A 510,712-nucleotide genomic window follows, 5' to 3' on the forward strand; every position below is an offset into this window, starting at 1 on the left:
TGGTTTTGAAGAATTTCTAAAGTAAAAAGATCTTGAAATAAGATTTTCATGCTTCATATAAGAAACTTTACTACCTTGGCAAGTGTTAAAGAAATTTAAATTAATTAAGCAATAATTTGACTACTTGAAATATGCAAATTCGAATTTAATATATATACATTTTTTTTTTGTGTCTGGTTTTATGGAATTTCTAGAGTTAAAAAGATCTTCACTCACTTGGCAAGATTGCAAATCACGATTGATTTTAAGCTGAAAGTGAATGAAATTAAAATAAATTAAGCAATAATCTGAAGTAAAAACGAATTTAATATATACAAAGTATTTCTTAATTTCATAAATGCCTAAATAAAAAAAAAAATATTTAAAATTATATCATGCTTAGTTTTAAGACTTCGAAATGGGCAACAATTTAAATGTTAATTTTATAAGAACTACAATTTTAATGTTAACATTAAAAGAGAAAAAAACTTGAACTGAGTTGAAAAAAATTGATTCAAGCATGCGCCTATTACCTATAGTCACAAAACCTTTTCATTTAATAATTTTTAATTCTATTTAACTTTTGTGCTTAGGAATTTTGGTATTAAAAAAATAATTTCTCGAAATAACAAGTTCATGTTTAGTTTAAAAATCATTGACCTGGCTAAAACATAAATCGTGTTTTATTTTATACTTTCACTTTAATGTTACAAAGATAGGAGACAAAATCTTAATATATGTAAGAATCTGCAAACTTAAAAAGAAAATAAAACTCTTCATCTTCTTAAATCAGTGTTTGAGTCTTGTGCTTAAGAAAAAAGATCTTGTTATATGAAAAATGTATCTAGACTGAACATTAAAGCAATCTTGTGTACAAAAGTCTTAAGGTTTTCTTCGAGTGTGGGCAGCATTGCAGTGTCGAGCCTTTTACACACGAGCCGCACACATATATTAAATACCATCCTTGGAGAGTCATCAGCATTCCTCGAGCGGTTTTTATTTCCGTTTTCATTAGTTGCTTTTTACACAAGTGCCGCCCACACACACAAGACACAAACACACAAACACGCACACACGCATAATAGCATTAATGTCTCGTTTACGTCGTGCCAGAACATACACACTAATACATATATATGCTTTGTATATGTGTGTGTTGGCTTTCTACTAGTTTGTCAATGGCAGCCATTTCTATGTTTGTGCACGTATTTTGCTGTTGACATTCCCCGAGCTGTGGCCAGCCCGAAATGAGTATGAAAAATGCTTGTGATAATTTGTTGACCTCAACAGGCGATATTTACAAAAAAAAAATAAGAAAAAGAGAAGAAATATGTGTATACCTAGCACATTAAAGACGATTTAAAATTGTTTGTTTCAATTTGTTGTTTTTCGGCTTGTGCAACGTTGCGTATGTTTGATAACTGGCATATAAGACGGCGGCATAAGTGCGGCACAGACACGAACTGGATTTTTGGGCGCTAATCAAATCACGTACTTAGCCAAGTAAAGTACAGGCACACGCACACACACACACGCACACACAGACATACAGGACACAAAGTGTGCCACACGAAGAATACGCGTCTTAAGACGTCACAACGGAGCCCCTGGCAGACAACGTAACAGGCACAGCAAGGCGCATTAATAGCTTAGACAACTCACACGCCAATGCCACAATTACAGTGAAACAGCACTATGATGAGCTAATGCTTTTTAATTACATAAATGCACTAAATTTAATTTATTCAAATGCTATATCAATAGATTATATGCGACTTCAACCGTAGATATCGCGCCTTACTTTGGGTATGATTCCTGCTTTTCCCAAAATTTGTACACTCAAGTTAGGATATACATTTTGTTGTAAAGACTTGGCTACCTTTTCATATTTTTATAATTTTATGTGCTTTCTCTAAAGCCCAACCATTTCCTTTTTCCCCCATATATTTCGATTCTTCTAATGGTTATATGTTATATAATCCTTGCAATATGCCATAATATATTTAAATTCTCGTTTTGATTGGAAGAGGAAAACCGTGAACCATAATCTCTATTGTCATTTTTCTTAATGGCTTTTACTCCATTTTTCATATACTTTTTTATATGCACTTAAATACCCTTTATAAAAAAAGATAACTAAATAAGCCAAACTAATGCCTCGGATTACATTTAAATGTTTTTCGAATGCTGTTTGACAAATTGTTATATTTTGTCTATTCTATTATTCCTTTCTTGATGGGAATGTTCAATAGACCCAGTCATTCAGGTGGGCTTTTAATTCCAGACTATAAAATTTACAGGTTTCTAATAAGTATATAGGCGAAAGAAACAATGTAAGACATATTTAACATTGTGCTTACAGTTCATTTCAGCGATATTTGACTGTACAGACAAACACACACACGAATTCTCTGTCACACACACACATGTATTCTGGCTCACCAAAAACTTGGCTTGGCACAAAGGCAAATTACGAGCGCATTTAAACTGGGGCGCAAGTGCTACTTAAATAACTCATTTAGGTCGCCTGATCCCCGGCGGAGTCGATGTGTGTGTGTGTGTGTGTGTGCGCGTACATAAAATCAACAATAAACTTTGTCATCTCAATTTGCTTATTACCAGCAGGCAGGCAGGCTGAGGCCAAAGCAGAGGCAGAGTCTGAGGCAGCAGGCAAAACTTTCTTATTAATGGTGGCGATTTCAATGCGCTTCCCCCACACCCCTTAAACCAGCAGCTCCTTGCCCTACACATACTCACATATGCATGCACGTGTGTGTGTGGCATTGCAGATAATACTGCGACAAACTCACATAGTTATTCGCAGAATTTTGATGTCAGGCAACTTGCTTAGCCTCACACTCGCACACGTCCACCTCCCCATGGCAGTCGCATCCGAGTAGACCGCAAAATGGCAGCGCGAGGTGAGGTCCTGCGGCGTCGTCGACGTCGTCGTTGTCGTTTTTGCCATGTCGCTGGCATGTCTTATGTCTTGCGGTTAGCTGCAAGTCGCAAATTGTGAAATCCATAATTAGTGTCTGTCAGGACGCCCACCAGCCGAGCCACCACAAGCCACCACACATCCTGGAAGCAGGAGTCGAGCTGCACTTGAGCTGAGCTGCTGGCAAGCAGTTGCTCTAATTGCAAGTAAATATTTTATGCGCAAGCCGCTTTTAATTGCCAGCTTAAATAAATACAAAATCATTATAACATTTTCAAATACTTGCCATATATAGTATACATATATGACGCGGGCCAGCTCGGGCATGGGGCATGCCCCACATTTCTAGTGGTTGGCTGCAAGTTTTAATGATGCAGCTATGTCTGCCACTTACGCATGCAGCATATATATATATATATATATATATATATATATATAAAAAAGGCTGCACTGTTTGGGGGTGGGAGGTTAAAAAATGAAAAATCACGCAAATTATCGAAACATGCGGAAGCACACTTCAACTCGCTGCGACTTTGCCGCATAAATCTTGGCAAAGTCGAACAAAATAAAATAAAAAGCAAGCCCAACAAGAACTGCCTGAAAAAGTACAAAAATCTTGAGGTATACGGGCCACCAACCGCACCGCACCGCACGTCCCTCGACCCATCACAAAATCCATCTATAAAGACCAACTTTTCAACGCCGCAAATTGCAAAACTTGCACGTTATCGCCGCATGAAGTGCGAACATGGCAGCAATCGATTGGAAATTGCGGCCGACAGATGGCGCAGTGGGCGCTGAATTGTTCGAAATTCTCCGCAAAAAGCTTAAAGCAGCTCCAAAACCATTAGAAAAAAATGTAAATTCAATTAAAATCAACTAAAACAATCATCAGTTTTAAATGCCCCCTGTGAGGGTTGAACTCACGGCCTTTGGTTTACGAGACCAACGCTCTACCACTGAGCTAAAGGGGCACTTAACATTGTTCTGTTAAACGTGCACCATACGCGTAACCCTCTAGCAGCTGTGATCGCGGCTGATAACAGCAGTTATAATTGACATCAATGCAGAACATAGGCTGCCAACTCCTAAATTAATATATTATATTAAACAAATATTAATGAAAAATCAAGCATTTGCGATCTTTTGGCTGCGTTGCTGGTGCCAAATGAGGCATAACATATATAATTTGAAAGTCAATTGAGAGTATTATCCTTTGCTACAGACCTGTCCTGCAGTTTTTTTATTTTCGCTTTTCAGCTTTGCTGCGACCAAAAATTATGGCGGCCAAGGCAAAAGTTTTTTCGCCAACTGTCAAATGCAATTTAGTTGATAGGATCAAAATCTTTGCGCACACTAAAGGGGACTCAATGGCGCCCTGGCGTCCTAGGCAGCAGACCCACCCCCACCCACTGCGACAGGACTGACATTGTCTCCGGCTTTGCGCTGGGCTTGTTGCCACTCTATATGCAAAGGCAAAGTGACTGGCTGGCTGTGAGAATTTTACGATTTAAATACGATTTACGGCGCTAATTCGTAGTGCCATCGGCATAGAGCGTGCCATGAAGCCAGTCTCCTCCTTCTCCGCCAAGCGCCACCAACAGCCAATTGAATGGCTGGTTTGGTGTGGAGTCCTGCTGGCGTCCTTGTCGCCTCTGCTCGTCGCTTTCGGGCGCTCTTAAACCATAGCAATAGCATTCAGGCTCATTTGATGCTCTGCACATTTATCATAATGGCGCCTGGGACGCTATAGGCGATAGGCATACGAATGGAACCGGCGCTGGGGGGACGGGAATGCAGATGGCGCCTCGCAGCGAATGCAATTTGGTGGTAAAACGTTTGTAATCTGATTTGAATGGAATTTTATAATGACATCATAGTTCAATTATGAGCACTGTACAAATGCAGGTGTAACGGACCATGTTGATATTGCGATTATAGAAAAAATGAATTAGATCTTATAATATACAAAAAAAAATAAATTAAAAATAAAAAAACTAATGCACACATTTATAAATATATTCATTTCCCAACAATATATTTTAGTTAATAACCTCATAAGTTATAATATTTTACTAAAGGAATATATAAAATGAATTCGACGTCTATATGAAAATGTGTTCAAAATCCATCGACTGAAAACCAAAAGTTGGAATCAATCAGGACAAACAGTTTAACATATAGAGATAAGAAAATGTACATATAGATAAAAATAATTTCTAATTATGTACTCACCTGTAAAATTCGTACATCATCAGTAGCCGGGAGACGAACTTTTGTATGAGAACATACCTAAAGGAACAGAAAAGCGGAGATAATGTTTATTGGCTTGAAAGTGCAGCTTACTTGCTAAACCTTACTTGAATAAGTAAGAATCGCGTAGTAGAGCAACATTTATCAATCCTTTTTTATGTTTAGCTCAGCTCAACATACACATATATCTATAGACATACATGCATACATACATACGTACACATATGCATACACACACACATGCATGTTCACACTAGGATATACACATACATACAGACATGCATACGTTCATCCTTATAAACATATATACATACATGTTGCAGGTAATGCCTGGCCTTTACTGTGGTAAGTTTTATCCTGTTTCCGCCCGTAGAAACTTTAAATCTACCCGTATTATCTTGAACGGGGGAGAGTTTGAAGCCGAAAACAAAATTTAATTTGCCTTTGACACGTATTTTTTTGATCTACGAGTGATGGATTTTGCGAAAAACGTATTAAATACATTTTGACAAATATATTTGAAAGTGAGCTAAAAACAGGTCGTTAAAAATTTTTCGCCAAATTTCCATAGTTGCTTATGGATGTTTCGAACTCGCTGAAGCCTATCGGATGCTAACTAAATAACTTTCATATAACTGTTTTTAGCCAATTTTTCACAGTTCCGGTTGGAATTTAAAAATCGCTCAAACACGTATTTATTTCCCACCAAGAAGCAACTTCCACAAGCTGTGAAACACCCCTCAAATCTATTTGAACAAGAATATCTAAAAATGAGTTTGAGGTCTATTGAGGTAAGCAAAAAAGTCTCATACAAATATTTTTCTCGATTATAGTAAAAATTTAAGCGTACTGCTTTTATGGTTTGGGTTGTGCGTTGATCACTAATCACTCAGTCAGGAAAAACAGTTTAATATAATGATATTTTAGGCTTGCCGTTGTAGTTAACAAAACAAAAAAAATATTATTATTAACCACCTCTTGTTTCCCATTTATTTACTTCCTTTATTTAATCTATTAATGATTTTTATTTGCTTAAGATAATTATAAAATGACTAATAAACAAAAAGATCCCTGCTGAATTTAAACCGGCGGGTGTACAACATTTATTGCAACTAGTATGAGTATTTATTGTTATGCTTTTATTTGATTGGAGAATGACTGTCTAAAATTGCAAAATGGTATATTATTATGTTGCTCATACTGTTCTTATTATGTCTTTAAGGTCTATTATATTCATTTCTATTTTCAGCTGGGCGAATGCATTTCTTTTTCAAGTAAAATGTAAATTCTAAAGATATTCTTTTTGCATTCAGCTTGGCTGCCATTGTCGAAGACCTGGCTTGTGTCCTGCCTGCCTTGGTGAGTTTTTCATCCGCCGTCTATAATCTTTTTGATTTCTCAACTATTTCTAATGCGATTGCTGCTGCTGCCGTGCGTTTGGCCCGCCAAACAATTGGGTTGGTTTTTCGTTGAGCTGGCTGCTTGAGCTCGTTGTCATCATCTTATGCCACCTAGCCCGCTGCTTGTCTGCGCCCCACAAGTGCACTCATCGGTTGGGTGTGCCACACTTCAACCACACTCCACGACTCGATGCCTCGGTGGCTGATGCAACTGCCACTCCCACTGCCAATGCCACAGCCTGCTGCTTATATAATGGTAGGCAAATTCCGTTATCAGCTAACGACGGCTGCTTTTAATGTGAGCGGACGAGACCTCCTCTGCAGCAGCAGCAGTAGCTGCATACTTGCAGCCTGCTTTGCATTGTGTCTGCCTTCTGGTTGTACGAGTGTGTGTGTGTCTCTGTGTGTGTGTGTGTGTGTGCTGCTGCTGCCTGATTATTTGACTCTAATGGCTTGATAAATGCGATTTCGAAATTGAGTTGGCGCATTGCATTTAATTGAATAAGCACGATGCCATCTATTCGCATGTATCAGCATCCATTGCATTATATATATCGTGTCGTACCGTATCGCATATATCGTATAGAACGCATAAATCGTGGCATAGCTGAATAATTGGCAACTAATTGTGTAGCAGTTAATATAAACCGACTCGTCCGGATCTGGGCGAGGTACGCAGAGGATCTATTGCTTACACATTAGAATATTGAATACGGTTCAGCTGTTTTCAGTTAATTTGTTATTGCATCCAAGGATTACAGTTAGAGCAAGAGAAAGAAATTTGGAGAGTTTAAGCGAGCATATTAGATTGAAAAGCTTGTATAATATTTCATAGAATGCCAAAATAACAGCCCAGCGCGAGTAACTTGGTAAACTCTTGGCATATGAAATTATAACTATATAAGTAACATATACATATTGTCATATATATATTAAGAATAAATAATATATTTTTAAATAACATATGCGAGCATAGAAGAGAAAAGTTTTCAGATTACCAACACAAGTTGTTATTATAACACTTATATCCAAAGCGAGAGAATCTGTGGCTCGTACTTGAGTTTATGAGAATCGGAGAGAAGGGCAATATCTAAATATACGTGTTTGTTTTTTAAATTGCATTGCAGGGCGAGTAACTTCGTATGCGTTGGGCACCACATACATCTCTTGCGTTGAAAATAAGTTTAAGTTTTCTTCAATATATTTTTTTTTATTTTATTATTTAATAATCTCTATATTTATATATATGTATATATTTAGAATCTGTAGGTCTTACTTGAATTTATGATAATCGGATCGCGCCGATTTATAAAATGTAAATTAAAGTAGTAAAGTGAGTGTCCAGTTATAATTATATCTAGCTATACATATATATATTTATAGCTGTGAGTTATAAATTGGGATTGATCCAAACCGATTCGAGCCCAATTTGACAACGAATGTCGAAAACATTTGTTAAAAAATTCTAAAGCTTACTCACATTCTTATTCAAATTGGGTTGTATCTGCCCATACATTTGAGTATTTAAGTTATCCATTTGGCAAATATATTTTTGTTTTAAGATATAATTCTTCAAATTTGCTATTGATCTAAATGGATGTCTCGAACCACAGTGCTTCAATTTTCGAAAGGCCATTGCAGTTTTCTTTGGGTATAGAGTAACTTATTGTCGAGTCTAGTCTAGTCTATCAAGAAATTAAAAGTAAATATATTCATACACATATTGCGTGAGCCGGGGCCAAAACGCAGGTCACATTTTGGGATATAAGCGCCAAGAGCTGACCCCAAAAAACCAGCAACTTGATTTATAGGCGCGACTTTACGGCAATGTTTTGTATGCTTTGTTCTTGTTGTTTTTGGTTGTTTTGTTGTTTTTGTTGTTGTGGCTGACAGCAAACTAAGTGCGAATCATTTAGGAACGGAACAGGCAGCACCCACTGCCTGGACCCTGAGCCAGGCGAAAGTTTTAATAATAATTTGCAAATAAATTACAGGCAAGTTGGCGGCAGACGCCGCTGCTCGCCGTTAGAGGGTCCATTAGAAGGCATTGAGCAATTGTTGTTGCTGCTGCCGCTTGTACATTAAGAACTCATTGGCATAAATTGCAATTTAATGTCTGCTTGCCTGTTGTTGTTATACCCTGTAGCCTTTGCAAAAGCCTGAAATGGGTTGTTCAGAAGGCGGAAGCAGGGCAGTTCAGCTGATGTATGTGGTATAAATATACCAGATCAGCTTTACTAGTCGAGTCAATCAAGCTATTTCCGTTTGCCAGTCCGTCTAATTTAAAAATACTTCAACTGATTTTGGTTGTGTTTTTACAACTCAATTTTCAAATTTTATCAAATAAAAATTCCAAGAATTCTTGAAACATGTTTATTTTAAAAACATTTATTTTGTGTAGAGTAGAGAAGATTGTAGAGCTTGCTCTGGACTATTTTTAAAATTAAATAATATTTTGAAGCTGCTAATGAAATAGTTCCATTTTTCGGCTTTGTGAATTATATCAAATGTTAACAAATATGATTGAATAATTTATTCAATAAGTTTTCAAACATAGCTTATAAGCAAAAAGTGTAAATGTAGCTTTCATTAACGTATAGATCATTAAACTCGAATCTTAATTTTAAATATTAAACATTTTTAAAATGTTTATTGGAGAAAAAAAGCTGTGATCGTCATTTGCGGACGGAATTGTATCAAGTCTTGGCTACAACATAAACACATTTTCTTCTTTTGGACGTTTTTTTGGGAATGAATTGTCAAAATGTCTGGAGCTGAGATCACTTCCATTGCATTCTAATGTACATTTAAGTCTATTAGGCAAATCAATAGCTTCTAGGGTAAGTACTAGTCAGTCATACGCGACTAGCGCACATTTGTTTGTTGTTGTTGCTGCGGACCTCTTAAATACGCCGGCTGCCAAATAGTTGAAGCATATTTATTGCTGCCCGGCACTTTACCCATGATAGCTGTTGTTGTTATTGTTGTTGTTGCTGCTGCCGCGTTTCATACGGCGGGCAATGCAGCATTGCGCATACGCCCCATTGGCTGCTGTGGCGCGTGGCAGGCGTTGCATACTTTTCAACGCGGGCATTTCAATTTTATAGCTTCTCGCACTTGTGTGTTTATGGATTCGCACCTCAATTTGCCTGTTGTCTGATTTTCCAGTTGCCCCAGCCCCCAGCTGCTGCTGCTTTTCGAATTAATGTGCTTATATTTCAGCATAAATGTTCGCTTAACGCTTTTGTCTCTGTCTCTGATTGTTGTGCGAGCAGTTGTGAAGGGGGACTGAAATGAGGTTTGGGTCTGTTGTTGCAGCCAGTTAATTGCACCGAAAGTTGCCTGGGCCATGAATATAGCGGCGAGGCCAAGCATAAAAGCGAGCTGAAATTTGTTAAAGCCATTTTGGGGTGGCAAGTGCATAAAAATATCTACGCTGCGGGCTGGCAACCAAGCTGCAAGTGCATCGCGTCCTTGGCTGCCCGTAATGAGGCAGCAGTTCGCGTTGTCCTGCTCGCTCGCTAGCTCTCTTTTTGCTGCCGCCATAATTGTGTATGTAATTGTAAACGCTGAATTAAACAAGCGTCATTAAAATGTAATTAATTGTAATTTACGTTCACGTACCGCTAGCCGTGCACGTTCAGCAAAGGTGTTGGCCGCCTCGTCCATCCGGCAGCATCTTTATCCCCAGCTTTCAAGATGAGCCCGGCTCTTTCCTTCTCTAAATATTTTTTTTTGTTTGTTTGCTTCCTTCTCTCTTTCCGCTGCGTTTCCTTAACGACTTTGGCCTTTCAGCTGAACCATAAAAATATAGCCAGAAAAAATGTAACACATTGAAAACATGCAGGTCTTTTTGGTTAATTAATTAAATTGCAATTAATATGAAAAGTTAATTTACAAGTGCACTTCGAAATTTGATTTATATTTCCACACATACTGACAGCATTTTCCCACTTAACTGCGTGTGAAGTGTCAAGTTTTTATTATTAACAAAATATAAAAAACAACTTGCATAAGCCACTGCTCGACTGGCAGTTACCCTGTAACTAGTTCTAAACCTACCAAATGAACTAATGCTTTAATAAACATTTTAAATATATACATATGTAACTACTTACATTTTTCAATGTTGGGAAACCCTTTACAATATTGATAATAAAATTAAGTGAATGATTCATAAGCCTAGTTCGCCAAATTATTAAATATTGTTATCCCCAAAATATAATCGCTTATTCGGATCACGGTTCAATCAATTAAGTAACTGGTTTGTAAGCCATATTCTCCTCATTTTCATACCCTGAAGCTATTAAGTGGGTATAATGTTTTTCAGCATTGGAAAACTCAAAAAAATTCGCTGATTTAGTGCACGGCTCTAAAAATTTAGTGAAGTGGCTCGCGAACCTGATTCTCCATAGTTTTCAGTATTGGAAAATATGGTGTGATTCTGTTCACGTTTCAAACAATTACGCAAGTGGTTCGTGAATCTGGATCTCCACATTTTTATACCCTGGAAATGGGTAAAAAGAGTATAAAGTTTTTTCAGGGGTGAGAGGTGATTGGTTTGTGAATCTGGTTCCCCACATTCATAAACTTAGGTCTTGGTCAAAATCTATGTAAAATTAAATTTTATTTTTCCTTCACATAAAAAGCATAAGAAGCCAATGTCAGGTAGTAATTGAAGCAGAACAAATCCTTTATTTTAAGCTCGATATTTTCTGTCTGAGGGTTAGTTGATTGCACGGTTCTTTGAAGAAAGATTTTACCATCTCTCGGTTGGTTTCATGGCTTAAATGATAAAGTTGAAATATATATATAAAAATATTAGGCAATGTTCAAAATCCATTTCAGTATGGAAAATAGGCGTTTAAATTTAATTTAATTTTAATCCAACGTATATATGTCAATCATATTGCACAGCCCTATAGTCTGTATAAAGATTTTTTAAAGGACGAGGTATGCGTTTGGTACAAAAAATAAAGAAGGGAATACATTTTATTTTTGTATTTTTCTTTTAAATTATTTTAATTAAATTTTAAATTACTAATTCAGAAGAACATATTTTTTTAATGCAGAAAACGATAAACTATAAACCATTACTATAAACGATATGTTTAATGTTTAGTCACTTCAAACAAATAATTTGTTTTCAAATCAACAGATTTTGCCTTAAGCTACACATAAGCTAACCTAAGTACGAAATAATTTAATTTTTTCTTTGGTGTACGTACAATGAACTATATTTTTATGTCAAGGCGCTTGGCGCAGATTTATCTATATAGATCTATATTTTCAGAGCCTAATTGCTATGGAATGATAAATGAACTAGAACTAGTTGTAACCGCCGATCTCTGACTGATGTATCTGGTAAAATTTATGTATTTACTTAAAAGGCTCTAAGATGTTCTTGCTTAGTAACATAATGTATGCAAAATTTGATGACACCCGCTTGGCCACATTTAATGAGCACAGGGTACTTATAATATTTATGGCAGCCAACGCTGCGTATGCGCAATCAATTGAGCGTCAAAATAGTTTGGCAAACTCAATTACAATCTTGGGGCGGGAACTGGCAACTGGCAAGTTACTCTGGTAATGAGACTTGAAAATTGATGTGAAAGCATTTGCATAAAAAGCGCGCTGGCAACAAACAAAATAATTAAAACGGGGCAACAACAACTGCCACTGCAAAAGCGGCAACAACAATAACAACAACTGTTGCAACAGTTTCAAGAAAAATGGCGCGTTTACATGCAAATTATGCGAACTGTGGCAATAAAATAAGCGCGCGTTGCGGAGACGAAATGGAGTCGCGCGGCTGCATAAATATATGCGATATAAATATGTGGCAGCCAGTAGCTGCATGCCACTGACAACATTTGCATATTCTAATTATAAGTGCAACAACGGCGGCGCATTTGTCATTTGCCATAACGGACAAGCGCCTCGAATGGAGAGGCGCCAAGGCAGCCAGAGTCCTTCGCGTGGGCAACTGCTTAGCCATAGTTCAATGCGCAGAGCAATGTCCCTTTGCCTTTGCAAGGACCTTCGATGCAACAATGCCACACGCACACACACTCACACTAGCAAAACTTGTCTGTGAACCATTTTTTGTATACACTTGCAGAGGGTATTCTCATTTTCAGACGAAATGTGTAACTCATAGAAGAAAACATCAACGAGCCCAGATCAATTATGTAAATTTCTGAACAGTCGAGACGATATTGCCATTTCTGTCTGTCTATTTTGATGCGAACTCTCAGTCTTAAACCTATCGTCATGAAACTTTGCATATGTTTTTCTTTGGTGGAAACAGCTTGATCGGACCACTATACGTGCTAGCTGCAATGGAAATAATCTCTCGAAAGTCCTTATATGATAAACTTTTTCCCATGAAATCTTCATCAAGCTTAACATTTACAAATGCTGTATATCAATATTGAACTACTTACTATGCCAGTATCAGGAAGAATTCTTCCAGTTGTATAGGAAGATACTATATAGGTAATATAGGCAAAACTGGTCGAATATAAACCGTGATTTCTTCTAAGCATTTTTTAGCCACATTTCTTCGAGGGTATTCAAATATCGGCGTGCTGGCAATAGCCATTCTTTCTTGTTCTATTTAATTTTCTTATGCGCATGCAGCTGATGCTGCTTGGCTCCTTGCTGGTTCACTTGAAGGATAACGCGTGCAATGACATGGAGCGCTTCAGCAGCAGCTGCAGTTGCAGCGGGAGCAGCCCCAACAACAGCTAAAGTTTCCGCAATTCCCTTGCGTGCGTGCCACACACTCTTTTGTATTAGTTTCATTTGGCGCAGCTACTTTGGCTATTTATTTAGATTTCATTTTATTTGCCAGCGGGCGCTGCTTTAATTGACTGTGGCCAAAGGATATGCACATCCTGCTGCTGCTGCTGTTGCTGCTGCTGTTGCTGCTGCTGCTGCTGCAGTCGTTAATCAGCGCCAAGCGCCTCGGCTTTAAGTCGGCAGAGGACCCTGCAAAGAGGTGCAATCAGGCATGTACTTATTTTGATAATCGCATCAGGCATTTGATAGCCTGGCATCAAACAAATATTGCGCAAGGACAATTGAGTAAGTGCACAAAGGATTTAAAATGCTCGCATTGTGCATAGGATATTTTTTCCTTTTGGGCAGAGCCAATGAAGCGCGTTGCCGTGTAGCAATGCAAATAGACCAGGCAGCAGGAGACAGAAATAAGCAGAAAGAAGAGCACGTTGTGCAATGATAAGGCCAATGCTAGGACGAGCTGAATAAAATTACAGAAACAGTTAATATCTTTGGGTAGTCGAAGTTAGAATACTCTTGCACATTATTAATATAATTATTATTGGTTTTATTAATAATTTTATAATTATTCTATAAATTAATTCTTCCTCCGTCAAGATTCTCTTTTATCTATATTAAGCCCGTTCAAAACAATATTCTTAAAATTTTTTAAATTAATTTTGAGTTTTTAATTCAATAGTATGTAAGATAAATACAACATTTCTCTTTTCGACCGATTGTTCCTATAGGATCTATATACTATATTTCTCTAATAAGGTTTTGGTTATATACTACGATTTCTCTTTAAAACTTTTGATCTATAGAATTTATCGACCTATAGAATTTATACGATGTATGTATAATATATCTATTATAGAAAAAATTTATTTTCATGCATTAAGTAATTTGTGAATAACTCCGGTTAGGTTATTTTTCATAAAGTAAATTTTTTATGGTTTTTTCTTAAGAGAGCTGTTTTAAACGGTAATTTGAGATTGTTAAGAAACAAAAACATAAATTTTTTCTGATTAAAACTCAACTCTTTAGCGATTATTAAGTGGGCTTTGTAAATATTACTTCATCACAATATTCATTAAGCTATCTTATTATAAGAATAGGATATATTAGAGGATGGGCCTCATTTCTACCTCCTTCTAAGTATTATGCGCTTCCCAATAAATTTATAATATCCTTAGCAAGGGTATATAAAAAAATCGTTCAATAAGCTTTTGTCACTTGCATTGGCAGGACTTTTGGGCCAACTCTCGTCTCGCTCGGTAGTCGGGGCAGTCATCCATATTTGCCATTCCGTTTTGGGCATTTGTCGAGCTACACAATTTGCTGCTCAATTGTCTTGGCAACGTCTACAGGCGCCCGCCCCATTATTCTGTTTCGCTCCTCAGCTGGCGCTGGCCCACTCGTTGTGTGCCATAATTCAATTGATTCTTTGCAACATTATGTATATTCAAAATGCTCATCATGTTTATCGCTGGCAATAACCATCCATTCCAAGAGTCATCCACCTGCAACAGACACACACGCACACACTCACTTTTTACATATATATGTATATCTTTGCTGTAAGCCTTTTTCGATGGCTTGCACTTGAGCCTGGGGACAAATGAGCTCTACATTATTACGTTTTATGTCGAGTGCTCCTCATTGACGTCATCAGAGCTCCACACTTGCCAAGCTCGTTGCACCCACGCTCCAGTGCTTCAAACTCTTATGATTTCGTTTACGACACATACTGCATATTCGTAATCCTTGACTGGCGCACGTTGTCCTTTCACGGAGCACGGCATACGCTCAACTTGTTTTTGTGTATCCCAATTAAATTAGCTTTATTTTAATCTTTGTATTTTTATCTGAATTTATTTTTAAGAATGGATTAAGTTTTCAGATACAGCATTTGAATATTTATGAAACATTTTAAGTTAAAAACATGGAATTTTATGGACTTAATACCCAATGCATTCTTTGGTAGATGAGTTGTCTATGTGACTCAGTAAGTTGGGTTGATAGTTTGTAATTTTTATAATTATAATATTTAACTTTTTTCTTTACCTTCCGATCGGCCTACAACTCATTTTCAAAGATCTTTGTTCAAATTCATTTGAAGGGTACTTCACACTTATCAAAAAGTGTATTCCTCCTTGGTGGAAATGGGGTCACAGATTTGCTGGCCGATGTTTCGTGCTCAAAATCATTTCCAAGGATCTATATGAAAAATAATTTGAAACGTGTTTCACGCTTTTCGCAGAATTCAAGCTTCCTCGGTATTTTAGGTTTTGTCCGATTTGCATCAAACTTAATTTCAAAGCTCTACATAAAAACTTAATGAATACATGTATCAGAGATTTAGAAAATTCCACCCGCGACTGTGGAAACAAATGAACTTAATTTTTTGGTTTATTATCGGTTTCAAACTCATTTTCAAAGATCTTTATCAGAACTTATTTGACACGCCTTCGCAAAGTTCACCGTGATTGCATGAATAAGATTCTTAGCAGGGCTGAAACGCCTGATTTAAACATTTGGTTCTTTATTCGATGCACTTTAAATATATTTATAAATAGAAATGGGTAGATTTCCATTTTCCAAGGGAGTGTAATTAATGGAAAGGTAATATCTAAAATGATTAGCACAGATCGTTCCACGGGCAAGGCCGGGAAATACCCGCTAGTATAATATAAAAAAGATTATGTCAACGATAATGATAATGATAATGATAATGATAATGATAATGATAATGATAATGATAATGATAATGATAATGATAATGATAATGATAATGATAATGATAATGATAATGATAATGATAATGATAATGATAATGATAATGATAATGATAATGATAATGATAATGATAATGATAATGATAATGATAATGATAATGATAATGATAATGATAATGATAATGATAATGATAATGATAATGATAATGATAATGATAATGATAATGATTTAACCTTTTTTAATCATATTAAGATATAACCTTTGTCAATCATATTAAGATATAATCTATTTTCAAGGAATAAGGAATCTTTTGGTATATTTATAATTGTGATTTATTGCATATATGTATGTATTGAATAGGTGCCGAATAAGTTTCAAATAAAATTATTATACATATTATGAACATTATTATACATCAATATGAATATTAAAAATAATAACAATATTTGGAATTCATTTCTTTTTAACTCTCCAGCCAATGGCGATGTTACAGATAATTGAGAAACATCTTTAAGGGATGCATTTAATTTGACTAAAGGATTTCATGGAGTTTTTCCAATTTCCCATTGCTGCATTTAGACCCAAAGTAGGCAGGGCAATTTACATATTCTCGACTTTTGTGTTGTGCAAATAAACAAAATAAAATTTAATTTGCCTGATGACCTTTTTGTCATCGTTTTAATTAATAAATGCCAGAAACAGCAGCAACAACAACAATAATACAAAAAATAACTTTTCAAAGAGTTTTGATAGCGACAACTGCCTGAAAACACAAATAGCAAAAACAAAGTATTGCAACAAATTAATCAACTTTTGTTGTTCCCAGCGCCGGAAAAGACAAAACAGAACGGGACAGGAAAGGATACTATCGGACAGGACATACGCATTGGATACGCTGCCCGGAATTCATAATTTGCATAAAGTCAAATGCAGCGACAACGTTAAAGCTAACGCACGTCTTTTTGCCTTTCACTTCAATATAAATTGTGGCTTAAATCAACAATAAGCGCGCGTGTGTGTGGTTGTGTGTGTGAGTCCTGCGACCTTTTACTTATTGACTGCTCTTAAGGCAAGTTTCTATGTTTATGTTGAGCTATACAAACATCATAATGAATGCGGCGCATTCAAAAAATTATTATATGCTTTATTTATTATTCATTGAGCACCTTATACATATGTGTGTCAAGGAAAAGACGACATTGTGAACAAGGTTACTTTTGTGCGCAGTTATATTATTTCTTTTAATATTTTGAACATCTTTCAAATGGCATAGAACTGGAACAGAATAAAATTGAGGACTGTTTTCTTTTCTTGTTTCTGGTGAAGGAAAATCCAATGAGATTTCATTCTAATATCTAAAATCAAATGCTAATTCATTTTGGCTTAAGATATATATCATATATAACATAGGACATCTTCGACTTATTTTAAATTATTTTTAGTTTATGTATTTTTCTTGTTCAGGGCGTTGAGATTTGATATAGCTCTATGCAATATTCATGATCTCATGTATGCATCAATTTGATGTTATTTCTGTTAAATGTATTTTAAGTATAGGTTACTGTGTCTCAGTCACTCTTTAACTTTCTGTACCTTTCACTCTCGCGTTTCAAATTCTTTCCTTCAGTCACTCTTATTCTCTCCCTTTTTGTCCATACTTTTCTTTCAACCTCTTACTACCACTTATTATCCTTAAGCTTAGTTAAATCTTACCATCACTTGTTTTCTCTGATTCACCCTCTCTCTCTCCCTCCCTCTCTTTCTGTCTCTTTCTCACACCCGCTCACTCTACTTTATCGCCACTCTCTCTCTCTTTTACCACATGTTTTTCCCTTTCTCTCTTTTTCTTTTTAACACTCTTTTTAACACACTTTTACACTCCTTGCTTTAAGTCTCGTTCTCTTCTTCTCTATATCTCTTTTCTGTATAATTTTTTTTCTCTCTTTCAATATCAATTCCTATATTATTGAATCTCTTACCATTTTTCTGCCCCTCTTCTGCTTGCGTTCACCTCTTTTCTGTCACTTATATTTCACTGACTTATACTCGTTCTTTATCATCGCCTTTCTTTACGATTCTCATACTCCCCTTATACTCTTATACTTTCAGTTATGTTCAGTTAGATATCACGCTATCTAAAAAAATAAATTTTTTCTGCGTGTAAGGTGTAAAAGAACTGACTAGAAACCTAAACATTGCATTCGTACTAATAATATGTTTATACTTGAGCAAGATTTAAAAAAACTCATCGCAAAGTTTTTGTTGTACTGCGGTATTTATAAACCAATTACTTGTAGGGAGGTATAAGAAAGTGGTGTTACTACTGAAGAGGAAACTTTAAATACAAGTATAAATTTCTGTATTTATATTTAAACTTTCGGTCATAAATAGTATATATAGTATAGGTATAAAAGTTGAAGTATTTATGGGTCTATTATAATTATGTAGAAAGAGGTTTAATGTGATTTAACAACTGGTTGCAGTTACTCTTAAGAGCTACATTAATTTTAGTCGTTATTTATAATTTAGTCAAATCGAAGCGTAGCGGTATGAAGGGGCCTGCTGAGAGTGGGTGGAGACTGTTTAATAAAGCGGGCCGCCACGGAAATAGCGCTTTAAGTGGGCAGTTTTAGGGGCCTCCAAGTTGGGGATGCGTCGAGCGCAGAGTCCGTTAAAATAGCTGGCAATTGGCACGTGACTGGGCTACCAAAATAATCCAGAGCTGAGTCCAGGCTGGTAGCCGCTTTGCGTGTGATTTAAAAATAATTAAACACGTACAACGAATAACTGTAATTTTCAGTCACGCAAGGGAGAGGTGGACGGGGGTTGGGATACCTTGCAACGAGAAAATTTAAAATTAACATTTTTATTTATTTGAAAAATAACACTCGATGCCGGCTCATTGGGCATTGGGCAGCTGTTGCGTGAGCATCGACCATGTCCTGGGCAATGTCCTGGCTGTCGTGGTGCTGTCTGTGGATGCTGCCATTGACGATTGGCTCGGGCAGCGGCTCAAACATTTTGATGATTACCATGGGCGGCACGAAATCGCACAAAATACCCTTCTGGGCATTGGGACGAGCGCTTATCAAGCGGTGAGTGTGTCCTTTTTACAGCCGGATGGAATTTTAGGTGGTGTGGCGGGGCTTGCTCTGTTTTGAAGTGCAGTGTAGAGTGTAGTGCTATTGCTAATCCCTGCAGTGGCCATCGGATTACGTTTGTAAATGGCTTTCAACCGGATTTCCATGTGGATGGGCTGGTTGAAGTGACACCGTGCCGACTCGTTCAATATATACGAAACTATACGGATTGGGATTTGGTGGGCGCACGCTATGCTGGGCACGCCCCTCTCTCAATGGGCGATGCGATGCAATATCCAATTGAGGTAACTGCCGAGCGCCACATCAAAGTGGAGTTAACAAACATATACACACTCACGCAGCCACTCACGCACACACACTCAGATGCACACACGCACAGCCATCAGAAGGATAAGCTTGCGGCTGACGTTTATTACTCAATGCCCGGACAGGCGTGCAACAGTTTGCTCAGCGATCCTGCCACACAGCGTCTACTGCGGCATGCAGCAGCAGGACACACCCAATACCAGTTGGCGATTGTGGATGGGGCATTTCCGGAATGCGCGCTGGGCATTGTGCATCGCTTAAATGTAACGGCATTCATCTACATCAATACGGTGGCCTTCTACACCGGAAGCATCTCGTTGGCCGGCAATCCGGATGCGTATGCTGTCACGCCTCATGTCTTTGCCTCATGGACGCTGCCCATGCACTACTTGCAGCGTGTGGCAAATTGTTTAACTCATGTTATTGCCGATTTGCTGCACTGGGTGAGTATCTGTCCGTCCGTCTGTAAAGACAGCCTATTGGTTTTCCACTCCTCTGCCATCACACACACACCCTCTTTTTCTCTCAACTGTGCCCCTGTGGCATGCAAGCGTCTAGCAAATGCATTAATCCTTGCCTTGATTTAAGACCAATTTTCTGTTTGTCTGATGCGTTCGTACACAGAAAAAATTGTTACTTTTTTTTAATTTATATTTGTTTAAATTTTGTAAATATTTGAAATTTTGTTTTATTTTATTTCCAGTTTAATTAGTTTAAAAAAAAATATTAATGCCTATGAAACTTTAGTAAGTTTGAAATTGGTGCTTACTTTACTGAATTTTTTGTACTAGAGTATCTACTCTGCCTAGGGCTCTATAATTTTGTCAACAAATGTGTAACGAGTGGCATTTCCAAATGCTTGGATTATATATTTTCTTGAACAAAGTTCGTTCATCTTTCTCAACGATAACGAGTCTCTCAGTTAAAAAGGTAATGCATATACGTCGATACACTATGATTGATTGGTGGAAAATAAGTTCCAGTATAAGCTGTTTGTATTTCAAAATATATGATCAAAATCTTACTATTACTATCTATCTTAGTAACTATCTACTGATTACTGTCATAAGGCGCATTAACAGCAATCGGAATAAGTTTTTGTTTACCAATATGCCTATTCTATTTTTGGTAAAACCGATTCAAATCGAATTACTATGTTGTATGTCTCCCATATGAACAATCCTTCGTACAGCAATCTTTCATATAAAACCTTTTTTAACCCACATGTCTAAAAATGTATTTAAACTACGAAGTGCTGAAAATAGCTTTTCCTTTAAATGGAAATTTTATGCAATTACCGCATTACAATTTACGTGGTTAAACGCTCGCTTCATTTTAAATAAGATATTTAGTTTCTGAATAGCTTCGAGCTTAGATAGATTAGAAGAAAAACGACCGCAGGGCAAACAAGCAGCAGCAGAGTCGTCCCCTCCAGGTTCGATTCCAGTTGTCACTCTGTTACGAATCCAATATGATAACAAAATTTGTAACACCGTAATTTTTAAATTATCACCCAATAAATTATTACGTGACTGGTTTGCTAAGAATTAAAATTGCCCTAATTTTATATATTTTTACTCAAAACCCAATGGGAAGTGTATTTTTATTATTATGTGTTAAATTGTTGACCAATTTTGAATTGCTTATGTAAAAACAACAAAAATTACTTAGGAGTCTAAAGGAAAATTGTTTACAGTGTAGCTGACACGTCAAGTGCCAACGAGCATTGCCGAGGCTCACCTGACCATGATTGGCTCCTGATTTATCATGCATCAGCCTGATTAAATGATGCTTAGTGGCCAGTGCCTGTCGGACAGTGTGTGTGTGTGTGTGTGCAAGTGCGAGTGTGTAGGCCTGTCTAAGCCGTTTCCGTTTTTCAGGTCTGCATGCAGCGTGTGCATCGCCTGCTACGCCAGCATCTGGGCCTGGATGTGCCACATCCCTATGTGTTGGCTAGGGAGGTGTCCTTCATTTTACAAAATGGACACCCCAGTGTGCGCTATCCGAGCGCCCGTTTGCCCAATGTGGCCGAGGTGGCCTGCTTGCACTGCCGTTCCGCTGTCAATCTCGGCCAGCTGGATGCCGAGCTGGCTGAGTTTATGGCCGCGGCGCCGGACGGCGTCATTTACCTATCGATGGGCTCCTCGGTGCGCTCGGCACGGCTGCCGGCGGCGCTGTGCCAACTGTTTGTCGCGGTCTTTACGCGTCTGCCGCATCATCACGTACTTTGGACGTGGGCGGGCAATGCCACCGAGCAGCTGCCCAACCTGCCGGCCAATGTTCGCGTACGCGATTGGTTGCCTCAGCAGGATATACTTGGCCATCGGCGGCTCAAGCTATTCATTACACATGGCGGCCTCCTCAGCCAACACGAGGCTGTTTTTCATGGTGTGCCGCTCCTGATGCTGCCCGTGTTCTGCGACCACGATGCCAACGCCGCCCAGGCCCAGCACGATGGCTATGCCAGGCGACTGGAGCTGGCCCAGCTTGATGAGGAGGCGCTCTATTGCGCCATCTACGATGTCCTGCATAATGATTGCTATCGGCGTGCTGTCAGGTATTCAAGTTCCCATTTTAATCGAAGCACATTTCCTTGTTCATTCGCCTCTCTTTCAGACGTCGACGCGCTCTACTGCGGGACCAGCTGGCTTCGCCCTTGCGGCAGGCTGTCTACTGGACGGAGTATGTCATCAGGCACAAGGGCGCAAAGCATTTGCAGCATCCAGCCAGGCAAATGAGGTACTTAAAAATTACAAAAATGAACTTTGCCAAAATTGAAGATTGCCGCAATTTTAGCAACGAATCAGCCTCCATATTCATTTTGAAATTTAAGAATTTTCCAAATCTTCTACCCCTCCACACTTATAGCAAATTTTTTTTCCGCGTTCCATTAAAAAATTACAAATATACAGCATTAAAAGAAATTATATTTATATGCCAAAAGTTGGGCCAAAATGACAAAAGCTTTCACATATGAGGTTCTTAAATCCTTAGTACACAGTTTGTCTAGAATTTGAATTTTTCTAAAACTACACTGTTTTTATACCATTGTAGAGGGTATTTTAATTTTGCCATGAAATGTGTAACGCACTGAAGGAGACATCAAGAGTCGATTTTTTGTTTTAATTTAAGTTATAATAATAATTATAGTAAAAACAAGTAAGAGGTTCTAGTCGGTTCTGAACCCTCTTCTTCCGACAGGCGATAGGTATGAAATGAAAGATACTTGATATATATATACTATTCTAGAAGCTACATGTCAAGTTTGACGACTCTAGCTTTTATTATTTACTAAAATTGCTCAAAAAAAAGGATTTCGATATCGATTTTTATCGATTACTTGGATCGAGGCAGGTTATCGAATATCGGAAACAAACTCGATCTGCCGGGCACTAGGAGGACTTACAACTTAATTTTCTCTAGCTTTTATAGGTTCTGAGATCCTTACATACATACGGACGGACAGACGGACATGGCTAGATCAACTTGGCAGTTGATGCTGATCAAGAATACATATACTTTATTGGGTCGGAGATCCTTCCATCTGTCTGTTACATCTATTTGCACAAATACATAATACCCTTTTTACCCTTTTTCAATGGGTTCAGGGTATAAAAATAAAATTCTTAAACTAATATTGTTATCAATTCTCGGTGTTAAATAATGTTGAAAAATTAAAAATACTAAAAAACATTCTGAGGGACTTACTTTTATTGTTCCAAAAATTTTATAACCTAAAGTTTTTCTAAATTCAATTCTGTTTGCAATTATCTAAGTTTAATTATTTTTCCAAAACGAAACAGATTTTCATACTTGATGGCATTTGAGTTATGGTTTCTGTTCTAGATTTTATTTCTTAAATTGAGGCTTCATTAAATATATCAACGCTTATCGTAACTGTTATGTTTATGAATTAAGTATGACTTCCTTCTTATCAATTAGGCATTTAAAAGTTTGTAGAAGTTCTGTATTGAATTAAAGAAGTGTTGAAAGGAGTCTAATATTATTAATGTATTTATTTCAGTTTCGTTAGCTACCATTCGCTGGATGTTCTTGCGCTGTTGTTGATCCTGCTTGTGCTGGTGCTGCTAACGTTGCGTATGCTTGGCAAGTATCTAGCCAGACTCGTTGCGCGGCAAAACTGAAAAACAGCTTAAAAATTTAATGACATCGGATTTGGGCAGCGTAATTCCGTTTCGATGTAGATGTCCTGCAGACGGCATTGAAGTCATTGTCCGCGAGTGTGGCCAGAGGGCAACAAAAGTTGCTAGCTGCAGCCGAATTGGAGTTCGAGTTGGAGTTGGAGTTGTCGCTGCAGCTGGAGCTAAAGTTGTGGCTGTCATCATTGCAGTTGTCATGTGCTTTTTATGACTTGTCAAAAATTGCAAAATTGTCATTGTGCAATGAAATATAAATGTCAAGAGATTTTCCAAATTGTGTTTTGCTGTTTCCGCCGTTGTGTTTGAGTCTCATGCAGCGGAAGCGGAAACGATAATGCAGCAGCACACACACACCCATACACACATGCAGCTTGCAACAGAAGCAAGTTATCGCTGACAGAGAGTCTTGCGGGCAGACAGCCTCGCGGCGAGGCTCCGCAAACGGAAACCGAAGTGACTGCCGAATGACTGGTACATCACATGCCTCTAAACTTAGAGAAGACAAACACTCAATTCAAAGTATAAACATTAAAATCCAGCCAGGCTCAAAATTTTGACTGATCATCTTATTCCTTATCTTAAGCAACGTAACCATACTAAATCCACTAAAGTTTAACAAATTTTAACCTATAAATAAAAATGTATTTTCAGGAACTTTCAGGAACAGCACTACTCAATCCAAGAATTTGAATACCCTTTGACCTTATTTCAAGTTTGCAAATTCTTATAAATATTATTTTACTTAATTCAAATTTTTAATTATTTTTTCTATTTGAACATCAATATTAAATTAAAATTAAATTTAAAATTAAGAAAAATGATAAATGCGTAAACTTATAACTTAAGAAAGCAATCTTATTTAAACTATAAATCCTATCAGAGAATGCATTGACTCGTACTTATTTTAGGTATTCAAAATATTGTTCCCTTTACAAGCAAATTTTTTTATTTAAAATCGAGTAGGATTCATACTTAATTTTAGCATATGCAATAACTAAGTTAACAGTACTTTGATCCAGATCAGATTTGGCATGGCGATTTTCTCTGAGTGTACGGGCGGGTGCCGGCTTTAAGCTTTGGCATTGCTGTTGTTATTGTTTGAAACGCAACAATCAATTGCATGCCGGAGAGGGCTGATTGATTTGAAAAGCTTTTGCGTGTAGCTTGAGAAAAAGCTACAACCGAGAGCTTTCAAACCGGTTAGTGGCTCGAAAGCTCGCGGCGCATGAGGTAAGCAGCGCGATCGGCGTGAACGCCGCGCACAGAAATGAGCGTGAAGACTTTGTGAACGGTTCACAGCGGACGAAACATAGAAGCAAAGTGCGCAAGAAAAAGAAAGAGTGTGATAGAGAGAGAGAGAGAGAGCGAGTGAGCAAGAGAGAACGAGCAAAAGAATGTGTGTGCGTCTGTGTGCGAAAGAGAGCAACAAGTTTGCAAGTGGAAATTTTAACAATAAAATGCTGTGAAACACAATAAACTCGCCTCAAGGCAAAATCAACGCATAAAAATAAAACAATAATTATAAAATATGCAGCTAGCAAAAATAAATACAAAACAACTACAACAGAACATAAAATACCCACAAACAAAATAACTATCTAAATGCACATTTCGAGCACAACTCTTGGGAACAACAAAAAATATAAAAAAAACGAATTAAAATTTGAAAATAAAAAAAATTAAAACACACAAGTGAAAGATAGACAGAGAGAGCGTGTGCAGCGGCGAGTGGCAGAGTGAGACAGTGTTAGACTTTCGCAGCAAACGTTGAATTTTACACGCACACATCGCAGATACAAAATCCGAGATACCTTTTAAAAGATACAATAAACAAGCAAACTATTTCTCACAGTTCTGATTAGCGCTGAAAAATTTTGATGCAAAAAATGGAGTATGAGAAAATGCTGTACATGACAAGCGCTGGCGAGGTGAGTGTAACTAGCAACCGTAATATATAAATAGATATAGATACAAAAGTATCTACAGTTGTTTGTGTGTAAAGTCTAGCTGTTAGTGGGTGCTATTTGAGTATAGTAAGCGCTTGTTAGCTTTGACAGCTGATAACCTATTCACTTGCGCTTATCAACACTGAAATGAGCAAAGTGTGTGCGAGTGCGTGTGTGTGTATGTGGGTTTGTATTTGCATCTTTTCGTGTGCTGTTTTGTGTATATATGCTCAAATAATTTGCGCAATTGCCCTGAAGCATATGGCGGCTGATAATGTTTTTGGCAGCCATATGCGATGCTTATTAACGTTGGGGCGCCACAAACAGCCATCATATGACTTTTAATTAGCAAAATTACCAACACACAGATACACACATGTGTGTGTGTGTGTGTGTGTGTGTGTGTGCTGGCGTGTGTATATACTAAGTAGGTGTGCTGTAGCTCTGACAACAGGCACAAATGAGTGTCACTAGGTGAGAGTCTGCACTGCGTCGCATTGTCTGCCATATGCTAGTGGCTGTTGTTGCTGCTACACTTGCCAGTTACATTTTCCATTTGTCTTATGGCATTTCGTTTTAATTACAACAACAGCAACAGCCGCAGCTATGTGAAGGCATCAAACGCTGGCAGCAACTTTCAAAAGATGCTTTCATTTTGCAAGAAGTGATTCTAAATGATTGTCAACTATGGCAAGGCAACAATAACAGCAACAGCAACAACTACAACAACAACAACAACAACAACAACAGCAACACCAACTAGCTGCAACAATGTCAAGCTGGCATTTCACTCGGAAAGTGCATTCCAATGCTGCTGCAGCAGCAGCAGCATCATCATTTGACAGACAGACGCACATCAGGCCGCGGCAGATAGTTTTGTTGGACCTACTTAAGCTCTATATAAGCTTTATACGCAAGACTTTGACGTCTGCCACAACAACAACAACATCAGCGAAAAGGAAAAAAAACTTGTATTTACCATTTTTGATTGATTTGATGGAAATGTGTCTGCTGCGATTTTGTACGTCGTCGTTGTCGTGGCTTGTTGGCCTTCTCGCGTTTTCCAACCGCTGGACAACGTTGTTTTAGAAATGTGCATTTCGAGTGGTCGACCACAGTCGACACTCTCCGAATGCCTCATTATATTTATGGACATAATAAAATAAATACTGCGGCGCAACAATTAAAAATGCAAGCGCATTTGCCGCTTTCGCAGCGAGCGAAAAGCAAAAGAAGTCGAAATAAAAAGCAGAAATAGAAATGCAAGAAAAGCTAAAGAAAAACTGACATGACATAAATATTTCAAGCAGCCAACTTTTCCATCAGAATCCATCAATTGGCCAACAGTCGCTGCGACTCGGACTCGGAGTCGAACGCCGACTAGAGACTCGACTTTGTTGGCCCTTTAGCCATTTGGCCACGGTTTTCTAATAATAGTTGAAAATCAATCAAACTCATTACACAATGTAATCAGCTTTGGCTTGGCTCTGGCATTTTGGGGTGTGGCTGCGCGCACCACTTGCAATGGCTAACCACAATGCGAATTGTTGTTATTACTTATGTGCGATACACTCAGAGAAAATCAAGCATTTTGCATTTACGCTAAGTACAAACATGGAAAAAACTAAGTCAATATCAACATTTTATAGACTATGAACTTTATTTATTATTTTATTCACTTTCTCTATCCCGAAATAACTAAATTATTTTTCAAAAATTTTTAAGATCTCAAAATTTCGAAATATAAGAGAGAAATTAACGAAAGAAATTAATATATTTGTAAACTTATTAACAATTTTTTAAAGCTAACAATTTTTAAGGAAAATTGTGCCTCTCGAGCCGCATTATTTAAAGGGTTAGCATTTAAAAAAAATGTTCACCTTCCGTTTGAAAACTTTTATACTTATTTCAAGTAATAAAATTCTTGGAAAAAGTATTATTCTTAGTTCTAAATTTATTTTCTCTTAATTTTGAAAACTTATATAACTTATAATTTTAAAACCAAGAATATCTTGTATTTTAATCCAGAATATTTAGAACTTTCGAATAATGCAAATTCTTAGGTTAAAATATTTTTTATATCTGAAAATATGAACTTAAATTCTAGAATGTTAAAACACTTTTGGAATTATGCAAATTCTAAGGTTAATATTTGTTTTATCTGATAATTTGCAATCAAGAGAAACTTATACTTAATTCTACAATATTTAAGTCTTTTCTGGATCATGCAAATTCATAGGATAATATTTTTCTTAATCTGAAAATGTTAAATAAAGAACATACTTAATTATAGAATATTAAAGATTTAATTGATGTCTATGTATAGAAGCCCAATAAAAAACACCCATTCTAAGAATATTTGTACGTCTGTTGAGAAGTTTTTATGATTGTTTTAAGCGCTGGCATTAAGAACGTTTTGTGATTATTTAAGGCATTCGATTTCTTGTAATAGGTATTTTGTCTTAATAGTTAAATAACATTTGCAACAATTTTTAAATCAAAAATAGCCATGAGTTATGTTGAGAATACTCTAGAGTGAAATGTTCCCGTAAATTTTAAGAACCGAAAGTTATGCAATTTACTCTTACTAGCATAAAGAACAACGAATTTTTCTGAGTGTATTGATAATTGTTGCCTTTTGATGTGCGTTGCAAGCATTCGCAATTCGCGTAAATGTCGCCCGACTCTTATGCAAATTGAAATGAGTTACCTGAGTTAACTGAATTGGCTGAGCTGGCGCAATGTCTTTTCCACAGAATAATTGTCAATGCGTGCATTGCATAATGAGCAGCACCAGAAGACATCAGCCATCAGCCATTAGCCATCATTGGGCCAAGAGTCTGATAGAGTTCAGTGCCTAGACATTGGGCTGGGCATTTCAGATATGAGTGTCCCACGCTGTGGGTGTATTGGTGTCTGGTTGTGTGTATGTGTTTGTGTGTGTGTGCCTGTGGTTACATTGCGCTCTGCTGTGTGCTGCCTGAGATGGCTATGAGCACTATCTGGGGTTGTCTAAATAGCTTTGGGAATATTTAATGCCTGCCAAATGGGGAGTTCTAGAGCTTGGAATTTAAATTATACTACATTTTGCACTGTATTCGTGCTCCAACAGAGTTAATTATACTAATAAGCATGAGGTTTGGTTTAGTTCGAAAGCTCCCTTTGTGCTAGCTTTATAAAAATATTATTTATAAATAGCTGCAGTTAAATACTCATAAGATATGTTGATCTTTGGTATTTTCACATATTTGATTGCCATATTTATGCCCTGAAATTTTCATAAAAATCGGACAATAAACTCCAAAGTTATACAACGTCGAATCTGCTGAATTTAGAGTGCGTGGGTGTGTTCTTTATCTGATTGATGGTCAACGTAAAGCCCATGCCTTAAGAGATAGAGTCTGCCAGAGTTGGAAGGATGATTACCTAGGTTCTTGGATCATGCCCAGGCAGATAAGCAAACTTGGTTACGTGGAGCTTCCGACAGATCATTTGGAGCACAAGGCTGAACGAACGAAATGCCTTAGTAGCATTTTCTCTATATTTTAATGAGAATTTCTAGTTTGTAAAAAATGTTAAGTATTCAAAAATCTGGAATAGATTTCGTAATTTGGAAGTAGTAACAGCATGCGGAATGAGGATCGTATAGATAGATCAAGCAGACACCGGCCGTATGACCGAAATTCAAAATTAAGTAAAACTTGTGTCTGCCTCATAATTTTGGGCATTACATTGATTACAGTATTGGGAATATTTTGTGTATTCGCACCGAGGGAATGGTTACAAAAGCTCCGATTTTGAAGGACGGATTCTTCCGATTAATACAATTATGAAACGCGTATGTAGATATGAATATACGTGTATTGATTATTTTTGTGCAGTGTAAATAAATCATCGTATGTATGTATTATACTTCAAATATTTGTATACGAGTATTTTCTATTCAATATTTTCTTTTGGTTTTTCTTATTAGCAAGGAAGAATTGATTAATAGAAAACTTCGAGAATTGGCTAAATAATAGTAAACAGAAGGCGCAGGAAATCAGAACTTTTGGAAAAATTCCGCATCAACATAATCTACCAGAAATTTCAGAAATGTGCGGGGCTATCTATACTTTAAAATGCCGTAAAGTCATGTCAACATTATTGTCATATATAGCGTGCTCAGTTATATTACGATATTCGGCTTTATAATATATTTTATTTATGTGTTATATTATTGTTATTTTTATGCAAATTAGCTTTGCTTTGGTTTTTTTATTCTGGGTAATGCATGAATGTTGTGGTATGTTAGATGCGTATTATTTAGCTTTTAAGATGCCCCTCCTAATGCTCTGAATATGTTGTTCGGATCGAACAGTAAAAACCAAAGTTATTTAGGAACGCATTTCTTGGGCTGTCTTGTGTATGTGTCTCCCCTATTCAGAGCAAAACTGGAAGAACAGCCTTGGGCCTTAGTATTGACACACTTTATGGTGCCATGTTTATATCCTGAATATTTCAATTAAATCGGACAATAAACACCGCAGTTATTTGAGAACGATTTGCTTGCGTATGTGTCTATCAAGGAATAATGTTTTGTGTAGTAGTAGTGACAGTATCTCCGCAAAATTTCTGAAATTTCAGCTATATTCAACTTAAGCATAACGAGACTAAGTGTAAAATTTCTTAGCTATTTATTTTTATATAATTTATTATATTATTAAACAAAATTCAGAGAGTTCTGTTTTCATGTATATTAATGTTCAAGAACGGAACCAATCATTTAAAATAAATAAATAAAAAAAAGTGTCTATGCTAATTACTAGACAACTCTGGTAACTGATAGCTCTAGTTACAGAGTGAACACTAAAAGGTTGCAACCTTTTCAATAGCCCGGAACAGTTGACATATTTGCAACTGCTACAGTTCTACATTTGCATTTAGGCATTTGCATAACACAGAGCCAAGAGAAGCTCAATTGGAGACACGATAGCATAATGGAAAATTTAATCTCTGATCATTTGACTATAAGACTCTAAGTTAGCTTGGAAATGTTAGTGCCGTGTCACAAGTATTTCACCTTGCAATCTATTTGTTGTTGCATGAAATGTCGACAATTAAATGCAATGCAAACGACAAGTCCAAAGACTCAGAACTCAAAACTGCGCCGTCACGAACTGTGATCTATTCAAAAACAAAACAAAATAAAAAAAAAAAAATAAATGAAAAAAGAAGAAAAAAATAATTAACGAGCGTTGTAAAAATAAACAGAAATAAGTCTTGTCGCTGTGACAGCTTAGCCCACGCATACAAGTGCCTGCGAAAACGGCGAGTATCTGCGAGTACGTGTATCTGGCTGTGTATCTATGTGGATTTGTGCACTTATGCTCGTGCCTCTCAACTCTTGACTTGTTGACAACGCTCTAACGCGGCCCGTAACGTAGTAACTCGGGGCTCTTTCTGTCTTTCTGCTGCAGTCATAATGCGATTAGAACAGATTAACCGACAATTGTCGCCGGTCCGTCAGTCAGTTAGTCTATCGAGCTGAACACCTGAGTCTGTTGCTGCATTTGCATAGTTTGTTTTATTTAGTTCAAAAGAGATACAAACACGAATGCATGGGCATATAAAAATATAAATTAATTTAAATAACACTTGGCCATAATTCAACATCAACATCAACTTGGTCATGGCAGCTAAGTAGCACTCAAGGCTGCTGCAATTGCAACCGGCTACCCTTCACTTTGTGGGGGCTATTGGTGGCTAGATGGTGGCAACCTTTTGTCACACATACACATTCACGCAAACACACACATTCGCGCCAAGGCTGTCAGTTGGTTTCTTTGTTCCAGGCCTGGGCGCGCCCCATGTAAAACCGCGCTTAATTTATTTATATAGATCGTGCGCTTGCCTTAGGCGTTGTCCATTTTATTTGTTATTAAGTTGAGAAGGCATAAATATATTTTTTTTTAAATAAATAAGAACGCCTTATTTCGGCGTGTCGAAGCTTGAATACTCTTTTGGAAATGTGGCTTACTTTCGTGAGGAAAATTGTGAAAGTAAAAAAGGTTTGAGAAAAGGTTTCCATGTGAGAACTGACTTTTCCATCGATTCTTTCTACAAAGCTTTAAGATGTATAAGTACGTTCTTGATATTTTATGCTTATATGCAAACTGCATGAAAAGGCTCTTAATTACCAAGCTTGGACAAGATTTCTTCGAAAATTAAAAGGTTTTTTCTAACAAGAACTTGATTATGATACATGATATAGGGTTCCTATCCGAGCTATTCTATCGACTGTTCTGCTGATATTTATTGGGAATATATAATATGTTATATATATATCTATTATATATATTTCAGCAAGGCGTTACATATTTAATGACAAAATTAGTATACCTTCTATAAGGGTATAATCATAAAAAAAAAACTGACTATAAAAGCTAGCGGCCTGTCTGAGTTTTCAGTTCTCGCTTTTGGCGGGTTCTTTGGGCCGCAAGTTTTTATCTGATCGTTGCTTTATTAAAGCTTTTGTCGCTGCTTACAGCAAACGTTCGGCAAACGTAAACTTGATTTGATTATTGGGCTAACACACACACAAAAACACACACAAACAAACACACACACACATGCCACATTCTTCTTCTCGGAATTGTTCTAATGAATTTTGATATTTTATTGTTTTTGCTTTACGGCCAAAAAGTCGAGACAAATTGCTTAAACTTGTTTCTACCGCCTGAGCCCAGCATATTTTCAATTTATTATTGCTCAATATTATGATTGTTGCTAATTTCCAAAGGCATTTATATATATTTTCGTAGCTCTTAAAGTAACATAAAATGTAATCAACAATTTTTGCTACTGGTTGCCGTGTAGTATGTGAATTATTTTGCTTCGTACCAACTCGAGATATGCTCTGAATTTGTGGCCTACGCTGCATCTCCATTATTTACATTTTCATGTATTGTTTTTCTTTTGTAAAAAATTTACACACACAGTGTGTGTGTGTGTGTTTGTGTGTGCTGACATGACTCAGTTATGATTTCATTTTTGTTTTGTTAGATTTTGTTTTTTTTTTGTTTTGCTTTAAGATTTTAATCAGCTAACTGAAGCATTCAACTGAAAGCACATTTTTTAAGGTAAATATTTCGGCTTCTGCTCATCAGTGTCAGCATCATAAAAATATGATTGTGATATAACAGAAAGAGTTGATTTGGTTAGCAAATGCTTTTATCAATCGACTTATTTTATGTAATTGCAGAAAAAAAATAGTTTTTTTTTGCTTGACTAGCAGCAAACCCCTGCGGTAGAGTACCGAAGCAAATCATATAGATACATTAAAAGCTGGTGAGGCAGATTTTTGTTTTATTAAATCTTAATTTTTAATTTAGTTTTCAAGATTATTCTAGATTAAAAATATATACAATTTTAAAGTTTGCATAGTTAATTATCAGTTATGCTATATTTTAAAAGATCAGCTTCCCTTACTAAATAAACTCTCTTATTACTTTGGTTCCGAACGAAAAAAAAATGGAGCCTTTTTTAATTTTAAGTACATATTTATGAATATTCTTAAATTAAATATGATTTTTACTTCAATTCCAAATTGATACAAAATATTAAAAAAATATATACAAAGTATGTAATAATAAATAAAATAAGAAAAAAAAAGAAATTGGTTTATGTGCAAAATACATATAAGAATTTTAGCATTTGTAAATATTATTTTAACACTTCTTAGATTTGATTAATTTTTTTTTAGGCATAATATTTTCTTCAAGTGTATGCAAAAAATGTAAAAGCTTTTTCGGTATTTCTTAGCTTATTCAAAGACCGTTTTTATTTTATGGAGCATGTTTAAATTATTTCAAAAATATTTGTTTACATGTAAGCTCTAAGAGTTTACTCATTAAATAAAATAAAAGTCTCAGCTAGAGATATATATGTTGGGAAATATTAGGCATTTAAATTTATTTTACAAAATTGTCTACGTTTAAAACCACAAATTAAATATAAGTGGTAAAACTAGTAAATGACCTTAAATACGTATAATCCTGTTATATAACATTTTAGTCGTTAAAGTAAACTTTATACCTAAAGCAGTTAATTTTTTATTTAGAATTCAATTCCTTATATAAAGCGAATTAATAAGTATTTTCTGATCTCTACCAAGCGAAAGAAAGCAACTTATCGGCATGGCGGATGCTAAAGAAGATGATCTGATGTCCGATCTTTGTTCGGCGGAGATCATGTTCGCAAAAGCAGCTCACATCTAATTAAAGAGCTGTTTTCAGCCCCATATTATAGATAAATATACTTATACTTATTACTCAATGGACTATATCAACAATATTGAATTACATTAAGCAGCATTAGTAAAACAAGGGAAGCCCCCTTAAAAGGCTAGTTATCTATTAAATATGCACACGCTTGGCTTTTCAATTTAACAAAATTCTGTATCTATCTTTATCTATCGCATCGAAGGTAATTACACTTCACGAATTTTGTATACAACGGTTTATTTTTGTACTTTTGTTCTTCTGTTATTTTGGTACTTTTGTAAATGGCTATAAAAATAGACCTGTCATTTAAATGGATCTATTAAAAATTGTGGTTTTTCTAAAAATACAACTGGGTGTTTACGAAAAAAAATACCTGACTGCCATTTTGTCAGTTCAATTCCCATACCCAGATCAATTGCCGTTGCGGTTAAAATGGTTGTGAATTTGTATACCTTTTTTTTTATTTGATACTCGCTCACAAACTGAACAAGAGTATATTGGTTTTTTTTTTTGTAATGCCTTGCAATCGGCGTTTTTGAAGCTGGACATTTGAACTTGGAATTTTGTAATATTAAGTGCTTAAAATAGTTGACCACAGCTACTAAGGAGTGGTTAAACTGCAGATATAGCCAAACATAACACGTAAATCTTTATCTTCGATATTTTTGGGGCTGAAGTTGTTAAATTTTAACAAAAACCATAGAAAAGCTCCTCTTAAAATAGCTAATATCGGGGCGTGGCATATCACAAAATTGATATAAGTTGGTAAAGCTTGCTGTTACTTTTGAGCTGTTCTGAAACTGTGAACGTATATTAGGCAGTCGGTTACACCCAACTGCAATATTCTCACTAGCTGTTGTTGTTTTTTTTTTTTTCTCATTTGGCCCATTGTTGTGCCAGCTTTGACACCCAAGCCGTTGGCTGTATACAATTTGTTGGCGCTTTATTTTTGTTTCCTCTATTTAAAAACAGGAACAGCGAACAGAACAAGAACAAGCATATCATATTATTTTTCAAATTACCAATTTGTGACGTTAATTGTGGGTGATATGCCATATAATACAAGCACACACATACACACACATATGCATCCATATGTATGTGTGTGTGTGTGGCTTTATTTAAATCTGAACTGATAGCTTTATTGAAAGCCGTCTCATGTCAGAGCTGCCAATGAATTATGGTTCCAGTTGTTGTTGCCTGTCCGGCTGTCCAATTGGTTAAATGCGGCACAAAAAAGCCTTTTGTTCGCACCACACATTGTAATAAAATTACGTATTTGTAGGCTATTGGAAACTCCGTCAGAACTTGAGCTTGTTAGAGCCGCATTGTTGTTGTTTTACTGAAAGATTTAATTAAAAAATATACGAAGTTTGTTAGCGCAATGCGATGCCAGCAGGAAATGTGAAACGGAATAACCCAAATGATCTAATTGCCAAAAGATACAAGATACCTACGCTCTGAGGATGTGGGCATTGTCTCGACCGGTAATGGATAATGAACATAACTTGAATAAATCGACATATTTATTGCAACAAAATTCAGAAATTATTTCTTTTTCTTTTCATTGTTCACAGTGGGAGAAGGGTTGTCCGCCTGTGGCGTAAGCAGACTCCAGAATTTGCTTATCGAATTGTGTGTAAATCTCTATATATAAAACTGTTTGTCCTGACTGACTGACTGACTGACTGACTGACTGACTAACTGACTGACTGACTGATTGGTGATCAGCGCACAGCCCAAACCGTAAGAGCTAACGAAAAACGTTTGTATGTAACTTTTTTGTTTACCATCCGATCGGCCTTAAACTTATTTTCAAAGATCTTTGTTCAAATTCATTTGAGGGGTGTTTCGCACTTTTCGGAAAACCCATTCCTCCTTGGGGGAAATGGAGGTAAAAAATTTGGTGGGTGACGTTTCGCACTCAAATTCATTTCCAGAGATCTATTAGAAAAATCATTGGAGACGTGTTTCACACTTTTCGCAGAATTCGAACTTCTTCGGGAGGAATGCGATTCAAAGATTTTTTGGGCGAAGTTTTAAGTTGTGTCCGATTTGCTTCAAACTTATTTTCAAAGCTCTCAATAAGAACTTAATGAATATGTATTTCGACGATTTGGAAAATTCCACCCGCAACAGTGGTAAATTGGCGGAAAACGGTTGTATGAAAGTTTTTTGTTCACCATCCGATCGGCCCCAAACCCATTTTCGAAGATCTATATTCAAATTCATTTGAGAGGTGTTTCACACTTTTTGAAAAATCCATCCCTCCTTGGTGCAAATGGGGGTCGAAGATTTGATGGATGACGTTTTGTGTTTAAATTTATTTCCAAAGATCTATATGAAAATTCATTTGAGACGGGATTCACTTTTTTCGCAGAATTCAAACTTCTTCGGGGGGAATGCGACTCAAGTGATATTTCATATAGGTCCTTGGAAATGAATTTGATCGCGAATCCCGCCAAAACCTTTGACTGCCATTTTCACCAAGGAATATTGTATTTTGCAAAAAGGCAGAAAAACCACTCAAATAAATTTGAAAATAAGTTTTGCGGATGGAAAGCAAAAAAGTTGAATGGAAACGTTTCCTGCCATTTTCCCTAGACGTTCGGGTGGAATTTCCCGAAACCTCGTCTTAGCGTGCACCTTCGTCACATAAGGTAGCTACACTGCAAATTTTAGCTTCCTAGCTCTTACGGTTTGGGCTGTGCGTTGATCACCAATCAGTCTGTCAGTCAGTCAGTCAGTCAGTCAGTTAGTCAGTCAGGACAAACAGTTTTGTATATGAAAATATATTTCCATTAATTTTGGTATAGATTTATGTGTATATATATAATATCTAGCTCTATGTGTAGGTGCATGGAAATAAGTGATGTGGATATATCTCCGACGAAATTTTTTAAAGATCAAGCTAACAATATATCTAACGTTCACGCGACACACAAAATAATTTGAACATATGTATATAGCTCACAATTTAAAAGCTATTGCCCTTAGTTTATAGCTTTTGAGTCAACAAACCAACAATATTAGTCTGTCACAAGCGAAGCCTCTGTTCTACTACTGTGCTATTGAATTTCCTCTTAAACAAATTATGATTTTCGAACAATATATTTTTCGAAACTTAAACTTCCAAAATTTTGCGCGGAACAGGGTATTACGCTGTCGGATTATAATATTTTTATTTTTGTGTTTTTTGTACAATATTAAAATACAGTTTTCTGAAATAACTAATAAGGAATTTCTCAATTTATTTTTGAATAATTTATGACAATAAGTACAAAGAAAGAATTTGTTTTAATTCAATTAATTTATTTCGTTTGCAGTCTTCGTATTGTTTATACACTTGTTTAATAACCAATTAAGGACCTTTGATATATACGTATGTGTTTTTTTTTTATAATTTATGACATCAGTTAAGAAGAAAGAATTGCTTTGGGCCATAAAAATGTTGCAAGCAGGCTAAGCGAGGGGTTGACTGTTTATGGACTATAAATAGCAGCAATTGGTTGACATACGCTCCTCGGTTACCTCGCCGGTCCCAAATGCACTTTGTTTAGCACTCTTAACAGATTTAATGGGTTTTTTATTGAGTCACTCACTGCTTACTGCTCTCTGCTCACTGCTGGCAGCAGCAGTAGTAGCAGCTGCGCCTCGAGCCTGTTGAATCACTTGGCCAGTTTGCGTGCTCTCTAGTCTCTAGTCTATTCTGTGGCGGCCATCAAAAGCCGGGTAAAGCACCCTTTTTGGCCTAGGAGAGCAACAAAAAAGCACAAATCTTTCTAATAGCAGCAACTACGCAATGTTGAAACTAAGTTTTAGCGCTGGCAATTAACAGTCAGACGAGAAAAGCTAACACAGAAAGTCACTCATACGCTCTGTGCGCCAACAATTAAAACATAAAAATTGTATTAACATCGTGACTGGCTGAAAAGAAATAAATATATAGAAGCTATGTCGATATTGTATTGGCCATTGAAATTGCACGGCAATAACTAGTCACGTCTCCAACCCCCAACCCGCCGCCAAACAAACCCAACATCAGCCCTCGGCGTCGAACTCTTTGGCTCTGAGCTGAAACTGCAAATCGGAAAATCCAGAATGAGCTGTTAAATTAATAATAAGCACACAACACACACATACCCATGCGTCCGCTCTTCTCCCCACCTGGTACACCCTGTGCCACCCGCCTGGAGCACGGGCCACTGCTGTGAGCTTAATGAAAAACCAGTTTACCAGCATTCAGCATTCACTCAGAGGCAAAAATCGTAGATGATAAAAAAAGAAAAAGAAAAAAAAAACTAAATTAAAAGCCGCAGTAAACGCAGCTGCACAGAAAGCGAACAATTTATATTTATTGCAGTACCAGCAATTAAGACAGCTAGGAATCGTGTGTATATACAATGAAGACATAGAGTATATGGAGCATATGTAACTAGCTAGAATTAGCGCGTCTACAGTGCAAAGCCAGAAGATGCCCTGTGAAATGACTAGTCCAAAGTCTTCATATGAAGAACACACTGTATCTACATTGTTTTGTGATTCATAGGCAATACAATAATAAACTAATTTGTCTGATTATTAAATTAGTCGCAATTTGTTCCAAATTTTCCCTTAGTAAACACCCTGTATTTTAATTTTTTGTGAGTTTTTGATTTGTGAATACCCTGTTCTGAAATCTTTCGTTCGTAGGCCAACGGTGATCGACACCCTGTACTGGTTTAGAGTGCGATTGACCCCGATTCGATTGAATGTCTCACAGACAGCATAAAAGCCTTGACTTGAATACACCCTGTAAAGTAATCAAACACTTGTAAAATCATTGCTAAAGGCGCCTGTTCAAGAGCTCTTTGTTTTACTACAAAACACCCTTTACTTAAGTCTAATATGCCTTATCTGAAGTGTGATCGACACCCTGTACTGGTTTAGAGTGCGATTGACCCCGATTCGATTGAATGTCTCACAGACAGCATTAAAGCTTTGACTTGAATACACCCTGTGAAGTAATCAAACACTTGTAAAATCATTGCTAAAGGCGCCTGTTGAAGAGCTCTTTGTTTTACTACTAAGCACCCTTTATTTAAGTCTAATATGCCTTATCTGAAGTGTTTTATGTTGAGAGAACCCGTTCCAAGGTCTTACGTCACCCTGTACTGGGCTACAAAGTGCCTTGCGCAAGGAGGTTACCTAGTGAACACACTGTGAACGGACAAGCCTAAGCTGACACTCTGTAACAGTGAGAAACTTTTCTTATTCTAGAATATAATTTAACTGATAGAGGACATTTATCTTATAGGCCAGATGTTAAAGATTGATATTTGTCTGCCTGTCTTATGAAAATTAATAAAAATGAAAAAATTGATAAAGGGAATATACATGCTTCGATCTTAAAATCTATAAAAGTAATTCACCTTGCGAGGGGGCATATCTCAAAACACTTTTGATTTGGATCTCGCGTCATTGTTTGCGGCTCATATAATAAAAAAAAAGCACACGGCTCTCATTGTTGTTATTAGTTTAAGATCAAATGCCTGTACACCACCCCCCCTCCCACAAGCAGTCAGCTACCCCGCTTGAAGCTGAGAGCTGTGCCTCATTTGGGTTTTTTTTTGCATTTAGTTTTGTTGTGACGTCACAGTATAAGCTGGAGTCACAGTCCATGGGTCGCTTCGGCTCGACTTGGCTTTGACTTGATAAATGTGAAAATCGATGCGATTTCGAGCTTAGTACAAATCTTGCTGTTGTCGGAAGAGCGCTGTGAAACGCTTTGGAAACTTAAGGTTATCATTAAGAAAACAAATCGAAAATAAAAAACATAAAAACTAAACAAAAAAAAATTTGCAACATTTAGGGCAGTTAGGTGCCAGCCAGTTTACAAATTAGAAAGGCAGGCAAAAAGAGTTGAAAAAAAAATTTAAATAAACTTTAAACTTGGCTTGAAACGTGCTAATTAAACAGTGGCTCAATTTGAGCAATTTAATTTTTGATTAAAGCCTTTAGACGCTGAGGCCCAATTAGCAGTTCGTTGGAATGTGGCGCCATAACTAATAAAAGCGATTGTTTGCCTTGCAGATGCCGCACAGCTGTAGCAGCCAGTTCAAGCTTGCCGCAGAACAGTACCAGGGCCAGGGCCAGACGGACACATATGCGGCCTACGCCTATGCGGATAACTTTGATTTATCGCTGCTGCCGGAAGACGCCGGCATACCCACCACAGTTTATCAGTACAACGCGCCGCAGATCAAGATCGAGGCCGCCTGGGAGTGTGCCAGCGACATACAGGAGCAGCCGACGGTGTCTGCTGCATATGCCAGCTCTGGCCAACAGCTGATCCCGCCGCCCCCGCCCGCATATCCGCACAGCGCCTACCCCTCGCCGCAGTCCAGTCCGCAGCAGTCGGAATTTGCCTCGTTTGCCTACGGCAAGTACAACGGCAGCTACGACTGCCTGAGCAGTCCGTGTCCCTCGCTGGATGCCAGCAGCATTAAGCAGGAGCTACACATATTGCCGCCCTCGCCGCCCGAATCAAACTGTGAGACGCCCTCGCCGCGCTCCGCCTGCAGCGACAGCAGCAGCATCAAAGCGGAGCCGCTGGATGCCGACGTGGAGAGCTTCATAGATTTGAATACGCTTCTCCAGCAGCAACAGCAACAGCAGCAGCAGCTGTTGGACATTAAGCCGAATCATCAGGTGCTGCGCGAGTGTCTGGAGGACACAACATTCCAGCGCAAGCACAATCTGAAGCCCTTGGCGCTGGAGTCCTTTATTGGAGGGTTAGCTGAGGTGCGCGGTGACTTTGAGCCGGTCATATCGCTGGCGCTGGAGCATGCCAAGCGTGAGGCGGACGCCATATGCGCGGAGCTGCAAATATCGCAGGGTAAGCACAGATACACGCACACACGCACACACACGCACACACACACGGACACACACACACTCACACACACAGTGAACTGTGACTAATTGTGATTTCTTGTCCGACAGATCCCAATGCCTGGACAGCCGCCCAGGTGCACGCCTGGCTACGTTCCACCTTGGCACAGTTCAAGCTGCCGCCGGCTGCCAATTTGGAGCTGCAGTTCAGCGAAGACGGCGCCGCGCTGGTATTACTCAGCGAGGAGGAATTTACGCGTCGTCTGCCCGAGGTAAGCCCCCCCATCCACTTCACCCAACCCTGCTCAGTTCGATCAATATGACTTACCCAACCCAAATGTACAATGTGTGTATTACAAAATCGAAACGGGGTAGCTAATAAGCATAATACAAGAGCAGCGGACAATGCAAATGGCAAAAGCAAAAGCCAGCAAGAAAAATACAAAAAATACCAATCAATGCGATTGAATTGAATTAAATTTCGCGTACGAACTAAATCAGCTCTAACCTGAGGAATGAGAGAGAGGCAAAACACAACAACAAAAGCAAAACAAAAATATAAAAAGCAAAACAAAAAACAAGTTTCGTAACTTGCCGTTGACGTCATGGCCCAGGCCCGATACCAAATCGGAAAGCAAACCTGTTGCCAACAATTAGGCAAAAAAATAATATAAAAATAAATAAATAAAAAACAAAACTGTCGGCAACCAAAAACTACTCCAAATGCTCTCCTCCAGAGCCAAGTCAAGTCCCAGTCAACACTTTGCCAAAAATATAAAAATGATTACATTTGCCACAGCCACAGTGGGTGAAATGTTGTTGTTGTTGTTGCTGCTGCTGAGTGCAGCAAAATGAAAACAAAAGACTGAAGCAACGAACGCGACTGAAACCGAACCGAACCGAAACCGAAATCCGAGAGCAGCCCCGCACACGAAATTAGTAACCGTGGTCATGGCTGTAAAGGTGAAAGAATGTGTGAAGGTTGTTTGGTGAAACTGCATGGCACTTGGTTGATTACGAACCGCAGTCTCGGTCGCCACAGCGTAGCAGTCAAGGCACAGTGGGACAAATTGATCCATTTTTGTAAAAAGTGTAAATTAAGTGGGATTTTTTATAGACAAGTTAAGAAATTGGTCATATTTATAAAAAATCATAGCACAAGTAACAAAAAGTGATAAGTATAGTTAATCGGTCAGTTTTTTTTTATAAATCCATTTATTAATGTGCATAGTACGAGTCAAGATGTTTTCATTATGATATGTGTAGGAGACAAGAAAGATAGAAGTCAGAGCAAAAATAAAAGCCAAAGATTTTTCCCGCAGTGAAGGTTTGAAAGGGTGATTTTTTTTAACAAATGTATGTATCAGGCAGAAAAATTACATTTCCGACTCCATAATATACATGTATTAATGATCAGCATGAATCGATCTAACCATGACTTATCCGTTTCTATTTTTGTCTGTCCGTCTTACTTTCCGTATGAGCGCGTCGATCCAGAAAACTAAAAGGTAATTAAAATTGACAATAAATGGTCCCATATACCAACATTGTTTTGAGCGATATATCGTACCATTTTGAGATCGATTTTGACACTTGGAATTTTTTAACAATAACTCATGAATTCTTTAAATTTTACACAAAATTGACATCTGTTATTGGCCCCTTTAAACTAAACTCACTTGTAAAGCTTTTTTTACCTTATTTAGGAAAGAGCGGTATTTAACAATATGGAATGATATATCAGATAATATTAAATAACCAATCAGGAATGTAAAGAGGTGTTTATATGTGTTTGCATTTCCAAGACAGTTATCGCAGTATTTACGCCACTGTGCTCAGCCCCAGCTTTAGCTACAGACACAGCTCAGATGACAGTGGGGACGACGACGGCGGCACTTGAATTGAGCCAACGACCAGCAACGACATTGCAAGGTGAAAGTAAGTCGCAGTGGTTGTTGTTTTTGCTGTTCAGCCACTTGCTGTGTTGTTGTTGCTTTTGTAGTTGTTGCTGGTGTAGTTGCTGCAACTGCAGACAACGCGCTGGGAACGCATAATTTATGCGAGCAGTTAGCAGTTAGAATTTGAATTGATATGCCGTCTAGATTGCTCAGTTTGGGGAGAAGGAGACAGAGACAAAGACAGAGAGAAAGAGAGAGAGAGTGATTGAGATTTATGTGAGATTTACATTGGGCTCAATTGATATTTATCTACGTGTGGTTCGCTTTCTTTTAGAGCGGCAGCACATTGCACGCACAGTTGGAGATATGGAAGATGGCATATGCCGATCAGCTGGGCAATCAAATGGACACCGCGCCGCTCTGGTCCACAGCAACAACAGCAGCGGGCTATCAGGCTCCAAATGTGGAGCACGAGGAGAGCGAAGGTTTGTAGTGTGATAGATCCTTAGTTCGATATATATTCTATAGTTTCTCTAAACACTTACAGATGATGAGGACATGGCGCTGACTGCGGCGCCAGCTGTGCTGACAGCCACGCCCACGACAACGACCACGTCCGCCAAGCGCACGGGCGGCGCACGCAACGGTGGCAGCTCCCACATTCATCTGTGGCAGTTCCTCAAGGAGCTGCTGGCCGCGCCGCAAGTGAACGGCACAGCCATACGCTGGATAGATCGCAGCAAGGGCATCTTCAAGATCGAGGATTCGGTGCGCGTGGCCAAGTTGTGGGGCAGGCGCAAGAATCGACCGGCCATGAACTATGACAAGCTCTCGCGCTCGATACGGCAATACTATAAGAAGGGCATAATGAAGAAGACGGAGCGTTCGCAGCGTCTGGTCTATCAGTTCTGTCAGCCGTATCATCAGTGAGTCTCGGCACCAGTTCCGTTGGAATAGTTCTAAGTCTATTTATTTTTTTGGTAGTCGTAAGAAGCCCAAAACGCCACCCACCAACCACCCAACCAAGTTTTGCCCTGTCACTATGCTCGGCTAGCCCCAGCGACTAGCGAGTCTTAGTGCTTGTACATATATCTAAATACTCACATTCCATACATATATATATATATATATATATATATATATCTTTTTATATATATATTAACACATATCTATATAGCACAGATTAGGCACGAAGGTAAGTTCGTGCATTAGTTCGACTTTAGTTCAAAGACTCGACTTGAGTTCGACTTTAGTTGTTTAGGCTCAAGCCAATGGCAGCAGGCGAAGGTAAGTTCGCCCTGTCGGCGGCTTTAAGTTTTACTTAATCAATCAATCAATCAAGTTTTTATATATTGCATGTGGGCGTGGCAGCTAACTGCATATGTTTGACTTACCGGCGACATCGTTACTCAAATGTTGACTGCACCAGCGTTTGCACCTGTTCCGTTGCCCGCAGCCCGAGTCCAATTTGTTGCAATTGTTGTTGCTGGCATGTGGCACAGTCGACACACATAAGTCCAGTGGCAACAGCACTTGGCACTCAATTGGGGCGGCGGTTTGCGGCATGTGGCAGCAAACGCTGCCAGCGGCAACAGCTGAAGGTGTTGCGGTAATTTTAGGAACCATATATCTATGATATATCAAAAGTAAGTTCTATGAACAACAAAACAAGCAAAACAATTTGTAACGAATATGAATGTGAATATGAATAACTTTTGTATGTTTAGCTTTTAAGCACAATTTATGTGCTCTATTTAATTGTTAAATTCTTGAAAATTTTTTCTCTTCTCTTTAGACGAAAAGTTAAAAAATTTTCGACCACATTTTATTTGTTTTTCGGCACTTTTTCGCAATTTTAATTAATTTTTATTTATTTTCGTTTAACTGGTGTTGGTTTAATTAGTGCGCAAGTGTGTGTGTGTGTGCCTGTCAGCTAGTTAATTGTATTATTTATTTTTGGTTAATTTTTAAACAAAAGTCAATTGTTGTGCGTCTAATTATTTATTTTTTTTGATTGTGCAATTTGCATTCGCAATTTGCGTAACTTGCAGCTTGGCTTATTTGTTTTTGTAATTTTTATCACATTTAAATCAAACACACAGATACATATATGTAGTATGTAAATGCAAATTTGCATAGTTATAGATACGTAGATATAGGCACAATTACTATGATATTGTTTGAGCGCTTTTGCGTTTTATTATGCACACGATTTACGTTTAATTTTTTATACAATTATTATATTAATTTTTATTATTGTTTGCATGTTTATGGTATGCAAAACTATTTATTTATTTATTTAACTAACATATTGTCATGCTCAAATAACTATTATCGAAATAAAAGTCACAGCAAAAAAAACCCGACTAAATCGAATTACTGAGCACTGAAGTTCGGGTATAGAGTTTCTGACCTTTTTTTGGTCTAGAATGGATAATCTATATTTTTATAATTTACATTTGGATTTTAATAAAAAACGAGAAAGAAGTGCTATCTTCGGCACACCGAAGATTTAATACCCTTGCAGACCCAACCTTTTCAAAATGCTTATCTAAGCAAAATGCCCGTATCTAAGAAGCACAGGGAAAATAGTTAATGCCGAGTATGGTTAAGATATCATGAAAAACAAAACAGGTTTCCGTACAACAACTTAATTTTCGACCGATCGTTCCTATGGCAGCTATATGATATAGTAGCCCGATGTGAATAAGATTTTGCAAAAGTGGAGGGAGCATAGTAAAACTAATAAATGCCGAGTTTGGTCAAGATATCTTGAAAAACAAAAAAAATTCCATACAACAGCATAATTTTCGACCGATCGTTCCTATGGCAGCTATATGATATAGTTGTCCGATCTTAATAGGATTTTGCATATATATGGGGAGCGTAGTAAAACTAATAAATACCGAGTTTGGTCAAGATATCTTGAAACACATAAAAATTTTCCATACAAAAACTTAATTTTCGACCGATCTTTCCTATGGCAGCTATATGATATAGTTGTCCGATCTTAATAGGATTTTGCATATATATGGGGAGCGTAGTAAAACTAATAAATACCGAGTTTGGTCAAGATATCTTGAAAAACATAAAAATTTTCCATACAAAAACTTAATTTTCGACCGATCGTTCCTATGGCAGCTATATGATATAGTTGTCCGATCTTAATAGGATTTTGCATATATATGGGGAGCGTAGTAAAACTAATAAATACCAAGCTTAGTCAAGATTACTTTATAAACAAAAATGTTTTTCATACAAGAACCTACTTTTCGACCGATCGTTCCTATGGCAGCTATATGATATAGTGGTCCGATCCAGCTGGTTCTGACATATGAACTGCGTGCAACAAAAAGAGGGACTTCTGCAAAGTTTCATAAAGATAGCTTTAAAACTGAGAGACTAGTTCGCATAGAAACAGACAGACGGACAGACGGACAGACGGACATGGCTATATCAACTCGGCTGTTGATACTGATCAAGAATATATATACTTTATGGGGTCGGAGATGTCTCGTTCTATGCGTTACACATTTCACGACAAAATTATAATACCCTCTGCAAGGGTATAAAAAGAGTCAAATCTCTCAGCTCATGTTCTGTCTCTCGGACCTGTGTATCTGGATCTGAGTATCTGCGTTTTAGAGGCTTGTTCTATAAGCCCACTCCCTGTACAGGGTATGATAAGAATTTGCACTGTTAATGAATACAAAAACCTATAAAGCGCTTGTAAAGCGCGGTTTAAATTGAAATGCCTTTTGAAATTGAACATTTTACCATATACTTAAATTCGAGGGTTTTTCAAACGGTTTTTAAAAAGGGTTGTCTAATCAGATTTTACAAACACATCTTTAAGACTTTTGTCTGCTAGAAAAATAACATTGATTGAGTTTTGACCGGTTTTATTGAGTTCTTATTCAGTAGACTGTGAATAAACATTGGGATTGGCAGGGTTGCCACTACACAAATAGAAAAAGTGGATACCTAATATTTTCGTGTTCTTTTTAGGAGTTCTTGGATGAACTGACTGTGAATAAGCCCATGAACAACGGTAAAAGCTGCATAGGCATTTACAGTTCTGACCCCAAGCAAATTGCGTTTCCAAACAGAGTTGTCACGTTGCGGTAATAAAACTTATCTTTAGAGTTGCTTAACTATTGAAATGTAATGAGTTTTTTTTCTTAATATTCTAAAATCAATTTGCAGCTAATTGCTTCAGTTACTGTGAATAGACATTTTAAAAGCTTTGACAGGGCTGCCACCAGACACAAAACAAAGATTTAAGACGGTCCTAAGTAAAATTTTCTGAGTTTTTCTGAGTTTTTTTATGAAAAATACTAGCTTGCGGGCTTTTTTCCAAATTAAATTTAACATAATGTTAGTTACAGACACTAGCCTTAATTACGTGAACTTAGCATTCAAACATTTAAATTTGGTTCTTAGCAAGAAATTTTGTTTGCTTCATCAACTTAAATAATAACTGATAAGAAAGTTCTAAATAATGCCACCTAACTACAACAAAAAACTGTTAGCCTTTGGTTCTGATGTGCAGACATTCTGTCAACTTTTCTGGCCACCCTCGTGCCAGTTCACGTGCTGTAAAAAGCTTTTTAGATTGCCTTGTCAGTCAGTGCGGGGCATTGCACTCGTGTGTGACCGTTTGCAGAGACGATTTTCATGCAGGGAGCACATTTTCAATCAACTATTTTCAATGCTATTTGCGCTAAGAACGTTTCGATACACAAGCATGGTATGGGGGCGGCGAGAGATAGTGGGCGTGGCAGGTCATTTTCTGTGAGCTGCCTTCCTGCCTGGATTCACTGAATGGCAAAAGGAAGCTGAATAAATAAATGCGGTCGCATATATATATGTGCGTAGCCTGCAAATGCATAAGGATTGAACCGAGTTTGATTCGACTTGCGCAAAATGGTATGCTGCTCATTACAGCGGACATGGCTCAACATGATGAGGCTTAAGTTTTGGTAAATATTTTGGCTAAGATTATTTTAATGCGCTCCACTGAGTTTATCGTCTTTGTTGTCCTCATGCGAATGCGGCTGCGGATGCGGATGCGGATGCCCGGGACTGTGTCTGTATCTGTATCTGTGCCCGTTGTCGTTGCCCGTGGGCTGCTTCATTTAAATACTAAATCGCATTAAATGCCATCAAGTGGAAAATTCCCAAAAGCAATAAATTTATTGCTTGCTGCACAAGCGTTCACGATCACGCCCAGTTCTCGTCCTGCTGCCCAGGACCAGGAACCCCTAACCACATCCACGTGCTGCCCGTCGTCTGCTCTCTCACTTTTTTTTGGGAGGGGCTAGACCTATATAGGGCTTATACAGTATTTGCATTATAGCTTACAGACGGGCTGGCTAGCTGGCTGGCTGGCTGACAGGACGCTCCTGTTTATCCTTGGACTAGCAGGCTTTGTCTTTGTGCTTGTTCCTTGTCTTTGTCATACGCTCGTTTGGTTTTTATATCTTTCCCTTTGCTTTTTATTTTTGGGGCTTGGGGCGTAAACTACAAAGACAAATATTTAATTGAATTAGTGCAGCTAGCGTTAAGCAGACAATGCAAGGCCAAGCCCACCTTACAGTCTGGCCGAATTTGAATATTATATTTTGAGACTCATCAACAGGTTCGTTAAGATGCGACTTTAGCGGAACACCCGCACCCCCAAACCCAATTCTCGTGTTAATTTGTCAAGGCAAGCCCCAAATCCCTTTACAGTGGGCATTACAATTGTATGAGTCAATTTGTTGCATATTGTAGTTGACTTGGTTATTAAGTATATATATTCTTGAATAATATCTTAGCTTTATTGTTATATATATAAAGCTATATTGATTAAAACTTTTTAAAGGATCACATTTTTGTGGCAGTTAGTACAAATGTCGAACTGTTCGAATCAAGGAACTATATTGTACATGACCAAGCTCTGCAATAGCAAACTGCAACTCATCTAACGTATAATCAAAATCTCAGCTGATCTGTGTGTCAAGACTCTTAATTGGTTTTAACCTGAACCAGTTTTAATACGAAATTTTACTTATATTCTTATGCTATGTACAGAACTATCGGCTTGAACCGTGAATCGAAAATGTTTTTTGGGTGTCCAGCCCCCATCGGTCAAAAGTTGACGCTACGAATGATAAAAATCGTATCCCATCCAGGTTCTTTAACTGCAAACGCGTAGGTTATGAGTGAAATCCTGTTAATATTGATGTATTGTAGCATATGGCTTATGATGAGTAAAAATCGCTGACAAAAATTCGTTGAATGTTTAAGACATCGTTACCCAAGCTCAGATATCAACTGCTTTCCGCTTATATATACAAATACACTTACATAAAGTAGTCCGATGTTTATGAGGATATATAGCTCTAGTGAATGTATTGATTGAAGTCAGGGTATTTAATCTTCGGCATGCTGCAGCTTATGGTTTTTCTTCTTGATGCTGTCAAATTCTGATAATTACGCTTGGCTTGTCCACGCAGTCGTCTTTTTTTTAGTTGCCTTTGTTGCTAAGCCTTGGTTACCCGTCTGCACGACCCTTTTTCCCCATCCACACCCACCCCTTGCTTGCCTTTTGCCAGCCAATTTGTTGGACTTAAAAATAGCCTCGCATTTTGCGCGCATTGATGGTCTTTTTACCTTTTGTCGCTTTGTTGTTGTTGGTGCAGCCTTTTAATTAGCATAATTGGTGATACGAAGCATCCAGCCACCCCCTCCCCACCACACCCTTCACGCATATAGCAGATGAATGTGCTCTTATGTGCTCCGGCCACTTGGTTGTGCCGCTTTAATATTCGCTTGCTAATTAAATGTGGCGCCTAATCAATTAAGATTTTCCAACATTTTGGGCAGCCAAGTTGGCTTACATTTTACATTAGACTAATTCGGGCTACAAATGTCTGGCCAACTACGCGGCATACCAAAATGTGGTAAGTGAAAATTCAATTTAAATTGATGTCGACCGGCCGACAAGCTACGCCCAGCTGCAGGTAAGACCCGGGCAAGTATATGCCATTTAACTTAAGTACCCTGGCCACAGACGCTCTCTCTTACACACACACAACAAGCGGAGCCGGCCGCCGTTTTGTGGCCACGTAAAATAGGTAACAAGTGACCGAACATTTGGGTCTACTTGGACCCCACACGTCCAGCAGCTCGGCCCATGACTGCGAAATCAGCGCACCAGCCGCTAAAGCAGCAACAATTTTAAAAATTCATAAAATTGTTGTTGGATGCCAGGTGGCAGCTAAAGGACTCGACTCAGGATGTGTTGGCTACGCCTGGCTACTTCATTTTTCAACTGTGTTTCAAATTTTTTTTCTTTTGCCTCCTCACTTGATCTACTCAACTGTCTGTCTGACTCTCTGTCAGTCTGTCTGTCTGGCAGGTCTGTCCAGCTGCCTGTTCGCTGGTAATGAAATTACAATTTTTGCTGGCCAAGTCATGAAAAATAAATGAGGCTTAAGCGCATTGCACAGCCAGCGCCTGCAATCTCAACCCCACAGAATATATACACACAAACACACACGCTAACACACACCAATACACACATGCCGTTCAACAAGTTCACCAGCCCATCCGCTGAAAATATACGCACAATCCAAAATATCATCCAAGAAAAGAGCAACTCAACCGTAAGGATAGCGCCCTAAACCGAAACTCAAAACTGAAACTTAAGCCCAAAAGTGAATCCTTTTTGATACTCTTGCATAAGGTATAAAGAACTCGTCATATCATCTGTTCGTCATATAAATATAAATATAAATATAAATATAAATATAAATATAAATATAAATATATATATAAATATAAATATAAATATAAATATAAATATAAATATAAATATAAATATAAATATAAATATAAATATAAATATAAATATAAATATAAATATAAATATAAATATAAATATAAATATAAATATAAATATAAATATAAATATAAATATAATATAAATATAAATATATAAAATATAAATATAAATATAAATATAAATATAAATATAAATATAAATATAAATATAAATATAAATATAAATATAAATATAAATATAAATATAAATATAAATATAAATATAAATATAAATATAAATATAAATATAAATATAAATATAAATATAAATATAAATATAAATATAAATATAAATATAAATATAAATATAAATATAAATATAAATATAAATATAAATATAAATATAAATATAAATATAAATATAAATATAAATATAAATATAAATATAAATATAAATATAAATATAAATATAAATAAAATAAAATAAAATAAAATAAAATAAAATAAATATAAAATAAAATAAAATAAAATATAAATATAAATATAAATATAAATATAAATATAAATATAAATATAAATATAAATATAAATATAAATATAAATATAAATATAAATATAAATATAAATATAAATATAAATATAAATATAAATATAAATATAAATATAAATATAAATATAAATATAAATATAAATATAAATATAAATATAAATATAAATATAAATATAAATATAAATATAAATATAAATATAAATATAAATATAAATATAATATAATATAATATAAATATAAATATAAATATAATATAATATAATATAATATAATATAATATAATATAATATAAATATAAATATAAATATAAATATAAATATAAATATAAATATAAATATAAATATAAATATAAATATAAATATAAATATAAATATAAATATAAATATAAATATAAATATAAATATAAATATAAATATAAATATAAATATAAATAATATAAATATAAATATAAATATAAATATAAATATAAATATAAATATAAATATAAATATAAATATAAATATAAATATAAATATAAATATAAATATAAATATAAATATAAATATAAATATAAATATAAATAAAATAAAATAAAATAAAATAAAATAAAATAAAATAAATATAAATATAAATATAAATATAATATAAATATAAATATAAATATAAATATAAATATAAATATAAATATAAATATAAATATAAATATAAATATAAATATAAATATAAATATAAATATAAATATAAATATAAATATAAATATAAATATAAATATAAATATAAATATAAATATAAATATAAATATAAATATAAATATAAATATAAATATAAATATAAATATAAATATAAATATAAATATAAATATAAATATAAATATAAATATAAATATAAATATAAATATAAATATAAATATAAATATAAATATAAATATAAATATAAATATAAATATAAATATAAATATAAATATAAATAATAAATATAAATATAAATATAAATATAAATATAAATATAAATATAAATATAAATATAATATAAATATAAATATAAATATAAATATAAATATAAATATAAATATAAATATAAATATAAATATAAATATAAATATAAATATAAATATAAATATAATAATTAAAAATATAATTATTAATATTATATTATATTATAAATATAATATAAAATAAATTAAATTAAAAAAATTAAATATAAATATAATATAAAAAATATAAATATAAATATAAATATAAATATAAAATAAAAAAATTAAAAAAATATAAAAATAAAAATAAAATAAATATAAATATAAAATAAAATAAATATAAAAATATAAATATAAAATAAAAAAATAAAAATATAAAAATAAAATAAATATATTAAAAAAATATAAAAAAATATAAATATAAATATAATATAAATAAAAATAAAAAAATAAAAATAATTAATTTATAAAATTATAAAATAAAATAAAATAAAATAAATATAAATATAAATATAAATATTAAAATATAAAATAAAATAAATATAAAATAAATTAATATATATAATTTATAAAATTATAAAATTATAAATATAAATTATAAATAAAATAAAATATAAATTAAAATAAATATAAATATAAATAAAAATAAATATAAAATAATATAATATAAAATAATTAAATAAAATTAAATATAAATATAAAATAATAAAATTAAAATAAATATAAAATAAAATAAATAAAAATAAATTAAAATAAATATAAAAAAATATAAAAAAATATAAATATAAATATAAAAATATAAAATATATAAAATATATAAAATAAAATAAATAAAATTAAATATAAATATAAATATAAATATAAATATAAATATAAATATAAAATATAAAAATTTAAAATATTAAATAATTTATAAATTATATAAATATAAATATAAATATAAATATAAATATAAATATAAATATAAATATAAATAAAATATAAATATAAATATAAATATAAATATAAATATAAATATAAATATAAATATAAATATAAATATAAATATAAATATAAATATAAATATAAATATAAATATAAATATAAATATAAATATAAATATAAATATAAATATAAATATAAATATAAATATAAATATAAATATAAATATAAATATAAATATAAATATAAATATAAATATAAATATAAATATAAATATAAATATAAATATAAATATAAATATAAATATAAATATAAATATAAATATAAATATAAATATAAATATAAATATAAATATAAATATAAATATAAATATAAATATAAATATAAATATAAATATAAATATAAATATAAATATAAATATAAATATAAATATAAATATAAATATAAATATAAATATAAATATAAATATATATATAAATATAAATATAAATATAAATATAAATATAAATATAAATATAAATATAAATATAAATATAAATATAAATATAAATATAAATATAAATATAAATATAAATATAAATATAAATATAAATATAAATATAAATATAAATATAAATATAAATATAAATATAAATATAAATATAAATATAAATATAAATATAAATATATATATAAATATAAATATAAATATATATATAAATATAAATATAAATATAAATATAAATATATATATAAATATAAATATAAATATAAATATAAATATAAATATATATATAAATATAAATATAAATATAAATATAAATATAAATATAAATATAAATATAAATATAAATATAAATATAAATATAAATATAAATATAATGTAAATGTTAATGTTATTATAAAAACTTTTTTGTTAACAAGATCACTACTAAGTACCTAATATGGCAGTTTAAATAAATATAAATGTTAATGTTATTATAAAAACTTTTTTGTTAACAAGAGCACTACTAAGTACCTAATATGGCAGTTTAAACTAATTATATAATATAAAAAGAAGATTCAAGTATTATGTGTCGAAGGGTATTAATTCTTCGTTATATCAGAGTTTCATCCCGTTTTCTTTACTTTTTATCGCTTTTCAATTAACTTAAAATATATAAGAGCTTTGGGACCGCCGCAAAGGGAGCAACGCCCTTTTTTGGAACAATTTGCCTTCAGCTCAGTTTTTATTCCTCGACCATTTTTCCAGTCAGTTGTATCTGTTATTTATTTTTGTTTTTGTTGCCTACTTTTGAGCGCAGGCAGCATTTAGTTAAGTGCATTTGATTTTGGGGCCAAAAGGCGCCCTCGACACAGGTTAACAGCGCGTAATGCGCATCAACTCGATTGCAATTTATTGGATAAAGTATCTAAGCCCCAAACGAGCATATACGAGATATATATGCTATATACGATTGTGTGCACATGTATATTGTGTGTACATATGTGGAAAATGCCAGAGACAATAACCGCATTATGCGGTTTAATCCAAGGGGAGTTTAAAGCACACAAACACACACGCAAATACACATGCACAAGCACACACCCACAAACACGTAGAGTTCAATTGGTCATTGGCCTGAAATTTGATTAGGATTTGGCACGAAAAATTCGCATCGATTTAATGGTCATAGCTCGTGGGTGGAGATGAGGCGTGGATTGAGGGGCAGTGGGCGTGGTCTATGCCGCATTGTTGGGCGTTTTTAATTAGTTGTGTCGCAATGTTTGGCAGCGCATTTAATTTAATCACGTGCCGTAAGCGTCAAATATTTGAGCAGCATTGAAAATTGCGTATACGCCATGTGGCCCGAAGTCCGCCTCAAAGCTGCCAAGCCAAACGGAATTCACTCCACTGGGAACTGTAAACAGGGGGCAGGGGCCAGCTCGGTGTCGCAGGCGTCGGCTGGCAAATGTGTTGACGCATTTTACAATACACAATGGGCCCAGCACACACAGACACATACACACACATCACATCAACTCTGAGCTGTAATTATGAATTTCATAATCATTTTGTTAATATGCGCAGCACGCGACGCGTTGCTGGGCGTTTGGAATAAATTGCAGTAGTAGGAGGCGGGTGCTTGGACGGAGGGCGTGGCGGCTTTTCAAGGGCTGATGCGGAAGTGGGAGCAGTCGGTGCTGAGGCTGCGCCGCCGTATCCCTACGTCTCAGGCTCATTTCGTGTGCGCTTATCCTGCGGGGAATTAAAAATAATTTGGGTCGTTTTGCTCTGCGTTTGTAGCTGGCAGGTGTTAGCGCCTGTCTTCATCTACCCCGCCCCACAGTCTCTCGGTGTGTGCGTGTGTGTAATGATTACGGCTTAATTTTTGTAATTATATTAACATGATTAAATTAGTTTTGATTTTGCATCCTTTGCCCAACAACGCGTCTTGGGAATGGAATGGGGCAGCTCAAACAGAAGCTGGAACACCCTACTGTTTCTGTGGCCGATAAGGCAGCCTTTCCTTATTGGTATTTAATTTGTCGTATTGTTGCGGACATCTTTTAATTAATGTAGTTCAGAAATGCTTGATAAAAACAAACTACGTAAGCTTAGCAAATCCAGCCTACTTCCTGGCTTAAGTTTAGCTTTATGAACATGGTTTTCCACATTCCTGAATCTTCACTTAAGATTCTTCTGGTTCTTCTTCTGAAAATATTGAGCAGTACATATTTTCAAGTGGCAATTTTTGTGATAAAAGGTTTGTTCGGTTTTCAGTGGGCTGTTTTTGGCATAACTGGAAAAAAGTCATGCTTTCTATTGCTTTTAAATATAATTGCGTTTTATCTGCGGAGGCATACCCAAGTGAATTTAAGGCAGACTGTTTATTTTAACTAAAAATTGAGTTAAACGAGAATTTATCCGTTCAAAAAGTGGAACAATTACAATTTAACCAATCAAAAAACATCACCCACAATAGCAAAGCGGTTTAGAATTATACTTGTTTAATCTTTCAATTACACTTTCGTTTGATTATGAGCTTCAAAATTGAACTGAACCAGTTGAAAAGCAGAACTGCAATATTTCCCAAAAATATTATATTATATATCTCTCCCCTTCTCGCTTCCTCCTTTCCCTCACTGCGTTTCATTGTTAATCAAAAAACAAAGATTCCCCAAAGCTACTAATTAGTTAAATCAAAGTTCAGTTTCTCTTATGAAAACCATTTTCTTAAAGTCAGCTCATAATCATAAAAAATATCATTTATTATTTTAGCTTAAACACCATCTGCGTGTATGTGTGTGCGTGGCAGAAACTGTGCTTTGGCATTAATTAAAAAAAGCATAATGTACACATTTGAAACTCATAAGGTGCGCGCAATTTGCAAAATTATTTTTTATTATTATTTTTATTGACTTGTTCGCAGCCAATGCGAGATTTGCCAAACGCTTTGTGCGCCATTAATTTGGCAGCAACAAAGGCAAGCGCAACGCAACAACAATAACAAAAATAACAACAACTTGCAACTGGTTGCAAGCTGGAAACTAGTTGCATTAATAATAAATCTGAAATCATGCAATTAAATTGGCGCATCCTGCGGGCAAGCACAAACAATAATAAAAGAGCTGCGGTGGCTGAAAAGGGTTGTGCCACAATTGGTTGGGGAGATGCAGGGGCAGAAATTATTAAAAAAAAAAGATGGCAGCTATTTTGATGCAAGTGGAAAGTGGCAAGTGTATTAATTTGCAGAAAACGTAAAGATGCGTGTGAGCGCAGCTGCAGTATAAATTAGTAAAGGTGCTTATGTGCCCAACTGTGAGATACCCTTTGCCTTGTTTAATAATTCTTGTCTGCTTATACCACACAAAAGATCATTCGTAGCAAATTTGGTAACTTTCGCTCTTATGATGTCGGACATATTCTGAGTAAACTTTGGCATATCATCGATATTTGTCGTTTTTCATTCACAATTGTAAAATTCTTGATTTATGTATGGTATACAAGAACTTATAGTCAACAAGTTGAATCCTAAGCTTTAAAACATGAGAGGTATGCTCAGTAAACCTAGGTAAAAAATCGATTAATATCGATAAATATGGAAAATAGGGCGATTTGAATATGATTCGCTTAAAATAACTCTGAAATGGACTTTTTATGCAGTCATACAGATGAACAGTCAAACATACACATCGGCTCTTCATGCTGTCGGGTGAACAGGGTAAGTTATCGGTTGGCAAAATTAATTTAATCTGTGCGTACTTCAATAAATTCCAAACTGGTGACCGCGGTATAATGTTAAAACCATGGCTTGAAATTGATTCTTATAGATTGTCAACAAAAAAGAAACAATATAAGCTGTTGTTAAATATGCTTTCACACAGCAATATACCCTTTTCGGGTGCCCATTTTTAATGGGTATAAAAAATGAGCGATGCTACAGAGGAAAAAGGAGGTTGAAGTAAAAGTTGTAGCAAAGACACATAGCGGTCTTGGAAGCAAAACATAGATGTGTAGTTGTGCAGGTGGATGTGGCGGCTGCACGCCAAAGGGGTGGGTGGAGGGTGCATGGCGAGTTCAGGGATTGTTGTCCTCGAGCTGGCAAACCAATTGTCGCAGTTATTTTTATAATGCGCTGCGTGCGTCTGGGAGCTGCAACTGCTTACGAGATATTTTTCAAATTACATGAAAATACGCAAAAATCGCTGCGCAAGCGACGGCGGGGCGTGTAAAAGGGAGGAAGGGACGTGCAAGCTGGCGAGTTGAGAGTTGCACAAACTTTGCCCAAAGGACGACGACTCGCTGGCTTGAATGGAATCGAGCAGGACTTTGCGTAGTTTTAAGCATTGTCAATGCTTTGTGCTGCTGCTGTAGTTACTGCTACTGCTGCTGCCGCTGCTGCTGCTATTACTGCTGTTACTGCTGCAGTTGCTGCTACTGGCTGCAGTTCCTTATAGCATAAGCAACTCATAAATAACGCGACTGAGGCCAATGCAACTGAGCTCGAAGCCAAAGGGGAGCCAAGCCACGTACTTACACTTTTCTACTTACTATCAGTGCGTGTGTGTGAGCGAGTGTGCATGCGCGCGGGTGTGTTTGTGGCACTTCAGCTCTAATATAAAGTTTGAGCTCGGAAATGTGCTGTGAGCACTTTTTGGTATTACGCAAAGTTTCACGCGCGCGTAAGCCCTGCAGCGGGCAGGGGGTGCAAAGGGGCGTGGCTGATTTCTTAAATGAAATAAGAGAGAGAAAAAAAACTAAAAATAAAGGAAGTAAAAATTAAATTGCTCGCAATTTGCACAGTTCAATGCGCTTTAGCGGGCGAACAACGAGAGAGAGCGGGAGAGGCGGGTAGAGGAAAAACTGCAAGCATTTTCGCACAGATTTTCATAACTTAGATTTTCAGATTTTCAGATGTTCGCGCGCTGTGAACAATGGCACAAAACTTGCCCAGACATATGTGTGTGTGTGGGTGTGTATGTAGGTGGGCGTGTCAGTGGGTACCTGTGTGCAGAGTTGTAAACTAATGCAATGACAAACGCAATCACAATAAGAAATTTTCCAGTTAGTTAAGTTTGTCTTGTTGGGGGGCGTTTTTCTTGCTGTTGTTTCAGTTGTTCCAGTTCCTGATGTTGTTGTTGTTGTTGCTTTTGGAATTTCGTTTCGCAATTTATTTGACAGCAGCTCCACACCTGTCTACCCCCGCCCACCTGCAGCTACATGTGTGATGCTCGTTTGGAAAAATATGCAAAAATAAAGCGAAAGTTTAAGCAAAAAGAAAAACCTGCCAAAAAGCTGTTGAAATATTTTAAATATATTTAAAAATTATGATAGGCAGCTACCGAACCCGACTCGGTAATAAATTGCGCCAGTTAATAAAAAAGTTCAATAAAAATCGAGCAAAATAAAAAAAGGGTACCGATTTCTGGCTGCCAAGGGAACGTTCGATTCTCTTGATTCACGAACCCTCATCATAGTTCATTAAATGCGTAAACGCATAAAAAATAAGCCTTCCCTTACCCCAGACATGTGGACATAGTATATGGGTTGGCATTGCCTGGACAAGGTAGTGGGTGCTCACTTGTAGATTGTTTGCCCTCCGATAAGGGGCGGCCAGTTTTTGGCAACTGGCAGCACATAAAAGCATTTATTTTGTCTTTTACTTTGTACTTTTCTTTGCTTAATGCATAAGAGCCAAACATAAATAAATTTTGTTTTATGCGCCAATAATGATGAAGTTATTATGATGACTTTATTAGAAGCAGCAGCCGACCCCATCAGCAACTCAAGACCAAAAGCCCCAAAAAACTGAAATAATAAATTAGGCAGCCTGCATCTTGTGCCGAAGTTCAAATATCCTTGCAGACATAAAGTTAAGAAGCCTTTAACCGACCGCTACATAATAAATTACTTTGATATTTTGTAGTGGAAATTACACATGTTTTCTGTGAAGATATTCAATTTTCGACAGTTCGCTGTGTTAAAAAGATTAGCCATATTATAAGAAATATATTATTGAATATGAAAAAATTATAAAGCACGTAATTGCTGAGTCTGAATGAGATATAATTAAAATATATCATAAAAAACAATCAGATAATAATAACTAATATGTTTATAGCTTAACTGAGCGACTAGCTTGCATAGAACCAGGCGGACAACCTGCCCTAATCGACTTATCTATTCCAATGCTTCGCCTTATGGTTCGATTCGGGCATTGAAAACTCTTCAATCAGATTTGGTTTCAAGCTGTGTTTACTTATTGAAATTACCAAAGCACATATAAAATTACAACATTTTCAGCAGCTCATTGTCGAAAGCTTTAAAGTCTTTCAATTATATTTTCAAATAGTAAAAAGTCTTTAAAACCAAATTTTTTTTTGAGGAGAGAAAAACTTAGTTTTAGACGTCATCATGAATATACTTGGTTACTTTATAAGTTCACAAATGTCGCACTGAATGTGTTACACATTTCACGATAAGATTATGATGCCGTTTGTAAGGGCATATAAAAAAACTGAGAAGAAAACACATCATAAAAATGCGGCTTCCCTGGCAGAGCATTAAAAAAGTTTAGCAAACATATTTATACTCACCTATATAGGCATATATATGTATGTATTATGTGCTTGTATATTAACCGCAGCCACTCTGCTTTCTGCACTCCCCTCTCTTACACTTTCTCTACTTTTCTCTGTCTGTCTGTCTCTATCTCTCTGCGCTCACCCACTCGGGTGCAGGACGCACTTAAGCGACGTCTGAAACTTTTTTATTAAACTGCGCTAATAGAACTGAGTGCGGAGAGGTCCTGAAGTTGGGTCAATTTCCAAAATGGCCGCCTGGTTGCGCTTAATAAAATTTATGATTTCAACGCTCGGCTTTGACAGTTAAAATTAAAATGGGGCGTTGCGGGGGCGCATCGAGCCCAAATGCCCGGCAGGTGACCAGCGAAAAGAAAAGTGGAAAGTCCAAAGTTAAATACAAAACTTCACAGCGCAAATTGATAACGTTGTGCCTGCGCCTGGGCTTGGGGGCCGGATTAGGACTCGAACTGTTTTATCCATGGCTCCCGCAACTGTCGCATAATGCAAAAAATGTCATCGCACAGGGCGCACAATATGAAAGATTATGTTATGCCGGGCGGGGCATCAGGGCATAGCGCAAACAGCGCGGAACCAGCTCCCGATGCTCCTCTGCTTGGAACGGATGCGCTGCCATCAAATCATTTTGCAAGCGGAAAAAGCGCTTGACAGGCGTGCCAGCCCAAGATGGAGCATGTGATGTGGCTCGGCAAGTGGTTTGGTGGTGCCACCAAGCGGGCGGGTGCGGGGCGTCCCGGTTGTCCGCCATTGGCAGCATTTATGGCGCTATGTAAAAAATTGCAAAATGCAAAGCAAAAACCAAATAATGCACAACAAACGAAAGCAACCAAAGACAGTGCACAAACAACAAATATAAAAACGGTAGAAAAAAACTAAAGAGAAAAAAAATGGCCATAGCAATGTCGAATATACAATACTCTTTACGGACATTCAATATTTAAGTCTTAGACAAAATAAATAAATGAAATGAAATGAAGCGTACTGAAAAAGTGTTTGGAATGAGTTCAAAAATCAGAACTACACAAAAACACAGTTTTTCATTCCTGCTCCGAGCTTAGGGATGGATTTTTCAAAATCGGTGAATGAAATACTATTAATACATTTCATTTAATGAGATTGTATTATTATTCGAATAAAATGAATAGCTTTAAAAAGATGTCAAACAGTCGATTGGCCAAAAAATTAGGAGAAATTACTTCTTGGAACACAAAAGGAAACTAAAGGTAAGAATTCAGAATCCTTACAATCAGTCAGATAGCCAATCAGTCAGCCATTCAGTCAGTCAATCATGCAGTCATTCAGTCAGTCAATCAAACATTTAGTCAGTCAATCAGGCAGGCTGTCAGTTAGCCAGTCAGCCAGTCAGTCAGTCAGTGAGGACTCGGAATGCATTAGATATTTTATAGCTCAATGCTTATACTCTTCGTTAGGGTATGGAAACATAATCAGGGTGGATAGTTGGATAAGTTGCAAGTGGATGGTAGTTATGGAAGTTGACCAGCGCATCCGCCGGTTCAGCCGCCACGTTTCGTTGCCCTTAGTTATTTTCATCATTTTTTTTGTTTTTTTTTTTTATTATTTTTCGTCTTTGCACGCTCTTCTGTTTGACTTTCATAAAGTTTTAACGACTTTTGCCTCTGCTGTCATAGCTCAAAATGTCTTACATGTGCAGCAGCCGCAGCAAAATATAAAATAAAAAAAATAAACAAATAAAAAAATAAAATATTAAATAAGAGGAAGAGAATGAAAGAGCAAAAACTTGCACAACTTTCTACTTATACCCGTAAGTAATTTTGCAGCAGTCTTCTACGGGCATTTACTTGGATCACCTTTCGTCAGCTGCGACGTACTTGAGTTCGCTTCATTTCAGCAACATTTTCTTGACCCCCCACCGCCACAAATATCCTTCGCTCCCCACATGCTGCTCAATTGGGCGTCCATGATAACTTGCAGTCTCATCGGAGGTCCAACGCTAAACGCTCTTTAAATGCTTTGCCTACAATCTGGACATGTTGACCAAGTTCCACGGCTGCTGGTCAAAAAATTAAGAATTACACGGATGCAAACTATGACTATGTTTGTGTTAACAGCTCGTCATTATAGGGTATACGAGTGCCGACTCTTATGTTATGTTGCTTTGCAGCCGAAGAGATAAGCAAGTAATGCGTGACATTACTCTGGGCAGATTTGCCATATTCTGGGACTGGGATCTTGTAATTTTGGAGATTCAATTCGGCCAAAAACATTAATTTATGGCCTTAAAAAATGTTTGTGCGTTGATTTGTTACAGTATTATCAGAAGGCTCAGCTAATTATAACTTCAAACCTTTCAGTAATTTACTCGCCTCGACATTCGTTCGTAGATAAAACTCGTTGCGAATTATAGAATACCAAATTATAATTACAGCAAAGCGTATAAAATATATATCAATATACTTTTGAAATGTATTAGTGTGAATTGGTAAAAAAAAATTAGATGATATATATCATATATGTATATGATATATATTCTTCCGATTCGAACCAGGGCCTAGTTTTATGATTGATTGATTGAGGAAATTGATTAGCTAAAAATATGAACGGGTTTTTTTTGCTTACTTCTCACATTATTTGCAAATTTCAATGCAGGAATTGGTTATTAATTAATTGCTTTTATATTTTTCTTCCAAACTATTATTATCTTCAGTATTTCAAGAGTCAGCACTGGTCTAAATATACTTGGCTAATTTTCCAGTTACAACAATCGTAATTCAATATCCAATTCGACCTCAGCACATATTAACTGAACAATTCTTAAGTAGCAGTTTGTATCAGGACAATAGCTTGAATTGGATAAGTTTATCCCAAATAAAGTTGTGCTGCCTCGCATTATCAACAACTGCAATTACATCGAGTCCCTTGCTCTGGCAAAGACTTAAGTTCAAACGGCTGTTGCTAAATGCAGCTTATAGTCTAAAGTATGGGATAAATTGAAACCAAATATGTGACAATTTCAGCAGGATTTCAAATTAAATTTGACATAATTTATAACGCTTAACCAACATGAACACCCACACACACGTGAACACACACACAGGCAGACACACTCACACAGACAGACACACACACACGTGTCGGTTAAGCTGTATAAATATGCCAACAGTAAGAGCTACGGATATGCCAGTGCGGTCACACATTCATCATCTATTTATATAACCGTATGACAAACCCCCCCACAAAGCCTCTTCCAGAACCCCAACGTGCGTCCTTGTTGCATATTGGTTGACCCAACGCATGCTGCGACTCTGTGTGTGCGTGTGTGAATGCACGTCTGTGTGTGTCTCTGGTTTTGGTTGATTTCCGGCTGGAGCCCCTGGTAGCCTACTAACCTCAATATGTGAGAAGGGTTCATGCTTGAAGGAGGTTGGGGTGGCAGGATGCGTCGGTCGTCCTGTCGGCCAAGTATTTTGCAATTAGTCAATGCTCGTGGCACAGTTTTGCCGCCTGGTTGCCCTTGGCCACAAATTAAATCATATAAATGGACAATTATTTAATGTCGTAGGGCTGGGTAAGCGGGGCGCGGCGCTGCATGCAAAAGCAACAATAAATCAATTGGCGGGAAAATGGGGAAATGGAAAATGAGCTGCGTTACGGATCGACTTGAAAATTGTGTAAATAAATGTAAATTAAAATGCATAATTTATGTGAAAACGCCATTTATTTATAAAGCGACACATTAAAACGCAAAGATAATGCGGCGAATGCGGAGTCTGTGTTCGGGTGTGTGTGTCTGGGTGGGCGTCTGCTGGGCGTGGCAGCAAGTCAATTGCTCATTTGGTTTTGGCAACACGCAGCTGCTGGCCGCAAACAACAATGCGAGTGGTCCCAACTGACCAATGAATGCTTAATGTCTGTGTGCCACTGTGCTCCGTGGGCATTAGTCGCTGCTAATTGTGTGTGCCACTGTGTGTGTGTGTGAGTGTGTGCGTGGTAGTGCGTGTGTGGCAGCTGCTTATCAGCGCTGTGCGCGTCCAGGACTTAACTGAAAGTTCGCTTATCGGCCACATTTGAGCCCTTGGCGCGGTCAGCATTCGTAATTATATAATATGCCATGTCGCACACACACACACACACGCACACTCGCACACGCAGTGGCTTTTGAGCAGTTGGTAATTCAATCAGAATGCCAAAGTTACGAAAAAAAGCTGCAAAATTGTGGAAATGCATAAATAAATAAATTCTTTTTTTTTTAAAGCGTCAGGTGAAACAATTGCAAAGGTAAATCAAGGAAGGGGTGGGTGGAAGGAAGGCTCAGCGGTCAGGGGGCAAGCTGCTGTGGCAGCCAAGTGAGTGTAACTTGAGCTTAGCAGCTCATGAATATTGTGCTCATGCAAAGGGGTAACGAGCTGTCAGAGATTAAGTTGCAAGCGTTACTTTTTATTATATTTACCAGGGTGGCGGGTTGCTGTTGGAATGAGGGGGGCAGCGGGCGGCAGTTGCTTGTCGCTAGCTGCCCAGATAAGGGCGCAAAATATAACATTTTGCATATGCTTACAGCTGGCGAGGGGGAGGGGGGAAGGAATTGTGAAGGGGTAGCCTAGGGAGCCAAGGCAAAATCGTTTTGACCATCTCGCAAACAAACAAACAAAAAGCAAAAAAAAAACAAAAAATTGAGAGAAAAAGTGGAAAACGGGAGTGGAAATAGGGGCAGGGGCAAAACAAACGAAACAGTCGAAAGGCAGATGAGAGAAGTGCAGCAAGCCGAAACGAACACTTTCAGCGGGGTTGCGTGGAACTGTAGGAGAGCGACGAGAAGGGGGCTGGGAGCTAGGCAAGGGGCTTAGGGGTGGTGGTGGCAGGTCAGTGTGCAGCCCCCGAGGACACAGTTGCAAGCGAATTTATGCGCTTTGTTAAACAGCAACAGCAGCCAAAAGAAAATAAAAATATGGCAACAGCAGAAGAAAACGAGCAACAAAGCTCAGGTCAAAGTTGAACGATTATTAAATACCCTGTAAGCAGCTTCGAGGTGCCATAATAGCATGCATATGCGGCTATACACGGCTATATACAATACACGTCACACACATACATGTACATACACACACGTTGCAAGGCGCATACTTCACCCAACAACTGCATATTATTATTATTCTTAAATAACTTCTATACTTAAAGTCCGATCATTATGAAATTTCTAGAGTTTACAGTCGCAGTTCATGTCTGTGCTAATAGTAAAAAATGATATTAATCCCTTGAAAATTTTATTTCTTTTCGATTTGGAAAGATTGAATGAAAGTTTCGAGAGTGCAATATTTTTGAGCCTAGGTACCCAATCTAAAGCAGTTTTAACTTTAGATAAATGCTAATAGCACGAGCCCAAAAATGTATATTTATCGATTTTAAAGAAACTGGCGTTGCCCTTAAGACATTTAATCATATTGGTCAAATAATGGTGTACAAAAATGCATCTTAGGAACAAATCTTAGAGAAAAGCAATACAAATTGGTAGGGTGGGGGAGGGGGAGAGATTTAAGAAAAAAGCAAAATACACTTGATATAGATACATGCTACACGAGAGCTTACATTTACCATCTAAACCGTATAATCTCCTAAATATGTACCTAAAGCCACAGCTGCAAATCGATATTTATCGACATCGGGAAAGTTGGAGAAATAACGATGGTAAAATAGCTAATTAGTATCGTATAACTCAGATAGAGTCTGATCTAAATGAATAAATTTGCATAAGCTCGTTATGTTTTCGTATAGCCTTTCAATGTGTACAGGGTATGAACAGCAAAAGCAATCCGCGTGCGCTGGCCCGCAGCAGCAGAAGCTGAAGAAGGCAGTCGATGGGGGCGTGCCTGGGCGTTCATAAATAAGGCAAGCGGGCCCAACTCCCCCCATCAACCACTCGCCATGCAATACAAATGAAAATCGTGTTTACGTTGGGTGTAAAGTGGCATGTGTAGTGGTGCAGCGGTGCAGTGGTGCTGCAGTGGCAACCGGCAACCGACGACCGGCAACGGGCAACATTTACGTTCTTGCTGCTGGTGATTTACAACAAAACAAATATGCTGGCCAAGCCGGAGACGGAGTCGGAGCCGAAGCAGGGCAAGAGCAGCAGCTCACCTTGCCAGGCACGCGACTCAACCCCGTGAGAAGCTCTTCTGCAACTGGCGCATGGCACTTCACTGTGGACTGACTGATTTACAAGGCAGCTAGCTGAGATTGGATGGCGCTGTGTAAATAAAATAGGAGACGGCGCTGCGTGCAAATGCAATTTTCGTATTTGGCATTTTTGAAAAATAATTAAACTTAAAGGATCTGCAGCAGGGGCAGCCTAAGAGTGCCCGTTGTCGACAAAGTTGCCATTGGCTGCTGCATTGGCTGCAGTTAATTGCAAAGTTTGCTCTTAGCGGCAGGTGTCAAGGCTGCAACAGCAGTAACATGCAACAACAGCAGCAACATCTGCTGCGGGGCCGATTCGGTTAGCCCAAAGCGGAAGAGCTGGCTAGCGTGTTGCATATTTTCGATAAGATTTGGTTTTTTTTTTGTTTCTATACCCTGTAAATATTGAAGGGTTAAGGTGGGGTATACCATAGAAATAAAAGAAGCAACTGCTTCACATAAAGTAACTCGAAAGACTACTTAAATCTGTTTAAACTGATGCTTGTGATAGGCGTATAGGGTATGTTGTGGTCGAGCACGTTCGGCTTCAGGATTTTTTACTTGTTTGTTTGTTTTTTAAATAACTGCGCTGTGAGTTGGGGCTGTGCACATTTATCAACGGAAATCATAAATAAAATTCTGTGCATATTTCATGAGATGCCATTGCCATTTTTTCCATGGGGTATATTGCCTGTGTAGTTTGTATGAGACAGAAAGCTAATCAAATAGACTGAGCATCTAAGCTATCAAGGTACGCAGTTGGCATGAAAACGTCGCGAACCCGGAATATCAAGAAAGCACTTGTTGAGAAATCAACTGAACCTAAGTTTTAACGACAGTGTATCTTAAAGTTCAGCTCTTTCTCTCACTCAATTGTAGAATATAAATGCTGACTTGATAATTTGCAATCAAAGAGATAGGTAAAAGGCAAGGTCAATTCAAATGCTTTGGGAGTATTACTTAGTCTGTCATACCCCTTCACCTGAAAATTCGTGAGACTGTTGCAGTCAGGAGGGAAACAAAAAAAAAACCGCACACACATGTCTCGAATGTATATTTTTTTAATCTTTTTAATTTACAATCACGCTCATTGCGAATTTTAATTGTTGCATAAACGACATCGGGAAGGACAACGGGAAAAGGAAAACAATGCAGTTGCACAGAAGAGCTCCATATGCTCTCTTTGATTATCGGCTGGAATCTGAACGAGGCTGAATTAAGGGACAGCTGCGGAATCAGATTCGGAAATACGGCACATTTACGGTGCCCATAAATTTTTGGGGAACAGCCCAACGTTGCCAGAACCAAAACATTTTATTTTAATTAAATTTATTTTAAATTTATTGTCCAATTAAAGGTTATTTGTTTTAACTTAAAGCACTATTCCACCCAGGAGCGTAAATTTTAAGAAAAGAGTAAAACGCGTTTTAATTTAGTTATATTAATACGTTTAAGGCCGGCTGCACATACTAACTTGAACCCTTTTGACTATGAGATCTAGAGTTAATTTTTGTACTTTTTAATCATTTTCCAAGGCTTTGGACAATTTTTTTACAATCGGTTGTCAAAAGACAGATAGAAAGTAGTATAAGATAGAAGTAAAAGACACATGTTGATTACTAGTAATAAGGAATTAAAGATAGTCTGATTGGTGATGTTGAGCAGAGCGGACATGGAGAAATCCGCGGACTCAAGAACTCATTGAAAGAAAGAATAAAGTTATAGTATGTAATTATATCAAATATAAATTATAATAATAAATAATTAAAGTCATGGAATGTATGAAAAACCATCCTAACAGATAAATATTATATATTTTTTGACAATATCAAATTGCATCCCACGCAAATGCTTCGCAAAACGAACAGCGCGTGTACAGAAAATTGTCTTATGAAGATAGAAGCATGAAATAGAGACGAAGAAGACACAAAAGGAGAACGACACAACGGCTCGGCCGAAAGAGCAAGGCATTACGAAAAGAGGGAAAAAAAGAAAACGAAAAAAACGAGACTGAGACTGACTTTTGGCAAGAAATGTAATAAAATGATTGTTAAATTAAGTAAATTACGTGTAAGTGAGTTGGATGTTATTGCGAGGCAAAATATCATTCCAATCACAGGAAATAAACCAGCAAAAGTCGAGGAACTCGCAAGAGTTTTGGGGTCTGATGAAATAGACTTAGACGATTATGATCTTGCCGACTACAGTCAGAGCACGAATATGCAAAAACAGATGGATGACCTTAAAAGTGTGGTTAAGAATTTGACACAAGCGATGTAAGCTATGAGTGTGCAGTTAAATGGGCAATCCCAAGGATTGGATCAGTCTTTGGCAGGAGCACAACTTTCGACGGCTGAGCAGCACGAGCCCACAAAACGAAAGCGCATCATGAGGGGCGATGGATAGTGCTCTAAACATTAAGGATGTTATTGAAATGTTACCAAAATTTGATTCAATAGAGCGACATATAACATCAGAACAGTTTATCGACAAAATAGAGCAATTACAACGAGTGTATAATTGGAGTGGCGGCACTATTTTATTTTCTGTGCAGCATAAAATGAGACCCGTAGCGAAAGATTGGTTAGATGCACAGACAGTGTATCATACGTGGCACCAGTTTAAAGCCGCATTGATGAACGATTTTCCTAGTGTGGTTAATATGCCAGGTGTGCACAGGCAAATGATGCAACGGAGCCGCAAGTACTACAAGTCAACGATCGAGTACATTTATGCAATGCTGGCATTAGGACGTCGAGCCAATATGAATGAGCAATCGATTAATTCGTATATGATCAACGGGCTTAATCAGCAGGAGTCGACAAAAGTGTTATTGGCGATGAATCTAGCTACATGCTCTTAGCTGAGCTTCAAATCATTGGAAAATATGAAGACGGGACACGGCACGTATCAGCAACGCACTGATGCGTTCGACAAAGCAAAGGTGGAAGATATTAGTGGCAACGAGGCCAAAACGAAAGGACCAAAGTCTTTCAGTTGCCATCAGTTTGAAAAAATTGCGACTAAGTGCTTGGCTCCTCAACGTAAACAACAATGTCATGACGATAAGGACTGCAAATCGAAAAATTCAATTGAGACAAACAAAGAAGAATATCCACCGATCACCGAAAACTGTGTACATAGGAGGGCGCAAATATACAGCGTTTTCGGATACAGGAAGTGATAATACTCTGATTAAAGAATCATCTATTCCCAAGGGAGCTGTTAGACAACAGTCAAACGGCTGCAAGGATTTGGCGGGTCAATAGTCGAATCGATGGAGTGCATTTTAACTGAGTTTAAAAGCGGCGAGTATCAGGCGTACATCAGAATTCAAATTGTGCCGGACAAGGTGTTGCCGTACGAGGTTTTGATTGGCAGAGATATTTTGTGCTAAGACAAGCGGATGCAGATGAGTCTCGGGTCGCAGTGTTGGAAGAAAAGGAATTTTATATTAGCGCTGACGTTAATATCACCCAACTCAATCAGGTGAGCGATCTGTGGAATTCGTATTCAGATTGTTTTGCGAAGATCTTTCAAAAATTGGCAGATGCGACACATCAGATATGAAAACCAACGTGTCAACCCAAAAGCCTGGATGATCTTTAGAAGCATGATATCATCCAAAGGAGTATGTCACCCCATGCAGCATCAGCATTGTTAGTACGATTGTGCGTCGATTATAGAGCGCTGAATGCAGTCCCTATAAAGAAACACTACCCAATGCCCATTGTAGAAGAGCAATTATCGAAACTGGCTGGTAATAATTACTTTATCACATTGGATATGACTTCAGTTTATTACTAGATTCCTATGGGCAAGGAAAGCAAGAAATGTACTGCTTTTATGACACTAGCGGATTGTTCGAATTCAATTTTATGCCCTTTGGCTTAATTAATGCGCCAATGCGCCTTATTATGGATGTCATTAGAAAATTTAAACATCAGCGCAAAATTATACGCTATGTGGATGAAGTTACATCGTTACTGGCAAGGGTATTCAATCAGGCAAAGAGAAAACACAATGTATCGGCGAGTTCCAAAGACCACGAAATGATACAGAGTTGCGTAGAATTCCTCTTCACAGGCTTTTTCCGGACTTTTGTAAAAAAGTACAGTATAATAGCATAACCTTTAAGCAAGTTACTGAAGAAAATTGAACCATTTGTATGGCTTCTGGAGAAGGAGGATTCTTTTAATAGGTTAAAGAAAGCAATAACTTCGTGTCCAGTCCTCACGTTGTTTGATCATAAAACGCTCATGAAGTGTACACGGATGCTAGCAGAACAGGAATGGCAGGATTATTGTTTAAACAGAAGAAGAAGGCGTAAAACCAGGTTTTTACTTAAGCCGCCTATGTAGTGACGCAGAGAGGCGTAAAGCCATGCACTAGAGGTTTTAGCTATTACTATTACGTTAAAAAGATGTTGCATATATCTTAGGGTCCCAATTTTTGATTGTAACGGACTCCAGCGCAGTAGCAACATTAAAGGACCCAACAGCTCTGCAGCCCCCAATAGCACGTTGGTGGCTCACGCTACAAGAATTTGATGTTATTTGTAAACACCGACAAGGAGAGCATATGCCACATGTTGATGGCTTGAGCAGGCAATCAGTAATCACAGCAGAAAAGAAACCAAAAAACAAAAGTACACAGTGTGCTCACCCTGCGCTTATGGACAAGCCGAGCACATGAATAAAACACTACTCAGCGTGTTAAAAAGCTGCACGGAATGCGATAAAAACTGGGGTCAAGATCACGGAAACATTCAATGGAGTATGAATACACATGTAAATTCGACTGCAAAATTTACCCCCAACGACTTAGTATTTGACTCTAATTTGAGAGACGTATCATACAATCGCATAATTAAAGCTTATTCAGCGAGCAGAGAACATACCAAGCCACGCAAGTTTCAAATAGATGATTTGCTAGTCATTGATTTTGTTAAAATGGCCACAGGAGATAGCCATAAATTAGATACAGCATTTAAATGACCTTATATTGTAACCAAGGTCCCCGGCAACGACCATTACATAGTTGACGATCTGCCCGACCATACTGTCTCACAACGACGCAACGTGATGTCTAGGAATCACATGAAGCCATGGTGTGTCTTAACTCCAAATTTGGTTGTTAGTGAGGAGGTGTATAACTACGAAAGCGACACGCCAGGAGAGGCCGAATGTCAAAAGACAGCTGGAGAGTAGTATAAGATAGAAGTATTTGACACATGCCCCTAGTAATAATGAATTATCGATAGTGTGATTGGTGATGTTGAGCAGAGCGAACATGGAGAAAACCGCAGACTCAAGATCTCATTTAAAGAAAGAATAAAGTTAAAGTATATATATCAAATAAAAATGATAATAATAAATAATCAATCATGGAATGTATGAAAATGTACAATGGGTGCGAGGTGTAAATATGTGGCTTGAATCTTCTGGATTGTATAAGATGAAAATATGTTTAATAGTGGTAAGTTAAAAGTTCAATAAATAAATGGGATTCATGGATACAATAGCAAATTGAGTAAAACATGTGAATTTGAATGGATTTTAGTGAGGCGGGACAGCCAGCTGTCATTAGAAACCAGAAGTTGGTTTCTTTCAATTGTCAGCAGTCAATCTGTTGCCTAGTTGCATGCGGAATTTAATATGCAGATTGATATGGGAATGAAATACGTGAGCTAAGCGTGTGGCAATCGGACTCGACGGGGGATGGGCACTCATATAAGGCCAGCTGATTTTGTGTGTGTGTGTGTGTGTGTATGGGTGTGCTTTATTTTATTGTGCGTAAAATCAAAGCAGCTAATTGTTTGCGTCATCCTTTCAAAGCTTATAACCAGGCGGCAGTAATATTCTGGCAAAATTCAGGACTGACAGGGCGGCCCATTACTCATGCGCGGTCAGGCGGGCGCCAGGAGGCGCCGCCAGACGACAGCTGGATACCCCCAACGGCTGGCCAAATGCACGTCGTGGGTGCGCTTCACGCTTGGCATGTTCCACAAACATGCCACATGCAACCCAGCCGCCCCTTTCGTTTTCTTGGCCCAAAATTTATGTTTCCTGCTATAAGTGGCACCGCGTGGCGACGCATCGCCTCATCCGGACTGGATGTGGTCAATGTGCTTGATAAATTGCTTATTGTTATGACACTCCATTGATATATCACAGCTTCGACTGCAGATGCAGCCACAGCGCTCAGCGTATTGGTGCTTGGCGCTGGCTTAATAAGTCGCCTCATTATTTTCATTTCCATTTTCTTTTTTCTTTATTTCGCCCGGCGGGCTTCTACGTGCGGGCACTTCACAAAAAACGGAAACGCCGCCCAAATGCGGCCTCGTTAATTGTTTTGATTAATGAACGAGCGACCTGACCTCACGTGCCTGCCGTGGCCGGAGTGGAGCGGGCGGCGGGAAACGGGCAGCGGTGCTTGTCGCTTGGCGTTGCACGCTCTGACATCGTTTCAATTTGCAGTTGCATGCACTTGCACTGTGCAATACACTCTGCCCTCAACCCCTTCAGCCCTGGCAGCTCGCTGGGGTTGCTGTTTATTCGATTTTGTCGTGTGCCGCATTTTCTTAATTTGCAGTTTTTGGCCATGCCACACCCCTGTCGCCTTGCATCTAGACGCCCAAGAACTTGTTGTACCTTGTTCATTAAGTGGAAAAAGAGTATATTGGTGTGCTGAATTTTGTCTTGATATATATTTTGATATATATTTATATGATTTAAATATTTATATAAAAAATATTATTAAATACATTTATGTACATATCAGACAAATTGTTATTAAAAATCTAATTTGCTGGCCACGCCCACAAATTGACTGGTAAACTCTGAAGCAGTTTTAAAGGATTAGCACTCAGACTGTTTAACAACCATAGCTTTGTTCTTACAGTCTTAGAGCCAAAAGGCCAATAATAGTAATAATAAAGGGACTTGCTTCCAACGGCTGCCATAACACTGGGAATAGGGTATCCTGCAGTCAACAGAAACGTTTTCTTTTTTTATTTACTTTTTGCATTTTCTTTATTTATTTTTTAATTAATTTAATGCGCCAGTTTTGCGCTGCTGTTGGTCGGACAAAGCGGGAAGCAGGGGAGCGCCTCGCCTCTGCTAGCGTGCATCGCTACGGCACACGCACACACACCCACTGTGTAATTAGAAAATTGTTGCACTTTGTTTATAATTTTTTTTCGGTGCACATTTTGATGGCGAAGTCGACAATTTTTGATAGCCGCTAAATTGAGCCATTTGCAGGCTGAAGTTCGAGTGGACTCCAACTTGGAGTTGGTCGGAATGCAGGCAAATTAAAGCCAAGTGCGCTTAACGGCAGTAAATCCTGTGCGGTGGCAATAGTCTAAAGTAACCCAAGTCCGGCAGCGAGGCAGAGGGATCTTAATGCCACTTCAGCTGGCAGCTGCCTGACAGCGTTCAGATACGGACAAGCCAGGCCACGACAACAACAGCAACAACAACAACAACAACGGCAAGGACAACGACCAGGACGACAACAACGTTGTTGCATGCATGTCCTGCAAGGAAAAACCAAACCCAAGAAGTGCTTGACAGGCATTCAGAGGCGGGCCGGCAGTCAGGCCGGTTGGCTGAATGACCTGCGGGCAGGCAGTGGGCGAGTGTGGAGAGAGGCAGCTCTGCTAAGTAAGCGCTGCTGGATGTGCACTAATTGTGGCCAACATGTTAAAATGAAATGGATTTTCATTCAACAATTGGCTTACAGTCTCACACACACACCCAAGCACATTCGCTGAGCTGTAAACAAAAGCCCAGCCAGAACTGTGCAGTTGGTACACTCAGAAAAAAAATAGTCCAAAATTGACCTGATTTTTAAAAATTCACAGTTGTAACTAGGTTTCAGGTAAGTTGCCTTATTTAAAAAATCTAAAAAATATTTAAAATTTTTCTGAAATTAGAAAAATGTGTCAGGAAAGTAAAAATCTTTGGTAAAAAGAAGAGAATTTTCTTTCTTTTTTTTTTTTTCAAAAGCAGATACTATTGCCTAAAGTATATAATTTTCCAAAATTGATCTATTTTTTAAATCTGAGAAAAATATTTTAATAAGAAAAATTGTCAAGAGGAAAATTTCAATTGCTGGGGTTATTTAATATACTCATAATTTTTAAACGGATTTTTTTTGTTTTAATTAGCTCCTGTTCTCCAATTTTTAGCGCTTTTATGAAAACAAGAACTTCGTAACTTTTTTCTCCAATATATATTTTAACTCTCCTCCTAAAACTGAATATCTTTGTCATTTTATTGTGATTTTCTAAAATTTGGGGAGCACTCATTTTTTTGTTTAGTGTGGGAATCGTGAATCAGCAAAGGGCAACTGAACTTATGATGGATTATGGTAACGTTATCGTGTTGTTCCTGCTGCTAACCGAGCATTGTTAGTAGACACGAGCAGAGCTGAGCCGTAGCAGCATTCCAGTGTTGGCCATAATGCGAGCACTGTGCATAATAATGCGATTGCCAGCTGACAAAGCCCACAGCATGGAGCCAGCACCTACAGCCGGAGACCATGACCAGATGGTAGCCCCATTGCCAGTTACACAAAGCAGCCGAAGCAATCAAAACACATGCATTAACTCATTGGAAAAGGGGCACTCAAAAACTGACGGTGCTCGAGCGCAGGCTCCGCACCAGGCACTGCCAGCAGCCGGAAGGCAAACATATGCTAAGGTGAACGTGAACGCAGGACTCTTGTGTTTTCAATACCCCGTACCCATTGGAAGTGGCTAACAGAGGGGGTTATAAAGTTGCATGCAACATAAATTATAAATTCTAGATCAGTCGATCTAGCCATGTCCGTTTGTTCGTATCAATGCGTTTCTAGAACTTCATATCATGTCCAAATTATCTGAAAATTTGCTTATTTTATAAGAATCGATAAATATACATTTTCAGCTGAAGTAAGTTGAGCATATCTTTGAAGTTTGAAGAGCCTGAGTTTGCAAGCTCAGAAGATAAGTTCGAGTTAATTTAATTAATTCTTGCTAGCCACATCATATATATATATATATATATATATATATATACATATATATATTTTTTTTTCATACTTCCTTTCAATTTCCCATATTGAGGACACAACAACATTTTGAAAGGAATAATCTTGGGTTTTGGTATGTGCACTCATGTAAATTTTAGCTTTAAGCCCCGAAAGCTGCAAAACAATCGGAATATAAACATAAGAGTTAGATTAGCATAAGAATTCCATAAAGTAGGGTGAATGGAAAAGACGAAGCACAGCCACTAGCTAAGATGCGGCTTAAGTGCATGTTCCAGCAACTCTCAGCTGTATAGAGGGTATACCTCAGTCCTATATACGTCACTAGTTGACACTCACTTGTGTGTGTGGGGGGGTGCACAAGTTGTGGCTATGCTGTGGCTGGCACTTGGCGGCAATGATAACAAGCAACAAGTGCAGTGAGTAACCGGCGGGCAGAACAAGCACAGCAACGATAGCGAGCTAGGTAGCCAAAATGGGGGCGGGTCGTGTGTAATTGGCGGTGCGGGAACGAGGTGTATCAAGTCAAGTGCTGGCCACAAGAAGCGGGCAGCAAAACGTTGTGGGATATGTTGACATGGAGAAACATGAGAGAAATCAAACTGTAAAAGAGAATTATGTAGATTACGTTATTGTACAAGAGAAACTCTTGTAGCACACATACCCATCCTCATTCACATACACTCTCGTAAAACACTGGAGAGTTTAGCGAAAAATGCGCAACAATGTGCATTGAAATCGAACAATTGGCAAACGAAGCACAGAGTGGGCGATTTATGGTGTGTGGCATGTGGCATGTGGCATGTAGCAGTCGAAAATGACAACTTCGTTGACACTGCCTTGAGTGCTCGGGGTCAGCAGACAGACTGATTTAAAAAATCAAACAGGAAAACATATCTTATAAAAAAAACACACATGGATGACATGTCCGAGGCAGTCCGGAGCTGTTTCAATTGCGGACATGCCACAACTCGCAAGGATGCTTACATGTAAAATCACTGAAAAATGCTGTAGCAACAGAGCCGAGTCAGTTGGCTTCGGGGGTGGGGCGGGAGGCGGAAGCGAGTGTGAGGTGCGCAAACCTAACCATCGAATGAATGAACAGGGAAAACACAATTTAGCAAAAACAACAACACACAAACAAATGAAAAATAAAAGTAATACAATGAAAAAATAGATGTGCCCGACTTATGGATACCCCGTATCCGGCTATGCGTTGCCATATCAAGCAGTATCATTTTTTTCAACAGATAAATACACCTAAAAGGGCTCTGCGCTATTCTATTTCTCTGTTATGAATATTCATCGAAAATCTTCTTATCGATATTTATTGATTGCCTTTATATTGATCTATATTGATACATATCTCACAATTAGGATATTTAGATTGTGTTGAGGTTGAGGTGTAGATTGTTTCTAAATCGATATATATCGTGTGTCTTAAAATCGATATTTATCGATCGCTATGTAGTCGATTTATATCGATTGTATTGATAGATATATTAAGCTCTATGTTTATCGAGTGTCTTTAAATATATATTGAATTTCTTTATATATATTTTGCCTTAATCTCAATATGTATTCATTGTCTTAATTCTATATTTTTCGTTTGTCTCAGCACCGATATTTATCAGTTATCTTAACATCAATATATAACGCTAATATGAGAGCTATGCAAAAAATTAAGTTTAATTTATTTTTGCCTTTGCTATATGAATATGTACCTTAAATTGAAGTCTCATCAAGTGGATGTATGTACATTTTAAAAGGTAGGACAGGCCCTACTGCCTTTACCATATTTTCGCCCGAAATTCGTATACCCTTTTTTTGCATATAATCAATGCGAACTGGGTAAAACATACAAACCAATGCGGAGAATAGAAAACGATGGCAGCACTTTTTATTGAGCTGACATTAAGAAAAAATAACAAAGTCAACAGCAGAAGCAACAACAACAATATGAATAGTTTGCAGGATAATAGCAACAACATTGGCGGCGGCAGCGAGCAAGGATCCAACGACAACAAAAGAAAACCGACAAATCCATGCAAATCGGATTTTGTGATTTGGCTGCTGTTTCGTTTCAGTGTTGTTGCTGCAGCAATATTTTTTTTCTGTGCATTTCCATTTAGTTTCAGCTGCCCAGATCCTTGCCGCATGCAACGTTGCCGCCCCCGCCCGACCCCGAGGCATATCCCTCTGCTGCTATTTGCTTTGGCATTCAGCTTTGGCAACAATTGCAGCCGAGCGCTGGTCTCTCCAAGGCACCGCTCGTTAGCGCCGCTGGCTCCTGGCTGGAATCCTGCTGCTGCTGCTCCCACTCCCGCTCCCGGTTCTCCCATCGACTGCTGCCTGTTCATTCTCAGGGGTCGCATTAGCTGCACATCAATACGTATATATGTATGCGGCTATGTGTGCACGTTGGCCCAGGCGCCTGTTGTTAGGCGTATTTATAAATGTTATTACGTATACGTAACGTTGCTCCAATTTTAAAAGCAAACAATAGGTAAAATGAAACCACATGCCACTTGCCTAAGCCAAGACAACGGCAACAAAATCAACGTTATAAATAATTGGCAACGTCATTTAAAGGGCATCTCATGCAACTTACAGTGGGCAAAAAGCAAGTTAAGCAAGTTAAGTAATAAAAATACCCTTCCGGCTGCCACAGCAAAGATTTCTGATTCCGTATTTGCTTATGCGGCGGCTGTTCTTGTTCTTTCTTGCCTATTGCTTAAGACGAAATCGGTCAGATTGGATCATATATGCCCTTTATCACATAGCTGTCATATAAATAATCGGTCACAAATTACTATTATTTTTGCATAAAAATCTCTTTTGTTTTTCAATAGATCTTCCCCAAACATTCAATTTTTTCGGTTCACTATGCTTCTTATATATAAGCAAACTCTTGTCAATAAGGTACTTCTAGAATATATAGCTCGTAAGGAAGAATCAGCTGAAAACTGAGTTTTAAGTAAGTTTACCGAATACGAGTTACGCAATTATTATTCAATCTGAGAAGATTGCAGTGAGGGTATCTATGAAGTGGTGTTTTTGTAATCTGTGTATACGAAACACATACATGCCAAATTTGGTGACTGCAGCCCTGAGCATCTCAGAGATCTGCTGGGAAAGGTATTTTAAAAGGATTTTAAAGAATTTTGATGCTTTTGATGCTGATCAAGACGATATATATCTGATATATATATATCTTATGGAAACAGAGATATCTTCTACCGCTTGTTACATACGCTTGCACAGTCTCAGGCAACCCCATTTTTATGCCAATTTATAATGGGTACAGGTTATAAAATGTACATTAGAATGAGAACAATGGAAAATCAGAAGCTCTCGACTGAAAATATACCTTTTTTTTTTGAGAAATATGATTTGAAGTATATAAGCATAGCAGGATTAAATAAGAGATATAAATGGTCTGTTTGAGCAAGACGTAGTATTTGCCAAATTAAATTAAATGATAATGCGGAGGGGTGTCTGTGGGCGTGGCAGCATTAACACTTGCGCACACGAGCTGTTATACAAACATACTTTGATAGAAGCATGCATTAAACTTGCCACAAGCACTGGGAAACCCCGCCTGGACACCGTTGGGAGCAGAGTATACAAACAGCATTAATGCAAGTTGCCTTTTGATGTCCACTCTGCATTTGTCTGCAGTGGACACGCTTTGAGTTTTGGTTAATCAGCTTAATTACTCGGTTTGATTAACGTTCTGGAATTTAGCTAAAATGCAGACAAAAGCACATCGAAATTCACTAATGAAATATTTGAACATATGAAGTCCATGGGAACGAGAATTCAATCAAGTTGAACAACAATTTTTGAGCTGCATGATGTGGACCATGCACACACAGCTGGACGTTTATCAGTTTGTCGGCAGTTGCTGTCAAAAGCTGTTGGCAACAGCTGTCAGTTGGCCCGCTTAAAGCGGGTGTTGGCCAGTCTAGTGAGCAGTTGCCGCTGGCAGTATACTTGAGCCTGGCACATCCTTAAAAGACGTGGCATGCATTATGAATTAAAGGGGCTGCTAAGCAACGGCAAACGCCAAACGACAAAGGACACAGGACAAAAGAAATGCGACATACGAGTAAAAATGGTCGCTGCGCTGGCAGCCCATTAAGCCTACATTTTGCCTACATTGTTTTTTGCCCCCCGTCCCTCTGGCTGTTGCCGCAGCTCGAGTAGCACTTGTTACGCGCATTGGTTGTTAGTCAGCAAAGGGCGGGGGTGTGGCAGGCGGAAATGGCTGGCAGTCAAGACTGCCAGGCACCCCCCAATGAGCGGCTTTCGCTTGCTGCTGTTGCTCGCTTGTAAAATGGATTAAGCCAGCTGGCATATTATAAAGAAGACCCACCCACCATGTGCAAGCAGCAGTGAAAAACTCTCGAGCTCTTATATACTCCAAGAATAAGTCTTTCGTTAGCACAATTTAAAGCGATGCAAATCTCAACTTAACATTCTCGCAAACAACGCCTGTTTATTTTCCATTATGAACAATGTCGTAGAATTTCCATCTATCCTTAAGCTCAGTTTCTAAGAGCAACAGATATCCCCGGAGCGCCAGAGATTAAATACGCTGCTACATATATTTATAACACTAGCTCAATTTTTAATAATTCCTCTCCGATACGAGTTTACTTCCATATTATTGAGCATTGTGAAGCTCGTAATTGACGAACATCTTTTAAGCTCTATTAGGAATTTTATTTCACCTGCAAGCTGCAACAAATGCAGTGCAGGACTGGCTTCTGCAGGTCGAAACTTGGACAGCTAACTGGAACGTCGCCATAAACTGTGACAAGTCCGCTTGCGTCACATTCACGCTGCGCCCAAACACCAGGAGGAATACCAGCTCATTTTTCTACTTGGGCATCTACTTGGACCGAAGGCTCATATGGGGGTCCCACATTACAGCAACAATAACCAAATGCATAGGAAGGCTCCAAAAACTCGACTGGCCCTTGAAACCGCAAAGAAAGCTCCGCATTTCATTGTATATATCATACTAGCGGGTATAACCCGGCCTTGCCCGTGGCACGTATGTTATAAATCAATGTTCTCAAAAAAATTTGAAATGATTTTGAAACTGATGGGACAGTAAACAAAAAACTTTCATACAAACGTTTTCCGCCAATTTACCACTGTTGCGAGCTGAATTTACCAAATCGATGAAACACGTATTCATAACATTCTTATGTAGAGCTTAATAAGTTTGAAGCATATCGGACACAATTTAAAACTTCGCACAAAAAATATTTGAGTCGCATTCCACCCGAAAAGTTTGGATTCTGCGAAAAGTGTGAAACCCGTCTCAAATGATTTTTCTTATAGATCTCTGGAATTGAATTTGAGCGCGAAACGTCACCCTCCAAATCTTTGACCTCCATTTCCACCAAGGAGGAACGTATTTTTCGAAAAGTGTGAAACACCCCTTAAATGAATTTGAACAAAGATCTTTGAAAATAAGTTTGGGGCCGATCGGATGGTAAACAAAAAACTTTCATACAACCGTTTTCCGCCAATTTACTACTGTTGCGGGTGGAATTTCCCAAATCGCTGAAATACGTATTTATTAAGTTCTTATGTAGAGCTTTGAAAATAAGTTTGAAGCAAATCGGACACAACTTAAAACTACGCCAAAAAATCTTTAAATCGCATTCCCCCCGAAGAAGTTTGAATTCTGCGAAAAGTGAGAAACACGTCTCAAATGATTTTTCATATGGATCACTGGAAATGAATTTGAGCGCGAAACGTCACCAAATCTTTGACCTCCATTTCCACCAAGGAGGAACGGATTTTCCTAAAAGTGTGAAACACCCCTAAAATGAAGTTGAACAAATATCTTTGATAATAAGTTTGAGGCCGATCCGATGGTAAACAAAAAAGTTAAATACAAACGTTTTTCGCGATTTTTCCACACTTGCGGGTGGAATTTCCCGAAACCCCGTCTTAACGTGACCCTACATCACATTAGGTAACTATAGTGAAAATTTCAGCTTCCTAGCTCTTACGGTTTGGGCTGTGCCTTCATCACCAATCAGTCAGTCAGTCAGTCAGGACAAACAGTTTTATATATAGAGATAAGTTACATAAGAGTAACTATACAGCATTCCCTTAGTTATTCGCTTGCTAGAGATTAGAAGGCACTGATATATTCCAGCGCAAATTAAAAAAAAAAAAAAAGTCCAATTTTTGATCAATATAACTTACTTCGACTCATGTGCTTGGGAAACATAGATTGACCTCAAAATTATTCAAAAAAAATTCTAAGACTTATGGAATGTATGAAATCGAGATTTTTTGACTGTAGCTCGAACATAGAACAGATTTGCGAAGGCTTTAGCTTTTTAAGGGCGTGGGACCTCTTTCAGTACAAAAAACCAATTCTAAATCTTATTTATTATCAATAATTGGGGTTACATCACAATTCTTCTCAGTCTACAATTTTTGATTGCAATCTCTTCTATAAATTTTCACTTTTCAGAAGCGGTTGATATCCAAGATCGTACTCATTTATCAGAATTATGTTCGTTTAAATTTGTTCAAAATATTAACATTTGAATTTCTCAACCAAATTACGTCGACGTTGAAATTGTTATTGGGTAAATCTACCTCTTCCATTTCGCGTCAAGTGCGTCAACAGGCTTTCAAAAATTCCTTCCTTAAAATATTAAGCAAATTTACATAATAATTTTTTGCGACATTTTCGAATTTTCTTTTCCTATCCAATTAGATTTCATAAAGTTTAATGAGTCCAAAACTTTTTAACTATTCAATTTGCCGATTTGGTCTCAATTGGGATTTTTTGGGAAGTTTTACTTTTAAAATCTCGGGTAAATAAGGACATATATCGAATAATATATTCATATAGACCAGCACTAACTATTGTCAATTATAACATTAAATCCTGTATATTAACCAAAATTTTGAAAATATCATATGGTTATTACAAACAAATAAGAGGTTCTAGTCGGGAGCTCTCGACTAGGGTATACCCTGAACCCTCTTCTTCCAACAGGCGATAGCTAAAAAAGGAAAGATTCTTGATATATATATATACTATTCTTGAAGCTACATGTCAAGTTTGGTGACTCTAGCTCATATTATTTGCAGAAATTGCTTAATAAACAGGATTTCGATATCGATTTTTATCGATTACTTGGAAACGGGGCACGTTATCGAATATCGAAAACAAACTCGATTTCAAGTATCTAGCTCTTATAGGTTCTGAGATCCTTGCGTTCATACATACATACGGACGGACAGACGGACGGACGGACAGACGGAAATTGAAATTTTAGCTGTAGGTCCTCCTAGTCCCCGCGCAGATCGAGTTTGTTTCCGATTTTCGATAACTTGCCCCGTTTCCAAGTAATCGATAAAAATCGATATCGAGATCCTGTTTTTTTAGCAATTTCGGCAAATGATATGAGCTAGAGTCACAAAACTTGGCATGTAGCTTCTACACGCAACTCCTCGATAATTGCAACACCCGATTTATTAACATTGTAGAAACAGCTGTTCAGAATAGTAAAAATTGTAAAAAAATACAGACCACAATTTCTCAATGTTTCAAAAAATAAATAAAGTAAAATGAAATCCTTGCTTTGAACACAGAACTATTCGATTTACTTTAACTTTAATGGTTAGCAAAGGCATCTCTTTTTGGAAATAGGTCTCCTGGCCAACAATTAATTTTCCTCGGTTTTTGCAACCACCTCAGTTTTCGCAATTGGCCAAATTTAAATAGGTTGCGTTGAGCAAGGTCGTACTGTATATATATCAAGTATTTTTCATTTTATACCTATCGCCTGTCGGAAGAAGAGGGTTCAGGGTATCTCCTAGTCGGAAGCTCCCGGCTAGAACCTCTTGTTATTGTTTAATATTGATAGCAAAAAATAAAAAAATAACGTATTTAAAGTAAAATGATTTTGAGAAGGATTCTAAAAAACAGTGGGTCGGATTAAGACGGTAAGGCATCGCCTTTTTTCATCTCTAGTTTGAAGTTTAGATTATCTCCATATAGCAAAACTGTTTGTCCTGACTGACTGCTTGACTGACTGCTGGTGACCAATGCACAGTCCAAACTGTGAGCGCTAGTAAGCTGAAATGTTCACTGTGGTTACCTTATGATATCTTCATATCTTCGTGCACGTTAAGACGGGGTTTCGGGAAATTCCACCCGCATGTGTGGAAAATATTCGAAAAACTTTTGCAATAATCTTTTTTGTTTATCATCGGCCCCAAACGAATTTCCAAAGATCTTTGTTCAAATTTATTTGAGGGGTGTTTCACACTTTTCACAAAATGCATTCCTCCTTGGTGGAAATGGAGGTCAAAGATTTGGTGGGTGGTATTTCGCGCTCAAATTCATTTCCAAGGATCTATATGAAAAATCATTTGACACGTGTTTTACACTTTTCGCAGAATCCAAGCTTCTTCGGTAGAAATGCCATTTTTTTGGGGCAATTTTAAGTTTTGTCCAATTTGCTTCATACTCATTTTCAAAGTTCCATATAAGAACTTAATAAATACTTGTTTTAGCGATATGGGCAATTTCACTCGCAACAGTGGTAAATTGGCGGAAAACGATTGTATGAAAGGTTTTTGTTTACCGTCCGAGAGTTTTTAAACTCATTATCAATGATCTTTGAGAGAATCTATTTTATACGTGCCACGGGCAGGGTTGGTCAATACCCACTGGAACTATATTAGAAAACGAGCAGGAGACACGAGTATACATTCTTTGGTTTCTTTCCTTTGTTTTTTTTTTCAAATATATTCTTTGGGTTTGGCAAGCTCAAAGCTCTTGCTTCGTCGCTTTCTATTTTTTGTGGTCGTGCGCCTAAAAGCATGCAACTATTTTGCGCTCTCGATAAACGCATTACGAGCGTCTTAGGCTGAACACTTAACAAGCTGGCAGCTGGCGGGGATTCTGACTCAAAAGCCGCTTAAAGTTTAAGTTAATTTATGCTGAAATTGCGCGAACCACAGAAATATGAGCACAAATACATGAGTCGAGTGAAGGCACTCGAGTAGCACAAATGTTGTGCCCATTCAGAATGGATGCAAAGGTAGGGAGGGAGTATGGTGCTGTGAAGGGAAGTGGGGGAGGTGTGGGGACTTATCGTCGCGTTCCTAATTACTGGCAGGCGTGGTCTTTGTCTTGGCCTAGAGCTGCAGCTGCGGCTTGGGTGCATATGTGACCCACTTCCGGCCCACAAAGGGTCTTAAATTGCAAGGAAGACGACGACAACCTCGACTGGCGTGTCACATAAATAGGCTTCAGCCGACGAGGTGTGAATGTGGCTGATATGGCAGGTTGCTTGGCGGGCTGCGGGGGGTGGCTTAGGGAGCTTGGCTGAGGGTTGTCATGACATTTGTTGCTGGGCTGCGTCTGGTTTCATTATGCAGCTCCAATGTTGGCCTTATTTCGCCTCTCTTTTAAATCTTGGCTTATTTTTAGCATAATAAATTTTATATGCAAATATTTATGTAGTGGTCGGACACACGCAGACTGTGCGGATGCGGGTGTGTGTTTGTTGTGCAATGCAGCCAGTGATATTTTAGACTGTGCAAAACACAAACACATACACGCACACAAAGCAGTCGAGTGGCGTTCGTGTTGCCATAATGCATTAGAAGCGGCAAAAGGACTCTATGCCGCACACACACATGCACTAGCTGTGTGTGTGTGTGTATTTGTGTGTTTGGCAGCGCGTGGGGACAACAAGTAGCTCATAACGCAAAAACAGCCCAGCTGCAGCCAACAACAAGCCCAACGCCAGCTGCCTGGCTCAAAAAACAATGCCCGGAAATGAGGTGTACACACGCACGCACACACACATATACACGTACATATACACACATACTGTGTATGTGACATGACGTTGGCATGTTTTTGCATTCCATTCTCGCATTCGCTTTCAGTTCACGCTGCGGCACGTAGGCTTTTGGGTTCAGGTGCAACTTGTTGTACGTTTCGGGTTGCCTACTTTTTGGAGCAGCTGCTATTTTAGGCCATTTGCACCTTGCAGCAGGGCAACCTGCCACCCGTCAGGCTTTGGACTCAAATTAGCCCGGCAATAATATTATGCCAACAGAATTTGTTAAGGCCATTTGTAGGTTTTGTGCCGTGTGTTTTATTTTGATATTTGCAACTTGTTCGACCAACTTTTCAATTTTAACTGCCAGAGTTTTAGTTTGTGTGTGCCAGATGTGTGTGTGTGCGTGTATTATGCAAATATTACACCTGCCTGGCATCTAGCCTGTCCATTGTCAACAGCTGACATCCCAAATACACCCCAACCGCCCTTACCTATACATTTATGTGGTCATATTTAAATAACCGTTATATTCGCCTGTCAAATTTTCCATTTAAAGTTATGTCTGTCCCTCTATAGCCTTGCCCATCAGTTGACACGCTCGCCCGCACCCCGATCCCTCAGTGCAGCGGACAAGATTTCTGCATGCAAACTTTTCTATTTGCCCATTTCCATAACGCCTGGGTCTGCCCTGGCTCAGCTTGGCTTCCACTCCGCCTGTTGCGGAGCATGGCACAAAAAAGTTGAGCCATCTACTAAAGATTTTGTGTAAATAAAGGAAGGTAAGTTTTCATCTCGCACTGCCTGATTCTCAGACTTGGCGCCCCTCAACACGAATGCTATAGAAATTGTAGTAAAGAAACAGAGGTAGATTCTGTCGAGCTCTCTACAGCTTTGCCTCAGCTGCAGAAAAAAAAACCATAATACTTTTTGTATGAGACGCAATCTCTTTGTATCTCCGTATCTCTTTGCTGGATATTATAATTAAATAACACCATATGTGCGCTTACTTAGATTGATAGTAAGATTAAGCGAATATATAAAATATAACAACTTCAATTAAATCATATTTATAATGATAATAATAATTATAATAATAATAATAATAATAATAATAATAATAATAATAAAAATATTAATAATAATAATAATAATAATAATAATAATAAAAATAATAATAATAATAATAATAATAATAATAATAAGAATAATAATAATAGTAATAAGAATAATAATAATAATAATAATAATAATTATAATAAGAATAATAATAATAGTAATAAGAATAATAATAATAGTAATAATAATGATAATAATAATACTTACTAATGGCAGTAAATTGAGTAAGCTATAAAATGAAAGAATATTGATCTGCAATACTTTTGTGGAGCTTCATAATAAATTTGGTGACTCCAGCTCTTAAAACCTCAGATTTGTTAAAAAACAGAATTTTGATATCGATTATTATCGATTGCTTGGAAGCACGATCAAAGTCCTTAGCTCCTTTATACTTACGTACGGTTATACGGATGGACGGACAGATGGACAGACAGACGGACATGGCTAGATCGACACGGCTATTGATGCTAATCAAGAATATATATACTTTATGGGATCGACGATGCTTCCTTCTGCCTGTTACATAAATGTGACCAAAACCATTATACCCTGTTTACCCCTTCACAACCCATTGTCATACGTAGTATGCGCTTTCTTCAGATAAAATAGGGCTGCCATCTACATTTATATGTTCATATAGACTTTATTTATATGTAGTTGTTGTTTGAAAAATGTTTACAAAATAATCAAATATACATATTACATATACATATGAGTACGTATCTAGTCACATTGAATGCAGAAAATGTTTCGTTTTTTTGTTGTTGTTGTGGGTTATATTTACTCATCGCACAATGGATCTGAGAATCTGTTAATCGAAAAGAAAAATTGTACACAATTTTTTTGTCGTTTTTTTCTTGGTTTTTTCATTAACTTAATACAATTATATAACTAAATGTATATATATATATATATATTAAATTACACATACAAACACACGTATACATATACATACTAGAAGATCATTATATCAATATTGGACTCTAAGCAATTGGAGGGGGTTGGAATGGGGGCGGGATAGGGCTAAGTGGGGCGTGGACAATTTCACTTAAACAAAATCGCATACGTATATATTTTATTTAATGGCGAAAAGTGTCTTTGTTTGAATATTTTAATGTCATTTTTCATTGCTGCATATCTTTTGTATATAGTATACCATATGCATATGTATGTGTGACGCACTATTTTAATATAATTATAAATACGTTTGCCTTGCTGTTTCTGCATTTGGCCATGAGTTTGAATTAAACATACAATTTTTTAATACCGTTTTAAGATTTTGTTTTTCTTTTTCTGATTTCCATTTTTTGTTTTCATTTTTTTTATTTTTTTTATCTGCAGCCGTTCGTTTGGGCAAATGACTGTTATTAATTAAAAGCTGTTTTGAGTAAATTGTTTATTTATTTTTATTTGTAAATCGACTTGCGTGTTTACATATAATCTTATGTTTTTTTATCAATATTTTTTTAAGCAACAGCTGCTTTAAATTAACCATGACTTGTATTCTTATGATGTACTTACTGCATTTGACTAGATGAAATATTTTGCCTAGCTTTGAAAATTTTCTAAAAATTATAATACAGGGTGCTGCGAACAAACAGTGCCTTTTGCAACATTTTGTGTGTGCGATTTATATATGTATATATATATATATATATATATAGTTCTTATTTAATGGGAATTATCTTCGTGCAGCTTATATACAAAAGAAAACAATGTTGGAAAATTGGAAGAAAAACAACCTGGGCCGCACCCTGTTTACGGTGTTCAAGTCGAATGCGTTACGGAATAAATTTGCTAATATATATTTATTTGTATAATTAATATTTGTATATGTATCCATAAGATGCAGGTAGCACTTGCCGCTACTCAATTGGATTGCTACTTGGCCTTTTAAGCTGCTCTTGTCCGATATCAATTCTAATTATTTACACTTATGCAATACAAAGCAGTAATTTATAGACTATGTGTGTTTGTGAATTTGTGTTGGGTATGTGTGTGTGTATGTGTTTGTGTGTACGTGTATTTATGTAATTTACATGTAGAAATCAAAGCTTATTAATTTATCTGCTGTTATTTATGCTACTTAGTTCTACAGACATCAAAATAGCAAAAAGCTAGAAAAAACTGCGACTTGCTTTATCATATTGGAATTGAAATACAAACTTATTGGTATTTCATCTAAATATGTGCAAATAAATACACACTCATTTCACTTTTTATACTTTATTTGGATGCATTTTGTTTGAGTACGAATAATTGGCTAAGCACTGGCATGTTAATTTAATTAACACATACAATAACTAAATGCTAGATACAAGATACTTGATACTAGATACAAGATACGCAGACACTCAAGCAATGCTATTATTTTAAATACAACTATGTGTGTGTGTCTGTGTGAGTGTGTATCTTTTTGTTGTACTGTATCTTTATATCATAATTCATTTAGCTTCCTATCGCTTCCTCTTTCCCTCACTTGCTTCTTTAGTGCAGTTTTTTGCCTACACCTAAGAGTATGCAATAAAATCTATGTACACTGGAGTTTTGAGTGCTGAAATGTTGAGATATTTTTTTTATGTATCCATTTTAATGTGTGTGTATGTGTTTGTGAGTGTGAGTGTATGCATATGTTGTATGCACAGTTGCTTACGCTATTACATTGATTGTATCGTAGTATATGTATATATACTTATATGGTTCCATTTCTTGCTCTTTAGTTTTTAAATTGTTTTTCGTTTAATGTTTGAAATGTTCTGAGAATTTTTAAAATTGAGAGTTGAGTTTAGTTTGAGAAAATGTTGCATGTCTTAAGCTAGTTACAACTAGAGCTGTTTTTTTGTTTCTTCCTTTCTTTTTTCTTCAATCTGGCCCACTGCCCGTTCGGCTGCCATTCAGTAAGTAATCCAAAACAAACCAAAAACTCGTTCAATTTGTAATGCTATTGGCGGTGAAATTCGTTACTTAAATCCAATTAGAGCTATTGCGATGGGTCTAAGCCATGATTAGTTTAAGCATTAGCGTAACGCCGCTCAGTGTTACCAGACTCAGTTTCTGTCGATTGACCGCACCGCTGCCATAGAAGGTAACACTCAGATCCCGCATCTCGTTATCTGCAATGAAAAATGTTCGTAAATAACATAAATCGATTTGCTTTTAATTGCTGCCTCCATTTATAGTTTAAGTGTATTCCAAAAATATATTTCAATAAATCCATGGACAAAGCAAATTCAATCATTAGTTCGTATATGCAGTTATCTCTATCAAATTGTACGCATGGGTGTGTGAGTGAGTGTGGGCGTGTATATATTTTCAATATTGCAGCTATAAAAGAAATGCCATGACTCATGCAGGTTGCAACTTTTCAAATGTTGCCAATGGGCTCTTAAAAATAATAAAAACAGACACAAACACACATACACACACACACACAAACACATGTGCAACGAATTATTCGTGTTATCCTTTTAGAGCGCTTTTTGTTATTATTTTTTATAAATTTTTTTTAACGGAGAAGCCTTGCAAATTGAACAGAAAAAGAATTAAATGGTTGCCACAAAATGCTTGGTAAACGGCATTTACAAACACATATAAACACACACATATATACATATATTTGCTATTTTTTTGAGACTTTTATATATTTATTTACTTTTTAGAAGCTGTGGGCTTATCACAAATATTGCGTTTTTTATAAAGAGAATGCATATTAAACAAAAAACATGCAGATATAAACATGCAAATCAAAAAACAGAGAGAAAGAGGGAGCGCTTAGTAGAGCAAAAGTTAAGCATTGAGAGAGAGAGAGAGAGAGTTAGAGAGAGAAATAGTTAAGTAGAGATAGGCAAGCGAAAACTAACCTGACTGACCGTGATTTAAGAATGTGGACAAATCGACAAGCACATCTGCAATTGACATGTGTGTGGGATCAGTCATATTTGATAAGTAGAACGATAGTTGCGATGGTTGCGATAGCAGTAGTAGTTGTGCGTATTTAAGAAACCAAAAGTAACAAAAAATAAACGGCGAAAGCGAGCGGGCTTTAAAATCAAATCCATGGCCGCAAATAAATCATTATCGATTTTGACTGCATTGCCCAATCTGGATAAAAAAAAGAAGTTTACTTTGCCCGCTCAGGCGCGATTGCATGGAAGCAGCCAAGGACTGTGGGACGGCGGGGCAGCGGAAGAGCTGACTGTATGGACAGCTGGAAATGTTGGCGGGGGCGTGTGCAGCTCATTTTGTTTGAGCCGCCAATTAAAATGGCAAACGTGCGACATCTGTCAATAATGACAAATGAACATTTCGCCATTAAAGCCAGGCCCAGAATCATCCCAGATTCCTCCGCCGGCTAGGCTTCAGCTTCGATGGCAATTGCAATTGCTGGCGCATTGGCTGCTCAGCCGCGCAGAAGTGAAAGAAACCAAGCGATAAAGTCAAGCGCAGGCAGCGCACGGCAGGAGGCTGGCCAGGTTAAATGAATGCGCTCAATAGCCAAGGCAACGCTGAGCTTTGCCCAGTCCGGCTGCTGGTTTATAATGAAACTCCAATCCGGTTCAGCTCCAGTTGGCAGTCAATGCACAGTGGGCAATTAACAAGATATGGCAGGCAAACTGAACTGGGTGAAATAACACCGTTTTGGCTTAAGTCATGACTGCAAATCCCCCCCTCCTCACGAAAAAAAAAAAGAAAAATTTATATTGGTTCGGTTTACGGTTACCTTGTTTTCGATACGGTTTGGTTCATTTGGAATCATATAACGGTTTGGAACTGGTTCTTTAATTTTAAATCAATTTCTTGTTTGAAAATATATGTGTCGGTTCGTGATTCAATTTGCCTCATTTTGTGAAAGGTTCGCTTAGTAGTTAGTTTAGTTTCGAACCGTTCAGCAGATAGCTATATTACAGCCTACTAGGGCTAAGGGCCTAAAGAACCGAAAGGCTCAAAGGCTCGGAGTGTACGAACCGGTTCAATTGTAGTGGGAGCATACGCAAGTGTAGCGCCTTTGAGTTATTCAAATCGGTTCGGATCGAAACTAGATTGCAGCCTGAGCAAACTGAGCAGCCTCTTAGCCTCTGAAGGAAAACATTTCAATTTGTCCCATAGTACATCTACGTATGTTTAAGTGTGTCTGTGTGTGTGCTTATTGAAAAACTGTTACACGACAGCTGTCAAAGAGAGCTATCTCTGGGATGGGCGCTCAAAACTTATTCATATTTGATGAGCCTGTATGGTCGTCGGGCCCGACTGGTTCGACATTATCTAAAACATACAAATCTCATGCAGCAGCTACAACGAATTGAATGTGGCTGTCAGAAGCGTCCCTGGCATCGAGCAGCAGAGTGAAGCCGAGCGGCAGGAGTCTGGCCTTAGCACCGGCAGCTAGTGACATCCTTGACGTGTTCTCATTTGCTGCGGCGCACATGTTCAAGTCGTTTGCTGACACTTTTAATAGACACCCAACAACGGACAGTGTGCCGGACAGCGGATGTTGCAAGCTGTCTGTAAGTCTGCGTGCCTGTGTGTGTTGCATGTTGCACATGTGCTAGCTAACAGGACAGCTAATCTATTGAGGCATCTGTGCTGCCAGCGCCTCAAAACATGACACGTTCAATTTAGGAATGCTGTTGCACATTGCTATAAATTCAACTGTGCCACGCCCTGAATTCATTGCTGCCCCCTCCCATTTAGTGGCAGCCACATAAAGCGGCTTGGAAAAATGGGCAACACATCGAATTACCATATAAACTCGCATACCCTACACATAAACTATGGGCAAATTGTCAATTGCGGCGCCAGCGAAATGCTAACAATTTTTGTAATGAAAACAGACACACGTGAGTGAGTGTGTGTGCGCGTGTGTGTGCGCGTGACTGTGCTAGTGGAGCTAATGTGGCCGCTGTTGCTAGTTCTGTCACTGCCATCGACTGTCATTGCGTCTTTTATTGCCTGCGGTTTGGTGGCACAAAACCATAACGTCACTTGTGATTTCGTGTTGTGCGTTGCACGTTGCAGGTTTCGCGTTTCGCTAAACAAGCGACACTGGACGCCCCACGCTGCAACGTTGCATTCACCGCATTTCAGCACCTGCCGCAGCATCGGTTCGCTATGGTTCGCTTGGGTTGTGAAATGGGTTTTTGTGCTCGAACTGCTCCACCCGGCGCCGGACGAATGCACTATTCATGTAATAGCATTGCGGTCCGGCGACAAATACACACACTAGCACACACCCACACTTACAGTTGTGAGCTGATAGGTGCATCAGCAAAATCCGATTTTAAAGCGCTAAACAATTTTTTTTCACGTTTTGTTTCTGTTTTTTCGAGAGGTTTTTTTGTTGAGAGTGAAGGGAGGGGGGGGGGGCTGGTCGTGTAGGTAAGTGAGGGGCGCGGCTACGCATTTGCATTTGCCGCAGCAACAACAACAAAAACAACAGCAACAAGGAGTTTACTACACGAACTGTGAGGAAGAATTGCCAAAAGCTGGGCATACATCAGTCAGAGGGTATCCGGCTACACTTGAAGAAAATATTGGGTTGTTTTTAACTTCAATTAGGATTAGAAATAAAATTTAATGACCTATCAACACACCGCGGAAATCGTTCGTTAATGTACTTAAGTGAACGGTAAGATGGCCTTTTTGGGAATTCCACCCATAGGTGTCGCCTCTCCATGCTGTGGTTCAAAGCTTAGGTGGGCAAACTCATTTCCAAGCAATTTAATAAAAATGCATTTGATAAGCGTTGCACACTTTTCGCTAAATTCACTCCGCGTGAGTGAAATTTAGACTCTAAACTTATTTCTAAATATTTTCATGAAATTGATTTTATAATTTTCGCGAAATCCGCACCTTCAAGTTTCCCACGATCAACATCAAATGAACTATGTAAGTTATATTAAATTATATTAAATTTGTAATATCTAATAATTTAAGCACAATAAAAACTGCGCCCGAGCATTGCTGGGCAATAAATATAAGGGCAGATATTTCGATTCAAAAAATATTTTTATATTTCTCCTAAACTTAGCTAGGTTCAGCTGATTTTCTTAAAATTCTCGCAGTGAAAAACGCAGCTAGATTTGCCTACATTGTGGCCACTCGCAAGCTCATTCGTACTCGAATTTAGCTCGAATAGTTTCTGCAATTGTTGTGGTGCGGCGATTGCACGGATTTTGCGCGTGTTTGGGGGGCGCTGCTAAATGCGGATTTCCAGTGCATTGTGGCAGGCAGCTAGTTGGCAATTGTTGTTGTAATTTTTTACTTGTGGCAGAAGCAGAATTTTAGTTGACTTGGGGTCATGTTGGAGCGGGGATGTGAGCTAACGGCCATCTAAAGCCGGACTTAAAGCTTGTCCCAGCTGTGTATGTGCGCGCGTGTTTGTGCATGTGTTTGTCTGGGTGTGTGCGTGTGTATTTGTGTGTGTGTTACTTATTATAATGCAGTTTCATATCTTTTGTATATTCGCGCACCACTTGCGGCAAACTTCAGCAACAGCATCGTGTCGCCCCTCGACCCTGCCTTGCCACACACCCAACCCTCCCGCTCGCGCAGCATTCTGGAAGCAGCACTTTACATAAACATAACATTCACGTTCAGCATTCGCATTACACAACTTGCAACAGCGCGTGTATATACATAATATATTTTATATATGTACATTTTTATATAGTTTTTTTTTTGTTGCTCTGGCCTGTGCTTATTACGCTGTGTGTGTGTATTGGTGTGTGTGCGCCTTGGCAAACTTTGCAACTTACATGCAAGCTGAAAAAAAAAACGTTGTTGCTGCAGTTGTTTGGGGCCTTTGCTAAAGCATTCCCAGCGGCAACACAAAAGCTGCCAACACACACACATACAGGCAAAAGCAATATGATAGAGCGAGGCGGTAGGGGAGGGGAGTTTGACAGTGGAGTAACAGAGATAGCAAGACATTGGACAAGTAAATTGAAAGTTTGAGCTGCGCTGAGCAGACGACAGTCGCGTCCTCATCCTAGTATAAGGGTCCACTTTGTCATCCTTTGAATGCGTCGCCCTGTTGCTGTTGTTGTTGCTGTTGTTGCTGCTGTTGTTGTTATTGTTGTTGCTGTAGCTGGTATTGCTATTGCCATTGCTTTAGCTATTGCTGACTGGTCCTCAGTTGGCAGTTTCAGCAAGTTTTACGCAACTTTCAACGAGTCTTTCATTTTTGGATATTTCTTCTGGTATTCGCTAGCTGCTTGGCACCACCCCCACCCGCCCATCGCCTGTCTACACACTGACACACACAGTCACACACAACACTCGTTGCCTTACTTTATGTTGTAATTTTATTTAACTTCGCTTTTTTCTTTTGCCTCCTCTTTATTTTTTTATTTTTTTGCTTTATGTCGAGTATTTTTTCGCGTGCACAAAATGCATTATTTTTTATGTCTCCATGTGCTGTTAGGAGTGTTGACCCCACTCCAATACACAGCCCAGCCTGACCCCACGACACTCACAAACACACGCACAGAGGAAAAGCTAAGCCTGGCTAAGCGTGAGTATCTAACGTTAACTATGTGTCTGTGTGTGTGTGTAAATAGTTGCATACCTCAGTCGACTCAATTGCTGTCTCTTTTATGCGCTACGCAGCGAAATGATGACAGCTACAACAACAACAATAAGAACAACAGTTATAGCCATGAAAATAGTCCAGCTCGGCAAGTACATTAAAAAAGTGTGATAAAAATTAAATGCCCTTAAAGGGCGTGCTGAATGCTGCCAACGTGTCTGCGAAAAATCGAATTGAATATGCTCTATGGGCTCCCATAATAGTCATAGTCATATATATGCTTGCGTTCTCAATTGTTCTCGAAGGCCATCAATTGACACATTTCAAAATATTGTATACTTAAATTGTGGAATTTTACTGAGGGATATCGAGATATTTTTTGGTAATTCAGTTAGCAAACTATGCTGATCTAAGACATTGAAAATAAACTGATGAAAACAAAACTCACACAGAATTCTTTTTTAAATAAAAGTAAAATAATAATATTATATGGATTAAATTTACACAAATGGTATTTGTTTTTAATATAACATAAATTTGTTTCTATTCGTGCTTAAATTCGTTTGTTTCGAGCAGCCCTGCTCGATGGACTTTAAATGAATTTTTTTTTTTTGCCAAGAGCTTAAAGTCATGAAATATATGTATATAAGAAGAAATAAAATATAAGTGATTTTTTTAGATTGGAGCTTAAAGTGTTTGCAATTTAATTTCGTGTTAGATGGATATACGCATTAGGTCTTGTATTGTATCAAGACAAAACTTCGTATACAAAAAGGGAATAAAATGAGATTATATAAAAATATAATATCTATTAAACTAAGGATAGTAAAAGCAAACTTTCACAGGAGCGAAATATTTCTGTTCAGCGATAGCTTTATATAGCGTGCATTTTAAAAATATGTGAAACCCATATCTTATACATATCGCGAAGCTTCATTCGACTGAATACAACTCGTTAGCATTTGAAAAATTCAAACAGGCCACATTTATCAGGAGTTATCGAGTTTTGTCCACGCACACGATTTGCCACGCCCACAGCGCGCGTAGCCAGATAATCTGAACACTAACTGACGCGCGATTACGAGAGTGCAATATATATAAGTCTTAAGATTCCATAGGACAGAGGACAAAATCACTCTTCTTCAATTTGGGAGCAAGTATGAAAATGTGTAAATTATTCCCCTCTCGTTTGACTTGTTGCTGTCAATTGACTTGGCCAAATTGTTGACCTGTCGCACCGCAATTCTATTTTGGTTTGCAAAAATGTAATTCGCAATTGCTTCACTCCCAACGAGTATTCACACACACACACACACACACACAAAGAAACACGTTCACACTCCAGCATAGACAGTATGTAAATATGTTTGTGACTCCACTCGAGCGCATATATGAGCGTTGGTTGCTGTTGTTTTTTGTTATTGTGTTGTATCTGCAACGGCACTCAGTTGGCGTTTTCTTTTAGTGGCATGGCCAGCCGAAGTGCCACGAGTTGGGGCAGCAGCACCAGGAGCAGTAAAAACGGCAAGAGCAATTGCTGCTGCTGTTGCCCTTAGCTGCTGTTGTCCAAGCTGGTCGACTTGCAGAGCACGTCGTCCAGGTAAATGAACTGCTAATATCTGTTTGTGTGTGCGTGTGAGTGTGTGTGAGTGTGTGTTGTGCGCGCGTGCACGTCCTTGCTACAGTTGGCTCGAGTGTGCTTGTTGTGCTTAGCTGTTGTTGTTGCTGTTGTTGTTGTCGGCAATGGTTGCCATTGTTGTTGACATTGTGGTCATAACCGCTCTGCCAGTGGTTGTTGTTGCGGTTGTTGCTGTAGTTATGACACTCTGGGCTCATTAGTTGGCGCTTGCCACGATTGCCAGGTGGCAGCCGTTGCTGCTGCTGTTGCCGCTGCTGCTGCTGCTGCTGTTGCCGCTGCTGCATTGCATGTCCTGCCGCTAATTGCGTAGATTGTTTACGTTTCGAAAATATAATGAAGTCATTTCCATTAGCACAATGCACGCCAATGACTTGCCACAAAACGCTGCGTTGCAATGCAGCAGTTGCAAGAACTCACTGCGCCTCACAATAGAGCGTAATGAAGTCGTTTGCAGTTGGTTGTCTGTGTATGTGTGCACCTGTCAAAAGCAAAAGACGTTTTGCACAAGTGACATCGATACTGCAGCTGTGTGTGTGTGTGTTTGTGTGTGTCGGGTTGAGTGTGTGGCATGCACGTTTTACTTGATTTAATTTCACAGTATCGCTTTGTCCTCCCTCTATGGCAGTCTCTGACTCGCTTCTCGCCGCGCTCCTCTTACTCACGCTCTCTCTCTCTCTCTCTCTCTCTCTTTCTCGCTGTGTGTGTGCGTGTTTATTGCGCATTTCTCTTGGCCTGTCTGCATATTTATTCGTTTGTTTGCCAGTCGACGTCATTGAATGCCGGGCGCTGCGTTCGCATTTGCATGCATTTCGCAGTCAAAAGATGTAGCTGGTAGATTGGGGGGTAGCTGCCGCTTCTGCCGCTGCTGCTGCTGCTGCCAGTGGCTCCGGCGCACGGGTAAATATGCGTCATTTGCATGGGGTAAAACGGTTAGCCAAGCGCGCGCGCTACATTTTATGCGACTTGCCGCCGCGCTGCCTGGCTGCCTGGCTGCTTCATGCTCTGCCAATGCGGCATTCATTCAGTATGCAATGCAACAATAGTTTTGCATATAAATGGTTTTCGTTTGCGCATTTAAATGCGATCCACCTGCATGCCACCTGCCACCTGAGTCGCTGCCTGTCTGCCCAACGCAAAACCCAATCGACGTCGCACATCTTTGTTTATTTATAACCGCAACGACAACTCTTAAGAAATGTGTGTGCGCGCATCCAATTAGTGCTTTGCATGTCTACGCGCGTGTGTGATTGTGCGTGTATGTACTTATTTGATTTTTCACGCTCATTATGCAAAGTCAAACTAGCAACGTGGCGGTCTTTGCAATTAGTCGATCAATTGTGGCAAAAGACTACAGTGCGTATGCTTAATATAGGTGCGAAAAATTATATTCATGAGTGTGCGCCAGAATTAATGCAACAATTAATTGCTCATGTCTTACAAAAAAATTTTTAATATATATTTTAATGCGTTCAATTTCAACAAATTACAGCGTTTTTGCCGTTGTTGAATAGCGGGCTGGGCTGTGGGGGGATGTTGCGCTGCGTGTAAAGCGATTTTCATGACGCGGCACTATGATTTTTCTGGATTATCATTGGAAGTAGCACTTAATACCAAATTATTATGCATGCAGTCAGTAAAAAACAAAAAATATCACAACAGAAGCTTGAAAATAATAATACAAAAAGAGAAGCATAAGTGCCAGGCGCATGCATAAGCATGCCTCTATGTGCGTGTGTGTGTGAGCAGCTTATTACACACACACACAGAGCAGCAGGCATGCGCCAGGCTTAAAATTTGATACGCTATTTAAACATATTTATGGCATATTTATATGCTTTATGTACTATAATATATATATAATTATATAATCCAAGAGCGGGGAGCACTTACCATTTGACGATGTGGAAAAGTAGAAGCTGTTGGTCAAGTCGCTCCATCCATAGCGATTGCTGTGAATAGACAACAATTTAACACGAATTAATGTTGTTGCTGCTGCAGCTGCCACAATTAATTGTGTGTCATATATATGCAACTATGCAACATGTGTGCTGCACGCTAACGAATCGCACTGAAAAACTTTGGCACATAGCGAACTTTGCCTTTTAATGCCATCTGGGTTTGTTTTGTAAGTTTAAGGTGAACTATTGGTTCATTAAATATATATATTTGTGGTCAGCATCTATCTACCCATAACTTTCTGCCCATCTGTCTCTTTGCAACTTTCCATAGGTCCCTCCCTCTGTTGAAAGCAGCACATAAATCGGAAAAACTTTTTTATTTTTAAAGGTATCTTGACTAAACTTGGTTTTCACGAGTTGTAACATCCTGTTCACATATGCGCAAAATCCTATTCAAATCGTTCTCCAATATCATGAATCGGTAAAAACAAAGCTTATGTATGGAAATGTTTTCTGAAATGTGTTTGGTCATTCAATTACAAGTTTCTGACTTTAATAATTTAAGAAGTTTATAGGAACAATCATGCAATCAATCATACATGTTTTTTAAATTAAATTATAAAGGTTTTGTTTTTGAATATTTGGTGAATTTTTTCTCAGATTTTTCAACCAAGCTTAGCTATAGTAAACGAATAAACCTCAAATCTGCAATATAATTGAAAGCGTATGTTATAATGGGAATCCCAGAGATATATTTTCATGTCTCATTGCGACCCAGCATTCGCTTTAGAGATTGCTTACTTAAGTTGTGCTACTTACCGGGACTGCACTGTGGCCTCATACTGCTGATCGGGATCCAGTCCGCGTACCATGTAGCTCATGCCCTGCGCATAGTGGTGTGACAGTGGAACGGCGGGCAGCACCACATCGCGCCAATCGTTGTGGCCCCAGCGCATCAGATTGCCATAGCCGCCATAGTTGGCCAAGTTGCTGCCAATGCGATGATTGTGGCTGGCAGCGCCATAAGACGAGGAGGAGGAGGATGAGGACGATGACGACGAGGATTGCGAGTCAATGGCATTGTCAACGACCTCATGTCCTTGTGGCAGCTTGCGGAAGGACAACTTGTACTCCTCGATGGGTGAATGCGAGTCGACCGCCCACGAGATGTTGTATCTACACATATTGCATCAGCAGCAGCAAAGAGAGAGAGAGAGAGAGAAAAAGGCGTGGGAGAGATAGTTAGTTGCTGGTTGCGTGCAACAGTTGACGCCAGATTTATTTTTAAGGCGAACTCAATCAATATGTAATTGTTAAATTTGATATGAAGCCATGTTGCTGCAGTCAGGCGGGCAGCACGCAACATCAACATCAACATCAACAGCAGCAGCAGCAGCAACAACAACAACAATTGCTGCGACAACAGAAACATAATCAATGCTGACAATGGCTGGGGTTAAGATACCGCACATAAAGTTGTTCTTGTTGTTGCTGTAGTCCCTGTTGCTGCTGTTGTTGCTCCACTCTCTACTTTTGTTATTGGCCCTTTGTTTGTCCTTCGCTCATAGCACAATGCGTTTCGTTCGTTCAACCGAAAAGCTAACAGCATGCCACGCCCACTGCCAGACACTGGCCACACACAGCCAAATGCAGTTTTGGCCATTGGCCTTAGCTTTAAGTTAACTACCATTTGTCTTCAGCTTTAAGCGAACGGCTCATTAACAAACGCATTTATATATACAACAACAGCAACAACAACAACAATTGCCGTCAGACTTCGGCTGTATTTATGGCGGTAATCGAGAGGCGAAACTATTCAGGCAGCGTTCAAGTAAACAACTAATTACAAGCAAGCGCTTCGTCCTTGTTGTCCTTGTTCCATAACCAATACTACATTCCCCTTCGCATTCCCATTCCCTTGCGCATCCACATTACTAAGGCGCTAGTTCATTGCTTTGCGATAAACTCGGCACACAATTTGAATGCTAATCAGTTGAGCGCGCGAAGGAATCGGACTTTGGGAACAGGGACGAGGAAGGGGACGAGTTAAAGGCCATAAACAAGCGAACTTATCCAAATGCCAAAGCGGCTGCCATTTGTGCTTGTAACTTTGCTTGTGTTTGGCATTTATTTTGGCTTCAATGTACGTAATTTTATTTTTATATATTTACTTTTTTTTCTGCGGGTTGTGTGTGTGTTTTCTTATTCTTTTTTGCATGCTTATTGAGCCACATGAACTAATAACCTGAAGTCCTGCGCACAATAAAAACATAAAACCCCAATCAGAGCAACTTTTCGCATATAGCATCAAAGTAAGGCAGGCAATAAAAATGATTATGAACAATTGAAGAGGCAGCGACTGGCGCCAGGCGCCGACTGTGCTCGCCCCCTCACTGCCGTCTCTGACTCCACGGGCCAACAATTTGCCGGCCTTAATTGCCGGCAGCAGTTTCCGGCGCAGGCACCAAAATGAAATCAGCGTCGTGTTGACAAACCAAATCCCATTCAGTATCTCTCCTCAAAAAAAAAAAAAAAACAACCATTGCTATTCTCTCTGAGGGTCCCATTGCCAATGCCAATGTGGGCATTTGTCTAGTAAAACTTTGTCATGCGGGGCGTATGCGCAACGCAATGCGGCTAGCCCATATAAGAATAACAGTTGGCGCTCGTTAAAAACAATAAGTAGCATTTGCAAAGGTAATTAAATATAAGGTGCCATGTTTAATATTTATTCCGAACCTGAAAGTTAAAATTAAAAATATTAATAAATTAAATAAATGTTCGCAATTTGAATTTTGGGTTTTCATTTCTTTTTCATATTTATATTCTATTTAACTAAGAATAAACTATAATAATATTTATTATAAGAAATTTCACTCGAAGAACTAGTAAGCAAATTAAAATAAGACAAATGCTTTTCTTTTATGAAATTTGTGTAAGGGATATACTAAAATTGTAGATGGTTAAAATTTATTCAAATTTCTGGAACATTGGATATTTGCTTTCAAGAAACCTCTTTATTTCTTCCAAAAACTTCAAAATATCTGCGTACAAGAAAACAAACGCCTGCCTTTCTTAAAATGAACTTTATGTTTTTAACTTAAATTTTATGGCTTATATAACATCCAACATTTTATTAAAAATAATATATGAACATGACAAAATATATGAAAATGCTGCGAATTGAAGTTTCAGTTGCATAAAAATGGCTTTTCTCATTTCTGAAATCTTGCATATTTCTTAGCTAACAATTTGCGAGCAGTCACTGTAGTTTCATAAATTGGCTTTGGTATTTCATATTATGTGCGAGTTATTTGATGTGCTCGACCTTTTTTTCTTAGCATTTTCAATTTTGCACATTTCGAATGGCAATATCTGTATGTATAAATATATATATATATATATATATATATATGTATATATTTTTTTTCTAGTTTATTGAACTTAATTCAAGTTGAATTATTGGAAGGTGGCAATGCCAATAGCTGGCAGCTTGGTGGGACTAAAGCTATCTGAATTGTTGTCTATGTCTTTGTCAATTGCTGTGTGTGACATTTGTGTATGTGTGTGTGTGACAGTGAGATGTGAGCTTGTTTGTCGCTTGGCTGCTTGTCCTCATAGCCATGTGTGTGAGTGTGCGTCTGTCTGGCTGTGTATGCTTCTGATGACAACTAATCCAATTAAAAGTTTTATTTGTTACGTATACGACCAGTTGTCCGACTGTAGCCACAGTTCGTGTGTCATTCAACGAAATGAATCTAATAAAGCCGCTGTCCCTGTATTCTGAACTGCCTGAAAAATTGACATTTGGTATTTTTATGCAACACAATTTTTTCAATGTGCGGCTCGCTGGCGTATACTTAATGACCTGTGACGTATACGCCGCGAAAATCTGAGCACTATGCTGCGCTAATTAGGCGCTCAACTTACTGTGTGGGCGATTGAACTCAATTGAACTGAAGTTAACTCAACTCAAATGAAGTCAAGCCCTCCGCAAATTGTCTAGTGCGCGTGTGTGTCTGTGTGGCACGTAGCCACGTGGACGGGCACGTGTCTGCAACGACCGGCTGTCTGTCTGGCAATTGAACGGCAGGCGGAACATTTGAGGCGGGGTGTGAAGCCTTACCTGTCCTTGTATTGACTGATTGCCGGTGAATTAAAAACGGCAACATTCGGTTTTCCGCTCAGCTGCAGAGTTTTGCGTGACTTGCCCAGCTGATTCTCAGCCACGCAAGAGTAGTTGCCAAAGTCCTGCGGATGCACTTTGCGTATAATCAGCGTGTGACGTGAGCCGCGATTCTCCATGATGTGCCGCTCGGTGGTGTCCAATTGCATGGTGTCTTTAAACCAAATTACCTGTAAATAATTGAAAACTTGGTCAATCGCAGCGGGCAAGCATAAAAACGAAAACGAACACTAACAAGAAGCAATCGTACAACCAACTCTCAACATGGAAAAGAGAACTCAATGACTTTCAGAGTGTCTGAGTAGCTGTAAATTGGCGTCTCACTGGCTCTGTGTATATATATATATATACGCGTGTGTGTGTGTGTGTATATATATATATAATGTAGGATGAGCTGTCAGCTGCGAGGTGCGAAAAATTTCAAGTGATTTGCACCAAATTCTCTCACATATATCGCGTTGCAGCCATTTGCACGGACTTAACTTCAGCTCAAATAGTTGAACATTGAAATTTATGCACTTCAATCCGGGTTATCCAAGTTTTTCAGTCGATACTGGAAGGCAAATATACCTCATTTATAAATGCTTTCAACGGATTTTAAAAATTCGCATAAGCTTCAGCAATTGATTATGTTTAAGCGCTTAAAGATTTGTCAAATACAATTTTATGGACTTCTAAATTCAATTTCTTTTATTTTCATAATTATATCTTAATATTTCTAACTCTTTTTCAATTATTATTATGGTCAAATGGTTCTGTGCAATTGTGTCCGACCTCATAGAGGATATATATTCTTGATTGGGACGACAAGCCTAGATGATCCCGACTGTCTGCCTGTATACATACTTCACATTTTTAACATCTCCACCAATTCCATTAAATTGGCAAATAAACTAATTTTAAGAGGCTTTCGCTTCTTTTCTTAAATATTTAAATATATATTAAATACTAAACATTTGAATATACGCCAACCTAATCGATAGAACAAGAAGCTCACTTGTTTTAATTATAGAAACAATCACATTAACAGTTCCGTAGCATTCTATTTCAATAATTCAATCAATTTTATCCAGCATATAAACAAATATTTCTGATAAATAAAAAATATTTAAAATTAATTTTAATAGAATTTCAAGCAAAACATTTTTCGCCTGTACCCTAAAATAAATATATGTTCGGAGTTGTGCTTCTGTTTGCAAGCTTCTTAATTTTTGTGAATATTGTGACAACTGAAGAATATTTATTTCAAGAGCCTGTTTCGTATGTCAAGTGCGCTCATATCCTGTGCAAACACAGAGCCACAGCCCAGACTAACTAGTATTGTGGCGCTTGCCTGACAGGCTCCAGATAGAGCAGGCGAGTTGGGCAAAGCCAGGGCAGGGGGATTCTTGTGCGTGTTTTGGCAACGAATCGTGCTTTAGACCCTGTTAAATTTGCCGACTCTGCTGGTTGTCGGTTCCCGCTTGCCGGTTGCTGTTTGTTCACATGTGCGTTGTACCGGCGGCTTTGACAGGCGTCATGGAGGCAACCGACGGGTAGATACCGCGCCTGGGCACAACGCACGAATTAACACAGAAATCGGGTAGCAGCAGGTGCTCCACGCATGACTCACATACAAAAAAGAAGGCCCCCAAAAAAATTAAACAAAACATCAAGAACCATTCGCAAGAATATACATTGCAAAAAGAGAATAAACAGATATCTTTATATATAAAACAAATGAAAGTTAAGCAAATATAGAAAGCCCGAATCTTCTACAGTGGGTAAGATAAGTAATGTCAGTAAACAAAAATGCATATGCAATATTTCAAGAGACAACTAAATTTGAAAACTTAAGGCAGCTATAGATATATAAAGATAGCTATAAATATTCGTTTAATTAAGTTATGAGCCCTAAAGAATAAAAAATAAAGAATAAAATAAAATTAAATAACCTAATTACTAAGTAACGTTATTTAGGAAAGTTCATCTGTGTATTTTCCATAAAAAGAATTAAATAAAATAAAAATACAAAAAATACTTAAGGCTGCAACCAGCTGGAACCGAACTGGTTCGAATCGGTAATTCCCATTTTTTCAATATTGACTGAACCCAAAACCAAAAAACAAATTGTCTTTTGCAAAAAAATTGTTAATCTATTTTAGTGGTTGTCCTGAACCGTCAACTCAACCAGCGATAGCTCGTGTAGCCCTTTCAGCCATGATAATTATTTTAATTATGTATAATTATATTTTGGGCATTTATTAAATATAAGCATATCACAAATAGCCATAAATGGATATCATTTGGGCTTACGTCTGACTTATTTTTGAATATAAATATATATATATAGAGTTTTTGTAATCTGCCTGGGATTATATATTTGCTGTCCAACCATCTAGCAAACACATTTGCTGCTTGTCTCTTTGACCATTCGGGTTTGGCGCTGTTTTGGCGCATATTCCATTAAAATGGCTGTCAACGTTGCACATGTGTTGTCATATATATCAGGCACACACTCGCACACACACGTACACACACACTGATACTGCGCTGTACGTGTGTAGTTACAGTTATGCCGTCATGCCATAAATGTTTGTTATTATTTGTGCAAAATGTTGATGTTTGCGTTTTCCATGCCTTTTGTTTGGCCTCGCTGTAGCTGTAGCTGTTGTTGATTTTACGCTTTTCCCTTTATTTAAGCCACGCTCATCAGCCATGGCCAACATCATCAGCATCATGTTCCGCATCTGGCTACGGGCCCTGTCGCTCAGCCGTGCGTAACGAGCCGTAAGTGTTGACATGGCACAAAATTGCCAAAAACAAAAACAGAAAAAAAAAAACATAAAAAATTATTGTGTTTCATATTTTTGTGTGTGCGTGAGTTTGTTTGGCCACGTTTGGTTTCGCTAAGCGCATTAATTACTTTGCTTTATTAAATAGTGGTCATTGATTGTAATTCTATGTTATAGTAATCGTAGACAGGCGATTGATTGGCCCAATGCCGAGCATTTCATCATTATCCAACACCAACGCAAAATGTTGCGTCAATCAATCTTTAGCACTTGCGCTTCATTTGCAAACTGCTTTCGTTGCAACAACAACAACCACAGCAACAACAACTTTGTGGCAGCCCAACAAATTCGAGGCAAGCAGCAGCACACAAAAAAAATTAGCATTGATGAGCAGCAAAGCGAGAAATGCCAATCAACACTAATCAGCCGCCCCAAAAGAGGAGACGAAGAAAATTTGCGTGCTTCCTTGTGAAGCAGCTGGGACTTTGCCTTTGACTGGCTGACACTCAATGCTGCAAATACCCACTTGGGTGGCAAAGCGGAAATTGTTAACGGAAAAGTGTTGTTAGGTGTGCGTGTGCCTGTGTGTGTGTCTGTGTGTATGTGCGTGTGCGAGGCGCAGCTGCGTGTCGAGTGCTGCCCTCCAGCCCGCATTCAGTGCGACTCTCAGCTTGTCCGTCAAACATAAAGCAAATAATTACGCATACGCGGCGTAGGCCGCCAGCACGCACACACATGAGTGTGTATTGCGCATTGTATGTGTGGGCGTGTGTAGCTAGTAATGCTACTAATGGCAAGCGATTGACTTAAGTTGCCGCCAGTTGCCTGTTGTCACCACTCCAACTACTACTACATACTCCACTTCTCCGATTGATCTAAAAAAGTCCTATGGAAATTGTGTAATAAATAATTTGTCGTAATTAATAACACGTCAGAAATTTATAATTGTACTCAAATCACACGACATGTCTGTCAATTTCCGCATTATCCAAACAATAATTACGCGCCCTTCAGCTCTTCAGCTCTGGCCAAGTGTAGAGACTCTAATTAAAAATCAAATGAGCGCAGCGAGTGAAGCATTCGCTTCATTTAACTTCAAGAGCGACTCTTCAGAGGCACATTCAACATTAATTCAGTGCGTCAACATCATTACCAATCGCATGGATAATAAAACATAAATAATATTATATTTATGAACGTAATTTTCAGAATAGTAAATAAAATATAATATGAATCATTAAATACGCCGATGAAGCTGAATAACATTAAATAATTATGCCATCAGCTGGAAAGGTAATTAAAAGTTTAATTATTCAAGGTAATATTGAAAGGTATTCATTTTGCAGGATATTCGTAAGGAAAACTAAGTTCTTAAATTATACTTTACTAAAAATATGATTAAATATTCAATAGATATATATCTTATTATAAAACCATTTGCTAAGATCGATTGATTGATTTATTGATTGATAATTGATGAAATAAATGTGTGTCTGTGTGTGACTCATTGTTATATGGAAAAACTGTTGGATTCATTTTCTGACTTACGAACTGACTGACTGGTTGACTCACTCACTCAACAACCGATTGAGTGGCTGACGGATTGACTGTTTGCTGAACTGAATAACTATCGACTGACTGATAGACTGAAATATTTACTTTCAGATAGACTGACATAGATTGACGATCAATGCACCAGCGGACCGACCAACTGACTGAGTGACTGACGGATTGACTATTTGAATAACTGACTTGTTGACCGTTTATTATACTAAATGACTGATCAATAGACTTATTAATTTTCCGACTGACTGATTGATCGACTGTTCATTGCATTAGTTTATTTCTCTCACTGACTGACTAATTGACTGATCAACTAACTATTTGAATGATTGCCTGATTACTCTACTCATTTTCAATTCTCGTTCAAGCCACTAAAGCCTCAGAAATAGTGCTCCGCTCCTAAAAAAAAAATGTCCACTTTGAGTAAATCAAATTTGAAATTGATTTCAAACTGAACGAAATTTAATGCTTAGTTGAGCCTAATAAAATCAGAGTAATTAAGTACCAGACATCAACTCTGTAAATACGTCCAATTTTGGATGACAATATACGAGTGAGCATACGCCAGGGGCGTCTGTTTGTAAATAGGCCAACTTGTAGTCAATTACAGCGTCAGTTGATGCTACACACAACATAAAAACTCATTAGGACTGTCGTTGGCAAGCGGCGGCTCACTAGAAAAGTGTGTGTATGTGTTTGTGTATGTGCAAATGTGAAGAAAATTACCAATTTGGAAATTAATTTGCAAAATAATTAAAAGCAATGACAACGAACATGGCCGGAACCCAGCGATGACAGCGCATTAAGCTGCATGGCCTCTAGCTGGGTTCTGTGTGCGTGTATGGGCTGATGATGGAGGATGAGGGGAGGGAGCGAGGAGGATCTCCTGTACAGGCAACACCCATTAATGTTGTTAGCTGTTGATAGCTCTGTCAAATGCTGCTGCATGTTTAATGCGCCTGACATCGACATCAATGACATCGATGACGCTGACAACAGCAACAACAACAATGTCTCTCTCGCTGACGTTGATAATGATGTTGTCTCATTGCTGTCGCTCATGTTAATGACAATTGCTCTAATGACAATGTTGCAGCCCGTTGCCCGTTGCCTGTTGCCCGTCTGCAGCCGGCTGGCTGTCATTGTTGGCGAACCACAGGGGGTGGTGAATGTTGGCGGTTTAGTGCCTGTTTATGGTATTCATTATGCAACAAATCAACAATATCTATCAATGGATTATGAATATGCCAGACCATGTGCCGCAGTTCCTAATTAATATGCAAATATGCACACATGTAAATCCGTGTGAATGCCACACACACCAGACAGGTGTGCGAGTGTGTGTGCGTGTGAGTGTGTATCTGCAGGCCCTTTTAATGCATGCTTAATAATTAATAGCCCTCAGAGAGCTGGCGGATTTTCTACAACTTGCGTCATTTGGCTTATTATTGCGGGCAGCCATTGTCAAAGCATAATTAAAAATGCGTCATGCCGCAACATTGTGGGACGTACATGCCACGCCAACCTGCAGCACACTCAACGTGCAGCATATTATCAATCAATATCAATGGACTTCCGCAGATAACTCAACAATTCAGCAATTCATCAATTTATAAAGCCTGCCAATTGTCACATTTCCTAATAATTGCTCAATGTAACTGCACTCTTTGTAATTAATTTGTGATTTAATCAACCAAAGTATTTCATAATCCAATTTGAGTCCTTTATTAACCACAATTGTAATAACAAAAGTACTTCGCAGTGCTTGAGATGCATAATACTTCTTTTGATAATTAAGCCAAAATTCCTACATATTATTGAGAAAATGTCACCTTTGACATGTAAATTAATTTCATATTTGTTGCTTCGCAATCAGCATGAGTAATAATAAATTAAGAAAACCGATAAGAAAAATGAGAGGTACTTCGTTGGCAAACAGCATGCTATTTATCTTACATTTGTATTGAGCATAAACAAAGAATTTGATGTGCCTAGACATGCCTTTAATTTACTGTATATGCATGTATTTCCATGCATATGTAATCTACATAAGTGTACATACATTAAAAACCTTACGTTTCTGCTTGCTGTGCAGAAGGTATATATGTATACTAGCGGGTATAACCCAGCCTTGCCCGTGGCACGTGTGTTATAAAATCATTGTTTTCAAAAAGCTTTGAAAATTATTTTGAAACTGATCGGACGGGAATCAAACAACTTCACCAAAAAAATCTTTGAAATGCATTTTCCAGCGAAGGAGTTTGGAACACGTCTCAAATGATTTTTCTTATAGATCTTTGGTAATAAATTTGAATTTAAAACGTCATCCACCAAATCTTCGACCCCAATTTGCACCACGGAGGGATGGATTTTTCAAAAGTGTGAAACACCCCTCAAATGAATTTGAACAAAAATCTTTGAAAATAAGTTTGGGGCCGATCGGATGGTAAACAAAAAACTTTCATACAACCGTTTTCCGCCAATTTACCACTGTTGCGGGTGGAATTTCCCAACTCGCTAAAATACGTATTTATTAAGTTCTTATGTAGAGCTTTAAAAATAAGTTTGAAGCAAATCGGACACAACTTAAAACTTCGCCCAAAAAATCTTTGAGTCGCATTCACACACCCGAAAAAGTTTGGATTCTGCAAAAAGTGCGAAACACGTCTCAGATGATTTTCCTTATAGATCTTTGGAAACGAATTTGAGCGCGAAACGTCACCCACCAAATCTTTGACCTCCGTTTCCACCAAGGAGGAATGGATTTTCCTAAAAGTGTGAAACACCCCTTAAATGAATTTAAACAAAGATCTTTGAAAATAAGCTTGAGGACGATCGGATGGTAAACAAAAAAATTACATACAAACGTTTTTCGCGATTTTTCCACACTTGCGGATGGAATTTCCCGAAACGCCGTCATAACGTGCACCTACATCACATAAGGTAACTACAGTGAAAATTTCAGATTCCTAGCTCTTACGGTTTGGGCTGTGCGTTGATCACCAATCAGTCAGTCAGTCAGGACAAACAGTCTTATATATAGAGGTATACGTATATCGTGCATACAACATACTTATCCAATATATTTTATTTGTATATTGTATAATTGCATTGTATATCCAATTGCTATTAAATATTGACGATAATATACGTATGTTAAGGCCTGCAAACATATACGAGATGTTACCTCTCCTACGTCTCAGCGAGATTACAATACCTTCATAGTTTCATACAACTTCTAGGTTTTCTTTCAAACGCTTTTTTAGCAGCTTTTCTGATAGGTTAGTTCGATATAAATAAGATGTTGCTCATTCCTTTAAAGCATAGGGATGCTCGTAGTTGCTGAGCTACGTTCAGATATTACTAAAAACGAGAAGGAAGGGCTAACTTCGGCACACCGAAGATTTAATATCCTTGCAGACCCAACCTTTTTATGATGTTCATATCTAAGAAGCACAGCGAAAAAAGTTAATGCCGAGTATGGTTAAGATGTATTGAAAAACTAAAAAGTTTTCCATACAACAACTTAATTTTCGACTGATCGTTTCTATGGCAGCTATATGATATAGTGGTCCGATCTTAATAGTAAAACAAATAAATGCCGAGTTTGGTCAAAATATCATGAAAAGCAGTCAAATTTTCCATACAACTTAGTTTTCGACCGATCGTTTCTATGGCAGCTATATGATATAGTGATCCGATCTTAGTAGGATTTCGCATAAATATGAGGAGCATAGTAAAACAAATAAATGCCGAGTTCGGTCAAGATATCGTGAAAAATAAACAAATTTTCGATACAACAACTTAATTTTCGACCGATCGTTCCTATTGCCGCTATATGATATAGTGGTCCGATCTTAATAGGACTTTGCATATATATGAGGAGCATAGTAAAACTAACAAATGCCGAGTTAAATCAAGATACCTTTATAAGCAAAAATGTTTTTCATACAAGAACCTACTTTTCGACAGATCGTTCCTATGGCAGCTATATGATATAGTGGTCCGATCCAGCTTGTTTTGACATATGAACTGCGTGCAGCAGAAAGAGTGACTTCAGCAAAGTTTCATAAAGATAGCTTTAAAACTGAGAGACGAGTTCGCATAGAAACAGACAGACGGACAGCCGGACAGACGGACATGGCTATATCGACTCGGGTGTTGATACTGATCATGAATATATATACTTTATGGGGTCGGAGATTTCTCCTTCTATGCGTTACACATATCACGACAAAATTATAATACCCTCTGCAAGGGTATAAAAACTGTTTTAAATTAGAGCTCAATTTTTTACTGATAGTTTCCATGAAAACTAATGGACTACTTTGATTAGAAACATTTATTTTAATACCGATCAAGCCCATGTACATTATATGGGTGCGGGAACTTCAACGCGTTGCACATCTTTTACGAAAAAAAAGTTAACCTCAGCTGGCGTCTAATTGGGTTTAACGCACATTTTTATATATACCATTTTTTCAGCTCCTTAAACTGCTTAAGACACACACATTTACCCTTAAGAACAGCTTTTGATGATGTTCAAGAATATTTATATGCACACACATATGTATGCTTGAATAATTCGCATATGACTTCTCCGGCTGATGTATATACGATACCCCTTATACAAGGGCTTTGTATTGCTGCAGGGCAGTGTTGCAACACAGTTTATCAACAGCGTGGGGCCGAAACTTTCGTTGGTTGGCTACTGGAAATATACAAATTTGTAAGGCAGATACACGCTGTGAGCTGTTGTAAGTTGCAAGGCTCGTTAGCGTGCTGCCTGCCGTGTGTCATGAACAGGCAGCGGGAACGAAGCGTTAAATTGTATGCATTTAACTAGAGTCATAAAACAGCAAATGACGAGTGGGCAATGCAAGGGGGTGCTGCTATCGAGGGGCTGCTGGTAAAAATTGCATGCGGAAATGCCATTCTCAAAGACTACAAATGCCATGCCCATCTGCGAGCAATCGCTCCGCCCACCCCCTTTGGCATACAGAATGTGAAGCAGGCGTAAGGCGTGCAACTTGTCGTATAATGAAATGTGTCCAGCAGCACAAACAAAGAGCTGCAGAACTCAACTGCAACGAGTTGTGGCGAATAGAGAACGAAGCAAAAATATACAGACAAAAAAGTAAATAAGTAGTTGGCGCTTTTCCTGGGAAAGTACAGAGTCAACTCTTCTGCGGCCACAAAACGAGCGCATAAAAAATGTGAAAAATTAAATAGCATAAAAACGTAATGTAACGCCCCAAAAATTCCTAGAAACAGCGGGGGGTCTTAGGTGAATAGTAAGGGGAGCCGGGAAGAGGTTGCCGAGTCACTCAGTGTCCGAGCAAACTGAAGCGAACCGACGCTGTATAATTTTAAGCATTGACATTTGCGGTCTCCAGTCATTATTTGGCCCTCTCTCGTTCTCACACACACGCACACATCCACACACACAGAAACACACTCACACACTCCCTCTTTCTCTCTCGCTCACTCCCTGTCTGTTACAGCTTTTTGTAAGCATTTTTTTTTTGCCCTGCTCTGCTCTGGTCTGGCTTCTGCCTCTTTTTTGGCTGTTCGCCGCTTCACACTTCCGCTTTGGCAACTTCCGCAATTTTACTTTGAATTATAGCGAAGCGTATTAATTTAAATGTCGGCAAAGGCACAAAGCACAAAAATAAATACTTCTATATAAGAAAAATTGCACAGCAGCAAAAAAATGTTTTATACAAATATGAGTGTGTATGTGTGTTTAAAAATATCCATATTCTGTCTCTTTATAATACCCTTTAAAGGGGTATTATAATTCACTTTGGCAATATGTGCCAGTCAATAAAATACGTATTAAATATGTAATGAGGATAAGTTATATTTTAAAAAAACTATTTTAAGTATATATAATGCGATTTATATACATTAAATTATTATTTCAAAATAACAACAGCTTACGAAATTAAGAGACCAAGACCACATAAATTTTTGGTTTTTGATATCTCACAATTGGATAACTGTATTATGTGACTGATATAGGTAAAGGCTGTTAGAAAATCCTGCATATGCATCCATTTTGTAAATCAAATACTTAAATAATACAAACAGCTTCAATTGGATAATGTATGAGCTTAACAAGTTAAATTAAACCAGGCCGAGCGCTTTCAAGAGTTCTAAAAAATTCTAATTAAAATCTCTTTTACAAATATATTCAGCTAAAGGGTATTTAAAAATCGACATGACAAAGTGCCAAAGAGCTTTTTTATTAGTAATTTTTTGATTAACGCTCTTTGTTGGCTTTTGCAGCTGCTTTGTGTGAGGTATTCGTTCCAAGTTTGATTAAAATTATGCTTTGTCCGGCACTTCAATTTGCCTTTTGCAGACTTTTAATTAATGTCCCGTCAGCTGATTCGAATTGTTTAGATATGCTTTGAATACCAACTGCGCTTGATTTGCTGCCAAATTGAGATGCAATTGTTGCCAGAGATGATTAGAGCAGTTAAGCCCCAAAAAGAATGCTGCATATGAATTTATGTTCTAATTTTCGGTATTGCTTCGATTGTTCTTGAGCTGGCAACAGTGCCTGCAAATGTGGTATGTGTATGCGCATGTGTGTGTGTGATCTTGTGTGTGTGTATATATATTAATGGATTTTGTGGTAGATTCTGCTGTTTTATGTCCAAGTGAGCGCCAGCGCGTAAATGAAAATTTATGCGGCAAATTTAATTAAAACATACCTCAGGCTGTGTTTCGCCATGCACGATGCAGACCAGCATCGCCTCGTGCCCCTCGCCGGAGAACACAACGGGACGCTCCACGGAGATTTCGGGCGGATCTGTAAGGGGTATATAAATACATATTTTTTTTTGTTTTGTCTCTGAGAATATTAAGGAAATTAGTAAGCAACGTGGTAAGCAAATGTAAAAGAAAAGAAAAAAATGTCAAAATTAAGCAAAGGCAAAAATCAATAGCACATCTCCGGAGGAGGTCTGCGAGGTTCTGCTGCCCTATATAATTAGCTGTTTGCAGCGCTGGAAAATTGTACGGAATAACCTTTGCCACAGACTTTCATCGAAATTGCATATAAATTTTTAAATAAATGTCGGTCCGACACGGCACTTCACATAATTGCAAGCCGAAGTAGTTGCTGGCTGGTCTTCACCGTACGGTGTGTGTAAATGGCAAATGCCAAAGGCGCATGTCTAAGTAGTTTTCAGCGAGGCCAATAACCATTGAAATCAGTTTTCAAAATAAATTGAAGTGTCTAGCAATTGGTGTTGCGGCAACTGGCATCAAATTAATTTGTTTTGCTTTCAGGCGCACACGGACCATTTACACACACTCGCACACAAAGAACGAGAGAGAAAAAGAGAAGGAGGCACAGAAAGACATTGGCAGGATGTGACTGTTACTTACATAAGACGTGCAGCACGACCTGGCTGGATGCGGGCTGGCCGACGCCATTGTTGGCGGTGCATATGTAGACGCCGCCCTTATGACGATCCACATTCTCGATTGACAGGACGTGCGAGTGTAGTTTCTCCTCGCCTATAAATATCAAAAAGGAAACATCAGAGCAGGAGTCAATAAAATGCGGCCATCGAAGAAATGACAGAGGCAATTACAAGGAAGGACCAACCAACCAACCAGCCAGACTGGGCATTGTATTTAATAATAAAAGAAGAGGCGCGACGGCAGGTCCTCGGGGCGCTGGCAATGCGTTCCAAATAATTTCTTTGACTTTTTTATGGAAATTGTTTAAGTTTTTATATTCATTTACTTTTGCACAGTTTCTTTTACTATTTTTTTTGGTATCCTTGATGCTCTTAATTTTCGCCGCCCGTTGAATAGCTGACCAGTTGGCTGGCTGTTTGGGATCCTCTCCATTTGTTGGTTTGTTCGTTCGCTTGGCCTACTTATGCAAAATCTTACCGTTGGGCAAAATATTATTTTTGCGGCTCCAAGTCACATTTGGCGTTGGATTACCAGAGGCCGAGCACTCAATGCGCACTGATGAACCTTTTTTGACTTGCAAATGTCCGCCGGTGCTAATGTGATGAATCCTCGGTGGCACTGCAAAAAGGACACAGTCAAAAAATAAATACACGAAAAAAACACGACAAAACAAAACAGAGACGGGCAGAAAGTGTATGGAAAAACACATTAGAAATGGCCAGTAGTCGAAGTAGTATCTGCTTTCGGCTAAAATGACTGCCCAGCGTCCAGTCGTACATAGAGCTGAAATATATGCAAAGCCCAGCTGCCCTGGCCAAGGATCAAGGACCAAGGACGCCAAGCAATTTGAATAAATATGCGCACAAATGCAAATTGAATGAGTGCAAAATGGCGGTTACGCATGTGGAACGAGCCCCATTCCCAGAATGTGAATGTCAATGAGACTGAGGCTGAGGTTGAGACTGCGACTGGGGCAGCTGCCAATTGTTGGCTGGCCCATTTTATTTAATTTGAGCCCCGAATTTATTTATATTTGTGGCCAAAATTATTTTACAGCTGTTTAGAAAAATTGCGACCATGTCTGCTTTGTGCCGTCGCATTCAAGGACATGCGCAAGGACCTCGCCCGCGGGCCTGTCTTTAAGGCATTCTTATATTTTGGCTGCAAGCAGCTACTTGTGTTGGGGCCCAGAGCTTAGCTATGGATTTTATTTGATTCTCAGTTCTATAAATTTCATTTGATGCCCTGTAATTATGCGCATGAGAAAATAGGGTGGCATCAAGTTGTGCAAAGGTGTATAACAGGCAAATGGCCTTCGGGTGTTTTATATATTATTGTTTATATTTTAGCTCACCATTTTGCTTTTTGTCTGCCTTACTTTTAAAACTTGGTAGAGCAATAGATAAGCCTTAACTACATAAGTTTTAAAAATAAGCATAAAACTAATTCAAGCAGATATTTTCTTTATAATGAAGATGTGCTCCAATCATTCAGGATAACAAAGTCAACTAAAAAGATGCCGTTAGCGAGTACGGGGTATTAGCTAGTCGTTCATTCAACATCCGTGATTTAATTTAATTTTTTTTGCTAATTCGGCTTTATATTGAAATGCGTTACATATAAATTAAGATCGAGAAAAAACCAAATATGTGAGCAAATGCATTTGATTGATGCAATTGCTGGCAACGAATTTAGAATATAATAGATATATATATATGCGATTGCTTTCGCCAAAATAAATAGAAATAAGCCGAGACAACAGGATGGCAACTCAATGAGAATGATGAATATTTGCATTTGAAAGAAAATTACAATGGATTACTAAGGCCGCAGAAAGAGTTGCAGATATATACACAGATATATACAAATATATATACATATGTATAGCGATATGATATGCTGGCAAATCTGCATGCGACTATAATAAATCATGGCACTGTGGCGCATAGCCAAAACTAAACCTCAAAAAATAAAATAAAAGAGTAAAACAAGACCAGATGAAGGCAAATAAAAATGAAAAGGACATGCCGCCCAGGGACTGGAGCAGCAGCTCACAATAAAGTCGTTGTCTGTTTGCTCTGCACAGGACCAAAGGACTATCTGTGTCCAACAGTGTCTCTATCTCTAGCTCTATTGCTATCTTTAGCTGTATCTGTATCTGTATCTATATGTGCGCCAGCCAGGGGCATTCTTTCTGTTCATATACATAGATAGATATATTTTCAATAATTTCACGCTTTGGTGAGACTTTATGCCCAACAGCCGTCAGCGGGCTGAAGTCGCATATTGAATTCAATAAATAATATGAGCACTCGTTTCAATACCCCGGATACCATGGTCATAACTGTAAGGCAGTTGACGACTTACAGAACAGTTCATTTCGACTTGTCTATGTGTGTGCGTGCGTGTGTGCTTGAGTGTGTGTGGCATGTAATACGTGGATTGCGAAATGTAATGTCATGCAGATGACGACTAATGCGATGCCAATCGCTGCCTGACAGTGGGCGGCTGTGGGTGGAGGGCAAGTGGCTGGCACTGGCTCTGCGACTGGGACTGGGATTGGGATTGGGAATGGAACTGGAACTGGGACTAGGGCTGGTAGTCAACAATTTTAATAAGTGAGCTCTTTCATGGCAAACGACGCCGCAGTAGCCACAATATCCGCTGCAGCAGCGGCAGCTTTTGAGGCAACTTGCGGACATTTACAAGCTCACAATTACATGCTTACATACTTACAAACTGTACACACACATACTAACACATACACACAATATACACACAGAGAAAATGGCCGTTCTCAGAAATTCATTAGAGAATTTTTAAACACATATATATCTTAAGAAACCAAGCTCTTAAGACAAGTTATACTTAAGTTGAGACATTTTTACTTAAATTAAATCAAATTGTTTGGATTCGGCAGACGTTTTCATTGCTCTTGATTTCCAAATTTAAAGTCAAACCATTGTATAAAGTCAAATATTATACTAGATAAAGCAGAAGCTTCTTTAGATATCGATAAATATTTACTTAGATAGATAGATAGATAGTTATATAGACAGATATATATTATATAGAATTGAGTGTAATTTGGAATTTTAGAGTGCAAAAAGTGTTTCTATTAAGAATTTGGCTCTGTATAGAGGCAAATTTAATAGAAAAACAAACAAAAAATCTCGGCTAAGGGACCAAATATGTAAATAAGATTAAACGCGCATTTTATTAAATCAAGTTCTATATTTGGGCCCAGCATTTAGGAACTTCAGGAAAGTTCTTCAAAATTTTCAAAAAACAATTTTTATAAGCTTCATCAACATCTACAGCTACATCCACACCCTAGCCTGGTACCTGAATGGCTGACTTAGGCAGTTCAACTCCCGAGACAAAGGCCATTCAGTGCTCAGCTTATATAATGATTATATAGTCCAGGTTTTCGTAAATTGTAAGGTTCTGAATTGAGTAGAAAGCTCTCGTTTTTTCCCGAGTGTTCATATTGATTTTAAGCCTTGTTTCGCTAGTTGCAACTTTAGCGTTTAGTTTTGTGGCTTTAAAAGTTGCACAGTTCGATTAGACTGAGGCAGGCAGCAACTTTTTATGCCCCTCGATAGAGAAGCGAAGCGGGCACGGGGCGTGGCTTGAGCTTCTCTCTGCTAAGTAATTTAAATCCATAGTTGGTTGGCAAAGTTGAGTGCTAAAACTTAAACGGTATCCCAAGTGCTTGCGAATGGTATTTTGCCAGGCCGTTTAATTGTTGGTTCGCTTTGGGCAAGCATCCTGGTCGGTTTGTGTGGCTATGCCGGGCAATATCCTTGCATATCCTTGCATATATCCCTTTGGCATATCCTTGCAATTTACTTGCCATTGTGTTGGTAATTTGTCTCAAGTATCCAAAGAAAGTTGGGCAAACACTTGCGCCGTCCGTCTCTCCCTCCTCTCTCTTTCTCTCCCTTTCTCGACTCTCTTCTTTATTGCATATTGTTTCGCATGCATAAAATTGTGCGCCCCTTTCTCTCTTTCTCTCTCTCTCTCTGCGTCATTGTCTCTATTGTTATTGCATTGCACAATTATTATTATTAATTCTGTTGCTGCTGTTGTTTGGGCTGCTGCACATAATTAAATGCTGCCTGGTTGTCTATAGTGCCACGCCTCTCTACACACGTCCGCCTGTGAGTGTGTGTGTGTGTGCATTTTCGTACAATTGTTTTTGCCATATTGGCCATATAATTTACAATCGTGTGGCTTTATTTGCCATCCAGCTTGATAATAATTATGCTTTCCAATCGAATGGCCCAGAAATTGATGAGTCCGCCGATCGTGGTTCTAATTAGGCGAATGTTGGAGACTTTAAGCGGCTTACTGAGATAGCTGGCAGTACGCCCACATATGACCCCGCCCCTTAACATGTGGCATTAAATCGCACGTTGGCCCGCTGCAGCCGTAAATTAAGGTAACAGTCGTAACAATGACGCCATTAACTCATTACGTCATTACATGCGTTCATCAATGTTCACAACGAAAATGACAAAATGACCAAATGACCATAAGAGCTGACCGCACGACGGCCACATAACTTAATGTTTTGTGGTCAGACATTGGCCGCGAGTGGACGGCAGGCGGTTGGCAGCAGCAAGTCGCTGCGTCCGGGGGGGCTAATGGGCATTGGGCTGACACATGTCAATGGTCAAAATTGGTTTTTATTAAACGCAGGCCGTCATTTGAATAATGTCAACAGCAAACGCGCATTAAATCCATAAAAGTCAGAGAGCTTAAAGCCACAAATTGCAGTTGATTTTGCAGCAAACATCCTGGCCCAGTGGGATTCAATTTATAAATGCAATTAGCCTATAAAATACCAGAAAGAGATTTGGATTCGACCTAGAGTTTTTTATTAGCTAAGGGGGGTCAACTAACCATTCAAATTGGTTAAAATGGAGTTTGATAAAGTTTTGCCAATACAATAGGCAACATGGGGTATCTTCCATTCCATAAAGTATATATGCCTGATCAAGCAATATGACTGTATATCCTTATGTATGAACTCTCAGAGAGTGAATATAGAACCTCGATTGACAAATGCAAAGCAAAAAGTGATAAATATAGATGTTCAACTTTGTTTCAATCTATCGAACACATGCGAGATTATCCTTATTCTAAATAAAGTAATAGGTATTTTTTATTTCCACCCCACAGTTTTTAAACAGAGTTTAAAATTATTTATTTAAACAATTTTTTACTATAAAAATCTAAGTTATTTTTTTATATTTTGTTATTATCGATATCCCAAGTCTTTAAATTATAAAATCTAAAAAAATATGAAATAAATTACGAAATCTAGGCACAACATGTTTTGGGTACTGTCCTAATTTTTGGCATAAGCATATGTTTGCTGCCATCTTTATGGCCTGAACACTTTTAAACAATTTTATTCTTTAGTAAACATTCACATTTCATTTGGATCTAGTTAGTGAGAATGCAGAACAATTGCAACAGGTTTGTTGCTCTTCAACTTTTTAATCTTCAAATTTCTTATATTTCCTAACAATTGCTTAGTTTGGAATGCTTGGATCAACTTTAACAAGCCTTATCACCTTAGCATAAAAATAGTGCGACATGCCACACATGCTTGCAACCAAGCATGTGGCACAGTGTAAATAAATGTCTAGCAGCTGCCAAAGAATACTCCAGTTATTCCGATTATGGGCATCTTTTTTCTGTTTGTTTATTTTATTTTTTTTTGTTTTTTTGGCTGCATTAAAAGATTTGTCAACTGGCAAAGTTTGGAGCCGTTGGCTTCGGGCAGCGCTGTTTATTGTGGTCCGCTTCACTTGGCCAGCTTTGGGGCCCATCGTTCGGCTAATGTCTTTGTAAGTGCGCCGCAGTTCAGGCCGCTGCCCGGCAGTCAGGACAAGTGCAAAAGTTTGCCAGGCGCACATTATTTTTTCATCTTTAGTGTGGAGGCCAAACTGAAAGTAATTTACGCTCGTAAAAGCTGGCGAGCCAAAATGCCAGAGCGGGCCAAACTTTATGAAATTTATATTCGCGCACATATTGAGTTTGTGGTGTGAGGAGGAGGAGGGGGAGTTTGGTATTCTGGGGTGTCTGCTGCTGAGCCTATAAAAACTTCGACAGCGCATTATTTTGCTTGTTTCTCCTTTGACAACAATGCGGGAATTGGTACCAAAAACACAAGAGCCCAACAAGAGTAGGGGGTTGCCTTTTTTTTTGGGCTGTGCGGGTGTGGTGGTGACCCGGCGGGGCAACAATTTACGTGCGCTGCTAAAGTTCAATAAACGAAATATTTCTGGCCATGATCATTATTTGGCAAACGGAGCGCATAATAAACACATAAAATAAACAAAACTTTTCAATAATCGACTTTTTTTGTTGGCGTTCTCGACGGTCCCCCCTCCCATTGCCAGCCAGGCCAGTCATTGAGCAGCCATAGCCAGTCATTGTTTAATGTTTGTTTGTGGCAATGCCAGGCAGCACCATCAGCAGCAGCAGCGGCAGGATCAGCTCTCAGCCAGGACCAAGTTTCAATGACAAATGAAAAAAGTTGTGTGTGTCGATTTTTTTGCTGCTGCTCAAATAAATACGCATTTTTTATAGGCCAGCCAAGTGGAATGTAATGTTTTTAAAATATTTGCACACACGCTTCAGGACATCTTTAAGGACAGCAACTGCAGTCAACTATTTGCCAAGCAGAACGCATAGGCACCAGGCGCTCAGCTTCCAGTTGAGCCGAGGCGAGGCTACACTTTAGAGATTTTGGGAATTCTATCGCAATCTGCATGCGCCGCACACACACACGCGGAGACTCACCAAGTCAGGAAAAGTGTTAACAGTGCCTGAAGCAGGGCCAGTGAGGGGGCGTGGCGTATGCAAATAAAAAGGCAACATTGTAATTGTGGGGGGAAATATATGCAAATTATTCATCATTGCTGATTAGAAGACGCACCACCACAAAGCAAGAACAGCAGGGCAGGCCAGGAACAAGGATAAGGGCAGGACCGGGAAGTAGACAAAGGCAGCAAGATGCGAGCTGAGCAAAGGGCAGACCAAAGAGCAGACCTGAACAAAGTAGAGCTGAGCAGAACAGAGAGAAACGCAAGCTTGTTAGGCACAAAATGCGTTGTCGGGACAGGAAGTAGTTAAAAGCCTGGACCAGAGAGAGAAAAAGAGAGAGGGGGAAGTGGTGTGTAGCGGGGGAAATTCCGTGAAATTTGCATCGACAGCCAGTAAAGGGAATCTGAACTCTGTAAGATCTGATGCTTGCTGCAGCGGTGCGGGTGGGCAAATGGCAGATTAGTTTTGATTTTTCCGCTGGCCCTAAAAGAATCCCTATTGAATCTGTAGCCATAAAGCCGCCAAATTGCAGCTCAGCTGCTTAGCATATTTGAGTGGGCCAGTCGGAAGGATCTAAGGATATGTTAATTTGAGCTACACTAACACATGCACACCCACACCGAGCCGAGGTGTCCAAATGATGTAGCCTAGTGCACAATGGACCCTAGTGATTTGTGAGAGCGAGCCGCATTAATTTGGCTATAAAAAACGAAAGCAGAAGAACTATCGCAAAACTCAACCTCGCACATAATTTGCATAACAATGAAAACGAGAAAGAAGGACTATCTTCGGCACGGCGAAGATTTAATACCCTTGCAGACCCAAATTGCTTTGCCCGTATCTAAGAAGCACTGGGAAAATAGTTAATGCCGAGTATGGTTAAGATGTCTAGAAAAACAAACAGTTTTTCATACAATAACCCCATTTTCCACCGATCGTTCCTATCGTTCCTATGGAAGAAGATTTTGCATAAATGTAGGGAGCACAGTAAAACTTATAAATACCGAGTTTGGTCAAGATATCTCGCAAAACCAAAAAGTCTTCCATACAACAACTTAATTTTGGTCAGATCCACCCGGTTCCGACACTGCGTGCAAAAGAAAGAGGGACTTCGGCAAAGTTTCATGACGATAACTTTATAACTGAGAGACAAGTTCGCCTAGAAACAGAGAGACGGACAGACGGACATGGCAATATCGACTCGGCTGTTGATACTGATCAAGAATATATTTACTTTATGGGCTCGGAGATGCCATCTTGTATTCGTTACACATTTCGGGACAAAATTATAATATCCTCTGCAAGGGTATAAAAAGAAAGAACAGCTTATCCTTTCACAAAAGCTTTCCGTACAAAAACTCATTTTTCCACCGGTTTTTCATAGTGAGCTATATGATTTATTATTGGGGGTACTGATAAGATGTTCCTGGCACTTTGAAAAACTCGTAAAGGCCAAGTTTTTTCAAGTTATCTTGAAAAACAATAAAATATTTTGCTTAAAAGAACCTAGTTGTCGAATAATCATTTCTTATAGTATCCCTTCTTAGCAACTCTATAGACCTTTATGATACACTAGGCCGTTGATAATAAGATATTGATTATATGTCAGGAGCAAGGTAGAGCTCTCAATACCAAGTATGGTCAACAAATGTTGATAAACAACAAAGGGGTTTTCTTATATGAACTTAATTATCGACCATGTCGATCATCCTCTTTATGATATAGTATCCCGTTCGGAAACACTCTTATGAGCTATTTTATACAATATGTCAAGTGCAAGATAGAACACGTAAACGGCAAGTTTGGTCGCGATCCCTTGCAGAACACAAACGATTTTCATACATTACATGAAGCTTGGACCGCCCGCCAACTATATCATAAAGTAATCCGATTTGACTGGTTCTAACTTATGCCTGTAAAAGAAATGTAGACAAAATAGACTGTCATGACAGAAGTCTTCAAACTGAGAGCCGGACAGCCAGACATGGCTATATCGACTGAGCTATTGATACTGATACTGATCAAGACTAAACTCTGTTATGCGATTCACACATTATGAAAAAGTTTGAATACTGCCGGAATTACAAGCATAATTAAGAAGAATATACATATATTTGGCTTAGAAATAAGAGCACAACTTCAAAATTGCAGTTGATTGATTTTTGGGCCACTCACCCAGTATTTCCACGGTGTGTGTTATTTCGCGTGGTTCCATCGTGGCAATTTGGCATATATAATCGCCAGCATCCTGGGGCACAGCGTCACGTATCTGTAGATTGAATCCGCTAACTAAACGGACGCGTGGATCGGGCGTCACCTTTACAGAGCCGGCGGTTAAAATGGCAATGCCTCGTTTCCAGGCAACCACGTATGGTTCTGCAATGAATACAAGTTGAATAAAAATATAAAAAAACCCGTTTGAATGTGAGTTATAATCGCGTCTTGTCTGCTGCAAGTTAATTGGTAAATGCGACAGGGCAATCACTTAAATTAAGTTCAATCACGCACACACACAGACACACTCGCAATATAAATTGAAAAGTCAGAATTCAAATGACTCAATTACAAGGCAGTTCAAAAGATCTAAAAGGCTAGAAATTCAATTTGGCATGGACTCGCGCACAACATCAGACCACACACACACAGACGGGTTGCGTGTGAGGGGGAGGGGTGTCAGGGGCTGTTGTATGGCGACACATACACTCAGTAACACCCACTTGATATCCGCTAATGTGCGGCATTTGCAATCATATGCCAGGCACTCGATATGCCGAACGGAAAGGGAAAAGGGCATGAAAAGCGGCTTTCAACAGGCTGGCAAGCAAGCAGGAAGGGACAGGATGCAAGCACAGACAGACAGACATACTCCATGGCGCATTCATCGAACTCATTAATTGTGATTCTTTTTATACCCTACACCCATTGAATATGGCAAAAAGGATACACTGCTATTGTTCACAAAATTGTAATAAAGAAAATATGTAGTTCGACCATCTTTATATATCGTCGATCGCAAAGACCATACGAATATACTAATATTCTCACATATAAAATTTGTATATTTTCGGTAAGATTCGGCTTATCATATTTTATTTGATTTTCTCATATTATATTCGATAACAACAAAATATCGTTGCGAAGTCCCAACCCCTTTGACATTTTATAAAAACCATAAATTTGACATTTAGTTCATTTGTCTTAATAAAACAAATGAGGAATATTATACACTTTTGATACTTTAATACATTTCAAAAGAAATCATTCTTACTTATTATATTTTATTATATTATACACAAATAATTATCGGTATATATTGGTATATACATATATAAACACATTCGGATGGGTTCTTTAAGCCCCAAACTGGCATATCGATCGCAAAATAAAAAACCGAGCACTTATTAAAGAATATATTTTTCACAGTGAGAAGATAGCTTAAAAAAGAAGCGCATCTGCCTTAAGAACCGACCTGAGTAGTGTGAATATGTATCTATATAAGAAAGTCGGTGCTGCTTACAGGGTATCAAGAAGTCGACCACGTTTGACCGTTTAAATTTCTGCCTGTTCAATTTATGTGTTGGATGTTGTGCGTTGTCTGTTCGCGCCGAGTCGAGCATCACGTCCCGCTGCAAAACGGTGTGTGAGGCAGTCATAGGAGGCGCCTGCCGTTCGCCCACATACTGAAATTGAAATTGAAGTTGTCCGGATTTGCTACTAATGATGTATGATTTCCGCGAATGGCGCTCATTAAAAATTAAAACAATTTCGATACGCTCGGGTATCGAGTGTTTCAGCCAAGTATTTCGAGTATTCTTTTGGGACAAAAAGCGTGTTGAAAATTAAAGCTTCAGCGCTCATTATTGACAGCCTATTCCAGGGCACAGACTATGAGAGTTAGAAAGAGAGAGAGAGAGAATGCGAGAAATATGAAGCAGAAAATGATTTCAAAGCACACACATACATGTGTCCCTATCCGTGTGTGTATATCTGTGTGTGTGCATAGACTCGGTGAAACTTGGTGGTAATAAAATGCTTATGAAGTCATTTACATGCGCATTCAAAAAGCGTATTTATTTGCAATGAGTTCAACAACATCAACAAGCCAGTGGCAGAGAGGGAGGGGTGTCGGGCAGCCAGGCAGTCAGACGGCGCAGCAGGCAAGCATATAGTGTGTTGTTCAACACTCATACACACACACAATCTGATTCACACTCACATTCGCACATGCAAATAAATAAACTAGCGCCACCTGCTGTCGTTGGCGTGCACTACGAACATGGAGCTGCCACTCCAAACGAAGACGAAGCCCAACCAGCTGCCTTTAGAGCGGAAAACATAATTCGTGGTCTGGCTGAGGGGCAGGAGGTGTGTGTGTGTGTGTTGATGTGTGAGTTTGGTTTCTTTTGGTCTTCCAGTTACTTAAAGGCAGCCAGACAATGGCATCCAGCACTTTGGCCTTTGTAATGCAGTCGGTCGATTCAGCTGCAGCGGTCTAAAAAAATACCCTAAAAAATACTACGAAATTTTTTTATATAATTTTTTTACATAATAAAACGAGTTTCTAATTTAAGTCCGACAGGAATGAGTGAAAATTTTAAAATTCATTTATATTTACTATTCTCAAGATTATTTTATATAAGTCGAAAATTTCTCCTAACTTTTTTCAAGCTTTATAAATATTTTTTTACCATGTTATCTAAAAGGGAATATATGAAAAGTTTGTCCTGAAATTATTTCCATTTTAAATTGAAGATATTTGAAAATCAGAAAACAAAACATATTTGTTCTATTTTTAACTATTTTTTTATAGAATAGTTTTGAGTTAATTCTTTTTATTATAAATTGTTTCTCTAACAATATAGAGAGACTCCACAATATCTCTTATCTATACTGAGCAGCTTTGGCAACAGTTAAACAGTGATAAATTTAGCACAAGCAATAATAGTAACCAAATACCAGGCTTCCAATGAAAACTGAATATAAACTTAAATTTCTCACCTTTGATAACCCGAAATGCTCAACTGGGGTGTGGCATTTTTATAGAAAGAATTTTTGTTATAATAGTTAAGCATATGAAACCACAGGTCGGTTGCTCTTGGCTATGAGATTTGATAGTCAGAGCAGGAAATTAATAAGACTTAGAGATGAGCAGCATGTTGAAGGAGTATGGGGTAAGAGGTGTTTGGGAGGAGCCACGATTTAGTATAGATATGCTGTGTGCTCTTGCAGTGGCGCTTAAAGTGTGGCCTGGCACTTGAACAATGCATGCAACACAAATAATTTAAGAGATCATATAAATTGTAAAAGTATGTGCGAGTGTGTGTGTGAGGGTATGTGCGAGTGTGTGATTGTTCTGGCTGTAACTAAATAAATTGTTAACTAAAATAACAACAATCCAACTAAAACAAGCAAAACACAAAACGCCTCAATTTCCGGTTTAAGTGTTCTAAACTAAATAGAAACAGACACACACACACTTGCGGAGTGACTGCTCTGCTGACTGAGGCTATCTGTTAAGGCGGAAACAGAGTAAAAGCATTTCGGCTTTTGTATGTTAGCCTCACATAAACAGGGCCTTGCGTTTTGCCTCCTACTGGAACTGGACAAATTGTTGGCCATGGCCAGCCGCATGTTCTGTGTGCTGTTTGTATGTGTGTGCTTGTGCCTTATTTAGGGCCAGAGCGAAATTTTAGTTTTCTACACTTCAGACTGAGACAGACAGACAGACAGAGGCGCACACAGAGGCTATTCAAATATGGTCGACATTCGCCTTTGTTGTCGAGCTCTGTTTGTTTGCACTAGCCACACGGTGCGTATGCGCAATTTGCCGTTAAGCCAAGGCATGTGCCACTTGCAACAAGGAGCCGGCCGAGCAAAACACAGTGAGAGAAAGAGAGAAAGAGAGAGACCAACCGTTGTTTGCCAGAGCGCAATTTATTGCATGTCGGAAAGGCCAATATTATAAGATGATGACCCCCGAAGATAAACGATGTTGCGGCTAAGCCGACCCAAGAACACACACACACACACACATACACATATATATATACCCATACACAAGTGGACAGAGGGCGTGCCAGGCAGTTGCCTCAATATGGCATTATTCTGCAACTTCTTGCACAACTCTAGTGTGTGTTGCCAGTGTGTGTGTGTGTTTGTGTTAAGTGTTGTGCGCGTACGTAAAAAGCGAAATTAGAACTGTAAATGGCATTAATATTGAAACTTTGTTGCTCTCCCAGCCCAGCTCAACCCAGCCCCTACCCCCACTACCTATATAAAGCTGCTGTCCTGCTGTTTGCACAACTTCAACTTTTGCGGCACGATTCCATTTCCGTTGCTCTGTAATAGTTTCGAGCGCTGCGGCACCGAATCCGACCGCGACTCCGGCCTCGCCTCTAGCTACAGTTCTAGCTCCACCTCCGGCTCTGGCGCTCCATCAAAGCGTAATGAGCGTTTTCTCTGTGGCCGCCGTAACTGAGGTTTTTGTGCCTTTTTGCATTTTATTGCATTCGAGCTTGCCAGTTGCCACTTTTTGCTGCCACTGCTGCTGTTGCAGTTGTTTTGCCATTGTTGCGGCTAAAACCATCAACAGGAAAAAGTCTTATGCGTGCTGACAAGTTAAGCACCGGCCTTTGGTTACACAACAGCTTCAAAAACAATTAATTATTTGAATCCACTCGGCAAAATAACAAATGAAAATTAAACCAAAACCAATCCGTAATGCATTCGCAGATTTAACATAGATATATACGTTTGTTTTGCTGGCCATCCATTAATAATAGCAAATTATTTGAAAGCTGCTGAACAAAGTTTTTTAGCTCTTGACATTTCCCAAAGGGTTAAGAATTCCTGTTCTTTTATGTTTTGATAACAACACACTTTGATATACAAAACACACACAAGCACTCACACATAGAAGTAACTGAAAATTGTTTAAGAATGCTCTAGTCAAAGTTGATTAAGTGGCAGATACCCTGCACCTAGATTTTGAATTCTTCTATGTATGGGGCTTGAAGAAAGAAATATATTCCAGAATATGCGTTTATTAAAAATAAAAATTATATATTTATAAATTAAATAATTAAAAAACTAAAAATTTATTTAGCGGTGAATCTTGACTTGAAATTTGCCTACATCGAAATAAAATATATATTTTTAAAAATTAAATAAATATTGTTTTAAACAGACAATCGGGCTTCAAGAAAATAATGATGTTCCCAAATATAGTTACTAAAATTTATAATATTAATTTAAGGTTATAACATTTTAAACTTAAGATAACCTGAAAGCTGTTAGTATTGGATAATAAAACGTTATGTATTTATATTTATTTATCTATCATATCTTTCACAATTAAATAAATATATTCAAACAAATTTGAAGAGACAAATACTAAGTGCAGCAACCCTTCTTAAACCTTTCCAAAAAAAAGGGTATTCATAAAATAGCCACACACACAAAGCATCAACCACGCACTTGACAAGCCTTTCAACAGCAGCACTTGCCGTTTATATTTGATATATTTGATGAGAGCGCAAATATACAAATATGCCTAAGGAATTGAGTGTATGTTTCTGTGTGTGTGTGTGCGAAGGACAAGTTGATTATAAGCCTTTGAGTAAATGTATGAGTACTTTTTAAATTCATTAGAAGAAATAATTATTAAAGAAACAACAACAAGAAATTTGCTTAAACAAATGTGTGCCGCAGAGCAAAACTTTATCATCTTTCTGCTTGTTAACACAGTCAGAAACTCTTGAAAACAAAATTTGGTGGAGTAATTAGGGAATTTGGTTAAACAACTTCAATAACTGTTTTTGTATTCTTATGAAATTATTTGAGATAAAGAGTTAAGGTTTAGGCATTAACCAGCCTTGCCTGGATAAACTTTCATTGAATTTAAATTCAGATTTACTTTACTTTCAAATGTCCTTTAAGGGTATGGAATCTTAGATATGAAAGCAGTAATGTTCCATATCCCTACGTATTTAGATTTTTTATTCCTCGTCGTACTCTGCATTTTCAAAACAAAGGATAAATATTCCGAGAAATTAAGCTTCACAGATCATTAATCAATTAAATAAAACTAAAAACTTAATGCTTAGTCTAAATAATATTTTTCATTGTAAAGTATTTAAAAGCTGAGCTTCAAATGAAAAGCATAAAAAATGGAAGCTATTCAGATTTTGGTACAGTATTCGAATTTTACAAAAAAGAAGCTAGTATCAAAAACTAAATATTTGATTTAAGCTTTACCAAATATATAAGTACAATATAAATAATAATCATACCAAAAAAATTTATGTTTATAATTGATATGAGATAAATCAAAGCCTTATATAGGCTTATTATGAATTATTATCTCAATATATACTATTTATTATTTCTTTTATTAAACTTTCTTGAGTACAGGGTATGACTTGCGCGGCTACATGCAGCAGCTAGAATGCAAGGACATTGCGTGTGTTTGTGTTAGCGGAATTACTTTTATGTTGCATGGCCCCAGGCGCAAGTGCCGACTGGCATATCAACAAAGGCAGCAAAGCATAGGTTCTAATAAAGCGCGGGGAAGGGGGGAGGTTTAAAGGAGAAGAGGTAAGGGCATAAGACAGGCTATGCTAGCGTGCAACTCGAATAGCCTTGCACATATGCAAGAAAAAAGTAAGGAACGAAATGCAAATAACAAGATAACATGATAATGATGAAATGCTTCAATGTTTATTTAGACAGGCTCTTGCACAGGTACTTGAGAGCTTTGGTTGTGCGTGCGTGTGTGTTGAGTGTGTGCATGCGTGGGTGTGCGTGAGTTAAGATGTGCTTATATTTCTTATTTGCCAAGACATAAGATTACTTTTGTAAAAGTGCGAAGCACCGCATAAGTATTTAAAGGAATTTTCATATAATATGCAAATGAGCAGTCGCACAAAAGAAAGAGAGGGCAAGAGTGAGAAAGAGAGAGAGAGCAAGACAACACAAGACAAACTCATCATTTTCATTTGGTTTTCGAATTTTATGGGCTTTCGTCATAAAATAAAATGAAAATGTGAATAATTTTGTATTTAGCTCATCATCGCGGCGAATACAAATACGAGGGTGGGTGGGGGTGGGGACTGAAGCAAGATGAGGAACAGCAGCAGCAGGATTGAGTGCGTTTTTAAAAAGTCTATCAATTACATTTTTAACTTTATGGCTAACACATAAAAAGAAGCTCAAGAAAAATGAAAGAACGGCAGCAGCTGCCAGTCTTAACATATTTATTTTTTAAATATCCATAAAGTGCGCCTTATGAACACGGCCTTATGAAGACGTCACGGTTTTGATTTTAATTATTGCACTTAGCAGCTGGAGCTGAGCTCAGGCTTGAGAAATGTTTCTAATTAAACTGTCGTATGAGGCACTTTATTACTTAGCATAGAATGGCATTAGACAGCACTGTGGAAACCTGGTTACGTAGCCTCTATATACTTCTCTTTTATTTTTCTTCTGCTGCTTTCGCATATTGAGCTTTTGCTCTTGCTGTGCTCGCTTTTTATCATTACCCAAATGCCTGTGGCTCTAATACCCTGCTCTGCAAGAATCTTCAATGTATTGTCCACGTTGATGTTGTTGTTGCCATTGTCCTGCTTCCGCTTCTTTTACTTTTTTCATTTCTACTACTTCTTCATTTTCTTTCGTTGGGGCAATGAAGTGCATGAGATATGCCAAAGAAAATGCCATGTTCTTTGTTCTGTATGCTGGTTCTAATAAACGGTTGATATGACCACAACCACTTGCACAAACACATACATATATAAACGTACACTCAGAAAAAATCATAGCATAAAATGAATGTAATTTTTAAGATATTTAAATTTTTTAATTTTTTTTTTCAGTTAAATACATTTCGTTATTTATACTTATTTGTCAACGCTGAGCATTTGTCGTTGCACATTCGGAATTAATCTTTGCTTGGATAAGGAAAAAACTACTTATTACAAGACTAACATACTTATAATACGAGTTAAAAAATTTGAAATAGAAGCTAATTTTTTGTTTTTAGTATTAATTGAGGTTTTGGAATCTTGGCGATTTATCAAATGCGTTTTATATTTCTTATCTGTTTGTATTATGAAGTATTCTATCATTGTCGTTAGTTTTTAGATTAAGAAATTTGAATTATCACAGGCACAAATTAATCTGAATTTTGGCAAAATAAGAAAAAAACCTTTTACAAGAACCATTATAATTAAATTAAGACTCAAATTTATATCGAATACATTAATAATTGTATCTTGGAGTTTCGGTAGAAAACCAAAATTTGTTCATTAAGAATTTGCCTCTGTCTCGACAATAACATTCACCTTGACTGTGCTTGGTTTGTGTTCCAAATGCTTGACTATTTTCGCTGAGTGTATTTTTAGACCAGGACAGTCGCCCACATAAGTCTGCACATACGTATAATGTATGCCAAGTGTTTGGATTCAAGTTTTTATGTAGCATTTTGTATACAAACTTGGCCAAGATGTCCAGACGACGACGACGACAACAGCGCCTAGCCGCAACCTGACGGGTTTGCTATATAGTTATTTGTGTTTATGTATGTGAATAAATGTCCTTACGCTAAATCCTTGTTATGTACAAATAATCTCAACACACGACCGCATTTAAATTGAAAAACGTACATGGCACATGCCAGCAGTGCAAGCTACATTTGGGTGGATCCCAAAACCGAAACCGTAACCGATAACAAAAACGTGTTCAGGCCGCATCTTGGACAGCTGCTCGTCAAGTCCTCATCCTTTTTATTTCAGCATGGAAAGCCTGGATTAATGCATAGTTGCTGTCAGCCGAAGCATCACATGGTGTAGGGTTAATTATGCACATATGTCCTAAGTATGCAGACCGCAGCAATTGAATGACAACTGAGTTAAGAATACCCACAGAGAGACCCACACTCAAACTCATTCACACTCACACACATACACTTATTTAGGCTACTCACCCGTATTGGCCACCTCACAGGGCAGCACTATAATATCTCCGGCTATGAATTTGAATGTCTCCGAACGTGATATGAACATGGGCTCATGCTTGGCCATCAGACTCTGGGCGCTGGCTGTAAAAGCGAAAGGAATTCAAATGTAATATACGCAATACGAAATATGAAATGCCTGAAAATATAAACTAAATTACAGCAAATATTATTAGCCCAACGAGCAAACGTCACGCACTATTGGGCTTATGGCCAACAGCATCTATCATCTAGATTGTGTGTCCGTGTGCGTGTGTGTGTGTGGCTAATTGGTTTAGGGCATTTTGGAGAATATTTGTCAAATGTCGCAAAGTTCATAAAGTGCACTTTATTATGCATAGCTAATGAAAGTTGTCAAATTGGTTTCGGACAAGCCTTATGCACATATATCCTGGCAAAGCTTTAGAAATAATTTAGTGCATTTGCTGTTGATTTGCCAATCAATTTTAAATGTCAATATGCAAGTGCATGTGCGTGTGGATGTGTGCGTGTGTGAAATTACTTGAGCTACCAAAGTGTTAAAATGCACTTGAATATTAAAACTTTCGCAATGTCAGTTTCACGAGGGATTTACATTAATTCAATTGCTGAGTTTTATGGGATTAAATGCACATATTACTATATGAAGCTTGGTAAGTTTATTTTACGGCTAATAAAATATGTCGACTCTTAGATGTCTATGCACTGTTTACAAAGTAAATAGGGGTATATTGTCTTGCGTAATTTAAGAGCTAATGACTTGTGTATCTTTAAGTCAAATAAAAGTTAAAAACACGGCTGAATGTCACACGAGATATTTCTGAGGTTTGGTTCAAGGCTTAAACAAATGCCTCTCCTCAAGATTTGGTCTGTGAAGAGAACCTCTCACATTTTTGAGCCAGGAATTGGGTTCGTGCCTTGCGTCATCAAAAACTTTTCAATTTGCAATAGAGACTCTTTAATTTCTGATACATTAATTTATTTATAGTTACATATTTGTATTATTTTATTAATCTAGTGAATTATTATTTAATTAAATAGTGAATGGGAAAACCGCGTAAATTGATATCTTGCACAGTTGTGGCGCCAGAGTCACAATGTTTAGGAAATACTTCTGCCCAACTATACAGATCAAGGCAAAAATTCTATTAAGGCACAACTAGGAGGACCTCTACCAATAATTAAAATTGATAAATACAGTCTGGAAGTCATTGATATGTTACTACAGTCAGCAGCTCTATATTGAATACAACTTATTTCTACGTCAGATTTGAGGCCATAAACAGGTTACGGCGCAATTGACCTCAACGTCTTGTTATCATATCGTAATTAGGCCACAATTACAATATAAAACAGCTGGAGCTGGCGCGCAATTATGTGGCGCTTGGAACATTTGTTGCGTCAAATGCCAAACGGAAACGAATATATCCGGTTACAGGATCCATACTGTAATCGATTACTTTAAGTGTGACAGTGCAAAAATGTATTAAAAAAGAATGAAAGAAAAAAAGCGAGCGGACTGGTCGCACTTCCGCACGCAAGCAAACAAACATAAACGAAAAAACCATCAACCATCAGGCATCAGGCATCAGGTTCTCTCGAGAAGCAGACAGCAACAAGGACAACGAAAGTGCGTATAAATAAAATGCCAGGCTTTGCTTGCTGGCCAAAAGCAGCAGCAGCAGCGGCAGCAACAACAATAGCGATGGCAAACAATTTAATACGTTTAAGCGAATGTGTCAACAGGCCAAGCTGACTTGAGCCTTGGGCCACAAACCCCACGACCAAGGACGACGAATGGCCAAGCACTTTTGACACCATGACAAGACGTGGCACGTGGGTTGGGCTGGCCTGGAAGTGGAGCTGGAATTGATTCGATTACGCTGCGGGCACAATAATGAAGTGTCAAATGTTGTATTTATCTGCTGCGAAAACATTCGTGAATACTGTGAATAGTGAGTGAGTGAGTCCGTGAATGCGTGTGGCGACCAAAAAAAATCAAAAAAGAAAAAAAAAATAGGTAAGCAAAAGTCTCCAAGGCTCAACGGTATCAGAGGCCCCTGACATGACTTGGCACCACTTGGGCCCTCGATGCCATGTTTCCGGCATTTTATTTGATTTCGCCAAGCAGTGCTGCCCCGTCTGGCCCACTTGCCACTTGCCTATTTGTGTGTGTGTGTGTGTTTTGTTTTCGTTGGTTGCCTCCTGCCCTGCAGTAAATATAATTTCTTTTGTATCTGTGCTGCGCCTCTGTTCGGCTGTCAGTTGTTGTCCTGGCGCCTCCTGCTGCCTGGTGCCTGCTGCCTGCTGCCTGCTGCTGTGCCCCCAGACAATGTTTTCGCAAGGATAAAGGCGTTGGCAGCACGTGCCTGTGCCTCTGACTGTGCCTGCCTCTCAATCGAATCCTTGATGCGGATAATAACGAAATAATGTCAGTTGAAGAAACTTATTTCTTATGGCATTTTCCTTTTGAAGTTCGTATTAGAAGGGTTTCCGGCCATACCCCGCAGCTCCTTTGCGACACTCGACTGCTAATAACCCAAATGACTTTCTGTCACTTGGGCACTGATATACGCCAAAAATGCAGAAGCAACAGACAAACGTGTCCTCCTACAACAGACACTCGCTAATTGGACCGCCGCACAAGGACTTCAGCTACGGTTCTTTTATTCCTTCTCTATAATAAGACTAAGAGGAAGAAAAAAAGGTTGTTGAGCATATTTCGCCAACATCTGGCATCAGGTTTTTTTTATATAACTGTCCGAATAATCGAATGCCTGCTGATGATTTGCTAAGTCTTGAGTACCTAGTAAATACCATTTCCAAATATTGAACGCCACTAACTCTGTGAGAACTGAACCAACTTTAATGTTAATTATCATTTTATATATGATCATTTTTTTTAATTCTGATATTAAGACTTATGCATTTTTTCAATATTTTAATTTTTGTATAATTTTTTGGAAGAAATAGATCTCATATTTTTCAATCTATTGACAATTTCTAGTAAGAAAATCCCATTTTTTAATGGAATATTTTTCTAAAAAGCAAGCCGAAACTCACAGAAATTTGGACATGTTTAGTTCTCAAGTAAATGCACCAACTTATATTTACTCTTTCTGGGGAATATACCGCATACCACTCCTATTGTCCCCAGTAAGTTTTTGATCCAGAATTTGAAGCAATTTTCAAAATAGATGACAGTTTGTCCATGATTTTTTCTATGATTTAATTAGGCAAATGTATTTACAATTTTTTTCTCCAAAATATTAAGATTAACATTAGGATAAATTAAGATAAATATTAAGTTAAATGCAAATTTCATGAAATTGAAACTGTTTTTACGTGAAGAGTTCCAAATTCCAAGTAATGGCGCCTAACTAGGCCGAGGTTTAAGGCCATTTTGGTCATGGTTGAACCCTGAACCCATGAAAAATGGGTGAAAAGGGTATAATGTATTTGCGCAAATATATCTAACAGGCAGAAGGAAACATTTTCGACCCCATAAAGAATATATATTCTTGATCAGCATCAATAGCCGAGTTGATGTCCGTCTGTCTGTCCGTATGTATGAACGCAAGGATCTCGAAACCGTGATTTTTGGGCAAATCTCGTAAGTTACAGGAGCTAGAGTCACCAAACTTGATATGTAGCTTTTAGAATAGTATATATATATATATCAAGTTTCTTTCATTTTATAGCTATCGCCACCTCTTCAGTACCACCACATAGCAAGTAAAGAAAACTAATTTGCCCACCAATTTTAATGCAATTGACTTTTTGAGAATATGCATATATTTAATAGCACATTAAGATCTATTGTTGAAAATTTCATCGAGATCGGTAAGAAACACAGAAGTTATTAAAGAAACCGTTAGGTTATATTATATATTGGCAGCCCACATGTCAGCGGCAGCTAGCGCAAAGCGCAACAATTTCTGTATACATGGACCCACTCACATTCTATCAACAGCAATACAATATGTTGCTATTTTAATCCGAATTTTGCTCATTAAGACTCAATTGAGTAGAGGCGGTTGCAAGTAGTGCGATGTGTTACGAGTTCGAGTCCAATCGAGGGAACTTTTTTATTTTAATTTTTTTAGTACTGTCAAAGCAAACGAGCTTGTAGCACGAGCTGCATTTGGTGTTGATAGGAGAGGTTTCTGGGGATCCCTTAGTCGGGAACTCCTGACTTGCTCTTACTTGCTATTTTAGTTTTAATTTGTAATCATCTGATAACATAAATCATCAAACATCTTTCTGAACTTTTATTCGGGATATCCCTGCTTCTATTTATTGGTAATTTAATGTTCCGAGATGGAGGAGCAGTGTTGTGTAATTTGAAGTATATGGAAATAAGTATCACAAATTAAGTTTATTTTATAATTTTGAATTGTTTTGGAGCTTGTAGCCAAACTCTTTGACCAGGTGGCTGTTTTGCTGTGTGGAGCAACTATTCAATTTTAATTTTCAATTCGAGTGCCCGCCTGGGCTCTGGGAGTGGACAAGGTTTTTTGTTTTTTGCGGTTTGATATTCAAAGTTTTTCCATTAAAGTTATTTGCAGAGAATAAGAAAAGTTTGGCTTACACACACACACACATTTGCAAATATTCAATTTGAGTAGAAAATTATCAAGCAAGTTTTTTTTTACATGCAGCTCGGCAGTTATTTGGTTTGCCCTGCCCGCTGACCTTCATGAAATTGAAATGGCAAAAGTGGGCGGCGGCGGTGGTGGTAGCAGCACCTTTTCACCCGGAACGTGCGCCAAAGAGTGAAAGGTGGAGAAATTGAAACATTTTTAAGCACGCAAAGTACATAAAATATGAAAATGGTTGCAATTGCAGTTGCAGCTGCAAGTTCGACACAGTGGTGGCACCTGCCACCTGCTGTGTGTGCCCCATAAAACGAGAAAGCGAACGCGAACGGAGCACAAATACACTGAAGCACCGCTGGGCGAGAATTTGCCTTGTGGCGCACTGGGAATGGGGCAGTTTATTTTTATTTTTAGTGGAGCTGCAGCGCTGGGAGGCAGCACAAAAATTTCATTAAACACCGCACAGACTGAAGAAAAGAAAAAATAGTCGGAAAACGAAGGAGCTGCAGAGCTAACTAAAAGCATGGCAAACTTTAATCCACGCACATTTGCAAAAGACGCGCTGGTGGCAACCAAAGTAACGGCCCGAAAAAGTATGCTACAAAAAAAGAACTGAAAGCAAAAAGAAAATAGAGGAAAACTAAAGAAAATAGAGAAAATTGAGAGAGCGGGAGCGAGAAAAAACGCCATGGAAGTTTATCTCATGCCACTTGCAAAACCAACACGTAATTTCCTTTGAGTGGCCACTTATCTCTCGCACTCGGTCTCGCCCGCTGTTGCTGTCCCGCTCTTCAGCTACTTCTTGACTAGTTGGCTTGGGCATTGGCCATGCCCTAGACGGCTGCATAAATCTCCCATAATTCGAGCAAGCAAACAAAAAACGAATAGCAAAACTGCATCAAGTATTAAAGCAGGCGCTGGAAGCGTGCTGAACGACAGGAAAATGAGCCACCAAATGCAGCGGAATCAAGGATTACCTATAGAGCACACGCACACACACACACATACACAAAGCTGTGCATGCTTTCAAACTGCTTTTCCGGCTAGCGAAATTGAGTGAAAGCCAAAGTTGGTTGTTGCAGCTTTACGTGTAGCAGCAGCAGCGGCAGCGACGGCGACGGCGACCGCCGTAACCGACAATGCCACGCCCACGCCCATTTCCGCCACATGCTAAAACAATCTTAAAAGTTAGCGGGAAAACAATGTGATTGCAAGTGAAATATTCATGAGGTGTAGTGCTTCAGACTTGCGACTCGCAACCTGCAACCTGCAGCTTGCAACTTGCATTTTGCAACTTGGCGAGCCGTAGACAACGCCATTCCAACTGCAACAACAACAACTGAAACAATATGGAGCCGCTCTAAAGTGTTTGTGTGCTTACCCTTCGCAAATGCCAGCTGAGGTGCAGGGCGACCAGAGGCACGGTTGATGCCGAGCTGGCGTTTTGGTAACCAGCGAATCGCTAATTTCACTGCTCGACCGGCAATAACAACGACTACAACAACGACAACAAATTGATAGTAAGCTGACTTGTAGTCCTGGCCCTTAACACACGCCTCACATGTGGCCCATAAAATCTAGAGTTATGTCGAAAATTGTTGGCCAGCAGCTGTCGGAAATTTTTTTCGGCTGCGGCTTTGAACAGCGCGTTTTCTGCTTGTACTTGGAAAATGTGAAAATCTGTAAAACTGTAAATCTGAAAATCAATAAAAGTTTTTGGTTTGCGCTTTTGCCTTTTGCTTAAATTGCTCAAATAGAGTACACATGCATCTATATATAAAACACTATATACTGATTGACTGATTGATTGATGAATTGACTGACTCAGTGACTGACTGAGTGACTCATTAACTGACTTTGTGACTGACTGACTCAGTATCTTACTAAGGGCCTGGCTGACTAAGTAAATGCCTGATTGATTGAGTAAATGACTGAGTGATGACTGAACCGAACCAACTGCTTCTGTGGAAATTAGTGGAAGATGATTTAATGCCAAGTTTTTGTATCGCATGCGATCGACTTCAAGCTTATTTTCAAAGTTCTTAAAGAAAATGCATTGAACATGCACTTTTTGAGTATTTAATCCCTTACTGAAAAATTGAGCTTCAAATTTATTGTAAATTAAGCTATAAAAAAGAAATGACAAATATTCTGCCCGGGCCAGGCCCCTCCTTGCATGTATAAATATATTTTTCTGTTCTTTTCTTCTTTTAGAGCCCTGACTTGCGTTTAACATGTTACGCATACGCACTGATGAGCAGGCCAAACAAGCGACACACACACACACATGCGAAACGAGAAAATGGCCAGGCAATACACAAACACACATACACGCACACACCATTGCAATGTGTCACCTTTATGGCGACAGGAAAATGAAATCACGTTGTCCCTCACGTGACAAATGTAATGATAGATGTGCGAGTGTGTGTACGGATGTGTGTGTGTGTCCTGTAAGTCAGCCTGTGCCTGAACAACAAGCACGTCCCAGCATGCCGTAGACTCCAAGCGTCGACAGCACGTAGCGAGATGCGCATTAAATTGTGAAAAATGGAATTCGGTGCAAATCAAAAGCGTATTACAGGCAGCCCCAAATAAGTGAGACGCAAAGTTTTCTTTGTTTGTCTAGAGACGTGCTAAACAAATCAATGCCAATGCCAGTGCGGAGTGCGCTGCATATGGCCGGGCCAGTGGCCCTTAACTGTCGCCATCTGATTGAGTTTTGGACAGTTACCCAAGACTACGCCCACTGCCGCCCAGTCCAATGGCAGACCCAACGGCCAGAGCACATGAATATCTCAGAGCATATTTATTGACTTGTCGTCGCCATCGCCGTCGCCGTCGCCTTGGCTTTGCCCTTTGACCCGGCTCATATGCTGTCAGGACATATTTGCCCCGAACCTCCAGCTCCTCACACGGCCCACATTATACATTGCCTGGCCACGCCATTTGACTGCCTGCTCGTGCATTAGCCAAAGGTTATGTCGGCTGACTTTAGGCGCGATACTTATGAACGGGGACGCGACTTCCTGCTGCCTGCTGCCTGCCGCCTGCTGCCCGCACTGACTCACGCCTACAACATTTTTCACACTCAATTGCCTGGCAACCTTTTGCACAGGATCACGCGTCATGGCGTCCACCACCTAGCCAACACCCAACCACCCAACCGCCAGCTACTTAGCGTATGTGTTGCATACAACACGACGCGGCAAACGCTCGAGTGCGCCCTTTTTTTGTGTTCCACAAAGCTATATGCGTGTTGTGTATGTGTGCGTGTGTGCGCTGGCGCCTGAAGTGCTTTTAGGCAGCGATTTTAGTTTCCTCTTTTTCAGCCTTTTGTGCAGCGTCTTGTATATAAATTGTATTTTTTTGTTGTACATTTTTATTTTTTTTTTTTTGTATTTTGATTGTTGTTGCTGCTTTTTTGGTGACATTTTTATTCACTTGGGTGTGTCTGCGTGTGTGTGAGTGTGCCTGCATATCAGATTAGCGCATATATCATACATAATGGTTACCAAATGACGGCAATGATTTCAATTTTGCGATACATAAAAACAAACAAACAAGCCGCCTGGCACAAAGGGGGAAAAAAAAGAAAGGCCGTCAACAAAACTGTAGAAAAATTGGGGCGCAATACGGCTTCAAATCTGTATTGCACCAGATTTTGCCTTTTCCATGGTTTGTTCAAAACGTGAAAGCGAATATTTTGGTTAAGCTTAACAGCATTTAATAAACATTGAAACATAAAACTTGAATGAAGCAAATAAGTCTAGGAACAGAGTATAACACGGTCGCTTGCAACGTTCTTGTCAGATTTATATTTGTTCCACTTTTGCTTTGAACAATTGAGCCATAAAAGTGAACAAAAAATTTGTTGGGCTGCGTCAGTTAGCTGTGTTGCATTGGTAGAGTCATATTTTCAGCTAGGTGCGACGGTGCGTATGAGTAATGTGCGCACGTTTTATATTTGCGTCGACAAGTCCTGCAAGACAGCCGCTAAAAGCAGAAACAGCGAGAAGGAGAGTGGAAGATGCAGGGATAGAGAGAGGGAGAGAGAGAGAGAGAGTGGGAGTTCGGGAGAAGCAACAACAAAACGCTGTCCAGTGATTGACGATAATTGAGTGTCGCCAGCATGCGGCATCAATCATGATGTCAGAATGGACAGCAGCATGTAAATTGCATGCGATAAAAAGCGAAATTGAATTCGCCTAACAAAATGATAAAAACCTCTCGCTGATAATTTATGCAAAAGCAGTCAGAGATCTGCCCACCAAAAAAAAAAATATACATAAAATATATGTATAAGTAAAATATTTCTCTGCACAACTCTGTCTCCGTCTGTGTGGAGATTAAATATTTGCGTGTCAAACGAAATTTCGTTTTTTAGCAGCTAGCGTAAAATGTTATTTACACAATTTGTGCCGGCTCTGAGTACGGAAACGGAAAATCAGGTTAAAAAATTCAACAACAAACTAATTTGCGAGGCCAAGGAAATTTCCATTGCACTTACACCATTTCTCTCTCTCTATCTCTCTCTCTCTCTCTCTCAATCTTACCCTCCCTCTTCCACTTTTTAAGTGCTCGACTGGGGAATTGCAAAATAAATGTTGTAGAAAAAATCTAGAAAAATTGTTGGCAACCGCTGCATAAATGCTGCAACTCGGACTCCAGACACACACAATTTTCCGGCGCACTTCCCATTGCAAACGGGAAAAATGCGTGTATGCAAATTTCCAAGCAACGGTCGTGAGGTAAAAGGCAGAAATACAAAAAAAAATAGCTTGCACTTTTTAGCAGCGCGTCGATGGGCTGGCCGCGCAAAGGGCCTGGGTGCAGCCGGGCAGGAAAACCCGTCGGTTGTGGCCCAGTTTTCAAGCGAAATGTCTGCAGTGTCCAAAACATGTTTGGCTGAGGGCAAAGGCCATGCCTTACGAATGACAGATACACATGCCCAAGCATGGAAGGGCGGATGAGACGAAAAAGGGAGGAGGCGTAGAGGGTAGATAAAGGCAATGCCAGTGGCAAGTGCGTTTTGTGGCATGTTAATTAGGCGGCTTTGTGTGCAGTTGAATGCCGCTGGCGGGCGGGCGAGCATAGGCTAACCTACATATGATGTTGCCACACATATTGAACCGCCCGACCACGAGGCATATTTCACTGCCTCCTCCCACCACACATACATCGCCCACCGCTAACAGTGTGCAGTGGCATTGTTGTAACTAGGCGTGCATCAAGTGTGAAAAACGCACAAAAGGCAAATAAATCCGTTTATCGAAACCGAAATTGCGTACAAAATGTGTGTTACGTGTTGCATGGGGCCAACACAACTATTGCATGCTAAACAACACTTATTTTGCTGCCACACGCACACAAACACGCACTCACACACACGCACACGGCCATGCATTATTGTGTAGCTGGCAAGTGCTGGTTTTGCTGTCTTGTGTTGTCGTTTATTGATTACAATTTGCATTGAAAGCATTTCTAGAAACTGCAAAATTAATAAGCAATAAGTGTGTTTGCAAGAGCTCCACTAAAACAGAAATTAATTAAAGAGGCACCCAATTTGTCAATAATAAGCTGTCCTAGTATTTATATGCCAAATACACTTAAAATCATGGCAAATCCAAATAATGCGTCGCCTTAAGTTATGGTATAGAAATCTATCTTCTTATACAACAAAATATTGTTAAAATTTTCATTTATTCAAATGATTTTCATACATTTAAATAAAACTGATTTTATTCTCAGAGCCAAATCATATGCATATGTTTTGCCGGATGATATTTTTTACTCTTATTAGAAGGTATGAATTTTCTCAGTATACATTTATTTTTCCCCAATTTTTTTATGCTTTTTATCTAGAATATAAGCTAATTAATTAATTAACTAATCTCGAATTTCAAGTGACTTAACTTGAAAAGTACATCTCAAGAAATTTGAATATCTTAAAATATCGTTAGATCGGGGCATTCTACCGCACTTTTCCTTGATAGTTTCCCAAAAGGAGTCCCATTCAATTGATTCACAGATAGATTGATGCAAATGATAGCAAGTGATAGTAAAATATCGAGCTATACCTGCTTTAATCTCCAATCTAACCTCTAATTAAATTAAGGGAACCCAAGAAGAAATCTTTACAAAGCTCAAAAGCATATTTAAATTAATTAACGGAAAATATTGAATAAAAAAATATACATTTTTTCAATGTTAAAGGAACCAAGTCATCGCTCGTATAGCAGAGTTTTTATTTTTCAACGCTCTCCCCCGGCACTTTTTTGGTTTTTGCTCCGAACATACCCAACATGCCATAGACACAAACCAACCCACTTGACCATTGCCTACAGCCGTGCTGTGCTTGAGGGCTTGAAAAATGAACCAGCTGAAAACTTAAATTTCTGTTATCAATCAATCATTACACACACATTTCTCGTGAGCACCCCGAAGCTGAATGTAAAACGTTTACATTTGAGCAAATATTTAAACTTTGCTAAAAAATCTAATTATTTTTCAGATAGGTTTAACGAGAGGTTAAACACCAAAAAGAAATATTCATATCGATATGCAAGCCCTCCATTTGAACGCCGCTCGCACAGGACACGCATTCTGCGCTGCGTTGCAGTTGCATTTTTTATTGTTCATGCTGGGACGAAGTATTAAATGCTTCAACAAATGATCAAGTCTCGAGAAGAAAATGAAAATGCATGAAAAATGTGTCAGTAGCGCGAGAGGTAGCGTATGTGGAAAAGAAAGAAAAACATGCTGAAAAACACATCACATTCTGAACTGTAGAAGTGTAATGCCAAGTCTGGTATTCAAGTGGCCACATAACTAAGGCTCCAGCCGACATTAAGCTGAAATTAACCTTGCAATGCGACACGGCAAAAGGTAGCGAAAATAAAAAGCACAAAAAACAAAAATTTTCCAGACATTAGAAAAGCGAGAGAGAGAGACAGAGAGGGAGATCGTGATGGAAAGGTGAGACCGAGCCAAGAGTGTGGGCTACTAGATATTTGTTGCGTGGTGCTTGGGATGTGGGTGATGAGATGAGATGCAGAGCGAGATAAGCAAACAAACAGCCTTGGTGTTAAATTTTAAGTGTTACAAGGACAACACAAACACATACTAGCATACACACACACACACACACACAGTCATGTGGAAATGGTAATGTCTGCGACTGAGGCAGCAGCGGAAGCCGCAACACCCCGCGGCTGTCGCATGTTTCACTCTCCCACTATCTCTGTCTGCATTTGTGCGGGTGGTTTTGTGCATATGTGTGCGTGTGTGTGTCGGTGTCTGAGTGTGTGTGCGTGTGTGTCGGTATGCGTTGTAATTGTTTACTATTAAGTTAACGGCAGCCGCAGCAGCGGCAACAATCGACGGCGCTTAACTCAGCCGCAGCTCGCTGAAAATGCTGCCAAAGACCTTTCAATGCTTGCCTTTGACACTAATACCCTTATCCCACACATACGCACACACACACCCACATACAATGCCATCTCATTAAAGTTGTCATGGTTATACGCTCTCAGGTAGTTGAATTTGTGTGAGTTTATTGGTAATTTTAATTGATACTATTTACCGTAGACGCCAAAAGTATTCGCCCAAGCGCAGGCTGTAGATTTCTTTATTTTGATAGACAGTCGTAGGTTGTTATTAAGTAAGTGCGTTGTTTTTGGCTGCATAATTAAATGCAAGCTCGAAAGCTAGCTTAATGGCGTGCCTACCTCTCAACCAAAAAATACGCATACCGCGCGTGTGCCGTACATTAACATTCCGTCAAATGGCAACACACGCCACATCACAACAACAATAACAATAGCTGCAACAGTCGTTATTTACATATTTAATTTGGCACCAAGCACCTTGCCCCGGGCTCACATTCTAGCAGCAGGAGCAGCAAAAAAAAGGGTCAACATTCTGTGATGGCCGCCTTGGCACTGATTTCTTTCTATTAAAATTTAAGCTTACGACATGCCTATGCGTGTGCGCCCCTCACTTAAGAGCTAAAACTGATAAAAATGTCAACACACAATTGATTCCCGCACTCCCGCCAGGGATCAGGATTCTGCTGGCTCTTAGCATACGCAAAGGCAATACTCAGCAACTTGGCATCACGTTTGTTGTTTGATTTTATTGAGCCACGTTTTTTGTTTCAGCTGAAGGTTTAGCTACTTTTTTTAATGCCCTGTTGAATGAGCATCGTAAGGGTATTTAAGGGTATGTAACGGTTGACAAAAGGCGGCGCTGTTTCTAATATTTATAAAGGCGTTCGAACATTATTGCCTGACGATTCCAACTAGGCTAACTTCCTAGTCTCCCCGAACTGGAAGACTATAAGGGTTGGGTTTGAGTATTTTACAGTGCTTTCGAATCGCCTAAAGATTTTACTGCTAGGTATACGAAATTTGGTACTATGTATTTTAAATATTTTTTGAAAGATTTCTAAAATAAATCCCCACAGTTTTATTGGACCTAAATTGTTTTTTTTTTGCTCATAATATACACCTTCCAATTTGAGAGATTATAGCCTCCAATTATACGAAATTGAGTATGATATTTGAAAAAAAAATTGTTTTTAAAAAAATTCTATTGCTTTAAGATTAATAAAAATAATATAAAAATAACTAATAATTGAGGATGCAATAAATATTTCAATAAATAAAACTCAGAGACTATGGGGGCTATAAGGGCATACTTCTATTATTTTCAATTGATATAGAATGAGCTTTCTTTAAAATTATGTTTATGGTATCTTACAGTCGAGCTAGTCGAAGTTGGTATAAAGTCAGATTTGTTATGCCGATGCTGCTGCCCTTTTTGGTATGTATGTCCTGTTGGGCGCTGTGCTTTAGATGACCCAGGCAATTGTTTACAGCTCTTGGGCCTGATAGGACTTTGGCTACATGCTTTGCATGAAATCACGTCGTCATCAGGCAGACATTACGAGTATGTCCCTGGGATTAAAGCATCGAATTGGCACTTCGAATTTATCGCTACAAAGCTGCTCAAGAGTGTGATTTTTATTGATGTTTCAGATGCTTTGTTTTCGGCACTTTTGGCTCTAGACTCGACTTTGTGAACGAATAGAATTCTTTTTTAGCTACTTACAAAATACTTTTTATCAACTGTTTAACTGTTAACTTTGTCAGCGCCAAACTGTGAAACTTTGTTTTTGCTGGCCCGGAAATGTATGCAAATACCGTTAGGAAAAGCAGCAGCGGCAGCAGCATCAGCATCTGCACTTTTCATTATCTTCTAGCCTGACTGCTTAAAACTTTATTTGCATAAGCCTAGAAAATAATATCAAATATTTTGCATTTAATTATCACATTTATGCAGACAGCCAAGTGAAATGTATTCTAAACTGGCCACGCCCACAATGGGCACACAAGCGGACGGTGGCAGCAACAACAAATGGCTGCGAGCATTGCCAGGGCATTTAAGTTTATCTGTGTTGCAGCTGCAAGCAGGTGGCGCTACGTGCTACCTGAGTTTGTTGCAAGCTGCAAGTTGCAAGTAGGCGTGGGCGTGGCCGCCAAGCTTAATTGCAACGTAATACGTGCGTTAGTTTGTATATTTTTAGCGTCAATTAAGTTTCAGCTCTCGCAGATACTGAAGTTGTTCCAGATGTTGCTACTGTTGTTGTTGTTGCTACTCATGTTGTTGTTGTTGTTATTGTTGCTTTGAATCTCTGTTATGGCTGCAGTTGTTGGCGACTGTCGCTGTCGCAAGTTTTTAAAGCAGATTCTCATTACGCGATTGTAAAAGTTTTAATGCTGTTCTTTTGTAAGTTGGCCTTGCCGCCAACACACGCGCCCCCGCCCATGATAAGCCCCCACACCTCCCCCTCCCCTGACCACGCGCTGCGCCTGACAGCTCATTGTTTTTCTGTTGCTTTTGCCTGTTGCCGGTCGATGTTGTTGCTGTTGTTGTTGCCTGATTTATGTGATAATTTCAGCTGGAGTCTCCGACCTATATGCGTTCTGGCTGCCGGATGCGTGCCAGGATATGAGCCACTTTTACAACCATACTTCGTAGTGGTTGTTGTTGTTGTTGCTCCTGTTGTTGTTGCTGTTTATTTTGCGTGCGTCTTTTAGAGCTGAAACTTATTTTTATGTTTGCGCTACATGGCAGGAAGTAATCATCTTGATGGCTGTTCAAAATTTATAGCGTATTTTGTCTCGTGTCCTCTGCCAAACGCCCAAGCGCCCTAGCGCCCAGGAAAAAGCAGCCCGCCCACTTTGCCTGTATTTTTTGTAATGAACTACACGATTTTAACATTTAAGCAGACGGCGCCTAGCAAAAAGCTAAACAACAACAGCAGCAAAAACAATTGCTAAGCAAATTCACAGCCGCCAGGCGGCGACAAAACCAAATCGCATGTGGGCGTTGCCATTTGTCGAAGGCGTGACTTTCAGCTAAATCTCAGTCATGTGTGTTTTTGAGTCTGTATGAGTGTGTGCCACAGACAGCTTAACACGGCCTTAATGCTGTTTAACTCAACTGTCGCTAACGCTTTTAACCTGAGGTTAAATTTTCAATTTGCTTTTACACTGCGCCCCCACGCCGGCTCAGACACAAGCCCCATAACCAAAACCTAACCATCTCATACCGAGCTGTAGGTCCGGACTATATGAAACCAAACCAACCAGACGACAAAAACGCTTTTATCCATACACATGTCTCTACGGCTGTTGAAAATCGTGGGCGCTGGCAATGTTGTTGGCCGGGGGCGGTTCTAGATTGCATACATATGTACATGTATTATCTGTGCATGCCTCTGTTTTTGCCAAGCGCCCAAAGCTTTCTGTGTGCCACAGCAAATTATTCGCAAAGTTGCGGCTATACTCTAGCCGTCGAGCTTCATAACTTAGGCAAAAAGTTTGCCATGAAAAGTTTGAGCTTCGAGCAATTAGCGCTTCGAATAAATGCAGCTTATATACATGCTATTTACCTACATGCTGGATTTTATTGTTCTATTTTAAATAAATTCGAAGGTGAACTCAATTGTTTATACACCGAATTCAAAATTTTAAGTTCGTAAAATTTGTCTTAGCCCAACAGAAACTCAAGTGAGCCTCGTTTTAAACTTGCACTGATCTGCTGCTCAAAGTAAATCGAAATACTAATTGTTTAAATAGAAAAATTTAATAAAATCTAAGAATATAATTTACTAAGAAACATTTTTTAAAAAGAATTAAATTTTAGTTTCCCTTGTAAGACATAACAAAATAATTTTTTAGTGAAATGCAATTGTATTTAAAATAATGTAAATAAAAAAAAAAATGTAAATTCAACTATTTCAACACTTTACACATTTCTTATCACATTAAAACCAATTTTAGGGTGTTGCTCATATTAATATTTATTCCATACCCAAAGATCTCGAACCCAACTTCAGCTGCAAAGTATTTTCTATTTCGACTTTGGGGAATGTTGTAAAATTCCCACATCCTAATGGATATGCCTGCTTGGTTACTCGCCCTGCTGGTGTATTGCTTTAAGAGTCAAGACAAAAATACTTGTGTGAAGGCACGTAGTCGTGCACTTGACTTTGGCCGGCAAAAATTGAAAATTAAATTAATTCTATAGGATTTTATTAGGTTTCGCCTAAGCGACGACAATAGCCCAACGACTACAAGGGCACACTCGGGCGTTTCAAGCACATGGTTTGCCCTCAAAATTCAACAAAATTGCAGTCAGTGAAGCTTTCAACAAGAACTCGCTCAATATGGCATAATGTGTATGTGTGTGTGTGTGTGCTTTGCTAATAATTTAATTTTCTGACTAAAAGTTGGGTGCAAAGTGTGGCATAATTCAAGCATTTAATTTGCGGCTGGAATATTCGGACGCTGGCAATTAATATAATCTTGCCGAGAACATACGCTGAATAGAATGAGTTAAAATTTAAATTATAAATACAACCAAAACTGGACGCTTCAACAATTTAAAACAGCAGCAAACAAACAAAAAAAACAAACAAAATATGTGGTTTGCCGTTTGGGTGGCATTTTTTGTTGCGCTTTATTTTTTGTTGCATACTTTTGAGCGCACATGCAAATACTTCCGCTTCCGCTTGAAGGCGTCACGAGCGAATTAGGCGGGTCGCTTTTGTGTGTAAGTGCTTGTGTGTGTAGTTAGAGGGGCACAGCAAAAAGTTGACTGCATTTTGCATAAATGGTTTACAATTACATACGCTAATCCTATTAAAGAATGTGCTGCCTAATAAATTAAAATAATTATATTAAATAATTTAATAAATTAATTAATATTATTGCTTACATAGAACCTATACTTTTTATGCAAAATAATTTTAAAGCTGATCAGCATTGTAAAGCTCTTATGCTGTTAAGCAGCTCACAAGCCTCAGAATACATGCCAACATATTAATATTATATATATTTATTTTTTATTTTTGTCACTTTTTCGCAGACAGGTTCAAATGGCTTCTGGCTGCTGGCTACTGTTTTGGCACTGCGCAACACTGGCTCTAGAGCCACGTTAAATGCTGTAAATGACACGAAGTCACGTGTTAGAATTTGCGACTTGGGCGCTTGTTAGCGTTTGCCTGTTAGCTAATGCCTAAAACGTATTCGGTGTATGCTGTAAAATGTCATTTAAGTCGTTCGCCAAGATTTCATCAAAAGCATATCAGCCCACCCCTCGGCCTGCCACTGACCATCACGCGACGCCCATGCCTGTGCAACAGTGGCCAATACAAAAGTCACTAAATCTCAAAAAGGAAAACCAATTACGGCCATTACCACATATGGCAATTACAAGGAAACTTACCGCCCCGCACCACCCAAACGCGTCTCTGTGCACGCGCCGTAACAGCAATGTCTCATTAGTTGTCCACAAAACGAATGACGAGGACGCACGACGAATGACGCAGGACGTTGGACACAGGACGCGACGGCACTCAGCCTGCCGCAGAAGCCATGCCCTGGGCACAAACTGGGCAAATCGTATGCTCTATATATGGATATGGATATGGTTGGCTGGCAATGGTAATGACGCTTAGTATTATGGCCAAGATGATGGCCAACAACAGTTGCTGCTGCTACGTCTGCTGATTTAATGGATGGCAGGTAGCTTGCAGCTGCTGCTAATGGAGAGAGCTGCCACCCGCAGCCCAGCAAGCCCGTTGTAATGCTCAATCAATTTGTGGCATGTGCTATTTTTCCATGTAGTTCCAATATTTTCATTTGCCTCAACGGAATCGTTTTTAAAGCAAATATTATATGTCATATGCATCTATCTATATATTTTTATAGAGCTCTCTTCATTTAATGCGTAGCGAAAATCATTTCGCTTCAATTTGTAGCGAACCCCAAGAATAATTTGTAAAAAATATGCATAAATTACAATAGCAGCTGGCACATTTTTTAATACCCTGCAGCCATTAAACTAGTTAAAATGGCCGCGGATAATGTAAGGCTTATGTGCTTATAAAGGAAGCGGGTATTTGCTTAAAGCGAAAAAACAATTAAGCCGACTTTTACAACATCTAGATATAGATACGGATTTATAAATAAAATTTCATTTTATTTGCTATTTAGAAGAACTCGAAAACTCTAAAAACTCTTCAGACAAAAAGGAAGGAAGTCTTACTGCTGAGGAAGAAAGGGCAGCAACAAAAAAAAATATAAATTTTAAGTAAAAGGTAAAGGTAAAAGTATTTATAATATTTCAAATATATTATCCAAAAAAAATTTGCATGATTGTCATAAAAGAAGCTTTCAATAATTTAATGGTGAATTAATATGATTCACATAAATAATTAATAAAATTGTGCTCCAACTAAAAAAATAAATAAGTTAAAAATAAAAACGGCTATTTATAAAAACAAAAACTTATTTAAATATTTAAAAATACACAAATAAAAACCAATAATAAAAAATTAAAATATTTATGAAAAATTTATATATAACAAAAACAAGTAAAATTATTATTTAAAACAGGAAAATACTTAAATAAAAAGTACACACAAATAAAATAATAAATTTAAACAATTATTTACGCAAATAAAAACAAATTTAAATAAAATAATTAAAAAACACAGCTACCTCTAATCTTCTTTATTTCTACATACAGGGTATCTAGCCGTCCATTATTCTATGCAAACAAACAGTTTCTTTTGTTTATTTGTAAGTGCATGCAGCATGTGGTTTCTGTTTTATTTTCGTTTTGTTTTTTTCGTTGGTATTATTTTTGTTTTATTTTTTTGGAAAATTCATTTAGCGAATTGTTTGCTTGCAGCCGTAAATTTGCGCTAGTAAAAAATTTAGTTGCGCAAGGACATAGAACGGGCGTCATGTGTGCGTGTTTACAGGAGTAACATGAAAAATCAACATGCCACATATAAATTTCATGATATTTCATAGTTTATGCGCGCGCCGAGATGATCTTTGTTTTTCACATGTATATAAATATTTTTATATATATGAAAATTCCATATATATATTTGCGGCACTTGTATTTCAGCACATGCAAAAAGCCATTAACAATAACACGGCACAACGTTTTGGGGTAAGGGACCAGGACATTGTCTCATTAGCATATTGCGTGGCGGGCGCCTATTTGGGAATATCGATAAAGTTCGTTAAAAAGATTGAAATGTGCGATTTGAAGCGATTTACCCAATGTGGCAACAAGGCAAGTAGCTGGTGGGTTGTGGGGAGTTAGGGGCTGCTGTCGCATGAGAATTGAAAACAAGGGTTGTTGCCAGCTCCTCGGCTGCTGCTGCTGTACGTGTAACGGTGAAGAGGTGGAGAGGGGGGCATATGCGCGCTGTTTTGACACTTGTCACCATTAAGCTAAGCAACGCCAAGGAGCTAGGGGTGTGTGTGCTGGGTGGGTGGGAGTGTGTTGGTGTTGGGTGTGGGCAATTTTTAGCTGGCTTTAAACTCCTGCCAAGCGGTTTCACTTCGTTGGCTGTCGCTGGCTTTTATGCTTTTTAAGTCTATTTAAGATTTTGACAGCGAGCGACAACGAACAACGAGCAAACGGGATTTATATACCCTTACATTGGACAATAAAAATGTGTTAGATTATGTGCAACGCACAGAGACAATTCTCATGAAATATATACATTTATATTATCTAGGTCTGTATCAAGAGCAGCGTCGTCTATCTGCCTTCTTGTTTCCAGAAATATTTGTCTCTCAGCTTGAAAACAGCTTGAACAGTTGGCTGCAACATGTCTCATGGAGTCTCGTGTATAAGTCTCATGGAAACTATTATTAAAGATTTTAATTTCAACATATGATTATATTTTGCTTATCAGAATATCTAAACAAACCTATGCAGTTATACGCTTCAATGTGTTCCTAGCCTATGAGCAATAATCTTTCCAAATTGTACAGCTACATCATATATCACTTTAACAATTTGTCTTAAAATAAGTTATTGTGTAACCGAAATTTTTTATTATCTGGATATGTTTTTAAAATTATTTAAGAAAATACAGCATTATACATAGACACTATCTTTTCAATATATATCACACATCTCCATAAATATATAGAATCTGTCAAAAGATGGGCTTAAATATGAAACTCTTTTTTAGTTATGATTTATTTTCATTCTAATATTGTAATATTGTTAGTTGTTCGAGCTGAAGTTCTATTCAGGATATTATATGATATTATTAAAATTATTTTATTTACATTATTTACATTTAAATTTTATTTACATATTAAATAATTGCATTCATACATCCTTAACATTTTATAGGAAAGTCTCGCTTAGTTTAAAAGCATATCGCAAGTCAGTTATATGTGCATATGCTAGGGTATTTAATCTTCGGTGGCCGAATGACTATTTTTTATATATATCTATTTTTTGGTGTATTGGGTGCACATGTCCTGGCACGCCCTCCGTTCAGCTGCTCACGAGCTGCTCGTTCGTTTCTTTCGCCATTTGGGTAGCAGAACGAGGATTACGTTTTTATCCTTGTGTCCTGGAAACACTTTCACAGCCAATTTTATTATACGCGCGAGTTTCGTTGCCTTTTGTGTTCTTGTTGTTGTTGTTATTGTCGTAGTTATTGTTGTTGTTGCTGCTGTGCATTTTTATGCCGCATATAAATAAATCTGTTAGTTGTGCATGTTTACGACTTTTTAAGCCAGGTCTGCAGAGGCATGCCACGAGGGTCGGGGACGGCGGCGGGCTGTCAACTTGTGCATAAGCGTCAATTTTATGCACACTTCGCTGTGTAAATGGCGTAAAAATGTTGTTGCAAAGCGTTGCAAAAAATAGTTGGTGAATAAAAGCCGAGCGATATTCTCAAGTCTTCGATTTATGCTAATCTTGACGAAAAATACCCTGCAATCGAACTAGAATGGGAGCGCAGAGACTGCTCTCAATTGGTGTCAGCAATTCAAAGTTAAGCACCGGTCAACTAAAAGAGCAGCAGCTGGCGACGGATGGCAGAAGGGGGGAGCGAGTGTAGATGCCTGAAGAAGAATGCGTATTTTATGCTCTGCACTTGAGTGCGTAATTTTATGGGGCGCTTTTCGCTTTTATTGGGCAGTGCTCGACAATAAACTGTTTATGTTTATTATTTGCTGATGACCTACGTGCAAAGGGCGCTGCCAAAAAAGCACAAAAAAATCATCAACAAGAGCCTAAATAGTGGCCAAGCAGCAAAATGAATCACTTACGGCCATTTGGCAACAGCAACAAGAACAGCATCTGCAACAACGCCAACAACAACAACAGCTCGGAAAACTCTGGCAGTGCGTTAGGAGTAGTAAAACCGGAAAGCGCCCGTGGGTCGACTGCGTAAATTACAAATTAGCAATCACACTAAAACTGTGGGGTATATAGAGCAAAAGAGAGGGGGAAGCGGCATGTTAGGGGAAAGGGCTGCTATAAATTGAGCCGAAAGCGAAAACTTTTCATATTCAAAGCGTCAACTCATTAAACGAGCGTCTGAAACTACGCAGGAGCCAACTCGAATCAAATGAAGCACGAAAAACAAATCAAAATGGCAGCGCACAGATGCACAGAAACAACCTCACACACGCACACACAGCAAGAGGTGTAATCGCTGTCGGAAACGGATGCGTGTGCGTTGAGCAATTCGAAAACGGAAATCAAAAATTGACCTTAAGCCCGAACGCTGAGCGAGCAGCAGCACGGGACGAGGAATAAGTGTGCTGGTGTCGGTGCAGGGGTTTTGGAGGATAAATAAGGGAAGGGTGGGGGAGGCGGGGCGTCTGGCTGCCATTAAATCGACACCTAGTGCGATAGCAAAAGCGAAATGATGTATAAAAGTAGCAGAATAATAAAAATTTATTGAGAAATAAAAAACAATTTAATTTATTAGTATTTAGTGTGGAAAAGGAAATAATCGATGTTATAAATTTTTGATGCCGGGACCATAGCCAATAGTCTGGGCTGCTTTATATGCCAAGTGGCTGTTGTTTGGCATCGTGTGTGGGTGTGTGTGTGTGTGAGGATGTGTGGGCGCACAGTTAAAAGGCACATCGAAAACAAATGAATTGGAATACGTTGGCAGCTGAAATAAAGCGGATATGCTGCCGGATATATGTATATATATATACATGTGTGTGTGTGTGTGTGTTTGTGTGTGACTATGTACGTGTGCGTGTGTGGCGAATACGTGTCTATTTGTGTGAGTTAGTGTTTTAGAAATTCGACTCGGATGCGGAGTTCAAACGCTTATCAAGTGTGTAGATCTTACTTATGAGTTTAACGGCCAGGGCCAGGCCAAAAAGCCGGAAAAGGCAAAAGCAAAACCAAAATGCCAAAAGCTGTGCCAAGGAAAAGCCAAATTTGTTATAGGTCCGGATAATTTAATTTATTGTTTTCTCTGTTAAATGATGCTCAAGAGTATAATTCAGGCAGCACAGTACGCGACTAATGTGCGCACAAATTGCGCACAAGCTCGAGAGCCGACTAAGCTCAGCCTGCCATATCGATCCGTTGCTCTGACCTTTGATGCGTGCAAGGATGTTTTTTGGAGGGACGGACAATCAGGCCAGCAGCTGCCTAGCTGACTGGCTGGCTCGTTGACAGCAAGTGGTTGCATAAAGTGCTCAAGCGGCTTTAAACACACACACGCACACACTCACATAATATGCAAATGCTGTTTTGAAAACTCTTCGTGAGCGCGCACTGGACGCAAAACAATGCACATTTTAATTTTAGCCTAGTTTGTTGCCTCAGTACACGGCACAGCCAACAACCAACAAACCGGCAACACAAACAGGCAGCAGCAGCAGCAACAGCACTGCAGGATATGTGCCAATAAAAAGTTTGGCAAACAAAGTTGGCGTCACAAAACTGTAACTGCAGCACACTGCTGCATCACAGGCCCAAAAAAAAAAAATTAGTGGCCTACTCTCTGGCAGTGCACTATGGAAAATATTAAAACTTTTTGCGGCACACATTTATAACTGAACGATCAGTCGAAGGGTTTTTGATTTTGGTGTATAATTTAGAGATCCCAATATGGGAAGGACTACCAGCAGAGTGCAATGCAGTTAGAGTGAACTTTAAGTTTACTCTTTTTGCTGATTTTTCCTGCTTTACAAAATATCTAACAATTCGCAAGCAGTTTAAGCTTCAAACGAGTGGCAAGTTGTTTTCCATCGCAAAAGATGCTGACGATAGTACTGAGCGTGTTTTGAGATACAGCTATTATATATATATAATATATAATATATAATATATAATATATAATATATAATATATAATATATAATATATAATATATAATATATAATATATAATATATAATATATAATATATAATATATAATATATAATATATAATATATAATATATAATATATAATATATAATATATAATATATAATATATAATATATAATATATAATATATAATATATAATATATAATATATAATATATAATATATAATATATAATATATAATATATAATATATAATATATAATATATAATATATAATATATAATATATAATATATAATATATAATATATAATATATAATATATAATATATAATATATAATATATAATATATAATATATAATATATAATATATAATATATAATATATAATATATAATATATAATATATAATATATAATATATAATATATAATATATAATATATAATATATAATATATAATATATAATATATAATATATTATATATAATATATAATATATAATATATAATATATAATATATAATATATAATATATAATATATAATATATAATATATAATATATAATATATAATATATAATATATAATATATAATATATAATATATAATATATAATATATAATATATAATATATAATATATAATATATAATATATAATATATAATATATAATATATAATATATAATATATAATATATAATATATAATATATAATATATAATATATAATATATAATATATAATATATAATATATAATATATAATATATAATATATAATATATAATATATAATGTATAATATTATAAATTATTATACTTATATTATATTATATTTTTGTTAAAGATGGACAAATTTTTGTAATTTAGAAAAGATTTTATTTAATGGCAATTTTCTAAGATTTAAGGAACTTTTTTTTTTGTGTATGGAGGGTAAATTATAAATAAGTGCGTATTAAATTGACTGCACTTAACTTATAAATATCATAGAAAAATAGAAGAAACTTTGAAAGAAGATTTTAAAAAATATTGTCCATGAGCCATAGTTACCAATTTATTGCACTGTTGGGACATTTCCGAAACAATTATAAATTCTGAATTATTTATTAGCAATTATTTGATTTCTAGTTCATGAGCATTTGAAATCCGATAGAAATGTACCATAATAAAAAGCTAAGCTTCACAGCTGTTATCTTAACAGCTGCTGTTTATGTTAATATTGCTCGCATGTAACTTTACAGCTTGAAGTATTTCTAATGCATTCAGAAACGTTGAATCGTAAAAGACCTTTAATTTAAACTTATCCATAAAAAACGACGCAAATTTCCCATGGTGCAACAGCCATGCCACCGTGCCACACACACACTTTTTGCTTCCACACGCTGCACGTTAAGCTGCTAAAGTAAACCCGATTTCGACTTGCCGACTTAATTAAACTGCATTTGCGTAGAAAACTAGCTCTAAGTCCTTTCGAAAAATTCAACCGCTGAATTGGCCAAAAATGTGTTCAGCTGTCACAGACAGTTGGTTGGCTGTGCAGGGGGTGTAAAGAGGTTGAGGGGTTGCCACATAAACGCTATATAAATAATGCAATTTATGTGCACCGCATAAAGAAATGTGCTGTGGCAGACACTAAGGCACTTGTATTATGCGTGTCCCTTTTTGTTACCCTCCCAGCTGCTTTTCACAGGACGCGCCAAGGACTCGCGTCACACACACAGACACACACGATGCACTTGAGTTTGGCAGCGATATGGCAACGCTAACTGCACTTTCCTCTCTTGCATAAATCGCGAGCAAAAAAAATCTATGCCCCAAAAAGTGGCAAAGAAAAAACTTAAAGACAAAATTGTTGCCAAGCGACAAGTTTGAGCCACATTCTCGGAGCAATCCGCCAGACAGTTCTTCTTGGCTACATCATTGGCGTTGCGACACATGCGCTGCTTATCCCCATTGATATTCGCCGCATTTCAATCAACATAAAAACTGGCGTCTGGTCAAAAAGCCAAAAAACCGTGGGCAGGTCGCACAGTTAAGCACCTGATTAAAGCTTAGGCTAGGCCCATATTTAAATAAAAATATGTTTGGCCATAATTTCTGGTATTTTCTTTATGGCAAAGCCCGGGCACTGGATACTTAAGTTCTGTCATGAAGTGTGTAACACAGTAAAACGCGTCTGTCGCCCTATGCAAGCTGTAAATATTCTGAATTTATGGCTGTAGCAGTGTTAATAGAGCGTATAGAAACTTGGAATAGCCTAGAAAATTTGGAAATCAATGGTCTACATTGAATTGGCATGTTATAACATACGAACTATGGGTACTAATCGGAGTAGTTTCATTAGGCACTTTATTGGTTTCATAATTTTCAACCAAAATTTGCAATGGCTTTTTACTATATAAATTTTATCAGCATCACAAATGTATTTATATATTTTTCATTTATTTATTAATGGGCGACAAAACGAGTGACCGAAGCATAAGAGTATACAAATTAAAAGCTAAACGCCTAATCAGACCCAAATATATAAAATATAAAAAACCTTTTAGTTCTTGGAGGTATCATAAGTATTATCAAATAAAAAGGGCTTTCTTCGAAGTTTAAGATATTTAAGATCTGAAATTCTGTATAAGTTAGCCAAGCTCCATAAATATATACAAATTTTAAATAATCCAATATAATTTCTTTAAATCTTTACGAAAATCAGATAAACTTTTATATTCTCTAATATTAAAATAGATCAAGCAAGAAACAAGATTGCTTTTTTGGTGCTGAAAAATGAACTGCCTACAAACGGATTACTTTCGAGCCAAGAACAGAATTATGTGAAGTGAAAAGGTTCCCGTTTAATAGTTCTGCAAAAGTTCCAATTCAACAACATGGGATCAGAATATTAACACACAATATAAAATTTTACGCAAAGCCGCTAGGGTGTCTTAGCTTCAGCATGCGGGTGTTTCGTGCTGGCTTTCATTTCATTTTTGTAATTTTTTTTGGGTTCTTGCGCCTTTGATGATGTTAAAGACGAGAATCGTTGGCTGGCTGGTTGGGCTTGGCCAGTCGTTGGATTTTATGCCGACATGCCCGCGCATTTTAATTAAGAAATTAAATTAAATACAAACTGATGCGTAACAGATTCCTCGTTACTAATTAAAATTCAATTTCTTGCCATTAAAATGAGCAGCGACAACAGCAGCACCAGCAGCAGCAACAACAGCGTCAATTACAAGCGAAAACCCTTCGCACCGGAGACCAACAACAGAGCGGCAGCAGCAGCAGCAAATGGGGCATGGCCACGCCCACCACCCAACACAGCGCTGCTTGCCACACACAGAGCGCCGGCAAATTAAGCACGCAAAATTAATACGCAATAAAAAAGCAATAATAAAAGCCAAAGTCGAGCCAGAGTCCCCCTCACGAGATAACTGAAAACAATTTGTAGCCTTGGCTCAGGCTCTTAACTTTTATGTGTATTTCGTTGTTTTGCTATTTTAAATTGAAAGCAGCAGCAGCTTGATAAAAAAAAAAGAATGAAATAACAAAAAACTGAAAATGAAACAAATAATTTTCCTAATGGCCGGCTAATTGTTAATGGGTCCAGGCGAAAAACAAGCTCGACTAGTTGCTGTTGCTTTACTAATTAAAATTTTGATATTGCTGCAGACGTTTGATTGATTCACTTGAAATTAAACTGAAAAAGCTGCTGTTGCCGCGACTGCTGCTGGGCGTACGGGCTGCGGTTAAGTGGGGCGTGGCAACAATAGCCAGCTGGCCAAAGGCAAATCCGCCGCCAGCCTGTAAGCCAAACAAAAGCTAAAAAATACTTGACGCAACTATCCCGAGCGTGTTGCTGCGGGCTATACCCCCGTCCCACCTCTTACTACGCACTCACTCACCCCGCTTGCCACACAATGGGGCTACATTGTTTGCCATTTACCAGACTAAACGCCGTAACAATGCAAAGCAACAGCCCGACGAAGGGTGGGCTGGACTAGAGGGCAGGCGGCGCTGCAAAAGGGGTAGCAAATTACTTAAGAAAACTGTTGTTGGCTTATTGGATTTGGAGCAGGGTACAAGAGAAAGGGCCGATAGATGGTGAGAGAGGGAGAGAGCGAGCGCAAAACGTTTCAGATCTTTCAGCGCACAATTACCAGCGGCTCTTTTATAATTTCTTTAGCAACCGGCCTGCGGCGCCCCAACCATCAGAAATGTCTTTAAAAACTGAAGACCGCTTCAACTTTGCGCTCAAATATTTGCTCAGCTCAGAATCCCAATTTCTTTCCATTGGCGGTTTTAATACCCTAGAACTATTGTCAAATTTGCATTCTTTGTGTATCGACTGCCTAGTCTAAGGTATAGGGATATATAATATAGGATATTTATTGTTGATCAGCCGCGTCGATACAAATCGTCGGAAGAATGCAGGTTAGTCTGCCACAAAAAACATTTAACAAACTTTTTTAAGATATTTTAAACAGACTCTGCAATTACGAGCTTTTATAAAATCTTATCGAAGCGGTTTAAAATCTCGTATAACGTCTGGTATACAACACTCAGGACGCTAGGATCCTAGAACACTTTAACAACTTTTGCAGAAGTGGCTGGGACGCGAAACAGGAAGAAACATTTTAGCCTCTCTTTAGCCCAGGTCCAGCTGAATGCAAAACTAGAATGATAGCGTATCTAACAGATATCCTTTAGCAAAGACCCTAGCGTATTCCAGATCCTCGTCCCGAGATGAAACTCAGTGCTCTTTTCTTACCCTCTTGGGGAAAGTGAATTAGTCCACTGTGGCATCAGAGACGACCAATTATGTTCGAAGTTAATGAAAAACAAATAAGAGGCTCCAGTCGGGAGCTCCCGACTAGAGGATACCCTGAACCCTTTTCTTCCAACACCAAATGCAGCTAGCGCTACGCGTTTCGATATTGATTTTTATCGATTACTTGGAAACGTGACAAGTTATCGAATTTTGGAAACAAACTCGATCTGCGCGGGCACTAGGAGAACCTACATTCAAATTTCAAGTCTCTAGCTTTTACGTACGGACAGACGGACGGACGGACTGGCAGACGGACTTGGCTAGATCGACTTGGCTATTGATGCTGATCAAGAATATATATACTTTATGGGGTCAAAGATGATTCCTTCTGCCTGTTAGATTCATTTGCACAAATACATTATACCCTCTTTACCTCTTTACCTCTTTACCCATTTTCAATGGGTTAAGGGTATAAACAGTCGTGGTCAGGATTCTCAGCAACTGATTTATAACTCTTATTAAAATAATCGAGCTGAAAACTACTATTATTCAAAGAAATCTATACTTAGGCATATCAATAAGCAACACAATTCCTTTTAAAGGGTATATAAGGGTATTTCATGCGCGACACACCCCACATTAATATACTCTCCTATTTAATACCTTGTAGAGGTTTAGTCATAATATGTTTAATGTACAGAAAGAGAACCCATAAAGTGTATATATGCTAGATCAGCATTAACAGCCGCGTTCATATAGCCATGTCCGTCTGACTGTTTCTATCGAAACTATTCTGTCTGCTGCAGGCAGTCGGAACCACTATATCATGCAGCTGCCATAGGATCGCTCGGTCGAAGAGTAGGTTTTAGTATGACAAAATATTCTGTTTTCCAAGAAATTTTCATCAAACACAGTACATACGAGCCTACGCCGTAAGGCATATGTCTACAAGGGTATTCAATTTTCGGCGTGCCGCAAATATCCTTACTTTCTTATTTTTGTTATTTTTATGGCCATGTCAAGTTCCGAGTAGTATTTGTTTTTAGCTACTTGGGTCCATTGGCCAAAATAAAAATAAAAAAAGTAAACGGTCGCATTCACCCCTGAGGCCCGTTTTGGAGTATTGTTACACAATTTTGTTGAAATTTATTTACAGAGTTTATGCCACACAGAATCAACATTGAAGTTGCCAACAATGGCAAACGGCAAGTGGCAAGTGGCATGTGGCAACAATGGCAACAAGCAGCAGCAGCGGCGGCAGCGGCAACAACAAAATCGAGAGCCAAAGCCAAGACCAATATCGGGCCAAAACACTGCGCCAAGTTATGCTTCTAAATTTCTATTCCCCGTGCATGGAAAGTTGCCTCGTGCCGCATGCCGCATGCCGCATGCTGTGCATGCTAAACAGCAGCTGCTCGAGGTCGCTGCTGGGTCAGAGTGGGCGCTAGGAGGGCGTGGCATAAAGCACAAACAAGATAATAAGTTCATAAGTATTATTTGCTACATAATCTTGCTGCCCCTGTCGCTGCCCCAAGCTCACCCGCTTGCCACTAAACCTAGTCAATTTTAAAATCCGCTGCAAAACTTGAAATCGTGTCAAAGTTTTTGCGCCGTTTTATTGGCACAGGATATTGGTAAAAGGACTTGCCAAGTTAATTGCACAGATTTTTGGCCCAAATAGGAATTGAGCCCAAAGCAAACACAAATAAGAATTGAGTTCCAAAGCTGGCTGGCTTATGGCAGAAAGCCACTCGTCCTTAACGCTGATTACATCTTCATAATTCATGCCGCAAACACATTATGTGCCGCTTCAACATAAGGTCAGAGTTCAGAGGCAGCCACCTATTTATTATGACGTCCAAACCAATTTGCTCTGAGGGCAGCTGCTCTCGCTTGGCTAATTAATCACGGTGCGTTAAGTAAACAGCAGCTGCCTGTTTAGTGCAACTGCTGCTAATAGCATTTCCGACTTGCACTGCAAGCGACTTGGCCTTCATTTAAGCCAACCCCAACCCTGCCCACGCCCTCGCCCACACCCACTATCCATACAACTGGGCTCACAAAACTTTGACTAAGTGCGATTTATGAGTGCAATGCGCAACGCGGTGGCAACTTGGCGAAATTTGTTTACAACTTGGGCGTTAATTGACATAACCAGAGACACAGCAGCAGCAGCAGCAGCAACATTTACTGCAGCATCTAGTGCAATAAAGCCCAGCCCCGCCAAGCACAACAGGGTCAAAGCCAAACCAAAGCTGGTTACACAATTGGCTACACAAAATGCTGGCAACATTTTTTGAGCTCAACCAAAAGTTAAAAGTTTTCAAATGTAATTCAACACCTTTCGCCCTCAGGGCTGTCGTTACGCTACTTTTTAAATACTTTTATAAGCCACGAAGCTCAATGAACTCCAAATAACTGCCAACAGCTTCCCAATTAGAGTGGAACGCGTGTTCAGGGTCTGTGAAGGTCACGACCCAATACGACGTTTTCGTGTTCAGCTATGCCAGCAAGGAACCAAATAGCCGATACCCTGCACCCAAAGCAAGCTGTCAGTATGGACATTCAAGTTTCGTTCTACACACACTCAAAAACTCACATGTCCACACGCCGAAGGCTGAAGAGGCTGGCCTTCGTCTTCCATTTGCCACACATTAAATATGGTAAATGCATTCTAGACTATCTTCGGCGTGTATAGTCCAATCTGAATGTTGTAGTATGGCATACAAAACTGTGTATATACCAAAGTGTAAAAGTGTAATATACTAATTGGAATAAAAAAGAAAAATTGGATAAAGGAACCTATCGAGCAAATTTTATACTCCCTCTGCGTTTTGGCTATTGGAGAACTGAAGGAGAATATATCAAGGAACTTTCCAACCTTTTTTTCGAGATTTTTGCACTCACAAACACGAACAGACAGGTGAACTTGGCTAGATGAACTCGGCACTGTGTCTTAATCAAGAACATACTACATGTTGCCGAAATGCGTTATTCTTCCAATTCTGTACAGTTTAAAGCTTCTGCTCATGGTAAATAATAAGGTTCTGAACTTCAACTTTTGTTGCCTTTGATTTATCAAATTTCTGTCCCCACGTGTGTTTTTATATTCTGTCGGTTCGTGTTCTCTCCGGTACCGAATTCCATCACTAGTCAAACTTGCATCGCTGCTCCCCACACAGCTGCCCGCAACTGGCCGCAGCACTTAATGAGAAGTTGCACAGGTCTGTTGCAGTTTTCACTCGCAATTAGTTGGCACGGCAGCAAAATTAACTGCAGCTGCACAAAATCCACACACGCGCAGCAAAAAAGTACGAAAAATGGCAATAAAAAAGGGAAGGGAGAGAAAAAAGTAAATCCTCAAAGCGTAGTAAATCAATGTCGCCTTAATCCTCACATAAGGTACTTTATCAATCAATGCAGAAAGGATTTCGTGTGAGTTTTCTTTTATGTCAACGCCCGGCTGGACGAGAACAGAGAGTCGGGGGTTGGTCTGCGATGACAAAGCACACACTCAAACAAACACACACATACGAACACAATACAAAAAGAACGCGGCGTAAAGTAATAAGCGGTAAAACAAAGTAAGACTAAATAATACAGTAAATCACAAGCTAATACCACACTTACACACACACACAGTCGCACACACACTCACTTGGCAGGCATTGAAGCAATCAAATTAAATCCCAATCGCACACTTAGACAGACATAGACGGCAACTTGGGTAATGGCAAAACGGCGATAAAGCGTTATGGTTCATTAGGCCCATCGAGTGCGACACGGAGCCGTTCCCGGAGCTGGTTGCACAAGAGCAACAACAACAATAACAACAGCACAAACAGGAACAGGAACAACAACAATCCCGTTGACAGTGACAATAGCTTTGAGCCGAGTTTACAATCGATGCGTATATATCATGCCTCATAAGTCCTGCCACACAGCTATCACCTACGCAGCTGGGTAGATTTTGGCTTAGGGGTTGCAACAGCGACAGCACTTAATGTCAATATCATTAAGTGTGCGCCCATATGGTGGGTTGACCCATCCCAAGCACCACCACTCGAGCCGGCTGCAATTGTCACCCAATTGCATGCTGTGACAGTTGGCAAATATTTGCTGCAAGAAATTGTTAAGCTAAACACGGGTTAAGAGGGTGTCGCGTGTTTTAGTTCACGACAGGCAACACATAAATAAATACCTTACGATAAATCTTGCAGTGACAAGACCTTGATCCTGCAACAGAGCACTCAACCAAGGCCAAACGCTAGGTTTCTTGAGTTTAAGCAGGTTTTTATTCGAATCATGATTTGTTGCATGTATTTACAAGTTTAGGTATAAAAGCCGAGCCCTTAAAAAAAAATTCACAGTTTCCAACCCGCAACTCCAAATTATTTTTCTATAAGAACCGAACCTAGAACCAAACCAGTTGCCCAAAAAAAAACAGCCCAATCCAAAGCATGTTGTTTCGTTATTTTAATTTATTTCTTACTGGATTCTCAATTTTTTTTATTTCAAAAATTGTTTGGTTCCTTACTTGCGGAAGACATTTATGTCCTTATATTTCCCAAAGCATATATCTATTTATAAATTTGTATTCATACATTAATATATCTATTAACCTAATTTATGTTTAGGTTCACCTTAAGATTCTTTTGTTCTTCGGGTGACTAATCAGATTCATGGCTTGGTCCGTAATCAAATTAAATTTGTAGTTCCGCGTCGGAACCAGTTGGGTTCGCATCAACCCTCTGACTGCTCCTTATTTGCCCGAAGATGTCTCATTAAACATGCAACGCGCCACGCTCTTCACTTCATTTGATATTGGAAAATGGACACCTGCGCGTCGTCTTAATGCAATGGAAATTTTTAGCAAAACTTTTATGAACGAGTTAAAGACAAGTTAAGAAAAACGCCAGGCAGACGCCCGGAAAAAAACTAATAATGAGCTTTCAATGTTAATAAGCCGAGGGTAAAACTTTAGCAGCGCTGACAACGCACCGAAAGGCGACAGCTGCAGTTGATCTAAAGCGGAGGAGAAGGTGGAGAAGCAGCAGCAGTCGAGGTGGGGTATACTCGGTTGGACGCCGACAAAAATAAGTAATTTCATTTTCGACGCTTTTGCCCACTCAAGAAGTAATTTAAAAACTTTGTTAGGCATTTTTAAAGTCATTTATGGTGACAAAAACGCACAAAAAAACAACAGCAGAAAAAATGAGACAGCAGAAAAAAAGTCGAAAATTTAGACGCCTCCGTTGATGAGCTACTGATGAGGCCGTCAGCCGAGGAGCGGGCGATTAGCGCGGGAGATTTCCGAACAGCACCCAAAAACTTTTCACTCGTCTTTTGTTTATCGCAACTTTTCCAACAAAGTGAGGCAGCCAAAAAGCCGAAATTCATAATTCAAAGACTGAACGACTAGTAGATACGTTGTTAATGGCACTGAGTTACCTGCAAAATACTGTTATTACAGAATAAGTTTGTTTTAAAAGCGCAGATAACTATTCCAGCCGCTGTTACAAGTTTTTTATACCCGCTTGGCTATTTAAAAGCTACAGGGTATCGAAAAAATACAGCATTTTAAGTTTTAGTCAAAAACATGACATTAGCATTAAGTTCTACATATATATTTAGTCTAGTGAAAGTTTGATAAGAGAAACTCAATAAGATGGTTGACGGTTCGAATCTCCGCCCAGCCATAGGTCTTAATATTAAGTAATGTATGTCAATTAGCCTGATAATTAACAAAAGTAACATACATATTTTGTCAGGAACTCGATAAGCAAGTTGATGGTTTGAATCCCCGCTTAGCCGTATTATTAAATACTAAAGTAAATAATCCTGATTATTAACAAAGTTTTAACTTATATTAAAAACATGACATCAAGTTCTTTATGAATTTTTGGTCTACTTAAAGTTTGGTTAAAAAAAAAGTAATAAGCAGGTTGATGATTCGAGTCCCCGCCTAGCCATACGTCTTAATATTATGTAATATGTTTATAATATGACAATAACCCTGATAATTAAGAAAATTAAAAATGTGAACCATAAAGTATTTTGTCACAAATTTTGTGAGGTGAAAGAAACCCAATAACCTTTGTGTACATAAGTACGATTATTTACACTATACAAGTCAGGATTTATTTACAAATCTTCGCATTTCGGGGAAACCCTACAAACAAATCTATCCATAAATATCAAAAGAATACCCAAATTATTGCTTGCTTTTTTATAGAGTTTCACGGAAATTGTACCGTGGAAAAAAAGAGCTTCTGAATATGAAATGAAGCAGCTGGACTGCCAGTGGAGGCCACACCCATCTCAGCGCACGTCGCCCAGTGTCTATGTGCGTGTCCATGTCCTTGGTCCATTGCCACTTTTGCGCCGAGGATAATAATAATAAAGTCGCCGCGCCTTAACAGCAGCAGCTGTGTGCGAGCACTTCTTTAGCTGGCGGCTTCTAGCTGCTGGGCCCCGCCCTCCTCGTTTACGCCCATTGTGCGACAGCTGGCGTTGAACTTAAATTAGCCTGTACACACAATCCGCTTTTCAGCCCAAAAGTTCTTATCAGCGAATTTATCTTTCATACGGCAATGCGAAACTTCCGAGTGGCGAGCTGCGAACGGCGACCGGCGAGTGGCAGGCAACGTGTGGCAAGTGTTAGCGGGCACGCAATACTTTGGCATTGGCAATTTATTGCAGCCACAAACAGGCGGCCGACTGGCTGAGTGGTTGAGCCAAGTGGTTTTGCTGCTGTCGCCGAAAATAAACATTTTATCATAAAGAGATTAAACGCCGATAAGCAGCGACTCCCCTTAGCAGCCAGTTTGTGCTTTGATTTACGTTTTGCTGCTGTTGCTGCTGCTGCTGCTGTTGCATGCCCCACAGTTGCCACATGCGTTAAAATTAATTTGCAGCATTTGTGTGTTCTACCTGCCAGGGGCACAAAGCGAGCTACCCGATCAAGGTGCTCCTATCCGGCCGTCTTGCAGTCTCCCTGGCTGCTTTCAGCTGCAAACTTCGGGGTTGTCCGCAAAATGGCCACATCCCAAGGGCCTCACTTTCGACCTCAGGTTGCAAAACAGAAGGTAATCTTTTTGCCTGCCCGATGGGGCAGCTTCCTAGCCAGCCAGCCAGCCAGCCCGCTAGCTAGCTATCCGGCAGCCGGGCAACTCTCAGTGTCAGTTAAATCCCGACGTTGCTTTACGACAAGCCATCTTCCGCACAGCTCATCTCCCGCCACTACCAGCTCATCTCGGCTCGCCCCACCTCGACAAATGTCTGAAAATAAAGCTGCAAAAATATTTTAACATCCTTTGGCACCATGCCGGCGTACGCCCCTTTCGCGCCCACACCCACACACCGCCCAATCCCTGCACCACAGATGCAGTGGGTCCCATTGGTAAGTGGGTCCGGCAGCCGCAGCTCGACCTGCACTAAACAAAGTCTTTTGTGTGAGAAATTTTCATATTTTATGTACGAGTTGAGAGCTGCCTGAAAAAAACAGGGAAAAGGGAAAACTACAACCGAATCTAGAATAAAACATGCAGTCGACTAGGAAATATCCTGTATCTGTTCTACACAATATGCATTTGGAATCCTTATCCTGACCTGGAAGATTTCTTTTCTGTTAAAAGTGAGACGCGTCTTAAGAAATTTGATTTGCAACTAAAGAAAAATTGGGGTCTCTGCCAGCGAGAAGTCGCTGGTTCAAGTCAAAAATATATATACTTAATAAGATCGGACTGGGTTTCTCCGCCTCCTTCATACGATTGCACACACGTATTACACCCTGTTTATTCATATTCAATGGGTATAGAGCATACAAAATTTTCCACAAAACTGTTGCAGTCGTTTCTTGTTTCTCGTTATTGTTGTTGTTGCTGTTGTTGTTGCATTTCAATTTCGGCTGGCTAGTCGACGCACACTGAAGAGCTGACAAATCCAATGCTAATACGCTGCAAATGAAAATTACGATGCCTTTGGCCCGGCATTAAGAGTCGTTTCAGTTACTTAGTTAGGGCCGCATTGAAGCCAAAAGCTACGGCTCGTAATGAAATGGCAGCTTTTGAAGCGGCCAAACAAAATGAAAGTGCCTCGACGCACAAAAATTCTAATGAAGTGCCTGCAGTCTATCTGTCTATCTGCCTGTTTGTCTGTCAGTCCGCCAGACGACCAAATGGGTCTGAGAGTCACTTTATTTTATTAGCAGCTTGTTTATGTAGCTTCTGTACACAAAAATAAATATGGTTTTGGTTCTTTTGCAACTGCTGATGACTTCAAATGCAATTAGCCCAGTTAACAGTCAGAGCGTTGCCTTAGCCCAGAGCATGTTAATCGGGCTAACACAATTTTCCCATTTGTGGCCTTAAATTATGCAATCAACAGCGCATTGAACTAAACCAAACTCATTTTACTGAATGATAAAAGTCAAACAAAAAAAACCGCTCCGCTTTAGTAATTAAATAGAAACACACTAGAGAAAATAAGGAAAACAAACGATTAGCTAGATTCAATATGATCAAGAGCTAGGATTGATGAAGCGAAGAGCTTTAATGCTTTTTGAAGAAGGTGTCAAAAGTACTGGAAGAAATTGCAATCTCTTTATTGAATAGAAAGAAACTTCTGAATCTGTAATAAATATCCTTTATCGTATAAGAGGTGTCTACTTCAATGCGTTGCACGTTTAATGACAACATTTGGGTACTCTCTGCATAGTCTGGGATAATATGTTATGAGTTTCCAAGTTCAACATATGGCCCACAAAATCTCTATCCTAATACAAAATCAAAGAAATGACCGCAGTTGTAGGCTACTGACCACAAGCAAATCCCGTTTGACCACCGAATCACAGATCCCATTAACAGAAATCCCCCAACGTTTTGGCGATGTGTTAAATGTAAGCACTGAAAAGTCGATACATTTGATAGAGATTTTAATCGATAAATTTCCGCTTTGAATGCCCATTAAATGTTCTATGAGAACATTGGAAAAACAAAAACATTGAAAAAACATTGGAACAAAAGGAATTGAAGTGTCCATCAATCTAATCAACGAACATGATAGACGTGGCTTGTCATTAAAGCCGAAAGGATTTTTCAGTGACATGGAGGCAGAAGTGGCACGCGGGACGAGCAACTTGAGTGGGCACATCAAAGCTGTGGTCAGTGCCAAGTACCAAAAAGGACTACTTAGCAAGGGTCTCTGGCGTTGCCAGGCAGCCGCAAAGCAGCTTTCACCAAGCTGCAAATAACGCATGAGTTTTCTTCTCTGCACTTAATTTTGTTGTCCTGTTCCGAGACCTTCTCCCAAATGCAAAGAGGTAGAGGTAGTAACAGAGACCAAAAGAGAGAGAGACGGAGCGAGAGAGGGCTAAGCCAAGAGACATGAGCTAGAGCATTGTCTGGTGCCAAGTGCGGCAATAAACTTGAATTGCTGGCAGAATTCAGGAACCAGGCATCAAAACGGATGAGAGAAGCGACTAATGTCAAGTCCTTATATTCATGGCAATAAAAATTTTACTCCTTACAGCGTGTCAAATTGCAGAAGCCCATCCACCCCCGCCACACTCCTTTAGTAGATTTGTGTGTGGCTTTATTTTATGCTCATCTTTTAATTGTCAATAAAATAATCATTTGCAAACATTTTGCCACATGCAACCGCAGCACGTGCCAAAAAAACACACACACACTCATACAAGACTATAGTATGTAAAGCGGCAAATTTTTATCAATAAGCGGCGACAGAGGCTGTGGGCGTGGCAGCGAGCATGAGTTGCGTTGGCAATCTAGAAGTTGCCGCTGGGTGGCTGAAGAGCTGAGGCTGGAGGGCCGCTCTTCAAGTTATTGACGAGATAAAGTTGAAGATTTTTGTGTGCAGTTTTCTGAAGTGGCAGACGGCAGCCCATAATGATTGAAGTCCTAGAAATCTGCCAGCGGGAGTAGTAGGTGGCGGTAGGAGGGAGCAGTTAGTAGTAGCAGTTCGTGGCAGGAGAGCCCGGAGATGATGACGTTGAGTTGTTGACGCTGAGCTTGGCACTGGCAAGGATGTTGAGAGAGTTTTGTTGGCAACGTAGCAGGCAAACCGCAGGATACCAGGAGCTTAAGATTTTCCTATAGCCATTGTTGTTATGCGCCCGCGTGTGTGCCTGTGTGTGTGTTGCCAGGTCTAGTTTATTTGCTCAAATGCTGCTCGTTTACTCATGACACCAACAACCGGCAGCAGCAGCAGCAGCAAAAAAAAGGTAAGTGTCGGGAGTGCGCAACTAGGAGATACCTTGAACCCACTACCGAGCAGCCTTTACATATATTCCAGCTGACTTCTAAATACACACACAAAAACACACATACACTCTCGCTACTTGATTAAAGTCCGATCTTTCTCAAATGTTCAGGGCAAATGACTAGGACACTAAGATCGACGCGATTACACAAACGGGCATAGTTAGTACGACTCGGCTGGGTGACAGGATGAATGCTGATCAAGAATTTGTTAGTGTCAGGCCGGAGACGCTTCCTTCCGCCTGATACATATATATCCACAAAAACGTGATACCCTTCTTAACGATTTTCAATGAGTTCAGGGTATAAAAAGCAAGAGAAAAGCAATAAAAAGCCATGCGAAGCGGAAAAAAGAAAACATTGTGGCCAAACAACAATGCCAACAGCGTAACGCACACTTCACACACATGCCCACGCATACACACGCAATCATACACTCGCACACACACACGCACATACAACTCATCGATTTTCACTTGAACACGAGACGCCGCCGAGCAATTCTCTGGAGTCGTACAAACAAATGCGCGTAAATTTTGCTTAGCGCAAGTGCAAATACTTGACACAGCCGCACCTACAACAAGTGCCTGCAATGCTGCACACAGTGAGCGACTTAATTATACCCTGTAGGCATTTACCCTATAGGTAAAGAGTTAGAAAGTCGTATAAGCGCGTAGTATAATATAAGAAGTATTAAATTGAATGGCTATCGGTTGTTATGCATGAATACACATGACAATAACGATTAGCATTGGGATAAACAGGTAAATACATGCTATATACGAATCAGAAGTTAGATTAAACCAAAAGATACCCTGTTAAGACTGCTAAAACAACTTAAAGACATATAAGTTCGCACATACTCAAAGTACTTCGAGAAACTGGCTGTTTAGTGCAAGTTCCTTTTATGTAAATACACTCATATCTCAGAAGCAACCTTACAGATACCCTGTAAGTCCTTGTTAAATATCGTCTAGAAAAACAAGTTTCGTGGGCTTGCAGTGCCTAAAATTACAGAATTGTTTTTTTTTAAGTAAAAAAATCATACAAATTTAACCTTTTAATCAGATTCAGAAAATCAGTTTCTAATCAATATATACCGTAAATTATTTAAAATTTAAGCTTATTGATGCATTATTATTCTGTAAACACACTTAACGTATATACATAAATACTTCATAGATTCACACTCAATAATTCTATGAATGCGATAAAAATGCTTCGAAAGTCTTAAGGGGCTCACACCCCATTAACTATATATACACTGCAAATACCCTGTATATGAAAGAGTGTGCCAACTCTTGAACTCCCCCATGCGTTCGGAAGGCTTTTTGCATTTACATTTGTTGGCATTTTAGTCACATGTCAATATCCTTGAGGTTTTTTTGAGGGCGTAACTTTAACGGTTGACTTGGCTTATCTCAGTCCTTGCTCAAACACGCCTTCCTCAAAAGTTTTCGGTTTATCATTTTTATTTTAAATGTATTTTGTTTTTTATTTTTGTTGTGTTCTTTTTTTGTTGATTTATTTGCATGTGCTGGCAAAGCAGTTAATAAATTTCAGTTCCATTGAACTCTTATCTGGGACAGCTAGCTAAAGTTTACGAAAATCGAAAGTTTTGTCAAAGTTTTACCAGGTAGCTCGCAGGTAAACCTATGTCAACTTGATTAGTTGGGGTTTAGACAGCCTCAGAAGCTCAGGGAATGCACAGATAAACCAGCGCGTGCGATTTGTGACACAAATATTTAAATGAAATACACTCGGTTCGCTCTATCAGCTGGTATTCATAAAGCGATTTGCACTTCATCAGCAGACCAAATGATGAGCTTCATGTTGGATGGCGCCTGGTGTTGGGGTGGAGTCTAAGACTACTGGGAGTTGCAGCCGCAAATGCAAATATTCGGAGAAACTGCAAAAATTTGGAAAAGTTGTCTTTGAAAGTGCTGAAAATTGAATACCCTAGCATATATGCAACATATGTATATTTGTACTTGGAAGTATTGTTTTACTACACGCCGACTGTTCCTATAGTTTTGATTGAGCATGTGACGCTATAAAATTTCTAAGTGCCAAGCTTGGCAGAAAAACCTTAAAAAACCGAAGAGCTTATCATATAAGAACCATATTTCTTTGGCATTGTGAAGCTCCTTAATCCTAAGTTTGGCTTAGATATCTCGAAATTATTTAGGAACAGACCGTTTCAGCTATATGATGAAATGCTTAAAAGCAAATAATATTTTGTAGTTAAAAGGTGAAGCTCATATTTACTGATTTTTGTTAAAAACAAATATCCTGAAAGACAAAAATGTATTTCCTGACTGACGTTTAGAGCTACATGAAACATTAGTCGGATATATTAAAGCCTTGTGAAGCTCGGAATTGCTAAATTTGGTTCAGATACCTTAAAGAACAAAAAAAAATATAATAAATAATGTAGCGAGCGACCTTGCTTAAATTTTAAATATATGTGGGAAGTATATAATATAAGTGGGAAGTTTATATATAAATATTGCTGGGTTAGTTTATATATATGTAATACAAAAATATTTCTCAACCTATAACTTTACTTTTTACTGACTGTTGCAATTGAAAGTCTTTTATATAAGATTTTATATCTGGCGAACATGCTGCATCAAGAAGACAGAGCTTTACATAGTTCTTCGAATTTGTTTTAAGACTGGGAGACTAACATAAGAAGCTTTTGATAAAGACCACCATTATATATAATATTGGACCCATGCGTAACAGAGAGGTGCAAAAAATGTAAGTATGCGATGCAAGGGTATTCACAAAATAAAAATAATTAAACCCCACTAAAAACCAAACCAAATTCAACTCAACTCAACTAACTACAAGCCGAAATAATTGTTACCGACACTGAAACAACTTCTGTTGCAACTGTTGCTGTTGTTGCTGTTGCTGCTGGTGCTGGTGCTGCTGCTGCTGCTGGCTGATAGCACAGACAAACGTCCCGCAGCAATTGAAACAACTGCACGAGAAGCGGCAAGTCGGATTTGGTTAGAAACGGATGCAGTTCGAATGGCGGATAGCTGCTAGCTGTTGGGTGGGTGGTGGAATTGCTGATGAGTGCAGCTGGGTGCTGCTGGGTCCTGCTGGGTGGCGCTGGATGGTTGGCTGTGCAAACTTGGCAACACAAAGTAAAGTTATTTGCGGTTCATTATTCACTTTTGGATTTTATTTCCTTGCGGTGCTGCTGCCACGACTGAGAGAGACAGCGCGCACAGCCATCACACGATCGAAGCCAACTGATGGACAGCAGATTGAGGAACCGTTTTCGGGCCATGTCGAAGCACGTCGACTTCAGTTAACTTGGCCAAAGCAGAACTGCATGCAAAATGACTTGGCAGCAGCGAAATCGAAGGAACCACGGGCATTTAGAGGGGAGTGGGGGTCTGCATAGCGACATTTAAATAGAAAATTTTGCTGGAGAGTAAAAGCGTAGTCAGTCGTGGAAAATTTTTGCTCTTTGCTTATTCATCTTGCAAGTTGGGGAAAAATAAATTAATAATGCGTTCTTTGCCACTGACAGCAGCTGCAACCGCAAGGGATAGAGAAAGAGAGCGAGGGAGCGAGAGAGAGAGAGAGGGAGAGAGAAAGATAGAGACAGAGAGGATAGCAAAAACGGACTCGAATATTCCATGCGCAGCTTGACACCCCTTGTTCTAAAATTTAATTGCATCTTTTTCAGCAATTCTAGCACAAAATGAAAATGCATGCAAAACGCTCGCAGAGGGTCTTAAAAACGACCGCTCCTCGCACCCGTCCATTCAATTCGCACCGTCTTCCATGTCAGCCCTACTGCTCGCCCAGGCTGGCAGCAGTTTAAGCTTTCAGTTAAGTTCAGTCAAGATATGAATACTAATAGCCACTGGAATGTTTGAGTAGCCAAAAGGACATTGCACTGTCTGTGCAGCCGGGCAACAGCTCCCAAGACGATCCTTCGTTTGGTGCTCTGGGTTTCGTTCTCAGTCCTCGTCCTTTGGCTCGTTTTAAGGGCAGCTGCAATGTCATTACTCTTATTTGATACCGTGGACATTCGCATAAATGTCAGATTGAGTTTTGTGCGGTGCCAAAGTTGAGTCCTTGAAATGCATTTGAATGCAAAACTCAACGACCAGCCAGATCCCCCGCCAACCTTACTTCAACCACTCCATCGCCACCGCAACACGAAACAAAAACGTTGCAAAGAAAAGCAATTAGCGAAATTAATTGCTTAAGTTTCGCTTTTGAAATATTTATCTGCCCAAGTGAGATTAATTCAACAAGGATATTGCCAAGGATATTCAGTGCCCAGCACAATTTGTAGAACTGCCAATTGAATGGCTTAGCGGTTGCCCATCTCAAGCTCAACTTTATGCCGATTGACTTGAGAACTGGGATACCTCAGATGGAAGTGAGAAGATGCTTTTTTCGAGGAAACTAAAAACACGCACGCCACACTCAACATCAAAAATAAAGGCATGTAATATCATAGTGCATGGCAAGTAATAACAATTATTATTAAATGTTAATTTAAGATTTTTAAAAATATTTATTAGGATTATAAAGATTTGTTATAATTTACAACATGTTTAAGCTTCGAAAGTGTGACCAGGTGTTATAGATCTTGTGCTTGCATATAATTAGATGTGTTGGCACCAATCTTGATATGTAGGCACTCCTATGGTAAATATATATATATATATCAAATATTTCACTATTTGGCTACCCGCATGCTAAAATCGAATCGCAAAGTGCTATTTTCATTGGAAAAGCCTTGCACTTGGGCATACACACTCTTTTGTATGCCATGGGCACTAAAAAATGTCAAAAAGATCTGACTATAGGCACCGAAGGTAGACACAAATGCAAGCCACGACACGCACTCAGCTTTAAGCTGTGAGCTGGCATTTCGAGTAAGTTGACACATGCTCGCTGATCATATATGTTGTTTTTGAATGCTGGATAGCTTAAGGTAGCGGTCTTCGACTTACCGCTTTCCCAGTGCTGTGTTAGCAGCAGCACGACGATGATAACAATGGGCAGTGTGCGGCGCAGGATCTCGGTTAGATGTGTCCTGCTGCGGATTTGTCTTCGCTTGTCCTTGCATTGGCTAATTGTTGCCATTGGCCGGTGTGCCGCCATTTTACAGCTGGCTTGAGTAAACTTAGTTGTTGTTGTCGTCGCGGTTGTTGTTGTGGTTGTTGTTGTTGCAGTTGTTCTAACTGCTGTTCTTGTGGTTGTGCTCTTGCGGCTGTTGCACTCAATTGGATTTGAAGGAGTTTCGTGTGTAAGCTTTCGTATTCAGGTGCATTGAATTAATTATATCATTGTTGTTCTTGTTGTTGTTGTGTTTGTTACAGACGCCTGCAGATTGTTGCAAAAGTTGCAGCAGCACCAGCAGCAGCAACACTTACTGAATTTTAATTATTCAAAATAGGTTTTTAGCACAGGGCGACACCAAACAGTCGACACTCGGGGCAGGACTCGTTCGCAGGACAACTCCTTGTTGCAATCGCAGCCTCGGCCTTGGTCTCCGTTTTGGTTTCGGTCTCTATTTTAATTGCTTGTTCTGCTGCAATGCATTTTCCTGGGGCGTTTCAAATTTATAGCTGCAAAATAGAAGCAAAAACAATATATGCGTTAGTTTTTCCACATAACCACAATGTCCACTGCCGTGTGCCTTGAGTATGTGTGTGAGTGTGTGTATTTGTGAGTTGTGTAATGCTGCTAAACCGTTGTGCCCAAATACATAATTCCTATGCAAATAAGCGTAGAGCAAACCCTAAAATTTATGTGCGCGCTGCGTTTTGCATATCTGCAGCGGCGTTTGGCGAGGGGCTCTGCAGCTTATACTATTTTCTATATTTTTTTGTTTTTTATTTTGTTGCTTTTTTGTATTACGAATAAAACTCAAGTAAAGCGTAAAAAAATCGAAACGATGCCGGGCCAAAAAAACACAACACACGCTGCCAAATTAACAGAAAATGTTTGGGAACACAAATTTTTTGGTGTGTCACCAAAGCATAGACCCAGCCTGTCTCTCTCTACCCACTCTCCCCCCTCTCACTCACTCTCTCTCTCTCTCTCTCTCTCTCTCTTACGCTCTAACTATCTCTCTCTGTTTGTGCAGTCAACGGCAAGCCAACTGAAATAATCCTGAAAAATATTGTTGGCTTTGATTTGGCGCGGCTTTTCGCTCGGATTTGCTCTGCATTTTCTTGTTTTTTTTTTCATTCTCTATTTTTTTTTTTCTGCCTGCCTCTACATTTAATATGACATGGCAGTTCTGCATGCATGACACACACAAAAAAATAAACTAACTGCGCATCATTTGCTAGCCAGCAGGCGCCCGGCCACACCCACTTTTCATATGCTAGCCCCTCGTCCATCCATAAACAATTCTATTAAAATTAATGTTGCATATTTTTAAAGGTCTACGCATGGCAAAGAAACTTAAATGCTTTACAAATTGATTCGAATTTGTTAGATGTTGCACAAGAAGCGGCACAGGCACGACTGGCAGATACCCTGCATGGTATATCGTCACATTAATCTCGAAATTGTTGAAGCTGTCTTTGGAAGTAAAGCTTAAGGCGACAACAAAAAAAAAGGAACTAAAACTCAAAGAAAAGACAAACGAAGCAACAAATTGGGACGCAAGTAAACAAAAAAAAAAAAAACAATGATAAAGACAAGTTAGGGACGAAAAAAATGAGAGGCAGAAAAAACAGCAAAAGAAAAAAAACAAGAAAATACCCAGCAAATATGATTGATTTTATGTGTTTGAGCTCTGCAGCAGGAATCGAGTGTGTGCTGAGCAGCTGAGCAGTCCATGCCAATGACAAGGACCGGCCCAAAGGATATGGACGGAAATATGCAAGAATACACACGGATATTACTTATGTACACATATTCACATAAGCCCATGCAGAGTATTTTTATGTGCAAGGAAAATGAGCGAAGAGCAAAGAGCCTTACAATATGGGAGGCAACCCAAAGGGAAAATCGGAAACCAAACCACAACAACAAGAGAAACCGCACACACGCACGCACACACACAACGCACATGCGTATGAGAAAATTTGTGTATTTGCCATAAAATAATTTATCAATTGGAAAATTTTTTAGACAGCATTCGGTGCTTAGGAGGAGCCACAAAGAAAATGCTGCACGAGGCGAAGAAAAATGCCCAAGCACTTTATATAAGCGCATGTGCGTGTGAGTGTGTGTGTTTATTTGAGGGTAAAATTATGACAGGAGGAAATAAAAAAGCATAAATTTATTACTGGGCAAACGATGACTACTAAAACTTGGCCACAGGCCCGCTGGGAGTACGGCGCGAGCTGCAAGCGAGCATCATAAATAATCGAAGGGGCGACAATATTGAACGCCAGGACAATGAACAAGAACGCTAGGATCCGGCAGCGTTGAGTGCAGCGACGTTTTTTTCCAAACAGCATAAATAAACATAAATACAATTCGATTGCCACAGAGACAAAGAGCGAGAGAGAGAAACAAAGAGAACGAGAGACAGATCTGAGATAGAGAAAAACAGCGGGAGCGGGTTACGGCACACGCAATACCCCAGCGACACGAGACGGCAGTGAAAATAATTGTACCAGTACATACAACAATTTGCCATAACAAGGATATCAAATTTGCGCACAGGCAGCAGGCGGCAGCCAGCGCTGGCAAAATAAAAAGGATAACGAGGCACAATAAAAGAAATGAAATCGTAACCCAAACTGTTACTAATTGGACAAAGCAGCCAAACAAAACCATAAAAATAAATGGAGAAGCACAAAAAAATGGAAACCAAGAGAGCCGACAACACCAACAAATAGGGTGTGTGTGTGTGTGTGTGTGACCCAGGGCATTCGTGGCCCGCTAGTCAAATTTTGCCACAATCCCCACAAACCCACACAAAAAGGCAGTTCAAAATGCATAGTCGCAGTTGCTTAACTAGTATATACCCTGTAATTAAATAAGCACCCACAACTGAAGTAAAGAAACCCGAATTGAAACTTATTTAACCAGACTTCGGCTTATGAGAACAATCTTTAGCATTCTAGCTCTTAAAACAGCTTTCGGATTGTAAACAGATTTATAGACCGATATAAAAGAATAAGTATTTTAAATATGATAAATATTTATATATAATAAAATTTGACTCAAATCTCAAGTAATTCACACAATTTTAGGATAATATAATTGATCAATATTCTTCAATATCAGGTTTACAGGGCTACATATCCCAAATGTGACTTTATTTGAATTAGTATTTGGCATACAGGAACTCACACACCAATCTTCCTTTCTCTACCTCCTAAGATCTCAGAGATCATCGAATTTAAATAGATGGGATATCCTAAACACTGGCCATTAATAATGTGTGCTAAAATAATTGCAGCATTGCTTCAGTTGAGAAATGTATGCTTCAAATTAACTACTATCCGTTCCATTGTATATAACACATATTTTCACAACATGATAATACACTTTCTCAACATTTCTATGCATATAGGGTATAGCGACCAACGAAAAAAAAAATGGAACGCCAAAAAATTGGCTTAGTTAAGTCTAATTTTGCAGGGAGACAAAGTGCTTAAAAAATAATTACGCGCTGGCAATCAAGAAGGCGTCGTTATCGTTGTCGCTACAGGAAACCGGATACGGATGTGCATGTGCGCGATGTCAGCATCCGGCAGACATGAAAATGGGCGTGGAAGGTGGGCGCTGGGCGTTGAGACATGGATATGGCTGCAACTGTTGCCCAACTGACCGCAGTGTGGGGCCAAATTGAATTTGGTTGCTGGAGGACAAACGCCTTGCCACAAATTCGCCAACTTACAAGTAATTAGGCAGCAGCACCCGCAACACCCACACTCTATAGCTAAGGACACAAAGGACATGCACGCGTTGTCAGTCGCTTGGCGTCGTTTGCCTTTTGGTTGATTGTCAGTGCGACTGTTGGCTAATTGCAGCAGCAGCAGCAGCAATAGCAGAAGCAGGAGTTGATGCAGCATCAACTGCGGACCACGGTCCGTTTTGGAGACGGTTTCTCGTTTCTGTCTCGTTTTCTTTTACGTGTTTGAGTTGCACTTCAGCCCTGGTAATTACCAATTCCAGGCGCCAATTTGGCTCTTGCTGCTGGCCAGCCAAAAATTTAATTAGTTTGACAAGCAAATGTCAACTGTGTGTGCGCGTGTGTGTATGTGAGTGTGTGTGTGTGTATGGTGTTTGTATAGCACACACACACAAGAAGAAAAAAACATCAATGGAAAAAAGAAAATTCGGGCTGGCCGCAGGCGTCAGGCAATTATGAGCAATCGCAGCTAACCCTTTGACCCTTTGTAATCTCTTTAACGACGCCAACAGCCAAATGAAGAAGAAGCAGCAACAGGAGCACATGCAGTCAGCCGGCCAGCCATTTAGTCAGTCCGTCAGCGAGTGAGTCGGGCAATTTTAATTTACTTTACAAGTGTTCGTCAATTAATTTAATTTAAGCCCTTTCCGAGCGGGCTTACTTTGACACTTTGACAACAGCGAACTTAACAGAACTTATTAAATCCCAGCAGAGGGCATTCAATATTTCTGTTAAAAGCAGCAGAGCAAAGAAGACGACATCACAGCGACCACAAAGTGAATATATTTGTGATCAGTATGTACAGAGAGGTTGATGTAGCCAAGATTGTCTGTTGCTCGACAAACTTTCTCTGAGCTGGACAGATTGGACCACTATATCATGTCGGAGCTAGACGTCTGTACCTACCATAGAGCCGATCGGTTAAATATTAAGTTATTGCCTGAAACACTTTTTATACCCTTGTAGAGAGAATTCTAATTTTGTCATGACATGTGTAAAGCATAGAAGGTGACATCTCCGATCCCATAAACTAAACATATTCTAGATCAGCATCAACAGCCGTTTTTCTGTTTCTATGCGAACTAGTGTCTCAGTTTGCATACATATTCCGGATCCGGCTTGATTGGACCATTATATCATATAGCTCCCATAGAAATGATCGGTTGAAAAGTAGGTTCTTATATTGGAGCTATATGATATACTGGTTTTATATATATATATATACCTGCCTTTTTTTAAAATTTTCTAAAGAATAAACAAAATGATTGTGCATAAATTAAATTTGATAACTTCCCATCCACAACTGTGCAGTGCTAGCTGTACTCTTCAACAAGAAAATCTGGTTTAATGTTCCGCAGTAAATTGGTCGTCCGATTTGAGACCAACTTGACTTAATATCAACTCAAAGGTAACCGCTCCGACTTATTTTAATAATTAAAAGCTGCAATTTTGGGCTTATCAAGTGTTACAAATTAAAAGCTCTGCATATTGCACAGATCTCAAGCTGGTCCAATAAAAGTCTATATCTGGGTTTGAGTTGAATTATTCACCGTTTTTCTAGTTGCAGGCAAGTAGGCAACTGGCTGAGTGGATAAACGCTATGCACACATACGCACACACGTACACACACACATATAGAGCAGCCAGCTATAGTCAATTTGAAGGACACTCAATGGGGCAGCTGCCTCAGTCGTAGCAGCTGCAGCCGAAAGAGCTCTTCACAGTTTATAGCCTCAAGTGGCAGCTGGCAAGTGCAAGTGGAAAATTTCAGAGCAAGCAGTTTGTTTTCTATGCAAGCACGCGCGCACACACACACACACACACACACGCACGCATACATACTCACCGCTTCCACTGAGTACAATTGATTAAATCGACACTGACACTCATCGATTTACACCCACACACAGAGCTAACTTAATTGGCCTGCATCTTAGTTAATCAAAAATTGATTTAATCCAAGTGCTTGTCCTTGAATATGCACAATTAATTTTTGCAATAGACACATGGACAAAGGACGAATACGCTTTTGGGCATTTTTAATTTGATTAAATTGAAACAGCAGCTGCAGCAGCAGCAGCAGCAGCGACAGCAACAGCAGTGACAGCGGCGATAGCTAATTAAACTCGACAACTAACGGGAAGCCATTCAATGGACATGCCAAGCACTAATTAAGATTTTGTCAATTACTTATGGCAAGTGCCACGCCCTCGTTAAGAAGGCAGCGCCAAAAAGGACACTCGCTGACGCAGCGCAAAGTGCACGCCTTCAACGCTCACCTCACATTCGGCCGCCTGCCACCGCACACTAAGCGAAATAACTAGGAAGTTTCTACTCAACTCAGGTCAAAAGGTTCTCAATCTTAAAATAGCCAAAGTAAAATTTTGCTTTAAAGCTTATTGGTGGGCATTTCAGATACGACTGTAAATGATGTGCTATTATTTTATTATTTGCTAATAAATTCAAGCACCCGAATTTTCCCTATTTTTTTCATCAAATGTATCTTTTTTTGTTTGTCAGAATCTTTCATCTTCTGAACTTCACCAAGCGAAAAAAAATGCTAAGAACAGGACTTTTATTTAAAGATTTTATTCTACAATCACGATATTCGAAAGTGCAAGCCAAAAAGATTCTACTAAATCAAAAACAGTCTGTTCTTCAATTGAGAAAACTAAACGTTCTTTTTAAATTCATGTTAAAAGTATTATACCTAAGCCTTGGATGTCGATAAAGTACTTAATTTAAGACATTTTGCGCTTCCATTGATAAAGTAAATCAGTTCAAGCAAATTCTTTCACAAAGTATTATGTACTTAGCCCAAGCTTCGTTCATCCGATTTTTAAACAGTTTTAAAAAAGCGATCAACTTCGAAGATTCTCAATCTAAGAACAAATTGGTAGCATCAGCTATTACTTTTTAATCTCTTAACTCCTAAGCCTTGTGATCCGATAAAGTACTTAATTTAGAATTATTTGTACTTTCATTGAGAAACCCGAATTTTGCTTTCGGGTATGCAAATTTTCAAAGGAAATAAGTTGTATTCAAAGAAAACTTTTTGGTTCATTATGGAATATTCTTTTTTAGAATATTTGAAAACTGAGTGATCTTAAAATTGTAGTCCAAAAAAGTTTGCGTAATTTTAGTTCTTTTAAACATAGTTTTCTCTGTAAGTTTTCATGTTTTTTCCAAATTTAGAATTAAGCCAATAAAAATGTGGGCAGAAGAGGGATTTTTGGTCAACTAAAAGAGAGTCTTAGCAGAGCTTTCATTGTTTTTAACGACTTATTTCTCCGAGTGTATTCTGTTCAACTTTGTGTGTGTATGAGTGTCCGAGTATCTGTGTGTGCAATCATTAAAATTAATTTATTGGTTTCATTAACTTGGCTGGCAAGTCTTTAGCAGCTACGAGCACATTAGCCATTGAGGCTGTTGTTGTTGTCGTTGTTGCTGCTGCTGCTGTTGCCCTTGCCCTGAAGTAAGCTGCAATTTTTTTTATATGTCGATGCCAAATGACACCACGACGACATTTCTCAGCATTCTATGCGGCCAGCCGTTGGCCAAAATCCGTTGAAAGCATAAGCCAGGAAAAACACAACCGGGCAAAGGGAAAGCCAAAGCCAAAGCCAAAGCCATTGCGCTTGGCTGCCCAACAATGAAAACGTAATGTTGTCCCTGGTGGTGCTGGGCGCGGATGTGCGGGCAGGAGGAGAGGGATGACAACAAAGGAGTTGCTCTTAATGGGAATGGACTAGAAATAATCATCATTAGGCACGACCCCAGCAAAACTCTTCAGACCTCGAGTCCGTGGCTTAAGCAACAAGTTCTCAGAAATGCTCTCCTTCAGCACCTCAACTTATTTTTCTCTCTCTCTCTCTCTCTCTCTCTCTCTCTCTCTCTCTTTCCCTCCCACACCTTGTGCGTGCAATTATGTACAGTTAATTTTTACTTGGCTTTAAATTTCCAGCTACCGGCAAACTTTTTCTGTTCGGCCTGCCTCTCCCCCGCCTGTCAGAGAGTCGCCAAAGTTGTTGAGTTAAAACAAACTCTCAACGCTCAGAACTTATTTAATAAACTCAGAAAGGTGCACGTCAAATGGATGAAAACAAAAAAAATGCGAAAATTAAATAAAATACATATATGTAAAATTTTAGGTCTAAATTCAATCATTTTTGCAAAATGTTTACAGGCAAAAAAAAAAATTAATAAAACTTATCATTGAGACTGAAACAAAGTTTTCTTGAATAAAACGAAAACTTTTCTTTTATTTGCTTTTTTGGGTCTCTTAAAATATAAAATGTTGACAGAAAACTGGTAACAACATTTTGTTGAATTAAATAAATGCTATAATTTTTGCTTAAAACCTTTTGTGCTCCATAAGAAATATCCAACATTTCAAATATTTCTCATTGTCAATAAAACAATGAGCTTGATATATACTGTAAATTAATATACAATTTTAAATATTAAATTTATTATCCCTGTGGTAAATTGCCCCAAATTTAAATAAGATTTTTATACATAGGTTCTAGAATATTTGAATTTTTTAAGAATAGTAAACAGCACTTATTAAATTAAATAAAAAAATGCAATATTTGGCATTCAACTATTATTTAAACAACATTTTAGAATATACTGCTTAAAAATATTGAAGGCAGACTATTTTCGCTATATAAATTACTAGCGGGAATAACCCGGCCTACACCACATACGGAAACTACATTGAAAATTTCAGCTTACTCTTACGGTATGTGACTGTGCATTGATCACCAATCAGTCATTACAAATATTTTGATATATAGAGTTAAATATCTAAGACTTTGCAGTGAATATTTTATATGTCTGTGTACATACATAGATAAAACTGCTTTCGTCTTGAAAAACAGTTGCTGATAAGCTATCAGCTTCAGTTTTTTGCATTGAGTTTATGCATTTGTCATATATAACTGTCTATATTTAAGTAGTCAAACAGAAGCCCTGCAATATTCACACACCCACACCAATACAACCCAAAACACACAGACACATATACCATGTACCACCCGTTTGATGCATTGCTTTGCACTTTGCCGCATCGTTGCTGACGTTGACTGCGACGCGACTGAAGTGCATTTGGCAAATAAGAAAAATTGCATAAATTTCATTAAATTCGAAATGTCAAGCAACTGTCGTGCACCCACACGACCTGCGGCAGCAACCTATGCACTATATGCATATCTCTCTCTGTGTGTGTGTGTGGCTGTACATCAGCCATGACGTCGTCTGGCGCGGCTGGGCTGTAAACATTGGCGTGGCGCGAGCAATATTAAAAATTGTGCACCAAAATCCCCAAAGTAATTTATTAAGATGCCTCATGACTGTTTTACGCGCCGTTGACTTCACGCCATTAAAAGCCACGGCACAACCAAGCGACACACACACACACACACACAGAGTAAAACATGAAAAAGCTGCATAAATTTTCACCACACAACAACAACAACAACAGCGATGCGATACTTTTGCTGGCTGCCTCATTGGAGCTGCGGCTTGTTTAGCAGCAGCAACAGCTAATGCAACAGCAACTGCTGCCGTCTTGAGAGTAGCAGCAGCAACAAAAGCGGCAGCAGCAGCAGAACTAATGCAACTGCCGCTGCTTGAGGCATCTATCGTTAGATTCTTGACATTTATATGGGATTTCTGGCTTGGCCTTACCCATTTGGCTTTGATTGCAGCAACCAAGTTTTTGCGGCTAGCGCATTGTCATAAATTACTTGCCACTGCTGCGGCTTCTACTCTCTGTGTGTGTGTAAATACATATATATATCTGAAAATCGTAAATCAACTTGGCACACATTTAGCTAGCTGTGACTTTGCCTGCCTTTGGCTACACTCGCCACGCAACACACACTGCGTATGTGTGATATTTCATAGCACGTGTCATGAATTCTAATTACCTTTTTTCTACCTTGGCACGTATTGTTGGTGTTGTTGTTGCCGACATTTTTGCATTTTATGTGAAAACTTCTCATAAATTACAAAGTATACAAAAAATGTTAAATTATATTTGCAAAGATTTTAACACACATTAAATTCAGCCAAAGCCATAAAACGTAAATAATAAATAATATTATTCCGTAATATGAAATAAAGCCATCAAAAATTAGTGTTTATTGTTAATATTAAATCAGAATATTCAAACTATAAAATACAATATCCTTTGAATTCACAAATTATTCTTTATACAATTGTATACCCTTTGCTCAAAACAAGTGGCCAGTCTGAACTTGAGATGTAGAAGAGCTACAATCATGAAGTTTTGGCAAGCACCTTTCGTACTGAAAACAAATTTTATTAATTCCATCCGTATAAGAGTGAAATAAATTACAACACATTGTCGATCTATGTGTTCCGGGTAATTTGAGCTTGAACAAGCGTCATTAAATATGAATTTGGACACTCTGCACTTGACTACAGAGTATTTTGTCGTCAAGCACCCTTTGCGAGCGCATTCCTATGTACTTTATTTTATATTTGTGCATGCAATTCATTTATGCATTTCCATGTAAATGTAATAATCAACGTTAGCAGTTTAGCGTATCAATTACGACGCCATTCAGCCACACATTGAAAAAGCCTGTAAATAAATTATTATTCCACATATTTGAGTGTAGCTCCTCATGGAGCAGAAAATGAAAGCCAAAATTAAATGCGATATATCAATTTCAACAATTTTGTTGCTGTTGTCAGAAATTGCATACATTTGCGCCAACATCAAATTTAGCGCATATATAGAAAAAATGCTATGTAAAAAGGAAAAACTGGTGTATCAAAAATTGATATGAATGGAAGTGCGGTAAGCAAAGTTGAGAATTGAATTATTTAAAACTGCAGCCGTACAATTCCGGAACCAACGGACGATGACATGAAAAATTCATTAAATGCGTCCAGTCGCAAAAAAACATAAAACAGGTGTGTGGTCTATAATATATATAATATGATGTTTGTATTTGACTGACTGTGTGTGTGTGCACTAAAGGACGCATTTTCCATGTCAAGCGTAAAATTATATTTCCACAAATTTTAGTTAATATTTGCCGATTTATTTTCCAACTTAATTAGGGCGAAAGCATTTTGAGGAACACACACGCCTGATTTGTATATTACTTCATTGAGGGGGGAGGGCTGGTCAAATATTTGCGTGCTGCCGTTACAATTGTTTGGTTTAGTTAATAAATTAGTAAAATTGCTTGTTGGCCAACACACGGTGATGGGCGTCATGGCGTCTCGATGTTGGCAAATGACAGCCGCGACAACAGCTATGATAATAAAATTTTTGAATGCATTTTTGTGCAGATTTTTGCTGCTAACGACAGCTGCAACAACAATCAGCAATAACAACAACAACAATTACAAAAACTACGACAAAAACAACTAAAAACAAAGCCAACAAAATTATGTTGTCGACCCATTAAAATTAGCAAAGCGTCTGTTAAATATGCCGCCAAATAGTTCGCGAGTGTGCGTGTGTAGCATATATATATATGTGTGCGTATGACTATGGTTTTATTATAAATATTTTCCAACAGGCACAACATGCAGGCAATATGCATATATATGTATGTCTATACACATACACTGGGCGAAAAAGTAGTGTAGCAAGAACTTAAAGAATATATAAATATATTATTATTATTATTATTATTATTATTATTATTATTATTATTATTATTATTATTATTATTATTATTATTATTATTATTATTATTATTATTATTATTTTTATTATTATTATTATTATTATTATTATTATTATTAATATTATTATTATTATTATTATTATTATTATTATTTTTATTATTATTATCATTATTATTATTATTATTATTATTATTATTATTATTATTATTATTATTATTATTATTATTATTATTATTATTATTATTATTATTATTATTATTATTATTATTATTATTATTATTTTTATTATTATTATTATTATTATTATTATTATTATAAATAAAATAATAATTAGAAAATTGGTCATGTCTTTAAAATGCTTACTTTGAATCCCACTGTTCTCGTTAATCGTTTTCTTGTCATGTTTTTCTAATTAGAAATTTACGTATAAATTATCTTGTTTTAGAATCATGTATTCAATTTTATTGTTAGTCACACACATTTTACTTTAAATTTAGAATTGAAGGAACAACGGAGGTTTTTCTTAGTGTATGGCATGCTCTCAATATACTAAACTGGCATCATATGTATAGGGGTGCCTGCCCACGCACGCAAGCAAGAGGAATTTTTGCGCTCGGACGCGTTTGTTTGGGCCCATTTCTGGTTTGTCGCTCGTTGACGTTGCAATAAATTTCCACGTATATTTATTATTTTGCGGCACGTCACTGATAATTAAAAATAAATCAATTTTTAATGGCGCTTTTGAAAGCGTTGCCTACAGAGAAGTGCCTCATGCGTGGGTTACTTTTTGCGGCCTTTTTTGGGTTTGTGTCGGGCTTAAAGCAATTAGCGCACAAATTAGTTGGCGTCAAAATGTTGCGTGTTGTTTTCGGTGGACCGAAATTCAATAAGACGACCGACGGCCCACGAAATTCAATAACCGAACGGCTGTGCGGCTGGCATGCAAAACACGTCAACACAATTGGCAAGTGCCAGACGCGCCTTTACGGCTAAGCAAATCAGTTTATGATTCATAAACAATACTTCATCAAGCTGCCATAGGACACACACGCGCGCACACACACACGAACACGCACACGCATACGCATACACGCGCACACATGTTTGCCAAAGGGCCAACCGTTAAGATCAGCACAAATGCAACACACAAACAATTTTGTGCCTAGGCAAAAATAAAAAGAGAAAAAACAAATATAAAAAAACTGGCTCACTTGGTTATACCCTGTTTTTAAAGAAACCCTTATCATTATCATTATCAAGAAATATATAATCATAATCTTTGCAATATAGATATATACAACTTTTTGGCCTGACTAGTTGTCTGACTAATTGACTGATTGATTGATTGAATGAATGATTCACTCTGCATTCCTCACGCAATGGTGTGGAATCAGTGAATAGCGGTTGGTTGAAACATTTGTGCTTTTCATCTAAATAGTGAAGACTCTCCCAAAGCACACTATTATAAAGCGGACACCTCTTTTGGGCGGACATTTTCTATCAAATCAATACGAATCAAACCATACCCAATTCACCTCTACAGGGCGGACGGTCCACTTGAGCGAACAACGACAGTCGCTGTCCGCCCAAGAGAGTTCGTACTGTGTTTAATGAATGTGTTTCCGTACGTCTTGGCAAATCTGCTGCACTTGGCGATATGTATGAAATTAAGGATATATTCGGGCCTTATGTAAATAGAAGAAAATTGGGTTTTCAAATATATAAGCAGTTTCTACAACAAATAACATTTTACAATGAATAAATATAATTTCTGAGCATGTACCAAATTTACCACTCCCAGAAGTTCTAGTTGCTGTACTTGGATAGGTTATTATAAGGAACGCAGCTTTTCGTTTATTAATTTCATCAAGAATATTGACACCTTATACATTTATACTATAGAAATAGTTTTCTCCATGAAACCAAGACCCCACCATTGTAAATCTTATAAAGGGTATACAAATGCTCATGCGTCACGTTGTTGCAATCATTAGGCAAAGAAAGTGAGGCAAACAGACAGGCAGAGTAAAAATCTTGATGTGTGTGCGGGCGTGTGTGTGTTTGGAATCATCAAACATACTTCTCGTCGCTCGTACATCTGCCACAGATTGAGCGCGTGTGGAATTGCCAGACAAGGACTATGGGGGATAAATATATCTATATAGATAGAAGGCAAAGCTACGAAATTGATGCGGCTAGCAAATCGTCAGCAATTGTCCCGGCCAATTGTTAGACTTGGGCGGGCGACTTTATGACGAACGCGTGTTATGACCAGTTCTTTTCATTTCTCTTCTTTTTATTTTGGCATTCAGAATTGAAGGTCGGTGCTGCGGAGCGTGTCCTCAATTAGGCAGTCAACTCTTTCTGGCAGAGATATTTCAATATTTCGGCATGTGGCATGTGCGGCAGCATGTTTATAGAGCAGCATCAACGTAAATCTAATAATATAAACCCGCATGCAGAAGCCATGTTATTTATATGCACACATAAATATCAACAACAAAAACAACAACAACAACATGTCTGACCACAGTTAGCTTGGCAACCGCAGCAAATGGAATAAAAGTCAACATGTTGAACGGTCGCTGGAAAAAATATGGCCCAGCCATAATGCGCGTGCTCTGTGTGTCTATGGGTGAGTGTGTGTGTGGGTGCGCGTGTGTATTTGCTGTGTGACTTTTCATATCTTGGTAGGCTATAAAGTATAAATTACGGCAAATATGTTGCGCAGCAGTGCGAGAGACTCACGAAGTAGAAGAAGTTGCAAAGCCGCACGCACAACTAACTAACAACTATTAAGCCTCTCTGCCACACTCACTCAGTCTGCCTGGCTCTGTCGCTGTAATCAACATGCGTGGCACTGTTCTTTCTTTTACTAAGTATATAGTATATTACATATATATTTTGAAATACCCTGTGCCATTTTACTCACACACAGTCACACACAAGCGCCATGCCATTTTTCCGGTGATTAAGTGTTGATAAGTCTATAAATTAACTCGCAGACAGACTCGCAATGTCTGCATAGGCTGCACAAGCATATGTAGTGCACACACACACGCTCACGCACACACACACATTGAAGCCTACAGATGCTGCGCAAGCATATTAATCATGCTGCAAAGCGTTTACGAGTGTGTAGAACAATTGCCTACTTATTGGGGCTGGACACACGCTCAAGCACCGACAACATGTCCCCACTAGCTAATGAGCTGCGTACCAAATTTGGAGGCATCCACCTAAACTACAAATTCATGAGGCACAATATGCTCGAAAATCGATTAAGTACCATATAACCGAGTCGTTTAAATGATATATTGTTATTGTTTCAGCATTTGAGGAGCCCTATGCTGAACCTATAAGCATATATTGTATATAGAGTTCCTATTTTTCTTTTGCTTTAATGCTGGCATTTAGACTAGAGAGTTTCTATACTTTCCGTTAAGTGGCTCAAGGCTGTCTTAGCATAAAGTTTTCCAAGCCAACCAGGCATATGGGCATTGAATATGTTGCTGTGAAAATAGTTGTTCAATCATAGGAATAGATAATGCTTAATTTATTTATTTATTAATTTTCATTTAGCTGAAAATAAATACTAATAAAAATAAGAACTAACTATTTTGTCAGCTAAGACTTAACAAAACCAACAAACAGACGCCTTTAAAAGGAGCTCGGTTTCTATTTATAATTTTAAATCACATTTTACCCTATTTTTTGAGTTAATGACATTTTAAAATATTTAATTTAATTCTGATAAATTGACAGTTGTGGCTATTGCAGCTGCCTAATATTGTACATATTTCCGTTTAATATTTAATATGCTAATAGATATCCTTAAATATTCTAATTGACTATTATAGTTCGCTTTTGGGAGTTCGATATTTTAAATAATAAGGTATTTGAGCCTGTGTAACTAAATGTCAAACAGAGGTCATGTTCGAACAGCAATAACATTTAGAGCTTAGGTAATGTGTGCATCTATTTTTGAATACGTAATAAGAAAAACAGCCTTAAGATACCTATTTATTTGTCGGGGCCGATAGCAAGAAGTTTATGGGAAATGTTCGTCTCGCCCACTGAACCGACGCCTTTTACTGCCTCTGTCTCGCCCTCTCTCTCTCTCCCTCTCTCTCTCTCTCTATCTCTCTCTCGCGGTCTCTCTCTCTCTCTCTCTCTCTCTCTCTCTCTCTCTCACACACGCACACACACAACACAAGCTCCTACGCTATTTCTCTGCGTCTATGGCAATTATTTAAAAAATACCAAACATGCACCTTGCTTTACCTTAAAGATGTTAAAAACTTGATTTAAAATAACTACCCTGCATACACCTACATATATAAAAAAGACTTTCTCGATTTATTTGCATTTTACATTTGACTCTGGCTTAGCCTGGTAATTTCCCCTAATTGCAAAATTTTATAATAGCCAGGACAGATTTATATAACATTTACAAATTATGAAAACTTGGTTTCTCCTGATGTTGAATATTAATTAAATGTTATTTTCTTATTGAATTTATTTTATGTACTTCCTAAAATATTTTCTTTTTTCACGATCCACGCATTTACAAATATTAACAATTAAATTTTAATATTTTTTCACCAATTATAAAAATCAACTTTTCCTTTAGAGCAGCATTTTAGGAACTTCTCCCAACTTCCATTCTCAATGGCTACTTTATTTATGATAATATAAATAGATTTTAGGCAGCCCACTGCTTTTATTTATTTTCTGTGGCCATGGTGTCTAAGAAAACAATCTCGGAATTTAGCTCACACTCAAGAGCATTTCGGCGAACTGCTCTAAAGTCTTTCCCATATCCTTACAGTTGCTGTGGACCTTAACTCATTATTTAATTCAGAAATTGCGTACAGTTTTTACTTTTCTTCTCATGGTTTACTTCGCACTCACGAATGTCTGAGGCCACATTATTTCGACCTGTTCACCTGCTTGAATTTGGGCAACGGCAAAGTCAAATAAAGTGCACGGGAATTCAATTTAAATTCGGATAAATTAATTGCTTAAACTACGCATACAATTGATTTACACAAATTTGCGGAAGACAACATCAACATCAACAAGAAATCTGTTTTAATTGCGGTTAAGCCAAAAGCAAAGACGGGCCCCAGACAAGAAGGCGCAAGTTCAAAGCGTTGCCGCCGGCCCAAATGTTGCCGGCTTTGATGTGCCCCATTGGCAGGCAGACCCAAAATAAGGGCAAGACAAAATTAGCATTAAACACAAGCCAAGTCGGCAACAACCACAGCAACAGCAACTGCTGTTAAATTAGCACGACTAGAAGATATCCCAAACACAGTCTCAAGCTGTCGAAACATAAATAATAACCAAACTACTGAACACCCTTCTTTACTATACATGCTATTATGTTTCTATAAAATTTGTAATGCATAGCAAGAAACATCCCCGAGCACATAAAGTGTGAATATATTCCTGATCAGTATCAATAGCTAGTTCGATATGGCAATGTCCGTCTATTTACATGCAAATTAATTACTCAGTTTTAAGGCTATCGTCAGGAAACTCTGCGTAGGTTCGTTGCTGTCTGTTGCAGGTAGTACACTTGTCTGACTTCTATAGCTGATATATAGATTGTATACAAAAGAGTTTGCTTTCTTAATATATCTTGACTATGCTCAGCAACAAGGCTACATTTCCAAATCCGTATCAATTCAGATTACAATATTTTATGGCTTCTCTGGGAACTTTAGAAGTAAGGCTCTGCAAGAGTTTTTCATTTTCTTCATTCCAAAAATAGCTGTTTATTCTCGATATGTTCTTAGTTACTTAAATTCTTATCTTTCTAGCTTTATATCACATATTTATGAATTTGAATATTATCTCAAAATGCCAAAACACAAAGCAAATTTGATTTGACTATCTCTTTAAACCTACGCGATGTGCTCCAAAAAATTGTAGGTTGCGATTTTTTTCGATAATGGAAATGAAATTATCGATAATGTGAAGTATGCCCGATATGAAAGAATCCACTAAGAACCCAAATTTAAAATTTGAAGTCTTTAGCTATAATACGCTTTAATATCAGCGCAAGCAAATAGACAGACTGGGAAACGGGCAAACGTTCATGTCTAGCTTAAGCCGTCAAATAATGTAGAACAAGAATATATACATATTTAATATAAAAGTCCATACTTTTTAAGTCATTTTCAATGAAGGCACAGCACAACGGCTTATATTAAATATGAAAAGCAACAAAGTATTTTACATTTCGGCCAAGTGAAACTGGAGTAAGTCAGCAACAAGGCAACTGGCTTACACTAACAAAAAGAATAGTACAAAACGCATAGTTTTTGTCACAAGCTTCCGCTGGGGCAAACTGTTGCCTACTGTTGAGCGCTCAAAACATGTAATTCACACAAATGGACTAAGAGCGGGCAACACGTTTATTACATTTACGCAAAGAACACACAACGCCCCAGACAGCCAACACATGTAGAAACACTACAAAAAAACCCAAATAAAGAGAAAGAGAGTGAGAGTGAGAGAGGACGAGTGTGTGCGAGTCAGACGGCAAATAGTCGCTGACGCGGCGCGCGTAGACACATTAAATCAAATTAAAAGCGCGCTAAGTGCAAAGTGTGCAAAGTGCGAAAACCCCAGGTAAATCCCTTTTTAAATACAAATAGCAAAATAACTACGCCTCTTTTTGCCGCACCTCTCCCACGACAAACAGCCGTTGACAGCCGAATGCTCTGGCAAAGGAGGGATCGCAGACGCTGTGGCTTGCACCTTTGCGCTGCTTTCAGCGACTCTGGCACACATTTTCCCAGAGCTTAGCATCGCCACTCGTGTAATCTTAGTTTAAGTTGATTGTAGAACACTCTGACAGGCCCAAAAAAATGGGGAAAAAATTAGCTACCATACAATAAACGACTACGAGATACCCCGTAAACAAGGCGGTCGCCTTTGCTTAATGGATAAAGTAAATAAACAAGACAAAAATACAAAATTAAAAAGCAAATTAATACAACGTATAATCATGAACGACTATGAGAGACCCAATATCTGAGTCAAGCTGTTTTTGCTGGCACTAATGGTAATAATCTCTGATGGGCTTAGAGAATTCGAATAGCAAATTTAAAAAAAAAAAGAATTATAATAAAGTTATCAGGCCAATAAGATACCCTGTACACAACGCATGTTTATTTACTTTAAGTAAAATGTTGACTAAATACAAAGGTGTAAGTTTATAATACATAAACGGCTGTTATGATAATCAGGCAAAAAGGTTTAAGAAGAATGTAAGCGTCGATTATTTTATTTAGGCTTTCGACTTTGGTCCATATAGGTCCATATAGCACACTATATTTATTTAAAACTATGAGATACTCCCCACATGCTAGCATATTATTTGCACTTTAATCTCCAAGGCCCTCAAATTGTAACAAAGTGAGCTTCAGCAATGGCACTTTGTGACTAACCACACGGCTCTGATGGTTCACACTAAATATATATATATTCATTTCTTTGGGGGATTTCGCGGTGGCATACCCTTTGTTTGGTTAAGTATCTGCGTGTATGTGTCTGGCTGACTGTCCCGACAGCTCTTTGTGGTTAAGTGAAGACTGACTGACTTGGTATTTGTTTTTCTTTTTATTTTTTGTGGCCTGCCTGCGCGTTTTATTTTTCTACTACTCCTTCCATTATATTTTTTCAATTGCTTTTAGCGTAATTGCGAGAATTCCCACAGGTAGGCCAAATAACGGATAGCGCGCATCGATTTTTTTTTAGGCTCAACCGCAGCAATATTTGCCAGTTGCCGCTTTCAATTAAGTTGCGCTGCATTTTGATTAGTTTTTAACATTTTGGCCTACAGCGGCAATGGACGAACACACACACGCACACACACGAGCACTCAGTGCGCACTTCAACTCAATCAATCAATTAATCAAAAAAAAAATTTTCAATCAACTTCAATTGCTGGCAGTTAGCTAACATAAGGATAAACTTGAAAGGCAAAAAAAAAGGGTATACATTAGCCAGGGCAAACAGCTTCAATTCATTAACTCAAACGTTTTGCCAAAGATGAAAATTGCAACCAGGAAAACGGAAGCAGATACACTGCAGAAAAACATGTAAATTGATCTAAGAACTGAAAAATATAAATAAAAATGTAAAAGATAAGGGCCGGTACAAAAGAAATGGTCCAAGGCTCGAATCCCGAGTGATATATCCCAGCTATATGATAAATATGTACAAATTTGAATAATATATCAAACTATAACTAAGAATAACGACAAGCGTTTGGCCGCCAAGACCCACTAAATAACATGCCAGCCGGACAGCAGCAGAATCAGATTAGGGGACAAGAGTAATGAGGATTTTTACCTTTTAGCATAACTCTGTACGTTAGAGCTACGGAATTACAAAACAACGTAAACAAAAAAATAATACAAATGAATAATAACGCCATTTTTCTGCTATCTTAAGAAAAGTGTTTTTAAGTCATCTTGATATTTAGGCAAGTCCAAAGAGAGGATGCTGGTTCTACTCCCCGGAATGTTTATGGATATAGTGAAAGGCCATAATATACTTTGTAACCATGTATATGCTTAGTTTATAATAATAATGTCAATATAAATATCAAAATTATTAATGGAATAATACCATTTTAGATAAATATAAAGTCAACTACATATTAAATAATATTATCACAACACAATGTTTAATTAATATTGATATTGAAATACGTCATGATCATTATATATACAAATACTATTATCCAAATACAATATTTAGTAAATAATTTCTCAACACCTTTCATTGAAATACGTTATGATCATTTTGTCACTAAAAGCAAGTTCTTAACACATATTTCACCTATTTTCCCCAGTGTACAACAAATCGAATAGCTGTACATTCACCGAACTGAACGGTAAATGGTGCCAACCGTTTTCTATCGAGGCATAAAAATTGTTTTGCTTCTTTTGTATGTACTTTAGGATGGCCAGCAAAGTTAAGAGTTGTCTATGTGAAAGTGTCGACTTGGTGGGGTACTCTCCACGTTTATTCTTTTTATGTGCGCGTGTAAAAATCACTTTTTAAGGCAGGGTTTTCGGCTCCCAACGACAGTTGACGAGATACACGCATTGAAGCGTGGGCACTTTTGCGTTTTCCATTCAGCCAACAAACCAAGCAGCCGACCAGCCAACCAACCAACCAGTCAGACAGACAATCGGACAGGCAGACAGTACATTTATTTTATTTCAGTTTATTCTGGTAGTGCATAAAACTGTTTTTAACATGATGTTCGTTGTTGTTGAGGTTGTTTTTTATACAAAACAAGTCCTTTTTATGCCAAATGTAAGCTATCTGCGCAGGCTGGCACAGGCAAATATCAAGCCAAAGAGACTGGGGCAGCGCCAGGGAGCTGGTAGCCGCTTGGACAAGCAGATTTAAACCGTTACGGTTTACCTGACACCAGCCAGTTACATATATACAAATATATATATAGAGAAATGCGTGTATATTTATGTGTGGAAATATATTTACGTGCATGTGTTTAAATAAAATGTTCTTGCAACAAACAGGACATCACCGCACTTTGCGAAATCACAAACAGACAGCAGCTGGGCAGCAGAGTGTACAAAACGGCGGAGGGTAGAGTGGAAGGCTGGTGGGCAGGTCTCGCCCTCCCGACAGCCGTAGGGGTAGATAAGGCGACTACCTCGACGCAGCTCACATTGATTTTAACAGACTCTGTAGAAAAATGCACATAAAAGCTGTTCCGGCAAAAGCTTAAAATTATAAAAAAAAAATGAAATACAAACAAAAAAAAATGAAAAACAAGCAAGAAAACGTTTATGACAGCAAACGAATCTATGATACCCTCACTATTTTGCTAAATTTTATTTGTTTTATTTATAATTTTATATATGAAAAGACAGTTTAAGGAATAGCTGAAGCTATTTGAGGTAGAGCTTTAAGGCTTCAGTGAGCTTTAAGTATTACATGGATTAATGTTAGTCGGTACGAGACCAGACTTCTAGATTATTTAAAAAAAAATCAAGTCAACTTGCAACTAAGTCTGTTGATTAGAAAAAAAGTTGAGCCTAAGTAGCACAGATTTATAGAAAAAAGTTGGTTTGCAAGAAAAAAAGTTTTTCTGCCATCATCATTTAATTTAAATATTTAATATTTTAACATAAATATATATGTATATATATAAATATTTTAATATTTAATAGAATATCACTTCGATTTTAGAAATCATACACATATATATTTCAATTTCGAACGTTTTAAAATTTCTATTATTTCCATAATAAATATTTCAATTAATACCTCCCTACAAGTTTTCAAATCAGTTTTGAACATTGACCATATATAATATCTAGAAAAATATAAATTTAATGATAAAAAAAGAATTTTTTGTGATCGTTTTCAATTTTTTATTTAATTTCGAATAATTAATTTAATTATTTAATTTAAATTTAAATTAAATGATTAAATCTGATCACAAACATTTTTTGAATGTCTAATATCCTGCTTGCTGGCATCTTATATGCAGCCTAGTCACAACCCGTTACAAGATGCATGACAAAGGTGTAATATCCCATTTGCAGAGCATAGTTGAAATCTCGACAAGTGCTGGCCATTCTGGCCGCTTCAAAGGCCGAAAATACTCGGTAAGTTACATAAAATGCTTTCGCATTCACAGCAAATGGCAGAGCTCTGCATTTTATTTACATCCTGGGGACAACGATCTAAGCGACAAAAAAAATAAAATAAGGGAAGCATTAAGAAATTGCATAGCAATTGAAAATGGCGCTGTCAAAGCCGGCACAAGGCACGAGCACGTGAGGGGAGGGGCAGGGGCAGGGTAAGGAGGCGTGGCATGTCATACATTTAATTAAAATCGAGTGCAGCTTTGATGTCAACCGCTGTCCAGGATCTCGGCAATGAATGCACATCAGGCATATCAACCAGCAGCGCGGATACCGCGAATCCGACATTGATTTATGTAGCGGCCATAATGAAAAAACAACGTTTAAGGGTGGGCAGGTGGGCCAGGTGAAACATGCCCCAGGTAGCTGTTGGATGGCCAGAGTTAAGTTCGATTAAGCTAAGCGAAAATAAATTACACAATATTACGACTAAATGGCCGCCAAAAGTGTATGTGTGTGCCGCAGGCAAACGGCAATTTGTTTTAGGGGATGGAGCGGCGCCAGGGCAGTGGCAGACCCACGCACACACACTCGATCGACTATGTTCTGTTATTCTCGAGAGAAAAGCGGGCAAAGTTTCAAGCCGTAATCAATCATCAATTACGATTAAATCCATCAGGAATTATGCGTTAAATTGATTGAAAGTCAGTTCGCACATTTTAGCTTAAGCGCGTTGCCTTGAATTATGGCACCAAATCAATCCCAAGCAAAAAATCAATAAAACTGTTGCACAAACTCACAGCTTGGCTTCCAGTTAGAGCATTAGCTGCCGCCGTCAGTCAAAGTCAGCCATACGGTTGAACGCGGCGTCATGCTAATGCCCAAGACCTGAACTTAAATCCTGCAAAGCGGCTCAATTGACGGCCAACAACTTCGGGGCCCAAACCAAATGAGCCGCCGGCCTCGACCAGACTACGTTTTGCAATGTGGCACAAACGACTTTTAGACTCAATATTTACGCCGTTGCTAAGGAATACAAATATTTTCTGAAGCTCCGGGCACTTGCAATGGAAGGAAATGGGATGAAAGAAAATAGTTGTGAACTGCCGCCAATCTAATACCCTCACAAAACCATTGCTGATGTGATAAATTTCTAAAACCTATAAGTTGTCAAGCGTTTGTTCATGCGGGAGCTATATGATTTTGCTATCGGATGTCAATAATATTTTCTTCATATGTGAAAGCTATGCAGAGGCTCGTATATGGTGAGGTCTTAAAAAAAATAAATTCGGCACCTAGATGACAAGGTAATCAAATACTTATATGCATTTGTAGATCTTTTAAGGGCTAAGTAAAGCAAATAATTGTCAGGAACGGAAATAATTCTCTTTCAGCAACTAATTTATGGGTCGATTCTGCGCATTGCGCTATATGAGACACAAGTCAGAGCATGTCAAAAATCAATATATCTTGAAAACAAACATGTTTATAATACACGAACTCAACTTTCGACCAATCGCTCCTATGGCAGCTACATGATATTGAAATTCAATTCCGCCGACGCCAAATGGGGCTATTTATTTAATTTATTTGGAATTGAGACAGACTATGTCTACAAGTGCATCAGATCATGAATATATATGATTTACGCCTAAAAGATGTCTCCTTTTTTGGATGACAGAATTTGCCACATATTTATCATACCCTTTGTAAGTGTATAAAAACTACAAGTAGCAATTTTTATCCAGCCAAACCCCTTCCACCTAGCAATCCCTCTTTCCATCCACAGCTTCAATTGACTGCAATAATTCTAAGAATAGTGCAAAGTGCAAGTGCGAAGGCTGCTGCTGCTGCTGCTGTCCGTCTGCCCGGCAGCTCCACAACCAATTCCCCCCCCACTAAACGCCCCGTTCCACTCTGCCCGCTGTCTGACAGGCTGGCAAGTAATTTATTTATCAAGTTTCAAGATGCAGCTTGAAAACTTAATACCAAGACCAAATTGAATGCAATGCTGAGACAGGCCTTAAGATAGCAAATGCAGTAAAAGTAGCCAGAGCCTTTGCTAGGACGGACCCCAGCAAATAAGCAAAGCGCCAAGAATATAACCAAGGTAACTCCAATCAAGCCACGTAGATCGCCATAGTGTAAAATGAGGCACAACACAGAAACAAGCTGTGATTAGACCCAACCTTAAATTGGCTGAATATAGAATAAAACTAGCTTTAAAACCAGCATCCTATAAATATACAATATTTAAGTTCGTACAGTTAGTATATCTTTTAAAATAATACGTTAATTATAATCTCTATATATAAAACTGTTTGTCCTGACTGACTGACTGACTGATTGGTGATCAACGCACAGCCCAAACCGTAAGAGCTAGGAAGCTAAAATATTCACTGTAGTTACCTTATGTGATGTAGGTGCACGTTAAGGCGGGGTTTCGGGAAATTCCACCCGCAAGTGTGGAAAAATCGCGAAAAATGTTTGTACGTAACTTTTTTGTTTACCATCCGATCGGCCTCAAACTTATTTTCAAAGATCTTTGTTCAAATTCATTTGAGGGGTGTTTCACACTTTTCGAAAAATGCGTTTCTCCTTGGTGGAAATGGAGGTCAAAGATTTGGTGGGTGACGTTTCACGGTCAAATTCATTTCCAGAGATCTAAAAGAAAAATCATTTGAGACGTGTTTCACACTTTTCGCAGAATTCAAACGTCTTCGGGGGGAATGCGATTTTAAGATTTTTTGGGCGAAGTTTTAAGTTGTGTCCGATTTGCTTCAAACCTATTTTCAAAGCTCTACATAAGAACTTAATAAATACGTATTTCAGCGATTTGGGAAATTCCACCCGCAGCAGTGGTAAATTGGCGGAAAACGGTTGTATGAAAGTTTTTTGTTTACCATCCGATCGGCCCCAAACTTATTTTCAAAGATCTTTGTTCAAATTCATTTAAGGGGTGTTTCACACTTTTCGAAAAATCCGATCCTCCTTGGTGGAAATGGAGGTCAAAAATTTGGTGGGTGACGTTTCGCGCTCAAATCCGTTTCCAAAGATCTATAAGAAAAATCATTTGAGACGTGTTTCACACTTTTCGCAGAATCCAAGCTTTTTCGGGTGGAATGCGACTCAAAGATTTTTTTTGCGAAGCTTTAAATTGTGTCCGATTTGCTTCAAACTTATTTTCAAAGCTCTACATAAGAATGAATAATGAATACGTGTTTCAGCGATTTGGGAAATTCCACTCGCAACAGTGGTAAATTGGCGGAAAACGTTTGTATGAAAGTTGTTTGTTAACCGTCCGATCAGTTTCAAAATCATTTTCAAATTTGTTTGAGAACATTGATTTTATAACATACGTGCCACGGGCAAGGCCGGGTTATACCCGCTAGTCAAAAATAAAGTAAATAAAAAAATAAAAATATATATACTATTTATATGATATTTATTTATTTTTCTTAAACAATATCTTGTTGGTTGAACTACACTTCGATTGTTGTTATATAGAAATTAACTATTTCTATATATAAATAAATTCATATATAGAACTGTTTGTGCTGACTGACTGACTAACTGACTGATTGATGACCAGCGCTCAGCCTGAATCGTACGAGCTAGGAAATAGAATTAAAATGTTTACAATGATGAGTTTCATGTGATATAAATGCACGCTAACACAATTTTTCGGGGTGTTAGAAAATTTCGCCCGCAACTGTGAAAAATTGTTCAAAAAAATGGATGAGATTTATTCTTCTTTACGGTGCAAGCGGCTTTAACTCGTAAAACCTAGAGCTATTCTTGAAAAGAAAAAAACATTAAGCAAGTAAGAGTCTCTTGTCGGGAGCTCCCGACTAGGGGATATCCTGAACCCTCTTTAGGGTATAAAAATATCAATTTAACAAATTTGATTAATTTATTTGAGGGATAGTAAAGTTGCCGATAATCGGCAACTTACCCCGTTTCCAAGTAGTCGATAAAACGCGTAATCGAAATATTTTTTCTTAGGTTTTAAAGGCTAGAGTCACCAAATTTGACAGTTGGCTTCTAGAATAGTACATATAGATAAAGTATCTTTCATTTTATATCTTGGTTACTTTGAGTTTAAAGGCTAGAGTCACCGAATTCTTCGCGAATAGTACATATAGATCAAGTATATTTCATTTTATTTGCTGTTGGTAGAAGAAGGTTCTGGGTATCCAATGGTGGGGCACTCCCGACTAGAGCCCTCTTCCTTGTTTTATCGTGCACAGTACATCTTGCAAACATTCTGTTAGTTTGTCAGTCTATGCACAATTTTTTCCAATAAACATACTCAAGGATAACCACGTCAGATACATTTTCCAACACATTTTTTGCCAGATAAATTACGACACTAACAAAACAATCACAAATGCCATAGTTAAATCTTTTTTTTTTTCTGTGAGCAGATGTGCATTCGACGAAAAATTTTATATTTAATAAATACATTTTTTACCTACTCACAATTTTTTCATTTTTAATATTATCCTTAAAGAGATTATTTGGTGTATTTTGTTATCGGATTTCGTGTCTGGTAAGTAAAAACACGCGATAAAATTCATATTTACTCTCCAATCAAAGTATAATAAATTAATTACAAGAGCTCAAACGATTGTAGTAAAAATTGTTGATATGAATATAATTATGGCTGAGTATTATATAGCTCACATATGATACATCGGTCTAAAATAATATACTTGTACAAAAAAATGCTTCGCAATATATGTGGACAAAAACTGGCCTTTATAAGTTTCACTATACTCCCTACATGTATGCAAATGTTATCAAATAAATTTCACAAGAAAACGATCAGATGAAAAATAAGTTCTTATATGATTATGTTGTTTTTCCCAATATATCATGACGAAACTGCAATCGGTCGAAATTAATGTTTTTGTAAAAAATCCCTACAAAGCCATATGTCTACAAGGTTATTCAATCTGCGGCGTGGCGCTCGCTCGTGTTGTTTGTATCATCCACAACAAAAACTATTTACGCTAACGTACATTATATATATCATTTATATGCAACATTTTATATAGCATATATTATAAGCATATGTTGCACTGGTGGCATATCAAGCGGCACTTAAACCGCAAAATGCAATTTCGCAGCGATTATGCGAGAGAGCTGCTGCAATATCTTGACAACAACACGAGTGGCTGCTCACGCGTGAAGCTGACAAGGATGTGGCAAACAAGGACAAAGACACAGACCACGCCTCCCCCCCACACACACACCCACACAAACATGAGTCAGAAGGTGACATTGGTTTGGGTGCAACAAAATAACTTTTATGCAAAAAGTATAAAAATAATGTAGCAGCCGAAGCGACAGAAACTGAACAACATTTCTCTATCACCTTTCTTCTTTTGTATCGGAAGCAAATATTTGCAGAATTGAGGCAATCAATGGCAATGGCAACAAAAGAGCTGCAGCATACTCGCATTCAATGTCGTTCATAGAGTCATTCATTCATTTGCTTTTATGCCAGAGACCCGCCCACTTTTGTGTTATGAATGCCAGATGTGAGTGGTCTAATCGATGCAACAAATTGAATATAAATAATTGATGCGCACTAGTTTTAGCAATGCCACAGCGAAAGGAACAACAACAACAGCAGCAGCAGCGGCAGCAATACCAGCAACAATAACAGCTACACCAGCAGCCGCAACAGTAGCATGAACAGAAGCAGCAGCAACAACAGCAACAGCAGCAGCAACAGCAACAACAGCAACATCGACAGCAGCAATAACAACAATAACAGCTGCAACACCAATAACAACAGCAGCAGCAACTACAACAACAAGCAAGCCAAGTGGCGACACTTATTCCACACGGCAACAATAAAAACAATAAAGTACGACAACAACAGGCACACTCAATATGCACATGTGTGTGCCTGTGTGTGTGTATGTGCACAACCACACATTGATTGATTTGCACTTTTAGCTGTTGTTGGATTGCTATTGAGTTTGCGGCAATAGCAATTTCAAGGTTGCTGTTGCTGCTGTTGTTCGCAGCAATATAAAAAGGCATTGCCTACTTTTGAGGGCAGAGGCTCAATTAAAATTTTACGGCCATTTGCATTTGCAGCACATGGCACTGCAAGAGGCACACGCTTATATATATACATATATATATATGTGTGTGTATATATATACAAGTATGCGTACTTAGAGGCCGACTAGCACTTAACAGGCAGTTGTTGTTGCTGTTGTTGCCGGCTGGCTGCCAGGCACAAGTCTGCCGCTTTTGTTGAACAACTTTAAGCGATTAAGTGCCTTAGCCCTGAGGCATATGTGAATGTGTGTGTTTGCCATACGTTGCATGTGCGGCAAGCAGATTTAATGAAACGGAACCTATTGCATAATTGAGTTAATGCTGGCATGACAACCCTTGGCTTAAAGTTAAATGCTGCTAAGTTGAGTTACGCAGACCTCAAATTAAAATATGTTTCAGTATATTTTTGCTTAGCACTAGAGCTGGTTTAAGCCGGCTTTGTCCGACACAATTGCTTCTACTAACATTTCATCTATAAATTTAAAGCTCATTTGCCGCTTATAAAGTGTGCTTACAACACTCCCCTAATGTACATGTTAAGTTTTTAAATTGATAGTTGTCATGTGCATTGATTCTTAACTTTGACTAATACACTTTTAACAAATACGAAATAAAACATTATGCATCAATTTTCGGTTATTTTGCTTTATGATTCTTATTTTTTAAGAAATGTCTAGACAATGTCTGTTACATGCGAAAGTCCGATTAGAAAAGTGATTTAGGCGTGCCGAAAGTCAGGAACGTAATGAACATACAGGCTGCGAATTAAATCACGCGGCTTAAAAATTATCCCAATCGACCAGCTTGGCGTCTTCTAAGGAGACGTAGAATTGGAGAAGTCCGAAAGCGGAGGAGACTGCGGAGGTCTCATCAAATCCACCTCTCCTATCGGATTGTATAAACAGCCTATTTTGTTGTGATAATCGTATATGTTTAATTTAAGTCTTTTCTTTAAAACCCGTAAAATTAAAAATAAAAGTTATTAAAAAAAATGGTTTACGCCAAAATGTTCCAATAAATGTATAGTTTAAGCTGAAATTTCACAAGGATTTTTTTAGTTTATAAAACAGTTGATGAGTCATCGGGTTAAATAATTTTTTTATTAATATAGGTGCACGTTAAGACGGGGTTTCGGGAAATTCCACCCGCAAGTGTGGAAAAATCGCGAAAAACGTTTGTATGTAACTTTATTGTTTACCATCCGATCGGCCTCAAACTCATTTTCAAAGATCTTTGTTCAAATTCATTTGAGGGGTGTTTCACACTTTTAGGAAAATCCGTTCCTCCTTGGTGGAAATGGAGGTGAAAGATTTGGTGGGTCACGTTTCGCGCTCAAATTCATTTTCAGAGATCTATAAGAAAAATCATTTGAGACGTGTTTCACACTTTTCGCAGAATCCAAACTTTTTCGTGGAATGCAACTCAAAGATATTTTGGGCGAAGCTTTAAGTTGTGTCAGATTTGCATCAAACTTATTTTCAAAGCTCTACATAAGAATGAATAATGAATACGTGTTTCAGCGATTTGGGAAATTCCACTCGCAACAGTGGTAAATTGGCGGAAAACGTTTGTAAGAAATTTATTTGTTTACCGTCCGATCAGTTTCAAAATCATTTCAAATTTTTTTGAGAACATTGATTTATAACACACGTGCCACGGGCAAGGCCGGGTTATACCCGCTAGTTTATATATATTAAGATAAATATTCGAAATACACCATAACACTCTTAAATACCACATGCTTGAAGTGTCAGCAACTGTAATTGCAACTTTTATTTATTTCTTTTTTATTTGCTTTTTTGTGCTTGGTGGGTGTACGTATGTGTTTGTGTGTGTATGTGTGAGTGCGTATGTGTGTGGGTGCGCGCGTGGGCTGTGTTTGCGCTATGCCCACCCGCATGTGCAATTTATTTTTTATTAGCGCTTTTGTTGCCGCTTTTCCACGCAAAGAGAAAACAATATCAACATGCAAAATATGTTGCATATTTTACAGAGTGCCAAAAACAATTGCAAAAGCAACAGCAGCAGCAGCAGCAACAATGGCAACAACTAAAAGGCGCCAAATGAAATATGCAACAAAAGAGCATAAAACATGTAAATAAGTTGAAAAAAAATACACTCGTAAAAAACGAAATACAAAACAAAAAAAAAACGACAACTGAATATAACAAAATATACTCGGTTAACAAATTGCAACAGATATTAGAGGCGAAGTCTAATGCAACAGCAACAGCTGCAGACAATCAGACAGACAGAGACAGACACACAATGGCCCCGCATTTCTGACAACGAATTAAACAAAATCCAACTGAATCCAAGCAAAGCACACACATGCACACACACACATATATATATATATATATATGTATATATATAAATATATGTGCTTTCCACTCTGCTTACAGCAAATGCAATGAAGTGCAACTAAACCCAATAGAATAAAAGTAAAAAAAAAATGAAAAACAGCAAAAAGGAAAAACAATTTTAAATGCTTTTATTGAGCATGCTCGACTTGCAAATGCCCAAAAACCTAGCACAATTGGAAAAAATAGTATGTTTAATGTATCCTATAAGTAAACTATGAGTAAAACACGCAAAATAAAATTTAAATGAAATGTAATATATTTATTGCATATGCTTTGCAAAATCTAAGATAACGGCATAGGTTAGGTTGTCAGAATAGAAATAAAATATGTACTATAATAATGGAACATAAATAAAAATATTATAATAAATAAAATATAAATAATAAAAAACTTATAATGGTATCACCACACCAAAAAAATTATAGAAACTAATTATAATGATAATTAATGATAATCAAATTAATAATATTAATGATCATACATACATATATACATATAATAATAAAAAAATAATAATGATAATGAAAATAATAATATTTATAATAATAATAATAATAATAACAATTAAAATAATTATAATAAAACTTATAATCATGATGATGATAACAATAATAATAATAATAATTATAATAATAATATTAAAACAATAATAATAATAATAATAATAATAATAAAAATAATAATAATAATAATAATAATAATAATAATAATAATAATAATAATAATAATAATAATAATAATAATAATAATGATAATACTAATATTGATAATGGTAATAAATTATTAATAATAATAATAACAACAATAATAAAAATAAAAAAAAATAATAGTAATAATATTAGCAATAATAATGATAATAATAATAATAATTATAATATTATAAAATTAAAATAATAATATTAATATTAAAAAAATTAATTATAATAATTATAAATTATTTAATTAGCTAGCTTGAGCTCCGGGCTTCATTTATGAAATTAAAATGAATAATTAATGAATAAATGAAAATAATAAATTATACCCAGACTTCGAGCTAGCTTATTAAATATCAGCAAATCACCAATAATAAAAATTATAGAAATACAAAGAATAGATAAGATCGTAAGATCATTTTAATAGAGCTGAAAAGCCAGCTGAAAGTGTCAGCTTAATAATAGAAAGTTCCTATATTCTGGAAAGTAGAATTTTGTTTAGTGGTTAAAAAGAATGATAAGGATTAGGATGGCACAACATATGATACTACTGCCTTACTGTGAGCACATGCTGCAAAATCCATCACTTTCCTTAGATATTTTTTGATAGGGTATAAAGCAGAGATACTCGCAGCGTGCATCGAATTTGTTCGGTGCCGAAAAGAAGATGTTGATGATGTGCTGCAGCCAAAAACTGTGTGTGTATGCGTACAAGTGAGTGTGTTTATGTTGAAGCAAAGCGTAGTGCAGCGTATGGCAGTGCCATGCTGCATGGAATGACAGAGAAGGGTGCGGGCTAGCGCCGCTGCAGGGGCTTTCATATTTCCGGCTGCCTCCTGAGCCAGGACAATTTTTTAAAAATTCAATTTTGTTGAACATCGAAGCGGTTGACTGTGACTGTGTGTGCGAGTTGTCTAAAAGATGCAACTACGAAAATTGCCTTTTGCGGCGCTTGTCGTGCGCCCGTTTAGAGTCTACCCCCCCGCTTGTAAAGAGTTCAAGAGACACAACATAAAACAAAATAAACCTAAGAAAATATATGCCGTCTATATGCCATATATATATATAGATATATATACAGTACCATAGCTGCATGGAAGGGCCTAAGCACGGATCCTTTGGGTGCAATTGAAGCTACAAGCGTTAAAGTTAAAAATGGCAAAGAAAATTTAAGAAAATGCAATTGAAAAACGAAAGATTGAATAATCGTTTGGACAACAAATTGTGATATAAGCTGGGTGATATACGAGAACAATGGAAAAGGTTATAGCCCGCACAATCACACACGCAACCTGTCACGCCCCTTGGTACACGCCCACACAGCTAAGCCAAGGAAAAAAATATGATAGAAAACAATATGAATGCGCAGATGCGCTGATTTCTAATCCCTATTATTAAATCTATACAATCAATTTGTGGGCGTGCCAGGAAGTTGTAGAAAGTGGGGGGTGGCTAGCGACTGCGTACACACAACACGTGACAATGCATTATTATTGCGAAAACTGACAATAGAACATGCTACGCACAAATCTCACCATATCATACCGCGTCTCCTAAAGGAAATTCAATTTTCTGCATAGATAAGTCTGACACATGGCAAACTGCAGCGGCAAATAAAATGAAAGTCACCTTTGGGCCACTGTAATACATCATTGTCTGTGTGTGTGTGTTTATGTGCGAGTGTGTTAGTGCGGCCGTCATATCAAATGAAATGCATAGTCATGCCAACAGCCCGAATCCCAACAAACAGCATACAGAATCCAGTTAACAGAATCCCGAACCCAGTTGATACACTCAAAGAAAAAACGAAGTTGGAAAACTCTAGAACTAAAAGGACTTCGATTAATCACAAGAATATATGTATATACTTAACATAAACGTAAAATGAAATCACAAGATTCAGAGATTAACTTCCACATTCAAAAAAAACATTTTCATAATTAAAGCAATATATTCAATCTTTTAGAAATAAATATCGAGCTTCTGGTAAGAATTTGCATGCTTAAAATAGGCGTAAAATGTATTCATATCAATCTATTCTAAACTTAGCTATATATTTAAGCCTAACATCGAGAAATTTAAGGTTTTATAACGTTTCTTAAGTTAAGAAATATAAAATTAAAGATTCGAGCTCTTCTTCAAAATGCACGAACTTCAAAAAAGCGTGAAATTTTCCTAATGGAAGTCTAAAATATTATTTATTTTTATTTTTTTTTTTTTATTTGTATATATATATTCGTCTTCGAACAGGACTTTCTCAGTGTAGCTGCGTCCAAGTTGAGCGGCAGCAGCTAAACAAATAACGCAGTATTTTTGACATCAACGCCATGTCCCGAGTGTAATCTGCGTAGCCACACACGCACCCATGTGCGCATACATATGCTAAGAGCTTGTCCAGCTCACGACTGATGTATGGGCCAGGTCAACAGCCGTGGGTTTGGCTAGAAAAATGAGCATGCAAAACGCCTGCCCATATGTCAGAGCATTGGACAAATAACATAAATTGCTGCTAGGCAAGGGCAGGCGAATAAAATGGAGGGCCTGGCAAATCCCAACGCAACCCTTGACCCTAGAACACTTGACCACCAGCTCAATATTGTTGCACGTAACCTCTCGCAAAGCGTGAAGTCGGTCAGAAAGTGTATAGCTATTCGACTTGCGTTATGCGGAGGTTTTTTCTTGTTGGTCCTAAAAGCAGCTGTGCTTTGGCTTTAAGCATTTGAATACAGCATGCGGCGTCGTTTTGGCCAGATTTAACGACTCAGAGAGTGAGCGTTAAAAAGGATTTACGCAAGGCTGAAAAGGAAGCGGCAGATAATGTCAATATTAGTCGCCTGCATAATGTACAATAAATGGCAAAATAATACAAAAGAAAATGCGCGCAGTTAAAGGCCAAGAAGGAAGCGAAACTGTAGGCAGCCCCCAAAAGGACAATGGCAAAAGAAATCAATAGCATTCAAGCCGTAAGGCGGCCAGCACAATGAATAGCATATCCTTACACACACACACACCCACACTCACATACAAAGGAGCAGCTCCCCATAAAGTGTAAAGCGAAATATTTCGACATTAAGTCGGATGTCAAATAAAATATAAATTTGTCAGTTATGGCTTCTGCGACTCAGCTGTGCCTGTGTGTGTGTGTGTATGTTTGTTTGTCCTGTGTTTGCGAGTGTGTATCAAAAATACAACCTGAGACTTAATGCCCTGCCAGCAGATATAACCAGCTGATCTTAGGCACAAGCTTGTCAAGCGCTATAGAAATTAATGTGTTTTTTGCGCAATTCACTTTAAATTTCATAAAATACGAACAATATGTATTGACAGATAGCTCCTATCGCAATATAATGATAGAGGAACGAAAAAGTTGCCTACAATTTGAACTGAAAAATAAGCGAAAGGTTTTTTAATTTTAATTATTTTAGTTAGTGGGCCTTAATATTAAGAAATATTAAGATAAAAACAAAGAAGCTCAATTTTTGTACACCGGTTAATTAAAAAAAGTTTGAAGCGATGCTTTTATAAAACAATTTAGTTAAGCATAAAGGAACTGCTTACTTACTTACAAAAATGCAACAATCTGCGTCTTTAAAAAACCCAATTTATTCCCAAAAAAAAAAAAACATCACAAAAATAACAAAATAAGTATTCATTAAAAAAAGATTTTTTTTAAACTGATTTTTTTTTAATTTTCAACTATTAGTTAGGAATATAAAATACTCATAGTTTATTATTGTTTATATGAAATAATTTTGTTTTTGTAGATCAAGATCATAGGTGGACTTGTTCATATACATTCCACATATACTTTAGCTATTGCAGGCATATTAGATATTGACGTGGTTTGATTTAGATGCCGTTAAAATAAGCCAATAATATTTTGTCAGGGCCTACGCTCCATTTAAGCCTGATTATATACAGCCTAAGGCAACTGTGCCAACTCAGCTCGAATATTTCGTACTACTTAAATTGTAGAGTATGAAACAGGTTTCTCTTCGAGCCTTTCTGCCCCTCATACTTTGTGACACAATCGATGTACCCTTGTCAAGCGTATGACAAAGCACATTTTTGGGCACATATTAATCAGTTTTGTTAATGTGGCAGCAGCCATTGCGTTTTAGGCATTTTATGAAAATTAAAAAGGCAACAAAATGAAGATAAACAACAACAAAATAACTGGAGGGTATCACATTTAAAAATGTATCAAAATGTGCGCACATCATAAATTTTGAGAAAAGCGCAATAAATAAAATGAAATAATAACATTTTTATTGCACTCCACATCAATGTGAGGCGCGCCTGACCCCAATCCTCCTGCCCAACCAAACGACCTTTCAATACTTTCTCGAATGGCAGAAGTTTCCATTTTGCCTGCCTTGGGTAGAGCTCCTTTAATGGATGCCATCATAAATTATTATATTGCTATTTGGTTTTTCCTTTTTGTTTTTTTGTTTTTTTTATTGTTTCACCCGCGATTGAGCAGCGTACTGGGCCCAGGAAGGTTGAGTGTGGCAACGAGCCTAAACGCAATTATTATTACTTTTAAAGCATTTCTTTTAATGCGCACTTATTTCCTGGCCACACGATTTCGCTATTAACAATCGCAGGAATCCGCGAAACCGGCAATCCAACAAACCGGGTGCTTGCTGCATTTAAGTATGATTTTTATGAATATTACATAGAGGCTCGGGCGACACTGTCGCCACGTGCGGCTTGCCACACGCTAGGTGGGGGTAGGGGGGCGGTGAAGCTGAACAGCTGTAACAAGAATTCGAACCGCCGACCATCCACCTGTGCGAAATGCGCTGCTTGCTCAGCATGATTTTAAGTGCTTGGTCGGAAATTGTTAAAACTGTAATTGCTAAAAGAATTTTAATGAGCTCATTAATTTGATAAAGGGATTTACACCGTGTTGCGGTCCTGAGAACCGAGGCTGACATAGCCGTTCGTCGCGTCGCCGTCTCTGACCAAATACTGTTGTTGTTGTTGTTTTTGTTAATGCGGTCGACTGTCTGTTTGCTAGGAGCTGGCAGAGTGTTATGCGAGGGTATAGAGAGGAGTAGGGTATTGTAGGTTAGCGGGGCGCATTAATTAAAATTCGCTTTAAAATAATTTTCAAGCTTTTTTGGGACGCCCAGCCATTGGGTGGGTTAATCAAATTGTTCGACGCGTTTCGATTTTGCCCTGCAGCCAGCTACGGAAAGCGGATTGCCAAACACAACAAGCGGCGTGTATAAAAAATACACACCAACACACACACTCACACGCCCACACACACATAAAAAGCGTGGCGGGTTGCTGTGTAAAAAATATGCGCAAAATTAAATAAACGAAGCGTAAGAGATACGCAACAGGATGCAGCTGGTCTGGCCACACTGCTAGTCGCATACAGTTACAGATATGGTCACACTGATAGGCCAACACATAAACAATAAATAAGCACACACACACAAACACAGAAGACACATTCGTCTGTAAACTGAGAATGATAGCACAAGTTGTTTTCCGGTTTTCTTTTTTGAGCTCCGACTGACAGACACGTTTACATTTCGAGTGGCCTCTCGAACCCGAAACGGGCTTATATGTTGTTGTCATTTTTGTTTTTTTAGCCCAGTTCATCACGTGTTGGCCAGTTGGCAAAGAACTACCAGAATCACAAAGAAAAAAAACAAACACAACAAGAACGGGAATAATACGCTTTTGGGACAAGACAATCAAATGTCAGCTAGTATTTCGGCAATTCAGCTTGTTGTGCCCCCTCCCCTTCTCTTTTCGCTCTTGGAGCGAACTGTTAACGCGTTGATAAGCGCACAAAAAGCTAATTGGATTTCATTGAACTGAAGGCTGAGTCCTGAATGTCCTCTATGTATATATATATATATATATATATATATGCAGTCATGTGGCACAGATTCATGCTCTGGAGCCTGTTCAGCTGCGGGACTTAAGCAATCAGCAGACAATTTTGGGAAATTTTGAAAAGCAAAATGTTTGATATAAAAGCAGTAGACTGCGAGAGCTAAGGATGAAATATAAGAAAATATCTGTGTATTAACGCATTTCTTCTACCTAGTTAATTGACACGCGGATGGTGATCAAGGCACAAACTAAATGCTAAGCGTTAGGAAGTGTACATTTTATAGAAGCTTACGCTTCGATCGTGAGTATCAGGATTTTTCAAAATTCGAACTGCACTTCACGGGCACTAGGAGGACCTATGTTTAAAACGTCTCCAACTCGTATAGGTTCTGAGATCGTTGCGCTCATACATACGGACAGACGGACGGACGGATATGGCTAGATTGACTCGGCTATTGATGCTGATCAAGAATATATGTATATACTTTATGGGCTCGGAGATGCTTTCTTCTGCCTGTTCGTAAATTTACACAAAACTATTATACCAATGGGTTCAGGGCATAAAACAACATAAATTTGACTTCAGCGAATTTTTATATCTTATATGAAACAGCCGGAACCTATTTTTTTAAATACACAACAAGAAAAAACATATCTTTATGATATGCCGAAGATAAAAAACTATCATGATGTACGATATCAATATTTCAATAGGTTCTTAAGCAAAAACCTTTTTAAAGACAGATCTGAATGTGCACATTGGTTAAGATTTTGAAACTCGTAAAATATTGGCAAAAACGAAAAAGTTACTAATTGTAATCTGAAAGACTAGTTTGCATAGAAACAGAATCATACAGAAAGATATGGCTATTTGTGATGGTGCTGATCGACTTCTTTTTTCTGCATAACATCTTTAATAACTAAATTATAAGACTCCGAAAAAAGTATGCTAACCCAATCATGGACTTGCAATTTTTTTTATATACTTAAACTTTTTATACATTTTATGGCAATTCTTTGTTTTATGCACAGGAACTTCAAGCACGCCCACTTCTATTTCTAATCCTAGAAATAATAATATTTAAAGTATTTTCCACAGAAGTGCCTTAATTTTCCATTTCAGCAGCGACAGCAGACATTTTCACGTTCAGAACAATGCGAGCCATATTCGAGTGGGTTATCGAGCAAACAGGACGAACACAATTCGCACTCGACGGAGTCGTAAAACCATTTAAATTCATATAGCTGCAGATAGAAGATACTTTTGTGTGTGGGGGAAAACACCTATAAAGGCCAGCCCAGGACGACAATAGTGTGCAAATTGTTGGCGCTGTTTAAGCAAATGTTGCTTGCAGAAAATAAGTAAGGAAAATAAAATGCAAAAAAATATGGAAAAAAAAAAACAACAAACAAAGAAAAACGCTGCAAAAACAATTGTCAACGTGTGCCAGCAAAAAACTTTTGCACGCGAACGCAGAAGAAAACCAAACAAAAAGGAAAACAATAATAATAATATTTACAGTAGACAGTTGTTGTCATTTTGTTAATGAGTGTACTGAACATTTTTGCAATTGCATAAATGTTTGCCATGGACAATAATATCATAAATAAATTGCAATTGCAATGCGTTCATTTCCAAATGGAATTTTCCAGCTATGTAATGAGCAGCAACAACTGTACCTGTTGGGTCCCAAAGGGCAGACAGCCCAAAGACTGTTTGGCAAATGACGAAAAGGATTTCTGTGCAAATTACACAGCCAAATGTTGCCCAGGCGCCAAGTCAAACGATAAAATATTCAACAAGCGCCCAGCATTAACAACAACAACAATGAAAACATTAGTAACATTTGTTTGAATTAAAATGAAAACGTTGACAATCTTTGTGACTTTGAAACCCAAAAGGCAGATGCTTGCTATTGTAAGTGCACTCAGAGAAACAAATTGAAAAGCAAAAATTACTTAAGCTAAGAATGCCTATTTTAAGATTTTTATTTAATCTGAAAGTTTTTTCTATTTTTACGGCTTCCAATCTAAGAATCTATGTACTGCAATTGGACATCATTTTTGCTTATTTAAGGTAAGACCCTAAAGGTAACCAAGAAAATGCTATGCTCCTAATGAGACAATTTAATGGCTTTTTTAAGCAGTCAAACTCTTTAAACAAGCACAAAATTTCAACTAAGCAATTTAATGAAATTTTTATTTCAAGTTTTCGTTTTGATACCGAAATTTTTAAATAAATTACTCAAACACAGAACTTATAACTATTTTTATAAATCATTTATCAATCATTTCATATTCTACTTAATCCATTTACAAGATCGAGTAGTTACATATTCAGGAACATTTTTTATTTCCATTCAAAAAATCGTATGCCTCATTTAGATATGAAAATTCTTATAAAAAGCACGAAATTTATTCTTAGCTTCAATATTAAATTCTTATTTTAAGTATTTTTCTTTCCGAAATTTTCTAGTTAAAATACTCAAATACAGTATTATTAATTATAAATATGAATCACTTTTTTCTTTGAGTGTGTATATCTCTGTGTGTGTGTGTGTGTGTGTGTGTGTGTTTAAATAGAATTAACATTCGTCTTGCCAGCAGCAGTAGCAGCAAGAACAGCAGGCAAACTCGTGTAACCCCCGCAGCCAGCGAATCCTGTGAACCTTTTGCGTACAGCAACAAAAACATGACAGCAGATTTGCTTGGCAGCTCATTCATTTTGCGCTGCCTGTCAGGATGCTGCTGCTGCCACCCTTGCTGCAACCCCCTCGGTGGCAACCTTCTTTCTATGCCATGGCCACGCCCCGGCGTTTCATTTATATTCGAAACATTGTGTCCTGCTGAACATTCTTAATTAGGTTAAATCTACTGTGTCGCACGCTGCTCCACGCAAAAAAGGATAAATATCCCGTTCAGGCAGCAGATACTTCTAGGTACAGCAATTGGGTGTGTATATGTGTGTGGCGCCTGCGCTCATTCGGCATAATTTAGTTGAGACTCATATTTGCAATTTAAATCCAGGAAATGAAACAATTACAAAACTTTATCGGCTACAATCAGGCGCAGAGTCCTGGCGCCCGCATCCTTGTTGACTGCAGGACAACACTTAATGACAACATGTGCGCCCGAAAACAAAAGAACATTTTACATCAGAACACATGTACGGCCAAGGATTTGATATGTTATCGCTGCAACAAGTTTCAAGCCTGAGAAGCGCATAGAAAGGACCACTATATTGGCTGTGGAAGGTGAAGCGCAGCTTCTACTAGAGCTGAGTGCGTCGCGTAGTGTGGCAGCAGACATATGGCGAGACTTTTAAAGAAAATGTTGCTTAGGAATAAATAGCAGGGATTTGAAAAAAAAGTAAATGGAGATTGGTATATTTCAATATAAGGATCCAATAATAATGATATTAATAATCTGGAAACAAAAAAAGAAGCTTTTAACTTACTTTAAAGCTGAAAAGCAATTGCATGTATACAACATATACGATATGTATCGTGATCTATTGGACAAGAGGATAGACACGTGCCCATCTCCATCTGAATATACAATTTTTGTTATGCCTCAAAACCTGTTTTATAAATGAACTGAAATTTAATTAAGCGGCTCTCTCATATTTCATTTGGGCCAAAACAAACTTCAGACTGTCCACGCACACGTCTCATACTCAAACATCATCATCATTATGTTTATCAACAACAACATCATCATCATCACGGACCATTCTGTGCCGCATCACGAACAACATTAACGTCACAACTGACGCCGCCTCAATTTCAGACTTTATAGTAGAAACAGCTCCCAGCAGCCAGGAACCATTTTGTAAACTAAACTTTTTACGCATAACAACATATATAGGACGATAGACCCGAGACATGGAGGAGGCTCTGCTGGCAGTGGCTCGTGCTATGGCAAAACTTCAAGTTCTGGGTGGAAATGTTAGAAGGCAAACCACAATAAGTGGCACTTGTGGCATAAACAAGCAGCGACTCACGCGATGCTGCTGTGGCTGCCAAAAAATTTGCACCCCAACCGCTTGAGTGTGCCCCGCCCCACAGGTTCTTAGCTCATTTTGCTTGTCGTCACATCAGTCCTTTATTACACGCTGTTCGCCATAGCCAACTAGGGTATATCAGGCCGGTGCTATGCATATCTATCTACTTATCATGGCTGTACAGATATATAACCAAGGCAGGAGTTTTCTTTTGAATTCCGATTTGTCACAATAGTTCTTTTTCACTTTTGAACAATCTTTTTAGCAACTGGTTCGACTGAGGTCTCCAATCTTATTTATATTCTCAAATTCTAATTTCTAGAATAATTAGCTAGCTATTTTAAAACTGAAAGCAGAGTAAGACACTGACAGGGTATACCCGCTGGCAGAAGTCTTTTTGTTTCTTTTCTAAAAATTTGCTCTTGGCCAAAATTGAATTTCATATTTGGTCCGTTCGGGCCACGTTCGGCTTTTGAGCCAGCGCCAAGCTGATAAGCTCAAGAACTCAAACAGAGACGAACCGACACCGACGAACGAAAAATGAAAGCTGTAAACTGAAAACTGAAAACTGAACTCTGTGTATCTAAGGAGTTTTCGCAGAGGGCCACTTGACAGGGCAAATATCATTTTTATTCATCTGCTGGTCATATTTCAGTGCATGCCCGTGACCGGGTCGCACAAACACACACTCCCATGCCCAAGCACAGTGAAAAATTTGCCTTGACATATTTTAATGGAATTTAGCTGATGGGGCCATGAGAAGTCTGTCTCTTATGGGCCACACGTGCAACATTCGTTTGTAAAAAAAAACTTTCCGTTGCTTAAATCGAATTAAAAACTCATTTTGGTTCAATTTGGCTTAGGTGAGAGTTACTGTTGTTATTGCTGTTGTACTGTGATCCAGTAAAAGTCCAGCAACTGGCAGTCGATTTATTTTTTATTGCTTTACTAGCAGAAAATCTGTTTTATTCGTTCTACTTTATTGTTGTTGGCACGAGTAATTTTATGTCTATTGCATTTAAGCTAATACTTGAGTTGTTGTTGCTGCTGTTCGTCTGTTTTATTTCCATTTTTGTATAGCTTTTACGAGCTTTTTATTGCCCCTTTTAATGCCTGCTGCCAAGCAGCGGCTGGTCACTTGTAGGACTACATTACAACCCAGCACAAATACAAACAAACCCCCCCCCCCCCCCACCCTCCAATACTCACTTATACACCCCTCTACACTCTTGCGCTACCAATTTCAGGTTAAGTTTAGTGCACTAATTTTCAACCATTAAAGCACGTGGCGTATACGCAATGCCACCATTTTAATTATTTGTATAACATAATTTTTCGGGATGTGGGCTGGGCTGCGGCGTGCCTAAATTACTTTATGTGCATTAACAAGCACACACACGCAAACACACACGCACACACATACACGCACCCAGAGAGCTACTTATATAAGCCTACTTTTATTAACTCTTTGAGTCACTTTTCCGCATTAGTCACACTTGATCGCTTACTTTGTGCCTTGGATTTATTTGTTATTGTTTGTTTTTGTTATTTGATTTTGTTTTTTGTTTTTTTTTTTTTCGACTGTGGCTGATTGGTTTTCTCAATCCGAGCAGTTGTTAATGCACACATCAAAGCTAAAGTCAGTCAAATGTTACGTTAGGTTATTTCAATCGAAAGTTGACAATATATTTCCATTTACTTACCCTGCATACCTTTAACATTAAAAAGATCTGAAAAATGCGCTTAATAAAATTTCACAACTAGGTAAAATCAATATAAGATGATGTGCTGCAATCTAGAAAGTATACATACATGTAAATGTGAGAACAAAAAAATCCTAGTAAGAACATGAATTTACAAAAAATGTTTCTTTTCACGGGGGCTCGATTTCCAAATTTTGAGCTTTGCATGCCGATGCTTAGTTAATCGCGATATGCAAGGAATTAGCAAAAATGTGAATAACAGAAAAGTCCAAACATGTAGGGTTTAGTCTAGACTACAAATCGATAGACAACTAAGTATAAGCAACCGATTTCTAAAACAATTTTTCTTTATATAGGGGGTATTAAAGCTTTGCCGTGAAAAGTGTAAGGCAGACATCTATAACTACATAAGAAATATAAATTATTGATCAGTATCATCAACCGGGATGCTATGTAAACTCGTCTCTTAGTTTTAATGCATTCGTCATCAAATTTTGCTGATAGTATAGACAGTATATATGACGCAATTTACCAGCACGGACCACTATATCAGAAAGCTCTCATGGGAATGAACGGTCGAAAGTTAGAAAGGAAAAAAACAATCTCGCCTTTTAGCCAGTTACAGGTAATTATTTTAAAACAGCACATTTAACTTGAGCATCCTTGTGTTTATTCAACAAACTTGGCATTTTAGCCAAATGCTTGGCATCAAAGCCAACCAAGTGGGTCAACAGAGAACACAGTGGCCAATGGGTCAAAAGCGCCAAACTAATTTGACACTGACGTTGGCCACAGACTGACGCGTATACTGTGCACAATGCTTATTACCCTAAGTAATTTACGGGCAAAAAGGGGGGGCGTGGTGGCTACTGGGAAAATGCTCTTTCATTTTGTTGCAAGCAATTCGCAATCAGCAGCAGCAGCAGTAAACGCACATTAGAGCCAGTGTTGGAAAATAAACAAAGTGAAGTTTGTGAGTGACACACTGACAGACAGTCAGACAGTCAGTCAGTCAGAGAGGAACAGCAGGATGGCTAAGGCCTGGATGCGTTAAGTATGCAGCACAGTCTGTGCTTGCAACATGCCGAGGCACACAGAAACACACACTAAATACTTAACACTTGCAGTGTATGTGTGTGTGTGTACGCGTGTGTTGGTCGTGTGTTTGTTAGTGTCATGTTGCCTATTATGAATTGTGCAATTGTCGTCAACGCCAACGCGCGTCTACACTCTGCTTCGTTGTCCAACTGACTGCACTCACTGTGCGCTCTGACTGACTCTTTGACGGGCAGCTGCAGACGTCGCCGTCTGCGTTTATCTCTCCCGCTATTTCTTTCACTGTTTCCCGTTGCTCCGCCCCCAACGCCGAACTTCTTTAACGCCCACTCATCATCATCATCATGTGCTTTGTTTGCGCCGATGACGTACGCTGTCTGCTCTGTTTGCCGCCATTATTCGCCATTTTTCACCCATGCGCTTGACTTGCTCAGACCCCTCAACAACAGTTGCTGCTGTAACTGTTGCAGTTGCTACTGTTGCTGTTGTTGTTGCTGTTGTTGCTATTGCTGTTGCACTTCTTGTAAATGACTCTTCAACGTTTGTCGTATTTGTCTGGCAACACTTTAAGTGCCAAATATTTTTACATTTGTTTACGGGCATTGCTGCTGCTGCTGTTGCTGTTGGTGTTGCTACTACTGCTGCTGCTGCTTTTGTTGCCATTTGCATGCAGTGCACACATTTTGACAAATGACGCATGTTGCTGTTAGCTTCTGTCTGGGCTTTCTGTTTCCTTGTGGCAAGTGCCTGCTATCAAATTTATGACATCGCACTGGCACTAATTAGACCAAGTGCCCAAATCAGAAATAGCCCAGTTAATCAAGCGTACAAGTATTTAATTAAGTGTCCAAAAAGGTCATAACACGAAAACTTTCTCATTAGCAACACGGCTAGAGATGGGCGCGTGTTGTATGTGTATAAAAGTAGCGTATTGCCCAGTGTTAAAAATACTTGTGTACACACTTGTTTTTAATAAATAATAAAATGTAAATTATATATGATAAAAAATCATTCATATAATAAAACAACAAATGAATAATTTAGTTTAATTTATTAAAGAAATATATTCATAATATATTTTATCACGTTTCTCGTATAATTTCGCATAATAATTTTAGGGTTCCAACGTCAGAACTTTCTTTATGTACACATTTTCCAACACTGTAAAATGGGAAAACACCAACGCAGATAAGCGCAAAACTATTGTATGAAATTTGGAGGCCGAACAGTTACAAATTTACTCGAAAAAAAACTGTAATTTGATAATTTTTCGATGAATCGCAACAATACAAATCTTGGAAAATCCAATTTAAATTAATAAATATATTTGGACATTAACAAAATATTTGTAAAGCTTATTTTTAGTTCCCGTATTATGTTCATTCATTAATTAAATATGTCATAAAATAAGATAAAAAAAATATATACATATATTTTTGGACTGTTGGGCGAATATTTGAAAATGCCTCGGTCGCTCAAGCAGCTTCTTGTAGGTTGTGCATATTCGTGTCACGTGAGAAAACACGATTCATCTAACACGCAACTAGTCACATTTGTGCAAGCAGGCAATACTCGTTGGCTACGATTTAATATTTATGTGCTTTAATGGCATCGCATGTCAAGTCATCAAATTGAGAAATGTAGGAAAGCCACACACAGAAAACAAGATAAAATCAAACCAGCCACTAGATGAACTAGCATTGGAAAAGTGTATGGCAGCAGCCTGTTTGCATTCGTCATCAGCAACGCCAATTGACTGACAGCAACACCAACAACAAAAACAACAGCAACAACAATTGCTGGCATCAGATTTACATGTACCAGTTGCAGCTAGTGCTGTTTGACTCATTCGCATTCATTTGATTCGCTCGCATCTGATTGCATGTATTAGTGACTGTCAGTATGAGTATATCTATGTGTATATGACTGGCAGTCTGGCAGTCTATCAGTCTGTTTTTCAGTCTATGCGATTGTCTATTTTATGGCCAGCTAGAAGCAGAACATTGCACGGAAATCTTTTATGCTTATGAATATGCGCGTGTGTTTTAGAATTGAATCGCATGGTTGTCAATCTTGCGATTGATTGAAAGGGCTGTCTTTTAGCGTGACGACTTGACGCACCAAGGATTCACACAGGAGGGCCATAGTCACACATTTAGCGTACAGTGGGCCTTGGCAAGACAATGAAAGGTAAAAATATATGTTGCATAAGGGAGTGTAAGAATCAAAAATTATGATATAAATTGTTTACAAATTAAATGAATGATAAAATTATTTATTATTCGCTTAAATAAAAAATATCATATTATATTATTAGCATAAATATAAATATTATCATTTTAATAGTTATCTCTATATATAAAACTGTTTGTCCTGACTGACTGACTGACTGGTGATCAACGCACAGCCCAAACCGTAAGAGCTAGGAAGCTGAAATTTTCACTGTAGTTACCGTATGTGATGTAGGTGCACGTTAAGACGGGGTTTCGGGAAATTCCACCCGCAAGTGTAGAAAAATCGCGAAAAACGTTTGTATGTGACTTTTTTGTTTACCATCCGATCGGCCCCAAACTTATTTTCAAAGATCTTTGTTCAAATTCATTTGAGGGGTGTTTCACACTTTTAGGAAAATCCATTCCTCCTTGGTGGAAATGGAGGTCAAAGATTTGGTGGATGACGTTTTGTGTTCAAATTTATTTCCAAAGATCTATAAGAAAAATCATTTGAGACGTGTTTCACATTTTTCGCAAAATCTAAACTCCTTAGGTGGAAAATGCATTTCAAAGTTTTTTTTTGTGGATTTTAAGTTTGTTTATTTTATAACATACGTGCCACGGGCAAGGCCGGGTTAACCCCGCTAGTTATAAATATTATTATTAGTTTTTTTTTTATTGTGAGTGGCTCTTTTATTAAAAATTCTTTCAATTTCAGCTCAATTATCTTACCTATAATTAATTTTTTTTTTTCAATTTTTAGATAAAGTTTTTTTAGAAATTGCCAATGTTTGAGTCTCCACTGTACTGCGCAGTTAGAAATCTTATATCAGCTGACAATTTAATGAAAATATCAAACAATTATGACGCACACTCAGTTAAGTCCATAAGACTCTTTTCACCCAATGATGATTGGCGAAAAGCAATTTATTGATTGCCAGCTGAGTAAATGATATTCGATTAGAACTTTCCACAACACTTCAGCTCAGTACGATTCGATTTGGTTCAGTTCAATTGAATTTGATTAAGTTCTGCTCAATTCAGCTGAGCTGTCGACAGTAGTTGTTGGTTAGTTTTTGGTATTCGAGCCATTAAGTAACACGCAAAGGTCGCCAAAATACAAAATATTGATTATTGCCCCTGGCTAGACGTCCAGCAATAACAAATAACAATAACAGGTGCCACCCGCACATACGGTTGGGCCACTTTTCTAAACAGTTCAATAAAGTGGAACAAAAGGGGTCGACTGAAATATTTAAGTGAAATTCTAAAGCTGCAGGCGAAATGAAGTAGTCTACAGAAATATTTGCGCTTTCCCATGAATAAAACAAATGAAAAACATAAATAAAGGAAATTTAATCAAACTGGTCAACTTTAGTTTAATCAATTTAAGTGGAACAACCCTTACTTTGCAAGGCATCAAAATGTGCACATTAACTATTTCAAGGATAATGGTTCAAACCAGCAAAATCTTGCTCCACGAGATGGCAACATCAAACAAAGTCAAGATGGCGGCTGGGTCTTAAATGCACTTTTTGTATTATATAAATATATTGTAATATAGAACAGATAATCTGATGGATAAGCAACAATCACATATTAAACGGACTTTCAAATTTGACAAGTAGATGACAGAAACGGCACAAATGCTTTAACACAAAATATTTTAATACAGAAAATATTTAAGACACTGTACCGAGTGACTGACAGATAGATGGAATGACTGACTAACTGACGGACCAACAGACTGATTGAATGACTGACAGACTGAATGATTGATTGACTGACTGACTATAACACAAATTAATTTTATATTCAAAATATTAAATAAACTGTCCTGATTTACCGACTGACAGACTGCTTGACAGACTTACTATTTAACTGACTGATTGACAGACTGACTGACAGACTAATTGACTGAGCAAATAATTGATAGCTTGACTGGCTAGTTGGCTAACAGATGACTGACTCATAAATTTATTGACAAATTTATTCACTTGTTAACTAATTATATGATTGACTGACTGAATGACTGATTAACGAAGCACCCAATCCGTAAGAGCTAAGAAATTGCTTTTTTTTAGAAAATTAAAAACTTATAGCGTAACTTCTACAATCAATTGACCTTATACCGCTTTTTTGACGATCTATTAAAATAAAGAAGACAACAGTTAATTGCATAAGCAAATGTTAACTTTTAGTCAGTTAAAATTTAAAAAAAAAAACATTTACAAAGTTCTAAGTACAAATCTTTGGCTCTTTAACGAGATTTTTTTTTGAAAATTAGAAAATCCTTTTTTTGAGACCTTGAGAACCACATTGCCCTTCCCAAGGCGGTTTATTCAAACAGACTTAATTTATATTACCTCGATTTCGTCCAGTTGCAATATATTCGACTCTCAGAAAGTCACGATACGTACTTTTTTGACTTTCTCGAGGACTTTATGTAACGTCTAAGGGAGGCAAACAAGTTGCAATTGATTAGCGGGAAATGAAGCATTTGTAAAATACATACGCCTCCTCCGGTGGAATGAATATGAGGCACATGATGCCATTACCTAGATGGAATATGCCCGCAATCAGTCCACAGCTACCAGAGATATAGAACAATTTGCCGAACTCGTTGCCGCAATGATCCCTCATTGCGATGAGCTCGATAAGCGTGGCAATAATCAATATGACGCCGCTAGTTAGATTGAATACAATTGCCTGTAAAGTGCATTCGGTTGTAAATGTATGTTGGTCATGGTAAAATACATGGCAAAATACGCACAACGGGATCCAGGCCGACAGTGCGACAGAACAGGCGAAAACAGACAAATAAAATTGTATGAGCGGCAATCGCTGGTAGAAAATATATAAAGAACCACACCGATATTCCATACTCGCCACCACGCACACAGTGCGAGTAAAGCAGCTCAATCAGATAATATATCGCAACCAATTCCAAAATCTGTTTGAATGAATATAGCAGAAATATATTTGAATGTTCCATAATATTTGAGACAAACTTACCGCCGAGATAAACAAAAAAATCCAATTGAAGCAACGAACAGGAAAAGTCATACTGAGAATTTTGTTGTCGTTGACATGATAGGCAAAACTATTGCGACGACATGTTAGAGTGCTTCAGTCGGAAGTGCCTAACTAAGAAATACTCTGCAGCTTGCGCCGAAAGACAGTTACAAGCAGCAAAAAATTCTACAATATGATAGCATGCATACACACAAGCAGGGCCCTTCCCCAGACTTAAACTTTGGAAAATGCGTCATTCAATAACTGATATGTTACAGTCCGATAATGATTAAATTTATAGGGTTTTAATATGCTATAAAAAATTGTGTATATTTTATCAATTTTTCGAAGAAACGGAGGGATGTATCTAAATTATCAAATATTCTAAGGGTTTTTATACTATAGAAAATACCGAATTTTGTGTCACTGGCTCTAATAACAATTAAGTTTTGCTTAAAAAACTAAAGTGATATTATAAAAAAGTGAGAAAGATATAGAAAACAATTAAAAAACTTGTTCTTCGAATGGCATACAAGTCTCTAGCTTTTCTAATTTTCGAGATAGAGGTGATCAGACATACGAACAGATAGAATATAAATAGATCGAGTTAGCTTGACGTCCAGATCAAGAATATGTATATGTAAATAATAAGAAGCCCCTTTCTGCTTGCTACTTACATATGCAAAACATTATTATGCCCTTTTTTGCCCACTTTTCATGGGTATACAGAACGGGACAACAACAGTTTTGCCCCCGGGTACTGGCTAAAAAAGGTTGACTTGGTGACATTTTTATTGCAGTCTGCCCCCGGATTGACCTCGTTAGTGTGTGTGGAGTTGGGGGGCAAGGGACAAGTCATATCGCTAATTTCATTAGTTGCGGAATGCGATGCGATGATTTCATGCAATTTAAAGCCACATTTTTCAGTCGCCAGGCATTTAGCATACTCGTAATTGTAGACGGTGGCCCATACCTGGCGCCTTCAACACAGTTCCCAGTACGGGGCTGGGCAACAGTTGTGCCCATCCGAACCCTCCGTACTCAGTCCGCAGGCTTTTATAATAATTGCCTGTTGACACGGGATGGCAGTGGGCCCAGTTTGTAGTAGTCGGGAATGTTATTTTCTGTGCTGTCTGGGGAGGGGTCAGGGGCCTCGGGGCCATGGTAAGTAACGTTTTATGGCGCTGATAAATGAAATTTCAAAACGAAGGCAAAACAAAACAATGAAAAGCAAAAAGGCCAAAACATAACTTCAATCAGCCCCAACCCCAAGTTCAAATCCAACCCGTCACAAAACCTAGCTAGCAGTTTATATTGCCTTCTCGGTCTGATATACTGTATGGATTCTTGGGTACGCTTTGATGACAGCCGGACTCTTGACTCATTAAATAGACAATGCTTAGACGGAATCGATTTTTATTTAAAGACTAGTAATGGTCCAAATTTAAAGCCACGACAATTTCAGATGCGGCCGCTGGATATGGCAAACGAGGGAACGGGTTTTATTGTAAGAGACTTGGAAAATTTATGGGAAATTTCAAGCAGAAACTTTTACAGGCTTATTTGCAGCAGAGCTGAGGAAAAGTATGTGCACTCCCGGGCGCATCCAAAGTGGAGTAAAAGAAACTGGCAAAACAAAAATTCGAGGAAAAAACAAGAAAGTACAATTTGCAACGAATTGCCGCAGATCAAATACCCTCTCTCTCCCTTTCTATTCTTTTTATGGGAGCATTATAATACAGAAGACTGATTAGACAGGGTTTTGTAAACAAATAAAGAGGGTAGTAAAGCTCGTAATTGTTTTTTTGATCAAGATATCTTCAATAACAGATAAAAACCACAACTTATTTTTTGACCGATTATACCTAAGTCAAGAATTTTTACTAGCATTTAATTTTGCGACCCATCACTCCTATACAAAGCTATAGGGCAGCTATATGGCAGCTAAATGCAATAGAAGTGCGATCTGGCCAATTTCGATAAGCAAGCTGCTATTAACAGCTCGGCGGACATGTGGAAAGAGGCTACTTTACATAGAAAATGCAGACTGACAGACGAACATAACTAAACTAAGCTGCCGATCCTGAACAAGAATATATATTCTCAATCCTCAAAGCGTTACAAATTTAATGACAAAATTGCAATGCCCTTAGCAGATGCATCAAAAAAGAACAAAAAACTGAGTCGCATTTTGCTTGTTAAAACAACAACGGAAATGTAGGCTATGATTTGCTTACTTGCCAGGACATTTGCTCCGCAGAAGTGCTGAAATATGCACGACACAAATGTAGGTGTATGTGTGTGTGTATGTATTGGAACTTCACGACCACCACACACAAGCACACTGACAGGTCACATTGGTGTTGCTTGAGAGTTGAGAGCGCACATAAATCAAATACATGTAAAATTTTGTGCTTTCCGCACACATATCCTGTGCCAGGGCATTGGGCATACACGCAGGACATCATGCTCTGTGCTTGTGTGTGGCTTTGTGTGTACATGGGTCTGTGCACTGTGTTTTGTGCGCATCCGTTAACTTTGTCATTTTTGCTCATTTCCTTCCGGTATGTGAAAGAAAACTGCAACAAAGCCAATGACAACAACAAGCCAAACGATATAATTCCCAGCACTGCACCACTGCACCACTGAGCCACTGAGCCACTGACAAGCCGTAAGAAAGCAAACAACAACAGATGAACGCAACAAACAACAATAACAACGACAGCAACAACAACCAAATGCACAGCGGGAAGGCAGCTATAAGCTGAGGGCATAACTTTCTGCTACACACACAACACACACACACACACAGCCGCACACATTCAGTCGAGCATTTTGCATGAAATTGCAAAGACATTTGCGCAAGGCAAAAGTCTCGGCATAAACTTTGCCGCTGGAATTTAATTATTTTGCAGTTGAGATGGCAACTTGGGCAAACGCGCGAACCCAATTTTTTGCACATTACACAATAAATGCGTTACATAACAGTTGGCAATACAGTCACCCCCGCACACACACCCCTCAAGTGCCTCAACCACAGAAACAGCTGCCAAAATAGCAACATTTGCATGTGACGTAGTTGGCATTTATTTCTGTCACACGCTGCGATTACTTGATGCAAGTCAAAGTCGTAAAATAGTTAGCATAAAAACCAATAAAAGAACATTGCAATCGAGTGCAACTAACTGCGCAATACTCTGTTTACAGAGTAAAACCACCTTTAAAAATAATAATAAGCCTGACTGACGCATTAAAGTGTATTTCTGGGAATGTGACCTCTTGAGCCTACGACGCTTAACTCACTGAGCATAGGACTAGCAAGCGAGAAGTTGCTAGATCGAATGTAACAGCCATTTTCGATTTCTATATTTGTTAATTTTTTAGTATTTTATCACTATCCTCAAAAACAGAAACAATATGTTTAAATGAGAATAATTGATTAAAATATTTCCTTTCTTGTGATTGCTCTATCAACCCTCATCAATTCATAGAGGGGTGTAATATACATCTGAAGTCGGCGGAAATTGTGCACACAATTTCGGTACCAACTGTATCTTGGACATTTATTTGTAGCCTAGCGACTGTTGTAATTTCTTCTTGTTCAAAAATTATTAAAATTAAGTTTTTCAAAAAAAATTTTATATTTTATACATAATCTAAATCTAAACCATTCGATTCAAAATCTTAATCTCTAGCTTACAGTAACTGACCCTAAGACTGTAACCCCAAGTCAGTGACTTTAAAACTGTGCCTTTGGGAATGATTTTACATTTGATTAGCTCGTGCGAGGAAATCATTATTGACTGTAGGTCAAAGGCTATTTTCTTGCATATTTGATAAATTTAACTGCAGCAAATATATAATTTCTTTCTATTCGCACCCTATATCAAACAGAATATCACTAGTACAAGCTCCAAGCTTAGAGTCCTTCTTTTCGATGACGGATATTGATCATAGCCAATATATCAAACTAAAAACATGCAAAAAGCACAGGATTTTATACCAAATTGTTGTTTGGCAAGTAACAACCAATAAAATAACACAATTAACCAATTTTGTTGCGCAAAAGTAACAACAATATATGTACATAAATGCATATATATAAATATTTACATATATATATATATCTATTTAAATGTTGCTCATATTTGTTTTCGTCTAAAATTTCCAAGCTTAAAGTTCATTGTACGTATTCATATATATGTATATATGTATTTATTTTTTAATCTGTTTATAGGATTGAAAAGTTGGTGAGGATTAAGTAACTCGCCAAAAACTCCATACCCGGCGCTCCGTACCACCTGTCGGGCTAAGTATGCAGCACACAATCAAAGGCAAAGCAACATGCAACTAATTAGCATGGCTTGTTGAACTTTTTCAAAAACCAATTAAATCTCTAGAACGCACACAGATAAACAGCTACACCCACACACACATACAATCATACACACAACAACTTGGTAATGAAATACATGTGTGTTTGGCTTTTGAGCACAAAGTTCGCTCCTAACAAGCAACAAAAACCACCAAACGCGTCAAACAACATTTTTTTATAAACAATTTTTACTACAAAAATATGTAAATATATATTTATGTGTATGGAATATATATAAATTAATGTTTGTGCTCTCTGTGGATGCAACAGCCAACTTCTAACTTTGTCGCATAAAGCACATACAATTTATATTAAAACAAAAACAAATAACATTATTAACGTGAAATTAAACTTTGTCAGCTAGTATGCCAACGCCGCCATAAATAAAAAAAAAAAGTAGAAGAGGCAACAATTAACAGAAGTTGAAGGCATATTTGTATGTGCTGGCAATTAGGCAATAACTAATAAATAAGCAGCAAAAAAAGTATAGGGTATCTTTAGATATACCCAGACAAAGTAGCTAAGTAATGCTTAGTTTGGCAGAGTGTCAAAATATTTCATTTAATACTCATATTGTCTAAGTGAAAAAAGCTGAACTACATTTAATTTGTGCTTAAAAGCCATACTTGATCCAAGGGCTGATAAACTGAGAATAGTCACATATAGGCTGAATATTATAAGTAAAAATAATATATAATATAAGTAAAAATTGATTTGCTAAAGGTGTGCACTAAAAACTCTAGTTACTCATGAATTCGAAACTTAGCAAATATGGAGAATATCATGAATTAATATAATGAAGAATATAATCATTATTATTTAAGTATTAATAGTTTAAAAAATTTTGAATTAAATAAAATAATGTATGTTTAAAAACTGTTTGATAAACTGTTTCATTTATTTATTTATTTTAATGTTAATTGTTTTAAGTTTATGTGCTAGTGCCCTAAAAGTTGTTGCCTGGGACCAACATAAATATATAGGAAATATATATGCTATGTTAAAACAAAATTGTTTTTATTTTGATTTTAATAAATTAAGCCTCTGAATATTATTTTTATTTTTATATAATATTTTCAAAGGCAACACGTATAATTTATATATCGTAGGAAACATTTGTGAGTATTGTAAACAATGCTCCATTAGTATTTAGTCCAATCAAAATATAAAAGCAAGCATATATACTTAGATACGAAAATCAAAAACATTATGAGCTACTCTCGTAAATACCCTTACAGAGAACACAGAGCATATTATAAAGTATTATGTTTGCGGAGCAGCCTTAACTATGCAACTTTCCGATGATGCAACTTTTTCTTTTTGCAGCTATTTGTCAAGTGGGCAAAAGTTGCATCGTATGCGTAACACGTACTATATGAATTGCTGAGCTGAGTAGCAAAGTGCAGAATGCTCAGGTCTTGGTTGGAGGGGGAGAGGCTTAGTGTCAGCTTTAAAGTGCAACCTTATTGAATGGAGTACAAGTGCATCTAAATTAAAGTTACACATTTTTCAAATTGTCTACACACACTTTATAGCAAGTGCCAGCGCGTGTTGGTAAAGCGTGTGTATGTTTGTGTCTAAATGTGTTTACTTTGGCAATTTCCTGTTATTTGTTTAAAGTTTTTGGGCAAACAGCGCTCAGCTCTGTTAGCTGTTAGTTGTTAGCTGTTGACGTTAAGTTCTGTGCCTCAAAGTTTTCAGAAGTAATCTTTTAATTAGGTGCACGAGACAGCGCATGAGTAGGTGGGTACGTCGGGGGCGGCCAAAAAATTATGAGGCATATGCACAGGAAAAACGTTTGAGCAAGTTCCTCGTTAAACGGCTACAGCAACAGTGGCAACAAAAAAAAGTAATTTGATTAATGGGCAAATGTTGTGCTTAATTAGCAAAACAAGAACAGAAGCAATACAAATAAACGGAACCAACTGCCCCAAAAGAATAAAACACATTAAATAAATAATAAAAAAAAAAAAACAGCAAAAGTAAAAAATATATGAACTAATTGCGCGCCAAACGAGCAAATGAAAATTGCCAATGAAATGGAAACAGACGAAGAGCAGCAGAAAGACGCTTGTTGGGGCTGGTGGAGCAGCAGCAGGAAACAAAGCAACAATATGGCAGCGGAAAGGCAAAGGCAAAGAAACGAATCCTGCAAATATTTTACAACTAATAAAAACATTGCAGCAGTCAAGTAAATCAAGTGCAAAACTACAAGAGCAGCAACAAGAGCGGCAGGAAGCACGAGTAAAAAGGTAAAGGAATAAACACAACTACATTTTTTTATGCAGGCAGTGTGAAAAACGAGAAAGAGAGAGAAATGAGAGAATAAACGTGAGAAACAAAGAGAGGGAGAGACAACGAGAGGGAGAGAGAGAGAGAGGGCTAGTGAAAGGACCACGGAAAACTGTAAGAATTACAATAAACGAGGGACCTATAGAAAATAACCCATTAAGCAAAATAAAATTAAGAAGAAGCAGTTAAGTAAGTCCTACATTTACTAAAAATATAGATGATTCCATTTTTCGATTCGAAGCAATGTCTCGCTCTAAATTTCTTTCCAATAACCAAGATTCCATATCTATAAGCCTAGGTTTGTATTCCTAACTTGGCCTGATTATATTGATTATTTTTAGCGCATACATAATTTATATTATAACTATTGCAGACCTCTCTAAGTGAAGATCCAGGATCTTTTTTTTTTTAACGCGAATCCCGATGCAACTTACTGTACGAAATGCAAAGTAAATATGAATAAAAAATAATAAAAAAAAAACGATACAAACTACGAGTATGTGTACAAATACAATTACAAATAAAAATAGGACTATCTAATCCGAGGCTCGAAGGCAATATAATAAAATATAGAAAAATAATTCTAAACATAATAATAATAATAATAATTATAATAATAATAATAATAATTATAACTATAATTATAATAATAATAATAATAATAATAATAATAATAATAATAATAATAATAATAATAATAAAAATAATAATAATAATAATAATAATAATAAAAATATGAATAATATGAATAATAACAATAATATTAACAATAATTATAACTATTGCATACAGAATAATAATAATAATATTTATAATAATAATAACCCATTATTTTCAAAGAGTTCCATGCTCGAATTCATTTGGTTTAAAGCCAATCTTATTATATAATAATAAATACATATAAACAACCCTCTGGGTACGAACCAGCTTCACTTTTCAAATATCTACCCAATGATAATTGTAAACAAAATCACAATTTTTAACAGATCGTTCCTTCCTATAAGATAAAAGCATATAAAACTTTAATATTCTGTAAAGGTAGCAAAGGCAGGCTGTGTTACGAAATATTTTGAAGACTTTGCAAATAATATGAAAAGTGCGACCAATAATGTTTTAAAAAAAATGCATTATTTTAACATTTAACGCTAAACTATTTAAGTTAGCTTGCAAGTAACCAGTCGTCGTGAATACCCTAAGTATTTTAGTAATCCTCTATATATTTATAAATATATGAACTTATAATTAATTAATTAAGGCCGTAGATTAACTATATTTGCATATTTTCAAATAGAACTCTATCTAATTAGATTTTGATTGTTTCTATAAATTGTTGTATAGATTGTTGTTGTAATAGTTCCATGGTTGTCAATAGCACTCTTAAATGGCTGTTAAATGAGTGTCAAAGCAATCACGTTGTCAAATATTGAAATCGAATGAAGTGTAAGTGAACTGCATTTAGCTGGTCAAATATTTGCATTGTCAATTTTTGCAACTGTCAACAAACTTAAACGAAAATGTGTTTTGTGGCTACGTGACAATATAGTCAAAATTCAACGACGACTAAACAACCAGAAGAAAACGAAGATATTCTATAGCAAACAAACACAATTAAGTTTTATTATAAGCGCTTCAATTAGCCAACATGACAAAAGCAGCAGCAGGGCTAACAGCACAAGCAGCAGAAAGCAGCTAAAGGAAATTTCAATTTGGTCAAAGTTCAAGCATTGCCAAGACTACAGCAGCTGCGACTAATTAAAGCGAGCCAACCGCCTGCCCTAACCCAACCCAACCCAACCCAACCCAACCTCTCCCCAGATAAACGACACTTTTGTTCAAATTTATTTGATCTGTAGAGTAACCCTATGCTGAGCGACAGACGCACCTATCTACAGCCATTGACACTGGTATTGGCCCAGTGTAAATATGACTCAGACCAACATTTTGCCTGCTCTCTAACAGATACTTGTATAACCGAAAGACGTTTGTGGTCAACTTTTGTGGCTGTGGGTAATTGAGTTAATTGCTAGATGATTGAGGCTAAGCTGCCAAGCGATAGCGATTACGATAACGATTGCCATAACTGACTTTAAGTTGGCCGACACAAATTTATTTTCGGAAATAATTTAATTTATTGTATAGAGGAGCCTAATTAAATTATAAGGAAATGACGTTGTTGAATTTTGATGCAGACAAAAAGCCTATTAAATATTTGTTAAATTTGCGTATGTTTGTCAGAGTAGATCGCATAGATCTGTTATTGGCCCTATCAATCGTACACAGAGTTTTCTTATGACAAACGATTTAAATAAAATCTATAAGAAGACTAATAACGACATTTATAATGCGTCAAAAATTTGAGCTAAATCTTTGGAAGAAGAGAATGATATAAAATTACATAAATAAATACTGCTCCTAGGAAGAATAGCTCATAATAAGTCTCTAATATAAATGACTTTTTTGTCTGTTCTAAGATCTTACCTTATTTAACCACATACCAGCGTTATTATGTTCTTAATCATTGCTCGGAATAAAACAAAGTCCACTTGCCAATTTGGCCTATCTACAAATTTGTGTATAAAAAAGGGCGAATGTCTCGCACTAACAGAGCTAAGCCCAGGCTAAAACTCACTTTAATTTTGCTCGCTTTTCTGTCTTTCACTGCTTGACGCTCTCAATTCTCAACAAGTTAAAGCTTTGAGTGAGTAGCAAAGATTTTGCAAACAAGGACATGATACCACGACGCTTATTTCCGAATATTTAAAAACTTTGTTGTTTGGTGACCATTAAAAGTCTATATTAATAGTTTATAATTACAATCAGACATTTCCCTGACTCTAATACTGTATCAATCAATTAACATTGAAGGGTATCTCCCAGTTAAAAACTAAGATTTAATATCAAAATTGTGTATTTCATTTAAATTATTCACCGCTGACGATTCCATTACTCAATTAGTTTGTCAATCAGCGCTCTAATTTATATTTTCTAGTTAACTGTCATCAAATCGATGAGCGATACGTGCACTAAAATAATGTCAACATAGCGAAAGGCTCTTAAGGACTCACATATGCACACATATAAATAGTTATATCCTTCGCTGTCAACTGTCGCACTTGATGACACCGAATTGTAATTAATACAGCTATCGGGTAATTTAAAATTGTTTGAGTTGTGAGTCAATTTTCGGTCAGCTCAATGCCAATAGGTGGAATGAAAAATTTAATTACCTGTATTTTAATCAACGTGACGTCTTTGCTTATTGCATTTGTTGTGAGCTGACCTAGAAATGGAAGAGTTCAAATATTATTTGTATTAATTACAATAACAATGCATTTATTTACAGCCAGTATTAAAGAAAATATTTAGATGTTTTCAAAGGCTGAGAGAAATGGAATAGAATTCGTGTCGTTCCATTCTTAATCGTTCCCTTCTTAAAGGCTTGAATACTTGGAATACAAAGAATATTGAGTTTAAGAGAAATTAAAAACTTGTTGTATTCTTAAAATATGCTTAAAGACAGTTAAGATAGAGTTCCCTGTTTAAGTCTTGTGAAATGAATTTTTAGTATAAAACAGTCATGAAACGTGAATTTAAATTAAGTCGTCTTTGTCTTAAATAAAGAAAGGAATTACTAATATTTGCATCCTTGGAATAATAGTAAAGCGTTTTTTATTATCAATACAGACTAAATTCCTTAAATTAATATTTGTATTCAAGGAATTAAGGTATACGAAACAAGTATGTGATATTAGAATTTCCTTCTCTATACGAAACAAGTTCCTCATATCAGAATTTCCTTATCTGAATTTTCACCCGGATTTTTCAATAAATTTATGCTTCCTTTACGCAACAAATACTTCAGTTTTTTTCTTCGAGTGCATGAAATAAATACACGAATATTTTTTTAACCATATGCTGGCCGAAAGAATTTACAATTCAATTGCGGCCTTAACCATATGCGGTGTCAAACCGCCGCTGACCAACAGTAGGCGATCGAAAATTATGCGTTGGTTAACGGCTGGGTGGGCGTGGCAGCAACATTGAACCGCATCCGCAATCACTAAAAATTAATTTCAATTTTATTGCATAAACGGGTAAGGGAACACACAGCAGCAGTACGCTTCCAAAATGGAGCATGGGCCATGCACTGCAAACGGCTGTGGCAGGTGCCAAGTGGCAAGCGGCAAGCGGCATGGGGCAGACCACAGCCACGGCTGTGTATGAAATAAAACTCAAGGCATGGGTCGAGTGCAACAGAGGCTAAATTATGCAGTCGGTTATGCTCAGACAAAATGGGAGCGTAGGGCTTGCGGGTCTGCGGTGTGTGGGCGTCGATTTCAGTGGGTAAAGCCGAAAAATTTATGAAAATGCAAAAGCGTTTTTCAGGTTTACCCCAGGTAAGCTGATGCAACCCGCAGCCGCTGTTGCAACCAGCCACCACCAATTTTAATATGAATAGCAGCAAGCGGCAAAAAGCAAAACTGGCAGCAAGCAACCAACCAAACAGTAAAAAAAAAAGAAGAACATGAATTGCGGCTTAAACATTGAATTATGAATATTTGCCCCCAGCCTGGCGGATGGGGCAGACGTGGCTGCCAGAACATTTATCATCGTGGCGCTGAGATTTTGATTAAAAGCATAAAATATTATGCAATAATCATGCTCAGCTAAATAGGTAAATAAAATATGAATCAAGCAGCGAATAATGTGTGGTAGAGAGAATGGAATCTTCCACTGGAAATAATCCATTTTTAAGAAATATTTCGTTTTAAATGTATGTTCAATATGTTTTATACACATAAGAAGATTTTTTCGGGATTGTGAAATGTGAATATATAAATCTAAAAAAACAGTAAATTACTTCAGAAAATAATATGTAAATATAAACATATAAAATAACATATATGTTTCGACTGATAGTGAGCCAGAATCAACATACCAAATTCCCCCGTAACATATTCTAGAACTTTATTTACTATAGAACTTATTATATGGTATGTAAATATACAGCTGAATGGACAAATAAGGAATGAATCAAACAGAATAAAATGTGCTGTGGGAAGAGTGTGCTTGAACTAGAAGATATCCTCTAAAAAAAAACCTAAAAAGTCAACAGATTTTACTGCACTTCGAGCGGAGTATACTCAAAAGATTCCACAAAGCATAAAACAAACTCCTTTTTTTTTTAAGAAACCAATACCTATCATAATATCAGCTTGAAAAGCTGAGATGGAAGGAGAAAGGTATCCTCGAAATAAGAATTATATAGGAATGCGTATTCAACACCAATTATTCCAATAAAAATGAATAAGACGTCGCATAGATATGACCAGTAAGAATAGCTACCCATTTCACAAATTTACAGGGCATACAAAAGCGAACATTCCTCTCTCCTCCTCTCTCGCCCCCCTCCCCTCTCTACCCACCATCCACTATCACCAGCTGTACCATGTAAGCCACAATATTTGCAAAATGCCAAAAATCAAATGAAAATTCTGTCGGCCGACGGCATTTTATGCTGAATGCAAATTATTAAATTTATAAATGCCATTTTCATAGACAAAAAGCCATAGACTAGAGCAATTACCGACATAAAAGAAAGTTAATTTCAATAGGCTTCAAAATACACTGAAATGTCTCTGACAATGCCGTAAAACTCCACTCAGCAGCAATGCAGCTGTGTGCTCCCCTAATTGGAGCAGATTTCTTGCACGCAAACATTTTCATTTTGGCGCAATTCATTCACTCACAAATATACCATAGTTTGTGGCTGGCCCAGATCTGGGTTAACAAAGAACGGATTATAGCAATTAGCTTGGCCAACTGATTGGATAAACTGTGGCACAGGCAAACCTTCTTATAATATGATTGCACGCGTTGATGGTTTCGGTTAATTACTAACCATTTTACTTAGTACTTGTACTAGCTTTCTTAATATATTTTAGTATTCTTTACCTAATCCAAATATATTTACAACGCTTTTATACTGAAGAACTTTTTGTTTATTCAAGCGCATTTAATTCTAAAGATGATAAAATTTTTAAAAAAAATATTTTTAAATGCACGATTAATATCGAAAATAAAGCCAGATAGAATTAAAATCGACTTAAGTTTGTTTATTTTATGAATTTTTATTATTGTAAATGGAAAGAAAATCGAAGCAATTCAATCCAAATTATGCTAAGGAAAGGTGTGGGCATATTTCCCAATTACGAAAATGTTTTTATAATATCTTATTTCAGAAAACTCGTTATCATTAGATATTGTGAACATTTTTGTTGTCCATTCTAAAATGGAAATATGTAAATTTATTGATTTTTTTCTTCTATTTTTTGTAACAAATTCTCTTTGCTGACAAAACTCATTTAAGTCACAAATTAGAACCCGGTCATTAATTCTGTTTATGGCAACGCAATAGCTGAAAATGCCACAAATTTTTTTTTTGTTTTTTTTGGTTTTTGTTTTGTTGCCTTTGTTTTGGCTTAAATTTTGGTGTGTTTTGTCATTTAATTAAGGAAGCAGACTGGATAATAATTTTAGCAATTTATGCGCGACACTAATTTGCATAATGCAGCATAACAAATCAGAGAGAACAAAATGTTTATTAATGTTTACTCTAATGAAAATCTATAACAAAATATCACACACACAGAGTAAAAACAAAATGCTTCACTGGACTAAAATTGCGGTCATAAATTATGTGCAACAACTCAATCAAAATTCAAAATACATATGCAAATGGCGCTGTCTGGCCAAGAGCGAGACGGCAAATGTAAAAGAGAGAATGAGACAAATAGGGAGAGAGCGGGGGCACCAACAAGAAAACAAATGAATTAGCCCTATCTATGCTCATGAGTGAGTGAACTACGGCGTGATAACGCATTATTATACTATAAAAATCATTAATATTGCCGCTCTAATGCCACAAATATGTAAATTCCAGCCGTAGTCATGTTTATGACAATACACTGGGTAAAAAAAGTTTAAGAATTTGCCACATAAATCAGTTACAAATGTTGCCAACATTCGCACAAGATCAAAGTTCATTCCCCTGAGCATGAAATTCTTATGCCAAGTACTTTTATTTACGAAATTTGAATAGTTAAGTATTTTTTACTTTTCTTTAAAGTTTGCATTCTTCTTTTTTCTGAGATTGAAATATAAAACTCCTTCTGAGATAGGTCGAAATTCCATGAAAGCACGAAATTCTTATGGCAGTTACATTTACCTACGTGATTGCTTATCTAAGAAAATTTTAAACTTATTTTAAGTATTTTGTACTTTTATTTAAAGTATGCACATTCTTTTTTCCAAGACTCAAATATAGGACTTCTAAGATATGTTGAGCTTCCTTGAAAGCGTGAAATTCTTATGCCATGTACTTTTGTTAAAGAAATTTGTTTATCTGAGAATATTTTTAATTTTATTTTTATTAAAAGTATGCACAGTATAATAATTCTTTTTGTATGTATTTTGAACTTTAATCAAGTGTGTTATGCTTATCTTTGTAACTTATTAAGAATAATTTTTCGTTCAATACTTAAGAATTTTAAATAACACAACATATTTTGCTGAAATACAAATCATACACGTTTAATCTTGAATTGCGCGAATTGAGAATTGTATTCAAGTATAACAATTTCTGCCAAAAGCATTTTGTTCTTCATTTAAGCATGTTTTTCTTCGTATATATTATATTTATATATAAGAATATATTTATATCATTTATAATTTATTTAAAAAAAAAAGAAGTAAATAAAACGATTTATAATTTTAAGAAAGATAAAAGTGTGTGAGCTCTGGCTCGTAATTCAATTTAAGACAGCATTTTTTTTTCTCTGAGTGTAGGCATATAGACACACTCATCATGCACATACTCACACACGTATTCATGCGTTTGTATGGGTATTAGGCTGAGTGTGTGTCACGCAAACCGCGTATAAAGCGCGAAATTGCGGCATTATACCCAGCTGGCAGCTGGCAAGTTAAGTTTCGAAGGAGTCCTATGACAACGCCTACGATTTGGATGGTCGGAGAGAGGAGGGCGGTACATTACTGAACACTTTTGCGCGCAACACATTCGCGGGGCAACCGACATGTCTGGCAGGCAGGCAGTCAGGCAACAAATTCTATTAGTTTGTCAAGCCTTCACACAGACATTTTCGTAAATTTGATATGCGCAATTTGTTGTGAAACGACGTCAAGCACGATCTATAAATGTGGCCCCGGCAACAGGTTGCCCATCCACGCACAATTCCTGCTGTTTGGCCCTCTGTCATGACAACGGTTGGAAAATGATGGCGCTTCATAAAAGCTAATACCTGAGAATTCACCTGACAACTGCGTTACCGTTAAGACACTCGCTGCTTATATAATATAATGGGCAGGTAATGCATACCATTTATATTTCAACTAACTAGCAAAATTGCAATGCAAAGGCAAATATAGACATATTCACGCATATCAACTTGTATATATATATATATAAATATATATATATATATATATATATATGTACATGCATACATATCTAAAGTTTAAGCATAAAGGGTTGCCTATCGAAGGGCGTTGGATTTCCTGTGCTATTATAATGTCCTGAAACCAATGAAAAAGAATAAAAAAGTTCATAATTCATTTATGCAAAGAAATGTGAGATGCACATGAAAACAGGACTCCAAAAAGTATATATAGTGAAAACTCTGATAACGGATACTTCTTTGAGGCGGGCACCCTCCTTGGCCGGACATTTTCTGTCAAAACATTATGAATTAGACCATACCCTTTATATTTTTACTAGGCGGACCAAAATTAGACAACAGTCGCTGTTAGAGTGTTTTAACTGTATACTTATAAGCAGGACAGCGAGCTGGGTTGTCTGTCCATTATACAGAATTACTCGAAAATTTATAAAAATTCCACAAAAGAGAGATTTTTTTATTTATAGCCATCAAGTGGAAATATCAGTGTATGAATTGAATCTCTGAGTTTCTATACAGTACATACATTTGCAACATGTCTCATTGGCCAGTGTATCATTATCGTGCCTGTTCGTGTCACGATGGGAAACACCAGTCATGGCCAGCGCCAATTTGCATGTGCTGGTTAGAGTTTGGTGGCAATGCCTCCAGCCAAGGAACCCGAAACTGATAGCGCAACTCGTTGCAGCACACAATCTCGGCGTAAGACAAAAGAACCAAAACAACTTTGAAGCTAAACTTTCTTGGCATTTTCCCGATTTTTCGCCTTAGTTTGTTTTTTTCTGCTGATTTCTAGACCATTGCACTGGCGCATTAATCCAACAACAACAGCAAGAACAACAAGAGCCACAGGAGCAATTGAATTTTATAACAAACAATTTTACGCTTTAAGCACGCAACTGCCGCAAGACTTGACTTTTGTTGTGATTGTTGTTACTGTTGTTACTGCTGTTGTTGTTGCCACTACTGCAGTGAAGTGGCCCAAACATCATTGACTTTGCCTTTGGCCAAGCAATTTTCAAACCAACTTTTTCCTATTTATCGTTATTTACCATTTGCCGACCCGTTCGCCGTGGCCCAGCCTGCAACGTCCCGACCCGGTAACGACCATGGCGTTAGCTCCGCCATAAGCATTTGAACTCACCAGCGCTGATTTTTTCTTGTATGGCTACCTTCTGGTCGCGTTAAGTGCAACGTTTGAAAGCAGCAAAAAAAAAGAGGGTCAAAATCAATTTACCTACCCCAAACAATTGCAATTGAGTTGGTTGCATAAGCCGCAAGTTTTCAAGCCGCATAGTTCTTAATTAAGTTGAAAGTTTGGCAAGAGCTTTTCACTTTGAGAGCCATTTGACTAAACTGCTGAATATTGGCTTCACTCATTTATGTAGCCCATCAAGTGGAGTCGCCTCTAGCCTACACTATTTGTGTTTTGTGACTTAATCAATCATCATTGGGAAACAAAAGCTATAAGCTAATTGATAAGAAAATGTTTGATGATCTTGCTAAAATTGATTGATGGATTGGTGATTGATCAGTAAATGGCTTAAGGGATTCTTGCATTGATAAGTTGATCAAAAGATCAGTCTTTCAGGGATTGACGTGTGCTTGATGATTAATTAATGGCAAGGGCCACTTCATAGGTTGATAAATTGATGAATTAAATAATCTATATTAAATTTAAATTTATTAATTCATCAAACTATTTTAGAATGATGTGTGAATGATAATTTTTTGATTAATGAGGTGCGTCAATGAAATAATAGATTGATGTGTTAATTAATTGATTGGTTGTTGGATTGCGGCATTGACTGATCGTTTGATAGACAGAATGTAAAGACACATGAATTATAGATAGAAATATTAATAGAAATCTCTTCCATTTTTTACTTTCTTTATTCCTGATACACAACCTTCATAAGTCGTTACTAAAACATTATTGTCCAATCCTTTAGCTCTACAAATTACAGGATTAAAAGTTATATGAAGAGTTAGCATTCAATCTGAAGTCCAAATTAGTCTATAAGACACTCTTATGACTACCAAAACCTTCAGTAGATATAATCCTACGCCCGTTTATATTTTATTAATACTTAAATTATTCTCATACCATACTTGAAACTCATTTGGCCTGTTTCCTTGCAATCTTTTTTGGCAAGTACAAAGTTATTATGCGCCCCCAACCCTCCCAAGGGTGTAATTATTCAATCTGTCGCTTATGCATACTCATAAGCCACAACAGTTATGCACTTTCCCAGAATGTACCTTATGAATTCATATGCCGGGCATAAATACATATGAGCCCCAACATCGACTGGTTGCTTCATTAGCAACTTTGTGCGTATTCATTAAGCAAGGAATACAGCAAACTCCTGGGGAGCACCAGCTGCGGCTGGTAGATAAAAGATTTATGCCATCGCTGATAACCCGAGAAACGCCCCCTCCATATGCGAACACCACACATAGATACAGATAGAACAGCAACATAACAAAAATTCAGTGTAGAAAAAGCCCAGAGCCAGCACTAAGATGAGCTGAGATTCGAATATGCTCCCAAAAAAAAAAAATTTAAATACAGTAAAGGCAAAAAAAAGCAAGAAAAACGTTGCCGCCGGGTTTAACTGACTGCGTTATACACGTTCACATTCCAACTACACTTTGAGATAGGCTAACAAATTTCTGTTGACATATGGATCTTAAGAGGAGCTCCTCTGTGGCCCTTAATCTCTGCGGAAACTGTGGAAGATATAGATTTTCTCGATTGAGGGGGTCTTGGATGGACGTACCAAACAAAATTTTTTGCTTTAATCCTGAGAGGAAGGCCTCAAAGAAAGGAGCCGAGTAAGCTTGGCTTTGTCTAAGTCGGATATTCACAAGTGTATATGCCCAGCTTGGAGTTCTTGGCCACAAAAAGAGTGGAAAAAAGTTGGGACTCATACACAACCAATATATTCTTTTGACATTCTGTGAACGAGTATAAAAAAGATGAGGCAGCTGCTTGATTTGGCATTCAGGACAAAAGCAACTCCGACAGATGCGACTCAAGCAGTGGTTGGTGGTTGGATTTGGTACGGTGCTGTATGTCCGTGGGTGTGTGTGTTACAGGATATGTTTGGCAGCTTGACGTGGCGTCTCTTTTACCAAACAGTTCATAAATTAAAATGCCGCAAATCAAATTCGCCTTCGGCTTTAAAACACTCGCATGCTCTTGGCCAAAATCTTGAGCATTGTCTAAATTTTAGGGCCGTATATTCAAATCCAGAGCCAAGCGGCTGCATGTTAAATTATATTCACACTTTTGGGCCGCAGCCGGACCAGAGCAGAGTGAGCGCCACCATGTGTCTGGCTTGTTGGGGTGGGTCAAATATGTGCGGGTAGTTGCGGGGGCGAGGAAGAGGCATTTCCATGTGCGGTTTTATGCTGTGGGTAGCACTTAATCTCTTACGGCTTGTGCCGCTGCCGCCTTTCTTCGTTTTTCAGCTTAAATTTATTATATTTTAATCACTCCCCAGGGCGTTATTGTTATTATTGCTGCAGGCAGGCTGGCGGTCTGGCGGGCGGACGGGCAAGCGGACAGTTAAAGCGTATTTTTAAGATGCGCACCAAAAAATCTGCTTACACACACACACACCCTGACTCAATCACACACACACGTACACTTGCTCACTTTAAATTGTTTTAAGCGACGCAACGGTCATATTTCTTAGCCGGCCGCGTCCAGCATTTTGTGTGTTTATTGCCCAAAGCCGCGCCATTCTCTCATTCTTATACCCTAGGAAAGGGTAGGATAAATTTGTCATGGGATACACACTCATTCATGATATTTCATATATATTTATCTATAAATTTATACCCAGGGAAAGATAAGGATAAATTTGATATGGGATACACACTCGTCGATGAAATTTTGTATATATTTATATATATATATATATATATTATACATATATATATATATAGATATAGATATTTATACATTTCTTTTATTTAATTTTTTCTTTTGTTCATAAGCAAAGTAGTTTTTTGTTCTGAACGGCAGTATATTGGATCGGACTATTATATCATATATCGATCGAAAATAAATTCATTAATTTTCAAGAATTCTTAATAGAACTGTTATGATCCTCACCATCTAACTAAAATATGATATATCATAAAAAACTATTTCTCACAAGCTTTGTTCATACTTACAAGAGATTCTTCCTTTTGCCAAGATATAAAAACGACGTGCTTAAGAATCATCAAAATCCATGTGTTTTATTTGTAAGTATATTAAAGTTTCGGCACTTCGAAAATCCAGCTCTACCTTGTTTTTATTTTTTTGTGCCTGTTTTTTTGTTGTCCCCTATCGTAGGTACTTAATCATTTTGATTGTCGCAAATGGAATTTTTTTAGTGCGTTTTCTCTTGTGGTTCCTTTTTGAAAAACTGTTTTAGATCATTAATTTATACACTTTGCTAAATATATAATTAAGTCCAAAGCCCATTTGTTATGCGCGTACATTGAAAAAATGTTCAGCCAAGCTGCTCAAACTCTTTTTTAAGCTACTTTTAACAATTTTCGCAAAAGTTTGGATAAAACGAGCAACACTTGACTTTGGCACGTCCAAAAGGCAAGAGCTCGAGTGTCAAGTGTTTGAACATCGATTGACTTGGACATCTATTAGACATAATCGTGACTTTTCCACACACATGTGTGAGTAAGTGTATGCCTGTGTGTGTGTGTGAGCTGCATTGCATGCCTAAGCAAGCAGACAGTCTACTTCCGTTAGTCGCCTGCTACCAAAGTCTGGATGGCAAAGCGTAGCTAGGAGAGATGTTTTGATTTCGTTGCCCCACCCTGAACACGGCAAGGACGACAATGAAGCGCAGGAGACCAACAAAATCTGAGGCACATGCAAAACACATTCACTTAAGTTTTTTGCCCGCTTCAGTTTGCTTTTTTTGTTTCCATTTCTTTTTTAGGTCTTCGCTAACGAGCAAAAGAAATGCGCAATGGGACAAAAAGAGAAACGGCAGCATTTTCACTTTGCATGGCTTTTCGTCGGCTGTTGACCACAATTGGGCTCCGGCCGAAGCGCTACGTTTTAAATTATTGCCAAAATATTTTGCGCTGACTCCAATGTGGACCAACCGACGTGCCCATACATCAACGACACTTGTTGGCAACGCGTTTTTCCATTTTTTGATGTCCTGTAACGTGCAATTGGCTACAGGGTATCATAGCCATGCTTGCAAGCACACAAACACAAATTTTCAGTGTTTCGGTTCACAATTCCAACCAATGGAACACTTTAAAACTGGATTCGTGAACCCAGAACCAACTTTTTCCAAGTTCACAATCATTTTTAAAACTTCTAAAAAACACTTTTAAATATATTCTTAATTTACTTGTATTTTTTTTCAAATAGTAAATAAAAATTGTTTTGAGCCTAGCCAGTTTTAAAAAAAATATGTTTCAGTTCTGCATATGGCTTACCTTTTATTTATCAAACCAATCCGGTTTTGTTCATGGAAAGAAGGAAGTCGAACCGTTTCGATTAATTACCGGTTTACAGCCTTGATCGTAGGAAGAAACCTCTGAGTATCTTATTAAATAAAATTAAATTTTTAAGTAGCGGTCGAAATATTGAGATTAAATCTCATAACTTTCAACATAGTTTCTCATAAGGCAAGTCCAATTTATAAAGATCTATCCCGAATATATGGAATAGGCATACTTTTTAAAATAATCTTTGAACTCAAGAACCTGGCTAACACAACAATAACATAAATATTGATACTATCTATGAATTCAAATATCTTCAAATTGATCATATTAAATCCATGACACACCTTACCCCTATTACAGGGCAATTGCTAGTCTGGCACTCTCAAAGAAAAGACTCTTGTTTTTTGTAAAACCTTTTTTTTCGTTACGACATGCAAATGTTACCACGGCAAAGCGCAGTCACAAAGCGAAAAATAACATTGCGGCACTTTAGGCGAACGCCACGTGATGCACGTTAACTTTGACGTTGCACGTGGCCACGCCCTCGCACCGCACCGCCTACAATAGGCCCACACACACACACATTTGCTGTATGCCTGTACCACGCCTCTCGCACAGGCCTCTCGCACACACGCAACGAAAAAAACCACACAATTCTATTGATTGACAGTTTGGCAAAACGCATAAAACAGCAGCATGGGGCATGCGGCGCGGGCAGCGCGGCAGTGTCACAGGAAGAGGAACATCAGCAGACAGCAGCTCAGCCGTGTAGAGCTGCAGGCGTTACTGTTGCGGATGTGCGCTTCGGCACAAAAGAAAAAAAAAAACTGTTTTGTGCAAAGGCAAAAAAAGGCACATCTAAAAAATAGCTACCGCAGAGGGCACTGAAAATGTGGCGCTGCGCTAAGCGTAAGAAAAAATTGTTGCAACGTTCATTTGTAATGCAGAAAGGTGCAAGCGTTGCCTGCGGTGATGACGGCTGGGGCAAGGGCTGTGGCTGGGGGTAGACGTACGGCACAACGGCTTGACACCGGGGCATCCGAATCCGAGTCCTGAGCAGTTTGGCAGCTGCGACTGATAGCGTTGCCTCAAACTACACCATCGCATTTTCGAGGCACAAAACTAATTGACTTGATTGGCGCTACGTGATTTTTAAACACTATCAGCTATCCGCAGAAAGTAGAGAAAACACTGGTAAATCGGTTTCTAATATGCAGTTCGCTTGAAAACTGAATGAGATGATTATACAGTAATGCTGCCAGGGAAACGTTTACAAATAGCAAACAGAGAAGAATAGCTCGCGTGAGAGCAAATGCCATTGAGCGAGAGAGAGACAGAAAAGGGAGAGAGTATAGTACAAAGAAAGAGAGAGATTGAGAGAGAGGCAATAGAATGAAAGAGAAAGAAAGCGAATTATTGAGAAACAAACATAAAAATAAAGAGAGATAGAAAGAGATAGAGTGACAAAGAGAGACTCAGAAAAAAGGAAAAAGTGAATAAAGAACAGTATGTAGCAGGAAAAATCAAAAACAAAGAAAATAATAGAGCTAGTTTATATGCTCAAGTGAGAATAAAGGCTATGAAGAGCGAGAGCGAGGGAGAGTATAATTGGACGAAATAGGGAGATTAAGAGACGGAAAGCACTGAAAAATTTAATAAGACAACATTAATAAACTGTTCATATCCTTTAAAAATTGCCAGTAAAACACCTACAAATGTGCTACAAGACAGAAATGACCTCAATCACATGGCCAGTGAACTAGCAAACCCTTTGGATAAAACATAAACATAAGCCTATCATTTCTATATGTGTATTGCCTGCCATACCCACTTGCTCATTGTATCAACATTGTCATTGTATCAACTGGCCTTCAATTCATCTCAATTAATCATGGTCAGCCTGACAGCTTATAAGCCACTCAGCATGAGAAATGGCAAACATCAGAATACGTTGACTTTATCACAATGCTGAAAGTAAGGAAAGCAACTACAAGTACTTACAACTAATTCATTTTTTATTATGTAAATTAATTTAATCAATTTGTAACAAGTGGCAAAAGCAAACACATGTCCTCACACACATACAGGCACACAGAGACATGCTTATAAAAGTAGCCGTCCGAATTGGCTGCGGGTGGTTGTGGGTGTAAATGTGCACCACCAAGCACCACAAAATTATCTATGTCGCCCAGTTGTGGCTCTGTGAAAAATAAGTGCGTTTGAACAATAACTTATGTTAGTCAAGCGTAAATTGCTTTATTAAATAAAACGCAGACAAAGTAAGCATGGAATATGCCCCAAAAGGACGCACCGAAAGAAGCAGTCCCCAGGCGGGGGGCCAAATAAAAACAAAAAAAATATAGAAAATAACAAAAAACAAGGCGAATCACAGTCCAAGTAAATTGTACAATGTGTACGATGTCACTATGGTCAGAGGCATTCAGTCCTAATCATTGTGCACACACACATGCACAAACACACACTCCACTTGGGGGCGCCCGGGCAAACATAACGGAACTGGGACGAACACACACGAGGAAACAAGGGCTGCCAGCTTTGGTGTAGGGTGCACAGCACACATATGTCGCACACACATTACACACAGTGTGTAAGCTCAAGGACTAAAAGTATTTTTAGCTAATATCAATTTTTCATAGTTCAAAGATTTTTAGCTGGAACACAAAATATACAGCGGCAGATAAAGAAAGGGAGAAAGAGGCAAAGAGCAAGAGAGAGAAAGAAAAATGTGGGGTAATGTGTTGAATTGGGTGTGAGGTATACGTAGAGCCGTGGCCACTTTTTTTCTTTTTCGTTGGCCAGCCAACTACATGAAATTTTCTGGTTTTCTGATTATAAACGATTGCCTGCAGTGTCCTGGCACACACACACGCTCACGCACACACACACACACACACACACACACACACACACACACTCACACACGAGCTGTACACACACTGGCTGAAATTTATGTTGGCATTTAAAATGTAGCCCCGGCAGGCAATGCTCCTTTTGGTTCTTAACCCTTTAGCCTTTGCCTTTGCCATTTTATTTGTACACACTCACACACATGCATATACATACACATGTATTTATATACAAACATATATGCGCATATTACGTATACGTCGAGTGCGCCAGTGCATTGACAATGCCGAAGATTTCGCAGCAGTTTCGCTGCAATTGTAAGTGAAAATTTATAGTCAATACAAGAAGCCAGCTGCGGGCAGCAGTCGGCAGTTCGCATTCGGTAGCATTTTCAATTTCCCCTTCCCCTCCCTCCCCCAGCCACACACACCCTGTTGCAATTGGATGAGCTCAAGCCAGGTGCAGGCAACTCCTTGTCAATGTGCGGCTATTGTAAATTCTCGTTACTCGTGTTACACTTTGCCAACGGCTTGAATGTCACTCAGTGCTAACTTGGCTAACTGGCAGCTGCATTGTTTATGCGCCGCCTCACGAAAATGGCGTCAACATTTTCCAACTCCACTAATAGAAAATTTATTTGGCCTGCAACCATCCAGCACACACACAAATTTTGTGTGGAGGCTCAGCTTCGATTAGGGGTTTTGGTTTTCATTTTGGATCTTGCATTGTTATTGCATCAGTCAGACAGAGCTGATGGCTTTCGTTATGTGTGCCTACCAGGCCCTGGCCAAGATACTCCGAGATACTGAATTCAATTTGACCATTTACCAATTTACCAAATTACCATTTATCCACTGAACCAAGCTAATAACACCGCTTAACAAGTTTTGAAGTTTAGTTTTCTTTTAAATATCATTCAGAAAATTATTTTAAAAAAAATTCTCGCTAGAAATAAACAATGCATAAAATATCCTTTCCTGTTTATGGAATTTTTAAATACCTCTTCTGAATTGTATATAAAAAATGTAGCTTTTATCAAATATTTTACTGATATATTTCGAGTAGCCTTCTCTGGTGCATCTGTCATCATCCCTTTGGATGTGACGGACTTGAAGATACCCTGAGCCCTGCATCAAGCTGACATGGCAAACATTCTAACCTCCCTTCTACGCAAATATACGAACAAAATGCAATTTTGAATAAATTCGGTGTATATAGTCCGATCCTTATGAAATTCTCAAGGCTTATATATGGCATACAAAAGTGTGTATAATAAAAACACTCTTGGGCAGAGACTGTCAAGTTTTTTGTCCGCTCAAGAGAAATGGCCGCCTAATAGAGAAGGAATGGGTTTGGCCTGATTCTTAGTGGTTCGACAGAAAACGACCACCCAAAAAGGGTGTTCGCCTAATAGAATTGCACGGTAGGAGAGTTTTCACTGTATATACAAAAGCGCAAGGCTACACCTTTGAGATTAAAATTTTATATATTTTCGGAGCGGAAGATATCCACAAAGTGAAATATTCTTAATCTGTATATACTATACGAGAACCTTCAAAACATGCTTGATATATTTAGCTCAATCTTAAAGTTATGGCTAAATGTGCGATTTCTCAAAATTGATAATGAACTCTATTATGAAAATGGGTGAAAATTATAGGCCCGTCAAAAATAAATTCTCAAGCTTTTGTAGTGTCCGAGATTAATGTGGTCACACAGATGGATATGCGGACGGACAGACATACGGACATGGCGAGATTACCTTAGCTCATCGCCCTGATCAACAACACATATAAAGTCGGAGATGTTTTTCTCTGCCTTTAACAGAGATTTTCCCAATAATTTTATAACGCTCTTTATCTATTTTTCTGGGCATACAAATTGAGATTTAGGTGCGTATGATCAATATTTATTTTGAAAAAATGAATAGAAATAAAGCTCCACGAATTTCGTACCACAATCTTTATATTTAAATAACCAATAACAGTTCAGAGAGAAACCTTTTTATGGTTTTTTATATTATTTGATTAAGAGATTGTTTGAAATTTAAATTAATGCGTAGATCTTTATTTAATTTAAAATTGGAAAATGCGAAGAGGTTAGATTCGAAGCAAATGGCTGTGAAAAGTCATTGCAATGCATCGAAGCGAAAGACAATTACTATTCTTGGTACTACTATTATTCTTATATAACATACAATTTATATAATAAAATTTACGGCTGTAGCAAAGACATGACAACAGGCATGGGGCTGCCTGTGAATGAAGCCCGAATCCTTGTTGTTTAGTTTTCTGTGCTGCTCACATGCGGTTAAATAGTCAATAGATGATAACCACACACAATGTTTGTGTGTTGATCAGTGTAATGAAGCTTGCTGCGAAGCCAAAAATACTCACAGTTTTCACATTGACTAACTAACTAAGCAGCCAGATACTAACTGTCTCTGTCACTCCCAAACTATCTCGCTCTTGAGCACTGCAACAAACTGATGTTGGCTGCTTTTGTTTTCTGTGTTGTGTGTGTGCGAGTGTGTGTGTGTGTTTGTATGTTTTAAGTGTGTGTTGTTGTTGCTGGTTAGCCGCTGCCTTGATACGGTTTTTGGTTTATTAAATTTGTGTGCGCTTCTTGTTTTCTGTATAATTGCGCACAGCCATTACGTATACGCTCTGTGGAGCATTTTGCAGTGTTTACAAATGAAATTGTAAACTGGCTGCGCAAAGAGCCAAAGAGCTGAAAAATAAGGGCAACAACAAAATTAATTTTTCTCTTTAGCCGCAAAATTGAAACCGAGCGCCAGGCGGCAAGCGCGTGGCAAATTTACACACCATTAAGTAGTTTACACACAGGCACACACACACACAGAGGGAGAGAGGGGGTGTAAGAAGAAGGGCGAGCGAGACAGACAAGGTGTGGCGCAGCAAGTGGAGCAATAAAAGTGTGCCACACACACAGACGCGCACACGCACAACCGTCGTAATTTGATATTTCGCTGTTGCAAATGGCAGCATGTGTTGCCTGATGGCGCGCCTAACAGTGGCATTAAATCCAAAAGGAAGCTCTAATATAATAATACGCAAGTGTGTGTGTGCGTGGCTGCGAGTGTGTGTGTGTGTGTGTATTGAGCCTGTAAAGGCAAACTATTCAATCCGCTCATTTCATTAAGTTACGCACAGCACTTGAGGCTGGCGTGCAGCATGGCGTGTGCGCAATGTGTCGCTCGATGCGCAGCATAATGAAGTGACACTCGCGTGGGTGTGCCTGTGCGCGTGTGTGCGTGTGTATGTGTGTGTGTATTTGTATTGATATGCTAATCGAGCAACGTGTTGGCCAGGCCATGTCCAACAGCCGTGGCAACACGTGACTTGCCTGTGCTGCTGCTGCTGCCTTTTTGCTTAATGGCCAAGACAAAGCACAGCAAATGGCAAAAACGCGCTGGAAATGTTGTTGTCACTGCTATCGTTGTTGTTGTTGTTGTTTGTGTTGTTTGTGTTGTTGTTGTAGGTGGGCTGCACTATTAAGCGCATTATTTAGTTTCGCCCCGAACAACAACAACACGTGAAGCGCACAGATAAGCACGTTATATCGTGTAATGGGCCGCCCGAACTGACCAAGGCCTGTCTATGCCAGCGCCTGCCTCTGTCTGGGTGTGTGCAGCGAGTGTGTGTGTGTGTTTAGCACACGTCTAAAGTGCCCTTAAGTGCCTGGGGATCTGTGTGGCATTACATGCTGCGGCGTCAGTGGCATTGACAAAGCCACATAAACGCCAACACCTACCAAACACGCAAACAAAAACAGTTCGAGAAACGGGCGCAGCTGGCATTGTTGTTGCCCCCGCTGTTTGTACCCTGTACTCATTGAAAATTGGTTGAAAGGAAAGGGTATATTGGAATTGTCCACATGATAACCATCAGTGTCAGAGACAGATTTCGATTTCTACCCACTATATTTGAACTAAATATCGGCATTTTATTTAAGCACACATGGGAGATTGCAAACTCAAAAGACACCGAAACTAAACGTTTTTAAGCGTACACAGGGTACATTTATTTAAAACTATGCATTACTTACCCCGCCTAACAAGATCGATAAATATCGTCTGCTGGAATGGGTTTTGAAGTATGTCTTGTAAATAACGAGAGCTAAAGACACCAAATTTTTCGGCAATGTATAAGCAGATTGAGAATATTTCACTTTATGAGTACCTACCCCCGGTATAGAGGGGCAGGGCATGTCCTAGTCGAGCGCACTCTATTGGAGTCGTCGTACTTTTTGCTGCCGCTGCTGTAGTTACCTGTACTAGCTGGACATTAGCGTGCGCTTTCATTTATTCGATTAAAGGACAAACATTGCGCAGTTTAGCCGCAACCAGCAACACCCTTGCGCTAAACATTTTGCTCGTCTATTTTGCGGCTTGATTGTAAATGCTTCAAACAAGGCACCCCAAACAAGAAACATTTGTTCGCATGCTCGATTGACAACAGGACGTCTTTATGTGAATTCATGACATAAAATTATATGTATATATATATATACACATGTGTGTGTGTATATAGTCTTTGCATATCCGACCATCTAATTAATTTGTGGGCCCGCAGCAAGTTATGGGTTTTAATAAACATAGCTGCTAAGCCGGGTTGGTTGGCGGGGAGACCGTGAAAAGAGAGAGAGAGATGGGGGCATAAAAATAAAAGCAAACGACGTAGCGAATGCAATTTCGTCTTTTCTCTGGCAAGGACACGCGTATTACTCAAAAAGGAATTAACTGCGGTCCAGTCCCCATCCCGACCAAAACAAGCTTCAAGCAATGGTCCAGTCAAATCAAAAAGTAGCCAGGACTTATGGCATTTGTTGTTGTTGTTGTTGCCGCTCGTTATTGGGCCGTGCACGTTAATCCTTAAATCTGCCCAAGTGCTAGCGAGTGCTGCCAATGGGAAAAAAACAGCAGATTGTTTGCCTGAGACGAGGACAAGGACTCAAAGCACCATACGCACACACGCACACACACATAGGCAACACATTGAATGGCAGTGCGTATACGCCGCATTGTACATACTTTGTACATTGTGCCATGGCGTATACGCAATATGGCTCCACTTTCGTTTTAATATGAATGCTAATAGGCTAAGTCTGGATTTCAGCACAACTTGCCCCGCACCCAACCTCGCCCCCTCGTAGTCCTTAAGCCTAGGCACATAGCTCGAAATGTAATTTCCCACAATTTTTCCTCACTTTGCGTACAGCCAGACAAAAGGACCAGTTGGTGCATGAGAGGAGCCTGGTGGGGCACACAGGATGCGACTCTGGACAATATGGCACTGAAGGCTACAACGCACAATGCCCGGGACCATTTTTATCGCTTTTCATGAATGCTGCTGTGACCGGCTTATGTTTTGCAGTTAACCAAAAGTTGGAGTCAAGGCAGGCGGCCTGAAGTGCCTGCTGCTCTTCATGCTGCATCCCCCCAGGATGATGCACGTTTTTCGGCAGCAGGAGTATTCCCATTGCCATTACTTGTATCGCTTGGTCTTCTTGTTATGTGTTCGCCATTTAATATGGCTTAACTTGCCCACCCTAATATAGAGATGGACAAGTATCGGAATTAGTCAGCATGACACTACACGAACACGCATACAAATTGTGGACACGACACGGCGTTTCTACAGTGTATGAATAGGTTTTGATTTTTAAATTTATATAAATTGAATTTCTATATCTCTATATATAAAACTGTTTGTCCTGACTGACTGACTGACTGACTGACTGACTGACTGACTGATTGGTGATCAACGCACAGCCCAAACCGTAAGAGCTAGGAAGCTGAAATTTTCACTGTAGTTACCTTATGTAATGTAGGTGCACGTTAAGACGGGGTTTCGGGAAATTCCACCCGCAAGTGTGGAAAAATCGCGAAAAACGTTTGTATGTAACTTTTTTGTTTACCATCCGATCGACCCCAAACTTATTTTCAGAGATCTTTGTTCAAATTCAGTTGAGGCGTGTTTCACACTTTTCGAAAAATACGTTCCTCCTTGGTGGAAATGGAGGTCAAAGATTTGGTGGGTGACGTTTCGCGCTCAAATTCATTTCCAGAGATCTAGAAGAAAAATCATTTGATACGTGTTTCACACTTTTCGCAGAATTCAAACTTCTTCGGGGGGAATGCGATTTAAAGATTTTTTGGGCGAAGTTTTAAGTTGTGTTCGATTTGCTTCAAACTTATTTTCAAAGCTCTACATAAGAATTTAATAAATACGTATTTCAGCGATTTGGGAAATTCCACCCGCAACAGTGGTAAATTGGCGGAAAACGGTTGTATGAAAGTTTTTTGTTTACCATCCGATCGGCCCCAAACTTATTTTCAAAGATCTTTGTTCAAATTCATTTGAGGGGTGTTTCACATTTTTCGAAAAATACGTTCCTCCTTGGTGGAAATGGAGGTCAAAGATTTGGTGGGTGACGTTTCGCGCTCAAATTCGTTTCCAAAGATCTATAAGAAAAATCATTTGAGACGTGTTTTACACTTTTCGCAGAATTCAAACTTCTTCGGGGTAATGCGATTCAAAGATTTTTTGGGCGAAGTTTAAAGTTGTGTCCGATTTGCTTCAAACTTATTTTCAAAGCTCTACATAAGAACTAAATAAATACGTATTTCAGCGATTTGGGAAATTCCACTGCAACAGTGGTTAATTGGCGGAAAACATTTGTATGAAAGCTATTTGTTTACCGTCCGATTAGTTTCAAAATCATTTCAAATTTGTTTGAGAGCATTGATTTTATAACATACGTGCCACGGGCCAGGCCGGGTTATACCCGCTAGTATTTTATAAGTCAAGACGTAAGTATTTTTAATACATTAAGTTATGTTCCTTAATGTTTAATTACGTATTAAGTCGTGTCGTGTCAGTTTAAGTCTAACTAGGTTGATTTCTGAAGTTGTGATTAATCGTTGTCTTTTGTCGAGTTTGAATTCTTAAAAATCAATCTGAACGTGCTAATGCATGTGTTAAGCTTTGCTTAGGCGTATTAAGTTACGTGAAGTCGCATTAGGTCGTACTTAATTTTATATAGTCTTGTAAAGTTCAGCAACGTAGAGCGTAATCGTGTTTATTTAGGTGTGAAGCTGTGATAAATCATTATAAGCCTTGTTTAATTAATTCAAGTCTTCTTAAGTTGACTTAAATTGTGACAATTACGTTTGTTCATGTTGGTTTGTGTATGGTTGACTTTCTTAATAGATCAGATGAAAGAATAGATTGTAAATCCTCCAATAGATTGCAAAAACATGTTTTGCTAACACGAACGACACGTGATAAGCTTCTGTGTGCCTTAGTCACGATTAAAAACACGGCACGCAGACAGCTCCAAGTCTACACAACTCACCTACACAGCATCCACAAGCCTGCTTTTGTTACATTATGCAAGCGAGACTGACCCACATATATATATAAGTACATACACAAACTGATTGGACGCAGTGTAGCACATTTGAATGCCAGCAGATCTTTGTATATGAACAATCTTTGGCCGTTAACAAGCTTGCACTCTAATATAACACATTGTTGTTGCAGCTTTATATATAAATATATATACATATATATATACAGTGATGTTTATCAGTAAATTTACGCCGTGTCGAATCGACTGCCGTAATTGGCTCTCGCAGTGCGTTTTGAGATTGTTTTGTGCCTCAATTTCAATTTGAGATAAGTGACATTTCGTTGCATTTTAATGAGGCTCATTTCATTAATGTTACAGCTGCTAGCTAGCTGGCCTGCCTGGCTTTTGGCCTTGGCCCCGGCTCCGACTTATCGCCTGAGTCGTAATTGAGTGCTAAATTTTGTGCTGTGTCTGCAAGAAAATGTGAGAGCATGGGTAAGACAAAGGACATCAATGTCCTGGCTAAACATTTTTTGTCTAAACAGCGTATTTTACGAATGCATGGAATAATTCGACAAAAATACGAAAACCTACTTAAATAATTCCGAGTGCTGCCTCGCACAGGTCACCAGCCAAAGGGGCGTAAAACTTTTAGCATTAAAACCAGCCGCAGCAGCAGCAACAGCAGCAACAACAACAACAACATAGTAAAAGACCGCATAAATGCTACATGGCCTTTTTTTTGTTATTTATTTTTTTTTTTTTTTTTGGTTGTTCACAAACAACTTTAAATAAAAATCTTTTTTCAGGGTAATGAAACTGCAAAAGGCAAGCCAGGACAACAGACAGCCCAAACAGGATGGCAGGCAAGCAGGAAGGGGAGAAGGAGGGCAAGCGTGGGCTGGGTGCTGAGCAGGAAAGCAGCCCAGTCAACCTGCATGGGCTACACCTGCTGACAAAGACATTTACTCAAAAAGTTTTGTCGGCGCAAAATAGAAGGCAACAGTGGCAACGACAACGAAAACAACAATAACAACAATGAAAGTTAAGCGCACTCTAAACAAAAACACACGACTAGCAGATACCCTCGAAGCAAAGCCTATATATATATATATTTATATTGAATTAATCAATATAAGAAAATCAGTTAAGGCATGTTTAAATTTGAATAGTATTTTCTTATCTACGATTCACATTTATGTAAATAATATTAAGGTGGGTATTGTTTTAGTATCTCAAGCAATTAAAGTCGCTGAGTTCAAAGAAGTTTGAATCTGTAACTCCTTTAACTTCTATAATAAAACAAGCCTTGAACCAAAGGCTTAAACTAATAAATATTGTCATATTCATAACAATTACTGGAGTACGAATATCAGGTTCACAGGCAAAGGTTCTGACTTATGCCGTGAGCGAATAAACTAATCTTCGAAACTATACCTGGCCTGTGAGAGTCAGATTCGCTAGCCTATTTTAACGGAAAGTTTGAACCACCAACTTCACCACAAACCCAAACTGTAAGCATTTTATTTGGGTTTGCAGTCATGATTTACCTGATTTAATACAGAAACATTTCAACCGCATGTCGACTATCGCAGACGACACACACACTAGCAAAAGTTAAGAATAGCCTATTAAGCTTGAAGGCTACAGGGTAGAATAATAATAACAACAACGGTTTACGATGGCATGACAAACATTTCTGGCACAACGCCCGCGCGCTTTCCCCATTAAAGGGAGGTGCATAAAAGGGCGCGTGTTTTCATTACCATCTTGGGCGACGGAGGGTAGCTCACAGAGTCTTTAAAACGTCAAGTAGGAAAGTAAGGAAAGTCAAGGATACCGTCAAAAGACGCCTGGTGCCACTTTCTTTCACTTTTCATTTCACTTTTTGTTTTTGGTGTTTTTTTCCACCTGCTTTTTATGTCTGCTTCATGCCACATAATTTGGTTGCAGGTGGAGCGAAAGTGTTGCCAGTTTTATTTTTTGGCCTTTGTGGGCCATGTTTTTGATTTTCCGGTTGCTGCTCAACTAGATCATTAAATATTTATTGTTTGTGTGTGTGAACGATTAAATATGTATACGAAATACTAACTAGTTGCCCATTTAATTTATTGAAATTAATAAAACTCATTTCGAGCGCTTTCAACTATTGAACCCAAGCAAATAATCAACTCTGCTGCCAAATAAAATTATAAATACATCTGGCAATCAAATGTGAAAAATGAAACTCAATTTCTTCAGTTGCTCAACATAAATGAAATATATTCGAACATAGAGAGCCAAACAGTTTGTTGAATAATTCATGCGCAAATTCCAATAAAATTATTCATGATTTTCTCTCTATGCGGAAAAGTGGAAAACTAATTTGGTATTTAGTTTTCACTAAAAGCAAGTAGCTGTTGTTATTAAATAGATAAGCCTAATTAGCAGATAATATGAGCGAAAATTTAAGATAGGTTTTATTGAAAAATTATGCTTAACAGCAACGAGTATGCCCCAACCTCGTCAACTTTATTGCTTCAAATCTTTATATAAATATAGAGGTATTAAGTACTGTGGGATATTGACAATGAAGGGGATTATTGAAATGGCCACTATAGGGTGCTTAGATGATTCGCCTCGATAGGTCGCAATGGTGCCACATTTAGAGGCGCCTCTCCGAGATGGGGTCAGCCAGGAACCTGGCTGCCGCAGCAGCTTATCGGCGTAGCAGCGGCTGAAGAAGTTGATCTGATCTCCGACCTTTGTTAGGCAGAGATCGCGTTCGATAGCATCGTTTGTGACGTACCATGGGAGGCCGGCCAACTTGCATGCTGCCTTGGCTTGGACTGCTCTTATTCGATGCAGTCGGTGTGCTGACGCCGTGCTCTTAATTTGGTCTACAGTGCATATTAGTCTGTCTCTTTTTATGAAATTTTGTCTAGTTGAGCTGCTGTCTCCTTCTTTTAAAAACGTAAAAATTGATTAATATCGGAATATATCATCATATCATATCATATGGCATAATTATATCATATAGCTCTTAAAGCAACATTTCAAAAAAATTATAATTTAACATTGATTTTTTGTTTATTATTTTAATTAATCACAACTTTATAGACAAACAAAAGGAAAAGAGATATACACTTAAATTTAATTTAAAAAAAAATTAAGCCTTTTTATGTGTGTACACACACACTTTATGTTTTGTTTGGACAAATATTTAATGTTTGCAAATATTTGGATATTTAATCTGTCTATAAACTAAATAAAGGGGGAAGAAACTATTTAAAGTTAATAAAAAATATATTTAAATGAAATATGTGAGTGCACAGAACCAAATAATTTAGCATGTGAATCTTAAAACAAATATTTGCATATTCACACAGATTTACGCACACCCACACATAGGGACATGCATACATGTATACACGCGCGTGCGTGTGTGTGTGTGTATGCGTGTGTGTATGCGCGTGTTTATGTGTGTGCGGTCATTAGCCATGGACACCATCGTAATGAGACGAGTGAAATTCTATAACAGGGGCTTACAACTTAAGCTAATTACGTGGTACACGTGAGGCTATGATTTAGCGTTTAGCATTACAATTAAAGGAGCTCTGCATGCGTTGTAGATGCGGGCGGTCTGGGGGAGATAACAAAAAAAAGGCTTATCATATCAAAAGCGGCACGCAACCAGAAAGTGGAGTAAGCTATATTATAATGGCGACGAAAACGGCGATAGCTAAACTAATGGAAGCATCCACTACTGAAAGATGCCCTTTAATCAAAGCTAAAAAACAAATTTGGTCTTTTATTGAAATTTTCAGGTATCCTGTTCAAATAAAACGTTTAATTGAATGTAACCAAAAAGTTAATTCTACACAACACTTACTTCAGTCAATCAGTCAGTAAAAGTCAATCACCAGCCAGACAATCAATCGACAACCAGTCAGATAGTCAATCAGCCAGTCAATTTGAAAATCAATAAGTCAGTCAATCAGCCAGTCAATCAATCAGCCAGTCAATTGATCAGTCAACCAGTATAATCAATCCGTCAGTCAATCAACCAGTTACTCACCCAGTCAATCAATCATTCAACCAGGCAATTAATCAGTCAATTGTCAGTCACTCAGCCAATCAGTAGGTCGATCAGTCATTTACTCAGTCAATCAGTCAGTTAGTCAGACAATCAATCAGCCAATTAATCAGTCGATCATAGGTCAATCAGTTTCCATAAGCCAGTCAATCAATTAGCCACACGGTCAGTCAATCAGTCAGTCAGTCAGAATAGGTAAATATAGATCATCATCATAAATCATCTTGGTTATAATCTATTTTTTAAGAGACTTAGATAAAAATTGTTAAAAATACAAAAATATAATTCGTTAAGATGAAGAGTCCTGCCAGTTTAGCCACAATCCCCATTTTTCATTTGCAGGGTATGCAAAGCACAAATGGTTGCACAGAAAAGCTTGCAAGGTTCTTGCGTGCAGGCGGCAGCATGATGCCATAGTGGGCAGGCTGAAGTTATAACGCCCCGGCCGCAGCCTAACGAGCCGCTGTGAGCTCGTGCTCCAAAAGTGCAACAATTAAATTTAATTACGAGTGTCATAAATATGCCAAACCATACCACAAGCACACACACGCACACATAGAGCGAGAATTGCAACGACAAAATAATCAAATAACATGCAGCAAAAGGAGGTAAGGGGCGCGGCATTAAGAGGAGTTGGAGCAGCTGCAGTTGCCGTAACCCCAATTGCAAGTGAAAGCCTCTCGGCCGAAATTCTAACCAAAAAGCCAGTGAACCAGCGTGTAAATTAGCAGGGCACAAATTAATTATTCAAAATGTGCACCACTTGAATGACTAAACAGAGAGAGAGAGAGAGAGAGATAGCCAGAGAGAAAGAAGGGGAGAAATAGTGCAGCACGTACGCATGCAGGAGGATGAGCTACTTTTGCAGTGGGTGTTCGTGTGCGGGAGTGTGCAGGTGTGTGTGGGTGTGTGTGCGTGTGCAACTGCAACTGGTACGCCTAATTAGGCATAATTAAGCGGCTAAGCATAGATTTTGGCCCTGGCAATGTTGGTGGCACGCACACAACGCAGATTTGCATTCACTTTAGTATTTTACAACTGGGACTGGAGCACAGCCATAGAATCATGGACCAAATCGGCGCGAATTTAAGAAAGAAAGCGAAACAAAAGTATTCTGCAATATATTTACAACTAACTTGCTCAAATGGGATAGAAAGCGTTTGTCAAGCGAGTGTTCCCAAGACACCAAGGGCTAGTAGAAGAAGGTGTTTATTTGAAAATGAGTTCCTATAATAAAGAAAATATACATATACTTTTTTATAAGACATTGGCTTCAGCCTTAGCCAACTAGTGCAATAAAAAGATGGTATCTAGATACCCTTCAATATGCAAGTCTACTTAAGCACAGAAGCAATCAAAGCTACAGACTTGGCTTTATGAAATCAGCAAATAATACTGAGTCTATCTATCGGATCGAAAATGTCCCTTTAAACGCATGATAAAAGTAAAAAACCCATTACATTTTATACCGAGTCTGTCTAGATATATACTTCATTAGATCAAAGATGTCCCTTTTATTGCATGAGATAATACTAATACTTTAATCATACTTTAAATTTATTTTTACTGAATATATCTTGATATAAACATTATCAAATCTTGGATGGATCCAATGCTATATAAAATTCGAATACCCTTTACATTTATTTATAATGAATACATCTAGATACATGTTCTTTCAGCACCTTCCATGCATGCTAATATTCTAATACCCTTTACATCAACTATAGCAATATTTAGTACCTTTACAGAAAATTTAACACTGCTATATAACTATGATATACAGACCTTTTTAACTTAAACAAATCTGAAAACCTTAGTAAAGTGTTAAGAAAAGCAAATAAATAATTCAAATTTGAATATTTGAATGAGATGAAAATATAAAAATATAATATATATATACATATTATATAATATCTAAAAAATCTAAAAAATGTTATTCAAGTAAAGCTGAGAAAACTTTAGCAAAGTTTTAAGAAAACCACTGAGGTCATTTAAATTTGAACATTTAACTAATATGAAAATATTAAAAAAGATATAGTAATATATATATCTTCGGGAACTCACTGACCATTTCTGGGCAGGCTATAAATTTACGCCACCGGTTCGGGGATTTCACATTACTATTTCTAAGCCCTGTCATCTTAACATTCTAAAGACTATTAAAAATGTCTTTACTTTTTTCATACCGCATTCACATTCATTTTAATTAATTTTTTTAAATTTGTATGTAAGAAATAGTTTTTCACTACAAATACCTTTCTTCTTATCTATAGACTCTAACACCTCCAACGTGTCGGTGATAAAATAAAAATTGTTTGTATTCTTATTAGGCTTTTAGTTTTAAATGTTGCTATTCTTATTAAATAATTTGGTTGACAATCACTTATCGAATATTAAAAATTAAGTAAATAAATAAGTAAATAGACTTTAAGCTCTCACAAGGGCTAAAAAATTAATTTTAAAATATATAAAAAAATATTTATCTAAAATAAAACTTTTTACCTAGAATAACAAGTGGTGCATGCTTATGATTTGAACGCTTTAAGCCGCTTTCATAAAATAAAAACTTCTTTACAAAGTTTGGCCAGCAAATCAAGTATAATAATATCAGAATTTGTCCTGCTTGACAACGCCAAGAAAATTACAGTCAAGTCTAGAGGTTAAACACAATTTTATGCGAGTTAATATACTTTATCATTAAATAAGTAAACATACAAAGGAACCATTCTCCAACAATTACTTCAAAGACGGATCAAAATACAGGCCCATTAGAAATTACTATGCATATTCAGCTCATTCATAGAACGCACACGTAGTTAAGAAAGCCAACGGGGCGCAAATCAAGATTTTCTTTGTTTATTCCTCTTTTTTCATCTATTTTTCCGGCAGAGCCCTGGAGGAGGTTTTCATATTTGCACTACATAAGTATTTTCACGCTCATTATGCGCTGGCCTGCTCTCAATGGCGCTTAGCGCAATTACCTGGCAGTTACGAGAAGGTGGCGCCGGCTGGGTGGGTGGGGTGCGATGGGTTTTATTTGCACTACGATTTGAGAAACATTTATTTTACTTTCTGCTGAGGAGTAGGGTCCACTTTGCTTTTTCAGCTGGCCGCAAACAAAACGTTCGTGGCTCGGCGTCATAATGAGAGCAAATTTATTGGGTCATTTGGAAAATACGAGTAAAAATTTTCTTGAGCCCTGCGATTTTCTTTATATTCAAGCTCTCTCTCTCTCTATTATTTCTACGCTTTTCGTATGTTTTCCTTTTATATTTTTGTAAAAGAAGTAAACAGTTGCAAAAGAAAAACTGAAGCAGCAGCAGCAGCAGTTGCTTATTATGCCATCTAGCCCCGAGTTCTACTGGTTTTTTAATTAGTCAATAGCCGAAAAGGAAAGCTCCGATAAGAAACTGCCGGGTAGTTATAAAAAGTCTAGAGAGAGAGAGAGGAGGAGAAAATAAAGAGGGAGAGAGTGCGAGACTCTGAAATAAAAATGGGCTGTGGAAGTGAAAAGTGCACGCGTCCAAATGAATTGCTATGGCAATGTTTAACAGTTACTTATAAAAGTATTGTTCACACACACACACACACACGCTCTATTATACGCTCCTTAATGGCCATCGAAAATGGCTTGAATACTTTATGGAAAGCGCGAGCTGGCCTTTACGCACATTTCCAAGCGCACATTTCTGCTGAATAAGTTATTATTAACGCCGAATGTTAAATTGCAATTAACCATTGCGTCCATTTGCTTTTGTTATGCCAAACGCTTATTAATCGCCTGCCAACGCGCATAATGCACAAATTTTGGCAAATGCCAATGGCCAAAATGTTAACAATATTTCTAAAAATCGAACTAAAATTCAAATACCTCAAATACCCTGGACTCAGCTGGCGACAAATGTCGATAAGCTGTATTTTTAATTTAAAAAAACCAATAATAATAATAATTTAACAGTACGATTCAAAACGATTTTTCGTAAATTAAAGAATGCAAAAATATGGTGCGAGAATATTTTTTGTTATCCGCCATGCGGAAAATCTGGTTTAAGGGTTATATAAGAGAGTTCTTGCAGTTAACTTTCCCTTAAAGCTAACTTTCAAGGTCCTAAATAAACAAGATTATCCTTGGAATGCCGCGTCATATTTATACGGCTCATGCGTGCAGTGAATTAGGAACATATTAAAGAAACAAGATAAATTATTATTTATATGTAAAGTCAATTTTCGCCCAATACCATGGCATATATATGTGAATTTAATTTTATTAGCTATCTATATATAGAAAGATTCGATCTGCTTATTTTGACATTAGGACGCATGTAAATTTTATTGAAGATAGGTTAAAAACTTAAAGACTTCCTTTCATAGAAAAAGACAAATTTGACTATGTCAACTGGACTGGACATTTCCAATATTATTATTATTACCAATGTTATTATTACTATTGCCCTCAGCAAAGGTAAACAAATTATGAAAACGATCTTCATCCATTTATCAAAAATCAATACTTATGCAAAAAATGAATGGATTATTGAATTTAGGTATAACAACTAAACTAGCTTTGATCTGTATCAGAAACTTTTAATTTTAATGTTAATATAAGTACAAAGTAATTAATCTAATTCTAGTAATTGTACTGGCATTTATGCTCTCCCAATTAGATTTCTATATATGTATATGCATATATATATATGTATATATATACTATATTTTTCAAATTTGTATATCCTAGACACTTTATCAACAAAGGCAATTCTAACTAGACTTGAAGGTAACTGACATCTGTTATGTTTACATTTATTGAAGTTTTTCTTAGATTTATTAAAAACTGGTAACTTTTTTTCTGTAGTGTATCCAGCTTGCGTTTTGCACTTTTTCAGTTTTTCTACTCTGTTAAATTTGTTTGGATATAATACAGTCAATGGAAAGTATAAAACGCAAAACAAGAGTGCTGTAAACAGAAATTTAATAACAGGAAAACTATAAGTCGATCATTTGGTTTGGACGTTCGATTGTTGCAGCAGTTATTATCGATTGCAATAGGCAAGGCAAATAGTTGGCTGTTGTGTGTGCGTGTGTGTGTGTGTGCTTGCATATTTGGTTGAGTGTGTTGGCCATTTGGACGTTGGCCACAGTTGCCAGTTAGCTCCAATTATTTACATTCTGTCATTATTTTGCAGAAAATCGTTTGCGGCCATGTTTAATTAGCAAAATTCATGTTTGAATGCTTTAAAACAATTAGCCATAGTTGCGTTCACACACACTCACACAGACGGCTTCGAGTTGCAGTTTAATAAAGTGAGTGCCATGAGTGCAACATATGAATACACTCGCACGCATTTTAATGCTCATATTGACTTTAGGCGAACTAATGAAGGCTCTGCATGCTGAGCGCTATTTGGCTCAATAAAATATAAATGATTGCAACTTATATAGCCTGTGATTGCTGTGGCATATGCATGTGGCAAGTACATATTATATAGATGCATTTCTCCTAGCCAGCTCTGCCCCGCCCGCTTAATCAGCGATGGGCGCAGCAATGTTTATTTATTGATGTGACTTTCATTTTGGAAAAGCGGACGACCGCAGCATTTAAGCGGAAATTAAAGGATGCAATCTGTGTCACCATTTATAATGCAACTGCTACAACAAAATGCACAGAGAGCGACAAAGAGAGACAACAAGATAGAGAGAGAGAGAAAGAGAGAGACAGCTACAAATAATAATTTGGTCTCGTCGTTTGGACTGCGCTTTTTGGCTTGATTTATTTTATTTACTCGACCCACAAACAGATTTATTCCCGCCTATTTATAATTTTACGCGCTGATAGCTAACTAATTATAAGCTATAAAGATTTCTTTTATATGTTGGTAGGGTAAATATTGGTAGTTAAGATTTTTGTTTACGAAGCCCTCCAGCCAAACCGATTTCAGCCAGAATCTTCTTTTTAAGATATTGAGTCCCGAGCGTTAACAATTGCTCAAATTTAAACAGAATCTAATTGTTTTATTTTGGATTTGGAAAGATGATGAACCAAGGCTATGTCTCAAAGAAAAGCTAAATTTTGCTAGTACGCGATTGAGAGATACCCTGAACTGTCGATGCTCCCAGCTGGCGTTGCTAAAATTTTAACTTCCTTCTATACAAACATAAGCCATAACACACACACACTCACACATACAGCTGGATATCATACAAGCTGGATTTCGATATCGATTTATATCGATTGCTTGGAAACGGGGCTAGCTATCGATGATCGTTCAAAATTCCGATTCTCTAGCTCTTATAGGTTCTGAAATCCATGCGTTCATACATACGGACAGACGGACGGACGGACAGACGGAAAGACGGACGGACGGACAGACAGACGGACATGGCTAGATCGACTCGGCTGTTGATGCTGATCAAGAATATATATACTTTATGGGGTCGGAGATGCTTCCTTCTGCCTGTTACATACATTTGCACAAATACATAATACCCTTTTTACCCATTTTCAATGGGTTCAGGGTATAAAAAGGGTGAGTCGAATCCAAAAAAAATTAATTTATAAAATGAAAATTGTTTATTATTTTAATTATTTTCCCTATATCTTTGCATATTGCCTACGTATTTCACTTAATACTCGTATATTCTACATATTGGGTATGTGCATGATAATAAAAGAGTTAACAGAAGAATAATTATTATGAGAGACGCACACAAATAACAGACGGAAAAATGAAAACAGAAAATTTATATTCAACTGAATTGCATATTTTCCCAAGCAGTAATTGTGTACTTAACAGACTTGAGAACTTAGGGGTCCGACCCATAAGTTTTGCTACTGCGGCATCATTTCAATTAGTGAAATTATCGTATATGTGCGACTATATGCTTGGGACAATATTATTGTCGTAAATGTAGCCAATTATTATAAAACAGTTGCTGAAAGTAAATTGGACTCATTAAGAAAGCTATAAAAAGATGCCAAGTGCAATGTGAGTTTCTGTTTTCTGGAATGCAAAGTGAACATAAAGCCCCATAGCTTGACAAATGACTTAATCGAATTGAATTAACTGCAGAACTGCAGAAACAAGATATTTAGTTAAAATTAAAGAACGATTTTTTTAAAAAAATTAAATGAGTTAAGCTGCTTTCATAATTTATAAATAGATCCGTCTGTCTGTCCGTCCGTCCATCCGTCCGTCCGTCCTTATGAATGAACGCAAGGATCTCAGAACCTTTAAGAGCTAGGGACTTAGAATTTTGAAGTAAGAGTTTGCTCTCAAAAATAGATAACTTGACCCGTGCTCAAGCAGTCGATTAAAATCAAAATCGCAATCCTGTTTTTTTAAAAAATCTCTTTTGTTTTATTGCCTAGATTCACCAAATTTTACACTTAGCTTCCGGAATATTATATACAGATCAACTATCTTTAACTTTAAAGCTAACGGGGGATGCCCTTCCCGCGGAGCTCCATTTTGTATTGATAGAAGTAGGTTAAGCACACCCGACTAGAGCACTCTTGTTGTTCTTGATTGATTATTAAATAATGCGGCCAATAAAAACTAATAAATCATTTACAAAAAATAATCAAAAAAATTCAGTTAATTTCAAATGAAAACTCAAATGAATTTTTAATATTGATATTCTCTTGACATTGAAAGCTAATAAATCATTTACAAAAAATAATCAAAAGAATTCAGTTAATTTCAAATGAAAACTCAAATGAATTTTTAATATTGATATTCTCTTGACATTGAATATTGCGTTGAGGAAAATTGATGAAATATGAACTATATTCAAATACAATGTCCTTTTTGAGGAATTGCTGGCTTAAAACTTTTTTTTGCTGTCATGTTTATCACCAGATATAAATAAATATATATATATATATGAATATAACAATATATATTTATTTAAAATTTATTTTTTGTACAGCTTCGCTTTTCAATTTACCGGAAAAGCTGCTCGGCAAAAATTTATTGGCAACAAAAAAAAAAGTTAAAATAATGCGGAAAATGCATATCTATTTTTAATTAATTGTTGAGACAAAAAAAATACAAAAAATATATATAAAAACAATCCGTAAAATAAGTTAAAGTGATTGTGCAAATCTCAGAGTTTTATTTCATATTAATTATGCAGCTGAATGATTGCAATTCATGCATTTAATGTGCACAAAAAAACAAAAAAAAAAAAACACAATTAAATTGCGAAAAGCATCATGAAATGGCGGAAAAACAATCAAGTGTTTAATGCACCGAGAAATGTACACCCTACTTATTATTATGATTGATCAAGTGTTGCTGAATGAACTTATAAAGGGTCAATTTTAAATACAATTTATTTATTAATATTTAAGCAATATGAATATATAAAACTCAGTCTTAGGTTATTACGTGCAATACACATGGGAAAATATTTTGACTATATGCAGGTTATTTTTATTCTTATAAAAAAATAAAAAATAATGCTTAATAATATTAAAAAATTGACTGCAAATATTTGTATCATATATATTTTTTAATAATTTATATATTTAATTATTTATTTATTTAATGATAAGCTTGGTCTTACAGTATTTAAAATTTTTTTTTCAAAACAAAATTTTAAACATAGAAGGGAAATTAATCGAACTAAACGATGCGTCTTTAATTTTGTAGGTTACGTATGATACTTTGTTTCAACAAATAATTAAATGTCAACTCCTAGATTGGATACATTCATTCCTTATATGGGTCACATAAATATTAACATTCCATTTAAATTGAGTTCATCCAGAATGTCAGCCTATTGTCCTGGCTGGAATGTTTGGGCTGGGCATTAGGTATGTTAATTAATTTTATACGGAAATAATAATTATAAAAAGATAGCTGATGTGGTAGACAGACCTTGTTTTTCAGACAAGAATTCACAAAAAACGGGGTTATCTTCTCTATAGGTTTTATATGAAGTTTTTAAGCTTATTTCATCCTAAACTTTAAAGTTAATAACAGCAAAACTCAATTTTGATTGAGCTGAAAAAGTAGTCAGCAAGGCTAAAAATGTTTAAAGGGGGAAATTGCAAAGTTTTAGCATAAATTCTACATTGAGTCGAATTAGGTGTAACTAAAAGCCCAAAATATATTTGTATTTAAACTGATTTGGTTAAAATAATAACTTTTTGGAACACTTCTAAAGATTTTGTACGCAGTACCCATTGTTATTCGTTTTCTTTTAAATGATGCAAAAATAATTTGAACCCTATAAAGATTATATTTTTAGTTGGCCAATTTAGTTTTGCTTTGAATCATTTTTAAACATTTTTATTACCGCTGAAAATGGTTCAATAAACAAGAAATATTGTTTTTCTTTAAAATAATCCAAACTGAACCCGGTTCGAGTCGTGAACCGCATAAACGATATATACTTTGTGATTTTTTAACACACACATTTCATATATTAATTAAAAAAGTACACAGCACTTTCAGCTGTTACATGCTACAAGGCAAACCCAATGTATCTCAGCGCACAAAAGTGTGGCATTCTTTAAATGTTCAAAAATATATATAATCAATGGACAGGCCATCAACAGGTGACTGACGGGCGCACTTACCTATTTTATAGCATACGCAGGTTGTTGTTATTGTTATTTGCTGGTCGTTTTGCTAGTGTAGTTGTTGTTTTTGGCCAAGTTTTGAGCTGTTGACAGGGCACAACTTGTGAGCCGAAATGCAGTTTCAGTTTCTGCTGTTGGCTTTGCCAATATTTATGGAAATTTTCGCTTTGGCGCCGCCACGCAATACAAGTTAGCAAAGTATATATACACACACAGCGGCAAACGCAGCACGCACAAACACACGCACACACACGCAACGCGGCACACACGCACTTGCACACCCAACACGTTCGCACACACGCGATTACAATTCGACTTTAAGTTTGGAGTATGTAGCACAGTTTAAATCTTTTTATTTAAATTTCTTTTAATATATTTTTTTTTCGTGTTTATTGTTATTTGTGAAGAATTGTTTTATTTTTGCGGCAATTTGAAGCTGCGTCTTATAATCTGCGACTGGCGCCAACGTTAGTGAACTGTGCCCCAGTGAGTTGTGGAGCTTGTGGCATGGGCCAAATACAAGTTACACGATTTTCACAAAATTTCTATGTCACTAAAGCTGGCCGCAAATTGAGAGCGCGCCGGAGCCGGAGCGGGAACTGGAGCCGAGAGCAGTTGTGAGAGGCGAATTTTGAATCAGCAGCTGCGTTGCCCGAAATCAACGAAACGCATTTGACACCTCCAAGTGGAGCAAGCGGCTAGTGGCATCCACACAACGTTTGAATTAATTACAAACTTAATATCTTTGACACTTTTCAAAACTAGACACGGTTTACTTTTGGGGCGCTGCACAAAATCCTTTCTGTACGTTCAATTTGTGCTTGCTTATCCTTCAAAATTAACTGTAAATTCCCGTTGCGTACAATTTGAACTGGCGTTGCAGAGTACCGTCTCGTTACGCGTTTGGTTGAAGACTGCGTTGCGTCCTCGTTGCGAACGAATGGGCCAGTGTCTTCGGCAACCACTCGTTGATTCAACAGTTATCACGAGCGACAAGCACACGAGGCAGACTGCATTGGCTGGGTTGCTGTGCGTGTGCGGGGTGGGTGGGTTGGTTTGTTAACACGAACCGCGAACTCTGTGAGACTAACCCAATGTAATTGCCATTACGATGCTGCCATTTCGTTTGCTCTTTTCGTTTGGCATACCGATAGAAACAAATGCGTACCACAAAGAGAGAATTTCCCAGGTAGTAGGGGATGTTTTTGTGTGGATATTGTAGAACACAAAAGGGGTAATGTACGCAACAGCTGCTAAAGCAAAATTTATGCAATGAAATAATTAAATTATAATAATATGTACAAAAATTAATGATGATTGTAGTAATATAAATAATTTTAATAATAGAGTAAATATTGAAATTATACTGTTACCGTACCAATGCAAGAAATTATTCACCCTAGAAACTATTTTAATTATTAAAATATGATATAAAATATGAAAATAAACAAAATAATAATAAAAAATGTACAATAAAATATTATAATACCCATGAAAAAGTATTAAGAAGGCTAACTCATATACATTATAATACAAGACCTTAGTTTTTCTTATTATTGTTCAGGTTTGTGTGTCAATATAAAGAAATAAATAGTTCTAAATTACAGATAATCTAAATAGTTTTCCATTAACTTAATACAAATCGTTGCAAATAACTTAAACAAAATGTATGCTAATAAACTATTAAAAAGGAAATAAATATCAAACAGGACAATAAGAATTAATATTAAATCATTATTAAAGCCCGAAGACTCATTAAAAATAATAAAAGACAGGATTCTCCCCCTCCAAATACAATAAAAATAATAAAACACATATATTGAAACCGCCAAAGCCTCTAATTTTAATAAATCAATCAAAAGAAAAGATATTTACCTGTTATTCTGACATTTATCCATTAATTCAGACCCCATGGAATAACTTTTAAAGCATATCACAAACAAAATATATTAATAATAAATCAAATAGGACGATTTCCCTAGTCCTCTGCGGCACTACTCATGTTCTTCTCATTCTATATTCATCTCTCTCTTTTAGTACTGTTAGTGAACACTCAACACTGAACACCAAAATGAACGCTACACAACACACTCGGGCAATGATCGGCAGAGACTATCTTCTTTGTCTCTCACCATGCTTTCAGCAGCAACCCTAATACAAGCAGGATAGCAATATTGAATAACAGTACCTTCTGTCAAATTCTCTGTTTATTACTAGCACTTAATCGTTAACATTCAAAAATAATAATAACAATAATTAGTGGCAAAAAAGGATAAAGCGCAAATATATACAAATAACAAATATTCAAACCCTACACACGCTAAGCTATTAAATGTCCCCTGCATGAAAAATCCCACTATTCAATTTTTAATGCTGCCACAGGACTGAAATTACCATTACCTTGGCAAAAATCATTATTTTGCTTGCTTAAAATTCCCAACTTAAGAGCGGCGGCTTATTCAGGTAAGTGTCCCCTCAACTTAAGGGAAATTTATGCAGCGCAGATCATTGAACAACGTGGCAGCCGCAGCAACTTCAAGGCCGTTGGACACTTCCGTTTCCGGCCCACCCCACCTCACACTCAAAATAAATATTTCTATTTTATTTTCATTTTCTTTTCATGTTACGCTTTGTTGTGTGGTGTGGTTGTTGCTTTTGTTATTCTTGCGGGCCACTTTATTGTTATTTTGTTTTGCTGGCAACTTCATGTAAAGAGCCATCTGTAAATTAAATTTAGCGACTGTCCACACACACACACACACACACATACACAAGGAGAGAAACCCACCAGCCTGGCCACAGTCCAATGGTCACAATTGAAGCAATGGAATATTCGCAGCTGCCCTCAAACTATTTGCCAGGCGCCCTGCCTCTCATAATGAATATTTATGAAGATTTAAAAAACATTTTCTTCGCCTCTGTTGTTTTATGATTTGCAAGTGTGCCCTTCTAAATCTCTCACCCCCTCGCAATTTCTCCACATTTCATTCGCTGTCTACATTTCTCCAGCGCCTTCAATTCAATGGTGTGCAAAGTTTCCCTGATGGACAATGTCCTCAAGTGGACGATGCTTTGTCGAGGCAAAGCATTTTAAATAGATGTGTGTGTGTGTGAGTGTGTGTGTGTATGTGGTGTGTGTGTGTATGCTGCTGCTTCTTGTTGGTGTTTTCATTTTGCAAATGATTTCATTATGTGCTGCAGACGCCGCCCGGTCGTGACGGGCGCACGGTTCGTATACTTGATATTGCTTGTTCCCGCCGCCAAACGACAAATTTGCGTCCGTGCGGACAGTTCTTGAGCGGAGGAGTGGTGGTTGGATGGGTGGTGGTCAGGGGAAATTGTTTTTCTACGCTTTCGAAAGTGCTCCACTGTTGTCTTCGTGTAAATTTATTGATAATTTAATTTGACATTTGCGGTTACTGATTGTCATGATTGTTTTCATGTTAATCTTATTGTTCGACTTTTTTCGTTTTGTTTTTATTTTTCTTTGCTTTTTTTTTTGCTCTGTTTGGTCTCTTTGCGTTGTGTATTTTTTTAATACACTTGCCTTGGGTCTTTTAAATATGCTGTAAATTGTGTAACATGCTGAAAGTGGAATCTGCAAACCATTATGATTTTGAATTTTTAGTCTAAACACACTTGAATTAATGTTGTAGATCTTCAATTTTTAAGTAAATTACCTTGCTAAATAGACTTAAATAAAACAATCTCGACTGTAAAACTGATTGCAATTAAATACAAAAATTTGCATTCATGAAGTAAGTGCCAAACTTTCTTAATAGAAGTATAACATTTCTTAAATGCAGGACTGAGTGTTGTTCTTTAAAAAAACATCTTTTTTATAATTTTTTAAAATAAGAACTTCATTCTCAGCATAAGAAATGATTAATTTTGGGCGAAAACTGCGATGGTACTCGGTTTGAGTACTTTTTTTTATAAATTATAGACAGTGTTAGAGGTAGATACTAAAAGTGTGAGAGAGAAGGAGAGAAATAAAAAGGGAGAAATAGAGGAAAATATTTATTAATAAGGGAGAGTGAAAGGGAGAGAGAGATATAATGAGAAAGAGATTGAAAACTGATATAATAATAAAGGTAAAAATAACAAGAGAGAGAGAGAGCGAGAGAGAGACGTAAGTTTTGTGCTTGAAAATTAGATATATTCACCCGCAATTATCATGCACGAAGGGTGCATTTGAAATCGATTTTAAAGCCGAACGGGTGGTAAATCAATAAACTTTCATAGAATCGTTTGCCGCCAGTTTCTAAAGTCGCTGAAACACGATGGTTGTCCATATAGTTCCGTGGAAGGAATTTTAGCTCGATACGTCACCCACCAAATCTTTGATCCCCAGTTCTACCAAATAGAGATGAACTCTCTAAAAAGTCTGAAACACACCTCAAATGAATTTGAAAATAATTTTTAAACTCGGATGGTAAACAAACAACTTTCATACAACCGTTTCTCGAAACGTCACCAACCAAATCTTTGACCCCATTTCCACCAAGGAGGAATGCATTTTTCGAAAAGTGTGAAACACTTAATGAATGTGAACAAAGATCTTTAAAAATGTGTTTGAGGTCGATCATGCAAACGTTTTTCGCGATTTTTCTACACATGCGGGTGGAATTTCCCGAAGCCCCGTCTTAACGTGCACCTTCATCACATAAGGCAACATTGATCAGAAATCAGACAGCAGATAAAAAGTTCTTTTACTTTCTAAAGTTTATTAATCATTAAAAATATTCCATAAACATAAGATAAAAATAAATTGCGCCTGGGGATTCCAGTCCAAAAATTGGCCATGTATGGCACCTGCGTCTTGATTTCACTAAAAGAATAACAAAAAATGAATAAATGAATGAAAATATAATATTAATAACAAAAACCCAATAGCTTCATAAATGTGTGAAGTGTTTGGTTGTTAAAAAAAATTTTAATTTAATATAAACCTTATGAACAATATTTCTGAGGAATTGAACAACTATAATAATAATAAGCTATAATAATAATCACTTGATAGTGCTGGTGATATTGTCAAAGATCTGATTCCTATATCCTATGGCAGAAAGTCAGATGGAGATATCTTTGAAAATATTACTTTTATATTATATACTAAGTATTATATTATATACTATTATATAACTTATATCTGACTATTATATATTTGAAACTCCAAAGGGTATATTTAAACTTCTTATAAGTCAAATATTATTTTTTGTCTCATATTTGGAATAGCGAACGGCTATTTGCATTTACTTTTTATGTGCTTGTTGTTATATTCTTTTTTTTTGTTTTGTTTTTATTTGGTTAAGGACCGACGCTTAACAACATCATCCATGGGGCGTGTTGGGAAATTTGCATGTCTTATATGCCAATGCGGTCTATGTTGTTGTTGTTGTTGTTGTTCTTTTTGTTGTTGTTCTTGTTGTTGGTCTTATGTGCTGTGGCCTCGTTTTAAAGGCTCTACGCTGGTCGCTCTTTAACTTTTGCTGTTGCTTTTGCCATTTGTGGACTTCATTTCATTTTTTTAATGCGCGTCTATTGTTTTGCTTTGGCTCAAGCACAAAATTTGCATGGGAAAACAATGAAAATGGTCAGCAACGGCAACCCATTGGAACAACCGTTTTGAATACCTTTACGAAAATGTAATGTTCTTAATGACTATGCTAAGGTATTTTAATTAAACTATTTCCTGGCTGGACGACATGCCATCATGCCACAGCCAGAGCCAGAGTCATGGCCCATGGGCGCTCCTAAGCAGCTTCAAATGTGCACAAATATTGAAATATTTATGCCACACACCTACACACAGACACACACACAGACACACGCACACGGTTAGACTGCAGATCCGTCTCCGCCTCGTTTCGTAATGCAATTTTAATTTCTTCGGCACAGCAGGCGACAACTGAACAGCAGCCTTTTGCCATCAGCCGGTTGCCTCCATCGCTTCGTTTCCGCCTGCTGCGCCATCATTTCCGCTGCTCATTTTTTGACTGACTGTGCGTGTGTCTGTGTGTGCGTCTATCTGTGTATATGTGTGTGTGTGCTTGTGTTGTGCTCTCTTTATGTTTATGTGTGTCGCTTTGTTTGCCCATTTGATTGTCGTCTCGAGCATTTCGATTGTCAGCCGTCTTTGATGTTGATCAGATCCAATCAGCTCTCAGCGGAAATTTCAAGTAGATGCACCTTAAATCCACAGCAGTAGCAGTAGCAGTAGCAGCAGCAGCAGCATTTTGACCTTGTTGTTGGTTTACCAAGTGCCCATTAAGTTAGGTTTGAGGCAGGGGTATTATGTACTTGTGCAATCATTTGTAACAGTCATAAGTTATATAAACATAAATTAAATTATATATTATCCTGATCAGCAACTAGAGTCGATTCCTAGCATCCATTTTACTTTTTTAAGCATACGGCTGTCATGTTTACTTCAAATCTACAAAAACTCATGCGTTTATATGAAATCGATAAATATCGATTTTCAGCCCCGATTGTTCCAGCATATTCGAAACATAGATTCTTATAAAGCATATTAATATTTGTTGATTAGTCATATGCTAATTTTAACTCTGACATCGATAAATATCTTTTATGAGCTTGCTTTATTTGACAACATTTTTGATAATTATAAGAGTTAGCGAAAAAAAATTATTAAAATTATATTCTTGCGCTATTCAAGTTTATTTTAAACTGAAAGATTTTCAGCATTAATTTCTTGAGTATATTATACAGATTAAAACAAGGCGGCTAATTTGACACGTAGACTATCGTATATCGCAAAAATGAATTAATACTTTATGCCGCACAGCACATTTTTGGTCAAAAATCTTTCGTAGCGTACGCACAGTAAACACAAAAGTTATTTAAGAAGAAAACATTCACAGTTTGGGGCTCGTTTTTATGCTCTCAATCAACTGAGCATGGGTGAAATCCTTTTATTGACATTAAACAAATGTATGTAACAGTCAGAAGGGAACATCTGGGAGCCCATAAGGTACATATATATTAACCCATTGAAATTGTGCAAAAAGGGTATAATGGTTTTGTGCAAATGTATGTAACAGTGAGAAGAAAGCATCTACGATCCCATAAAATATATACATTCTTGATCAGCATCAATAGCCGAGTCGATCCAACCATGTCCATTTGCCCGTCCGTAAGTATGAAGGATCTCAGAACCTGTAAGAAATAGAACGTAGATCCTCCTAGTGCCGGCGCAGTGCCAATTTGTTGCCGATTATCAATAACTTTCTCCGTTTTCAAGCAATCGATGAGAATGATGAAGAATCGCCTAGTGTCCCCAAGTATGACATGTAACTTCTAGAATAGTATTTTTCATTTTATAGCAGAAGTAGAAATAGAAGTTGATATTAAAAGCATCTTCCAAAGTGTGGGATTAAAAGAAGGAGCAGGCCATGCATTCCTTTCATTATTTATGTATAAAAAGAAGATGGGCTTAGGGTATTTCCCAGTCGGGCACAGCCAACTCTTACTTCTTGACAAAGAAAAAGCACAGCTTGCGGCGTGTGTCTTACTGATAGCAGCTACGTTGCTTCAACTTGCAGGGTAACTGCTAGTTGAGCACTTCCAATTACTTGCTGTTGTTGTTGTTATAGTTGTATTTGCTTGCCACAAGCAACATAAATTGTGGTTAGCTACGTGGAACAACGCCTCAAGTTTTTGCAACTGGCGCAAAACTTTGCATCAATATAGCATGCAGCAGCAGCCCGAACCCAAACCCAAGCGCAAGCCCAAGCCCAAGCCCGAGCCCGACTTAGCCACGGATCGTAGGGAACCCATATATGAAGTTGAAAATGCAGCCATAAGGAAATTTCATTATTACCGCGCTTACACGCTAATGAAGCATGTAAAATGTCAATGTAGTTGTATGTAGCACTTCTCACTTTGTGTGGGTGAATATGTGTGTGTGTGTGTGTGTGTGGGTGTGTGTATTGAGTCGAGTTGGGCTCCTAGTTTTATTGCAAATGTGTGTAATGAATGTAAATTAGTAAAAACTTTTCATGTAGCTCGCGTTCGCATGTAGAAAGGAAGCGCGGCAGAACCTAACCTGCGGCTGGCAAGGATAACGCTGTATGCGCCTTTCCGTGTGTATGTGCGTGTGTGTGTATGTGTGCACGGATATGAATAGCGTTCGAATTAGAGTACCAGGTACATGCACACACACACATATACACAGCCTGTACTTATGCTGTATTTGGCCTGTGTGTGCGGGATAATTATGAACAATCTCGAGAGCTGCTGCTGCCGCCGCCAATTCTCTTTGAGCAATGACCGACTAAGCCAATTCTTTAATATGCAAATGAGTCCAAGATATTATGCAAGTTTTAAGTACTACACAATATTGCTCTTTTCTAAACTAATAACATTTAATAGTCAACACAATTCGCCACTTTAGCCAAGTCCAAAAGCAACTTTCAAAAATTTCAACAACTACGGACAGCTACACTAGAAAAAAAGTTACAAAAAAACTATATATATAAAATAATACCACGTTTTAGGGCAAATCTGGTATACTCTTTCATATATCCATATCATACATATCATATATGATATCTTTCATATATCATATCATATATAACTGGCTGATATATATACGATGTATATTATTTACTACCGTGTTTTAAGAAAAAAACATATATATATACAAATATTTTTTTTGACTAATTGATTGGTGCTCAACGCACAGTCCAAACGGTAAGAGCTAGGAAGCTTAAATTTAATTTATAGTTGGCTTATGTGAAATAAGTGCAGGTTAAGACAGAGTTTTGGTAAATTTCACCCGCAAGTGTGAAAAAACCGTGGAAAACGTTCATATGAAACTGTTTTGCTTACCGTTCCATCAGTCTCAAGCTCACTTTCTAAGAACTTTATTCAAATTAATTTTGAGGGGTGTTTCACACTTTGCTGAAAATTGATTCACAAAAAAAAATATTTATAAATTTTAGTAATGAGTAAAAGTTATTTATCTATAGAACATGCCTACCCTCGGATAATAGATAGAGGGTCGCAATCGGTATCACCCCTTTTTTCAGTCTTATATTCAAGAAACTGAGGATAGATTTACAAATAAATTAATATAAATTACAGCTGGCAAGTAAAACTATAAATAGATCTTAGTTTAAACAAAACTGAATACTGAGTTAAGCAATCCTCTCACGATTAGACGAGACAGGAATGAGAATAGAGCTTGGTTCGAGAAAGTAAGAACTTGAAGTTAGTAAAAATAAAGAACATTATTAGTTATTAGGGGATTGACGCTTATATACACTATAGCATAATTAAACAGTAAGCGAAATACTTATACACTTAAATCTCTCCTGCTCAGGTATCGTACTATCTCTGGGCAGACACAACAACAGCTGCAGCTTGTAAGATGCAGTAAACCAAGCGATGTATGCAAAATCCAAAAGCAGCAATGCCCAAGTCGACAGACAGACGGAGAGACGTAGTGAGCAACTGGACCACATCAGATGCCACGATGCCACACCGAGGATGGCTGTGTGGATGCCACAGCGTGGCGCCGTGCACCCTTAGCATTAAAATAAGCAAAAGTAAACTAACAAAATTCGTTTATCAACGCCAGCGTTAGGAAAGTTCAGCCAAGGTGCAAAATAATTTGTTGCAATCAGCTTAGCTGAAAGCTGGGGCAACTGTACGGCAAAACTGTTGGACGATAGCTGCTGCCACTGCCACAGCCAGTGGCATAGCCAGTGCAGGTGTGGGACGTTGCACACTCTCAAGCTGACACACAGGCATTGCCGGGGCAAGTTTTCAATTTAGGTTGAATTATTATGACCTTAATTAACACATCGTTTCATCATCAAATGCTGCACTTCGTCTTATGCTTTTGTTGTACATTTTTGGCGTAGAAGATTGCTGCCAGCTACCTTTTGCTTAAAATCTACTCCTTCCCCCCCCCCCCTCTGTCATGCTCCAACCTCTGCACACAAGTTGGCCCTGGCCCAGGCTGAGCGGCTGATTCGATTTTCTGCAGACATGCACTTTTCTCCCGTAGCCCAGCTCTAATCCCCAGCCATGTAACTGTTGCTCTGGCTCTGGGTTTTCACTAATTTTCGTTTTAATTAAATTCAAACTGTGTTGACGCGCTGACGATGTCATATTACTTATGCACCTGCTAATTGAGTGGCCCGAAAATGTTAATTGAAAATCGGGCCCAAACTGGGGCGCAGCTTTAAAAAGCCAGGCTTTAAGTGCATTCTGTCATTGCGGCCGGTCATCATCCATTCATGTCAACGTCAACAGCTTTTTATACCCTTCTAGAGGGTATTATAATTTGCCGATAGAGTGCGTTACACAAAGGGACGGACACGGCCGACGCCATAAAGCGGATAATTATCCTTTAACCAGGTCCGTCTGTCGCTCTCTCTATTTATATAAAAACTTTAGTTTATAAAAAATAAATAAAAATAATATTATTTTAGGTAAGCACACTTTGCCTACATTTTAGGTAAGCCTAGCTTTTTTGTAAAGTCGTATATTTTCAAAATTTGTGGGAAAAATGATTCCATATTTCAGGTCATAGCGAATTTTTAAGTCGACATGGACTGTATTTGAACCTTTATATTGCCTAAAATAAATAAAAGAATTTGACAGATTTGAAGGTCAAATTTTGCCTTAGGCATTTAGACGTTAAAGCTCAATTTTTGACATTTAAGGTTTTAATACATTTTCTTGTAGTCTATCAGTTTAAAGCTATAATAACTCAGGCTGCAAAGGGTTTAAGCCAAAACGGTTCAAACCTGGAATTGCTTCTTTTTTTTCCATGAACCGAACCTTGAATAAAACGAGCCTACCAAAAACAAGAAAACCTTAAGGGGAAAAAAGTTGTTTGGTTCAAAATAAAACACATTTGGGAAAGACTCCTTGGATTTATCGGAATATATTTGATAGATGTAAATTTAGGGGTAGAAAGTTGTATAATATATAACAAATCAAAGCAAGAACCCAGGCTCTTTTACTTGAGTTTGCAGTAATAATTGCCCAATAATAAGAAATTATTACAATAGCCTTAGCCACCATGAGAAGGATCCATCGAAAATTAAATTTTGTATAAAGTTTTTTATATATTTTAGAATGTCTTGAGCAAACCCGGGATTTAGTTTTTGCTCTGTGCTCCTTATATATGAGCAAGGACTTATATCATATGGCTCTCCAGAAAGAATCAGTCGAAAAATTTTGTTTATAAAATAAACAATTTTGAATTTTAAGAATTCCTTACTAAATTCGGCAATCATGAGCTTAACCATTCCCCTTACTTATCTGCACAAATCCTTAAGCCATTTGTCGGCTAGAGTATTTAGGCTTCGGCGTGCCAAAGATAGTCGTGCTTTCTTGTTGTATTTGCTTTATGATTTCTTTTTTAATTTCCCCAAGGTATTTAGAAAAAATTTAATAATATCAAATGTGACGAACTCACGACGCTGTCCGCAGTGTCCGCTGGGCTGGTTCCGAGCGCGCCCAGGCGCCGGACATGCGTACATGTTATTCCATATGTATTTGTTAGCAAACACACACACACAAATTCACACACGGTTGTGTGTGTGTCTGCCTCGGTTTCCGCTTGGCCAAATTTGTTTACACTTTTTGTGTCCAGTGCGCTGCCCACTCATAATTTCATTTTCAAATGTTTGTATACGCGACGAAGCAGCGGTTCCAAAACTTCTCCCTGGCCCTGGCATATGGCGCTAAGCCTGTCACATTATAAAACTTGCCTCATGAGGCAGCTGCCAACTGAGGCAGCTGGCTGCCTTCTACTGTGCGGCTCATTTAACAAACTCGTAAATGGAACCAGCTTTCAGAACCCTTGAACAACACCAGCACGTGATTTGCATACAAGAAAATCCATCCACATTACAACAAACCGCCCCCCCTCCCCCCGCCCACGCGGATGGCCGCCTCCAAAGGCAAGACAAACCGGGCCACAGGCACTTAATTGCATGCCAAATGAAAAGTTTAAAAAACCAAAAATTAAATGTGCGTTAAATTGCCAATAAACATGGCCAGCATTTTAATAGGCGCTAAAATATACGCCGGAAAAAAGGGGAACCTCTGAGTAAAAAACAAAAAAAAAGAGTTAAAGAAATACAGAGCATACACAGAGCAATACTTTTCATGAACATATACAATACAAAAAAATTCTATTTTTTGTTTAAAACATAGGACAATAGTTCAGAGTCCACTTAATCTTTAACTAAAGAACATAAATTTAAATAAAAAAAACATTTATTTTGAGAAAATAACAGAAACTCTTTTAGATATTCTTCGATGAGTTTGAGTGTTTTTAAGAACCACATTCAAATGGATCTATATAGCATATATGAAAGCTTTATCACTCTAGTATGCTTTTTAGTCTTTATATGTGATTACTATACTCGATGTTATAGGCTAAGTCTGGTATCTCAAGAGTTATCTCCGAAATAGGCTGAAAAGCAGGTACTAATCATCGATACTTATCGATTTTGGGTAAGTTCTGCCAGATATCGAAAAGTTGAAACTAATTTGAGCTTTGTATGGTACCCACATGTTAAATTTACTAGCTACTATTGTCTCCGGTGTATCAATATGTATCAATAACAATTTGACGTAATCTTCATTTGGTATACCCACATTTCCAGCTCCCAGTCTCTTGAATTGATGCGGTAATATAAATAGACGAACGGACTGGGATATAGATATAGATATAGATATAGATATAGATATAGATATAGATATAGATATAGATATAGATATAGATATAGATATAGATATAGATATAGATATAGATATAGATATAGATATAGATATAGATATAGATATAGATATAGATATAGATATAGATATAGATAGAGATATAGATATAGATATAGATATAGATATAGATATAGATATAGATATAGATATAGATATAGATATAGATATAGATATAGATATAGATATAGATATAGATATAGATATAGATATAGATATAGATATAGATATAGATATAGATATAGATATAGATATAGATATAGATATAGATATAGATATAGATATAGATATAGATATAGATATAGATATAGATATAGATATAGATATAGATATAGATATAGATATAGATATAGATATAGATATAGATATAGATATAGATATAGATATAGATATAGATATAGATATAGATATAGATATAGATATAGATATAGATATAGATATAGATATAGATATAGATATAGATATAGATATAGATATAGATATAGATATAGATATAGATATAGATATAGATATAGATATAGATATAGATATAGATATAGATATAGATATGGCAAGTTCCACTCGACTGTTGATGCATCTATTTTCTCCATGATATCAATATTTATTTTATTTTTTTTTTTTTTCGCGCGAAAACCGAAAATAATTAGTTGAGCAAAATGGAAGCGATAATGGTGTATTATTAGTCTAGTAGGGATAGAGAAATTTAATTGTCTAGTCACCACAGAAGAGTCGATTTCACCGGTAATTAATTTATGGATAAATATTACACCCAGCGTGGTTCTACGATTAATTAAAGAAGGAAGGGTAATCATCAAAAGTCTGCTGGAGTAAGACGGTAACCGCACTCGAGGATCCCCATTTAAACCACGAAGGGCAAACAACAAGAATTGTTTCTGATTCGGATTCAATTCTGTCTTGATGGATAGCGTATTGTGGTGACCAGATACTTGAGTATGCCTCACTCAAGTATAGGTCGTACCAAACATATATAAAGTGTTTTTGTCGATTACGGATCGTCAAACTCCTTCGACCATCGCTTGATGGAACCCAAAACAGTTCTGGCCTTATTGACCACGGTCTTAACATGAGAGTCGAATTTAAGTTTATGATCAAGGATGACACCTAGATCATTAACTTCATTAGAAGTACTGTTAACACGCTCAAGCGTTAAGCTATCAAGAATGTAAGAAACCAATTGAGAAGGGCTTCTATAGAAAGTCATTTCTTTACATTTGGAGCAGTTTAAGTTTAAGAGGTTGGCTAGACACCAAGCCTGAAACGCATTAATGTCGGCTTGTAAAACATAACATGGTGCCATATTTTTATATGCAATATGCAAGCATACATTAGTACTCGAGAGTGAGACAGTATCGAAGGAAGGCCGTTAATGAAAAGAGTAAAGAGTAGCGGGCCAAGATAACAACCTTGAGGAACACCGGAAGTCACCAGAATACGTTTAGAAAATGAATTTCGGAAAAGAACCTTTTGGGTTCTAGAGAAAGTAAGTGGTTGTAGAACTACGTAAATGTTGCAGTTGAGATATTATTATTCTCTCAAAAGCTTTATGTATAGCGGATAATTTGGAAATACCTTATAGATATCGATGTAACGTAATCTTCATTTGGTATACCTACATGTCCAGATCTCTTACTCTCTTGATGTGGTGATACAGACAGAAGAAAGGACGGATATATATATATATATATCTATACTAGCGGGTATTGCACGGCCTTGCCCGTGGAACGTTTTGTATTAAAAATTTTAGATTTTTCCTTCCCACTAAGGACATGCCCGTGAATAATGAATCAGAGGTTTTCGCCCTTGTTAGTTTAAAAAAATGGTTTAAATCGCACTTTTACCAAGGTAGCTTTTGTTTTGCGAAAAATGTGAAACACGTCTCAAATGATTTTTCATATAGATCCTTGGAAATAAATTTGAGTGCGAAACGTCACCCACCAAATCTTTGACCTCCATTTCCACCAAGGAGGATTGGATTTTTCGAAAAGTGTGAGACAAATGAATTTGAACAAAGATCTTTGAAAATAAGTTTGAGGCCGATCGGATGGTAAACAAAAAAGTTTTTCGCGATTTTTCCACACTTGCGGGTGGAATTTCCCGAAACCCCGTCTTAACGTACACCTACATCACATAAGGTAGCTACAGTGAAAATTTCAGCTTCCTAGCTCTTACGGTTTGGGCTGTGCGTTGATCACCAATCACTCAGTCAGTCAGTCAGTCAGGACAAATAGTTTTATATATAGAGAAGATAGCATCTATATACCTTATGAAGTCGGGACTGTCTATTTTTGAGTAATATACAGATGTGAAATAATAAAATTAATAGACACAGAAAAGATCAGCCCTAAAAAGCGTTTTTATAGCATTGTATTGATTTAAAAAAATGTTAATAATGCACCAAAATATAATTTAGTTTTAAAGCTAAACGAAACATGTTCAGTGAGCGATGATTTTTGTGTCAACTTGGTTGTCAGAACTTTAAGGACACATTATAAAATCATTTGTGCTACAACAGCTCACAATACATTCCCGTCAGATATAGAATATTGTAAAAATTTTTAATAATAAACGAAAATTCGTGCCAACATTTATTTGATAAACATCTAAACAAATTACTTAGACAAATATGGAACCACTACGCTCCCGTAATACCACCAAGCTAAAGGTCAATGTGCCGCAGCAGATCGTTAAAGCTGAAAAGAATGTGAGAAAATTTGCCGAGGCGGGCTGATATTCAACTGGGAACATAACATATGAAAATGTTTGGTTTTTTTTAGGAATTTACAGAGGATGAAAAGAAAATTATTGGTGAACTTAAGCAGCTATATCTGGATACCATCAATCTGGATGTCAAGATGCAGCGTGAAATTTACAATATGGAAAAAATTTACGAGCAAAAACATAACGAGATATTTGACAAGCGCAAAAAGATACTCGAGTAAGCATTAATCTATATGTAGGAAATGCTACGGCCAAAAACCAAAATAAATATTCCGCGTTGCGGTTCGAACCAATCTTTAGTCCTACCCAAAGATTCAGTTTGAACTTTGGTTCATCAAGTTTTAATATATTATATAAGCACCTTTTTATATCGCGCAATCGCAAAATACTAAAGCTTTGAAAAACAATTTTGAGCCAAGCTAAATTAATCGGTTCAAGCATAAATCAAATTATTTTGAGCCAAGGCAAATGAATCGGTTCAATTTGGTTTGGTTTTGTTTGAACCGGTTCGTCCAAAACCCGTTTTGCTGCCATGATAATAACTAAATTTTTAATTGCTCAGTGAGTTCAAGAAACAAAATCACGGCGATGCCACTTCCAGTGAGAATGTGGCCAACTTTTGGCTAAAGGTGCTTAAAGCCTCCTATACCGAATTCATTGGCAAGGAGGATGAGAAAATATTATCGGTAAATGTTTCAAAATCCAATAAAGACAAGGCAATTTAAGATTTCTCTATTTCGTAGCACCTGTGCGATATACGAACCAAGCATTATAACGATGACACCGTCAAGTTTGTAATTGAATTTACTTTTGAGAAAAACGATTACTTCAAGAATCGTGTACTCACCAAGACCTATATATTAAATTGTGTGCCCGACACGGAGGATCCTTTGTCCTATGACGGCGCCGAGATTGTCAAATGCGAGGGTTGTCACATCGATTGGAAACAGTCCTTGGAGCGTGAGAAAAATGGTTAGTTTTATTGGATACTTTACATTCTTGCAGAGGGTAGTATATTGCTAGCTATATATGCTCTAGCAATCAAATCCCATAATATTGCTTATCTTCAGCCGAGTCTATATAGCCATTTTTGTCGGTCAATTCCTGATTTCTGAAGATATCTTCAACATATGTCTGACACAACTGAATCGGAATACTATAATATATAGCTGCTTTCTCAAAATATCTTGACCATAGTTAATACGAGTTTATTCAACATCGGAATACTATATCCCATATAGCTCTCTCTTGGAAACAGTCAAGATATCTTGATAAAGCTCAGCAGACCCTTACTAGTTCAGAAATATATCAATTTGCTATAAGTCTGCAATATAACTATTCTATCTTATTTTACTGCAGATCAACCGTCATTCTTTGACTTCTTTACGCCACCCACTCTGCCGGATGATCCCGAAGATCCCAATTTTTGTGACATCAACGTAAGCCGCATTTGCTGTAATTAGAAGTTAAGATGTGTAATATTAATTATATTATCGGCAGGCTATACTTCAGAACGACTTTGAGCTGGGCTTCTATTTAAAGGAGCGCGTCATACCCAAAGCCGTGATATTCTTTACTGGTGAAATAGCCGATTGCCAGAGCACAGATGCTTCGGACACCGAGACTGAGGATAGCGAGGACGACTCGGATGTTGAGGAGGAGGAGGAGTCTTCCAACAATGAAAACGACAAGTAAACCAACGCCCCGCCCCACCCACCAAAAAAAAAAAGAAATTTTTAAACACTAGTTAACTGAGAATTGAGTTTCCACAAATTTTCCACCGACGTTTTGAAACAAGTTTCCTAATTGCGTTTCAGAAAGCGAAACTGAACAATTGTTTTATCCACTTTCACGGCTACCAAATAAACATTTCATCAGTTTGTCAATTCCAAAATGGTTTATCGTTTAATTGCTTAACAATTAGTTTTATACATTCGGTTAAGCGGCCATATATATATATATATATGTTCCAAACATAATACTAAATAACTCAGCGCCAGAGCAGCAGGTGCCACAGACACATATAGCTACCCAAATGGCGATGCCGTTGGCTGATCAAAGCGCCATCAAGCATGGAACATTCAAAAAGGATTACAGGAATAAGGGTGGGGCTTTATCATGCATAGATAAAAAATCTAAGACTCGTCGGGTTGGGCGTGTGGTTGGGGCTGATGTTCGGGCTCAAGCTGATTCGGTTGCTGGTCATCATTGTCAATGCTGAGATTCACGTTGGCTGCTAGTTCTTCCGTTTCTGGCTCCGATATAACGACCTCTTCAGTCTCTGTCTGTTCCGGCTGCTCATCCATTGTTAAATGCGTTGCAATTACCTCACAGTTTGGCTTCAGCTTCTTAAAGTTGCGCAAGCCCAGGAGCGTTATGCTCGTGCCACTCACATCGATATAGACCAGATTTGGCGAGCACTGCAGCAGATGCTCCAGCGTATAGTTTGTGATATGCGGATAATTGCGTAGCTGAATGCGTTCGAGCCGATTGTTTGGCGAACGATTCGAGTTGCGTATCCACACGACCTCTGGCTGTACAGGATTGGCGGCACGGCCAAAACTATAAATGGCCCGATCCGAGACATAGCCTTGCGGCGGTAGCGGACTAACCGGTTGGCATCTGCGCTGCCGACGTGCATAGTCTCTGTCCAGCGGATCCAGCATGTTCCAGAACATCGGATGATGCACAACCTGCTCAAAATTTCCGCGTGGATGCGTGCGATGACGTCGCGATTGCATGACCAGCAATGGCTCGGCCATGGCCTGTGGATTCATATAGATGACCTGATCGCGACGCGGCAAAAAACGACTGTGCGCCGGCTGATTGCCACGAAGTGTATGTATCTGATCAACCATCTGCTGCAAAAAAGAAGCCATTGCTGGTCGCTGGGCATCAGCAGGTGCACCTTCCTGTACATAGATGTAGGCTCGCGGAGATGCTGCTTCTGTTGCAGCTGCATGTTCGGCCGGCCCAGGATTTTCGGCGTTCTCTGCGGGCGCTGGCGACTGCTCGCGTGCCACACTAGGAAGCGCGATAACCACAAGCGGTGACTGTATACCCCCATTGCCATCCGCATCGGAGCTATGCTCATTGCTGTGCGCTGCCGCACTATCTGATTTATCGGAGGAGGACGCAGATGTCGATGATGTGTCCTCATCATCGGATCCTGACGAAGCACAGCCGCCACTGCGCTTTGTTGTGCTGTTGGAACGATTAGCATCGTCCGCCTCCCTTCTAAGGTTGCAATTATCCGAGGTAAATGTATCGCTAGCTGGCTTTGGAGCATCGGTTGTCGACTCTTGACTCTGGGCTATTTTGCAGGCACGTAAATGCTCCATGGCCGCGCGCGATGTCGATGGCTCATCATCGTTTAACATTTTGAGTGGATCTGGGATTGGAGAATTGGGTTCCTCGCTGCCAGGATTGACGTTGCCATTGGTTGATCTTGCTGGCAATGTTGGCTCCGGTGGCAGAAACGGTGGCGACTCCAGCAGCAGTTCCCTGAGCCCCTCAATGGCGCTAAAGCACTGAAGATCTGAGTTGTTAATGGGCGTCAGACGCAAATCGAGCACCTGTTTAAGGTAATAGGTGAGGTTTTAGGACTGTATATAAACACTACTATATATAGCTCAAAGCAAACCTCCAACTTTTGAAAGCCAAAGCGTGCCGCCATGCTGCCATAGGGCACAAATTTGCACATCATTTGGCAGCCCTTTAGGCTGAGTCGGCGCAGCGAGGGCAGCTTCGAGAGCGCCATGATGTAGTATGGTTCAAACCAATTGTTATCCTCAATGCTCAGATCCTGTTAGAAAAAAATTCCGTATTAATAAAGCCTGATTCCAATTGGTCGCCCACAACTACCTCCAAGTCAACCAATTGCTTTTCTATTGTATGAAATATGCTCTTGACATGATCTCCAACCTTTACGCTGCAATCCTTAAGCGTTAAACGTTTCAGCGAGGCTGGAAATTCCGATATATGTATCTGTGTAAGATAACAGGTTAAATAATACATATACATATTTTTAGCAATTCACAGAGCTACGCACATATTCAAAGTCCAGGCTGACACCCTGCAGCTCCAGGACCTTCAACTGTGTGGCCACCTTGGGAAACACCGAGGTCAGAGTGCATGTGAATTGCTTAAACTCGCCGGCAACATGCTGCGAAGATGGTGGCCCACAGATTTTAATGGTGTGCGTCTTCTCTGTAGCACGTCCCAGTATCTCCTCCAATATGCCCAACGGCAGCGGCGCATTGCTGAGATCAATATTGTGCCAGAAGCGATGATCCAAAAGCAAAGTCTCAAAGCGCGGCGAGCAGCTAACCAAGACAAAGGAGATTAAGTTAAATTGTTGTCGATTGTTATAAGGAGCACCCCACTCACTGCATCACCGCCATTATGGACGCCGAGTCCAGATACTTAAATATCTCATAGAGCAGCTCATTGCAGAAGCTCAGCAGATGATACTTTTGTGGCTGCTTCTCCTCCTGCTGCTGCTGCAGCGGCTGCTGTTGCTGCAGCTCGGTTCTGCGCTGCTTCGGCTCCGGTTGCTCCTGCAGCGGTTGGGGCGCGTCCGTTTGCTTAAGCTCGCATTCGGACAAGCGTCGCTTTTGCGCCGCAACAAAAGCGTTATGTACACTATTCATATTGCTTAATGCGCGGCAAGCCAAATTTTTTTTCTTGGAAAAAAACTCAACTTTTTGCCGAAATAAAAAAAAACGGCAGCTAAAAAAAACGTCAAACCTACCAAAAGTATTTTTCATTTGCTATTCCCAGGGACACACAAACAGCTGTTATTAAGCAGCACGATAGTTAAATTCATCGATAGTTGACAGTGCTGCATAGTGGCGTTGCTATGACGCTTTACAGCACTGCAAGCAGCGCAGGTTATTAGGTCGTTTGTTGTGGCTTTGGTTCTTTGCAGGTTTATTCAAATATAAATGTTAATTATAAGGCAACTACGGAAACTAAATGCTCAGCAAAGACTCCAGCTGGGTGTGGAGCAGACGCGACGCCCCATGGCTGATGCGGCTCAAAAGAATGCCAGCTTCCAATACGATAAAGATCCCCAACCGCTGTTCACAGATGCCGAAACGCAGCGCCTGCTTCAGTCCATGACGCAACTGCAGCTGGAGGAGGTTTTCCGGAAGCGCACCGTACCGGACAACAGCACGGTAACGAAAATCATGACTACCACACAACTTGAAAAGTAGTTGGTTCAGACCATTGAAAAGGCAAAGAAATTACTACAAATGCCGCCGGTTATTCAGATCAAGGAACCGGCGATGAAGGATTTTGCCGACATCAAATACATTTTTACAGACATCACCTTTGGTCTGCGAAATTCGAAAGGCGAAATTGTTGTGCGAATTGCATGATTGGACACCGGTACGGTATCGAATCCGGCAACAGTTCCCTGAGCCCCTTTATGGCTCTAAAGCACTGCAGATCTGATTCGTTAACGGGCGTCAGACGCAAATCGAGCACCTATTCAAGGTAATAGGTGAGGTTTTAGGACTGTATATAAACACTACTATATATAGCTCAAAGCAAACCTCCAACTTTTGAAAGCCAAAGCGTGCCGCCAAGGTGCCATAGGGCACTAATTTGCACACCATTTGGCAGCCCTTTAGGCTGAGTCGGCGCAGCGAGGGCAGCTTCGAGAGCGCTATGATGTAGGACGGCTCAAACCAATTGTTATCCTCAATGCTCAGGTCCTATTAGAAAAAATTTGCGTTTTAATAAGGTCTGACTCCACTTGGGGTCGCCCACAACTACCTCCAAGACAACCAATTGCTCTTCTATTGTATTAAATATGCTCTTGGCATGATCTCCAACCTTTACGCTGCAATCCTTGAGTGTTAAACGCTTCAACGAGGCTGGAAATTCCGATATATGTATCTGTTTAAGATTGCAGGTTAAATAATATATATAATTTGAACGATTCACAGAGCTACGCACACATTCAAAGTCTAGGCTGACGCCCTGCAGCTCCAGGACCTTCAACTGTGTGGCCACCTTGGGAAACACCGAGGTCAGAGTGCATGTGAATTGCTTAAACTCGCCGGCAACATGCTGCGATGAGGGTGGCCCACAGATTTTAATAGTGTGCGTCTTCTCTGTAGCACGTCCCAGTATCTCCTCCAATATGCCCAACGGCAGCGGCGCATTACTGAGATCAATATTGTGCCAGAAGCGATGATCCAAAAGCAACGTCTCAAAGCGCGGCGAGCAGCTAACCAAGACAAAGGAGATTAAGTTAAATTGTTGTCGATTGTTATAAGGAGCACCCCACTCACTGCATCACCGCCATTATGGACGCCGAGTCCAGATACTTAAATATCTCATAGAGCAGCTCATTGCAGAAGCTCAGCAGATGATACTTTTGTGGCTGCTTCTCCTCCTGCTGCTGCTGCAGCGGCTGCTGTTGCTGCAGCTCGGTTCTGCGCTGCTTCGGCTCCGGTTGCTCCTGCAGCGGTTGGGGCGCGTCCGTTTGCTTAAGCTCGCATTCGGACAAGCGTCGCTTTTGCGCCGCAACAAAAGCGTTATGTACACTATTCATATTGCTTAATGCGCGGCAAGCCAAATTTTTTTTCTTGGAAAAAAACTCAGTTTTTGCCGAAATAAAAACGGCAGCTAACAAAAAAGTCAAACCTGCCAAAAGTATTTTTCATTTGCTATTCCCAGGGACACACAAACAGCTGTTATTAAGCATCACGATAGTTAAATTCATCGATAGTTGACAGTGCTGGATAGTGGCGTTGCTATGACGCTTTACAGCACTGCAAGCAGCGCAGGTTATTAGGTCGTGTGTTTTGGCTTTGGTTCTTTGCAGGTTTATTCAAATAAAAATGTTAATTTTAAGGCAACTACGGAAACTAAATGCTCAGCAAAGACTCCAGCTGGGTGTCGAGCAGACGCGACGCCCCATGGCTGATGCGGCTCAAAAGAATGCCAGCTTCCAATACGATAAAGATCCCCAACCGCTGTTCACAGATGCCGAAACGCAGCGCCTCCTTCAGTCCATGACGCAACTGCAGCTGGAGAAGGTTTTCCGGAAGCGCACCGTCCCGGACAACAGCACGGAGACGAAATTCATGACCACCGCACAACTAGAAAAGGAGTTTGTACAGACCATTGAAAAGGCAAAGAAATTACTACAAATGCCGCCGGTTGTTCAGATCAAGCGGGACACTGAGCACATTATATCCAAGGATCCGGCGCTAAAGGATTTTGCCGACACTAAATACGTTTTCACAGACATCACGTTTGGTCTGCGTAATTCGGAACGCAAAATTGTGGTGCGAGATGCGGACGGAACCTTAGCCTATGCCCCATTGGAAACTCGGAAACGCATGAATCAATTATATTTTCCATTGGAGGGCCGCCGATCCTATACCCCGCGTATGTTCACCCACGATGAGCTGCTGCAGCGTTGTTTGGATGATCACAAATATGAGTTCGTGCTGGATCGCCTGACGGTGCAATATGAGCCCTATGAGGCAGAGTTCCATAACTTTTCGGCCAAAGTCTTTGCACATCTAAATGAGTCCAAAGAATTCGATTTGCTGCGCTCCACCCGCCACTTTGGACCGATGGCCTTCTTCTACGCCTGGCATCGCTGCATTGACGATCTACTCTACGACATGATACGCCGGGATTATCTTCACAATGCTGTTGAGCTAATTGCGCTCAGCTACAAGATACACCAAGTGCCCATGGATTATAAGCCAATTCTCAGCCAGTTGGAGGCACTGAAGCCAACTCCCGCACAACGGGCGCTTGCCGAGCTGCTCAGCTGCTTGAAAAAGCCAGCGGAAAATGCCATTGAACATGAAATCCAAACGGCCATTGGCAAAACGGAGCAGGATTTCGCCGCCGATGATCTCAGCCTGAAGTTCATCGAACAATATATTGGCAGCAAGCATGCACTGAAGAAGGTGCAGTTGGAGTTGGCCGTGCAGACGCTCAAGGAGGTTAACCTGGAGAAGCTGCAGCTGTATCGAGGCTTAAAGAAGGCGCACGGCGTACAAGCGTCATAAGAGCGCATATATAAACATATATTTTTTATTAATGTTGTTATGCAATAAAAATAAAATATAAATTAGGAAAATTCTTGGTTAATCATTGCGTTAGGAGTCGGCGTAGACGCTTATGATGCTGCAGGACACAGCGGCGCTTGTGGAGGACACAACGAAACGCATTGCTGAAACGCTTCAGGCAAATGGTGCAACGATGTACCTGGGCTTTGACATGCGCCTGTCGCGCACTCTTGCCCAGATATATGTGTTTGGCTTTGCTGCAGGCGGAGACCAGCATGCGATGCACCAGAAATTGTGCGGACGAGCTAAAGCTTTTGCGGCACTGCAGGCAATGATAGGCTTTAACGTCCAGATGCTTCTTCAGATGCCGCCGCAGCTGTCGCTTTGAGGCGACCATAAAACTGCAATGCAGATGTGGACATTGCATATGGATCTGTGGTCGGCTGCGGGCATGGGGACGCGCCGTGCAACTGTAGCCATGCTGACCGATCAAATGCTGATGCATGATCAGCTTGCCGCAGCTGAAGCATAGAGCACGGGGTCCATAGTGCATCGCCATGTGCCGCTGATGCTCCAGCAGATAGTTAGCCACCTCGCCGCAGATCAGGCACTCGAGCATGCCATTGGGAAACATGCTGGTGTGTTGACTCACATAAGATAGAAATTTGCCCTCCTGCTCCATGTTTTGTTTATCCGGACCTGTCGACGGCTGCGGCTCAATCCACGCTTCGTCATCTTCTTCGTCATCGTCCCGCTTGCATTGTATGCCCACATCTTCTGTGGATATCGTCTCCGTTTGTATTTCTCGCATGCGTCGGGGCACGCTGTTATCCTGCTTAACGCTTTCTGTTGTGGGCATGATTCGTTGCTCTTTCAGTGTCGGCTTATAATTATCAATCGCCCACAAAGCCGCAATATTTTTGCTAATTTTTGAAATCCCTTTAATATTATGTTCCTTGGCAAACTGCTGTGTGATGCAGCAGGTTTCAACGCAGACGTACTCGGGCAACTCGTAAACGGGCACAACTATGGGCGTTACCTAGGCGATCAATATATACATGCTACTGTGAGTGTTTTGTTTAAATATCAGTTGTATATGAAAATTAACACCTTTGCTTGGAAATGTTGCATCTTGCCGCTGAAATTCTTGACAGCTGTCGATATCGAAATCGATAAGCGGCATTCACAGCCTGCTGTAACGATTATTAACCATCCCTGGTCATCACCAGCAATCGACAAAAAATAACAGAAAAGAGCTAAATGAATTTGGCGCATTTTTCAAAAGTTATTCAATCAATATGTAATTTTAGTTGTTTATTAAAACGTTACAATTTAATTCTAGTACACTTTTGCTTATAAACGAAAGAAACAAATCATCGTCAATTGGTACAATCATCATCATATTTTATACACCACTATCATAATCCGAACTTCTTATCAAACAACAAACGCAAACACAAAAAATATTACAACTTATAAATTGAGGGCGTACAAGGTAAAAATAAAAAAAGACTGCAAAATATATGCGTGGACAGAATATAATGAATATAAAATCAGTTAATGTCTCTCATTTGGGGCATAAAATCGCCGTATTTTATGTACAAAACGAAATGTCTTATATGTATACGAAAAGTTTGTAGTTGAACGTGCGCGAATGTTAATTGGTGGGCCGTAAAGGTAAAGCCTGGATATTGCGGAAGTCCCTTTTGAATTTATCAATAAGTCAAGTTTATTATCTCATATTTTTTTCTGTTTATGTGTTGTTGTGCTGTTCTGCTCCTGTTGTTCCATTTTATGGTAATTCTAACTAAATGTTCTCATTAAGAGTTAATCGCAATAAAAGTCAAGTTTTTGTTTGTTTACTTTTCAGCGAATTTCTAGACGCTCTACCACTTCTTCTTGTGCTCATCCATGGATACGCCACCGGGGCCCAAGGATACAATCATGAGCAAGCCACCGATGACCGAGAGTGTCTGTAATACGTATACACATAAGCACACAAAATGTTTGAATCTAATCTAAAGAGACTTACCTGGAAAAAGTCATATTTCAAGAAATCCCTGAGCGGTTTGTATGACGGAATAGTCCACCAGGCATTGTGATACAAATTGAGAGCAGTAAGCAGCGCCACCAGAATTAACGCTGAGAGCTTTGTCTTGTAGCCCAGCACAACGAGTACCATCAGGGTGGATCCAATTATATCCTGAATAATATTCCACACGCTTAACTCGAAACGGATGAGCGTGATGAACATGAATGCCAACAGTATGCGGCCGGCCAACTGCATAAAGTTCTTGGGTTTGTTGTCGCCCAGAGATGGCACGCCCGCAAATAAGCTGCGCCCCTCGATCCGGGCTTCGGCAAGCACCAGCAGCAGAGCTCCGATGAGAGCAAAGTTGCGTAGCAAGAACTGAAAGTCCCACAGTATGGAATAGGCTATTGTCTACAAAAATAAAAAAGACGGATTATGATTATATACAAGCCACAAATAATATATAATTCATTGCTCTCACCTGTAGCACCACAATGAAAAATAGCAGACCGACCGCAATGTCGACCTTGAATCTAGCCATAACCATACCACAGCCGCCCAGTTGGCCAAACAGATTGGTGAGCACGAAAACGGTGGCCAGAAACTTGCCGCAGCCCCAGCTCATGTCCATGTATTCACGCTGTTCGTTCCATTGGAAATACATGCGCAGGCCATCCTCGAAGAAAGTGGCAATGAGACATAGCCGTGCAACAGTTGGTAGCACATATTTGCCGCGCTTGATAACCTAAAATTTGAATACAAATAATAACAGCAAGTTAATTGATAACAGATTTTCGAGGGCATAATCTATTTACGTGAGTGTCTGTGTGTGTGTGTGCTTACGATAGTGCTGTAAAATGAGGTTTGAACAGTAAAATAAATTATGCTAAGCAATAGATTTGCCCAGCCATTTTTCCCTGATCAATACACTGAGAAAAATTGCGACATTATTAGCCATAGAAAACGCTTTGACAAAAGCAGTTCTAAAAAACGGTTTAATTCAAAAGAAAAATACATTTTATTTTAATTAATACTTTTAATACACCTTCTTTGCTCTATTGTAAAAGTTTTTTACAACACTATTGTTAAGTAAATTCAGAGATTTTAAATCTACAGATATCAAAATTGGCGCCTTAAATTAGCATTTTTTTTAAAGATATTCAAGAATTTTGCATTAGACATTCGAATTTTACGCCAATTAGAATTATCTCTGAGCACCATGCGTTCGTTAACTGGTTTTATATGATGAAATATTCGAATATTTTTTTTTCTTGCATCAATTTGGATTGAATTTGTTTTACTCTGATTCCTTTAACACCCCAAGCACATTTTCTCTTTCATGTACAATTATGTATACTTTTCTTTTAGTGTATTTTTCAGAGATGTATGAAATATTTGCGTACGCCGGCAAAAGCATTTGATAAGTTAATGGGAGTGGGAGTTTAAATGTTATTGAAACATCGATAGGGAAGCGTCCACTTAAGTTGATTGTGATAAGGGCCTAGAAATTTACAACATGCTGGAGCGTGGCTTTTTTTGACAAGACACTGTTGATTTGGCAAGACAGTGGCGGGGCATGACGTGTCGCTCAGCTGCTCTTCCGCGTTATATTTTATATGAGGCGCTATCTCTGTATCTCTTCTGGCGTGTAACGGGTTTTCATGCCTAGCTCAAGCGATCGCTCAATGCATAATTTAAATATTGAAACATGCGCTCACACACACACACTTATTATATCGTATGTATATAAGTCTTCAAGCGGGCTGCCAGATTTTCTTTTCCTAAACTTATTACGGAACTCGCCTAGTTCGAGATGGACGACGCAACATTTATGCCGCTCACTCTCACCACTTTCACTAGTATGGACTAAACAGTCACGCACACACGCACACACACATGCTCGCACACATATACATTCAGAGCGTATGGCGTATTCTCAGCAATTGCCAATTAGATATAATTCCTAGCTGCCAGCTGCATTCCACCTATGTAGCTACCGAAATTGTGAGTTAGTTGATAGTGGACAAACCTAAGCCAGCAGGAAACCACTTTGGAGCACTCTTTGCCAGCCACTGGTGCTGCAATTGAGCTTCGAACTTTGCCGCGTTTGGATGACGTTGGCAGTTTTCTATTGCTTTTACTTTAAGTGACATCGAGTATATTTCCAGTTGGTCAGCCGAAAATGTTGATTAGACCAATTGCAAATGGTCCCCCAATGGCTGCAGCAACATAATTTACAACTTTCACAGCTTATGATCCTAAGAGAATTACCTGTTCGGCCACATCTTCCGTTTTTGCAATATATTCGTTGGGTATGCTCATATTGGCGGCAGCTGCTGCTCCTGCTGTGCTGTTTATGCGTTATTCCAGGACGACGTCGAAGCTTGCAGCATTCACGTTTAGTTTTAAGACACACGTAGCGTTTATCGTCACTTGGTTCACGAAATTAAAATTAACAAAAACCAGAAAAATCAAAAAACACACAACACGGGCACACAAGGCTGGCAGAGAGAGCCAGATGGGCAAATTGTTATCGATAACAATATGGTTGCGATTATCTGAGACTGGCGATTAATTGACATTGTTATCGTGCAGTACAGCACAGCGTGCCAGATCTTTTTTATTTTAAAGATTTTTTTTTATTTAAAACAAAATAAATAAAGATATACAATATATATATATATTAAAGATTAAGTTAAGCACACTGACAAATGGCTACAGTAGTTAAGCGACAAAAGGTTGAAGATGAAAAGCCCAGCACCTCAAAACAATGTCGTACGAAGATAAGTAAGACGAAAAAAAACATGCAAAACGCGGAATTTTCAACCGACTGGGATGTGGAAGCCTATAGAACTGAGTACGAGAGCGAGGAGCACTGGGAGCTGCGCCGTGACTTTATGCTTGCGCACAAAGATCGCTTTGATGAGGATCGATTGGTGTGTCTAGCACAAACGTTCATCAACATGGAGTTCATGGGCTGCAAATATCCAGCGGAAACCATGCAATTAGTGGCGGAGCTGTCCAGAGATATTGCCGAGAAGTTTCGCAAAAATCGTGAGCAACGCCTGAAGCGCACATTTGTCTCCGCATCGGATGCAGCCGAACAGCGGGCCAAAGGTAGAAGGAACAACAAATAATAGCATTAAATATGTACAGTACAATTAAGGACGGATGAAAATGTGTTATATTACTCGTAAATATATATGAGCCTGAAACCACAAAAGCTGATTACATATTCCAAACAACTAGGGCGTGCCGCTGCCAACAGACCACCACATTCACTGCAGGAGCGCCAAATCCAAACATCCAGCGCCACCCAAAATCGCCTGTGCTTCGGCGGCGGTGAGCCACTGAATCTTTTTGAAGGCCTGCGCTTTGGAAATCTTATTATATATCTTGCGGGCGGACGCAGTTGCTTGCGCAACGCGTGCAACATAGCAAAAATGAAATACGATGAGCGCCTAAGCGAAACTCAAACGGACGATATGTCCAAGACAGCAGATATACTAATAAACGACGAGGTCATAGCCAGCGGCAGGGGCGAGAATCCAAAGGCGGCCAAACTGGCCGCATATAAGCAGGCAGTGCTGCTGCTGCAAACGCACTGCTACAGCATAAAGGTAGGCAATACCCGAAAGATTAGCGTGTTGTAGCTTAACATTATAAAATTTTTCTCAGTTGAATGCAGCGCGCGAGACCATCAAGGTCGAGAAAAGCAAAAATGGCGTAAATATAAATGTCACCAAGGAGTCGGCTGACAATCTGTGCGACGCCAAGCTAGATGCAAGCAATAAGGGCTATCATATGATGCGTTTGATGGGCTGGACTGGCGGTGGCTTGGGGCGCCAAAAGCAGGGACGCGAGGAGCCCGTGGGGTAGGTGTGGCCTGCCTTAACCTGGCTGTCTTCATTCAATTATCTGAATAATTTTTAGTTACCTGTTAAAAAACAATCGCATGGGCTTGGGCTCCAACGATCCACGAGGCAATCTGGCCGATTATCGCAAGCTTATAGAGAACTATGTCAATTCGGAGGATATGCGCGACATGCAATTTGAGCCCACCTTCTCCAAGGAGGAACGCGCCACGTTTCATCAGTAAGCGAAATTCTTCAAACTTATTGCAACTGGCAGCTTATTATGTTCTGTATGTTGTATGTTTAGGATTGCCGGCAAATTTGGACTGCGCTCCAACAGCTACGGTACTGGTGAATCTCGACGCTTGCTTATAACTAAAAAAATCAGCTATAATATAATACTCAGCGAAGTGCTCACCCGACGCAACACCAAGTTCTGCGAACGTTATTTTGTACAGGTGCCCATGCAGAAGGCGCATCTGTTTCCAGGTAATGTGGCCGCGCTGGATTTGGAAAATATAATGGAATAGTTCAAAATAGAAAAATTTTGTTCGGTTTCAAGCTTATGTATATTGGTCTATATAAACCAATTTCAGCACATAGTATTTAAGTTGAAAAGAGAGAAAAAATACATTTTAAGTATTTTATAACTTTGAATTCCAAACAAGTTGCATTTAGTTGTTTACGTTTCCCAGTGAATACAAGCGCGGCGTAGCTGTTTGAATGGCAATATAGAAGAAGCATAATGCAACAAGAGATGCATTTGTGTAAGCGCATCTTTGTTCTATTTCTATTAAAGATACAATTTGCTTGTTAGCCGAGAGAATGAGCAAGTGTCCTCGTTGCAACTGCGAAGCAACTGGACAGAATCGCCTGGTCACTGACAGCTGCGGCCACAGTAAATGCCGTCTGTGTTTGCTGGCAGATGTATCCGATTGTTCTGAGTGCAAGATAACAAGGGATATACCAGAAGCAGGTCCTCCGGAGCAGCCAGTGACCATAGTGAAAGCGATAGCGCACACCACCGCTAACCATATAGTCAGCACCACACAGGGCTACCATTGCACCGTGTGCAACAAGTCCTTTCGCAGTCGCACACAACAATATTATCATCGCGCCTGCGGTAATGAGCAGCTCAAGAAGTTCCACTGTACGCAATGTCCACGCGTAAGTTGCAGACCGAAAACGCAATTTAATCTCTGATAATTTTATCTGTAACTACAGCGCTTTGCCACACGCTCGCATCTGAAGTACCACCAGAACAGCCATGGCAATTCCAGCTACAGCTGCTCTATTTGCAACAAATCCTTTAAGCAGCAGTTTCTTTTGCAGCGCCACATGCGCGCCCACAATTTGCCTGCATTTAGTTGCCAAAATTGCCCAAGATTATTCCGCAGCCAAAGTGCACTGACGGCGCACGCAGCGTTGCACAGTGGCGACAGCTTGCCCCACAAATGTGCTACCTGCTGTAAGCACTATCTAACCAAGGCCAACCTTAAGCAGCACCAGCTGAAACATGATCAAAACACCGCACGGCACAGCTGTAGCGTGTGTAATAAATCTTTCCTGCGCCCGTCCACGCTCCGACTGCATCAGAAACGTCACAGCAAGCGTCCACGCCGTGCCTGTTCCCAGTGCAACAAGACTTTCAATGATGCGGATACATTGACGCGGCACATCAAGCAGCACACGGCCATGCAGCAGTACCGTTGCATGCAATGCGAGGTCACCGTCAATCGGCGGGACAATATGCTGCGGCATCTACGCTCCATGCATCCGGGCGTACAGTTTGAGGCAGGTGTTCAAGTTATAGACGCTGAGCCAAGCGATCCGGTCACGTCAGCCCCAGCAGAGACATCTGTGCAAAATCTGCGCTACAACAGCGTCATCAAGAGCGTAGGAAATGTAGAGCCAGTTATGGTGCCCGTATCTCAGCCCGAGCTGGAGCCGGAAAAGCCACCGCCTGCTGCAGTGCCGATGCAAGACAAAACGCAAAAAGAGAATGTCAAACTTTATCGCAAAATCATATTAGATTTGGACAACGAGGAGTACTCCAATGAGCTGAGCAACGGTCTGGACATGGACGAAACGGAGACAGTGGCTAATGAGCAGCAAGTGACGCATCACACCCAGCCGCAACATCAACGCGTGGCTGGGCAGGGCAGCTCCAACTTCAGGCATTGGCGCAAGAACTTCAAGTACTCCTACGAAAACGAGCATACCAATTAAATAGTATTAGTAAACAGTTTAAGGCCCATTTAGACCCCAAACAAGATGTCAAATGCCTTATTGACATAAAGCATGCGAAAAGCATTTTACAACGAGATCGGCTCGACACACTTATTTATATATAGCTAAATGAAACGCTGGCCGCTTGCCACATGATACCCTATCCAAGGGTATTATAAATTTGTATCAAAATGTTTAGCGCATATAGCGCTATGTAGTCAAGTCCGTTGGGCTGTTTCCATGCAAACTAGTCTAGTTTTTAAGCTATATGATGAAATTTTAAATAGCTTCGTTCATTTGTTGTAGGTACCATATAAGACAGCTGTCATAGGAACAGTGCGTCGATAAGTGAGTTCTCGTAGAACAAACACTTCAAGATACCTTAACAAAACTCGGCAATTTCCATCGAAATGAGACTTATATGCCATATAGCTCCTGTCAGAACATTATGTTTGCCAGAGTATTTAATCGTCGATACTACAAAGTTAAGTGTGTTTGCTTGTTGGGACTACGTCAATGCCAAGGGTCTGCGCACCCCATAATGAGCAAATAATATAATAATATTATCCAAGCAGTATTCAATATGTGGAACGATGAAACGGAACTTGAGGCGCTGCGTGCGATCTATTGCCTAACCGAAGCAGCTGCAGCCAAGCCCAACTGGCGCAAATTACTTGCTCTGGGCAACACCCTGGAACGGGAGCTAAAGCGTAAGATACTCTGGGTATGGCCCACGGCACTGGATCTCAAGAACTTCAATCAAATACTAAAGGAGCTGGACATACGCAGCGTGCTGAGCATAGGCTGCGGCAGTGGCTTGCTCGAGTGGCTGGTAGGCGCTGTTGCTGAGCAAGGATTACGCATTTATGGCCTGGAAAGGGATCCAAACTGGTGGCGCAGCAAGTATGCGGTCCGCAGTTTTATACCACTAAACTACATTGAGGAGGCGTGCTCAAAATTGAATGCCCATTTCTTAAGCGAATGTTGCTCGGGCGTTGCGCCTTGTGCTCTGCTTTTCTGTTACTTTAACAATCGCAGCGCATTTTTAGAATATCTTAGTGTGTTTGAGGGCAAGTGGCTAATATTAATAGGCCCACAGCCTGCAGTGGGCATACACACAGAGCCTAATCCGCTGCAGCCGCAACTACCCGACGACCAATGGGCGTTGCATCAGGTTACCAACTGGACTGAGCAGAATTTGGTGGCTGTTTACGAGAAACTACCGTAATTTAGCGGCACATGTATTTTGTTTATAATATTTATAATAATATGAATAATATATCTAACTCCTATTGACCTCTATGTGAAACCTGCAGGCGGGTATTGTCTGCACCTCCGCGGTAACTGTGCTATTGATGCCCAAATTGCTAAGCGCCCCGCGCACCAATCCACAGGTAAAGGCCACAAATTTGGGCGCCTGCTCCAGCTGCTTGGCCCCCGGTGAGATGCGTGTAAGAAAACGGAATGCCTTGTCCTGCACCACGTACATACCGTGGTTATTGGTGCGTAAATTGTCCACTTGCTTTTTGTAAATCAGTGTCCAAAAGTCGGTGCATATAAATTTCATGGTCTCCAGTTCGTCCTTAAAGCGCGTGACATCGCGTGTGAGTCGCTCAATCAGGCGATAGCCGGTTGTGAAGCCAATATACTCCAAGGTGGCCAGATCGTGTTGATCCTGCAAAATGGAAATTTTTAATAACGAGGCAATAAAGAGGTTAATTGTCTTTAAGCACACCTTACTGTTATTTAGGCAGTAGTTGACTATTTCTGCATGCAGGCAATCAAAAACTATTTCCTCCGACATAATGAACACAAAGATGTTTATTTTCAATTAATTCTAGTCGCACTCAACAGCTGACCGCGACGTTGACATGTGAATGGCAAAGTTGAGCTTTGCTTACCTCTGTCAGTGGGTAGACATCCCCGCTGGACAAATTGATGTACACAAACTATATGGCTATTAGAAAAAAATTAAATTAATTAAGAACAAACAAGGCGTGCGGTGCATTAGTTTGTAACATGGTTAGCCTCGATCTGCGGCAAAGCTCAACACTGCACAGCCTAGTGTGCCAGTCGATTCTAGTGCTGTTGTGCCTAATCTGTTATGGCTACGGCGGCCTGAGCGGCGCTAAGTTTGTGTTTGATGACACCGTGGCCATAGTTAAAAACAAAAATGTCAACACGCTGCCCACCAATTGGACGGCCATCTTTAGCCACGACTTTTGGGGTGCGCCGCTGTTGAGCGCGGATTCGCACAAATCCTTTCGGCCGCTGACAACGCTCATGTTTCATTACGAATACGCCTTGCTGGGCTTAAATGCTGCTCACATGAAGTTTTTGAACCTGCTGCTGCACTGCGTGAACACGTTGCTCATATGGCGCTTGGTGCGGTCACTGTATGTGGAGGATATAGACATCGAACGCTGGGCTACCATTTCAGCGGCACTGTTTGCCGTACATCCAGTGCACACAGAGGCAGTATCCGGAGTGGTGGGCAGAGCGGAGCTCATGTTTGGCCTGATACACCTGCTCTGTCTGCTGCTGACAGTGGCCAGCGCTGACAAGCAACAGGGCGTGAGCAGCGTTAGCCTCATCCTGCTGCTCACAGCTATTGGCATGCTTTTCAAGGAGTCGGCAGTGACCATACCGATGTCCTGCGTCATGTTGGACTACTTTCAGAATGGCACCTACATGCTGCCGCTGAAGCTACAGCAGCGGGTTATCACCAGTCGATTGCGCTACGTGTGTTACCTCTGTGGCACGCTGCTGCTGCTGGTGTTGCGTCTCTGGTGGCAAAACTTTGAGGCGCCCGAGTTTAAAGCCGTCGACAATCCAATTGCACACAACGAGCAGCTGCTCACGCGCGGTCTGTCCCAGCAGTACTTGTATGTGGTCAACTTTTGGCTGATGTTATGCCCACAATGGCTGTGCTTCGACTGGGCTCTGGGCTGCGTTAATCTGGTGACCAGCATTTGGGATATGCGTCTGCAGGCAGTCATTGCATTCTACTCCTTTATTATTGTCACCTTGATGAACTTTCGACGCTTAGCAGGACTTTTGCTGGGTCTGGCACTGATGATCATTCCATTTCTGCCCGCCTCGGGCATTATACGCGTTGGATTTGTGATTGCCGAACGTACGCTGTATGTGCCTTCGATGGGCTTCTGCTTGATGTCCGTATATGGCTTCCTCTACTGTTACCAGAACTATGCGAAAAACAGCTATTGCCGCGCGGCGCTTCAGGCGCTGCTCATGCTGCTCTTTACCGTGTTTATGCTGCGGACGCGGCAGCGCGCTGCACAGTGGCTAAACGAGGAGCAGCTGTTCAGCTCGGCGCTGCAGGTATGCCCCAACAATGCCAAGGTGCATTACAACATAGCACGCCTAGCCACGGACACCGGCAACATCAGCAGGGCCTTCCAACATTACCAAAAGGCCGTCGAGCTGTATCCCGAGTACGAATCGGCGCTCATGAATCTGGGCAATCTGTACCGTGAGAATGGGCAGCTGCAGATAGCAGAGAAGTATATACGCGCCGCATTGACCGCTTATCCAGCATTTCCGGTGGCCTGGATGAATCTGGGCATAGTGCAGTCGGCACAAAAGAAGTACGACCAAGCGCTGGACAGCTATAAGCAGGCCTTAAAATATCGCTCCGACTACGCCGTCTGCTACTATAACATGGGCAATCTGTTTCTGGAGCAGCACCAATATGCCGAGGCACTGCATCATTGGCAGCATGCGGTCGCCGTGAATCCACGACAACCCAAGGCCTGGGCCAATATTCTAACCATGCTCGATAATCGCGCCATGTACGAGGATGCGTTGCGTATTTCGGAGCAGGCTCTTGCACAGTTGCCCAACGAACCGAGTATCATGTTTATACGCGCCAATGTCCTGGGCAAGCTGAGGCACTACCTGGAGGCGGAGACGCTCTACAAGCTCGTCATTGAGCGCGATCCAAAGAATATGCTTTATCACACGAATCTCGGTGTGCTCTACCATCGCTGGGACAAAGTGCAAGAAGCCATCGAATGCTATCAGACTGCCATTAGCATCAATTCCTTGCGTGCGACAACGGCGCGGGATAATCTTGGCAAGCTCTTAAAGCGCTTGAACCGCGAAGCATACAAGGAGTCACAGTAAGCAAGGGTTTGATACCTTTTAAAGTTGCCTAATCTAAGTTGTAGACATCTGGTCATAGGCGTAAGTTTCATCTATGTATATTCATAACATTCCTCTATCTAAGACCAAAGCGAAAGAAAGAACAGTGTGAACAGAAAACGCAATGGATAGTGCAAGCGTGATATTATATTCTATCTTTCGCCCTTATTTCCTATAATGTCCCAAATTTTACAGACAATCGCTGATAATTATATTCTACTTATGTTTTTGCTGCTAGTAAAACGTTTACATTCCACGACAAAGTTTACGAATTCCGCATAAAAAAGAATACACAAAAAATAACTAAGCATACCGTAAATCATTTTGTAATTGTTGACAAGGCGTTTACGAATGCGCCACTAATTATAAAAATTAAATACTTTATCAAGAAAGTCAAGCCTGAAATATTTTTATAAACCAATCAATCACATATTTCGAATTGTTTGTATGACATCAGGCTGCCTTATCAACAAGCCACAACTTGAGCAAAAAACGTTTCTTTGCTCTTTAAAGTAAACAAAAAAAGCGGTTTAAAGTTTCTATCACCGTTTGCGATTGTCTGGCGCCCGTCCATTGTCTTCATATCATATCTCATAGATAATACCGATATCTCTGACGACTTAATCAATAGATCATCACTTTCCTATGAATCTTAACTCTTTGATATTAAATAAAAATGTATTGCAAGTAGTTAAGTAAAATTTGTATCTAGATATTAAGCTATATATTTATTATTTGATTTTTTATTTAAGGGTATGTACAATTAATATTAAAACTAAATAATGATCGAATAACTAGATGAGAAACATAATTTAATTACAATCTAAGACATAAGGACTACACAAATACTTTCGAGAGCAGCGCGAAAAAGTTGTTGATCAATTCCATTCGCATTACAAAATAATAATACCGAGAATTACATAAACTATTTATACATACATATATATAGGAATAATGTTGACAAACACACACAATCAGAGCGAAACACAGGCAAACTGTAGGCACCAAATAAAAATTATTTAAAATAGAATAAAATAAATTTGAACAAAGGTCGAAAATGGTAAATTAATCACAATGCATAAAAAAACAATATGATAAGCAACTGTGCAACTTATATGTATATGCATATGTATGTGTGTTTGTAAATGTATAATAACAAAGTCTTTGTTGTTGAGATGCACGTCTGATGTTTAGTTTTAGGCGAGCTGGCCAGCGAGCAACGGCGAGACAACTTACTTAGCAATTAGCACAAATTATAATAATTACAAATAATCATAAAGAAATGAAAATAATATAACACAGTTTGCACAGTAACCAAGGCTGTGAATGAGGGGTATATGTAAGAGGGCATTAGGTTGTTGGGCAATCAAGACGTATTTCTATATAACATATATATAGTATATGAGGGTGTTTTAGAGCAGCACAAACTCTTCGCTTTCGCTATCATCCGGATCATTCTCATAACTATGCAGCTGCGCTGAAGAAGCACCATCCTCCAACTCTTGGGTCAATGCCGCCACCTGCCTAATGAGTGGCTTGTACAGCGAATCGCTCATTTCATCGCGTGCATTATCCAAGCAACGACCACGCGAGAATGTAAACAGCGGATAATTCATCTCAATTTGCTCCGCTTGTGGTAGCTGCTGCTGCTGCTGAGATTGTGCAGCTGTTTTGTCCACGGTAGCACCAGAAGCGCAGCGCATTGGATGCAAATACTGTGACAGAAGTGACAGATTTTAAAATTGCCCTAGCTTTGGATAAATCTTGCTCCACTCACCAATTGCACGCTTTCCACAAAGCTATCGAAATCCGTTTTGGTGGCACAATAGAAACCAATGCAGCAGCTGGGATCCATTTTGCTGGATTTTAATTTGCGTGGCGATTTGCAGTGAAATGAATGCATAGAGAATGTCTCCTGATTAACATCAACCATCTCCTGGCAGTAATGGGGATCCAGGTGTATCAGCTTGTCTTCCTGAAAACCCACAAAGTATAGCGAATGCTTGGGCTTGCCACCAATAATGCCCAGGCAGTGCTCTGTGCTGAGCAGCAGCTTCAGGCAGTGCGCATAAACAGGATTTAACTTGTCTGTGCCCAGACGCAACGGTATCAACACAATCAATGATTTCCAATGCTGCTGTGGCTGATCAAGCTTCGGCGCATCGCTGGCCGATCTCTTGGTCGTCTGCTGCCAAGGCACGTGCGGCTTAGGAGCCGGCTCGGGTATGCTGCACTGCTCCTCAATGTCTTGCATGTAAACTGTAAAGGCAGGAGTGAAAGTGCGTGTAGGGTATATACTAAATAGGATATAGCTCACTGGTGCAATCCTTGGCCACGTATACGCTTATATTGTCAAAATCGGCATTTTCTTGAGCGGCATGCTCTAAGGCGTGTCTGTGGACAAGAGGTAACTGGACTTAATAAGTGAAACACATCACAACGTAGAACTGGCACTCACTTTAATAAATAGGAGACCGATGCGGGGCCATACCAGTCGCCTGGCTTCTTGCCTAGTTGCTCGCCCAGGCGTACCAGCGCGTGTATAGAAAAGGGGCTACTTTTAGAGGAGCTATCGCCAAACCACTTGATTATCTTCTTATGCATATTATCTTCATAAGTGGAGTGGAGCTGCGATTCCGCATCATATCGCCAGCCTGAAAGAAAATTATCAGCATTGGGAGGTATCAATGCCTAGTTAGGGTCTACTTACTGCGACCCAGAAAGTGACAGATTAGGCCCTGCGCAAGCAGCATTTGGCCGCTGCGCAGCATGCAGCCCCAGCCGCAATCCGAGGTATAGTTGGAGCCATTCATAATAGGAAATTCACGGCGATAGGTCATCCAGATGCGACTGTAAAAGTCACGACGAAAACCCTCAATGCCCTCTTCCCAAGGACTTTCGGCCATTTGATTCTCAGCTGCATCCATGCCCAGTTCTTGGGGTACCACAATCTCATCAATTTGCTGCGGATTTAATGTGGGATATATGGAGGAGGATGTTGCCGTCGCTGGTATGCTATCAAATGCCGATGTGGCATTATCTGGCGTGGTGTCAGCACCGCTGAGCAGCTCCGTGGTGGAGTTTTCCATGCTGACGGGCGGCGTATACCTTCGATGATAGCAGCGTCCCAGCAGCCAGACTGGCTGCTCCTTTGAGAAGCTGGTCTGACGCATCTTCCCCGTCCAACCATACTTGACATTGTGCCACATAGCCACCAGCTTTGACTCCATGCCCTTGGTAGGTGTGCGATTCGCCGCCAGCTCCGGATCATCGTTATGCAGCTCCAGGTGACCGTCACCGTGGTTGTTGCTATTGCTGTTGCTATTGCTATTGCTATTGCTGTTACCGCCATAAAGCTGACTAAAGGCATTCATGAAACGTGATGACGTCGATATTTTGCGCTGTGGTGTCGCTGTCGCAGCATTTTCCGATTTCGGGTTTAGGTTTGCACTTGTCGCAGGTGCTGAAGTTGCTGACGCAGCAGCAACAGCAGTGGCAGCAGTAGCGGCAGCTACGGCTGTATGGGGTATAGTTTGTATTGGGGCTGCCTGCTCCTCCTCGATGGCGCCATCCTCAACGTCGCCCTCGACCAGGGCGGCGGCACCGTGGTCACTGGTCTCGTATATTACCAGCTTTTCATCGGTCAACTTGGAGAGCAGTCCATCATAGTTCATCTGTTTGGATTTGGAAGCCGATGAGCGACGGCGCTTTGTACGTATTTTAGATAATTTACAAAACAAGGGCATGGCACAGACAATTCAGTGTGAGCCACTTGCTGGCTCTGATACCACTGAATCATAAGCATTCTGCTGCCGTGTGGTGCTGATTACCGATATTTACTCACCATTTATTTGTTTAAATATGAGAATGATAAAGTTAAGCTTTAGTTTTCTGCGTGTTGGTACTCGTATTCATACGTTTATGCGCAGCACAAACACAGTAAGTTCTTTTGACGTTTATGTTATGCACATGAAATCACGACCAGTCAAAAGTTGGCTGATTGCGTTTATTCTTTTTCACTTTAATTAGTTGATAGTATTTTAATATTTCTTCTTAACTAATATTAATATTATAATATACATCAGAATATGCTGATCTAAACAACCCATAGCAAACAAATATTTATTCGCAGAAAACATTGTGTTAAAATTGATCGCAAGATGTATCTTGGCATAAACTTTTTATATGCGTTTTGCATTGTTCTGTACAGGTGTAGAGTTGCCACCTGGCGCTGATTAGATGCAACTCTATTTTAATCTGTTTATCCACAAGATGCGTTCTATTTATTGCCGCAACTGGTATAAATACAGCGCATTTGTCATTCCTCTGCGAATGCATAACAAAAAACAATTTGCATTAAATAAAATTTGAAAAAAAAAACTCCAACATTTATTCTATACTTTAATCGCTGCGTACGGCAACACCGTATAGATCGACTGTTTTGTTATTGCGCAACTCGCTGTGCAGAGGGGTAAAAAATAAAATAAAAAGGAAATTCAAAATGGTAAATAATGCAAATGAACACATAATTAAATTTCCAATTAGATGCTAACTTAACGCGCAACAGCAAAATCCAATTCAAAGGTTAGCCTACACGTTCGGTCATCGTGCCTATTTCCAACTGCCACTGCTCTGCGCTGCCGGTGCAAGAATTATAGAAATAACAAAAATTAAAATGCCGATGGCAAATTCCACGCGCCTCTCCTCATCCTCCGTGCTGGCCACGGAATCATCCAACAAAGGCATGATCATTATAAACAGGCCAAAGGCCTTGAATGCCATCAATCTAGAGATGGTGCGCAAGATATACAAGCATCTGAAAAAATGTGAAAAGTCGAAATCGCTGATGATTATCAAGGGTACTGGTGATAAAGCCTTCTGTGCGGGCGGCGATGTGCGTGCGCTGGTTGATGCCGGCCCCACAGATGAATCAAAGAGCTTCTTCCGGGAGGAGTACACTGCCAATGCATTGATTGGCAACTACAAGATACCTTACATTGCACTTATCGATGGCATTACCATGGGCGGCGGCGTTGGACTCAGCGTCCATGGAAAATATCGAGTGGCTACCGATCGTACGTTGTTCGCCATGCCTGAGACGGCCATTGGACTGTTTCCGGATGTAGGCGGTTCATACTTCTTGCCACGCCTACAGGGAAAACTTGGCTTGTATTTGGGCCTGACAGGTCATCGATTGCGTGGCGGCGATGTCTACTATGCGGGCATTGCCACACATTACTGCGTGAGCAGCAAAATAGCCGAACTAGAACAAGCACTGCTTAACTGCCCGGACGCCGATGATGTGCCTGACATATTGAAAAAGTTCCACTCCCAGCCGGAGAAACCATTCTCCTTACAGCCCGTGCTGGAGCAAATTAACAAGCACTTCTCGGCCAGCTCCGTAGAGGGAATACTTGAGAGTCTGCAGAACGATGACAGCGATTGGGCGAAGAAACAGTTGGAGGTCAGTATTCAGCTCATAAATAGGTGATAAGCGACGGGCGGTTCAACTGCTAATTGGCTGCGGCAATCAAAATACCACGCGCTCAAAGCGCATAAATATTTAAACAGTATTATATAAAGTATATAAATATCTGTTAATTAGCGCCTCGTTGTTAAAGCCACGTTTTCACAATTAGCAGCCGTCGTTAAAAGATCACTTTTATTTATTTACATACCATTTGTAGATCCTTTGCAAAGTGTCGCCCACATCCCTGAAGGTAACCTTTCGCCAGCTGGAGCTTGGCGCACAGATGTCGCTGGCCCAATGCTTGATCATGGAATATCGCCTCGCTGTGCGCCATTTGGAACCGCGCGCTGACTTCAAGGAGGGTGTTCGCGCACTGCTCATCGACAAGGATCAGCAGCCCAAATGGCAACCGGCCACGCTGGCCGAAGTCACCGAGGAACATTTGCAATGGTTCTTCAACAAACTGCCCGACACCGAGGAGCTCAAATTGTAATGTAGCTGCAGCTTGCGTAGTTTATAGCCCGCAAATTCGTTTCTGCTTCAGTTATCCTTCGTCTTCCTGTTATCCTGCACCATTCTACAAAGCCAATGCTTAAACATTTCCAATTTTTATCACCATTCAGTTGAGCATGCATTTTTTATCTGCCTGATATTTTTTACAAGATGTTTACAGCGAATCCTGCTAAATCTCTGAAATCTCTTTTATCTCTATTCCAAACAGCGACTAAATCATGGCCAACATGTATTTACCCTTCTAACGAGTGTGAAATTTGATGCATTTATATATGATATATATTTTATATACAGTTTATATATACTTTTAAATAACAAACACTAATTGTGCCTAAAGAAACAGTAGCAATCAATTAACAGTAAATAAATTGTAGAATGTATATATATTTAGAAATACATTTTGTTTAATAGTATGCCTATGATGCGCCCTCTTTTGGCTTTATGCTGTCCTCCACCATGCTGGACAGCTCGAGCAGCTTGTCAATTTGTGTGGGCTTAAAGTTAAGCTTATTTAGCTCCAGCGTCCAGGCGGCCACATCAACGCGCAGCTGCAGGCGTATCTTATCATCATCCGACACGGCAGCTGTGCTCCCACTGGAAGGAGCATTAGACGCGGCGCCGCTTTTAAGATTGCGCAGACGACGCAAAGATTCCTCGGTTTTCTGCACGGAGGTGAGCACATCGCTGACCACATTAAAATAACTTTTAGGAAAGAGAGTTAAATGAAAAAGCTACTTTTCAATCTTGCGTCCGTAACTTACGCCTTGGTTATGTTGCTGCACACCTCTGCCAGTATCTGCTCCACCACCAGCGTGCCCAGCTGCGCCTCGTGCTGTGCTGCAAACGCCTTCAGTGGCCGCAGCATTTGCTCCACGTAGCTGGAGCAACGCGTGGGCACCTCGCGATTGGTCTTACGGTACAGACGTGGCAAATCGTTGACCTGACGCACATTCTCCGTGCCGCATTCCGTGATTAACAGATGCTTTAAGGTCTCCTGTATGCTGGTCAAATGCATGCCCAGTGTATCGGCCAAGTCAGCTACGGATTTGCTCAAAACATTCTTGAATAGGGACAGATTCTTTGTTTTGGGCGCCGCTTGCGTGATGAGCTGCTGCAGCTCCGGCAAATAGGCTTCTAGCTTGCGCGTGTCGGCATGCAAGGCAATTAATAATTGATTCCTGGTGTAAACTTTTGTGAAGCTGCTGCTCTTGGCGGCGTTAATGGCATCCGTGATCCAACGCGAGAGGCGTAAAATAATTTGCACGTTAAGCTTGTAGAATTTCGGAAACACCTCAGGTAAATAGACGCCCTCGGCCCAGCAGCGCGTTAGCGCCTGTTTGGCGGCGTTAAAGGGCTTCAATTGATATCCATCCAACTCTGGCTGGACCTGCAGCGTGTCATCCTTAAGCAAGGGTTCCAGTTGCGCCTCAAGGCGACCAGCAATTTCCTGCAATTAAGTATTAGAAATTTAACTCATTTATGGCTAAGTCTTCGCAGCTTACCTGAAAGCATATTTGAAAGTAAACGGGCAGATTCCAGCGCGCCTCAAAGCTTTTGGTTTGCTTGTGCTGGCGATAGGAGGCGACAGCCTGTTTGCCGCTGCTCGTAAGCAACTCCTCAATCTTGCCCAGAAAGTCGCGTGTGCATTTGTATTTGACATAGAACACCTCCGAATTGCCTGGCGCAAAAATCGAATTCATGTGTAGCTCCAGACGCATCTCAACATCTGCCCAGAAGCTGTTGACCACAAAATTAAAGCCGTACAGTTTGTCTGAGTAGAGCGTTAGCCGCAGCAAATCCGTCATGTGCAGTGATATGAAGTTTAATATCTTGCTATAAATGCCAGCGAGACCCTGTGGTGAATTCTGTAGCTGCTGCTCGCCAATGATGCTGCTCATATAGGGCGCAACAACATCTTCGCGGAAGGCGCGCTCCGCACGGCCGCATGCGTCCAGCGTGATGTAGATGCGCAGACAGCGCTCCAAGTGCTCTGGGGCCTTGTTGCGCGCCTGCTGCAGTGAATCGTTAAAGAAACGACGCAATTGTTGATGCACTTGCTCCTCAACCTGCTGGATTGAGGACCTCTGCTCATTGCCTAGCTGAGCGCCGCAGTGCTTTTCGTGAAACCTCAACTGTATCAAGTCGAGGGCGGCACGCTCCAAGTCTACAACCTGGGCGGGCTCCTCGCCGCTCAGCTTGTGGGAAATCAACTCCTGCAGCTTAGCAATGATCTCATACACCTTTTTTAGACTCTGCAAACTGCGATGAAATTCACGCAATTGGCGCTTCTCCTCCAGCTGCGCGCGCAGCTCAATCACATTATCCTCGATCAGGCTGTGTATGCCAGCAATTTCACTGCGGACCTGCTCCAGCGGGCGTTGTATGGTATTAATGGAGTGATCCAGGCCCACCAGATTGGCACTCAAATTTACAAAATCTGCATAGTCCTCATTGATCAGATCAATCATGGCAGCGCGCAGTCCTTTCAGATAGAGGCCCAGGTTGTCGCGCAGCTGCTCCAAGCTGGGTGCATTTCGATTCTTGTGCAAAAACTCGTCAACAGAGAAATTTTCCTAACAAAAATAAGCTAGAGAAAACATTTTTTGCCAGGTATGTTTTTTCACGCATACCTTCATAAACTCATTTTTGTCAAAGCAAAGCTTTTCGGCAGTGCTTGTGCCGCCGGATACGGATGGCCTCCTTGCAGGCTCATGCATTGCGTGTTCAAATTTTAAAAATAGTTTAAAACAATTTTAAAACAATTGCCACGAACGAACAGCAGCAGGCAGCTTTATCAGGCATGACAATCGATAGTCGATAAACAAAAAACGATTTACTTTAACAGCTGTTGTGCTGACAGCTGCCACTTGTGGTACACTTGTACCAAAATCGGTAACATATGTTATTTGGTTAGTGGTAGTAGGCAAAGAATTTAAAAAATCACTGCAAGACAATTAATAATAATTGTTCTTACAAATTCAATTTAAACTTAAGACATTTACTTTTAATAAAATACGTAACCGTTGTACCTTAAAATGGTACATTTTTGTGTGGCAGCCATGGCAGGAGTTAACCACAAATAGGCGGCAACTCTGCATTACGAATTGGCTTGTCAAATACTTTTGCCTTGCCGGTTTTATTTACAAACAAATTGAAAAATGCCGAAAAATCCAGGCTATCGCAACAAAAATAATGCGCCTCGCAAGCGTCAGGTACAGCTGGACGAACAGAATCCAGTTGTGCTAGCATTTCGCAGCTATGCCAGCGAATTGGACAGCAAACACGATCGTCATGAGCGCATATTGAAATTGAGCCGCGACATTACAATCGAATCAAAGCGCATTATATTTTTTTTGCATTCCATTGATGCGCGCAAGGAGAATAAGGCCAAAGTACTGGAGGAAGCTCAGCAGCGTTTGACTAAGCTCATCGAGGTTAATTTTCGCGCCATTGCTTTGGAGCTACGGGATCAGGATGTTTATCAATTTCGGGCAGCCTACTCGCCCGGACTGCAGGAGTTCATAGAGGCATACACCTATATGGAGTATTTGTGCAACGAGGACAACGCCGAGCACTCTAAGCCGGTGTCCGACTGGTCTGCCCTGCAGTCGGTTATGCAGTATGAAATTGAGGCTAACAAAGAAGAGCCCGTGAAGGAGGAAGATATTCCCATATCCGGGGATCAAATGGAAGCCAGGGCTATACAAAAATTTCAGTTTTTCGTCGATCCGACAGAGTACATTTTGGGCGTTTCGGATTTAACGGGCGAGCTGATGCGCCGCTGCATCAACTCGCTGGGCAGCGGTGACACGGACACCTGCATGGAGACATGCAAGGCATTGCAGCAGTTTTACACAGGGTATGCCGAGTGCATGTCAAGTTGCTTGCAAATATTGTAAATTATTATTTTCTTCACTTGCAGCTACATCAGTTTGAACTGTCAACGTGCCCGGGAATTGTGGCGCAAAATTACCACCATGCGGCAGAGCATGCTGAAGGCGGAGAATGTGTGCTACAATGTAAAGGTGCGCGGTGGCGAGGCGGCTAAATGCGCTAATTTTGATCAAAAGCCGGCTGACGATACCGATGAGGGTTTTTATTAAAATACTGTATCCGCCTATAATCAGCAAAATATATGTAATGATTCATCAATATATAGAGATAAAAAAACATGAATTTTAAAATGTGTTAAATGCATTTATGATATCATCAAGTCAGTGTTGGGTATGATATGCATGCTCTGACTCGGATTTTTAAACTACTTAATACAACTTTTAAAAGAGTTACATTGCAATGAAGAAATGGTTTAACTTTAAATATATATATATATATCCACTTTATTTTTAAGTTTTGTATCAGTTTTGTATATTTAAAAGGTGTGGCAGCTGTGACTGCCGTTAAGTACTTGGTTAAAGTAACGAGTACGCGACTTTCACCGATCTCCGATGAAATGCGTTAGGTCTGGCAACTCCAGTAATGTTGACTACGCTTCCGATTGGGATTTTACCAGTGCAACAAGTTATTCTACTAAAATAATTTCACTCGCCGCCCAACTACATATGCATATGCATGTAAGTGTCTTCAAGACTTGCATGAATCAGCAAAGTCTTTACCGAATACGGTCGTTGTTGCAAGATGAACATGGCAGCAGAAGACAGGGCTAGCGACAGTCCGACAAGATCGGGTCGCGAGGACAACTCCACGCCCATAAGACTGTTGCCAGAGACTGTGCGGCAGCACCTGTGCGAGCACTTAGATTCACTGGACGTGTGGCAGCAGTTGGCGGCGTTTGTTAAACTCTATCCCAACGATGTGCAGCACATACAAAACCTGAGTACGCGAGGGCGTTCCCCTTCAAATGAATTCTTGAACATATGGGGAGGCCAATATAATCACACGGTCTACAGCCTGTTTGCGCTTTTCCACAAGTGAGTTAATGCTGCAACATTTAGTGGCAGGTTTTCTCTAATTTCTCTTACGCCTTGCAGAATGAAGCTGCACAATGCTATGCGGATTATTAAGGATTACGTTGACGAAAAATTCCACAAGTACATTCCGCGAAGTACGCCTAATATTAGCGAGCTGCGTGCGCCGCCCAACAGCAGCTCTAAAATTAATAATGGACCACCGTATGCCTCCTCATCGGGTGTCACGGAAGATAGCAATAGCAATAGCCTAGAATCTCCGGGTGATATACGAGTGAGTAGCGTGCAACGCGCCGCCCAATCCCTGCTAGAAATCGACTACGAGGAGCTGGTAATTGCGACACAAAACTGGCGCCCAGAGAACAAACTAGGCAACGGTGGCTTTGGTGAAGTCTTTAAAGGCGAATGGAAGCAGCTTGCCGTGGCCATTAAGGCAATGAATTATATTCACAAACACAACGACAAGACCCAAGTGCATCTGCAGCAAAGCTACAATGAGTTGAAGTACTTGAATACCATAAGACATGACAATATTCTGGCGCTCTATGGCTACAGCATCAACGGGGAGAAGCCTTGCCTGGTGTATCAGCTGATGAAAGGCGGCTCGCTGGATTCCAGACTAAGAGCGCACAAATCAAAGCAGCCGCTGCCGCCGTTGACCTGGCAGGAGCGCCTTTGCATAGCCCTGGGCACAGCCAAGTAGGTAGAAACTTTACGATTGACATATTTCTATAATCTCATATATCATATTATTCCACAGAGGCATCTACTTTCTGCACACAGCGCGCAGCAAGCCACTTATACACGGCGACATCAAGCCCGCCAATATACTGCTGGACCAGTGCCTGCAGCCCAAGATCGGCGACTTTGGTTTGGCGCGTGAGGGTCCCAAATCAATAGATGCAGTCATGGAAGTGAGACAAGTCTTTGGCACCAGAATTTATCTGCCGCCAGAGTTTCTCAGCTCCAAGAAGCTCAGCACTGGGGTGGACATCTATAGCTTTGGCGTTGTGCTGCTCGAGTTGTTCACTGGCCGCCTGATGGCTGAATGCACGCTCCAAAATGATCAACAAAATCTGCTTAAGTATGTCAAAGCCAACTGCCTGCAATCGCATCAGAATCGCTTGGAGATCTTTGACAAGCATTTGGTCACTCCCATGGGCGACGAACTAGATAAATGCTTATGTGCCATAGAAGTGGGTCTCAAGTGTGCGGCCTCAAATCCACAGGACAGACCCTCTATGGATGAGGTTGTCAAAAGGTTCAAGACATTCAGCAGCGAATCTTAATATATGCTTGGCGCAAAAAGCATTCCAATTTATTTTAATTTTTATACGTATGACGTGACTTTTGTTATTGTAATATTATATACCTACACTCCAAAAAATATATATAAAACCAAAACCTTCAGGACTATATAAATGAAAAACAGATTACTTTTCCCAGAAACGAATAACCCCGATTTCGACTTTCTCGATACATCCCCCACATGCATATATCCTTCGATGATATATTAATTCCCTGATCGGATTATAAGCACCGAAGTAAGTTAAGATTAAATTTAATATTTTCGCTATAAAAAAAGTAAAAAATTCTCCAAATATAACATGCTGTGCGTGCCTTATAAGTCAAGTGGTTCCTGCAGCCCCATTCCGAAATCCCATTCGTAAATGTGACGAAACGTTTTGACTCTAGCGTCAATCCAGTTATTTGTGCTTGCGTCAGAATAAGAAAAACATATGTACATATTTTGTTTATAATTTTCGTTTTAAGTAGAACACAGGATAGCTCAATTTGTTTTTCCGACTGATAAACAATGAATTTAAAAAATTCCAAGTTTTACAAAAGAATCCAGGAGCTGCGAAACTTTTCAAAAGAGAAAATACGTAAAGATCGAGAGCAACGGGGCTTACGCACCGCAGTCATACGTGGCGTGGAAATGGCCCTATCCGAGTCCAAATGCAGCAATCAAGTTATTGAACTGGAATGGTCCCAGCTGGCGTCACCAGCCAAATCGTTGTCTTCACCGCGCCGCCGAACATCGGCCAGTAAGAACAAGCCGGGCAAGAAGAGGCCACTGATGGCGGGGGATGCACGCTCAAAAGGCGGACAAGGCTTCCGACCCGTCAAACCCGTGGGTTCGGATAATGAGGCAGCGGTTACAGAAGGTTTCATTGAACTAAATAATTTGCGCTATCGCGTGGCCTGTTCGGGACGTCCGGGGAGCTCTCCGCGACACGACGAAAGACCAACAATTAGGTGAGTTTATGGAAAAGTTGAAAACCGTGTTTAACCACACCCAATCCCCAGCGATTCCAAGAGCGCAATTTGTGTGTCCAATTCGCGCTACGCTATGATTGGCCGTATATCCAAGTCGTTGGGTTTCAAGCTGGTCAAAGAGTGTAAAATGTGGAACATACTGTGGTCCGATTCGTTTCCCGGTGTGGAGCTCTTTAAGAATATGAAACGCTTTCAACAGATTAATCATTTTCCCGGCATGATCGAAATTTGCCGCAAGGACCTGCTCTCACGTAATTTAAATCGTATGCTCAAATTGTATCCGCACGATTACAAAATCTTTCCCAAAACCTGGATGCTACCAGCTGAGTAAGTCATATGTCTTTAAGCGCAAGGCTGCAAACCGGTTGTGAATCGAACCGACTCGAACCCTGAATTTCAATTCATTTTTTTAAATGCACCGAACCTTTAACCAAACCAGTTGATAATAAAAACAAAGAAACCTTAACCAGAACTGAACCATTTTCTTTCCAAAAAATGGTTTGGTTTAAAATAAAACCCTTTTGAGGAAGATTCATTGGAACCATATTTGGTAGATGTACATTTTGGGTAAAGATTCAATTTGGCTTGCACTTTCTCTAGAAAAGTTTAGACGCAATATTTTCAGTAGAACGGGCAATAATAAATTAAAAATGTAATCGTTTAAACATTTTTCAAAGCAAGGCTTGAACCAGAAACCTCGGCTGGAGTTCGGTTCGTACCGAAATTTTCTTGGGCTTGCAGCCCCGGTTAAATGCTAAAGTGACCTTCCAAACTTTGAAGTCCTATCTATCCCTTAGTTATGGCGATGCCATGCACTATGCTCAGAACCATAAGCGGACATTCATCTTAAAGCCGGACTCGGGCGCTCAGGGGCGTGGCATTTGGCTGACAAACGATCTGAAGACTATTGGACCCAACGAACGTCTCATCTGCCAGACTTACATCCATAGAGTAAGGAATTTGTACTTTAATTTCCACCTATATTCCGCTTGCGACATTCTCTCTTTTTTTCCCAGCCGCTTCTCATAGATGGGTACAAATTTGATTTACGGGTTTATACATTGATAACCTCAGTGGATCCGCTGCGGCTGTATGTTTATAATGAGGGCCTAGCCCGTTTCGCCACCAATAAGTATGTGGAGCCCACTCCGGGCAATGCCAACGATCTTTACATGCATCTCACCAACTATTCGGTGAACAAACGTAATTCCCAGTACGATCTGTGCGACAACGATGACTGCGGCAGCAAACGGAAGCTGAGCGCCATCAACAATTGGATGACCAGGCATAACTATGATGTTAATGAGTTCTGGTCCAATGTGGATGATGTCATCATTAAAACCGTGCTGAGCGCGTGGCCAGTGTTAAAGCATAATTATAATGCCTGCTTTCCGGGTCATGATACGATACAGGCTTGCTTTGAGATACTGGGCTTTGATATACTGGTGGACTGGAAGCTGAAGCCTTATATATTGGAAGTGAATCATTCGCCCAGCTTTCATACCAACGAGCAGGTGGATCGTGAGGTCAAGCGGCCGCTTATCAGAGATACGCTGACTCTGGTCAGCACCGTGTTGGCGGATAAGAAGCAAATCCTGCGCGAGGACCGGAAACGTGTCAAGCAGCGCCTGCTTAAATCCAAGGGTGATACGTGAGTAGTCTATCCGTGAAAAAAAACTCAAGCAACCAGCTTCGCAATTGCAGTGTGCAACGCTCCCGTGTCGTAGCTGGCGCCTCGAAGGTAACGCCTAACAAGGAAGGCAGTCCGACGAACAAGGAGCAGTCACCGGAGCCGGAGATCGGTTCGCTGGCGCAGCAAATTGCCTGGGAGGAAAGCCATATGGGCAATTTTAGACGCATAATGCCACCACCAGATGCCAGCCGCGTCAACTACTATTGCAAGTTCTTCGGCCAGACCAATCAGGTGTCCATTTTTCAGGAGACTGCTGCCAGCAAGAAACGCGAGGATCTGGCGCGCAAGATGCGCCTACAGATCGAGGAGAAGAAAGCCAAACAGGAGCAAATGCTGCTCGCTCGCAGCAAGCGCAAACGTTTGATCCAACCACGTTTGGCGCGCGAGAAGCATCGTCTGAACCTCTTTCGACTCAAGGAGAACTGGTCCCCCGGGTTCGTATCGGAGGCGGAGGAGCGCTTGCGTAATACCTGGCAGCAGATGCGTACAGAGGCCATAAGGAATCTAAAAATCACAGAGAACGTAAGAGTTGTTCTTCTTCATCTATATTTATTTCCTTTCAGAGGATATTCGATCTGTGTCACGAAACGTGTTTAACCATAAGGTATATATGTATATTCCTGATCAGTATTATGGCCAACAGCCAACAGATACAATATATATAATACAGTTGAAGAAACTTTTTATAAGTAAGAGTCGTCCAGATTGGACCACTCCATCATATAGCTGTCATAAAAATAATCTATCCAAAATTTTGTATTTCAAGAATTTTGGAATTTACGAAACTCCTTTTAAGTACATATCTCTATATAAAAAACTGTTTGTCCTGACTGACTGACTGACTGTTGATCAGCGCACAGCCCAAATCGTAAGAGCTGGGAAGCTGACGGGGTTTCGGGAAATTCCACCCGAAAGTGTGGAAAATCGCGAAAAACGTTTGTATCTAACTTTTTTGTTTACCATCCGATTTAGTTTCAAAGATCTTTGTTCAAATTCATTTGAGGGGTGTTTTACACTTTTAGGAAAATCCATTCCTTCTTGGTGGAAACAGAGGTCAAAGATTTGGTGGGTGACGTTTCGCGCTCAAATTCATTTCCAGACATTTATAAGAAAAATCATTTGGACGTGTTTCACACTTTTAGCAGAATTCAAACTTCTTCGGGGGGAATGCGATTCAAAGATTTTTTGGGCGAAGTTTTAAGTTGTGTCCGATTTGCTTCAAACTTATTTTCAAAGCTATACATAAGAACTTAGTAAGCACGTATTTCAGCGATTTGGGAAATTCCACCAGCAACAGTGGTAAATTGGCGGAAAACGTTTGTATCTAATTTTTTTGTTTACGATCCGATCAACCCCAAACTTATTTTCAAAGATCTTTGTTCAAATTCATTTGAGGGGTGTTTCACACTTTTAGGAAAATCTATTCCTCCTTGGGGGAAATGGAGGTCATAGATTTGAAATCATTTGAGACGTGTTTCACATTTTTCACAAAATCTAAACTCCTTCGGTGGTAAATGCATTTCAAAGATTTTTTGGGTAATTTTAAGTTTTGTCCGATTTGCATACAAATTGCTTGATTCCCGTCCGATCAGTTTCAAAATCATTTTCAAAGCTTTTTGAAAACATTGATTTTATAACATACGTGCCACGGGCAAGGCCGGGTTATACCCGCTAGTACATACATATACATTTATAACACGCGGACTATGATTCAATTTTGTATAAATGTTTAAGTTTAAAGAAAACATAACGAAAAACCTTTTATATACTTAAATCAATTGAGTTAATTGTTCCTAAATGTGTTACAGATATAGCATAAAGCAGTCCGATGCGGATAAAATTATGAACTTATATTAATGGGAGCTAAGCTCTTTGTTTTGTTATACAAAACTCATTTCATAGCCGATTGTATCATTATTATATATATATACTAGCGGGTATTGCCCGGCCTTGCACGTGGAACTTTTTGTGATACAAATTTTAGATATTACCTTTCCACTGAGTACACGTCCGTGGAAAATGGAAAAATGAGAATCTTAAAGCTGAAGAATAAACGTTCGTTAATTAAACCATTGACCCGCATTTGCCGCCCAAGAACGAATCAAATAAAAATATAAAAGAGTTTGAAAATCGTTGACCTCCATTTCCACCAAGGAGGAATGGATATTCCTAAAAGTGTGAAACACCCCTCAAATGAATTTGAAGAAAGATCTTTGAAAATAAGTTTGAGGCCGATCGGATGGTAACTACAGTAAAAATTTCAGCTTCCTAGCTCTTTCGGTTTGGGCTGTGCGTTGATCACCAATCAGTCAGTCAGTCAGTCAGGACGAACAGTTTTATATATAGAGATTATATAATCCAACCTAATCGGTATAATATAATCGATCTATTATCCCTCTACCATCTTACATACTCAGAAAGAAAAAATCTGTGGAAAAAAAAAACAATTTTATTTTAAGAGCTATGTTAACTGAGCAGTTAGAACTTTCTTTTAAACATAAGCAAATTATCATCAACATGGAACCATCATGTCATATAGCTCACAGCGGTAAAAATCTGATGAAAATAACCCTAGGAAATACCTTTGACATTAGATTATAATCTGCGGCTCTCTGAACATAGCTCTTATAACTTTAACTTTAATAATTAAATCACATTCCTCCTTTTATCTTCCATAGATCTATGCACTTCTGTTCGAGCATGGCCATTTGAGCAACACAGATATCACGACCTTCCCAAACTTGTATCACTATCTGCAATGTGGCTATGATATAAAAGGCGCCACATGAGCTCGGGCCGAGGTGAGGGTTGGTTGAATTGTTAGGATGAAAGCGATCACAGGTGATAGTATATATCGGATGGAAAACAAAAGAAAATGAAAAATACAGAGAAGATGGAAATGTGATCGATCCCAATATCGTAGGTGCAGAAGCTGGCTCGGGTCTGAAACATTAAACAGTTGTCCAACAAAGTATTTATGTATGTATGTATATGTATATATATGTATTTGTATATGTATATGTATGTATACGTACGTAAAGTATTTGGTTATGAATTTGTTATATTTTATAAATTTTAATTAACTGCATCGAGACAAGAGCCAAACAGCGAGAAATATATGTGTATGCAGTAATTAGTATGAATCTTAAGATATACGTTGGCTTTAACGAAAACAAATTATAATTAAAAATTTAAAATTTTTACTCATTATTTACGTGGCATTATGTGTGAATTCTACTTGCGATCCGTATAAGTCCCAATACTCTGATCAAGTGCTATTCCAGCTCTACAATCTGAAAAATCCTTCCTCAAATAACTTCGTTGTTCGTCGAGCATTTAAAACGAAGTTTTTAGGGCTAAAAAATGGGATTAAAGCATCTGTAAAAATATAAATTTAGGACAATATCTTTAAAAAAAAATGTAAGAAGCGAGGAAGTTAGTCGAAAGTTGAAAAATTCTGGAATAACCTTTGCTATACGAGAATCGACATGCTAAATTTGGTTCCTCCTGCTGCAAATCGATATTTATCGATTTTGGGAAGATGAGAAAATGTCTTAAACGAAAATAAAACTTTGCATAGCAATAGGCATCATACATTACAAATTTAAAGCGCTTTACTTGAAGATCGGCAGAGTTGAACAGATATTAACAAAATATCTTAGGGTATAAAATGCCGCCTATCGGTCTATCGCCTATCGGTTATCCATATATATCTTGATTATCCATAGCTAACATAACTTTACAAAGAACACGTTTTTTAAATTTAAAAAATATATTTGTGTAATAAATTGAACGAATATGATTTATTCAGAAATTACTCCCCGGGACCCAAGTAATGATATTTAGTTTGAAGCGAATTAATTTAAATCAAATAAGTAAAATTCAAATTAGTAATAAATAAATTTTAAATATACTGCGCATGAAATAAATAAATTGTGTATCGCGTTTCTATATAGTCAGCTATATACTTGGGTTCTTTCGCTTGGCAACATGCCATCACATCCATTCAACAAACAAACAAAGAAACATCATAAACATTTGCATTTTGGCGCGTGTTTCTATTGCTGCTTCAACCACATATATCCGCGAGTAAATGGAAAATATTGAGTATTTCTCAAGAGCATTTTCGAGTGTGTATTGAAAAATACGAGAGAGAGAGACAGAGAGAAAGGGAGAGCAGAGCAGCAGAGCCTCAGTCTGGTCAAGGAACAGGCACGGCGTAGACATCGCCACGTCACATACCGCTCGTAAATCCAAAATAGTTTTTCAAACGCACAAAAATTTACAGAAATTATTTAAAAATCCATTTAGACGATTAGTCCAGGTCGCCAACTTGTAAATCGTTTCGGGTCTTTGGCGGCATGTTTAAAGTGTCGCAGGAGATTCGTCTAAATATGAGCGCCGCGGGCGCCTTGGGGCAGGGGCTGGGCGATGCCAGCGACGGCAACAGCCCGGAGAGCGTTTGTATTTTTGGGCGATACCAGCGCACGCCCGATGCTGGTGAGTGTTGCATATGCGGAAGTAAACCTCATCTGATGCGTCTATTTATAAATCCTTCACAGATGCGTATCCCACAGAGCCGCCGCGGGTCTACATAGCGCCCGAGCTGACCGATGCGAGTAAGGTGCAGCTGCTGCATTTGCCCAGCGGCGCGGTGCGCATCAATTCCACGGTGAGCTTCATCATCAAGCGTAATGGGGTGAAGGGCAATTTTGATGTGCGTCTCGAGAGTCCCAGTGGGCAGCATGGAGCGCCATTGCAGCTGACCCAATTGGATCCGGAACGCTTTCAGGTGCAATGTCAGCTGCCGCAGGCGGGTCTCTATAAGGTGCACATCAAATGCAATTCCGTGCCGCTGCCCAAGTCGCCCTACATTATAGTCACCATAGCAGGCGTGCCTCCAACTGAGGATGGCGCTGAACCTGCCACATGCAGCCCGTCAAGTGAATAGCTAATGAAAGTCTTGTATTATCCAAGTTTTTTAAGCATTTCACTTATGTTTAGCAGTGCCCATTTTCGAGTCGGACGCCAGCAAGGTGCATAGTCGTGGACTGGGCCTAACCCATGTCAATCTTCTCGAGCGGAACGAGTTCACTGTGGATGGCAGCGCTGCTGGCAGCAATATGCTGTTTGTGGGCATACTGGGACCCCAAGGACCTTGCGATGAGGTGCTGGTTAAGCACTTGGGTCGCCATGTTTACCGTGTCATGTACCAAGTTCGAGAGCCTGGCGACTACATTCTGGTGGCCAAGTGGGGTGAGCAACACATTCCAGGATCTCCTTTTAGCCTCATCGCCGAGTAGCTGTGCCTCAACAGAAAGTCGATTTGGAGCCCAGAACTCTATATTTGGTAATATTCCTAATGGAATCTTAAGTCAAAGCAATTTCTTAAAAAAAATGCGGGTAATAGAAACGAGTAGCCCCATGTTTTTTTTCAAAATTCTTTTGGTTCACAAAACTTGGTATATTTTCTAAACAAAAATTTTTTTATATATCAAGATCAAAACGGCGCTTAGTATATATTAAAAGAAGGAGAACTGGCAGAATTGTAGGACTTTAGAGTCAGTCTTATTAAAAGTTTTGTAGAAGATATATTTTTTCCCTAATTAAATGATAAATAATAAAAAAAAAGAAACTGTTATTCATTTTAATTGATATGGTTTTGTTTAAAAAAACAAATAATTTTATGTGCCAATTTTCGAACCTTACTCCGGGTTTATTGAATCCAATAAACAGGTTCACGAACGAGGAATTGGTTTGAATCTTAAACCGAATCCCTGGCTGCTTTTTTTTTTGCTTGGCAGCCGTGCAGTATGCCAATTGCTCAAGTACTAGTTGCCTGTTGCGGGAGGCGTAGTCTAGAGCAAAGTTCATTCTATGTGCAATCTAATGATGATTACCAACACTGATGACGACGACAACAACAAACGAAACAGCAACATTATCATTTTTTGTTATTTAGCCGACGCTAATGATGTTCGCATTTAGGTTATGTGCTAGGGTGCAGCGGGGAGGAGGTATTGCTCCAACCTAATGATGATGACCACCGTACGCCGCATGAGAATGTGTGTGTGTGCGCAACAACAAAAGCAGTTGCGCATCATTGTGTTGGTGCTGGTAAGGGAGGGAACACAAAAGGTTACCACAGTCGCAGTTGATGATGATGATAATGCGTTTACGTTGCTTGCTTTAACGAGCTGCTGCTGCTGCCGACTGGCGCGCTTAAGATAAATTACATGGTCATGCTCATGACTGAAATCAAGCTAGAGCGCATCGCTAAAACCATTACTCATTTAAGCTTGCAGTGGGCGTGGCTACGCCATATGTTTGATAAAAGCATACAAGTCTGATTGGCATATTGTTTCAGATTTAAACAGAAACTTGGCGCATTTTAGCATGTCCACAAATAATATTTTAAATTTGGTGCACAATTTATAACCAGGTTGGCAACGCCGAGAACACGAAACACACTAGCTGCACCTCTCACACCATGTTGCGCGCGCTGTTGCTGTCTCGCTTGTACAACATCATTATGGCCGTGCCGTGTTCTGCCATCATTAGTGTTGGTAAATATCTCGAGCTGAGCTGCTAACTACGTTTTTCGTGTGTGTGCTTAAACATAATTAAAATTTAATTATTTAACTTATTATTAAGTTTTGCGTTCGCTTGTGTTGGGCTTGTTATTGTAACTGTGCTCGCGCGCCCGCTATTGCTCATGCTCGCCTCATGAGCATCGAAATCGCGTTTGCCACAATCGAAGGAAAAGTATGTACCTGTGCATGTGTGTATGTGTGTGTGTATCTTCATTCCTCGCAAAGGGAAAAAATATTGTAGTACGCGTGTGTGTATTCAAGAAAACTTACCATCTCTTGTCCCCACGGCCAACAACAAAATGTAGTTGCTGTTGTTTTTTTTTACTGCTGGCCCCATCAACTGTGGACCAGCAAGTGCCAATGTAGCGGCGACGTCGACGCCAGTTTAGCTGTCGACGTCGTCGTCGTTCTTGTTGTTGTTGTAGCATCTTCATTTGCCCTGGCCGCAGCTTTTGTATACTTGAAATACCGCTTCAGTACAACTTGAGTCGTCGTCGCGTTAGTTTCTTCGTGTTTGTTGTCTCGTGCCCGCTGCGCGTGCAATTTACACCTTGCATTTTGTCTTTTGTTTACCAGCATTCAACATAGCATGTGAGTGTGTGTGAGCCAGCATGTTTATGTACCGGTGAATTTACAGCTTAATGATAATCTAAAACTGTTAATTATGAGCATGTTTACCGTGAGCATATGTGTGTGTGCAAATTTAGAGCGCAGCCAGATTTTTTGTGCTCTAATGTGCAAAATTTCCAAATGCAAATATGTATATAAAAACATCGATGTTTAAATCCTAGTTATCACTGGATCGTAAAAGTATTTGAATCATTATTAATCAAACAGGTGCTACGAGTTATTCTCTTTAATTCAAATGAATCCATCGGTTAGCCTCATGGTTACATTAACATGTAAAGTACCTGAAACCTTTCTTTATAATTTATGTGGAAAGGCGAGTAGAGGGGGTGCTTGGACTCCGTCAGGTGTGCGCGCTTAAAGTAAACATATGTTACCATAAGAAAGTGCGCAATTGCTTTAAATTGACAGTTTGTCTATTAAAAGTTAAATGACAATAATACCCTATACCTAAAATATCCTCGCGTTGTGATTTCAACAGTGAAACAAATTCTGGAAAACCAATTACTTAATGCATGAAAAATGTATGGATATTGATTGATATTTTTAATTAACTGAAAATATTTCCTTAAAGTGCTTCCTTCTGTGTAAAGCCAAAACTAAATAGAGACTTGAGTGTTTTGCTGTGATATACCCCACCTATCTTTCCTTTAATATATGGTTTATAGCCTAACTGTACTAACCGGTATTCACCATATCGGATAATTATTAGTTGTGAACATAAATATATATTGCAACTAGATCACATCCCCCAAACATCATAGCCCATAATATCTTAAGATTGCCATGGGCGATTTTGGTTTTCTTTTCAATATTGTAGGGATTGCAGGAAGGTTAATGAAGTTATATGTGTCTGAAGCTTAATATAGTTATATTTCTCTTGGTTTCCCGAATCATTATGTTTCTATCTGTATTAAATATGAACCTTATGTAGATCTACTTAAGATGCATTCTCATATCCCATACATATTCACGGTCTGCAAACAATGTGTATAATTATAAATCGATCTTAATATTTTAGGTGCGGCTCTGAGGTGCAATTATGTTTCCATATTAATTAGCGCGCTCCATGTCTAGCTCCAATTGTCAGCCGAATTTTGTTGGGCAACTGTTTGTGGCGAGTGAGACCCATGTGAAATGCCTGTAAGTATGCAATGCGAATTAATTCATATTCAATATTTCTAATCCTGATATTCCCCTGCCCCATGGACAGTATGAAAAATTCAACAAAAAGCGCCGACAATGGGAGGATAGTGGAGTATTAGAGCTAATTAAACTATGGAAAGTTTGCGCCTATGAATTGCGCACAATCAAACGAAATGGACACCTTTATGTGGCTATGGCAAAGCAAGTAAGTTTACATATATTTAAGATACCTTCAAAGGAAAATCATAATATTCTAAATCGAATCAATTATCATTTATTTGATTTTCTATGGTAATGCCCCTATCTACTATTAGATCATGTTAAAAAGTTCCTTTGATAATCTCTAATCTCTCTCGTTTTTTTTTTAGTTGACGGGTCTTGGCGTACCCGTTACCGCGCTGGAAGTACACTTTAAGGTGAATAATCTTACACAGCGTTATAGACAAGAGCAGAAGACATTCGAGACAACGGGCATCATTAGCACGTGGAAATTCTACAGCCAAGTGGATGATGTGTTTAAGAGTTTGGCTGCTCACACGGGTTACAAGTGAGTACCGCAAAATACAACAGCCAAAATATGCCAGCCTAATTCGAATTTATACACAGAGATAAACGCATGACGAGCACCTCGAATGCCAGCAGCTTACCATCTACATCCGAGTCACCAGTTTGGAAAAATCCAATGTCTCAGCAAGAGTTCAACAGCAACAACACGGAGGGGTTCTACAAGTACAAATTATAATTATAGTGTACACACATGTTTACCAAGATTAATCGGCTATCCTTGCAGAACGGAGTACGGCATGCATCGCCACTTTATGGACCACTCCCAGCCGCCACCCAATGCCGGCAATGTGGACAATTTTATGGCCTCGTCGGCGGCGGTGGCAGCTGTTGCGGCCGCTGCTTCGGCACGCCTCGCCGACAGCAACATGGAGCAACAAATGCAGAATGCGGCTGGCGCCAGTGGTGCCGGTCCCGGCGGTAATACCAATGGCGGTGTGCCCAACTACAATAAAATCAAAAAATCCCACGAAGACTATGACAAATTTGTGGACATTGTCAAAAACATTGTTGACACACACAAAAGCACGCCCGACAAGGTGGACGCGTTCGCTGATTTTATTAAATCCTATATGAGACGCTGGCCGGAGCGGCTGCAGGACGAGGCCATCAATCACATGACAAACTATGTGGTCGTCAAGAATATGGAGCACAGCATGGGCAGTGTACCCGGCGGTAGTCTGCACAATCCCGATGGCGTCAATAATCGGCAATAACAATACAAGCAGGAGCCCAACAACTAAACGCAGGCCGCTTAGGAATGGAGCGCAGCCGGCGGGAGTTGTTGGACGGCCGCCGTGGCGGTCGTAGTTGGCAGCTCCACGAAACCAAGACCAGGGCGGGGGCGACGCAATCAAAACGGCGGCCAGAATTTACTTAAACAAATATGGCGCGCAGTTACTTAAAACAAAATAAAACAGGAATTATATATCTGCAAACTGAGAGATCGGTCAGTTTTGCTTAGATCATATTGTAAACGATTTCATGCAGTATTTTTTGTATAGTTAAAATATATACAATAAAGTTTTTAGTTTTATGTCAGAGTATTTCGGTACGTTTCGAATTGAGTTCGATATGGTGAAATACGCAGACACCCACACATGATTTGTAGAGTATAGAGAGTACAATACGATTATATGTAATACGTTTAGAAATCATTTCCTACTGTTAGCTGTAAACGACAAAAACCTAAATGAATAAACGCTTTAAAAAACAAGACACAAAATAGGCACAGTACGATATATATTTGAAGATCTTTGCCACATAAAGGCATTAAATGTAATTTTCTATTAGTTGTAATCGTAGTCCAAATTTACGTTTTTTTCGGAAAACCCTTATTCAAAAATGAAATTGCCGATTTTTTCTGTACAAGCCATATGATACAGTACTTCAATGTTATGATTTTACTGTGTGCTATATGACAAAGCGATTCGATCCGCTTAACTTCGACAAACATACTAGGACGTACTAAATTTCATCTTACAATCTGGGGCACTTTGTGTATCATCCTGATCTTGTATATATAACATACATATACTTAAAGAGATCGTAGATGTTTCATAACAATAATACCATCTTTATAATGAATCAGAATTGGTTAGTTTATTAACTTAAATACGTTGAACTTGACAGACGACACTATTGAACATGTTGGGCTTTGATGTGGCCGTGGGCGCTGTGGGCGTGACCAGAAAACGGGCAAAGGTGCCGCCTTTATTGTCCGACAAGCGACCCGGATTGATGACCAGACAATCGTTGACCAGGCGTATAAAGTGCCGCTGATCGCTGGGCAGGATGAGCACATTGGGCAGCTGCTTAAGCTGTGCATATTTCTGGGCCAGCTGCGAGTCGTAAGACATGTTCTCATCCGCCGGCGGGCACATCGGATAAAAGGAGCCCTGATTGAATAGATGATTGATGGCGCGATGCATGCGCTCGCCCGCATTTGCCGCAAATTCATGGCTCAGCAGATGGTCCAGCACATCCGTTGAACTGACGCCCAGCGTGACTCCATCCAGATCAACCAGCGAGGGATCCGGCAGCATATGCAGATTTGGATATGTTTTCCGCAGCGTTAGTGATGGCGTGGGATAAACCGCTGGGGCCATTGCATCCCTTTGACAACTGACCAGCAGTACTGTGGTGCTGCTGCCCACCACGTCCATAATGCCAGCAATCATCTTTTCGAAGAAGGAATCAAAGGTCTCGGCCAGATCTCCGACAAGCTTGTGCTCGGCGTCCACAAAAGGACCCGTCAGCAGCAGCACGTTGGGCCTGTGCTCCTTAAGGTATTTGAGCAGTTCGTGTAGTGGATCATAGAACAGATCCGTATTGTGGGTGTACGGTCCAGCTGCGACCACAAACTGCACATCGCGATCAACTTTCAGTGGCGGCGGCGGCGTCAGCTTGCGATCTGTGTAAATCTCCTCCACCACGAAGGTATCTCCACGCGGTATGAAACCTTTAGCCAGCACAACCTGACCCGGAAATATGCTGGCCGACTTGATCTGCGAGAAGTTTAAGGCCAGGCACTTATCATCTGTATTTAGCACGGCCAGCAGCGCGGAATGAGCATCCAGTGGGCCATCATCATCGGAATGTATCATGCCCACGGCATGCAGTACGTGCAGTGCGTCCAGCGTGTGTCTATCCTGTGGATACCAGCTGCACTCGGCGGCACCCTTAGCGCCCAGCTTCTTGTCTACAAGAGCCTGGCCAATATCTACTAAGCGATCATGCAAGTCATCACATCTGTCGTAGAGCAGGTCGTTCATGTACCTAAGATTGGCGACTGTCAAAGGTGCGTTATTGTGGAGCAACATCTGGGTTACGGGCAAGGGTTGCTCCATTTGGGATTGCCATGTGCAGCCAGCTAACAGCTTGGGATGACCAAATGTGTCGACTATGTCACCGGGCTTTCCAGTTGAGGTTGTTGTGCTCGCAGCCGGAGTCCTCTTTGCCGACTGTGGCGTGTAGCTGGCGGGACTGAAGACCATGCCACTCTTCATTATTGAAGTTCGAGCACGTTCATTACGGGCTTTCGGCGTGACCGGCTGTGTGGACATAGAGTCGCCTACATAATCATCCATCATAGGATCATCTTCTATCAGGCCGTAGGTGGCCAGAGAACTGCTTTCCAATGCAGACGGTTGGGATTTGGTGTGATGTGTTAACTTTGTTGTACCAACTTTTTCACGCTTCACTTGGAGCACCTTGCGCTCGAATTCGCCAAGATTGGCAGGCGTCGGATCATCACCGTGCAGATGCGACAAACTGAAAGCCATCCATTGCTCCACAAATTCGGTGGCATCGTGAATGCTGTATGTGAGAGCCAGTTCTATGCATTTCTCCAAAACGGCATCACTGGGCTCCACGCCCATCTCATCAAATTGCTGTTTGAGTTCAGCGTCCATTTTGTTAGCCCCTGTATAAGTTATAAACTATTATTTTTTCAGTTGCGTTTAGTAAACAACTTTTCGCTTAAAGATTTTTGGCGGGAAACCGATAACTTGCTTCTTCTACCCATTGCAATTGCCATTCACAGCCACTTATCGATAAGAAACGGTGAAATACTAGGTGGCATCACTAAACTCTGTGGAATTTAGTGCGCTTTTCAACACATCTAAATAGTCAATGCAACAGAACAGACCTTTTCTCGGGCGTAAAACTAAATTAGCAATTATTAAATTTGTAGTAATATATTTAAAATCGAAATGTGTGCAATATGTTAATTAAGCTGATTGTTGCGCTAACGCAGCACCAGGAGATGATTCACAACAGTAACTAAGAGCCGCAGAAGCAACAACAACCCGAACCAGTAGCTCTGCAGCAACAACACAAAAACAACACAAAAAACATAATTTGGTCAATTTGCATATTCATAAAATAAACGAAACGGAAAGTGCGTTAGGTAATTCACGCACAGCATACACAAAATGAGCAAACTGGAAACGGACTCGGACAGCTCTGAGGAATTTTTCGATGCCGAAGACACAACACCCAATCGCGCCTCAACGCTTTGGTAGGTGGTGCCGAGCAGCCCCCGACCCCCCCACCTAATACAGTGACTCACCCTTATGACACGCATATTATTTTCTTTTGCAGTCGTAAATTGCCGCCGGAATGCGCACAGGAATTCATCTTTCCGGAGCCAGCGGTGCATGTAAATGCGGCAGCCTCCTCGGACAGCGATGCAACACCCATTGGCGCCAACACGCCAGCCACCCGCAGTCCCACAAACAGTCTAGGCGCGCGCCTTAAGCAACAGGATGCGGCTGCTGCCGCTGCAGCTGCAGCCGCGGGCATTTTCGTGGAGCCAAAGCCATTGAAGGGCGTGGTAAGAAGGCGTGGCTCTGTGTGTGTGTGCGCGTGTCTGCGTGTGTGTGCGTTCAATTTTTAGCTTTGATTTGATTGCATGCCTTAAAATACAAATGTTATGTTGTGTTTTTCAGTTACCATACGAATTCCTCTCAAGAGTTGCCCCCATTGCATTGCCAGCAATCCCAAATTCTTAGCACGTTTCGCGTTTTCCCTGTGTTGCTCGGATTGCCCACTGTGCGCAAAAATAAAAAAGCAATGCAAATTTCAATGCGCCGATTTCACTGCGATTCCCCAAAAACACAAAAAAAAAACAAAAATACAATCCAAGCAAAACAGCAAATTAATTTGCCTTTCCGTCTGCTAGCTCCCCGCCTGTTACCCATATGGTCTGCCTGGTCATATGGTTTTCTCTATTACTCGACGAGCACCGCATTTGGCCTTATTTGTTTTTATAATTCATGTATGCGCCCCTCTGAAGCGCGTCGCTTTGTTTAAGGTTTGCTGCAGATTGTCATCAGCGGTCGGTCAGGTATATATACATAGATAAAGCGAGGGCTGCTCGAAGAGTTTGCCATTTCTAAAATATATTATGATTTGACATACTTTATGATATGCACCTGTGTTCCTTATGTTCTGAGTACAAAATGAGCATAATTAAGCAATACTGTGTGGATAGTTCAGTGCCAGTATCTATGCTACTTAGGGAGTTGTTCGGATGTTCCAAATCATCCATTTCCCACTCATGCAAGTGGATTTTCAGAAAATATCCGCTGTCAACTCTAATGCTTTGGGCCATTCATCAATCAGTTAGCACAAATAGTTTTATACATATATACATAGCTATTCTTGTAGCATACCTCGTTTATATATACATAAACATAAACATTTATTAAGGCATTTTGTTGATTTCACAAATATTTTCATTTCAACTTGTTGACTTTCTGCTTTGTCTACGAATTTGTATTATTGCCCGCCTGACAACATGTAAATGAATTTAATTTATGCCCTGACAATCGTAAAGTACTTATATAATTATTATAATTAAATAGCTTGCATTACTCATTTTATTGAATAATTTTTATTATTGCCAAGCGCCGTTAAACGCCATAATTATCAAAGGTTTGCCGTCGCCATCACAATAATTGCTGATAATAACTGTTGCTTTGGCCTTTTATCAGGTTTACTATTTGTTTATTAAATTTATATTATATATATTTTTTTCTCTGATAATTGACTTGACCCATTAAATATCTGTAACGCGCGGCAGCACGCTTTCATTCATATTTCATTGAATTGTCAGGGCTAGAGGATAAAGGGGCAGAGTACTATCTGTTATTTGACATCGTCGAGTGCTCTGCAAATGTTGATAATAAATACACATAATTTGTGGCCCATTTGTAGCCGCGACTAGCCTAAAGATGCTTCTTCCCTAGCTGAACTCGCTCAAAAATAAAACATATTTTTTTATTTACATATTTGTTAATTTCTTGTAAACATATTTGCTCTTTAATTTCATATTTTATGCGCATTTCGTATATAAACAACATAAATAAAATACAATAAACATTTATATATATACATATATATAAATTAATTGTTAAACACCCATGGAATATATGAACACGAACTTGAACTCAAAAATGTATACATTTATTATGTATATATAAATAAAAATCAATTAAATATATGTATATCGTGCCGTATAGTCTGGTAGACAACGCTTTCAAGAACTACGTAAATGCATGAACCATGATGAAGATGATAATCCAGGAAATACCCTCACACCTGATTCTCAGGTACTAAAACTATTTATCACATTAAGTTGTAGCATTATTAGCTATTATCTATATTATCTATGGGAAAAGCGCAGCTTAAGCGAGTTTTGCTGTGGTTTTTGTTGTGTCTCCCAATTAAGTTTTGGCTAATTTGAACATTGTTTATCTGACCACAGAACAGCTCCATGGACGGCGTTTTTACCAATCGACCCACGCATCCGTTTAAGGTCATTGAGAGCGATACGATGAGTATACAGAGTATGACATCATTGGGCCGCGTGGGTCGCATTTTGGCGGGGAGTATTGATCCGTCAGGTGAGTTTCAAAACGCACTTAGCAAGCATTCTGAATACACTCACATCACAACATTTATTCGTAATCACACAGCAATCAGCGTTGATCGTGAATCGCTGGCCTCAATGAACGCCCAGCAGCAGCAGCTGCAACAGCAGCAGCAACAACAACAGCAACAACAACAGCAACAACAACAGCAGCAGCATCAGCTACAGCAACAACAACTACAACAACGCCAGACGCCGCCACCCATTACCACGACCATGGCGATGTCCACAGCCACAACAGTTGCCGCGGCAATAACAGCAACAGCAGCAAAGCAGGGCACGGCCATTGCCGTTGCCACTGCAACAGCAACTCCTCCACAGATTTTGCAGGAGCCGGATGTAATCGCCAGTACAAAGTTGGCGCACTCCAAAACCACAGACTCAATTACATCCAGCGGACCAATAGCGCCGCCACGACGCAAGAAAAAATCACGCAAATTCTCCAGCAGCAGCTCGGAGCATTTCAACATGAACGAGGGTATGCGACTGCCAGCAGCGGACGCGGAGGATACCGATAGTGATACACGCTCCGTGCAGAGCGTGCGGGATGTGCAGCAGCAGCTGCGCGACGACATTGTCAAACAGTTCGAGAGCTCGCTAAACGATGTCAGCGCGCGAGCGTCTAATAATACGCTAACCTGCTCCTCAACCAACACAATTGTGTCCGCCTCGGCGTCAACAGCGACCACGACCCCCTCATCGTTGGCGCAAATAGCCGCCACGAGTCATTCGTGTCATGTGCGACCCGTGTCTACTGCAAGCATTGTGATGAAGCCGTCGCATTCGTTGGGCAACAGCGTCACGTCTGTCTACTCGAAACCAAGTCCGTCGAACTCGGCCAAGAGCAACTCTGCCCCGGGTCGCGTCAGGTAAGGTGCCACAACTTATTTAGATAGTATTTTGGCTAATACTCGTTTGTTCTCGCAGTTCAATTGACCCTAATCAGGGTCTTAATCTGTTCAAGGCCATACAAGGCGGCTATGTGGTTAAGCCGCGCGATGAGGCGAGCAATAAAGCTCAAGGACCATCGCAGGATGAAATTGAGCGCATCGAGAAAATGCTCATGGAGAGTGCTTGTCGACCCAAGCTGGCGGGCAGCGGTTCTAATAGCTTGGGCAGTGCCACACGGTACGTAAGGGTGTATATATATTAAGAGGTGTATTAAGTGAGGGAATGGGCGAGCATTGGTTTATGTAAGACCCTGAAATATAAGCGATAATAATGGAGGAATTCGTATATGCATCTAAATTACCTTATAGATATAACTTTTAAGGTACCACCAGATAAGCACAAATAGAGTAGACATCATAGAAAAGGAGATTATATTAAACTAAAGGATACTCACTATATTGAATAGGTACATTAGATGTTAGATAATAGAATAGACAAAAGGATTTAAAACCAAATTTTCTAAAAATTCTTTTCCATATATTGCTTATATGCATTTTGTATTAGATAAGCTGAAACAAAGAAATTATATATAGTTAAATACAAATTCTTAGCTTTTGTAAATTATTATTATAATGAATTTGTTAAGCTCGCCCATTCCTTAGCAATATGAAGGCGTTGAAAATGAACTTTAGTTTAAATTAAGTGAAAGTTATTAAATATGTTTCGAGATTTCTTCGCAGCAATCCTTATGATCTATTCATAATGTACAAGACTTGGAGAATGTTCCTAAAGTTAGTTAAATATTTTCCTCTTTTTGTATTATAATTTATTGCTAGTCACTTATCGCTAAAGTTCATTCAGACAGCTGCCTGAAACTTTTTCTTAAGAGCCTATACTTATGTATCTGTCTCAATCCATAGCTATACGGCCTTATATAGGGGCACCAATGAGAAGGAGCGCCGTAAATCCGCTGGTGATGAGGATGTCCTGAGGCAGATGAACATTTATGTGCGCACACGAACCAATTCGGGCAAGCAGCTGACTGACTTTGAGATACTCGAGCAAGTTCCTGTCAAGAATCTGGATACGGGCGAGAATATGCCGTTATCCGAAGTGCGTTCACCGCCAGTGCCTGAGGGCTGGAATCCGCTCTCGCTGCATATACTGAAGTTAACTTCGCATCTGGAGGTTATACAAAAGGAGTCAGATGAGGAGAGCGTGATTGGTATACCGCCTAGTATTGAGGGCCAGCAGCCGGATGAGGAAGAGCTGGAAACGGAGGATGGCAGTCGTCTGAAAAAGAAAACGGCACGCATTAAACGATTCTTTGGTAGCACCATGCGCAAAACGGTGGACAAGGCCAAGTCCATTGCGTCGGAGGTGTCTCATGCGCGCCACAAGGAAGACGTGGCTGATATTGTGGATGCCATGAATCCCGAACAGAATATTAAAATCAAGGCATCCTCCTCCAACAAGGGCCCTTATGAGTTCACCAAACTGCAGCATGTACAGGATCTGAGCGGCGAGGATACTAGCGCCGTGTGGTGCATGAAATTCAGCTCCTGTGGACGCTTGCTGGCCACCGCAGGGCAGGACAAGGTGCTGCGGATTTGGGTGCTAAAAGATGCCTATCCATACTTTCAGGTAAGTCGGATCACATATTCAAGTCATACTTCAAGCTACTATCTAACTAATTCCCTTTGCAGGACATGCGCAACAAATACAACGCGGATCAAAAGTCGTCGCCAACGCCATCGCAGGAGTCGCTGGTGTCGCAGCATTCAGCTGAGGAGGCCATTGCCATGGCCACCGCCGCCGAGAAGTGCACGGGTCCATTTATGCCGAAGCCCTTTTGCACATACAATGGTCACACCTCGGATCTGCTCGATGTCAGCTGGTCCAAGAACTATTTCATTTTATCCAGCAGCATGGATAAGACCGTGCGCCTCTGGCATATCTCACGAAAGGAATGCCTTTGCTGCTTCCAGCATATTGATTTCGTCACTGCAATTGCGTTTCATCCGCGCGATGATCGGTACTTTTTGAGCGGCAGCTTGGACGGAAAACTGCGTCTGTGGAACATACCCGACAAGAAGGTGGCGCTCTGGAACGAGGTCGATGGCCAGACAAAGCTCATCACAGCGGCCAATTTCTGTCAGAACGGACAATTTGCTGTGGTGGGCAGCTACGATGGACGCTGCATCTTCTACAACACGGATCAGCTGAAGTATCACACTCAAATCCATGTGCGTTCCACGCGCGGCAAGAACCGCATTGGTCGCAAGATCAGCGGCATTGAGCCCATGCCGGGCGAGGATAAAATTCTGGTCACCTCCAACGATAGTCGTGTGCGTCTGTACGATCTGCGCGATCTGAACTTGTCGTGCAAGTATAAGGGCTACCTGAACGTATCCTCGCAGATTAAAGGCTCGTTCAGCCATGATGGCAAATACATTATAGCCGGTTCTGAGAACCAATGCATCTACATATGGAAAACGAATCACGACTACTCCAAGCTGAGCTCGGTAAGCTAAGCATGTGCTTGATGTTCTATTGGTTTTGCTTAAACTAGTTCTCTTTTGTTTCTTTGAATAGGTTCGTCGTGATCGCAGTGATTTTTGGGAGGGCATCAAAGCGCATAATGCCACTGTCACCTGTGCCATATTTGCGCCACATCCGGAGGCCATTATAAAACCGGATCCGGATGAAATTTCGAATGATAAGGTGAATATTGGAAAAACTTTAAAGTACTTTTAGATATGGATCTATCTTTTTCTTCTTTTACAATGTAAACTGTTTCTATTCCCTTATGTCCCTATCAGAATAATTAGATATGATCAATCTTTTATTACGAAATCCTGCAATAGTTTACAAATATGCCTACTTTTAGAATTTTGAGAATAACTTAAATCTTCTTATAAAAACTTACCATTCAGTTCGTATATAATAATTTAAAAATACCAGAAGGATCTGTTAATTTTATAGTTATATAAGTTGGCAATGGTATTCTTATAAGAATGAATAATTCCAGCCCAATAGGGCAAATACCTAAGGCTTATATATTTTAGTGAGTATAGAAATTTGATCTATAATGATAAGTCAAAACTTTATATGTTGTTATATTTAAGTAGGAAGATATTTCCTTTGTCCATTATTATAAAATATAATCTGAAAGATTCAAAGCAGCTAGCAAGCCCAGCCAGTATCGATTCTTTAACCTTGCTCAAAGCTTGAAACACCCTGTAGAAAACTATTATGCAGGTTGACCTTTCCTATTGTAATTGCCTAATAACTCGTCTCGTTTTCTCTCTCTTTCCTTTCCACAGATGGTTAACAATCAGCCGGATCCGTTGGTGGAGCAGCATAAGAAGGGCTGTGGCTATGTGCTGGTCAGTGCCGATTTCAATGGCGCCATCAAGGTGTTCATCAATAAAACGAAGCCCAAGCACAGCAGTTTGCCCTACACGGCCATTGCGGATTAATGGAATGTCGTCGATATGTCAATTAGTCGATTGGGGCAAATGGTTGGGGGTGTACGGGAACGTTAACGGGTTCGGGGCGGGCCGGGGTAAGGGGTAAATGCAAAAAGGCGAAAAGCGTTGAAAACTCTTGTTTTATTTTGTGTAATTGTTTAATTCTGCTTGTATTGTACTGTATTTATGACAATTGTGTATGTATTTTGTACGGATTAATTGAATAGCATTAACGCTTATTTATGTATATTTAAACTAAAACGCTAACTAAGAACGTCAGATCGTCATGTCTTATATATACATATATATACTATATAATTACTATGATTATGTGAATTGTTAATGGATATACGAGCAGCGTGTGTGCGTGTGAGTGTTTGAAAAATCTTATGCAAAACGAGTGTGTTTTCTAATGTTAATTATTTTCTAATGCCAATTCTGTGTGAACTGTATGTGCGTGTGTATACAGGTGTAGCTGTAGCTGTATGTAAACTAGTTGATATTTTATTTCTTGTTATATTTAAAAAAAAGAAAAAAAAACTAAGCCAATTGTATATTTTTCTTAACATTATGCAGTGTTTATTTTAAAAGTCACACGCACACACACATTCGCGCACACCTGCATACACACACACACACACACACTGATATGACTAATAATGATAATTAGCTTGTGGTAATTATTTAATACTATATAATATTTTGTGTAAAGTAAAGAAATGTGCAACCCCTTGGGGTGTGCCAATGTGCACTTTAAGCAATATTTTCGCTTGAATTTTTGTTATGGCCTCGCAAAGGGTATATGTAATTTTAGGTGTATAACGTATTGGAGAAATCATCGTAGAACCCATTAACCATATACATTCTTGATCAGTAGGAATAGCCTAAACGATATAGCCAAGGTCTGTCGGTGTACCTATTTCAAGGAACAAAGGAACGATTGCTTCAAATTCCTGTTACTATAAAAAAACATGATTTATTCTCAAGATATCTTAACCTAGGGTATTTAAGATTCGGCCCCACTAAGAAAAGTGTGCTTTCTTCTTGTTATTGATTTTGCACGTTCCCCAGCATGCGGTATTAGAAGCGGTTGTTGAAGTGCTTCGCCAGCCTAAAGGAGAAGGATTAGAAGTGGCTGTTGGGAGTGTGGCTGGCGACGACAGCTATTTAGCGTAAGTTTAACCTTCATTGTTGGGGCTTCCTAATGGCCGAAGGGTGCGTTCGAAAGCATTCAAGTGTGTGCGTGTGTGTGTTTGTGTGTAAGGGATAATCCTTTGTGTGTGATTTAAAAAATGAAATGTTTTTAGTCAATTGTGTTATGCATGCTTGGTAACTGTAATTGCAGCTGGTGCTTTGCCAATTCCCGACTGCGACAAACACTCCAGACTAGCCCGAACAATGCTGACAATATACACTTACATACATATATATAGATATGTATATATATGAATTTATATGCGCTGCGCCAAATGAGCGAAACAAAAAGAAAATCAACAAAAAGTGTCGGCAAACGAGCAAATGAAAATGGGAAGGCCTCGTATTCCCTACTCTTCGATTTTAATTTTTTTTTTGGCCGGAAGAGGCGACTTCCTGAGTGCCATGGAAATCATTTGAAGTGCCTGGTTGAGGGGTTCCCCCCCGCGCAGACAAAGAGCTCCGGCTAGCGGCTAGGCGGCGTCTTATTTGGGGCGGTTCTGTGGCCGGGTTGCCTACCAAAGGCAAATACAACATGTAAGCGTGTTCCAGTCGGGAGTGCTCGACTAGAATTTACCCTAAAATAAGCGCTGAGCTGTTCTTATAAACATTCCAGCTTCATTTTATACAAAAGAAACATATGTTCACTGCGACTGTGCGACTTTCATGATTTGAATGTCATTCAAAAGCGTGTGTATAAAAAAGCGGAGGGATCTACGCTCTGCAATGCAGTTATGAACCTAATGCGAAATAAACTTGGTTTGGATAGGAGACCTTGCTAGGAGTACCTACGTTTCAAACTTTAGGTCAATAGCTTATGTAGTCTGAGATAGACGCGACGGACATGGTTGGATCTATGATGCTTAATTCTGTCCGTAACAATCAGTTGCACAAAACCATTCTTCCCTATTTGCTCATTTTCATTGAATACAGGGTATAAAAGCGGTAATTTTAAGCAGCGACAACGAACGACCCCAGCAACCCCAAAAAGGAGCAAGATTTATATGTAATGTGGAGCTTGGATGTAAGTACATATTTTATCTATGTACGTATGTATGTGTATGTGCATTACTTTATATATCTGGGCCGACTTGCTTTTGCAATTTTTTGTTGTCTGCTGTCAGCTGTGGGGTTTGAGCCCTGAGTTCTGCCGGCTAAAATAATTGTTTAGTCAGACAGCAAAGTCACTCGAAAGACGATTAGCGTTTATGTTCTTTTTAGCGTCTCTTGCAACATGCAATCAATAAAGATTTACGTATGTATGTAGTTGTTGATGGGTTGGTGGGTGTAGGGAGAGGGGAGAGGTGGGCATGGCGTGCCAATGCGGCAACAACAGCTGTTGCAACCGACCACAGCAGCCAGACGCCGGCGCCGGCCCTCAACAGACCCGTTCCAAATGCCAATCAATGCACTTTTGGCCATGTGCCAAGTTGCTCTTTACATAAGAGAGATAAATAACAGCATTTGCAGTTTCTCTTAAGCAACAGTTCAACAGCATAGCTGTTGAGACACACTGAGAAGCGAACAAATTTTTAGTTTTTCGGCATTCCCGAACTAATCTATAAGCTCATTTTAAGCTCCAAAATTAAATTAGCTGGTTCTACATTCGTAAAAACACCTTTAGCAGCCAAAAACTGTAAAACTGTAAGTTAACAGCTTGCCCTAACAGTGAGCTCAATGTGTTAAGAGAGCGAACACCTTACAACTTTAGCAGAGCATGTTTCAATAGAGATGCGCACTTAACACTGTCGTGAGCGTGTCGTGAGCAATATACTTGTGTACAGATACGAACTGAATGCATGCCCAAGTAAAGCTTGAGTGAGCGTCAAATAGAGAGAAAAAAGCAAGGTTTACTAAATCTACATAAATATAAAAAATATCAATACTGCTTTTATCTACACTACAGTTTTACAGTTGCATTCGTGTGCGCGTGTAACCTGATTGTTTTTGTCACGCGCACATCATTGGCGTGCACACACTGGCGCACCCACACGTACGCACACACACAGCCAAATATGTAAACACACAATGCGCCGAGATTGAGCAAGGTGCGCTTAGCTCTTACATGCTCTCAGTTTATTTCTGACTCTCGTGCAAAGCGCAACGTCGAAACGGACGGCTCGTACGGTCGCTCGGTCGCTCATGTTGTGTGTGTGTTCGGTGTCGGTTTTCGGTGTCGGTGTTTTTTGTGTGTTTTTCGGTGCTTGACAAATGCAATACAAATGCAAATGCAGCGTAATAATTTACATAAATATATATTTATAACAATTTTTGTAACAAGAATTTTTGGTCAAAAATAGCCATGCGTGCGTGTGTATGTGAACGTGTTCCATTAAGCGCACGACATTGTGTGTGTGGGTGACATTCTTTGGGCCTGTTTGCAGCGTCTTAGCACTTAATTAAATTAAACAAAATTTAAATAAAATAAGCCCAATCAAGCGAAGGCTCAAAGTGCAAGCTGTTTGTGCGTGCTCTGTGTGTGTGTGTTTGTGTGTGTTAATATGTTAATATGACGCTAATTGTTTGTTGCTGCAAAGTTGCATGTCAAGCGTTTTACTATTATTTATCGGCCAAAAATTGTTTGCTTATCGCAGATCGATTAACGTTTTGTGACCTAATATCGAGCCTTTAAGTTCTCATCACGCTTTTTTATTTGAATTAATAAACATTTGTCAAAAGAGGAAATCTATAAACAAGTCCCTTTCTCTTTTTTCTAAAAAACTAATTTAACTTATTAAAACCAGTTTTTGGGAATAGTTCTAAATCGTGATTTTTTTTTTGCTTTTGTTTATACTATTCTGTTTTATTTTATTTACTTTAAACTGCATAGATTTCCATATTAAATTGCTTTATGCATTTTCCTGTAAGGTCTTACGGAGTAATACAGTGGACAACGAAAAAATCATGAAAATCAAATTCTGAAATCTTTTTTAATGATTTTTGCTGTGGCTCAAACGCTTCATTAAATTACAATTTATTTTGGGCACATTTGTAGTTGGCTTTTTATCGTTTTTATGCGCTTTTTGGCTTAATTAAGCTTTCTAACAATTCAACTTAATTATGACGTGTTTTTTAGACGCCCGCAACAAGACACAAAAATCGTGCAAAAGCCAAACATAAGTAAGGAAAAAAATTGCTTGAAACACTTTCAAAATGCAACAACAATTATGTCATATTAAAAAAGTGTGTTTGATTAAAAATAGAAGTCATGGAAATTAAATAAAAAGTACAGTGATCGCTCGAAAATCGAAACTTCCAAAAATTAGAGAAACTGGAACCGGCATTTTATAACACTTTTAAATCTGATATTTTTAAAATTCAATGTAAAATAAATTTGCACATTTAAAAGCATTTAAACGCGGTTAAGTTTTAAGTCTAAATTTTTTTCAAATCTTAGTGTAGGATAATTCTACGTTTTTTGAGCAATCACTGTAAGCCCTAACCAAAAAAATATATTTAAAACCGCAACCCTTTCACTTCCAAAAACCAAAAAATAAAAAACTCACAGAGAATTCAAAGTGCAACAACAACAAAAACAACGAGCCAAACGAGTTTCAATAAGCCAATAAGCCAATAAACCAATAAGCAATAAGCTAAACAGACTACAAAAACAACAACAACAACAACTTTAAGCAGCAACTAGGCCCGTTAGTGCTCCGCCGTGGCCTATATTCAAAATAGATCAGCCGCAGTCGCAGCAGCCGTCGCAGTTGCAGTTGCAGTCAAAATGCTAACAACAACAACAACCACAACGACAACGACAACAGCAACAAGAACGCAGCAAAACAAGTTTTATGCTAAATAATAATAAATAAATAAATAAACGCATCGCAATACCAAAATACAAAGTCGCCTTCCAAGTCGAGAAGTTGCAAAGGTGCAAAAAAAGAAAACAAGTCGAAACGTTGCCAGCGGCAGCCATCGACTGCGCGATACCCTGTGTACAGTGTTGAAAAACAGCTGAAAACTGTACAACGTGCGCCATTTTAGATTATACATCTGGTGCCTCTCAAACTGTAAGCGCCGGTCAGTGACTTTCAAAATCGTGATTAGAAAAATAATAACAAATATTTTGGACTCGCCAAATTTATTGGTTTTTACTTTTCAATTGTGTGTGCTGCAGATTTCCAAGTTTGTGCCGCCGCCCTAGTAGGCGTGGTCAATAAATTTGTCGATAAACAAATGCGAATATACAAGGTTTTATATACGCAGTCTTTGGCATTATAAGGACATACTTGGTCCTCTGATCAATATACTCTCTATTCACATCTGTGCATAGGGTATACAAAGTGACCTAAAAATACGGGTTTTGCGCAGTGGAGCCAACAACAACAAGGCGTGAGAACTTGCCACAAATGGCAACAACAGCAACAGCAGTAACCGAAATGCAGGCAACGCTTGCGGTTAAGCGTCCCGGTCCGCCGGTGCCGCCCAGGCCCAAAACAACAGCAACAACAATGACAACAACAGCAGCAGGAGCTACGGTAGGTGCAGGGGCAGCGGCAGCAGCTGCCACACCCTGCCCGCCGCTCATACAAAAGAAGCCCACATTTGTTAGCCAACTGAGCGCAGTGGGACGCACCTTGGTCTACAAGTCGCCTTCGCTGAATCTACAAAAGAAACAGGCGCAAACACAGACGCCCACCATGGCGCTAGTTGGTAGCGCAACAGCAACGGCAACAGCAGCAGCTGCAACAGCAACAGTTGCTCCCGCAACAACAATAACAACAACAACAGTTGCTGCGCCTGCAACGGCGCCCAAGCCACCGCTAAAGCTGCGCAAAGCGCCGGCTGTGCCCACAGCCAAGCCGAGGGAGTCCGTTGTGGCCGTCGTCAGCGTGAATCGCGCCAATTCTCTAAGCGCACAGAGCAGTCCGACGCCACACAAGGACACGCGTTTGAGTCTGGGCAAAGTGGATTATGAGCGGGCGGGTCTGTTGCCCACCACACAGCCGTTGCCCAAGCCGCGGAAGATTGTTCAAATGCCGGTCGCCACGCTGGATGTGGACGATGTGGCCGCATTTGTGGCGCCGCCAGCTACGCCCGCCACCAGCATATTTAGGCGCTCCAAGACCACACTGGATGGCCCGCTGGCGAGCCAGGGAGGAGGCAGCGGCGGCAGCTTTCTGGGCGGCAAAACTGTGGAGCTAAAGAATAACCTAAAAAATGCCGCGGAGCGTCTTTTCTCGGAGATCATCATAAGCCAATCTCAGAAGCAGACCTTGGCAGATACCACCATTATAACCAAGCACGAGCGCGCCATACAGCATCAGGCGCTGCTGGAGCAGGAGCTGGCGCAGGAGCAGCACAAGCGGCAGCAGATGGAGCGAGTGCGTGAGCGGGAAAGGGCACAGGAGCAGGAACAGTTGAGCCAGGTCATTCAAGCAGCGGGCAACTGCACGCGGATAAACATAAACCCCAGCAACAGCCAAACCCAAACCCAAACCCAAATTCAACCTCAAACCAAAACCAAGCCTATCAAGACATCTGTCAGCGCTGGCAATACGCCGGAGAAGAAGCCAGCTTTCCATGAGCTGCTCATCTCGGAGCTGGCGGCCATGCGCAATCGTGCCTGCTCCCTGGAACAGTTGCCCACCAAGTGGCAGTCGCAGGACACGCCCACTAAAACAATGACGCGTCAGCGCTACAATTCAATTGAGGATGCCGACACGGAGGATGTGGATGCGGACAATGTAGAGGATGCCGATGGCGATGAGGAGGATACATTGACCTATGCCGTCAACAAATCGTTAAAGGATAATGGAAATCTGAATGGCAGCTCAACGCCACGTAAACGCTGTCCCTCCGGCTGCTCCTCAGACTCCTCGCCGTATGGCACAGAACGGTCGCAGCGAATCCGAACATCCGATTGGATTGAGGTGGGCGACAACGGCAAACAGGTTACACTCACCAGCTGTCACATCAGTCTCGAGGACTCCGGCATGGAGGATGAGGAGCGACTGGATGATATGTCATCCTCGGGCGTGGGCGATAGCTGGGATAGCGTCAAGGAGGCCGAACGCGAGAATGAGAAACGTTGTCGCAATGTCAAGCGGTGAGTCAGAAATTTCAATATTATTTCTGGGCATTTATGGGCTAGCTATAAAAATGGGCGGGCACATGTAAACAACTATATTTTAAGAGGTATTTTTTGTAATAAACTTTAATGTTTGAAGTGCCATCAACGTGAGGAATTGACTATAGATTAGAGATGAACAAATTAATGTTTCTCTAGAATATATTATCAGTTCTTTAGTATAATTAAAATACACTATACTAGGTATACAATTAGTTAATGCCTTATTTTTGGGAACTTGTTATAAAATGGATTGGTTCGGTTGGATTGCAATCATTACAAGTTATTAAATTCAAGGCGAGCAAATCATATTTTTATTTAATTTAATTTTAATGGATTGTTCCAAAATAACTATCTATTATCAATTTTGTAGTCCAACATGTGTTGGATTTACGGTTCCTCTTCCGATTTATTCCGGACAGTTTTTATGCGACATGTGTGAATCACGCGATTACACAGTAATCTTTATTCTTATATACAATAATCTTAGGGCACAGGAGAACCAGGGACAGTATTGAAATTCACTGCAAGACCATATATAGTTTTAGCAGGAAATATCACTTATTCATGTGATATGAATGGCAGAAGTGTGATAACAAGTATATTTAACATAGTTTAAGATGGGGAAAAAGGTGATCAAAAGAATGAGTGGTTCAAATACAGCAATGGTCAATTTCTTCTAGTTCTTTTCAGTTTTCGATTATAAACCAAGTTTTCAATGTCGATTTCAATGCCTTACATAACTAAAATGCTTTTGCTTGTCCCATGTATTATCCATATATAAATTTATTTTTATATAAATATATAATATAATTTCGCCTTCATGTAAACTCACATCGTGACTTTACATGTCACGAAAAATGTGGATTTTAAGCATATACGTGACCTTTAAGGAACATAAAGCAAAAAATAAAATACCCCGATTCGCATGTTTTCTGTTTGAGGTTTTGCCTGCATTTTCATTGATTAGTTTCTGGGAAATGCTGTCAAATGCCATAAAAATGCTCGTTGACAGGATCAATGTAGTGGAAGAATGAAGCATGTGCCCTGAACCTTGTACATTTTGCCTTGCCCTTTTCTTTCTGGCAAAGGACACGTGCAGAGGGTTGGGTCGGGTAATCCTCATTGTCAACGTCATTTTCCTTAATTAGTTGCGGCTGCTGTCAGACCGCTTGACAGACCCTTTAGCTTCTCCCACCACAGTCACTACCCCTGACCCTGCCTGAGGGGCGAAGGGTCGTAAAAATGTTTTTCGCCACTTGCATTATCAAGCGGAACGTAGAAAAAAAATCAATAAATGCTTGGCCCATCAACAGGAAGGCACGATAAGATAAGAGTGCAGCTATCTGGTAGATACGAATAACTGTTGCCTGCCTCTGACTGCCATTTACCTGTTGTGGAGGGCTGCTTGGGCTTAGGGGCGTGTCTGTCGCCCACAGTGCGCCTGCTTGCAGATTCGCAACATGTGTAATTTTATTTATGCGCTTACCGCAATTATTTCACCGAGTTTCACTGCGCTGCACTGACACGCTTTACATGCCCTGGGCGACCGCTTGAGATAGCTCGTATCTTACAGATACACACATACACGCACACACACAAGCACACATGTGTGTGCGTGTTGTATATGTGTGTTGGCCCATTGTCTTTTGTCTCATGCAAATTGCTGGCAACGTTTCGGTTCGGTTCGGGTTCTCTTTCAGACTTAGATGCGGTTTGAACAGCTTTGCCTGGTTTATTTATGCTATTTTTCATGTTTTTTTTTCTGCCGACTTTTGCTTCTTTATTTTGATAAATTATTGCTGACACCATTTCAAAGGTGTTGTTGCTGTGGCACGTTGCATGTGCGCGCATTACGCTCGATTGCAGTTGCGGCAACTGCAACAGCAACTGCAACATCTTGCAATATTTTCAACAACTGTCTTGCCAAGTTAGCGTCTACTTATGTCTCCTATATACCCATACATTTATTTACTTATGGATTGTGTGTTTAATTTTTCATAAATGCTTATTTCAACAATTCGAAACTCGTTTTGCAGCCACTGTGCGATATTCAAAGCGTTGTTATTATAACTGCGCATATAACTCTGTAACTCTTGCAATGTACGAGGGCAGCTCCTGGGGTTAATTGAATAAATTAATATAGATTGGTAAATTGGATCTAAGTTTGCCTTGTCTCTAACTAGACTAAAGTTATAGTTATTTAGTTAGCTGTGCCATCAGCCTTTCCATTTATATTGTCTTCTGTTCTGGACATAATTTTCCACATTATATATATATTTTTATATTTCTTAATCGTAGTTCATAACAAGTCTAATATTCTCCTTAGGATTGTATTGAAAATTGTATTTATTTAGTTAGTTGTGCCATAAACTAAACGCAGAATTTTTTAATACAGTATATTATTTTTGTTGATTTTTTAATCGTAGCTCTTATCTAGTGTAATTTTAATTTGATTTATACATTTTCTTTTAATTTATAATGTCTCCTGTTCTTATTCAACACATTTTCAGGGATATTTTAATCGTAGTAATAGTATATTCTTCAGGATTGTCTTTAAATTCCAAGTTTGAAGTTTTCGCATTTGTAGTCTATTTATTTATAAAAGTTCTTTTAGACCATAATTCCAAATTTAATTATGAACTTATGTGATCTTATGCAGTGATATCACGCGGGGACCAATGTTTGTATTGAATATATGAGAATTTTCAATTATATATTTAAAAAAAGGATTTAGTCTTTTGCATAGTTTAGGAATTGTGCACTATTTAAATATATGTATGTATATACATTTATGAATTATTTTCCCTTCTACATACATAGCTTAAGCTTATTATCTTAAAATGTAGATTCATGTCTAAAAGTTTACTTCGGAAACTAGAAAGATATGTATTCCCAATTCTGCCCTCGCGCTTATAAGTACTGTGCATATTGTGAGACGTGTTTGCGGTGTGCTCAACGCTGATTATCGTGACTCACATTGTTTGGCATTTGGCTAGCGATCACACACATAACTACGATATATATATATATATATATATATAAATATATATATATATATACAAACACACACACTCTTGCACATATAGTATTCAATATAAATGCAAATACAATTCGTATGATCGTAAAAACTCATACGCAAAGCTCTCATATGCGGGTCTTGAAGCTTGCGAAACTCACCCAAGCGTATCGTCTCCCAGAGAGTCTCTATTTGTTTCTCTGTCTGTCTCTCAGTCTGTCTCTGTCGTGCTCTTTATATTGATTAGTCATACAGTTTACGTGCGACGCAATGAGCCAAATGCTACAGCAGTTAGCTGCTTTCCAGTCAAACACAAACACAGACAATTATGCTATATCGAGTTTTTAGCATGTTCGTAAAACTTGACACCTAGAGAAAGCTGTGAAAATCTTAATAGAACATGCCAATGAATCAGCTGATCAATTCGCACACTCAAAGCAAAATTGCGTCTATGGGTTATTAGTTTTCTTATGAGTAATACCCCGTTCACATAGAACTGTTACATTGTGCACTTTGGAGCTCACAAAGAAACTCGAAAACAATTTAGCACATGTCTCAAAACCTATGCCGCATTCAGTTTATAAGTTATGCTGGAAATTACTCGTATCCTCTAATTATGCGATCATCTTGAAACTTGTAGATATTAATATTTTTTCATTTTCAGTATTTAGATTGTAATAAGCGGATGTGTGTTGTTTATGATTGGTATATTATGAAATAAATGATTAACATTTTAAACTTTTCCTTTTTGGATGATTTTGGGTATGTCCCCTTTTCCACACAAATTCATTTATTTGAGCTAAGCAAAATATAATAATAATAATAATGTGTGCTCAAAAAGGTTACAAATTGTGGGCGGAATCTCCCAAACCGCTGAAACATCTATTTATTAAGTTCTTATGTAGAGCTCTGAAAATAAGCTATAAGTAAATCGGACAAAACTTAAAACTTCACGAAACAAATCTTAGAATCGCATTTTCCACTGAGGAAGCTTTGATTTTGCAAAAAATGTAAAACATGTCTCAAATGATTTTTCATATAGATCCTTGGAAATGAATTTAAGGGCGAAACGCCACCCACCAAATCTTTGACCCCCATTTCCACCCAGGAGGAACGCATTTTTCGAAATGTGTGAAACACCCTCAAATGAATTTGAACAAAGATCTTTGAAAATAACTTTGAGAACGATCGCATGGTAAACAAAAAAGTTTCATACAAACTTTTTTCTCGATTTTTCCACACATACGGCTGGAGTTTTCCTGTCTTAAGGGGCACCTCCATCATATAAGGTAACCTCAGTGAAAATTTCAGCCTCCTAGCTCTTACAGTTTGAGCTGTGCGCTGATCACCAATCAGTCAGTACAAACAGTTTTATATATAGAAATACTGTGTACCCAAATAAGCTAAAAATATTTATAATACAAATTAATAATTTCTAATATATATATACATATCATGTGTATTAAGGCAGTATGCATTTATTCGAGCCAGTGAAAAAGGAGGAAGCGGGTGCAAATCCTAGTCTGGAGTATAAATGTGATGTCTTGACAGAAGGGCATTTTATATTTAATAGTTACTTCGATAGTTTATAACTTAATCCTTAATTAAAAATAATATGATTTCAAAGCGAAATCTAATTATTTGTGACTCGATCATACAAATTTGTTCGGTTCTTGGTCTTTATATTGTATTTTTCAGTTCGTTAAATATTCAAATTGCATCTTAAAATAAATTTTTAACTGGCAAAAAAGAGAATGTGCGAATTTGAGGTCAAAAAAACGCAGACAAATTTTGGCATATAATAAGAATATCTTTAATCTTTAATCTGAGCTTTAACTTAAAGTTTACTCTCCATTTATTATGCAATCTGTGCAGTCTGTACTAAACGAACAATTTATACATTTATAATTAGAGAAATTAATTTGATTGGCATTTAATTGACTTAAGCTTTGCCCAATTTTCTATCACATATTTGTTGTTTTAAATTCTTGTTTTTCAAATACTTTATCTTCAGGCATAAGAAATGGCAATTGGTTGCCAACAGGGCGCTCCAATTGATTTGTTAATAAAACCTACTTATAGATGCGCCTCAGACCGTCCGTGAAAGCTTTTCTATGTTCGCCCGTAACCCGCTGCCGGCTCAAAAACCAATTATCCGTCTTCACATAGCAAATCAATTTGTGAGGGGCCACAAAAAAAAAACGTATATGTGCTCATATGTGCACGTTAGGAAAAACTCTTGATGTGCTTCTTTTGTATCGCTTTCCGATGCAATTTCCTTGTGGCTTCCTCCGCTTTACCCAAAAAAAAAGAAGAAAAAAACCGAAACTGATTAAGCCATTAAAAATTCAAGCGCAAACTGTGTGCGCAGACTAACGAGCTTTTGATTAAATGATATGCTGCCCGAAGTATTTCTTTATTTTTTTTTTTTTTGGAGCATAATTTAATGCATATACGTATATATAAAGTTATAAAGTAATTTTCAATCTGAATGAACGCAGGCTGAATATGCATGATGAATAAACCAGTTTCATATACTTAAAGCGGGCAATTGAGTTTTTTTTTGTGTTTGTAAAGAAAGGTTTGTTTTCTACAATTTCCATAATTGTTAAATGTGGCACAAAGTAATTTCAGATTTCGTATCCTATTGATATTAACTGACTGTAAAGTTTCTTTAAAGTTTTATTTAAAAGCGGTAGCTGTAGTATCAGACAATTTATTTGTATGCAAAAGGCCTGAAGTTAAAGTTTTTAATTTAATGATTTATTAGTTCTTAGTTTTAAGGTGCGAAAGGTTAAAAGTTTTGACAAAAAAGTATTGAAATAAGTTAAAAGGGTATAATGATTTGAATGGTAACAAGTCTTGAAATATTTAACAGAGGTTCTCTTAGTGCCCGCGCAGTATAAAGTTGTTTGTGATAATCGATAACTTTCCGCGTTTCCGAGCAATCGATCAAAATCAATATAGAAGTCCTGTGTTTTGAGCAAATTTCATAGGTTTTAATGGCTAGAGTCACCAAGTGTGATATATAGCTTCTCCCAAGCCCCCAACCAAAAGCGCGAGCGAGAAGGTTTTAGGGTATCCCTTGTCCTGCACACCCGACTAGAGCACTCATTCTTGTTTTCATATAATATACTTATATTGCCAAACACTTTATATAGAACCTACTGCATTTACTGAATCATGTGTGTAGTTTAAAAGTATATCATGTAAATATTTAATTAAATAAAAAACATAACTGTAAGCTATGTATTTGTGCACATTTCATTAAATGATAGATAAGAACAACAAAGAAATTCATTTCTTCTGCCCAGTTCAAAGCACTTCCAATGCTCGAACAGCGCACAGCAATTATTCGTATTGGTAATTGGGAATGTGGCCACATTAGAGCTGTTCTATCATTAGTTTTCACTTTGCATTTTCCCACTTCCCCATTGAAAACGGTTTTTGGGTCCTACACGCTAAGTGCAAGTCGTGGTCGGTCATTGGCATTTAAACTGGCAACTTCTTGAATTCATTTCATTTGGCAATTGGTGGGCCCATTTCTCGTTGCTGTTGTTGTGCGGCTTTTCACTTGCCCATTAAGGAAAAACAAACGTGAAAATACTCAATTCAATCATAAATTTTTCCAGCCCCTTCCCCCTGCCTTCGTTCGGCCCGCTTGCCCGCTTGCGATAACAATGCTGTAATTTGGCGCGCAGTTTTGTTTATCTAACTAACTCCAATGCAATCCGATGTCGACAATTGCGCCGTGGCGTCCCCTTTAATTGAAGTGCGCCTTTTGTGGCTTTCATTGCACTTTTACTCAGATACTTATGTACATATCTCGATCTCTATACATACTCCATATCTAGCTGTGTGTATGTGTATGCGTGTATTTTGTATTTATGGAGATGTCTATGCCCGATCGATGCGGCACGTCAATGGGCGATTAACAAACCGAATTCGTGCAAATAATTAAAGGGGCTGCCCGCCTGCTGCCTGTTGCCAGATGCCAGTTGCTAGTTGTGCAGCATAAATTCAGTGGCAACCACTGTGCAACACGCTGGCAACGCTGTAATTACACGACTCAGGCAGCGACGCATGCGCCGACATTTTTATTGCCGCTGTTTGAGGATGTGGCACAGCAGCAACAGCAACATCAACAGCAACAGCAATAACAACAACAACAATAACACAATAAAGCATAATCCAATTTGCAAAGCAAATCCATAGCCAAGAGACTCGTGAGTGTGAGAGAGAGAGAGCAACAACAACAACAACAACAGTCACAGTTTTCTATTTATTTTATGCAATTTGCCATTTTCCTTTTTGTTTTTGTTTTTTTTTTTTATAGTTTTTTTACCCCATAAAGGTAAAATGTGTGCAAAGGGTATCCAAAAGTTGAGCAACTCTGAAGAAGCGGATCTTTTTGAATGCATTCCTTTTTTAATTGAGTTTGGATTTCAACAGTTCTTCAAATGATATAGATATGGTCTTATGATATAGTCTTATTATAACGAACTACCGTATTTGTAAAATATTTCTTTTAATTTATTTAAATTTAATACAAATAATTTTGTACTCTTTTTTTGAAGGCTTCCAGAAAGTGAATTTTGTTATTCACCAAAAAAGCAATAAAAAGACCAAAGAAATGGGAAAAGAGTTCACAATAACTATTAAAACATATTTTTTTCGTTAATTTTTTTATTTTGTTTATCAATTATTTCCTCTATTACATCCATATTTCATTATTGTTATTATAAAATTAATTTTTTTTTATTTTTATTATAATTATTAATATTTATTATATTATTATATATTATAAATTATTATAAATATTATTATTGTTATTATTGTTATTATTGTTATTATTATTATTATTATTGTTATTATTGTTATTACTATTATTGATTATTAATTATTATTATTATTATTATTATTATTATTATTATTATTATTATTATTATTATTATTATTATTATTATTATTATTATTATTATTATTATTATTATTATTATTATTATTATTATTATTATTATTATTATTATTATTATTATTATTATTATTATTATTATTATTATTATTATTATTATTATTATTATTATTATTATTATTATTATTATTATTATTATTATTATTATTATTATTATTATTATTATTATTATTATTATTATTATTATTATTATTATTATTATTATTATTATTATTATTATTATTATTATTATTATTATTATTATTATTATTATTATTATTATTATTATTATTATTATTATTATTATTATTATTATTATTATTATTATTATTATTATTATTATTATTATTATTATTATTATTATTATTATTATTATTATTATTATTATTATTATTATTATTATTATTATTATTATTATTATTATTATTATTATTATTATTATTAATTATTATTATTATTATTATTATTATTATTATTATTATTATTATTATTATTATTATTATTATTATTATTATTATTATTATTATTATTATTATTATTATTATTATTATTATTATTATTATTATTATTATTATTATTATTATTATTATTATTATTATTATTATTATTATTATTATTATTATTATTATTATTTATTATTATTATTATTATTATTATTATTATTATTATTATTATTATTATTATTATTATTATTATTATTATTATTATTATTATTATTATTATTATTATTATTATTATTATTATTATTATTATTATTATTATTATTATTATTATTATTATTATTATTATTATTATTATTATTATTATTATTATTATTATTATTATTATTATTATTATTATTATTATTATTATTATTATTATTATTATTATTATTATTATTATTATTATTATTATTATTATTATTATTATTATTATTATTATTATTATTATTATTATTATTATTATTATTATTATTATTATTATTATTATTATTATTATTATTATTATTATTATTATTATTATTATTATTATTATTATTATTATTATTATTATTATTATTATTATTATTATTATTATTATTATTATTATTATTATTATTATTATTATTATTATTATTATTATTATTATTATTATTATTATTATTATTATTATTATTATTATTATTATTATTATTATTATTATTATTATTATTATTATTATTATTATTATTATTATTATTATTATTATTATTATTATTATTATTATTATTATTATTATTATTATTTATTATTATTATTATTATTATTATTATTATTATTATTATTATTATTATTATTATTATTATTATTATTATTATTATTATTATTATTATTATTACTATTATAATTATTACATTTATTTTGTATTATTACTGTTTTTTCATTAATCCAGATCAGTTTGTAGGGTATTTTTTATTTGATTTCCCCACTAGTTTCTATTTTTATTATTTATAGGTTTTTTTGCATTTGTAATCGCAATCGTATTGGAAGGAAGCCGCTAATGCGCATTTGAAAATATGAAATGCCTGAATTTAAATCACACAACTCTCAACTCACAGCTTCGGCTCGATTTTACTGCTTATAGCTCTTAAATATATTATTATGCCAATAATATAATTTATCATATGTGTCCATATATACATGTGTGTGTGTGTGTGTGAGTATCTGTCTCTGGAGGCTGTCGGACGCGTCGTTTCCTATGTTCGCGCTGTGGATAAAATGCAAATTGTAAATTGCATCTTACAGATGCAGTTTTCTTATGCCTGTGCATAAACGCAGTTATATACACTACACACACACAGTCACAAAGCTGGCTAAGCAGTCGGCATCGTGGATTATAAAATAAATTCAATCAAAGCGAAAGCAATTGCAACACTCGCAACAGGCGGCAGCAGCAACAACAACAACAACAACAACAACAACAGAAGCAACTGCAATGCGGTCACCCGACTGCCTGCTGTTATTGTTGCTGTTGTAGCTGTTGCAACTTTATTTTCATTTAATTGCATAACTGAGCAACAGTTGTCCGTTGTCAAGAATTGCCAACCAATTTCCGCACCGCACACAGCATAAACACCTTAGCAGTTCATACTGAGCCAATCAGATTCTAAATATTTCATAACTTTTGTAATTCCCAATGGAAACTTTGGCACTCACTTGAAGTCTTATTCCTAGACTATAAGCTTTCATAACTTTATCGTAACTAACGAGTTTTAGGCTGGGACACATTTTTGTCATAATTACAACTCTTCTTTGCTTCTGCATTTTACATTTTGGCATTTAGAAAAATAATAATAATATCAATAATATTAATAAAAATATAAATTATAATAATAAAAATAATAATAATAAAAAAATATTATAATATAATAATAATAATAATATTAATAAGAACAATAAAAATATAAATTATAATAATAAAAATAATAATAATAAAAAAAATATAATATAATAATATTAATAAGAACAATAACAATAAAATTAATAATAATAAATGAACTCAATATTAATTGATGAGATAAGGTTTTCTAATATAATAACAAATAATTTAGGCATGGAAACCTTCCCAAACCTTCAAGCGAAATTTTTCTTACATTCTTTTAAAGTTCTATAACTTTGCCAAAACTAAACCGATATTTATGGTTGATAGCATTTTGCCTTGCTTTATTTTCTAGATTGACTTTAATTTAAAATTTTTAATGCCATTGACACAAATATTCTTTGCTTTGCCAAAGTTAAAGTTTTAGTCGCATCGATGGCTTTTCTTTGGGCTCTTCCAACTTTTACTTTTCAGCGGATGACTATAATTCAAAGCAAACATGGGCGTCGCTCTATGCGCGTCATCATAAGAAATATGTTCAAATTTACTAGGAATTAAGTCCCACCCATGCACCCCGCCGCCCCTGTCTATGCAACATTCCGTCCGTTTGCTATAATTTAAGCTAAAAGTCTTAATTTACATGCTTCAAACATTTTCAGCCATAAGTTTGCTTTTCTTTTCATTTTGTACTCTCTCGCTGCACATTTTCAGTTTCGTTTGACTTTGCGATTTGTTTCCTTTGAAATGCGCTGCGCATGCGCAGCTGCTAGAGCGAGGGGCTGCCTAGCTTTGACTGGGGGAGGGGCCGGTCCCATAAACATTTGCAAATGATTATTAAAAACGAAACGAAAACTGTGTCGTAATAGCGTCGACAACGCGAAAGGCAACTCCAACTCTAAATCCAGCCTCAACAGCGACTCGACGAACAGAGACTCTCAATTTCCAAGCATAATTTTCTGGGAATTGCAACAGCAATAAACAGCAGCAAACGGCAACAGCAAAAACAAAAACAACAATCGAAATGTGCCTCTAGCCAAATGCAGTCGCAGTTGGGTTTATTTGCTTCTTTATATATCATTTGCATATCGGTATATTTACATGGAAATTCTTAGATCATAACTGTAGCAATAACCATTTTCTATGCCAAACATTATGCGGTCTCTAAGCCAAGGGTTTCCTTATGCCACTTCAACCGGAAATACTCCGCTGCCCACCAACAGCCTGGCCTCGTATTTGTGCAGCTAAAACAACATCAAAATTTCGAGTGCTTCCTTAACGAAAACGTTGACAAACGAGCAAGACAAATAATGTTTGGTTCAAGAAATAGATTTCATTTGACAGCTGGTCAGTGGCGGGTTCTTCTCTATTTTTAACTTCATTCCATTTTGTTTGCTTTATTTTATCTAGAAGAAGGGGGGGGGGGGGTAGGAGGGGGTTCATGATTGATGAAGTGCTGAAAATTAAAAATGTTATATTTTACGCACTAACTAAGTAGTTTTTTTCATATTTTTAAAGTCATTAAACTAAATTCAAGGTGAGGATTTGATTGAGATTTCATAATAATATTCTTGCAGCACTGATCAGCCTGACCTTAAGTTTTTTCCATACGCTTCTGGGCATGGGTTGATATGGGTTGTTTGAATTTAAAGTTTTTAAAGCTATGCAAGTTATTTTATGCTATATTTAGTAATAGTCGGATAAGTCTATAATTAAGTTGTATAGTAGTAAAAAAAAAAATATATATATACATAGTTTCAAAAGCTATCGTCTGGAGACTTTGCATAGGTCCGTCTATCTGTTGGAGGAAGTAGTTATGTCGGAACCGGCCAGATCTGTTTATAAAGATGTCATAGAAAGGATCGGTCGCAAAGTAGGTTCCTGTATAAAAAAAACTTTTTCTGTTCAACAATAAAGCTGGACCAAACCCGACATTTATTAGTTTCACTGTACTGCTTATATATGAGCCAAAACCTATCAAGAACGCGTTAAAATATTATATAGCTCAAGAGGAAATCGTGTGAAAAATTAGTTTTCTTATGACAAAATAATCTGTTTGTCAAGATATTCTTAACAAATTAAGCATTTCTGCAAAACCGAAGGGCAAATGTAAGGGTATTATCTTTACCTTCGCTATATTCTATAAAAACTACTCTGTTAGTCTTAGGCCATAAATCCTTTTCTTCGTGGCAGACATAAATATGTCGTAGAGTCTAAAGATATCATAAATGAATTCTCCAGGTCTTTTTTTGGAGATCAGAAGAGCTAAGGACACTACATTCTATTGAAGTTATAAATAGAGTTTATTTCATTTCTTTATAGCCTCCCCTGACTTCTACAATATTGAAGAATATTTTTCTAATTGGTATGCGAAAAACTAGAAAAGTCAAATGGAGTGGAAAACTCAATTGAATGCACAATTTTCTAAACAGATTGTTAAAGACTTAACCCACCATCAATCATACTACAAGGTTTTGCTATCTATTAAGATCTGTTGATTTCTCAAAATCCCACACTCTGTGCACCTGAACTCAGGATCAACTGTGGGCTGTGCGAATCATTACACAAAAGCCATCAATTGAAGCTAATGAATCAGAATTGATTTTAATGATCAGCAGCATTCATAATTCCAAATACAATTTGGCCGCAACGTGCAATTCTCGGGCCAAACATTACCCCCCTTTGCCCATGTCTGCCCTGTGTGGGCTGTCTGCGTTGGGTCCATGGTGCGAACAAATGTAGGTGTATTTATTTTTTTTTTTTACCACAAAGACACGAGCATGGATTCAAGCCAAGTTTAGACTAATAACACAGAAATGTAAAATCACGCAAAGCAATCATAAATTATGAACACTACGAAAGGCTGTGGAACTGCGCGAACTGAAGCCAAGTCCAACTCTAAGACGTTAGCCAGTGCCTGTGCCTCACGTGGCTGTCATTCAGTCATTCATTCAGTCAGTCAATTGTTGCTGTGGCGGCGTTGTAATTATGATGAGTGCCACTCGCTGCCAAAGATACACACACCAGATTCGTTTGCCCGAGAGTGTGAGAACCGTTAAAGTATGGCAAAGCGACTCTAAGCTGAACAACTGACTGACGCACTGACTGACGGACTTTTTGACGTACTGTCTGGCTGACAAGTGCTGGCCCTCTGTCTGTTTCAGCTACCAAAATAGTTTTAGATGATGTGACAGAAATGCAGGTTGAACGTGCCGAAAAGCCCAAAAAACAACGGCTAACAGAAAACTATAACCTACAGACCGCCGAAGCTAAAATACCCTTACAGCTAAACAGCCGATTTGGTTTTTATTGCTGTACTATATCAGCTGGTTGACGTACATCATAAAGCACACATCATTTTTGAGTTTGATGTGGAAAAACATTTAAGTTGTTCATATAATAGATTACATTTTGACCGAGTAATATATATACTAATATGATACGATATAATAGTCCGATATTAAAAAGATTTTGCTTCTATATTGGGAGCACAGAGAAGTAAGTTTTTGTAAATATTTATTTATGAAAACTTTCCTCCTATGATAGCTATTGTGTATTATAAGTTTTCTTATAATTAAAGAGCTTCCAATCATCTTTTAATCAAACTCTTAATTGAAGAGTTTTGGAAATTGAAAAAGATTTTTAAACATAAAATACATTAGCAAACTCACTGATCCTAAGGAAAGTTTATGATTTAGTAGTCAGATTTTGATAAAATGTCATAAAATATTGCATTTTAAGGGTCCTAACATAATTGTAAATAGTAAAAAAAAAAAATACTCCGCACAAAAGCTTTGATAACGTCTCTTGCTTTAAAAGCCATATGATCTTGTTGGCGGATCGACTCCGAAAAATATATTTTTCGCACCAAAAAAAGGATGTGTGTCAAGTCAATATCGACTCGACTCGACACTGCTGAAGAGTATATTATTTTCATGGCCAGGAAATCTCTCCTTTTATGAGTTACACATTTCGTGACAAAATAAAATCACCCTAAGCAAGAGTATAAAGAGACAGCTCGAAATAAGTAGCACAAAGTGCGCGCAGTGTTCAACTCTTAAGTCTGGTTACGGTTATGGGTTATGTCGTCTAAAAGTCAGTTCATTCAGTCAGTCAGTCAGTCAGACAGTCTCTCGTCTGCTGTTCTATGTGAAATGTAAGTTCCTCATAATCATCATAATTGCTAAGCATCTGACACTTTACTGTAACTGATTGTAACTTCCAGTTGGAGCTACCAGCTGAGAGTGCTTACAGTGACAGTTGCTGATCTGTTTTATGGGCTTGGGTAGGGAATCTTACTCTGTGTGTGTGAATTGTGTGTGAGCCGTCACAACACACACACGCACACAATAAAGTTTCAGATTCTTCAAGATTTCAGCGCTTAACGGTACTTTGCCTCTTTGTTTGGGGGCCTGTTCTATGCAGCATTTTCCAGCTGTACAAATATTTGGCTTTGTATTAGCTTTGGGCCAAGTGTAAAACCGCTGCAACTTTCTATACGAGTTTTTAACGCTTTTAAAACTGAGCTTTTTTTTTCTTGGTTTGTTTGTACAGAATATAACAAAGTTTTTGTAGCCTTTTTTCAATTTGGTGAAATATTCGGTTTCTACTTTTTTAGAAAAAATATTAAACAATGTCTTCTGATCTGTATATGGAAATAGAAAAAATATATCCCAGGTGAGTTTATTAACATTCTCAAACAATTCACCAGATCTTAAATAGATAACACAATCTATATGTATGAGTTCAATCGGTATTATATTGGAAATAATTGGTTTGGAAAACGTACTTATGTTTAAGTCTGCACTATGTATAGAGAATACAAGTTATCCTTGCTTAGGGTACTCAATGGTTTTGTGGCTGTAGTAGTAGATTTCCCCTTCTCCTACTAAGGCAAGAAGAATTTAAGTGGGAGTCCATGTTCTTATATTCATTTTTTTTAAGATACAAGTTTTTTGATATATCTCTTTTTTTTCAATAACATCATTAAGTGTATTCTGAAAATTACAATAATTTTTTTGAAAACTTAAATAAAACTTTCTTTCTAAAACTTATGCTTATGTATATGTATATTAAATTAGGTTGTTTCTGAACTTAAGCTGTAATTCAGGTCATTAATAATCGATCTTCTATTATGTTTTATTTTTCAATTCTCTCTTTTTCTTTTACAACTTTTGTATTGAAACTTTATAAGCCGCAGGTTGCTACTGAGATTTAACAACGATTAAATAACACAACTTATAGGACTTAGAATCTTATATAAGCTTTGAGCGTAGGACGTACAGGCGGGAGGTCGCCGGCTCAAATTCAACAGAAACTCTTAACTTTTATATTTGTTGAAAAAAAAAATACAAAAATTCATAGCCTTGCCAAATGAGCATAAATTTGTATATGAAATTATGTTGTTTCTAACGTAAGCTATAATTTGGGTCATTATTGATCTATCTTCCATTATGTTCTATTCTTCTATTCTCCCCTTTTTTTTACAACTTTTGGCACTCTTAATTTCTGATTGTTTAAATGTCGGCTCAATTTGATTGTTCTTCGTTTTTCAGAGTTATTAAAGACAGCTGGATTCTTGTTTGACTATACACAATTCCTTTCTATCTATTTTCTCGTTAACTTTATCAATCGATTCGTTTCCCGTTCCCACAAAGCGAAAACAAACGTACTTTAAATTGATGTGGACAAGCGTATAATTAATTTTTTGTTTTGGCCATTTTCTATTATATAGCCTGGCATTAGATAATTAAGCGATTTTCAGCTGAACTTTGCAAATTTTATGCAAACTCATCGACGTGAGAAAAGCAACGAAATAAAAACTGTAAATTTGTAAAAACCGAAAGCTAAAGAAAAAAAAAACAGCAGCAGCTGTCGCAGATGCGGAAAAATTGGCCAACTATGTGAGCGGGTACCCGTGTCTGGGGCGACCTGGAAGTGGACTTGGATGTGGATGTGGATCTGGACGCACATGCGCGTAGGCAGCCCCGACTGTCTAACTGACTGCCTGGCCGACTGGCTGGTTGGCCTGGCTTATATAAACCCACATGACGATACAATTTGTGTTTTTATTTTGTAGTAGTAGTAGTAGTTGTTGTTGTTGTTGTGCTGTTGCGTTAATTTATAACATTAGCCATGTGTTTGGCTGCCCAAAAATGAAGCGAAAAGAAAATTGTCAGAAAACTGAAGCCGCTTACAAAATGCGGCACAGACTTGTGACGAGCAGAGAGCACCACCGCAGCACCACTTGGCCATAAGTGTGTCTGCGTGTGTGTTGGCCCATTGGACTCGCTGAAGTCGCAAGTCGCAGCTACCGGAAGCAATTCGCCACTTAATGCACTTGAGCTCACAGTTTTGCGCTACAAATTTGAATTTAAATTTCAAATTTTTGTATTTTCGTATTCAGCTTTGGCCAGGCTAGATTCCGGCTTGCGAGCGAGCTACTCCACTTGCTAGCCGGTTTTTGTTTGCTCGAATCTGGCTGGCAAATTCCTAGCTGAACCCGGCTAACGATTGCCTATCTATCTATTTGTATCTTAAATAATGTTTTGTATCTCTGCGCACTTGTCTCACCTTTTGCTTTGTTTCTTTTCTTTGTTTCGTTTTATTTTGATTTTTTAAAATTTAACTCAAGTGCTTTTGGCTCAATTGAACTTTATGAGTTGGCTATGTATTGCCCGAAAATAGCAGCAACGGCAGCAGCTGCTGCTGCTGATTTGTATCTCATGGATACAAAACGAAACTATGCAGTCAAGTGCGCGCATTGCTCAAGTTTCCTGCTCCAATCGGCCACACTGACTGGCCAAGTGCTTTGACTTTTGTCTAGCCCTTGTTGTTGCGGCATTTCACTTGGCTTAGAAATCGCTCGTTATTAGCCAAATATTGTGCACAGCGTTGCCAAACTATGAACGATGATTTAAGCACTTCAGATTTGGCAATAAGGCTCGAAAACAACCTGTCGAGCTTTTGCAATTTTGATTTGAAGTTAAGAGAACTATGTTGCGTCAGGGTTAAAGTTATTTGATATGTGCATTTAACCAATCTATAAAGATAAATAAAATAGATAGAAGAATACGTTTTCTTTTGACTGATATTATTATAATATTAAATAGAGAGTTTTCGGCTTTGCAACATTTATTTTTTCTTACTATGAATCAAATCTTGCATTGAATTAGTTACTGAGGAAAAAACAATAAGCCAATATTCAAAGCAAGGCTGAAAAAACAAGATTTTAATCAATCGTGAGATTCTTTAAACCAAAAAAATATAATTGAGTAAAAGCACCGAACCCAAAGGCAAGTCATTAATCCCGTTAATATGTTTTTTTTTTGTTTTTCTGTCCTTGATGTGAAATAAGGTATAAAACGTATATTTGAGTTATAAATTTAAAAGGGCTTACAAAAATACTTACTATTATGCTGCTTTAGCAGTCATCAAAATGTGTTTAATACCAAGGTATTAACTTGATTTTCCTTGAAAATATATTTCATTGTCACAAATACCCTTTTTAACGCATACATTTTTGGTTTTCAACAAATGTATAATATAAATATATACTTGATATAATGCAAATACATAAACAATATAGGTATTAGCTTGCATTATGAATGGGTAAACAAAATATTAGCTGGATTTTTTTGCATTCAACTTTTGTTGCTTTTCGTATTGAATTTTTAAAATACATTTTATATTTTACCTTTTAGTTATGGTATTTTCGTTGTGCATAATACACGTAAATAATTCACCAAGCATATTTGATATATTACCCAGACGACTTTCGCTTTTGTCTAGTCAAAAAAAAAAAAAAACCAGGTAGTTTCTAGCCCAAAAAACCAAAAACCCATCGACCCAACGTTAAAAGCCAGCGATGACAAGCTGCATAAATTAAGAAAACCCCCCGCCCTGCTATTCGCAAAGGTGTTGGCCACATTTCTCGATGTCTGTTTGGCTTTTTGTTGTAGTTTTTGTTGTTTTTATTTTTTGGTTAGTTCTACTAATCAGAAAACCGAAATCAAATTTCGCTTTTCGTTGGACTCGAAAGAGAAACCCGAAACGAATCGTATGGAACGCAGGTCACCGGACTAAACGAAATTTGTTCGTATTTGGTTAACCAAGCCAACTGCTTATTCTCTCCCATTCCTCTTGGCTTATTTGCATCTGATTACTGTGAGTTGTTTATTTAGAGATTTCACAAATGAGACGAAGCCAGCTTAGAAATCAACTCTTTACAAAATTGGCCCAGAAACCAGCCCAGAAACCTAGGGTGTATAACCCAGTGCACGGCTATTTTGCGTATCATTGAAATGAAAGCGAATGTTATATGAAATGAGTGTGTAGAAAGGTGGGGGCGTTGTACGTGAGAGGCCCTGCATATAAATCCGCTGATAGCATTTCATTTATGGCTATGAAAGTGCATTCAATTTCAGTCACAACACACAAAACTGAGCTTGACCCTCTTTCTCAGCGTAGCTCGTTAAATGTTTTTGTTATTGTTTTTGCAATTTTTTTTTTTTTGTTAGTACACTTGAATTGGGTATGTCTCTGTTGGCATTAAGTATATATATTCTTAACCTGCATCAAAAGCCGCATCGTTATAGCTTTATCTGCTTATGTATAAGCAAAACTTTCAGTTTTTGTTGTAGAGTCGACGAGATTGGATAACTATATCATAAAGCTGTCAAGGGATCGATCGTTGATTTTGAAAACGTTAAACTAGGAAAATCTAAACATCGAACAGCTTTATTATTTCGCTCCAATAAAAGAATCGATTGAGAAACAAGTTTTTGTATGGAAGACTTTTCAGTTTCTTTAAATATCTTGACTAAACTGAACAGACATTAATTTCCCTATTTTAGGAGCGAGGATCAATCTGTCGAAAATAAAGCCTTGTAATAAAATACTTCTGAGAAAGGGTATTTCATTTTCGTCACTCTAAAGAGATCTGCTTATATTTTTCTTGCTGGTTATTTACCATTTAACGCACTCGTCATTTGGCTTTTGTTATGTGCAAGGTCTTACCCAAATTACCTGGCAACAATTTTTTAGGCGACTTCTCAGTTAATTAGCGCTTTAGCTGCTATCTCTTAGAACACAATGGTTAAATTATGGCCCATTAGAGTGCGACCCCCTTCCCAGACCCCCTGCAACCAGCTGGCATTGAAAGATTTGAGATCCATTGTGGGATTTGTTACACACTTTACTCACGCAGCGGCTTTCTGTTACCAAGTTGAGCTGTGAGCTTTCGTACTGAAGAGTTTTTTATAGTTAATATTCTTAGTGCAGCAGCAGCTATTGTGACCTGATTTAGACTTTGGAATCGGTTGAAAATTCTTAATAAAGTCATACAGAGCGAAATAAAGTCGTGCATCTGCGATTCTATAAAGTACATATACAAAGTCTAGATTAGACAGTTGGTTCTCGTATAGTATATGGATAAGGAATATTTCACTTTTTCAAAAATGGAAATACCGCATATTTTAATTTAAGCTTCTTTCTTTGTGTTCTTAGGAATTATTTTTGAAATTTTATTAAGAGTTTGAGATTTTGGGTTATATAAATTATGCTTAATGCCCGTTTACGGTGACCTTATTAGCACTGTGAACCTGATCAAAGCTGCTTTCGTCTTGAACCTCTGGTTCTCTCTCTTCACACAAATATCAAAGAATACGTCAAGCTCTTTGGATTAATCAGACAATGAACTGCGAGCCCATTTGATTTGTTGGCCAAAAAAAATAATGAAGCTAAAACCATTATTAAGCCAACTTCATAAACGTTTTCATTTCTGGGTCAACTATTGATATTATGATCACGTAGCTTGGTTTGGCGAGAAATCGCCCCGAACCGACTCGAATTGCCACTGGCTGAAAAGGCATTTCAAGATTTATGACAACGTTGCCAGCAAAATGGCGCCGTTGTTGCTGTTGTTGTTGTTGTTGGCGCTGTTGCATTCTTTTGAGTCGCAGCGCATCCCGTTCATGCTCCCATTTACCACCTGCGCGATTGCCTGCACTATTTTCGGTGATTCGCCGCTGTGTGGTGAACCACTCGCCGTGTCTCTGGGCGGTGCGTGCACCGCTTTTCCGAGTTTATTTTTAAAAAATGCGACAACGCGCTCCCAATTCGTTTAGCTTCCCGCACACGGGGCAAGGGTGATGGTCTCGTATGTATTTATTATTTTTCTTTTTGTTGTTTTTTTTTTACATTTTTTATTTGGTCTGTTTGTCGACGCTGTCGGGGAACTAAACAAATTTGATGGCATCCACCTCCTCGTCATCGTCATCAACATGTTTAACAAATTTTTTGTTGAATGAGCATTGCGTTGTGCCCGATTTATATTTTGCCCCAGTGTCGTCGCATGTTCTGTGAGGTTTTACCCTTTCGCTCAGTGAGCGGAGAGTAGGCGGTGGCATAAATATGATGTACTACATAGAGAAACAACGTGTTATATTTGTTATTATCTCTATAAATAGATGCAGTAGCGGCTGTCGACAATCGGTATAGGGTGGCCAAGTCATAGAACTATAGTTATTGATCGGCCAAACTACACTGGAATAAAAATATTACAAAGATGGTTACATTTGCGCGAGCTTCGAAATTTCTCGACCGAGAAATTGTCCCTAAAAATTCCCTAACTTTTGATACAAATAATTAGAAAATGTAAAGAACAGATTTTGGAATGCATGATAAAATTCTTCTTTATATAAAAAAAAAATTAGTCTGGATTCTAGAACTTCAGTTCTTTTGGCACTTAATTTTTTTTCAATAAATGTAGACTTAATTCAAAAACTTGAGAGTATACAACTAAATAGATGACTTTAAAAAACCTGTTTCCTATATTATCTGTAAACATAATGCATATGTATTCGCTAGATTTGATGCTCTCCCCAAAACTCTATTAAACTAGCTTTATCTCATCACGCTTTATTGATTTTTTTCCACCTTAATGATTTTCCAACCCTTTAAATGCTCAATCAAACACTTCATTTAGTTTGAGATACTTTTCTATTTACATTTCTTTTGATTATCTCTCACATGCATCGGGCGACACACCCTGTTTGTTATTTTATTTTTATTAAATCAATACACGCATTTCTTATATATTTTTATCTTTGTCTTGGATTTTCTAATTTTCTCAGCTCTTTTAGCAGTGCTCTGCATCTACATTCAAATATACCTAAATATATATACATATATGCATCTGATAGATAGAGCTGTGCGCCTTTTGTATCTTTTTCGTATCTTTTCTGCTCGGCGCGAGAGAATGACTCGGGAGATATTCGACGTGGCAAAAAGTCGCCAACGTTTGACTTTTAGTAGCACGCGAATTTCTCAGCGCTATCAAAGCCAACCAACAAATTCTCAGTCAAAAAAAAATAAAAACAGACCAAATCCAAAAGCGGCATTACAATAAAAAAGCAAATTATATGTTTATAATTCCCATATTGTTTTTACAAATTATAATTAGTGAGTACGCGTCAAAAAGCCTCAGAACACGGCGCGATCAAAATATTTACGCAGCACTTGTTATTGTTGTTGTTGATGTTGTTGTTGTTGTTGTGTGTGCTCTGTGTGCGTTCTAAAAACAAAACGAGGCTGCATAACAATTAAAAATAATTGTGTTGTATATGAAAAAAAAAGATATCGAAAAATATCATTAAAATGTTGCTATGCCTCGCAAATGCGGCTAAAGAACTGAGCCAAAACGTTCGGTGCCAGTTCGAGTTCCGAATAGAGATCTGTATAAATTATATAGTCGTCGTTTAGTTTTTGGAAAAGAAAATGTGTTTTTCCTTCTTAATTAATAACAAAACTGTATTCAAACAACATTCAAAGCTGTGCCTACTTACATATATGTGTATATATAATCGTTTATACGTTTATTTTAGAATGTGCCTATACCTCAAGAAATGTCTATATATATACATATAATACTCATGTATATATAGCAAAAGTTATTTGTGCTGACCTTAAGCGTTGTACTGCCTGCACGTGGAAAATCTTACATATGTAGTTCTATGTTATGAGCATTTGTGCCTGAGCTTAATAGCTTATCTTTGCCTTAACTCCATCTACAGCGATCCAAGTGTCATATCATATTTGTGGAAAGTGGAAAATAGAGACATTTATTCTGTTCTTGTTATCATTTTTATTAGCTGATGAGAATTAAGCAACTGATTTTTAGTGGTTTTCTCATGCTTTAATTTTGTTCTTGTTCACAAATCGGTTTAATAGTCTTTGAAGTCTACGCTAAGCTAAAGCGTATCGCTGAGAAATAAAAGAGTTGTTATAAAACTTGCAGCGTTCTACCCAAGTACTGAGTATTTGGAAGAAGAGAGAAAATATATATATTTAGGTCATCATAATAAGTACTTAAAGTTCTCAATTATTGTCGTTATTTTACGAGCTAGCACTAGAGCTACATTCTTAGTGCATTTCTTATAATTATAAACTTTCTTTTTTGTTTATTTTGATATGTTTAAGATTTGACGATTTTTGTTTGCTCTTAAGAATTAAGAGAGTGGCTGTAAAATGTACTTTGCTATTTAAACAACTGTTTCAGAAAATGTTTGCTATCTGCGGCAATTTTGAATATAAAAAATTATTATTTACCTTTGAATATTAGATAGCATATATTTGGATTTTGAAAAGATCTTAAGAATCTTAAGATTTATCGAACAACTTATGCTTCTACTTAAACAATGTTCTATATATTTTATTCTGTTTATACCATTCGAAGTATTAAACAACTGGAAGCTTATTTCATATCAGATAAATATTCCCCCTAAAGTCAAGAGGAGATTCTAAGGGATACACAAATACTGAGGAAACGCTTTCAGTTCTTACAAAGCTTGTGTACATGGGCTAATAACTGTACTGAAAAATGACTTTCCTTATTCTTATTCCATGACGTAATACAAAAATTATAATGTCCATACAAAATTCTGGAAGTTCCAATATGATTCTTCATATAGTTACTTCTTCTTCATACATATTATATCTTAATACTCGTGTTTATTGCCTTTTGTTACGCCCACTCTAAGCTAGCTTCAATCAGACAGTTCAGTCCATACGAGTCCGGTTCAGTTTTGTTTAAGCCATTTTTGTATGCTTGAGCTAATTAATTAAAATATTTAAAAATTTTTAGCGCGTAGGTCGACCAACTGCAAAAAGGCGTCACCGTTGCCATAAAAAAGTGGCTGCAAACAGTTGCTATCAAAGCAGAAATCTTCATTTAGAAACCGCCAATACCCATATAGAGCTGATCAACTGATCAGACTATAGATAAATCAATATTAATACTCGCTTAAATAGTATAATGCTTGTCTGGTAAGACCCCCGAGTCATTAAGTATTGGGGGCTAATGAACTTGCCATATGAATATGAAGTAATCAGCCAGTTGGACGAGACATAAATAACAACAACAACACAAAAACTATGCCCTGTATTTAAAGCAAAATTTTCTAATTTAGGCTTAATTAATAACAGTGTACTGAAGCCCTGCATGCTGTTGGTTTTGCTGACATTTCGCTGCTTAAGAGCAAATGCAAATATATCTGAAAAGTGCCTTTTACCATAATTATCTGTGCACACTAAGTCAGGTGAAATTTCAGGTGCACGCTGTGGAAATGTCGGCGCCAGTCAGTTGCCAAATTAACTGCATATTGTTTACGGCTCATGCCGTGCGCCACACAGCAGGTTGTTTTTGTTTTTCTTGCTAATCAACCAGAGTAGGGCAGGAATGCCACACACATATAAAGATATATATACTCGTTAAAATGTACATACATATCTTTACCAGTTAGCTGACAAGTTGGCGCTGCGAGTAAAGCCGTAAATCAGGAAAATAATTTTAGCTTTCCTGCTCCATTTTTTTTATCGTAATGTCATGCGTGTACAGAGATTTCATGTGCTTTTTCATTAGCTTTTTCATCATGTACAGACTCCATATCGTTAGTCTTTATGCGAGATGGATAAACGTTAATTTGAATGCATATAAATACATATATTTGTATACACAAATTTCGCATACTTAGCAACACTTAATGCACAATCGATCATTTTTATCGATCAATCGCTGTGAGTATGTAAGTTCAACTCATACAACTCATATACAAAATGTCAAATTTATCGATAAGTAATCGACATAGCACATTAATAATTTTAACTGATATATTATGAATAAGTGTTATATCTATTGCTAATGGAGAACCAATCATTTTAATTGTTAATGTTATCAATCAGTTAGTGTATGTTCAGGATTAGATAAACTGCAATTTTATAAAAAATCATCCATAAATAGTATACAACTTACATATTAAACAAATCGATTCATAATCGATTGAATGAAATCTCTAGTATTTCTATCTTATCGGTAGCTTTTATCACTAACGAGAGTTGGCATTAGTGTCATCTAAAGGGGTAACAATCCATTGTATGTAGTAATTGTACAAAAAAAATTTTAAGGTTATTGATCGATTACATAAACGGTCTACTTGACATATTAAGCGCTATTGTTAAGGCTACTATGATAAAAATTGATACGCCAGATATAAATTAACTTAAATGTCTCACCACTAAGGTAATCGATAATAAATCGAGTATTTTTTTTATCAATAATGTAGTCATTGATCAATTGGTGCAAAAATCATCTTTAATCAATTAATTGTACAATTGGTACATAACCTAAGAGTCATTACTAGAGATAATAATAAGTCGATTATATTTGTCGACAATGTAGTCGTTGACCTATTGGTGCTAAAATCATATCTTTCTACCTTTGGTAATGCTTATAATATATTTATAGCTCATATCACGATGATCAATCAGATTTAAGTGCATCGCTAACAGAAGAGTTAACGCTTCATAAACTTGGCTGTAATTTTGTTTGTGGTTTTTTGTTCACTTCATTTTTAATTTTTTGTGCCCATAAGAAAACGTTGTCTTTGCCTGTTTTTATTGTTTATTACTTTGTCTTTTAAATGCTTCGAACGTGCTAAATATGTATATTGCACTTAATTTTTTTGCGTTTTGGTGATTGTTATTCGAGTTAATGGCGAAGAGTTGCAAAAAAAGGTCTGCGGCCGTCGCGTCGCTTGAGGTTGTTTATTTTTTTTTTTGTAGTTGGATAGCAATGTCCCCTTTTGGCAGCTGTTCATAAAAATATACATATTAAAAAATGTGTGGATAAAAACCTAGCTTAAAATATAAGAGTATCTGCGAGCGAGAATATGCTATCAAAATATATACATGGCATGGCAATTGTAAAGGCACGCAGCTAAAAGCTCTCAACTTATTTGCGATTATTGCTTCCTGTATTGCAGAATTCTTTGGTTTTGTTATTACTATTTTTTAAATATTGTGAGAGCTTAGATTGTTGTGGCGCATTTGAGGTGAAATCGGGCATTCAACCGGCCAAGAAACTGCGGCTAGCTACAAAAAGTATCTTTCGCAAATAAAGATACTCTGCTGCTGTCTGCTGCTGATGTTCACACAAATTAGCGATTGGCAAAGCGTAGCTGCTGCTTACTGATTATACAGAGCGCGCAGCAAAAGTCAAGCAATTAGCCAAGTTAAATACATAATTCATTTGTCTGGACTACGCCGTCCGGCACTGTCACTGCGTCTACGTCTTAACTTCGCCAACAAGAGATGCAGCCAAGCGTTCGGTTAGTTCGTTTCGTGCAACTCCAGTAAATAATATCTTAAGCCACGCCGTGACCGATAAATCTGGTAAAACTGGCGAAAAATGATTGCCGTGTGGATCTGCAATGGGGTAATCGTATTGACTGAATCTTTAAGTGCGGCTTTTGGTAGCGCCCAATTTGCAGCTGATCTATGCAAGTTATGGCTGGCGATTACCGTTAAACGGCAGCATATTATCTGCCTGAGAGTTAAATCGCCTCTAAATGCTATATACACCACTCCGATTTAACCATTTGCCCAGCAATTGGGTCAGCTGCGAGCTGCGAGCTGCGAGCTGTGTGCTGCATGGCAACAATTAAAGTATCTCAAACCGCACGCGGCTTGCATTGGCAAATGGTTCTCATAAGCTTAGCTAGTTTTGTATCTGTATCTATGACTGACTTTTGTGGCCTTTGATGCAACTCGTTTTGGACTCGTTTGTTGGCATTCTGTTCGCCAATGCGACTGGCGACAGTGAAGCGTTAAGTCTCAAACTGGCATTCTGCAATGATATATGGATTTCAAGTGCCCGCTGTGGTATTATCATAATAATAATAATGTTCAAAATATTGCCAACACAATGCCTTAACTTAAGATCTGTTATGAAAGCATTTATTGCTAGTGTGGCAAAAAAAAAAAATAAACAAAAATCCATCTAAAGTTTTGAGCTAACGAAAAATGATTTCGTCAGAGCCGAAAGTTCTTTTGAGTTGGCAGTTTTTAGCTTGAAAGTAGCTAATGATTTTAAGGATCTGTGATTGCTTTTCGTTCCCAATAAAAGCTGAAAGTTGCGAATAACCTTTTAAAGATTTAAAGATATATATATATATTTATATATATTTAATTTCCTCTAGTTAAATTGTTTGTATATATATATACATTTATTACTCTTAAATAAATAGCTAAAATTAGTTAATTTCTTAATTTCTTGGCCAATTTCAAGTCACGTCCTCAAGTATAAACATTTCTATTAACTCGGCTTGAAGTAGTTACAAATACCTCAAGTTATCGTTGTCAATTGCAGAGTAAAATGTCTGTAATTGTGAAGCCCTTTAAGCTTGATCAGCCCAAAATATCATATGCCGCTATCAGCCACTAAAAATCTAGCCAAAAACTGGCATATTATCCGCACTGGCCCCAGATCGGTTAGCTGTGCCAGGGCAGTTTTACTTCAGCGAATAGCTGCTGGCCTTGGTTACTGGTTTCTAAGCCGAGTTGAGTGTCTGGTTGCCTGACTCGAAACACTTGAGCCTATAACTATATATAAAAGACTGTGGCTTGTGGCTAATAGCAAAGATTGAAATGTCATTGTTGTCAGCTTATCGTTTGAATAAATGCCCCGGCGAAAGATCAGCCGCAGCTAAAGCTAGAGCTCAAATTCGAATGCGCCACTTGGTTGCTAATTTTACATTTTTTTCTTCCTTTTGCTAACACTTCAAATTGTTTCGTTGCTCTGTTTATACCCTGTACATCTTTAAACAGGTTAAAAGGGAGTATAGGCAAGCTGCGACTTCACTCATATAGCGTATGTATTCTTGATGAGAACTACGAGATATTTAAACCCATCAGTCTTAACTTGTGGTTTTAAACAATTAATGTTAATGCCTTTAAGCGCTAAAAATGTTAAAACAATGCAACTTTTAGCACAAAAGTAATTTAACAATTAGTTTTTTAATAGTTGCTAGCTTGCGGCGTGTGTGTTTTCGTGTTGCACATTGCACAGCTGTACATAGGGTATCTGCTAGTCGGTCCATTCGACTAGAGCAATATTACTTGTTTGCTTGTGTGTGTGTTTTGTTACGTTTGTTGCTTCTCTGTTAATTGTTGTTGTGTTTTGAAAACTACCTCAAAGTATTTCATTTCTCAGTTTTTCACACTCACTCGCTCTCGCTCTTACGCTCTCTCACTCTCTCTCGCTCTCTGTGTCGAAAAAAATATGTTTATCGTTATCTTTTATATCGCACACTGTCAATTTACAGCTAATGTCTTAAGTCGTTTTAAACGCAAGCTAACAACTGCAATACGTATGTCCGAAGATCTGGACGAGCTGTTTTTGTCGCCGATACCGGCTCCAACGCCCGTCGAGCTGCAGCAGTGCATCTTGTTTGGCTTCCGCCGGCGCCTCAATCCCGACCAGATACTCGACGAATGCCGCAGCGCGTTTGGGCCATTTGCGCCGACTGCGCAGTATGTGGCCAGATGGTATCAAAGATTTCAAGATGGACTCTTTGCCATAGACGCGCACGACGACGACGACAACGTGGAAGAGGAGTGGTGTGCGGGTATAGGCGCAGGCGCGGGGCGTGGCCAAACGCCCACCACATGCAGTGACTACAACGACGATGATGACATTGACAATGACCATGGCCTGTTGCCGCTGGTCTTAAATGATTTGCTGGGGCATGGGCATATCGATAAGGATAGTTTTAACAATGATAATGATGATTGTGATCATGATATAGCTGATCATGATGAACTTGTTGATGATGGGCACGTGATTAGTTATTGGCAAGGCTATGGCTATTTGGGTGGCAAGCGGTATGCGAGGTATGCCAGGTTCAGCAATAGCCTAAGTTTTGTAATCAAACCCACTTGAAAGTATTTCCATTAATTTGCATTTCTTCTTCTATCCACAGCGGAATGTCAATAAGCGGCTTGCCGCCATTGCCGAAATCGTTGAGTGGATTCAACAAGCTGCTCGGTTCCGATTCGGGCTTATTGAGCGATGTGGAGGTGCAGCAGGAGCTTAACAACAACAACAACAACGACAAAAAGGAGAACGACAGCGGCAACAAATTAGCAAGCCAAATAGTTAGTGATAACAACAAATGCAAAAACAACAACAACAACAACAGCTTGAGCAGCGATAAGCATGCATCTAAAGACAGCAGCAAAGATAATGCAAACGATAAATCAGCCACGGCTACAGCAGAGTCTGCAACAGCAACAACAACACCAACAGCAACGACTTTCAATGCAAATGAAAACAAAAATACATTAACAACAACAGCAACAGCCACAGCAGCAACAACTGCAACAGCCACAACAACAACAACAACGCCAAGCTCACCTGCGAAAATCAATGTAACGGGCAGCACTTTGGACGCGCAGATAGCGACGCTGCGCAAGGAAATGGTAAGTCGATTGCCCAGCAGCTATACCCATATAAATATACTCTAACTTTAGACGGGAAGCAACTTAATTTAGTCGGGCAGTTTGCAGGTAATGACATTAAGCCAACTTTTAACTACTCGTAAACCAACTAAAAACCATTCAAGCTTCAATGAAGTTTGCTATATAGATGGACAGATCTGAATATTATCATTATTAGTAATAGTGTTAATAATATTATAAAAAGTAACTAGGAGAAATCATGAAATTGTTATGGCTTCTTCAGATAAATTGTTTTGCCTCAACAAAAAACTTGGGTTTGAGTTTGCCAAAAATCAAATATCATTTTAGCTGAAGTTAAACAGAAAAATGCATCGTTCCTTTGAAACCAATTTAAAGGGTATGTCAACTGTCGAACAGATGTACTTGGCTACATATTACACTTCGCTGCAACGAAGCTTCAACACAATTTTATGAATTTGATAAAGCAATTATTCAGGCAACTCATGGGTAGGGTATATGTATTTCGACCATCTGTAAAGTGATTTATGGCTACTCTTCTTTTGATCACATTTTGGTTTCAGGGAGCATCATTTACATACGAAATGAAGCTAAGCTAAGCCAAATTCTGTTACAATCAAAGTGAAAATGCATCAAGCGAACGGAAATGTTTTCGATTTGATATATTCGTTTTTGTTTGCTTGCGTGTGTGTGTGTGTGTGCCAGCCTGTCAGCACATGAATTCCAAAAAAAGCAATTTCAGATTTCACTGTTTGAAAATTCTTCAGATTTCGGTTGCACATTTTTCATATAGATGTGTGAGTGCAACTTCGAGTACTCGTGCTCGGTATCTTTTTGTTAGTTAATTTTTCATATTTTTGTCTGGGCAATAACAGAAGAAATTGCATTTTGGGCGCAACTTTCTACTACTTTGACTGGAGTTTGACTGATGATGTTATGTGGAGGAAATATATACTATAGGTAGATATATTCATATATTATTATTCTTTTTGCACGTGATCAGCTATCGATGCAGCTGCGCGCACTTCTATAACAGCGAAAAGAAAGTGTAGGCCATGTCGCGACAACTTTCGGTGTTTTGTTTGGTTGGTTCAAAAGTTCATGAATATTTCAGAGCATTAAATATATTCAGCCATGTTTAAACTCTAAACTTTGACATTGTCGCGCTTGGGACTAAGCTGATTTATAAATGGCCATAAAGCGGGCAAATGGCTAGCGAGTTAGGTCAACAAAGCGAAATGCAAATGCAGCTTTAATTTATTAAGTCAAATTGGCAAAGCAATTATCTTACCAGTTCAAAGAGACAGAAAGAGAGATAGAGAGAGAAGTGGAGAAATGGCGAGTGAACGAGCTGCCCCAAAGCCACGGGGCGGCCTTTGGCTTTAAAGTTGACTAGCTTTTTGTTTATGGTTGGGGTTTGGCGGGGCTTGCTGGCATTTAGCCAAACACTCTGTCAAAGTTGAAAGCGCAGACGCAACGCTCATTTTGTCGTTGGGCTCTCGAAATAATATATTCATTTGACATCATGTCTTGAGGCATCATCAGCAGACGCGTGGGGCAGGGGGCATTGATGAGCAAATGTCGCTTTAAGTCACATTTATAATTGCAATGCATCAACAACAAAATGGGAATTTAAGCGTGCAGCAAGTGACGACAACATTTTACCACAGATAAAAGAAATTTTAGAAAAGCTGAGTGAGATATTGAGAAGAATGTTAACGTTTTTAAGTTTTAAATAGTTTTGTCTTTAATAATATAATATGTTTATATTATTATTGAAATTTCTGGAAAAAATTAAAATGTAAGCCAAGGCTGCAAGCCGTTTTTCAATTGAATCTGTTCCCGAAGTTGCCTTTTTTTATTAGCTATGAACCAAATCTGAATCCGGATGAGGTTGGTAAAAAACAGTCGAAGCCTAATCTTAATGAAAACAAAACTATTTCAAACAATATGGTTAATCAATTTGTTTCGAACCGGGCATTAGTTCAAACTATAATCGCAGCCTTGATTTAAATTTCAAAAGTATATCTTTTGAAGTATTCTAGTTTTTCTTTAATATCAGGTTTCTTATTGATTGATCGGATTTAATTTCCAACACAAATATGTGTAAGTAAAGTTGGGTAACATTAAAAAAGTTATATTGAGAATATCTTTAGACCACATTTGGTTTACCTTAATCCATCTCAAAAATGTGATTTTTTATTAATAAATTCTCAATTTGCCTTAAACCATATTAATGGGAATCAAAGCGCAGTCAAGTTTCAAGCTTAAGTTCCGACGAAGGCCGTTTGAAATAAATATGTTAATTACAGTTCCAATTAAAATTTAATATATTATATAGAACATGTGTTAATTATCAGGTCACAATAGCTCATGGGAATTTGTATCGGTATCTGTAAACTACAACTGATATCCGTTTGCGATGCGGATTCGAATGATTTGAGGTTTTTCACATGCCAGAGACTTAAGGTATTTGGCCAGTTTTGAGCTCTGATCACGCTGATCACGAACTGCACATGGCATTCGCATGTGAATTGTGACACGTTTTCAGGCGGCTACCACCTGACTTGTCTATTGGTCTCTTGGCCAGGCCCACAAAGTCTGAGCCAAGCGCTGTTGATGTTTTGCACTTGACCAAGCCTCAGCGGCATCCAACTTACACATCAACGTTGTTTTTGTTGTTATTCAGTTGACAGTTGATTTGTAATTTAGTTTTTGTTTTTGTTTGAAAATTTTTGTTTTTGCTGCAATTAAATAAATTAAAATTTGTCTGCACTTGCGCAATAATTTATCAATTTGTAACGCAACTGCGACTTGTTTTTAATTGCAATCCGATTGGGCTTTGTGGGTTACACACACACATTTTGCCACAGCTGAGGCTTGCCAATTGCCGTCTGCCGCTTTTAGCCGGGTATAAAGTCTAAAGCTCTAACCAAAACCTTTCACATTTTATGCCTGTGCTTAGGCGACCTTTTACAAAGAACCTGTTTAATGTACACCTAGGCGTAGGTGTAAAACTAAAACAGAAATTACAATTGTGCTGCGACTGCTGCCGGTTGACTAGGAGCGGCCACGCTTCGGCTAGTATTGGGTGCCCCTCCAAAATAACACATCTAGACTATTTGTTACCACCGATTTTAGTCTTTATTTTTGGCCTTTTTATACCCTGAACCCATTAAAAATGGGTAAAAGGGCGTATTGTTTTTATAAACAGGATGACGAACTAAGTCGATTTAGCCACGTCAATCTGTCTGTTCTGCTATCCGTCTGTTTGAACGCGTCAATCTCGGAAGCAACAAAAGCAAGAGTCCTGAAATTTTAAATATATAATCTTTTATATTATACTTGTATTAATTTTTATCTCGATATTTCCTTCCATTTGTATAGTATCGTTAAATATACATGACTTTTCTTTATAGCTATATACATAACTAGCGGGTATAACCCGGCCTTGCCCGTGGCACGTATGTTATAAAATCAATGTTTTCTAAAAGCTTTGAAAATGATTTTGAAACTGATCGGACGGGAATCAAACAAACTTAAAATTCACCAAAAAAAACTTTGAAAATGCATTTTCCACCGAAGGAGTTTAGATTTTGGGAAAAATGTGAAACACGTCTCAAATGATTTTTCTTATAGATCTTTGGAAATAAATTTGAACACAAAACGTCATCCACCAAATCTTCGACCCCCATTTGCACCAAGGAGGGATGGATTTTTCAAAAATTGTAAAACAACCCTCAAATGAATTTGAATATAGATCTTTGAAAATTAATTTGGGGCCGATCGGATGGTAAACAAAAAACTTTCATACAACCGTTTTTCGCCAATTTACCACTTTTGCGGGTGGAATTTCCCAAATCGCTGAAATACGTAGTTATTAAGTTCTTATGTAGAGCTTTGAAAATAAGTTTAAAGCAAATCGGACACAACTTAAAACTTCGCCCAAAAAATCTTTGAATCGCATTCCCCCCGAAGAAGTTTGAATTCTGCGAAAAGTGTAAAACACGTCTCAAATGAATTTTCATATAGATACTTGGAAATGAATTTGAGGGCGAAACGTCACCCACCAAATTTTTGAACCCCATTTCCACCAAGGAGGCATGCATTTTCCAAAAAGTGCGAAACACCCCTCAAATGAATTCGAACAAAGACCTTAGAAAATAAATTTGAGGCCGATCGGATGGTAAACAAAAAGTTACATACAAATGTTTTTCGCAATTTTTCCACACTTGCGGGTGGAATTTCCCGAAACCCCGCCTTAACGTGCACCTACATCACATAAGGTAACTACAGTGAAAATTTCAGCTGCCTAGCTCTTACGGTTTGGGCAGTGCGTTGATCACCAGTCAGTCAGTCAGTCAGTCAGTGAGTCGGTCAGGACAAACAGTTTTATATATAGAGATAAATATTTACATTCACATATTAGGAACACTAGATACTTCCCGTCATTTCTTACAAAATTTGGAACCCACTCATTCTTAAAGTCATATCTTTCCGCTGTAGACTTTTGTATGCCATATACAACCACTGAAAATTGATTACAGATCGGACTATAAATACCGAAGTTAATCTAGAATTCACTTTCCATGCATCATCTGGGGCAAAGAGAAGAAGTAGCACAGCTGCTGCTGGGTGGTTTGTTATATGTATAGAAGAATTTTCGAATGATTGTATCCTCAGCTCGGCGCTGGGTTCAGGGTATCTTCTAGCCAAGCACTCCCGACTGGAGCACTCTTACTTGTTTTGGCATTTTTTATTTTGTGGCCTATTGTGAGCTCCGTTTTGGCCCCAATTTTGTGGAAACTAAGTACGTGAAACATTTAAGCCATTTGCCAATTTGCATGCCAATTGTGCAATAATTCTGCGACTCTTTTTATTTATTTTTTTTGGGTCAGGCGTCATCTGGTGGGCTGGGCTGCAGTTTACCCTGCCCCTCTCTGTAAGTCTGTTACCTGTTACAATTGAATTACAAACGGTGCTATGTGTCTTGTTACCAATTACGCTTCACTTGCTGTTGTTACCATTATTATTGTTATTATTTTTGTTGTTGTTGCTGTTGTTGTTCCAACTAATTTCACGCGTTCAAAGTCGGCTCGAAGTTAAAGCCAAAATGCCGGACAACGCCAACGCGCGCCCAATGACACAGTAATTGGTCATTGTTTTTGCCCAACCATTATGTATACACTTCAAAAAAATGATGTACTATGCGCTTAGTTACGTAAAATGCAACATATCATTAAGCTTAGGCATAGGTAGTGTAATATCTCATTTTAGAAGCTGTCGATAAGTCGTCGTATATAAATCTTAATTTATGTTAGAAATATTTCGAATATAAGGATAATTTTTCTAAAGTCGTTTAATAGAAAATAATACTATTTAGTTTTTTTAAGTTTAAGGTACACGCAAGCATTGAAATTCCGGGCACAAAACAAAAAATATCTATATATATCTCTATATATAAAACTGTTTGTCCTGACTGACTGACTGATTGGGGCTAGGAAGCTAAAATTTTCATTGTAGTTACCTTATGATATGTATGTGCACGTTCTGACGGGGTTTCGGGAAACTTCAACCGCAAATGTGGAAAAATCGCGAAAAACGTTTGTATGCAACATTTTTGATTACCATCCGATGGGCCTTAAACTCATTTTTAAAGATCTTTGTTCAAATTTATTTGTGGGGTGTTTCGCACTTTTTGGAAAATGCATGCCTCCTTGTTGGAAATGGGGGTCAAAAATTTGGTGGGTGACATTTTGCCCTCAAATTCATTTTCAAATATCTATATGAAAATTAATTTGAGGCGTGTTTTGCATTTTTCGCAAAATCCAAACTTCTTCGGTGGAAAGTGCAATTCAAAGATATTTTTGGTGAAGTTTAAATTTTTTTTTCCGATTTGAATGATTTTTAACGAAAACGTATTTCAGCGACTTGGGAAATTCCACCCGAAACAGTGGTAAATTGACTAAAATCGTTTGTATGAAAGTTGTTTGTTAACCATCCGATCAGTTTCAAAATCATTTTCAAAGCTTTTTGAGAACATTTACTTTGCACGTGCCACGGGCAAGGCCGGGCTATACCCGCTAGTATATATATTTAAAACAAATATATTTGATATGAAATATTAAATTAAAACCAACGACAAATATCTTCACATTTTTTATGATTATATTATATAAATACAATAATTTTTGATTAGAATCAAGATATTTTGAACAATACTAGGAAGATAGAAAATTATGTGTCAACAGAACGTAGAGGAGGATATCGAACACATAACTGGAATATTATGTTTACAAAAATTAAAAATGAAAGATTTTATTATTTGACATGTTACAATTAATAAATATTTGATGGTATATTTTGATGTACACAAAAAAAAAAAAATATTTCGCATACCTTTCTGTATGGTATATATTATTAAATGTAAAAGAACTTGTTTATTATGTATATATTATGTGCATTAGAAAATATTTTGATTTTTTTATAGTTTTTTTTACATATACGTTAATAAAAGAATAAAGTGTATATTTTAAGTCGTTAAGCTTTTAACGTTAGTTAGTACCAATGGATAAACATTTAAATGTACTCGTTTACAATTACGCGCGGCCTGTCGCCGGGCCTCGAGTTTATGGGACTGGGGCTTGCGGGCTACGGTCTTTGGACCTGGGTTAGTTTTCCTTTGTTTTTTTGCAAATGTTGCGGTTGAATGATTAACGATTCAAGCTGTGAACTGTTGGTGGGTGTGTAGCATACACACAAACACACACAAACACATTTTGCAGTGTGTGCTGCAATTATGTTAGTTGGCCGCTTTTGCTTTCAATTGTTCAATTGCTTAGCAGGCGGCAACGATAAAAACCAAAGAAATTGATACTCTTTTGAATCGACATACACACACGTACCCGCACATATGTGGACGCATTTATTTATAGGTTTTTTATAATTTTTGCAATCTGTCGTTTATGTTCATTCGGTTCAATTATAAAAAACTGAAAGTAAACAATTTGCTGAAGGTCAGTATGGCCGTTTATATTATTAGATCAGCTTTCAAATATGCCATAAACGCAATTATATTATGCAAACTTCAATTTATGTCAATTGGCTACAAATGATAAATTGCTATATTTACGATAATAACAACATTTTGATTATGAGTTATGGCAAAGACGGAAGTTGTCTAGGCTTACAATTGAAAAAGGTTTCGCTCTTTGCTCAATAAAATGTATCCTGTTCCAAGCTTAAACCAGTTGAGAATTCTAAGCAAATTATAAGAGCGCAGTAATAGGAAAAGAGCAAAAAGGGGCGAAGACACAGAAAGAAAAACGGATAAATATGAAATATGTAGAATATACAGAAAAAGAAAAAGAGATATAGGGAGAAAACTTCAAGGCGAAATAGAGAATGAAGGTGGGGGAGAGAGTGATTATTGGTCTAAAACTTAGCATGCAAATTGATTGAGCTGATAAACTAGATGTTCGTCAATTGTAATTGCTATGTTGAGGCTGATTTTCTGCTTCCTTGGGCCACAGCTCAATTTTCATTTCATTTTGCATATTTTTCTTTTTTTTTGTTCGAGCTCCGATTGATTTCTAGGCCCAAGCTACTTACATGTAGAAGCTGTCTAGCATATCTGCTCATCTCAAAGCTGTCAAGTATTTTGTAGCTGTAGACAGCTTTCCCCGTTGGCCTTCGCATATTTCTGGGCAGTTGAGATGGGAGTGCTGCGCCTATAGAAAACCACAAGCATTCCATATTAATGAGCAGCCCATCTAAAGGCTCCTCAATTACAATTATCCAAGCCAAATTACGCTCAATTGTTGGGCTTTTGTTGTCGCCTTAAAATGTGTCTGTGTGAGTGTGCACCGATGTAGATTAAGTAATAAAAAACTTTTTATAGTGCAAGCAAAAATGTATAAAACATAAGCCAGCCAGGTAACAATAGGAGAAAACCAGGAGTTGAACTAATCAACGCATGCGCAGCCATTAGGCCAGAGCCGGAGCCAGAGCCAGCGAATTGAGCCAACTAATTCTCTTGCCTTGGCTTATGGCTGGCAAATTAAATTTATGAACAGCAAAAAAAAGCAGCTGCCAGCTGCCACATTAGCCGCAAGCTAACCGCCAAGACAACCGAGCAGCAGCCGCAGCAGCAGCAGGGCCAAGTTAGTGAGAAGAAATGCATCAAGGCATGAAATGACTTTTTATGGCTTTCCATAAAACGGCCTTGAACGCATTGGCCGTTCTTTCATTTCTTTTCTCCTCTTTTTTTTACCCTGGTAGAGGTTATTATAGTTTTTTATGAAATTTGTAGCGCATAGAAAATAAATCTCGGACATCATAGAGTATAAATATTTTTCATAGTATCAATAGCCGAGTCGATCGGGCTCTTTATATCCATGCAAACTAATCTCTACGCTTAAGAGCATTGGTAATGAAACTCTGCACAGAACCATTTTTCTGGTTCAAGCAGTGCTTAAAATGTCATATAATAATAGTTCAAAGTTTATGCTCTTGCAGAAAAACCTTTTAGTTTTTTCAAATATCTTGACCAAACTTGACTTTTCTTAGTTTCAATCTGCCGCTTTCACATAAGGTAAATCTTATCATATAGCTTCTATAGGAACAGCCGGTGAAAAATCTCGTTGTTGGAACAACTTTTTTCATTACCATTTACAAGCTATTTACAAGCACCTAAACATATGTATATATCATATATAATTGTAGGTAGAATTTGTGGAAAAATGATTTGGTCAGAAATTGCAAGCTTTATTATCCTCCTAACATATCTGCGAATGCGTATCAAAAACTTCGTATATAAATACACATCTAAGCTTATATCTACAAGGGCATTTAATCTTCGACGTGCCGTATATAGTCTTCCTCTTCTTTTTTTTGCAACACTTGGTTTTCTCTCTGTTAGCCAAGTGTTCATAAGCTTCTGCGTCTGTTTTATATTATGTGGCACAAGCCACAAGCAAAAGCTAAACGAAATACCGCTAAAACATTCAAGCTCAGCGTAAAACCTCAGCGTAAAAGATTCATTTGAATGCGTTGCAAATTTGTTTAATGCTGATCACACTTGAATCATCACATTCGCCATTTTGTTTTGTAGTTTATTGAACCTTTCGGCAAGATCTTGTGTATAAGAAACTGATAAGCGAACACAAGCTAATGAGCTAAGTAAAAGTTGTTCTTCTGTGATCTATAGGCATTTCCTAGTTAAGCCTCTTGTAATTGCGAGATTTGAAGACCTGCTTACACTCTTTCACATCTTTAGCTTTTTGATGTGATCACAAAGTTTTCGCATAGGGCTTTCCTCGAATCCCACAAAAGCTGGAGCTGATGGTTTCTAATTCATCAAATCAAGAACTTTTTTTCAAAGCTCTGTATATTCCTACAGTTACAAATATTATTGTTTTGCGATGAGCATGTTGTTATATTTTTGAAGTGTTTTTTATAATTCGAGCAATTTCGATTTTGGTGCATCTGTAAAGTTCTGTACCGATCAGCTTTGAGCCTGGATCTTCTATAAAAATGTTCTCTTACCTTGCCACTTGCCCTTAAATAATGGTAAATATTTAATATATATACGTAATATATAACAATAAAAAATATTAACTAGCTTTGCATGGGTGATGTATTTAATTATTATTATTATAAGGGAGACTTCATGGGAGATTGAATAATTCTAATAAAATATAAACCCTTAAAATAAATTTTCCCTAATTCCATTTTTCAATCAAAAAACTTTATTTCCTATATAATTTTGCACCTTCAAGTAGAAATAGTATAATCATATTATAATTTTTCCGTTTATTTAAAGAAGAGGCGGTAATTATTTATATTTTTTGTTGTATTATTTTATTATGTTTTTGCTTCCGTTGTTTGTTTTGCTGTCTTCCGCTTAAGACTTACCCCCTCCGCGGCTTCTTTAACTTCTGTTTCTACGGTTCGGGTCTTCATTTAACGATGCCGTCATTCGAGTACTTGTTGTGGACCTTTCTTTCGAAAATTTACCATCCGGTGGCGGTTACTCACTGCCGCTGCGATTCTTCTGTCCTGAGGTCAACGTCACCCATAACTGTGTTCCCCCTAGGCCGCCCTTTCCACACCTGGCAACCTTTGCATGCATCATGCGAAAAATCAGCGAATGGAACCAATGTCAGTCGCGGTTCAAGTCCGGCTGCGATTATATCACAGGGGCTTGTGTCCAGCTCCCCTACTTTTATTTTGTCTGTAGTGGCGGGGTAACGATGGCGGCGGACAGCATGCATAATTAATAACGAAATGATTTGGCGCACTGACATTGGACATTGCCAACGTCCGCAACGAAGTGGGAGCCGCTTGCCACATGGCCACAGCGGGTGGCTCTTCCAGGTTGCCGATAGATTGACTCAGCTTTTACCCAACTGCGTTTGTTGTTGTTGTTGTTTCTCCTTCTGTAGCGCCTGTCATGACTTCCACTAATGATCTATGCGGGCGCCCAGTTGGTAGACTGGCAGCCGGGCACCTGCAAAAATAAACTGCAGAAGTTTTCACGTCTATAAATAAAGCGGATTAATGTAAATGCCCTGCAGGGAATGAGGAATTGCCTGGCCAAATGGGAAAGTTCTTGCAGTGCAGCACAAAATTAGCCAGACTTTCAGAGAAAAACTGCACACACACACACACACACACGCAGACACACACTCTTACACTTGGGTGTAGAATTGGCGTGCATGCATTCCTTGCCCTTTCACACAGGAAGTGCGCGACGGCTGAAAGCGAAAGTCTGCTGTAAATTGATAAAAAGAGACAGCGACTGATAAAAAGGGAGAAAGAGAGTGAGATTGTGAGTTGTGCTATAAGAAAATTGTCACTGGATTGTTATTATATCATTATTGTATTTTTATACGCTCGATAAGTCTGCGCATAATTGCTGCGACGCGTTGGAGGCGACGCTAATTGTGGCAACAGCCAAAAAAAATGTTGGCCAGGAAACAGGTTACAGCTCAAGTTGGCTGATATCTCTTGGCTTACATACCATCATCATAATTATCATCATTATCATTGTTGTTGTTATTGCTTTTGTTGTTGTTGTTGTTGTTGTCTTTATTCGTCATTTCTGGCTAATGCCTCGCGACTTAGCCAACTTCTGCTTGTGCGCAGCTAACTGTGAAATTCACTTTTGAAATTCGCTCTGAAGACAAGCGTAAAAAAGTAAACAAATAAACAATTTAAACATGATTTTCATTTTATTTGAACGCCATTCGAAACGCTACAATAATTTTTCGACAATGGCGCCGACAGCCTTAGTTCTGTAGGATTTGTTTACGGCACAGATACGAATTGTTCGCAGAATTTTGTAACCTTTAACAATTGGTAATGCTTCTTGATGCGATTAGAAAAATAAAAACATTTATCTTCGCAGTTCCAAAGATTAAATCCCTTTACGGAAATATATCAAAAGTGTGATTTTTTTCTGTACTAAACAGTAATTATTGTTAGGAAATAGTGAGATTATTAAAGAAATAATAATAAATAGAAAAATAAAAAAAAAAAGTTCACTTTAAAATATTACTTATTAACATAAATATATAATTATAAAAATTAATACTAAATAGGATTGTTGAAATAACAAATTATGTTGAATAAACAAATATTACTTATTAAGAATATATATATTTATAAAAATAAATGCTAAATAGAATTGCCATAATAACATTTTAAGGATAAGGCTCTAAATAATCATTTTGTATGTTAAAATTATATATGCTGCTTTAAGTAAATGTCTGCCCTGATATATTAAAATTCAGTCAGCCCAATAATATATTTAAATACAAATTTGCGGCGTTCTATTGATAACATAAAATACTCTTATTTTTTATTTTACATACAAATTATATTTTGTGAATGTGTTTTTAAGGAAAATTCGCAAGAAAAAGAACCTTTCATGCAGAGAATTTAAAACATTTAAAATAAGCATAAAGATAAAAGCATAAATAAAACAAAAACACATTGTTGTTTCAAATAATTGGCCAAAAGTTGTTGGTGGATTTCTTCTGCCATATAAAGAAACGAGAATTTCTAAAATACTAATGAGTGTTTTCTTATAGTATTCGAATTGGTAGCATCCTGTTTACATTTTCGATGTACGTATATACACACATACAAATACCCATATATTATTATATTTTTATTGTAGTAAACACCATAGTTTGCATTATTTATTTCTCCGCTTACTCCACTTACTTTCACCCCGTATATTATATCAGTTCTGTGTATGAAACAGATAACGTATCTGTACTTTCAGCACATTCCATTGCCAACACTCAACGCTCTTTAATTTGTTTATCCCCTTTTGGTGGCAACGCCTCTGGCTTATGGCCAATATTTATGCGCGATATTTTAGTTTTAAGTGCAGCACTGTGTAAACAATAAATCGACAACCTGCTGCGATTTGCAATGGTTATCTTGTACATTTATTTCTTTAAATGTTATTTATTGTATTGGCTAGATTTGCCATCCAATGCTTTTGCCACATTATTATTATTTTTATTTTCTGGCTAAATGTCAGCAATGCCACCGATTCTTTTTGGCCTTTGAGTTTTGTGTTTAAAGTTTAAGCCATGCTGCAAGTACACACAAACAGACACACAATATTGGGCAAAGAATGGCGCAGTGCGAAGGTTGAGGTTGGCTAATTGAAAACTGAGTAGACAATAGCCCAGTTAACAGAGCATACCACCGCCTAGCCGCACACCCGCCTGCGCACTCAACGGCTCAGACGAACACGGACACGGCTGCGTGGCTAATTATGTGCGAGTCACTGAAGCCAAGTTCCGTTGGGGGAATTTATACTAATATATATTGTAAATATATATGATGCATATGATGCATATATATTGCATATAACGCAATAAAGCAAATTATCTGCTGGTGGGTGGGGCGTTTAATATTTTGGACAATTGCAGCAACAAGGTGTGTCACTGTCACAGGCCATAAACACACTTGTATATTACAAAAAAAACAAGTTAGTGTTCTGTTTAAACCAAATCGACCCGACGATACTTTGTGCATAACCCATGCAGAAACCCAGGCGCAAGTTGCTCCTCAAATTGTTAAGTTTGTCCTTAAATAACTTTTATGTTTACTGTCCATAAGATTTTGAGTTCTTAGAGATGACATACAATTGCGATTAGTTACCTTAAATTAAGACTTCACAATGGGGCTCCATATTTCCATGAGTGAAAATATATGAAAATATATGTATATGTTATACGAGAATCTACACACACTACTTTTTTGTCTAGAGTAAATTGGCACATGCTTAAAAACGTATTAGAAGTTTATATATCGATAAAAATGTGTCGCGTTATTGATAATTTGATATAAACTTTGAATGCGCGTGCTCTTAGAGAACATTTTTTAGTAATTCCCTGTGGATGCCTACACCTGCCTGTTACAAACATTTATAGAGTTCAAATATACCGTATTCCTGTCCATATTCAATGAATAAACCCCATAAAAAATAAATATATTTATAGCTATATATATGCATATTAAACGATTTGTGATAGCGCATCGAGATGAAAGCGTCGCAGCACGTAAAACTCGCATAAAAAATTTATAAAAATTGATGGCAATTGTGAATTGGGGCGGCTGACAAATACACAAAGCGCCAAACAGCCGCATGACATGCAAAGTGGACACAATGCTACAAATTCGGGTGTGGGGGTGTGTTGGGGAGCGGTAAGGCGGGGCTGCCCGCATGTGGCTCAGTTCAACCAAACAAACAAATAGACATTCGCTGCGCTTGCAATAAAAATAAAGTCAAACTTCATTCGATCAGGAGGTGGCTGCATATGCGCGCTGTGCATCCAGTTGTTGTCATTAACTTCCAAGTGAAAGTTCGACTTGCCCCCTCCCTGTTAACCATCGGTTCCCTGCCTCTGGGGCGCATGCCCCAGCTGCAGTTCCAGCTTTATCCACAGACTATCCAGCCTGTGGCTTTGGCTTGCGTTGACAGTTGCACACAAATTACAAAAATTAGCGCTCACATGCAACGCAGTCGATGCAGGCAGCGATGCCTCCTTAATCTTGGCAATCTTCTCCAAATCCAACCCCTCCCGCTCCCTCTTTCAGCGATTGTTAGTTTGGGTCGTATTTGCGCTTCTGGGGCGCATTTGTGCAATTAGAAAATGGCAAATGCCAAATGGGGGCATGCAACAACTACAATAACAAACAACAACAACAACAAAAGCTTACACGATGCGGGCTTACTTGCCCCATACATAGCGACAAGTCGCCTCCACAGATTAACATACCCACAGCACCTCACTTAATTTGCCCAGGGCCAAGCAGCAAGAGATTGGCGGGTAGGGGGCACAACCGTAGCTAAAATTTGTTGCAGCATTGAACAATTTACGGTTGCCCCAAAGGCAGCTGCAATATGCAATATGCAAGAAAGCGCAACATTAGATAAATCACCAAGTGACAAATATGTTCAGATATTAGATATTTATTGTGGTTAGTGCCAACACTCGACTGGTCTTTCTCTTTTTAAACGGAGCATTCGATTGTGAACTCAATACCGCATTTTATCTTAAGTACTATTTACTGTTTATTTCATTACGTACAGCAACTTGCAACTTGTCCTCCATGGTCAGTTGGCCAGACGTATGCGACTCAAATGAAGATATCTTTTTAATATGCAATCGTTAAAGCCGGAGGTTTTATTCTTTTACTATTTCATGTTCCTGCAGGGTAACTTTGTTTTCAAATAAAATTCACAAGATTCGCAAATGTTTTACCAATTTTTATGGTCCTCCAGGGAAATTTTGGTTTAAAATAATATTCACAAGAGTCGCAAATGTTTTATCAATTGACTATAAACAAAAAAAAACTAATATAAAAAAAAAGATTGCATTTTTTATGTGCATCGCATGGCCCGTCAAGCGACCGTGGAGGTCGAGAAGAAGAATAAACTTTGACGTTTTCTGTCCTTCACACTATTCTATCATGCCAAAAAAGTGACCATGGAGGACTAGTTTTCCATAATATATTTTTACTAAGTAAATTCATCTAACTCAGTTTTTAACAATGTCAGAATTACTTTTGTTGCATTAACATATCTCACAAAAAATGACCATGGAAGATTCGTTGCTTGTGGCAACGAGCAAAACCTAAAACACTGCACACATAGCTTAATCTTTTAATTTAATTTAACGTATTTTGACATTTGAAAATATAAATCTTCCATCTTATTCATGTTTCAACCTCCATGGTCACTTTGTGCAACATATGCGACATTTGCCCGTAAACATTGTTGCTCTTTACGAACATATGTGTGCAATAAAAGACATTAAGTATATAAAATTTTAAATATCACCATAAAATTATATTCACTTTATACGACAACTTCTCCATGGTCGCTTAATGTGACAAATGCGACTTTTCTGATATGAATTGTTCTATATTTATTGCTTGTTTCGGAGAACATGTTCTTCTTCAATATTTGATTACGCCCTTAAGAATATATGTTCGACAAAAGATCTCCTGGGTGCAAGCTCTTGCCAGCTTTTCTCTCACTTCTTGTCACATACATGCCTTGCTTAAAGAGAGCTTGTTCCCAATTGTTTATTACCTTCCCATACAACACTTTTAATGATCTTTATAACGATCTGCTGGTTCCGAAATGTTCGCACTCTTTAAAAAAAACTGTTTACTGCTAAAACCAATCAACACCTTTTGGGCCAGACTGAAATTTTAATGAGCTGCGCGACGAGTAGCGGCCGCTGCTGCTGCTGCTCCAGCATCTGCTGCTGCAACTGCAACTACAACGGCAACTGCAGCCCCTAAACAGCTCCTAAAACTGCAGCGCAGAGTCGACCATAGAAATTACTTCACCTCGTTTTTGAGTCTGGAATCTGTTGTTATTGTTGTTGTCGTTGTTGATTTTGCTCGTTTTGTTTGTTTGTTTGGCTTATCAATCAGTGCGGAATCAGGCACAAAAATGTTGCGTAATTTTGCATTGCAGACAGAAAACAAAAATAAAAACAAAAACTAAATAAATAAAACAAAAAATGAACACAAAAAAGTTGTACAAACTGTTTTATTTATGGCTTTGAAGCAGTTTTTGGCTACCGTTTTGGCCGGCCAACTTTTATGTTGCCGGTTTGATGCTGTTTGGGGCAGCTGCGTGTGCGCCAAGGAAACTAGTTGCAGATGCTTGCAACGTTTAGATGTGTGTCTTAATGCCACTAGGCGACGCAATTCAAAATCGTTTGCGCCTAGAGATGGAAGCGTGCTAATCCATTTGCTAATGTGTGGCCATTTAATATAAATATCGGTATTTAAAATTTGGTAAATAGCTCTTCCAAATACTCGACCTATTCTGAAAGTTTTGGAATTTCTATTGAAATTCTAGTTAATCATTATATGACCCATGCGACAAGTTCAGAAAACAAGAATGGTCCTTACCCAATTTCGGAATGTTGAACATTTTTATAACTGTCGTTTTCTTCTGAGATAATTTATCTTTTCGTCGCGCTTGTATGCCCGATCAGCAAAATCTATATTTCCGCATATTCAAAGCAAGAAACAATCTGCAATATAAGGCCCAATCCTGATCTTGAAACATGGGATCAAATATATTTTAATCTGCGAATATCTTATCTAAAATCGGGTTTTTCTTTCCACAATAAGCTTTTGGCTTGATCCAAAATATATAGCATTTAACATATATTTAAATATCTGTAAGACGCTTCCTCTTGCCTGCGCATTCCTGTGGCTTCATATTGGGTGCTTCTGTCTTATCTTTCTCATGTCCTCATTCGTTGTTGCATTTGGTGTTTCTTGCTAACATTACGCCCTAATGACATACACATGCCCCTATCGTAGTTATATAGTACGATATGTAGCGCCTCAGGGGCGCCCGACAAAGGCCTAGAAGTCAGCTGCTCAACTGTTAACTCGACGCTTGGCGTTTTGCATATAAATTGAACAAGAAACAAGCTGATTGCAGAAAGATGCGATTCAATTGGATTTGAGTTTGGTTTGGACATGCCAACACGTCGACTCGTGGCACCCATAAAAAAACCAACATATTGGCCATATATATACGCGATGAGCTTATAAGCCCGTTAGATGAACGGTCTATTGACTCTATGGGATATATGTATATATATTTCGTTGACATTTTATCGTCTTGTACGTGCCGAATTGTACTCCAAAAGGAGTGTAGGGCTTTCGGATTGAATTTGGAAGGCGTCAAAATGCGATACGGTTGGGTAACGGGCAATAAATAAACGACGTGTCTAAATATGCCAAAAGGGCGGCGGGAAAGCGAAATGGAGCTGAGCGAATGCAAGTGCAAAAATTCCAGTGTTGACAATGTTCTGGGCACGTCAAAATGTCGCCAACGTCTTGTCGGCTACATAAACGCATATCTTTATAAACTACATATTACATACATACACATATATCTGTGTATCTTTGTATCTTTGTATCTGTGCAGTTGGCGCTTAAGTTGAAAGGCGTGACTGGTGCATTGTCATCGGTTGGCAAATGCAAATGCCAAAATGTTGTTGTCTTTCGACAACAGCAACAACAAAAGTTGGCTAAATTAAGTTACAGCAACAATAACGAGAGTAATAAAGCTTGCTTTACCTGTGTGCACACGACTAGCAGATATCCTGTAACCATTTTAAAAAAAAAATTTGTAAATTACTTGCTTTTATTGAAATTTTAAATTCTTCAAGATTACATTGAAATGTGTGTAAAATCGGAAGTATAGAATAGTTTTATTTTGGTATTTAATTGCAAATGTGGGATGATATCTAAAGTATAAAATATGCACACCTAATTTGTGTATGCCATATGAGAATCACATAACCCAATTAGTTGTCTTTTATGATCCCCGATATTCCCAAAAGAACAGAGTAAAATACTAACTTTAACGATATCGGGAATACTCGAATAAATACAAATCTATGAGTTGAATTTGTTGTCCTTAACACATACAGATACTCAGTTGCCTGATGATGCTTCGAGCTGCAAAGTCTTTTTTTGCGCTTTACATTAGAATAAAGGGTATATCAACAGCTGCTGCCCAGAATTGTTACAAAATCGGCAAGAAAAAAACAAAACAATTTTCGTTTTTGGCCAAGGCTTATCTCTGGGGAGGCTCTTCCGCATTTGCAGCGCATTCTCGGCGGCGGTCACCAAAGTTCACGCTACATACACAACGCACAAATGTTTGAAGTGCTGCCGACGCCCCAAGGCAAGGCTACCCGCTCGCGTATCCCTCTCTAACTATATCGCGCTGCCGCTAGCTAAAGATAGATGCAGGCGCAAGCTGCAGACACACATGCATAATGCAACGTGAAACAACAATAACAAGAACAACAGCAACAGCAACTTTGGTGCCGCATGTTGCGCCGTGTGCTCACTAGTCTATGGCCGTTGCATCCATGAGATACACGTACTTTAAGGGCTTCTGTCGCGTCGTCGCCTTTTATTACGTACTACACAACTAATGTGCATAACAAAATACTTCCCTTTGCCTTTGTTTTATTTTTTAATATTTTTTTAACAACTATTTTTAAACGCAATGCGCTTAAGGCTAATTAAATTTTCAACAACAATTTTCCCTTATCGGTGGCAATTTACGAGCCACTTGCAGCGAAAGTTGGTTCTTTTGTAGCTTTTGGCTAATGTCGCCATATGTTGGGCTTAATTACACTCTCCAACACTCGCTGATTACAGCCGCGTGCGGCCTACCACCTGCCCCCTGGTTGGATAAAGAAAGAAAAAAAATCGTTAAGAACAAACGCTTTTAAAAACTCATTAATGCAAAATTTGTGGCCGCCAAGTGTTGGCTGTTGTCTGCGTTATATGACTTGCAATTTACATCTCTGAAGTTCATGGAGCTCACTTATATATGACTTTATGGATGTATATAAATAACCATGACACATGCCTCGACAATAGTTAAAAAGATCCACAACAAGCTAAATCATTGCTGGGACATGACATTTCTTTTAAAAGTTTTCAATTCGATTTTATGAGTTGAATAGTTTTTACTGCTCGTATTATATCTATTTTTAAGTTTATTAGCTCCTAACTTCTCTAATTGGTTCTTTGATTTTGTAATGCCAGTGTTGTACACTTATTATTCAATTTCAAATTAAACAATTTCCATCTTGGTCACGTCAATATATTTGCATGCAAAACTATTGAAGGTCACAGCTTTAATACTTGGAAAAAAAAAAAATTGCACTTTGAATTCAAATAAAATAAAAATAACATTACGAAATCTGCAGTTGATTGCGCTTGATAAGGCAATAATCTATACACAGATCGAATGTACTTAAAATCTATTATGCATTGATGTGAAGTAATACTTTGAAAAAAGATTTAATTTGTACACGGTATGCATTTTTAGTATAACAAATTTTATATATTTTTATATTTATTTTAAAATTTTATTTAAATTTAACAATAAAAATCTGTTTATAATTATGCCATTTTTCGTATATATCGGCTCAAAATAAGCAATTAGATATTTAAAGATTGAGCTGAAAATATAACAAAAAAATATATTAAATTTTTCAACACAACAAATCGCAATTGTTTCAATTTCTTTTCATTTCAATCAATTTGGAAAAATGTGTTGAAAATCTATAATAACGAAATTGATCAATTTGAAGAGTATGAAACTATGTAAAAAATTTGAACATATTAGCTTTTACTGTCTCTGAAATAAATGATGTTCTTAAAGGCAGATCGATTCCTAGTTAAGTGGACAAAAAACAGGCAAAATACATATTGATACACAAATAAGTGTAATTATAATAAAACTTCTTAAATTTACTTTAGATAAGATTTATTATCATCTATCCGAACTTTTAAGCAGTTGCTCTTAAGACTCTGCCCAGTGTTGGTCAACAGCGTTTTGTACCTTTGTATCTTTTGTGTTGGCTGCGCTTGTCATCATTTGCTTGAAGGTCAAGCAAAATGTTTGCTAATTAAGTAAAATTGTAAACAAAACCAGTTGACGAGTGTTTTTGGTTAATTACAAAATGATGCATGGCAATGCCTCACTGACATTGAAGTGAGTAGTTTATGAGTAGTTGATGAGTGGCTGATTAGTGCAGTGGATGAGTCGCATCTACGTGCAATCCAATATGCAAGTCTAATTTATTGCGCATACGCCCTGTGGGCACAAAGTTCAAAACGAAGTTGGACTTGGAGTTCTATAACACAGAACTTGTGACGCTTCTTCTTCAGTTTGTTGTTCTTATTGCGGTTGCGATTTTCCAATAATTCATATGACGCTGCGAAGCCGCAAAACTTGGGCAAAGGCGGCGGCGTCTGTGTTTGTCTTCCGCAAACAGATTTAATACTCGGTTACAATATGCAAAAATCCATTAGTTCGAGTCGAGGAAACTTTTCCAATATTTCATTTCACTTCTCCCGCTTCATTTGCGTATTTGCCTATGGATATTGTGATTCTTTGTGGGCCGGCAAGTAATGCGGAAATGGGCATATATCGGCGGCTGTATGCAAATATTTATAATAGGTATATATATAAATATATCTCGTGCGGGCGTGTAAACTGTGCCAGTTGCTTGGTGGTTGTTGGTGGTTACTGTAGCTCTGGCAATTGCAAAACCTGCTGCACTTGTCGCATCAGGGCTTAAACCCAATTAAGCGCTAATTAACATACTGACATGAAGTACAAGTGTGTGTGCGTGTGGGTGTGTATGGGTGTGTATGCCAATTGGAATTGTGCTAATGCATGTGACTGACCCGCATTGGAGCGCTAATCAAGCTACCAAAATCAGCAATTGATCCTATGAGCTACATTTTAGCTATGTAGTTGCTATAACCTGTAATTTTTCTGATTGATTTTATATAAGCTCTAGCCCTAGCTTTCCTAGCCCTAGCTTTCCTCTTAGTCAACTCATTGATCCCAGCTAACTTAAGGATATTTGTTGGATGCATACTCTAGTATACTGTAAATGTATTTCATATTTTGGATATATTTTCTCATTCTTATATAATCAAAACGAGTTACAATTATCTTATGAAATATATGGTAAAGTTCTTGCTTATGTATAAATTTTTTTGGTTGAGACACCTCACAACAAATTAACTAAATGTGCACATTCCTGAATAGCCGGGTCCTATCGATTGGCTCTCCGACTATCTGCTTCTGGCCAGATCATATATTTCCCAAAAATATATTTTGTATATTTTTTCAAGTTTTCCATTTAGAATTTTAACGATGAAAAAGTTGTTTTATTCAATGCCTGAAATTGATTTATAAACTAACATAAAATATTTTTGTTTTTATCTGCGAAATGCGTAGTGTAAAACATCCCGCAGCTTTCTCTGTTTGGGGGTTTGATATACATATATTTGGGGTTGTTGTGTGAGTAGCCTTGGATATGTCAGGATTACAGGCCGTGTGACAGGCCAAAAGAGTTGGCCATTTGGCAGCTGCAGCAGCTTCAGTTCACAGCTATCAGATGGCCAAAGATGCAGCCACAGACAACAGCCGCGACAGCAGCCCCCTGATCTGGCCGATCTTGCTGGCGTCTAGCGTATTAGCAGCCCACTTTAGAGTGGGAGTTGGTTGGTTTGGATTGTGCTGTTCGGGCTTATGGGGGGAGTTGCATTTGCAGGCTTTGAGCGGATTTGTTTAAAGCCGCGATGGTGGCAGCGATGCAGAAAGTTGTGCTGCTTTTCTTTTTATTTATATTTATATTTTTTTTTTTGCGCTCGCGCGAGATATTATGCGGCGATATTAATTGACAAATGAGATTTTTCCTTCCTACTCGACAGCGACAGGGGAACTTTCATTTTGACCACAAGCGTCTTGTTGTCAGCCCGGCTCAAACTCAAACTCAAGCCCCAGCTACAGCCACAGCTCAAGCCCACAAATGCAGGCCAAGGCAATATGGCAATATGCATATATACGTGGCTGGCCAATATGGTTAGATCTGGCTGCAGCCGGCTGCTGTTTGGGTTAACGCCAACTGTCTGGGGCTATCAAACGCGCCGCGAACTCTTGTCAAGTTACTTAATGCCATAAATGCGGCTTGCAAACGCACAGACAGACATACCGCTAGGTTGAGATACGCCCTCTTCTGCACCACAACCCAACCACCCAGTCCAGACCACACCATACCACAGCACAGCATGTCTTCTTGATGGGCCGCTGAACTGTTAAATGTCAGGCCGTGATAGCAACCGGAAGATTGATGAACGCTGTCATGGCATAAATATATCCAAAAGCGAAATGCGAAAAAAATAGAATGGAAAATTCAAAAGATATCGATAGTTAGTTTGGCCATTATACTATATATGTGCTCTGAGATACTCTTTGAATTTGTGATAAAAATCTAGTTTGAAGCAGTGCAACTATAATATAATAGAATAAATAAAATACTAATAGCTTCTCGAATATTTCGTTTATGATAAAACGTTAAAAAATGCAGATTGTATATATTGGTAGATACGATTGTATATGTATAGAGTCATACTTAGAGTTACACTTTGAATTTGTGTTGGTAAAATATTTAACTAGCTTACTCAATAGATCGGAGTACCTAAAATCTTATATCAGAGAGAGAGACCTATCGATTATAGGTGACAATTTGAATATTTGATTATGTAATTCTGTAATAGCAATATAGAACTGTGATATCTATCCATCAGCGAAAACTATCGATAATAAAAGATATAAAATATTTGATAATAATCGATCATGTGATTGAATTTTGCAACATAAAAGTCCATTTAAAATATGACTACTGTACTGCTTGATATAAACCTTATCGCGTTAGATGTAGGCAATTGAGCGAGGGTGGGTCCGGGTTCAAATCTGACGCTACGATATATGCAGAATATTTTTGTGTTGGATTATAAATATGTGCTAAGAGGATTGTTTGCATATTTGACCCATATATACGTATTTATTTAAGTCGCCAGCTAATGCTCTAATTGGTGACGCTATTTTTTTAATCGCAAGTAGTATTTATAAGATATTAATCACAGTTTTGTATGAACCCGTGTTCAGTGAATCACAACTTATCTAGTTAAGAGTTACGATCAGCTTGAGAGAAGAGTATTGTGCATGGTTGATTCTCAACCATACGGGTCTTTTACTTTTGACAGTATTTATTTTGTGCATTTGGCGCCAAACTTCACAAGGAAGTCATACCGCTCCATATTGACTCAAGATTCTTTAAAAGCCAAATGGCAAACCTTTCTATGGGCTTGTGGGTGTGTACCGCGATAGACAGTCGCCGTCAGTTTTAGTTGCCTGTGTGGCGCTGTCAATCAATGCCAATGCAAAGCGCTACAACAACAACAGGCAGGCAGGCAGTCAGTCAGTCAGTCGTTCAGTTAGACAAGTCTTGGCTTACGCTTTATATGTATTGGTTTGCCTTGGCTTTTTGAAAGTTGCAGCGTGCGCTGTGGCGCGTTGGTGGCCACGTCAAGAACTTGTACATGTTGCATATTAATTTTATTTATTTATGTGGCAAGCGGCGTTTGACTAATTTCATCTTTTGCTTCTCTTTTAGTATGGACTGCGTCAATTGGATCTCTCACTGCTGTCACAATTGTGGGCGCTAAACGACTCCATACAGGAGTTTCGCACGATGATCGAAGAGCAGGAGGACGAGGATGATGACGGCGATGTTGATGATGACGATGCTGAGCTGGATGAGATGGGCAATCGCAGGCATTCACCGACGCCCTCATCCTATGATTCGGTTAGCTCCGAAGGCGGCGCCGATGCGGAACTTGTCATGCAGGCCAAGGCGAAGCGTCTGGGCACCATACCAAAGGTCATAACGACGCAGCCAAAGCAGCAGCTGCAGCCGCGGGGCGATCTGAAGCCGTTGCCACGAATGCGCAGCGCACCGCCGCCACCGCCGCCGGTCGCACTCATGTGCACCGCACGCAAGGCGGCGGCACCGCCACGACCCACATGATGTTACCTAACCGACTTCCTAGCCGGAGTCAGGATGGTCATGTGCAAGGCGATTGTGAGCGATGTGCCGCCGACGCCGACGACGACGTCCACATTGGGCACCAATTGAGCTGGAGCTGGAGCTGCAGCTGGACTTAAAATTAACTGGAGCAGCACTTGGCAAGGGCATTGTGAAGTCGGTTAACGAACGTTTGTTTTGTGGCATGCACCATCCCTAGAATAGTTTACACAAACGATAAACGATAGACGATCAACGACAACCGTTAATCGATAAGGGATAATCATACATATATACACTATAGCTGAGCGTTAAGAGCGCTATTTAATTAATCCTAAGCCGCATAGCCATTAAGTTTAGCAGTCCTTTGTGTGATCTTCAGTTGTAAGTTTATTGTAATTTGAGTGTGTGCGTTTCTTTTTTTTTTTTGTAATTTTCTTCTGTTGGCCCAGGCTCTGCAACATAATTGAGGGCTACTTTTTGGGTTTTCTTTTACTGGGTTCAGCTATATCATTATTTAACACCTACTACTTATTGTTTTTGATATAAATATATATATTTATATATATTTTTTGTTTTACGATTTCAACTAACTATATCCTTTCAAATCCAACGCAATATTTGAAACAGCACCCGCTCACAGCAGGACCACAATATAACTTTATAAATATATATACTGGAAAATAAAAAAGAAGCATAAAAAGTTGCTGTAGATTTAAGTAAGGAGCTGCACTACTTGTATATAGAGCCTGTCACTTAACAAATCCTGCGCTAAAACTTTCTAAGGCTTTCTTTCTGCTGCTGCAACACCAAGCAATATGTCTGCGAAAATAAAGAATCTAAAAACGAATTATTAAACTCAATTATTTTATTTAAATTCTGTTAGTCGGCACGTTCTCTAGGCAATACTTATGCCATCCGTGCCCAGTTTGAGGCAGGGAAAATCAAAGGCCAATAGTTGGTTTTCTGAAAAGCTGCTAAAAAAACTTGGGCACATGTTGACGTTCGTCAGGCCCGATAGTTTCGTGCTCATCTTAAGGCATATCGCCATGGGCGTTATTTGTGATAGCACGGGCACACAAATACTCGGCGTCGCCTTGGAATCGAGAGTAAATTTGGACACTTCATTGTTGTCCAGCGTAACAGTCACATCCACCGAGGCCTTGAGTACATTTATTTTAAATGTCATGCAAACTTGGAGAAAATTGTTTAATTAGTTGGGTAAATCGTATTTTTGTGGCCCAAACATACGCGTCTTGTTCACATCCATGGACTTAAGAACTGCGCCCTGGCAACAGCTGCAGCTCATAGTCAATGAGCATTTACATTGCGCTGGAAAGGATATCATATCCTGATCTCCATTGGAATCGCTGGCGGCCTGCACAACGCCGACGCCGACCAGGCAAATCCAAGTGCCCAACACCAAAGACAACAGGTGCCATTGCCTGGCTAGGCTCAAGTTTGGAATTACCATAGCTGAAACTGGATAAAGCAATCTCAACGCGCTCCACAAAACTAACCGAAATAGTCAGCCAATGAATACGTTTTGTTAACGGAATTTCCACGCAAAAAATAAAGAGTTTCACTTAAATTTAATAGAAAGTCATTTAATTTTTGGTAATTAAATATAATTAATAGAACGGTTCATTAAATTTCCATAGGCGTGCACAGGTTCAAGGGTAATCAAGCGAATTTTCATATCTTTTTTTTTTCGTAATATCCATAGGCCTATAAGTAGGCAGCCATATGTTGAGATACTTCGGATTTATTGATCCCCAAAGTATGCAATTAAATAAACTATTGTGTTTTGTACACGTGTTGCATACTTTCAAGGGCAATCAATAAAATTAAAAATTAATAGTAGGCTTTGCAGATTATGCATGTAGCTGAATTTATGATCTTAAAAATACTATATAGCAAAATATCTCAAATAGCAGTGATATCTCGATTGATATTTATATTTATTTGTCAGGAATGTTTCGATATCGGATATCGATAGCAAGAGTCAACATATAAGATGTGCAAGTAAACCAAACTTAGATGACGAAATTTGTAAATTATCGTTTAATTTCCCATTTTTCCTAAATTCAATAAATTAAAAGTCTAATCCAGGTGTTGTCGCATATTAAAAGAGTCAAACTTAGTATTGTTGATTCACTTATAATATATACATGTCAAGAGCATACTGAAAATTAAAAAATATGATGAATAAGAAAACTTTATTACATTCCAAAAAGAAACGTTTTCCTGGAATCATTACAAAGTGAAAATAACCATTTACTGTACTTTTTATACCCTGAACCCATTTACAATGGGTTAAAGGGGTATAATGTATTTGTGCAGGCAGAAGAAAGCATCTCCGACCCCATAAATTCTATCAGCAGCATTGCCATTGCGATTATTGTATTCTAAGCTATGTGTATGTGTTGCTATTTTATTTCGTTTTTTCTCAGTGAAAACAAATTGGTGCTATAGCTTTTGACACGACGCGTTGGAAAGTAGTGCGGCCGGTACGGGTTGACGTCCTATTGGAGGGTATATTACTGCCGGAGCAAATGTGTTCGTAGCGCGAGCTTTTGGGGTAGAGGGTTCAGGGTATCCCCTAGACGGGAACTCCCGACTATAGTCACTTTACTTTGGAAAATATAAATTTCGTCATAGGATCCATACAATTCTAATGTTAATGATTCATTGCGTAGTTCCCCGGTTCTTTTACAAGTTCATATCTGTAAAGGTTTTTCGTGACAACATTTTTCGTTTTTATATTCCTCTTTTTGTTAGTGCCAATAGAGATAGAATAGCAAGGCCAACCTGTACAAGTCTCGCACAGAAATAGCAAGTAGCCGAAATGATAGACCATATTAATTAAATTTGTTTATGTCATATGAAACAGGTTAGTTCAAGCGAACACAATAAATTTCTCATGGCCATGAATTAGCCGAAAAAAGCGAGAGTATATGTTTATCAATTCTTATGTGATTTATGCAAATGCAATCAATGTTCCAAATAAGATCAGGAATATAACTAAAAAAAAAAAACATGCATCGAACATAAAGCGATTCCAATTTGCAAAGTGCCGGGCAAAATCCAAGCAAATTTGTTAATCCTCTAAGGTATTTCCGAGGGCAACTCCAAAAGTAGCCGGTTGAAGTTTCGTTTATTCTCATAACTTTTTCAAAACAAAACTAAAATTTTTTTTTAAAAAAATACATATTTATTTGATGCAACCTATTCAAAAGTAATTATTTCAATTCTTAACATTTTATTTATAATTTTTTTGAGAAAGGGTACTTTTGTAAATAGAAAAATGTTCGAAAATAAAATAAAAAGTTTATTATTTTTATTTACTGCGATACAGATATCCTCTCGCAATTAAACATTTATCGTGCCACCCACGTAAAGAATATTGCAACGAGATGTCAAACCAGTGATAATTAATATGCGTATAAGCAACGAATTTGAAAGAGAGAAGATTACGTATACGATGCATCAGTTATTAAAAGTTGTAGACGACTTGCTTAAATATTCTTTGCAGATCTTTGCTGTTTGGTTGCGAAAAAGATTGCTGTTCAGTCTAGTTTTGGAAGTGCAGCTCGCATCAACATGACAACTCCAAAATTGGTGAATATAACACTTTTCAATTAAGAATGTATCTAATTTATGTGTATATTTGTAGATACTTTTTTTTGCCCTGGTGGCTGTCATGGCAGCCAGCTGCTCTGCTGGTTTCTTGGATTATGTTTTTCCCACTCTCATGTCTGAGTATTACTCCCAGGTGCCCACTAATGAGGGTTACCGCTTTGAGTAAGTCCATCGATTCGGATTCAATTCCATTCAGTTCCTAACTGATCTTCTTCCACCTCAACAGCTTGAAGGACCCCAATGGGAGCTCACGCGAGGAAATTGGTGTTATTATGAATCCGGGCACACCCGAGGAGCAGCTGGTTGTTATGGGAACCTACTCCACCTACGACGAGAAAACTGACACGGATACCATTACCATGTACACTGCCGATAAGGATGGTTACAAGACTCGCTATCAGATCAAGAATCGGAAATTGAGCGGGGGAAATCTCAAATCTTTGGCTGGCTAAAATTAATTTAAAAATAAAAAATATATTAAAGTCTACAAATATTGAATTCCAAATCTTGAACTGGCCAAAACGAATTCAGAAATCAAAAATATAGCAAATTAAACAATTATTAATGCTGAAACCTGCTGGGAACTGGCGAATTAATTTATAAGAGATTAAAAACAACACACATTTTGGGATTAACAAGTGTCGGAATTTCGAGCAATAAAATGTGAATTTTGTATTGTTAAGGCTGGAATTTATGACAGCTATTGACATTTTGCTTTTGTGTCTGTGATAACAAATTTTTTACGGTATTCCCCTACACAAAAATGACAGCATGGGATAATTATTTATCATACCACCCACGTAAATGGCATGTCTTAAAGTTGGCAGCCCATTGATCAATAATTAATGTGCTTAACTATGTACCGAACCGAAAGAAAACCAAACGTAACAGCTTAAGGTTTGGATTTTGCATAGATGCCGGCTAGCATTGGCGCTGCGTCTGTATTGGGGACCGGTTTGAGCTAATAGTAGCAACAGCGAATTAAAAAGCAAAAAATAAATAATAGAAAATAGAGGCAAACTATTACGTATACGGCGCATCATATGGTGGACGCCGTCGACGCCTAGCTTAAATATTCTTTGCAGATCTCTGGTGTTGGATCGCCGCACAATTCCATCTCAGTCTCGATTGGGAACTTCAGCTCGCATCAACATGACAGCTGCGAAATTGGTGAGTAGTCGAAAGGCCCAAAGGCCATCGCCAGCCAAGGCAAGGGTGGAGATTGGCGATTGCTGACTGCCGATTGACGTTGACTACTTGTATTTGAATGGCATTCAAAGTATTCACAATCCGTTTCGAATGCTTGCAATTAAAATGTTAAACACTACTGCGGCTGACTGCAGCTGCTGTTAAACTGGACAAGCGATTAGCTATAATTACTCTATCAAGTGCATATCTAATATTGTTTATAAATGCATCTTACAGATATTTGTTACTGCTCTGGTGGCTGTTATGGCAGCCAGCTGCTCTGCTGGTTTCCTAGACTATATTTTCCCCACCATCATGACGGAATATTACAACCAGGTGCCCACCAAGGAGGGTTACCGCTTTGAGTAAGTCCATCGATTCAGATTCAATTCTGTTCAGTTCCTAAATGATCTTCTTCCATCTCCACAGCTTGAAGGATCCTAATGGCAGCTCCCGCGAGGAAATTGGTGTTATTATGAATCCGGGCACACCCGAGGAGCAGCTGGTTGTTATGGGTACCTACTCCACCTACGACGAGAAAACTGATACGGATACCATTACCATGTACACTGCCGATAAGGATGGCTACAAGACTCGTTATCAGATCAAGAACCGCAAGTTGAGCCCCGGCGCACTTAAATCTGCTGCAGGCTAAGAATTTTCAATGTTTAGAATATTTAGTAAAAAACAAAGTGATAATAACAGAGTAAAATATATATATATTTATTATTGCTGATAATATGTTTGCATGTTGAAACTGGTTTGAAACCTTGGTGGTAAATTCAGTATGGTCTTTGGCCAAGATCAAGTTTAGATGTTTCATTATCAAGTGGTCATCTGGATAGACAAGTTTGTGTATTTATATTATTGCGTAATATAGTTTGACCTTTAACATTCTTGCAGCTTACAAAGTTGTATGCTCATTTAACACAAATTTTCAATTATGGAATTAACTTGGCCATGAATCTTTACAGACTTTACAGAATTGACAGATTCTACTGGCGTCAGATCTGTGCATAATTTGCATGCTAATTAACAACTTTGGGAATCATGAGAGCTTTTATTAATTATTAGTCACGCTAATTATGAGGCAAGCCTTCTTGCAAGATGACAGATTAGTTGTGCACACGAATCGAATTGAAGCTAATGCAGTTTTAAGCGTTCACGTTCATTTTCAATTGCTAATTAGCATGTCTAAATAAATTCCATTAGGAGACAAGAGTATAAGCGCAAGTTTAAGCATAAAAGTTAAGCTAAGTTAAGGTCATGGACACAAATAATAATGTTGAGAAAATAATGAGTATTTAATAAAATTAGACATTGTTGTAGATTTATACACAAAGTACTTGCTATTCTTTGTTAAAATCTAAGCAAATTACCTGCTATTCGACAGCTTCCTCATTGCTCACTTCTTAGATAATTATTGTAAGTAATGTTTAAGTAAATAAAATTTAAAATATCGTTAACAATAAGAACACATTAATAAGTAAGTTCAAACAGCACTTTCCATCTTCATAATCGATTTAATGAGCTCATCAATCAAACATGGCCTCAGAGAGCCGTGATTTTGACTTGTGTGAAATTGATTTAATTGTGGTGATTAATTTGAGCCATCAAAAATCATAATTTCATATTTGGAATTTAATATATAACGCGTGGCTCTTCACCTTGAGCCGCTTCGGGGATTTTTTAGCTAAGCCTAAATCCGGAATTCACATCTGCAAATTTTGGTCGCTGTAAAAGTGGCCAAGACTTGATACTACGTTGCATAGCAGTCAGCAATTGCAAGTCTGCATTAACAGCTTTCGTTACAGCTTGCTGTTATGTTAACAGCAAAGCTTGTGGGTATTCAAAAATCGTACGTTATTTCATCAGCGTTAGGCAAGACGAGCTCAAAACTCGTCATAAACTGAATTCGAGTTGCAAAAAAGCTTAAAAAAACAATGCGGCGAGAATAATGCCAAAAGAAGCGGCATATTGTGTGTAAAGCGCTAAAATAGCGTTAGAAATTAAAAGCTATGAATTGTTTATTAGCTGCGAGTCGGCTTGGCTCGCAATTGGCTTGTTGGATTGTTGCCACAGGTAACTGACCAGACACAAAGCGGCCCAAACAGAGAGCCGCGAGACGCAAGCTGCGAGTACCCAAACAAACAATCGTCAATGGTGCATGATACACTGAAAAAAAATTAAATATGCCATTGCGAAAATGTACCAATAATGTTGAGCAAAAAATTATATGTATCTAAATAAAACTTTGCTTCAATTAAAAGATTCCAAATAAAATGCTAATTTCTCTGAAAAATATATTATATTTTAATATAGATCGATAAAATATTTTAACAAAAAGAATAATGTATTTTTAAGTCCCACAAATCGAAACTTTACAAAAATAAAATAACTTTGAATAAATTGTATGAAAAGTAATATAAACATTTGAAAACAATCCTTCAGAAGCTCTTGTAGTAGTATGGATATATAACATTTTAAAAGTGTATAAGAAGCACAAAATACTTTAAACATATACAACTATGAAGATTGAAAAATCATCAAATTAAAATGTTATCATAGACTGTAAAAGATACAAGAGATAATAATAACTAAACTATTCGTGAACTATACGCGTACTATTATTTAACAATTGACTTTTTTCGGTTAGTGTACGCACTGTACTTGTGTTATCCACACATAACGACAGCAACAATAACAAAACAAACAACCACCAGGGCAGCGCCAGAGTGCGCCCCTAAGTTTGGATTAGAACGTAACGCTCAGTTACCGGACAACTTTCAGCGATGCGAGAACGCGACGCATAAACTAAATTTTATATGAAACGCTTTTGGTGCAATATTTGGAAAACTGAAGATGATTTTAAAAATATTCATTAATAAAATAGTTCAAAGAATGTTCAATTGTGGAAAAAGTCTTTAACTATTTGGATAAAAAGAGAAACCAAAAAGTGGAAATGAAAGGAAAACTGACGCGTTGTGTGTCAATTTTATTGTTTCTGGTCATTTTGAACAAGTGCAAGGGGCGCGGGGTTGAGGCAGTTGGACAGGCGCTGATACAATTAAGTCACGGTAAGTTGAGCAACAAGCCAAAGTGAAATTATTTCTATTGTTCAGATTGTCCAGCAATATGTTTGGGTGTAAATATTTTCGACTGTGGTCGCGGCTTGAACTGACCCTTCAACTGTAGCTGGTTGCTGGTGTTGCCGCCACAAGTAATTTGACCTTTGGCTTCATGCGTCAGTGCCCAAAAACAAAAATTTGCCCAAAAAAAATAAACACTAAAATCACGTAAAATTCGACAGCTAGCCAAAATGTAGGACAATCAATATAATTTATGAGTAATTGCATAAAAAACAAAGAAACAGTTGCTGGCAAATCCCAGGCAGCTGCACAAACAGGTGCACAAATATGCGTTAAAGTTAATTGCGGCGCCAACACGCACACAAATTGGTCAACTCTGCCACAAATAATTTCGGTTGCATGCCCCGCAGGAAGTGCTAATCGATAAATTTATTACTGTTGTCTAACCGGGCATTGTTGCTGTTAGAGCGCGGTCATCATCATTGAGGCCAAACCATCATAATTATGCCTGGCCTGCTTTAAAGCATAGCCAGGCCCAGACAAACAGCTTAAGGAGAGGATCTGATGGTGGGGGTTGGTTGCACGTAGCATAATTTGAGCAGCAGCTGTTGCTGTTGCATTCGCTTGCAATTGATCAAACAAACTTGGAAATGCGGCATTAAAATAAGATACATAAACATAATGGAAGCGAGTGGGCTTCCATTCCAACTCAGCCCAAAGTCGACTACGTTGGGTAGGTAACCAGTTTTCATGATTTGTCGATAAATTGAACGACAAACTGGGAATTAGTTTGAGTGCTACTTGGCTTACATACTCTGTGGTGCTTGTCGTCTGCATGTCCTAAATATCTCTTACTGTATTAAAGTATTTGGAAAGGTTTTACATTTTGGAAAGGTTTTGATACACTTTTTAAATTTGTATGGAATAACCTATTTTTAAGTTTAAAATATAGCTTTGTACTATTTTTTTTTTAATAATATAATAAAAATGATCTGCCTAATCTCTATATATAAAACTGTTTGTCCTGACTGACTGACTGACTGATTGGTGATCAACGCACAGCCCAAACCGTAAGAGCTAGGAAGCTGAAATTTTCACTGTAGCTACCTTATGTGATGTAGGTGCACGTTAAGACGGGGTTTCAGGAAATTCCACCCGCAAGTGTGGCAAAATCGTGAAAAACGTTTGTATGTAACTTTTTTGTTTACCATCCGATCGGCCTCAAACTTATTTTCAAAGATCTTTGTTCAAATTCATTTGAGGGGTGTTTCACACTTTTAGGAAAATCCGTTCCTCCTTGGTGGAAATGGAGGTCAAAGATTTGATGGGTGACGTTTCGCGCTCAAATTCATTTCCAGAGATCTATAAGAAAAATCATTTGATACGTGTTTCACACTTTTCGCAGAATTCAAACTTCTTCGGGGGGAATGCGATTTAAAGATTTTTTGGGCGAAGTTTTAAGTTGTGTTCGATTTGCTTCAAACTTATTTTCAAAGCTCTACATAAGAACTTAATAAATACGTATTTCATCAATTTGGGAAATTCCACCCGCAACAGTGGTAAATTGGCGGAAAACGGTTGTATGAAAGTTTTTTGTTTACCATCCGAACAGTTTCAAAATCATTTTAAATTTTTTTGAGAACATTGATTTTATAACATACGTGCCACGGGCAAGGCCGGGTTATACCGGCTAGTACTATTTTATATGTATAAAATATATATATAGATATAAATATATATTAGAGAATTTGGAAGTTCATTTTTTATTCCATTATTGTCGTTCCTATATTCTTTATATAATTATATTTTTTTTTGTAAATATTTCAATGAATATACCCTTTTATAAATATACTATAAATTAAACTTCTCTGATTTTATTAATTTTTTGTTAAATCCTCTGTTTATTTTTTTTTTAATTTAAAGCCTATTTGGTAAATTATAAGATTAGGGATACTTCTTAAAGAAACTATATGAATAGAGAATTGGATGAATTACTTTTTGCCTTATGCACAAAGGTGACATTTTCATTGTACAATAAATCGGTTCTGATGTATATATGCCATATTTCTAAGAGAAATTAATCTTTTTCTATACCTAAAATAATTTTCAGTGATTCATTTGTCTATTTTCCATTGCAAAATAAAATACCTGAATAAAATAATTGTTGGTCAATTTAACCGTAAATCAAATAAATGTTTATAAATATTATTTGACACTCCTTTCTTCATTGCAAAAAAATCTTTTCGAAATAAATAAGCATTCACTTATATAGCATAATCTGAACTCTCTCTAGGCAGCCTTAATAAAACTGTTTGTATGCTAATAACCACCTACCTGCTACTCGTAAGCCAGCTCACAACTGTCTATAAGGTTTTTTGCAAGCCAGTAAATTGCTATAGCAACGTTCTCAGAGTTCAAGAAACTGCCAAATAACAAGCCACCAGTTCGCAAATAAACAACTTTAAAATAAATGTATATATGCAGATGATGATTTGGATGATAACTATCCGGAAATTAAGGATGAGGTGCACTTGGAGGATTTCTTCTGGACGGGCTCAGGCGACGGGCCGCCCGATTATCTGAAGAAGGTGCACACGGGCATCAGCAAGGGCAAGGATGTGATAGTCAAGACGGAAACCGTGGTGGCCACTGTCTATGTGGATGGCAACAATGTTAGTCTGATCCAGATATAACTAACATCTATAGGTAACTTAACTGTTTGTTGTTTTTAGGAAATCGAGATACCGATTTGTCTGGACTGCAGACCTGATGATGGTGGCGGCAATTGGGATTTGGGTGCACCTGGCATGCCGCCACTGAACTATTCCTCAACGGACCGTCGCTATTGGCTGCTGACTGTCATGTCTGGCTTCTACTCGGCCAGGGATAATCCCATGCTGGAGGAGAAGCTGGCGCGTCTATATCGGTTGGCTTTTACTAGGTGAGTACGGAAATGTTTACCTTTAGAGCCGCCCTAACTTCCAACTGCGCTGACACACAGGCAACAGACACGCCACCTGGGCATAAATGGAGCACAACAAATTGCGGGCGTTTCTATAGAAGCGTCACGTGAGCGGCGCCAGCCGGGGCCAGACATAAGCACTACGACCACCTGGCCGGGCGATGATGTCGAAATTCTCGATATGCAGGTGGATACAACACATCAAATCAAAACCGTGTGGGCGGCGGGTGCGGAGCCCGAATGGGCAGTCGCTGACTCAGCAGAGTCAAGTGAGTCGCCGCTGAGCAGCTCCACGGTGGCAACCACAGCGACAGAGTCCATGGACTACAGCGCATATGTAACGCTTATCCCTTGGGAGCTTATACAGCAGAATGGCAAGTCGGAGAAGTTGCAGGAAATGCGCGAGGCGTTGTTAAGTCAACAACGACAAGAGGAGGAGCAACAACAACAACTTCAACAACAACCACTCTATGGGGAGGAACGAGTGCAGGTTGTCATACACAATATCACGCAAGTCAGCGAATCGGAGCTGCTTAAGTGGAACAGCTCGGCTAGCAATGTGGCTGACTCCGATGCGTATGTTAACCTCAAATTGTAGGACAAACAGCCCGATTAACTTTACCTACGTATACTTACCCGCATCTCTAATCCCAGCAGCAATGAGCGACCTGTTGCCAATCAAACGGAACTCATCTATACGGTCCTTGTGAATGGGCGACCAGTTTTGGCCACCACAGCTGCTAAGGACATGGAGCTGGTTAGCGAGGCGGAGGCAGTCAGCACGCTGGGCAAGGCCATATATATGAAATCTGAACGTAAGTTCAAAAACAGTTAGCTTCGGCGTGTCGAATTTTAAATACCCTTGCAAATAGGTCCCAAGGAAGATAAATATTTAAGTAATGTGATTTTGATAAAATGTAGTTTATATGTATGAAGGACCAACTAGACTGTAAAAGTATCTCTTATCAATGGGAAAAATATCGGAACTTAGATAAAAGTGCAAAAAGTTGTCAAACCAGTGGTCGTGAGCGCGGATTTGATTGAATCAAGTATTGGTCAATTTCTAAATATCTCAAAGAATCCTATTTATCAGGAAACCTTTTAACGCATACACGTTTTTTATACAAGAGCTCCAAAGCTTACAGGAATTATCGTTACGGGAGCCTAATTATATCGTGATTCGATGTTAAGAGAATTTTACTTATGTCTCATCTCGTTTTTCTAACAAATACTCTGTTGTCTATAATGTATAGTGGTCCGATCCGACTTTAATATGAGTTATGCTTGTATCACAAGTAGGCTAAATAGAATACGTGGTAACAGTCTACTCGCCGGTTGATACAGATCGAGAATATATATTTACAGATTATGAGTTCATAGAGTATTCTTTTTGACGCCTTACACATTTTAAGCAAAGGATAAAAATATCTGAAAACTCTTCCGCTTCACAGCTTACATTAGGGAGCCCACGGCTACGGCCTTGGCGCCGGTGCCACGCAGCGGACAGGCGGGCTTCTTCAACTCTGTGAAGAACAATGTGGCGCTGGTGGTCATTAGCTCTGTGGCCATTCTGCTGTTGATGCTGCTACTGGTGGCCATCCTGTTGCTGGGACGCACACGTGTTCGCCAGCGTGAGCTCAGTGCGGTAAATAGGTAAGTTCACAGAATCAAAGCAGTCGTAGATTAAGTCTCTAAGATCCTCTTATCAATTTCACAGAACCTCCTCGCGCAACGACCTTTTATCAGAGGGTCAGTCCATGCGACCCAGCTCGCGAGGCACTTTGCTGGACAGCGCGGCGGGTGGCTCTGCTCCTAATCCCGGTGATCAGAGCACCACACGGTCCCGGGATGTGGGCGTGCAAAACTTTTCGTACGAGCGAGAGCCACGCATCAGTTTTCCGGCACCGCCAGCTGAGGCACACACGCGTACACGACGTGATTCCATTTCCTCAACTGATAATACCTCCGACTCTTCAGTTTATTGTCCCATTAATCCGCCCAGTGCCGATGTGCAGCGCATACTGGACGACAAGGCTTCGCGCCTATTTGACGGGCATCAGCGACGGCGACATCAGTACGACCGTGCTGAGGGGGGACTCGAGGATACCATATACGCCTCAGTGGTATCGGAGAAGAAGGGCGACAAGTCGCGCCACAAGTCGAAGCGTCGCTATTTAAATGAGAATCGCGTTGGCTCGCTGGAAACCAGTCCGGTGCAGGGCTCGTTGGGTCAAAGCAACTCTTCCACGGAGGAGGGTAACTCGCCAGCTGCTATGCGTCGCAGCTATGAGAATTTTCAGCGCAATGAGGCCTACAATCCGCACAACAATTACCATCGCAATAAGCTGCTGCAACAGCAAACTATCTTTACGGATAAGGAGTACCCGGAGGATGATACCGTTGGCTCCCCACAAGCCATCAACAGGGAGATGATACGTTCACGCGGCGCACAACCATCGGAGAAGTCTTCAGATACGGCCAGTGTAGGCTCCTTTCTTTCCATGGCGTCGGTACGCGCCTTTCCCAAGAGCACATTGCCCGAGCCACTGAATCGCGTGCTGGATCCCGTTTTTGTCACCTACTACGACAATGTGAATGCTGTGGCACCGCAAGCCGCAGCAGCACCGCCACAACAGAACTCCACCAGATCCCTCAAGTCACACAAATCCCTTGGGAGCAGGGATAGCACCATAGCGACCATTGCCAGTTTTCCCAGTCCGAAGGCGCCACCTCCAGTACGGAATGTGCGTTCCGCCTCGCACAGCGATAATCCGGATCCGGGTTGTGTGGGTCCCGTCGTCTGGGAGCGGCACAAGAAACGTCTCAGCAGCAGCGCTGACAACCAGGGTGAGGCGGGTGGACACAATGATGATGATGATGATGATCATGATGTTGATGATGATGATCATGATGTGCAAATTGGGGCACAGACACGCTACTAACTGGCAACTGTAGTCCTAGTTGTTGTTATTCTTGTTGTTGTTGCCTGCACACAACTGTAATTAGTTAACCCAGTTAGAGACCATAGAACCCAAAAATATATATATATATATATATATATATAAACAAAACAATCCACTTGCAATTCAACTGAACCCAACTGAACACAACTGAACTCAACTGAACTTCCTCCAAACATCTTCCGCAGAGGCCCAGAGCTATGCTGACTTTAGCCCCAGTCCCATGCACGATGCATCCGCCATACGCAACCACTATGAGGGCTTATTAGAGGGCGCCATGCAGATGTACGCCAGCCAGGACGATCTGCCCATGCCATTGCCCTCGCGAGATTTTTCCAACAAGCGCCGTATCACAAAACGCGAGCATCGCGGCTCTTCCGCCGGCTTGCCCAGGTATGTGGCGGTGCCTTCAATCTTGGTAGCTGCGTAACCAGCGCTTTATCTATCCCTTACAGCAATCCCTCAAAGGCATATAGCTCTGCGGATCGGCCGGCCACTGCACAACCGGAGAAGACACCAAAATCGGCCCAGTCCACGCAGCCGCCATCGCCCACCTACAGCGCTTGGGGCAGCAGTCTGCACGGTTCCCACTCACCGCTGGTGCGGCCACTAAGCGCTGGTCCCTTTCTGCGGCCTGAAACTATTTTGGAGATTTCCCGAGGAGCACTTATCACTTCCAGCTCCACCGCAAATACGCCGGGACGTGAGCGTAAGGCATCGGCGCCTTCGGCCGCGCCACTTATCGAGGCCATTCAAAGCGAACTGCGTAAGTTCAAGCAGCAGAAGGATTAAACAAACCAGAACAAAGAGAGGAGAACGAGAGTGCTCTCTGAAAAAAATAATGAATTTTTTGGTTAATAACATAATACGCTGATAAACGTAAACTCTTTTCCATTTCATTACAATAAAATTTTCACAAAACTTGAATATTCCTTCTTTTAAATTCAGGCTAAAAATGATTAATTACAAAAGTACTACAAACGAATTTGAAAGTAAAAGTAGAATCCATGCATCCTTGGTGAAAAATGGGATTCAAAGATTTTTAGGAGGAAGGTTTAAGTTTTGTCTGACTGGCTTCAAACATATTGTCAAAACCTACATAAAAACTAACTGAACCGTGTTTTAGCGATTTTTTTTAATTCCACCCGCACCTATGGGAATTTTTCGAAAAACGTTCAACTTTTTTGATTACCATCTGATCAATTTTTAACTCGTTATTTTCAAATATAATTGTTAAAATTTATTTGATACGTTCATCACTAAATCCTCCGCTCTTAAATGGGAAAAGCGCGCCCAAAAGGTTGATGAACGGAAGTTTATTTTTCGGCTTCAAGATTTTCACCACATGACCTACATGAGCGTAAACAGTTGACTCCAACTTTTGATTCTTAATTTAATGGATTTTAAACGTCTTTTCAAATCTCTATAAAATATAACTTTATACGTGGAGTTCGATACTACGGGTAGATTATAATTTTCCACGCGCAGGAAACTGGATTGATATCTAAAATTTCAAGTATTAACTGTTTGCGTGTATGTCATTGCATGTAAAATATGTGTATATGTATATGTATGTATGAGGCATGTATATATGTTTGTATGTAGTACATATAATTGTATGTATGTTTGTTTGACCATATATATGTTTGTATGCACGTATGTACGTTTGTATGTATGGATGTGAGTATGCATGTGTGTATGTATGTATGCCTGTATATCTCTATATATAAAACTGTTTGTCCTGACTGACTGACTGACTGACTGACTGATTGGTGATCAACGCACAGCCCAAACCGTAAGAGCTAGGAAGCTGAAATTTTCACTGTAGTTACCTTGTGTGATGTAGGTGCACGTTACGGCGGGGTTTCAGGAAATTCCACCCGTAACTGCGGAAAAATCGCGAAACACGTTTGTATGTAACTTTTTTGTTTACCATCCGATCGGCCTCAAACTTATTTTCAAAGATCTTTGTTCAAATTCATTTGAGGGGTGTTTCACACTTTTAGAAAAATCCATTCCTCCTTGGTGGAAATGGAGGTCAAAGATTTGGTGGGTGACGTTTCGCGCTCAAATTCATTTCCAGAGATCTATAAGAAAAATCATTTGAGACGTGTTTCACACTTTTCGCAGAATTCAAACTTCTTCGGGGGGAATGCGATATAAAGATTTTTTGGGCGAAGCTTTAAGTTGTATCCGATTTGCTTCAAACTTATTTTCAAAGCTCTACATAAGGATTTGGGAAATTCCACCCGCAACAGTGGTAAATTGGCGGAAAAAGGTTGTATGAAAGTTTTTTGTTTACCATCCGATCGGCCTCAAACTTATTTTCAAAGATCTTTGTTCAAATTTATTTAAGAGGTGCTTCAAACTTTTCGAAAAATCCGTTCCTCCTTGGTGGAAATGGAGGTCAAAGATTTGGTGGGTGACATTTCGCGCTCAAATTCGTTTCCAAAGATCTATAAGAAAAATCATTTGAGACGTGTTTCACACTTTTCGCAGAATCCAAATTTTTTCGGGTGGAATGCGAACAAGGATTTATTGTGCGAAGTTTTAAATTGTGTCCGATTTGCTTCAAACTTATTTTCAAAGCTCTACATAAGAATGTAATGAATACGTGTTTCAGCGATTTGGGAAATTCCACTCGCAACAGTGGTAAATTGGCGGAAAACGTTTGTAAGAAAGTTATTTGTTTACCGTCCGATCAGTTTAAAATTTTTTTGAGAACATTGATTGACATACGTGCCACGGGCTAGGCCGGGTTATACCCGCTAGTATGTAAATATGTATGTTTGTATGCGCGTATGTTTATATTTTTGTATGATTGTGTGTATGTTTGTATGCATGTATGTATGTATGTATGTATGGATGAATGAATGTATGTGTGTAGATGTGTGCATATATGTATATGCATGTGTGAACGAATGTATATATTAAGTAGTATGTATTTATGTATATACATATATAAATATATATATATTTATGTATGTTCCCATGCATATATGCATGTGTGCATGTATATGTGTATATATTAAATGAATGTATACATCTAATTTGAGTGTTTATATGCAGGATCAAGTTTACCTCTAGCTATGCTGCAAATTATAAACAAACGTATTTTTAACTAATTCGCTTCTACGCGATTCTTATGAATTCATGTAAGTCTCCTTCACTTCAAGTGGGTGTCACAGGATCCCTGAAAAGCAGATTAGGCAAATTCAGATGGCTGCTCAACAGTAGAAATGCGCTATCTTTAAAAAACAAAGTTAACATATACAAAACCTGCCTAGCTCCTGCCTGGCGATATGGTATTCAAGTTTACGGTATTGCTGCAAAATCGCGCCTTACGAAAATCAGGGTGTTTCAAGCAAAAACGCTCCGCTATCTGTCTGGTGCCCCCTGGTATATGCGAACTTCCGATTTGGAAAAAGACCTAGGAGTGCCCAAAGTCGGGGACGTCATAAACAAACAGACTGCAAACTACATAACGCGACTGGGAAACCATCCAAATCGACTGGCTAGGCGCCTTTTAAAGAGGCGTCGAATTGGAGGAGTCCGAACGCGGAGGAGACTGCGGAGGTCTCATCCAATCGATCTCCCAGATCGATATATATAGTCACCGTAACTTTGTTAATTTTAACTGAAACTTAATAGTAGACTAAGTAGTATTGTAAATTTTCTAATAAATTTAATTTAAGTTGTTCTTATAATAACAGGAAAATTTAAATAAAGCTAAGAAAATTTAAAAAAAATAAAAATCACTTCAAGTGGAGGAGGCGGCGGCTTCAACTATGGAGGAGGCGGCAGGTTCAGCAAAGAAGAATGCGGCGGCTTTAATATTGGAGGAGGCGGCAATTTAAGTAAATGAGGATGAGGTGACTTTAGTATTGGTGGAGACGGCGGTTTTAACTATGGAGGAAGCGGCAGCATGAGTAAAGGGGGAGGCGGCAGCATGCGTAAAGGAGGAGGCGACGGCTTGAAAAGTATATAATAATATTAACAAGTAAAAAAATCGTATGTTTGCCTTTTGGTTTGCTCGTATTTGGATACATACATGTAAGTCAGGCTTAGCAAGCAAGATGCAAGATGAAGAAGTTCTTAAGCTAATAAACATTATATCTGCTTTTCTGTTCGTTCAGTGATGTGCTTATATAAAAGTTCGTCTCCCGCCTAGTGATAGTTGACGTGTAAACTTACAGGTGAGTACGTAATTTCAAATATATGTATTCCTTATTCCACCCACAAGGTTATTTGTGAATGATCATCCTTCTTGATAAAAAAATGTGGCTCAAACGATAATACCTCCTTTTGGTTCTTTATTTTATGGACACAGGTCTATTTTTAGGTATCTACACAAAATATAACTTTAGCCGTGGAGTTCAAGATAGTACGCGTAGATTTTCCTTTCCCTGTCACCCTTCCGGTTCCTTTGATAGAAGGTTCTGTTACTGCCGCAAAAAACTAACTTCGTCTTCCGACCTAGTTGCTATTCATTATCAGAATGACATAGGTCTCATTTCATTTCTTTATGGCTAGCACTACCTTCGATTCGGATATGATTGCATTTTCAGAAACATGGTTAAATTTAAAATAACTTTATTGTGCTTAGAAATGATCGGCCGACTCGAGGTGTTGGTGTATTAATTGCCGTTAAAGCCACTTTACAGTTGGAACCTTTCTATTTTACTACGCCCACTGACGCTGACATCGTTTCAATTAAGGTGTCTTTTCCATCACGCGATATCCATATTACATGCTCCTATCTTCCTCCTTCTTCTGATATTCAAGTTCATATGAAACATATTACTTGTATTAAAGATGTTTCTTCACACGTGCATGATAATGACATATTATAGTGTTAGGTGATTTTAATTTACCAAACATCTCTAGACCCTCAGCACCACCGGTGCTTTCGCAAAGGAAGCTATTCCTTGCTTAATCAACGTATTTATGCAACCGATTGGTCGTGTTTATATGACTTGGTTGATATGAATATTGCTATTAATTTTTTTATAACATCCTGAAGTCCATCTTAGATGTTTGTATTCCAAACCCAATACAACCTCAATTGTTTCTTCAAAGCCACCCTGGTTTACTCCCATCTTTCGGGATGGATATAGCTAGCAATGAATTTGGTTTAGCTAACCCCTTTGCTAATTTTTTCCAGTCAACATACTCTACTGTCCTTATAATGATTCTTACCCTTACAATATTACTTCCTCTAGTTTTATATCTGCTTCTTTTATTTCCCATTCCTCTCTTTAAGCTATCCCTTGAATCTTCTGTCTTCCCATCTCTTTGGAAAGAATCTGTACATGAAACGTGGAAAGTCTGATCTAAAAAATTACAGGGGCATTTCAAAACTAAACCTAAATTATTTGACAAAATAATCTCTTCAAATTTGCAGCATTTCTGCAAATCAGTTATCTCCCCTGTTCAACATGGATTCGTAAAGAACCGGTCAACTACGACAAATATGCTAGAATTTACTTCTTTGGTAAATTATGCTTTCCTTTCTAAAATGCAAACTGATGTCATTTACACTGACTTCAGTAAGGCGCTTGACTCTGTGCACCATGATATTTTACTTCTCCTTGACCGATTAGGTTCCCCTCCGTCTTTTTTGCTTTGGATTGGTTCTTATTTAAAAGGTAGGACCCAAAGACTGATGCTGAGGCTGACTACCTCAAAACAGGTTCACGTTACTTCTGGTGTTCCTCCAGGTAGTCATCTTGAACTTTTACTCTTTACTCTTTTTATAAATCATCCCCCCTCGGTTATATCAAAAGCCCGTGCACTTATGTATGCGGGCGATGGGAAACGTATTCTCTCATACACTAATCAATTGTTTATGACCTTCAATCGTAATACACCTTATCTTGTCAGTTATACAATCGACAATACTCCATTGCAACGTATACTAACAGTTAAGGATCTATGCGTTCTTTTTGATTCCAAGCTCTGTTTCAATCTTCAATTAGATACCATCGTTAATGAGACCGAAGGTCTAAAGAGCTTAACGATCCTTTCATAACCAAACTCCTATACATCTCTCTTGTTCGCCCTATCCTTGAATTCTACTCTTGCATATGGTATCTGCAGTAGAACAATAGCCAGGATCGTATTTAATCTGTTCAGAAGCAATTTCTGCTTTTTGCCTTACGAGGATTAAGTTGGAAGCCCAATCTTCGGTTGCCATCCTACTCCAGCAGGCTTCATCTTCCTGATCTTCCGTCGTTAACCAACCGTAGGACAATCCTCGGTGTTGTCTTCCTACATAAGTTGATTGTTGGCGTCATAGATTCTTCTGTTAGAGCGTCTTCAGTTCTCTCTTCCGTCTAGACCTGCCAGGAATTATCGCCCCTTAATCCTACCAACGTGCACAACAGATTACTCTAGGCACAATTCTTTTCGCGTGTTATGCAAACATTAAAATAGTTTGTATTCTGTTTAATTCACCAAACTTTCTCTACCCCTAATAAAATCGCTGCTTTCAGGATCCCTTTGTGAACTCACTGACCATTCCCAGCTATGGACATAACACTCTATGTATCTAGTATTCATTTCTTTAATTTATTAATAACGGCTTTCTTTCTTTTTTGCTATTTATTATATTTTCTTATATTATTTAAGTAAATTAAGATTATTTTTAATTTTTACCTTAGAACACTATTTTCTCTACTAACACCCATTTTCTTAGCTCTAATAGCGTCACTGACAAAATTAGCTGTGAAAACGGGCTTAGCTGGCCGGACGGGAAAAAAACACCGCCATCGATTGATGATGCTATTAGAAAATCGTGTATTCTAATTAGCATTTAATTTTCATAATGTGATGTATTGAATAATTGGGAAGACACTCGTTTTGGTCGACCATTAATAAATAAATAAATTGCCTATTACTTTCACAGGGTAGGGAGGGAAGTGCATACGGCCGAAATTTCTCACGCGGACGACACGCTAGGCCCCGAACCACACATACACGGCCGGGATTACTCAAGTGCCGGCGAGCCGTGCGCTTGGCTCGGCCGCTCAACTTCGCCTCGCCGAATTGAAACTGAGCTCTCGAGACGGTGTTGAACAACCGATCGGAAACGCTCGGTTGCTGCGGCGGCCGGCGGTTAAATTCAAACTTAAATAATGCGGGATCCTTGCCCTTAACTGACTATACGTTTATACGAACGAAGTGACTATTAGATTAACGGCTCCTTGCCTTTATTTAATACTGCTCTTATTCAGATAATGCTTACAACTAACAAAATTAATTATTACATTAACGGCTCCTTGCCTCCTACTTAACTATGCTCTTATTCTAATACAATTAATACTTATAAACTAACAAAACTATTAAATTATAACACCAACGCGACTTTGGCCATAAACATGACGGCTCCTTGCCGTGGATCAAAACTGTGGGGTGGCTGATCCAAGTAGCCACCTCACAAAGCAGCACATTTTCTTTAATAAATTGTGTTTCTTAACCGTTCTTGATTTCGATATTGTTTTGATCGATTGATGCTGATCAAGCGTATATATACTTTATGAGTTCGGAGATGCATTATTCTGCCTGTTACATACATTTGCACAAATACATTATACCCTTTTGACCCATTTTCAATGTATAAAAATTTAATCAAAGTGCACAATGCTAGATTTATTTAAGTGCATAAAATTTTATAAAATGGCTTAGACGATGCTTATACAATGATTATATTATAACGGTTATTGCTCCACCGGAAGTAGACCCATTCCAACAAAAAGCCAACCAGACTCGCGAATATGCCACATGCGTACACCATAAAGATCCTTTCGGAGAAAGTTATGGGCAATGGATATCGGGACGGGGGCTCGAAAGGTGCCTTGCTAAGTATGCCGAGCTGTTCCGCCTGATACAGTCCCAGTAGGAGTTACTTTTGAACTAGTGCCGACTCCCGTACTTGGCCCACGAAGTGCTTCAATAAATTCGAAAGGGAAAGACCCGGACGCACATGAAACCTCATGTACCGTTGGACGCCGCACAATGTTTCTGGACCCAGCCGCAGCTTGGGGTGGAGCAGGCGCTGCTGGATAATCTCCAATATCCACCAATTGTGCGCCTTCATCACATAGGCGTAGCTGTCGTTCAGGGCTTGAACATGTTGATCCCTCGTCTCTATATCAACAACTACCACACGTTCATTTAGAGTTGTTGGTAAGTCATCAAAGAGGCTTTGCATCTGCTCAGGGTATACCATGATATTTAATCCACTGTCCAGGAACGTTTCGGCGTCCATAATTTCGGGCTTTCGCAAACCTGTGATGAGATACGTTGTTAGGGCGTTGCCAAAAAGGCTGAGAAGCAGAAGGTTGTAGATATTGTTCGAGATCTCTATAAATTTCTCTGACAGCCCCAGACGTTGAAACACCTTGCTGGTTGGGGTCTGCCCCATCGTGAGATTGAAATTCCTATAGAGCACCACACCAAGATCACAGCATGGACGATGAAGTAAAACACACCGAACGCAATCAATGAATTATTTCTGTCGAAACATAGAGCATAGTCACGTAAAGAAATCATAATTGCATAGGGCAAGATTAGGCAGGTTCGTGTACTGAATATTATTGGACTATACGCGGCAATACTTAAGTCCGACACCAAATTCGCGCCAATATCAATACATCGGTCTCCCTCATGGGAGACTATTGTGAGTGCATTTATATATTCCCGATATGAGAGGGGTAAAATATCCATAGTCCAACATGACCGCCTAGGGAAATATTTCCGTCGGGTGTTTTATACTGTAAATATAAATTTATTATCGGGAAGAGAAACGATCGAAAACCAGAAGGGTCTATCAAAACTGGCCCACTCTGGTAAAGAGCAACAAGAGATCGGTACTGACCCATATCACCAAATTTACGGTATTCCTGTAGCTCCACTGTCGCTCCACTTCGGACAAATCAGTATATATAATTATCCTTATGTCTGTTTTCATTTCATATGACCAGACAACGGACGTGTTGTTGTATTTATGGATGACCAATACATTATAAAACAGTTTGTTCCGGCACCAGCTAATGAAGACTGACAACTGATTCGTTGTGAGCGGCAAACTATCTTCCAACTTGTTAACAAATATGGTGGTCATTGTCTTGAGCGTCCTAAGTGTTTTGTCCACCGTTTCGAGAATGGGATCATGCATGCCTTTAAAAAGTGACCGCTAGGTTTTGATCATTGATGATATTACTAAGTAGCCCAATTTCAATACCAGCCACAATTACCGGAAGGTTAAAGGTTTCCATAAGACGTTGCTGTAACGATGCGGCGATTGCAGATTTGTTGCCTACCTTCTGGATATCAACGAATGTTATAAGGTTCTTGATAACTAAAACTGATCAGCTTCTGAAATGATCGTTAGAATAATTCGATATTCTTCTTCGGCTTCCTCCACGGGCTTTATTTGGCCAACCACCAGGGCCAGAATGCAGCACCACCAGAAACAAATACTAATACACTTCATGGCTAAATTTTCCCGACTGTTTTGCTAGACGTGTGCTATCCATTTTAAAGCTCTGCAAACCTTGTTTACACAGTTATTAGGCACCATTACGTCGGGACTACTACTAAAGTTTAATATACAACGAGCTCCATTGCTTATCCAACTGACTCTCAAATGGCACTGATATTTTAACTACATACTAAAACAAGTAAGGGGCTCTACTTAGGAGCTCCCAACTAGGGGATACGCTGAACCCTCTTATTCCAGCACCAATTGCAGCTCGCGCTACACGCTCGTTTGCTTTGGTAGTAATAAAATAAATTTTAAAAATATAGTTTCCTCGGTAGGGTTCGACCTCATAACAGACCACACTACTTGCTGCCGCCTCTACTCAACAGGCACACCAACAATTGACCAACAATTCCATCTACAATTGTTGATAGAATTCAAAGAAGACGCGTATGAATGTGTGTGTGTACATAGCTGCAGCAAGCACGAGCCCAGCCAAAACCATATTCTTCAATACAAATACAAATACAAATTGGTGTTTTTATTTTATTTATAGCTATGTGGTGATAGCAAGGTGGTGGCTATATATAAAAATATATATAATATTCTAGAAGCTATATGTCCAGTATGGTTACTCCAGCTATTATTATTTACCAAAATTGCTCAAAAAACACGATTTCGATATCTTGGAAACGGGGTAAGTTATCGAATATCGACCACATATGCGATATTTATTTTTGTGCAGCTACCTGCAGTTTGAAATTTTTAATAATACTCATAATTATTTGCACGTATCTAACAAGCACTGGGAAATTAGTGAAAGCCGAGTTTGGTTAAGATATCTTGAAAAACAAAAAGTTGTTCATACAATAACCTCAATTTCGACCGATCGGTCAGCAGCTATATGATATAGTGATTAGATGTAAAAAAGATTTTGAATAAATGTAAGCATCATAGTAAAACTTATAAATGGCGAGTTTGGTCAAGATATCTTGATAAAAAAAAGTCTTACACACAACACCTATGGCAATTATATGATATAGTAGTCCGATGTTGATAGAAATTTGCATATATATGAGGACCAAAGTAAAACTAATAAATGCCGAGCTTGGTCAAGATATCTTGATAAACAAAAAAAAGTTTTTCATACAAGAACCTCATTTTTTGACCGATCGTTCCTAAGGCAGCTATATGATATAGTGGTCCGGTCCAGCCGGTTCCGACATATGTACTGCGTGCAACAGAAACAGGCACTTCTGCGAAGTTTCATGACGATAGCGTCACAACTGAGAGAATAGTTCGCATAGAAACAGACAGACGAACAGAAGGACGGACGGACAGACGGACATGGCCATATCGACTCGGCTGTTGATACCGATCAAGAATATATACTCTCCATATATGCGCTCACATTTCACGACAAAATTATAATACCCTCTGCAAGAGTGTAAAAACGAATACGCACTTTTGAATGTAGGTCCACATAGGTTCTTTCCGATCTTCGATAACTCCCCCATTTCCAAGCAATCGAAAAAAAATCGATATCGAAACCTTTTTTTTAGCAAATCTCATAGCTTATAAGAGCTTGAGATGGAGATGGATGCACTCGAGAAGCATAGCCCCAAACGGACATGAAACATCAGATGTCGTTGAACGCCGCACAGCTCCTGCGGACCCAGCCGCAGCTTGGGTTGGCGCAGACGCCGCTGGATTAACTCAAATACCAACCATTTGTGGGTATGTGCAACCTATGCATAAGTGTCGTTCAGGGAATGCACGTGTTGATCCCTGACACTCTGATCCACAACGATTAAACGATATTGGACTCCAGCAATCCTGTGCTAAGAACCACTATCAGGGCGCTGATCATGATGCTGATAGCCAGAAGATTATAAATCTGCGTAAAGGTCTCCATAAACTTCTCTGACAGTCTCAGGCTATGCGCTTGATCACAGCATTGACCACGAGGTATAAAAACGCAAATACAGAAATAGACCACTTCTAGTCTAAAGACACTGGGTCACACTGGAGAAAAACACGACGAACGTTGGGCAACAGCAGGCAGGTTAGTGTCACCATCATCAGCGAACTGTGGAGGGACGCACTGAAGTTCGATACCAGATTCGCGCCAATATCAATGCATCTGACTACCTGACTCTTCATATATTCATTATATGACAGAGGCAAAATGTGCACGGACCCCTTCACATGCTGCATAAATGACTCTAAATAGAGGCCAGCTGCAAGTACAAAAATTCAAAAATAAATAAATCAATAATAACAATTCATAAAATTCTGTTCAAACCATTTTATTTGAATACCTACCACTTATGCAAATTTTCATCAGTTTTGTACACGAACATGCTCCACATTGACTTAAGTTCATATTGCGTGCTGTGCACCATGCTTAGAATGGAATCACGAATACCGTTAAAGAAAATCATCGCCAAATTTTCATTTTCGGTACCAGCCACAATTAACGCTGCTGCAACGATGCGGTCATCCTCTGTCTTGCTCTGTGTTTTTCAAAAGTATGTCATGAAATTGCTGATCTTTACTAACGGATCCAATTCTAAAATAATTAAAAGAACTATCTCATTTTGCTCTTGGGTTGTCAGTAAGGGATTTATTTGGCCAACTACCAGAGTTAGAATGCAGCACCACCAGGCACAGAAGCTGACAACTTCATGGCTGATGTTTCTAGACTGCTTTGGTAGCCTTGTGTGCAAAGCTTTGCATTCCTTGTTTGCATAGTTATAAGGCACCATTACGTCGGGGCTTCCAATAAATTTAATTATACAGTGATTTTTATTGCTAGTTGAACTGACTCTTGAAATGGAGTTTGTAGGGACCAGCTGGCACAATATTCATTAACTCGTCCCATTGTACCAGCGCCCGTTAAGAGTCAGAAAAGTCACCAAAAATGTATGCATTCATCCCATGGTAATCGCTTTTTGCTTTCACATGATACTGCAAAATGCTCTATCTCAGCGACGGTGCGCTGCCTCGCTCGCACTCACGCTAGAATGAAGGAATGCTCGATAGATCAGGCCATATCACCGTTATAATTTAGGTGTGGTGAAATATAATTGTATTTGTAGGTGTGTTCTTGCTGAAATTGAAGTTAGACAGAAGGTCGGATTGCCACGCTGCATTCTTTTTAATTTGACAGCAGAACAAGCAAGACACAAATTTTGAGTGCGCATAAGTTTTACTAATTAAAAGTACACAGCTTCGGATTATTCAGGGCATATTGAGCCCAACAAATTTCAAGTCTCCAGTGTTCATAATTAAACGCTCAGAAGTTTTCCGCCATCAGGTGATCTTCGTTATAAATTAATTGAGTGCGTTATTCTTAATATACCCTTTTTCAGTGGGTACAATCTTATTTAGCTACCGGCTAGCCATTGCGCAACCACGCCTTCGTGTATTCTTATATATGTATGTACACATACAAATTTAGAGTGGCTGGTCGGTCGTAGCCAACTTGGAAATTTTGAAAGCATACGTCCGCCCAAGAGAGTGGCAGCCCTACGGGAGTGGAGAAGGTCAAGAGGACTTCAGTTTTCTGTGGGATCGCTACAAACAAAGACTGCGGCAACACCAGTACATTGCGGCTGAGCCTGGACCCCGAGCTTATCCATTTGTTACCAAGCTACCTCCTGGTCGAACTTACCGTTCCAGCCCGATTAACGGAGTGTCGCTGGCAAGGAATTGAACCGATTAGGTGTCCGCATACCAAGATCAGATATAAATTGCCAAGGGAATAGCCTCAAGGAGTGAAATTATAATAGTATAAAAGCGACTGTCTTAGAAACTTCCTTTCTTTGGCAAGACAATAGAGCCAAGTTATGTAATTTTGAAACATAACCTTTTAAAATATGTTGCTAACGTAAGAATGTTAAACTTAAAGTAAACTGAAATCTATGTGCCATGAGAATTAGGCGACAAGTGTACGGTATATCGCAAATTATTTGTAAATAGATTAACTAACGAAAATTGCTCCGCAGATATTACCACAATGCTAACGATGGGCCCAACGTACGCATCGATGGATTTATTTGTTTCAATTTGTGAGTATGCAATGGCCACATAAGCCAGCAAAAGAGTTTGAAGTATAGTATATAGAAGTATATTCAGCACTACCCGATATAGGAATCACATATAATTTGAATGTACCGTCTCCAAAGCCCATTATCAGTTGCCAGGCAGTATGATTTCTGTTTTTCACTTATCTCATAGAGTTATAATCAGTTATATAGTTTATCTTGTAGCCATGATACAGTTTTGACTGATCATTAGTGCATTACACATAAGTTTTTATTTTTATATGCAATGTTTGCAAACATGTCCTATACGAAGTAAGTAGGCAATAAATAATATGGAAATCGAAATTAATATGTTTAACTAAAAACTTTCGTGGTTCGTCGCCAGTACCTTAAGAAATTAAAAATGTGCAAACCAGTAAATTAACCAACAAGAGGTCCGAACAAGGGGTGGCCGTGACATTCGCCGTGCCACCAAGGTAGGGTGGGCACAGACCGTGGGGTAAATTAACATCTTTGTTACCCTAAAACCAAATCAAACGTCTAAACCGCCAACGACTGACATAATACCGGTTACCGTTCCCAATTTCGACATTTTTGAACTTGTCGTTTTATCTTTGTGAAAGTGCACTTTTCATTGTGCTAGTGTGTAGCATAGCAGGATGAAGAAAGAACCCATACCCCATCCGACGGGCTAAGTCTAAAGAAGAAGGCTGGAAGTGCACGACTTCTGATTCCGCTATGCACAAGTAGGCGAGATAAAATCTATCTCCTCAGTACGCACACGCTACAAATTGTTACCTAACAATTGTTATCTAACAATATTAGTTACCACACAATATTAATTCTAATATATACTACTTATATTAATATAGGATATGGGGAGCTTTTCGTTTGTCTATGTGAAACTACAAAACGGAGACTTGACATTCCAAATATATTTTCTCGTATATCATTTAATTTCAATATCCAATGTCCAAAATGTCGACAAACTTCGGTATTTAGATTAATCCCATATTTCATATTTTGGATATCTCCTCCTATTTAATGGCAACATTAAAAAATCCCTTTTTCCGCTGTGTGAGCCTTGCAGCATGTGTATGTGTGTTTTGTGTATGAATGCCGAGAAGATAATTGTTATAGCTGAAGGTTTGGCATGCTCGTGGTGGCTTTTTGGAATAATTCAAATAACTTTACTTTTTACCTAAAAAACCATCCACAGCTACAGTAGAAAGAAAGAATATTTGTGAAGACTGCTTGGCGCCGATATCAGGGTATTCTCTAGTCGGGCACTCCCGACTAAAGTCATCATACTTGTTTATTATTTTTTTAAAATCGCCTTTATAAACAAATATAGAGTATTTACATTTGTGAAGCGTTTCGGGAGTTTTTCAAGTTACATTTAAAAGACTTACACCAACATAGTATGCCCTCACCAGCCCATTTATATATGTTATATTTACTTGTTTATTATATACCCATTATAATATTCCGTTGCAATGTTGATCTCTTTGAAGCTTAAATCAAGGGGTCGTAAATAATGTACTAAAATTTTTAGATTCATAATAAATATATTCGAGAGCGTTTTCGAGCGTGTTGTGGTTTCCTTCGGGTGCCTTTGCCTTCTTTATCATTTAGAATAATTCTTTTTGTCCCTTGGTATCAGCCGGATAGTCCTTGACATTGATGCTACGCTTGCCCAGACGTGGTCCAAACCACATACCAGACGAGGCGCTGGGTCCGGTGCGTTTGTCCAGCGCCTGCTGCAGTGCCAGCAAATGTGCCCATTTTCTCAGTTCAGAATCGCTGCGTCCCACACGAGGAAATGGCAACAAACTGGCGCGTTTTTGATACTCTATAGGCGAGTAAGTAGACTCATTTTAAATTATTATTAAATTAAATTTAAATTAGCTGCATCCTTACGCACCTTCAAAATCCTCAGCTGAGGCATCACCAATGCCGTAGAGGGTCTCATAGGCGACCGCATCGTTGGCATCGTGCAGGCTGTTCACCAGACTCGGATCGCTGCGTCCGACGCGTGGAAACGTATAGAGACCCATGTTGGCACCACGACGAATCTTATCATGCTCCACTTCTGAGTGGAAGAGGTAAGAAAAAATTGAGATATACCCCTTTGATATACCATAAAGTTGATATGATTTTTATAAAATATTGGACCTCTAAATTTGAACTGCCTAAAATATAACCTAAATGAGTTGCGTCCAAGTCTATTCAAAAAAATATATAGGCTTTAAGTGTCCGGACTAGTTTGTTTTTGCCTATTGCTTTGGAGCGAATTTATCCTTAAATACTTGTACAAAAATTAGTTAAATATGTATTGTAAAGAAGTCTCACTTGCTGCTCAGCTTAGGCTTTAATGAAAACAAATTGAAATGGCCTGAGTGCTGTCCCAGTAGTGCTAGCAGCTGCGTTGAGATTTATTGGCCATGGATTAACACCCTGCTAGCCAAGGCTTGAGTTGAGCTATATTAATTGGTCACAAAATGTCTGAAATCATCTCCATTCTTGGACTCACCTGCAGCACTGAATTTGGTCAGCAAAACAAGCAATAAAATTGTGTAGGTAATGTTGAGTAGTCCCAGAAACGACTTCATTTCTCAACTTTAAATTTAAATGAAAAATGTATTATATCTCTCAGATGTTCGCTTGATGTTTACTTCTTGACGTTCACAGATATAATGCTTGATGCTGCATGAAACTCTCGTCCTTTTATATCCCAAGGCAGGCAATGCGGCGTGTGGGAACAATAGCTGTGACTTCTGTAAGCTTTATGTGTGTGTGGGTGTGTCTCTAGCAACCAACCACCTGTGGACTGGGAAATGTTGCTAAGCCGAACACTTGTTGCCAATGGCTGAAGCAAAAGTTTGAAAGGGATATGCGGGGATTTTCGAGCAAATTGCAGTTGCGAAATTAGTTGGTATAGCGCGAAAGGTTTAAAAAAAAGTGCACGAAAAGAGCTTGAATGTAGAGGTATTATTTTAAAGTGGGCCCTTAAGCTGCGACTCTTGGAAAGTTACCATTGTGCCTTTTTGTTTTAAAGGAGGTCGGTTCTTAGGCGTTGGGAGATGAACGTGAGCAAAAAGCTTAACACTTAATTCAACACTTCTCTACACGAGTATACATGTATCCCGAGTCTCAATACACTAATTAAACTATATACATTCTATTAGTTTAACTGTGCTCCGTATATGTGAGCCATATCTTATCAACATCACGAGAAAAATATGAGTAAGTGGCAATATTTTTTCTTTTTCAAGATATCTTCAGCGAACTCAGCAACTGCGAGCTTCACTATTCACCTCACATATCTGCGAAACCGTAAGCCGTATGTCTACGAGGGCATTTTATCTTCGGTATGTCAAAGGTAGCCATTCTTTTTCTTGCTCGTGTTGCGAATATTTTATAGTTCTGTAGAAATAAAGCAAAGTAAACAACCAGAGAGTCAAAAGTTGTAGGAAAATCTAGGACAGGACCCACCGCCCAAAAAGTGTATATAAAATAATTGTGTATAAATAAAAAATATGAATTTATAAATAAGGAAACTCTGTTATCTTGTATGTCTGAAATTGGATGCCAGGGTATTTTCATTTAAATTAGTTTAAATTTCGTTTATTTGTTCACACACATTATAAGTACTTAGTTCAGCTAGAAAAACCAACGACCAATGAAAAAGTATCTTTTGGCTTTGGTCTTACAGCCAGCCGGAGATCATGCGGCCTGTGACGGTGGATTTGCCGCGTTCGCCGCCCGCCGCGGCGCTGCTTTGGCCCACCTTCATGGCTGGTTTGAGTGGCGCCGGAGCGGGTTTCTTATCGTCCTCTGGTTTCTTAGCGTCTGGCTTTTTGTCTTCGCTCGGCTTGTCTCCAGCTGCCGCTGTGGGCTTCGAATCGCCCGGCTTGCCATTGGCGTCCTTTTCCTTCTTGTCATCGGCCTTCTGATCCTGTCCGTTTTTCTTATCCTCGGACTTGCCGGCCGGTGTGGCTCCGCCGCTGGTCTCATTTGCCGCCTTAGTGCCGCTGGGCGTGGTGGTTGTCGTTGCTGCTTTTGTATTGGCGTCCGGCTTGGAATCCGCAGGCGCCGAAGGCGCTGCACTCTTGGTAGCTGTTCCAGCGGCCGCTGCTGGCTTAGCGGCTTCGATTTTGGTTGCTTCCTCCTTCTTGACCACCGCTTCCGGCTTGGCGGTTTCATTTGGCTTAGGCGCCGCAGGCTTAACATCAGCGGGCTTTGCTGGTGGTGCCGGTGCATTAGGCTTGGCTGCATCGCTTCCGGACTTCGGCTGTTCATTGGGCTTAGCGCCACCGGCAGCAGTTGGCGGCTTAGTGGCTGGCAGCACGGGCTTCTGTTCGCCTGGTTTGACGCCAGCAGCAGGTGCTTGGGGCTTAGCGTCGGGCTTATTATCGCCATTAGGTTTCTTGCCATTAGCGGGTTTCTTGTCATCTGTTTTTTTATTAGCCTTATTGTCCACTCCGTTGCCTTTTTCATCCACATTCTTGACGGAGGCGCGTGCGGCCGCTGTCAAGATTGCGGCACCTCCGCTGGCGCTGCTTGCCGATTTCCTGGACTGCAAGTCCATCGTTAAGTAAACTAAAAGCTATTTGTAATCGGTAAGAACATTCTACTTACGCCATTTGCGTCTGGTTTCTTCTCATCATCGCCGTTAGTGATTTCATCAACCTCACCCACAGAAACCTCATCGGCCGCCATCTTCTTTCGCATAAACTTCACATAGGCTACGCGAGTGGCACGTGTCACTTCGCCCAGATTGGGATTGAATTCTGCGCATGAGGAAAGACATCAGCTTCAAATAAGCTAAATTGTTACTTTTACCCACCTATCAACTGGCTCTGATCCATCTGTAGACCCTCGTTCGCCTGCTCAATTATTTTGCGCCTCAGGCTGCGCTGGCTGTGACGCTGCATGGAGGAGCGCTTGGAGCCAATGGGATTCGCAGTAAACGTGTTCTTTCTGGCAATGGCATTCCAGTCCTTATCGCTGGGAATTAAAAATAAGGCTAGCTAAGCATTAAATCCCATCAAGAAGCGAATGTGCCTACCCTTTTTGGGTCTTCTTTCTGCCTATGACCTTGGCCAATGAGGAGAAGATGTCGAGTCCGTTTGCACTTTCGTCCATTTCCTGCTTTAAGTTCTCCACAAAGCCAATCTGGAAGTCCTTCATAATGCGACGTTCCATTACTTTGCCTTTGGTGGTGCGCGCGGCAGCTGTCAGGGAATGGGAGATTGATTGGGATTAAGTGGTGGGTGGCTTAGCAACATGTTGTGTCAAAGCCGGTGTCATTACCTTGCGTCTTCTTCTCAATGTCCGGCACATCCCAGCTGTTATTGGTGAAAATCTCCAGGAGCTCAAAGCGTAGCGAGCTAATATCCTGGCGCACCTCAATGATGTCATCCTCGGTGATGCCGTAATCGTCACGACGCCGCTGCTCAGCGGTCACATAGCGACGCACCAGCAGCTTCATCACTTTGTCATGCAGCGTCTGGGCCTTCTCCATGGACTTTCGCTAGGGGGGCGGGATGTGGGTGGAGAGGGAGGGAGTCAGTAACATGAGTGCTAAGCGCATTTGCATTGACGCAGCAAAAGCCACAGGAGCTTAATTGAAAATGATTTGCCAAAGGATTTGTCTTGATTGCGGAGTTCATGAGCTAGGGTTAGGCTGGAGCACATAATGTTTTGGGGGTTGCCACCTACCATGAAGCTCTTGGTGCGAGAAGGTCGCTTGCGTCCAAGTGTCTTGCGCACCATTTTCATATTGGGGCACAAATTGAAGGGCGGTGGTATGGTGCCGCCATCCTCAAAGTAACTCATCCACAGCTGCGACCGGGCAAACTTCCACTCGGTATCGGCACGCTCCGAAATGATTTGATACGAATTAGACATCATGGCAATCAGCATGTTGAGCAACACAATAATATTGATAACCGAGTATGAGCCGAACATCAGCAGCGCCCAGAAGCGTGTGAAACTCTTGATGCCAGCCAAATCAAAGGAAACGAGATCCACAAGACCAAAGGACGCCCAGAATAATGACTGCGAGGTCTCAAACAAACTGCAAGTTGAATATCCTCAGAGCTCTCACCCACAGGATTTTTACCTGTTTGAACTTACTTGGAAAATCGCCGCCAGATGGTGCAGGCCTTCTCCTGGTCATCAAAGTCCGCCACATCGGGATGCAGGTGATAGCATTTGTTCTTCTCCAGTTCCGCATAGTACCAGAGCAGCTGATTCAAGCCACAGCCAAAGGCAAACAAAACCAAGGTATAGATAAAGAAAAATTTTATAATATCGATAATCATTCGGCCCAGCGACACTTGCAGCGGTCCCAAATGCGGATTAATCGAGAATATGTGCACCAGTTTCAAATAGGAGAAGACCATGCCCGCAGCAAAGGCACCCTCGGAGAGCAACATGGGATCAAAGGGATGCCAATGCTCGCGCGGAAAGTAGGGATCAATGCCTCTGAACCACAAATCACGCTGAAAGTAATTGATAAGGAGTCAATATATAATCGATAGTAAATTTATAAGTATTTAAGAAGTAATCGATAAGTTATCAATATGTTATTTTTATGATAACGAAATGTAATCGATAATAAATCGATTAAACCACGATAAAAATAAATAAAAAAGAGATAAGTCACTGCGTAATCAATAACTTATCGATCATATATCGAACAGGTTTCGGTAGATTATCGATTATTATTCGATAAGATATTGTAAATATATCTAATTTCTATCTTGTAATCTCAGCTTACATGCACTATGACCCAAGCGGTAGCTCTACAAAGTATCCAAGTGACATAAAACGTATTCGATATATAATCCACAATGTTCCACAGATCCATGATATACTCAAACAAGCCATCGGAATATAGACTCTTGAGCTCCTCGAGAATAAGCGCCGCTATATACATGATAATAGCCAGCTCAATGGGTCCAGGCAGCGAGCCGCGTTCGTGTTTGCGCCAATCCTCCAACATGGTCAACATCCAGGGAAAAGCCAACAGCTCGAAAGTAATTTGCACCACGCGCAACGAAGCAGCGCCCAAAAGCACTAAAGACGAAAAGTGTTTAGGAAAGCCGATACGCCACGGATATATCCATGACTCACTCAAGAAAAACATGTAGGAGCAGGAGTGTGTGATGAACTTAACAAACGGCTTGCGCATGAATTTGGCACCCTCCGAGTCCGGCGCCAGGATATACTTCAAGCTGTAAATGGGAAAACTGCAGCCCAGCTTGATGACTTCCATGAGCTGCTGGGAGGCTTGTTTACGTCGAAAACCAGGTAGGCCCTCATACCAAATGGCTGCTAGCAATTGTTGGACATTGGGATGTGCCACAAACTGTCGTTAATATAAGTATAAAGTGGTATAAGATATTTAAAGGATATTAGCGGTATCCTTACCGTCTTCTGCTTGTATCGTATCGCCAGTTTCAAGCGATCCAGTGTCTGCCGCTGACCGGGACCCCAAATTGCTTGCGATGGCTCGTGATTAAAATTAAGCATCACCTCCAGCTCCATGGAAGTGCGCGCGTGGTCCAGCAGTGCCGTCACAAAATTTTGTACCGCTTGACGCATTTCCTGATTCATGCAAAAGGCATGTGTACATATTAGTATATATAAAACAAATTTTTAAAATTATTTAAGCTGTTTGAGTAAAATTTACTAAGAACAAGATGAATTATCAAATAGTTAGACAATTTTCCAATCAATTAGTCGGTCAGTCATTTGGTCCTACCGTATATTCCGCACGAAACTCCGATTCCATGGCTTGCAACCGCTTCAGTTCCCAGGACAATTGAAACGCGGTGAGCACAGGATCACGTGAGCTCAAAGCTATCAGCGAGCTAGCCGAGAGTGCACGATACGCATTTATACGCGACTGCGAGTGACGCAGGGAGTCGGTGGTCTGCGAGGTCACGCACTCATCGCAACCGCACCTACAAAAGCAAAGATTTTATGTGGAACCCCAATTGCAATGTGCTGTCCACTGACTTAACATCGTGCGGCATAGGCAGCGTTGCACCGCGATCCAGCAGGATCTTGAGTATCTCATAATTGTTGCGATGTGCAGCCAGAATCAGCGGCGTTATGTCCGTAGTGAATGTAGATTTGGAGCGATCCACCGATTCCCAGCTCTGTTCCGAAGGAAGCCATAAGTTATTGGTGATCAGAGTGTGGGCACATTACTCACATAGGGTTGTCCATCCTTGTGATTGCTCTCCTCCCACTGCAGCAGCTCCTCGACAGCCTCCACATACTCCTCGGAAATGGCATGCAAAAGAGCATCGCCCACCTCAATATTATTCTCAAGCAATATAACCATCAGATCAAAATTCTCATTCTCAATGGCTGAAATCAATGCGGAGCGATTCATGGGATCCGTGCAGTTGATGTTAAACTTATCGGATGGTGTTTGGGCATATTCTTCAAGAATTCTACAAAGCTCATGGGTTTCCATTAGGCTGCCAGGATAACATAGATAAATACTAACTTCTTGACACCTGGCAAATCACCACGCTCGCAGGCCAGAATGAAGTTCTTCTCCACATCGCTGAGTATATACTCCTCGGCCATCATCAGATCGTAATCCAGGCGGGAGCCAGCCGCCTTTTCGGCATCTGTTTCCGTCATGGCGCGGCCTTTGTTAACACAATATCTAATTCAAGCAAAACAAGCAAGGTTGCTAAACACTTCACATTTTCAGTAAACACAACACGAAGTATCCTGGCTTAATCCTTTTAATTTTTATTTTTGAGTGGCCTCCGACGTATCCTTTTGTGCTGCCCGATGTTGTGTCTCCAATTAGCCGCGTTGAACTGCTCGCAATGGGCCAGTACAGCGAGGTATATGCCACTAATTACATTAGCGCTGGTCTAAAACTCGGTCAATGTGTATGCAATACAAGTCAATGGGCCCCCTCAGGGCCCTATGATAATCGCCAATTGACTTTAGCTCTCTGATTGCTAAAACAGAAAAAAAAAAATAAAAAAACATTCCGAACATTTTGCATTTGCCTCCACCTCAACGGGCTAAGAAGCGACGCACGTGAAAATGCAAGGAAACAAAAATGCAGAAAACGAGACGTAAATTATGTTCGATTTTCGATTTGAGAAGCCCTAGGAAACGAGCAGCACTCGTTTACTAAAATGTGCTATGCCCAGGCAGTTACATATACAATCTGGTAATCGATGATAACCAAAATAACTTAGGGAAGTGTCGCAAGTGTCAGTTTAATTAAAGATTATATGATAAGAGGTTTTATTTGTTAATAATTCCCTCTCCTTATTTTGTATTTAACCAGCACCCTAAATTGAGAATTTTTATCTAAATAATACACATTTAAATCTTAAATAAACATCTAAAACAACAGTTGAATATATTGTTTTAAGACTTCTCGGATATAATAATTACAGATAGAAAAACAATGTTATTGTATTTAATACTTTTATTTATGATAATTGCATTGACATCTTTTTAGCTGATTTTGGTGTAAAATATGTTTGTTATGCTTAGGAACTCAACTTTTAATTTCCTTCATCAAAAAGAATTTATTATAGATTTTTAAGTTTATATTTTAGACATTTGTAATAAGAATAGACTTTTCTTATATATATAAGATAGAAGAAATAAGATATTTTAGAACTTAACTTTTAATCGAATTCAATGTTAATACGATTCAAAATTATACGAAAATTGTTCAAATCTAAAAATTGGGTAAGCGACCAAAACCATTAATATTAAACAATTAAAAAAAAATTTTTTTTGTTCGAATCGGAAATTATTATAATTATAATATAATTAAACCGAGTTATACGCAAGGTCTACCACATCTCTAATACTGTAAATATATGTGACTTTGCTAATTTAATGTATAACAGTTAGCAATGCAAAAGCTTCATACAAAGCTTTTCTTAAACTTTAAAGCATATTTATAAGCACGCAACTTTAAAGCTTCAAACTCTTAAGAGAAATATGAACATTCTTAAGAGAGCCAAGAAATAAATTTCAGAGAGCAATTGACATAGCTATTATTAAGTTGAGTAAACTATAATTAAGCACAGCAACAAGTAGCATTTTTAAGAAACCTTAAAACCCTTTGAGTTTAATTTTTTATAAAAATATTTTGTATATTCCAATTGTGAATGTTAATTAATAAAAGTTTTAGCACATTTTTTAAATTGATGATATATCACTGACGGATACCGCAAGCAAAAGCAACAACTGTCTCTCCGGTTGCATGGGGCAAATACTTGACTGCATTTCGTGTTGCCTACTTTTGTGCGTTCGGAGTGCGTGTTTCTATGTCAATGCACTTGGAAATTAATGTGCTGCCTGGCAGTGGGATGTGCGAATGCTCGCAAATCCGCGGGAGAGCAGCTCCTTTGACATGGACCTGGCACAGGTTGCCACAGTGGGTGGAAAGCACAAATGGCCTCGAACGTGTTTAAGTTGTGGAGAGTGCAAGGTGCACGTAGCGCATTGCAACTTGCAGAGTGCAATGCACTTCGCTGACATTTCTCTGTGTGCTCGAAATGAAATTTTGAAATTAAAGTAGCGAATGTGAATGAGTGGATTGTGAATAGGTGGTATTAATGATTGTGAACGACAACTAATACGTAATAAGTGTGAATTGAATTCTAATTTTTTTTACTAACAGAGAAGCTGCTTATAGATTATATATAGATGAACTTTATTCTATCAAGAATAGGGAAAGAAGTTTAAAGTAATACTCTCTGAAAGTTCACAAATTCCAAAAGTTCATTTTATTATCATTAAGCATTCATATGAACTAGTTCCCATTGCTGCTGTGCCTTGAAAATATGACGCGAGCGCTCGAAAATGCTTAACTCGTATACAAGTAGTCCTCACTTGTATCCAGTTTCCCCCTTAGGTGGCCATTTGCGTGTGCAGTGCGCATAGAGCGTGGTAAAAGCCGTTACACTTAATGAAACATTGGCCTCCAGAAGAACACGAACACCCACACGCCTCCACCTGCTAGTTGGCTTCTCCTGCGCGTTGACAGCAAGGCTTTCGCTTCAGCAGGCACTTGTAAGCGAGCGAAATGTATCTTTCAGCCCTTGAGAACCAGAGGACGTTTTGCTGCTTGTTAGCACAAGTTGCACTTTCACTGACTTTAGAGCCAGCAGCAACAACAACAACAATTACTATGTGCTTAGAACTTTGGAAGCAGGGTGAACTTTTGCTTGACAAGTTTCATTTTTTTCTGCAAAATAATATGATTTTTTTCAGCAGAAGATGCAGGTAAATATTTGAAGTAGAATAAAAATAAAATAAATATGAACTGTCAACTTAGGTGAACTTGTGCCTTTTAGCAGAGGACCGAAGCGACTAACTTAAGGAGGAATTCTTCAGAATTTTTTTGTCAAGAACAGCTGTGTTTCACGTGCGATTTTAAATCAAATAGGAATTGCAGTCGGATCATAACAACTGCGCAATACTCAATTCATGATAATATTATCCATAGTCTGTCTAAAAAAGTCTTTTAGATTATTGGGTTGCTGTTTTTGTTGCTCATAATTAAATTAAAATTTTTTAAATATTTTTCACAAGTTAATTTGTTAAATAAATTTTCTTTTATATCAAAAAGGTCAACCGTGCGTATGAGCAATGCAGTTAGAAAAGGAGAACCATGGAAAATGGATCAAATTGAGATATTCCAAATTTAGCTCCATGAACAATATGCTTATGTGAAGTTTAGAATTGAAAAATATATCAAGCTTAGCAAGTTCTTCACCTACAATTAACTTGCTTCTCTAGTACGCTCAGGTGTTTAAGGAATATGCGGCATGCAAATTACATCAAAGCAAAAACCGTAAATCAATTCCCCTTTCACCCTCAAACATTGTGCATTGCGGTTAAGTTGCATGTGATATTCTTGAAGAAGGTGCCTGTGCATGGAACAAAAGACTCTAGTGTTCAGTCTTTTAAAGAGAACAAACAACGAGATTAACACTACGAAAGTATGTGTAAAACTAATGTAGACTCTACCAAGCTGTTTGAAAAACAATACGACTTCAAAGCGGCACAGGTTAAAGTTAAAATGCCCGTTAATCATGAATTTATTGACGCTATTGTTTGTTCGCATGAAGAACTTGCACGTAAATAGCCGCATCTCAACTTGACCCAAACGCAGCAAAAAGAGAATAGAAAGGAAAGAAAATGCCCGCCCATTGGCCACCCACCAGCAGGAACAGCACGAGGGAAATTCACCACCAATTGTCGCCCGGCTATTAAAGCCGACGTCAGTCTGTGGCAGGCGCTCAGTGCACAGCTTGGTGGCCAGGCGAACGGACCTACCACGCTGCAAGGATAACGCGCGCCGGGAAACTGTTGCCGGATAAACATATATATATATTTTCTAGTTTTTTATTCTGTTTTTTTGTCTTTACTGAAGTGTAAACAACATAATACTCTGTATATACGTACACAGACTACTAAGGGGAGCATCGAGCTATAAAGTACAAACAGAACAAAATAGAAAACATTTCAGTGGCAACAATTGCAGCTTACAGAATCGGATCGGAGGCGACGATTTCTGTTTGTTTCCAAAGCTGGGTGAGTGAAAGTGCCTCTGGCCGATAGCAGCTCAAAGGATACGCCAATGTGCATATTATGCTGTAAATATGTTTTTATTTTTCCCTGGGAGAGTTCATTGACTGTCCTTTTAGAGAATCAGATTATATTATTTCTTCCGTTTTCTCAAATATGTTATTATTTTAGTATTCATGTTAGTTAAAAAAAATAATATAATTTACAAGAGGAGTATAATTCTAAAATTAATTTTTTATCAAATGTATGCTACTTTTCGAAATAATTTCAAAATGTATCCACAAATTTATCTGTTACCCAAATGCATACCAACACATAGGCAAATATCTTTTTTGCCTATAAATTTAAAAAAATACGTGTTGTTATTTATTGTCTGCTCCACCTCTTACTTGTTGTTTGCAAATATTCGCGATTGCCTGGGTGTCCCTAACGCAACTAACATTGCGATTTTCCCCATTTATTAAACTAAATTCCTATCGAGCGATTGGAATTTCATTTTACCGCTGTGAAGTATTTGACTGAACAATTTTTCATTTTGTATTTGGCAAGAATTTATATTAAAAAAATAAAACGTTAATGGGAGATTCAATGGATATGCCTGTGGGACAGCCAAACCAGAAATATGTAAATATAAAATAAAATGCTTTTACGCTGACTGTGGTTTTGACTAATGGATATGCATTTACCATGGTAAGCATTAATTTTGCATTATCGTAAAAGCAGAGCTACTTAGCGTTATAATAATTATATAAATATATCGTAAATATTTATGAGCTTATAAATGTCAGATTTTATTTCCGTTATTCGAATTGTAATATAAATAAATATACCTTATTAAAAATATATTTTTTGCTGTCTATGATAGATGCCAAACTGAACTTCGACTTAATATAAAGTACAATCCATACAAGAAAATGTTCCACAACAAGCGATGCCATAAACTAGCTAAATAAGTTCAAAGAGTGTCTCGAAACTAAATACCAAATAAGAAGAACATAGAAATCCGATAAGCCAGGGAAACTAAGGAGCTCAGAATGCATCAGGTGCTCAGTTATGAGACGGCTGTGAGGGCCAACAGCAGCTCGCGCGATTATCGCGAATATGTGACAAAACGCACCTGCGCCTCACTTCTGCTCACCATTGGCTTCTTCATGCTCATCTCAGGTGTGCAACGCCCAGGGGGTTGAGGGGGATATGCTCTAGGACATGCTAATGAGTCGTTTGTTTGGTTCGCAGGCTATTTGCTCGGCAATTTCGTGACGGAACGCAAATATTACATACGTCAGCTGCTCACAAAAAAGGCAATCAAGCTTGACGATGGCAGCGGAGGCGATGGCGACAGGTATGTGCAGCTGAATAGCGCGGATTATGGAAATTTACAGGAACTGCGCGCTTATCAGAAGAACAAGGACCAACTGCTGGCTGCCGCCCAGGTGCTGAACAAGCTGCTGCAACAGGACGAGAGCGAAATATATTTGGCCACATCCTTGAACACGGAAATCTTCAACAAATACATCAGTTGCACACAGGACATACCGCCGAATACGGACATTAAGGCCAGTCAGTTTATAGAACAGCTAATTGACAATACCATAGCCAGGCAGCGGGATTGCATGCGGATTATTCAGGTGGTAATCGATAATCATTTGGCCAACAGTCAACTTTAATCCCAATGGACATAAGAAAAGTAAGCGTTAAACTGTCGCAGTCGTTAATGTGTTTTTAGTTTTAAATATAATGTATATTCTGTATTTAACAGACAGAAATTATTTTAAATAATGTAGCGCAAAGATTTCTATGAATTTTATATATATATAGATATTTATGAGCTTGTGTATTTGTGTGCGTGCGCGTAGACAGTTTTCATATTGTATTTTCAAAGCAAATAAAGCCAAACCATATTAATATGTGTTGAAAATAAACTGTCAGCCAAGTCAGAGCCGAGTAACCTTGTCCATTAGCCGCGACTCGTTTGACAAATGATGAACTAGCACAACAATAGATCGGCTTAACAAAAATAGATTGCTGTATTTATATATATAGGTGTGTAAGGAGGAAACACAAGCTAAAGCTGAAAGCTTTTATTTTTTTGGGTCTTCAGGTTTTCACACGCAGTCAGCGCAGGTGGGCGTTCTGTGGCGCCTCAGGCGTCAGCCATTGGATGTTGTGGGTGTGCACGGGAGGGGGAGGTCGACGCAGAGCTAATCACCTAAGGAACAGCAAAGCTCACAACTTAACCAAATTAATTTCTTTTTGTTTTTTGGAGTTTTGTTTTTGAAATATGTAAAGCAAAGTGCGCAGAGCTGATGCAACAAAATAAATAAAGAAAATAAATTATTGGACAAGATTTATGATATTATTAGTTGTATCGACACTTTGTTACATAAAAACCAAACAGGTCAATTTCGGGACAGGGCTGGGCTGGGCTGGGCTAACTGGCCCCAAACACATTCATAATTAATGGTTTCCACTTGGCATTTTGTTGTTTATGAGTGTTGCCCGCAAATTCACATCATTATTGATTGCGTTTTTTATTGGTGTGAAATAAATATAATAACGTAACGAAATTCTAATTAAGTGGGCTGCGTAGAAAGTTATCTTATGTAACTATCCATAGCTCATTCTAATTTAATTTAATGTTCAGTTATTTGAAACAATAAATCTTAAATTAAATATACTTATTATTATAAGAAAAAGCGATATATTATTTTAGCACATAGTTAGTAGTAATCTGCCCGTCCATCTGTGCTATTAGCTAAAATTTTATGTTTCTTATTTCTCAATTCTCCCAAATTGATTGAATATAATGTGCATATTTTAAAATCACTTAATAGTCATCATCATTAAAACTTAATTTTTTAATGCCGATGTCGATAATTCTGATTCAAAAACTTCAAACATTTATATTAAGTCTTTAGACTATCATCAAATGAAATATTTTTGTGAAAATTTAATAAGCCTATTTAAATCTAATTTAAATACTGAACCAATCTAAAGGCTAAATCATGACCACTTTTATTATCAGTTCAGCTTTTAAAAATTTATACTGAACTGAAATCTGGGAAGATTTCTTTATTAATACTTCTGATATATCTCGAACAAAATCTTCGAAGTGTCAGTTGTAGCAGCAGCAATTGAATTGCACTTAGGGATTGGAAAATCGTGTGTTAGCTTATCATACATATGTATATATTGTATTACTGTGTCAATCATAGCTTTTCAATCAAAGAGCAAGTTTCTCCGGCATCACTTTGAGTACTTCAGCAATTTCGATAAAAAGATATCAAAGCTCGCCGAGGCCTCTTTGAGAAATGACAGTGGACTGAAGACAAAATATCTAGGCCTGACATTAAGCTGCAGACAATGGTTAGCCAGCGGTAGATGGTACAGGAGTTCATATGATGGAACAAAGCGGCGCTGCCTATAAATGCCCAAAATGTCAGTAGCCTAACAAGAAAACAATGTGGGGGTATCAAAAGTCAAAATGAAGCTGCCTTTCGCGGGTGTGACCACAGCGTGGCGCACAATTAACCGGCTGCCAAATGATTGATTTAGCTTATTTAAAAACTCATTTCGTATAATCTGGAATGGACGTAACCGTATGAAACTAAAAGTTAACACGAAACCGGCGATAGCTACCAATTCATAGCTGAAGATCCGTATCGGATACGTCTATGCGAAGAAGATGATGATGATGACCTCCAAACTTAAGCCCCAAATCCAAAGCGCAGATGCAAATGAGACCAAAATGCGTTGGCAAATGTTGTGCCTGTGTGAGTTTCTGTGTGCGTTGTGTGTGCTTCCCCCTCCTCTCTCAGCAGTGCCATCTATATTTCACACCTTAAACGATTGGATCAATGGATCCCTTGCTATTTCATTTCTATATTTGCATTTCAAATTATTGCCTGCTGCTCTTATTGACATGTTTATTTTATACGCGCCGCACACAAAGGCCTTTGTCTTACCTACGATTATTTTGCCTCTTTTTTTTAACCAATCGAATATGAACCAGCATATCATATTTTTTAACAAATTTCTCAATTGTTTTGTGCTATTTATATAGACATCTTCATGTTGATCGTTCGTTTAATTTGCCACTAATAAATATAAATATCCGATTGGCTGCATTTTTGACTGAGGGATTGGCTGAGGCATTTTGACAGGCGCATGTCATAATAGAGACACGAATCCCTCAAATCAAACGGTTGAGTTGATTATGCAGACACGTGTCTATCAGACAGGGGAAACACTCCACCCAAACAGTAGTTATTAGTTGTTGATAAAAGGTGTGCCAAGTGGCACAAAATATGTTGTAAAATTAGCGTAGATCAATTAAAGTCTTACAACATTTCGCTGAATTGCGGATTCAGGCTTATAATCCAAAACCCAGCTACGAATTGCCATTAACATATATGCAAGACATTAATGCTCACATAAAATGTATTTCCGAAAAACTTATGTTTTAAATTTTTACGGCACTTAAATACTAGTATTAAATATGATTATATTATATTTTTCAAATTTTTTTTGAAACTCAAAAAGTTATTTAAAAAAAATAAATAATGTTGAGGTATTTCTACTAAACGATAACCTTTATAGCATATTTTGCGTTTATTTTAACCCCAGAGACTTCCACACAAAAGTTTGGTCTGGAAATCGAAAAATATTTTTTGGTACAGGGTATAAAAAACGTCCTATCTCTTAGACAGATTTTTATATTGTTAGCTGTTGTGGACAAAAAATTATTCGCAGCTCATTTGAATTTCATTTCGAACAAAATCTGGGTGATAAAATAAATAATAATGCGTAATTTAACATGACGTTTTACACTTTTCATAAGTTAGCTATAATAGCCACAATGAGGGTATGGGCAGCTCCTTCAAAATGTATCAAAACAACAACCACAAGACTTCATTAAGAAATTACCCAAAGCCAATGGGTCCGCATGCTAGCTGGCATTTCCAATTTCCAGTGCTGGCAAACAAGTAGCCAAAAATGTGGCTCACGTTCAGCCCGGAGTTTAGTTCGGAATCGTGTGCAGCTGGCGCTGCGACCAGGTGATTCTGGACAGGCTTTGCCACTTGCTGGCTTTGGGCCACCATCAAAATTTGCTCAATGCACAAAATGCCAAAAGCCTGCTTAGTTGGCTGCCAGGTTGCCAGGCACTTTTTGGCCAAAAGTCAAATTGAAAATTTGTTTCTTTGAGGCCGAGCAAAGAAACGCATATACGATACATATGCGATAAGGCGGTAAACCGAAAAGGGTGCAAACGGGTTCAAAAGCGCACAAGGCGATGCGACTCCACTCAAATATCAAAAGTCACGACGAAGAAAGCAGGTTTCGAGTCGTATTGCTATGGTAGGCTATATGGTAAGCTATTGCATGGCATGGTCTATGGTGTAGTGTGCTATGTCTCGAGATCGAAGTTTGGTTTTTTTGAGCGCAGGCTGCGCCTTACAATACGTCCCGAAAATACGAATAATAATATGCACTAAATGATGTGGCTGTGACTGTGCCTGCGCCTGTGCCGACTCCAACTGTTGTCTGTTGGCTATGTGGCAAGTTGTCATGCCACACAGCCGCGCTTTTCACTGCTGAGGGTCGACAGCGGAAAAGCTGCACAGCCAAACACTTCACAGCTCGTCGCTTGCTCAAAACCCAACTTGCGGTGCGGTATTCGTGATTTGTTGCCAATTTTGTAACGCACTGGAGTTCATAGGCATTATCTGATCTTATTATAGGAGTAGTTGCTTGCAATTGGGTTTTATTTTCCTTTTGTGGCATTTTTGAAAACAATTGATGACAATTTCACACTATTTTTTTAGTATTTCCATAAGCCTATAAATATTGTAAATATTTGTTGACATCTGTGCACCGCAAGAAATAATAAAGAATTTTGGACCCAAACGTTAACAAAAATTTAAAATTTCTTAAGACAAGAAGTAAATGTTATGCCCATTACAAGCATGCAAATACTTGTAATAAGTTTTCTGTTATTTGTTTAAAAATCAATTAACTGTAATGCACTTGAAACTTTGAGCACAATACTGACGAATGTTATTTAACATGTCGACATCTAACTAGTATAAATATTATTAAATAGTTACTTACACTTAGTTAGTTACACTTACTCCAAATCCTCGAGCTAGCTAAACCGTCAACTAGAAATAAGATAGACCGCGAAACAATCAACGTTTAATAAAATTTGTTTTTTTATAAAGAGCATGCCATAGTTAATGCAGCTCAAAATAGACTTAAAAGTGCGTTGAGGTCGAGCATTCATGGCCAGGCGTAACAATGCTTCCAGGTGAGGCACACGCAGACTTGGCCAACGGTTGAAGTGCGGTCAATAGTTCAGCAAGGTAAACAAAAAGTGCATGCAACAATATCACATGGGCAATTTGCAGACTTTAGTTGCACTTTTTGTTCAAATGTTGGTCAAAACGAGCGAGCTTAGAGGAAATAGCTAAGCAAAACGGAAATCGGCTGTGCGGACTGTGCGTAGAGAAGAGCTGAGCTAATTTGCATGCGCAAATGGCGCTAATTTGAGAGAAATTTTTACCGCGAAATGGCCAGAAAATTTGGCGGAAGCAACAACCGCGGTTAAGACCTGGGCAAGCTTGAAATGTGGCGCGTGTTCCCGCTGGCCTTTTGGCTCTGTAGCTTTGAGTGTGGCTCATTAAGATTTAGCCAACGCTGCAGGCAAGGATGTTGGCTTGGCCAAAACCAGTTGCTGTTGCCACGCGAAGATGCGCCCGAATGCGGTTAAATAACTTCAAAGCAGCGTCATAAAACAGAGCCACAGCCAATTCGAATTGGAAAGTGGCCAATGATGCGACGTCTGCCATGCTGTCGAAAATGCGACATGCGTAAGGCCCAAGCGAAAAGCTTAATTAAAAAACAGTTCAGCTTATGTGTAGAATGGCTCGTTTATGATTGCATCATGTATAGGGCAGAGCATAGACTTAATTTGCAAACGTTGCAAGTTCAAAAAGCCCATAAGGGCCACTTGTATTGTAAGCGAACAAACAATAACAGAAAAAAAACCAACAATATGCTAGCAAAAAGAAAAGGCAGCTTTCATTCATTGGGCTGCCAGCCAACAGACACAGTCTTAGCCATGATCAACAGTTGGCAACATTGATGCTGACATCGCCGTCGCCGTCGCCGTCGCAGTCACCGTCGACGTCGCCGTCGCCGTAGCAGCAGCCGTCGACGATGGCAACATTGCGGCAGCATCTTCAGCTTCAGCTTGGTCCGCTGGGGCAGGCGAGGGAAACCTAAAAATTGAACGCTTGCGCTTCAGTTTCAGTCTGCAGCAAACGTTCAGACGGTTCAGTTGTTGTTTACTAGCGGCCAGCCGCAATCAGCTACTCCCCCCAAAAACCACCAAAACAAAACAAAAATAAATAAATAAATAGGAAAAATAATAAAAAAATTAAAATACAATAAGAAAAAGCAAAACAAACGGCTAACAATCTATCTATCGACCGGTTGTTGTTGCTCTCGGTGTGAACTGTTCGCTAATTTGAGGAAAACGAATCGGAATTTTGCAATTAAACGAAATTAACACTCCAAAAATTAGAGTGCAACGGGCAACACTCGTTATAAGTGGCAAACAAATGAAATGATTGAATATCTCAGACCATAACAACAATACATCTATAAGAAACCTTGTGCGTCTAACAATAATCAAAAGAGTTAACAACTAATTCGCGTTTAATTTGCTTAGATTGATACAGAAAACGTCTGGCAACAGCTCGGATTACCCTAAATTAACTTTTAGCGAATAATATGCATGTGGTAAGTATTAACGATCATTTAGTGACACGTGCATCTGGATAGTTCTATGAACACTTGGATAGCTGTAATTATGCTTGCATCTAGATAGTTATATGAGTTTTTTTATTGCTGTGTACCTAGATCATTTAATGATACTTGCATCAAGACAGTTCTATGAGCGCCTACATTTTTCTATAGCCAAGTATTATAAACCTACTGGGTTGTATGAAGATTATCCTCTGGGAGATCAAGTTCGTTAGTGATCAATGATCTTGTTCTTTTTTTAATGTCATCAAGTATTATCCAAAGCTTCGGATTGTGGGTTTTTTTTCCTTTTCCATTACTATCTTAAATGTCAATCGATCCTCAGCTGCTATCGGTTAGCGTTGAACTCTCTTTCAGTGATCAAATATATAAAACTAAACAGTTGGTTATATCTTAACTTTGCCATGAGCAATTGTTGTCTGCTGAATTCGGATTAGGAGTAATTTCTTTAAAAGTAAGATCTTTATCTTCGCAGATATAAGAAGAACAATTTTTCTGATTTGACAAGATTACTCAAAGGCCTTCACATATTTAACTGCTTGACCCAAGTTTGTTGTGCTCCCGAACGATATATGATTCTCAACCTAAGATAAGATCAAGACTCTAAGAATTTTGTAAACCTTATTTTAGTAAATTTAATTTTGATCTGATAAGATCGTCAGTTAGTTAAACATGATCAATAAGCCTCACTTCAACTCAAGTGATCCTCAATAGTACGTTCCTGTCCTATAGAAAGTTTCATGATCAGCTTTTAAAAACCAGTAGAAAGTTGTATAATTGTCCGAGAAGGGGCGTGTCTATGTGCTGACTGTTCATTAAATTATAGAAGACATACACACGCGTACGATCATCAATTAGCAAAATCGAATAGTCAGCAACGCCCAAATTTGGCACTTTGACAGTCATCGCGCAGAGTGTGGGAGTTTTGATTGACAAAGCGAATCGATAATATATGTATTCAATATGCATATACACTTGTTGTTTTTTTTTTCTCTTTTAGCCAGATCAAGTTATGGAAAGTCATTTGATTTGCATGCCAAGTCATTTGTGTAATGGCTTTTTAATGCCATTTAATGATTCAATTTTAAAGCGAAGCCCACCAGGGCAATAAAACAATTTAATTAGTGTTATGTGGAGCTCATTTGGTTTATAGATGAATCTTAACTTAAGGTAGATACCTGAAACGCATAAAGATCATAAAACGTAAAAGATACCACTTAATCTCAGGGCTAATTGGGCCGAAAACAAATATTGCATTTGCGCAAATGGAAATAGATGATATATGTGGTTGCTGCATTGGTAAGCGGCAGTTTGGTTCGGATTAAATAAATTTAGTCGTTTGCTCCTCAATCAGGTTTTTATCAAATAAACGGTTTTCTGGTTCTTTGATTGACCACCTTCATAAACGCCAAGCCACAGTTCCACAGCCAATGCCAATCAAATCCATAAACGCACACCCTGGCATATCCGATTTCGACTTATGCAACCAACTACAAAAATACATAATATATAAAAAAGTTGCTGCTGCTGCTGCTGCGAGCGACCTGTTGCAAAGTTGAGAGTTGGCACTGGGCTCTCAACTGGACGCTGACCAGGCAGCCACTCAGTCAGGCGAGTCATCAGTGAAGACGTCCCAAAACAAGCAAGATGTGTGCATCTGTCGCCTGTTGTTGACATGCAATAAAATTTCACTTTTCGCCATTGCATAATTGCAGTTTGACAATGCTTAAAATTGATTATGTGCCTGTGTCTTCTTCTTTGCCAAACTGCTGATTTCACCAGCAGCCAAAATTAGCAAGCTGCCACATAAATCATGTACTGTCCACGCTTTTCTCGCCGCAAGACCTTAAATAATACGTAAACAAGCAATAAGCATTTCAATGCGAAAATACCTTTACAAATACTGCTTCATAAGGGTGGGTAATGCTACGGGGAATATCAGCAATAGATATGGAGAAGAGAAAAAAATATGATAGTATCTGTGCTATCTGTGTTCATAACATTTGGCAAGAAATAGGAATTTAGCGAAGAGTGTTAAGTTGGAGATACCCTCTACATACTGCTATCCTTAAAAAATTTTAGAATTATATAGGAAAAGATCTATAGATATATAAGCAGCTAGGCGTAGTTCGACGCCACTGCCAAAGCTGATCATTAATATGAGAGATTTCAAATACCTACCATTGCATATTCCTTCTCAGCCATTACATGTGTATAGGGTATAGAGAAGTGTTGTTTTATTATAATTAAATAAAAGTAAAAGCGCAACACACACTCACGATCGCTTCATTCACAAGGTATTCAATTCATGAGCTCCAAAACGCCCGCACAGTCAGTTCGCCTGCTGCGATAAGTATGAGTATCGTGTCTATAGATCTGTATCCATCCACAGGCCATGCACGATATTGTGCAACTGTCAAAATAACAATTTACCATGCTAAAAAGGTTTGCTTTGCCAACACCACGTCGAGCACATAAATCAGAGGCAGGCAGCACCAAGACCGACACCGACACCTGACTTTAAGCTGCGCCGCATGGAATCATATCCATATCCATGTGGAGTTGCAGCTACATACGTCTGGCATCAATTGTTGAAAGGTATTTGACATTGCGCGTAAATAAATCTGAATTGAGTAGTGTGCATAATTGTAAGCATGCAACACAAAGTTTCTTTTGTGGAGGATTTAGTGGCAAGTTGGTTGCCTAAGTCTTTTGTTTTTCGGTATGACCCTTTCCATATTACTTTAAACGGTTTGATGACTTGGCGCGCTATTATTGTTATTATTATTGTGCTGAAAGGTCAACAGCAGTCCAAGCTCCCCCCTCCTAGCCTAAGTGGCACACGACGCTGCACACACAATGTAAGCGATTTTACATAATACATAAAAATAATGCAACAATATGAGCAAAACAAAGCGGCAGCAGCCACAGCCAAAGTCGCAGATGGAAACGCAGCAGCCCAAGCAGCAGCAATAACAACAAAACAGTTACCACTTGAGTTGGGCTCATGACAACGGCGACTGCGACTGCGACGGCGACTTGATCATCTTCATCCTCCTAAAAGCCAGATGCTCGGGCGTCGATAAAAGTGAAACCGAAATTGCCCATGTGCCTAGTGCCGCTGACTGCGGAGTGCCGAGTGCCATTGACATTGCATTTTTACCTCAACGTGCCATTAGATGCAAACAGCAAAAAAAAACAACAACAACAACAACAACAGCAGCAAGAAACGAGAAAGAAAAGATTTGCCTTCGCCTTCCTCTGCTCTCTGGGCTGATCAAGCAACTCATCCAACTGCTGCTCGAAGACGCGCAAACAATGGGCGAACATTACGCGAATGCGCCCACAAAAACTAAAAAACCAAAAACAAAAAGAAAATAAACAGTCGAAAACAACAACTAAACAACTTGGTTCGTTTGTTTTTCACTCTTTGTAAATTTATTGTAATACGCGACCATTGGTAATTTCGTATTATTTTTAGTTTTATTATGAAATGCTATGTGGATATACCATATATATATTGTATATAAATAATATATATATTTTTCTGGCTTGGCAAATCGCTGAGCTTGGGATTTTCATAGTTGATCCAAGCTTGAATTAAGCCTAGCATAATGATTGAGCAAATCTGTTTAAGCCATTATCTAATCTGTTGTTATCATTCATATTCAATTTGATCAACAAAACATGTCAAATGTGACAAGGTTCAACTTGAACTTCAGCTCGTTATCGGCACCATCTGCGAAACTTGACCTCTGGCCAATTAACAAAGACCAGACTTGTTCACAGCCCATGCTTAGCATAAAGACAATGGCTGTAGCGTGGCAAAATGATCTGCGCATCGTCGATATTTGTGGCCATAGCTGAACGAGTTGAAACGAAACCAAAACCCAATTAAATGCACATAAATATGCAAATGGATCTTAAATGAATTGTAACAAGCAATGAATATCAGACTCTGAATGAATTCAATATTGATAAAGCTATTGGCCAATAGACGGGCACATACACACACTCACACACAGTGAGAGACTCACGCATGCCAATCAAAAACTCGCTGGCATGTCAAAACACGAAAATCATTTTAGGCCCAATTCCAACGACAATCCCAAAATCTTTTGACAGACCCACAAGAGGAACCACTTGGAAGAGAGCCTCAGCTCAGATTTGGTTTTTTAGTGTGAAATTATGCAAATGTCTTCGGCTTGTTATAGATACGGCTGGACAGGTGGACAAACATACACACACACACACGCCCAACAATTACATGGCATTTTATGGGAATGCGCTTTGGTTCGACGACAAAACATGGTAGCAACAAAGACAGTTAAAAGCTCATAAAATACTGTAACAAATTCATTGGGCAACCGCAGCAGAGAAATCTTAGGCAAATGGAATGTATACAGAAGCTTGAATGCCCTTATAAAAATATTAAAAACATGTGAATATTGTATGACATAATAGAGTAAAACAAAAACAACAGACATTTACATGTGTTTTGAGGAAGATTTCATTCTTTTGGAAATTAGACATATGTATATGAATCTGTAAGGCTCAGCGAATGAAATTGGAACAGGTTGGAGATACACAACGTCAATCTATCGATTACCATACCAGCCTTTCAAAGCACGTTCTAGACCTTCTGCAATTTTATTGGAGTAATGTTAAATACTTATTTTTATTTTAATTAAATTTTAAATAAATATATTATATATTATATTATATATAATAGAATTTTTCAAATATCTGTGAAGATTTTATTATAGATTATATTTTGAGAAAAATCAAATGCTCACGTGGTTTAAGAATTGCGCAATCTGATAGAAACACCGTTTCTATAGTGAAATAAACCATCTATCCTTTAAATTTACTTCTTGAGCTTGTTTTATTTTGAAAATATTATTTTATTCATGTGATGGCGGGCTTATAATCAAATTGAAATACTTCGTCTTAAGACAAATACCAGTTTACAATCAATTCCAGCTTAACTGCTAGTAGATGTTTATCTGGCAAGCTGTGTGTTAGAAAGGGTTGTACCCGCTCTTACACTTTTGCATGGCAATCAATTTGATGATTGGGCGTTAACTGGCTGCCTCATGAAATAGATTTTATTGCCACTTAATGATATTATGATATTTTATTGCAATTTATGGTATTGCTGCATTTTATGACATCGCTGCGCTGGGGACTTACAAAACAAATATTAATATTTATGCTGGCCTACATAAAGCATAAACAAACAAACATAAAATTTGCACAGACATCTGTAGATTGCGTTACTCACCAGATAAAATCAACTCGAAACTTTCGGGCAGGTTTTCTTTTTAAACCCCGCACCCATTGTACATGGGTAAAAAGGGTATCTTGTTTTTGTGGAATATGTATGTAACAGGCAAAATAAAGAAACTTCAATCAGATATATATGCTCTTGCTCAGTTTGACGAACTGAATCTATTTTGCCATATTCGCCCGTCGATATGTATGTCTCCGTGAACGAATAAAACTCGGACTCTACAAAAGCTAGAGACTTGATATTTGAAATGTTTATTTTCCTATACCAATTTCAGGAAAAGTAAATTATTTTTCATTTTTTTCGTAGAATCGATAGAACTAAGTTTTAAATCGTTTGTTTTTAAGCATAACTCGAAAATTATACAAGCTAGGTACATAAAACCTGAGTTGGTTGTCATATAGTTTATGCAGATTAAAACTATTTTACTTTTCGGATACCTTGACCATACCCCCGGGGGATATGATTTTTAATCATAATCCTACGCTTTGGTATATGTATAATTTTGTATCACATATGTACGCCTTGAAATTTGCGTATAGATCAGACTATAAGTACCGCAGTTAATCAGGAATGCATTACTCATAGTATAGGGCCAAGGGAAGAGGAAGCACAGCCCTGCGAATATATGTGTTTTTGTGTATGTATAGAAGGAGGTTCAGGGTAACTCCCAGTCGGGCACTTCCGACTAAGTCACTCTTGTTTTTTTTTTTGGGAAGCTTCATACAAATGACTAGGTGGCAGCTGCTTAATAGTGCGTGGATTGTGGATGCCACTGGACGGTGTCCAGTTGGTTAAGCAATCGCAATGCCCAAATGCAACATGAAGAATGCAAAATGCAGCTGTTAAAACTACAAAAAAAAGAAGTATGAAAAATGCAAAATGCGAGATGGTCGAGCGGCGATCAGCGGGCGTGAAATTAATCATAGAGCGAGACATAGGATTCCACCGCGAGCCTAAAGGCCTAAAGGCAGCTGTCAGCTTAAATTACTGGACAATGCGACGTATATGAGGTGCCATTTTTCAATGGAACTGGGTTACCCAGTCTTCAAGTCTTGCAGTCATTCAGTCTTTAAGTCTTGCTTACGATCTTCCAGTTTTACACGCGCAGCCAACGAAAGTGAAGTTTTAATTTGGCCAAAGATGATTACGTAAGTGTTGTACTTTTCACTCGCCGTTGGCTTCTTTCACAGCGTCAAATACAAGAAAATAATAATAAACAAAAGCTGAAAAAATAATAAACAAAAAAATACAATTTCAGCCCACGCTTTAAACAATAAAACGAGCAATAAATATAGACAGCTTGGCTTTTGTGCATTGATTTATTGCTAATTTATATGGTTGGCTCGATTGTTAAATCATTTTTACACCTTACGGCATGGGGGAGCATCGCCTCTTGCGGAACTTAAGCATCCCAATTTTATAGATGAGCCTTAATTAAAAAATATTTATAAGGCATTTTTTGCATTAGCTTGATGTTAGAGCTGCACGCGATTGGATTTTCTTGCTACATGCCTGAAAATGACGATAAAGCGTAGATTTGTGTTTTTCTACAGCTGCGGGGAAAGTATGGGAAATATGAGAAAATATCATGAATTAAAACGAAATTATGACCCAAACAAGTATTTGGTTTATTTGGGGTTTTTTTAATATATAATAATGTGTTTTTTTTTTTTTCTAGAGTTTAGTGTAAAGAAAACTCACCTTCAATAGCTGATGATGATTTGTTTAATTGAAGAGGAAACATAAGATTGTATTTTATTGTAAATATTATGCTTCCGCCTGGCTTTTCAAGTGCTTTTCATTTTCATACTTTTCGCTTATTTCCATGTTGAAAAACTAAATGAAAATAAAAGAAAACAAAACAGAAAAAAATGGTATTTTATGTACATTGAGCTAAGCTTTTAGCTGGCTGGTTTTAGTTGGGACTCGTAATATAGCCGTTAGATTTCCCAGTGCCTTGGCTTGGGCATTACAATTTATGATGATTACCATTTTCGAAGGCATGTGTATAAGGCTGGCAACTTGATTAGCGCGAAAGACGACCGCAAAGCAAGCTGCTGGCGATTTGACGACTTGACGAATTGACGAGCCGTCCGACGCAACTGAGGCCGGCGATGATTTCCATAGTGAAATTGACGCAAATGAGCAGTAAGGCGGACAACAACGCTATTGATTTTGTGGCTTTTTATTTAGCAAAAAAAATAAATGAAGAAAAAACCTTTAAAAAAAATATGTAAAGAAGAAACACAATTCAGGCAACAGACAGAAAGTCGGCAATAAATTTTGTGGCCGTGCAACAAGAAATCAAATTCAATGTTAGATATTTCTTCAACTGCAAATTATTTCCCATCAAATGTTGCAGTTGTCTTTTTTTTGCCGTCTTTAGTTTCTTATTGCCCGTCAAACTGCCATCGAGCCAGGAGTTTTCACTTCACTTTTGCCCTTTGGCAGAACTTGAACTTTAACCTTGCGCTGGGGCGGCGTCAAACAAAAAACACTTTCAGATAAATCGGAAAAATTATTATCATTATTGCGCTTTTGTGTGAAAACGGCTGAGTCATGTTGAAATTTGATTGATCTTGTAAAAGAGTGCTGGACCGGCTATTTAAAAGAGGTAAAACAAAAACACAATGCGCATAGAAAGTTGCATCCAATCAAATCAAATTCAAGCAACCGCAGCAATTCGCTTACAACTTGTTGATGAGCTGTTAAATTAAGAAAAGATTTATTAATATTTTGGCATAAGATTGAAGATGGCCGATTTAATAAGTCATGCGGGGCTTAGGTTAGTTTAGGTTGGGTTGGATATTGATTAGCAGAGGATCAAAAGGGTTGTATCTTGTATAGAAAGAGATAAGGAGAGAACGAGATAGAAGGAGCAATAGAGGCAGAGAGAAATAAAGACAGAGAGATGCAGAGGGAGAGAGAAAGGAAGACAGAGAACAAGAGAAGGAGACTTAATTTAGGATTACTGGCTTTCGAAATTCAAATCTTCAATGAGGTCCAAAAGGCTGAATACTATACAGTAAGAACAGAGAGAAAGATAGAGGAGTAAGAAAGTAGCTTAGGTTAGGTTATATAAAGACTAGTTCAAAAAGTTTCAAATGATAATATCTATATAGCAAGAAAGATGCAGGCAGGGAGAAGCAGAGAGAGAGAGAGCTTGAGTGAGGATTAGTGGGACTTCAGGACGGTCAAAAAGCATATTTCGATATGAAAACACATGGACAAGAGAGAGAGAGATAAAAGGGGTGGGCGAGAGAGAGAGATAGATAGTTAGAGAGTTAACAAAGAGAGAAAGATAGAAAGAGGCACTGAGGGAGTGAGAGAGTGTATGTGAGAGAGAGAAAGAGCTTGTAATTGAAATTCGGAGAGTGTATCAAGGAATTGATCCACAAATGGCCCCATTGGCACTGGCCCTTCTCTTCAGTTTATATAAGTGCCATACATTAACATAATTTTTGTGGTTAGTTGCGCTTTTCTAAATCTCAAAAATTAAGCATAGCCGGCGCATTTTTGAATTTTATTCCGCATTGCTGATTAAATAATTTAAGTGCACCCGAAAACGAAATCAATGCGCAACCAAAATCGAGCAACAATTGTAAAATTTGGCTGAAAACAGAAGAAAAACAAAACTAGCCAAGTGCCAAGTGGCAGAAACGTGATTGCCAAAATGCTGAGCGGCAAACCCGATACCCAGACCAGACCAAGCCAGACCAGACCAGGCCCACTTAGAGAGCGACAGGTGGTCAGATAAGTTTGCTTTGGCTTGGCATGAGCGCTGTGGCTGTGGATTGGCGCACCACTTGTTGATGCAACAATTAGTCTAAACTTTCAGCAGCGTCCAAGCAAGCGTTGCAAGGCAATTTGCAAACAGTTTCGTTTCCGAGCCACAGTCAAAAGCCAGGGCCAGAAATCAATCGTCAAGCTGTTGAAAATCGCAAATTGTGCAAAAGCAACGCAACATTCAGCATGCCGCATCCCCTTAGCCCCCCACCCCACCACCTCTGACTCGACAATCTCTGTGGCAGGTTACGTGCTATAATGCGTTATGATTTGCCGTCTTTACAAATGCCGGAAAGATGAACATGCACAGATTAGCGAGCCATCGCTAGATTGTACGTACCCGTACTTATATACATACATTTATATATACTATACTCATCTGACTGGAGGTTGCAGCTAAATTTTTGGGTTCAGCAATGAACGTGCTCGCCCAATCTGAAGCGCTGCTGCCCCCAAATTATGGGTAGACTCCCCAAAAGGGAGTCATATAATAATCGAAAAACTATGCAAGTTGCCTCTTATATGGGATGACCTTTATATTTAGGCAGGTTTATTCAACTGGGGAGTCCAAGAAACCGGACACAGTTCGTCCCGGCTGACTGATTGATTGATTCACTGTTACGGTTCAAAAAAGTTTGTTCTTGTGTGCAAAAAGAAATACTTGCCGGAGATCTTACTTTATTTACTTGATATATTTTAGAAAAAAGAGTAAATATTATTTTTTCAAATAAATTCAGATCTTTGGAATATATATTTTTGATTCGTTCGAAGTAGTGCCATCGACAGAATATTCGTTTCGTTTCTGAAGTAAAATATGTTGGATTGCAATCTGTTGTATGGAGTTTCACCAATCCGAGACAGAGTATTTCTCTAAGATCATTCTTCATTTACTAAAAGAGTTCATTTACTTCAAGTTTTTTAAAAATCGAATAATTGTAAGTTTTCTATTAAACAAAGCCTGTACTTTGAAAGATATACCTCCTTTGGACTAGAGTAGACTGTAATAAAATATTTCTATTTTATTTAGACAAACTGTTTTCCCCAAGATGTCAACAAATATACACACATTATACACTGACAGAAAACTTTCATGTGAAATTTAAGCTAATAGGTTAAATATAATATAATAGTATCTTGCGTAATGCGTCAATTATGCTTGCGAGCTACACTTGCTTTTAATGATCTCAAATATTCCAAGATTATATACCACTCGCTCTATTTACGGCGCCTCCAAGGCTGCATTTATTGCCATTATCTCAAATGAGGCTTGAACTGTGCACTCCACCATGCCGCGCCCAAATATAATAGTATGGGACGTGGGGGCAGGTGGTGGATTGCTTAGCCAAGCTTATTGAGCCATCAAGTAAATGCCTCAATTGAAGGCCCTAATGCTAATTAGCATAATTGTCGGAGCTAACCCCCTCACTCTCTGACTCATCCCATCCACAGAGACATTGCAACACGCTGCCCTGGGCGTTGCTGCTGGCGCTGCTGCTCGCCGCGCTCATGCTCCAGTTGGCAACTGCCGATGGCGATCAGGCGGCGGATGAGGCGGCCATAGAGGTTGAGAATGTTACCACTGAGAGCAATGAGATTATACCACGAGAGGCCATACAGAAGCTGGACTACTCGGTGCGACAGGCGCTGCTGCGTGCCATAGACAAGCTGGAGCGGGAGGAGGCCTCTGCGCAAGGCGAGGCGGAGGCGTCAATCAGTGCGCTTCCGCTGAAGCGCAATGAGATAACCACATTGCCGGCGCCACGGGAGCGTGAGGAGATTCTGGAGGAGAGCACCAGCTCCTCGGATGCTGTGGTGCCCACCGTGCAGTTCTATACGGCCACCTTTGACGAACGCAATGCTCAGGAGCAGCTGCTCTCCTCCTTCATCGATCGCTCCAAGCTATGGAAGAAGACAACAGTGCGCAAGCCGGTCTCCATCGATGCCAAGCTGGATGCGGATGTGGGTCCAGATTCGCGTCAGCTGACACGCAGCGTGGACAGCTCGCTAGGCAGCAATGAGATTTCACACGATGGTAGCAATGAGATCAAGTTTGAGATACGCAATGTGAAAAAGGCAACGACGGCAACAACATCAACATCAACAACAACTACAACAACAACGACGACAACAACGCCAAGGCCACGCACCACCAGGCGTCGCACGACCAGCACCACAACAACCACTACAACAACAACGCCACGCCCCACACACAACGAGGATGGCGAGAACATTGAACTAGTGGACAAGGAGGACATACGCATTCTGGCGGCGCCGCTGGTAACCGCCTTCACAGTGGATCTAGATGAGCGAGGCACGGCGCAAAAGTTTCGCCCGCTGCTGCAGGGCGAGCAAAGCTTTCCACAGCCGCAGCAGCTGCAGCAGCAGCAGCAGCCGCAGTTGCCGCTGCCACTGCCACACGTTGGACCCACCATTACCAAGCTGAACGTTCTGGAATCGGAGCTGCCTGCAGCGCCGCTCACCACACAGAGTCCCACTAGCACCACCAGCACGAGCACCGCGCAGACGAGTCTCAACCTAGCGGGCTTCTCCACAACGCCCGCCTTTCTCAGCGGCAGCAGCTCGAACAACAACTACATCAAGGTAGGTTCGCATCCAACCAAATGACACCGCCTTAATCTTGTCTTATTACTCTGCATTTAGGAGCAGCTGGCTAGCTCTAGTGTGACAGCACCCGTCCCGCCCAGCGTCAATAGCTACATCATTGAGCGGCAGCGCGCCTTGGAGCAGCAAATATATCAGCTGAAGCTGCAGGCCCAGCAGCAGCAGGCGCTGATCTTGCGCCAGTTGAAGCTGCTGGAGGAGCAGAGTCAAAGTCGCTACCAAGCTGCGCCGCTTGCGCAATCGAGTACATTGCAGCCGCAGCAGCAGCAGCAGCAGCAGCAGCAACAGCAGCAACAGCAGCAGCAGCAGCTTCAGTTGCAGCAGCAGCAGCTACAGTTGCAGCAGCAGCATGCATCACTGGAGGCAATACAAACGCTGCAGCCACCTCTGCCTGGTTACTCCATCAGACCTTCGGTGGAATTTATACCCAGCACACATACGAAAACCATTATCTATCCCACATATCCAATTGAGCAGCAATTGCCGCTGCGCGATGCCGTTGCGGCTCATAAATTTGGCCTGCACGGCAGCAACGGCAACAACAACAACAACAACAACAACAATAATAACAACAATAACTATCAGAAATCGCCAACGGCAACGAGTGCAGTGCAACAAATTTTCCAAAATTTGCAACAAAATCTACAAAAAACAGCGGAACATGCTGTCGGCAATAACCAAAATCCCAATAGCATTGCCAGCAGTAACATCAACAACAACAACAACAACAACAATCATTTACAGCTACAAGCCTCAAATCAGTTCAGCTTTGCGCCTGCGGAGGCATCGCTGTTGCAAGCACCACCCCAAAATAATTACCAGCAATTTCAGCAGCAGCAACAGCAGCAGCAGCAACCGTTGCTGCTGCCCAGCTATGTAAGCAATGCGCTTTATCAGCAACAACAGCAACATCAGCAGCAACAGCAGCAGCAGCAGCAACAGCAGCAGCAGCAGAATCGAGCGCGTTTCTTTCGACAAGAATCGGGCACCGGGAACTTTGGTCTGAATAATGAAAATGTGGAAATCCAGCCGAGCAACTCTTTTGCCACCACCATTGTAAGCCAGCAAAACAATCTGGAAAATCAAAATTTCTATCGCCAGCACTTGACGCCGCAGCTTAGCAGCCAATTGCAGCAAAATGCGCAGCAGTATCTGCAACAGCAGCAGCAACTGTTGCAGCAGCAGTCAAAGTCAACGACAGCAGCAGCAGCAGCAGCAACAGCAGGAACAGGCACGCCCAGCGTGAGCTCAGGTAATCCAAATTCTAGATTAATTATACCTAGCAATCAGTTAAGTCCATTTAATAGTTTAAGAAATCTCGAAGAATTGAAAGTAATTAGTAAAGTTTTAGCTCTCAACCATGGCATACCGCAATTTGCATCACAAAACCTGCACTACAATGGTGCCTTTTGAGCACCAGCAACTGCACCACCAGCACCACCACCAGCACCACCACCAGAACCAACACCATTCCAAAAAAAAAATGCACATCCAAATATCACCACCAATCCAAACAATCTCCTCAGCCGGATGTCTGCCGTTCCATTCCGATCCGTTTGCCCGTTAATTAAGTTCTTCTTGCAACATCTTTGTAAATACGCACACTAAAGCATAAGCATTATAATAATGAATACGCGACAAGGAACAACCGAAGCAGCAGGAAGTTTTGAACAGGATGTGCCGTGGCGGCCGTGGCGATTTTAAGTTCTGCTTGGCTTAAAGCTAAATATCGAAATGTAATAATTATTTATTTTTATGTGAATAAAGTTTATGATAAAGTACAACAAACATACTCAAACTGATCTTAAAAATAAAATGTTTTTATATAATTAATTAAACAAAAGCTTTTAATTGCGGACCCCAAATTATGGCTTGAGTGTTCCTTGTATAGAACAACTTCCAATTAAAGAAAAACTTTTCATGCATCATATTGAAAAGTCATTACATATTTTCAAGATCGAACCTTATTTATCCAAGAAATTGTACCTTGCAGAGGGGAGAAGCAAACATATAATTTAAAATGTTTTAAGATGTTGCATACTTTCAAGCTGATCGTGCTTCTAAAGTACCATATTTTATCACCAGACGGCGACTGCTCACAATTTCACGTGACCTTGTAAAGCATTGCATACTTTCCGGCTGTCGATTAAAAGCATTACAAAAACATCCCTTTTATGATCCGAACATATTGAATAGGAATACATTTTGATACTCACAGTAAACAACTCTTTTAATTCCAGTTTAAGGATTTCGACAATGCTGTATTACAGCAAATTTGACAACATTTCAAAAATCACCTTTATCTCGGCCATTTAAATGTCATGATAGTGATTGCATACAAATTGCTTTAGCAAGGTTATATTCCACGGAAATCCACCCAATAAATGATCATTTCTTTCAGTTATGTCAGTAGAATTTTTTGTTGTTTATTGCACAGTTACAATATACATGTTCTCAATCATATAATTTATTATAGCTAAATTACTAACGTATATATATAAAAAATATGTGGGGCTCTCTTTTCGTTATTTATATTACTGAGTTGGCTGGCGGGGAAAGGGCGGTTGGTTTGAGGAGCGGGGACGGGGCGCGGTTAGTGTTAACAAAACAACAGCGAAGCTTACAAAGAGCTGAGAAAGCAGAAACTAAAACTAACCTAGAATTACATTTAACTTAATAGTTTAGATTTTCATGTTTGTTTTGATTTTCTCATCAAATTCATAGCTCCGGGGCAATAGTTTAACAATTTCAACAGGCGCGCTTTACAGAACTTTTTTTTCTTTTGTTGGGGGGCGGTCTTAGCTATACCTATGCGGCGTATAGCGCTTAACTAATATGGTACATGGACTTTTTGTTTTTTTTTTCATAGGTTTTTTTTATAAAAAAAATAGTAGAATTCGTTTCGAGCTTAACAAAAACGCAAGCTAATTAAACTAACAGATTGGAGTAGTATGCACTCATCCAGTTCTGAGTAATGGGTATGTATATAATAAATATTTTTTTTAAATTTTTAATTTTTGTATGTTTTGTTGGTGTTTGGATTAAACTAATTAAAAATTTATCACTAGTCTCTATATGTACTATGTATTTATATATATATATATATAAATATAAATATTCATCTACATTCGTATAATTTGCTCAAGTCTTAAGAATACAGTTGGTTTTCAATATGAATTTGACAGTTTCATAACGTGCAATGTGCGCGTTTAAAGGGGCGGATGGCGGGTCTTGTGGCCAAGTTTTGTAAGACATTTGCTTTGTTTTTTTCGTACAGTGTCAATTTTTTGGGGGTTGGGCAGGGTCAATTAGTACAAACTGACTATGGGTCTATACTAGTACTACAAATTATGCATTAAGGGCTAGTTAGTTCTATGCAGTTACAAATAATTTTATCATTTCTTGCATATTTCGTGTTGCTGTTGTTGTTGTTGCTGCTGTTGGTCTGCTCCAACTCTTTATCTATAAGGCACAGATATTTGTTACATCAGTTTCATCTAGTTTCTCTTTTATACACATATAAATACTTTTCGCCTAATGCAAATAAATACCAAAAATAAAAATAATTACAAAAATATACAGCTCAGGTGGGAAGGGGCGTCGTCCAGCAGGTAGCGGGAACTACACCTCCACGCCGTAGTTGCGGTCAACGACATAGTCGAAGCGTTGCTGCTCTGGCTTGGCCTCATCGGGCAGTGGCGCAGCTTCGGCAACGGAGACGGGCACAGGGATAGGTGAAGAAACAGGGGCTGGGTTAATGGCTGGAGTGGGGGCGGCAGCCAGTTTGGACAATAAGCCGTCTGTTGATCGATGGTGATGCTCACTGAGATTCTTATTTCTATTGCTGCTGGCCACCAGAGCCGTGTTAATGGCAATGGCTGTTTCAACCACATTGTCCTCATCATCATCATCGTCGTCCTCTTCCTCTTCTTCGATGGCATCTGCATCGGGATGCATGAATTCGATGGGCAGCTCGGGCACGGACATGCCCTTGCGTGTAAAGAAGGAGATTTTCTCTCTGCAACAAACAATGGGCAAGATTAGCAACTGGAGACGCTTTGGTCAACTAATATAACTCACTTGAAGGAGACCAAATCGGGGGCACCTTTGGGCACCTTGGTCTTGCGTAGCTTGTGTATTTCTTTGGTGGTCTTCATAAGCAGTTTCTGTAACAGACGCTCCTCGGGGAACTTGGCGGGATCGGCACGTGCCACCAGACGCTGGAACTCCTCATTCTCAATGGCCCAGGCTGCAATCAAAGGATCCTTGTTATCGCACGCCTTCTGAAGACTACAAGAAATGGAGAAGCATACAATTAGGAAGATAAGCAGGAGGAGCGTTGTGCATTTCAAACTACTTACACTTCCTTGAGGTTCTGCAGCTTGGAGATTTGATCGTTGAGAAAGAAAAGCTTGCTGTGCTGTGCCTGTAGATCCAACTCCAAGTCCAAGCTAGTGCGTGGTATGTGATTATGATGCAGTTCTAAAAGCCAAGGAGACCATTAAGTTAGATTCAAGTTACCAGAGTGACGATTTACGTTGGACTTACTTGTAACTGACTTGGTCGCCTTGGGTTGGAAGCGCAGCGAACGTCGCTCCACGGCGCCGCGATGGAAGGTGTGTGGCGTTACGCCAAAGTGCATGGCCGAGTCCGAGTCGCTGCGATTGAGCCGACAATTATAACGATTCTTGCTGACTGCCGCCGAGGGCGTAAACGTTTGCGAACGCTTCACGGGCCTGTCGTCCAGCAGCTGCGACTGGCTGCGTAGCTTTTCTGGTGGAAACGCGCAATCGGTATTAGTTTCCTTATCGGCATACTCCTGCTTCATGTTCTCCAGGTAGGCGTCCAGCATGCAACCAGCTAATGGTGGGTTTACAAATTTGGCATAAGTTAAAAATTCATGTGCTGTTTGAAGAGTTCAGCCACTTACAGTGCGTCAGGCCGAGTGTGCCGACCAGCTGCTGTTCATCCTCCTCCTCATCGTCGTCGTCCTCATCGTCGCTGCACTGCTGCTCATTGTGGCGGACATGCTCGGGCAGCTCCTCGGCTATTTGCGCCTGCAGCTCCAAAGGCGGCGCCTGGTTGCGCGTTAGCGTTGAGGTTTGCGATGATGTTATTGTGGACTCATCCGAGGATTCTTCGCGATTGTTGATGTTGCTGTTATTGTTGTTGCTGGCGGCAACGGCGGCAGCTGCTGCCGCTGCGCTTGTGGAGGGCAAATCCAGTGACTCAAAGCTCGGTATAAACTTGGAACTGAGCACATTGTACCACTTGAGCGTGGAATCTTCCGGATTGAACTCGGCCATGCTGATCTGCACAGTGCCCTGAAAGAATTAAATCAAGGCAAGGATTAGAGCTAAGTCTCTTTTAACGCTCAGCAGCTACGACTTACAATTATCTCCTCCTTTTGTCCAGTCATGCTGACAACGGTCACCTGCAGGCTCTTGGTCAGCAGCTTGTCCAACAAGATGGGCACCGCGAAGGTGTCATTGAAGACGGGCTTCTGGAAGTCGCCCAGCGCCTTGGTGCGTATGGAGGTCAGCGAATTGGGCAGCAAAGCGGCGCGCAAATAACTGCAAAAGTGGAAATGTTAGCAACTGCCTTTGAATGGGATCCAAGCGGGCAGACTTACACTTGCGAGTTGTCCGTAGTGGCTGTCCATAGGGCTGACAAATTATTGGCACGCTCTAGAGACACAACAAGCACACCTTCCTGCTTCAGATATTTCAGTCCAATTTGCACTTGGGCCAGTTCCTTACGTGGCAAATGCGCACGGGATGCCTCAAAGACGCCGGAATCGCCGGCCACAGATTCATTGCTCACAGCTGCCGAAACGGAACGCGTATTCGAGGTGGAAGAGGAGCGACTCAACATCTCTTGTGGCAGATCTAGCAGCGAAGGCTTCTCCGAGATGGGCGACAGCGGCCCGTTCAGATTGAGCGGTGAGCCGAGGTTCAGCTTCTGGAGTTTTGCCTCCAGCATCATGCAGTCCAGCACTGTGGAGTCCAGGTCATAAGGATGAGCACGCACAGCAGCCAAAGCCAACGGAATGGCAGGTGGAGCTGCGTAGGCGGGCGGCGCGGGTATCGTCGGCAGAGTGGGCAAAGCATTGGCATATGTTGGCTCCTCTTTGAGCTTGGCCTGTGCCTGCGGCTGATCGGCAATCGCATTGTATTTCATGGGCGAGGCGGGCGGCGTTTCCATTGAGAGACTGCTGCGCGGCGACAGTGAGACCTCCGAGGATGCCAGCGGCTGCGTTTGTTGCTGCTGCAGGGCTGGGTGCACGGGTGGCAGTCGCTGATGCTGCTGGAATAGGCGCTGCGAGCGTCGCTGCAGATCCACTACATCAATGGGCGATTCACCCACGGCAAAGGGATCTATATAAATGTCCGTAAAGCTGAGCGCGCTCTTACTGCTGGCGGTGGAGAGGGAGCCCAGGCTGCTGCCGCTGCTAATAGAGAATGTGCTCTCCGAGGAGAATGACTTGAGGCGCTCCTCCAGCAGTTTGGTGGACTTCAGGGCCTCCTGCAGCTTGTCCAGCAGCAGTTGTTTCTCCTCGTGGAACCGCAGACGATTCGCAATGCATGTGTTGGTCGCCTCGTACGCCTCCTTCAGATCCTCCTCCAGTTTGTGGCGCGTCTGTTGTATGACCTGTTTTTCCTCGGCACTGCGCGACTTGAGCGAAATGCTGTTTAGATCGTTGAGCAGCTTCTCCTTCTCCTGTATAAGCAGGATGCGATCCTTGTCCGACTCCAGCTGACCGGGCTCAATGCGCTCCACATGATCCGCCAACTGCTGTTGCAGCTTCTTGATGTGCTTGCGCCACTCTGCATATTGCAGCTTGGTCTTGGCCATTTCGGCGAAGCGTGCTCCGCCATTCAGATGCTCCCCGGCGCCGCACAAGTCCGTCTGGCTGGCCACACATACGCGATCAAAGGGTGAGGCGGCACTCATTAGCTCGGCGTTCTCCTCATTGATCTGTTGGCGGCTCAGCTCGTTCTTGATCTGCACCAGACTGCGCATCAGCTCCTCGCGCACCTTCTCGCCGGAAACGAGAGACTTGTGCACCTTGAGCATCTCCTCGCGTATCGCTTGGACCTCGGCAATGTCGTAGCAGCCATTCTTGCGCGCATTGATCTTCTCGCCCACGGAGTAGAGCGTGTTCATGCCCCGTTCCGTGTAGGATATATCATTGGTAATGTGAGTCAGCTCCTGTTTCAGTTGACGCACGCGCTCACGCGCCAGCATCAGATCGGCACGCAACAGCTCCGGATCGTGTCGGCTCATAGAGCTAGACGAAGAGCATACTGCAAAGGAGAAGAAGAGAGAAGCGGATAAGTAATGGTTGTTGATAGTTAAAAAATACTCTACAGTTTTCGTAATCTTTCAACCTGATCAGTTTATTATCAAACTCTAGTCTACTGTCAACTCAGTTGGCCAGTCTATAGCATACTACAAGGAGATTTAGGTGAAGAGAGAAGAAGAGGGTAAGTATTCCTGCAGAATTATTCATGTTAAGAGCATACTACAAACGGATGGATATGAGAGAAGCCGGAAAGTACTCTATAGCTATTTCATTTAATAGATTAAAATTTAATAAGTGATGGTTTCGTCTTTAACCGATTATAGATTTGTTCTGTGAGGAGCATATTCTATATAAATATGGACACAAATAAATGAACTTATGGACATGCGAGAGATGCGTTTAAGAAGTTAACCGTTATTTGCAATCTATTTACTGCTTTACATAAAAACTGAGGGAGAAGCGGCTAAGTACTCTACGTAAAAACCTCCTATCGAAATCAATTTAATAGAAAGAGGATTAAGTAAGCTGTCTTATCTGGACGCTTGCCCAAAAAAAAGGTGTTTATAAGCTGTCAAGAATGCGGCTATCATTAGGCAATAATTGTGAAATCTCTTATCACTGTTGTTTGACAGAAACAATAATTATCAGAAAACAGAAATCGGTTAGCCCACGTGATAGTCGGCCTAAGGAGAAATATGTTGTGCTGCGTATACTTACAGCTGCTGCGACTGGCCGCCAGTTTGTTCAGGTGATTGTATTCCTCCTGGGCAAGATTGAGACGCTGCTGTTTGACATCGTACATCTCGCGTTTGTTCTCCAGCTGATCCTGTGCCGCGGACAAGTAGTCGCTGAGCATTTGCTCCTGTACGCTCTTCCACTCCTGGCGCGGATCCTCCAGCTGTGTGCTCTGTGCTATGTGGTTGATATAGTAGCGTCCAATATTCGAGTCGTACGCCTCCTCCCAGCCCACGGGCAGCTCATCGCCCACACAGTCCTCAAAAGATTGCGGTTTTGTGTAGCTGAAAAAAGAATCAAGACAGATGCAGGTTAGCCATGTAGCCAGTTGTTCGTGTATCTGGTTTTGACCCAAACATATTTAGCTTATCAGCTTGTTTGCATAGAGACAACAAATCGCTAATGAATTTCCGTCGAGCAGATTTTGGTTAGTTTTGTTTTTTCTTGCCCTATCTTAGATGTATCGTAACCTGTTTACTGTCTCTGTTCCCACGCCAGCTAATTGGAAGCGTTTCTCTTGGGCCCATTCGATAAGATTAGCGACAACTTTGTCTGGTATTTCCTGTGTGTGCATTTTTTTTTCGGTAAAAGTGGGCAAAAAAAAATATATACAGACACATTTCTTAGATTCTCAAATATTTACCATGCAGCATTAGCACTTGCCTAATGGAATGTCTTCTCACTGCAGCGTTTGTTGTTGCCATACAATGTGCCCCTAACCCCTTACCCTCTCTATGCCATATGCTTTTGCCATATGTCTAATCTTATCGAGGTCGCAATTTTCCCGCTGCGGCAAAAGAGCTAATGACGATGACGTTGTCGTTGTTGTTGTTGTTGTTGTTATTGTCATTGGCTGTTGTCGTCGCTGCGGCTGAGCTTTTTACTTCTTATTTTTGTTCGGTTATTTGTTTGCGAAATTCAATTTCAATATCAGCGCAGACAACAACATTTTCGCATTCCAATGATAATTACTAATCTTCATAAATTAATTGCTCCAATAGGTACACACACACTCGCTTTATACACTCTGATAATGGGCTTCAATTGAAAAAAAATATTTGTTGTTTTCCTTAAGGCTGACATATTTATATGATTTGTTAATTAATCATTGCTGTGGAATTCACGCGGCCATTTAAAGAGCAGCGCGCAAAAGGCTGCCCGGCGCGATAATAAAATGTGCGCCATATGCGCCACACACACAAATCTACTTGTACATGTGTATATATGTTTATAGAGCATCTGTAGAGTCGTTGTACAACATGGGCTCAACAGTCCGACAGTTGCGCATTAAAAAGGAATTTTCCAAGAATAAAAGTTGTTTGGCGCAGTGGCTGCAGCTAAGCCCAAAGATTATGCGCCATAAACAAAAGTATCTGTGAGTTTGCAAATGTATCTCAGCTAGTGTTTTGCTTAAAATAAAGCAAAAATTCTTGCACATCAATATATGTAAGTAATTAAAGCATTGATGAACATTACGAGTTTACACACTGAAAACTCCAAGAAGCTTGTACTTAAGTCAAGTACAAGGGTTCTTAAAAACATTCTCGATTCCAGACATTTTTAAATACCGAAGTTCTCTAATGTAAGAATTAATACAGAAATATAGGAAATGCCTATTTGTTGTTAAGCTTATTTTAATAACTAATCCAAGCATTCATTTTTTAATGTTGTCAATCAATTAATTTGTGCCAGAAGTAAACAAAACAAAGCTTGGGGAATTCTATTTCGGCCATAAAGAATAGCGTTTTTCTCTGAGTGTAGCTATATAGTTTGCTGACTAAGCAACAGATCGTGTATCGCACATTCGACCCAGCTAAACAATTATTAAATTCAAAGTCTGAAATAGAGATTCTTTAATTAAGCTGAGTTTCAGTTTACCGATCAGTGTGGAAATATGTATATATTTAAATTACTCTAATGAATCAGCGAATTCCATTCGCCTGTTTAATTTATGATCAGCTGATCATTAATAGCCGCAGCCAGTTGTGACGTATCTGAAGGGGACGACGTGCACTTGGTCAGGGACGCAAAAGCAAAACCGATTAGCTGTGAGCTTCTGGCGATAAGCAATCATTAAAATTGCATGTGTTTCACAAGGGTTCGATTTGCGTTTAAATAAAGAACAAATGGCATACAAAATGTGTGCCATATAAAAGTGCTTTGTTTAGATACAATACAAAATCGGTCAGACGGATGGAGGGGGATTATATATCAGCTTGTGCAAACAGCGAAAAGTGCAGCCGTAAATAAATAAACATAAACATACTGACAAAATGTAGCCAAAGACATGTCCCAATCTCGGAACAGAGTCCAAGTCTGAGACTGACACACAAAACGATCTGGCGATCGACAGAACCTGACAGCGATGTCAACAAAGCACCCAGAGAGGAAGAGAACACAGTGTGAGGGGGGAGAGGACAAAGGGAGTGTGACGGTTTCATAATTAAAAAGCGACGAGCTTTTTTTTCATTTATTTATTTTCATTGGCTTTTCCACGTTAGGCAATGGCACACAGTTGATATCTGCTTGAATTACGATCGCTCATTTGTTTATTTTGCATGCGAGCTAACTGTGCAAATAAACATAACGATCGTCCGACTGAGACATCAATATCACGTTCAGCCCTTAAGAGTATATAGGAATACATATATATATATATATATAAATATTTATATATATATATATATATAGAAATATACATATATATATATATATATTGAGTGATATATTTTGAATAATAACACGCTTGGATATACAAGAGCTTTCTGCTAATCAGCTGAGCAGAATATTTGATTACATATGTATTATTTTTATGTATATATTTATATTTTATTTAATGTAATCTATGTTCTTGTTTCATAAGAAGCGTCCTATATTTTTAAGGTATGCAAATTCCAGCTATAAGTATCTTATACCTTACCCAAGTCAATTTGGTTCTAAATCATTATCACATTATCGTTAAAGTTGAAAATCAACTATGATTTATACCCAACTTTAGGAATTTTCACAAATAAAAAGTTACATAAGCAATATCAATACAGTCCCCGTTTATACCAAAGCCTAAAATGTCGTTTTTCTTCGAGTGCACACGATCGGTTGTGAAATTTGAATAGTTTGCAAGTTATTTCGATTTTTGTTTCATAAACTCAATTGAGGCTTACACAGGTGGCAGCATGGCGTGTGGCAAACGCAGCTGGCAATAAAAAATGTTACAAAAAAATATGAAAAAAAGTTGCCTTTTAATCAGTTTCAATGGGTAAAGTGCATGCAAATTTTTATGGTTTTCCATTAACGCTTGAATTGGACTCACATTTGACCTCAGCGAGACCTAAGCAAATCAAAAATCAATGAATTGTAACGTGTGTTGGGTGGTGTGTGGGGTGTTGCATGCATTGGCATCAAGTAATAGGGCTTCCTCTCAAGTCTCTTGACAACGAACTAACGAGCGACCCGTTGGCGTTGGCCTTTTAACAGTTGTTGGCTTAACTAACTGGCTAACTGGCGACCACTGAATGGTTAAATTGCCGCAGCCCACATTAAACGTGGCGTTCGGCTCAAGAAAACTGCATAAATTAAATAATTGTAAACAAAATATTTATGGCGCAGAGCGTCGTTGTAATAAATTCGCGCTTTATTCAAAAAAAAAAAAGAGGTACACAAAAACAAGTTTCGGGCCAACAAAATATTTCAGCATGAATTTCGTTGTCACAATAGCGAGAGCAACAACAACTACACAACTACAGTGAGGCATGGCTGGCCAGGCAAGTGGTCATTGATGGTGAGGACAACAACAACTTTAACAAAAAGTTGTCATTAGGCAGCACTTCAATGAAATGCACACACGCACACACAGTTATGTACAGCTACATATATGCAGATACAGATACACGCACGAAGCATAGATACATTTGTATAAACAATATTATTTAACTGCTTACGACGCGTTTTATGCTAATTGGCCCGCTCATAAAACGTATTTCTTTCGAAGAATCTTTGCATCTATATAAATAGTATTTATTTTCTAAGTGACTTTTGGTTATATTTTTGGCTTTATGTAAATGTTTTATACAAGTTTTGCATTTTCATGCCTAGCTTACGGCCCTTGGAAACTTTTGTTTTCGGCAGCCTTGTGACAGAAAACAAATTAAAGACGCCACCAAATTCTGTTCTCTTTCATCTATTTTAATAGTCGATCATTAATTCAGCTAAAGAATTTCCAATCGGCCTGGCCCGAACATCATTTAGCAATTCAAATTCAATCAGGCATCACAGACAGAAACAGCACAGCAACAAAATAACAGTTGAAGCCGGTTTTCGAGAAATTTCATACACATCTTTGGTCAGCATAAACATTGGACGTGGAGTAGTTTTTTTTTTTTTTTTTTTTTTTTTTGTGAGGTTTCGAGTTATTTATCATCTATATGGATGTCGCTTGGGCTTAACCAAATCACGTAGTCACTGTCAAGTTCTGCTCTAATTGTTAACTCTATTTTTACGCTTGTTTTGTTTTTAACGGAACTGAGATTATAAACCATACGGTCTTCCATATAGTACACACACAAACACACACTTAGAACGCGACAAAGACAACGATTTCCGGTTAATATAAAAAAAAATAAATAAATATATTTACATATATACGACAGTCGCATGGCCCACTTGGCCGCAGCTCAGCTCAAAGATCAGAACAACATCAACAACAACTACAACAGCAGATTTTTATGCAAAAATCACAGCATACACATACCTACAAAAACATTAAAGTCAATTTATCAGGCAGTCAATCGAACATCACCTTGACATACCTATATGTATTTATAGGTACCGGCCACGAGTAAATATAAACAAAACAGTTGACGCAATTGTCTGAGTTTACGGCATAAGATATTACGTTATGGTCGTTAGACATACGTAATATCGTATGATCGTCACATGCTAACATAACTAGGAAAATCTACGGATTAGAACGTAACTATTGAAATGCGTGATAAATGTATTAATTATTATTATGCAGAAAATCAAAAATAAGAAATACGTGCGTCATTTATGGACATATGATCGTCACTTGGCAGGAATGTCATGACAGCCACAAAATCTTGGAATGCGAAGTAGATATGGGCAACTCCTAAGCATCAGGTGCTTGACTTGAATAAAGGATCACGGAAAACAAGGATCAAATAAATGAAGTTTCCTGTACCTGATTTTTTGAGAAAATCTACTTTACATTTTAAGTAGAATTCGATATGGACTTATTCATAGCATGTTAAGTCTACAATTCTTAATATTAGTACACAATTCTTGACTTTAGCTAAAAATCTTATTTTAAGTGGCAAATTATAAGAAAATCTATGGATATATACTTAGTTTAGGAAGCTCTTAGATGCATGTTCTGCAGATCTGAGCTTATGAAATTGCTTTCAGATCTATCTAGATGAGAATATTAATCTAATGATGATCATTTTAAATAAACTGTTATCAATTATCTTAAATTTAAATCTTTAGATATAAATTAAAAGTATTAATTTGATAAGCATTAGATTAGATTAAAATATTTCTATATAAAATTTGATATAAAATGTATGTGTACTTTCGCTAGATCTAAGTTTATTAAAATCTGAGCATATTTCTAAGTTTGCACTTTCGATATCCATCCATAACTTTTAAGGAGTAGTTTTCTGCAGCAACATCAACAGATATAATTTGAAATGACACTGTGACACACATAAATGGAATGAAATGGAATCTAGAGCAGAAATAAATGCTTTTTGTATTATTATCACATGTTTTTGCTGCTGGTTACTTGACTTGCTTTGGGTTGGGTTGGGATCGGTTCAGTTGACTCGGTCGCTTATCAGATACACGTATAGAAATATTTAAGAGCTTAATCAAATTAAGCTATAAAGGTCGTACGTCGTTTTTATCTTATCGCCCAGCTGCTTGTTGACGACTTTGTGTTGATGTGTAAGTATATCAAAAATAAAAGTAAAAAATGTGGAAAATAATATAGCTTGGTATTGCTCTATGATTACTTTTTGTAGCTTGTTTCAAGTGTCGTTCACATTGAAATATTTATCGCTTGCAGCCATTTTACTTGTTGTTGCCTCAAGCTGTGGCAAATTAAAAAGATATTAACTGCATTTCCTGTGCCTCATGACTGTCTATCACACTTTGACTTCCTTCCGGCTCACTTTTCTATAATTTCCCAGCGCGGAGGGTCGCTGGTGGAGCTGATAAAAACGGAAACGTCGCACTTCAAGCAATTTGGTGTGGAGCTTATCAAATGCATTTTACGAGCCGGCTCTATGCATATTTTTTTATAATTATTTCACCGAGTGCCTCAAAGTCAATGAACTGCGCATGTGTCAAAGCTATATTTTTCTTCAGCTTTTTTATGTGTTATATGTCTACAGACCTTCTCCGAGATAAGCCTAAAGCATTTTCTGGCTGTTCTTTATCATCTGTTAAGGTATTCCACAATCTTTTAAAAAGCAAATATGTACATGGGGAGAGGACAGAGTGTTAGGTAGCGATATCTATAATATTTTTGTGGCTTTCTTTTAGAGACTCGATATCTACACTTCGTAAGTGGGTGTCAATTACAGCGCTGAGAGATGGCAGAGGCACAGAGAAATATGTGTGAGCACAATTCGACTTGAGGCAGTGTATCGGCCAGTCTTGGAGTCATTTAAATGGCGTGGGCCGATGACATTAGTCACAGAGACGCTGGGAACTACATGGAAGACCCACTTATAGAGGCCCAAAGACGAGTGACAGCTGGTAATAGCCAAGTTTTGTTGCTATTGGTGGCCACACTCTTTGGCGCATTTAGCGCTCATTTCGAAATCACAAAATGTCTACCATAAATTCCAAAGTGAACAATTGAAATAAATTTTTGCGCCATGCGCAATGCCAACTGCATACAAATTAACTATTAAAAAATTCATAGAATTTATACACAGCCACACACACACACACATACACTTGCACACACAGAAAACAAACATATGTGCGGAACAACAAAAGCGCCCACTTGGGGCAAGCGTTCAAAGCGCCCCACTCCCTTTTTGTGGCTCATGGTAAAAGCAAATGCAAAATAAACTTAAATTGAAATTTATGATATTTTATGACTTGTTGACGGGCATTATTTCGTTTTCTTTTCTTTTATTTTTGTTGTTTTTATTTTGGTTTAGATTCGGAAAAGAGTTTGTTTACTTTCAGCAGGCACTGTTCGAAATTCCAAAAACTTGCACAGCAAATGGCAGAAATAGCAAAAATAAGATATATGGTGAATTACCCAGAAAATACCAATGAAATCTGAGGCTGCCTGTTGCGGAAATACCCTGGATCTATGAGCACTCTTAAGAGAGAGTATTATTTTTAAAAAACATGAATAGTTCAGATAAAAGTCTGAATGTTTAAAGGCTTAAGAATACCCTCGACTAAAAGATAAAAAGAAAATAGTATGGAAATGTTGCTAGGAGTATGTTACATATAGAGCTACGATCAGACCAACTGAAAGTATTATGCTAGAATGCAACCTAATGTAGAATCAATATGAGTTAAGAACATAGAATTGCAAACCGATGTTTAGTCCGAAGAGTTTGAAGTCAACCTTTTAAATATTTGTGTTCAGGGTATTGCTAGCTGTGGACAGCTACCAAGTTATGCGGGCCAATAGACAAGGTGAACATTCTGGTCATCATTTGCTCTGCCATTGATCGATGAGCGCTTTGACGTCTTTGGATTCACATGTACATATATGTACGTATATGTACATATATACATATGTATGTACGTGAATGCCCCCATGCATATGCTAATATGGGCGACCATTTCTCAGAGAATGTAGGTATTTGCCAATATTTCACTGTAACAAGCATACGAAATTGCTTTTGAAATGCTTCTTCATTCAAACTGCTGATGCTGTTGCTCGTTTTTGGGAAATATGCAAACGGTATTCGGTACGTCAACAAAAATTCGTGGTATGCGCATTATAAAGCTTTAAATTCGACACGACAACTCGGAAACATTTTCATGTCGTTCGAGACGCCCACATGGAACATGCCAAGGCACAAACTGATACACACAGGCACACACACACATGATCAAATATTTCACACAAAATTCCTGCTAAATACTATACACATATGAACATTTAGCTGCTCTATAAAGAAACCTTGACAACGTCAAGAGCAAATAAAAACAAAAAAAAGACAACAAACAAGTGCAAATTTTGCTTTAAACATCTTGGACTGCAAAGTGTCCACCTGTGCAGTTTCTTTTCGCTGGCATTAGCTGATTCCCAGAATTCTTGAAGTAGCTATAAATGGTTGCCACTAGCTGACAAGGCTCTAGATATATTAAGAGGCAATAGATACTTTTGTAAAAATTATGTGCAGGTTAGAGATAGCTTTGTTCAATAGTATTTGCTGCGATCATCGGCTTACATGTACATATTTTACTTGCATTTAAGAGTCCATAGTTTTGTTTGCATGGAGTAATTGTAACTTTTTTTTGGCAAAATATACTTTTGAGACAGATACTTCTATTATTGTTATATGCAGTTAGCACGCTATAATATAAGTTATGCTGCCGAATCTTAGCTTATGATACATTTCGAGCCAAAAAATACTTGATACTAAATGATATGCAGTCTAGAGTTTTAGCAAGAGTCTCGTTGATGTGATCGTGCGCCAGTCCACTCCTAGCTCTATACTATAAGGTCTATAGTTCCCATCAGCATAACTATTGCCATTACCATAGCCATCGCCGTCGTCGTTGTCGTTGTTGTACTCTGTCATTAACAAAACAACTGTTGCGACCTTCACATACCAGAGCAGCCAAGCGACTGTGAGCCAAGCGAGCAGCCGAGCAGTTGAGCAGTCGAGTAGCTGAGCAGCAGCGCGCATGTGCACATACGTATGTAGATACTTATATATATATATACATATGTACACAAGCTTACAAACATATCATACACATGTGCATATATGTATGTATATATATATCGCATATTGAAATAATAATAAGGCGAAAAATCCAACTGAGAAACGTGAATGCGAATGCGAAACGCGAAATGACGACGACGACGCGACGTCAAAGTCTCAGACAGCAGTCGACAGCAGAAATTTGTTATATACTATATAGACTTGTATCTGTATCTGTAGCTGTAGCTGTATCTGCTGCTTGTATCTGATAGAATGTGCTCGTAATAATGCGCGAGTGCGCTGCGAAAGGGGAAGTTGCATTGTAAATATGACGAACGCTTTAAGTTGAGCTGGGGGCGCATTCCTCGCATAAGGTCGATCGTATAACTGGGGAGGAAAGCACTATAATCACACTCACACAGCACACACACTCAAACACACATAAACACACACACACACACACAAGCTGTGAGTTAGCTGGAAGCAAGTCTTAGTTTATTTAACTTATTTTCCTGCTGGGAATCCGGCCATGGGTAACGTCTGACAAAAAAATAAAAATAAAATGCGAAAAAAATGATAATTTCCTAGCAATTTCACTGTAAAATGCCAAAAGGAAGCGAGTAAAAATTTCTTTGGAATCGTATTAAATAAAATTTGGTGCATTTGCCAGATGAAAATATGCATAATTTACGTTTCGTTTATTTCTTTTTTGATGTTGAGCTTGTTTTCTCATTTAGAAATTTCTGTTAGCTAAATGCGATTTCATAATTTACAGCTGCCAATAGCAAATATTAAATAAATATATATTTCCACAGTTCTGCAGCTAGACAATTTGATATATTGTTCGTAATTACGCTCACAAGTGCATAAAATTTAGAAAATACCCCCGTTTGCGAAATGAAGAGCACAAAATTTGCCCGCATGTGCATAGAATATTGAATTTATTTATAGACGTTGATCTGTTTGGAACTTCTCAGCACGAACGCGAAAAAAGAAGAAATAAGCCACAACAAAAAAATTTAACCAATTATTTTATTTTTTTTGGGAATTTTTCTGTGATATTGTGTGCGCACACTTTGTAGACAGTTTGGCAATTCGCATCACGGCCAAAATTATTTCAAAAATTTATTCATTAATTTCGGCTCATATATGCGTATAGTATATAAACATATTTTATTTTTGCTTTACATGCCAACAAGCCACAACTACAACAACACAATGGGCTTGAAAATACTTTTCGACAACTACAAAAAATGCCAGCAAGAATGAAAGCTGCTGACCAGAAAAAAAGAAGAAAAATGCCGCATGTCAAATGGGCCAATTAACATTTCTGTTATTTGCTGCTTTTGTTTTCAATTTGGTTGTTGTTATTTTTGCTTCTTTTCGTGTCTTTTGTTTATAAATAACGAAAAATGTTTTTGTTTAAGTTTTGCTGTATTTGTTTTTGTTGTTGTTGCATGCAAAAATATTTGTGCGCTGTTATTTTTAACGCCAGGTCATAAATTAATAAATTATGCATGCATTTTGATAGCCCTCATGTTGATTTTGCCTTGCGACCGTCTCCGGCAGCTCAGTTCAGCGCATTCTTCTCTAATATTCTAATATTTTTCTATATACATGAATGTGGCCTCAATAAAACCATCCGAAAAAAATTACAAGATTACTGTACTCAATATTTGGTGTTGTTTATCTTTTTCAATACATACACACACACAAACACATAGACAGACGTGAAAGATTTCCAATTTTATGGCCAACGCTCGTGACATTTTAAGGAATTTACAACAAACTAGTTGTTATGTGGCTAGAACCAATTGATTTGAATACATATTTTCGCGTTCTCCAGCTGAATACGAATATATTTTTAAAGATAGATGAGTTAGATACAATAGCGATAAGGCTAGGCAGAGCTTGGACTACAAATCACATGGCAATAGCCCCACAACAAGAATCAAAGAAATATTTAAGCTATTTTAGTTGCAGCCAAACATACAGGCTTTCTTAAATATAAAGATCAGATACATTTTACAATACGCCTGAGAATAGTTATTTCAATAAAAATAGAGACCCCATGGGGTCTATGTACAGCTATCAGATACATTTTGAAGTATCTATTGATTACATTTGTACTATTAGAACAACACACAATTTATATAGAATTTATACATTTAGGAAAATATATTTAGTTTTAATGACATTTAAAAATGTACTTTTTCGATATACTTTTAAGCAGCTAATTGAGCTATGCATGCTGCAGTTTTTGTTATACATAGTTGTAGTTGTTCAACGAGCAAAAATCCACGACAAATGAGACAAAATATTTCTAAGCAGCAGATGTACTCGCTGCAGATACATAGCTATATATGTGCCCACATGTAGGCTTATGTGTGTGTATGTGTGTGCGTGTGTACGCGATCATTTACTCCAAAGCAAACAAATAAACAAACGCACAAACATGCATAAATAACTATAGCTCGCTGCAGTTGCAGCAACAGCAACAGTCGCTGCTGCTGCCGCAGTTCCCTCCAGCAAAGCAACTCACACAGTTACTGAAACACACACACACACACACACTCGCTAGCAGCATACTACGTCGCGCCGACTGCGCAGCAGCAGCGGCTCAGGAATGCGGTTTTGACAAGTTCTTCTAAAATTGTACGAGCAACTTTGCTATTTACGCTATGAAACGACAACAACAACAACAACAGCAGCAACAACAACGGCACCAACGACGAGAGCGGCAACGAGCGAGTGTGCGAAGGAGCACGGAAAGCAAAACAAGCAAGAATGCAGTACACTGACGGGTGTACTGAATAGCTAGCATACCCTGCAAATAGATGTGGAGTTAACTAGATAGGCGTTATCTTGAAAAAAAGGGAGATACATAAACATAAAATTTAATAGTTAAGTTCAGCATGTTGAGTATTTTTGGCCTTATAATTTTTTAATTCATAATTTATATAGTATCGCCTTGTTCTGACCGACACAGCAATAACCGTAAGCGCAGCAGTTGTTTTCACATCTTACAATGAGCAGCAACAACATAGCCCATTGTACGCCTTTGAGTGCAGGGTATTTAAAACAAGCGAGCGGCTGGCAGTGGGAGCGGGCACACGGCATGGCGTTAAAGACGCAAATGGAGAGAAAAGAGTCTGCTTGAGGCAAGCCCAACAACAACAACGGCAGCAACATTGGCAGCAATTGTTGTTGTTGTTGTTGCTGTTGTAAAATATTTCAAAGTTGCAGTGAACTCGCAGCAAGCGCGGCACCAATTGAATGCAATTTGTGCGCCTGTATGTGTGTGTGTGTGCGTGTGTGTGGATGCATTTATTGAAGCAATGCGCGCATTGCCTTAAATGCCAACTTACTACTATTTCTGCTGCCATACTACGCTACGCCCAGCTTTTTAGTAGTTGTTGGTTGCCTTTTGTATTTGGCAAAGCATTCCAAACGGCCATAAAAATGTTCTTATTTATGTATGTATGCAGCCTTTGTATGTTTGTATTTAGCAAGCTGCACTCGAGTTGCAACTGGCAGGGGTATGCAGGAAAAGAGAGAGAGAGGAGGGGGGGGGGGGTTGTGGCGGCGTGGGGACAGGCCGCGGAGTTGCTTTGACATGAATGTCAGCTTTGCGCATTTAAGCAGTTTAATCAACATTTTTTTTTATTTCTTTTTCTTTTTATATTCCTTTTTATGCTGCTGTCTTCTAAGACGCGGCTGACAGCATAGAGAACCGGAGCCGGTTTGTTGGCCATTTCATGCATGCAGCTAGGCCCCCTCCCAGCCGTCCCTCCCAGCCCGTACACTAGACATGGCATAGCATTCTATGTGCTGCACTTGAGTGCAAGTATCTGTAACTGCAGCTATAGCTAGCTGATGCCGCGTGTATCTTTCTGTCTATATGTGTTCTATACATGCATGTGTGTGTGTGTGCGTGTGAGTGTGTTGTCGTCGTCGTAGTTGACTGCGGCACGTCGCGTATTCTATGCAACGTTCAAATGTGATTGCACTTTTCTCAACTTTGCACCAAAAATACAAAAAAATAACATGAGCAGTTGGCGCTCTTTGGGGCTGAAAGTGTTGCGCGTTGATGCTGACCTACAAACCAATAAATTCCAGCTCAAGTATCTGTGGAATGCAACCGAAAATAAGAAGCAGAGAGGAAGCTGAAAGCTGCAGAAAAAAGAACAAGCAGCAGATCGCGCACAAAATGAATTATGCTGCGCTGTGCTAAACATTTTGACAGCAGATTGGCCAAAGCCAAAGATACAACTGCTGCTACAGATACAGATACAGATACAAAATACAGCTATAGCTTTTTGGGGCATTCGAGGAATGCAGGCGAGAGACGACCTCTGTCTGGTTTTGCCTTATCACTTCATTAGGCCATAAATTCGACAACAAAGCATGAGCACAGAAAGCAGCATGAAAAATTCCACAGCGCGTGTTTTCTTCCTCTTCTGTTAATTTCATGCATTTTTTTTTATTGAGTAGCAGCATCAGACAGATACACAGTTACAGCAGCAGATACATTGTGGCAGAGTTCTGCCTGAAGCTGCTGCTGCGTCTGCTCTGCCTCCGCCTTCGCCACCGTCATGTTAATTATGCAGCATGCGCTGCATGCATCCACAAGATACAGATACAAATACAAATACGAATACGAATACGCAAACGCGTGCGCAGAGCCATAAGCCTACACTTCATTCTCCAGTCTCGCCCAGATACGAACTTAAGAATATGTTACGCGCACTCAAATGGCATTCGGAAAGTGCTACTGAAAAAATAATACAAAAGATTCGTGCGTCCAACAAAAGAAACACAACGAGATAAACGAGATGAAGGAGAGGACAGGAGAGGAGAGGAGGGGAGCGGAGCTGAGCTGAGCAGCATGCAGACTGTATCTTTTGGAATGTCTTTAAGCTGTTGTTGCCTGCACTTCCTCTCCAGCTTCATCTCCATTTTCTTCTTCAATTCAGCTGCTGTCTGCGCCATTGCCTGGCTCTGGCTTTGGTGATCGCATCTCATAAAGTGGGCTTCGGGCTTGGACTCTGGCAACAGCTGATTACAGCGAACGGCAGCGCCTGATTAGGGCAATTAATTGCCAGCGATTGGAATGCGCAGCGCACCCCACCCCACCCCACCATCGCCAAACTAAGGCAATGGCATGCCAAGCAGATCTGCAACACATGGCGCACATGCCAGTTGTGGCTTGGAATGTTATGGTATGGTATGTGACTTGGGTTTTGGATTTGGGTTTGGCTCAAGGAGAGTGCCCGCAGCACAGATAGGAACATTAGATGAAGTTAAATTACGTGGCTGTTAAAGATGATCAAAGCATAGTATGCCTGATATTAGAAATATCTACTAACAACTAGATCAATTTAAACATATACATAAACATAAACTAAATAGTTATTTTTCTCTAGTAATGAATTAATTTTAAATCTTAGAAAATCTTATCTTATCCTATGCCAGTTGTCGTCTTCGTATGAGCTTATATCTAAAGCTACATTCCTTTATCGTGCTTCAATATCAGGAAATGCTCGGGCATATGTCTATATACCTGCATATATTTTAAGTCTCTGGTTACATATATTTTGGGTCTGACTGTCTCCTTCCGCTTGGAAAACAAAAAAAAAATGCTATAGCAACTGCATCAGGCATAAACAATGCAAAAGTATCTCACAGCAATTTATCTTGAGTATGCACATTCCTGCGCTTGTTTCGTTTCATTTCACTTGAGTTTTTCCCCCCTCTTTTGTTGTTGTTGTTGCTTTTGGTTTCTTTGCTTTATTATTTTTCATTTCATTGCATGCAATGAAAATTGCTACCTTTGCAGGCCAAGCTGCGGGCACACAAACGCATATATCACGATCACTCAAGAGCCCAGCTCAGCACATGGCAAGGCCCAAAATGTCGACGAGTGCAAAAAAGAAAATAAATAAATAAAAAACAAGGAGCAGTTATGCAAGGAATGCCGAAGTTTTAAAACCCTTAGTTAAGATACCTTGTAAAATAAACGAAATAGTTAAGTTAAGAAATAATCCCAACATCTATCTATATCTATCTATCTATCTATCTATCTATCTATCTATATCTATCTATATCTATTTACGAAATCCTCGATGGATTCTCCTTATCGTTATAAACCGCGTAACGCACTTATAATACCCTGTGCAAGGGCAAAAGTTGTTAGAAAAACGCCTGCGGAACGCACAGTTAAAACAGCTCGAAATCCAATCCACAGCCAGAGACAGGGTGTTAGTCAGATTCCGAATCAGACTCAAGTTCAGGAGGCAGCGCCTCAGTTGGAGCCTTAGCTTGAGGAGACGGGATCCATGGCCCCTGTAAAAAGGGGCAACTTAATTTTCTGCTCACGTTTGCAGTTTTGCAGTGCGAGGTGAGTGAAAAATTGGCCAGCTGCGGGAATGACAGCTGAATTATTATAAATCGATATGGCTAGAATACTGCTAGTGCCCACTGTAAAGAGATCGGGGCGATCAGGCAGCAGTATTTGCTTTCAACTGGGAACAGAGCAGCTTTTCAAGGGTAATGCCACGGCGAGCGGCTCTTAATTAGCACATGTTGAAAAGGAAATCATTATGCCTGATAAAAATCACAAGTGTTGATTGCCACAAGTGAGGACGAGGAGGACGATGAGGAGGGGGAGGAGAAGAGGCAGACGGGGTGGAATGGGGCAAGTCGGTAGTCAGCAACAAGTGCGAGAGAGTTGACAGGAAAAACTCACAGATCGAAAACTCAGATCGCAGTTGGCTTGTTGGCAGTTCGCAGCTTGCAACTGGCAACTTGCAGCTTGCAACTTGCAACTGGAAACGAAAGAAAAAAAAGACGAAAAAAAAACAGCCGCTAAAATGGGCAAAACATGCAGCGCGACTAGCAGCGCACTTATGTATCTGCCAGTTACATTATGTATCTTCTCTCCATGCATGTGGCATGGGGCATGTCGCTGGCCGTTGCACGTTGCACATTGCAAGTGCAAAGAAAATATTTTTTGACGCTTTGGGCCGCTACAAACTAGAAAATGTTGTTGCTGTTGCTGCTGCTCCTGCTGCTGGCGACGTCGCGCGTTGCATTCATGCGCGTAATCAAATTGTAATCACGGCTTGGACGAGGGCAAGCAACAGCAGCAACAACAACAGCAGCAACTGCAACTGAAGCCGCAGCAGCAACAGCAGCTTTTTCCTGTTGTTGTTGTTGTTGTTGTTGTTAAGTGGAAATACTTGTTGCACAAATGCAATGCGGGCTGCTGCTGCAGCCGCTGCCGCCGCCGCTGCTGCTGTGTATCTGCATCTGTACAGTGAAGCCTCGTGAAATGCAACTTGCATTTGTGATAACAGAAAATATATTAAAATCGCTTCAAAATTTGCATTCACATTTCAAAATGCATGAGTTGCTAAAGATCCACAATTTTGAATATAGGGTATTAACGCGTCAATTGGTATAAATAGTTACGGCCCCGCCCACTTAGCGGCAGGCAAACCGCAAATATCTATCTGTGCAGATTTTTAATGACCTCGAAATAATTATATAAATAAATATAATATAATATAATAATACATCAATAAAAGCATAATGTAAATAATTAATTACAAATTAAAATAATTATTTAAAACTAACACCTTGTCAAAAACTGCACACAAGGGTATTTCTCTTTCGGGGTTTGCAACAGAATGTTTTACTTTTTTTCTTGAATCTGTTGTTGCAATTGCCGTGTGTTTTTGTAGTTGTTGTTGTTTTTATTGCAATTGCCTTGTGCAATTTATTAAATGAAAAATGCCGTTTTGCAGCTTTCCAAGTTGCATTGCCTGCATGTTTCTCTCTCTCTCTCTCTCTCTCTCTCTTTCTCTTTCTCTAGCTCTCTTTCTCTCGCACTGCTCGTGTGTGTGAATTGGCTCTGGCATCTTTTGCAGCAACCAAATTGAATTTTATGCAAATTTTACTGTTTCTGCTCTGGCAAGAAAAAAAGTTGGAAAAAAATCACCACATCTAATGCATAATGGCACGCACGCTCCACACACACACACCCATGGCTCTGCTATTTAGCGGTTTTTATGCAATTGCCAACGTATGCGTTGGCAAATGCCACGGGTTGAGCAAAGAATTAGAACGCTCCATTTGAGATACAGATACGCATATCGGTCAGATATTTGACGTTGGCTGTGGTGCATTGCCCCACTCTCCCCACCCCTTAAACGAATGGCCGCTTGCCGCTGGCGCCACTGCGTTCGACTTTTATCAAAGTTAACAAGTGGCCGCTTTCGCTAGGCCCATTTTGGCGGCGTAGTCAATAACGATTTTTATGTAAAACAAACGAGTTCGAGCACGAATCCGAATTCGAACTATCGACTATAATAACCGGTAGCCGTGTTGTTGGGGTTGGGGTTGTTGTATTGGCTGCTGTTACAATGGATCTGTTAATAATATGTGAACCCTCAATCAGCAGATTTCAGCTACAGCTAAAAGCTGATCCATGGGATCATATGGATGAGTGATGATCCCAGCTTTTGAAGTTCCATAGTTTGTTAATGTTTTCTATGTCTATGTTTTCACAATGATCGATGAAACTGTCGACAAACTGTCACCAAACAAACAAAAAGAAGAAGCAAGATCCATGCTTTACAGTTTATTCGCCATATATGTATGTAGGAAAAAATTCCACTGTGCCGCTGGGTTGGGGCAAACAGTTGGCCGAAACTGGCCAAAAACGTTATTAGCATGGCCAACAGCGACGCTGACGCAGTCGTCTTTGACTTTTTGTTTATATACAAAAAAAAAAAAAACGAATTAAAGAAAATAAAAAAAAACAAAACATAACAAAAAAACGCCCGTTGAAAAGTTGTACAGACAAGTGAAATACACAAGTATTTCAATACACTAAGTTTGAGTTAATCGACTTGGTTGAAATGTTGGTTTTGATATAATTTACACATAACATCATCTTTCTCTAGTCTCGTTTTTTCAGTTTTTTAGAGTTGGTCACATTTTACAAAACTAAAATCAAAAAGATGCAGAAAATGAGCATTATTCGTATATTTATTCTCTTTAAAGCCGATCTACTCAATATTCATCCAGGTGCCTATTTTCAAGGGTATTCCCAGTTCGGGCTTGCTTATCGCCGCGCGGGGATTTCTGTTCGCCCCGAATGGGCCCCGAGGCCTGGCTCGCTTCGCCTCATGGTATAAATTTATTTATGGCTTATTGGAATTTTTGCGCGCTACCGGCAGCAATTTTTAAAATTCAATAACTGCTCGCATGCCGGCAGAGCGAGATAGCACTAGTATGTGTTAGAAAGACGGCAACCACAGACATAAAAAGAGAAGGAGGGAGACAGAGAGAGAGAGAAAAGGAGAAAGAGAGAGATATCGCAAGATGGGGCGAAATAATTGTGGCAAAAATATGCGAAACGTGCAAAATGCCAATAAACTGAAGCAAAAAATAAAAAAAAAGCAAACAATAAATACTAGATGGAACCACACACATATTTGTTGGGGGGAATTTTTGTGGGGAAAATATATGCGAGCACGTTGTTAACGTTCGTTTTGCTGAAGATTAAAGACACATTAAATGGAGTAATGAGGGAAATAAAAGAAATAGGAGAAATAAGGGAAATTCCCTAAATGCGATATTACATGATGCGACAGTACGTAAACCGATAGTACGTAATGCTATAGTACGTAAAGATTGATACACTGAAAGACCATCCGAAGAAAGTCTTCATACATTTAATATATAGTCGACAAAATGTTAAAATTAAACGTAGATAAACTTCAAAGGTAAGCTAAAGATCGCGGTTAAGACATGTGTAACTATATGTAAAATTCTATAAGGAAAAGTGTATAAGGACATATCTAGATGTGTAAGTTCCAGTCTAAACAATTTCAAGGACTTTTGACACTGGAAATCGCACCACATTTACTCATCAGCTAATCTCGTTCTTATTCCATATGAAATCTTGGCCTTTTTTCCACTTGGCACATGTTTATATATGTATATCTGTATATGTATGTACACATGGGTTTGTATGTGAATATATCGACGATATATCGATGCATAACCCTAACAAATGCGCAGATGTTTCATTTCATTTCTCAAGCAAAAACGTATCGCAACAAAACAGCGAACAAAAATTCCACAACGCTTTCGGTTTGTTTAATTCAGTGAAACATTTTGAACAATGTCCATGCGATTTGAAACAAACAAAGGGAATGTTTGTGTTAATTGAAAGCGTGAAGCACAGCTACAGACAGACACACACACACACATGCATGCATAGAGCAAAAGAATTTGAGAAATCAATTATTTCGAAACTGCAAAATTCCTACATACATTTGCAATTGTTTATGGTAAAAAGACAGCGCGAGCAAGCGAGAGGGAGAGCCCCAGCTGGAGAGAGCGCACAGCAAAAAAAAGTGAGCGAACGTTGAGGCGAAACGGCAAATGGCTAAATGCTCATGGGGCCAACAAAATGTATCTATGGCCTGATGTGAACGTCGCTAGCAATGCCGCACCCCTCCGCACTTCTCCATTCTACACACCATCCGATCAGACAACTGTGCCTATTGCAGCGCACACACGCTCTCTCTCTCTCTCTCCTTCGCTGTGGTTCACTTTGTATGTGCGCGTGTGACATACACTCTACACACACAACTCTACACATTACGTATGAGGGATTTTTAGTTTTGCTTGCCTTTTATTTTGTTTTACGTTTTTTTTGCGGATCATTCGGTGAGCTTTATTTAACTTTTGCTCTCTCTCAGCTTGGCCCCACGCCCCGGTGCCCCCTTCACTGCCCAGCCCCTGCCGCCGCGCCTTGTTGTCTGTGCTGTCGCTGTCGCTCGCTGTGCCGTTCGCCTTGCTGTACATTTTTTTATTTTTTTTTGTTTTACATTTCAGTTTTTGTTTGTTGCCGTTGCTTCAGTTGAGTTCAGTTATACTTGGAGTCTTAATCATCGCATTGGAATGTTTACATGCTCAAACTTATTTCTTTTTGTTTCTGAGTTGTTTTTTATTTTGTTTTTCTGGCCTGTTAAAATATGTAATTTATTTCGCTTTTATTGTAGTCTGCTTGCTGTTGCGGTTGCAGCTGCCGCGCTGCCTCTGACTTCTTACCGCATTCCAATGCACACACACACACGCAAATACGCACGCACACACATGCGCTGGCAGATGCGCAACGCACCTTTTCTTTCCGGTTGGAGTTCGAATTTATATGGGGTTTTTTTTGTTTTAAAAGGCTTCTTTGACAAGACGTCTCTATAAACTACATATTTATGTGTGTGTGTAAATATGTATATATATATATATATATATGTATATGTATATATGTATATTATTCCAATGTTATTCTTACCGATCTCTGGGATCCAGCCATGTGGTCTTTTTGTTGATATGATCTATGTAGTAGGTCTTGCCGTCAAAATCCCTGGCAATGTCCCAGCCCTCCGGCAGCGGGAATTCGCTGTGCTGTCCAGGTTGCTGCTGCTGATGATGATGCGGATGATGATGATGATGATGTGGATGTGGATGCTGTCGCGGCTGCTGCTGCTGTTGATTCGACATTTTGGCACAAAAAAAAAACTTGTCTGTCACTTGGCGCGCGTTTTTTTCTTCTCTTTTTTTGGCTTTTCGGTTTCTCTTGTTTATGCTATTTGTATTACTTTGCCTTGTGCAATGTACTACATATATACAACAACATACTTCCACGGACGCGATGCACGATAAGCGAGCGTAGTTCGCTCAGCGAATGGTAGAGAGAGGCAGCTAGCAAGGCGCGGGCGCGCGCTCTCAATTATTTATTTACTTTTTTTTCATAGCTGCATTCCATTCCAGCGCACACACACACGCGCGCACACACTTGCCCGCGTACGCACACACAAGTCACACAAACGCAGACAAAAACTCTCGCGCACGACGCGCCATACGATCACTTTGTTGTTGGATGTTATAGTTGTGATGTTGCTGCTGCTGTTGTAGTTGTTGTTGTTGCTGCTGCTTCTTCTTCATTCACAAGTCACACAAAACTGACTGCAATCGAAATTCTGTTTTTACTTGTTTGCTAGTAATGCTTAATTAAAACTAATTAAAAAATAATTCAGCGTTTGTTTTTTTCGAGTTTGAAACGCGGCAGCAACCGTACCGATAAATATCAATTAAAACGTTTGGCGAGTATATTATTGCTTTTGTTTCTTATAATTACTTATTACGGACACATTATTTTCTTAACAATGCGCCTAGTTTCGATTATTTCTTGCATTTAAACTGATATACTTTTTAGGCGACCGCAGAACCAACCGCACACTTCAACAACACATTGTACAATAACAAAATTCATGTTACTCAACATTGTGGATGGGAACACTTTAACAGAAAGAGCCATGTTAAACTAACATTGTGTTCAAATAAATTAATGCTACAGAAGCACATATTGGCACTGTTATCAAACAGGTCCCATTTATAGCTTTGCACACTTAGGCCGTTTAAAAAACATGGGCAAACAAAAGGAGCTAATTAATAAAACTGTGAAGTAACCAAATGACGTTATTAATAGTTAATAACCGCTGTTTGCTCAATATCATCGCAGCTGCCGTTGGCGTGTGGAGCAATACTGTTATGTGTGGAGCAGGGTCTTCAGTGAGTTGCTTTCGTTATATTTAGACTCGCTTTAAGTGAGGAACACTCGTTGAGTGTGGAGCAGTACAGAGTTGCCTTTAACAGAAACGAACACCTGGTAGCGCCAGCTATGGAATGCAGCTTTCATATCTCGTGGCAACGCCATCTATATGTGAATCATACATTTTAACTGGTGTTAGAAAGTACTATGAGTCGTAGATACCCTGTAGACAGCGATAGTGGCACAACAGCAGCAACAAAAGCTAACAGAACAAAATGAGTGAAACAATAACAAGATGAAATATTAGAGAAGATGACAATGAATAATGAAGACAACTTTGTTTTTCACTTTGAAAAGTTTTATGAACATTTCCTTTGTTTCGCGCATTTGTTGTTATGCCAGTCGCAGACTTTGTTATTATTTCATCTTATTAGGGGCAACTGCACTTTGCAACACTGTTTGTAATGAAATATTAATTAGTTTTCACAATAGCGCACCTTTTAATGGGCTCACACACACACACATGTGGGTGTATAAATGTGTGTGTATGTGTGTTACGTACAAACTTTTGAGCACAATTACAACCGAAGACAAGTTCAACATTTTCGCATTTACGCCAAACACAAGTCTGCCTTACCCGCTATCTCTCCCTCTCTCTCTCTCTCTCTCTCTATCTCTCTATCTCTCACTTTCTCACTCCAGCCTACTCTCACTTGCTCCTTCGCTCTCATTCATTTGCCACCTATCGCCACTTTCACTTTGCGCTGTCGTCGCTTTCGCTGCGCCTGGGCCGTTTTAATCAGATAAGACACAAGGTGGAGCTGCCAAAGGGGCCACGCCATGCCACGCCCACACACACACACACAACGCTGTGAGCGAAGGGCGCGTGTTACGATTTTTGCGGTCTGCTAAATCATTCGGAAGAAGAAGATGAAGCAGATAATATGAAAAACAAAAACAACAACTGCAAGGGAAGATTTTGACGAAGCATATTCGTTTTTTATTTTATTTATAAAATATTTAAAATAATCGAAATTTATGTGTAAAACTGTAACTCTTATTTCAGGGCCTTTGTCTAGGGTCGATCGTTACAACTATTAAAAGCTTGACGCATGGAATAAGAGCTTGAGGAGTAAGCCCTGATCAAAGTTTTTTTTACCAACCAAGAAACGAGAGAGTGAGTAAATTTTTTTGGGATGCCGAATAACAAATGCCCTTGTAGACATTTGGCTTGCGGTCTTGCAGATACCATATGTGAGAATAGTGAAGCTCAAAAGTGCACAGTTTGATATAAATATCTGGGAATACAAAATATTTTCACACACAAGGGTATTCTTTTCGGCCGATTATTCCTAGATGATAAAGTGTTCCGACTCGAATGCATATATGTAGGGAGTATAGTGAAACTTATAAGTCCAGATATCTTAAGAAACAAAAAACTATTTCATACAAGAATCTAATTTTCGATCGATATGGCAGCTATATGATACATTATTCCGATCCGGGCGGCTCCGACATATCTTCTGACTGCAATAGAAAGATGGACCTATCTAAAGTTCCTAGACGATAGACAAGTTCGCATTGAGACAGACAGACGGACAGTCGGACTTGGCTTTATTAACTCGACTGTTGATGCTGATCTGGAGTATATATACTTTATGGGGTCGGAGATATATCTATCAGGTATCAGGGTATAAAAAAAGAGTTTCCTTTTAAGTTCATGTTTAATATAAAAGTGGTAAAATAAGAATAAGAAATATCGAGCATTAAAAACTAGAGATTTAAGAATGAAAAGAATCGGTTAAAATATTATTTGTAAAAAAGTTATTTTAATAAATATGGAGATATTTTTATGTACTGATCTTATATGAACCTTGTTCAACATGAAATCAAAAACGTAGCGTTCAAAATAATTAAACATATTATACATTTTGATTGACTATGTATATATATATATACATATAAACAGCGAGAAGCTGTATGTGTGTAAGTAACAGGCAAAAGATCAGAAAGACGAGTTGAGTCGAGCAAGCCATGCCCATCTCTCTATATAAACTATATAATATCTTATCCTATTGCCTGTTCACAATGTAAAATGTGTATATTTGCTTTGTGTTATGTACCTTCATATATAAATAAAGACCTATATAGGTGAAGAGGGAAAATTGTATTTGTGCAAATGTATGTAACATGCAGAAGGCAGCATCTTCCACCCCATAAAGTATATATATCCCTGATCATCATCAATAGCCGAGTCGATCTAGCAAGTAGTGTGGTTTGTTGCGAGTTCAAACCCTACCGACGGAATAATTTTTTTTTTAATTTATTTTTGTTACTGCTGACGAGGGTTCAGGGTATCCCCTAGCTGGGAACTTCCGACTTGAGACTCTTACTAGTTTTATATTCATAACATAACATTCATGACAAAAAGGGGGACTAAGGAATAGGAAATATTTACGCAAATTCTTGAACAGCGGAGTTGCAACTGTGTTATGGAAGGCAATAAAAATTGAACTGGAATAGATTGTGAATGTTGTGAACCCGAACTGAATTATAAACCTATGATAAACGGATAAACCTATGATTAGTTATTGGCTGCACATTGCAGAAGACAAACTTGAATGGAATGCTAAGGGTATTCGATCGGGCAGAGATGTGCATAAATCATGTGTCACAACGCCAAAGCCAAAGCCAAAAACTTTTCATTATCAACCTCAAACAAGGTGCAGGTGCAGGGTGCCAGCAGCAGGTGGGCGAACGGGCGCTCAGCTAAAAGCTATGCTACGATAAGCGTTCGTCGGGCCGAGAAACTTTCTCTCCATGGGAGAAATGCAAAAAGAAAACAGAAAAAAAACGGAAATTAATGACACAAGCAGGCGACGGGCACATGCGACCCGTAAACCAATAACAAGAGTAACCAGAAAGTTGGCAAACACACATGCAGCATGGGATGCAGCGGGGGGAGGGGCGGGTGGTGCGGTAGGTGTGGTGGCATGCAGTTGGTAAAGTGAAACTTGAGCTCAATGGGACACACACACGTGCAGCGGTCGACATGGACGGCACCTGACCAGATCAGGGTCATAATCCGCTTGCCCAAATACCAACAAACGTATCAACAAGAACAACAACAACAACAGCAACTGTCGGACCATCAACTTCGACTGAAGCAACGTTCCGTAAGCGGAAGGCCCTCTACACTCGTAAAAAAGCATGTCCAACAAAAAGAAAACATTTACTGAAAAGAAGTTTTTAAAATTTAATTTTAAATTCCAAACGGACAATGTGGCTTCAATGGAAAACTTCTTTTACTTTGTATTTGCTGATTTTTTTTTTAAAGTTTTACCCTTGTAGAGGGTATTATAGATTTGTTATGGCATTACTACAACATGTTAATTTATTCCTTGATCATTGTCAATGTAAAGCTCTTAAATAATTTGTAGGGCAAACAAATATTTCTATTTTCCTATTTGTGGGAATTAATGCGAGGAATTGCTTCAAATGTTGTCTAGGTAAGCAAAAGATATTTGTTCTTAAAGTAAGTTTTAAGAACAGAGGCACTGAAAATTAGGCATAAAAGAATAAATTCTATAAGTAATAATAAATATGTTTTATTTGTAGTAATATCAATGCTAGGGATTAGGCAGTGTGTAATTTTAGGTCGTAGGGCTAATTGGATTATATTCAAAAGGGTTTATTATCTAAAATGAAATTTAGCTAGGGGCATAAAACAACACAATATAAGAGCAACAAATGACTTATTTTAAACAAAATACAGTCCAGCTTTGCCTGGACTCGAATTCAACGTAAGCCAATTTCGAACTGTTATAGGCAATTCATTTTTCTGGGTGTAGAGTTGAGCGAGGTGTGTGTGTGTGTGTGTGGGGGGGGGGGTCAAAGGTGGACAGGTCTGGGAATGCGACAGTCGATGCCAGTTGGTTTCTATTTGCTGCAGGCCCAACTCTAGCGCTGGCTTCGGCTTTGGGCTCGTCCCGGCCACAAATCGTTCGCTAAAACCCATTTTGGCTTTGGCCATGCCCCTTGGCACGCCCCCGAGACTGCAGTGTCCCATGCGTCATGTAGCCAGGCACCTCTCTGGTAGCATTGGCAAGCGAAACAAATTAGATTTCGGCGCAGTTTTCATTTCGGCTTTTGCGGCTAGAGTCGAGTGGCCCTTGCCCTTACCTCAAAAAAAGAATGTAAAAAAACAAAAAAAAAGAGACAAGTAAAGCCTTGTCCCAAATCCAAGGTGACATCGACAGACCCAACGCACCGCAACGCAACGCAGTCGAAACATTTTAAAAGCATCTTCATCATAAATCCTTAAAATTGAATAAGAGTGCTAGTGTGTTGAAGGCAACGACTAGCCTATACCCTGACTCAGAGACAATTAGCTTATTTAATGATTTCCATAAATAAGTAAAAATCTACACATTGCATTACGTTAGCTCAATTTGTGCTTAGCTATTTTCTGTTTATACAAGACAGAGTATCCATTAGCCTACATTTTGGCTATATGAGAGCCCACAGGCCAAATTTGTGGACTCTGGCTCTCAAAGTGCCCCAGTTCCCAAAAGGACTGAGGCACGGCCAAGGGATCTGCATGAAGGCACTTGGCTGAAAGGACTTGGCTCTTCACATATATAAATACTTTATAGCTAGTGAGATGCCCCACTTTGTTATGAGCCGCTTTGTGACTGAGTACGGGGTATAAAAATGCTGTAGCCACAAATACAAATACACACACACATATATCTGATATACAGATATTTATAAACTATGTTCGTTTGGCACAAATTTAGTTACATATTTTGTCGATGTTCTCTACCCATTGATAGAGGGGTAAAAAAGGGTATAATGGTTCTTCTATGCAAGTGGGTGGAACAAACAGAAGGTGGCTTCTCCAGAGAAGGAACGTATCATATATTGTAGCACGGGATCAACAACTGAGCTGACCTTGCCTTCTCAATCCGTCCGGCTGTCCCTATGAATGAAATACATTCTACTGAGACTATAAGAAACTAGAGATGCAGGTCGAGTTAATTATCGATAAATCGCTTCGTTTATACTAAAATGATAAAAGTCAATAATGAAATCCGGGCTTTGGCCTTCCTCGAAGCTTCACAGTGTAAGAGACAGCACATAAGGTATGTATACTCTCGTTTCGTATATCTTTTCTACAATATCATACTCCACTTACCCCTAAAAATGTGTGCCGTGTGCTCTGTTATTTGCACAAAAAATTGATTGCAATATTTAGGTCCTGCGAAATACATAAAGAACCGACAACAAACACTAAAGTTATTTAAGAAAGTTATTTGTAACGCTGGGTGTCTGCTGGTCGGGCAGACCAGAGCGCTCTTACTTGTTTTTTGCTGTGGAGTTATTTCTGCTGCTGCTGCTGCTCCTGGAAAACTGATATTGGTCCTTGGTGGCTTTACATGTCATGCGAATGCCGACAAAGGATGACAACCTGTGCCAATCCTTTTTGCACTTGAGTTCTCTAATACACTTACGCCCACACTCACAGTCACAGTCGCACTCGCAGTCAGAGTCACAGTTACCTGTAGTAACTGCTTCTTGCCATTTATTATTCGCAAATAATCATAATAAATTCGGGCTGCCAGCACTCGAAATGTTTGCCTCCCTTTTGCATGAGTTGAATGCCTGCATTTGGCCTGCATTTAGTAGCCAATTTCTTTCTCCACTTGGCCGTGTGCACGTTTCGCTAAAATGTTTTATGGTCCCGCATGCTCTCCGAGATGTGCAACACTGTATGTCCACTGATTGCACTCTCTCTTGGCTGGATAACCGCTACCCGGCAGTGGGTCACAGAATCCTGCAGCCAAGTTATTATCTCAAGTGCCGAGTTGCCAGAGTTTGTTTGTTGCGGCAACTTTGTGTCCTGTTTGTGTGTGCGGCTGCAACTTTGTTATGCCGCAAGTGTATTAAATCTATTTAACCACAGCGTTATTATAGCTAAGTATATAAAATATATCATTTTGTTTACATCGTGTGCCAAATAATACAGATAAATTATAAAACATTTAGAATAAGCAAAAATCGATTGGTTTCATCTTATTTGCAAAAATATGCATGCAACCTAGATATACCATTACCAAAAGAGATCCTAACTTAAAAGACAGGTAAGCTTGAACACATTTTAGAATGTTTAACTATAAAGATAGATAGTTAAATAAATAAATAATATATAAATATTTTAAGTTTCAGTTTTACACACGTTTGTACATCAACAATCTATTAAAAACTATAAATGACATTCTGATATTATTTATTAATGATATTTTAACAATTAAAGCAAAAAATTGCTTAAATGCCATAACTATGAAATTAGAGTTCTAGGTAGGCTCTCTTCTACTCCTGGCATGGAAAATGCAGTAAAAGTCTGGAAAAACGTGAAGACGTAATCAGGTCGGAGCCGTTTGCCATTCAAGAGGTCTATTGGCCGCTACGCGGCAATTTAAAAAGTCGGTGCCTCGGGGCGAATACTGCAAATGAATGCGGCTGAATTGAGCACATGGCCACTGATTGATTATCGACACTGTTTGGCACTCCGAAAAACACGAATGCTCAGGCTTTGAATGATGATGGGCCAGAGCCAATTCAATCGGTTGATCCATGCCTCATCGATTCGATGTGCTCCAATGCGAAGCAATAAGAATCGGTTACGTAATGCTTGCCATAGTATGCTCTTAGCTGTTCTTTGTGCTGTTCTTGCTGCCGCCTTCAAATGCCACGAATAACGAATTTGCGCACAACGATTGGAAGCCATAGGATGCCAGGGATTATATCAACAACAAGTGGGAGTGCTCGGTAGGGCGTGCGCGATGAGGAGATAAACCTAAAGACAGTTTCCACCTGCCGTCAGAAATATTCTAGTTTCTTTCTAGACACACATACACAAGCTATGTTAATTCTTCTTATTTCTTTAACCTCACACATTTTGTAAGATATTTGTGCCGAAATGGGGCGAGATATGTATTTTACACAGTTTTCTTTTCTTTCCCTTCTTTCTTGCCTAAATCATCGAATGAGTCCTCTTCCTCGATATCTTATCATAGTCATAGTCGATAAAACATCGAGCTAGGTCAGGTGATCTTATAAATTTGCTTCTACAAATATATTTACACATAGTCATTATATCCTTTTCATATTCTATGGGTATACAAAATCTATAAAGCGAGGGACAGCCACTATTTCGCCACACAGATTCCAGGCCTAAAAATATGCCTCGTTTTGAAGCTGGTTTTATAAAATTGATGTTATAGTATGCGAGTGTGCGAAATGATTCATAATTTTCGTCAGCAGTGTGCATTCGTACTGAAAACACATTTCGTGATATCTGAGCACAAGTTGCCGGATATCCTAGAAGTTGGTTTGGTGCGCCTAATTAGAGACAACTTCTTTAGTTCGTCCAGGCGGTGGTTGCCATTGTTCCACTCGTAAGCGTCTTGGCAGGTTGCCCATTGTGAACGCATTTGAGCTAATGAGTTGTGCAGAATTTGAATTGGAGTTGGCTGCTAAAGAGATGTCTTAACAGTGCCTACACAAAATACAATTTGTGTCTCAGTGTGTGTGTGTGTGTGTGTACTGTTATATTAAAAAATTAGTTGCTGAGCGTGTGTGCGTGAGCAGGTCTTAAGAAATCAAAAAGGATTACCTGCAACAGGTTGCCCAAGACCCAAAACCCAGGATCTCAGCTACTGATTGTTTGTGGGCGTCTGTCTGCCAGCCTGTCGGCCTTTTCATCAGCCAGGACTAAATTAAAAGCAAATGAAATAACCTTCATCTGGTTAATATAGAGAGCTCTCGGCTTTTGTGACCTGCGTCCATTGTTGAACATCACAAAGCGTCCAAAGATGGCCGCTGGCCCAAAATCTAAACAGAAACACGCAACGCTCCCAATTCAACAAACTGTTTGATGAGCTTTTGGGCTAAATAGTACCTGGAATTTTGGATTAAATCAAGCTGAAAGTTGGCAGCCCAAAAAGAAAGGCCGATACCAACAATATCTTTTTCATACCCTGTAAATGGTGACGAAAAGAAGTTTTGTAAAGGAATGGGACAGGTTGAGGAAGGAATCTGCGAGACTTTAAAAGCTAGACACTTTAAATTTGTAATAACTGTGCTCTCATAAGTTTCATTTTTTTTAATTTTTTAATATTAATGGATAAATATTGATTGGATAGTTTTTTAATGTTGGCCTGAATTCTGGAATGCAATCACATTTAGCGCAGGGTAACCTCCAGTCGAACAGTCTCTCCCAAAACCCTGCTACTTGCTCCTCTTTGTATGTTTTACTCATTTAGGTGAATATGAATCTTAATGCTGTTTGAAACACCAACGTGAGACACATTGCGTAATGAACAGTTCGAAAAACTTTAAAGCTCAATTAATGACAATTTGGTTAGAAAAGTTGGTCCTGTGTTTTATCAATATAAAAGGAATTCTTCGAGCTGCTGTCCTGTAAAGCGCGCTGCTCAGCAGCAGCTGAGACCAGGCTCTTATGACGCCTGCCTCTCCACATCAAGGCATGCATTTTAATGTTTTATAACTGTGGCAGCTTCTGTTGTTGTTTTCGTTACTCCTGTTTTTGTTGTTGTGCTTGTTTCTACTTCGATTTACCTTTGTTTTTTATGATGCCACTGGGAGCCATACGGCAAAAAAGTAAAAGCCATTTAAAAGCCAAAACTTTTGCAACAAACCAGCAAGCATGTGTGTGTGTGTGTGTATGTATGTGTGCTGCCAGTGTGTGTTGGTGAGTGTGGGCTGGTATGTGGCAAAAGTTTGTGGCAAAGCGCGCACTTCCGCATTTATAGCAAATTTTAAGCGCCTGGTCTTTTGTTTTGTTGGTCCTCTCAAAGCAGTAAGCCAGAGCAGCAGCAGGTAGAGCACTTGATGCGATCCATTGAATTGGTGGCATTAACTGTCCAGCACCATAGCAACAATACACACACACACGTAGATTTACCTTTATACAGCAGCTACCTCCCGTCCACTCCTCGCATTCCCACCTGCAGTTGGCTTCATTTGGTATTCAGCTAGCAATCGGCTATTGTTTCTTTGTTTGTTTTGGCTTTTTTTGGCTGCGGTTGTCAGTTTGCCCAACTGGTTAACTGGATTGCATGCCACAGGACTTCAGCTCTCTCTGGCAGTGTCCTGGCATTTTACAGACCAGTTCAATAATCAATAAATACTGGGCTCTTAATCAATGTGTATGCTGTCCTGTCGATTTCATTGAGCAATTGTATAATTACAAATCGGTGCACTGAGTAAGTCATTATTGAATTAGAATATTTTAGTTAAGGACGCTCGACTTGCAGATACCCTGCACCCAGCTGTGAATCCTAGCTCTACGCAGCTCTACACTATCCAAAATTTTAGTTTATTGGCTGGTTTATCTGTTAGATATCTGTTGTAGATATTTAATTATTATGCTTTCAGTTGGTTAAGTTGACTTTGGGTAGGAGTAGGTATACAATAAGGAAATATTCTCAAGAAGTTTTATGCCAAACTTTGATAGATGCTCGAACTACTGGTTAATTGATTGATTCTGGGAATGTTATAGATAGTTTAAATAATTAAAAAGTATAGATTCGTATGTTTCCTTCTCAATACTACAACTGTTGAATGTCACAATCTCTTAAAACAATCGTTATTTTATCATGAAATGTGTAATGCATAAAAGGAGACATAAATTATATATGTATTTCTGATTCGCAGCAAAAGCTGAAACATTGTATAGGCTCGTCTTTCTGTTTCAAAACCACTATACCATATAGCTGCCATAGAGTTGATCGGCCGAACATCAAGTCATGGGATAAAAAAAATTATTTTGTTTTCAAGAGATGTTCACTAAACTTCGCTATTGTGATCTCAACCTTGTCCCTTATATTCCCAGCAAAACCTTAAGATCTCGGTGATTATGCCACAACAATGACATAAGAAAAATCTGTCGTATTATAGACAAATTGACACAAATCAGCAATAATTTGCTTCACTATGCTCTTCTTCATATATAAAGAAAAATAAATGATTTGGGGTCAAATATGGTACAAGAGTATTAAATCTTCGGTGTGCCGAAGACAGAAGTTCGTTATTGTTTTTTTTTTATTCAAATAGGGAGTAAATAAAAAGGCCTCGCTAAATAACAATAATACCAAGAGAATCAGTTTAAATACTAAAGTTCAGTATCACAAGTACATTTTAAGCTTCACAGTTTGTCAGCACAATTCGGATTTGCGCATTTATGCCATTAAGAAATCTGATCATTTGGATGCTGAAGAAGAATTAAAAGCAAAACAAATGTTCTTTATGTTTTCTTGTAAATTAACTTGAGATTTGTTTCGTTTTTTTTTTTTTTTGTTTTTGTTGTTGATGGAGCTGGCAGACAAATGCTTTTAAAAGCGACGCGTTTTGCCATAGTACATGTGTCCTTTTATGTGTGGAAGCAGCTACTTTCGATTTAGCTGGGATTTCAAGAAACGTCGACAAAGCAAATCAAATAAAGAGCTGGGGGCAAATGGGAAGTAGCAAAGAAGAATGGCAGGAGCAGCCAGTGCGCCCGTGCCGCAGAAACTAGTTTATACTTGGACAACTGTGGAGGCGGTCAACATGCTCTCAACTTGCCCACTTTTGTTGTGCTCCTCTTACGTGCCACTGTGCCTTTGTGTGTGTGTGAGTGGCGACATTTTATTGTGCGCCGCATTGTTGCTTTTATTGTTGTGGCCTGGGGCACTTTTGTTGCCTGCCACTTTGCTACAGCGTGTCACAGAAGTCTTGCGGATGTGTTAAATTATTTTTGCAACAGCCCGAAATAACTTGAAACGAAATGCATTAAACAACAGCATTTATAAGCGAACAACAAGAAATGAATGCCTGTCCAACGAAAACTTAAAGCTTGACATGACGTATACGCAAAGTGTGCCAACTGTCACTATAGTGCATACGTGCGTGCGTGTGTGTGTGTGAGTGTGTGTTTGTGTGTGTGTGTGCTGCGCCCAGCTGTTAATTGTCGTCAAACGGCTGATGCCAGATAATTCTAAGGGCTTTCAATAAAGTTTTCACTAGCATCAAAGACTTAACCAATTCCTGTTTCACTTACCGCCAGCTCAGGTCTATTCTCAATTCCCGAGCACTGTTGCTATTTCTGTTTCAGCAACACACAGGCGCTCATGTATGTGTGTGCGTGTGTGTGAGTGCTACCTTAGCAATTTTCAGGCTCTTTGACGCTTTGTCGCTTTGGCCCTTTGGCTGCATCCAGGTTGCATTCCGTCAACTGCTGGCATGGCGGCCTCAACATTTTTTTTCTCTTCACTTTTTGCATTCCTGCCACAATATCATTTGGCCTTTTGATGATGCCACCTTTTGCATAGTTGTTTCTATTTTGCCTGTGGATACAAGCATTTACTCTTACACTTTGAGGTGAGTTTTATAAGTACATCATAAATCACAAAGTTGTGCATTTTTCAACTCTTCCTCTTGATATTTTTTCATATTTGATTTCACGTTTGCATGCTGATGCTCTACCACTCCTACTCGCTCTCTATTTCTGTATCTGGCTATATATATATACTAGCGGGTATAACCCGGCCTTGCCCGTGGCACGTATGTTATAAAATCAATGTTTTCAAAAAGCTTTGAAAATGATTTTGAAACTGAACGGACGGGAACCAAACAAACTTAAAATTCACCAAAAAAAACTTTGAAATGCATTTTCCACCGAAGAAGTTTAGATTTTGCGAAAAATGTGAAACACGTCTCAAATTATTTTTCTTATAGATCTTTGGAAATAAATTTGAACACAAAACGTCATCCACCAAATCTTCGACCCCCATTTGCACCAAGGAGGAGCGGATTTTTCGAAAAGTGTGAAACACCCCTCAAACGAATTTTAACATAGATCTTTGAAAATAAGTTTGAGGCCGATCGGATCGTTAAAAAAAACTTTCATACAACCGTTTTCCGCCAATGTACCACTCTTGCGGGTGGAATTTCCCAAATCGCTGAAATACGTTTTTATTAAGTTCTTATGTAGAGCTTTGAAAATAAGTTTGAAACAAATCGGACACAACTTAAAACTTTGCCCAAAAAATCTTTGAATCGCATTCCCCCCGAAGAAGTTTGAATTCTGCGAAAAGTGAAAAACACGTCTCAAATGAATTTTCATATAGATACTTGGAAATAAATTTGAGGGCGAAACGTCACCCACCAAATTTTTGACCCCCATTTCCACTAAAGAGGGATGCATTTTCCAAAAAGTGCGAAACACCCCTCAAATGAATTTGAACAAAGACCTTTGAAAATAAATTTGAGGCCAATCGGATGGTAAACAAAAAAGTTACATACAAACGTTTTTCGCGATTTTTCCACACTTGCGGGTTGAATTTCCCGAAACCCCGTCTTAACGTGCACCTACATCACATAAGGTAACTACAGTGAAAATTTCAGCTTCCTAGCTCTTACGGTTTGGGCTGTGCGTTGATCACCAGTCAGTCAGTCAGTCAGTCAGTCAGTCAGTCAGTCAGTCAGGACAAACAGTTTTATATTTAGAGATAAAGTAGCTTTTTTCCGTGCTTAGCTCCAACTTCCGCTTTACATTGTTGCACAGTTTACATTCGAGTTTCCATTTAGTTTCTAATTTTGTTTTTAGTTTCTGGCAGCAGCAGCTGGTCCGCTTTTTATGCTTCCTTTGGCAGTTGCATGGAGCTTTAAGTTTTAAGTTTTTAGCGACTGTCGAGCTGTTTGCGCTTTGACAGCGCTTATGACAGCTTCTACACTACATTTTTGTATACCATTTACTTGTAAAAAGGGTACAAAAAAGGTATTAAAAGTTGAGCAACATGCAATTAGAGAGTACTATGAATTTATTAAAAAATATAAAAACCTTTTAAAAACTAAGTCTACTATGTCTTAGATATATGTTAGCCGTAACAATGTTAGCCGTAACAATGTAAGCCGTAAAATTGATATTGTATAGATGGATCAAATAAATAATATATTAATTATTTAAGAAGCAACTGAAGCAGAACTGAGAAGAAAAGGCAAAAAGGTAAAGAGTTTGAATTAATATAAAATATTTATTACTTTGTGGAAAATAAATTCTGATTTTCTGGAAATATATTTTAAAAAATATTATATTAGAAAAAAATTTTATGATTTAGTAAACCGTTCCAGATATTAAGAAAAGCTTTTTACTTTTCAGGCATTTTTTATATATTTAAAAAAAAATTAACAATGCATCGCCTTACGCTTCATTTCAAAGGCATATTTGTATATCGGATGATTCCCGCTGTCTTTTCTAAACGCAGATTATTATCTAGGGCATCAGCTAGTCATGGTTTGTCGACTGGCGCAATTCCATTTTCATTTTGCCACATTACATTAACCATCTACTGACAAAGACAATATCATGTAATTCCCTGAAATAAAATGCGCTCGGTAGTCTAGCAGCTGCAACAATAACAATCCCTTGGAGTTAATTAAGTGACCCACTTGACGCTGTTGCCACTAATGAGCCACTTGAACGACCCTCACACGACGCTTAATGCAACTTTCAACCAAATTTATAATGGTAATTCGTCTACAACAACAAATGCAATAATGTGGACGCACAACTGGACGGATTAAGCGAGTCAAATGCAACAATGTGGCCAGCGGAAATGTAACAAAAGCAGCCAAAACTGCGCACACACACACACAAACGCGCACACTTACGGTCAAGGTGGGTGTGCTGGTGGGTAGCATGGATAGAAAGAGCATTAATGTGCATTTTTTGGCTATTAAGTGCGCATCAGCACACAGACATTGAATTGAAGGAGTTAGTCGTATCTGGTACTCATACACCTGCTGCCTGTTGCCAGTTGCCGGTTGCCTGCTGCCAGCTGCGTAAGCTGCATGCATCTATTGTGTCCGAAATCCTTGAATGTTACGCCCGCTAAATTTAATTCTGCACAGCGCTTCTGTAGCTCTTTTTAGGACTGCCTTCTATGCAAATGGATTCTGTTAAGTCGCCGAGCGTCAGGTTCTGTAAATCGTTTCTATTGCAATTTCTCCAAGACTGCAGCTGCTTTCAAAATTGTATATTTATAACTTCCTTTTTTAAACACTTACATTTAATAAAATGTTTATTGGCGGTGAAATAGAAAATGTATCATCTAGAGTGCATAAACATATATACTTGAGTATAAATTTGAACAAAATATTTAATGGGGTTTTAAGTATTGAGACGTATTCAAGTTCGACTTAAAACCTGTTTATTTTCCTATGGCAGTAAGGCTTTAAATAAATACATTTGTGGATTAGTTATAATTACTAAATATTACCAAAAGTCATCGCGAATATGGTCGCCCAGCCCCGAAAAAATGCCGAAAACATGAAGTTCAAAACCTTGAAAATGTTAAAAAAAAACCTTCCCTTGAACATTTGAAAAATGTAAAAAAATTGGATAGGTAAATATTTGAAATAGGTTCCCCAAGTCTCACATTTGTGATGTAAACTGTAAACTGCTTTTGAACCAAACTGCTTCGAGTGCAGAATTTAAATGTTTTCTTTAGTGCGTAGCTAACTTTAAGCCAAATGACTTGCTAAAAAACAGCCAAACCAAATTTAAGCATATTTTTATTTCAAAAATAGCAAATGGTTTTAATAAAAATTGTTGAATTTGACACAGTCTCAACTAGGTCTTAAGTATTGCACTCATTTAACCATGTTGTCAATTTAGGTGTAGAGCAAATTTGGCCATCTTGTACATATCGATAAAACTAGAAATAACTATTTAAAAAATTGAATTGAGCATTTAACCAAAACTCTTGGCATTTTTTTCGTAAAACCTGTTGCCTTAAATGTACCCATTTACAGAGGGTACATAAGCAAACACATAATTATTTCACAGATGGGTTGGCAGCAGCTCAAGGAGCTGAACTAGCTCGATTAATTTTTGGGCTTAATACAAAAGTGTAGACCTTTGTTAAACTGCTGCGTTGGCGAAAGATCTTGAACTAGAGAAAATCTATTACTCATCAACTAGAACAAAATTCCGAATTTTTAAACAACCGAACTTTCTTAAATTTTGTTACAACAACTTCAATCAAATGTAGCTCTATTTGACGCTGAGCAAACGCAGCTTCAAATGTGGATTCAAAATATTAGGGCTAGCTGCTGATTCCGGGAACACATGCCCAGGCCACGCCCCGTGGCGGATTGCCAGGACTCGCATCCATTGCGGGGCGTGTTGAATGTTTCAGCTTTGTTTGCATTTCAAATTTCGCTCGTTGCATATTTCAGAATTTCACCTGCGCCGTCGAGTGCAGGGCTGCATCCCCCACCCCGCTAGCATGTTTAGTTGTTTTTGGCCAGTTGCCGTTGCAGGCTGCCAATTGGCAGTGCACCTGCCACAGTAGCGGCAACAACAAGTGCAACTGTTGCCTGCTGCCAGCTGCTGCATTTTTCATGTTTAATTTCAGTTAGTGCGCAGCTCGTGTCGCTGCGGGCCGCGTATGTGGCATAACTTTTGGCGCAGGTTCGATGTCGGTGCATGTGTGTGTGTGTTTATTAGATGAGTATGTGCGTGTGTGTGCGCAGGCAAGGTGCTAGACAGTTAGTTAGCTTGGCAATTGTTGCCCTTTGGCCCGGTGGTGTCAGTTAGTAGCGGCTGTCAATGAGGCACAACATTGCGTATGCTTTTTGTGAGATCTGCGTGTTGCTGCGAGCTGATACGATTTGCCGCCATGTTGTTGATGTGTGGGTGCTGCAATTGCAACTTGTTGTTGCTTTCAAATGGTGTGCTCTGATGGAGGCGAAATCTCTAGAGGCACAGGTTTTAATTGTTTCTGTTGTTGTTGTATCTATTTGTTTCACAGCTGCACTGCAAACTTCCTCGTCAATTCTCTGACCAAACTTAAAATATCAAAGCAAACAACTTTTGCGCGTTCGGTAAGGCTAATAAATTGCGTCTCTGTGCAACGAAAGTTCTATAGAACAAATTAGTTTCTGTCGTATGCAATCAATTATAAAACTTGCTTCTAGTTGACTTGGGTACTTTTAAAAAATGGGCACTAACGGTTGCCCTTTTTAAGCGAATATTTCAGGTCATTTCACAGCACATTCATCTGAAACTATTGCTCACAGCTATGTTGAATAATGGCTGAATTTTGTACTATTACAGCAACATTTACTTCCATATATTTCATATAGAATTCAAAACAAAAACAGATAAGTCAACCCTAAAAAGTATTCAAATGCTCGGGTTCATAACTCTTTGCTTTGGCTTATTTCTCACCTCCAAACATTTTGATTGGCAACTTTTTTCGCCACGTTTCACATTTGTTTTTTACTTCTTCTTTTTTTTCTGCATCACGCGCAAAAATATTTGTTCATAATTTTTAGCGCGAAAAGCTAAACGAAAACGCTGAAGCAGTCAACAACTTAGCAATACCCTGTTTGAGTGTGAGGTTTGCCGAAAAGTATGCTCCAAAAAGTGAAATTTAAAAAAAAGACGAACATGAAAGTTATAAAATAAAATTACAATTTATTACTTAGTTTAACTTAAGTACATGGAGAGGGAAGAGACAGTGAGAATTCCTTTAAAATACATGCAATAAAAGTTCCTTGCCTATTTGCTACAGGGTATGAAAAATGACATGGAACAACGCCAGCAAAAATAACTAAACCACAAAACAGCCAAAGCTCTGTGCTTAACTCAAGTGGCAATTTACAGTGCTGGGCACTCAAGAGTAGGGCAAAACACACACACACACACAAATACACGCGCACTAATACACACACACTAACACACACACTTAAACACACATAGTTGGGCGCAGTTGCTGTTAAGTGAAATTCAATAACGCATAAAATAGCAAGTCACAAAACCCACGCATCAGAACGATGGAGCGCAAGGGTAGAAGACTGAGGGAGAGGGTATTTGGGAAGTAAGTTTAATACTCTCATACATTGTGCTCACACATATACACTCATCTACACTCATCTACACACATGTATGCATGTCTCATGCATACACGAGCTCGTTTGTAGGTATTTACATACATATATCAAATTATTGTTTGGCCACAATTTGTTAGCTTGTGAACACTCAGATTGCTGGAAAATTTCTAGAGAGTATTATTTCGTTAACGTCGCTTAACCTTCAGCCGCTTCTCATGCATGAACTCATATTTCATCGCAGGTCTCAACTAGTGTTCGCAATTCGCGTGTGTTAAAGATTTTAATTCGTTTCTGCCATAATCCATAGCTGTGAGCGCTTAAATTCTTAGTTTATCAGTTGGCTGCTGCCAGACCTGGCGGATTAACTAAATATGCTGAATAAATTTTTGGCAAAAAAATGTATGTTGAGCTTCGCAAGTCAAATGCAAAACACAAGTCGACAGACTTTTTGCCTAAGACAAATTAAATTTATAAGCAAATGGCGTTCAGCAGAAGCCAAGCTAAAAAGTTTACTTTCGATTTGGCTTTTGCATTTGCCCGAGGAGACCCCCTCAAACTCGTACTTAGCCAACAACCAACCAACCAAACAACGTCAACAAAAACAACGACTACAACAACAACGACAAATGGCAAACTCGAGAGCACATGTCAGTCCTTTTCGCATTCGAATTTGGGGAGTTTTTCCCATACACTTACAAAGAGTACAATAACTATGTCATTGGAAATGAAACACATGGCAAGAGACTCCGCTGATTCCATTAGATATTTTTATTAACTTGATAAGGCTTAGGATGTGGTATATATAACATCTCAATCTTTTTACTCATACACATTTTTGGTGTGTTTTGTCGTGCAAACTTACAAAGAGTATACAATTTATGTCATGGGATGCGTCACATATTGCGAGAGACTCTTCTGATACCATAAGGTATTTTGAATAATTTGTTTTGTATTAGGCCTTAGTTGATACAACATATCGCATTTGGGTTTCCTAATATAGTCCCAAAGGGTATTAAAAATGTATCAAGAGAAATGTAACACATTGCGAGAAACACATGCACTAATGAAAATTGGATCAGTTGATCTCTAATCAGAAAAGAAGTCCACCAGATGACATTTGTGTAATAAAAAACGGAAGCCTTTTACGTAAGTCTGGTGAATCAGATCGCAGCACAATGTGTATAAGATTGTATATTATAAAAGATATTATCTGATTTTAAAAGATTATTTTAATTTTTTTTCTTATAAATATCTTCACAAATTGTTTAAAGAAATTAATAAAAAATCGACCCGAATATACTATAAAGCTGATATAAAAGAGGTGCGTAACGTGCAGTTTTTTTTCTGTTTTTTTTTTGTTAAAATTCACCAATATTTTAGTTAATAATCGAATAAAACAACATTTCAATTATGTCAATAAGAGTATTTAATTTTCTAAAATACGAAATATAACTTCTTGTCGTGTTATATTTTTCTTTCATTTTTTTGCATTAGCTTTAACTGAAAACTGTTGAATGGCGCGTGTGTGTCTTTGCTCAGCGAGCACGCCTCTAAGTTGGCTTTAAAAAATGTTTCACTTAAACAAGGCATTCGGGCTTATTGGAGGCAACGAGTTGGTGGGTCTCCAATAAAAACAAAATGTGTACATGACAAGCAAACATAAAGTTAGGAGCTCGTTAAATTTCGCCAAGGGGTAAAGGTATGAACGAAAGATGCAGCTAAACAATATGTAACGTGGTTCTGGAAATGGCAACATGATTTTACTTTTAGTATTAGTGAGCGTGTGTGAGTAAATTGTCAAGCAACAGTTGCAGGCTCTGCTGTTGGGCCATCTCAAAGTGTTTATAGATACGAGTATTTTATAATCCCGGCTCGCTCCATGGTCGCACGTGATGCCATAAAAACGCAGATGAATATGCCTTGGCATAAGGCGCTGCTTTGCATAAGCTTGGATTGCGGCATTTCCCATTTTCAGTTGGCCCAAAAGTCAATGCAAATCCAGACAGTCAGCGCCTATGGGTAAACCATAAACCATAACCTATTCTAGCTATCAAACAGAACGCGCACTCGGCTTGTGAAGGTTTCAATGTTGCTGAGTCAGTGGAGCGCGAATCGTTAAGGAAAACAAACGGAGGCGTTCAGGCGCAAACTAACAGAAATGATAACTGAAGCACACCAAAAACTACAACAACAACAAGAGTTCATCAGAGCAGTTTAGTAACTGCGGCACAGGGTGGTCCAAGTAAGTAGGTGGACAGATCTGAACTGGCAGTCCATCAGTCAGGCCGTGTGTCACTTCTCCCCCCCTGGCCATTTATATTTATGTTCATTGCTGTGCCTTTCAGCCCTGTCGCATTCGTCTGTGCGGTCAGGCATTAAAAAACAATATATGATATGATGTTCATTTCCAAACACTTTTTTACCGCTGGTATTTTTAATTAAAATTGCACAAAAAGTGATGTGCTTCACTTTGTTATAAGAGCACACTCAGAATTGCAGAGCGGTGACAACGTTTTAACATTTCAGTTTTAAGAGTTGTCAGCACTGAAAAGAGCTTAAGAGTTTGGCTCGTAAGTGTAAAGAATTCGTATGCGATTAACATAAGAGTTGGCAGCACTTCAATTGTGCTTTAGAGTGAAAGAGATGAAGGACCTTTGAAGCTAGTATAAGTATAAGAAAAACTAATCAGTCGGTAAGTAGTTGAGCTTTAAAGGAAAAGTGAATGATATAAAAATTGTATATATAAATCAGAATAGGTATGCAAATTCTTTACATGCCATAAATAAAAGCTTGATGTAACAATTAATTGTGGTTGAGGCTCGTATATGAGAATATAGGTTTAAAAAATTATATTTATACTAATTAAATAATATTAGATCATTGCTTCAATTTCGAATTGGAATATAATTTCAAAACTGATTTAATAAGATAAGATTGTTTAATCTTTATCTTCGACTCTGCTAGAAACACATTTTGATTAAATAAGAATTTTTTCGGCATATTTTCAAAGCGCTGCTTTCAAAATTCAAAACAAGTTTGCGGCACTTTCAGTTTCATTGAGGATTGCCATTGGTAGAAAAAAAATATAAATTTAATATTTAATAAATACTCATTGATCAAATGCACACGTATAGAAATAATAGGCTGATTTTATCAACAATAAAATAAAAAAACAGTTAGGATTAAATTATTTCTGTTGGTAAGGGTTTCTACTATTCAAAATTTCAAAATAATTGGCAGCACTTTTTATGTCATCGAGATTGTCTTTAGCAGTAAAACAAAATACATTTGGTAATGAATAAATACTAATTCTATATATCATATACGCTTAGATTGATTAGGCCGATTTTATCAACAAACTAAAAGATAACATATTTAGTATTTAATTAATACTTATGCCATTAATACTTATTCCAGCTCGTTAGTGTATTTGCGTATCCACAAGCTGGATTCTTTGTTTTTATCGTCAACCGAAGTTCGACAAACAAAAACAGGTTGATTTGTTTTTATTTTTTCTTTATTTTTATGGCATGACATTAATAACCGATAAAAGGATGTAAAAACTGCAGTAAAACTGAGCTGGCGCCCCTGGCCACACATCATACAGAAAAGCTGCAAAAACTTTAGGGGACGAGGCACAAAAAATTAAACATGCCCGAAGCGTGCCTTCCCGAAAAGGCTGTGTTCCACTTTCCTTGATATATGTTGACTGCGATAAAGTTTACCTGACAATGCGAGCGGGCGTATCTATTATTAAGATCTAACACCCGGCACCGCGTCACCGGCAAAGGCAAAACACATGAAAATGGGCAGAAACACATGCCAATTGTCCCATTAGCAGAGTGTGGGCTATAAGCCGGGTCCGGATTCGGATAGAGATGCGGATTGGCGTTGGGGTACGGGCTTGGGCTCGGGTCATTAACATAAGCATCTCTTCAGGCGTTAGCCACGTGTCGTACGTAGGCAGAAAGTGACAGGAAAAAGGAAACTAGCAAAAGCACTTCACACACAGACAACATTAGAACAGGAGAATAGGAGAATAGGATGCGGGTGGAGCCGGGCTATTCGCAGATATATATGAATGTTGTCCAAAAACTGTCAGCCACGCGGTGCATAAATCATCCGGGCCGCCCGATGAGGCTCCTCGTGATGTCTGCGAATGGTAATGCTGTCATTTTCCAAAGCATTTAATTGACAGTAGAATATAGAAAGTCATAAATTATTGGTCAGCTATTGGGCCTCGTTTTAAGCCCAGTTAATTGTAAACTCACGCTCTGTACCTATAAGCAACGCGGTAAATCGCAAGCAGCCGAGAAATTGCCGCAGGCAGTTGCTGACAAAACAAAGCTGTACACACACACACACAAGCACGCACATACACATATCGTGGGCGACACGTGTGTCCTGCGCGTGTCCTGCAAACAAATTGCTGAGTCTGAGTCCTGATTGTTGTCGCCTATTTGGTTTGCTAATAAATTAATGATGTACTTCTGCGGGCTGCAAAGGACCAGTAAATTGTCACAAACAATAGAGCAAGCAGACACACTCACACACATATGAAGCAGAGGCCCATTAAAAGCGAGTCTAAAAATATTTGTTGGTTGGGCCTCACTTTGACTTGGGTTCGATAACAACTTTTACCTTTTTTGTGGGTATCTTTATTTCCGTTTTCTTAACTGAAAACAAAAATAATGGTCTTGGAAAAACGTTTACGAATATGGCATAAAGACCAATTGAAAGATATTGAGCTCTCGTGAGAATATGTCTGGCTGAAAGAGCGACATTGAAGAAGAATACAACCGAAAAATTACGTGGCATAAAACTTAAGCAATATTGGAC

The 510,712-nt window shown here is 38.6% G+C and overlaps 32 protein-coding genes, 4 long non-coding RNA genes, 1 other non-coding gene and 1 pseudogene across 55 annotated transcripts; 23 read left to right on the top strand and 15 right to left on the bottom strand.

Moving 5' to 3' along the window:
• Positions 1-3,819: 3,819 nt before the first annotated feature.
• TRNAT-CGU (transfer RNA threonine (anticodon CGU)) lies at positions 3,820-3,891 on the bottom strand. Its single transcript has one exon. It is a non-coding gene; the product is annotated as a tRNA-Thr (tRNA).
• Positions 3,892-18,915: 15,024 nt separating this feature from the next.
• On the top strand, positions 18,916-23,647 carry LOC135440191 (UDP-glycosyltransferase UGT5-like; annotated as a pseudogene).
• Positions 23,648-24,928: 1,281 nt separating this feature from the next.
• Ets98B (DNA-binding protein Ets98B) lies at positions 24,929-44,866 on the top strand. Of its 2 annotated transcripts, none has more exons than XM_064699233.1 (5): positions 24,929-25,590; positions 39,945-40,749; positions 40,857-41,017; positions 42,978-43,128; positions 43,191-44,866. In XM_064699233.1, exons 1-5 carry the CDS (start codon positions 25,540-25,542, stop codon positions 43,571-43,573), a joined length of 1,551 nt encoding a protein of 516 aa, XP_064555303.1. In that variant the 5' UTR covers positions 24,929-25,539; the 3' UTR covers positions 43,574-44,866. The 2 variants fall into 2 exon arrangements, with proteins under 2 accessions (XP_064555303.1, XP_064555304.1); XM_064699234.1 differs by lacking the exon at positions 24,929-25,590 and adding an exon at positions 39,609-39,652.
• On the top strand, positions 29,115-29,822 carry LOC135440168 (uncharacterized). Its single transcript, XR_010438264.1, has 2 exons — positions 29,115-29,508; positions 29,582-29,822. It is a non-coding gene; the product is annotated as an uncharacterized LOC135440168 (long non-coding RNA).
• Positions 44,867-87,031: 42,165 nt separating the features above from the next.
• On the bottom strand, positions 87,032-270,007 carry LOC135440216 (lachesin). 3 transcript variants are annotated; one of them, XM_064699261.1, is made up of 13 exons: positions 268,995-270,007; positions 234,352-234,404; positions 175,269-175,886; positions 131,945-132,058; positions 123,139-123,339; positions 114,598-114,738; positions 114,082-114,213; positions 113,403-113,500; positions 102,284-102,513; positions 98,977-99,333; positions 98,150-98,208; positions 89,954-89,998; positions 87,032-89,206 (listed from the first exon to the last, which is right to left on the bottom strand). In XM_064699261.1, the coding sequence occupies exons 3-13, from the start codon at positions 175,417-175,419 to the stop codon at positions 89,088-89,090; spliced, it is 1,647 nt and encodes a 548-aa protein (XP_064555331.1). In that variant the 5' UTR covers positions 175,420-175,886; positions 234,352-234,404; positions 268,995-270,007; the 3' UTR covers positions 87,032-89,087. The 3 variants fall into 3 exon arrangements, with proteins under 3 accessions (XP_064555331.1, XP_064555332.1, XP_064555334.1); XM_064699262.1 differs by lacking the exons at positions 234,352-234,404; positions 268,995-270,007 and adding an exon at positions 187,184-187,204; XM_064699264.1 differs by lacking the exon at positions 89,954-89,998 and having other exon boundaries at positions 87,033-89,206; positions 268,995-270,006.
• Positions 217,779-218,461, bottom strand: LOC135440214 (uncharacterized). The gene is made up of 3 exons (XR_010438268.1): positions 218,283-218,461; positions 218,174-218,230; positions 217,779-218,104 (listed from the first exon to the last, which is right to left on the bottom strand). It is a non-coding gene; the product is annotated as an uncharacterized LOC135440214 (long non-coding RNA).
• LOC135440166 (uncharacterized) lies at positions 223,812-224,609 on the bottom strand. Of its 2 annotated transcripts, none has more exons than XM_064699203.1 (4): positions 224,458-224,609; positions 224,216-224,395; positions 224,001-224,151; positions 223,812-223,895 (listed from the first exon to the last, which is right to left on the bottom strand). In XM_064699203.1, exons 1-4 carry the CDS (start codon positions 224,506-224,508, stop codon positions 223,885-223,887), a joined length of 393 nt encoding a protein of 130 aa, XP_064555273.1. In that variant the 5' UTR covers positions 224,509-224,609; the 3' UTR covers positions 223,812-223,884. The 2 variants fall into 2 exon arrangements, with proteins under 2 accessions (XP_064555273.1, XP_064555272.1); XM_064699202.1 differs by having other exon boundaries at positions 223,958-224,151; positions 224,458-224,608.
• A 14,275-nt stretch (positions 270,008-284,282) lies between the features above and the next one.
• On the top strand, positions 284,283-286,401 carry mil (milkah). The gene is made up of 6 exons (XM_064699267.1): positions 284,283-284,490; positions 284,564-284,724; positions 285,070-285,193; positions 285,251-285,479; positions 285,867-285,946; positions 286,008-286,401. Exons 1-6 carry the CDS (start codon positions 284,413-284,415, stop codon positions 286,200-286,202), a joined length of 867 nt encoding a protein of 288 aa, XP_064555337.1. The 5' UTR covers positions 284,283-284,412; the 3' UTR covers positions 286,203-286,401.
• LOC135440215 (uncharacterized) lies at positions 286,386-291,137 on the bottom strand. Of its 2 annotated transcripts, none has more exons than XM_064699260.1 (5): positions 290,813-291,137; positions 288,559-288,832; positions 288,372-288,494; positions 288,151-288,312; positions 286,386-288,082 (listed from the first exon to the last, which is right to left on the bottom strand). In XM_064699260.1, the coding sequence occupies exons 1-5, from the start codon at positions 291,073-291,075 to the stop codon at positions 286,643-286,645; spliced, it is 2,262 nt and encodes a 753-aa protein (XP_064555330.1). In that variant the 5' UTR covers positions 291,076-291,137; the 3' UTR covers positions 286,386-286,642. The 2 variants fall into 2 exon arrangements, with proteins under 2 accessions (XP_064555330.1, XP_064555329.1); XM_064699259.1 differs by lacking the exon at positions 290,813-291,137 and adding an exon at positions 288,897-289,248.
• A 99-nt stretch (positions 291,138-291,236) lies between these two features.
• mRpS22 (mitochondrial ribosomal protein S22) lies at positions 291,237-292,626 on the top strand. The gene has a single exon (XM_064699265.1). It carries the CDS (start codon positions 291,365-291,367, stop codon positions 292,553-292,555), a length of 1,191 nt encoding a protein of 396 aa, XP_064555335.1. The 5' UTR covers positions 291,237-291,364; the 3' UTR covers positions 292,556-292,626.
• Boh1 (Buddy of Hmr 1) lies at positions 292,553-293,775 on the bottom strand. The gene is made up of 2 exons (XM_064699266.1): positions 293,666-293,775; positions 292,553-293,594 (listed from the first exon to the last, which is right to left on the bottom strand). The coding sequence occupies exons 1-2, from the start codon at positions 293,684-293,686 to the stop codon at positions 292,638-292,640; spliced, it is 978 nt and encodes a 325-aa protein (XP_064555336.1). The 5' UTR covers positions 293,687-293,775; the 3' UTR covers positions 292,553-292,637.
• An 81-nt stretch (positions 293,776-293,856) lies between these two features.
• Positions 293,857-297,077, bottom strand: Surf4 (Surfeit locus protein 4). Its single transcript, XM_064699217.1, has 5 exons — positions 296,859-297,077; positions 295,069-295,332; positions 294,588-294,998; positions 294,419-294,528; positions 293,857-294,362 (listed from the first exon to the last, which is right to left on the bottom strand). Exons 1-4 carry the CDS (start codon positions 296,907-296,909, stop codon positions 294,442-294,444), a joined length of 813 nt encoding a protein of 270 aa, XP_064555287.1. The 5' UTR covers positions 296,910-297,077; the 3' UTR covers positions 293,857-294,362; positions 294,419-294,441.
• Positions 297,078-297,157: 80 nt separating this feature from the next.
• LOC135440173 (NF-kappa-B-repressing factor) lies at positions 297,158-298,999 on the top strand. The gene is made up of 5 exons (XM_064699210.1): positions 297,158-297,704; positions 297,837-298,207; positions 298,266-298,462; positions 298,521-298,682; positions 298,749-298,999. Exons 1-5 carry the CDS (start codon positions 297,299-297,301, stop codon positions 298,969-298,971), a joined length of 1,359 nt encoding a protein of 452 aa, XP_064555280.1. The 5' UTR covers positions 297,158-297,298; the 3' UTR covers positions 298,972-298,999.
• A 167-nt stretch (positions 299,000-299,166) lies between these two features.
• On the top strand, positions 299,167-300,767 carry LOC135440174 (zinc finger protein 2). 2 transcript variants are annotated; one of them, XM_064699211.1, is made up of 2 exons: positions 299,167-299,608; positions 299,666-300,767. In XM_064699211.1, exons 1-2 carry the CDS (start codon positions 299,267-299,269, stop codon positions 300,668-300,670), a joined length of 1,347 nt encoding a protein of 448 aa, XP_064555281.1. In that variant the 5' UTR covers positions 299,167-299,266; the 3' UTR covers positions 300,671-300,767. The 2 variants fall into 2 exon arrangements, with proteins under 2 accessions (XP_064555281.1, XP_064555282.1); XM_064699212.1 differs by having other exon boundaries at positions 299,432-299,591.
• Positions 300,768-300,913: 146 nt separating this feature from the next.
• LOC135440179 (uncharacterized) lies at positions 300,914-301,972 on the top strand. Its single transcript, XM_064699218.1, has one exon. The coding sequence runs from the start codon at positions 301,254-301,256 to the stop codon at positions 301,896-301,898; it is 645 nt and encodes a 214-aa protein (XP_064555288.1). The 5' UTR covers positions 300,914-301,253; the 3' UTR covers positions 301,899-301,972.
• Positions 301,879-302,565, bottom strand: Trs33 (trafficking protein particle complex subunit Trs33). Its single transcript, XM_064699220.1, has 2 exons — positions 302,406-302,565; positions 301,879-302,345 (listed from the first exon to the last, which is right to left on the bottom strand). Exons 1-2 carry the CDS (start codon positions 302,472-302,474, stop codon positions 301,953-301,955), a joined length of 462 nt encoding a protein of 153 aa, XP_064555290.1. The 5' UTR covers positions 302,475-302,565; the 3' UTR covers positions 301,879-301,952.
• A 5-nt stretch (positions 302,566-302,570) lies between these two features.
• On the top strand, positions 302,571-306,148 carry Tmtc4 (Transmembrane O-mannosyltransferase targeting cadherins 4). Its single transcript, XM_064699208.1, has one exon. It carries the CDS (start codon positions 302,690-302,692, stop codon positions 304,814-304,816), a length of 2,127 nt encoding a protein of 708 aa, XP_064555278.1. The 5' UTR covers positions 302,571-302,689; the 3' UTR covers positions 304,817-306,148.
• On the bottom strand, positions 305,927-308,809 carry Atg4b (Autophagy-related 4b). Its single transcript, XM_064699209.1, has 6 exons — positions 308,679-308,809; positions 307,545-308,508; positions 307,293-307,488; positions 307,152-307,228; positions 306,612-307,093; positions 305,927-306,549 (listed from the first exon to the last, which is right to left on the bottom strand). The coding sequence occupies exons 1-6, from the start codon at positions 308,679-308,681 to the stop codon at positions 306,247-306,249; spliced, it is 2,025 nt and encodes a 674-aa protein (XP_064555279.1). The 5' UTR covers positions 308,682-308,809; the 3' UTR covers positions 305,927-306,246.
• Positions 308,810-309,181: 372 nt separating this feature from the next.
• Positions 309,182-311,230, top strand: Hibch (3-hydroxyisobutyryl-CoA hydrolase). 3 transcript variants are annotated; one of them, XM_064699213.1, is made up of 4 exons: positions 309,182-309,338; positions 309,402-310,298; positions 310,522-310,793; positions 311,026-311,230. In XM_064699213.1, exons 1-4 carry the CDS (start codon positions 309,336-309,338, stop codon positions 311,030-311,032), a joined length of 1,179 nt encoding a protein of 392 aa, XP_064555283.1. In that variant the 5' UTR covers positions 309,182-309,335; the 3' UTR covers positions 311,033-311,230. The 3 variants fall into 3 exon arrangements, with proteins under 3 accessions (XP_064555283.1, XP_064555284.1, XP_064555285.1); XM_064699214.1 differs by having other exon boundaries at positions 310,522-311,230; XM_064699215.1 differs by lacking the exon at positions 309,182-309,338.
• Positions 311,182-313,634, bottom strand: Cog2 (conserved oligomeric Golgi complex subunit 2). The gene is made up of 4 exons (XM_064699206.1): positions 313,448-313,634; positions 312,320-313,390; positions 311,579-312,264; positions 311,182-311,519 (listed from the first exon to the last, which is right to left on the bottom strand). Exons 1-4 carry the CDS (start codon positions 313,532-313,534, stop codon positions 311,234-311,236), a joined length of 2,130 nt encoding a protein of 709 aa, XP_064555276.1. The 5' UTR covers positions 313,535-313,634; the 3' UTR covers positions 311,182-311,233.
• Positions 313,635-313,779: 145 nt separating this feature from the next.
• Positions 313,780-314,993, top strand: Trax (Translin associated factor X). The gene is made up of 2 exons (XM_064699216.1): positions 313,780-314,676; positions 314,740-314,993. Exons 1-2 carry the CDS (start codon positions 313,976-313,978, stop codon positions 314,918-314,920), a joined length of 882 nt encoding a protein of 293 aa, XP_064555286.1. The 5' UTR covers positions 313,780-313,975; the 3' UTR covers positions 314,921-314,993.
• A 293-nt stretch (positions 314,994-315,286) lies between these two features.
• Positions 315,287-317,146, top strand: pll (pelle). The gene is made up of 3 exons (XM_064699245.1): positions 315,287-315,745; positions 315,806-316,441; positions 316,503-317,146. The coding sequence occupies exons 1-3, from the start codon at positions 315,453-315,455 to the stop codon at positions 317,029-317,031; spliced, it is 1,458 nt and encodes a 485-aa protein (XP_064555315.1). The 5' UTR covers positions 315,287-315,452; the 3' UTR covers positions 317,032-317,146.
• A 315-nt stretch (positions 317,147-317,461) lies between these two features.
• Positions 317,462-322,925, top strand: TTLL6B (Tubulin tyrosine ligase-like 6B). Its single transcript, XM_064699243.1, has 6 exons — positions 317,462-318,001; positions 318,053-318,349; positions 318,820-318,973; positions 319,039-319,673; positions 319,727-320,237; positions 322,394-322,925. The coding sequence occupies exons 1-6, from the start codon at positions 317,559-317,561 to the stop codon at positions 322,502-322,504; spliced, it is 2,151 nt and encodes a 716-aa protein (XP_064555313.1). The 5' UTR covers positions 317,462-317,558; the 3' UTR covers positions 322,505-322,925.
• A 655-nt stretch (positions 322,926-323,580) lies between these two features.
• Positions 323,581-325,274, top strand: LOC135440205 (filamin-A). 2 transcript variants are annotated; one of them, XM_064699249.1, is made up of 4 exons: positions 323,581-323,962; positions 324,027-324,215; positions 324,278-324,658; positions 324,720-325,274. In XM_064699249.1, the coding sequence occupies exons 2-4, from the start codon at positions 324,077-324,079 to the stop codon at positions 325,016-325,018; spliced, it is 819 nt and encodes a 272-aa protein (XP_064555319.1). In that variant the 5' UTR covers positions 323,581-323,962; positions 324,027-324,076; the 3' UTR covers positions 325,019-325,274. The 2 variants fall into 2 exon arrangements, with proteins under 2 accessions (XP_064555319.1, XP_064555320.1); XM_064699250.1 differs by having other exon boundaries at positions 323,591-324,215; positions 324,723-325,274.
• Positions 325,275-326,326: 1,052 nt separating this feature from the next.
• On the top strand, positions 326,327-329,691 carry LOC135440204 (uncharacterized). 2 transcript variants are annotated; one of them, XM_064699246.1, is made up of 6 exons: positions 326,327-326,480; positions 327,957-328,078; positions 328,149-328,286; positions 328,450-328,628; positions 328,688-328,810; positions 328,872-329,691. In XM_064699246.1, exons 2-6 carry the CDS (start codon positions 328,073-328,075, stop codon positions 329,359-329,361), a joined length of 936 nt encoding a protein of 311 aa, XP_064555316.1. In that variant the 5' UTR covers positions 326,327-326,480; positions 327,957-328,072; the 3' UTR covers positions 329,362-329,691. The 2 variants fall into 2 exon arrangements, with proteins under 2 accessions (XP_064555316.1, XP_064555317.1); XM_064699247.1 differs by lacking the exon at positions 326,327-326,480 and adding an exon at positions 326,762-326,899.
• A 334-nt stretch (positions 329,692-330,025) lies between these two features.
• On the bottom strand, positions 330,026-332,156 carry DNApol-alpha73 (DNA polymerase alpha subunit B). The gene has a single exon (XM_064699244.1). The coding sequence runs from the start codon at positions 332,056-332,058 to the stop codon at positions 330,256-330,258; it is 1,803 nt and encodes a 600-aa protein (XP_064555314.1). The 5' UTR covers positions 332,059-332,156; the 3' UTR covers positions 330,026-330,255.
• Positions 332,157-332,264: 108 nt separating this feature from the next.
• Positions 332,265-340,202, top strand: LOC135440199 (WD repeat-containing protein 44). Its single transcript, XM_064699242.1, has 10 exons — positions 332,265-332,666; positions 332,750-332,981; positions 334,672-334,761; positions 334,917-335,055; positions 335,128-335,950; positions 336,009-336,209; positions 336,893-337,616; positions 337,679-338,497; positions 338,568-338,696; positions 339,299-340,202. Exons 1-10 carry the CDS (start codon positions 332,581-332,583, stop codon positions 339,452-339,454), a joined length of 3,399 nt encoding a protein of 1,132 aa, XP_064555312.1. The 5' UTR covers positions 332,265-332,580; the 3' UTR covers positions 339,455-340,202.
• A 2,509-nt stretch (positions 340,203-342,711) lies between these two features.
• LOC135440159 (pneumococcal serine-rich repeat protein) lies at positions 342,712-400,651 on the top strand. 4 transcript variants are annotated; one of them, XM_064699191.1, is made up of 4 exons: positions 342,714-342,874; positions 344,148-346,694; positions 375,319-375,817; positions 399,391-400,651. In XM_064699191.1, exons 2-4 carry the CDS (start codon positions 344,995-344,997, stop codon positions 399,802-399,804), a joined length of 2,613 nt encoding a protein of 870 aa, XP_064555261.1. In that variant the 5' UTR covers positions 342,714-342,874; positions 344,148-344,994; the 3' UTR covers positions 399,805-400,651. The 4 variants fall into 4 exon arrangements, with proteins under 4 accessions (XP_064555262.1, XP_064555261.1, XP_064555263.1 ...); XM_064699193.1 differs by lacking the exons at positions 342,714-342,874; positions 344,148-346,694 and adding exons at positions 368,410-368,464; positions 374,662-375,229; XM_064699194.1 differs by lacking the exons at positions 342,714-342,874; positions 344,148-346,694 and adding exons at positions 368,410-368,464; positions 374,662-375,220.
• Positions 400,652-400,699: 48 nt separating this feature from the next.
• On the bottom strand, positions 400,700-401,275 carry LOC135440192 (uncharacterized). Its single transcript, XM_064699232.1, has 2 exons — positions 401,053-401,275; positions 400,700-400,995 (listed from the first exon to the last, which is right to left on the bottom strand). The coding sequence occupies exons 1-2, from the start codon at positions 401,273-401,275 to the stop codon at positions 400,700-400,702; spliced, it is 519 nt and encodes a 172-aa protein (XP_064555302.1).
• A 3,184-nt stretch (positions 401,276-404,459) lies between these two features.
• On the top strand, positions 404,460-405,354 carry LOC135440164 (endocuticle structural glycoprotein SgAbd-9-like). The gene is made up of 3 exons (XM_064699200.1): positions 404,460-404,613; positions 404,869-404,996; positions 405,061-405,354. Exons 1-3 carry the CDS (start codon positions 404,596-404,598, stop codon positions 405,284-405,286), a joined length of 372 nt encoding a protein of 123 aa, XP_064555270.1. The 5' UTR covers positions 404,460-404,595; the 3' UTR covers positions 405,287-405,354.
• A 2,091-nt stretch (positions 405,355-407,445) lies between these two features.
• LOC135440197 (uncharacterized) lies at positions 407,446-414,598 on the top strand. 2 transcript variants are annotated; one of them, XM_064699239.1, is made up of 9 exons: positions 407,446-407,708; positions 410,205-410,392; positions 410,453-410,661; positions 410,722-411,276; positions 411,337-411,497; positions 412,134-412,335; positions 412,400-413,529; positions 413,831-414,035; positions 414,098-414,598. In XM_064699239.1, the coding sequence occupies exons 1-9, from the start codon at positions 407,594-407,596 to the stop codon at positions 414,432-414,434; spliced, it is 3,102 nt and encodes a 1,033-aa protein (XP_064555309.1). In that variant the 5' UTR covers positions 407,446-407,593; the 3' UTR covers positions 414,435-414,598. The 2 variants fall into 2 exon arrangements, with proteins under 2 accessions (XP_064555309.1, XP_064555310.1); XM_064699240.1 differs by having other exon boundaries at positions 411,340-411,497.
• A 3,003-nt stretch (positions 414,599-417,601) lies between these two features.
• Positions 417,602-420,939, top strand: LOC135440206 (uncharacterized). The gene is made up of 3 exons (XR_010438267.1): positions 417,602-417,695; positions 417,779-417,838; positions 420,340-420,939. It is a non-coding gene; the product is annotated as an uncharacterized LOC135440206 (long non-coding RNA).
• A 7,077-nt stretch (positions 420,940-428,016) lies between these two features.
• LOC135440157 (uncharacterized) lies at positions 428,017-430,156 on the top strand. 2 transcript variants are annotated; one of them, XR_010438262.1, is made up of 4 exons: positions 428,017-428,321; positions 428,395-429,037; positions 429,115-429,280; positions 429,544-430,156. It is a non-coding gene; the product is annotated as an uncharacterized LOC135440157 (long non-coding RNA). The 2 variants fall into 2 exon arrangements; XR_010438263.1 differs by having other exon boundaries at positions 429,867-430,156.
• Positions 428,595-429,872, bottom strand: Capa (Capability). Of its 2 annotated transcripts, none has more exons than XM_064699188.1 (3): positions 429,709-429,872; positions 429,100-429,264; positions 428,595-429,027 (listed from the first exon to the last, which is right to left on the bottom strand). In XM_064699188.1, the coding sequence occupies exons 1-3, from the start codon at positions 429,785-429,787 to the stop codon at positions 428,807-428,809; spliced, it is 465 nt and encodes a 154-aa protein (XP_064555258.1). In that variant the 5' UTR covers positions 429,788-429,872; the 3' UTR covers positions 428,595-428,806. The 2 variants fall into 2 exon arrangements, with proteins under 2 accessions (XP_064555258.1, XP_064555257.1); XM_064699187.1 differs by having other exon boundaries at positions 429,100-429,267.
• A 630-nt stretch (positions 430,157-430,786) lies between the features above and the next one.
• On the bottom strand, positions 430,787-436,016 carry trp (transient receptor potential). Its single transcript, XM_064699186.1, has 14 exons — positions 435,706-436,016; positions 435,406-435,649; positions 435,207-435,349; positions 434,950-435,151; positions 434,616-434,792; positions 434,319-434,553; positions 433,963-434,261; positions 433,317-433,684; positions 432,900-433,257; positions 432,492-432,711; positions 432,247-432,412; positions 432,025-432,185; positions 431,817-431,968; positions 430,787-431,754 (listed from the first exon to the last, which is right to left on the bottom strand). The coding sequence occupies exons 1-14, from the start codon at positions 435,843-435,845 to the stop codon at positions 430,885-430,887; spliced, it is 3,735 nt and encodes a 1,244-aa protein (XP_064555256.1). The 5' UTR covers positions 435,846-436,016; the 3' UTR covers positions 430,787-430,884.
• A 3,478-nt stretch (positions 436,017-439,494) lies between these two features.
• LOC135440158 (uncharacterized) lies at positions 439,495-442,347 on the top strand. Of its 2 annotated transcripts, XM_064699190.1 has the most exons (4): positions 439,495-439,790; positions 440,650-440,948; positions 441,021-441,471; positions 441,886-442,347. In XM_064699190.1, exons 2-3 carry the CDS (start codon positions 440,819-440,821, stop codon positions 441,449-441,451), a joined length of 561 nt encoding a protein of 186 aa, XP_064555260.1. In that variant the 5' UTR covers positions 439,495-439,790; positions 440,650-440,818; the 3' UTR covers positions 441,452-441,471; positions 441,886-442,347. The 2 variants fall into 2 exon arrangements, with proteins under 2 accessions (XP_064555260.1, XP_064555259.1); XM_064699189.1 differs by lacking the exon at positions 441,886-442,347 and having other exon boundaries at positions 439,496-439,790; positions 441,021-441,535.
• A 15,759-nt stretch (positions 442,348-458,106) lies between these two features.
• LOC135440169 (dual specificity protein kinase splA) lies at positions 458,107-460,988 on the top strand. Of its 2 annotated transcripts, XM_064699205.1 has the most exons (3): positions 458,107-459,291; positions 459,352-460,564; positions 460,664-460,988. In XM_064699205.1, exons 1-3 carry the CDS (start codon positions 458,197-458,199, stop codon positions 460,723-460,725), a joined length of 2,370 nt encoding a protein of 789 aa, XP_064555275.1. In that variant the 5' UTR covers positions 458,107-458,196; the 3' UTR covers positions 460,726-460,988. The 2 variants fall into 2 exon arrangements, with proteins under 2 accessions (XP_064555275.1, XP_064555274.1); XM_064699204.1 differs by having other exon boundaries at positions 459,352-460,988.
• Positions 460,989-461,713: 725 nt separating this feature from the next.
• Positions 461,714-488,607, bottom strand: kibra. Its single transcript, XM_064699195.1, has 9 exons — positions 487,652-488,607; positions 467,336-467,637; positions 464,945-466,619; positions 464,705-464,885; positions 464,243-464,636; positions 463,861-464,172; positions 463,674-463,794; positions 463,393-463,602; positions 461,714-463,330 (listed from the first exon to the last, which is right to left on the bottom strand). Exons 1-9 carry the CDS (start codon positions 487,858-487,860, stop codon positions 462,934-462,936), a joined length of 3,801 nt encoding a protein of 1,266 aa, XP_064555265.1. The 5' UTR covers positions 487,861-488,607; the 3' UTR covers positions 461,714-462,933.
• Positions 488,608-510,712: the final 22,105 nt, after the last annotated feature.

This window comes from Drosophila montana, unplaced genomic scaffold, assembly GCF_035044405.1.
Source record: "Drosophila montana isolate Dmon_TW-CO22-7 unplaced genomic scaffold, ASM3504440v1 contig_896_1, whole genome shotgun sequence".
Classification (NCBI taxonomy): Eukaryota; Metazoa; Arthropoda; class Insecta; order Diptera; family Drosophilidae; genus Drosophila; species Drosophila montana.

Bases quoted from the DNA above. Each gene is read 5' to 3' on its own strand.
- LOC135440174 (XM_064699211.1), top strand. From the start codon at position 299,267: ATGAGCAAGTGTCCTCGTTGCAACTGCGAAGCAACTGGACAGAATCGC. The intron at 299,609-299,665 runs GTAAGTTGCAGA...CTGTAACTACAG, and splicing joins ACTGTACGCAATGTCCACGC to CGCTTTGCCACACGCTCGCA.
- Tmtc4 (XM_064699208.1), top strand. From the start codon at position 302,690: ATGGTTAGCCTCGATCTGCGGCAAAGCTCAACACTGCACAGCCTAGTG.
- Atg4b (XM_064699209.1), bottom strand. The intron at 307,489-307,544 runs GTAAGTAGACCC...ATTTTCTTTCAG, and splicing joins CTGTCACTTTCTGGGTCGCA to GCTGGCGATATGATGCGGAA. The intron at 307,094-307,151 runs GTGAGCTATATC...CTGCCTTTACAG, and splicing joins CGTGGCCAAGGATTGCACCA to TTTACATGCAAGACATTGAG.
- LOC135440158 (XM_064699190.1), top strand. From the start codon at position 440,819: ATGCATCAGGTGCTCAGTTATGAGACGGCTGTGAGGGCCAACAGCAGC. The intron at 440,949-441,020 runs GTGTGCAACGCC...TTTGGTTCGCAG, and splicing joins CTTCTTCATGCTCATCTCAG to GCTATTTGCTCGGCAATTTC.
- Trs33 (XM_064699220.1), bottom strand. From the start codon at position 302,474: ATGTCGGAGGAAATAGTTTTTGATTGCCTGCATGCAGAAATAGTCAAC. The intron at 302,346-302,405 runs GTGTGCTTAAAG...TCCATTTTGCAG, and splicing joins ACTGCCTAAATAACAGTAAG to GATCAACACGATCTGGCCAC.
- LOC135440173 (XM_064699210.1), top strand. From the start codon at position 297,299: ATGGCTACAGTAGTTAAGCGACAAAAGGTTGAAGATGAAAAGCCCAGC. The intron at 298,463-298,520 runs GTAGGTGTGGCC...AATAATTTTTAG, and splicing joins GGACGCGAGGAGCCCGTGGG to TTACCTGTTAAAAAACAATC. The intron at 298,683-298,748 runs GTAAGCGAAATT...TTGTATGTTTAG, and splicing joins GAACGCGCCACGTTTCATCA to GATTGCCGGCAAATTTGGAC.
- pll (XM_064699245.1), top strand. From the start codon at position 315,453: ATGAACATGGCAGCAGAAGACAGGGCTAGCGACAGTCCGACAAGATCG. The intron at 315,746-315,805 runs GTGAGTTAATGC...TACGCCTTGCAG, and splicing joins CTGTTTGCGCTTTTCCACAA to AATGAAGCTGCACAATGCTA. The intron at 316,442-316,502 runs GTAGGTAGAAAC...ATTATTCCACAG, and splicing joins ATAGCCCTGGGCACAGCCAA to AGGCATCTACTTTCTGCACA.
- LOC135440197 (XM_064699239.1), top strand. From the start codon at position 407,594: ATGAAAGGAAAACTGACGCGTTGTGTGTCAATTTTATTGTTTCTGGTC. The intron at 413,530-413,830 runs GTGAGGCGGGTG...CATCTTCCGCAG, and splicing joins CAGCAGCGCTGACAACCAGG to AGGCCCAGAGCTATGCTGAC. The intron at 414,036-414,097 runs GTATGTGGCGGT...TATCCCTTACAG, and splicing joins TCTTCCGCCGGCTTGCCCAG to CAATCCCTCAAAGGCATATA.
- Ets98B (XM_064699233.1), top strand. From the start codon at position 25,540: ATGCAAAAAATGGAGTATGAGAAAATGCTGTACATGACAAGCGCTGGC. The intron at 25,591-39,944 runs GTGAGTGTAACT...TTTGCCTTGCAG, and splicing joins ACATGACAAGCGCTGGCGAG to ATGCCGCACAGCTGTAGCAG. The intron at 43,129-43,190 runs GTTTGTAGTGTG...AAACACTTACAG, and splicing joins GGAGCACGAGGAGAGCGAAG to ATGATGAGGACATGGCGCTG.
- LOC135440204 (XM_064699246.1), top strand. The intron at 328,287-328,449 runs GTAAGTTTACAT...TTTTTTTTTTAG, and splicing joins ATGTGGCTATGGCAAAGCAA to TTGACGGGTCTTGGCGTACC. The intron at 328,629-328,687 runs GTGAGTACCGCA...ATTTATACACAG, and splicing joins GCTGCTCACACGGGTTACAA to AGATAAACGCATGACGAGCA.
- Trax (XM_064699216.1), top strand. From the start codon at position 313,976: ATGCCGAAAAATCCAGGCTATCGCAACAAAAATAATGCGCCTCGCAAG. The intron at 314,677-314,739 runs GTATGCCGAGTG...CTTCACTTGCAG, and splicing joins TTGCAGCAGTTTTACACAGG to CTACATCAGTTTGAACTGTC.
- Boh1 (XM_064699266.1), bottom strand. From the start codon at position 293,686: ATGCAACATTTCCAAGCAAAG. The intron at 293,595-293,665 runs GTGTTAATTTTC...TTGATCGCCTAG, and splicing joins TGCAACATTTCCAAGCAAAG to GTAACGCCCATAGTTGTGCC.
- mRpS22 (XM_064699265.1), top strand. From the start codon at position 291,365: ATGTTAATTTTAAGGCAACTACGGAAACTAAATGCTCAGCAAAGACTC.
- LOC135440216 (XM_064699261.1), bottom strand. From the start codon at position 175,419: ATGGCGGCACACCGGCCAATGGCAACAATTAGCCAATGCAAGGACAAG. The intron at 132,059-175,268 runs GTAAGTCGAAGA...TCGCTTTTACAG, and splicing joins AACACAGCACTGGGAAAGCG to CCAGCGCCCAGAGTCTGATG. The intron at 98,209-98,976 runs GTAAGTAGCACA...GTCTATTCACAG, and splicing joins GAGGCCACAGTGCAGTCCCG to CAATCGCTATGGATGGAGCG.
- LOC135440192 (XM_064699232.1), bottom strand. From the start codon at position 401,275: ATGGTAATTCCAAACTTGAGCCTAGCCAGGCAATGGCACCTGTTGTCT. The intron at 400,996-401,052 runs GTATGTTTGGGC...ATTTTCTCCAAG, and splicing joins CATGGATGTGAACAAGACGC to TTTGCATGACATTTAAAATA.
- mil (XM_064699267.1), top strand. From the start codon at position 284,413: ATGGAACCACTACGCTCCCGTAATACCACCAAGCTAAAGGTCAATGTG. The intron at 284,491-284,563 runs GTGAGAAAATTT...GGTTTTTTTTAG, and splicing joins TCGTTAAAGCTGAAAAGAAT to GAATTTACAGAGGATGAAAA. The intron at 285,947-286,007 runs GTAAGCCGCATT...TATTATCGGCAG, and splicing joins CCAATTTTTGTGACATCAAC to GCTATACTTCAGAACGACTT.
- LOC135440164 (XM_064699200.1), top strand. The intron at 404,997-405,060 runs GTAAGTCCATCG...CCATCTCCACAG, and splicing joins AAGGAGGGTTACCGCTTTGA to CTTGAAGGATCCTAATGGCA.
- Surf4 (XM_064699217.1), bottom strand. From the start codon at position 296,909: ATGAGCATACCCAACGAATATATTGCAAAAACGGAAGATGTGGCCGAA. The intron at 295,333-296,858 runs GTAATTCTCTTA...TTCAAATTTTAG, and splicing joins CGGAAGATGTGGCCGAACAG to GTTATCAAGCGCGGCAAATA. The intron at 294,529-294,587 runs GTAAGTCTCTTT...TACGTATTACAG, and splicing joins TGAAATATGACTTTTTCCAG to ACACTCTCGGTCATCGGTGG.
- kibra (XM_064699195.1), bottom strand. From the start codon at position 487,860: ATGTCGAATCAACAGCAGCAGCAGCCGCGACAGCATCCACATCCACAT. The intron at 464,637-464,704 runs GTAAGTCGTAGC...TAATTCTTTCAG, and splicing joins GACAAAAGGAGGAGATAATT to GGCACTGTGCAGATCAGCAT. The intron at 463,795-463,860 runs GTAAGTCCAACG...CTTGGCTTTTAG, and splicing joins GGCGACCAAGTCAGTTACAA to AACTGCATCATAATCACATA.
- Hibch (XM_064699213.1), top strand. The intron at 310,299-310,521 runs GTCAGTATTCAG...TACCATTTGTAG, and splicing joins GGGCGAAGAAACAGTTGGAG to ATCCTTTGCAAAGTGTCGCC.
- Capa (XM_064699187.1), bottom strand. From the start codon at position 429,787: ATGAAGTCGTTTCTGGGACTACTCAACATTACCTACACAATTTTATTG. The intron at 429,268-429,708 runs GTGAGTCCAAGA...TCTTCCACTCAG, and splicing joins GACCAAATTCAGTGCTGCAG to AAGTGGAGCATGATAAGATT. The intron at 429,028-429,099 runs GTGCGTAAGGAT...ACTCGCCTATAG, and splicing joins CTCAGCTGAGGATTTTGAAG to AGTATCAAAAACGCGCCAGT.
- LOC135440179 (XM_064699218.1), top strand. From the start codon at position 301,254: ATGTGGAACGATGAAACGGAACTTGAGGCGCTGCGTGCGATCTATTGC.
- LOC135440166 (XM_064699202.1), bottom strand. From the start codon at position 224,508: ATGACTTTTCCTGTTCGTTGCTTCAATTGGATTTTTTTGTTTATCTCG. The intron at 224,152-224,215 runs GTGCGTATTTTG...TGCACTTTACAG, and splicing joins CTGTCGGCCTGGATCCCGTT to GCAATTGTATTCAATCTAAC. The intron at 223,896-223,957 runs GTATGTATTTTA...TGCCTCCCTTAG, and splicing joins TTCATTCCACCGGAGGAGGC to ACGTTACATAAAGTCCTCGA.
- LOC135440199 (XM_064699242.1), top strand. From the start codon at position 332,581: ATGAGCAAACTGGAAACGGACTCGGACAGCTCTGAGGAATTTTTCGAT. The intron at 335,951-336,008 runs GTAAGGTGCCAC...TTGTTCTCGCAG, and splicing joins TCTGCCCCGGGTCGCGTCAG to TTCAATTGACCCTAATCAGG. The intron at 338,498-338,567 runs GTAAGCTAAGCA...TTCTTTGAATAG, and splicing joins ACTACTCCAAGCTGAGCTCG to GTTCGTCGTGATCGCAGTGA.
- LOC135440159 (XM_064699191.1), top strand. From the start codon at position 344,995: ATGGCAACAACAGCAACAGCAGTAACCGAAATGCAGGCAACGCTTGCG. The intron at 346,695-375,318 runs GTGAGTCAGAAA...TTCTATCCACAG, and splicing joins CGTTGTCGCAATGTCAAGCG to CGGAATGTCAATAAGCGGCT. The intron at 375,818-399,390 runs GTAAGTCGATTG...CTTCTCTTTTAG, and splicing joins CGACGCTGCGCAAGGAAATG to TATGGACTGCGTCAATTGGA.
- LOC135440215 (XM_064699260.1), bottom strand. From the start codon at position 291,075: ATGAATAGTGTACATAACGCTTTTGTTGCGGCGCAAAAGCGACGCTTG. The intron at 288,495-288,558 runs GTGCGTAGCTCT...TATCTTACACAG, and splicing joins TCAGCCTGGACTTTGAATAT to ATACATATATCGGAATTTCC. The intron at 288,083-288,150 runs GTTTGCTTTGAG...TACCTTAAACAG, and splicing joins TTGGCTTTCAAAAGTTGGAG to GTGCTCGATTTGCGTCTGAC.
- TTLL6B (XM_064699243.1), top strand. From the start codon at position 317,559: ATGAATTTAAAAAATTCCAAGTTTTACAAAAGAATCCAGGAGCTGCGA. The intron at 318,350-318,819 runs GTAAGTCATATG...TCTATCCCTTAG, and splicing joins ACCTGGATGCTACCAGCTGA to TTATGGCGATGCCATGCACT. The intron at 320,238-322,393 runs GTAAGAGTTGTT...TATCTTCCATAG, and splicing joins ATCTAAAAATCACAGAGAAC to ATCTATGCACTTCTGTTCGA.
- LOC135440205 (XM_064699249.1), top strand. From the start codon at position 324,077: ATGTTTAAAGTGTCGCAGGAGATTCGTCTAAATATGAGCGCCGCGGGC. The intron at 324,216-324,277 runs GTGAGTGTTGCA...AATCCTTCACAG, and splicing joins CCAGCGCACGCCCGATGCTG to ATGCGTATCCCACAGAGCCG. The intron at 324,659-324,719 runs GTGAATAGCTAA...ACTTATGTTTAG, and splicing joins TGCCACATGCAGCCCGTCAA to CAGTGCCCATTTTCGAGTCG.
- trp (XM_064699186.1), bottom strand. From the start codon at position 435,845: ATGACGGAAACAGATGCCGAAAAGGCGGCTGGCTCCCGCCTGGATTAC. The intron at 435,350-435,405 runs GTGAGTAATGTG...CCTTCGGAACAG, and splicing joins ACAAGGATGGACAACCCTAT to AGCTGGGAATCGGTGGATCG. The intron at 433,258-433,316 runs GTAAGTTCAAAC...TTCAACTTGCAG, and splicing joins ATCTGGCGGCGATTTTCCAA to TTTGTTTGAGACCTCGCAGT.
- LOC135440169 (XM_064699204.1), top strand. From the start codon at position 458,197: ATGCTCCAGTTGGCAACTGCCGATGGCGATCAGGCGGCGGATGAGGCG. The intron at 459,292-459,351 runs GTAGGTTCGCAT...CTCTGCATTTAG, and splicing joins CGAACAACAACTACATCAAG to GAGCAGCTGGCTAGCTCTAG.
- Cog2 (XM_064699206.1), bottom strand. From the start codon at position 313,534: ATGCATGAGCCTGCAAGGAGGCCATCCGTATCCGGCGGCACAAGCACT. The intron at 312,265-312,319 runs GTAAGCTGCGAA...ACTTAATTGCAG, and splicing joins ACTTTCAAATATGCTTTCAG to GAAATTGCTGGTCGCCTTGA. The intron at 311,520-311,578 runs GTAAGTTACGGA...CTTTCCTAAAAG, and splicing joins TGCAGCAACATAACCAAGGC to TTATTTTAATGTGGTCAGCG.
- DNApol-alpha73 (XM_064699244.1), bottom strand. From the start codon at position 332,058: ATGGACGCTGAACTCAAACAGCAATTTGATGAGATGGGCGTGGAGCCC.